At 40.1% G+C, this 533,682-nt stretch overlaps 7 protein-coding genes, 2 non-coding genes and 3 pseudogenes across 17 annotated transcripts; 2 read left to right on the top strand and 10 right to left on the bottom strand.

Annotated features, from left to right (window-relative positions):
- Nucleotides 1–2,239: 2,239 nt before the first annotated feature.
- On the bottom strand, nt 2,240–179,117 carry LOC105870997 (S-adenosyl-L-methionine-dependent tRNA 4-demethylwyosine synthase TYW1). Its single transcript, XM_012764072.3, has 16 exons — nt 178,921–179,117; nt 177,953–178,083; nt 176,781–176,918; nt 168,752–168,853; nt 166,190–166,384; nt 164,004–164,294; nt 153,913–154,035; nt 133,124–133,241; nt 127,605–127,657; nt 106,867–106,985; nt 101,005–101,114; nt 88,355–88,532; nt 75,161–75,296; nt 30,761–30,871; nt 22,200–22,367; nt 2,240–2,583 (listed from the first exon to the last, which is right to left on the bottom strand). Exons 2-16 carry the CDS (start codon nt 178,067–178,069, stop codon nt 2,362–2,364), a joined length of 2,181 nt encoding a protein of 726 aa, XP_012619526.2. The 5' UTR covers nt 178,070–178,083; nt 178,921–179,117; the 3' UTR covers nt 2,240–2,361.
- Nucleotides 179,118–179,867: 750 nt separating this feature from the next.
- Nucleotides 179,868–190,195, top strand: SBDS (SBDS ribosome maturation factor). 2 transcript variants are annotated; one of them, XM_012764074.3, is made up of 6 exons: nt 179,868–179,960; nt 180,128–180,288; nt 180,983–181,112; nt 181,786–181,986; nt 186,367–186,531; nt 187,461–190,195. In XM_012764074.3, the coding sequence occupies exons 2-6, from the start codon at nt 180,161–180,163 to the stop codon at nt 187,587–187,589; spliced, it is 753 nt and encodes a 250-aa protein (XP_012619528.1). In that variant the 5' UTR covers nt 179,868–179,960; nt 180,128–180,160; the 3' UTR covers nt 187,590–190,195. The 2 variants fall into 2 exon arrangements, with proteins under 2 accessions (XP_012619528.1, XP_012619527.1); XM_012764073.3 differs by having other exon boundaries at nt 179,886–180,288.
- Nucleotides 190,196–207,081: 16,886 nt separating this feature from the next.
- Nucleotides 207,082–207,773, bottom strand: LOC105871001 (sterol carrier protein 2 pseudogene; annotated as a pseudogene).
- A 4,586-nt stretch (nt 207,774–212,359) lies between these two features.
- Nucleotides 212,360–226,487, bottom strand: TAF1A (TATA-box binding protein associated factor, RNA polymerase I subunit A). The gene is given in 4 exon segments (XM_075994859.1): nt 212,360–212,621; nt 212,624–213,259; nt 213,262–213,454; nt 226,437–226,487. Coding segments are annotated over 4 exon segments (1,077 nt in total). The 3' UTR covers nt 212,360–212,424.
- TMEM248 (transmembrane protein 248) lies at nt 224,097–258,442 on the bottom strand. 2 transcript variants are annotated; one of them, XM_075995389.1, is made up of 8 exons: nt 258,161–258,442; nt 241,000–241,148; nt 238,570–238,746; nt 233,438–233,723; nt 231,487–231,637; nt 229,881–230,064; nt 228,289–228,432; nt 224,097–226,797 (listed from the first exon to the last, which is right to left on the bottom strand). In XM_075995389.1, the coding sequence occupies exons 2-8, from the start codon at nt 241,009–241,011 to the stop codon at nt 226,777–226,779; spliced, it is 975 nt and encodes a 324-aa protein (XP_075851504.1). In that variant the 5' UTR covers nt 241,012–241,148; nt 258,161–258,442; the 3' UTR covers nt 224,097–226,776. The 2 variants fall into 2 exon arrangements, with proteins under 2 accessions (XP_075851504.1, XP_012619531.1); XM_012764077.2 differs by lacking the exon at nt 241,000–241,148.
- A 26,779-nt stretch (nt 258,443–285,221) lies between these two features.
- On the bottom strand, nt 285,222–353,191 carry RABGEF1 (RAB guanine nucleotide exchange factor 1). 4 transcript variants are annotated; one of them, XM_075995391.1, is made up of 10 exons: nt 353,051–353,191; nt 337,173–337,270; nt 324,640–324,828; nt 322,569–322,735; nt 311,880–312,049; nt 301,002–301,083; nt 299,662–299,794; nt 298,401–298,492; nt 293,359–293,615; nt 285,222–289,150 (listed from the first exon to the last, which is right to left on the bottom strand). In XM_075995391.1, the coding sequence occupies exons 3-10, from the start codon at nt 324,816–324,818 to the stop codon at nt 288,752–288,754; spliced, it is 1,479 nt and encodes a 492-aa protein (XP_075851506.1). In that variant the 5' UTR covers nt 324,819–324,828; nt 337,173–337,270; nt 353,051–353,191; the 3' UTR covers nt 285,222–288,751. The 4 variants fall into 4 exon arrangements, with proteins under 4 accessions (XP_075851506.1, XP_020136934.1, XP_012619536.1 ...); XM_020281345.2 differs by lacking the exon at nt 337,173–337,270 and having other exon boundaries at nt 324,640–324,825; XM_012764082.3 differs by lacking the exon at nt 337,173–337,270.
- Nucleotides 353,192–365,209: 12,018 nt separating this feature from the next.
- On the bottom strand, nt 365,210–366,151 carry LOC105871004 (AP-3 complex subunit sigma-2-like; annotated as a pseudogene).
- A 10,412-nt stretch (nt 366,152–376,563) lies between these two features.
- Nucleotides 376,564–390,529, bottom strand: KCTD7 (potassium channel tetramerization domain containing 7). The gene is made up of 4 exons (XM_012764083.2): nt 390,210–390,529; nt 387,259–387,428; nt 382,316–382,494; nt 376,564–381,890 (listed from the first exon to the last, which is right to left on the bottom strand). Exons 1-4 carry the CDS (start codon nt 390,351–390,353, stop codon nt 381,514–381,516), a joined length of 870 nt encoding a protein of 289 aa, XP_012619537.1. The 5' UTR covers nt 390,354–390,529; the 3' UTR covers nt 376,564–381,513.
- An 11,576-nt stretch (nt 390,530–402,105) lies between these two features.
- Nucleotides 402,106–488,483, bottom strand: TPST1 (tyrosylprotein sulfotransferase 1). Of its 4 annotated transcripts, XM_012764087.3 has the most exons (8): nt 488,249–488,483; nt 472,012–472,094; nt 468,507–468,590; nt 462,383–463,328; nt 431,028–431,226; nt 408,241–408,291; nt 405,062–405,108; nt 402,106–402,629 (listed from the first exon to the last, which is right to left on the bottom strand). In XM_012764087.3, exons 4-7 carry the CDS (start codon nt 463,225–463,227, stop codon nt 405,091–405,093), a joined length of 1,113 nt encoding a protein of 370 aa, XP_012619541.2. In that variant the 5' UTR covers nt 463,228–463,328; nt 468,507–468,590; nt 472,012–472,094; nt 488,249–488,483; the 3' UTR covers nt 402,106–402,629; nt 405,062–405,090. The 4 variants fall into 4 exon arrangements, with proteins under 4 accessions (XP_012619541.2, XP_012619539.2, XP_012619538.2 ...); XM_012764085.3 differs by lacking the exon at nt 472,012–472,094; XM_012764084.2 differs by lacking the exons at nt 468,507–468,590; nt 472,012–472,094.
- Nucleotides 481,093–481,224, bottom strand: LOC142862505 (small nucleolar RNA SNORA51). The gene has a single exon (XR_012913591.1). It is a non-coding gene; the product is annotated as a small nucleolar RNA SNORA51 (small nucleolar RNA).
- A 30,789-nt stretch (nt 488,484–519,272) lies between the features above and the next one.
- Nucleotides 519,273–526,522, bottom strand: LOC142862441 (zinc finger protein 639 pseudogene; annotated as a pseudogene).
- On the top strand, nt 523,618–523,737 carry LOC142862509 (small nucleolar RNA SNORA40). Its single transcript, XR_012913595.1, has one exon. It is a non-coding gene; the product is annotated as a small nucleolar RNA SNORA40 (small nucleolar RNA).
- Nucleotides 526,523–533,682: the final 7,160 nt, after the last annotated feature.

Here is a 533,682-nt window from a genome sequence, read left to right on the forward strand (position 1 = left end):
CTGGCATAGAGCTCCTAAGACCCTTGGAGTAATGTGAGTGACAGGGGTGCTATGTGTATCTTTTATTCTATATTTCGTCTTTGACCTAGTTCTGGACACAGAGCTCCTAAATTTTGGGAATTTCCTGGGTGACAGGAGCATCTTTTTTTTTTTTTCCAAAAGTCAATAGCATTTTTATTCACCAGCCAAAAAATATGTAATTTTAAAAGAAGACAACTTTTATATTGGCATAAAAAACTATATTGTACTGAGAAATAAATCTATAAAAGTTATAAAAGATTTTAAGGAGAACATTATTATTGAATGACATAAAAGAAGAATATCCTCCATAAACAGTATTCAACTAATTGTCATTCTTTAACCCTTTCCACACGCCATTTTTTCTTCTTCATAGTACTTATGAACTCCATAGGAGCATCTTTTGTTCTAACGAGGTGGGCTTGTTCTTGGTGGGCTCCTGGATGGGGGCTGGTCACCAGAAAGACCAAGCCATGAGTGCAAGAGCTTGGAGCTTGCGGTTCCCAACCCCAGCTTCTAGGAAGGGCAGAGACAGGCTGGAGACCTGCTGTGCCTACGTGATGAAGGTTCTGTAAAAAACGCTCAACTATGAGGTCGGAGCACTTCCAGGTTGGTGAATTTATCAGCATGCTGGGAGGATGGCACACCCAACTCTATGGAGACAGAGGCTCCTGTGTTCAGGATCCTTCTAGACCTGGCCCTGTGTATCTCTTCATCTGGGTGCTCAGTTGTATCCTTTAAAATATCCTTTGTAGTGAATCAGCAGCAGTAAGTAAACTGTTTGCCTGGGTTCCATGAGCCACTCTAGCAAATGATCAAACCCAGAACAAGGTCGTGAGAACCCTCGATTTAAAGCCGAGTCAGACAGAGCTGTGGGTGAGCTGGGTACCTGCTACCTGCGGCTGGTGTGTGAAGTGGGAGGCAGTCTTGTGGGACCGAGCTCCTCACCGGTGGAGTGTGCAAGAACTCAAGTCAGTGTGAGAACTGAACTGAGCTGTAGGACACCCAGCCAGTGTTACAGAGCTGGTCTATATAGGGAAAAACCCCACACATCTGGGGTTAGAAGTGACATACTGAGAGTGGTGTGAGTACAGAGAGAATAACAGTTGGTTTTTCCAGTATTCATTTAACAACAGACGTGGTTTGACTCTACCACTTATAAATGTGATGTCTATTTTTCAGCTAAATATGCAGGTAGATTGCAGGTAGATTACATTATCTATGAATTTTACTTCAGCACAGAATTGAGGGTATTACAAAATAGCTGATATGTAAGGAGAAGTGGGTCTGATAGGGCTTAGAACTATCAGACTACAACCGTCTTTAAAATAAGCACTTAGAAGAAAATTTGAGCTCCAAGTCTTACAAAAGACTAATTTATTAATTCAAATTTTTAGACAAAAGAATTTTAAAATAATTTGGACAACTTGAAAAAATTAAGGATTTATAATATTTTCAATTTGAAAAACTTTGAACCTTAAAGAACAGATTGTATAAAGCAGCAAGACCTACAAGAGTGAAAAAAGATGGAGACCTGCTGTATGGGTAGTAATAAGAGGCCCAAACACGACCTTCCAACCAAAAAGCAAACGAGACTCCAAAGTGTGTTTGTGAGACTAACTTACTCACTGCCATCATCCGGCCATTCCTCTTTACAGAAGAGAGCGTTTACTCTGATCCAGCCCATACGTTACCTTCTGGGTTAACTTGTATGGGAATGGGGTGAGATCTAGTACAATTTTATTAAATAGATCCAATGAGATTTCATAAAGGGTTGGGAATAAGCAAAAATCTAAAGTAATCTATGCAGTAGTTAAAAATAATTGAGAATTGTGACAAATTATTTTCAGGAGGTGTTATCTTAATATATAAGAAAGGGATCAAGTTCTTAATCTCCGTGGGCGCAGACACACTGAGCTCAGGGCAGTACAGTTCAATGCTCAGTGGCTACTCCACGGAAAGCCAAGGGGCCTGAAAGGCCACAAGGCCTGGGTGTTCATTCCTTATATAACACTCTCATGAACAGCATTCTAGCAAGCCTTACTAATTGCAATACAAAACTTTGAGTTATATTCTCATAATGATCGTTTTCTTCCCCCATAAAAACAATTCTCCTCTCAGAAGGAAAAGCAGGAGAGGGACTGAGCTCTGTAACGGAGGGTCGGGCTGTGTCCCAAGCATTCTGAGTGTGGATGCCATCTCTGTGTCTCATGTTTTGCCTTCCAGTCTCCTTTATATGAAATATAAGTTGTGTGATTTGTCCTTGGGAAGACTGCAGTAGAGTCCAAGAACCTTCTGAGGCCATCCTGTTTTTGTCCTTTCATATCCTGAAGACAGATAATCTCAACATCCAGAAATATCCTTTGCTCTGTTCTTCCTCTGATATCTTGTGTCCTTGGGATCAAAGCCTCTTTCATTGGCACCAAATAGCGCCCAGTGAGGAGTTTTGGCCATGTAATCTTTTGCGCTAAAAGTTTTTGATCCGCCGCTATCTTCGTACTCCTGGATGAGCTCCTGAAAGCGGTTGTAATCGATCCACGTCCACCATTCTCCATCGATCTTAAACTGCAAAGACAAAAAAAGCTGCCAAATCAGAAGTCAAAACGTCCATAGAAAAAATACAAAATAATTATTTTTTTAAAAAATCACAGATTAGCCTGATCTTTTCTCCCTATCATATTACAGAAACTGTTCCAGATACGGTTTCCTATCAAAGCCATCTGCACCACAGTCAACAGGAGCGCCTTTGTCCTTGGGACTGCCACCCTGCTGAACCTGGGGACAAGTCAAGTCTACTTTGCATGACACCACTGACAGAGGGTCAGATGTTCTGATGTGACCATGTGTTAATGGTCAGGTTAATTCTAATTCCTGCTGCTGCTGCTTTTTAATCTGTTACGAATTTTTATGGTTATGTTAGCAGCACCTGGTGGAGCCCCTTTCCTTACTAAACTGCTTGAGTTATTAGTGAGGATTTAATCAATGACTTCTAATTCCGAACTGGTAACTAAATGACTCAAACTAACCTTTTTAGCCTAACATGGATACAATATCTCATTAGTGGAAAGCCTCATTAAGAATTTCAATTCAATAAAAGAGAATAATCCAATTTGTACTCTGTTAAGAAAATTGCTTCTCAAAAGTCACTGTGGAATAATGACCTGGAATTAAGAAAACAGAAGGGAAGTTGAGGAGGCGCTAAAGAAAATGCTAATTGAACTGTGAAGGCCTTTAGAGCATCTGTTTGGTTGTTTGGCATGCATTTGTGTAAATGTATTAACTAATATGTTGACGCAGTTGACTTATAAACAGACAAGTATTTCTGTCATGCCACTGTGCTTAAAAAAATCCCTGAGTATCTCTATGAACCAAGTTAAGTAACAATTCCCTGTTCTAGCTGAAAAAAAATATTGAAAATGTATAGGCTCCTGGACTTAGAATATTGTAATGTGCTGAATTTAAATGACATCTGATTTTTTTTTTTACCCAACAGCTAAGAGGTCTCTAGAGGGAGGGAAATGCCAAATAAATGGAAAAGTTTAATTAGTCTATCTATGAATTATGAGTTTTCTTCTAATTAGACCGTTCTTTGAAATAGTGCCTCAAGGGCTCTATGAACTCTACAACCCTAGATGTAAAATTTATTTCTTTCTATCTTCCCTGCCAAGATAGACTGTCCCTGAATTGCTCCCTATTACTGTGGAAGAAATCACTGTCATTCCCAGGCACTGAACCTCAAAATTGCAGAGGCAAAGGTGACCTCCTTTGCCCTGGCCTCTTGCATCCAAAAGATGGCCAGACCCCACTGGTGCTTCCTGAGCTGCACTTCTGCCACCAGTGGCCTACGTGGCCCTAACACAGGCCCTCATTCAGGGACTAGGTGACAGTCTTTCAACTGATTAATCTTCTGACTTCTACAGACTGCCTGAGCTTACGCCGGCAGCAGCAGCAGAGGTTCCCATTATCTAGAAGAGAAACTCTAAACATGGAATCTGCGTCGGACCCTTCCTGAGCTGTCCCCCGCTCATGTGACTCCCATGCTGCTCCCTCTGTCTAACGAACCATAGATTATGCCTCGGGCAGGTCTCCCGCGTCCTTTGCTCTGCGAAGTCTTCCCGAATCCCTTTGGGCTGTGACAATTCCCCTCCACAGGACTCGCTGCACCTGAACTTGCCCGACAGCAACACACTGCGGTGGCCTCTGCAGGTACCTCTCGCTCCACCCCACACCTGCACTGCTGGCTCTCTGAACAGATCGCACTTAACAATTTCTGCTGTCTCTTAGGATGTGCAAGGGCCTAGCCCCTTCTTTCCTACCTCTTAACAAAGCTTTAACGAATTAAAATTCCACCTGTTCTGCTGACATCTTGAGACATGAGGAGAATTTGCTGCTACTGGCTCCACAGACTAGAACGGACTGCTTCACAGTGCATTCATCCCAGATGGCACGACACACTCAACAGGATGGGGGTGACTTCCTAACTAGCACAGGGGTAGACCTGGCATTAACATGTATGTCATTAAAATGAGGCCAATACTGATGCCATTTATTCCTTCCTCCGATCAACATTTATGGAGTGCCAACTATGAACTTGGCCTAGTCATAGACATTAAAAAAATAATTATAATACAACATGGTATGTACAGCACGTGAGGTTGTACACCTCAGGGGTATAGAGAAAGATGTGACAAATCACGGCCCAAGCATGGCCCTGTAGGATGGTCTTCTTGGGGCTCCCTGCTTTGCTTGCTGAGAGAAACAGATGACCATATTCTTTTCTTCCCTATTTCCCCCCTTTGGGGTCTAGATCTGAAGTTTGAAACCTCTGGTCCATAATCCTGATCTTCCTTCTCTCTCAGACTCTACCAATAATGATTTACCATGGATATTCTAAGAGGGACTAAAGGATTAGTGTGGACCAGAGTAATAAACTTAAATGTTTTTTTTTTAACCACAACCTACAGTATACATTTTATATCTCAAACTAGTACATGCACAACACAACACAACACGCGCACACACACATACACACACACCCTTACAAACCTGTAGGCAATGCATTTCATTTAAGCACACTGCTGGCTGTAAGCCATTAAATTGATTTCCTAACTCCTAATGCCAATAGAAAACTTCTATACTAGAAGAACTATCTCTTCTGACTCTAAAACTCTACTCTGGTTTAAAACAGAGGAAAGCAGTTGCACAGATATGGCAAGTGTAAGCTAAAGTCTGACAACTGACCACTCTGATTCCTAATGTCTAAGAAAATGAGCTGGAAGACCAAAGATGTAGATGTGCAGAAAGCAGGAGTATTAGCTCAGCTGCCATAACGAAATACCACACACCGAGTGCCTCAGACAACAGAAATTTATTTTCTCACAGTTCTGGAGTCTAGAATTCCAAGATCAAGGTTCTGGCCAATTCAGTTTTTAGTGAGGGCTCTCTTCTTGGCTTGCAGACGGTTGGCATCTTGCTATGCCCCACGTGGCCTTTTGTTGGTGTGCACGTGGGAAGTTAGTAGTGGGTGAGCTCTCTGATGTCTCTGCTTATAAAAACACTAACCCTATCAGATCGGAGCCCCACCCTGATGACCTCATTTAATCTTAAATACTTCCTTAGATACCCCATCTCCAGATATAACCACACTGGGGGCTAGTACCTCAACATAGGAATTGGGGGGGGACACAAACACCCAGTGCAGAACAGTAAGGTACTCGAAAATTAACGTTGAGCCATCAGACCCAAAAGACAAAACTGATATATGCCCCTTCAGTGTCTGAGACTAATCACATTGAATAATAATAGCTCAGAAAAAGTCAAACTGCTTCATGCAAAAGGCAGAAGCTGAAAGAGCAAAATTTGGTATGACTGACAGACAAATAGTGCTAAATGACAGTTGCATCAACAGAGGAATGAAACCCTAAATCATAAAATCTGAGGTTAAGTATTCTGAGACACGAGGTCACCGTGTTTCAAGAATTCTTCAAATCCAATAGTAAGGAAAGAAATAAATCTACTGAGTTACAAATAGACTCAAAGGTCAAAGATGATCTCAAAAACACACCATAAGCCCAATAAGGTACAGCCTTGACCAAATAAAACCAGGCGGCTAAGGCTCTGTGGCCTTGTTGGCCAGATGAGCCAGTATGGGCTCCCGCTACCTGCTGCGCAAAGGGCCTTCTCATTGTGTTCTCTTATTTCACACAAGAAAATTTCACTAAACAGAATAATGACAACATAGGTGCTTATGTAAATGTTTTAAGAGATGCTGGCTGGCCATGGTGGCTCATGTTTATAATCCCAGCATTTTGGAAGGCCAACTTGGGAGGCTTGCTTGAGGCCAGGAGTTCGAGATTAGCCTGCACAATATAGCAAGACCTCATCTCTATGAAAAATAAATCTCAAAAACTAGCCAGGCGTGGTGGCAAATGTCTATAGTCCTAGCTACTTGGGAGGCTGATCCAGGAAGATCGCTTGAGCCTGGGAAATGGAGGCTGCAGTGAGCTATGACTACACCAGCTATGACTACACTGTACTCCAGTCTGGGTGACAGAGTGAGACACCGTATCTTAAAAAAAAAAAAAAGATGGCAGATTAAACACATGGATTTACTTTTACTTCCTCTTGCAAACCCATTAAAATCACAGAGCATTTAAAAAAGATATATATATAATATAAAAATAAAGAGATCAGGAGAGGAGAAAAGAGCATCAAAGTTTTAAAGCTGAAAAGATGACAGATTAGCAAACTGGTTTAGTGGGCCCAAGAGAGCTGAATCCTGAGCTAGCAAACGGAGAAATCCAGGATTCAGCCCGATTTATGCTTCAGAATTCCTCAAAGGCTCAGAAACTGGTTGCTCCGGTCACCCCCAGAAGTGGGGACTGAGGAGGCACCAAACCTACTTCTCCTAAAAAATCCAAAGGCAGGTTCACATTCCGTTAAGAAATGGTTGGAATCTCAAGTTCTTGACCCTGTGCATATACACACAGCTGAGCACCTGCCTGCCTTACACCCAACAGAAGACTGGAGGTTTATTTTCAGAAGACAATATAAGGGAGGATCTATGGTCTATGGCTGCAGTCCCCAAGCCCGCCCACAGACCAGTACAAGTCCGAGGCCTGTTGGGGGTCGGGCCCTGCAGCGGGAGGTGGGCGGCAGCCATCTGTGTTTGCCATGGCCTCCCCATGTTCATATCACTGCCTGAGCTCCGCCTCCTGTCAGACCACCGGCACTAGATTCTCATAGGAGCGAGAACCAACTGTGGTCTGAGCACGGGAGCGTTCTAGGTTGTGTCTCCTTTTCAGAGTCTGGTGCCTGATGATCTGGGGTGGAGCTGGGAAGGCGGGTTGCTGGCGCTGGGGAGTGGCCGCAAATGCAGATTGTCATTGGCAGAGAGGTTTGACTACTGCACATGAATGTGGTGGGCTTGGGTCATCCTGGACCTCCCCCTTACCCCCACCTCGTCTCCTACCCCCATGGAAGGATTGTCTTCCATGAAGCCAGTTCCTGGTACCTTAGAGGTTGGGGACTGCTGGTCTATGGGATAGTGGGTACAACTGAGGCAGGGGCTACCAAACTGAAAATATTCCCCTTCCTGCTTCCAAGCCACCAATGGCTGTACAAGCTATGGAAAATGAAAAGACCCTTCTGATTGGCCCCAGAGGACAGATTGAGAGACACTAAGTTTGGGGTTCCCGAAGGAAATGACCCAGCTAGATCACTCCAAGATAAAGTCAAGCTCACACCCTAAGGACTCCCAGTATGCCTGTAGTCTCCCAAATATGAGCAGATAACCCATGACCATCAGGCATCTGAGGAAAACTTCTAACATGAAAGAGAGATAAAAAATAACAATAAAAAAGAATAACAGAATAAACTAACCCTATGCAGGGAGAAAAATGACAAAAACAAACACATAAAAAAGAATTAAACTAAAACAACTATTACTGATATCCTCAGAGAAATGAGAGAAGATACTATGTTCATTAAAAAAAACATGCTATAAAAAGGAACATTCAAAAAATTTAAAAGTTCAGACATGGCGGCTCATGCCTGTAATCCTAGCACTTGGGAGACTAAGGCAGGAGGATTGCTTGAGGCCAGGAGTTCAAGACCAGCCTGAACAAGAGCAAGAGCAAGATCCCATCTCTACAAAAAATAGAAAATTAGCCAGGTGTGGTGGCATGTACCTGTAGTCCCAGATACTTGGGAGGCTCAGGGAGGAGGATATCTTGAACCCAGGAGTTTGAGGTTGCAGTAAGCTATGATGACACTACTGTACTCTAGCCTGGGCAACAGAGTGAGACCCCTTAGATTTTAAAAATATGGGAGCATAAGTGAAGAATTCATGAAAAAGTTAAGAAAACAAAACTAAGAACCTAGAATGTACAGTAAAAAAGACACAAAGATAGAAAATAGGAAAGAAAATATTTTTTAAAATCACAGGATTAGTATAAGAGACTTACGAGACTCAATTTTAAAAATTTTCTTTTAAGGAGTTCTAGAAAGAAAAAAGAAAAAAATAGAAGGGGGAAAATCTTCAATGAAATAATTTTGGAAAAATTTTAACAAGTGAATGTCATGTTTCCAGAATAAAGGTGTCTATAATGGATTAAAATAGACATGCTGTCTGAGACACAGAACAGTAAAATTTCAAAACAATGGAGACAAAGAGAAAATCTAACAAGAAAAAGGTGGTCACATATTAATACAAAGGATTACGAATCGGAATGCCTTCAGAGTTCTCAACAACTGCACTGAAAGCTGAAAAATAGTGGTTCCAACCTCATAGGGAGAAGATTTTCCAACCTAGAATTCTAAATCCAGTAAAACCATCAACTAAACGTGTAGGGAGAATAAAAACATTTTTAGATATTTAAAGTCTCAATAAACTGTACCTCCCACATAACCTTTTCTAAGAAATCTACTGGAGCATGTGTTTCCTGTGAATGAGGAAACAGATAAGAAAGAAACATGGGATCCCAGACACAAAGTATCTTTCCCAGGAGGGAGCTGGAGAGCCCAGATAACAGCTGTGAACCAGCAGAGAGTGAACTGTCCAAGGGCAATGGGTCAGCAAGTGCCTCTGGACAGACTTTTTTTAAAAAGAATCTGATAGAAAAAAGAATCTGATAGAAAATCCAACACATTTGAAAGTGTGAGAGGCAATATAGACAATGGCAGAGAGTTTGAAAATTGAATTAACCTAAGAACATAAAAAGCTAGATGAAGAAAAACTAAAATATGTATTACCTTCAAGAAACCAAAAGGTTATGACAGAAAAAGACAGCAATCATGGCTCAGGGGCGAACAGTACTCACACGGCCATATCAATGCCAAAAAGAATAGTAAGTAAAATTCTGGCAGGGGTATGTTGGGAGGGCCGGGAATGGGAAAGAGTATTGAGGGAATAGATAGAGCTCGAGGATAGATCTCGATCCTCATATTCCATAGCACGCAATGAAGAGATAATGAGCAAAATATTAATATGGAAAAAAAGAACAGCAGCAATATAAGTATGTTATTCAGCAATGTAGTGATAAATACCAAAAGAATCACCTAGAAAATTTAAAAGTCGTTATCACTTGATGGGGGAAAATGGAGGTACATTTGTGTTTGAGGAGGGTACAAGGAACTGCTGTTTTGTAATAAACTTTGACTCTCTAAACTGTTCATGTGAAGTGTTGACAAAACTAAAAGTAAAGTTTAAAAGAGTAGTGACTGCATCCATCCAAGAAAGTAAAAGGCATCTTATTAAAAATTTAAGTCAAAAAATGTAGGATGCAGGCAAGGAGGTAACTCATGTGCAAATGGTAGTGACAAATACTTGTGAGTGTGCTACTTGAACTAGACACTATGTCTGGTTCTCTATTTTGTGCAATCCACTTAACAAACATGCTGCGGTTAGATTCCCATTTTCAAAACGAATGCAAAAGCCAAAAGAGCTAAGTAACAAATGTGCTGAAGGTCACATCCTCAGTAAGCAGAAAGGCCAAGATTCAACTTTGAGGGGATTACAGAGCCCATGGTCACTACACTACCCTATGGTATCTGTTACCTTTCAACCTGGGAAACGACAGAACTAACAATAACTGTGTCTTTCAAGTACCTCTGGGACAGAGAGCAAAAAGACCTTTTTATTTTAAACCCCTGGACTTATTTTATGTACAATATTTATAAGTGAAGCCCCATTGTTTAACTGATCTAAAAGTTACAGAAAATAATCTGTATATTCCATATTCTTAGGGTACTTTAACTTCTCTCAGGATAAAATCTAAACAACAAGCACACTGAGGGACATGCTGGCTATCAATTATTTCTCTACTTAAGCACAACTCAAGAGAGACCTTAACATTGTCTCAAGGCAAATGCAGGGGAGCCCAAAGCTGCTTATGGAGACCTCTAAAGTCAGTCTGCTCTGCCTCTGAATGGTTAGATTTTATTTACACAGATTCCATCCCTTCTGACAAAATAATTTTAAAAACAGAACTGTAATATTAAAAGACATTCCTTCCATTACCTTAACTGGTTCCTGATAGGTAGGCAAGCAGGTTGCTTCATTTTTTGTAGATTAAGACTGACTTCCCATTAGTTTCAATTGTAACTTCTATGTAGATGCATCTAGATAGGTGATCGACAGCTACCTCAAGCTCAAATGTCACAAACAAAAATTCTTGTCATTGGGTCTGCCCCCATCCCGTCTCAACCATGCTCTGCTGAAGGTTGTTCCAGCTTTTAAATTATAAATATTGTATAGTCACCGAAAAAGTTCTAATCATTCAAAGGCCTCATATTTCTACACATCTAGGAGTTAAAATAAGAAAAAAATCCTATATATGAGCTGAAAAAAGAGCAAATCAAGAGCTATTTATTAATATCAACATTGGAGGTGTTTTGTGTGAATAATTCCTCCATGTGATACTATATTATTCTTTATTTAAAAATCAAATGTTCGGTCCTTAGGAAAAAGCCTTTATTAAGAGCTTGCTATAGGCAACGCATGATTGATTCTAGATGTTTTATATACTTCATTAAGCCAACTCAATCATCTCATAAAACAGAGCTACTCTTTTATTGCAGATAAGGAAAAGGAGAAACAGTAAAACTGGGATTTGAAAACAGATATACTAGTGTAATGCTCCCCCAGACCACCTTTCAGATTTGACAATTCACTAGAAGGACCCATAAAACTCTCTGAAAGCTGTTACAGTACAGTTTATTACAGGATAAGGACACAGACTAAAAGCAGAGAAGGGAAGGGGCACATGGGACGGAGCCTAGGAGAGTTACATGCTTAGAGCTTCCGGTTGTCCTGTCCCAGTGCGGTCGTAATGTGTGACAATATGCATGGAGTGCTGCCAACCTAACATCACCCAAGCCCTGGCTTCTAAAGTTTTTATTGGGGCTTAGTCACCTAAATGTGACTGACTGCTATGTGTCTGACCTTAGTCTCCAGCCCCTCTAGAGGCTGAGCCAATACTGTGGGGCCCAAACTCCCTATACTAAATCATATGGTTGGCACAGACTGGCTGGTGTGGCCCAAGGCTTACAGATAAACAAAGACACTGTTATCAGGCAGGACATTGCAAGAGCTTAGAGATCACCTCCCAGAAGCTGAGAGAAAAGGGCAGCCCTTTCTTTGGGTAACATTAATCCTCTGCTATGTAACCATATTTGAAAGTCCTTGCATAATGGACAAAATGCAATAATAGCAAAATAAAAAAGAGCACTAATAAAAAGAATCATACATATTATTTTCCTTTTTGTACTCTTAAGAGCTTTTACATCATCTTTTGTGTACTCTTTTTTCTAGATGGGTCTTCCAAACATTCAGTCATAATTACAAACCAAACAGCTGGGGAAGTACTGTCTAAAGGAGGAGGGGCTGCCAGACCTTCTCATAATTCAAAAGCATAATCTTAGTAGGGTAGGAGTAGAGGAAGTCCAGGGGTAATTCCAGGGAGAAGTAATTTTAGAATACTGAAAGGTCATTTTTGAAATAAAAAAACAAAAAAGAGTACTACAGTAGTGGCACCTTTGAATGTCCCAGATTTATAAATTTTGTTCTTGCCTGTAGTAGCTATGACTGTGTTGTCTGTTCTCTGGGTAAGAGGAGTCAGAGATCACACAGCCAGACTGCAGAGTGCACCTGGCAGCCTGCAATGGTGGCATGCCAAGCAGTGCTGCTGCCCTCTTCTGGGTTTACTGGTGCTAAGTAGCATGTACCTGGCAACAGCTGCCTGTGGAACCCTTTTTGAGAGAGAAAACTACAATAATAAGATTAAATTCTAGATATATCCAAGTGCAATTAAAAAAAAAATTTTAGCTGGAAACTCATTTTCTGAAGTTTCAATCTTAATCTCCAATTTTGTAGGAGTGGAGCTAAATCCTCTGAGCAGAGTTACCAAAGTGCCAGTTTTCTCTGCTATTTCTCTAAAAGCAAATGCTGCTGGGAACAATCAGGCCTCTGAAAAGGGTGAGTTTCACATGTACCACAAGAGGAAAAACATTCAGTCAGTAGGTTTTGTTAAGAGAACACTGCACAAAACCTAAATGGAGACACAATTTCCCTCTTATTCCAAGATGAGAGGGTGTAGGGAGGTGACAGCTCTTCTTTATCTCCCTTTATGGATTACAAGTTTATATATCAAGGAAGAGAGCCTCTGTGATCAGTGCCTAATCAAATACAAGGTCCTAAATCTGGCAAAACTCTGAGCTGATTACCTTGGAGACCAAGAGATTGCCACTGAGTGAACTGAGACAGGACAATCTACATGCTGTTCCCAAAGGATACTTCTCTTTCCCTACCTCTCTGTGCAATGCAGTTGTTCAAAGTAGGCTTTGCATTTGAAACATCTGGGATTGAATACTAGCTGTGCCTATTTGCCCTCAGATAAGACTTTAAAGCCTCAGTTTCCTCCTTTGGAATATGAGGAAAATAGTATCTACAATTCAAAAGGTTTTATTAAATGAATTAATCCATAGATAGTGCTTCCCACAGTAACCTTAATAAATGTTACTGGTTGCTGAGTTTATCAGCAGACTTCAAAATAAAGAAAAGATATCACACATTTCATCAGTGATGAAAGATGCTAGAAGATAATGAAAAAATTATGCTAGAGGGCAAAAGAGCAATATCTTCAAAGTGCTAAGAGGAAATACCTCAATTTGGAGTCTTCTACCCTGATGATCTATCATTCAAGACTGAGAGAGAAATAAATATGTTTTGGAGAGGAGAAAAAAGACTAAGCTTACCACTCAGTTTATTGAGAAGGAAACTATATCCAGCAAGAACAAGTGGGATGCAACAAACAAAAGTGAACCAAGAAAGTGGTATTTTATGGCTACACCTAAACAAGTATCTGAAAGGATGGCACTGCTAGTGAATCATCTAACATAAAAACATCACTGCACACAATGGTGTGCTGCCCCCATTGCTTGCTTCTTCCTTGACCACCTGTGGCTTAACTTTTTTTTTTTTTTAAGAGCTTGTTCTAGAGAACTGGAAGAGTACTGAACAACCAGAGAAGGACATATAGCCCCTCAGCATCTGCAAGACCACATTCTGAGAAGTCAGATAAAACTAGCCCAACAGAAAACAACTTCTCTGGAGAACAACCATCTTCTGTTATTTCACATCAGCAAATGCTCTGGAAAACCACCACTTGATTATATATGTTGGAAACCCCCCGAAAATCACAACCCCCTGGAACTAAAAAGTGATTATAGCAAGGTTGTAAGATACAGGGTTAATATACAAAAGTCAGTTGCTTTCTTATATACTAGCAATGAATGACTGGAATTTGAAATTAAAAACACAATAGCATTCATATTCTAGCATCAAAACATACTGAAATACTTATGTATAAATCTAACAAAACACGTACAGGATATATAAGTAGAAAACAACAAACTCTGATTAAAAATCAGAGAAAATCTAAAAAAAGAAGGGATATGACATGTTCATGGATTAGAAGACTCAATATCATTATGTTGTCAATTTTACCTAGTAATAACTTGATCTGTAGATTGAACACAATCCCAATCAAAATCCTAGAGAGCAATTTTGTAGATATTGACAAACTGATTCTGAAGTTTATATGGAAAGGCAAAAGACCTAGAACAGCCAACCTAACAGTAAAGAAGAACAAGTTAGAGGACTGATACTCTCAACTTCAAAAATTACTATAAAGGTATAGAAATAAAGACTGCATGGTATTGGTAAAAAAAAACACACATACAGATAAATGGAATAGAATAGAAAGGCCAGAAGTAGACCCATACAAATATGGTCATCTGATCTTTGACAAAGGCACAAAGGCAATTCAATGGAGAAAAGTTAGTTCTTTCAGTAAATGGAACTTGAACAACTAGATGTCCACATGCAAGAACAATTAATCTAGATAACAGATCTTAAACCTTACAAAATAAATCTTAGACTTAAACATAAAACTATAAAACTTCTAGAAGATAACATAGGAGATAATCTAGGTGACTTGAGTTTGGCAATCAGTTTTTAGATACAGCACCAAAGCAGCATCCATGAAAAAAATCAGTAAGTTAGACTTTATTAAAATTAAAAACATTTGCTCTGAGAAAGGCACAATTCACAATTAAGAGAATGAAGAGTCAAGCCACAGACCGGGAGTAAATATATTCAAAACACATATCTGATGAATGAATTGTACCCAAAATAAATGCAGAACTCTTAAAATGCAACAATAAGAAAACAATCAACACAATTTAAAAAATGGGCACAAGATCAGAACAGACTCCTCAATATAGTTGTACATATGGCAAATAAGGATATGAAAAGATGCTCATGATCATTTTTCATCAGGAAATTTCAAATTAAAGCAATAGTGAGATACCATTACATATCCATTAGAATGGCTAAACCTCAAAAAACTGATAATACCAAGTTCTGGCAAGGATGTACTGCAAAAGGAATAGTAATTGCTGGATGGAATGCAAAATGGCACAGCCACTTTGGAAGACAGTTTGGCAGTTTCTTTACAAAGCTTAACAGTATTCTTACACGTGATCCAGCAATTACGTTCCTAGGTATTTACTCAACTGACTTGAAAACTTATATTCCCATAAAAACCTGCACATGAATGTTTATAGCAGCTTTGTTTATAATCACCCAAAAACTGGAAGTAACCAAGATGTTCAATAGATGAACGAATAAACAAACTGTGGTGTATCTATACAAAGCAATAAAAAGAGATGAGCTATCAAGCCAGGAAAAGACACAAGATAATCTTAAATGCATATTGCTAAGTGAAAAAAGCCAATCGGAAAGCTACATACTGTACAATTCCAATTATATGACTTTCTGGAAAAGGAACAACTGCAAACACAGTAAAATGATCAGTGGTTGCCAGGAGTTCCGTGTTTGGAGGAAGGGATGAAAAGGGGAAGCACAGGGGATTTTTAGGGCAGAAAATTATTCTAAGAGATACTGTTATAATGAATTATGCATTTGTTAAAATCGATAGAACTTTATAGCACAAATAACTGAACCCTAATGTATGCAAATTTTAAAAAATTCAAGAAGTCAGGGGATCCCAGGAAGGAATGAAGACTATAGCAAGAGAATGAAACCATATTACCAATGTATGAAATGAACTCACTGAAGGGGGTGGAGAAGTAAGGGAGATGACCCAAATCACTGTGGAAATGAGGGGAATCTGTAAGACTAAAGGCAAAGGGACTGCACATCACACTATATTTCTAGGGTGAGAGATTCCGACCCTGAAATACCTCTACTGGAACTGAACAATTAAGTAAATCGATGACTGACAGTGGGAGCCAAGTTTCTTGCCATTGGAGCAGGAATTACAGATAAACAAGAGGAGGAGGTTAGAATGACCCATGTGGTGGTGAATTAGAGCTTAAGATGTCAGTGTGTATACCTTAACATGGATACAGATAGAAACACACAAATATATATATACACATATACTTCTTTGCTCTGTGAGCTCTTAGTTGGCCTAAAAGACAGCCCAACAAGCATACCTTCACCCAGATCTTGGTTTTTCATACCATTCTCCAACATAAGGAACCAGGGCTCCTGATAGACAGGGCTGGGGTAGGAAATATAGATGCTCCTCAACTTACAATTGGGCTACAACCCAATGAAGCCACTGTAAGTTGAAAATAACATTAAGTTGAAAAAGGTGTGGCTGACTGAGAGCTGTGGGTCCCTGCCACTGCACAATATTGCAAGAGTATAGTTTCTACTGAATGTGTACTGCTTTTGCACCATCGTAAAGTCAAAAAATCATAATTTAGACTATCATACAAGTCAAGACTGCCTGTATATAGGATAACCTGGAGCATCTTGTAGTGCCAGAAAGTAAGGAAGTACTCAAAATAAAGACCTATACTGATGAAAGTATGTTAAAGAAACATAGGAGCCAACTGAAAGAGCTCCTAATGGCCAATGCTGGGACAATTTGGTCAACAAAAGAAGAAAGGCAGTATTGGATGATAACCCAAGGTAAAATCCAGGTTTCCAGTCCAAGGTTTCCAGAGGGGAGCCTGGACTTCTCCCTCTACCTGAATATTAATGAGGTAATGCCCTCCCATCTCATCCCCACTGGTACAGTGTCAAAGGAGGAGGACTGCTAAAACAGAAGATTAAGTAAGATCCAGAGTCTTATATAGAACATAATAATCAAACTGTCCAGGATACAATTGAAAACCACTTGTCATACTAAGAAACAGGAAAATCTCAACCTGAATGAAAACAGACAATCAAAAGATGCCAACATCAAGATGACACATATGTTGGAATTGTCTGATAAAGATTTTAAGACAATCATCATAAATATGCCTCTATGAGCAATTATAAACACAGTTGAAACAATTTAATAAAAGAAAGTTAAAAAGAAAAGAATAATCAAATGAAAATTTTAGAACTGAAAAATACAATAACCAAAATAACAAAATTCAATGAATGAGTTCAATAGCAATATGGAAGAGACACAAGACAGACGAACTTGAAATTAGAACAGAGTCGAGACAAACAAACAAAGCCTCAGGTACCTGTGGGACCATAACAAAAGATCTAACATTTGTGTCATCAGAGTTCCAAAAAGAGAAGAGAAAGAATGTGGGGCTGAAAAAAGTATCTGAAAAGACAATAGCTGAAAATTCCCCTAAATTTATGAAGGACATAAACCTACAGATTAAGGAAGATGAATATACCCCCAAAAGAATAAACTCAAAGAAATCCTAGCCAAACAAATACAGGCCACGACACACTGTAATCAAACTTCTGAAAACTAAGTATCTGGAAAGCAAAAAAATCCTGAAAGTAGTGAGAGAGAAACAACATCTTACCTAAAGGAGAAAAACAATTAAATGACAGACGATTTTTCATCAAATACCAGGGAAGCCACAAGGATGTCTTGAAAGAAAAGAATTGTCAATTCAGCATTCTTTACCTAGCAAAAATATCCTTCAGAAATGGAGAAGAAATCAAGACACTGCCAGATGAAGGAAAACTAAGAGGAGTGGTTGACATCACACTCGATCTAAAAGAATTGCCAAAGGAAGTTCTTCAAATAGATGGGGAATATTCTATTGGAAACTTGGTTTATCAGGAAGAAAGAACAAACAACCAAATGAGTAAAAATATGAGTAAGTACAATAAACTCTTAGTTTTCTAAATTATATTTAATGATTGAAACAAAAATCATAACATTATCCCATGTGGTTTTCAATGCATGTGCAGGAAATATTTAAGATATTATAAATGAGGGAAGGTTAAAGAGACTTAAAAAGAGGTTAAAGTTTCCACACTTCACTGAAACTGGTAAAATGTTAACACCAGTAGACTGTGATATATATGTATAATGTAATACCTCCATCAACCACTAAAAAGGCTACACAAAGAGATACACTCAACAACACTACATGCAAATCAAAATGGAATTCTAAAACAGACTGGCAGAAGAGACTGAGATGGCACAACAACTGTATGTTGCCTATAAGACACTCACTTCAAATATAATGACACAGGTAGGCTGAAAGTAAAAAGATGGAGAAAGATATACCACGTAAACATTAATCGAAAGAAAGCAGAAACTAGCTATCATATTGTCAGAGTCGACTTGTGAAAATTACAGAGATGGAGAACAGATTAGTGGTTGCCAGAGGCTAGGGATAGTTTGGGGTGGAGGGTGGGCTGGACTGCAAAGAAGTAGCATGAGGAAGATCTTTGTGGTGGTAGAATAGTTTTGTATCTTGATCATGGTGGTGGTTATATAAATCTATACATGATAAAATGACATGGAACTACACACACACAAATGAGTGCATTTAAAATTGGTGAAATCTGAATAAGGTCTATGGGCTGTACCAGTGTCTATTTTCTGGTTTTGATAATGTACTATAGTCATGTAAGACATTATCACTGGGGAAAAATAGGTGAAAGGTACACAAGACCTTTCTGTATAATTTTTGCAGTTTCCTATGAATCCATACTTATTTTAAAGTAAAAAGACTTGGTATTCAGTTTTCCTTTGTGGCTGTCTTGGTATAACGACAACACAACAGTCCTTCACTGTGACTGTGCTTACAATTAATAAAAACTTCCATCAAGCAAGAACCACCCACGAATACTAAACTATGGGGAAATTTTGGTGAGAAGCAGGGTGTTTGCATTGCCCTAAGGTGCCTTTTCAAAGATAGCTTATTAGTTGCAACAGAGAAAAAAAAGTAATTATACAAGAGAGGAATTGGGCAACACCGTGACTGAGTGAACAAAACCATCACCATCAATGAGGGAGAGGGGATATCCTGTACCTCCAGGTGTGACACTCTAAAAAGGACACATCACTAATGCAGTATTCTGTCTGCAAATGCATAACCTCAATCTAACCTCAAGGAAAATCAGACAAATATGAAATGAGGAATGTTTTTATTAAAAGAAAGGGAGGGAGTAAACCGTATTCTTTAAAAATATCAATATCACAAAAGACAAAGAAAGGTGGAAGTATTCCAGAGGAAAGGTGACTTAATTGGGAATAACAGTAAACAGAGCTAAAGTGTTAAGGAAAAAAAAAGAAAGGTGACTTAAGAGACATGAGAACAAAATGTACTATCTGACCTAGACTAGGGGTTGGTTAACTGTGGCTGGCCAAATTGAGCCCATAGCTTATAGCTTATTTTAAGAATAATCTTTACCAGAGGTGCGGAACCTGTGGCCTTAAAGCCACATGTGGTCTTTTAGGTCCTTAAAAGTGCAGCCTTTTGATTGAAACCAAATTTTACAGAACAAATCCTTTCATTTTTATTAATACATTTTTGTTTGTCTTTTATATTTTTGTTTTATTTTTTAAATGAACATATTTAAAATACCAAAGAATAAAGTAAGTTTCAATGAAATAATCCTCCCAGATTGACTGGCACAATTACAATTAGTAAACTATAAGGGTTAAATTGACGGTTGCTACACTCATGATCTAGTTCTTTTTTTTTTTTTTTTTTTTGAGGCAGAGTCTCACTTTGTTGCCCAGGTTAGAGTGAGTGCCGTGGCATCAGCCTAGCTCACAGCAACCTCAAACTCCTGGGCTCTCCTTCTGCCTCAGCCTTCTGAGTAGATGGGACTACAGGCACGCGCCACCATGCCCAGCTAATCTTTTCTATTTTTAGTTGGCCAATCAATTTCTTTCTATTTTTAGTAGAGACGGGGTCTCACTCTTGCTCAGGGTGGTCTCGAACTCCTGAGCTCAAACGATCCGCCTGCCTCGGCCTCCCAGAGTGCTAGGATTACAGGCGTGAACCACCGTGCCTGGCCTCATGATCTAGTTCTAACTCTAACCCCCTCCACTACCACCCTTCCCCATCACTGCTCCCTCCCCTCAACTGGCACCACTACCACACCACGGCTGGATGACGAGAATTTATGGGGTCAAGTATACCAGTCTGTTATCAGCTTTGGACAACACTGCACTGAGTTTCCATTTGAAGTGGAATTTGTGAATAGTTACACAGCTTGGTAGTATTTTTAATTCTGTCTGCTTAAGAGCCCATCATGTCAAATAAGACCAAGAGAATGAGGAAGGAGAAAACAGCTTTTTAATGAGCATTGAGAATTGCAATATTATCTTGTTTCTGCTAAAGATAATGTGATTTGCTTGCTTTGTGATACTGCAATATCAACATTAAAGAAACACTATGCTCATCAGCATACACTCATAAGGACCACAAATATTTTAAATTAGAGGGAGAGGCTTGAAAGGTTATACTGCAGAAATTAAAAGGCCAAAAGCAAAAGCAAAGACAATTCTTTCAAACAGCAATAAGACCTGGAAATAATGCCATTGAAACAACTTATAAAGTAGCTTATATACTCGGGGGAGGGGGGTAGTCATTCAGTGATGTAGAGATTGTGAAAGAATGCATTGACGAAGTTGTAGGATGCTTAGACCTGATAACATTTCAAAGTAGAAACAATTTCCTTTTTGAAGGAGAACCATAACTTATCGGCAACATGAATTAACCTTCAGCTTAACAGAACAACTTCAGGTAATACTTCAAAAGGAAACTATATACTATTCAATCACTTTTGATTAATCAACTGATACTATTGACTCGAGGAAGGTTTTATACTTCATTTGGGTCATAACAGAAGATTTTCTTTGCTATGAAGAGTTATTCACTTTGGGCATTCTTGTGAACAGGACATGGGGAATACATATCTTCAACAACTTTCAAGATATATGTAACATTTCCTCAAATGGCTCAGAAAAGAAAATGTGTGTATTTGTTTGGGGGAGGGGAGAGGGAGATAGAGGGGGAGGAGAGGAAGAGACAGTGAGTGCAAGTGAGAGAAAAAAAAGGAGGTAAATTATATAGCAAGTGGGAGAAAATAGTATTAGTAACAGGTGCATTTGTGAATCTATGTTCTTTGCACCATTTTTATTATTGTGCCCTTTGTAAATCTGAAATAATTTCCAAATTCAAAAGAAAAGAAAAGGAAAGAAGGATGCAAGGAAAGGAATGTAGGCTTTGGAGTTAAATGCAGGAGCTTAGATCTCATTTCTACTGCTTACCAGCTGCATCTTCGATAAGTTACTTAATCCCTTGATGTGTCAGTTTTCTCATCCATAAAGTAGAGATCTCAATAGAACCTATGTTTTATGGTTGTTGTGAGGATTAAAAAATACACTTCACATTGTCTATCTCATATTAAGCACTCACCAAATTAGTAGAGAACTGGAAATTATACAAAATGACATAGCATATTTGAAATAAACAAACCAACCAGAAATTATATAAGTGAAGACATAAAATATACAATTAAGAAACTGATGGTTGCATTTAATAGCACACCAGACACAGCTAAAGCAAGAATTAGTGAACTGGAATATAAATCAAAAAAGAAACTGTCCAAAATGAAGTATGTAGAGACAAAAGAATAAAAAATACAAATGAAAAGGCAAGAGACAGAAAGTACAGTGAGGTCTAACATATGTTTAATTGAAGTTCCAAAGGACAAGAGATAATGGGAAGAAGAAATATTTAAAGAAATAACACAGAAAATTTCTAGAACTGAAAATTAATAAACCACTTTAGCAGCCCACCTCTATCAAGAACTGGATTTTTCCTTTGCTAGCCATTATTTACTTAAGAAAGACATAAGAAAAGTACATATTTATGTACTTATCCTGTCTAATAAAAGCTAAGCTTAAGGGGAAAAAATGGAAATATTCTCATAAACTAAAATCCCCAAAAAAATTATCCAGATGCCAAGACTCAAAGTAATCTAAACTTTGATAAATACCTTGATATTTCTTCTGATAGCTAGAAACTCTTTGAGGGTTGTTTACTATTTTAGTTTTTCCTTTTTGTTCCAGGAAAGGACTAGAGGTTATTACAAGGGTGTTTGCTTTTGTTTTTTTAGCACAAACCTTCTAAAAATTACAAACCAGAAAGCACTTCAAGATGTCTAGATGAAAGCTAAAAAAGAAGCAATTTCACACACAAAAAAGAGTTTATGAACACAACAGACAGAATTTAGGGCTTTCTTAATGTGTGTTTTTATAAAGGTAGCAAACAAGCAGGTATTTGACTGTAACAAAGTAAGGGGAAAATAAAGAGAAAAGAGAAGAAAGGAGCAATAAGGATAAGGGGGACAGAAGAATGCAAGTTTGAGGCATTCTTACCTTTTTGTGCGCTATCAGGAGGCAGTTGGAATGTTCATGTTCACATGCGATTTCATAGTCGGGGATCAGCTCCACCAACTCCTGAACAAACCGTACCACTTCCTCATGCCAGGGCACATTGGCCATGGTAAGGCTGCTCGCTGAACTTTCTCCACAGTAGGTGACACCCTGTGGAAACATTGCAACAGTCAGAGATGATTACAGACCTACTTGAAATCACAGAGTGAAACTTCCAGAGCCAGACAAGCTTATTGAGGTCATCTAATCCAGTCCAATCCATATTTTAAAGTGAAGAAAGTGATACAAAGATGATAAAATTTGCTTAGGAGATCATAAAAATAGTGAGTGACAAAGACAGCAGGGGCTTGAGAACCTGTGCTTTGTGCTGTGTCACCATCTATGCCGTCTAGTCACAATAATATATCCAAATCAATAGCATATCTTTCCATTCAGATTATTGTTTACTATGATAGATTAATTCTTGAGGGCTTATAACCTCCTAGTAGAATAATGGGGGCATAGTAGACACCCATAAAAATTCACTAACCATTCCAGTATAGAAATAAGGCCAAAAAAATAAAAAATAAAAAAAAAAATTCACTAACCAATTAACTGATTCACTGGGAAAATAAAGTGAGCTTCCATATTCTAGTATAATTGAGATTGGCAAACTTTTTCTGTAAAGTGCCAGAAAGAGATCCTTTTGAAACTATTCTTTAAGGAGATACTTACTTTATAATGTACTTTGAATATGAATGTATATTCATGCCTAAAGGGAAATATATCTGTGCCTATATATAACATACCTTTACACATACTTACATAGACATACATACAGCTCACCAATATAGAAATTCCTTTTAAGTACAACTATAGTAAGATAAATTGGCTTTTAACTCTTTCGAACTCTGACAGCCCAGGCATTTAAGACTCAAAAGTTTCCTAAATAAGTTCTTTATTTGGTAAATTACACAGTGATAAATGATTAATTTTCTAACAATAAAGAGTATCTTAACGATGTGGGTTCTTTTAATACCCCATAATCCAACTTTCTTGACAACTGGTTTGAATATCCTAGATATGCTTCTACTAAGTGGGGAATAACTAAAATAAAAAGACACATGCACCACTCACACACATTCTTTCACACACACATGCAAACATGAACATGTATACCCAGACACACACCACACACAGATTAGAGGAGGTAGAATGACACTGAATTAAAAAAAGAAAAACAACCACAAATAGGCACTGCAGAGTGACTCTGACCCTGCTGATGACAGAGGTGGGATCAGCCGAGGACTGACATGAGCTCTGCAAAATGCTCTACTCCAGATGGCCCTTCAAAAAGATTAATGGTATACTAAATGAGATGGCCTTTGTGGAATATAAACTGTAGGCTACCCAGCTTAATTATAATAGACAAGAGAATCTTCTCTTCTCTATTTGCTCAGTGATTCAGAGAATTCATTAAACTGAGTGGAAGCTTTAGGTGAATAAAAAAAGCAAATAATAATTTAGTTCAAAAAATCATTAAGATATGGCCGAAAAACTATGCTAAACTTACCCAAATGCTTAAAAAAACATGAAAATGATTTATTCACAGGATGAATTAGTCATAAAAATGTCCTTTACTTCACTTTAAATACTGTTTATGATGTGTGAATTATACAAACAACCATGTATGTAGTAGCTAGTTCAAAGGAATGTCTTTTTAATATTTTGAAAGTTAGTTCACTGGGCCGGGTGTGGTGGCTCACACCTGTAATCCTAGCACTCTGGTAGGCTGAGGCGGGTGGATTGCTCAAGGTCAGGAGTTCGAAATCAGTCTGAGCAAGAGCAAGACCCCGTCTCTACTATAAACAGAAAGAAATTAATTGGCCAACTAATATATATAGAAAAAATTAGCCGGGCATGGTGGCACATGCCTGTAGTCCCAGCTACTCGGGAGGCTGAGGCAGCAGGATTGCTTGAGCCCAGGAGTTTGAGGTTGCTGTGAGCTAGGCTGACGCCATGGCACTCATTCTAGCCTGGGTAACAAAGTGAGACTCTGCCTCAAAAAAAAAAAAAAAGTTAGTTCACTGAAACACAGAGGTTTTAGATAAGATCTTATATTCATGACAATAACTTTTGAAAATATTTTAATATTTTTTATTCAGCCATAATAAATCATGAAACATTAAGGGGAGATTTGGTTTGGGAATAGAATGACAGAATGAATGCCACAGTTCATTATTAGGATTTCACAATTCCTTACAATTATATGATGCTTTGGTTTCCAAGGCACTTTCACATAAAAGTTCTCATTTTAGCAAGATGAAACCATCAGAGGGAAGCAGTACTGGGTAACATCCTGAGGCAACCACAAAGCCTGGGTCTTCACTGTGACAGAAACGCCCTCGGCAGAAGGTGGTCTCAGTGAATGAGACTGCAGGTCGCCTTTGGGAACCCGAGCCCTCACTGCCCAGTGTTCTCTGCTTCGACTACTTCATCCTACACTCCAGTTTTCTGCAGAGTTGCCCTGACTCTACTCCTGAGCATGGCTGATCCTCAGTTTTTCCCTCACATCACAGCTGTCTGCCACCTTCTCATCCTCTTCACCCTCACCCCCTACCCCACTCATCGCCAGCAGCAAGTTCTTTCCCTACCATTCAGGAAAACAGACAGGTATGATGTGGCAATCATAAAGCAAAGTCATTCACTCCAGAATCTGCAGGCTGAGTAGTGACAAGCAGACCCAAAGAAAGTTCCTGAAGGACAGGACTATTTATGCATCTCTGGGTTTGTAGTGAAAAGCATAACTCACGTCATTACAACCTGGTAGCTTCCTGATGCATCACACTCCCTAGGAGATGGGGACAGGGGGCTTTTTCATTGGCTGCTTGGAATATCTGCCTTGGGATTCACAGTCTGTGGGAAGAGCAGTATGTTGGCAGTTTGACTATGTGATATTCCAATTAGACCAATTGGGTTTTTGTTCCCTATAGTTTGATGAGAAAAGAAATGTTGACTTCCTGATTTTTTTTCAGCAACATACCCAAAACATGTCACTTCTTCATTCTAAAAAATGCTTAATAGCTCTCCCACCAAACAGCCAAAGCTTCTCAGCATGGCACATGAGGCCTTCTTCACCTGGCTCTGAAGCCTGTCCTAGCGATGGACCAGTAATGAGCCCTTGTCTTTGCCCAAGCACAGGTGGCTCTAGAGGAGGACCACCCGCTCAGCATCTAGTCCCTACCCAGCTAAAATGCCCCATCATTTCTTTACCCTCCAGTCAGGAACCCCCACCTCGTCAATGTGTCTGAATTCTGAGTCTTAGAGACAGGGGCTGCACCTTGTTCTCTGTATTCCCAACCAGTCTGTGCTGAATGAAGAAAGATCAAGTCTTATTATTCTTTTGTGACATTAAGCTCCAGAACTCTTTTCTGATCTAATACAAAATTTCAGTCATATTATTCAGGATTTTTCTACTCTTTAATAATTATGAAACAATTCATAAACATCAATTAGGTACTTCTATGTACATGAACTACTGGCAATATTCTTACCTTTGTGTGCAGAAAGGGAAGTGAGGCTATGCTAAGACAATCATTTTGCAAGGTGCCTTCTGCAGGGATTGAGCACAGTAGACAGTTTACAGTGCTAACAGTAAGTGGCTTTAAATCATTTGATAATAAATTACTGAGCACTTGCTAGTCTCAAGGTGTAATGCTAAGCAGAGAATACAAAGGCAGTATTTCATTGACAAATGGAATGTGTTATAAAAGTTTTCAATAAGGCAGATGTTTGTAATATGAAATACATTTTCACAAACAAGCAAGCAAATAATGGTAGTTAAGATTCTCAGACTGGCAAATAAAAGCCTATTTAATCCTAATGAAGATAAAATATATGCTAATTTACAGGGACTATAACAGAAAAATACCTTACAAGACTGGCAATGAAAGAAATCAATATAATAAAAAAAAATGGTCTCATTGATTTACTTTAAATGAATGTGCTTAATGGAAAATAATCTAAACATTTACTGAATCCAGGAGTACATTATCCCATTGAATTCTCAAAACAGACATATTAAATAGATATTATTCTAATTTTAATATTCAGGGAGTTTAGGCTCAAGGAGGGTAAGTTACCAGTCCCAGGCAACATGTGCACATTTTAGGTAAGTATCAAAACTGTGCTCTTCCCCCTTCCCCACAAGACTCCAGTGTGTGCAGACTGTGGAGACCCCAGGCCCCATGTACACACACACGCCCAGGACAGGAGATGCTGAGGATACCGACTGGCCACAACACCACTCCCACACTGACAGCCTCCCTTCCAGACCCAAGGGTATTACTGCTACAACTTATATAGTCAAAGTGAGGGTGATTTTTTTTCCTTTGTCTCACAAACATCAAAAGAGAAACTGTGTAGAGAACACATAGAAAAAGGAAGACAGAGTTTCCTAAGTCTGATTAGGTTAGTGCTAGAAAAATAAGTTGAATAGGGAGCATACATTTATGCTCCCTATTTCTAAATTTACTCAAAGTGGATTGAGTAATTTGTAGACAGTTCAGTACAATATTCTAAACACAAAAAAAACATGTGTTTCTATTTTAAAGTCCTAGAAATTAACAATAAAAAGACAAGCAATTCAATTGAAATACAAAGAATATGAATAGAGCACTGTGTTTGCTTCTGCAGGGAGCTCCAGCCACATAACCAACAAGGGCCAATTTGCATTATCAATTTCATATCTTGAGGACATTTATACGACCCTGAGGTACTAATAAATTTGAACTCCAAGCCCCACTGAGAGTTAGGCCATGGGGAGACTTTTCCTTTTTACCAGAAGCATAGGTGAGGAACCAACCTTCCAAGTGTTACTGTGTCAGTGGGTATATTTTTTCCTCATCCATCCTATCATTGAAGGGGAAGGGCCTAGTCTTTTGTCCTTTAAACCCAAGCCCTGTCTACTGTAACCATGAAATATTACTATGATGGTCTCTTTCTTCTACACACTAAAGGTCCATCTTACAGACTTGACAGATTAGCTATGTTGTTAAAAGTATTGTTTTTCATAACATATTTACTTCTAACTACTTATTTTTGGAGGGATTTGAGGTTATCTTAGTCTGCCATATTGCTAGTTCTTATCAAATGTTTTTTGGAAAGAGTTTATTATTATTTTCAAAACTCTTCTGTTTTAGAAAATTTTAACTTTAATTAATAAAACAACAAAAAGATGCCTTTTCAAACATTAAGTGGTTTGATCCTATTGAACAGGAAAGCATGCCTTCTCCATTTATTGATTTCATTTCAGTCTTTTGAATTATAAAAGTAATGCATACTCGTTATAATAATTCACACAATATAGAATTATGAAAAGTAAAATGAATAAGCCTTTTCTTCCCTTTCTCCCAAAGAGAAAATGGTTAACAATTTTATATATATCCTTCTATACCTTTGTGTAAATACATATAAACATATGCAGTTGAAAATGTAATCAAATAATAAATATTATTCTAACATTTGTTTTGCCACTTAGTAGTATACTATATTCTATAAATATCCCTTTTGCTACTTCAACTTAAAAGGAAGACACTTCATTAACCTGCTAAACACATGAGAGGTAAAGTTAATAAAACATGTGATCTAAACCTGCAGTGGATCAGGTACCTGACATTGTAGGCAGGAGATTTCTCCTGCAGGTCTTCTACAACAGACAAGACATGACTATGCTTTCCCCTGATATAATACAAACTATCTATTACATTATATTTCATCATTCAAAAATTATTATAATTGTAATTAGATTATACATTAATCTAAGAATTTTTAATTATACAATTTCTCAAAGTAGCTCATTTTACTTTTATAGATTTTGCCTATTCAACAAAACATTCATTTCCCAAATAGCACATTCATATCAAATTTTTTATCTCCAGTGCTTTAATGAGGACTGGCACATGGAGAGAGCTCAAAAATATTGTGGAATGCAGGGATAAAACAGTAAAGTGGAAACTTTGTTGTTATAACATCTCAGCTATAGACAGAAGGCTTTATTTGTTTCCTAGTGATGTTAATAGTTTGCCAAACTAAAAAAGATCCATCAAGAATTACACTGTTTACCAAGTAGCCATCTTCCTTCAAAAAATAATACTGACTATTTTTTTTTACAGAAAGTACCTTGTTCTTTATAGAAAACATGACTGCAAGAAGAAGGAAGGGAAGAAGGAAGGAAATGAAAAGGTATGATTCAGCCAAGTTGCTTTACAATAATAGAGTTTTTACTGCAACATAATCTGAGGCAGCTTTCTTTAATAGCTAAATCATAAATTAAAATGCCACTAATCTCTGATGTTGGCAAGGTTTTCTTAAGCTGACACATATATTTTTCAGATGTTGTTTGTATCTCTGCATCGTTAGAGTTCTTGCCAAGAGCAGCCTTTTGAAATTAAGAGCAATTTCAAAAGAAAAGAGTATCTTTGACCTGACCAGAGACAGTATTTCTTCTGTTCCCATCTCCCCACCCCTCTGGAGTACAGTAATACAGAAAGCTGAACTCATTATAAGGCAGCTGTGAAACTCTGAAATCTCTGACATGACATAGAGAGCATTCAGTTTCAAAAACATAAATTGAAAAGAGTAGAGTTGACTCTCCAAGCCTGGGTACATTTTCCCGTTACTTTCTCTCATTTTGTGGACTTGTACTTGCCCAAAAAAGTCATTTGCCTCTTAACACTCTATAGCTTTACCTATCTTATGCCAAGACTTCCAAAGCATTATTTCCAGCCCTGTCTTATCCCCAAAACTTCAGGTTCGTATAACCTATGGCCTATTTGAACCCATACTTGGATATTTAAAAGATACCTCAAATTTAATATGGCCAACAGGGAACTCAAAATTTCACTCCAAACTTGCCCTCCACCACCACTTGTTTTCTCAGTAAACTATTTTACCCTCCACACAACTGCTTAAGCCAAAGCCCCCACACATTAATCTAGCAACAGCCTTTATTGGTTCTACTTCCAAAACGTATCCTAAAAGCACTCACCACTCTCCAGCTATGTTACCACTGACCGTCCTGAAACCATCATATCACATGCTTGGATTAAGCAATGACTTTGTAAGTGGTCTACCTATTTCTACTACTGCCCTCTATATCTATACTCAAGTCACAACAGAGCAACAGGGTGATCTTTTAAAATCATAAATCAGATCACTTCCTCCCCAGCTTAAAACTAGGTGCACCTAGTATATAAAAAGCTTACCATTAAACTTAGTTTAAATTCCCTTATCTTTGCTCGAAAGACCTAATAAAACCTGCCCCTAGCCCACCTGTCTGATTCATCTTGTACCACCGCCAACCTCAGCTACTGCCCTACGATCACTTTTGTGATCTTTGTGCACTACCTGTGCCATGCCCAGAATGCTTCTACCTCTGCCTTTGAATGCTGGGTTGCTTCTTATTATTTAGCTATTAATTAAAAAATTAAAATTCATCTGCTCAGAATAGCCTTCCTAAAACAGTCAACCACAATATCTAGCAAAACAATCTATGCATTTACCCTTTGGCCCAGCAATCCGCTTAAAGGAATCCATCCCAAAGCGACACTGGCAGAAATGTGCAAGAGACAAGCAGACGTTACATGCCTCCTGATGGAGGTAAGCGACTCCATCAATGAAACATTCTAGAATACAAATGAACACACCCACGCACACACATAGTCCTGAATCTAATCAATCTTCTTTTGATATAACTACAGGCCTCAATCCCCAAGAAATATAAAGGAAAAGGAACATCAATAAAATACAAATAAATTTTTCTATTTATATAAAATCAGCTAGAATAAATTATTCATCTTCCATGACAAAATAAATTACAAGGGGAAAACATGGAAGAGGACAGATTAAAAGAAATTTAAGAAAGAAATAATTCAATTATAATGTATAGACCTTATGTGGATCCTGATTTTAAAATACTGTTTAAATAAAAATAAATAATCAGTAAAATTTGAAACATCTATGTTCCAATTGAAATTTTTTAGCTAAAATTTTTAGGTGTGAGCTTGGTACTCTGAATAAGTGTTGAAAAAAAGTACTTACCGTTTAGAGATATGCAGAAACAGTTACGGGTAAAAGATATAACTTGGGAACTTGCTTGTAAATAATCTGGGTTAAGAGCTGAGAAAATGAACAGGGTATGGTTGAAACAAGACTGGTCACGAGTCAGACCAGTCTCTCTGCTTTTGTCTATATTTGAAATTTTCCATAATAAAGGTTTATTTAAAAGCCAACCAGTTAATCACTACAACACTATTTCATTTCTCAAAACATTAATGTCACTACATAGTTTTTAATTACTCGTTCTGTATTGATTGTCCACTGCCCACTAAAATATTAGCTCTACAAGATCAAGAGCTTAGTTTTCTTTACTGCTATTACCCTCGTGCCTAGACAGTGTCTTGATGAATGTTGCTAGACGAAAAATTAAATAAAACTCCTGGGACCTCCTTTAGAGTTTAAAAGATTTTGATTCTACCACGGCCAACAAAGCTGGCAGGGCTTACCTTCACCTCAATGAAGTCAGGATTTCCCAGGGACACGAGCTGAGCGTAGGCCTGGAGCTCATCTACATTCCACGCTTTCACGAGCGTCAGTCTGTAGACAGTACGTTGTTGCTAAAACAAACAAAAAGCCAACTTTGTTGTTATCTTGGTGGAAGGCACATTAACCTAGGAGACTGTCAAATTTTTCACCACATGGAGAACCCGGGTCCTGTGACACCCAGCATAAATTTTTGTAAACTGAAGCTGTATTTTGGGGAAAGATGAAAAAAATCTAAACAATGCAATAAGATTCTCATGTGCCTTGTGGAGGGCACCTGAGATAGTTTGACGGATTTCTTTTCTCTCCCTCATAGTATCTAAAGGTTTCTTGACACAGACACATTGAATGAGATTTAGTAAGGAATGGTAAATTGATTGAATAGTTTAAGGCTATGGAAAATTAATTCAAATAATCTTTAGGCTTTCAAGTAATAATCACTCAAATTGTTAATGACAAGAATTGTTAATTACCTTTGTCCTCTTTTCAGCTTTCTCATTACTTAATGATCTCTTGGCATTTCTTGTGGGCAGAAAAGGCACAGGTATGGACTGTCAATGTTGCTAATTGTTTACCATATAACCAGAAAAGCTACTGGCTTTTTGAAAAGCAATTAAGCAGTAAGGCATTAAAGCCTTTAAAAAGCTTATAGGGTTTGACTTTGTAGTTCCATTCTAGGACCAATATAGGTGATTAAAAATTCAAAGACATTATAACATCTCAGAGCAACATTACTAATGATACCTTAAAATCTGAGGTAAGGCCTTCCTGTTGAGTAGGGGCAGGACCTGTGACTTGCCTTTAAGTAACAGAATATGGCAAAGGTGATGGGCTGTATGTGGTTATGTACACATAATCACATGCATCTGTAGCAAGTGCCCAGGTAATAATACGGATACTTCTAAACCTCAAGCCAGATTTTAAGTAGCAAGGAACAAAATACTCAAGAGAAAAACAGTAAAGTGAGAGATGTATAAAATGAAATCCATCTCTTTTTCCTATGTGTGAAAACTTCCATCACTAATAAAAAAGAAGGAACATTTCAGATCTTTAATGAAGAAAACTAAGAGATCTTTAACGAAGAGTGTTAGACCACCATACCAGAAATTGGTATTTTCCAAGCATATTTACTCATATATACTCAAAAGTTCCTTTTAAAAAAGCAGTACATAATGTAATACAGAAATCTTCCAGATTCCCTTGACATAGTTAGAATTCTTCCAGTGCCAAACCCTAACAAAAATAGTAGAAAACTGCAGATCAATCTCACTTGTGTATATATATGCAAAAATCTTAAAGAAATTTTAGCAAATAAAATTCAGCACTAAAATTCAGTAGCTAAAAATTTTAGGAATGCAAAGATGATTCAATTATTACTACATAGTAATAGAATTCACCATACTAATAGTTTAACACAGAAAAATCATGCAATCATATTCATAGATACCCAAAAGCATTTGATATAGTTTAAAACCCATCCTCCATTTTAAAATAAAATAAGCAAATCAAAAACCAAATTCAAAATGACAAATTCAAAAATTAAAAATACATCTTTAATGTAAATGTAAAAAAAAAAAGCACCACTCTCCAATTAAGAGTAAATGTCATTCTTAGTTTTAAAAAAATAGAGGCCTTCCCATTTAGTCACACTAAAAGAACATCCACTCTTTTTAAAGCACCTTCCTGCAAATTACAATCAAAGCAATAAGGCCAGGACAAGAATTAGTGGAGAATATACAAAAAATAATTAATTGTAAAGAACATAACTAGCTTCTTGGAAACCTAAGAGAATCAGCTAAAAAATTAGATCAGGGAAAAGTGGCCAGCTACCGAATAAAAATATACAAATCAACAGTTTTTCTAGCATAGAGTAGTGAGTTAAATGTGGACTCTAGGGCCAGATTGAATCCCACACCATGTAGTAGGAATCTTTACCTCTCTGTTTTCACTTCCTACTTACATAAAATGGGGGTTGTACATAGGATGAAAAGTGTTAATCCATGTAGCACTTAGAACTAAGCCCAGTAGTAGCATGTCATACCCTGTGTCAGCTATTATATGCCAGCAATGACCAATTACAAAATTCAAGGCAAAGAATATTCTACTTACAATGATAAAATATAACTATAAAATATCTAGTATGTAATTCATGAAATAACATGTAGGACAGTTGAATACACTTTTATAAGAGACCTAAATAAAAACTCATCTATATGGATAGCCATAATGGATTTATAAAAACAACATAATTCCAATAGGAGTTTACAATGCCTCTGAACAAGTAAATTGGCAATGATACCAATAATAAAAACAATAGCTGGAGTTAGCAATTAGTCAGCATTTACTATGTGCCAGCTGTTGTTATAAAGTGCTTTGTATCTTGGCAAAGATTCCAATATTACTCTAATCTTCAGACCAAAACTTACAAAATAGATTGGATTATTATCTTCACTTTAGAGATATGAAGTTGAGGCCCATGGCTGTTAAGTAAATTGCCCAAAGTTACACAGCTGGAAAGCAGGAAAGCTGGGATGTGAACCCAAGCAGCAGGAATCCAAAGCAGGTTCTGTCACTTCACTAAGCCTTTTAAAATTGTGAGATAAAAACACACAAAGAGAAATGTACACAAAACTTAAATGCATAGCTCAAGGGATCACCATAAAATGCCCATCGCCCATATGCCCTCCTGTTCCTCTCAATCACTATCTACTCTCTTCACCCTAAGGGTATCTAATGTCCTGACTTTAACATTATAGTTCAGTTTTTGCCTGTGTTTGAAACTTATGTAAGTGGAATCATATATTCTTTTGTCTGGCTTTTATCACTTAACACTGTGTTTATAAAATTCATCCATGTTGCCTGCATGTTGAGGTTTGTTCCTTTTCTTTGTTATCTTTGTTTGTTCTGTTTCTTTGTTGTATTTCATTGCATGGATATATAACAAGTTATTCAGCCATTCCCTGTTGGCAGGCATTTGGATTATTTCCAGATTTTAGCTAGTATAAAACAATGCTGTTATCGCTTATAAAACCAGATTTTAGTTTGTCTATTTAAGGAAATTATATAAAATGCTATTGTGACATATGTTGTTTTTTATCTGGCTTCTTTCAGTGAATTTGATATTTGTGAGATTCATTCATGCCGTTCTATGTAGCTATATGAGTTCCAGTGGTGCAATTGGTTAGCGCATGGTACTTATACGTAGCTACAGATACAGCTTTATGAACATTTTGCATTGTATAAATATACTGTTACTGAGGGATGTTTGGGGTTCTACACACACACACACTTTGGGTCTCTTTAAAAATAACATTGCTGGTTGGGTGCAGTGGCTAACATCTATAATCCAAACACTTCTTGAGGCCAAGGCAGGAGGATCACTTGATGCCAGGAGTTCAAGACCAGGCTGGAAAACATAGTGAGGCCCCCATCTTTACAAAAAATTAAGAAATTAGCTGGGTGTGATGGTAAGTGCCTGTACTCACAGCTACTTAGAAGGCTAAGGTGGGAGGATCACTGGAGCCCAAGAATTCTAGTAACAGGGTTATTTCTCATCTTTAACAACACTTGGTGTTGCTAGTGTTATCTCTGCTGGATAGAAGAGCTCTGTTATAAATGTATTAGAAATATTTTTATCCACTTTATGGCTTTCTTTTTCATAATGTCTTCTGAACAACAAACATTCCTAATTTTAGTACATTCCACTTTATCATTCTTTTGTTTATTAGTGCTTCTGGTGTCTTTTTAAAGAATCTATCCATATATCAAGAGTATGAAGATAACCTCTTATATTCTTTTCCAGAAGCTTTATTGTTTTGTCATTCATCTTTGTGCCTAAAATCTACCAAAGGTGGTTTTGTGTATGGTGTTAAGAGGTTAAATTTATTTTCCATATGGATATTCCATTGCAATAAATAGGATAAAATCAGTGTCTATGCATGTGAGGATCTATTTCTGGTTTTTGTTTTCCCATTCTGTTTCATCGATCAAATTGTTTCTCCTTACCCTAATACCACACAGTTTTAACTACTATTGCTTTATAATAAGAACTGATGTCTAGTAGAGATAGTGGTTCTCAACCTGGTCAATTTTGTACCACAGCAGGGGACATTTGGCAACATCTTGAAAAAATGTTTTGATTTTCACAAATGGGCCAGGTGCTACTGACATCTAGTGGGTACAAGCCAGGGCTGCTGCTGAATATTGTACAATACACAGGACAGTCTCCCTCAACTTTTCCCTACAAAGAATTGTTGTCCAGCCTAAAATGTCAATACTGCTAAAAATCCTATAGTAGAGCAAGCCCTTTTATAATGTCCTTCTGCAAGAGTTTCTTGGCTATTCTTAGTCCTTTGTACATACATATACATTAAAATCGGCTTATGGACTTCAACAAACATACAATCCTTTATGATTTTTATTGATCTGACATTGAATCTATAATAGGGTATTGTCCAATAAAAATATAATGTGAGTCACAAATGAGAGCCACACATGTAATTTAAAATTTTCTAATTGTCACATTGAAAAAGTAAAAAGTTAACAGATGAAATGAATTTTTAAAATATATTTTAATTATACATATATATCCAAACTATTATCACCCAAAGAATTAATCAGTATTTAAAAATTACTGTCGGCTGGGCGCGGTGGCTTACGCCTGTAATCCTAGCACTCTGGGAGGCCGAGGCAGGCGGATTGCTTGAGGTCAGGAGTTTGAAACCAGCCTGAGCAAGAGCAAGACCCCGTTTCTACTATAAAATTAGAAAGAAATTAATTGGCCAACTAATCTATATATAGAGAAAAAATTAGCTGGGCATGGTGGTGCATGCCTGTAGTCCCAGCTACTCGGGAGGCTGAGGCAGTAGGATTGCTTGAGCCCAGGAGTTTGAGGTTGCTATGAGCTAGGCTGATGCCACGGCACTCACTCTAGCCTGGGCAACAAAGCGAGACTCTGTCTCAAAAAAAAAAAAAAAAAAAAAATTACTGGGGCATTCTTTTTCCTGTACTAAATCTTTGAATTCCAGTGTACATTTCATACTTTTAACATGGCTCAATTCAGAGTTGCCACATTTCAAGTACTTAACAGCCACATATAGCTAGTGGCTACCATAACTGAATATAATCAGTTGATGGAGAAATGATATTTTTATAATCCCAAATCTGCCAAAATAATGTCCTTTACGTAAGTCCTTTAAAATTTCCTTCAATAACATTTTACAGTTTTCTGTATAGAGGTCTCAAACTTCTTTTCATAGATTTATTCCTGGATAATATATATTAATGCTTTGTTATGGTTGTATCTTTTATATTTTTCCTCCTTTAATGTTTAACTGATATTTTTATTGCTGGTATATAAAAATATAACTGATTTTTGTAAACCATGTATCCAGTGGTCTTATAAAATTTTCATATTAATTCTAATAATTTAATTACACATTTTGGGGGGGAATTTTCCATGTACATATATACTGATTCAGAATGACATCTTTCTTTCCAGTCATAACCCACCTCCCCCACCCCACCCCCATTTCTTACTTTTAGCACTAGCTAGGACTTCAGACTCCATTTTAAATAGAAGTGGTGATATAGCCAGCAGGTATCCTTGTCTTATTCTGGACACTAAAGTTCTAAACATTTTTTTCAGGAAGTATGACATTTTTGGTAGATATCTTTATCAGATTAGGGAATTTCCTTCTATTCCTAGTTTACAACAAGGTTTTAGCCATATATAGTATTGGATTCTATCAAATTTTTTTGTATATATTCAGTTTATTCTATCATCTTTTTCATTATGTAATAAATTATGTTTGAATATGAAACAAAACTTGCATTCTTAGAATAAAGCCAATTTGTCATGGTTTTATATACTGCTGTATCCAGTTTGCTGATATTTTCTTTGGGATATTTGCTTCTATGGTTATGAATAAAAATCACTTTTTTCTTATTCTTGTTAGAATTTAGTATAAAGATTATCCTGAACTAATAAAATGATTTGGAGAGTGCTATTATGTTGTGTAAGGTTAGTGTTAGTTCTTCCAAGAATAATTGGTATAATTCAACAGTGAAACCATTTGGGCCTGGAATTTTCTTTGGGCAAGTTTTTAAATTACAAAATCAATTTTTTAAATAATTATAAACCCACATAGATAATTGTAGTGTTAACTTTCTTAAGCTTCATTTTCTAAGAATTTGTACATCTCATCTAAATTTCCAAACTATTATAACTGGTATAAAGTCATTCAAAATGCCCTATTTTTTAATGTCTGTAGGATCTATAGTGATGTTCGCTTTTTATTTCTAAAAATTGCTTATTTGTATCTTCTCTCATTTTATTGAATGAATTTGCCAGGGAATTATCAATTTTATAAGACTTTTCAAAGAACCAACATTTGGGTTTTATAATCCTCTCTATTTTATGGATGCTTTATATTTCATTAACTTTTGTTGTTTCCTCCCAAGTATTAACTCTGTGTTAATTGGCTAATCTTTTCTTAACTTCTTAGTATGTGTTTAACTTATTAATTTTTAGCCTATTTTCATTCCTAAAATAAACATTTTGTCTTCTTCAAAGCTTATTTTTTTTTTCTCCTTCACTCTTGAAGAATATTTTCATTGTGAACAGAATTCTAGATTGGCAGCCCATGGCAGATTTCAGTTCTTTGGAGTTCCACGGTTTGTGCCTTCATTTCTTTCATGAAATCAACTACTGGCCTATTGTTGTTCTTTTGAAGGTAATCCTTTATTTCCTCTGCCTGCTCTTATATTTTAAACTAAGTGAAGATGAACTATAACTTACCAAAATTTGTGGGATGCAGTGAAAGCAGCACATACAGGGAAATTTATATAGCATTGAAAACATATATTAGAAAAAAGGAAAGATCTAAAATCAATAATAAAACAAGAAAAGCAAATTAAATACGAAGTAAGAAAAATAAAAACAAATAAAAGAGCAGAAATCAATGATTTTGAAAATAAGAAATCAATAGAGAAAAATCAATAAAACCAAAAGCTGGTTCTTTGAAGAAATCAATAAAATCAATAAGCCTCTAGTTAGGCTTACTAGGAAAAAAAGAGAGAGGATACAAATTACTAATATGATAAATAAAAGAGGGGACATCACTACAGATCCCATAGACTTAAAAGGATAATAAAGGAATATTATGAACAAATCTATACCCAAACTCTGATATCCTAGATGAAATGAACCAATTCCTTATAGATGAAATGGACTGATTCCTTAAGAGATACAATTTACCAAAACTCACACAAGAAACAGACAATGTGAATTGGCCTATATCTATTAAGGAAATTGAATCAGTAATTAATGACCTTCTAAAACAGAAAACACTAAGCCAAGATGGGTTCACTGGTGAATTCTACCAATCATTTAAGGAAGAAATTATACCTATTCTTTACAATGTCTTCCAAAAGACAGAATAAGAGGGAATACCTCTAAGTTCATTCTACTAGGCCAGCATCTCTAATGAACATACATGTAAAAAATCTTCAACAAAATATTAACATCTAACCCAACAATTTATAAAAAGAATTATACACCACAACCAATTGTGATTTGTCCCAGGTATGTAAGACTGACTCAACATTTGAAAATCAATTAATGTAACCTATCACATCAACAAGATAAAGAAGAAAAATCACATGATCATATTGAGAGATGCAGAAAAGGCTTTTAACAACATTCAACAACCATTCATAATAAAAACTCTCAGCAAACTAGGAAGAGAGGAGAACTTTCTCAACTTAATAAGAATATCTACAAAAAAAACCCCCATAGCTAATATCATACTTAATGGTAACAACCTTGAGGCTTTCTTGCAAAGATCAGGAACAAGGCAAAGGATGCCCTCTCTCATCGCTGTTTATCAAAATCATACTGGAAGTCCTACTTAATGCAATAAAACAAGAAAATAAAATAAAAAGAAAATGGATTTGGAAGAAAGAAAACTGTCTTTGCAGATAACATGATCATTACATAAAAAATGAACTAATCAATCTTAACAACCAGATGTTACGTACCACTAGATTAATGCTTTTGGAAATAAACACAGCAAAAACTATTAAACTGAATATAACTTAACCTATATATTTATGGTCAAGTTATTTCGACAAAGGTGTCAACACAATTCAGTGGGGAAAGAACAGTCTCTTCAATACATGGTACTGAGACAACTAGCTATCCAAATGCAAATGAATGAACTGGGACTCCTATCTCACATTGTACAAAAAAATTAATTCCAAATTGAGCACAGATTTGTATGTAAGAGCTAAAAACAACAAAAACTCTTGAAAGAAAGCACAAGGTAAACCTTTGTGACCTTGGATTAGGCACTTAGATATGACATCAACAGCACAAGTAACAGAAGAAAAAAATAGATAAACTGGACTTTATCCAAATTAAAAACTTTTGTGCTTCAGTTTGGCAGTTCCTCAAAAGGTTAAATATAAAATTACTATACGACCCAGCAATTCCACTCCTAGGTATATACCCAAGAGAAGTTAAAACATATTCACAGTAAAACTTGCACATGAATATTCACAGCAGTATTACTAATAATAGCACAAAGTTGTAAACAATACAAACACCCATCAGCTGAAGAAGAGATAAACAAAATGTGGTATATCCAAACAATGGAATGTTATACAGCAAAAATAAAAGATGAAGTTCTCGCTCATGCTATAACACAGATGAACTTTGAAAATAACATGCTAACTGTAAGAAGCTGGACACTACTAAAATATTCTGAAATTAGATAATCTGCATGGTTGTAGTTTTGTAAATAAACTAAAAGTCACTGAATTATATACTTTAAAAGGTAAATTTTATGTTACATAAATTATATCTCAATTTAAAATGTAAATAAAGACTGAACAACTATAATTTAATATGTACCATAAGATGTTAGAAAGTGAACAGTAATACAGGAAAAAAAGAAATAGAAAAGCAGAAATTAATACAAGAAATAACCATAAAATAAAGATGAGCAATAATTCCAGAAGTTATGTGTAGAAAAATTTAATAAAATTGACAAATTACTAGAAAGACTGATAAAAAATAAAAGCATGACTAAAAATATTATTAGGAATGAGAAGGGAAAAACACTACAGATCCTATAGAAAGTACAGAGATGACATAAGAAAATGATGAGCAATTATATACAGCTATTTTGAAAACTGGAATGAAATTAATAAAGTCTTATGAAAATACAACTTAATAAAACTGATAAAAGAACAGAAAATCTAAATGGCCCTATAAACATTAATGGAGTTTAATCTACAATATTAAATTCTTCCAGAGAACAGGAAAAGAGGGACCATCCCCCTACTTATTTTATGAGATCAGCATAATACTAACACCAAAACTTTACAGTCATTAAAAGAAAGAAAATTATAGTTCAGCATTTCTCATAAACAGAAATGGAAACATTTTCAAAATAATAATATACAAAAGAACCTCAATGATATATAAAATAAATAAAATATAATGACCATGTTGGGTTTATTTCAGGAACAGAATGTGGTTTGGTAGTTGAAAATCAATGTAATTCATCATATTAGCAGAATAAAGGAAAAATATCATAATCTCAATAGATGCAGGAAAAACTCAAAAGCCATTCATAATAAAAAGTTACAAAAAGCCAGGAATAAAAGGAGAGGAGGCCTCAGTCTGATGAAGACTATTTATGAAAAATCAACAGCAAAATTCATACTTGTGGTAGAATATTGAAAACTTTCCCCCAATCTTGAGAAAACATGAGAATGTCAGTTCTCACAAGTTTTATTCTACATGGTATTGGAGATCAAAGGCAGTGCTATAACATAAAAAACAAAAGACATAACATGATTCCAAAAAAATTCTATACATAAAATATTACTGTCATTTTTTAAAAGTCTCTAGATACAAGGTGAATACACAAAAATCAATTTTATTTCTATCTGTAGTAAGTACAAAATGAAATTTTAAGGATATCATTTACCAATGCCATCCAGTATTATTACATATCTGGGAATAAATCTAACAAAACATATGCATGACCTCTATAGAGAAAACTATAAATTATCACTTTAAGAAATTAAAGAATAGCTAAGCAAACAGAAGAATATGAAATAGTTATAGATTTTTGTTAGTATTATAATGCAGGGGTCAGTAAATTACGGCCCACAGGCTAAATCCAGCCCTCTGCCTGTTCTTGTATGTCCTTCAGCTAAAAATTGTTTTTAAGAATGAACGATTATAATTGATTTGGTAACATAGAACAGTAATTATAAAGCCCAATTAAGCAAAATATTACAACCCCCCAAGATATTACAATACATTCATCTCTTTAGTAGACCTGTATAATAAAAAATTGTACTCAATCATTTTTATTATATTTTAAATTCTGTAAATGCAAGTTTGTAAAAATGTGTTTTCTCTCGTGATAACGGTATCTATATCATATCCTTCCATTTGCCTCTTAGCATGCAAAGACTAAAATATTTGTCTATTCCTAATATAAAGACGTAATCTCTCCTTATATTGGATACAGAGTCAGTACAATCTCAATCTAAATGTTAGATTTCTTTTTAATTAACAAGATGATGTTAAAATCTATATGGAAATATTAAGGGCTTAACATAGACAAATTACTCTTAAAAAGGAACAAAGCTGAAGGACTTAAGACTATCGAGGTTTCAAGACTTTTTTTAAATTTTTTTTTGTTTTTTGGAGACAAGAGACTTGTTCTGTTGCCTGGGCTAGAGTGCCGTGGTGTCAGCCTAGCTCATAGCAATCTCAAACTCCTGGGCTCAGGCAACCCTCCTGCCTCAGCCTCCCAAGTAGCTTGGACTACAGGCGTGTACCACCATGCTCACCTAATTTTTCTATTTTTTATAGAGATGGGGTCTTGCTCTTACTCATGCTGGTCTTAAAGTCCTGACCTCAAGCAATCCTCCTATCTCAGCCTCCCAAAGTGCTAGGATTACAGGTGAGAACCACTGTGCCCAGCTGGATATCAAGACTTAATAAAGCTACAATAATTAGGTATTGGCTTAAGTACAGCAGTGTAACAAAATAGCCTAAAAACAGAACCAAACATGTATGAGTACTTAATTTATAACAAAATTCGCACTGTAGAACAGGGAGTAGGAGGATTTTTTTTTTTTTTTTTGAAAAATAAACAGTTGTGGATCAAATGAATACCCATACAGGGAAAAAAATCCTCACTTCAATGACTTTTTTTTATTATTAGTGGATTACAGACTTAAAAATGTGAAAGGAAAAATAATAAAACGTCTAGGAAATTACACAATAGAATCTCTTCATGACTTTCTTAAAAAGGATAAAAATGTACTCAACAGAAAAGATAACTGATAAACTGGACTACGTTAAAATTTGCTACTTCTTTTTATCAAAAGACATGCAACAACAGAAAGACAAGGCATAGACTGTAAAGAAACATTTACTCCTATTTAGAACATATAAAGAAATCCTACAAAATCAACAGAAAAAGACAATGCTAAAGAAAAATGGACAAAAGTCTTGAATGTGCTTAGACTGCTTTGAGTAGGAATGGTTTTTACAGATGAACAACTACAATCAATTTGATGATATAGAACCTTAACTTTGAAGCAATTAGCAAAGTATACCTCCCCTCATAAGGGGGTATCCAAATGACCAATCAACAGAAATGCAAATTAAATCCATAAAAAAATATTACTTCCCAACCACCACAAAGACTAACAAAACCAGGTGGCAGCAAGGGTCCAAATTAACTGGAACATACACACATGGCTGTTAGGAGTATAAATTCACATACAACTTTAAAAATTGTGTGGCACTAAGTGAATGCTGCACACCAAATAACCCAGCAATTCCACTCCTAGATAGATAGTGAACATAAATGAGCACATATGTGCACAAAAAAACAGGTACAGGAATATTATTAGAATTATTCATAATAGCCCAAACTGGAAATATTGTGAATATTCTTCAACAGTAGAATGGATAAATTATAGCATATTCATATTTTGACATATAGCAATGAAAATGAATGAATTACAGCTGTATCCAACATCATGGATATATTTCACAAACATACATAAAGGAAAAAATACATTTTTCACAAAAGAATTAAATTATTATTCCATAAAGTTCAGAAACAGGTGCTAATAGTCAAATAGTGATTATTTTTAGAGAAAAGAGGAATGATCAGGAGGAGACTTTGAGGATGTTATTAATAGTCTATTTCTTCAACTGGTTACTGGATGTATTAATTTTGTAACAATTCACCCAGCTGTTAATGTAAAATCTATGCACTTTTCTGCGTGTGTAATATACTCCAATAATAAAGCCTATTATTAATAAAAATAGAAAATATATATATAAAGTGCTGGAAGGAAGCATTCAAATTTTAAAAAGTCTTTCTATGTTATATACAGACGTACTTATGGATAAAATGATATTATATCTGTTATTGGATTTAATACATTCCAATGCCTCTTCTACCCCAAGAGTAGAGAGATACATAAAACAAGAACCAAGGAATGCTCACAGTTGTCAATGCTAAGATGATGGGTACAGGAATTTGTTATATTATTCTCTCTTTTCCTGGGTATTATAAAAATCCATAATAAGAAGTTTAAAATATATAGTTATGAGTGAATTCTGTTGCTTCTAATTAGGCATCTCTCAGTGCTACATACTGTGGATGAGGTTAGTATATTCCAGGACTATAGCTCTTAATTTCAATGATTTATCTTGACAGTTGCGATTCAAGGCAACCTCTAGTTGAGGTTGTGTCAAAACAAGATAAAACGGTCTCCTAAAATATGGTACTGACTTACTAGTAATCAAAGAAATGCAAATTGAAGCAGTAATGAGGTACCATTTTGGCTTATCAAATTGGCAAAGATTTTTTAAAATAGCAATATTCAATGCTGCCTGGAGTTTAGCAAGACAGGCATACTCATTCACTGATGGTGGGAGTATAATTTGGTCCAAACATTTAGCAAAGTAACATGGCAACATGATTAAGGAATCTGAAAAATATTCAAATCTGTTGACCTGGTAATTGCATCTCTAAAAATTTAGGCTATGAAAATGATAAAAATTATGAACGAAGGCATGAATAAGAATTTATTCATAATGATGAGATATTATAAACTCTCAAAATGTTCAATCCCAAGGAATGACTAGATGATTTATGATACAGCCATTTAATTAACACTAAAGGTGACAGTTCAGAACAGTTGTTATGAAACCCAACATATCTGAGGAACATAATAGAAACAACAGAGCTATATGTAGATATGATTCTCTGAAAAGGGAAGGAAAGGGAGAAGGAAACCTGTTTTTTTTTTTTTGTTTTTTTTTTTTTTTGGGCCCCTTGTTCCCATTGAGAATAACTGTTTTAGAAGAAGGTTTAATGATAAAGGGTAATTTTTATGTTATAATGGTGAATTTTTTAAAAGCTAAAAACAAAACTGTGCATGCAGCATGCCATTAATAGCATAAATATATATGCACAGAAAAGAAGGCTTAGAATGAAATATAACAAAAGTTATGGAATCAGAAAACACATCCATGCACTTTAATAATATTAACTCTTGAGATGAGATTGCATCAGTTAGTTTAACAGTCTCTTGCTATGTCTGATCTCAGGTACCCACTGCAGCAGACACCTTAAACAAAATTCTCCTGCTCAAGGACCAGAAATTCTCCTGCTCCTTTGGTAAAAAAAGATTTGCCTTGGGTTCATTTAGGAAGGCCTAAAAATACCAGGCACATCAACTGGAACGTAGGACAGTGTGGCCAGAGTTTGAAGAATCATTTGCCTCTACAAGTTACTTCAAATAGGAAACAGAAAAGGAAAGGCTGACATCCACCTGGCTAGTTGGTTAGTATGCAGGAAGATGTTAGCTGTGTGAAGGAATAAGAGCAGAGTGAAACCACAGAAAGAGATGAGCACAAGAAAGGTGAGAAGTACAAGAGAGGAAGATAAAAGAGCTAAAAGCATGGGCGGCAGGATGTGATAAAGAGGGATTACAAGGAAATCCCATGCAACAGCAGAAGTAAAATTCCCAGCAGAGGCCAAAAAGGGGCTGGGGATGGGGAGTAGTATTTTGACTTCCAAAAATCAAATGAATAATATGGAACAGTATTTCTCCATCTTTTGGAGGTTGGAAGAGATTAGAAGGGGTTGATTTATTGACATTTTGAACAAGACAGTCCATGGGAATTGCAAGGAAAGAGACAAAAAATGAGAATACGCAAAGTAGCATGACTAATAAGGAAAACAAAATGTAAAGAACTAAAGATCAAATCAAAATAACTGAAAGAGAATACGTAAATGATACAGTTTCTAGAGGAAGAATAATCCACCTATAAAATTTTAAGAGCTACTCTATATACCTCCCATTCGGGATTAGATCTATATGAAAAATCTAAGACTATGACCACAAGATAAACAAGAGAGGTGCCCTATCTACAGAATAGTAAATAGAAGTCAAAGGAACAATGTCATAAAAATCAATGAGTAGGAGATTCTGTTACAGCCTAAACCAGGACGCCAGCAGAGACTCCCATCACTTAAAGCAACATATCGACTTGGATGTCTGAGGATATTGACAAAAAGGTAAAATCTCTGGCAATGTTCCTGCAGGCAAAGTTTACTCATCATTCCTGCAGCAGACATAAATGAATAGAAACAATTGGACCCAAAGTGTGTGGAAGACAAGGTGTGAAAAAGATACCTCAAGATAGCCAGGCCGGGCACGGTGGCTCACGCCTGTAATCCTAGCTCTCTGGGAGGCCGAGGCAGGCGGATTGCTCAAGGTCAGGAGTTCAAAACCAGCCTGAGCAAGAGCGAGACCCCGTCTCTACTATAAATAGAAAGAAATTAATTGGCCAACTGATATGTATATAAAAAAAATTAGCCGGGCATGGTGGCGCATGCCTGTAGTCCCAGCTACTTGGGAGGCTGAGGCAGAAGGATCGCTCGAGCCCAGGAGTTTGAGGTTGCTGTGAGCTAGGCTGACGCCACGGCACTCACTCTAGCCTGGACAACAAAGCGAGACTCTGTCTCAAAAAAAAAAAAAAAAAAAAAAAAAAAGATAGCCAAAATATATCTCACAAATACTGAGACAAGATAAATTTGAAAGGAATATGGGGCAGCCAAAAACCAGACATCCCTAAAATCAACAAACACTATAGCAGGTCTATTTCTCCAGAAATATTACTTGTCCCAATCCATGAGTTCAAGTCCCAAATAGTATAGTAAAGACTCCCTTCCTAGGAAATTAATTGTGCAAATGCAAAAACATTATAGTCTAAGAACATTCAGATTGTTTTTAACCTATCAATTAACCTCCCTGTGTCTAAGCATGGCTCCACCAAAAAAAAAAAAAAAGAAAGAAAGAAAGAAAGAAAAAGAAAATCAGACTCATTAGAAGGTGACTCACTTCCTGAAGTAAGTCTATAAAGTTTTCTCCATGGAAAGCTTATTAGTGACAAAATGTGCTTGGTGCCTGCTTCATGACTGATGCATAAGAAAGTGAACCTGGAATGACGGTAAGATATGCCTGCACAGAAGGGAAGATGGTACTTACTATACAAACACTAGAGTGTCAATAATTAAGTCGTTCACCCAAAAGCCTTCTTTTTCTAATTTGTATTATTTATTAAATAATGCATATAATGGACACATGGTAAAAGAGTGCTATAAATTCATCTTTTGAGCCATCCCCACTGCAACCTAGACAAAATGAAAAATGAAAATTAAATAGATAAAACTGACTAAAAATTACAATGAAACAGCCTCATGACCAGGAATAGGACCTGGTTGTCTGTTAGAGTACACAGGTGAGCAAAAATAACACCTACTTTGAGCCTGCAATTCAGAATTCCAAAAGATGTGTGGTAACCTAACATTTCACAAAGACAGCCAACATAATCTATAATTAGAACACCAATTTTACAGAAAGAAAATTAAACCGATAAGACAGGTAACTTTAAAATAAAGAGATAAGTGGAAGACATGACTTCATAAAGATGGCAACTTTCCCAATTAACCTACAAATTCAATGCATTCTAATCAATATCCCAGAATTGCGTGTGTGAAAACAGAAAAGTGAATTTGAAAATAAATATAAAAATGCAGTTAAAGGGCTAAGAATAGGAAAGGCAATTTTGTAGAAAAACAATTTTGAAGAAGATAGCATGTCTTTCATGCTAGACATCAATACATTATAAAGCTGCACTAACTTAGTGTGGTAACGTGACAGGATAGAAAAATTAACCATATAACACAGTAGAAACTCAGAAGCAGATCCACAAATATGTAGAAACATGATTATGACAGGTATCCATTATTACAAATCATTAAGGTCAAGAATGAAACATTCAACAAATCATGGTGGTTCAATTATCTATATTGGGGGAGGGCAGAAAAATTTGTCTCACACTGTACTTAAAATAATTCATATATATATATAAGCACATGTATATATATATATGCATATGTATGTATATATACAGATCTTAAGTCATTAATAAATCAAAAGCATTTGCAAGTCAATAAAAATCAAAAACATCTCAAAAGAAAAATGGTAAAGAACCAAAACAGGCATTTCAAAAAAAAGTAGAAATCATTAACAAAAATATCACAAATTATTTTTGATTTCACAAATACACGCTAAAACAATAATCACTAATAAAAAATATATTCAGAGCTGTAATGCTCACAATACACACAAATTGAAAACAATCTCAATGTTCAACAGCTGAATTAATTTAAACATTTTTGTGACATTTTTACAATGGAATTCTATAGAGCAATGGAAAAAATTACCTATTGCTATATACAACAATTTGATAGACATAATGCTACTAAAGAAAGTAGACAAAATAAGAGAGTACACTGAATAATCAGAAGAGTGGCTACCTTTGGGAGTGGAGGATGACAGGAAAGGGACAAGAAAAATGCTTTTGGGGTGCTAGTTATAGAGGTGAATTGACTATCAAAATTCATCAAGTTATACACTTAAGATTTGTATATTTTAATAATATATGTTATGTATCATAAATTTAAAAATTAACATTAAAAATTAGACTTAGGTATAAGTTATTGTTTATAAAGCTGACAATAATGGCTATTAGTATCTAGACTTGGTAAGAATGTACAGAAATGACAAGACTACATGACACAACTTTTAGTAAGGGCAAATTTAGTAATACCTGTTATAAACCTTTATAACCATAGCCTGATGCCCCAGGCATTTCCTTTCAAGAATTTATTTTAAGTAAATAATCAGAAATATATGCAAAGGTGTATACACATTTTCACAGTGATATTTAATAGTGAATGGGTTAAGAAAATCATGACAAACCCACTTGATGAATGACTATGCAGCAATTAAATTGGGTATAACAGAATACTTCAACAAAGGATCATGATATATTCCTAAGAGAAAAAAAATCTGTAACTGAAGTCTCCACTTTCGGAAAGTAGAAAAGGAAGAGCAATTTAAGCTAAAGTAAGCAGAAGAAGAATGATAAAAGTTAGAACATAAATCAGTGAATCTGATAACAGAAAAGTAATAGAGAAAAACAACAAGACCAAAATCTGCTTCTGGGGGAGTGGGGGGAATCAATAAAATTAACAAACCTCTGGCCAGGCTAATTGTGAAAAATAAAAAAGAGAGAAGACGTAAATTACCAACATGAAAAATGAAAAGAGGGATCATGAATGTTGATCTCATGGATAATAAAAAATAAAGGAATACTACAAACAGTATTCCTACGAATTTGATAATAAACACGAAATGGACAGGTTCCTTGAATACAAACTACCAAAACACACAAGCAGCAGCAAGTAATCTGAATAGGCCCATACAGCTTAAAGAAAATAAATCAAGAATTAATAACCTTCCACAATAGAAATCACCAGGCCCAGATGGGTAGACTGCTGAATTCTATCAAACATTTAAGAATTAATGATATTATCAATCCATGAAAATCTCTTCCAGAAACAAAAGGAAAATTAGAGATTAGTATCTCTCATGAACACAGATACAAAAACCCTCAACCAAATATTAGCAAATTGAATCCAACAATGTATGAAAATAATATTAAATCTGCTGACCAGTTGGGATTTATTCCAGGTATGCAAGGCTGGTTCAACATTCAAAAATCATTCAAGATCACATATTAACAAGCTAGTATGGAAAAATCACATGATCATATCAATTGATGAAGAAAAGCATTTGACAGAAGCCAATATCCATTCATAATAAAATTCTCAGCAAATTAGGAATTAAGAGGACTTTCCTCAACATAATAAGAGTATCTACAGAAAACGTACAGCTAATATCAAACTTAACAGTGAAAAACTGGACACTTTCCCTTTGAGACTAGGAATAAGGCAAGGCTGTTCCCTCTTACCACTCCCATTTAATATCATCCTGGTAGACCTAGCTAATGTAGTAAGACAAGAAAAGGAAAACAAAGTATACTGATTGGAAAAGAAGAAATAAAACTGTCTTTATTTGTGACTGCCTACATAGGAAATCCCATAGAATGAACAAATAAACTCCTAGAATTAATAGTGAAGTATATAGAAAGGTTGCAATATACCAGGTTAATATACAAAAGTCAACTGCCTTCCTATATACCAGGAATGAACAATCAAAATTTCAGAAAAAAAGCATTTATAATAGCACCCAAAAAAATTTTACATATAAATCTAACAAAATTATGTACAGAATCTATACGTGGAAAACTATAAAACTAAAGAAATCAAAGATCAGCTAAATAAATGGAGAAAGATTCCTATGTCCATGGATCCCTTCTTCCCAATGTGATTTATAGATTCAATACAATCTCAATCAAAATCCCATAAAGCTATTTTGTAGATATTTGTAAACTGATTCTAATGCATACATAGGAAGATAAAAGACCTACAATAGCTAATGAAATACTATACAAGAACAACATTGGAGAACTCATACTACTCAATTTCAAGACTTACTATAAAGCTAAAGTAATTAAGACTATATGATATTGATAAAAGACAACACACAGATCAACAGAATAGCCAAAAAATGAACCCACAAAAACTGATCTTTGACAAAAAAAGTAAAGGCAATTCAAAAGAGAAAAGACAGTCCTTTCAACAAACAGTGCTAGAAAATATTGGGAGTCCATTAAAAAAAAAATGAACTGAGAGACCTTACATCACTCACAAAAATTAACTCGAGAGCGATTATAGAACTAAAAAGGTAAAATGTGAAACAATAAAAACTTCCAGCAAAAAACACAAAAGAGAACCCATGTGACCTTGGGTTTGATGAGCTTATAGATAACACTAAAAAAATCACGATCCAACTTCTGTTTTTGTTAACAGATCCAATCAGAGCCAGAAGGGACTCCCAACTGCTGAGGAAAGGTAAGCAAGAGACCCCCAGGGGTCTACGCTCCCACCACAGACGCCTGCACTCCTAGCCACAGAAGAGCAGCACAGGCCCTGAGCCTAGTAGAGGGAGCTGCCTGGGGGCCACGCGGCGGCACTGTTCCAGAGAGGGAATTCACACTGGGTCCCATTCTCGCCCCAAGCCCCAAGCAGCTGCAGCACAGCATCGTGTTGAGAGACCAGTCCCCACCAGTTTACAACCTGCCCTGGCGCCCAACACCCCTGTACCTCCACATCCCTGGAGCCCCCGACTGACATCCTTCCTGTCCTCCCAGAGGGCTGCAGCATGGTGACAAGTGCTGGGCCCAGTGGTGTGGCCAGGTTCCCAGCACTCTAGCCCACACAGTGTTCTACACCCTGGGAAACAGCACACCAGGAAGGCTGCCTATGGAACAAATGGAGCCCGGGAGCCACTTGCCTGGGGTTGTTGATGGTCGCATGGCCACCACACACTGCACCCACCTTCAGGGGACCTAAAAACAGGTCCATTGCATCTGCTCGATGCCACCTGTGCACACCTCCCAGGTACCGAAGGAGAGATTTTCAGGAGTAAACTGGTGATAAGGAAGGTGGAACAGTACTGAGTTCAGGAGGGTAAACTAGGATGCAGGTGCAGATAGGCAATCCATGATCAAAGCCTCAGTAGAGCAGTTTCCAACCATCCTAATAGTGAGTTTAATCCAGAGGCCAGCAAATGTTTTGTAAAGAGCCAGACAGTAAATATTTCAGGCACTGAGGGCCAAATGGTCTCTGTAGCAACTACTCCACTCTGCCAGTGTGGCAGGAAAGCACCATAGACAACATGTAAACTAGAAGCATGGCTATGTTCCAATAAAACTTTATTTACAAAACAGGTCAAGCCAGATTTGGGCCACAGTCTGGTCTGCAGTTTTCTAACCTGCTGGGAAACAATTACTTTCAGATTCTGCCACCAGATATGGTAATGCTTGTTAGATCACCAATTCAACTACTGCATTTAGATGTACTCCTGTATGTATTTTCCTTAACTGTGAAGATTTAAATGAGAATGTGTAGGCATTTTGAATCACTACAAATGGAGACAATAGAAAAAAAAAAAAGACCTAGGTATTAGTAAGAGAAAAACAGACATAAAACAAAAGCTAGAGCCGTGGAAGGTTTTGGATTACAGTCCTGAGTAAGAAATAAAAGGCAAAACAAACCCAGGCCTTAAAATGAAGTTTAGAATCTATTAGGAGGAAAAGAACAAGCTGGATTAGAGTAGCTCTGCTGAATTCTGGTGAGGTCTGGTATAAAGTTTCCATTGGTGGTGCTACAGATATCTAACTCTATATGTTAGGGAGTAAATTTGAAATAGGATGAATTAATTGGATTTAAAAAGTTTATTCACAGGTTTTTAATTCAAGCATCAAATTCTCCAAGTTTCTTAAACCCAGTGGACTCTTCTGAAAGCCAACAATTTAGTCATGGGTCAGACAGGGAAGGGGTGGGAAGAAAAGCAAATACTTTATTTACTATGCACAAACACAGAACAAAACAAATTTACAATTATTATGTGCATACTATAGGGGAATCTGAAAATTAAATGGCAAGGAAGAAAAAAAAAAAGTAGAAATTAATTAAATCATGCCCATTACTAATTAAAGATTTGTAAAACATTACTAGTATTCTCTATTCAATATGATTTCTTTAGTCCTAACAGGACTAATGAACATAATATTTAGAAGGGCTTTCATTGATTCGCTGTAATTCCCAACTTTGATCTAAATTTTTCTTTAAGGTGCTGAATTCTTCAAACTTGATTTGTACTACCACATGGATTTTGTAGGATATAATTCTTACTTTTGATTAAAAAACAAAACAAAACCACTGTGTTCAAATTGCCATTAAATGGAAACTTCTGAAGAGATGGGCAGGTGGTAGTAGTTTTGTGGACTTCTCTACTTCCCTCTTAGAGAGGAGGAAGTTCTAGAAAATTAGGTGGTCTCTCTTTCCTTCAATTCCTAACCTCAATCCTATACCCAACTAAAAGTCCAAATCAATCATCGCCTTTATCCTGGGAAAAATGATGAAATATACTCAAATTGTAATGAGATGTAAATATATAAATATATAGTTATAAATATATGAATACTTTGAAATTCTCCACTATTCTCCAGTGTTCACCAGATATTTTCAAAGTATATAAAGTTAAAAGACAGTAACTTTCTATCATGAGCCAGGAACCGAAAAGAAATGTTCTTTATGGTAAAATAAATCTTTAAATAGTTAGCTTTGAAAATCTATGGAGTCAACAGACAAACGTGAGTAAAAATGAAGTAAAGGCTTCCTTGAGTCCCTGGACCAGGTTGGAGTCTCCTTACATCTTGTGACAAGATGCCTGGCATATCCCCTTCAAGTTTGTAATACAGACAAATACATATAGATATCTCTTCCTTTTAATTATTTTTTACAAGCTCCAGAACTAGAAAAATATCTCTACAGAAATACTTTAAAATTGGCAAAGCTAAAGCTAACAAACTCCAAGAGTTGCTCAAAATTTATTTACATGATTTTTAACATTTCTAACATGTAAGACATTTTCCCCCCCACTCGGTGGTGAAAGAAAGGAAGGGTGCAAATGGCTGAATATAAATGGTATTTATTTCAATCCAATAGCTCAGACCATGAAGGAACTAATAACATAATTTTTTTTATTCCTATAAAGGTAGCAAATGAGTTTTTGTCGCATATACTATCTTCCTATGGGCTGAGGTTGGAGGAGCAAGTTATCTTCACAGTGCCATAAATCAAACAGAGCCCATAAACAGTTTCTACTATCTTCATTTCCCAAATGCACTAATAAAGGTTCTCAAATGTCAATTTGAGAAAGTGCTCCCATCTTTTTAGTTTCAATGAGCCAAAGAAATTAGCTTCTGATCATTTTCTTTAATTTCCCTTTCCTTCAAACTCTTCTTTTCATAAATCAAACACAATGATTCTCATAAAAGGGTTCAATTCTAATCTCCAAAATGGCAATAGCTAAGCTAAAAATTTTAACAGAAGCCATGAGATGAATGGCTTTGAATGATTCCATTTGGAGGAAATCTCCCAGGTGACAGGAAAAAATGGCATTGGTCTCCCTGTGACAGGGAGCTGATGACTTCTTTGTTACCCATTCATGACAACGGGTCTCAATCATTTTAAACCCCAAACATGAAACTTTGATAAACATGAAATGTTTTCTTTTAATGCTATTTGAAATTTCAAAGCAAATACCATTAAAAATAAATTGAGAGCAATGGTTATTTTTGAAAATACTTGTTTAAACCACCTGGGTACCCTTTGAGTGTCCTACCCCAATGATCTGCCAAATGAAAATCCATGATCTATACAAACTAGAACAAATAAAAATAACTTTACCTCTCAAATAAACCTTGTTAGGTAACCTTAGTTCCAAGTTGGAGTCTAGGACCAAGACTAATTTTTTTAAAATCTTACTAGCAACACTCTGCTGAATGAGTATAAAGAATATACACATACATCACAATAACCCAAGAATCCTGAGGCACCAGTAAAACCATTATTCCAGAAATTAAAATATACCTCTGCTACGATAAAAATCAACTCTTACATTTTTATCTCTACCTATACATCCACATTCACATCTTCCCCACTTCAAACCAACTGACAAATAACCCCCTCCCCCAAACAAATCTCAAAGTCTTCTGTCTCCCTCCCAAGATGCCATTTGTTCTCTTTCTTACAAATGTTATTGCAATCTGCCTTCAACCACCACCAAACCATTGAGATTACTTTGGTAACAGTAACCTCCTATATACATCAAATATTTGGGTTTCCTTTTTTTTTTTTTTTTTGTCCAAATTAGTTGATCACTCCTTTTATCTTCATTAGTTCCTTCTTTCTAATTTTTGTAGGCTTACTTTGCTTTCACTTGTTTAACTTTTGCATTTAATGCCTAGTTCACTGAAGGTAGATTGCTAGTCACCTAGCAATCCCTATTGTCCCCTTCTTCCTTATAAGCAAAATGCCTGAGCTGCTTAATGCAATAATATACAGTCATACTTTCTATCTGCAGGGGATTGGTTCCAGGACCCTCAGAGATACCAGACCACAAATGCTCAAATCCCTTAAATTGTGCAGTATTTGCATATAACCTACACACATCCTCCCATATACCTTAAAGCATTGCTACACATGTACATCTATATACAATATAAATCTATGTAGTCTTTATATCGTATTATTTTATTTGTATTATTTTTGTTGTTGTATTGGTATTATATCCCCCCACCCCCATGCCCTGAATATTTTCAATCTGTGGTTGTTTGAATTTGCAGATATGGAACCCGTAGATACAGAGGGCTACTCTGCTAAAAGTACATTTCTCAGCCCCTAACAGGCTGTGGATAAGGAACTAACTTATGGCCAAAAAGAATAAACAGAAGAGTTATGCAAATCATCTTAAAAGAAAGGAGATATGCCTTTCTTGTACCCATCCTTGTACTGCCTACTCAAAATGAAGGCTAGAATGCCAACATGATGGCTGGAACTCTAGCAACCATTATGAACCATTAAGTTAACTTCAGAATGAAAGTCATACATTAAATGTCAAAGCAGAAAGGAATCTGAGACTTTGATGACAATGTGAAGCTACCACATCAGCCCCTGGTTCACTTACATTCAGGTTTCTGTGATATTAGAAGAAAAGACATTTCTAACCTGATAACCCACTCACTATTTGGGGATCTCTATTATTAAGATAGGCAGCTAATCTGAATCCCAAGTGATACAATTCACCTTTGGTTCAATTCTGGATATTGTTATGTAGTATTCTTATTTTCATTATTTTGTAAGTATCTGTAATTATAGTTTTGACTTCCTTTCCTCTAATGAAAATTAAAAGTTACTCTTCTGAATGCTAAGTGGTTAGGCTTTGTTTATACTTTTGTTGGTCTTGCCACATTGTGCTCAGTGGCAGTAGCCTATAAATGTTACAGCTTTGTTTATTTTCTGTCTCACCTACCAGAGAACAGGGGTCTTATCTGCCTTATTCACTGGTACCCAGGGGCTAGAATAATCTTTACCAGATATTAAGTGCTCAATAAATATTTGTTGAGTGAATGAATACAGTTTGCACAGTTTAGATATTTTGAACATTTATTCATGGTCAGTATATTAAATTTTAAGCAAAAATAAGACAGCATCATAAAGTTAAAAGTATAAGGGAAAACTGTTAAGTTTTAGAGAAAGGCAATCCATCATTATAAAGAAATAACAGAGGCCGGGTGTGGTGGCTCACGCCTGTAATCCTAGCACTCTGGGAGGCCAAGGCAGGTGGATTGCTAGAGGTCAGGAGTTTGAAACCAGCCTGAGCAAGAGCGAGACCCCATCTCTACTATAAATAGAAAGAAATTAATTGGCCAACTAATACATATATAAAAAATTAGCCGGGCATGGTAGCGCATGCCTGTAGTCTCAGTTACTTGGGAGGCTAAGGCAGCAGGATTGCTTGAGCCCAGGAGTTTGAGGTTGCTGTGAGCTAGGCTGAAGCCACGGCACTCACTTTAGCCTGAGCAACAAAGGGAGACTCTGTCTCAAAAAAAAAAAAAAAAAAAACAAGAAAAAAAGAAGAAAAAAAAAAAGAAAGAAAGAAACAATATTACAGCCGGGCGCGGTGGCTCACACCTGTAATCCTAGCTCTCTGGGAGGCTGAGGCGGGCGGATTGCTCGAGGTCAGGAGTTCGAAACCAGCGTGAGCAAGAGCGAGACCCCGTCTCTACTATAAATAGAAAGAAATTAATTGGCCAAATAATGTATATAGAAAAAATTAGCCAGGCATGGTGGCACATGCCTGTAGTCCCAGCCACTTGGGAGGCTGAGGCAGAAGGATTGCTTGAGCCCAGGAGTTTGAGGTTGCTGTGAGCTAGGCTGACGCCACGGCACTCATTCTAGCCTGGGCAACAAAGCGAGACTCTGTCTCAAAAAAAAAAAAAAAAAAAAAGAAACAATATTACAGACATCTCCTAGTTAAGAGCAATAATCTGTTCTTGAAATTTGACATCATGCATATAAATGCTAAATGAAGCATATTTGCCATTATTTTAAATGGAAAAAATTAAAATTTGTTATATATAATCTCAAAACCTCCAAAGAATTTCTTAAAATGAAAATAAAACAGGGTAAAATGCTTATGTGTAATAACTATTGTGTTGGTCTCTAACTATGTAAAACTGCATCCTGATCTAACAACTGAACACAAACAAACAAGGTTAACAGCAACTGCTCAATACAGGAAAGTGACCTCTCTCAGTGCTGGCACCACTAAGAAGCAAACACCCCGGTGACATTTAGGCTTTACGAATTGTCCACATCTGACTCTGATGACTATATTTGTAATGGCATTCAAGACTTTTCCCGCATATCATTTTGTTTAAAATGCTGTATTACATTTTTGGAAAATAAATATAAATTTTGCCTTTGTAAATATCAACTGAAAACATTGTATTGAAAGATTTCTATGCTGCATAAAGTTTAGATATTAAAGACAAAATGGTGTTCTACTGGACAACCAACAACTAACAGGGAGATGATCTGTAGAGCATGCCTGTATTTGGAAGAGAAGTCTGTTCCCATACCCTTCAGACAATCTGATTATATATGAATCAAAATCAAAGGGTAGATAAAATTCTATTAACTTGTGGATAGCCAGATCTTTAAAACTGATTCTCTCTCTCTCTCTTTTTTTTTTTTTTTTTTTTTGAGTAGTTGTATGTCACTGCTACTCAAACTACAATCTACTTAGGACTGACCTTAATACACAATTAGCTTCATATAAAAGATACTTTTCTCAAATGAAAACTAGGCTTTTTTCATCTGAGTTGGCTCCTATAAAAAAAAAAAAAAAAAAAGAAAAAGAAAACTAGGCTTTGGTCCTGAAAGTCACCCTCCCAAAACACAATACTACTCTGTGTATTTGTCGTCTAGACCATCAAGTTCTAAAAATTTCTACTGAATAAACTGTCCACTACTACACTAGTGACCTGTATAAAATTTCAGCAAACTTTTAAAGATAAAATACAAATTGTTCTTCTGTAATGCTATCATAGGTTTTGTTTGTTTTTAACGGAAACTGGAAAACATGAGAAATTATTATCCATGACTCAATAGTTATACATTTATTAGAAATGTTTTTGTTCAAGACAGTTTTTAAATTTAAAAACATTATCTAATTAGTATACGCATCCAAAAAATGCTTTTTCAGCTTTTGTCAAATGACTGAATATTTTTAGAATCCCAAAATTATTTTAATGGATTTTTAAAAGCTCTGTTGTTGTGCCAGGCACTATCAACTTGTGAATAGCTAGATCTTTGAAACCCTTTCTCCTTGTGGATTAGTGTAGAATTGTTTTTTACCATGAAAGCCAAGAAACCTCCTTCCCAACACTCTGGCTATATCTGCTGTCATTCCACTCAGTACCCTACCCCTACCCCAGTGTGCTCTTGGATTCCAGCCCAGCTGAACAGCTGAACAAGCCACAAGTGCTCTTCCAAATCTCCAAGCTCTGTTCTTGTTTCCTCAACTGGGAATGTGCCTTAGGAATCAGTGGTGGTTCTCGAGGGCCACTGAGCAGCTAGGGGATCAGCTCCATAGCATTCTGTCACATTTTAAGTTTAAACCAAGTGAATAAATCTTACACCAAATAATAACTGATTTTTAAAGTCTCAGTCCAGCTATCACCTCTTACAGGAAGACTTTCCTGATCCCAGCATGTCTCCTTATGCTCTTTGTAGCCCTTGTGCATACCAGTAACTCAGCACATCCTAGATGTAATTATTAATATATCCCCCTGCCTACCACACGACTTAAAACATAACAAGCCTGACGCAAGAATTGGCTGAAATGATGATTCCAGGCTGGTGCGAAGGTAATGAGTTATCTCACTTGATTGTTCAGTCAGTTACAGACTGAACTCTTTGTTCTACTACTTTATCCACTTCTCGCTACTGCACTTGACTAGTCTTAAAAAGAAGAAGAAGAAAATGATCATTCCAAAGTCTCCAAAATATTGAGAGTCACTTGTAACCAAAAATTATTCTAACAGGACACTATTTAAGTCTGAATTGATTTTACCAATAAGAGCACTAACATTATTGAGTCCATGTGCCAACCATTGTACTAAGAGTCTTACATCTTACACATGTAATCATTTAATTCTAAAACAGAATCCAGCCAGTTAGAAACTACTTTATGGTGGAGGAAACAAAGGCCTTACGGAGACTCACTAGATTGGCCCAGGCTACGTAGCTGGTGTGATGCCATGTGGAGTCCAATACCTCCACTCTGCCCACTTTCTGAGGAGTAGAAAGACTCCCGTGGGGTTACAGTCAAATACTTTGACTAGATAAACACCAACTGTAAAATCAATCTCTGCTTGAAAGCTTCCAGAGGGGAAAACAAAAAACAACTGGAGATGGAATATGAAAGAAAAAAAAATCAATGTTTTTTAGTAACTACTGTGCCAAATAGTGGTCAAACATCACATTCAGGATGAGCAATCACTAGCATAAATCTTGGGAAATCATTTTATGTGTTGGTTAGAATATCTAGAAAAAACAAATGTATGTAATCTTAAATAAGAGCTCAAAATGAAAATTTTTATACATGAGACAATTAACATATCCTACTTATAACCCAACATGATCTGATTTATATCATATTTCTGCTCTCTGGTAGGGGCTTTTTAGCTTCTACAGTACCTTTTGTGCTTTGCTCAAGCTCTAGTAACAATTCTTAATACTAGAAAGATCACTATAAAATTTGTAATTCTTTTCCCTAGAAAAGCAATCTTCTTGAAGAAAGCTTCTGAGAGTTGTCCTTTCTAAAAATAAGCAACACACTGAAAAGGTACCAGGAAGAATACAACCAAAGATCTCCCTCCATCCCAAGGTCAAAAAGAATTCAATCTGTGAGTGTTCTATAATTTATTTAACTGGTTTCCTACTGATGGATATTTTGTTTACTTCCAGTCTTTTGCTATAATAAATAATGCTATAATGGCTGCACACAGTGGTTCACGCCTATAATTCTAGGACTCTGGGAGGCCAAGGTGGGAAGACTGCTTGAGTTCAGGACTTCAAGACCAGCCTAAGCTCTAAGCAAGAGTGAGACCTCATCTCTACGAAAAATAGAAAAAATTAGTCAAGCATCATAGTGTACGCCTGTAGTCCCAGTTACCTGGGAGGCTTAAGCAGGAGGATCACTTAAGCCCAGGAGTGTGAAGCTGCTGTGAGCTAGGCTGATGCCATGGCACTCTAGCCCAGGCAACAGAATGAGAATCTGTCTTAAGAAAAAAAAAGCCATGATGAATCTTGTATATATTTTACTTTATGTAGATATGAGTATGCCTCAGTATAAATTACTAGATAAGAACTGCTCCCTCCTGCCTCAGCCTCCCAAGTAGCTAGGACTATAGGAGTGCACCACCATGAGCTCTTGTTTATTCTATATAGCCCAAGGCGGAGACAATCATTCTGGAAACCAGAATACCAGGAAACATGCATTCTTACATTAATTCCATAAATATTTAATAAACATATGCTGCAGGCAAGCACTATTCTAAGCACAGAGGATATAGCAAAGAATGAAACACTGTCCCTTCTTTCACAAGCTTACATTCTAGTTGAGGGGAAAACAATGAAAACACAAGTCGGATGGTGATGCATGCATGCTATGGAAAAAACAAGCAGGGAAGAGGGATGGGAAATGCTGCTGAGGAGGGGTATTATTTTACATAGGATGTTCAGGGAATAACTCTGATAAGGTGATATTTGAGTGGAGTCCTAAAGGAAATGAGAAAACAACCCATATCAATGCTAGGAAAATACCATTACAGACATCAAGAATGAATCTAAAAATCTAGATAAAGGCAAACAACCAATGGAGAAATGGGCAAGGTATGGAAAGGCTATTTTTAAAATGGCCAAAAAAATGATCACCCACTCATCAGAGGAATGTAAAACAAAACCTCAAATCAGATTGGTAAAATATAAAAAACTGATAATACCAAAGTATTCAAGAGGATAGAAAATAAAAACTCTAATAAAAACTCTCCAAAGTACAATGATGTAGGAAAGTACTTTGTCAAAATCTAGTCAAGCTGAAGATGCATATATTCTGTGATCTAGCAATCTCCAGTCATAAGTATGGACCCTAAAGAAACTACTGTCCATATACACATAGAGACACCCTCAATCATGTTCATTGCAGGAATGAAAACTTAAGAACAACCCAAGGCCCATCTGTAGGAGAATGGATGGGATGCTATTATACATAGCAGTTACAAAGTTGCAAAAGCTAACTGTATCAATATGAATAACTCTCACACACAGAGTTTCAAACAAAAAACAAGTTACAGGGAGGAGGAAATGGAGGGGATATTGTTTAATGGGCACTAAGTTTCAGTTCAGGACGATGAAAAAGCTCCGGAGATGGTGGTGGTGATGGTTGTTGCACAATAATGTGAATGTACGTAATGCCACTGAACTGTACACTTAAAAACAGTTAAAATGTTAATTTTTATTTTCTAAATATAGTCAAATAAATCCAGTTGCAAAAGGATACATATAGGATTATGCCATCATATAAATCATTTGCCATCATATGCCATTCATTTAAAATATGGAAAACAATATGCTCTATTATTTATGGAGTTACACATATGGAGTGAAGTATAAAAACAATATGGAATGATAAACATCAAATATAAGATACTTATTCCCTCTCAAAAGGAAGGAAAGGAAAGATGATAGAAAAGAGGTTCACAGGGACTACAACTGAATTTATAATATTTGATTTTTTAATCTAGATAGCAGTTATCTATATTGGCATTTACCATCTTATTCACTATATCTTTTCATGTGTATAAAATATTTAATCATGTACACAAAAATGGTGATAGAGAGCATCTTTTTATTGAGAGTCAAAGTCACTCTGCCACCCAGGCTGGGGTGCAGCGGTACGATCACAGCTCACTGCAACCTCAGACTCCTGAATTCAAGTGATCCTACCACCTCAGGCTCTGAAGTAGTTGGAATTACAGGTGTGCACCACCATGCTCAGCTAATTTTTAAAAATTTTTTGTAGAGGCTGGGCATGGTGGCTCACGCCTGTAATCTTAGCACTTTGGAAGACTGAGGCAGAAGGATCATTTGAGCTCTGGAGTTCAAGACCAGCCTGAGCAAGAGCGAGACCCCATCTCTACCAAAAATAGAAAAATTAGCCAGGCAGTGTGGCGTACACCTGTAGTCCCAGCTATTCAGGAGGCTGAGGCAAGGGGATCACTTTAGCCCAGGAGCTTGAGGTTGCAGTGAGCTATGATGATGTCACTGCACTCTAGCCTGGGCAACAGAGTAGAGACTCTGTCTCAAAAAAAAAAAAAAAAAAAAAAAAAATGGAGACCAGGTCTCACTATGTTGCCCAGGCTGGTCTCAAACTCCTGGCCTCAAATGATCCTCCCACCTCAGCCTCCCAAAGTGCTGGGATTACAGGCATGAGCCACCATGGCCAGCCTACTTTTAAAAAATCTAAACACAATTACTTCCTATGATGTTTTTTGATGTTTCTGTCTAGACCTATGAGGCAGGCACTGTTATTTACTTCATTTCACAGGTGAGAAAACTGAGGCTCTTGCCCAATGTGACAGAGACAATAAGTGGCAGAGCCAGGATTCACACTTTGGTGGTCTTGTTTCAAAGTCCCAACCTTTCAACTGCTACACAAAGCAGGCTATTGGGGAGACAAGTAAATATACATCAAGAAGGGAGTGGATAAATGTCATTTGCTCACTGACCAAATATTGTCAACATGTGGCAACTGCATGTCAGTCACTGCGATAAGGGTTGTGAATACCACAGTAAACAAAAAACATAGCACACACTGTGCTTCCCTCAGGGACCTTTTGGTTCATAACAAAGACAATGAACTAAGCAATTACAACCAACCCTGCTGCTGTGGGGTGGCAAAAGAAAGCACACGCACCATCATAAGTACCAAATACAGTTTGTGGGGACAGAAAGGGTAGTCAGGGAAGACTGCCAAAAACAACACTTATAAGGCTAATTGTTTTATCCGTATAATTAAATATTATCCAGACAATAAGAACAGTGTTGTAGTGTTAAATTTACTACTGTAGAAAACATGTGATGCACTGTTAATAGAAAAAAAGTTAAAAATCAACAACCATACCATGTTTTCCCGAAAATAAGACCTACCCATAAAATAAGCCCTAGCAGGATTTCTAAGCATTTGTGCAATATAAGCCCTACCCCGAAAATAAGACCTAGTGATGGGTGTGGCTACCCAGTGTATCTGCACAACCCATGCATTTCCTCGTGGAGCAGTAAAGAAGATAAGCAGCCCTTCTCATCTGCCCCATGAGAGCTCTATTGCTGGATGTGAGAGATTGGGGCCAATGGTTCTAAAGGAAATAGAGTTGCAAGAAATTCAGGATGGAATTCAGGGTTTGCAGAGTTATGATGATGTTCCAGAAGAAGACGACTTAACTATATTTGAATAAATGTAGATTGTTGTAGCGTACTTAAAAAAATAACACATTCCCTGATAATAAGCCCTAGGGTGTCTTCTTGAGGAAAAATAAATATAAGACCCTGTCTGATTTTCAGGGAAACATGGTAGCATCTTCTTGGATTGAATCAGCACAGATATCAAGTTTCAATATATAATAATGGTAGCTTATCAAATCAGTACATAAAAGACAGTTCATTAAATAAACAGTACCAGAAAACAAAATAAAGCTGAATACTAAATCCCATCCTGACTAGATTAAAGAACTGAGCATTCGACAATTAGGCCAAAAAAGAACAGGAAAATATACATAAATATTTTTACATCCTAAGGATCTAAGCATGGCACTAAAAGTAGTAACATTCATTGGGTGTCCAGCAGGTGGGAGGGGGAGTAGGAATGGGGGTATTCACACCTAATGGGTGCTGTGTGCACTGTCTGGGGGATGGCCACGCTTGTAGCTCTGACTCAGGCAGGGCAAAGACAATATACATAACCTAAACATTTGTACCCCTGTAATATTCTAAAATAAAAAATTAATTTAAAAAATAAACAATAATACAACAATAAAAATAATACAAATTTAAGAAAGTAGAATTCACAAAGACAAAGATTACTAGAGCTTGAAAAAAAAAAAAGTTGAAAGACTTACACTATTAGAGTTCAAAACTTAAAATTAACCCTGATGATACTTCTTTCTGGTTTCTAGTCCAGCAGGTAGAAGCTTTCAAGTCACCACTCTGTCCTAACAACAAGTAAAAGGCTTAAGAAACTGAAAAATCAACAATTCTTATTGGATCCAGCAGAGAAGTGAGGTCACAGGGCAAGCCTGCAGCCGTCAAAACTGGAGAGAGAGGCAAATACAGAGAATTACAACTTAGAGAAACAGAAACCCAGGAGCAGACACTTCTGCAAGAACCAGTGCCAGGACAGGGAAACCCAAACTCTAATTGGCAATTACTGGAGCCTCAGTGTGGACAAGTCTGAGACATAAAGCTCCAGGTGGACACTCAGTCATAGGGGCCCCAAACATTCGTGAGTTCTACCTCCTGGAGCTCTACAAGATTCTCACAGTGTACACAGGAGAAAAGATTCCTTAAGCTTCCAGCAAGGGGAGGGGAAAAGGAATCATTATGAAATATGTTAGAGCATTCTGTTCTTAACAAGATCTACTCTCAGGAGAAACTATTTAACCAGAACCTAACCTGCTGGTGTTTTATCAGAACCCGGCTGTCCCAGAGAAAAGGGAAACACCTAACTCCAACCAGCAGCAGCCTTCCAGGAAAGAAAAGGGGAATAACCATCTCCAGCCTCCTAGAGCCATCCTGTCTTGCCTAGGGGACAGAAAAAAACTGAGAAATATTTGTGAAGTTCACAGTCCAGAGGTACAGGCTCACTAAAAGACTGAGACCTAATCACACAACTACAGAAGGCTTCCCCTCCCCCAACACCTTACCAACACAATACTAAAGGCCTACTTACAGCAGTTCCTTTTACCCAGTATGTCATGTCCAGCTAACAAGAGAAAGTTACAAGGTATACTAAAAAGCAAAAAACAAGGCTGTGTGTGGTGGCTCATGCCTGTAATCTTAGCACTTTGGGAGGCCGAGGCAGGAGGATCACTTGAGGTCAGGAGTTCAAGACCAGCTGAGCAAGAGTGAGACCCTGTATCTAGTAAAAATAGAAAAATCAGCTGGGTATCATGGCATTTGCCTGTAGTCCCAGCTACTTGGGAGGCTGAGGCAGGAGGATTGCTTAAGCCTGGGAGTTTGAGGTTGCTGTGAGCTATAATGACACCACTGTACTCTAGCTGGGGTGAAAGAGACTCGGTCTCCGGGGGGAAAAAAAAGCAAAAACAAAGTTTAGGAGGACAAAATAAGCATTGAAACCAGACTCAGACATAGCAGGGATATTGGGATTGTCAGACCAAGAATTTAAAACAACTGTGATTAACATGCAAAGGGCTGTAATGGACAGTAGACAGAATGCAAGAACAGATGGGCAATGTAAGCAGAGAGATATCCTAAGAAAGAACCAAACAGAAATGCCAGAGCACTAAAACACTGTACAGAAATGAAGAATGTTTTTGAGAGTAGACATGGCTAAGGAAAGACTCTCTAAGTTTAAGGATATCTCAACAGAAACCTCTAAAACTGAAAAGCAAAGAGAGAAGACTGAAATAAATCAGAATACCCAAGAACTGTGGAACAACTATAAAAGAGGTAATGTATATGTAATTGGAAATATCAGAAGGAAAATCAAGAGAGATAAGAACAAAAGCAATATTTGAAACAAGACACCAAACCACAGTCCCAGAGGCTCAGAAAACATGAAGCAGGATAAATGGCAGAAAAACTACACATAAGCACATCATTTTCAAACAACAGGGATAAAGAAAAAATCTAGAAAGAAGACAGAAGATAGAAGACATAAAAACAAAGATAACAATTGCTTTGACTTCTCCTCAGAAACCATGAAAGTAAAAAGAGAGTAGAAGGAAATATTTAAAGTGTTAAAAGGAAAAAACCACCACCTGGAAAGCTGTACCCTATGAAATTATCCTTTGAAAACAGAAGGAGAAATAAAGGCTTCCTCAGACAAACAGAAATAAAGGGAATTTGTTGCCAGAAGATTTGCCTTGAAAGAAAGATTAAACGAAATTCTTCAGAGAAAAGGAAAATGATATAGGTCAGGAACTCAGATCTACATAAAGAAAGGATTACATCAGAGAAGGAATAAGTGAAGATAAAACAAAAACTTTATTTTTCTTACTCTTAATAAATGTAACAAGTAACGGTTCAAAATAACAATAGTGACAATGTACTCAATTATGTATGCTTATATATAACTGAAATGAATGGCAGCAATGCAAGGGATGGCAGGGAAGTATTGGGATTATTTTGTTATTACAAGGTACTTGCACTACTTATAAGGTAGTGTTATTTGAATATGAACTTGGATTAATTATAAATGTGTATTGCAAACTCCGGGAAGCCACTAAAAAACACAACAAAAGAAGTATGATTGATAAGCTAAGAATGGAGAGAAAAATCAAATCATATAAAATGCTCAATTAAAACCACAAAAGACAGAAAAAGTGTTAAAGACAAAAACAGGGACAAAGAACAAGGGCAACAAATAGAAAACAGTAACAAATATGGTAGATATTAACCCAATTATATCAAGAATCATGGTATAGTTGTGGTACTTAAAGGTTTGTGGTACTATTATAAGAACAGACGAGTAGATCAATGGAAGAGAATAGAGAACCCAGTATAAGACCCACGTAAATATAGTCAACTGATCTTTAACAAATGAGCAAAAACAATACAATAGAGAAAATATCTTTTTTTTTTCAACAAATGGTGCTGGAATAACTGGAAATCCATATGAAGGAAGGGCAGGGCAGGGCAGGGAAGCAAACAAATCTAGACACAGACTTTATACCAAAAATTAACAAAAATTAAGTTCACAAAAATTAACTCTAAATGGATCACAGAAATAAATATAAAAGGCAAAACTATAAGAGTTCTAGAAGATAACATAAAAGAAAGTCCAGATGACCTTGGGATTGGTAGTAACTTTTTAGATAGGACACCCAAGATATGATCCATGAAAGAAAGAATTGGTAAGCTGGACTTCATTAATATTAAAATTTTCTGCTTGGCAAAAGACACTTTCAACAGATGAAAAGATAAGCCACAGACTGGGAGAAAATATTTGCTAAAGACATATCTGATAAAGGACCATTCTCCAAAACATACAGAGAACTCTTAAATCTCAACAATAAGAAAATGAGGCTGGGCGTGGTGGCTCACGCCTGTAATCCTACCACTTTGGGAGGCCGAGGCGGGCGGATTGCTCAAGGTCAGGAGTTTGAAACCAGCCTGAGCGAGACCCTGTCTCTACCAAAAATAGAAATAAATTAATTGACCAACTAAAAAATATATATACAGCCGGGCATGGTGGTGCATGCCTGTAGTCCCAGCTACTTGGGAGGCTGAGGCAGTAGGATCCCTGAGCCCCGGAGATTGAGGTTGCTATGAGCTAGGCTGACGCCACGGCACTCACTCTAGCCTGGGCAACAAAGTGAGACTCTGTCTCAAAAAAAAAAGAAAATGAACAACCCAATTAAAAATGGGTCAAAGACCTTAACAACATCTCATCAAAAAAATGCACAAATGGCAAATAAGCATATGGAAAATGTACCATATCACATGTTCTCAGGAAAAGGCAAAACAAAACAAATGAAAAAATGCCCCATATCACTTTTCGTCAGAGAAATCAAAATAAAACAATAGTGAGGTACCACTACATACCTATTAGATTGGCCAAAAATTCAGAACACTGATAAAATAAAATGCTGGTGAGGCTGTGGAGCAGCAGAAACTCTCATTCATTGCTGGTGGGAATGCAAAATGATACAGCCACTTTGGAAAACAGTTAGATGGTTTCTTACAACACTAAACATATTCTTACTGAATGATACAGCAACTGCATTCCTTAGCATTTGCCCAAAGGAGTTAAAAACTCATGTCCATACAAAAACCTGCACACCAATGTTTATAGCAGCTTTATTCACAATTGACAAAATGTGGAACTAAGATGTCCTTCGGTAGGTGAATGGATAAATAAACTGTGGTATAGGCAGCCGATGGCATATTATTTAGCACTAAAAAGAAATGAGCTATCAGGCCATGAAAAGGCGTGGAGAAAACTTAAATGCATATTGTTAAGTGAAAGAAGTGAATCTGAAAAGGCTACATACTATATGATTCCAACTATATGACATTCTGGAAAACACAAAACTGACATTCAAAAGATCCGTGGTTGCCAGGGCTTACAGAGGAGGGAGGGATAACAGAGCACAGAGGATTCTTAGGGCAGTGAAAATACTCTATGATGCTCTAATTGTGGATACATGTCATTATACATTTGTCCAAACTTACAGAATGTACTACCCCAACAACGAAGGCTAATGTAAAATGCAGACTGTGCATGACAGGCTCATGGATTATTACAAATGTACCACTCTGGGGGGGATGTGGATAATGCATGTGTGGAGTAGGAGGTATATGGGAAATCTCTGTACCTTCTGCTCAATTTTGCTGTGAACCTAAAACTGCTCTAAAAAGAAAAGACCATTAAAAAAAAAATTAACCCTGATTTCCTACCTTATACTATACACAAAAATTAATCTGAGATGGCTCACAGACCCAAATATGAAAGAAAAAATAATAATAATAATAATAATGCTCCTGAAAAAGGAAAGCATGAGAAACTATCTCCATGACCTTGGGGTAGGCAAAGATTTCATGAATCAAACATGAAAAGTACTAAATATACAACTTTTAAAAATTGATAAGCTAAACTTTGTTGAAATGAAGAGCTTCAGTTTAACAAGAAATATTATGAACAGTTTAAACTGGCAAAGACAGACTGGGAGAAGGGATATTCAGTACATATATCTGACAAAAGGACTTGTATCCAGAAACATTACTTGCAACATCATGGGGGACTCTCAAAACACAACATTGACTATTGCTGTAATATTGAAAAATCAGATGCAAAAGCATACATAATATAAATAAATGGTTTCACTTATATAAAGATCAAAATTAGGCAAAACAAGAATAAATTTAAAAGTTTTGTAATAGGCAAAATTAATCTAGGATGTTAAAAGTTAGCATATTTTATTTATTTTTTGGTCTTTTCTTCATGAAAAAATACTGACTGAAAAAGCATATTTTATATAAAAAATGCAGTTGCAAAACTGTACAATATGAGCTCTTTTATAAGTGAAATACATATATATATGAACATGCATAAAAGCTAAGAGATATATATAGCAATACAGTAACTGTTTATTTTTTAATTCCGGTAATGTATGAGTCATCTTATTTTCCTCATTATGATGAGATTTATTTTCTAAGTGGCTTTTAGTAATTTTTTAAGCTGATAAAAGGAAATGCCTTTGACTTCTTCATTAAACAACAACAGTACTCTGGGTTCAAAAGATTAATACTCATTACATTCATATGCATTGGTCACTCTCCCCACTTCCATTCTTCCCATTCATTCCACTACACAACGGCTCCTAAACATGGCACTATACTTATTTTTAACATACTCATTAAAGACCAACTGATAAATCAAGTTTCTTTTTCATGGTACCTTCACCTTTGTACCTCATTATCTTTGTGGAAACTCACTGTTTCCTTGAACTGTATGAAACTGAACTTGCATGGAGTTAAACCATCTTTATCCAATTCTTCCCAGACTCACTCTCCTTATACCCTTCACATTGAAAGTGTCAACATTTTTTTCCCCAAAGGCTCCTTCCTCAGCCCTCTTTAAGTACTTCTTGAGTAATTCCATCCAATTCCTTGCCTTCAACTACAATCTATTGCTAAGGAGATGAATTCCAAATCTACATTCAGTATTCATAACCCAACATTCCTGAGTCTCCTGCTCATATAAACAATTATCTAGTAGACATAACCTGATGCCTAAACATGAACCTACAGTGCAATATATTCATATTTCCCTAAAACAAGATGACACAGAAGTCAGGTCTGGAGGAAACCAACTTACTAGGAAATTTCCTAAGACTAGAGAGAAATAACCACCTTGCAGACACTGGCTTTGGTGACACCCATGGACAGATCAAGCATAGCAGTCTTGGTCTGATTTCAGAGGGGCTAAAACCAGAATATCATTTTAGCAATGCAGAGCAGGATAAAATGGCATTAAGTGTAAGCTGGATGGGATCAGCCTTAAGAGATCTAGGCCTATGGAGAGGGGTCCCATAGGTTGCATGAAAGTAAAGGCCAAGATAACGCCTTTAAAAAGGTGATAAGAAACAGGTATCTAGACCAGCCAGATATCTAAGGCTCAAGAACAGACTTTGGGATCAATGATGGGAGGTGAAAATAAACAAAATAGGTCAAGAAGAAGGGGAACTGTCAGGACCATGGAAGAGAGACTAGTTAATCTTTAAAAAGAGGGAAGGGGCTGGGTGCAGTGGCTCACGCTTGTAATCCTACTACTCTGGGAGGCCGAGGCGGGTGGATTGCTTGAGCTCAGGAGTTGGAGACCAGCTTGAGCAAGAGTGAGACCCTGTCTCTACTAAAAATAGAAAGAAATTAGCTGGACAACTGAAAATACTTGTAGAAAAAATTAGCCAGGCATGGTGGCGCATGCCTACAGTCCCAGCTACTGGGGAGGCTGAGGCAGAAGGATTGCTTGAGCCCAGGAGTTTAAGGTTGCTGTGAGCTAGGCTGATTCCATGGCACTCAAGCCCAGGCAATAGAGTGAGACTCTGTCTCAAAAATAAAAAAAAAAAAAGAGGGAAGGAAGAAGATATAATATTTCATTCACTCTAAGATAGTCTAGATTATGATATACCATGATTTTATGTACCATTAATTTATGTCTCTCCTTTGTGAAAGCAATAATGCTACCAATTAAATAGAACATGCCATCTCTGACCGCATCTGATTTTAGAAATGTCCAAAAGTGACAAAATGTGCACACTGCAACTCAAGAGCAGCAGAGGGGCTGACTCCTTCTCGAGAGTGCTAAGGCTAGGAATCCTATCAGACCCCCAGGATGGGAAGAAATGTGCAGGAACATCATACACTCCTGCTGCTCGCTGCTACTGGTCCACAAGCAGAACACTGAGCAAGATGAAAGACTAAGCTGTCTTTAAAATGACGGTCACAGAGGAATTTAAATGAAATGGAAAAATGATTATGACATAATGTTAACAAGAAAAATAACATACAAAATTGAATCAATATGCAAAAAGTACTTTCTCCATAAAAAGGATTAAATATAAGTACTTTCAATGTTAATAGTTATTGTCTAAAAGTGCTGGAATTATAGGTAATTTTTTTTTTACTTCTTAATATTTCTCTTTACTTTCCCCAAATTTCCATAATCAGCACATAACATTTTTATAATAAGAGATAAAAAGATCCCATATTAAATATTTGTTTTTTAATTTGCCAATTGTGGGCCACATGCATACATGAGTTTATTAAATATTAGACACAGCTATCTCATTAATGTACAAAAAGCCTTTCTTAACAATGGAACAACCATTACTCAAATAATGATGTCAGGTCAGAGCATCCTAACATCTGTAGCAAGAAGGCTAATTTATTTTTGATATGTAAGAATGTGTAATGCAAGAAATTATTTTTGTCTTTTTTCTTTTCAAATATGGGATTTCAAGAATGTCGATGTTACTACTTAAATTTAGAAAAGGATTAAATACTTCAATTTTTTACTAGTGCTTGACCTTCACATAATAATAGGCTGGCAGAAACACATCTGGTCACATTGCTGATAAAAGTCTATTCTAAAGGTAGGTAGTGTTGTCTTATATAAGATGTATTTGTCCTTTTGTATATAAAAAAAGAGCTGTTTGACAAGTAGCTATTGCAGACGGAAATTGAAGCTAACACATTTTTGTTCTGTTATCTTGATGGAATTGTTTTGTAGCCCACATACTCAAGTACCAATATATTTCTCTCCTCATATTGAAGTGGAACATTTTGACAAAGGATAAAGATCTGAGGCCGGGCGCGGTGGCTCATGCCTGTAATCCTAGCACTCTGGGAGGCTGAGGCAGGCGGATTGCTCAAGGTCAGGAGTTCGAAACAAGCCTGAGCAAGAAGCGAGACCCCATCTCTACTATAAATAGAAAGGAATTAATTGGCCAACTAATATATATAGAAAAAATGAGCTGGGCATGGTGGCGCATGTCTGTAGTCCCAGCTACTCGGGAGGCTGAGGCAGGAGGATCGCTTGAGCCCAGGAGATTGAGGTTGCTGTGAGCTGGGCTGACGTCATGGCACTCACTCCAGCCTGGGCAACAAAGTGAGACTCTGTCTCAAAAAAAAAAAAAAAAAAAGATCTGGAAAGGTGAACATTATACTTGCCAAGAGCAAAAACCAAAATATGCTACCTTCTACTTTGGGTAGCACTAGCTCAGAAATAGGCTGAATATCTTGGGACAAATCAAATTTATTTATGAAGTTGAAGAAATTCTCTCTTCAAATGCCTTTCCTTGCTCCAGTACACTATAAGCTTTAACAAATATTAGAAGACAATAGTATGGATGTTGTAATTAAAATACCTGATTATGTACTATTTAAAAATACCTATGTTATAGTAATTTGACATCATTTGAGTTTTTATATGTTTTACCTAAACTAATAAATTATAGTTACAACATACATATATGCTTTATTTTTTTATGCTTTATTTTTTAATGTTAAAGAGAAACAAAACAAACCTTTCTTGATAGCATCTACTATATCTTATATGAATAATATCAAATATTCAGAAGGAAATAATAGCTTGAGTTAAATTAAGGAAAACTTTTTAAAAGCAGCTTCCTGCCACAGCTCTTCTTTCTAATATGGCAACATAAAGAACATAAGAATGAGAAACATAAACTATAATTACTACAAAATGCTTACCAAGCAATTACCCTAAGGTGTGAGCAAATAGTTTCAACTGCCCAAGGAAACTTTTCCAACTAGAATTACAAGGAGATAATAGTGACTTATATTTAAGATGCTGATGGGTAAAAAAATACTACAGAACTTTAAGTTACTGTATTACTATCAATGAGTCAACCCAGAGTAACTGCAATTGAATAGGACATCCAAAGGCAACAAAGTGATTTTTAGAAACCCCAAAAGCACTTAGCTTGCTAGATAGTAACTTCAAAATAAGATTTTAGTTTGTGGAAAATTTTGGCCAAAGGAAAAAGTAAGCTATTATGCTATTCAACTAATGCCTGCTTGTCATCTTGCACACTGACTCAGAACACAGCCTAAGTAACAATCTCAGATGTGTCTGATATTGCCGGCTCCTGCTGTTTACTCCCATTTAAATCTATTCTGATTTTTAGGCTATGTATCTCCTGTCTCAGCAAGAAGTAAAGATAATATGGCTGAAGGTAAAGTCCAAAAACAAAGTGATTTTAGGAACCTGAAAAGCACTTAGCCTGCTAGCTTTATAAATAATCCATGGCAGCTTAGAAACCAAAGTAATGCTTATGTGCATTTCTTAAATAACCTCAGTGTTAATAACCAAAAAAAAGCAATGATTTAACTTCTCAAACATAAAATAGCAAAAATCCCAAAAGATTTAATCAGCTGAACAATCAGGAAAATACTTATAGTGTACACTACAAATCTCTGTTGAGTTTCTACTCATTCATACTTTTAAAAGACATTTATCAATTACCATAAAATGTGCTGTGCTAGACATCATGTGGAATTCAGACATGAGTAAGGAATACAGTTCAGGAGAGAGTAGCTAAGATAAAACAAAAGGAAAAAATTGTTTTTATAGATTAAAAAAACTTAGGAAGGGAGAAAGGGGCAGCTAGTTGCCACTGGGAAAGGCTTCACAGTAGAAGTAATAATGAAGCTGAAACTAGAAGGGTGCATAGAATTTCTATAAGTCAAAGAATGAACTGGAAGGACTGGAGAGAAAGTACCCAAAGATCTGGAGAGAAAGTAACCAAAGACTCAAGAGAGAGAGAGAGAGTGCTGGGCACATGTGCAGAAACGACAATGTAAGCAGAGACATACTGCACTTTAGGGAATGCAGTGAACAATGATTCTCAGAAATGTACACTGCAGCCAGACGATGATGGGTTAGGAATGTCAACATCGTGCTGGGCAAAGGAGAAAGGGAGGTTTTTCTGGGACAGTGACTCCCATATCTAGCTGTATATCAAATGTCACCGGGGATGTTTAACATGCAGATTCTCAGATGCTACCAGGAACAGGAAATTGTAATTTTTTAAGCACCTGTGGTGATTATCATTATCAGTCAGATGTGGGCAGTGGACCAAGAACTACTTAGAAAAGTGACAGAAAGGGTCAGGGGCGGTGGCTCACACCTGTAATCCTAACACTCTGGGAGGCTGAGGCAGGCGGATTGCTGGAGGTCAAGAGTTCGAAACCAGCCTGAGCAAGAAGCGAGACCCCATCTCTACTATAAATAGAAAGAAATTAATTGGCCAACAAATATATATAGAAAAAATTAGCCAGGCATGGTGGCGCATGCCTGTAGTCCCAGCTACTCGGGAGGCTGAGGCAGAAGGATCGCTCGAGCCCAGCAGATTGAGGTTGCTGTGAGCTAGGCTGATGCCATGGCACTCACTCTAGCCTGGGCAACAAGGTGAGACTCTGTCTCAAAAAAAAAAAAAAAGAAAAAGAAAGAAAAGTGACAGAAAGGAAGGAGTTACATTTGGAGGCTACTGCACCAATCTAGGCAAGAAAGGACAGGGTAAACACAGACACACACAAAAAAGAAATGATTACAAGAGAAATATAGAGGCAGAACTAACAGAAAGTACCAACTATTGAGATGTGTGGTTAATGGAAAAGAAGAATCAGAAGATTACTTAAGGTCAAGAAGAACAGGAATGAAAGTATGCCACAGGAAAACACACAAGAAGGCCCAAATGTTTGCAGAAAAAGACATTAAATTTGGACATTCTGAGGTTGAGTTACTTATGACGCAGGAGATTTGATTCTAGAAATTCAGTAAAATTAACTTCATATTTAAACAAATATATCAACCTTCCTTATCCACAGGTTCCACACCCACAGATTCAACTGACTACAGAAGAAAAACATTTGGACAAAAAAATTTATAAAATAATAATACAAAAATAAAAAATATACAAACTGTAAAAATGCAGAACGACTATTTACATGGCACTTACATTGTGTTGGGTAACATAAGTAATCCAGAGATGATTTAAAGTATATGTATTGGGGGGGGGATAGAGCATTTATTGAAACCTTAAAATCTGTACCCCCATAATATGCCGTAATAAAAATAAATAAATAAATAAAGTATATGTATGTATGTATGTAGATTATATGCAAATACTATGTCATTCTATATATGGGACTTGAGCAGCTGTGGATTCTGGTACCTGTGGGGGCGAGGCAAGGAGAACCTGGAACCAGTCCTCCCAGGATACCAAGGGACAACTAACTGTACTGCTATTTAACCATGTTTTATTAATTAACTTCGGGAATATATATATATCCTTAAATACATTAAAGGCAAGTGATATATATTAAGCATAGTGCTGTAAGCTTAAGAGGAACTAAATAAATATTTATTGAATAATAAATGTTCAATGTTCCTGAAAAGAGGAAGTCTTTAAAAAGTTGAAGTGTTTTTTTTTTTATTTTAAAGAGAAAAGAGAAAAAAAATCTCTCTCTCTCTTTTTTTCCTTCTTATTTATTTATTGGTTTGTTTTTAAGATGTCATATTCTTACCTTTGCTGCCAAGGCTTTTAAACTGTCAAGAAATCTTTGCCAGAAATCCTTGAAGAGTGGGCGATCAATTTTCTTCAGGCTATCTTTGGTGCTAGCATCCACGCTGACATATAGCTGAGTAACTGGCTTGAGGTTTCTTGGTAATTTTTTTAAAAGGAAAAAAAAAAAAAGAAAGAAAGAAAAAGAAAATTATGCCTATATCAGGCTTTCTATGATGTAAAATTTATAGTCTGTAATAGATGTGGCAATTAAACATTTCACTGGATCTAGAGGCTTCTGCTTCTCCCAGAAAATTGAACAAATGATTTTTATAATGTAACAAAATGGATGTCCTCTGGTTATTTTTCAAATGACTGCATACCATCCCCAATAAACTGAAAACATTCAATTACTTAAAATTGATCCTTCTTCAAACACTAGGCTTTAATGGAAAATAAACAATATAAGATCAAACTTTAGGCCTGGCTGTATCAGCCTAGCACAATTAGAGTGTTTCTCAGAGCTAACTTTTCCCATAAACTCTGCCACTCAAGACTTACACAAGTGAAACTTCACAATCATGTGGGCCCAGTGCTGATGGGCTACTTCCCATCATCAATTCACTGACAGAACTCTTCTAAGGCACCAGAAAGAACCCCAAAAGCTCAAGCCTTGTTTGAAGGGCACAGAGCCACGTCTATGCTTCTAAAAGTGGGAGTGGGGTAAAAGTCAAGTCAAACAACGTCCTTTTTGGGGAGCTTTAAGCGACAGATAGCCAGAACAACATAACCCACAAGAAAAATAGATATTGCAGATTCTTATATTTCTTTACTTTTTCAATCAGTTTCCATGAATACCACTCATTCTCTACTTCTCCCAAATTCATTGACATTTCATAATTTTCTTCCTACCTACTACATTTCTTGCTTTAAACCTAGACTGTGCCACTTCCAAAGACTCTGCTCTTCTCCCTTCACGCATCTCATAATTCATTCTCTTCAGTGAATTTAGAAATAACTAGAAGAGAAGAAATTCCCCCTTAATAATCCTCTGATCAAATTCTCCCACTATTAATTTTCTATAACTAATTCACAGTTTATTCCTCATTTATCTGTAGAATTTTATGCATTTCTGTTTCAAAGTCGATGCATTTTTAAAAATGAAGTTATAATTCACATGCCATAAAACTCACCATTTTAAAGTGTTTTATGTGTCTTTTATATATATCAGTACCAGCCTTATCTATCTTTGAATGTAAGACTTTAAAGGACAGGAACTGTATTTTTCTTTTTATCCAGACACACACGCAGATATTAATGCTACTGTTTAATAGATATTGTTGTTATCAGGAGACAGAACTTTTAAGGGAATGTAGGCCAAACAAATGCTTGCAACAATATGGCTTAGTGACACACAGAAAAATCAGAAGTGTCTAAACCCAAAGTTATAAAAGCAGAGAGGCTCTGAGCAAAGGTGGGAAAGAGGCAATTAAAATACTGGCAGACTCTCATTACTTTACGCCCTTGGATACTGATATACAAAGGGAATCCTTCAAAGTTCAGCAACGTCTCACTACAGAACAAAGCACAAAAATTACTGAAAATGAAAAACAAAAGCATCAGTAATGGCAACATTCTGTCTGATCACCTCTTTGTTGGAAGCCTCTTTAACACTAATAAACTATGCTTCCTTGCCCGGTCTTAAGACAATCCTAAGATTGTCTTAATGGTTACTGCTGGCTGTCATCACTTGATACTTACTGACTTTGTCAGTAAGCTTCCTGATGCAAAATGGAAACTGGCCTGACCTTTTCACTATACCTCCATAACTACTTAAGATTATGAAATTCCAAAGTAAATTCCAAAGGCCATACTTGTTTTATAAATCTCTAATGTTTATAAAAAAAAAAAGGAAGCCCTGGACACTGATAGTACCAGTAAGGAATTCTAGTCAATACTAAATGTCTGAGAGGCTACAATCAGGAAAGTTTATGGATCTCTTGCCAGGGAGCAAAGGAAGAATGGAAAAGAAAACAGGTCCCTAGGAATCACAGAACCCAATTCTAAGGAGCTCAAAAGCAGCAAAGGAGGCTGGGCGCGGTGGCTCACACCTATAATCCTAGCACTCTGGGAGGCCGAGGCAGGCGGATTGCTCGAGGTCAGGAGTTAAAAACCAGCCTGAGCAAGAGCGAGACCCCCATCTCTACTATAAATAGAAAAAAAATTAATTGGCCAACTAATATATATAGAAAAAATTAGCTGGGCATGGTAGCACATGCCTGTAGTTCCAGCTACTCAGGAGGCTGAGGCAGCAGGATTGCTTGAGCCCAGGAGTTTGAGGTTGCTGTGAGTTAGGCTGACGCCATGGCATTCACTCTAGCCTGGGCAACAAAGCGAGACTCTCAAAAAAAAAAAAAAAAAGGCAGCAAAGGGACCTTGGAGAAATTTTCTGAGCCTCAAGATCTTATTTTTGCCTAGTACTGACCTCTATTCACCCAGAACAGGCAATTAGGCTCCCAGCATGGCCATTTATCTGTCTCCATTCTATATAGAGATAATATCATTTTAGTTCCCCCAAACAAGAGAATGTTATATCTTAAAATCATCCTAATAATTCCTGTGTCTAAGAACCTCCATCACTGCTGAGGACAATTAAAAAGGACAACAGAAAGATTACATTATGCAACCTAAGTCCAATCCCCAGAAAAAATGCCCAATGACTCTTGGTGTCATTATTATGATGACCCTTGATTTTCACTTTAAAATTGAGTTGAAAAGGATCATAGAAATGATGATCATGTCAACTGAACATAAAAATCTCTCTTTTTTCCTTTCTGTAGAGATTATTAGGCCGAATTCTACCTTTCAAAGAACGTAGCTCAGAAGGTATAACGAAGTCTAACAACAGCTACAGAAGGGAAAGAAAAAAAAAAGAGAGATTTGTTTGTAATAAATCCAAATAAATAGTAACTCTGATGCTCCTCTTGGGATAAAAAAAAATAATCAAGAGAGTGGCCCAAACATCCAATATTATTCAACCCGAATCTCTAAGACAATTTGGGGCTGTCAGATTGGGGCAAACAATTCACGAGAAGAGAGGAGGAGGATGAAGAAGAAGGAGAAAATTATTTACCATTCACTAAGTATTCATCATGTCCTGGGGGCACTGTGCCACATGCTTTACCCTTTTCGTTCAGTTCAGTTCACGGAATCCTTACAATAAAACAATGAGACAGTTGCTAATTATGTCCATTTTAGAGATGATAAAGCTGAGGTTCAAGTAGGTTAAGTAACTTGTGCAAGGATCCACAAAGAGTAAGTGTCAACAATGAGATTAAAGCCCCGGAATAACTCCAGGGCCTATTCTCCTAACTCTGCGTCACAATAGCAAAATTCACAGCATGGCTGAGTATCCAAATCACTGCAGTTTAATGTAACAAACAATATACCATAAAATGAAAAATCCAAGAGAATACTGATGATTTAGAAAAGGCATATTATGATTGCAGTCATAAGAGAAGCCAAAACTACAAGTCTTCAGAAACAAACGCTGAACTTAATTCCTTTTCACAGGCTTATGTACTTCATTCAACATTTATTTTGGGCCTACCATGAACCAGACACTGGGCACAAAAGACTCAGCCCTCAATACTTAAGTTCAGTAGGCAGTGAGAGATGGATGAGCATCCTACCAAGTGCTCAGGGCCATGACTAAGGTGGGTAAAGTGCAGTGGAAATAAATGAAGGAGCAAGTTGATTTTGCCTAGCAAAATCATACAAAAGGCGTAACAAATAAGTTCAAAGTCAAAGCTGACCTCTGAAGGACACAGAGTTCATCAGGGAGATAATGAGAAGATCATTTCTGGGGATGACCAAAGGAGAACAGCAAGCAAAGGCTCAGACCCGTGAGATGCATCAGGAGAAAGGAATCACAAATTACCCCCTGTGGCTCTAACCAAGCAAACAGGACTGGAGATCCCCTGTGGCCAAGTCTCATGTATTGCCAAGGTTAGGCTTGGCTCACTGATGATTTAAGTAGCCAAGGATACAATCAGATCAGTGATGAAGAAAGGCAAGCGGATTCAGTGTTAAGGACAAATTAAAATGGTAACACACAGCACTGTTCTGCACCTGGCCTCCTTGCCACCCTTATTACCAACCCACAACCCCTTACCCAACAATTCCAAAATCCAAAACGCTCTATTGTTTTTCTACGTTTTTTTTTTTCTCTACGTTTGGAGCCAAACTCACTTGGAAACAAATTCTGACTCACGAAGCTGCTTATATTCTTAATGTTTCCATTTACAAGAATAAGCATACTTTATTGCAAAACTAATTATACGTGTATGGCTCTAGGGTGCTAGAAGTGTTACATAAAACATGCTGTATGTATAGTACTGCCTTTCTAAAATTTGGAAACAATCTTAGGCACAAGGGATAAGAGACTGAACATTAACTCATGTAAATCATTCCATATCAATACATAGAGAGTTTTTTTACTCTTTCTTCCCCCTTCTCTCTCTGCTCTCTTTCTGGAACTACCAATAAGTACATTGGCATGCCTGAAGTTGCCCCATAGGTCTCTGGGGCTCTTTACTGATAGTCTATTTGATGAGTCATCACTCTCATACTTTTCTTTGGTTCTTTGGAAATATTTTACTTACTATAGTTCTTTTAACATATTTAAAATAGCTAATCTACAGTTTTTGTCTAGTAAATCCAAATCTAGGCTTCCTCAAGGACAGATTCTATTAGTTGTTCCCTTCCCTATGTATTAGCCATATTCTCTTGTTTCTTTGTATATTTTGTGATATTTTTTTTCCTCAATGAAAACTGAACATTTTAATAATATTGTGTGGAAACTCTAGAAATCAGATACCTCTAAACCCAGGTTTTGTTTGTTTGGGTGTTTTGTTTTGTTTTGGTTTTATGCTTTGGGGTTTGTTTTGTTTTGTTTTGTTTTCCTGTTTGTTGCTGTTTTTGTTGTTACTGAACTAATTTTGTAAATTCTGTATTTTTTGTTGTGTTTGGCCACTAAAGTCTCTGTTCCCTTACCTTGGTGGTCAGCTAATGACTGGACAGATATATCCTTAACACATTAGCTGCCATATGAGTTGTATTTAACTCACTCTAGTTTTGACCCCAGGGCCTTGTGAAGCATATATAACTCACAGACCTTGGGAGCCTTGTGGTGTGCAGGAAACTGATGCTGCCATGCTGTAGCATACATGTTACGTGATGGGTGGCCCCCTGGGCAAAACCCTGCAGAAATTTTCCATTAACTTACAAAGGATCGTTTTGTTTTCAAAGTTTTTATACTATTTTTGTAATAAAACATCATAGCCCCAAGGAAAGAGTTTGGGTGCTTTTGATTGGCAGTCAACATGTTAAATGCTTTCAACCAATAAGTCCCCCAGCCTTTGTCTAGGGTCTATGTATGTGTGTTCGGCATGCCTTCTTCATCACCCAGGCTGGCAATCTACAACTCTGCCTTGGTTTTCACTGCCTGCCTTTTCAGGACATGAGAAGAAAGCATAAGGCCTTCTGAAGTCTTCACTGACATGCCCATAACTCTGCTCATGTGTGTAGTATTCTACATTCCCAAGAATATGCTGCAATTTTTCAAAGTCCCCTATGACATCTCATTCCATAGCTTTTCCTTTTAAATTTTTTGGTTAACTTCTTATTTGCCTTATTATTGCTACCTCAGGTAGCTACGAAGTTAAACAGCTGCCTATACCGTTTATGAGAAACACCCCAGAGAAAAGCTTTTAGCATCTGACAAAACTAAGTAACTTCAAATCAAGACAAGCCCTGTGAGTGAAGGTTTCCAAATACACCACACAAGCTATATAATGACAATTTTCTGGGAATGGGATGTTAAAGGAAATCCAACTCTGTTTTGCCCCCTCCCCATAGCTGCCAGGCTGCTGGATTTTCCTGTGGTTGTGGGCTGCTGGTTTTCAAGGTTACTGCGAGAGCTGGGGAAGTTGGAATGGAATAGGACATGTTAATATCACAAAACTCACTGTTCTTACTGAGACTGAGCCACTTTTCTTGATTCTTACATGGTTCTGGTTAATTTCCATAGATAAGAAAAAGTTGATTCTGACAATTTTTGCCAGTGTTCTCATTGTTTTCATAGAGGATTAGGTTATTTAAGGTCTACACTCTGCTATTCCTACTGATATCCAACTCACATGTTTGATTTTTATTTCCATCAGACTCATTACCATTGATCAAAATATTTTCTATGCCCATTATAATTTCTTATTTGACCTATAAGTAAATAAGAAGTGTGTTGCCTAAATTCTAAAATATTGGAATATTTTAGTAATCTTTTTATACTGATTTCTAGTTTAATTCTGTTGTGTTCAGATATCATGTTCTATATGATTTTGATATTTGATTGAAACTTGCTATAATGTTCACCATAGGCTATTTGGTAATGATTCTGTGAGCAAGTTCTATGCTCTTAAAAAGAATTTACATTCCAAAGTTTCTGGTTACAATGCTCTATTTCTGTAACAGAGGTTACATTTGTTAGTTCAGTTGTTCAAATCTTCGACACTGCTATTGATTTTGATTTGCTTGTTTTGTTGGTTTGAGAGAAGTGAGTTAAAAACCTATTTCTCCTTGTAGTCTGTCAATTTTGAAACTATGTCATTGAGTGTTACAAATTTTGAGTTGGTTTTATGTTCTTGGTGGGTTTAAATTTTATTATTAAGAAATGTCCATCTTATCTCAGGTAATGGGTCTTGCCTTAAAGTATATTCTGACCAATATTACTTAGCCTACCTTTGCAAAGGTAAAACTTCTAAGTGTTTTTCAGGTATTCTCTCATATACTCACAATGCCACCATAAGGTGGTCATTATTATTATAATTTTACAGATGAGGAAACTGAAAAGTTATCCTCAAGTGTCAGAAAGACAGCAGATCTAGTCAAGATTCAAACCCAGATCTTTTCTAGCCTAGAGTCCAAGCTCTTCACCACCTTGCTGCACTGCCTCTCTAAAAAGGAGAGTGCCTAGGTGCATCTAGACATGCATGTTTGTGAAAAGAGAGTTCCTAAATGCACCTAGACATGTATGTTTCTGAAAAGTGTTCCATCAATTCATAGACACAAGAGAAGACAATATTTTAAACTACACATTTAGTACAAACAAGATAGGCTTGGGCGGGGGCGGGGGGAACTTCTATTGAAAAGATCAGATGGTATTTATAGTCAATTTTCATTTCATTGTAGCTATTTTCTATAACCACTTTAAGCTAACACATACAAGAAAACTTTGCTTTCATTAAAATTCATCTACTCTTCAAACATTTACTAAGCATCTAATATGTGAAGAGCCATCCAATTTATAGAAGTTCTCTAAAACAGGCTCCCCCAACCTATGGAGAGTTGTATAATTATTTCATTATATATTATAATGCAATAATAATAGAAATAAAGTGCACAATAAATGTAATGTGCTTGAATCATTCCAAAACCACCCCCACCCCACCTCCATCTGTGGAAAAACTGTCTTCCATGAAAACAGTCCCAGGTGCCAAAAAGGTTGGGCACCACTGCAAAAGACGTGGTGAATGTCTTAGCAAAAACTAAAGAAAACAAAACACAAAGCAAACTAACACAAATACCAAAGAAGCAGAAGAAAGAGCTGAAACTCATACAGTTTCAGCGAAGAAGGTACTCAGATGTAAATGTACACAGTGATGAAATCTGGTGGGGGGCAGGTCTGGGAAGTTAAATGTTAATCATAAGTCATAGTTAAATGTCGAACACAGCTCTGCCTTCTTATGATAAACCTGCTAGCAGCTAGAAAGCTACAGATTTACAGTATTTACCAAAAAAAAAAATGACAAGATTTTAAATGAAAATTTAAGAAAAGAAAATTATGATAAAAATAAAGGTGGACTAAAGATGAAGCTAACAGTGAGTCTACAAATGACTATAAATCTGACTCTAAACTGTCCAGCACACTGACAAAGAGGGAGACACTGTTATAAGATTCAAATGTCCACAAGGTAAAAAGAAACCAGGTCTCCAAGGTTCCTCAGAAGGAAGAAACTCTTCAGTGTTTGGAACAATGTCCTCAGCTGTGATACACCTCTCTGATTACAGGGCTGAATGCAACCATAGTCTGTACAGTATCTAGAACAAAGTTCTAAACTCACATGTCTATAGGGGCCAATGACATAATGTAAGTCAACTTATGGGGGGAAAGTTCTTTGTACACCAAAATGCAGATCACACATGAAACACACAAGGATATTCTTTCCTTACTCAAAGTGATATCCATTTTTCTTGGACTATGTGGCATTCTCGGTCTACCTTTCATTATTTCACTTTTGTTAGAAATAGTGACAGAATTTCTCTGCTATGGGAAAATCAGCAGTGCAATTCCTCTGACAAGTGGCAGATGACACTCAGCCTCAGGGCTGAGGAGACAGCAAGATGGGGAGTAGTGTGGCAAACTGAAAAGCACAGGCTTCATGGAAAAGATGACAATTACTTGGCTCTTGACAATTTTTGCCAGATCATTTCTTTTCAAAAGCCAGAAACTCAGTTTCTATGCAAAACCTCTTGATTTTAAATGCTGGCTCAAAAAAAAAAAAAAAAAAGTTCTGAAACATGCTACAGGAAATACAAAACCTACTTCCTATCAATTGCTGATATGAGGCCTCTGGCCTTAAGGATTAGATGGATTACATACCCTTGGGCCATCCACATAATTATAATTTGTTTTCAACTGAGCTCCTGAAAAATACTGAGCCCCAGTAGGTTCAAGGTTACACTTCTTGACAAGTACAGCTTGTAGACTGCCAACACGGCCATAAATTCCTCCTCTCCATGTATCCATGTCCCCTTGCCCTGCAGCCTTGAGTGCCCATGCCTCACTGACACTGAGCTCAGCAATGTGGCTTGCTTTGGCCCATGGGAAGTGAGCAAATGTGATATTATCAGAGGCTTAAAACAGGCTTGTGCATTGGGACTTGCTGGTCCTTGAAACCCTGCCACCATGCGACAAAGTCCAGAGTAGCCTGCTGGAGGATCCAGTGTCCCAGCCAAGGACACCATAAACCAGTCAGCCCCTGTGGATCCACAAACTGAGTAGACACATGAGCAACACTGAGACTAGCAAAGCTGACCAGGACCAAAAGAACTCTCAGCTGATCTGCAGCTGATTATTATGAGCTAAATAAATGATTGTTAGTTTGAGTCACTGCAGTTTGAGGTGGATGGTTACAGCAAAATTTAACTGGTACCTGTTAAAATGTATCAGTACATTCCTATTGAAAAGTGGCTTTTTTCTTGTCCAATCACCAGCAGGCCTATTATTAACATTAAGTGTCTTCCATATTCTTGTCACTTTTATTATTAACCTCTGTTTTGACAAACAAAATCACAAAGCTACTCAAACAGAGAGCAACAGCTTTCTCATTTGCCTAAGGTGCTTGCTTACAAACTGCAATCACCAACCCAAAGCAATCTGCAGAATGCTGGCGACTCCCATAAATCCTGGAGGACCACTCACTATGAATAGGCCCCTAGGTGGGAGAACTGTCAGTTAAAAGCCATGTGTTCTGAAGCTGGAGTGGGGACTGAAACCCTGTTGGGGAAAAGTTAAGTACTCTGAAAAGGCCACTTGCCTGATGGAGTGCTTGCACATGGGCCAAGGGAAGACCCACCAACAAAGCCAAGATTCTCCTCAAAAGATACCAGAATATAGGTAGTATTGTAGTTACTAAGAAAAAAAAATTTTTTTAATTAAAAATAAATAAGAAATAAAAACTTAGTAAGCCATCCAACCACCCAGAGAGCATTATTACTGCCCAGTGTATGCTCAAAGACAAAATGGTTACAGGAGGTTCACCTAATGGCTAAATTGCATGGTATGACTTGTTGTGTAGAATTAGCACTATAATCATTAGGGGAAACTTCCAAAATTCATGACCGCTGCATTATATTAGTCAATCTAGATCCTTGTTTCTCTGAAAGAAACTAAGATACCGGAGACAACTGGTATTTAGATTTCTCCTAATTCACAGAAATAAGCAATATTATCTGCACTTAGAGAACTGGTTTACTTTCCGTTTTCTCTTGGGCCATTGGAGTTGGGGTAGGAGAGCCCTCGGCAAAACTCAGAGAGGTGTCCAGTAATGAAAATTAGTGTAAAAGTAGGGGCAGTCTCAGAACTATCTTGTTTCACTACTCTACGGTCCAGAGTATGTGAAACGTACTGTTTTATGACACATCATAATATCTGGAAGGGCAACTCTCATCACTCTTCTTTTTAAGTTTTGTTGAACAATTCACATATTTTATTGGGAAAATATGGCGGTAGGTGCTTGTCTTATATTTAGGACATTCTAACATTTGGGCACATACATTATTCCCAAGCCAGTAGGAATGCTCTGTTTCAGAGAAAAATACACCTAAAGATTAAGTTTGTTCCTCAATCCACCTCTATCAGACACTCATTATCAGAAATTCTTCCAGATTCTAGCAATAATTTGTAGATCTCAGCTTTGGTTTTGATATTCTCTATATCTAGATAGGTATTTCATGGATAACAAAGACATGCCTACTTTTTGAGATTCAAACCTAGAATGGCTACTTTCTACATATTCTCTTGTGCCCAGGGAAGGATGTAACTTAAAAGGAAATGCAACACAACTTCTATGCCTATTCCCTGAACCATGTCACCCTTAATATTAGGAGCTTCAAGAATGCTTTAAAAATTCAAAAAAGGAACTTCCCTTTCCTAAGAATCCCTACTTTCTCAATTATTCCTCACAGAGTAGGGAATGAACTCTTGTTTTCAAGATCTGAGAGATCTGTTCATCTTCCTATTTCCCTGTTCCTGCCACCTCACTTCTTCCTTTTTGTCTCCATCCCAATTTTCCAGTCAGTACCTACCCTAAAAGACTGGGTTAGTCAATAAAGAAATATTTCTTTGGAATGATATGCCATCATATTTCATTTGTTGGTCAAAGATGGCAATCGAAACTAGTACCAACATCTTGTCATACCATGATCCCCCTGCAGGCACAAGAAAGCTCACCAACAAGAGAGGGGAAGAGAGACTCAGTAACATTTACTAAATGTTTACCATGTGCTGACATTTTGCTGGACACTTTCAAGTAAATATCTTACTTCATACTCATAATTGTACTCAGTCTATGATGTCATTCACAAGGAATTCCATGTATGATCAAACAATGAATTATCCTCTCTGGTTATCATTTTGCAAAGAATTACCTACATCCTACTCCTAGCAAATTCAATTCTTTTTAGACATTTATCCCTTAAATTTGAAATAGACTTCCCCTTTTTATACATATACCTCACCCTCTATCCCAATGTCTTCCCCATGAGCCATGTGAAAATTCAACAATTTTAAATTTAACAAAACTATTTAAAAAGGAATGGTGACCATATGTATAATATACACACTGACTTTTTAAAATCTTTTTCTTTTCAACCTTACCTTTTTATATAACTTCAAAGAGTAATATTATAGCTACCTTTGTGACAACATACCAATTTACATATTATTGTCTAGTAGCTAATAATTTTTTTTTTTTTTTTTTTGAGACAGAGTCTCACTTTGTTGCCCGGGCTAGAGTGAGTGCCGTGGCGTCAGCCTGGCTCACAGCAACCTCAAACTCCTGGGCTCGAGTGATCCTTCTGCCTCAGCCTCCCGGGTAGCTGGGACTACAGGCATGCGCCACCATGCCCGGCTAATTTTTTATATATAAATATCAGTTGGCCAATTAATTTCTTTCTATTTATAGTAGAGACGGGGTCTCGCTCAGGCTGGTTTTGAACTCCTGACCTTGAGCAATCCGCCCGCCTCGGCCTCCCAAGAGCTAGGATTACAGGCGTGAGCCACAGCGCCCGGCCAAGTAGCTAATAATTTTAATTAACTCTTTGATTTTCTAAATTCTAAACTGACTTTCTGTGTGTATGTATGTATGATCATTCTTCCTAGAAATAAAGTGTTTTTGTAATTTTTACAATTATTTTCACCTTTTTTTCATGTCACACCTTACTGGCCTGTATTTGGAATACAAAATTGAATTCATAAAGACCATTGATTTTTATTCCTATTTCCCCAATATTTTACCACCCTTTACTGAGCACCTACAGTATGCCAGGCAACTGTACTAGTGGCACAAAGATAAGTAAGCAGGAGTCCTGACCTCTAGGAACTTAGAGTCTAATGGGAAAAGCACAGATAAATAACAGCTAAGTAAAATTCAACACTTTTGGTGCATAGTCCAAGTACAATGCAAAACAGATCATTTCCAGGCCTCAGGGGATACCTCTGGTCACCCCCATCTGGAGAGTCCTCCCTCTGAGTCATCATCCTACCACCTACGCCTGATCCTTTCCTACATGATCTCTCTACTGTCGGAGCCCCATAATCCTAATGATAAACATGACTGGAACCCCCAGCATAATTATTCAGTTGCCCCCTACGCTGGCCTCTCGGAGCCAGTCAGTTTGCCAATCTTATTTGCTACGCCTCAACAGTATCTTTTTTAACACTCCTCATTCTCTCTGTCTTAATCCCATCCTTATAACTCTGACCTAAACATCATAATCTCATATCCAGGTTCCACTGCTTGTCACTCCCATTTCATACTACACTGGAAGATCACTCTGCAGGAAGCAAGATCTTTCTAAGGAGTAGCATTTGAAGTCCTCTACAATCTATTCCCAACCTTTCCAACTTGATCTCCAACTGCCACCTCTTAGGCACATCTGTGATCTAGATAAACTATATTTACATAACAGTTACCACAAATAGCCCCAACTCCATGTCTTTCTCAAGAAGTTCCTGATAAAAAAAATACAGTTTCCTACCTCCCCCAAGTACCAATCCCAGCCATATTTTAAAATCCAAATTAAATGATAGCTTCCCTGGAAAGTTTTATGCTTCTCCCATCTGGAAAATAATGTATTCTTTTTTTTAATTCCCTTAGCAATTTATCTGTGCCTCTATTCTTTTTACTAATGTGAATACATTTTTACTAACAGAATGGATTTTTGAAGAGCAGGAATATCTTCATCTCCCAAAGCTCAACATTTATATGTAGCAAGTAATCAACAAATCCTCTTTGAATGTATTAGTGCCTATTAGTTTTACTCTGCAGTCAAACATAGATTCCAGCAGCATATCTCCATGGGCTGAATTCCTCACCTAATTTCCATGGGGAATTGTGCATTTGTGACCAGGAAACTGGAGATTTTACAATGGTGGAGTAGCTTCAAAAACCTGTTGATCTCTGGGTACATTATTGGTTCTCCCACAAGGGACAATGCACAATGCTTTACCGTCATTCCTTCTTCGAAGCGCTCTGCTTGGACACCTGGTACTCCTGAAATACAGTGAAAAGGAACAAGCTAAATAAGACACAGATGGAGGATGCCACATTTTTCTTAGTGATTCTTTGATTTTAGAGGGCAAATTCATTCAGTCAAAAAATACAAAACAAGAGCCAGAGGGGAGAAAAAAACTAGAATTATTAAATCAGAAGTCAGCAATCTCATCCTTAGCTTTGGTGCTGTTTAAACAACATCAATACAAGCAGGCAAAACTAACTGTGTTAGCTATAAACAATTATTTGGAATGCAGAATACATCACTTCCATAATTTGCTTAGCCCTGCAAAAGCAAGGCTTTCTTTCATGTTGGTCTAAGAAAATGAACTCAATACATGTACATAAGGAAAAGACTGTTCTAGACCAATCATTTCCCTATGCATTCCTCCAGTACCCTGAATTCAGAAACCAAATGTAGTTGGTCCGGAGGCATAGAGGAGAGAAAAAGAAGAGATCTATAGTTCTCACGTTTGGTTTCACATTGGAATCACTGGGAGATTCAAAAACTACTGTCACCTACGTCTACCTCCAAAGAGTCTGTTCATTAGAACATGTGCAAGCCAGAACAAGAGTTCTTTCTAAACGTTCCCCAAATGATTCTTATGTACAGCCAAGGTTGAAAATCACCACATGAAAGTAGAGGATCCCAAACCTTGTCTATACATTAGAATCGGCTGTGTATCTAAAACTTCAAAAATCCAGGCTGAAGCTCAGATCAAATAAATCACATTCTCTGGGGAATGGCACAGGCATGAGTAGTTTTTGAGGCTCCCCAATGAGTCTAATATGCAGACAAGTTTGGTAACCACTGGCACACACCACTCATTCTCAGCCCGAGCTAGACATTGGCATTACCCAAAGAACTTTCAAAATCCCAATGTCCAGGCGGTATTCCAAACCAATTAAATCACAGTCTCTGGGGACAGGACTCAGGCATCAGGATTTTTAAGTGCTCCTCGTGTGATTAGAGTATAAAGCTCATTTTGACAAGTACTGCTCTTGACTCAAATGTAGAAGGCATTCAGAGACAGCTGTCTTAAAAGTCCCACAATCTAAGAATGTGAAAGACTTGGAAAGAATGTGCATAGGCAAATAAAAATATATCTCCTTTACTGTAGATATTTCTAAATCAATTATCTCTAGGTTCTTTTTGAAGAATATATTCTCTCTGAAGGATACAGATTCTTCTTGGAGATTGGGGGTGGGGAGAAGCATGTCCATATGCTCTTCCAGTCACTTATTAGCCATCTTTTAAACTTAATTTTCTTAGATATGAACTGTACGTATTTCAAAAAATTTTTGTTAGGATTAAATGAGATGATGCATATAAAGGTCTTAGCAGAGCACCTGACACACAAGACACATTCATTAAGAATGTACTGTTATCACTTTTATCCTGGTTTATTAAACTGATAAAATCCCAGTAACTGTCACCTTAACACAATAACAACAAAACTTTATTTTGTGGAAAATAAAGTTAACTTGCACTGCTCAATTGTACCTTAATTTTGAAGAACTAATTTTATCTTACACACAAATAGAATCTACTTGGAAATAAGCAAGTGCAAGTACATAACCAAGAGGTCAAACCAACAGAATAGAGACTAAAATGAGAATACTCTAAAAGTGACAGGTGATAGCTTCTTTTATGACTAACTGCAATCCTAAGAATGTATTTCATGTCAGTATTTTGGGATGGATGAATAATTTTTTAGGTTATTGAAATCTAAGATCTTAACTCAAGTGAATCAAGGTTTTAAATAAAACTTGATCCTTAAACTCATTCTGTGTTGCCAAGACAACTCAGCATCAAGTATAACATTTCCTTTTTGAAAAAAAAGGATCATTAACTTTAATCCCTGCATGAGCAGCTGAGTAGAAGACAGATTTAACCTCAACTCCAGAATTAACCTAAAACTCAAAAAGTACAAGTCTTGGCCACTGGGAATCAGATGTACTGGGTTCAAATCCTGACTCTACCACTAAGCTAGTTTTGTGTCCTTGGTCAGACCTCTCACTCTGTCCAAGTCCATTCCCTTATAATGGGAATTTTACTTACACACACACACACACACACACACACACACACACATTATTAAATGAAATGAGCTACATGAAATACTTAGTGGGGTGCCAGGCCCAGCACCTAAGTGTTCAAAACATGTAAGCTGCAAATATTTTTATTTTGTGTACTGAAACAGAAATCCAATTATTTCAATTACTTAAAATGGTAATTCCTTCCAATTAAATGTGTGTACTGATCACCTACTATGTGCCAGGCACTGTTTTTGAAGATTTTTCTATCAGTAAATAAAACAGAGAAAGGTCTGTGCCTTTGTGGAGTTTACATTCTAGCAAATGAGATAGAGACATAAAACATAATGAATCAGTAAATTCTATAGCAGAACAGAGGGAACTTTCTGTGATGACAGAAATATTCTCTTTTTTGTACTATCTAAACAGTAGACACTAATCACACATGACTATTGAGAACTTGAAATGTGGCTAGTGTGAATAAGGAAGTGAATTTTTAATTTTATTTAATTTTTACTAATTTAAAAGGGCCTTGCGTGTCTAACAGTTATCATATTGGATGTACACTTCTATAATATATTAGAGGGTGATTAGCATAGGGGGAAAAGAGGTAGAGCAGGGTAAAGAAGGTGTGGAGTGCCAAGAGGAAACAAAGGCAGGCCGCCTTGCTATACAGGGTAGGCAGGATGAACCTCATTGAAAAGGCAAGGTCTGACATGGAAATGAGGGAGTGGGCCAACAGAGCAAAGAGGGGAAGACACAGGTGGGAGCTCATCTAATGTGTTCAAGAAATCTGAGGAACATGGGTATTCACTGCAGGGTTTTGAGAAGAAGGATGGCATGAACTAATTTTTATTTTAAATGGATCACATTGGGTTCTATATTGAGAACACAGGGGCAAGGAGAGAAGCTAATCTGTCAAGCGCTAAGCAAGAGCTTGGACCAGGCTGGCACAAAGGGATTATCAGCTGGATTTGTGTTGACAGTTTAGTTGAGAGGATTTTGGAATAGATTGGATGTAAGGTATGAGAAAATGAGAGGTGTCGATGACTTCCAACAAGTGTTTGGCCTGAGCAACTAGTTGCCATCAACTCAGACAAAGAAAACCTTAGAGGTTAATAGGACAGAGAAGAGGACCAGGACTGAGTGCTAGGTCACTCACAGTTCTGGGGAGAGGAGGAGGGATCAACAAATGACACTACCAAGGAGCAGCCAAGGAGGAAGGGGGAAAACCTAAAAGCAGAGAGATCAACTGCCATCTTTTCTGTAGAGCTGTAACTCAAAATTTCATAAACGAACTTGCCCATTTAGACAATCTAAAACACAAACAAATAAAGAACAAGACCAAAAACATACCCCAAGTCCCTATGGGTAAACTTTTTAAAATAATGGATTCTGAGATTTAAAAATCATCCTGATTCTTTCAAAAGTAAGGTACTGAGAAAGATATGCAAAACCTTGGTTCTCTCCTTCATAAAAGCACATTTCTATTGCATGCTCGCTACCAGAGGCTATTATGATGGTACTTCCAAAAACAAGGCCTCAAGGAATCAACTTCATGTCTTCTTTCACTGTCCTCAAAGAAAATAAAAACAGAAAAAACAGCCTCCAAATTTCTAATGCAAAGAACTCCTGGAGAAGAAAGAAACAGTCAGGCAACAGGAAACACTATATTTCAGTAGCAATCTATAGCATTATTCCCCATTGTGTGATATGAACACACACACACACACACACACACACACACACACACTCTGTTCTACTCATGGTTCCCAAACTTTAACCCTTTCATAACTAAACTCTGATGCTTTGTTATTCTATCTTTATGGGTTTTTTGTTGTTATTGATAAGCAAGTTTTCTGATATTTCTCTTATCCTGAACAGCTTCCAAATCTTGGATAATCACAAATACAGTCAGCAGATTAAATAAGAAGCATACTTTATCTCACTGAAAGACGTCAAAGCAAGAATTTAAGATTCCAGAATTTTTATCCTAATGTCATGATGATAAGCCAAATAACACAACACGAAACAGTGATACGTTGCTCAGCGTACAGTATTTTTATGTCTAAGGTTTGGGCCGATCATAAATAAAACACTCTCTTCTTTCTTCCCATAGGAATGCAGTTCCTAGCCAAAGATCTTCCCAACAACCTTTCCTGGCTTAAAGTCAAAAATGATAACTGTTTGATACAGCCATTTCACTGTGAGGTTTTTCATAAATAAGTTTTCAGAAAACAATTAGCAGGTGGTGTTCTCTTCCCCACCTCCACATTTCTTTATGATGTATACTTTAGCATACCTAGTTTGTGAAAACCATCTGCTAGGGAGCTTTTATTTTTTGCACTACTTCATTTCTAGTTTAAAGTATAGATAAAAAAAATACCTAGCAACAAATGATGTCTTTTTCATCTTTGCATCTTTAGCACTGAAGACATTTCTGGCAAAGAATGTTCAATCCCTTGATGTTTGCTAAACTGATGAAAAACTGAGCTAATGAAACCTTAACCCCATTTTCTAGGATCTGTTTCTCCCTGCCATGGTGGTAAGGGGGCAGGCAGCATTTTGAAAAGATGCTGAGTCGCACTGAAATTCTGACCCACTTTTAATCAATATAAAGTTAATTTTGCAAGTACATAAAGAGAAAGCTAATAAAGGTCACAAAAACAAAGATATTTTAATGACTCAGTGAAATAAGTGAAAAGACAATGATTGCCCTCACAATTGAGAGCAGCAGCAAAAAAGAGAAGTACTTAAAAAATCAGAGAATTATCTTCAAAATCTGCTCAGGCTGGCCACTTAGCTAAAGTTGGAAACTCAGAGACAATACGCAACAATAGCCACAACCAGTTCCCATCCTACACAGAAATAAAATCACAGATTGGACCAGACCCAATGGGAGAGAACAGGTGTTCATCACATCACGGGGTGGGAAAGCACACCAGAAAACAAAGGACTCCAGGCCAGAGTGAGGGAAATTATTAATGAGCCAAAAGAGTGGAACTCTAAAAACTGGCTAAAGTGGTGAGATCTAGAATATAATAAACTAAGAAAGAAACGGCTTCAAGGCTTTGAAAATTGCCTATAATTTCCAATTTATAAAGATTCTGTTCCTAAGCATTTCTGTTTAAGCTTGAAATGTGTATTACCATAGATATAATATTATTAAAATGAAAATTAAGTGACCGTGCAAACTCCTAAACACCTAACTAATCTATAATATAACTAAATTATAGTGCTAATAAATCAATTTCAATATCACCTAATCTAATTCAAACATTTTTTCCTGTAGGAAAATGTATTCTAAGTTCCAACTAAGGAAACCAGAAATCATATTTATTTCTGGTTCTTTATTTGTTTGTCTCTGTTTTTAAGCCACAGAAGACACAAGGTAATAGTATGGGGGCTCCAACAGAGAAACTCCAATATGGGTGTCAAAGAAAAGAAAGACGAAGGTGATTCCCACAGGGCATCTGTAGGTAGGTTTATCTCCAAGGATCTCTTGAGATAAGTCACATCTCCAGGCCAATCTCTAGTGAGGAGTTCAGATTTGAGGAAAGTAGACAGTAGATACTCCATTAGGGGCCAAAATAAAATCTGGAGGTACATGTCTGCATCTTTAGAGTAGGATCCATGCCAGGCTTGCACCCAGGAGAGGACACTGGGTTCAGAAGAGGTAGGGTGACTTACCATCCTTATTCTGAGGCTGACCTAGCCAGAAAGCAGAGTGAACTGTTTTATTTGTACCTATCCCCTAAGAATGAATGAAAGAACATAGAGATTCCACTTAGTGCAGGAAGAATTCAGGTTTGTAAAAAAGAAAACTTTAGACTATAACCATTATAAAGCCTAGTATAAGTAATTTAGTGAAGTGATAAAATCTCATTGCCTAGTGAATGTCTACAAAAAAATCAACCACCACCAATTAGTTTAGATTACTTTCTGCCAGGAGCCAAGAAAATGCAACACAACCAATGTTCTGAAATACTAAACTTCTATAATGTTGCCAGAAGAGTATTGTTTTAAGAGAACATATAGAACATTTTTTTCTTTTAAGTCTTACAGACTACTACCAGTTTTCCAGAAGGGCTCTGGATTCTTACAAATTATGTATTTTACCCTTTAGTAATTAGGGTTTTTTTCTTTTCTAATACTATAGTTTCTGAGCAAGATTTACTATGCTTATTATAGCAACAAGACAGATTTTCAAAAAGTAATGGCTTGTTGAAGCTCATATGAAGTAAAAACATTAAATAAATACTCACCACAGCCCAAAAATTGAAAATTAAGTGAGCTCTTACTCATTGTGAAAATATAAAACAAAAAGAACTCCTTTATGCCCACTCCTTTAGGCCCAGGGGTAGGGAACCTTTGGCCTTAAGGCCACATGTGGCCTTCTATAATATAGGTCCTTAAGTGCAACCTTTTGACTCAATCCAAGTTTTACAGAACAAAACCTTTTGTTTTTATTAATACATTTTTGTTTGTCATTTTTACTTTTTAAATGAATGTATTTAAAATACCAAAGAATAAAATAAGTTTCAACTAAATAATCCTCCAAGATTGACCAGCACAATTAGAACCATAAGGCTAAACTGAAAGCCATAAAGGATAAATTGAATTGACGGGTGCTAAGCTCATGATTTAGTTCTAACTTCCCCCGCCTGACTGGCACCATTACCACATAAGGCTGGTTGGCGAGAGTTTATGGGGTTCGAGTATGCCAGTCTGTTATCAGCTTTTGACAACAGTGCACCTGTTTCTGTTTGAAGTGGAATTTGTGAGCAGATGCACAGCTTGACAGCATTTTTTAATGCTGTCTGCTTAACAGCCCATCATGTCAAAGAAGACCAAGAGAACCCTGAAGGAAGATTTTTTAATGAGGATTGGGAATTGCAATATTATCTTGTTTCTGCTAAAGATAAGATGATTTGCCTGCTTTGTAATACTGCAATATCAACATTAAAGAAATTCAATGCTCATCAGCATTATAACACTCATAAGAACCACAAATATTTTTAATTGGGAGAAAGGCATGAAAGGTCATATTGCATAAATTAAAAGATGAAAAGCAAAAGCAAAGACAATTCTTTCGAGCAGCAAGAAGACCTGGCAATAATGCCACTGAAGCAACTTATAAAGTCGCTTAATACTTGGGGAAAAAGGGAAGTCATTCAGTGATGTAGAAATTGTGAAAGAATGCATTGTCAAAGTTGTAGGATGCTTAGACCATGACAACGTTTCAAAGTACAAACAACTGCCTTGTTTCAAGAACTATAACAGGTTGGCAGCATGAATTAGCCTTCAACTTAACAGATAAACTTCATGCAATACTTCAAAAGGAAAATACACATTCTTCAATCGCTTTGGATAAATCAACTGATATTACTGACTTTGCACAGGTTTTATACTTCCTTTGGGTCATAGCAGAAGATTTTCTTGGCTGTGAAGAGTTATTTGCTTTGGGCACCCCTGCGAACAGAACACAGGGAATAGATATATTCAACAACTTTCAAGACAAATGTCTTGAAGTTGGACTGAATTTGGTAAATTTAGTGGGTGTATGCATAGACGGTGTAATTTTCATGGCAGGAAAACATGAAGGGTTTATTGCACAGGTAAAAAAAGTATTAACAGATCCAGATGCTCTCATTTCTTTTCATTCTATCTTACATCAGCAAAATCTCTGTGCTAAAGCTACTATTTTGAGTGATGCTTTGCAACAAGTTATAAGTATTGTCAACTATATTTGTGTAAATACAACATGGCATTGTCAGTTGCATAACATGCTAAAGTTGAATGATGAGGTATTCAGTGTGGATTTGCCTGATCAAGTGCCTTGGCTATCACAGGGACAGGTGTTCACCAAAATTCTATCTCTGTGAGAAGAGATAGTTAAAGTTTATGAAGAACAGAATCAGCAATGTGAATTATTCAGAGAAGATTCCTATAGGAATGTAGTGTTTCTGTGTGATATGTCAAATCAAAACAATTTGAATATTTCTTTGCAAGGTAACTAAGTCTATATATGATATGTGGCAAAAAATCCAAGCATTTCAATAAAGCTATCTTTTTAAAAAATACTTTTTCAAAAGGAAATTTCAGATGAACCTTTTTCCCAGTTAGCAAAGGTCATTGATGAGCAGGATGATACATGTGAATAATCTGAAAATTACACAGCTATCACAGACCTATAAATTGGAGAATACAATGAAAGGTTCACTGACTTTGAGAATCATGACATCACTCTCAAGTTAGCATTTCAGCCACACCTAGTTGATAGCACCAAGGCACCTAAAGAACTACAGATGGAACTGACTGAGCTCTCAGTAGATGACACTTTTTTATTTTTTTTTTTTTATTTTTTTTGAGACAGAGTCTCGCTTTGTTGCCCAGGCTAGAGTGAGTGCCGTGGCGTCAGCCTAGCTCACAGCAACCTCAAACTCCTGGGCTCAAGCAATCCTCCTGCCTCAGCCTCCCGAGTAGCTGGGACTACAAGCATGCGCCACCATGCCCGGCTAATTTTTTTCTATATATATTAGTTGGCCAATTAATTTCTTTCTATATTTATAGTAGAGATGGGGTCTCACTCTTGCTCAGGCTGGCTTCGAACTCCTGACCTCGAGCAATCCGCCTGCCTCGGCCTCCCAGAGTGCTAGGATTACAGGCTTGAGCCACCGCTCCCGGCCTTGTAGATGACATTTTAAAGTCATTGTTTGATGCTAGAAAAGATCCAAGTGAAATATGGAAAAATGCAGTAGAATACCCACGCCTTTGGCAACATGCCCAAAAAGTGCTTTCTTGCTTTTCAACCACTTATTACTGAGAATCTGCATTTTCTTACCTAACCCAAATCCAGATACACTTAATGTCACAAATGACTGATACCCATCTAGAGGATCAACTGAAACTACGGAACTCCATGCTGCAACCAAATATTCAAGTGCTTTCCAACAAAAAGCAGACATAACAAAGTCATTAAAAGATTAGTTAACTTTAAAGTTAACAGTTTTCATTTTTTTAATTAAATACATAGTAGTTAGATTTTTACAATATAATATACATTTTTAAGTATATCTAATTGAAGTTTCTTGAATGAGGCCTTATCTGATTATAGCTAAATTAACACAGCCTTCCAACATGAAAAGGTTCCCCACCCTTGTGCTGGCCTAACTACACCCACCACACCTCCAAACATACACCTGTTTTCTTCTGGTTTAAAGAAAAACTGCTTTGCTAACCTGAAGAGTGTTGGTGTACAAATATCAACCAGTTCCACTCTGAAAATCTTTCCAGCAAATTTACTTCTGATTAAATATTTTGCTGACATGGAACTATTTTGTCAAGTCAACCAAGGTATAAAAAGAGTCCTTTATGGGAATTAGCAGGGTAAAATGGATACCGTATAAATGTCAGTTTTACAAATGAAATTGGTGGCAGTTGTTGAATTTCTGGGGATCATTCCCTCCTTCTTATGCATTCTAACCCCTACTCGGGATTAATTTATCCATAGATATGCTTTCCTCTTTCTCCCTGCCATCCTGTATCCAACCATTCCCCTACAAGACAATATACATTTTAGAACTCTTGTTTCTTACACCATGGGAAGCCAAAGACAAACCATTTGAGATGCCTACTGATTAAAGTAATCCCAAGGTTACCGTCAACGCAACTTTCTGCTCAGGACAAGCCCTCAAACAAGCTTGGCAGACAACAAAGAACACATGCTCACTGAACTCACCCAACACATTTTATTAATGTCAACAAAGTCTACCTCATGACTTATTCATTACTTATTTCCATTTAAAGTACATTTGCCAAAATGCTCCTGTCAGAAAAATTACTATCAAAACTCAGATCGTCATTCTGTATCAAGGACATCTCAAATGGAGAAATGAATGTCTATTCTTCAGGGCTGCTTCCTCCCACGCAGACTGCATTTAGGGAGATTCCAGTATGTCCAGGAAACACACGTCCTCAGCCATCACCCCATTATTTAAAGGTTCAATTGGCTCTTTAAGCACTGACTAAAAATAAATTTATTATTAATGGACTATAAAGATAAAATTACTGACATTTCCTACTTCTAATACTACTCTCTGTGATTCTTACTCTTATGCGTTAATTTGGCCGGACCATGGGCCCAAATATTTCATCAAACATTATTCTGGATATTGCTGTGATAGTATCTTTTGGATGAGATTAACATTTAAATTGGAGGACCATGAGTACAGCAGATTATTCCCCACAATGTGGATGGACCTTATGTAATTGGTCAGATTATCTTACTTATTTTTTTTTATTTCAGCATATTATGGGAGTACAAATGTTAAGGTTATATATATTGCCCCTACTCCCCCCAAGTCAAATTATCTTTTTTTTGTTTTGACAGAGTCTCACTCTGTTGCCTGGGCTAGAGTGCCATGGCATCAGCCTAGCTAACAGCAACCTCAAACTCTTAGACTCAGGCAATCCTCCTGCCTCAGCCTCCCAAGTAACTGGGACTATAGGCATGCATGCCCAGCTAATTTTTTCTATATATTTTTAGTTGGCCAATTAATTTCTTTCTATTTATAGCAGAGACGGGTCTAGCTCTTGCTCAGGCTGGTTTTGAACTCCTGACCTTGAGCGATCCACCCGCCTCAGCCTCCCAGAGTGCTTACAGGCATGAGCCACCACACCCACATTATCTTAATATAACAAAGGCTGACCTCTTCCAAGCAAGAACGAATTCTGCCAGCAGAGTGCCTCTGGACTTTAACCACTACTCTACCCTACAATCCAACCTGTCAGTGAACTCTATCAGATTTTAAACTCCCCAAGCCTCCACAATTATGTGAGCCAATTCCTCAAAATGAATGAATGAATGAATGAATGAATGAATGAATGAATGAATGAAAGAAAGAAAGAAAGAAAGAAATCTCTCTTGCTCTCCAAACACACACACACACACACACACACACACACACACACACACACACACGCAAAATCAGTTGTTTTTCTAGAAAGCCCTGACTAATAACTATCCGGAAAAAAAAAAGAAGACTTTGCCTTGAAATTCATTAAAGGGATATATAACTTCTATGAAGATCAACAATCATTAATATTAACTAAACCAACAGAGAGAGTCTAAGAAAAGCTAGTCGAATTCCAGATGTGGGACTTACTAGTTCTTTACCAATAGTTTCATTTAATTTTCCAAAAGACTACTAAGAGACACTGCTTTATCCAAATAAGAAAAAGCAATTTGTTCCCCCAACCCCCCTAAAAGTGCTTGAAACTAAAAATCAAGGTGAAAAATTATTGACTAATTGTCTTTTGTATACTACTGTTGATTCTGAACCATTATTTGTATTACTTTTCTCCATTTCTCATAAGAAATAAGAACAGTAATAAGAAGTACTATAATCTTAAGAATGAGTGATCTGAACAGACAAATTTCATTGCATAAAAGAATCACCTGACCATCAGAATGCTAATTACTGGAGTTTATATAGATTCCTGTATATGTTGTTAATACCATAGAGTGCCCATATCAAAACAGCCTTGGTTGGAATTTTTTTTATTTTGCATGTAAAAGTAAAGGAGACTACAGGAGAGAAGGAGTCACCAGTGGTATGTGGAGACAGGAGCACACAGGGTTAACAGGGAACCTAACAAATTTAAATTCATTAGCTACAGCTGTTGCTTTACAAAGCCATTGCTTTGTAAGTCCACTATGTCTGTCTATACTAGTAATGGTTCTCAAAGTTCAACACGCAGAACCTGTCGGAAATACACATTCTTAGGCTCCACCTCAGGCTTAATTAATCAATCTCTGGGAAAAGAGACCAACAATCTGTGTTTTACCAAGCACTCCAGATGATTCTGATGTGTGATCTCACTGGTTTGAGAACCAGTGATCTCCAGTAAAAGTCAAGTATTTTTAAGTATGAGACAGAACTGAATCAGGGAATTCTGGAAACTAAGTGGCAGAATTTTTACTACATCACTATAGATCATGATGAAGAAATTTTTATTAATATCATTCCTCCTTTTTTTATAGGGTATTCATTCAAAACTGCTTTCCCAACACTAACTGACATTATTTAAGAATTTTTCAATGACCTAAAATTTCCAATCTATGCATAAGGCTGCTTGAGCTCACCAAGACAAGCAAAGGTTTTTTAAAAGATGATGATATATTCCCAGGCAAAACTTACAGATTGAATGCACCACAGTCTAGGTTGCTACGCTTTGGATTAAATTTTTAAATTTTTCTATCACATGGGATATAAAAGCTAAAAAGGCCAAAATAGATATAATATTTCCACAGAGTTTACACTGGAAAATTTGCCAGTGGGAGAAAAAACTTACAAAAGAAGCAATTCCTCTGCCAATTTGATTCAGGCTATTAGTAGGTAATAACATTCCTTTGTAGAGGGAAGATAAATACCTTTAAACTGCTTAATCATGTTCTGATGGTTTTCCATGGCTTCCTTTAAGATCACTTCAGGTTGGTCCATCTTCCACCGCCATTCAGTGCCCACCGGATTGGTGTGGTGCCTAGGAACAAGATGCAAAGTTCTAAAGCTGTGGTCCTCAGCCCCTGGGCCAAGGACCGGTACCCATCAATGGCCTATTAGGAACTGGGCTGCACAGTAGGAATTGAGCAGCAGGTGAGCAAGCAAAGCTTCATCTATCTGTCTGTATAGCCACTCCCCAATGTCTAAGCTCTGACTCCTGTCAGGTTAGTGGCAGCATTATCTCATAAAAATGTGAACCCTACTGTAAACATGGAGGGATCTGGGTTGCATGCTCCTTATGAGAATCTAATGCCTGATGATCTGAAGTGGAGCTGAGGCGGTGATGCTAGCACTGGGGAGCGGCTGCAAATGTAATAAATGCAATGCACTGAAGCCATTCCCCCATCCCCACCCCCAATCCATGGAAAAATTGTCTTCCATAAAACTGGTCCCTGTTGCCAAAAAGGTTGGGGACTGCTGTTCTGAAGAACTCCTTGTAATGAGATCTTGGCTAATCATCTGCCATAGAATAGTCCATGAAATCACAAAATCAGGATTGGTTTCCTCCTAAGAGCTCAACTGTTTATAGCAGTATTTTCCAACTTATTTTAAGTCATGACACCTAGCAGAGAGGAGTGACTAGAGAAGAGAAGTCACTCAACATCTCTGCCCAGCCCTTGGTCCTAATTGAGTCAACTCTAGTTACAAATTGACAAAACACTCTTTCTTCCTTTTAATCATGTACATGCACAATCATGCACATACATATGCTTTTAACTATGTACATACACAAACAAGGCAACATGTCGCCATCATGTCATTACCAACTATGTCAACATTTCATAAAGTGAGTGAAGAAAGCTGGAACACTTAGGTTTGGAAATGACACTGGGAGGGGCCAGAGAAAGAATGCTTGTTGATACAGGCCTGAGAAAAGGCAAGAAATTCCTCCTGGAATCTTCTCTCCTATATTCCTTATGGAACAAAAGTAGGGAGGCATCAACTTTCAATGAGATCATGAGTATGGACTCTGTTTAGCAGGAGAAAACTGCAGCCATAGTCCCAGCCATATACTTTTTGTAATCAATCACATCCTAAATCAGTATGCTTATACAAATAATGATGATGGCTGTTTCTATAACTCTCCTTTTTTTACATTTTTGTGGTTGGTTGAGTTTCACTCATAATGATGCATCATTCTCTTGTTATTTTATTAATACTATATATCTCATCAGTCAAATCTTGGAGGTTGACCAGTCACTGGATCTCCCTGAGGTGACTCTGTATGTCTTACTTCAATATTTCCCAAGGTTTATTCTAAATGACACTACACAAAACAAAGGGGTGCGAAACTTCTAAGAGCTGCATTCTACATTAGCCATTATCCTGCAGAATCAGAGTCCTCTTAGATTATTTTTGATCTTACATGTTTTTACTTTCTTATTATGAACAAATATGTCTCATTACTCATTTTATCTGGGTATTAGTAGTTAAAGAAACTATATTTCTGTGTCATTACCCTGTGTCCAGTCATTTTCCCAAATTCTCTTATAAACTGTAAGACTCGTCCAGTTATTTTTCTTAGATTTCCTAGATATGTAGTCATATATTAGGATATAGTTCCTCCTTGACAATATTTTATTACATTTTTATTTCATGTCTCCTTACATTGGCCAGGATTATTAAATATTAAAATATTAAATATCATTTTAAAATAAATTATTAAAAATATTAAATTATAGTGATGAAATCTGTCACCCTGGTTAGATTTTAACATTCAATAAAAATGTATCTAGTGTTATATCAAAAAGTACATTAACTTTCTCAAAATTAACAACTTACAAGATAGTAAAATAACATGTTCATTTATGAGACAGGAAAGGATTTAAAAGCTTGACAATATGAATTATTGGTAAAGAGGGCAAAATATTCCCTCTCACACTGGCAAAGCCAGAGAAAGAGGCCTGCCTCCTGGTGCAGGCTGGGGAAAGGGACAAGAATGCCACTTGGAAGCTATTTTCCTATATCATTTATGGAAAAAAGCCTTTCTCTGTGAGGGAATAGGGGAAAAGCCTGTGGCGACCCAGCCCCCACGCTACACGCAGTTACCCCTAAAGAAATTTGAAGCCTGTGGTACACTGAGAGTAAGCACAGAGACAACAAACCTCAACTGGAGCCCAGCTCCTGACTAGATTTACTCAAACTCCAACAAGAAATGCCCAACAGATGGAAAGGGGTGCCCATTTCCACACACACACGAAAATCCACCTCAGTCTCTAATGCCCTAAATTAGATGTCCAAGTTTAAAACAAAAAGAAAAATTATGAGACATGCAAAAAGGAAAAAAAAATAACATACTTCCAATAGACAAAGCAACAAATGGAACCAAACTAATGACACAGGCTAAGGCAGGAGGATTGCTTGAGGCCAAGAGTTGGGAGCAACCTGGGCCACATAGCAAGACCCCATTTCTACAAAAACAAAAATTTAAAAATTAGCCAGGCATGGTGGTGCATGCCTTAGTCTCAGCTGCTCTAGAAGCTGAGGCAGAAGGATCGCTTGAGCCCAGGAATTTGAGGTTGCAGTGAGCTATGATGACACCACTGCACTCTAGCCCAGGCAACAGAGCAAGAAATGGTTTCTTTAAAAAAAAAAAAATTTGCATACAATGATCAAGTATATTTATCTCAGGGATGCAAGGATGGTTCAATACATGCAAACCAATAAATGTGACACATCACATCAATGAAATGATAAGACGAAAACCACATGATAATCTCAATAGACACAGAAGAAGCATTTAGTAAAATTCAACTCCCTTCATGATAAAAACTGTCAAAAATTAGGCATATAAGGAACATATCTCAAGAAATAAAAGCTGGCCGGGCGCAGTGGCTCACGCCTGTAATGCTAGCACTCTGAGAGGCCGAGGCAGGCGGATTGCTCAAGGTCAGGAGTTTGAAACCAGCCTGAGCAAGAGCGAGACCCCGTCTCTACTATAAATAGAAAGAAATTAATTGGCCAACTAATATATATACAAAAAATTAGCCGGGTATGGTGGTGCATGCCTGTAGTCCCAGCTACTCGGGAGGCTGAGGCAGAAGGATTGCTTGAGCCCAGGAGTTTGAGGTTGCTGTGAGCTATGCTGACGCCACGGCACTCACTCTAGCCGGGGCAACAGAGTGAGACTCTGTCTCAAAAAAAAAAAGAAAAGGAAAAAGAAATAAAAGCTACATATGATAAACCTACAGCTAATATCATACTGAACAGTAGAAATTTGGAAGCTTTTGTTCTAAGAACTGGAACAAAACAGGACACCACTTTTATTCAACACAGTACTAGAAGTCCTAACCATAGTAATTAGGCAAGAAAAAAAATAAAAGGCAGCCACATTGGAAAAGAGAAAAGCATACTGTCCCTATTTGCAGATAACATGATTTTCTATACACAAACCTTTATATACATATTTATATATATATATATAGACATATGAGTTTGTTTGCATATATATAAAACATCTCTGAAAACCTGGGTGGGTACAGGACATGAATGGAAGAAAATTTTCACAGTATAACTTTTTGTATACTTTTTATTATATGTACGGTGACCTCTCAAAATACATTTCAAATATATTTTAAAAGCTGGTGGTACTACTCAAGACAAGTATAACTTATTTTAACAACTATATTGAGACATAATTCACATCCCATAAAAGTATATAAATCATTGACTTTTGGTATATTCACAGAGTTGTACAGCCATCACCAAAATCAATTTGAAACACTTCATCATGCCAGAAAGAAACCTCATGCCCCTTAGCTATTGCTCTTCAATCCCCACTCCCCTCTAGCCCTAGACAACTACTAATCTTTCTGTGTCTATAGATCTGTCTATTCTGGGCATTTCACAAAACTGCAATCATACAATATGTGGTCTTTTTTGACTGGCTTCTTTCACTGACTGAGCATAATATTTTCTTTTTAAGTTTTTAATTTTTTTTTTTTTTCAGAGATGTGGTCTTGCTATGTTGTCCAGGCTGGTCTCAAATTTCTGACCTCAGTTAGTCCTCCCGCCTCAGCCTCCCAAGTCACTGGAATTATAGGCATGAGCCACTGAACTTGGCTTAGCATAATATTTTCGACATTCATCCATGCTATAGCATGTAGCAGTACTAAATTTCTTTTTATTGCCAGATAATATTCCTTTGAATCAATATACCGCATTTTGTTTATAATTCATCAGTTAATGGACACTTAGGGTATCTCTACTTTGGGAATATTATGAATACCTTTTCATATGGATGTTGGCCATTTGTGTATCTTCTTCAGATACCTGTCTGTTACGATCCTTTGCTCATTTTTTTCAATAGGGTTATTTGTTCAAGAAAGATATAGCTCTTCAAAATTTCAAAGAATAAAATTTTCAGTTAAAGAAACAGAAATAAGAGATACATAATGGTGAACTTGCGATATCTATATATAAAATACTCAACAAATCCTTCTGAAAATTAGTGATATAATATTTTATCCATCCATAACAGTCTAATTCACATATTATCAAAATAAAAAAGTCATTTTTAAAAACTCACATATGTGTACATATCATATTGTAGTTTTAAAACACTGTCATATACACAGTCTAGCTTAAGCAATTAAACCTTATAGCAACCCTGTAAGGAAGGTACTGCTGTTTTATTTTACAGTTAGGAAACTAAGGCCAAAACATCTGCTAAAAAGAAAGAATAATAAAACATTTATGTAAGCATTTAAATCAATTTTAATGGGTGATTCCTGACATTCTTGCTATATTATTCTTCATTGAAATAGATGGTAAATTCTAATTTTAAAAGTTAGTATATTAGTACTTCTTCACCAGAAGTCATGGTAAATGAAATATCTCCATTTACTTACATCTTTCTAAAATATCATTAGTGAATTTAAGTATATTGTGTGCTTTTTTTAAAATCTGGGTCAATTTATCGCTCAAGAAATTAAAGGACTGCATTATTGGCTATAAACAGGTAACTAAGGTTGAGCGGCATTACCCACTACATCCTGCCATTTCTTTTGAATCTTAACTTGCAAAATAACAATTACTTATGTCTATAATATTAAGAAGAGGCCAGGCGCGGTGGCTCACGCCTGTAATCCCAGCACTCTGGGAGGCTGAGACAGGCAGATTGCTCGAGGTCAGGAGTTCGAAACCAGCCTGAGCAAGAGCGAGACCCTGTCTCTACTCTAAATAGAAAGAAATTAATTGGCCAACTAATATATATAGAAAAAATTAGCCGAGCATGGTGGCACATGCCTGTAGTCCCAGCTACTCAGGAGGTTGAGGTAGGATTGCTTGAGCCCAGGAGTTTGAGGTTGCTGTGAGCTAGGCTGACACCACAGCACTCACCCTAGCCTGGGCAACAAAGCGAGACTCTGTCTCAAAAATAAATAAATAATTTAAAAAAAAAAAAAAGACTTATAGAAGACTGAATATTAATGAGCTAACAGTCCAACTTAAGATAGAAAAAGAATAGAAAAAAGAACAGTAGTAGATTCGTGAACTGCAAAACAAAGACATAATGAAGAGGATCCACAAGCTAAAATCTAGTTCTTCAGAAAGACTAAAAGAACTGACAACCTCCTGACAAAATTGGTCAAGAAAACAACCAAATGCATAAATATATAATGTTAGGAATGAAAGGGTAGAACTTTTAGTTAAGTTTGAGTGTGTGTTGGGCAGAGATTGATTATTCCAAAGCATTACATATTTGGTCACTCTGACCATTCATTTTTACTTACCGCCAACAGAAGACACATTTATTTGCACATGCCAAGCTCGGAGTGGTTTCCATGCAGCGATGGCTTTCAATGCCATAGAATGTATGTTTATAGCAACCTCCTCTCCCTCGAAGCATTGACTATGACAAGTAAACAAATCATAATTTAAATAAAATTGTCAAAGCACAGAAACAAAGCACCAAGCCATCATTTTTAAGAAGAAACCATGTGTTTCATAACCATAAATATCCCTACTGGTATCTGCATGGTGCAGAAAATTAACATTATAGCTTTATAGTGTTTTGACAGTGCTTTGGGTTTTTTCTAAAACCCAATGAAATAAAACTATGATTCATTAACTCTGAAAGCTCTATAGGGAAAATCACTGATGCTTTCATTTCCAAATCCATCCAACTGCCTCACATAATATTAGCACATAACATATAATGCCAGGGGACAGACAAGAGAGGCTCCTAAACAATGCAGGCAGCACTCATATGCAAGAGTATCTCTGCTTTGAATAGGGAGGTAGGTAAGGGAATGCATCCTGGACTATAATCTATGTCAGTGGAATGGGTAGAATTTGAGCATATTTGAGACAGTTGAGGGGACAAGCAGCAGATATATGAGGAATAGATTATTCCCAAAATAACACTATTTATGTGAGAGGTAAAACCATATATCATATGAGTCACATAGATCAGTAAGTATAGAAAAGAAGGTAATTTAAAGAAATAGATCAACTTAGGGTTGGAGTCAAGATAATATCAAGCTTTTCAAGGTATCCTCAGAAAGATTTGTTACAAAGCTCTGTGTAACATGGGCTTGATTTCAGTAAAAGTGGAAGCAGTGAAGCCTATGAGGAGGTTATGCAAGAGAGGCAATGATGACTGGCTCGTAAGATTACTGGAGGAAAGAGGCAGGGTACCAAGAGGCATAATCAGTGTCATTCTCCACTGAAGGGCAAAACAGAGGAAGTTGTCCAAGATAATTTATATTTTGAGGCCAAATGACTGAAATAACATGGAACTAAAAACAGCAACAATGAATAAGGAGAAAAAAAGGGGAGACACAGCTGGGTAGTCTTTACACATAGAAAGATATAGAGATATCAGTATACTAATATTATAATGTAGTCCACAATGAAAGAAAATTACGTAAAATCCTATCAGCTTAATTATTATGTCGTTTGACCATGAAGTCTTTTAACTGTTTGTTCTGATAAAAAGTTTCCCTGCTTACCTGACTTAGTACTTGCATTTGAAAAAACGAGGAGTGAAGTAAAAATACTGTTCAGCATAGCTATGCCTATAAATTCTCTTCCAAAGTCCTAATAAAATATACAAGGCAGCGAACATAACATTCAACTCTTGCAAATAGCACTGAAAACCAAAAAGTCCATCAAATGCCAAAGTCAGAGTAATTTCTAAAAAATACCATGCCAGTGGAGAAACAGAGCTGAAGAACTATATGCTTCATTATTTATTGAGAAGTTAATACTGAATTGTACCACCCCTGATTCATGTTGAAGTCCTAACCCTCACTGCAACTGTATTTGGAGAAAGGGCCTTTAAGGATGTAATTAAGGTGAAATGAGGTCCTGTGTGGGGCCCTAATCTAATAGCACTGCGGTCCTTGTAAGAAGAGGAAGAGAGACCAGAGAGCTCTCTGTGGGTACATGGAGGAAAGGCCACATGAGGACTGGAGCCCACGGGATGAAAGAACTGCAGGCAGCCTCACCGGACCAGTGAGGGCTTCCCAGAGGTGTGATGTCCAAAGTGAATGCTGAAAGGCTAAAAGGATTTTTCAAGGTACAAACATAGAGATGTGTAAGAAGTGGATGGCATGGTTTTTGTTTCAAAAATGTTGTTTTCCAAAAGTTTATTTAAGCGTATGATGTATTTTAAAATTTTTAAGGGGCGAGGTTTAAGACAACTCGGGGGCAGGGGGGATTTTTATTTTTTTGATCTGTGCGTTCTGGGGTGTTTTTGTTATGGCCAATGGACATTAATTGCTCCAGCTTCATTTGTTGAAAAGGTTATCCTTTCACCATGCAATTGCTTTTGCACCTTTGTAAAAAAAAGTTAAGCGTATTTTGTGAGTCTATTTCTGGAATCTCTACTCTTTCCTTTGATGTATGTGTCTGTCTGCCCCTTAGCCAGTACCACACTGTCTTGATTACTGTGGCACTATAGTAAGCCGCATCAGATGAGTGATTCTTCCCATTTCTTTCTTGTTTGTCAACATTATTTAAGCTCGTCTAGAGCCTGTGTCTTTCAAGTTTTAAATTAAGTTTGTCTATTTCTATAAAAGCCTTACTGGTATTATTATAAGAATTGCATTAAACCTATAGATTAATTTGTTGAGAACTGACATTATATTGAGTCTTCTATTCCATGAACATGATTGTGTCTCTCCATTTATTTAGATTTTCATTGATTGTTTTCATCAGCATTATATAATTTTAAACATCCAGTCTTGTATATGTTTCATTAAATGTAAATCTATTATAAGTATATAATTTTTTTGGAGTGACTGTAAATGGAATGTCTTTTTAGTTTTGATTTTCATATGTTTATTGTTAATATACAAAATGTAACTGATTTTTGGGTGCCGATACTGTATCCTATGACTTTGCTGAACTCAATTATTAGTTCTAGGAATTTTTTTTTTCCATTTCCCTGAGATTTTCTATGCAGAAAATCATGTCATCTGCAAAATAAGACAGTTTTATTCATATTTCTGCCTTTCCAATCTGCATGCATTTTCTTTTTCTTACCTTATCAAAGTGGCTAGAACTTTCAGTGCTATGTTGGATAGCAGTAGAGCAGACATACTTGCTTTGTTTCCAGTCTTACAGGAAAAGCATTCAGGCCTTCACATTCGGTATGATGTGAGCTATAGGAACTTTGCAGATATTCTTAATCAAAGTGAGGTAATATTTCTCTATTTCTAACTTGCTGAGAGTTCTTAATAATGAAGTGGTAGACTCTGCCAAATGCTTGTTCAATTGATATGAACTCTGCCAAATGCAGCATCAATTGATATGATTAAATAATTTTTCTTCTTTAATTTGATGATGTGATAAATTACTTTGATTTTTGAATGCTGGACATGCTGTGCATAACTGAAATCAATTCCACCTGGTAACAGTATATGATGGCTTTTATACCTGACTGAATCCTATTGGTTAGTATCTTGCTGAGGGTTTCTACGCCTAAGTTCATGAGAGATATTGGTTCTCTTTTACTGTACTGTCTTTGTCAGGTTTTGTTTTCAGGTTAAAACTGGCCTCATAAAATAAGTTGAGAAGTATTTCCCTCTCTTGTACTTGGGAAGACAGGTAAAACTGGTGTTAATTCTTCATTAAATGTTTGGTAAAATTCTCCAGTAAAATCATCCGAGCCTAGAGATTTCTTTTTGGGGATACTTTTAATTACAAAATCAGTTTCTGAAAGGATTATAGGACTATTTAGATTATCTATTTCATTTTGGGTGAGTTTGGTTCAGTTTTGATAATGTGTGGTTTTCACGGAATGGATCTATTTCATCTAAGTCGCCAAGTTTATCAACATAAAATTGGCTGTAGCATTTCCTTATTATCCCTTAAATGGCTGCAGGACCTGTAATAATATCCTTTTTCATTCCTAATATTGGTGATTTGTGTCTTTTTATTTTGCCAGTCTTACTACAGATTTATTGATTTTATTGATGTTTTCAAAGAACCAGTTTTTTTGTTTCATAGCTTTTTAAAATTTTCTTATTTTCAACTTCATTGATTTATACTCGTACATCATTTCCTTCCTTTAGTTTCCTTTGTGTTTACTTGGCCCTTTTTGTTCTAGTTTCTTGCAGCAGGAACTTTTATTGCTGATTTGAAAACATTCCTCCTTTCTAATGTAAGAAAGTAGTGCTGTAAATTATCCTCTGAGCACTGCTCTTGAGCTAAATCTTATAGATATCTTTTATTTTCATTTTCACTCAGTTCTATGTACTTTTTTTTTTTGAGACAGAGTCTAACTTTGTTACCCAGGCTAGAGCGAGTGCCGTGGCATCAGCCTAGCTCACAGCAACCTCAAACTCCTGGGCTCAACCAATCCTCCTGCCTCAGCCTCCCAAGTAGCTGGGACTACAGGCATGCGCCACCATGCCCAGCTAATTTTTTGTATATATATATATATATATATATATATTAGTTGGCCAATTAATTTCTTTCTATTTATAGTAGAGATGGGGTCTCGCTCTTGCTCAGGCTGGTTTCAAACTCCCGGCCTCGAGCAATCCACCCGCCTCGGCCTCCCAGAGTGCTAGGATTACAGGCATGAGCCACTGCCTCTGGCTAGTTCTACGTACTTTTTAAAATTTCCTCTTTGATCCATGGCTTATTTAGGAACATGTTGCTTAATGTACAGGTTTAGATGTTTCTTTGATATTGATTTCTAGTGTAATTCCATCATGATCAAAGTTTCTTTTAAATTTTTGAGGTGTGTTTGTTCTATGGGCTGGGACACAGTCTTATCTTGGTGAATGTTCCACAGGCACTTGAAACAATCTATTGTTGTTGGGTCATATATTCTATTAATATATAAGTCAATTAGATTCTGTTGATTAAATGTGTTGTTCAGATTTTCTACATCCTTGCTGGTTTTCAGTCTAGTAGTTCTAGCATTTCCTGAAAGGGGGTTTTGAAGTCCCCAACTTTTAAAAATTTTTTAAAAATTCTCTTATTCAACTATATTAGTTTTTGTTTTGAGGCTATGTTTGGTGTATACTCATTTTATAATTATAAAATGTCTCTCTTTGTGTCTAGTAATTATAACTGCTCTGAAGCTACTTAATCTGATATTAATACACATCCTCCTGCTTTTTGGATTACTGTTTCCATGATATATATTTTTCCATCATTTTACTCAACCTACCTATGTCGCTAAATTTGAAGTGAGTGTTCTTGTAAACATCCTATATTTGGGGCATGTTTTTCATGTACTCTGATAATCTCTAACATTTCCTTGGTGAATCTGGAATATTTATATTTGATATAATTAGTGATATATAAGTCCATAAGTCTACTATTATACAGTTTTCTGTTTGTTTCCCCTGTTTCTCATTCCTGTTATCCTTTTCTTAACTTCCTGCAGGTTATTTAAACATTTTAAGAATTCCATTTTAATTGATCTTGTGTTTTTGAGTTTCTCTCTTTGTATAGTTCTTGTCATGGTTGTTCTGGGTATTACAACATACATACGTGGCTTATAATAGTTTTCTGTGATTAACATTTTACCATTTGCAGTGAAGTGGAGAAACATTATTTCCATTTTGATTCCTCAAACTGTCCCCATTTTAAATATAGTGTTGAATATCACATGGTGTTACAATTTTTATTTCAATCAAAAAATATGACAGGGGGATGGTCATGATGGAGACTCAGACTTTTGGGGGGAGGGGGGGAATGGGCATTTATTGAAACCTTAAAATCTGTACCCCCATAATATGCCAAAATTAAAAAAAAAAAATATGACTTATGAAAGAAATGAGAAAAATATCCGTTTATTGCATGCACCCACAGTTCTGGTCTTTCCATTATTCTTTCTTCCTTCCAGATGCTCCAAGAATCTTTTATCATTTAATTTAGTTTGAAGAACTTTCTTTAGCTAATCTTTAAGGGTGGGTCTGCTAGCAACAAATTTTTAGTTTTCCTTCATCTGATAATGTCTTGATTCATCCTTCATTCTTGAAGAATAATTTTGCCAGATATGGAATGCAGGGTGGAAGTTCTTTTAACACTTGAAAAATACTGTGTCACTCCCTTCCTGCCTTTATGGTTTCAGATAAGAAATCTCCTGCCATTCACATTGATATTATCCTATAGGTAATATACTGCTTCTCTGTCCCAGTTTTCCAGATTTTTTCCTTTTTCCATTTTTAGATCATTAATTATATAAGGTATCTTGGTGTGGATTTGTCTTGGTTTTATCCTGTTTGGGTTCAGTCAAATCCTTGAAGCTGTAAGTCGGTATCTTTCATCAAACCTGAGCTATTTTCAGCCATCAGCACCACTCATTTTCACTCCACCTCTGCAACTCTGATGACATAAATGTTGGATCTCTTATACAAGCTGAGCACCCCTTATCCAAAATGCTTGGGATTTCAGATTTTTTTGGATTTTAGAATATTCGCAATATACTTACTAGGTGAGCATCCCTAATACAAAACCTCAAAATCTGAAATACTCCAGTGAACATTTCCTTTTATCTTTATGTCAGTGCTCAAAAAGTTTCAAATTTTGGAGTATTTCAAGATTTCAGAAATAGGGATATTCAACTTGTATGTATTGTCCCACAAATCCCTAAGGCTCTACTTAATGTTCTTTTCCAGTCTATTTTTGTCTCTGTTGTCCAGATTGGGTAAATTCTAGTGCTCTGTCCTGTTCACAGACCAATCCATTGATCTGTTAAGGACACTGATTCTATCCTGTCATCTCCACTGGACTACTGAGCCCATCAATGAGTAATTTCCTTATTTCTGTTACTATACTTCTCAATTTTAGAATTACCTCTTGGTTCTTTTATAAATTCTATTTCTTTGTTGAGATATTTTATTTTTGAATTTGTTTCAAGACAATTTGTAAATAATGGCTGAAACTTTTTTTTTTTTTTGAGACAGAGTCTTGCTTTGTTGCCCAAGCTACATTGAGAGCCGTGGCGTCAGCCTAGCTCACGGCAACCTCAAACTTCTGGGTTCAAGCAATCCTACTGCCTCAGCCTCCCGAATAGCTGAGACTACAGGCATGGGCCACCATGCCCAGCTTATTTTTCCTATATATATTAGTTGGCCAATTAATTTCTTTCTATTTATAGTAGAGATGGGGTCTCACTCTTGCTCAGGCTGGTTTCAAACTCCTGACCTTGAGCAATCCACCCGCCTCAGCCTCCCAGAGTGCTCGTAGTACAGGCGTGAGCCACCGCATCCGGCCTGAAACATTTTTATGACAGCTGTGTTAAGGATTTTAAAATCCTTGCCAGTAGATTCCATCACCTGATTCATCTGGTGTTAGTGTCAGCTGATTATCTTTTCTTATTCAAGCTGTGATTTTCTTGGTTCTTGGTATGACAGATTTTTTGTTGCATCCTAAACATTTTGTCTATTATGTTAGGAGACTCTAGACCCTATTTAATTATTTTATTTTAGTAGATAGTCACTTTGTTTCCATTTAGCATGCAAGTCCTGGACTACTTCTGTGTGCTATGGTTCCAATGGCAGTTTAATTTTCAGAGCCTTTGCAGTGTAATTTTTCTAAGACTCCCATTGGTCCCTGCTGGTGCTGTCTGAGGGGACAGGAGGGGTTCCTGCAGGCTAGTGCAGTGTGCCCTTCTCAGTGGAGAAGGGAAGTATCCCAGCAGACTTCTAAGGCCAGGCTGCTTGTGTGGCAGAGTTTCCCTTGCCTGTGCCCTCTGGCAGCTTCAGTATCTCTGGGTGGAGAGGCCAGTCTCACACCCACACGGACAAAGAGGCTCCCCTGGCTGGGCCACTTGTTATGGTGGGGTCTCCCTCACTAGTGCCACCCACCCACCCACCTTAGAGTCTCTTGCTGGGGAAAGAGTCTGAGCTTAGTAGGGACAGCGTTTCACAGGCCAGGCCACTTGCTGTGGGTAGGATGGAGTCTCTCTAATACAGTCACAGAAAGCAAATCAGTGTTTCCGGGGGACAAAAGTAATGAAAAGAAGGATTCCAAAGAAGCACAAAGAAATTTTTACACTGTTCATTATCTTGATTGTGCAGATGGTTTCACTGGCATATGCATGTGTAAAATTCATCAAATTGTATGGTTTTAAATACATATAATTTCTTATATGTTAATTATACCTCAATAAAAATTGAAAATATTTTTATTTAAAAATAAAATATGAGAATGCAGCTGAAAAGTTCCCACCAGCCAAAGTGTGAAAATTTGATGATAGAAAAGAAAATAACTATAATGAACTGATGAAAATGCATCTTTCTTCACGCTTTTTCTTGAAAAAAAGAAAGAAAATGCATAACATAATGATATGCAAAAACAAGGGGGAAAATGTGTCACCATTTGAGGTGGCTATTAAAACAACTCCTACTTTGAAAATCTGTAGTTAAAAAGAAATCAGTTACTTATACTACCCTGTCAATAGGAGCTGCATTTCAGAGTAACTAAATAGCCTCAGCTGATAAAAACAGCTCTCCTTTACAAAATAATGCTAGTTAACAAATGTAGAAGAAATGACAAATTTAAAAATGATTTTACAAACCAAAATTAATTATTATTTCAGGCAAGTATTATCAATAGGGGTTTAAAAAAAAAAAAGCAAACATTGGCTTAATGGTTGACACCAAACTGAATGTTTTTAAGTAAAATTCTAGCAACAAGGAGAAAAACTGCACAAAGGAGGGAGTAGAGTGTCACCACCCTGTTTCAGTTGTGAATGTTAGCATTACTAATCGTGAGTGCAAGACAACAGGCCTTGCTCTTAAACAAGTCAGTGCTATTTAAAAAAATAAAAAGACTGGTCTTTATTATAAAAGAGACTTAACAGACATAACCAGATGAAATGTGAGGTCCTACACTGGATATTCGTTTGGACAAACCACTTATAGTCATTGGGGGTCAATTCATGAAATTTGAATATGTTCAGAAATAAAAATTGAAACTTAAAATTATTGACTATTTAAAAAACAGGTTATAAAACAGTATAAACATCCTGTATAAACATCCTATATTTATAGGTTGACCTCATTCAGGTTCAAACACACACATACATACAGAATGTATGTGTATTAAGGTGATAAAAGTATTGATTTTGCTATGGTGGAAATATAATGTCTTACTTTTTAATTTTTATTTGTCTAAATTTTCTAACTTTCTACAATGTACAGATATTGTTTCTGCAATAATAAAAGGTTATTTTAAAAAATGAAACAAAACATATATTACATACAATAGGAGCAATGAGGCATACACATAACATTTATGTTATGAAGGAGAAACTGATAACTGCTTTCTGAGAGATGCAGAAAAGAGATTTGGAATCAAAAGTTACTTCCCATTATGGGAAACATGTGTGGCTATGGGTGGCTATTTAAATTTAAATTTAATGACTTAAAATTAAATGAATTTTAAAATTCTGTTCCTTAGTCACACTAGCTACATTTCAAGTGCTCAGTAGCCACACTTGGTTAGGCATTTGATATTAAGTACACAGTTAGGTATTAGACATTCGGCATTAGGTATCTGCGCCATCTTTCCAACACAATGTGCTCACTTCATGCTTCTGTGCCACATTTTGGTAATTCTTGCAGTATTTTAAACTTTTTCATTATTACTATATCTGCTATGGTGATTGTGATCAGCGATCATTGATATGACTATTGTAATTGTTTTAAGGCACCACAAACTATGCCCTATTAGATAGCAAACTTAATCGATAAAAAGCCAGCTATTCCCCCCTCTCTCACCCTCTCCTCAGGTTTCTGTGTTCCCTGAGATTCAACAATATTGAAATTAGGCCAAGTAATAACTCCACCATGGGCCTCTAAGTGTTCAAGTGAAAAGAAGAGTCCCATGTCTCTCATTTTAAATCAAAAGCTAGAAGTGATGAAGCTTAATGAGGAAGGCATGTCGAAAGCTGAGATAGGCCATAAGCTAGGCCTCTTGTGCCAAACAGCAAGCCAAGTACCAAATGCAAAGGAAATATAATACTTTAAAAGAGTGAGTTGTATGGTATGTAAATTGTATCTTGATAAAGCTGTTAAAATATGCATACAGCAGAAATTCACAGGCTGATTCTAATTTATATAAAATTGCAAAGGACTTAGAAAAGTGGAACCACTTTTCTTGGAAATAAAAAAACCAAGATGGAGAGTTTTCTGTCTGAATTTGCAGGGTAAAAATAAAATAAAAAAAAATAAAAAATAAAAGATTGAGAGCTTATACTACATAATTCCAGACTTACTACAAAGCTAAAGTAATCAAGACAATATGGTATTGGCATAAGGATAAACATATCAATGAAACAGAATATGAAGAGTCCAGAAATAGGCCTAACCATATATGATGAATGGATTGTCAACAAAGGTCTAAAAGCAATTCATTGATGAAAGGAAAGCATGAAAGTTATCAGAATCAAAATGGAGTCACTAATGTTAAGAAAACCCTGACAAATGGAGCTGGGGAAAGCCATGAAGAGAGGGTTCTAACACTTGTATGCTTGATAATAAAAAAGACTACAAAAACGACAACCTTGCACACAGGCCATCACAGCCTAACACAAAGATATTTCTGCAGGGACATCTGCCCAATACCTGACTGGTCTCTGGACCCTGCCCAATACCATATTGTCCATCAGTCCAACCTTGGACTGATGTCACCCTCATTGTTGATCTTTGTAGCCAAGGATAATTACTTCAAAACAATTATGTAATCCTCCTCATTTTTTCCTTCAAAGTTGGGTACGGTGGCTTTAAAGGGAAAAATAGCCTGTGTAGTCCCAGCTACTCAGAGGCTGAGGCAGAAGGATCACCTCAGCCCAAGTGTTTGAATCCAGCCTGGGCAACATAGAGAGACTCTGTCTCTTTAAAAAAAAAACAAACCTTTCTCTTCTTTTATCTCCCTGAATACGCATGCAGTTTACTATGGCATATATATTCCCATGGCAATGCTCTCTTCCCAAATGATTATCATTTTATTCTAGAGAAAGGCCTCTGTTAATCAGGTTGACATAGATGGTGTCAGAAACAGGACCCGAAAAACATCACTAATGGAAGGAATCAGCAATTCTTGGAAAGTGTGCGGCACTCACTTGAACCCTTTGAGCTCTCTGCCTCCATGGCTCACCTTTTCTGCCCCAGTGTGACTCTTCTCTCAGGTTGAGCCTCTCTCCTTTTGACAGAGGCTTTTTTACTTTATTTCGGATCTAGTTTGGATAAGGTCACCTTAATAAAGGACCATACATCTCTCCTGGGATGATACATGTTTTGTCTTCCCTGGGAAGTCCTTTCCAGCATAAAGACAAGTTTCTTTCTGGACTGAGTACTCCTGAGTTTCTATAGAATTTACATTCTGTCTGTGAGGCATGTCATCTCTGTTTTGCACACCAAGTTTAATATTTTGCTTGACCTGCACACCCAGGTTAAAATTTTTGTGAACACTCTTATCTTGGTTTCTTTTTGTTTGATTTGACTCTTTTCCCTTGCTTGTTTCTGAAAATCCCCTGAGACCAAAAATAAACTTCTGGGTGGTAATAGCACAGGATGGCTAAGTAAACACCACCAGGACAGTTGCCAATATCTAAAACACCAGTCTAAACTCCTGACATTCCCTGGTAGGATTTATAGCATTTTCTTTGCTTTTGCAACATAATAAGAAACAGAATGGGATTCTCAAATATTAAGGCATGCCAGGTTTTATGAGACTACAGCCAGCTACATACTATGACCCATTCTTCTGGACATTTTTAAACTGATAGGCAAATTACTTCAAGGAAAATTCAGAGCTCCAATGATCATTATTCAAAAAACCTGCAACTATAGAGTTAACAAGTTCTCTCTCTCTCTCTTTTTTTTTTTTTTTTTTTTACTCTGCCTACTTTGAACCTGTTGACTTTTCTACTGGTGTTGAGATGAAACTCACTGCATATGACATTATAGCAAAGATTTTTTTTAAAAGAGAGAGAATGAAGTCTTAAAGGGCTTTCAAATTAATGGCTTTACAAATTACAGCAGCTCCATGGTAACCAACAATCAAGATACCTTTTAGAAATATAAATTTAGGTTTACCCAACTAGCAATTATATGTGGGGATGGGACACTTAATTGAAAAATTAATAATGTAAAAGAAAAAGAACTAGACATATGTTTATAAAAGTTAGGCTCTCAGACCAAACAAGTCAAAACCTTCAGATCAAAGCAATAATATAAGGTATCTCTGTCCAACACAAAAATTTTGCTTCTTCTGCCACACAGAGACCAAAAGGCCAGGAAAAAACAAGAAACTTCTAAAATTCTTCCCTGCCCATATTTGCTAATTAAACAAACCAGACAGGCAAACAAAAGATAGATTTGTTACCAATTCAAGGCTACCTAGAGATTTTGGGTTTTTTACACAATTCAGGTAGTACCACCTTAAGGTAAACCTTGAAAATTCAACCCTAAACTCATTTGAAAGTAAAAAAAAAAAAAAAGGGGGGGGGGTTGGTTTAAAAAGGGTTTTTTTAAAAGAGTTTTTAAAAAATCAAACAGCAATGGAAACTGCTTTACCTAAATTTTTATCCACAGCCCTTCATTACACTGCTAATCAGGACAAAGAAAGTTAGCCATAAGAACAAGTTCAAATGTTATCAAAAATATAGTTTGGATCTAACTTTTTTTAATAAACCAATGAGTTTATATTACTATCTCATGGCTATAATCCAAAAATAACTGGAGAAAACTTTACTTATGTGTATGTATAATGTGTTTATGTATATGTTCATTTATTATATGCTGTGTCAACATGATAAAATCTGGCATAGTCGGGCAGAAAGCCCTTAAAGAATTAAGCGCTCATAAAAAATATATAGTGGTTAACTCAAATGTCTTTTAATTTACATGACTTAGATAAGTCTTTAATAAATTGGCTGGGGCATGGTGGCACATGCCTGTAGTCCCAGCTACTCGGGAGGCTGAGGCAGAAGGATTACTTAAGCCCAGGAGTTTGAGGTTGCTGTGAGCTAGGCTGACGCCACGGCACTCACTATAGCCTGGGCAACAAGCGAGACTCTGTCTCAAAAAAAAAATAAAAATTAAAATTAAATAAATAAATAAATTGGCTGGTTTTAAAATCATTAGTAAAAATAGAAATGTTTTCAAAATTGTCAGTATACATTTTTGCCTAGATTTACTGGTCAGTTTTATATTTGTCTCTGATAGATATTTTAAGGTGTTGGGATTTGGCACTAAGGTCATAAAACTATAAACCCAGTCTAAAACAGAATAATGCTTCTTTGTGTAATTTTATGATAAGTAAGATTAATTTAATATTGTTGGTTCAATGAAAACAGCTGTCTCTTCTGAGTTATCAACAAAAATACCTATATATTTAATTCTGAGGTTCTTACTTAAGTAAACACCAGATATATAGAGGTTATAAATATGTTTGGTAGGAAATTAATTTGAAATGATGACTAGCTTTCTCTAATATCTCAGTTCTCATAAGTAATCTAGGTAAACTTTTAAAAATAAATACATCAGGCCGGGCACGGTGGCTCACGCCTGTAATCCTAGCACTCTAGGAGGCCGAGGAGGGCGGATAGCTCGAGGTCAGGAGTTCGAAACCAGCCTGAGCAAGAGCAAGACCCCGTCTCTACTATAAATAGAAAGAAATTAATTGGCCAACTAATATATATATAGAAAAAATGAGCCGGGCATGGTGGCACATGCCTGTAGTCCCAGCTACTCAGGAGGTTGAGGTAGGATCGCTTGAGCCCAGGAGTTTGAGGTTGCTGTGAGCTAGGCTGACGCCACAGTACTCACTCTAGCCTGGGCAACAAAGCGAGACTCTGTCTCAAAAATAAATACATACATACATACATAAATCAGGTAAATATAACGGCAACAAACACTTTTAAATGAACTTTTGAAGTAATCTGAAATCTTAAGGTTATGTTCAATTAAATAATAGGCAGGAAAAGAGTCATTGCCAACTAAAATAAAAAAACTACAGGAAACATGTTTCTAAACAATATGAAATGGTTCTCATCTATAAAATACTGGTAAGTGACAGACAAATCAAGATTCTTGCTCCCTAAGTTTTCACTAAAATTTAAGGTTACTGAGAGTTTAAAATTCTAATATATATAATTTTGTATGTAAAATGTGCCCAAAAATATTTTCAGTAAGAAAATATTACAAGCATTAAAATATGTTCTTTATTTATTCTAAAGAATAATTTTCTCTAATTCAGAGGTTATTTATAGACTGTTTCAAAATAAAGATTTATGAACGAAATAGAAATAAAGAACTAGTAAGTAGAAAAGGAAGAAGAGAAGAAAGTTATGAATATGACAATATATTTTTATAAGGAAGGTTAAAAAGAGAATAATTTTGTTTGAGAAAGAATATTGTATGGCCGGGCACGGTGGCTCACGCCTGTAATTCTAGCACTCTGGAAGGCCAAGGTGGGCAGATTGTTTGAGCTCAGGAGTTCGAGACTAGTCTGAGCAAGAGCAAGACTACATTCCTACTAAAAAAGATAGAAAGGAATTAGCTGGACAACTAAAAATTATATAGAAAAAATTTAGCCAAGCATGGTGGCGCATGTCTGTAGTTCCAGCTACTAGGGAAGCTGAGGCAGAAGGATTGCTTGAGCCCAGGAGTTTGAGGTTGCTATGAGCTAGGCGGATGCCATGGCACTCTAGCCCGGGCAACAGAGTGATACTCTGTCTAAAAAGAAAAAAGAATATTGTATAACAAATTCTTGTCCTAAAATAAAATGGTTATTTAAGAAAGAGAAAGGGCCAGGCGCTGTGGCTCACGCCTGTAATCCTAGCTCTTGGGAGGCCGAGGCGGGCGGATTGCTCAAGGTCAGGAGTTCAAAACCAGCCTGAGCAAGAGCGAGACCCCGTCTCTACTATAAATAGAAAGAAATCAATTGGCCAACTGATATATATATAAAAAATTAGCCGGGCATGGTGGCGCATGCCTGTAGTCCCAGCTACCCGGGAGGCTGAGGCAAAAGGATCACTCGAGCCCAGGAGTTTGAGGTTGCTGTGAGCTAGGCTGACTCCACGGCACTCACTCTAGCCTAGGCAAGAAAGCGAGACTCTGTCTCAAAAAAAAAAAAAAAAAAAAAAAAGAAAGAGAAAGTATAGAACAAAGCAAAAGTGGAAGCATGGTGTCAATGGTCTAAGTAAAATCGTGATATGGTTCATGAAGAGAGAAATTATGAAAGGAATGTAGAGTATGATTCAATTGGCTATAATTAAAAGGGGATTATTTATAAGATTGAGCTTTGATATTAAAAATACCCTAATACAAAACTAAAAAATTTGGTTGTCTATGTTAGAACAACAAGTTTTTCTGAAAGTCGTAATTTATCCTTAACAAATCAAAAAACTGCAAGAGGTTTTAATTCTTAATTCTAAAATCTGTTTCATTAACAGCCATCTTCTCTTCCTGAGATCTAATTAATTTCTCTAGTTTCAGGTTGGAAATGCTCCCTTTTTCATTCAGAATGGTAATTTCATTTCTTCAGGTAAAACTTGTTCTTTTTGAAACTGCTCAGGCTTATATCTCAGAAGTTAAATTTTGCTGTACCTCACCACATGTGACTTGCAGGTCACATGTACATCACAGGTCTTCTGTTCTTTCTCCCCTTAAAAGTGTATCTTTTTACTTGGCAGAGGTGAAACCCTTCTCCTTCAACCTTTTTGTCAACTCCTGTAACTCTTCTCTTTTTTCCTGTTCTAACTCCGTTGTTATGACCTGAGGCTAAAATGTTTATCTTTAAGGTCTAGAAAAGCAATGTTTTCCTCCAGTACAATTTGATTCTGTACTCTTGGCTTTTCTTAATATGTCTGAATTATTCCACGTAAAAAAGAAAATTTCCTATGCTGTTACTAAGAGCCATATATTCCCTTGCTCAAGATACTAGTTTTCGGGCGACTTCCGGGGCCCCTGCTCTTGGGGCCCCAGAACCTCGTCCAAATAAAAAATAAATAAAAAAAAAAAAAAAAAGATACTAGTTTTCTTGTTTACAATTCCTCTATACTACAGTCCTGACTCTGGACACACTTTTCCTGTGGCTGATTAAACTCAAGTAGCCTTTTCATCAGGTTTCACTTCCAGGTTATAAAAAAAGTGCTTCCCATTAGGAGAAGCAATCAACTACAAAAGGTTTTGTTTTTTGTGGTTTTTTTACGTTTTTGGTAACTGGTCTAAAATTAAAAGCCAAAGTTTTTACATTTTATCAAGATAATTTCCTATGTTGTCTTTATTAAGTTTTTGAGTACTTAGAAAAACTGACCTTTAAAAGGATTGAAGTTTTTATATCCATGTAGCTTTCCATATTGCTTTTAAAGTCTTTTGATTATCACTATGATTAAGTAAATATTATTTAACAGTGACCTGTGATTCTGTTTTGATCAAGTATTTTGAATCTTTTGATATCTTTGGCAGGTTTCCTCAGGATCAAAATCCTAAATTAATTGCTTCTGACCTAAAATTAACTTTAGGATTTTCTAGTTGGGTTGGCCCCTGGAAAGACCCAAAGGAATAAATATACATATTTTGTAAATTATCTGGGAACCACTGTCAAATGATATGTGACACTAGATCTTCTTTTGTTATATATATGTGGATGTTATTGATATAAATATCCTAAAAATTGTATAAATTCATAAAAATCTAATACATTATCAGTCATAATTTTGATTGTTATGTTAAATCTCTCCTAAGGTCATATTTGTATGGATATGTTATTAATGTATTCTGAAGATTATACAAAACTTATAAAAGTCTGATGGTCCTCATGTGATACTGTTGGTCATGATTCCGGTTGTTATCTTAAAATGCTGCATGTAATAAAATTAACTAAATTTCCTTGTATTGAGAATTTTTATCAGATCTTAACCATGGCCATTCTAAGTTTTTGTTATCCATAGTTATTGTTCTGAATTCTTCTCTAAAAATGTTGGCAATTAGCTATAGTCCAAACTACTTTACATGGAAAAGACTCTTGAACATAGATTTCTGATACCTTTAAGATGAACGGACTAAAGATAAAAAATAAATTAAAATTAAATATAAAAATAAAGATTTCCAGAACTGTAATAAAAAAAAAACTGATGGGTTCATAAAACTGCTAATCAAGATCAAGCAAAACAAAAATTTAATTACAAGAAATTAAAGGCCAGGTGCAGTGGCACATGCCTGTAATCCTTTGACTCTTTTGATATGTTTGGCAGGTTTCCTCTCAAGATCAAAGTCCTGAATTAACTGTTTCTGACCTAAAATTAACTTTAGCACTCTGGGAGGCCAAGGCAAAAGGACTATTTGGACTCAGAAGTTAGAGATCAGCCTGAGCAAGAGAAAGACCCCGTCTCTACTAAAAATAGAAAAATTAGCCGGGCGACATGGTACACACCTATAGTCCCAGCTACTCCGGAGGCTAAGACAGGAGGATCTCTTCAGCCCAGGAGTTTAAGTTTGCAGTGAGCTATGATGACGCCACTACACTCTACCCAGGGTGAAACAGTGAGACTCTGTCTCAAAAAAAAAAAAAAAAAAAAAAGAAAAGAAAGAAAAAGAAATTAAGTAACTGATAAAGATAATGCTTTTGACTTTTATTTAAATCATTGTTGGTTTGTTCCTTAAATGTTTTGTTTTCCAGGTTTACGAAATGTTTCTCTCATAAGCTATCTAGAGTTTACACCAATTTGGTAAAGTATACTTTTGTGAAAGAGGTGAAGGCATTTGCTTTTTCTCCCTACTTGACTCCTCTAAAATTCAGAAACTATTTGTGAGTACTCTTATTTTTATCTATATAAATTCAATAAAAATCTGCTCTCTAATTATAAGCAGGATACAATTGGAAACATTGGTTATATTACGGAGGCTTTGACTGAAATGTCTCACGCATGACTTCAAGAGTTGCCAGCCTTACAGTAAGTAAAAACTGTCACTTCCCGGTAGGCCCAAGAACCTTAAGATTATAAGTAAAATCTAAAATCTGCCTTGGTTTGGCTTCCTAGCCTCAAGAGGTTTTTAAATCTGAGATTCCTATGTGATCAACATAGAGAAAAAAAAGTTATTTTTCTAAAAAAAACCCAAAAACCTATAATAAACCTGTTATTAAACTGTAGCCCTGTGCACTGTCAAGTCCTTATCTAAATGTAGACTAGACTAGATCCTGAATTCTCCTAATTTCCTCCAATATTTGGCACTAATTGTAAAACTTTCTCTCCAACTCAAAACCAAAAGCTGCTCTGGTCCTAAAGCCCTATAAGCTGAAATAAGATGAATTTAAAGAAACAAGCCTCATGTGCAACGTTTGGGGGATGGACACGCTTGAAGCTCTTACTCGAGGGAGGAGAGGGGCATGGGCAATATATGTAACCTTAACACTTGTACCCCCATAATACGCTAAAATAAAAAAAATTAAATTAAAAAAAATAAAGAAACAAGCCTCATGCCTGATATATGAACTCCACAAAAAAAGTTCATCAAACTGTCCCAATGTCAGGTATTCTAACTACAAACAAGGAGAAAAAGTTCATGTATTCACACTGTAAACAGCCTTTCCCAAGACAAGGGAACAAGACTTTACATCATAATGAGACTTTACCCCCTTTAATGCTACCTTTTCCACTTGGCAGGATAATGATGTGATTGAAATTTTATAATCAATAGCTTCTGCTGGTATTAATAACTTAACAGACCTTAACTTAAATCCTTTAGTATCCATTGGTTAAATAAGAAAATGTCTGTGCCAATGCTAATACTACATGTTGTACCTGAATAAATTCCTCTGACAAAGTGGAGGCCGATATACACGAAATAACAAAATAGGCCACAGGTTACAACAGGTCTCACCTAATTCCCTATCGTCATTTGATTTATTCAATTGGTTGTCTGTAAGCCTAGGTTCATGGCTCAATGGAACTGTCACATTACTATTAAGTTCACTTTGTATTTTCTCTTTTTAAACTTTGTATTTGTTACCTGTCAAGTTTTAGCAGAACTACAACTCCTAACGAAATAATGCTGGCCCAGCACTTTAAAAACTTTTTTTAAAAACTCCAAGTAGACTTGGCCTGAGAGTCACTCTCTTCCAATCTCTCTTTCTGTTCACATGTGGTTAAAAGAGTTTTGACACTGACTCTTACTCAACAATCACTACTTCCAACACAGGAAAAGACCAGCAACCAGGAAAGGCCCATCCTGGCATCAAGGGACATCAAAACCTCACTTACAGGATGATTGATCAGTGATGCTTTTGGAGAAAGATCTTGATTAAAAGAGAAATATGAAAGCTGTCAGAATCAAAATGAGTCACTAATGTTAAGAAAACCCTGACAAACAGAGCTGGGGAAGCCCATGAAGAGAGGGTTCTCATGCCTGTATGCCTGATAACAAAAACGCTTCTATAAAAACCATAACCTTGCACAAAGGCCATCACAATCTTATACAAAACCTTATATTTTTGCAAGGACATCTGCCTAGCAACTGCCTAATCTCAGATTGGCATCACCCTTGTTATTGACCTTTGTAGCCAAGAATAACTATTTCAAAATAATTATGTAATCCTCATTTTTTCCTTTCAAAACCTTTGTCTTCCTAACTTCCCTGAATACGCACATAATTTACTATAGCATGAATATTCCCACTACAATGCTCTATTCCCAAATAAACATCATTTTCTCTTAGCCTCTCTCTGTTCTGTTATTTAGGCTGACAAAAGTCTTCAACAAATGATGCAAAAACAACTGGATATCCGTATTGGGGGTAGAGGAATGAACCTTGACCCTTACCTCTCACCATTCATAAAAATTAATTCAAGGTGAATCACAGACCTACACATGAATATTAAAACTACATATGAAGCTTCTAAAAGAAAATCTAGAATATCTTTGAGACTTTGAGATTGGCAAAGATTTCTTAAAATACAAAAAGCACTAACTATAAAGAAAAAAAACAATAAACTAGACTGTAACCAAATTAAAATTTTCAAAAGATACCATTAGAGAAATGAAAAGGGACGCCATAAACTAGGAAACAGTCACAATGCATATCTGACAAAAGATTCACATCAACAATATATAAAGAACTTCTTGATATCAATAGAAATAAGTCCAAAAACCCAATTTGGATAAAATATGTGAACACTTTATAAGTATGAAGGGCCAATATGTACATAAAAAGGTGTTCCTCAGTCATTAACAATCACTACCAAAATGTAAATTAAAACCACAATGAGATAGTATTTCATATCCATTAGAATGGCTAAAATTAAAAGACAATACCACATGATGGTGAGAAAGTATAGCAACAGACCTTTCCTAAATTGCTGATACAAGTACAAAACAGGACAACCACATGCAAAACAGTTTGGGAGTTGCCCATAAAGTAAAATATATACCTAGCCTATGACGCAACAATTCCACCTCCAGGGATTTAACCAAGGAAAATTGAAATATACGCTCACAAAAAATTATTGTGAAAGAATATTCATAGCAGTTTTATTCATAATAGCCAAAAACTAAAAACAGACCAAATGTCTATCAAAAGATAAAAAAAACTGTGGTGTATTCATACAATGGAATACTACCAAGCAATAAATGAATGTATTATTGGTACATGATACAACATGAATGCACCTCAGGAATATACTGAATTTAAGAAGCTACTTACAAAAGATTGCACATTGTATGATTCTATTCATATGAAATTCTAGAAAGGCAAAACTAAGTTACAGGGATAGCAATTGAAATAATTGGGTAGGGGGACAGAGTTACTGACTAGAAATGGGAACAAGTAAATTCACTAGGGTGACGAAAACAGCTTATATCTTAATTGGGGTTGGTGGATATGGGTTCTACATCCATCAAAATTTGCTGAACTCATTAAAAAAATTCATTTAAAAATCTGTGCATTTTACTAAATTAGACCTTTAAATGGTAACTTTACTGGCTGCATATAATAGCCATATAAAAGTTGTATGTCATAGAAACAACATTTGAATAAAAACAAATAAATACCTTTGTCCACCTGCAGAGCTTCACCCCAGAGTGGCTCCCAATCAACTGATAACCTGAATGGAAAAGCAGGGAACACAAAATTGAACTGACACAAAGCCTTATATTAAAAGGTAATAATTAAAATTTAGCAAAATAATTTTTCTTTGCTTAAATTATAGCAGTCAACAACCCCATAGGTGAAGACATTAAAAGTTTAATTCCAGAGGCTGAGAAAACAATTTAAAATGTATATGTGTCTAATGACATAGACTCAAAATACATAAAGAAACAGTATGTTAAACCAAAATCATATAAGAAGATTTCAATTTCTCAGTATCTAACAGATTTTATAGGCCAGAAATCAGTAAGCTCTAAAAAGATTTAGTAACACAATAAATAAACATGACCAAGAACATTTACAGAGCCCTGCACTGAACAATTATGGAATACATATTCTTTTCAAGGATCTATGGAACATTTGTAGAATTAAACCATATGCAGGGCTATAAAGCAAAAGTAACAATGTATTTCAAAGGAATGACTAGGGAATTATCATCAGTAATCTTTGTAAAATGATGAAGAATCAGATGGGCACCAGGAGATTAAAATCAACAAATGTTAACCCAAAAAGGGAAAAATCAAATACTAGGAACCTAATGTGAATTTCTCAGTACCACTCCATAACCTATCATTTAAAAGTTTTGAGTCACATAAAACATAAAAAGCATGAAAAAAGCCATGGCAATATAATCTCATTTCCTTTTTAAACAAATCAGTAAAATAAATAAGTAGAACATCCTGATTTCAGGAAACATCCAATAAAGTTTCTATTTCATTTTTTTCCCCTTAAGGATCTGAATTCAAAATTTTTTTCTTCTATTTCATTTTTTTTCAATAAAGTTTCACATGAAGCTTCAAATAATAAGCCACAATTATGAGTCTCTTGCACAAAAAAAGTCTTGCAGGCAAAAGAAGCAAACGGAAAAATACAGTCTAGATGATGGCATAAGTGGATCAGAGGCTGGTTAAACATCTATATTCACAGTGTGATGATTATTGGAACAAAGTCAATTTGGATTACAAGTCTCTAGTGGCAATATTTATAGCATTGTATCTTTTATCCTCTTCCACATTTATGTAAACATCTTGCATATAAATAAAGCACTGCTTATCTACTTGAAGATGGAACTGAATCCAACTGAACTGACTAATCTCTGATACAGAATAAGGATTTAAAAGATTCCCAGAGAAAATTCTAGTTCTTCTATTGGATTCCCATATTATGTTGTTTATACATTACATTCTTTTTTTTTTTTTTGAGACAGAGTCTCACTTTGTTACCCTAGCTAGAGTGCCGTGGCGTCAGTCTAGCTCACAGCAACCTCCAACTCCTGGGCTCAAGCGATCCTCCTGCCTCAGCCTCCCGAGTAGTTGGGACCATAGGCATGTACCACCATGCCCAGCTAATATTTTTTCCTATGTATTTTAGTTGGCCAATTAATTTCTTTCTATTTTTAGTAGAGACAGGGGTCTTGCTCTTGCTCAGGCTGGTTTCAAACTCCTGACCTTGAGCAATCCGCCCGCCTGAGTCTCCCAGAGTGCTAGGATTACAGACATGAGCCACCGCGCCCGGCCATATATTAATTCTTTATATTTTTTCTCCTGAGATATACATGGTCCTATAAAATTTTGCATTTAGGTATGGAAAAAACTGCACATTATAGAACAAAAGAGAACTAAGGTTGACCACAATGCAAAGATCAGCCAACAGTATGCAGTGGCTAAAAATCATAGTGCAGAATTCTGCTTCTAGCCCACATGGAATAACAGAGAGAATTTACTAACCTACCTAAAATACCAAAAATGGACAAAATTTATGAAACAACAGTTTTCAGGATGCAAAACATCATGCAACAACAGACAGTAATTCCAGAGAGATGGGAAACAAACAAGATGAGCCCTACCATTATCCTAGCTTACTGTCTGGAAAGTTTCCAGGCCACAAAGCAAAGAGAGGCAACCCAAGCAAAGTCCAGTGGATTCTCCAAGTTGAGGAAATAAAGCTGAGTCTGAAGAGACCAAGATGGCTAGAGTTTGCAGGACTGAGTACCAGACAGATGAAAGCTATACAGAGAGACTCAAGATTCTGCAGAGGATTCTTATCAAGTATTTGCCTGAGTACTGACCAGTGTACACGTGAGAGAAAAACTACACAAGAATGGGAAAGAACCATTTGAAAGGATTAAGGGAATGCCTGGTGCTCATAGCAGGCTGGGAATTGGACCTATCCTACCAGTCAGACTGGAAACCTCAAGATGTACAAGGCATTGAGTAAAACACACAGAAATGTTTTGCCTCAATAGTAAGGAATAATTAGCCCTTTACCGAGCTGGCTCTGGTCTCACCTAACCTAACCTAAGTCATAAAGGGAGACTCAAAGCTCAAACTATTTCCATGTAATTTACCTCTGTCTCCCAAAAAGCTCAAAAATGCTTATAAAAGTGTTTACACAAAGATATCCAGCACATAATAAGGAAAAATTAGGTCTGGCATCCAATCAAGGATTACCAGATATGCAAACAAGTAGGAAAACATGACCAATGAGGAAAATAATACATCAACCAAAACTGACCCAGAAATGACACAGACATTACCAGCTAAGGACATTAAAACAGTTATAACTGTATTCCACAGGCTCAGAAAGTTAAAAGATGTGGAAGATATAAAAAGATCCAAACTGAACTTGTAGAAATGAAAACTATAATGCCCAAGTTGAAAAATACAGTGAATAGGACTAATGGAAGACTAGACATTAGAGAAGAAAAGACTACCGAACTTAAAAGACATAGTGATAAAAACTCTCCAAAATGAACAGTGGGACAAAAGAAAGAATTTTTAAAAATGAATAATGCAGGCCAGGTGTGGTGGCTCACACCTGTAATCCTACCACTTTTGGGAGGCCAAGGTAGAAGGACTACTTGAGGCTAGGAATTTGGGACCAGCCTAGGCAAGAGACCCTGTCTCTACAAAAAAATAGAAAAATTAGCCAGGTATGGTGGCCCATGCCTGTAGTCCCAGCTACTAGGGAGGCAGAGGCAGGAAGATCATTCAAGCCCAGGAGTTTGAACATGCAGTGAACTATGATGATGCCACTGTACTCTAGCCCCAAAAGACCAAGACCTTGTCTCAAAAAAGAAAAAAAAAAAAAAATGAATAGTGCATCAGTGAGCTGTGGATCAAATTCAAGCAGCCTATTACACAAGCAATTGCATTCCAAAAGGAAGCTGGAGGGTGGCGGTGCGTGCAGTGACAGAAAAACAGTTGAAGAAATAATGGCCAATATTTGTTCAATTTGATGAAAACTGTAAATGCACAGAGCTAAGAAGTTCAACAAAACCCAGGTTAAAAACAAAAAATGAAAACTACAGTGAGGTACATTATAATTAAATTGCTCAAAATGAGTAATAAGGAGAAAATCTTAAAAGTGGTGGTGGGATTATATTTGAAGGAACAAACAAAAGGATGACACTGCTGACCTCTCATCAGAAGCAATGTGAGCAAGAGGACAGTGGAGCATTATCTTTAAAGGGCTGAAAGAAAAAATTAAAGCTTTCAACCCATAATTCTATGTCCAGTAAAATACATCCTTCAAACGTGAAGGCAAAATAAAGCCTTTTCATATATACAAAAGCTTAAAGAACTCATCACCAACAAACCCGTACTACAAGAAACTTAAAAAGTCCATCAGGCAGAAAGAAAAAGGTAACAGATGGAACACAGATTTACACGAGGGACTGAGGAATACGGAACGTGGCAACTAGAGTAAATATGCACAATTCCAATTACGGAAATCTGTAATAGATAACTGACTGTTTAAACCAAAATAGTAATGTAGTGTAGGGTTTATAACATACATAAAAGTAAAATGTATGATACTTCATAAAGATTAAGAAGGGAAAAATGGGAATATACAATTGTAAGGTTCTACTATACATGAAGTGGCATACCATCCAAAGATATACTATGCGATGATGAAAGTATAGCATAAAACCTCAAGCAACTGCTAAATAGCAAAGGCATTATAGCTAATAAGCCAACAAAGATATAAAATAGAAACATAAAAAAATTAAATTAAATCTAAAAGAAACCAGAAAAATAGTAAACAGGAAATCAAAAAATAGATAAGGCTGGGCACGGTGACTCATGCCTGTAATCCTAGCATTCTGGGAGGCCAAGGCAGGCGGATTGCTCGAGGTCAGGAGTTCGAAACCAGCCTGAGCAAGAGCAAAACCCCGTCTCTACTATAAATAGAAAGAAATTAATTAGCCAACTAATACATATAGAAAAAATGAGCCAGGCATGGTGGTATATACCTGTAGTCCCAGCTACTCGGGAGGCTAAGGCAGGATTGCTTGAGCCCAGGAGTTTGAGGTTGCTGTGAGCTAGGCTGACGCCACAGCACTCACTCTAGCCTGGGCAACAAAGCGAGACTCTGTCTCAAAAAAAAAAAAAAACATAAGTAGAAAACAAATAGTTAAGATGATAAATTTAAATCTATACTATTTTTTTTTTACAGATGTCTATTTTATTTAAAAAGTTACAAACAGGTGGACTGCAAGGTCGTCTTACAAAATGACAAGAATGAAATCTATTGGAAAAATTTTACTTTTACAAATCTTTATAGGTAATTGTTAAATGTTTGTACTTGTTATTTGAGATTTTACCTTTCACTGATAAAATTACAGTACATTAGATCCATGATAATAGGTTACATGATTTTATTTGCAGAGCTCTACTGCAGCAATTTGAACAACTCCTAAACAGATGCCATAGTAAAGACAAGACATATATTGCATTTAATATTAATTTATTCTCCTAATAAGCAACATGCAATCTATTGAGGAAGCTAAAATAACTTTTGGTCCCTTTTCTTAAAATGTGCTGGAGAAACCACCTTTTAAATCACTTTCTCCTGATTCCTGTGATCCTAAGTGAATTCAAGATAAATTTGCTGCTGAGGTCAATGACAATGAACATGGTAATTGAGACAGAGAGAGAGAGAAGAGAGAGAGAGAGAAAAAAAAAAAACTATCGAGAGGAAAGAAATACTGTATCAAAAATCAATAATCTGAAGAAAATTTAAATTATCATGAATTATTTGATTCCTTTAGAATTTCACAAAGCTAATAAAGATGAACCACAATCACTTAACCTACTTTGAAATGAGTGTTTGGTATTAAAGTGCAAACTTAAATTAAGTATTCATTTCAAGCAGTTTATAAATAATGAACAATGTAAATCTATACTATTAATAAAATCACTTTAATATAGTCTACTCTAATTAAAACAATGATCACAGAAACAAGAAGGTGAATCTTTAGGCAGTTACATCTGCCACTGTAACACAACTGCTGAGCTAACTAGAGAAGAGACTTCATTATCTTTTTTCTCTTGGCAGTCCCTATTTTATGCTTCATCTCTTAGGAATTAAATTAGAATGCCTAAGAGGACAGTAACATAACAATTTCAAGGATTTTCACCTTGTTTAGTAAGGGCTTCTCGGAGAGCAGGAGTTATCATAGCTCTTCTTTCACCATCTTCATTCTTCCCCGTGCTCCTGAACAAACTAGTTTTTTCTTCCTGCTGCTCCTTTTCTTTCTGCATTAAAAGAATCCAGAATTGGCAATGTGCAATGAAAATAACAACACAGCAATTGTGAACACCAACCATCAATATAAAGGCCCCTTGGGAACCACAAGCCCACAACCCTGTCCTCTCCAAAGTGATCACATTTCCAGTTAGGCAATGAGCTAAACACATGCCAGGATTTATTTTATTGTAACTTTAGCAAATTATTTATTTTCTCTGAATTTCAATTTCTTCACCTGAAAAAGGAGAAAAATAGGAAAAAAAATATATGGAACAAATATGTTAAAGTTTAAATAAAATAAAAATACCTGGATATGTCATGCATAATAGCTATTCAATAAATTATAGATAGTTACTGTTGGCATTACATCTGCAAACCTCTAAAACAAGTGAAAAAAGTGCTCCAAACTACCCTGAGAGCTATCAGCTCAGAGACCAAGTTACTCCAATACCACCGACAGTCACACACATCAATGACCCCTTTTAGAAGATCCTGCAGGGGAAATTTCTCTTCAGTGATATGGAAAGATATAATTAAGAAATCTGGAGGACAATATTAACATAAAACTAACTGTGTTTCCTGTTGACTTTGACCACCAGAAAATCTACCAGCACACCTTTGATCACCATTACAAACACTGTGCTGGTCTTATATTCACTGTGATTGGTTTCATATGACAAGATGATCCTCATTCACTCTTTCCACTGATTTCTTCCTCTCTTTTTAAATTTTACGTACATTTTTTATGTTATCTCCACATCTTTTTGGAAGATGGCAGAGTGCTAAGTAATAATTTCAGAGACAACACACAAAATCTAAGTTACACTTTAGAGGAGACATTCATCAAATCCTACTAAGAGCTGCAGAAATTCAAAATAACTCACCTTGCCAGTGGCCCTCCTACCAAGCCCCAGAGCGCCCTCAAAGCCTGTCCATTTTAAAGGTCCAAGGCCAGGCGCGGTGGCTCACGCCTGTAATCCTAGCACTCTGGGAGGCCAAGGTGGGTGGATTGCTTGAGCTCAGGAGTTCGAAACCAGCCTGAGCAAGAGCAAGACCCCGTCTCTACTATAAAAATAGAAAGAAATTAATTGGCCAACTAATATATATAGAAAAAATTAGCCAGGCATGGTGGTGCATGTCTGTAGTCCCAGCTACTCGGGAGGCCGAGGCAGTAGGATTGCTTGAGCCCAGGATATTGAGGTTGCTGTGAGCCAGGCTGATGCCATGGCACTCACTGTAGCCTGGGCAACAAAGTGAGACTCTGTCTCAAAAAATAAATAAATAAATAAATATTTTTAAAAAATAATAATAAAAATAAAATAAAGGTCCAGCCATCCAGCCCCCAGTCAATCAGCGAGTGGACTCACTATGATACCCTTTCTACCTAAAAATGAAAATACCTCACAGACGGTACACTGTCTGAGACTTGCATCAAAATAACACAGAAGGGACGTATGAAGGGTGGATGAGGACCACGGGTGGCTGGTGTAAAACTGAGCAATAGGGAAGAAGGACTCCCTGTATTACTCTCTAATTTGTAACTATTCAAAGTTCTCCATACATAAAATATAGAACAAGATTAAAAATTTAAACACACACAGAAAGTGAACCAATGAAATCTGGAATTAAATTCTCTACTTTCTTTGTTGCTTCAGGGGCATGCTCTCAAAAAGCACTGTGGAGAGTCAAATGTACCAAATGAGAAAAGTAAACCTAATTAAGTCCTATCTGTCCTAAAAGTCAGCACTCCAAATTACTAAATATAATCAAAAAGCAAAGCTAATGAACAATTTTGTTTCTGTTAATAGAGTTCTTAACTACATTTCTGGATGGAACTAAAAAAATTTATAAACAAACAACAATCATTTGTTCTTTTCTATTATAAAAGTAATCAGTTTAATGCTAGATATTTTATATGAAAAAAAGGGCTCCAGTTATTATTTTGTTACAATATTTTAAAATAAAAAAGTAATCCTGCCGGGCGTGGTGGCTCACGCCTGTAATCCTAGCACTTTGGGAGGCTGAGGTGGGCGGATTGCTCAAGGTCAGGAGTTCGAAACCAGCCTGAGCGAGACCCCGTCTCTACCAAAAATAGAAATAAATTAATTGACCAACTAAAAATATATATAGAAAAAATTAGCCGGGCATGGTGGTGCATGCCTGTAGTCCCAGCTACCCGGGAGGCTGAGGCAGTAGGATCGCTGAGCCCCGGAGATTGAGGTTGCTGTGAGCCAGGCTGACGCCATGGCACTCACTCTAGCCTGGGCAACAAAATGAGACTCTGTCTCAAAAAAAAAAAAAAAAAAGTAATCCTTTGGCTTTTTTTTTTTTAATCTAAAAGCAAAGGTGTGAGCTTGAAAAGGAAGTCTTGTGATGGAGCAAAATGAACTAACCTTGACCTTGGGAGCATTTAAATGTCTCTGAAGTAATTCCACAGCAAGTTACTGTGATTCCACTACTAATCATGTAAAAATTGGCAGGGGGTGGCAGTACTTGTCTTCAAAAGCCTCTGTCACCACAAAACTTCACAAATTTATCTGCTTGCCCCAAAGATCATGTAAATCCATAACTGGACCCAGCCCATGACACTGGCCTCTGACCACTATGCCCAGGGCTCCACAGACACCCTCCCTATTGTGTTTCTTTTGTTGGTTTTTTTTTTTTTTTTTTTTTGAGACAGAGTCTCACTCTGTTGTCCAGGGTAGATTACCATGGTGTCAGCCTAGCTCACAGCAACCTCAAAATCCTGGGCTCAAGCAATCCTTCTACCTCAGCCTCCCGAGTAGCTGGGACTACAGGCATGCACCACCATGCCCGGATAATTTTTTCTATATATATTTTTAGTTGGCCAATCAATTTCTTTCTATTTGTTTAGTAGAGACAGGGTCTCACTCTTGCTCAGGCTGGTTTTGAACTGCTGACCTTGAGCGATCCACCTGCCTCGGTCTCCCAGAGTGCTAGGATTACAGGTGTGAGCCACCACGCCCGGCCTCCTCGTGTGGTTTTAAACAAAAACTTCTGACCCCTATGAAATGAATGTACTCTAAAGTTGAGGTCCCGAACCGCTGGTCCACGACCTATTAGGAACTGAGCACACAGTAGGAGGTGAGCATCCAGCCAGCAAGTGAAACTTCACCTTTATTTACAGCGGCTCCCCATCACTCGCATCACCGCCTGAGCTCTGCCTCCTATCAGATCAGCAGCGGCATTAGACTCTCATAGGAGCATGAACCCCATACCCTAACTGCACATAGAGGGATCTAGGTTGCCTGCTCCTTATGAGAATCTACTGCCTGATGATCGATCTGAGGTGAGCTGAAGCGGTGATGAGAGTGCTGGGGAGCGGCTACAAATGGAACAAATGTAACGTGCTTGAACCATCCTCTACACCCCAGTCCATAGAAAAATTTTCTCCCATGAAACTGGTCCGCTGTGCCAAAAAGGTTGGCGTGCTCTAAACCATAGCCATGGAACACTTTCCACATCCCATCACTTGAGAAATTATCTATTTTAAAATGTGGGTGCTGCTACTCCAGATTCAATCATAGGGTTATGGTTAAAGGTCTTGAGCACTCAGGACAAACATTTATCATTCCCTCTCGCTATGGCAGTTTAGTCCTATCTTCCAGATGCAGTAGTAACTTCCTTTCTCAAAAGAAATGCAGTGGTTCATAACATTCCCCAAGGGAATTTAATGCACCATTCAAATTCTAATTCTAATCTCCTAGGTGCAGACAGTGTTCACTTTCTGCCCAGAATATAACAATTAACAGCCACATAAGACCCCAACTATTTTTATGTATTTATTTACAGTTGTTACATAGCCTACGCAGAAATAAATGTAGAACCCAGAATCAGTCAACCTTGATTCCTCCCTCTCCTGTATATCCCATTGAACAATGAGGGAACAAGTTCTAGGGTTTCAATTCCCAACATAGCAGCTCTCTCTATTCACAAAGCTCCTGCTCTTGTCCACAGTCTTGGCTTCTCCTAAGGGACAACTGCAATAGCCAAACTAAATGGTCTCCCTGTCTCCAATCTCTACTTTCACCCCTTCCCACCTCCCACACCCAACACACTTGCCTGGAAAGAAAACTTGTGTCCTCTCCAAGCTGTTGTTTCCCGACATGCGAAAAGGAAAGCCAATTATGAAACAGTTTCCTAAGCACTTACAAGAATGACAACGAATAAGTGAAATGTTCTTTATAAATTGACAGGACTATATGAATCTTATGTAATAATGAGAATAAAACAGTGGTACTAGTTTTCTTTTTTATTAAAGATATCATATAATACTACCTAATTCATTTTCATACTATCATCTCAAAAATTATAGTACCACCCCAATTTTGCCTAGGATAAAAATAAGGCCCCAAAAAAGCAATCTGCTAAAGATTTTAAGGTAAAAGGCCATCCAGTTGGATAACTGCCATGCAAGTGTTTTGCAAAAATGAGCTTTTCCTTATCAAAGCATACATTTCTTCTGGGAAAGTCTTTCTGATTGTTTTACTGATCCTTGTTAACAATCGGGTGATTCTCTTCCTTATCAATTCATAGAGAAAACTTTGGATATAGAATCTCCACATTCTCTACAGATTTTCTATGCAGTGAACCTGCCTGGGCCTGGAGCCATGCCAGCTCAGGGTGGGTATTCAGTAAATGTTGGCCGAATAAATGAATGAATGCCTTAAACCAGTGGTTCTCAAACTTTTTAAACAAGGGGCCAGTTCATTGTCCCTCAAACCATTGGAGAGTGTGCTCTGTGGACCCGGGACCAGTCAGCTGCTAAGCAGGACAGGCAGTGGAAGCAAAAACACCCGGAGGGCCGGATAAATGTGCTAGGTGGCCCACAGGCCGTTAGTTTGAGGACACCTGCCTTAAACTATCAGACACCTATTTCTAGCCCCAGAAAATTAGACCCTAAACTTCTTTCAGTAACTAATTCTAGACTTGTCACCTTTCAATATTAAAAACTCTCCGTCGTGTATAAAAAAACATGAAGAGGAGGAGTTTTTACTATTAAACTAATAAAAGTGGTTATTAATCTTTAACAGCTCCTTCTGCTACAATTTAAACCCATGTTCAGGTTCCTATTTCTTTACTAAATAAATCCTCTATACATCATTCACTTGTCATAGGTCAGTTTTAAAATGACTACTTTTCCTCATGACTTTCATCAAGCTTTTCATAACACCCATATTTCATATTTTTTTGTTTGTTTGTTTCGGCATCTTATGGGGGATACAAATGTTTAAGTTTGAGCCTGTCCCATTTATTTATTTTTGTTACTGCTGTGATTGCCTTTGGAGTCTTCTTCATAAATTCTTTTTTTTTTTTTTTTTATACTGAATTTTCACAGCAATCTTTTTTTTTTTTTTTGAGACAGAGTCTCACTTTGTTGTCCAGCCTAGAGTGAGTGCCATGGCGTCAGCCTAGCTCACAGCAACCTCAAACTCCTGGGCTCGAGCTATCCTTCTGCCTCAGCCTCCTGAGTAGCTGGGACTACAGGCATGCGCCACCATGCCTGGCTAATTTTTTTTTTTATATATATATCAGTTGGCCAATTAATTTCTTTCTATTTATAGTAAAGACGGGGTCTCACTCTTGCTCAGGCTGGTTTTGAACTCCTGACCTCGAGCAATCCGCCCGCCTCGGCCTCCCAGAGAGCTAGGATTACAGGCGTGAGCCACTGCGCCCAGCCCATAAATTCTTTGCCTAGGCCAATGTCATAAGAGTTTTTCCAAAAGGATTATATCACTTAGAAGTCTGGGAGTAGAACTGGCAGCCGTGAGTAGATTCAGGGCCTCCAGTAAGATCACCCGGGGGTGGGAGGGTTGCCCCCACGTCAGTCTCTCACCTTAGTTTTTATCTCCATTGGCTTTATTCTCTCCTACTGTCATCACATGTCCTCTAGATGGTGACCATGGTGTCCTCTGGCAACTCATGATTTTCATCTTTACAAGTACCCTGGGGAGTCACACTCAAAAGTACTGTTCTTATTGACAGTCTGAGTATCTCAAGCCAAGGCCTTGTCTAGGAAAGTTTCTTCCCTTCTGGATAACTCTCTATCCCCAGATATTGGGGTAGCCTTGGTCTCTTCTGTTTATCTGAAATGTTAATTCCAGCATCACCAAGGCCCAGATAGCAAATCCACTGTCTCCTTCACCATTTCTTTCAGGGAAACTTAGGGGTGCCATCATACACACTAGACTCCTGACAGCCAGTCGTGGTAATCCAGTATTTTCAAGATTGGCCTGTGTATTAGGCCTTTACCATGAACAATAAACACAATACTGGTACTACACCTGCCTAATAACTGAATGCATTTTGAAGAAGGTTCCAAGTGGTGGCACTGGACAGGAAAGAAGTGTAGAGAGATAAGAAAATCACTAGACACTGGGGAATTCTCTGTCAATTCAGATTTTAGTATCAGAAACATCATATCCCATTTCTTTTCTCTTCTTATGTCTAATATCTGCCATTCTGCCTTTTCTATGAGCTCTTTTCCAGTTAAACAGATGAGGAACCTCTGATGAACATATTTTCCTTGCAACAGCCAAGCTCAAGTGAAAAAAAAACACACACACACACACACACAAAACACATAAAAATAAAATAAATAGGCCGGGCGCGGTGGCTCACGCCTGTAATCCTAGCACTCTGGGAGGCCGAGGCGGGCGGATTGCTCAAGGTCAGGAGTTCAAAACCAACCTGAGCGAGACCTCGTCTCTACCATAAAAATAGAAAGAAATTAATTGGCCAACTAATATATATATATATAAAAATCAGCCGGGCATGGTGGCTTGTGCCTGTAGTCCCAGCTACTCGGGAGGCTGAGGCAGGAGGATCACTTGAGCCCAGGAGTTTGAGGTTGCTGTGAGCTAGGCTGACGCCACGGCACTCACTCTAGCCTAGGCAAGAAAGCGAGACTCTGTCTCAAAAAAAAAAATAAAATAAATAAAAATAAAATAAATAAATTTTTAAAAAAAGAGTTTTTCCAACATTTTCTTCTAGAATTCTTATAGTTTCATGCTTTAGGTTTAAGTCTGTTATCCACTATGAGTTGATTTTGTGAGAGCTGAGAGGTGTGGATCCTGTTTCACTCTTCTACATGTGGCTATCCAATTTTCCCAGCACCATTTATTGAATAAGGGTTCTTTCCCCCCGTGTATGTTTTTGTCTGCTTTGTCAAAGATTAGATATGACAAACTCACAGCCAGCATCATACTGAATGGGGGAAAATTGAAAGCATTCCCGCTTAGAACTGGAACCAGACAAAGTTGGCCTCTAAAACCAGTTATATTCAACGTAGTGCTGGAAGTCCTAGCCAGAGCACTTAGACAGGGGAAGGAAATCAAGGGCATCCAAAAGGGGGCAGAAAAGGTCAAACTATTGCTCTTTGCTGACGATATGATCTTACATCTAGAAAACCCCAAAGATTCTGCCATGAGACGACTGGAATTGATAAACAAATTCAGCAAAGTCTCAGGTTACAAAATCAATGTACAGAAATCAGTAGGATTCCTATATGCCAACAACAGTTAAACTGAGAACCAATCAACAATCAAAGACTCAATACCTTTCACAATAGCAACAATAGAAAATAGAAAATAAAATACCTAAGAATATATTTAACTAAGGAGGTGAAAGACCTCTACAGGAAGAACTATGAAACGCTGAGGAAGGAAACAGGCAGAAAACCATACCATGCTCATGGGTCAGCAGAATCAACATTATTAAAATGTCTATACTACCCAAGGTGATCTACAGATTCAATGCAATCCCTATTAAAATACCAACATCATTTTTTGCAGATCTAGAAACATACTAGGTTTTAAGAATGCCTTTTGAACTTGCGGAAAAGCAGTTTGACCAAGTATGTCAATAGCTTTACTCTGACACAATGATTCTATTTTGGATAACCTAAGAAAATACCGTGTTTCCTTGAAAATAAGACAGGGTCTTATATTTATTTTTCCTCAAGAAGACACACTAGGGCTTATTTTCAGGGGATGTGTTACTTTCCCCTCAAAGCCTCAGCTTGCAGCACGCAAAGGATGGCCGGGACCTGACAGGGGGAGCCGACCTTGTTGGTGGGGCTGCCCGCACCTTTCCGGTCACCTCTGGGATAGTAGCTGTCACGATGGGGCAGATGAGAAGGGCTGCTTGTCTTCTTTACCACTCGGCGATGAAATGCATGGGTTGTGCAGATACGCTGCATAGCCACGCCCATCACTAGGTCTTATTTTCTGGGTAGGGCTTATATTGCACAAATGCTTAGAAATCCGGCTAGGGCTTATTTTATGGGTAGATCTTGTTTTCAGGGAAACATGGTAATTTCAGAACTCACTGTTAAGTGCTCCTAGCTACACAGGCCATGGGTGAATCAAGATGGTTTAAAGGCAGCACGTTGGGGTTGAAGGAATGTCACCTCTTGTTTCTAGGTGAATTAAATACTCAAAGCCTTAAAAATAATCATGAAGCCAGCTTCATTTTATTCCACTGCAATACTAAAGTAACTTTATAATTAGAACTGGACATGCTGAGATTCTTCTGTAACTTAAATAGCTGGTAAATTGAAATGTTTGTCTGGTGAGTAATCAACAAGCATTTGCCATTTATTTTCAAAACTAATGATACTGGTGTTAGTGTTTGTCTGCTTAGCCAGAACATGCTGTGGGGAATATTTAGCAAAACTTATTTATTAGAGGGAAAAAAAGTAGCAAATGGCTTTACGTTTACAAATCACAACAAATCTCATAAGAGAAACAGAAAATTAATAATCTAAGAACTGTCAGGCTCTTCCTGACTCCTGGTTCTCTAAACTCTGCAGCTTCCCTTCTGGGAACCACTCCTCTCCTAGGGAAACAGCCAAGGGGCATGACATAAAGAGATAGTACTTCTAGCCATTTGACTATGGAAAAATTGTTTCACCTCTCTAAGGTCCAGCTGCTAAAATGATACAATGGAGATGATAATAGTACAGAGATCTCAGGGTCATTGTGAGAATTGAATGAGATAATCCAAGGTATACTTTGATCTCTCCTGATACTCTAAATCAGGGGTGGGGAACCTGGCCTTGGGGCCACATGTAGCCTTCTGGATCCTTGAGTGTGGCCTTTATTAAAAGGATTTGTTCTGTAAAATTTGGATTCGATCAAGGGGCTGCATTTGGGATCTGTAGGTTTAGAGTCTCAACCTACACTGGGTCTCCCCCCTCTCCCTACACCCTCCAACCCATTCTCCTATTCAGGCAAATCACATTGCTTCCCACTGCCTTTAGGATTAAGCTTGGCCCTCAGCTGCAGGACATCAAAAGGCCTCCAGGCCTCTGCCCCTGTCCCTGCCTTCCTTCTCTAGGTCACTTCTCCAAACATCCCCACCACCACACAACTCCTGTTCTTAGGAATCACTCCCGTACTTCAAATCCTCTTTATTCCTAGAATTACTGTCTTGGGCATTATTATAGAGGAAGGGAGGGAGGATACCACGGTGCTATTCTAGTTGCACCAAATCTATCCCATTGGAAGACATCTTCTTATATTAACATGCAATAATAGTGAATTAGTTATCAAGTACATACTATGTGGATAGATTAATTTTTTAATCTTTATAACAACTTCATAAAGTAGACACTGTTATCTTTACTTTTCTTTTTTTTTTTTTTTGAGACAGAGTCTCGCTTTGTTGCCCAGGCTAGAGTGAGTGCCGTGGCGTCAGCCTAGCTCACAGCAACCTCAAACTCCTGGGCTCAAGCAATCCTCCTGCCTCGACCTCCTGAGTAGCTGGGACTACAGGCATGCGCCACAACGCCCAGCTAATTTTTTCTATATATATTAGTTAGCCAATTAATTTGTTTCTATTTATAGCAGAGACGGGGTCTCACTTTTGCTCGGGCTGGTTTCAAACTCCTGACTTCGAGCAATCCGCCCACCACGGCCTCCCAGAGTGCTAGGATTATAGGCGTGAGCCACCACGCCTGGCCTTTTCATTTTTAAAATGAAAAAACTTACACACAGAGGAATGAGATGACTTGCCCACAGATATATATACTGAGACAGTATGACTCAATGAAAGTTAGTGAATATTATTCAAAAAAATATTATAATGAAAGTGCTTTGGCCCAACTCTAGAGCAGAGACTCTTAAGTACTAGACATACTGCTTCGCTCTACAGTAACAACTAAGGACATTTAATGTGATGTGTGTCATGATGATTATGCAGAAAGTAGCCTGGGAATGTGGGCTAACCAGCCCCAAAGAAGACACACACGGCCGGGCGCGGTGGCTCACGCCTGTAATCCTAGCACTTTGGGAGGCCGAGGCAGGCGGATTGCTCAAGGTCAGGAGTTCGAAACCAGCCTGAGCGAGACCCCGTCTCTACCAAAAATAGAAATAAATTAATTGACCAACTAAAAATATATATACAAAAAATTAGCCGGGCATGGTGGCGCATGCCTGTAGTCCCAGCTACTCGGGAGGCTGAGGCAGTAGGATCGCTGAGCCCCGGAGATTGAGGTTGCTGACGCCACCACGGCACTCACTCTAGCCTGGGCAACAAAGTGAGACTCTGTCTCAAAAAAAAAAAAAAAAGAAGACACACACACACAAATATATATATGAAAAAGAAAAGCCAATCAGTAAAACCCCCTGTCACCAAATTTAGTATACTATATCCATAATAAAATAAGAATAAAAGACATTGGAAAACTCTGCTGGAGCCTAACAACAATGAAAAATAAAAACTGGTGGCTTATTTTGATGTCATACTAAAGTTGAAAAAAATACATATTTTTCCCACAGATCTGATGATTTTATGAGGGATTTTTATGAGCAAGCTGGAATATCATACACCAGCTGTTTAAAGCTCATAAAGTCCAAAATTACAGGCCGGGCGCTGTGGCTCACGCCTGTAATCCTAGCTCTTGGGAGGCCGAGGCGGGCGGATTGCTTGAGGTCAGGAGTTCAAAACCAGCCTGAGCAAGAGCGAGACCCCGTCTCTACTATAAATAGAAAGAAATTAATTGGCCAACTGATATATATATATAAAATTAGCCGGGCATGGTGGCGCATGCCTGTAGTCCCAGCTACTCGGGAGGCTGAGGCAGAAGGATCACTCTAGCCCAGGAGTTTGAGGTTGCTGTGAGCTAGGCTGACGCCACGGCACTCACTCTAGCCTGGACAACAAAGCGAGACTCTGTCTCAAAAAAAAAAAAAAAAAAAAAAAAAAAAAAAAAAAAAAGGCCAAAATTACTTCATTTGAAAAAAATAATTACATGGATGTCCAAAGTTTTCATTAGTGCCTTCTCCAGTGCCCTCTAATGGCCATAAGATGAAAAAGCAAAGAAAAAAATGCATCCGCAAATTATCCCAAACTCTTCAGCCACTAAAAACAAAGCTTTAAATAGGCTTAAGTTGGCAGAAAATCCAGAAACCTATCTAGATCAGCTACCTCATGTACATTAAGACAGTTTCACCAATGAAAATTACTCATATTTTTAATTAAGAGCCATAAAATTATACATTCACTTTGACCCAGTGTATCAATTTGGGGAAATATAACCTAAGCAAATATTCACACATTTTTAATAAACAAAAATGGTCTCAGACCAGTGCTAATTATAACAGCCAAAAACTTGAAAATGGATCAAATGCCTAAGCAAACTTATTTCTGTTCATTTCAATACCTGTTAGGCTTTTAGAGATTATAAAGCATTTTCACACACAACTCTACAAGGAAGGTAGTGGTTGCAATCCGTGTTCCTCAGAAAAGGGGATTAAGACTAGGAAAAATTAAGCTGTACTCTTAGGCAACTAAGTTACAAACTGGCTTGGCCAGGCCTTGAACCAGCAGTCCACATCCTTGTCATTCTTTTTTGTTTTTTTGTTTGTTTGTTTGTTTGTTTTTAAAACAGAGTCTCACTTTGTTGCCCAGGCTAGAGTGCCATGGCATCAGCCTAGTTCACAGCAACCTCAAACTCCTGGGCTCAAGCGATCCTTCTGCCTCAGCCTCCCGAGTAGTTGGGACTACAGTTTGCGCCACCATGCCCGGCTAATTTTTTCGATATATTTTTAGCTAGCCAATTAATTTCTTCCTCTTTTTAGTAGAGACGGGGTCTCGCCTTTGCTTAGGCTGGTTTTGAACTCCTGACCTTCAACGATCCTCCTGCCCCAGCCTCCAAGAGTGCTAGGATTACAGGTGTGAGCCACCAGGGCTGGCCCATGTCACTCTTAATAGCTCCTCTTCCAGGACTTCTAAATGCAAAAGCTACCAAAAAATGACAAAGAGACAACACAGACACATGGAAATACAGACTGAATATAACTCTTATCCAAAATGCTTGGGATCAGAAGTGTTTTAGATAGCAGATTTTTTTCAGATTTTGAAATATTTCCATCATACTTACCAGCTGAGCATCCTTCATCTAAAAATCTAAAATCAAAGGAGGTGCTCCTTTGAATGCCATGTCCACACTCAAAAAGTTTCACATTTTAGAGCGCTTGGAATTTTGGATTAGGGATACTCAACCTGTATTAGGAAGTAAGGAATAAAATGCTACAAGAGAAAGACAGTAATTTTAAATTTAGAAAATAATCTAGTTTAGAGTATTATATTCAGAGTATGTTTTTATTATGAACTTTACAAAAGAAGCCAACAACCCATTTTAAAAATAGATGAAGGACAGTGTATAATAAAGAATAAGATGTGTGGCCTTTGTCCCTAGCTCCTGGAAAGTAACCTCTAAACCCTTGGAAACTCTCAAGGATAGGAGTATCCCTTGTATTCATGGTAGGCCCCTCAGACCACATCTGACAGTTTTCCTGGTAGAGCCCTAGGGCCCTATGGTATCAGCCCAAAATTCAGAAGGAAGAGGGCATGCTTAAGACTGAGCTGAACCACACAGGCTATCAATCAATCATGCCTATGTAATGAAGCCTCAATAGAAACTCTAAACCCCTAAGCGCAAGTGAGCTTCACAGATTGGCAATACTCTGCGCATATTGTCACAAATTAATGTCTGGAGGGGACATGACTGAGGACAATGGGAGCATCACATTTGCAGACAGTGGAACCTTCCCAGACTTTGCCCTAGGCATGTCATCCTTTAGCTGATTTGTTGTATCCTTTCCCTACAATGAACTATAACCTTGAGTACAACAGCTTTCAGTGAGTCTTTCCAGCAAATTATCAAACCTGAGGGTGGTTTAAAGATCCCAAAAAACTTGCAGTTGGTGTCAAAAGTAACAGCACTCTTGGGGACCATGCCCTCAGACAATACAGCTTGTCTAACTCCAGGTAGACAGAAAGAGATGATTCACAGAAAGAGAAGAAAAAGAAAAAGACAAATGGACAAAAAGCATATGAAAACACATTCACTCACGCAAAATTAAAAAATGCAAATTAAAATGAGGTTACTATTTTTCACCTTTCAGATTGGCAAGATTTAAAAGATTGATAGATAACGTGGCATGTACAGAAACAGGCATTCTCATAGAGATATGTGAATACTGTAAGCAGAAGTAAAAATTTTTTCAACTTCTTACAGGGCAATTTGGAAATAACAAAACTATAGAATTGCCTTTGACTCAGGAATTTCAATTTTAAAAATATATATTCTTCAGATAAATTTATACCAGTGACAAAAAATACAAGCAAGAATTGTCATTATATCACTCTAGCCTGGGCAACAAAGCAAGACTCTGTCTCAAAAAAAACAAAGAATTTTCATTATAGAAATGAGAAAACACCCAAATGCTAACCAATAAGAGTCAAATAAATTATGGGACATAATTATAGACAACAATATAAACCTTAGAATCAGTTTATATGACATCTATATGACAGGACTGGAAAGCTGTCATATTAAATGAAAAAAAAAAAAAAAAAGAAATAGTCTATAGACTAGGAGTATAAAATGATCCCATTGTGTAGCCAAAAAACAAAATTATACCAAAATATAAATGTGTTTGTAAAGGCAGTAAAACACCAGGAAGACTACTGTCAACTTTAAACTATGGTTACCAGTGAAAAGTAGCTTCAGAATAGGGACAGAGGATCTGTAATCTTTAAAATTTTTTTAACATGTGTAAACAGGATTTTAAATTAAATGAAACTACAAAGAAATGGTCAGATCAAGTCATATCATTTCACAATTTTAAAAATGCTTCCCTCACATTAAGGTTATAAAAGGGTGGAGAGAATGGAAGTCAAGGAGAGGGGATTTTTAAAGATTTCTCTGGAGAAGGTTGATAAGGTACTTTGAGTTCCTCCACTCCCTCAAATGGAGAGAGGCTTGGGGCAGGGGGATAGGGGTGCCTCTCACCTCAAGCCCCACAAGATAGGCTCTAATTGGGTCCCTCAAAGAAGTTCCTATGTATCCCCTGCACTCAGATAGCATTACAGACTGATATATGACTCGCATGCAGAAAATTCAGAGGTAAAAGGGTCAGCTAATTGGATTAGCAAGTGAGCATTGCTGCTGGGTAGGAATGGCCTGTCCCTTCAGAATAAAGAACTCAGGAGTGGTCCCTTGACAGCGGGGTGGGGGTAAGAGAGATCTTAGATCCTGCCCACTGGGCAAGTAGAGAGGAAAACAGATGACAGACTTCAAAGAGAGGAAACCAGAGGTACAGGGCACAGAAGAGGGAGTAAGTGACCATCAGAAGGGCACTTCTCATAGTACATTTTGCTCAATGAAAGGGACCTGGGGGGAGACAACCATGGCAAATGTCCCCAAAGAAGCCGTGAAAATGCTCCATGGAAACAGACTCAACTTTAAACACTTGACTAGGAGAGAGAGCACAAAGTCATATTATGGCAGTACCAACCAAGAACTTTCCTACTTCACTTAATCTGTCCTTCCCTACCCCTTAATCTGTCTTCTGCCACCTGCTCTGCAAACCCTAAAGAGAGCCAAAACTGCAGGTAACAAATAGGCCAGAAAGTAAAAGTAAATGACAAAGAGGGAGGTATTAATGTTAATTCAAAAGTTAATACTTTTGAATTAAACTGGAATCTTTGGCCATTATATAGAATTTGACATTCTACTATCAAACTGAGACTGTTTTGTGCCTTATGTCCCTATAGAACTGTATTACCTAAGAATGACCAGAAAAGTCTGGCGTCTGCTAGAATTGCCATCCCAAGACAGGGTAAAGGTTATCCCTACTGTGTGAGATTAAAGGAACAGTGAAATTCAAAATAAGCCAGCTTTCATGATATCTTCCCAAAAGTAATCCTTATGTAATATAAAGGTTATACCAGTATTTATTGCTTTTTAAAGAATTTTTTATGATTTATAAATATGGCTGTAAGGACTGTCTGGGAACATAAAACACATTTTTATAATAAAACAAAGATTTAGGACATATGAAACAAAAATGAAAATATTCCAAATACGAGTAGTAATTTTTCCTGGGAAATAGTTATTGGTAGGTTTTTCCCATTTCTCTCTTTTCTAAATTTTCTTTATTACAGGTACGTTAATTGTTAACTAGACAAAATTAAATAAGTTGTTCAACTTATTTCCTTAAATTACCACTTGTTATAGTATGGGGCTATCCAGAGTAAAAAATAGACGGTCCTCATGCTTTATGTAGGAATAAGTTCTTGAAGACTTTATATGATCCAAAACTATTCATTCACAATTAGTCCTATCATAAAATGGGAGATATTCCCATATGGCAAAATCATAAATAGTTTATAATTCAGTTGATGCTAGTTTTGGTTTGTAGTCCTCATACCACCCCTAATACTTTTTATTTCCAACCCTCATAAGAGCTGCAAGGTACAATGAAGAACCAACCATATTCCCTCTGCCTTGATTCCCCACTGTTTGATCATTCTCTATTTATCTACACATGCACATGCATACATATATAAATGTATATGTACATGTATGTGTATATGTAAATAAAATTTTGCTGAAACACCTGAAGGTATGTTGCAGATACCATGAAACTTCCTCTTAAATACTTCAGATTCCATCTCCTTAAAAAAAGCACATGATCCTACAGCACCACAATACCATAATCACAACTAAGAAAGTTAAGACAAATTGAATATTACCTACTAAAAAAGTACAGTTCAAATTTCTCCAAATGTCCAGACAATGGCCTTTTCTCTTTGATCCAAGATCAAACTTTAAACAATATATTTGGCTATATTTTATTGTCTTTTTTAATCCTAGAATGGTTACCCTGCTCTCTGTGTTTTATTGTTGTTATTGTTTATGACACTGACATTTAAAGAGTCTAATAGACTGTTGGCATTCTGGATTTGCCTGATTATTTCCCCATGATTAGATTCAAGCTAAACATTTTTGGACACAAAACTACATAGATGATGTTGTGTGTGTATCACACCAGGAGGTACATCAAGTCAAGTTGTACTAGTAATGATGATGCTAAATGTGATTGTTTGATGTACGTAGTAATCACCTGATCTCTCCATTTGTAAAGGTACATTTCCCCCCCTGTAATTAGTAAATAATCTGGGGGAATTTTTTCCACTCATCCATTTATTAATATTTTTGTGATCTCTAGGTGGTTTAGTTGCTGGAATGATATTTTCAGACATTGTGAATATCTGTTCCCCAAAGATATTTCACTCAATCCTTGCTTAAATCAATTATTATACTAGAAATTGCAACCAGGTTATTTTCTAATTCTATCATGATGCCTTCTATATATTTACTATCTGGAAACTTTCTTCTATACTCCCACTTTGAGTAGCATAATGATTGATTTCTTTTTTAATTTGATATAATACATAATCCATTACATTCATTAATCTTTTTGAATCTTAAATTATCCCAAATTTGGCCTGTGAGAAACCTTTCAAGCTGATTCCTATGTCCTTTTGACATGTCTCCATCTGTCTTGAGAACCTACTTATTCAATAAGATGTTCCAGAGCTCATCTGTTACTCTCACTTCCCCAACTCTGAAATCAGCCATTTCTCCAGGGAGCCCTAGTTCCTTTTAGTAGGGAATAGAATTTAGAAGACAAGATCTAAGTGCTTAGTATGTTCATTATTTCTAGGTCTATGACATAAAAAACAATATATCTGGTCTTTGACCCTGGGTTCTTAGAGATGTTTGCTAGAGACTGACCTGGCCAAGGATTTAATCAACTATGTACAGGCGTACAAGGGGACTCCAGTAAAAACTCTGGATACTGAAAGCCCACTGGAGCTTCGCTGTTGGAGAACACACTGATACGGTGTGCGGACGGGGTATAGGGGCTGATGAGCACAGACTCTGAGAGGGCACAGGAGCTCTGCATATCTTCCTCACACCCACTCCCCAGATTTTGCCATATGTATCTTGTCCATTTGACTTTCTGATTTGTACCTTTTATAATAAAACTACAATCTTTCATATAGCACTCTCAGTGAATTCTGTGAGTCACTCTGGCAAATTAGCATACCGGAACGGGTTGTGGGAACCCTCAAATTTATATCTGGTTGGTCAGAAATGCAAGTGGCTACCCAAGACTTGTAGCTGGTGTCAGAAGTCAGGACAGTCTTGTGTAGCACTTTGCCCTAAACCCGCACAGTCTGACACCAACTCCAGGTAATTCATGTCAGAATTGAACTGAACTGCAGGACACCCAGTGTCAGAGAAATGATGTCAGAACATGCAAAGTCTTTTCAGTGAACATAGCTCGAAAATACTGTTCATTTATATACAGGCATATATGTGCATGCGTATTTAAACTATAAATTTATAAATAAAACAATAAATATACTTCTAAGGCCGGGCGCGGTGGCTAACACCTGTAATCCTAGCACTCTGGGAGGCCGAGGCGGGAGGATTGCTCGAGGTCAGGAGTTCGAAACCAGCTTGAGCAAGAGCAAGACCCCGTCTCTACTAAAAATAGCAAGAAATTAATTGGCCAACTAATATATATAGAAAAAATTAGCCAGGCATGGTGACAAATGCCTGTAGTCCCAGCTACTCGGGAGGCTAAGGCAGCAGGATTGCTTGAGCCCAGGAGTTTGAGGTTGCTGTGAGCTAGGCTGACGCCATGGCACTCACTCTAGCCTGGGCAACAAAGCGAGACTCTGTCTCAAAAAAAAAAATCTTAAGTCCATATCAGCCTCCAAATCAAATCTAACACCAACTGGAAATCACACTAATGCATATGATCAACCATATTATTTTTTACATTGACACAATATTCCATTGTGTGGATATACCATGTTTTTTTCAACCAATATCTAACAGAGATGTTTGCTATGTATACTGCACTGTATAACCTTGTGCAAATGCTGTTTTGCACTAGTAAAGATGTGTCTTCAAGACAAATTCACACAACTGGGCCTGCTAGATCATGGACAAATACATATGTGATTTTAGTAAAAACTATCAAAAGTCCCACCAATGGTATAACATAGGTTGTACCATTCTAGACTCCCACCTGCTAAGTATGAGTAGCTGCTTACCCACAGCCTCACCAACTGAGTACATCATTCAGCTTTTGAACTTTTTACTATTTTGATAGATGAGTAATGTATGTCAATGTAGTTTTTCATTTGCATTTCCCTTAATATGAGTAACACTGAGCATCTTTTCCTATCTTTAAATCTCTTTGTAGAGCTTTTTCTGAAAATTGCCTGTTCATGTGTTTTGGCCATTTGTCCTATCAGGCTTTTTTGTCTTTCCTTACCCACCTACCCCCAATTTTTAAGAGTTCTTTGTATAGTGGAAAAATTAATAATTCATCTCAGACATAAGAGGCAAATATTTTCTCCTGCTTTATCATTTGTCTTTTGATTTTGGTTACGGACATGTAAAACTCTTCAAAATCATTCATAAATTCAACACTCTTTTATTGCTTTTAGGTTTTGAATCATATAGAAAACCTTTCTCCAGGTTATCAAATGCATATAATTCTTCTACTATATATATTTTTCAACATTTAGCTCTCTGATACATTTGGAGATTATTCTGATATATGCACAGGTAATAGATGTTGTCACAACGCCATTTATTTATTTATTTGAGACAGAGTCTCACTCAGTTGCCAGGACTAGAGTGCCATGGCCTCAGCCTAGCTCACAGCAACCTCCAACTCCTGGGCTCAAGCGATCCTACTGCCTCAGCCTCCCGAGAAGCTGGGACTACAAGCATGTGCCACCATGCCCGGCTATTTTTTTATATATATATTTTTTAGTTTTCCAGCTAATTTCTTTCTATTTTTAGTAGACAGGGTCTCACTCTTGCTCAGGCTGATCTCAAGCTCCTGAGCTCAAACAATCTGCCCGTCTCGGTCTCCCAGAGTGCTAGGGTTACAGGCGTGAGCCACCACGCCCGGCCAACACCATTTATTTTTAAAGTCCCTTTTTAACTCTAGTACTTGAGATTCCACCTGTAACATATATGAAATTCCCACATATTCTTGGGTCTAATCTTAGAATTTTAGTCTGTTGCATAGGTCTGTCTCACAATGAGCCAATAATACATTTTAATTATAGACGCCTTATGGTATACTTCAGTATCTGCAAGGGTTAGTCCTTCTCATTACTATTTTGCTAAGGTTTCCTTAACTATTCTTGCATGTTCATTTTTCCACATGAATAGACCAGTCTAGATCCAGGGTGGGAAAAAAACCTCACTGGGATTTTTATTGGGACTGCGTCAAATATTTGTATTAAGTGAACTCATATCTTTACCATACTAAGTCACCCTATCTAAAACAAGGATGTCTTTCCATTCGTTCAAGTCCATTTGCATACCTTTCTGGAATGTTTTAAAGTTTTCCAATATAGGTTTAGGGCACTTAAGTTTATCCAGTATATGTTTAGGGCACTTCTCTTTAACATTTATCCATATGCGATTATTTACCTTTTATGTGACTACTGTAAATGAAGTCTCTTTCATTATACCTTCTAACTGGCTGTTTGGAAACATAAAGGTGATTGACTTACTTCATGACTATAACCTGCTACCTTATTGAATTCTTTAGTTTGAATTCATATAGGTTTTATCATTGATTTTTTTAAGATTTTTCTAATAGTTTTACTTCTTTTTCTTCTAAGGCTTACAGATTTGATATATTTTTAGTTAAGGGAATTCTCATTTTCCAAAACTCATAATTAAATTAACACTTTATTTTTGGGAGGGCAGTATATACAATATTTCAATTTTAGATCACTGGAATCTGCATAAAATTTTACCACTCTGTACATTCTCACATTCATGTAATCACTGAGACAATCACAACCAGACATCACTTCCTGGATTCCTAAGGCCCCCACCCACACTGATCTCAACACCTACAGGATAGGCTGCCATTCCTAAGCCCCAAGACTACTCTGGCTACACAACAGGGAAGCAAATTTGCACCAGAGTTCCACCTGCAACCTCAACAGTAATAAATCCTATCATGCTGTTCATCCTCATACAGCCCTGAATAAAGTCTCTCTAACCATCAACCCACTCCTCAGTCCTTATCCTAAAACTTCCTGCTTATCCTCCTATGAACTCGTTTTCACAAAATGGAAGATCTTCACAAAGCTCATGAAATAAATGGCAAAAAATTACAAACCTGTCAAGAAAGGAACTAGAGAAATGAAACTCTTATTGTGAACTTAGATGAACTACACAGCAACACAGAATACTACACGTTAGCCAACTGCAGGAACCAAGTTCAATATTTCCCAAAATAATGATACCTTTTCTTTCTTCACGCGATCCATAATTTTGCCAAGATCCTCAACATCAACAACAGAATTTAGGCCCTGATGATCCTCAGTACCAAACTCTTCCTCGCTGGTGTTCTCACCAGGCTCTTCCTCCTGGAAAATAAATGTTTCATAAATACATTGTTCAAAGTAGCAAAGTTCTCTTAGACTCTCTCCCACACAGAGACTTCACTGCCTTTAAATTTTTTATTAAAGAGAAAAATCTTAGGTCATTGGCATCAGACTAATCACTGTGAGAGGGCATCACTGAGTGAGAATAACTCACATCTCACCTGCCCCCCCCAACCCACCCCCGTGACAATAACATGAGCACAGCTCAGGAAGAGACACATCCTAGGCAGAAATAGAGGACACATGACATCACTATGAAAAACACTTGTTGAGTATCTATTAGGCGCCCAGTGCAGTGCTCTCCATATATTCACTTGTTTAATCCTTAACTACTTATGATGTAGGTATGTTTAGCATCATAAATAGGTGAGCAAATTAAGTCTAGTGAAGTTAAGAAATCACAGCTAATAAGTGGGAGGTATAGGCACAGCCTTCATCCCTTTCTCCAAGAAGATGCTAAGGCAGAATTAAAGGATAAACAGATTTTAAGAAGTGATATAGTTGCTTATTTTAAACAACAGGTACTTTCTAAGTAACTCCAAGATCACTTTAAAGTTAAAAGAAACAAGATGTCAATAACCTTCACGTGCTAGCCAATATGCCCTGGGGTATAGCACAGAGCCATCATATAGTCAAACGTACTGATCAAGTGTTCAGCACAAAATAAAACAGCCCCTCTTCGAGGTCACTCTTTGTCCTGCTCCAGATGATAAGACCGTCATGGATGTTCTTACCTCTCCTACCTGAAACCACTACCGATACTACAGAAGCAGGGGCTATATAGCTGGCTCACTCGTGTATGTTTTGCTTTGCTGATAAATGAGTAGAGTCTTCTTTGCCTTGCTTCCAGATGACAAAATAAACTGTTTCCAGAAATAGGTGTATGGAGGTGTTCAACTAATCTCAGCCCAGCTTCAACAGAAAAATCTCTGCCAGTTAACTCCACCCTCCCAGCCGCATGCCCAAACTATCAAGAACGGCAATGAGAACACCATCTGAAACATACCTTTTAACAACTAGTCAACTGTTTAAATCTTTCAGTCCAGTGATTCCAACCTAAGTGTCTAAACATGTAAGTATACAGTATTGGCCTCTTTTGATGTACTTATTTTCCTAGAACTGCAACAAAAATCAGTATTGCCTATGTCCCTTGTGCTCCTACCTCCTCATTTCCAATAAATTACAGAATCTTAAACACAGAAGAGACAGCAGGGATCATCTAATCCAATCTCCCTATCTTATGCTACACCAGAGGTCAGTAAACTTTTCATGTAAAAGGTCACATAGTAAATATTTCTGACCTTGCAGGACATAAGTCTCTGTCTCAACTATTCAACTCTGCCACTCTAACACGAAAGCTGCTACAATAGATAAATAAATGGGCATGGCTGTATTCCCAAAACCTTTATTTAAAAACAAAACAGTCAGCAGGCTAGATCTGGCTCGTGAGCCAGTTTGCTGATCCCTGTATTAGACTCTCCTCTACAACTTCTCCTTAGACCTTCATAGATTTTGACAGAAAGTCTCATCTCAAGAATTTACTGCCTCCCAAACACCCCCGTTCCACCTTCACATAAAATCTAACCACAGCTGCTACTAACTTGGCTCTGTGTGACCCTGGGAAACTTCAAAAATTCTTCTCAATAAATAATGGATACACGGTGGCTCACGCCTGTAATCCTAGCACTCTGGGAGGCCGAGGCGGGCGGATTGCTCAAGGTCAGGAGTTCAAAACCAGCCTGAGCGAGACCCTGTCTCTACCATAAAAATAGAAAGAAATTAATTGGCCAACTAATATATATATACAAAAAATCAGCCGGGCATGGTGGCTTGTGCCTGTAGTCCCAGCTACTCGGGAGGCTGAGGCAGGAGGATCGCTTGAGCCCAGGAGTTTGAGGTTGCTGTGAGCTAGGCTGACGCCACGGCACTCACTCTAGCCTAGGCAAGAAAGCGAGACTCTGTCTCAAAAAAAAAAAAAAAAAAAAAAACAAAAACAAAAAAAACAATAATGGATACAATTCATGATAGCCACTAGGTCTAGAAAATTAACTTCACACATTTCCCTAGCCACCAGAGAGATTCCAATCCAGTAAGACAGCAGTCCCCAACCTTTTTGGCACCAAGGACCAGCTTCATGGAAGACAATTTTTCCATTGCCCTGGGGGCGGGGGGATGGCCAGAGCTCAGGCAGTGCCACGAGCCATAGGGAGCAGCTATAAATACAAATGAAGCTTTGCCTGCTCGCCTGCCACTCACCTGCTGCTGTGCAGCCCCCCATTTCCTAAGTTTCATGGAAGATAATTTTTCCATAGCCAGGGGCAGGGGGTGGTGGTGTGTGAAGGCAGAGCTCTGCCACCCAGTCCCTAACAGGCAGTAGACCGGTACCAGTCCACAGCTGAGGGGTCAGGAACCACAGAAGTAAGAGACACATAGATACATGAAGCGGTAATGCTTTAATGAAATGGTTTAGGAATACAAAAAGGAGCCACATAGCCTGGCTGAGAATCCATGGGAGTCTGCCTGAATGAGACAACACCTGAACCAAATGTTGACGCTGGCCAGGCACAGTGGCTCACGCCTGTAATCCTAGCACTCTGGGAGGCCAAGGCAGGTGGATTGCTCAAGGTCAGGAGTTCAAAACCAGCCTTAGCAAGAGCGAGACCCCGTCTCTACTAAACAAATAGAAAGAAATTAATTGGCCAACTAATATATATACAAAAAATTAGCCAGGCATGGTGGTGCATGCCTGTAGTTCCAGCTACTCCTACTCGGGAGGCTGAGGCAAAAGGATCTCTTGAGCCCAGGAGTTTGAGGTTGCTGTGAGCTAGGCTGATGCCACGGCACTCACTCTAGCCTGGGCAACAAAGTGAGACTCTGTCTCAAAAAAAAAAAAAAAAAAAAAAATGTTGAGGCTAAGGCAACTGGCCTGCCCAAAGGAAGACAGGTAGTAAAGCTGTTAAAATTAGAAGGTCAAAGTCACTTGGGCAAGCAGCAGGAGGCATTTGCCAACTATAAGCAACTCAGAAATTCCCAGTAGATAAAGAATAAAGCATAAAACACAGGGAGAAAATGCTACAGAGGAAGATGTGGACCAGACTGCACAGGGTCTTATATGTCTCAGAGGGAGAGCATAGGAAGCTTCTAAAGTGGTCTAAACAGAGAAATAATATAGACCTGTATCATAGCTCACTCTACTGGGAAATTACAAGATAATTTAAGGAAGACAAGACAGTAGACAAGGATAACTGTGAACAACTTACTGCCGTACTCTAGGGAAGAGAAGATACTGGCCTGAATTAAAGAGTAACAGAAGAGCAGAAAATTGGACATTCAAACTCATTTGCCTACTGAAAAATGTTTTCAGTACCAAGGACCCCAGTGTGGCTACAGCTTGGTAATAAGAAAGAGAGAGAATAGTGGGATATGGGTGGAAAAATTCAAGAGTCAGATTAGGTGCTAAGGTCATGCTAAGAAATGTGGCTTTTATTAAAGTAAAATGGAAAATCACTTAAGGCTTTTAAACAGTAGAGTAGCATCAACTGACTTGTACTTTTAAGAATACTCTGAATGTTGGGTGGAAAAGAGATGAAAGGAGAAGAGGGGAGATCAGATAGGAGGTTCCCACAGTAGTCTAGTCAAGAAATATGGCTTGAACTTGTAAGATTGCAATAGAGATGGAGGGAAATTGATGGATTTGAGATATTTTAGGCCAGAGATCAGCAAACTATGGTCCACAGGCCAAATCCAGCCAGCCTCAGGCCAAATCTCAACATGAAAATTCATTACAAAATTGCCTATGGCTATCTTCTTGATACAGTGGCAGAGTTGATAATTGCAGCAGAAACCATATGACCCACAGAGCTGAAAATATTTACTAGCTGGCCCTTTACAGAAAATTTGCTGATCCCTGTTTTAGACAAAGAACCAATCAAACTTACTGAGAAATTCACTACAGGAATGAGGAAAAGGAAGGAATCAAGCAGGGCTCTCATCAAAATATGAGCAAACAGAATCCAATAGTACATCAAATGGATAATTCACCATGATCAAGTGGTTTTCATCCCCAGGATGCAAAAATGGTTCAACATATGCAAGTAAATAAATGTAATTCACCATGTAAACAGAATTAAAAGAAAAATATGATCACCTCAAGAGATGCAAAAAAAGCATTCGATAAAATCCAGCATCCCTTCATGATAAAAACCCTCAACAAATTCATCATAGACGGAACATACCTCAAAATAATTAAAGCCATCTATAACAAATCCACAGCCAACATCACATTGAATGACGAAATGTAGAAAGCATTCCCCATAAGAATTAAAACAAAACAAGGATAACTGCTTTTACCACTTCTATTCAAGACCATACTGAAAGTCCTAGCCAGAGCAATCAAGCAAGAGAAAGAAATAAAAAGCATCCAAATTAGAAAGGAGGAAGTCAAATTATCTCTGCTGATGATAATAATCTTATACCTAGAAAACCCCAAGGACTCTTCCAAAAGACTCTTAGATTTGATAAATGAATTCAGCAAAGTCTCAGATTCTAAAATAAACATACAAAAATCAATAGCATTTCTATACATGAACAATGACCCAGCTGAGAAATCAATCCCATTTACAATAGCTTCAAAAATAAATAAATAAATAAAATACCTAGGAAGAAATTTAACCAAGGAGGTGAAAGATCTCTACAAGGAGAACTACAAATCTACTACTACTAAAGAAGAAATAACAGATTACACAAATGGAAAAATGTTCCATGCTCATGGATTAGAAGAATCAATATCATTAAAACGACCATATTATCCAAAGCAATCTACACATTCAATGCAATTTCTATCAAAATACCAACATCATTTTTTTACAGAAATAGGAAAAGCAATTCTAAAATTCATATGGAGTCCAAGGTGCCGTGGCTCACGCCTGTGATCCTAGCACTCTGGGAGGCCAAGGCAGCCGGATCGCTCAAGGTCAGGAGTTCAAAACCATCCTGAGCAAGAGCAAGACCCCGTCTCTAGTAAAAGTAGAAATAAATTGATTGGCAAACTAAAAATACATAGAAAAAATTAGCCGGGCATGGTGGTGCATGCTTATAGTCCCAGCTACTCACGAGGATGAGGCAGAAAGATCACTTGAGCCCAGGAGTTTGAGGTTGCTGTGAGCTAGGCTGATGCCATGGCACTCTTGCACAGGCAACAGAGTAAGACTCTGTTTCAAAAAAAAATTTTCTTAATAAAAAATAAAATAAAATAAAATTCATGTGGAACAAAAAAAGCCCAAATAGCCAAAGCAATCCCAAGCAAAAAGAACAAATCTGGAGACATCACAATACCTGATTTCAAATTACACTACAAGACTATAGTAACCAAAACTGCATAGTATTGGCATAAAAATAGACACATAGATCAATGGAACAGAATAGAGAACCCAGAAATAAAACCATATACCTACAACCAACTGATCTTTAACAAAGCAGACAAAAGTGTTCACTGGTGAAAGGACACACTACTCAATATGTGGTGCTGGGAAAATTGGATAGTCTATGTAGAAGAATGAAACTAGATCCCTATCTCTAACCATATACAAAAATTAACTCAATATGAATTGAAGACTTAACAGTAAAACTTGAAACCATAAAAATCCTAGAAGAAAACGTAGGAAAAACTCTCTGGACATTGGGCTACACAACGAATTTATGACTAAGACCCCAAAAGCAAATGCAACAAAAACAAAAATAGACAAATGGGATTTAATTAAACTAAAAAGCTTCTGCACAACCAAAGAAATATTCAACAAAGTACATAGACAACATACAGAATGGGAGAAAATATTCGCAAACTATGTATCTGACAAAAGACTAACATCCAGAATCTACAAGGAGCTCAAACAACTCAGCAAGGAAAAAACAAATAATCCCCTTAAAAAGTGGGCAAATGACATCATCAGGCATTTTTCAAAAGAAGATATACAAACAGCCAACAAACACATGAAAAAAATGCTCAACATCACTAATCATCAAAGAAATGCAAATTAAAGCCACAGTGAGATACCATTTACTCCAATTAAAATGGCCATTATTAAAAAGTCAAAAAACAATAGATGTTGGCATGGGTGCAGTGAAAAGGGAATACTTATACACTGTTGGAGGGCATGTAAATTAGTACAACCTCTATGGAGATTAGTATAGAGATTTCTCAATGAACTAGAAGTAGATATACCATTTGATCCTGTAATCTCACTACTAAGTATCTACCTAAACAAAAAGAAATTATTGGCCGGGCGCTGTGGCTCACGCCTGTAATCCTAGCTCTTGGCAGGCCGAGGCGGGCGGATTGCTCAAGGTCAGGAGTTCAAAACCAGCCTGAGCAAGAGCGAGACCCCGTCTCTACTATAAATAGAAAGAAATTAATTGGCCAACTGATATATATATAAAAAATTAGCCGGGCATGGTGGCGCATGCCTGTAGTCCCAGCTACCTGGGAGGCTGAGGCAGAAGGATCACTCGAGCCCAGGAGTTTGAGGTTGCTGTGAGCTAGGCTGACGCCACGGCACTCACTCTAGCCTGGGCAACAAAGTGAGACTCTGTCTCAAAAAAAAAAAAAAAAAAAAGAAATTATTATATCAAAAAGATACCTGTACCCATATGTTTATTACAGCATAATTCACAATTGCAAAGATATGGAATAAACCTAAGTGCCAATAAACCAATGAGTGGATAAAGAAAATGTGTGTGTGTGTGTGTGTGTGTGTGTGTATCACAGAGTACTATTCAGTGATAAGAATGAAATAATGTCTTTTGTAGCAACTTGGGTGGAACTGAAGGCCATTATCCTAAGTGAAATAACTCAGAAACAGAAAAATAAATGCCACTGCCACATGTTCTCACTTATAAGAATACTATGGCTTTCACTATGGGTAAGCAAGGACACACAAAGTGGCATAATAGACACTGGAGACTCAAAATGGGTAGGGTGGGAGTGTTGAATTACCTATGGGGTATAATGTATGCTATTCAGGTGATGGGTACACCAAAAGCCCAGATTTCACCACTATGATATATACACATATAATGGAATTCAACTCATACCCCCTAAATTTATTAAAATTTGTTTTAAAAGGAAAAAATATCAACTTGAAATGGATCAATAACCTAAATACAAGAGCTAAAACTATAAAACTCTTTGAAGAAAAATAGAGGTAAATCTCCCTTACCTTGGATTTGGCAATGGATTCATATATATAACCCCAAAAGCATGAGCAATAAAATAAAAAGATAAACTGGTTTCATAGAAATTAAAAACTTTTGTATTATACATCAAAGGACATAATCAAGAAAGCAAAAAGCAAACCTACAGAATGGGTAAAAATATTTGTAAATGATCTATCTGATAAGGGTTACTACCCAGGGTATAATAAAGAACTCTTACCACTCCACAACAAAAAGACACAACCAGCTTCAGGATGGGGACTGGTCACTGAAAAGACCAAGCATGCTTAGAGTACTGGGACTTTAAGCCCCACCTTCCAGCTTCCAAGGAGGTGAGAAGGGCTGAAGAATGAGTTGATCACCAATGGCTGATAATTAATCAATAATGCTTATTTAATGAAGCTTCCATAAAAACCCTAAAAGACTGGATTCAGGGAACTTCCAGATAACCAAACACATGGAGATTCCTAGAAGGTGATGTGCCTAGAGAGAACACAGAAACTCTACATCCCTTCCCCTATATGTTGCCCTATTCATCTTCTTGTCTGGTGTCCGTTGGTAGCCTTTGTAATATCCTTTATAATAAACTGGTAAACCTAAGTAGTGTTTCCCCAAATTATATGAGCTGCTCTAGCAAATTAATTAAACCTGAAGAAGGGGTTGGGGGAACCCCAAACTATAGCCAGTCAGTCAGAAGCACACGTAACACAACCTGGGGCTTGCAATTGGCATCTGAAGTTGGGGGAAAGGCACAGAATTGAGGACTGAGCCCTCAACCTATAGGATCTGATTCTAGGTAGGGTCACAATTAAACTGAATTAGAAGACACCCAGATGGTGTCTGCTGCAGAACTGACTGCTTGCTCGCTGGTGGGAAGAAATCCCCACACATCTGGTGTTAGAAGTGTGTCGGAGAGTATAGGGCAAGAAACTGAGTTTGTTTTTTCTACAGTAAACAAAAAGAGGTGGGAAAAAAGAACAGAAAAATGGATAAACAGCTGAAAAGATGTGAAATAAAGATAAGATTTATCTGTTTTTATGTTTGTTTATGCACAGGTGATTCCAAAGAATTTATATATTTCTGGGAATAATCGAGCAGAAAGGGAGAGATTAATATGCAGGAGAGAGAGAAGAGAGAAATGAAGGAAGCCAGCCCTTGATTTCACAGCATGGATGGACAGTAGTCTTTGACAGGTACCAGATACTTGGTCTTCTGAACCATCAAAGATGGCAGAAATTTGTAGATGAGCTGGGGAGGCTATGAGTGAGTTTCCCCTCTTATGGCTTCAGATGAGAGCTGAAGGAAGGAATGTAGATAAAGAGGGTAAGAAGCCGTCATCTTGGATAGTGAAAAGGGGAATTGACAAGGGAATGCTGTGAGATTGGTGGGCAGTACTGAGTGCAGTGCACACCTGAGCTTGTGGTCTGCGAGGAGGGCAGATAGTAGGTTTCAAACTGGCTTGGAGTTGGCCAGTCAGGTTGGAAGAGCAAATAAGAGGCAAGGCAATTGAAGTTGTTTATAAAAGAGTGTGTATAAAAATCTAAACTGGGTTTAAGGAGGGAAGTGAAGTTAGCAGTTTCCCCTGTCCAATGAAAAAGGTATAGGATCAAATGGGATCAAAAGAATTTTAAAGGAGGGGCTTCAGAGTCAGATCAGAGTATGGGTCATAGGAATGTGAATTTCAGACGTGAGTGTGCGAGAGAGAGACCAAGGTCAGTGAAGTAAATAGTTGCTGGATGGCCGGGCATGGTGGCTGACACCTGTAATCCTAGCACTCTGGGAGTCTGAGGCCAGATAATTACTCGAGGTCAGGAGTTTGAGAGCAGCTTGAGCAAGACCCCGAGACCCCATCTCTATTAAAAATAGAAAGAAATTAGCTGGACAACTAAAATATATAGAGAAAAAATTAGCCGGGCATGGTGGCACATGCCTGTAGTCCCAGCTACTCGGGAGGCTGAGGCAGGAGGATCACTTGAGCCCAGGAGTTTGAGGTTGCTGTGAGCTAGGCTGACACCATGGCACTCTAGCCCAGGCAACAGAGTGAGACTCTGTCTCAAAAAAAAAAAAAAATAGTTGCTGAAGGTATGAAGGCCAGAAAACTGGCAGGCCAGATTGTTGGATAGATCACCTACATGAATGTCTTAGCCACAAGGAATAATGATAGGAACAAGGGTGAGGAGAAAAACAATAAGTGAGAATTTCAAGTTGTTCCTAAATTACCCAAGTGACCAGGTGACCAAAAGATAACAGCTGTGAAGATGGCAGCAGTGATCTGGCCTGAAGATGTGAGCTTCAAAGAAACCAGGATATTTAAAGGAAGAAAGAGAAATGCTTAGAATGTGAAAAAAGAAAGAATGAATCTGGGATGACTTGCAGCCTTCAGTCTGAGTGACTAATGGAGTCACTTAGGTCAGGAGGAACATGTGTTCTGGGGATAATAAGATGTTATGAGCTCAGTCTGAGACATATTTAACTTCTGTGAGCCTCTGTTTCTTAACCTGAAAATGCAGTAAAAATCTACCTGACTCTAACAAAGTGAAGATTAAAGAAGGGATCTAGGAAAGTGTCTAAGCACAATATGGTTTAACTCCTAAGGCTACATTCTCTGAAACACCACTACATGACTTTCAGATCTTCCTACTAACCAAAGCCAATGAGATGGTTTCTTGGGACAGAGGTAAAGTTCAGTATCTCCAAACAGAGGAGGAAAGCAGTGAGAAATGAACACACAGGCCACATACCTCAGTGTCTCTCGGATGCAAGTCATCCAGAGTGTGGGACCCTGGCTCTGTTTCCTCTGAGCCATGCTGATTAGATTCGCATTTGCCTTTTTTGCAGTTGCCACCACAGGATTTTTTTTTCTCTCCTTTACAGAGGCCCTGCAGCCGGTAGATGAACTTGGTCTTCCATGCTCTGAAATCAGCTTCAATGCTGCCATGTTTGCTCCTGACCACATCACAGTCGCCCTCCCCTCGAGCCATCACACGATGAGCTCCGAGCATCCAGAGCCACTTATCGATATTTTTGCCAACCTGCAAGAAAAAGAGACACATGAGCTAAAAACACAATCCTTTAAATTGGAGGTTTATAGACTGCTCGGCAAAAGCCCAAAGATCTTCTGGGGCCTCTGGTCACAGGCTGCTGTTGAAGAGAGAATTGCTCAGCAAAAAGGACTTCAAAAGCCCTCAAGCTCCAGCTTCAACACAGCAGGGTCACATTTTATATATTCTGATTTTTGACCTAAGTTTTTTTAACAAAGGAACAAAGAAACCCTTTTATTAAGCAAAGACTTAATAACTAAGAAAGAATTTGAAAACTACTACTGTAAATCAGGGTCAGAACAAATATGCATTAACAAAACAAATTAGTTCCAAAAATCTAACAAAGCCTACGGGGCCAAAGCCCACTCAGTAATAAAGCGCAAATGTAATCAATTTGGCAAGACTCATGATTACATAAACTCAAGAATTTATTTCATTCAGCAATTAAGCTGAGGCACAGGGGTTATCAAGAAACACAGTTAAGAGTTTAAAAACTTAACAAGCTTCCTGAGTGTCAAGGCATTAAACAAAATATTTACATATTTCAATTTTCCCATTCTTAGTTGAATTTCTTTGAAAATATGGGGGGAAATTTATATTGTGACATAACAAATGAATAAAAATAAGTTTAAAGAGGCTGGGTATGGTGGCTCATGCCTGTAATCCTAGCACTCTGGGAGGCTGAGGCAAGAGGATCGTTTGAGCACAGGAGTTTGAGACCAGCCTGAGCAAGAGCAAGACCCCGTCTCTACTAAAAATAGAAAAATTATCCAGGTGTGGTGGCACTTGCCTGTAGTCCCAGATACTCGGGAGGCTGAGGCAGGCAGATCACTTTAACCCAGGACCTCAAGGTTGCAGTGAGCTATGATGACACCACTGCACTCTAGCCAGGGGCTAAAGAGCAAAAGACTCTGCCTCAAAAAACAAAACAATAAGTTTAAAGAAAGCTTCTCACATCCATTACTCACCCTCTACCACAGACAGGTGAGCCAGGCGAGGCCTATCTCTAGGGAGAGGTACACATGCAAACCACTGAGAAACTGGGAGCCTCTGTAGTTTTATTTTTTAAAGTTTTGAGAACAGGATGCAAAAGGAAAGGAGCCAAATTAATTTCATTTAAAAGAAAGGAGCCCAGGGAAACAAGTCAAAAAATTTAATGTTTTATTACATAAAAGACTGTGAGTGTTTTTCCTTCTGTTTTCCTTTAAAAATTAATAATTTAAGGCCAGGCGTGGTGATTCACGCCTGTAATCCTAGCACTCTGAAAGGCCAAGGCAGGTGGATTGCTCAAGGTCAGGAGTTCAAAACCAGCCTGAGCAAGAGTGAGACCCTGTCTCTACTATAAAAATAGAAAGAAATCAATTGGCCAACTAAAAATATATATAGAAAAAAAAATTAGCTGGGCATGATGGCACATGTCTATAGTCCCAGCTACTCAGGAGGCTGAGGCAGAAGGATTGCTTGAGCCCAGGAGTTTGAGGTTGCTGTTAGCTAGGTGAAGCCACAGCACTCTAGCCCAGACAACAGACTAAGACTCTGTCTCAAAAAAAAAAAAAAAAAATTAATGATTTAAAGAAAATTAGTTCACCTGTATTAAGAGATCAAGCAATAAACATTCAACAACAGAACAGTTAGGAAAGTCCAAAGACTCAGGGATCTTCTATCTATGAGGTCCTCCTTGGGGACTGTGAGTCCAGGCTGCTAAGACACTACACAGTATGAGGCACATTCATTCATTTTATTCAACAAAAGTTTACTGAGAACCTACTATATGCCAAGTTTGAATGCATATGTGTAGCAATTTCCAGCTATAAAGAATAACACAATTCTTCTTATATGTGTTTAAATAAAGAAGAATGTATCCATATAATTCAACATATACCCACCTTGTTGAAGTAGCTTGCATAGGCAGAGTTGCCCAAGCCAAACACTGCATATCTCATGCCCTTCAGATAAGTTTTGCCAAATCGAAAATCACTGGATGCTTCCTCTAACCATTTGCAGAACCACTCAGCACTCTCAGTTGGCCGGCCATCAGTATATGTAGCAACCAGGAAGACGCAGACATTTTTACTAGTAACCTAACCAAGAAAGTAATGGTTTCAGAAGAATATTTAAAATATAAATGATCTCAATGAAGCAAATTCTTTCTTGAAATGCAGGTATTTATGTCATATTGATCTCTAAGGACAACAGGAGCTTCTGTGAACTATTCTTTTCAAAAGTAAAAGAAAACACAGCAAGGACACCTTGCATAGGGGAGAAAACCCAGTCCCTTGTTCCTGCCAGTATACCTTCTGGCAGCCCTCACCATTTATTCCATTGCAATTTCTGTACTGTAAATTCCTATGATCTCTGATTTGTCATATTGGAAACACAATCCAAATCAGTCAAGAAAAAAATACAGAAAGATCTCTAAAAATGTACCTGAAAAATTAAAGCAATAAAATTTTTAAACATAATCTAACTTTACACTTGGCACCATCATCTACAAAGGGAAACAAAATACAGGCCGAGTATCCCTTACCCAAAATGTTTGGGACATTGCTCCGAACCTCAGACTTTTTCAAATTCTGAAACATTTGCATATATGTAATGAGATATCTTGGGGATGGGACCAAAGTCTAAACACAGAATTCATTCATGTTTCATATATACCTTATACATATAGCCTGAAGACAATTTTATAAATTATAAACAATACTTTTATAATTTTGTGCATGAAACAAAGTTCTGACTGCATTTTGACTGTGACCCATCACATCAGGTGAGGTGTGGAATTTTCCACTTGTAGCATCATGTCTGATGTTTCAGATTTTGCAGCATTTCAGACTTCGAATTTTTGGATTAGGGATTCTCAACCTGAACATCTTCAGTCCTGCTAGCCTAGTACTTCATCTGCTTGAGTATCCTAACAGTTCCAAGTCATGAGTAAGTTACAAGTAATCTCTTACTTGTAATTATCAAAGTTTGCTAATAATTTTTCACAAATAACTTACAGTAGATTCAAGCTCATCTGCACTCCGATATGTTTTTGTAGGGGACCAAGAATTCTACAGTTACAGCTAGAAATTTTTCCACTAAAAAGGAGCTGGAAAACTACAGCCCAAATCTGGCCTGCTGCCTGTTTGTTTTAAATAAAGTTTTACTGGAAAGCAACCACACCTGTTCATTTACATGTTGTTTATGGATGTTTTGTGCCTCATGGTAGAACCAAGTAGCTGCATGGCCCAGAAAGGTGGAGATACTTACAACTTGGCCCCTCAGTAAAAATTTGTCAACTCCTGCCCCTGCTCTAATTGTTTTTCCAATTTTAGCTGCATCAGACTCACCTACAGCAAGGTTAAAACAAAGCCTCATAACTAGAGTTTGATTCAGTGGGGCTAGTCTAAGACCTGAAAACTCTTTATTTTTTTTTAAGAGAAGGGGGTCTCACTGTATTGCCCAGGCTAGAGTATAGTGGCACAATCACGGCTCATTGAAGCTTGAATTTCTGGGTTCAAGCCTCTTCCTGCCTCAGCCTCCCGAGTAGCTGGGACTACAGGCATGCGCCACCACATCCAGCTAATTTTTTTTTTCTTTTTTTAAGAGATAAGGTCTCACTCTGTTGCCCAGCCTGGTCTCCAGCTGCTGGGCCCAAGCAATCTTCTTGCCTTAACCTCTCAAGTTGCTGGGATTACAGCCATGAGCCACTGTACACAGCAGGAATCTTCATTTCTAACAAGTTTGCAGGAGATGCTGATACTGCTGGTTTAGGGACCTGGGCATGACTGGAGGTGGGAAGGGGCATTTGTCAGGTGAAGAAATTAAACCCTCAGACATATTAAGTGATGCATCGAGGCTGAACAGGTAACAAGAGATTTCTACAACTCCAAACCCATATGCTTTCCACTCCCAACCTTTTGGTCAGATTACTCATGATCCACATGCATAGCACTCCGCCATCAATAACAATCCTCCCCTGGTTGTGGGATTCAAAGTAGGGGAAAGGAAGGAACTTCAAACCACACTAGTTTACCCACCCCCACCCGACCCAGGAGAATCTAACATACCAGAAGGACAGCCCATGCCACATCAGAATCAGTGTACTACACTACACACTACACATTCAATACTTCTGACTCACGCTGAAAACTCAACCAACTGAAATCCCTTAGCATGAAAATTAAATTTATTCTGAGGATTCTATGTAGCCCAGAAGACAGGAGGTCAAATAAATATGAGAGTTAAGTGGGGTATGATGGCATGAGCCTGTAGTTCCAGCTACTCGGAAGTCAAGGCAGGAGGATCTGCTTAAGCCCAGGAGTTTGAGGTTGCAATGAGCTACGATGACACGACTAGCCCAGGCAACAGAGTGAGGCCCTGTCTCAGGAAAAAAAAGTTTAAAAAAAGATAAAATAAATAAATATGAGAACTGAGACTGAAGAAAAAATAAGATAATTACCAACCTCTTCTACCAGATGATCATCTGGATCATATTCTTTCAGATCAATAATTGCCACAGGCAGATCTAAGGAGGTAACTGCTTCAGCAAGAATTGTTGCAAATCCCTAATAGTAAAAAAAAAAAAATCAAAGTCTTCAATAAGCCAAATAAGCAAAATACAGACCTCATTTACCCCTGTAGGCAAGAGAATATGGCATGCCTCCTGAAAAATTTTTTCAGTGACTGATATTCATCATCATAAACACAAATACTATTCTCTTGTCTACCATTTTCTCAAGCACCATTGTAGAGATGATTATTCAATTGTGTTGTTCTCATTCTGTAAGAATATAGGACAAAATTGGCTTTTTGACATTCTAGCTGCTTTGCCACACTAGAATAAACATATGCAACTATATAAAAAAATAATGAAAAATGAAGAGAATGGAAAATATAAACAACAACATGTTGACAAATAAGAGAAAGCTTTAGGGAATAGTTCATATGCCTGACAGAACCCCAGAAAGGCTCTGGGCTGAGTCAGCCACTAGAAGGGAGTCCTGCATGGTAGAAAAGAGCCAATTAGCTGAGAATTTGCATATAGGACAAATGCACACAGAAGGTCACAGAGCCTAAGCAACACTTACCTTTTACCCCTAAGCAAAATATCTGCCAGCTCTTCTCCAAACAAATGAACCAAATGTCTGGGGGAAGCTAAAACTTCTAGCCAGATGTTGGTACCTGAGACAACACCCTCCTCTTTTTTGCTTGGTAGTCTTAACACTTGACGCCCTACCTACAAGGGTTATTAGCTGAGGCTAATTCATTTCTAGGGCATCTACCATGCCAGTCTCAGTTTGGGGCAATACTGTAGTCCCTGCTTACTCGAAGTTTTGCTTTCCAAGGTTGCAAATACCCACGAACCCACCATTCAAAATATTAAATGGAAAATTCCAGAAATAAACAATTCAAGAGTTTTAAAATGCACACCATTCTGAGTAGCATGATGAAATCTGTCACTGGCCCACTCTGGTGCCTGCCCAGGATGTGAATCAGCCCTTTGTCCAGCATCTCCATGCAGTAGACACCACCAGCCCATTAGTCTCTTAGAAGCCATCTCAGTTACCAGATCGAAAAACATAGCATGTATAGGTATCAATATTATCCCTGGTTTCAGGCATCCACTGGGGGTCTTAGAACATATCCCCTGCAGATAACGGGAGACTACCAACACCGAACAAGACAGGGCTCCTGTCCTCAAGGAGCTTATGGAAGGAGAAAAAACACAAAAATGGGAAAAAGTATTTCAGATGGTGATTGGTGCTATGGAGAAAAATAAATCTGGATCAAGGGAAAGAGTACAGGATTGGAGGTGGGAAGAGTTGTTAATTTACATAGAAAAAGGTCAGGACACTAAAAAATATTTGTTCGTTGTCCCCAACACAAAGCTCCTCAAACCCTTGAAATTTTCTGTCTTTTGTATGCTAATGAGATGACTCACAGAGAGGGGACTCAGGTAGCCTCAGGACAGGGGCTGGTCATAAGAAAAACCAACCGACCAGAGGTTAAACTCAGCACCTCCCACTCCCTATCCCCAACCACTGTGGAGAGAAGAGGGCAGGAGATTGAGTTCAATCACCAATGACCAGTGATTTAATCAAACGTGCCTGTGTGATGAGACCTCCAAGAAAAATCCCTAAAGGACAGGGGCTTCCAGGTTGGTGAACACCCTGATGTGCGGGTAAGGAAGCAAGCCCAGAGGAAGTACATCCCTACCCCTCCTTACCTTGCTGTATTTTGCTCTTCCACTTGGCTGTTCCTGAGTGTATCGTTTATAATATCTGGTAAGCATAAGTCAAGCTATTTCCTGAGTTCTATGAGTTGTTCTATCAAACCTAAGGAGGCTGTGGGAAACCTCAAATTTACAGCTGGGACTTCCGACTGGTGTCTGAAGTGGGGACAGTCTTGTGGACTAAGCCATTAACCCCATGAAGTTTGATGATAACTCCCAATAGTTAGTGTCAAAAGTGGTGCGCTGGGGCCAGGCGCAGTGGCTCATGCCTGTAATACCAGCTGCTTGGGAGGCCAAGGCAGGAGGATCTCTTCAGGCCAGGAGTTCAAGACCAGCCTGGGTAAAAGGAACCCTATCTCTATAAAAAATAAAGAAATTAATCAGGTATGGTGGTGTTACAACAAAGCTGACCAAGAACAAACAGAATGGCATGAAAAGGGTGGAGAGAACCAGGTTTATTTACACCAGCAGGCTCAGAGAGGGCTTACCACCAAATTTTGAGCCCCAAACAGAGAGAGTAGCAGTCTTTTATATATTTCGTTTTAGGGAAGGTGCAGGGCACAGTTACAATGTGGTTATCTTAAGTGGGGCAGGGTCTCAAATGACCCCATTTCCTGGCATAGAGTTTCTATAGAATTTCTTCCTGTCTTATCTTACCATGGCAGAAGTTGCTGCAAGCAGTCTGCAGAAGTAAGAGCAGCAGCAGTTTAGCAGTTACATAAGGGGTTGTTCATGGGGAGGGGTTTTGCTTAGTGGAATTTTTCTTTTTTCTATCATTGTTGCACACTTGTAATCCTAGCTACTCAGGAGGCTGAGCCAGGAGGCTCGCTTGAGCCCAAGAGTTTGAGGTTGCAGTGAGCTATGAGCACGCCAATGCACACGAGCTGGGGCAACAGAGCAAGACTATGTCTCAAAAAAAAAATTGGTATGGAAAAAGGATGTGTATTTGGGGTCAGAAAAACATTGCAGTGGTGCAGTAGGCCTCCAGGATAAAGTAAGATTTGAGCCAAACCTGAAGGAAGAGAACAAGCCATGAAGTTATCTCAGGTAGAGGGAACATTTAAGTGCAAAGGTCCAAAACAGGCAGCACCCTTGACAAGAAGGTTACCCGGACTAGAGAAGAGAGGACCAAGGAGTTGAGGTAAGAAAGTTAATAACAGAGAGCCACATGTCTTGGACCTCCATGCCACTGTAAAGATTTTGGCATTTGTGAAGTGAATGAGGGAGTCACTATAGGATTTTCTTGGGGGTTTGTTTATTTTGAGACAAGGTCTAGTCCTGTCACCTGGCTAGAGTCCAGTGACACAATGATAGCTCACTGCAGCCTAACATTCCTGGGCTCAAACGATCACCCTCAGCCTCCCAAGTAGCTGGGACTACAGAAGGGGTCCCAGGCTGGTCTCAAACTCCTGGCCTCAAGCCATCCTTTCACCTCAGCCACCAAAAGTGCTGGGATTACAGGCATGAGCCACCACGGCCAGACGGGTAATATGATTCCCCTTAAGTTTTCACAGAGTCACTGAGGTTACTGAGTTGAGTGCATAATGGAGTCAGGGGAGGGCTGAGCAGTACCAACGCAAGGAGACCAGTGGTGAGATGACTACTGTAATCCAGACAAAATATCTTGAAACTGTGAAAGTTGTCAGAATCAAAACAGAATCACTAATTTGAAGAAAAACTTGCCAGAGGCAGGAAAGAACAGGAAGAGAAGGTTCTCACCATCACAACCTTACACAAAGAATAATTCCGCAAGGACATCTGCCCAGCAACTGCCTGTCCAACTTCGGACTGGCATCACCCTTGTTATTGATCTCTGTAGCCAAGGATAATTATTTCAAAACAATTACATAATCCTCCTCATTTTTCTATGAAAAACCTTTGTCTTCCTTTATCTCCCTGAATACATACATAGTTTACTATGGTATGTGTATTCCCATTGCAGTACTCTCTTCCCAAATAAACATTTTTCTTTTAGAGATCCTCTGTTATTTAGGTTGACATTTGCTTGGACCAGGGCAGTAGCAGGGAAGGTGGTGAGACGTGATTGGAATACAGACCGGACATGGGATACATGAAAAAGAGAGAAGTCAAAGGTGTTTTGGACTAAGCAGCTGGAAGGATGAAGTTGTCATTTACTAAAATGGTAAGGATGATAAGTAGAATAGATTTGGGCAGAAAATTGGGAGTTCGGTTTTTAGCACATTGATTTTGAGATGCTTAATAGAAATCCATATGAAAACCTAAGATACAGGCAACTGGATATGAGAGTCTGGAGTTGAAAGTACAGTTCAAATTAGAAACATAAATTTATAATTCATCATCTAATACAGGGGTCAGCAAACTAAGGCCCACAGGCCAAATGCAGCCTCTGTTTTATAAGTAAAGCTTACTGGAACACAGCCATGCCCATTTATTGCTTATTGTTTATGACAGTATCCACACTCTCAGCAGAGTAGCTGCAACAAATATCACATGGCTTGTAAAACCTAAAAAATACACATATAATAAAAAAGCTGGCCCTTTACAGAAGTTTGCTAACCCATGAACTAATAGATAGAATTTAAAGCCGTAGATAATAAGATCCCTTAGGAAGTAAAGTAGCTACAGATAAAGACTAAGTCTCCAGGTCAAGAAGATAAAGAAGAACAAGCAAATGACTGTAAGAAGACTAGGCTCAGTACAGCAGGAAAATAAAACAACAAGAAAACAGTCTACTGAAAGTTCAATGAAGAAAGTATTTCAAGAAGAAAGGAATGGTCATGCAGATAACAGATCAAGTAAGATAAAGACTAAAAATCAATTAGCGGGCGGGTGTGGTGGCTCACGCCTGTAATCCTAGCACTCTGGGAGGCCGAGGCGGGCGGATTGCTTGTGCTCAGGAGTTCAAAACCAGCCTGAGCAAGAGCGAGATCCTGTCTCTACTATAAATAGAAAGAAATTAATTGGCCAACTAATATATATAGAAAAAATTAGCCAGGCATGGTGGCACATGCCTGTAGTCCCAGCCACTTGGGAGGCTGAGGCAGTAGGATTGCTTGAGCCCAGGAGTTTGAGGTTGCCATGAGCTAGGCTGACGCCATGGTACTCACTCTAGCCTGGGCAACAAAGCGAGACCCTGTCTCAAAAAAAAAAAAAAAAAAATTAATTAGCAACATGGAACTCACCGGAGCATATATGGGCATGCAAGCCTAACTAGAGTGGTTCAAGATAAACAGGAGTAGAGAAATTGGAGACAGCAAGCACAGACAATACACTGACGGAGTTTTACCATAAAATAGAGTAGAAAAGTAGGGTGGTAGAGGGGGGTGTAGGGCCAAAAGGTGGCCCAGCATGCCCTGATCTTCCCTGCACAGAGCATTCAGTGAAAGTTTATAATTAGAAAAAACAAGTCTGTTCACCCACTAAGAGAAAAGCCACATCAACTATCCTATCATTCTGTCCTAATGATGAACAGAAAACCACAGATCACCAAGATTATAATGAGAACAAACATCAGGGAAGAGAAATACCAGCAGCAAAAAAACTGAAAAAGAAAATACATCAGAAAGAGTAAAAGAAATTCAAGAAGATATATTCTTAAATTATGAACAAGATACTATAAAAACTGAATTTTAAAAAAGGCATTTTCACAATTGAAAACATAACTGCTGAAATAAAACATTCAAAAAAGGATTTAGGGCCAGGCGCAGTGGCTCACACCTGTAATCCTAGCACTCTGGGAGGCCAAGGCGGGCAGATCGCTCAAGGTCAGGAGTTTGAAACCAGCCTGAGCAAGAACGAGACCCCATCTCTACTAAAAAAATAATAGAAAGAAATTAATTGGCCTACTAAAAATATTTATAGAAAAAATTAGCCGGGGATAGTGACGCATGCCTGTAGTCCCAGCTACTCTGGAGGCTGAGGCAGGAGGATCAGTTGAGCACAGGAGTTTGAGGTTGCTGTGAGCTAGGCTGACACCACAGCACTCTAGCCCGGGCAACAAAGTGAGACTCTGTCTTAAAAAAAAAAAAAAAAAGATTTAGAATGGAAATCTAAGAATCCAGGATAAAAAGAAAAGTTACAGAAAGTATAACAGATGGACAGCTAAAAATATATAGAAAAAATTAGCCAGGCATGGTGGCGCATGCCTGTAGTGCCAGCTACTAGGGAGGCTGAGGCAGGAGGACTGCTTGAGCTCAGGTTGCTGTGAGCTAGGCTGATGCCACAACACTCTAGCTTGGACAACAGAGTGAGACTCTGTCTCAAAAAAAGAGAAGAGAAGAGGAAGAGAAGAGGAAGAGAAGAGGAAGAGAGGAGAGGGGAGGGGAGGGGAGGGGAGGGGAGGGGAGGGGAGGGGAGGGGAGGGGAGGGGAGGGGAGGGGAGGGGAGGGGAGGGGAGGGGGAGGGGAGGGGAGGGGAGGGGAGGGGAGGGGAGGGGAGGGGAGGGGAGGGGAGGGGAGGGGAGGGGAGGGGAGGGGAGGGGAGGGGAGGGGAGGGGAGGGGAGGGGAGGGAGGGGAGGGGAGGGGAGGGGAGGAGAGGAGAGGAGAGGAGAGGAGAGGAGAGGAGAGGAGAGGAGAGGAGAGGAGAGGAGAGGAGAGGAGAGGAGAGGAGAGGAGAGGAGAGGAGAGGAGAGGAGAGGAGAAGGAAAGGAAGGAAAGGAGGGAAAGGAAGGAAAGATAACAGAAAATATTTGAGACATAAAAGATCATCCCAAAGGACCAACATCCAACTAACAGGAGTCCCAGAAAGAAAGACTGAAAAAAAATGAAAGGGAAAAAATACATCTACAAAATATTAGCAGAACTAATGCACACAAATTTTCAAAACAAAAGAGCCCAAGTATCCAGAACTATGGCTGAAAAAAGACGCAACGTAGTCACCTTCACACAAAATTTCTAAACATCAAGGACAAAGAAATTATCCTAAAAATGTCTAGAAACAAAAACAATCAAGTCATCTCCAAAGGAATGAGAAAAGTAGCCTTCTTATCAGCAACACTATCTGCTGGAAAACAGTGGAGAGATGCCTCAAAGTTGTGAGGAAAAAATTATTAATAGTCTTCTATACACACCAAATATGAACCAATCAAATGTGAAAGCAGAATTTAAAAATTCAGACAGCATAAAGATGGAAGACAGCTATCTAACCCAAAATCAAATATGATATGAACAGCACTACTAAGCCATAGAGATTTAAGGACTGTTTGTATCAACTAACTAATATAAGGAGTCAATAACTGTGTAATCTGATAAATCTGGAAACAGCATAAGCAAGTTATACAGTTAAATCATCAGAGGAACTAAAAATAGAAATAGTTAAAAGAGGTGTTCTGGAGAGGATACACTATGAACTTTCTGTATACCTGGACTTGTTACTATCTGCAAGTATTCATTTGATCTTTTAAAAAATTTGAAAACATGCATAAAGAGGCTCTGAATAAAGTTTTTTATGGGTAACATAAAAACGATTTTGCTTAGGCTGCTCAGATGCCTTCCTGCCTTTTTTTCAGGTTTCCTGCCTCCATAGCTTAAGGTTGAACTTAACATGTGACCTTCAACTGTAATATGAAACAAAGTAGCTACACTAGAGTATTAAAAAACCTAAGATGTATTAATATTATTCTGAACATCATCCACAAGAGGGCAGTAGAACCCTCTTTAGTATTAATAGTATACACAAATGTTAATAACAAGCCTTGATATTTTGTATAATTCATTTTCATGTTAGTCTTACTTGGAATTTTTTCCTAGACAGCACTAAATAGCTGAGACCTTTTTAACCCAGAAGCAGGTAGCATCTAGATGCAATTAGAGAATGGGAAGCATCTTTCAGCAAGATATCTGCCATGCAGACCTACTTTAACACTTCTAACACTATTAGAAATCAAAACAAGTTTCATTAAATTAATGTGTGAAGTTGTGAAAATCAGGGCCCATACTGGACACTATTGCTGCTATTCTCTTTTCATTACCCTCTACTACTACACCCACAGGCACCAAGGATGGACCCAGAACTCTCTCCATCCTACTGAGGTAAAAGCAAGCTTCAGAACAGAGACCCCTCTGACAGTGACCACCAGACACGGCCAATCAGCTGCAACTGGGCACAGGAGATGAAACCCACCTATCATCCCAGAAAGGAAAAATGTATGATGGAAAAGGGGAGGGAAAAGATTTAAAGAGATTAGAAGACCAATTCAATTCACTGCTTAAGGATGCTTCTCAAGGATTTTCTTAAATTGTCAGGAAACCAAACAAACAGCATCATATAAAGTTCTTACCTTTGCTGTACCAGTTTGGGAACCATAGAAAATCTTCACTCCAGACACAAAGATTTCCTTCTTTTCAAGGGAGCTATGACCATTTGTCATCAAATCCCGAGTTCTTTTTGAAAGAGATTTCTCCTGTGAATTCCTGTCCTTGAAGACAAAATGACTGCATAAAGTTTTTCCCTGGAGGGAATGGTCTTAAAAAGTAAGAACTTATTTCCTGACCCTTAATTAACAGAAAGTAAAGAGAGGACTAGTACCTCTTAAAAGTGCAAAACAGATTTGTTTTTCATATACAAGATTAATTTTTCCTGGGCATGGTGGCTTACACCTGTAATCCCCGTGCTTTCGGAGGAAAAGGAGAGAGGATCACTTGAAGCCAAGAGTTGGAGACTAGCCTGGGCAACATAGCAAGACCCTATCTCTACAAAAAAATTTTTAAGGCCAGGCACGGTGGCTCACGCCTGTAATCCTAGCACTCTGGAAGGCTGAGACAGGAGGATCGCTTGAGCTCGGGAGTTCGAAACCAACCTGAGCAAGAGCAAGACTCCATCTCTATTAAAAAATAGAAAGAAGTTAATTGGCAAACTTAAAATATATATAGAAAAAATTAGCTGGGCATGGTAGCACATGCCTGTAGTCTCAGCTACTTGGGAGGCTGAGGCAGAAGGATTGCTTGAGCCCAGGAGTTTGAGGTTGCTGTGAGCTAAGCTGACGCCACAACACTTTAGCCCAGGCAACAAAGTGAGACTCTGTCTCAAAAAAAAAAAAATTTTTTTTTAATCAGCTGAGAGTAGTAGTGCACACCTGTAGTCCTAGCTACTCAGAAGGCTTAGGTGGGAAGATCGCTTGAGCCAGGTGTTCTAGGCAACAGAGACCCTGTCTCTAAAAAAAGGTTCATTTTCTGTCACAAATATCTTCCTATATCTTAACAATGAGACATTCATAGCTATCAAAAAAACAAAAGTAATTTACTCCACAATAACTTAGTCTATAAAAACCTAAAGAAGAAATTTATTTTAGACATTTTTTTCAAATGTCTGGAGACCAAACAGAAAAATGACTTAAAGTTCCTTTTAGTTTTTCTATATCTTTCTGAAAGCCTTAGAAAACCTGCATTCTAAATTCTCTATAAAATCTGATGCCTCAGTACTCTCATTAAAAAAAAAAAAACCTCCACTTACCTGCTTCTTGATGACAATCTGGACACAAATCCAAAGGCTGATGCCAAAGGCAAAGCCCATATAAATGTAAAATCTGTTTATCCATAATGATATTAAAGGTGAGGAGAGATCCCACATTTCCAAGGAAGGATCTAAAATGATATATACATTTAATTTTGTCTAAAGCTGCATATACAAAGATGTCCATCCCTGTTTTGAGAACAAAAACCTTAAACCAATCTTACATTCAACAACCCGGGTAAGAAATCTATTAAAAAATCAACTGTAATAAAAATGCACTATATGATAACATGATAAAATTATAAGGATGATGCTAATTAAATATATAACTGTACCTTCATTTGGATATATATATTTGAAAGCAAGTGAGAGACACATAAAATGAAAACACTCCATGTGGAATTATGAGTTCATTTTGCTTTGTTATGCTTGCTACAATGAGAAAACTTAAAATAGTAACAAAAGTACTTCCTTTTTTTCTAACCGTACTTACAAAGACTCACATCTACTCGTAAAGGGCTCTCAAATAACTGACCTCATGCCCCATTTTTTTTTTTGAAGGTTAATATGCATGGACCTGGCGTCAAAAGTTGTACCTCGGAGCAACTTCAAAAGGTGAAGCCTGAAATTTAGGGTTTACACGTGCTGCTCCAGCCTGAAATTTAGGGTTTACACGAAAGCACCAGAAGTCCCAATACACACGTAGGTAAGGTGGGAGAGGCAGTTTTCTCTGCCTTTTATTTGGGATTGGAAACGTAGTTTCCTTCTAAATTCCCTCCCTAGCCTCAAAAGCCAGGTCAACAGCGAGAATCAGTCCTCTCTGCTCCCACCGGCGGTTGTCCCATGCTGACAAGTGCAATAATTTCTGAAGGAACCGACCCGAGGACGTTACACCGCCCAGAGAGGGTCTCATTAAAACGGTTTCCTCCCCTCCCGCCCCACGATACTAGCCTGCCGGGGGTCCTTACCCAGCCTCCTCAGAGCCTGAGGCCTGCGGGCCGACAGGAGACTAGAACGTGGGACCTGGAAATCCTGGTGGCCCTCACGGGTACCCAGAGACTACCCGAGCTAACTCGCAGCATTAGTTGTACGTTCCAAACTCGCGAAGCTGGGGGCAGCCATGCCACTCGCGGGACCGTCTGGATTGGCTCAGACGGCAAAGGGGTGGGTCCAGAGGGATCCACAGAGCTACGCGAGAGGAAGCCAGAGCGTTCCCTGCGCTGCTCGGATTGGCTCAGAAAGGAAGGGGGCGGGCCCAGAGGGAAGCACCGCCCAGAGCTCCAGGGACCAAGCAGAAGCGCTTCCGGCTCCGCTTAGATTTGCTCAAAGTGGGAGAGGGCGGGTCCAGAGAGAAGCGCCATAAAGAAATGAGTGGCTTGAGGGAAAAAAAAGGGGAAAGAAAGGAGGGGTAGCAAAAGAGACTAAGAGCGGCATCAGCCAAGTGCAATCTGGGCCCGTTTGGATCTCAATGGGAACAAACCTACTGTAAAAAGGCACTATTTAGGCGAAATTCGAGTATAGACTAGCTATTAGATGATATTAGGGAACCATGATTAGTCTCGTTGGGTGTAAGTGTTCAAGGTTATGGACTGAAGCATTTAAGGCTGAAACCATATGTTTGGCTTTAAAATACTCAAAAAAAATGAGGAAGGGGAATAAAACAGGAATGGCAAAATGTTGATAATTGTTGAACCTGGGTGATGGTCACATGGGAGTTCATTACACTTTGTTCTTTTTTATGTTAAAAATGTTCCATAATAAAAGGTTTAAGCGGGTCTTGCCCTTTAATTCCGCGGAACTGTGCAGCGTGAGCGCTGTGTTTCAACCCGGTGCCTAAACATCAGCCAGCAGCCTGTGAGAGCTCGTTAGCTCATTGGCTAGAGTAAACCACATCCCAGAAGAGCACCGCCTTTTTCGGGCGTGGAAAGATACCATAAAAAGCCCTAATGCGCAGGCGTCGTTGATAACTTTTCCTCGCCCTGGCGCCGCGCAGTCTGACTACTGCACAGTAAGTGGGCCGGGTGCGTTGTAAGTGGGCCGGGTGCGTTGTAGCCGGCGCGGGGTCGAGTCTGTCGCGGCGCCGCGCGCCCTGCGGCTGTTACTGCGCCGCGCGCCGCTCGGCTGTTACAGCCAGGCGCTCGTGACCCTCAGGCCGGGCGGCGCGGGTCTGCCCAGGTTCTCCAGACGCCAAGTCCGTGAGCAGCCGGGATGTCGATCTTCACCCCCACCAACCAGATCCGCCTAACCAATGTGGCCGTGGTACGGATGAAGCGCGCTGGGAAGCGCTTCGAAATCGCCTGCTACAAAAACAAGGTTGTCGGCTGGCGGAGCGGCGTGTGAGTAACTCTCTCCCGTGGGCCCTGGCCGGAGCCGGTAGCCTCCGAGGCGGCCTACCTCTAGCCAAGTCGAGTGAATAGGCCAAGCCGGGTCTTGTCAGAATAGGAAATGAAAGACGTAACTCCTGCTGGGAGCGTGAGAAGTCGCTACCCTTCCCTAGCTCGGCGCTCAAGGTTACTTTTTTGTTTGGTTGGTTCGGATTCAGTTGTTGGCTTTGGGTCTTGTTTAATAGGTGTCATATGAGCTACAACCAAGAAACCCCGTAGTGGTAGTCGTTTTCCCAGCATAATGATAAAGACTAGGAGCCCAGTCTTCCAGATACTGTCATAGTTATAAGACATCTGATGTCACAGATCGCAATAGTCCTCTAGTCTCACCAAACTGCGTAGTGTCACCAAACTGCGTAGTGTCTTCACTGCTGCCATCTAGGGACCGGTATTCCGTGGCAGCAACCTGCCCTGCCCCACCCCACCCTCGTGTTTCATATGTACTCCTGTGACATTTTTCTCCGATGAGTAAATGGGAATACAAATGCGGTTCTGAGTTTTGAAAATGTTCCCTGGACCCCAAGAGTTATTTATGAGTATTTGTTGTTTCTTGCTATTTATGTTGTTGCCAGCTTGTATTTATATGGCAATAAATGTCCAAGTTTCAAGCGTATTTACATAGGACTTTCTCTCCTGCCCTCACAAGGGAAAAAGACCTTGATGAAGTCCTACAGACCCACTCAGTGTTTGTAAATGTTTCTAAAGGTCAGGTTGCAAAGAAGGAAGATCTCATCAGTGCATTTGGAACAGATGACCAAACTGAAATCTGTAAGCAGGTGGGTTCTATTGGATGTTTTCTACCAAAGCCTCCAGAAATTAAATTTTCTACTAAATTACCTAATTTTGTCGTTATATAACATGGTATACCTGAAAATCTGAATTCAAGTATTTCATTCTTTAGACCCTTTGAAGCCTTTTAAGATTGCCCTTTTTTTTTCCCCTGAGACAGAGTCTTGCTCTGTCACTGGGAGTAGAGTGCCCTGTCAGTCTGCGTAGCTCACAACAACCTCAAACTCCAAGGTTCAAGCAATCTTCCTGCCTCAGCGCCTGGAGTAGCTGGGACTACAGGCCCGCACCACCATACCTAATTTTTTCTATTTTTAGAAGAGATGGGTCTCACTATTGCTCAGGCTGGTCTAGAACTCCTAACCTCAAGTGATCCTCCTGCCTCAGCTTCCCAGAGTGATAAGATTACAGGTGTGAGCCACCATGCTGGGCCTTAAGATTGCCTTTCCTCCTTCCCCCACCCAGTCCTCAATAAGACAGATTTGGGGGCACAACGTAATCCAGTGCATCCTTTAGGCAAAGTTCAAATCATTATCTACATACCAGTAGCCAGAGAGGAGGAAATTCAATTTTATCCCCCATTATTAATTCTTATGGTTAGTTAACAAATAGTGTGTGATAGAGAAAAGTATTGCTTTCTTCAATGTGTTGGGTTTCTTTTAGATTTTGACTAAAGGAGAAGTTCAAGTATCAGATAAAGAAAGGCACACACAACTGGAGCAGATGTTTAGGGACATTGCAACTATTGTAGCAGACAAATGTGTGAACCCTGAAACAAAGAGACCATACACTGTTATCCTTATTGAGAGAGCCATGAAGGATATCCACTATTCTGTAAAACCCAACAAGAGCACAAAACAGCAGGTGAGTGATTTTTAACTAAATGTAAATATACATAGAATTCATCTCATCTTCCTATGCAAATCAAACCTTTAAGGACAAAACTTGGGTTTTGTTTTTTTTTATGGAGACAGAGTCTCACTCTATTGCCTGGGCTAGAGTGCCGTGGCATCAACCTAGCTCACAGCAACCTCAAACTCCTGGGCTTAAGCGATCCTCCTGCCTCAGCCTTGCAAGTAGCTGGGACTATAGGCACGGACCACTGTGACCAGCTAATTTTTCTATTTTTAGTTATTCAGCCAATTTCTTTCTATTTATGGTAGAGATGGGCTCTCGATCTTGCTCAGGCTGGTCTCGAACTCCTGAGCTCAAGCAATCCTCCCGCTTTGGCAAAACTTGGGTTTTTAAAAAGTTATCTTAATATCTCTTTTTGGATCTTTTTGTTTATAACCACTCTCCCCCTCACAAGGCCCTGGTGACCACTAATTGCCTTTCTATCTTTATGGGCTTTTCTATTCTGGACATTTCATGTAAATGGAATCATACAATGTATGCCCTTTTCAGGGCTCATCCTTGTAGCATGGATCAAGTACTACATTTCTTTTTGTGGCTGAATTATATCCCATCATATGGAAATACCACATGTTATTTATTTATTCATCAGTTGATAGACATTGAGTTGTTTTCACTGTTGAGCTATTATGAAAAATGCTGTGAAATTCATTATAAGTTTCCGTGTAGACCAGGGGTGGGGAACCTCTTCACATTGGAAGGCCGTATTAACTTAGCTATAATCAAGTAAGACCACATTCAAGAAACTTCAATTAGATATACTTTAAAATGTACAGTATTTTATAAAAATCTAACTACTACATACTTAATAATTTTAAAAAGTGAAAACTATTTGTTAAAGTTAACCTTTTAATGACTTTGTGTGTCTTTTTGTTGGAAGGCATTTCAATGTTTACTTGTAGCATGGAAGTCTACAGTTTCAGTTGGTCCTCTAGATGGGTATCAGTCATTTGTGACCTTACTGGCATCTCTATTTGGGTCAGGTAGGAGAATATAGATTCATAGCAGTAAGTGCTTAGAAAGCAAGAAAGTCTTTTTCAGGCAGGTTGCTAAAGGTGTTGGTATTCTACTTCATTTTTCCATATTCCATTGGATCTTTCTTAGCATCAAGAAAATCAAGATCACTTTAAATGTCATCTACTAAGAGCTCAATCAGTTCCATCTGTAGTTCTTTAGGTATCTTGGTGATATTAGCTAGGTGAGGATGGAAAGCTAACTTGACTGTGATAACATGATGCTCAAGGTCAGTGAACTTTTCATTGTATTCTGCAATGAATAGGTCTATAACAGCTGGGTATTCTTCATATGATTCACATACATCATCCTGCTCATCAGTGACCTTTGCTAACTGGGAAAAATGTTCATCTGAAATTTCCTTTTGAAGAATTGTTTTGAAAAAAGATCACTTTTTTTGAAATGCTTGGATTTCTCCACATATCCTATATAGACTCAGTTTTACCTTGCAAATAAACATTCAAGTCATTTTGATTTGACATATCACACAGAAACACTGCATTCCTATAGGAATCTTCTCTCAATAATTCACACTGCTGATTCTGTTCTTCATAAAATTTAACTTATCTGTTCTTGCAGAGATAAGATTTTGGCTAAGACCTGTCCTTGCAATTGCCAATGCACTTTAGAATGTTAAGGCAAATCCACTGAATACCTCATCATTCAACTTTAGCATGTTACAAAACTGATGATGCTGTGTTACATTTGCACAAATACAGTTAACAATACTTACAACTTGTTGCAAAGTGTCACTTAAAATAGTAACTTTAGCACAGAGATTTTGCTGGTGCAAGACACAATGAAAAGAAATGAGAGCATCTGGATCTGTTAATACTTTTTTTTTTATCTGTGCAATAAACCCTTCATGTTTTCCTGTTGTGAAAGATGTACTGCCTATACATACACTTGCTCAATTTACCAAATTCAGTCCAAACTTCACATTGATCTTGAAAGTTGAAGATATATCTTCCCTGTGTTCTGCTGGCAAGAATGCCCAAAGTGAGTAACTCTTTGTAGCAAAGGAAATCTTCTTTTATGACCCAAATGAAATATAAAACCTGCATAGAGTCAGTAGTATCAGTTGATTCAGCTAAAGTGATTGAAGAATATATATTTTCCTTTTGAAGTATTACATAAAGTTCTGTTAATTTGAAGGTTAATTCGTACTTCTGGTCAGTTATGGTTCTCCTTGAAAATGGCAGCTGTTTGTACTTTGAAACATTATCAGAGGTCTGAGCATCCTACAACTTTCGCCAATGCATTCTTTCGCAATTTCTACATCACTGAATGACTTCCCTTTTTCCCCAAGTATATAAGCTACTTTATTTATAAGTTGCTTCAGTGGCATTATTTCCAGGTCTTATTGCTGCTTGAAAGAATTGTGTTTGCTTTTGCTTTTCATCGTTTAGTTTCTGCAATACAAACTTTCATGCCTCTCCCTCCAATTTAAAATATTTGTGGTCTTTATGAGTGTTATAATGCTGATGAGCATTGTATTTCTTTAACGTTGATATTACAGTATCACAAAGCAAGCAAATCATCTTATCTTTAGCAGAAAACAGATAATATTGCAATTCCCAATCCTAATTAAAAAATCCGTTTTCTTCCTTCAGCATTCTCTTTATTGTCTTTGATATGATAGGCTGTTAAGCCAACAGAACTAAAAAATACTGTTGAACTGTGCAGTTATTCACAAATTCCACATCAAACAAAAACACAGTGCACCATTGTTAAAAGCTGATAACAGACTAGCATACTCAACCCTATAAACTCTCGACAACCAGAAGCCATTAATTTAGCCCTTGTGTCTTACTAATGTTCTGATTGTGCCAGTCAATCTGGGAGGGTTATGTTATTGAAACTTATTTTATTCTTTGGTATTTTAAATACATTCATTTTAAAAACAATATAAAAATATAAAGGATGAACAAAAGTGTATTAATAAAAATAAAAGGATTTGTTCTGCAAAATTTGAATTCAGTCAAAAGGCCACACATAAGAACCTAGAAGGCTACAGGTTCCCCACCCCTGGTGTAGACATATATTTTCATTTGTCTATACCTGGGAACTGCCAAACAGTTTCCCAGAACAACTGCACCATTTTACATTACCACTATCAGTGTATAAGACTTTCAGTTTCTCCACATCTTTGGCAATACTTGTTATTGTCTGCCTTTTTTTTTTTTTTTTTTTTTTTTTTTTTTGAGACAGAGTCTCGCTTTGTTGTCCAGGCTAGAGTGAGTGCCGTAGCGTCAGCCTAGCTCACAGCAACCTCAAACTCCTGGGCTCGAGCGATCCTTCTGCCTCAGCCTCCCGAGTAGCTGGGACTACAGGCATGCGCCACCATGCCCGGCTAATTTTTTATATATATATCAGTTGGCCAATTAATTTCTTTCTATTTATAGTAGAGACGGGGTCTCGCTCTTGCTCAGGCTGGTTTTGAACTCCTGACCTCAAGCAATCCGCCCACCTCGGCCTCCCAGAGAGCTAGGATTACAGGCGAGAGCCACCGCGCCCGGCCTTGTCTGCCTTTTGATTATAGCTATCCTGGTGGTATTTTGTTGTGGTTTTGATTTGTGTTCCCTTAATAACTAACAATTTGAGCATATTTTCATGTGCTTATTGGTTTTCTTTTTTTTTTTTTTGAGATAGAGTCTCACTTTGTTGCCCAGGCTAGAGTGAGTGCCATGGCATCAGCCTAGCTCACAGCAACCTCAAACTCCTGGGCTCAAGCTATCCTACTGCCTCAGCCTCCCGAGTAGCTGGGACTACAGGCTTGTGCCACCATGCCCGGCTAATTTTTTCTATATATATTAGTTGGCCAATTAATTTCTTTCTATTTATAGTAGAGACGGGGTCTCACTCTTGCTCAGGCTGGTTTCGAACTCCTGACCTCAAGCAATCTGCCTGCCTCGGCCTCCCAGAGTGCTAGGATTATAGGTGTGGGCCACCACCCGGCCTCTATTCAGTTTCTTTACCCATTTTTTAATTGATTTATCTTTTCATTGTTGAGGGTTTTTTTTATGTATTGTAGATACTAGTCTCTTCTCAAATTTATGATTTGCAAATATTGTCTCCCATTCTGTGGGTTGTCTTTTCACTTTCTTGATAGTGTTTTTTGAAGCACAAAAGTTTTTAATCTTGATGAAGTCCAATTTTTCTATTTTTTCTGTGTTTTTTTATATATTCTTCATGTCATATCTAAGAAACCATTACCTAATCCAAGTAGATGGAAGCTGCTTTGTTTTTTAATACCTTATGAAATATGTAGTAGAAGAAGTAAAGAAATTACAAGCATTCTCAATTTTGTCTTGATAGGCTTTGGAAGTGATAAAGCAGTTAAAGGAGAAAATGAAGATAGAACGTGCTCACATGAGGCTTCGGTTCATTCTTCCAGTGAACGAAGGGAAAAAGCTGAAAGAAAAGCTCAAGCCTCTGATCAAGGTTATAGAAAGTGAAGACTACAATCAACAGTTAGAAATTGTAAGAGTGAAATATTCTTATTTCTTTGCTTCATGTTAACAAAGTAGTTTATTCTCTAGTTATAAATGTGTAATAAACATTTAGAACTTGTAAACAGATATTTCCAGAAATATTTTATCTAGAATTAGGTTAACATGTCAAGGTCTAAGTTACAGAACTAAATTATAGTTAAGCACACTTATGATTTTTTTTAGTGAAATTATTCATGATAAAATTAGGTTAGTCATGTTCATTTTAGATGAGAATATATTTTACAGTGAGTTTTCTGTTATGGGGCAAATAGAAATAAGACTAAAAGTTGATCAGCCTTGTTTACCACAGAACATTTTAAAGAAGCAGCGAAAACATTTTGTCTTTGGGTCCTCACCCCACAGCTTCAAACATAGTGTAAATTCAGCTGTATGCAAATTCATGTCTTCAGGGCTTTACAGCTTCTTTAACAAATAAATGAGCTGTAGAGGATTGTTAAATATGGTGAGTATGCACTCTAGATGTGTAACAACACATCTGACAGTGTTTGAAGTTCTACCATCTCTTCAAAACTTTACACATGGTCTCCAAATAGGTCTTTGAGTTGCTTTTTCTCCTTCATATGTGGAGGTGATTTCATTGAACTATAAAATTTAATGCTCAATTTTAGGATGAAAAGGTATAGTTTTCTAGTCTAACCCCTTTACTCTACAGCTGAGGCATCTGGGTAAGTCTTTAAACAGGGAGACTGATGCCTGTCTTAGGGGCCTACATGGATACTTCAGGGCAGAAGTTGGCCGGGAACCCAATCTGCCGCTCTACCCGTCGCCTATCTATTGCATCACAGAGCTGTAGCATTAGAGATACCTGGAAAGCATTTTTTGTCTTAAAGGAAGTTAAAGCTGAGTTTATTCTGTTATTCATCCTCATGTGGTAAACAGCTATGTTAAATGTTTCAGGTATGCCTGATCGACCCAGGCTGCTTCAGAGAAATTGACGAGCTAATAAAAAAGGAAACAAAAGGCAAAGGTTCTTTGGAAGTGCTCAATTTGAAAGATGTGGAAGAAGGAGATGAGAAATTTGAATGATGGCCATCAGTCTCTCCAACTATAAAACACTAAAGTGTTTTTTTTGTTTCCAACAGCACTGTTTTATTTCTGTGATCTGCCAAATACTTGCTCGAACTATTTGACAATTTCTATCTTTGTGTTAACTGTATACACAAAAAGACTTTCCTACATAAGTATAATAATGTGGGATGATTTAGTTTTAATTATAAATTGGAGTCTAAAACTTAAAGCAAAAATGAAAAATCTTAAGATACAAAGTCCAGAGTACTATTTTGCTGCTGTCTCATGCCTTTATAGCTTTTGAAAATGAAAGTTATTTGAGGCAACTCTTGTGGATAAAAAGTTAAATTTTATACAGTATAGTAAGATTATTTGGAAGATATGTCTGTATGACAAAACGGGAGTATTTGCTGAAAAAGGAAACGTCTTATTTCTAATTAATGAAATTTGTGTATAGGGGTAACTGTCATGTCGTAATGTGAAGCTTGGATGATGACTTCCTGATTATCTGAAAGGAAGGTATATAATGAATGTGTAGGAGTTAAATAATTTTCCTTGAACATGCCGCCACAACTTAGATTATTCTTGGTAAAAAAAAAGTCATTTATTTCTAATTCTTAAAGTTTATAATATATATTAATATAGCTAAAATTATATGTAATCAATAAAACCACTCTTATTTTTATTAAACTATGGCTTGTGTTTCTAGCCAACTTCCTAACTCCCTTTGTTTTCTCTGCCTTTCTGGTGTGGTTGGGGAGTTGTTAGGAGGGTTAAGTCAGTCATCTGCAGAGTGCTTAGAACAAGGCCTGTTCTGATAAATACCTGATAAATCTTAATCAACATTTGGGATGTAATTGAATTTAATTATTTTAGTATTTGAACACTTAAATGGACAAGGTTTTTAAAAATCTATCCTTGAGACACATTCTAGAATTTAAATTAGAATATAAACTCAAAATAAACATATAGATGTATTTGTAGACAACAATTTTTCTTTTTTTTTTTTTTTTTTTTTTTTACAGAGCCTGTATTCCAGTAGACAATTTTTATTTTAACTGAAAACAAAGACTTCTTGACTTGAACAGGTCCTGATTGGTTTTATAAGGACACTGAAGTCCCTGCTAATACAAATTCTCAAAAATGTCTCATTTATTTTTAAATAACTTTGAAATGTTTCCTCATACTGTTAGAGGCACTTATTTGGTAACATGGGAATGAACCCTTTTCTGTTAATACTGCTGTTTTTATACAGTCCTTAAGAAGGCCTCTCACTGCTTTACTTTCACTTGTATAGTTTGTTGTTTTATAAAGATGATCTAAACCACAGTACCGGATCTGTGGCCTATTAGGGACGGGGCCACAGAGGTCAGCCCCCACCACCACCCCGCCCCAGCGGTCCAGAAAACTTGTCTTCCATGAAACTGGTCTCTGGTGCCAAAAATGTTGGGGAGCACTGATGTAAACTTGAAGTCCCAGGAAATAATTTTAACCAATGAAGTTTACACTATTTCAGTTTAAAGAGTTTAAGTGATGCTTCAGGTTGAAAGTCATAATTAGCTAAAAATATTCAACAGCTGCATCTTGAGTAGTAAAAGATAAACAGATAAACAACAGTAAAAGATAAACAACATTGCCTTAGGTTTTTCTGACTCTGATTCGTCATCTCTTCTAAAAACTGGAACTTCAAGGAATGTCAAATGTAGACCACATCTGAGTCATGCTTCTGAACCTATAAAAAATGTTTCACCTTATATTAATCTTATTACTCAAAAGTTAAAATTCTTGTTCATGATTATCTTCCCAGTACCACCCTATAATGGATTCTTTTAAGGATTGATTTATTTCGCTTTTTGAACGCAAGCTGGTAGTATGTATATTTGGTAAGAATGATGTTTCAAAGTTAAGCCTTTTCTATCAGTGCAGCTCTTTTCTGTGAAGTTTCGCTTGTACCCCATATACAATCATTTGCTCCAGCCTCTGGAACCCTGTGCCACATTAAAATTCACTTAAAGGCCTTGATTTGTTCCACCTTATATTAGAATTGCTTAAATATCTCTTCCATGATAGATTGTGAGCTCCTTAAGGGCAAGGGACTTAGCCATGTGTATGTCTCCCCCATGCTTTGGACCTAGTAGATGTGGAATAAATGTTGAAGCAATAAGCATGTACTAGCTCAGTGAGGGCCCATGCCATCAAAAAGAAGAGGGGTAATGAAGTATTTGGCTAATGGCTTTTTCAAATCCATCGTTAAGCTGGGATAGTTTTTGTCAGCTAAGCCAGAGCTTCCCACCCTTCTTCGTACTGTAAACAGCCACACCCGTGATTTTAACCCGCACACTACCCTCAAGTCCACAGTACCCTAATGATTATGGTAGTAATGAGGTTCCTTAATTACCTTTATAGTTTTTTTGTGTGCCTGCTCTTATATTATTGAAATGCAAAATATTATTTGAAAATGCTGTCTACTGTTGAACAAGGGAATTGGTTGTGGATACAGAGTTTACCACTAACAGCATTTAATGGCTGAGATGTTAGCAGCCATTGATTTTCATCCTGATTTTTACCCCCCACATGTATTTATCCACAATGGTACCTTCAAAATTAAAGGACTCTAAATGTGATTTTATTGCATCACAGTTCTTCTCAGCTAAACATATTCCGAACTAAATCTTTATCAGCCTGGCTATTCCAACTTCTGCCTAGGAATAATTTCACAATACTCTGTGTACACATAATTGAATTACCCAGGAAGGCCCCTTCCAGATACCCCTGGAAAAGTCATCAGTTTCACTAATTTCCTAATTGAGTCTGCAGGTTTTCAGTTTTCCCCTGGTGGAGAATGGAGGGAAATGGTTGTGAGGTTGAAGAAAGCAAAGTCATTTTTACAGTGGAGAAGAGTGGGTTCTGCCTGGTGAGCCACTTGAAATGCCAGAAGCTTCATGAGTGGCACTCCAGTCCTGTGGCAGAAAAGCATAAGAGAGGCAGCTGAGCTTGACCAAGAGAAAAGGGCCACAGGCTTATTCCTGTCACATGAAGATAGAATAGATCAAAACTAAGAATATCTTAATAGTGTGTGTATTTGAAGTTAAAACTGCAGATTGTGCAAAGACTTTGGACATAAACTGGCATGACAAAGGAGTAATATCAAAGCATTTCTTGAAGAAATGAGTGTATTGAAATAATTGTGTAATGCTTGAGTGATAACTGATTTTCTTAGAGACATAAAGTGATTGCTTGGAACTTCAATAATTTTATTGAACATGTTCCCATAATTAGTTTTCGTAACAGTACAAAATGTTATTTTTAAAAACAATTGTCATCACTGCAGTTGGGATTTTGCTTTGAAGTACAGTTAAAAGGACATTACTGCTGTGTAAATAAAATTCTTATGAAATCAAAAACAGCTAGGTAGACCTCCATTTACGAAGGGTATAACTTGAAAAATTCGTAAAACTCACTTTGGGGGCTCCTCTAAGAGGGCAGACATCCTCCAGATTCTTGGGAAATGGAGTACAAAGGGGCCACCATGACCTCAATGAGGAAAGCTGAGCAAGCCTCTGGTACTAAGGGGCCGGGGCTGGTGAAGGCAGACTGCTTACAAATATGACAAAGAATCCAAAGTCACAAGGGCAGTCAATTACAGGTAGTGATTTACCATAAAGCTGCTTCTCACAGGGGCAACTCTTCCTAGTGTGTTTTGGTGTCAAAAGGGTCAGAGGTTTATTTATAATAGTTCATCATCAACCCTGGAGAAGCCAGCTAGTCCTTAAAAAAATATCCCCAAACTCAAAAATCTGTATTCTCAACAATAGTCCCAAAATTTATGTTTATGTGTGCAGTGGCATAAAAATGTTTTATAAAATGTTTAGAAATATGGTAACAGACCTCTCCCAACTCCCTGATGGGGCAACTTAGCTATCAAAATTATTGTAGTTGACATTAAGAGTCTGGAAGAAAACAGAAAGGATAAGGATTGCCAAACAATTTTGAAAAAGGAGGAAATTATCTTACCGAATAGTAAAACTTTCTATAAAGCTACTACTTTCAAAGAAATATAAAATAGCACAGAAGTTCAATCAATATAACGGAGTCCAGAACCAAAAGCATATGATATTATGTTCTGGTAGGCAGAATAATGCCCTTCCATCCAGTCAAACAAAAAATGCCCATGCCCTAATCTCTGGAATCTGTGAATATGTTTCCTTACATGACAAAAGAATTTTGCAGATGGAGATGGAATTAAGGTTACATTACAATAAGATTATCCTGGATTATCTAGGTGGTACCAATGACCCCTTAAAAATGAAAGAGGAAGGCTAGGTGTGGTGTCTCACACCAGTAATCCTAGCACTCTGGGAGGCTGAGGGGATCCTTTGAACTCAGGAGTTCAAGACCAGCCTGAGCAAGAGCGAGATGCCATCTCTACTAAAAAAATAGAAATTAGCTGGACAACTAAAAAAATATATATATATAAAAATTAGTCGGGCCGGGCGCTGTGGCTCACGCCTGTAATCCTAGCTCTTGGGAGGCCGAGGCGGGCGGATTGCTCAAGATCAGGAGTTCAAAACCAGCCTGAGCAAGAGCGAGACCCCGTCTCTACTATAAATAGAAAGAAATTAATTGGACAACTGATATATATATAAAAAATTAGCCGGGCACGGTGGCGCATGCCTGTAGTCCCAGTTACTTGGGAGGCTGAGGCAGGAGGATTGCTCGAGCCCAGGAGTTTGAGGTTGCTGTGAGCTAGGCTGACGCCACGGCACTCACTCTAGCCTGGGCAACAAAGTGAGACTCTGTCTCAAAAAAAAAAAAAAAAAAAAAAATTAGTCGGGCATGGTGGCACATGTTTATAATCCCAGCTACTTGGGAGGCTGAGACAGTAGGATTGTTTGAGCCCAGGAGTTTGAGGTTGCTGTGAGCTAGGCTGACACTATGGCACTCTAGCCCGGGCAACACAGTGAGATTCTGTCTCAAAAAAAAAAAAAAAAAAATGAAAGAGGAAAGCAGAACTGGTTTAGGGAGACGCAAATGGAAGATGCAGCAAGTGACAGTCCAAGCATGAGGGGTACTTGACCAGCCATTGCCAGCATTGTAAATAAACTGAATAGGACTCCCAATGAGCCTAGGACTGTGGCCAGCCTCTAGAAGCTGGGCAGGGCCCTCAGCTGACAGCCAGCAAGGAAATGGGGGCCTGGAAGGAACTGAATTCTGCCAACAACTAAATGAGTAAGAAAACATTGTCCCCTGGAGCCCCTAGGAGCCTAGCGAGAGCCCCACTGGGCTTCTGACATACAGAACTGAAAGATAGTAAATTTGTGCATTTTAACCTACTAAATGTGGAGTAATTTGTTACAGCAGAAATAAAAACTATAGATGACAGATATTTCAATATGATGAGAAAAGGATGGGTGATTTGCTAAATGACATGTGCATGCTTGGCTATATGTCTAACAAAGTTAGACTCCTACATCATAACAGAGAAGAATTAATTTTACATGAATTATAGAACTAAGTGTAAAAACTGTGAAAGCGTTAGTAGAAAATACCAGGAAATATTTAACCTAAGGGTAAAAGAGACTTTCTTAAGGAAAAGAGAAACCTAGAAACTATAAAGGGAAATGCTAACAGATTTAACTACATAAAAAGGTGAAAATTTTGAATGACAAAAGACCCTTCAAGAAAGTCTAAAGAGGCCGGGCGCGGTGGCTCACGCCTGTAATCCTAGCACTCTGGGAGGCTGAGGCTGGCGGATTGCTTGAGGTCAGGAGTTCAAAACCAGCCTGACAAGAGCGAGACCCTGTCTCTACTATAAATAGAAAGAAATTAATTGGCCAACTAATATATATAGAAAAAATTAGCCCGGCATGGTGGCACATGCCTGTAGTCCCAGCTACTCGGGAGGCTGAAGCAGGAGGATTGCTTGAGGCCAGGAGTTTGAGGTTGCTGTGAGCTAGGCTGACGCCACGGCACTCACTCTAGCCTGGGCAACAAAGCAAGACTCTGTCTCAAAAAAAAAAAGAAAGTCTAAAGAAATTGTGGCTGCGAGAAAATATGTGCAACATGCAAGGGAGGTAGAATCCAACAAGTTAAGAGAAACCAATTAAAAGGTCCAATGATCACCCCTAAGCACTACAAAAATGGATTCATTAATTTTTAAATAGATGAAAAATAGGATATTAAGCTTCTGTCAGAGAAATACAAAATGATGGGAAATCATTTTCTAGCCATCATATTGAAGAAGAGGTAAATGATTAATTCTGATATTGGCAAGGATGTGAAGGAACGTGTATTTTCATGCATTTACTGATGGAAGTACAAATGGCTCCAAATTTTTAGGAAAGTAATTTGGTGGTATCTTTAGATTTTTAAATGTGTACCTTTTGTTGCAGCAATCTTAGGTGTCTATCTGCCAGAAATAAAATTACCTAAATTCTAAGGACATATGTATTAATACAATGATATTTTTCTTCTTGTGTTAGAACTGAAATTACACTGGGCATGGTGGCGCATGCCTATAGTCCCAGCACTTTGGGAGGCTGAGGCAGGAGGATTGCTTGAGCCCAGGAGTTCAAGGTTGCAGTGAGCTATTATTGCACCACTTCACTCCAGCCTAGGTGACAGATGGAGACCCTGTCTCTAAAAAAAAAAAAAGAAAGAAAAAGAATTTAATTTATTTTTTTTTTAAAAGGCAGAACACACAGGGAGTGGGTGGAAAGTTCCCAGGAAATTGAGGATGGGGGGTTGAGCAGAGTAGTTATTTCTTGCTGCAGGTCACCTTCCTCCAGAACAGACAGTATGTGTTGGTCCTGACATTTCTTCATCTATCTCTCCTCCTAGGGGGTCCCTTGGGCCTGGGACTTGGTGCCCAATTTTTTGTACTCAAGTTTCATGGCATGGATCTCAGATTTAAGTTTTCAATCAGTCTTCAAATATTTTGTTTTTCTCCAAATGCTGTAGTAAACCACTAAAAGGCAAATGAGCAGACCATCATACTCAAACATTTTTAAAACAATTCATTTTCCATTTTACATTATGACCCTATATATGTGTATATGACCGTATGTATGTATACAATTGAGATACAAGTTTTTCTGAAATATATATATATATCCTTATCACATGCAATATTTTCTATTTTACTACTTTTCTTTTTTCTCTTTTCTTTTTTTTTTTTCTTTATTGTTTTTGGTGCCGGCCATGACCTGCAGTTTCGAAAACATTGCTTCATTTGACATGTTCCCAAATCACAAACAAAAGCTTTGGAAAGGGTTCTGTTTTTACCATAGTCCTTTTGCTTCCGAAAGGAATACTTTAACAATTTGGACTTAACCTAGTTTCTGTGTAGCTAGAAGCCTTGGTGTAGCAGAATTTAACTTTCTTTCCTTGAGTATCTATTTATTTTTATTTTTAAGGGGAGAAACTGCAATTAAGAAGCTGTCAAACCCTTTCACTTCTAACAGTGGCTCCATCGGGTGAGGGCTCCAGGAGGGACCTCTCTGGGGAATGGTTTTGGGTTTTGGTCTGTGGTTCTCAAAGTGTAATCCCTGGACCAACAGCATCAGCATCCCTTTGGGAGCTTGGTGGAAATGCAGACTCCCAGGCCGCACACAAGACCTGCTGCATGAGAGGAAACTCTATCGGCGCGGCCTGGCACTCTGTGTTTTGTTTTTTTGTGGTTTTTTTTTTGAGACAGAGTCTCACTTTGTTGCCCAGTCTAGAGTGAGTGCCGTGGCGTCAGCCTAGCTCACAGCAACCTCAAACTCCTGGGCTCAAGCAATCCTCCTGCCTCAGCCTCCCGAGTACTGGGACTACAGGCATGCGCCACCATGCCCGGCTAATTTTTTGTATAGATATATTAGTTGGTCAATTAGTTTCTTTCTATTTTTAGTAGAGACGGGGTCTCGCTCAGGCTGGTTTCGAACTCCTGACCGTGAGCAATCCGCCTGCTTCAGCCTCCTGTGTTCTCTTAAAAGTCCTCCAATTGATTTGTTCCTTCTCCACTCCCACTGCTCCACTTGACCAGCCTTAAAAAAAAAAAAAAAAAGTCCTCCAGTTGATGGGGCTGCACACTCACATTTGAGAACCACTGCTTTTGGTGAAGTGAGACATATCAGGGTGGTGTGATCATTACTGGGCCCTGGAGTCAGACTGCTAGGGATCAGATCCAGTACTGTGGGTTTAACCACAGATCAACTCAAACTGAGCAACTATTGCTTAAGCTGTTACAGGAGACACAGAGCCAAAATTGGCTGGGCATGCGCAATAGAAAGGGCTTTAACCTAATTGCTAACCACCCCCAGCCTAGCGGACCAGTTGGGTAGACATCACCTGGGACTAGTTAGAAATGCCTTAAAAGTTTGATCCACCCCCCAGATCAGGGAGACAAATTTGAGCGTTGCCTCCTGTCTCCTTCCCAGTAGACTCAAAAGCCCTTTCTTTTCTCAAAAGCCAGTGCCACAGTATTGGTTGATTATGCATGTCAGGTAGTGAGCCCATGGCTCAGTGACAGGGAAACCTTGCTTCCTCTTCGTGCCTCATTGTTCCTAAGGGAACAATGACAATATCTCCCTGCAGGGAGGTTGGAGAATTAAATGAGCTAATACACGTACAGCACATGGAACCAGTATGTGGCATGCAGTGAGTGCACCAAGGTTAGCAATTAACACTTGTTCTCAGAAAAGGAAATGTTTTGGTTTTAGTTTAGTTTTTCAGGGAAGGGAGCGTTTGGGGTTTTTTTTTGTACAAAGTCATTCTGCCCCATATTTCTTGGAATGTTGCTCAGGAAGACGGGTATGAGGAGGAATCAAATGTGCACATGAGGGAAATAAAAAAATTTTAGGAAAAGAAGTCCATGGATGCACAGCTATGGTGGGTCATCTGAGACCCAGGGAAAGTAGACTGTTTATCACAATATGTTTTTTTATTCTTGTACGTCACTTATTTTGCTTCTATATTTGGTTCCCATGTATTGTGAATCCTCCCCACAAGTATAGCACTCGCCACATCACAGACCCTTAGTAACCACACCTTGAATCTATTAAAAAAAAAAAAAAGGTGCCAAAGCTTCCAAAGGGAATTTACTATGAAATGATAACTTCAGATGTTAGCCCTAAATGGACTTTACCAGGAATGATATTGAAAATGTTTAAATGTTAAGTTTGTCACAACCACCAACCACAAAATAGGTGACAGATGATAAAAGCCATCGTAATTTAAGAGATGAACTGGCCGGGCGCGGTTGCTCACGCCTGTAATCCTAGCACTCTGGGAGGCCGAGGTGGGCGGATAGCTCGAGGTTAGGAGTTCGAAACCAGCCTGAGTAAGAGCGAGACCCCCGTCTCTACTATAAATAGAAAGAAATTAATTGGCCAACTAATATATATAGAAAAAATCAGCCAGGCATGGTGGTGCATGCCTGTAGTCCCAGCTACTCGGGAGGCTGAGGCAGCAGGATTGTTTGAGCCCAGGAGTTTGAGGTTGCTGTGAGCTAGGCTGACGCCACAGCACTCACTCTAACCTGAGCAACAAAGTGAGACTCTGTCTCAAAAAAAAAAAAAAGAGAGAGATGAACAAAGTTAACTCTAATACCTGGACTAGTTCTCATACCCTAGAATGCACACTAGTGTAAGGGTTAAGGCCTTGGGAAAGGTACTTCTAACCTGAGCTCACTCTTTTCTGGGCCTCAATTTGCTCCTCTATAAAACCAGGAAAGGAATAATACTACGGGCTTTTTACTAAGGAGATGATTTAATGTGTGCTAAACATGTGCCCAAATTCCGGCACATGTTAAGAGCCTGCATGGCTGAGCTCGGTGGGTGTTCTGGGGGCAGCGTTTATAGGGGGTGTCCAGTGGAGCCCTAGAGACAGACCTGGATCCCAGACCCAGTTCTAATGCATAACTTGGGACCGGTTAACCTCTCCAAGCCTCAGTTTCCCTAAATGTCAAGAAGAAATAAGTCCCACCTCTCTCATAGAGCTGTTTCTGAACATTAAATGATATCACCTTAATAAAGCCCATCACACAGGCTCTTAGGAAATGAGCCTTACTGCTGATCCCCTTTCTCTCTCCCCTCCCCTCGCCCCCATCATTTGACTTGACACAGAGCGAGACCTGGAATCCTCAGCCTCACACCTGTCCTCAAATCCAGGCATTTTTACCCCAGACCTACTCAAATGGCCAAACCATGACTGGTGTCCACATGAGAAGAGGAAACTGGGACACAGACAGGTACAGCAAGAAAACTAAGTGAAGACACAGGGACACGATGGCCATCTGCAAGCCAAGGACAGAGGTCTCAGAAGGAACCGACACTGCTATGCTGATCTCAGACGTCTAGTCTCCATAACTATGAGAAATCAAATTTCTGCAGGTTAAGCCGCCCAGTCTGGGCTACTTTGTTACAGCAGCCCCAGCAAACTAACACACTGGGCCACGTGATCGTTCTATGTTTATCCTGTCAAAGAACTGCCAGGCTGTCTTCCTCAGTGGCTGCATTTCTTCCATGCTTTTTAACGGGTGGTTCTGAGCTACATGACCCTGAGATACTCTGTATTGCAGAGAAGGTCAGAGAAACGTCCCTGATGAAATTGGGGAATCCTCCTAGGCCATAAGTGGACCCGTAGAGGTCTGTCGGTGGGCACGGGGGTGGGGGTGGGGGAGCAGCCCCGCACCAAAGCCTGGTTGATCTGCTGGGTTTCTGCTGCCGCTCAAAACACATGTCTCTCCAACTGGTCTTGGATTCTCTCTACCTCTTCCCAGAGCTGCTTCTCTTAGGTGAACCTCTGATGCTCCAGCCGTGCCTCTTGTCATGAATTCCCACGATGGCCGAGTCCTGTGCTGTTCTAGAAACAGGGCTGGCAAACAAGGTTTCCTCCCCCATTTAGACAGACGTGGACGGACTGTGGCCAGAGGTGAGCCAGACCCTCAGCCTCCTCGCTGGTAAAATTCCCACCACAGAGGGGTGGAGGTGAGGATCGGATGGGACCAAGGATGTGGGCATGCCCACGTTATGTCACGTGACCAGGCCTGTGTTCTAGTAACTGTCCTGTGCACGTTTGCACATCAGTCTCCTCTGCCAGCCGAGGCTCCCATGAGGACAGGAGCTAAGCATGTGATAATAAATCAACTGAAGAGTCAGTGAATTTCCCCTTGAACCATGCACCCATCTCCTATTTCCTCACGTGTTATGAAAATCTAACTCCCTTTTCTGTTGGGTTTTGAAACTGACAGAAGCCCTTTGATTTCATCTAAGCTTATAAATGTCTGCAAAAGGGAAACTATTAATTATACCAATCACCTTGTACCCAAAACCACTCTGGAGTTTTTATGGGTTTTTGCAGATAGAAAAATCCAGAAAGTCAGGGAAAAAATTTTAAATTCAAAAGGTTCACTTCATATCAGTTAATAAGGAACTGTTATTACTTCCTACCTTAGCCAAGCATCATATCTTTTCACGATTATCAAAAACATTTTTTCTTTCATTTTTAAAAAGTTGAAAATTCTTTCTCTGAGTCTGATTGCTAAGGAAAAAAAGCTCTGTTTACAAACTTTGACATTCACAGGACTTCAGAGGTTTAAAACTTTATAAAGCTCTGCACTAGAACAATTTGGCAGTAAGAGTCTATCTCTTCACATCAGGTGGATGGAAACACATCAGAGGAAATGACAGGACCTATCAAGTTTGATCTCACTTGAGACCTCTTGGGATTGAATCATTTGCTAGCCCAAGCTCTTTGCAGAGTTCAGAAGCTTGCAAATTTCATTTTCTTATCAGCACAAATTAACCTATTTCATCGTACAGCATCTGAATTAAAAACACTTTGGGTTCAGAGTGATTTGATTCATAGTTTCCTTTTAATTTAAAGATGATTACCTTCTTAAAGGGAAACTCTTATTTCTGATCACATATTTTCCTCTTTAAAGCAAAGTGCTTATATTATTCTGTTTCCATGTGGTCATACTCTGTTACTTTTAACCAAAAATGTTTGCCAGGCCAGTGAAGTATATTCAAGGTAAATTGCTACGTTAGATTAGGTTTCTGAACAGGAAAATATTAACATTTCAGAAGACATTTCAGTTTTTAAAGTTGGTACCTCTCCTTTGGGAATAGCAAATGGTATAAAATCAAAAGCTAGTGCAAAACACAGAATGTCTAAAGAGAATTAACTCACCTTTTTCTTTTTTAATAGCACCATTCACCCAGGCGAGATGGCTCACACCTGTAATCCTAGCACTCTGGGAGGCCCAGGCAGGCAGATCGCTCAAGGTCAGGAGTTCAAAACCAGCCTGAGCAAGAGTGAGACCCCATCTCTATTAAAAATATAAATTAATTGGCCAACTAAAATATGTAGAAAAAATTAGCCAGGCATGGTGGTGCATGCCTGTAGTTCTAGCTACTTGGGAGTCTGAGGCAGGAGGATTGTTTGAGCCCAGGAGTTTGAGGTTGCTGTGAGCTAGACTGACGCCACAGCACTCACTCTAGCAGGGGCAACCAAGTGAGACTCTGTCTCAAAAAAAAAAAAAAAAAAAGAAAGAAAAATAGCACCATTAGCTCCCTGTAACCTTCAACTTCTGGGCTCAAGCAATTTTGTTTCAGCCTCCCAAGTAGATGGGACTATAGGTGTGCACCACCACACCTAATTATTCTATTTTTTTTGTAGAAATAGGGATCTCGACATGTTGCCCAGGCAGGCCTCAAACTCCTGGGCTCAAGGGATCCTCCCACCTCCACCTCCTAAAGTGCTGGAATTCCAGGCATGAGCCACCATGCCTGCCTATCTCACACATTTTTCTGAGCCTTCATTTCCTTGGCTTTGCTACATCTCTGTAGAGCCAACTTTCTTCCTCCTCGTGAAGAGATTGTGATTTCCAATGCACAGCTGTAGAATCTGCGATGCAGAGTGTGCAGCTACTCACCTACTGTCCGACTCTCTGCCTCGTGACACTTCGCATCCCATGTGTACTGCACGCGCCCCTCCCTAAAGCCTGGCTGTGACGTGCAGGAGGGGCAGGCAGGACTGACAGGTAATTTGTCATTTCTGTTTACTTCACACCACAATGCTCCCAAAGGGCAAATAGGCATCTTACGTATTTAAAGGGGTTTATAGCAAAATATTTCCCTTTGCAAAGAGCCAAAAAATACCAAATGACAGACTCCTCTCTCTCATATATGTCTTCATTATTTTACAAATTCACTGCAGCAGTTCCATACTCTGATTCCTGCTTTTTACAGTAGGCATGAAGCCCCATTCCAAGGTTTGCAAATAATAGTAAGCACACCCGAAGATCTTCAGGTCAGGAACTATTCTGCACAATTTCTCTACCAAATTGTGCCCAAAGTAATGAATACAGCTGAATATTCCCTGCACATTTTGCTAATTCATTACTTTCTATGAGTGCACAGCACATGGCAATTATGTCTTGAGTGTCTTTCAGACATCATTTCATTTACCCTAATTGTCTGCAAAGTGGACCTGGTATTATGCATCTTTCACAGCTGGAAAATGTGAAATTAAATAAGGGCTCAGAGGCACAGTTCCATTTCAGGGCCCAGAATTTAGGTATACCTGTTTGCCTTAAGATATCAGAACACGAATTCAGCAAGTAAAATGGCAGATATGAGCTTACTGGTTCATTCACCTTCATTTGTGAATACAAAAATTTAGTAACTTCAGCTTTTTTTGTCAAGTGATTTAGTAGTTACCTGAAGGTGAAAAGAAAGGAGAAAAAAATTCAATGAGACTATAAGTGTTACTAAATATAGCCCAAATATTTTGACAAAAGAAGTTTTGAAAGCACGGGAGGGAGAGAAATATTTCATTACTGTTTATTGCAGAGAAGCTCCCCACCAGACCGCCACATACGGTCGTACAGGTTGAGCACTGCACAACTCCTGGATTGGCATCCTACTTTCTATTCCTACAGTGCAGTGGCCCTGGCTACCACAACAGCTCTTCATGGCAGTAACAGGCATTTATTGAAACACTTAAGTTTCTTATTAAGCATTAAAGAACTTTGTATCAGAAGGTAAGAAGAGCTAAAATAAATCCCATTTATACAGGCAAACATAGAGCTTTTTTTTTTTTTTTTTTTTTTTAATATAAATCCAAATGTCTACGGTGAAAACATAGAGCTTTTTATGTTTGGGTTTTTTGCTCTGTTTTTGGTTTTTATAGGTTTTTTTTTCTTTAATTCTAAAACAAGATATTTTAAAGACTCCAATCTAAATAACTAAATAGACATGAAGAAATTTAAAATGTACTCCCTGCTTTAGGAAGTTTATTCAAAAAAATAAGCATTTATTGATCACCTACTGGGTGTGAGGCATTGTGCTAGGGGCTTTATTCGTTCATGACTTCATCTTTTCCTAGTCTGGTTCTCAAAGTGTGGTCTCTGAGATACAGCATTAGAATCTCCCAGGAACTTGTCAAAAATGCAAATTCTTTTTTTTTTCTTTAATACTTTTTTTAGAGATGAGGTCTCACTCTGTTGCCCATCCTGGAGTGCAGTGGCTCAATCATAACTCACTGTACCCTCCAATTCCTGGCTCAAGCGATCCTACCAAATGGCTGGGATTACAGGCCGAGCAACCTCTCCTGGCCTAAAAAATGCAAATTCTTCAACCTCTCAGCGACTGGGGCGGAGCCCAGCAGCCTGTGTTTCAGTAAACTCTCCAAGTGGTTCTGACACACACTAAATTTTGGAACCATAATTCTAGTCTGTAAATCAATATTTTAAGTGAAGAACAGATATTTGGACAGTTCAAAGCTGGAGGGCCGGGGAATTTGGGTGCCAGAAATGCCAAGAGGTTGAATGCACATAAAATAAACACTTCGACCCACCCAGCAAGCTCTTTTCATAACACATTTTCTAGACACCTGATGGCCCTTTGGGGAGGCTAAAAGGCACTTAAAAGAAAGCATTTGTTTTAAAGCATTATGGGAGTGGGAAAAGTTCCGATTCCGTTTGAAACAGATTCAGATAAACAGGAATTTTAATCTTACTAGTGGTGTGAACTTGGTGCGCAGCAGACACATTGGTAAGGTGTCTGTCCAGCCTGTGATCCTTCCACCCTTCCATTCCTTCTCGAGAATCTCAGTCTCCACATGGGGAGAGACACACACACACACTGAGACTCTTGCAATCATACAACACCATGTGTGTGTGCTGCCTCCAGCCACCGCTAAGAAGATACAATTGTCTCTCCAAGGAGTTTAGAATGGGAAGATGAGACAAGTATGGGAGTTTTCAGGTGATGGACTCGTCCTCCGTGACTCCAGGAGCTGTGAGGCAGCTGTTCTTCTCCACAAGGCTACAGATGCGGAGAGAAAGAACCCATTCTGCGGGCGGAGAGAAAGAGGAACGGGAGGGGGTGTGTTTCCTGGGTTCCCAGCTCTCTTCCCACCCAGGTTCAGCACCTTCCTGAATCTCCTGGCAAGTCTGCCTCTGGGTTCACCAAAACATCCCTGGATCTTTACAATAACCTTGACTTCCCGTTAGGGTGGAGTCGTGTCTCGGGATGAGAAAGAATTCTCGACACAAAGATTAGGGTAATTTTAAAGGAAGAAAGTTTATTTACTTCCCAAAGATGGGAAAGGTGCGACATGAGAAAGAAAGGAGACGTGTCAACCGAGGGGGTAAGGTGTTTGGGAGTTTTTATAGGGGGAAAAAGTTCAATTTGCAGACTGATAGTAGGAACAGCTGTGAAGCTGCTGCCGTCATTTCTCCCTTTTTTTTTTTCCTTCTCCTTGAGGCTGGCTTATCAGTTTCTCTGGAATGTGGTTCTGGCAGATGTGGGGTAGGGAGTTTACACCCCTGCTGTCTGTTCAGGGCTCTTCAAGGTTGTTAAACAAACAAATGCTGGCTTGGATGCCGAGAAAGAGGAACACTCCTACACTGCTGGTGGGACTGCAAACTAGTTTCACCTCTATGGAAAGCAATATGGAGATACCTCAAAGCGATACGAGTAGATCTACCATTTGATCCAGCAATTCCACTACTGGGCATCTACCCAAAAGATCAAAAGTCACTTTATGAAAAAGACACCTACACTCGAATGTTTATAGCAGCACAATTCACAATTGCAAAGCTGTGGAAACAAACCAAGTGCCCATCAATTCATGAGTGGATTAATAAAATGTGGTATATGTATACCATGGACTACTACTCAGCTTTAAGAAACAATGGTGATATAGCACCTCTTGTATATTCCTGGATAGAGCTGGAACCCATTCTACTAAGTGAAGTATCTCAAGAATGGAAAAACCAGCACCACATATACTCACCAGCAAATTGGTATTAACGGATCAACTCCTAAGTGGAGTTGAGCAACATTTATCGGGTGTGGGGAGGGTTGAGGAGGGGACGGGTGTATGCAACCACAACGAGTAACATGTGCAACAGTTGGGGGATGGACACACTTGAAGCTCTTACTTGAGGGGGGAGGGGGACATGGGCAATATATGCAACCTTAACACTTGCACCCCCATAATACAATAAAATAAAATAAACAAAAAAACAAACAAAAAGGTTGTTAAACAAAATCTCAACTAAAACAACAGGTGGTTAATCTCACAATTATAGGGCAGTTGTACTGTGATCTTTCCCTGCAATTATGTGCTGTGAGTTTATTCCTCCTTCTTTCTGTTAGATTTTTTTTTCTGTTAGATAATTTATTAACAAGGTCATCCTATCACTGCCCATCTCTATTTTTTTTCTTTGCAAAAAATTGAGCTCAAGTTGGTTTCTCTGACTCATACCAGGAAGTCTTTGCTAAAACATATGAGCAATTTATCTAATCTCACTAAACCTTGGTGTTTGTATTTGTGTAAGGTGGCTGGTAATAGCTACTTCATCCATTGGCAAAGAGCCAAGTGAAATAATGTTCATAAAATACTTGGGACAGGCCGGGCGGTGGTTCACACCTATAATCCCAGCACCGTGGGAGGCTAAAGCCCAGGAGTTGGAGACCAGCCTGGGCAATATAGTGAGACCCCATCTCTACAAAATAAATAAATAATAATAATTTTTAAGAATACCTGGGACAGGCCGGGCACGGTGGCTCACGCCTGTAATCCTAGCTCTCTGGGAGGCCGAGGCGGGCGTATTGCTCGAGGTCAGGAGTTTGAAACCAGCCTGAGCAAGAGTTAGACCCCGTCTCTACTATAAATAGAAAGAAATTAATTGGCCAACTAATATATATATAAAAATAAATTAGCCGGGCATCGTGGTGCATGCCTGTAGTCCCAGCTTCTTGGGAGGCTGAGGCAGCAGGATCACTTGAGCCCAGGAATTTGAGGTTGCTGTGAGCTAGGCTGATGCCACGGCACTCACTCTAGCCTAGGCAACAAAGCGAGACTCTGTCTCAAAAAAAAAAAAAAAGAATACCTGGGACAATGTCTATCACACACAGCAGACTCAATAAATTTACCCTTTCAAGTCATAAGAGTGAGCTTGGTACTGCCCTGGGCTGCTGTAATCAGCTGTCTGTTCTGGGTCGGAAGGCCCAGTGCAGCTGCCTGGACTATTGTCCCGTCTCTACTCCAGTCTACAGACCTGAACCCTGGGCAGCCATAGATCGCTTGCTCTGATTGGAAAGGAAATGATGAAGGTGCCATTCAGTGCTTTCAATATCCAAATATGATGTGTTTTCAAAAAGCTTCTTTTCTTTTAAAGATTGTTCCTTTCACCAGGCAGGATAACTGCTAAAAAATAAATACATAAAAATAAAGATTGTTCTTCCTGGGTTTTCTAAAACAACCCCCCTAGGCCAGGCACAGTGGCTCACACCTGTAATCCTAGCTTTGGGAGGCCAAGGTGAGTGGATTGCTTGAGGCCAGGAGTTCAAGATCAGCCCGAGCAAAAGCAAGACCCCATCTCTAGAAAAAATGGAAAAATTAGCTGGGAGTGGTGGTGCACACTTGTAGTCCCAGCTACTCTGGAAGCTGAGGCAGGAGGATCACTTAAGCCCAGGAGTTTGAGGTTGCTGTGAGCTATGATGATGCCACAGCACTCTAGCCTGGACAACACAGTGAGACTCTGTCTCAATTAATTAATTATTTTTTTTAAACAATCCCCTTACCTTTTTTGTTGGAGACCAGGAAGAACTATTTTAATTTTCTATTAAACATTCTTCCAAAAGCATTATTTTACCTCATAGCTCATTAAATTATAAGAAATAACATTAGAATTAGAAAAAGTAGGAAAAACCATAAATGTGGGTAAAGTTATATGAAAAGGGAAAATTATAACAAAAGACTGAGAGCTTTATAAATTTAGTTAAATTAATGTGAGATTATTATTTGAAAACTGTATCTCCAAGCAGACTTTATTTGTTCAATTATTTTTAACAAAAGTGTTTTATCACTCCAATACATTGATTTTTCAAGAAGGAACCCACCATTTCTTAAATATTGGCCAGGCGCGGTGGCTCACGTCTATAATCCTAGCACTCTGGGAGGCTGAGGTGGGTAGATCATTTGAGCTCAGGAGTTCGAGACCAGCCTGAGCAAGAGCGAGACCCCGTCTCTACTAAAAATAGAAAGAAATTAATTAGCCAACTAAAAATATAGAAAAAATTAGCCAGGCATGGTGGTGCATGTCTGTAGTCCTAGCTACTTGGGAGGCTGAGGCAAAAGGATTGCTGTGAGTTTGAGTTGCCAGGAGTTTGAGTTGCTGTGAGCTAGGCTGACGCCACGGCACTCTGGCCTGGGCAACAGAGTGAGACCCTGTCTCAAAAAAAAAATATATATATATTTCAATATTAAATATTAAAATATTTAAAATATTTTTATTTTAAAAATAAGCCTATGTTCAGCTATAGATTTTTTTGTCCCCAAGCTCTTATCATATTTCTTTTATTTTGATTTGGGAGGAGAATACCATGTCTGATGGCATAAAATGCAAAATTTTAAAGTTTTGTAGTTTTTAAAAATCCCAGTACAGAATTTTAAGATTAAGGTCACTCAGCACCTGCTGGCTACTGGTATTCTGTTTCTTCCCTAGTTGTCCCAAGGAAAAATCCTAAATCGAATCTTAAACAGAATAATCCCTACATACACTTTATAAGCAAAATGAGAGCTTTTGTTTACACAGTCTTTTTGGATTTTACTATTCCTGATTTTACGCTGAATCTCTATTTTACTCCAGACCTTAACCTCCATATTGCCTTTGCAATGTACAGTTGTATGCAATTCGGCAGAGCAGTAGCACACAATCCGGCTCTGTTCACCTGAGTTTAGGAAAAACAGGTCATAGCTCACGCCTATAATCCCAGCACTCTGGGAGGCCGAGGTGGTTGGATTGCTCAAGGACAGGAGTGGTGCATGCCTGTAGTTCCAGCTACTCGGGAGGCTGAGGCAGAAGGATTGCTTGAGCCCAGGAGATTGAGGTTGCTGTGAGCTAGGCTAACGCCACGGCACTCACTCTAGCCTGGGCAACAAAGCAAGACTCTGTCTCAAAACAAAAAAATAATAATAAATAAATAAATAAAAACAATAGGAAAAACAGGCTTGGTCATAGCCATTTAAAAACGAATCTACTTCACACTACTTGCCATGTGTAGTTTCATTCCAAGTTCTGACAATGAAATATATGGACACATATCTCCTCTTGGTTTTCAAAAGTAACCAAAGAGAGTTCTTCACAGCGTAGCTTTGCCCGGCAGAAGCTGAGGACTTTGCAACTTCATAGCCAGATCCGTGTTGCCAGTGATTTTCAGCTTGCCTTGAAAGAAGGCCAACTGAGGATTTATGGTGCCAGTCATTAAATCCAGTAAGCCCCACTCAGCCATGGAGACCGTGCACTCAGCCTTCTTGCCTGCGACCGGAAGCACTGATCCTCTGCTGTTCTTGACATCCACCTCCCAGGTGGCTTCTTTAGCCCCAAGGCCATCCTTCGAGTTGACACTGATTTTCTTCACAACTGTTCCCCTTATTCAAGCTTCTTCTCAACCTCCTTAGAGACAAGAGTTGACTCAAATCCATCAAAGGCAGAAGTGGCTGGAACAGCCTCAATGGGATGAGTTCTAGAAGAGCTGGCGGCTTCGGGAAAACCCATCTTGAAGCTTGTGACAACCACAGCTTCTCTGAGGCCTAAAGTACACTGCAGAGCAGCGTTTCCACCAGGAGCAGGCCTCTTTCCAGCTTTCCCTCTCAGCTGCAAGCACAGTTCAGCACATTGAGTGCACAGACATTTGTTGGTTTATTTTTTTTTTTTTTTTTTTTTTTTTTTTTTCAGCATTTGTTGGTTTATTATACAGCATATGACACAGAGTACAGACAAAGAGGTACGTGGGGTGAGGTCTGGAAGGGTCCTGAATGCTTCTGTCCCCATGGGGCTGGGGAGCTCTGACCTCCTGGCACATGGATGTGTTCACCAACCAGGAAGCTCCAAAACAACCCTTTACAGTGATGAAGAGGCCAGGCACAGTGGCTCACCCTTGTAATGCTGGCACCTTGGGAGGCTGAGGCAGGAGGATCGCTTGAGCCCAGGAGTTCAGGACCAGCCTGGACAACATAGTGAGACCCTGTCTTTACAAGAAAAATTAAAAAAATTTGCCAGGTGTGGTGGTACGCATCTGGAGTCCCGGGTACTAGGGAGGCTGAGGCAGGGGCATCGCTTAAGCCCAGGAGTTTGAGGCTGCAGTGAGTTATGATTACACCACTACATTCAGCCTGGGCGACGGAGTGAGACCCTGTCTCTCAAAAAACGAATGACAAAGAATGAGAGCTTTTTCTTTCCTGACTGAAAACAAATCAATAAACAATGCCAGATGCTGAGTATATAATGATTAGCAAGACATACCCTTTGCCCTCAAGATAATAAGATATAGCTAAAAACAAATCATGACATTACAGTAGGACGGGTGTAGATTTTACTTTAAGATGCTCACGTCGGTTCTACTCACTCTCAGAAAGCACTAAAAAAGTCAGATTGTGCCTACTTCTTTCTCTCTGTAAAAAATATTTCAGATACTGCTCCATTCAAAAGATTTATTTACAGTTATTGATGCTGTATAGTCAAAGGAATTCTCCTTTGGCATCCACACCAAGTAAAAGATCTCTGTGGTTTTTATTTTGCTGTGAAATAATAAATTGTGGCAGATGCTAAAAATACAATTACTACTGAAAAATATAGAGACAAAGAAGAAAAATATTACAGATTTATGTAGTTTTACTTTGAGGGAAATAATAGAGATGGAGTTTCTTTACATTTTGTTTATGTGTTTATTGCCCCAATAAAGTATTGAAATGAGAAAGATAGTTGTGTGTATGGAGCAGATGCTTGGGTTTCTAGAATATTCCATGCCCTATTCCCCCTGGCATCCCTTGGGAGCTGAGTAACCAGAACAGAACAGGGCGTGCAGCCCAGAGCCTGGGTGCTCGCAGCTCTGGCCCAGGCTGCAGCTGAAGAATGAGCTGCCACAGGTACCCACGGGTGCCCTGGCTCATCTTGTAGAGGAAGGGGACAGCTGGGGCCAAGTGCAGGGTGCTCCTAATTCAGTTCAAATCTTCAAAATCTGACAGCTTCAAAGAAAAACACACTCCCCAAAGGGAATTGTTGTAAAATTTCAAGTTGACTAAAATGTGCATATTAGTGACAAAAGCTTTTGAGTTTTCTTTCTTTTTTTTGAGACGAGTCTCACTTTGTTGCCCAGGCTAGAGTGAGTGCTGTGGCATCAGCCTAGCTCACTGCAACCTCAAACTCCTGGGCTCAAGCAATCCTGCTGCCTCAGCCTCCCAAGTAGCTGGGACTACAGGCATGTGCCACCATGCCTGGCTAATTTTTTCTATATATATGTTAGTTGGCCAATTAATTTCTTTCTATTTATAATAGAGATGGGGTCTCCCACTTGCTCAGGCTGGTTTTGAACTCCTGACCTTGAGCAATCCGCCTGCCTGGCCCCAGAGTGCTAGGATTACTGGCATGAGCCACCGAACCTTCACTTTTGGATTTTCTTAAAACCCTGGCTCGGGGCCGGGCGCTGTGGCTCACGCCTGTAATCCTAGCTCTTGGGAGGCCGAGGCGGGCGGATTGCTCAAGGTCAGGAGTTCAAAACCAGCCTGAGCAAGAGCGAGACCCCATCTCTACTATAAATAGAAAGAAATTAATTGGCCAACTGATATATATATGTAAAAAATTAGCCGGGCATGGTGGCGCATGCCTGTAGTCCCAGCTACTCGGGAGGCTGAGGCAGAAGGATCACTCAAGCCCAGGAGTTTGAGGTTGCTGTGAGCTAGGCTGACGCCACGGCACTCACTCTAGCCTGGGCAACAAAGTGAGACTCTGTCTCAAAAAAAAAAAAAAAAAAAAAAAACCCTGGCTCGGATTCTCCCTGGGTCCAGCTGGAGTGGCCGTGAACGCCTGCCAAGAGGGGCCACCTCCGGGACGGGGAAGCAGCAACCTGGGTTGGGGCCCCAGAACATCCGCCTCCTCCTTCCCGCCACTTGCCCAGGAGAGAGGTGGGTGTGTGGGTGGCTGGTCCCAGGGTCAGAGGTCAGCTTCCAGCACTGTCTCTCCCAACCCCAGCCGTGGCATCTCACTTCCCATGGCAGAGTCTCAGTTTCCCCTCTGGTGCATGGAGATTAGCATTGCCCAGACTATCTACAGGGTTGGGACCATCCTGAGAAACAGTGTTCCACGAAAGTCCTTTGAACCTGGTGGTAATTCATGAGAACTGTCACACACCCTGTGGTGCTCATCCCCACACAACACACAGAGAACAGCCACTATGCAGCGCAAAACGTGTGGCAGTAGCTCGGCATTGAGAGGCAGTTCCATTCCCAGTCCCTCAGGGTATCCACTGGGCCAGGAAACACTACGTGTCCCTGGAGAAGCCCCCTTGTGGCCAGACCTGGTCCCCAGGCCACCTACAAAGCCACCTGCAAGGCCTAACACACACTTGCCTCACACGGTCAGTGTTCATTCCCAGCCTTGAGAAGTCCCGTGATGGCCTGCGATGACCAGAGACAGGGAACTGAGTATCATGTGGGGTCACAGACATCGCAGGCTTACGTGAGGGAAAAAACATCAAAAGGGGCCCCTAGGCCAGGCACGGTGGCTCATGCCTGTAATCCTAGCACTCTGGGAGGCCAAGGTGGGAGGATCGTTTGAGCTCAGGAGTTCGAGACCAGCCTGAGCAAGAGCAATACCCCGTCTCTACTATAAATAGAAATTAATTGACCAACTAAAATATATATATACAAAAAATAGCTGGGCATGGTGGCGCATGCCTGTAGTCCCAGCTACTCAGGAGGCTAAGGCAGTAGGATCACTTGAGCCCAGGAGATTGAGGTTGCTGTGAGCTAGGCTGACACCTTGGCACTTTAGCCAGAGTGAGACTCTGTGAGACACTTTAGACAGAGTGAGACTATGTCTCAAAAAAAAAAAAAAAAAAAGGCCCCTAAAGGAGAAAATGTGTCATCCTAGCAGAAAACAGAGCTGTGTGCAGGGACAGAGTGTCTCTCCCAGGGAAGGCACCGGAGAGAGAAAAGGACCTAATTTGATCCTGCAGGAAACTGTCTTCCCTCAACTCTGCTTACCCTAATAGTCTCAGAAAACAAGTTACTCCCAGATCTTGAAACCAGTGCCACCCTTTCCCCATGAAATGACCCACAGATGTCATTTCATAAGCCGTCCCTCAAACCACCCTGGAAAGAGGAACTCTGGAGCCCATGAAAAGTTCCTGGCACCTCAGGTCAGAAATGAGACTGAGTTAAGCAGGAAATGTACTCACGGTGACAGGGAAGTAAATGACAAAAGATATTTCCAAATCTCGTGCACTTTTCAGATAATTCATCTTGGCTTCATCCCTGTAGATTAAGTCAGCGGTAACGCCTGCTGTTCCAAAACGTCTAGGGTCTAATCTCCACAATTTCGTTTTAAAGCTATTATTTTGCCCTCAGTAATATTCCTGAAATCATAAGAGATTGGATGGTGTCTATTTTGGATTCACATAATAGGTACAGTATTTCTACACCTGTGAAGTTGGCGGGAATATTTTTATATCTCATATAAAATGAGTCTTTTCTGGAAAATAAGAGGTAGGGAGTCATACATAATGTCACCACAGTCATGCCCTACAGTTCTGACTTCATCATAGGGCAAAGACACTTCTTTATAGTGTTTCGTGATTATTAAATGCTAAAGATAAGAGAACAATTCCCACCAACAGGTTCACGACTGTTTATGTCTGGGCTGCACGTTAGGTAAGCATAACTTTTTATTTTATTTATTTATTTATTTATTTTTGAGACAGAGTCTTGCTTTGTTGCCCAGGCTAGAGTGCCATGGCGTCAGCCTAGCTCACAGCAACCTCAAACTCCTGGGCTCAAGTAACCAACCCTCCTGCCTCAGCCTCCAAAGTGCTGGGACTACAGGTGTGAGCTACCTCATCCAGCCTAAACTGCCCTCTTAAAACACTGCATCAGGCCAGGCGTGAGCGGTGGCTCAAGCCTGTAATCTTAGCACTCTGGGAGGCCGAAGCAGGTGGATTGCTCAAGGTCAGGAGTTCAAAACCAGCCTGAGCAAGAGCAAGATCCTGTCTCTACTATAAATAGAAAGAAATTAATTGGCCAACTAATATATATATATATATATAAAATTAGCCGGGCATGGTGGCGCGTGCCTGTAGTCCCAGCTACTCGGGAGGCTGAGGCAGAAGGATTGCTTGAGCCCAGGAGTTTGAGGTTGCTGTGAGCTAGGCTGATGCCACGGCACTCTAGCCTGGGCAACAAAGTGAGACTCTGTCTCAAAAAAAAACAAAAACAAAAAAACAACACTGCATAAACACATTCAGTAACTACCCACTGAGCTGCTACTCTGTAGCTACTACTGTAAAATAACCAAAATTCAATAGCAGAGTCCTGGACTTATAATACTGCATTTTTTCACTGATTTCTTCATCTGCTTAATTTTCTTCCTTAAGACTTGATGATCTTGTTTTAAAATATACCAAATATATCTACAACCTTTCCCTAACAGTATTCCATCTCCAAAAGTTCTCTTCCAAGCCAGAGCTGTATCTCCCTTCCAATCACCTTTTGCCCGAAGTAGCTGAATCGAAAGTTTGGCCACTAGTTTTTCCTGGAGTTTCATTCTTCTTGTGTCCATGCCAGGTGGGTCCCCATTAAGCTCTGTATCAGATATTTTGCCCAATGTTTCCAAGCAGTTATATGCTTAGAGCAGCCAACAAAATCCAAGACTCCAAATAATACCTTCAGCCCCCAGTTTGTGGTGTTCTTTTTCTGATTTTCTAATATATGGAATTTACGAGATGGTACAATCTGATATAAAATCTTAAGCACACTTAGCAGTTTTCCTCTTGGTACCTTCTCTGTCTTTAGGAAGGTGTATGAGTAGCTATGAGTATTTGGATTTGATGGAAACTTTTCATCATGTGCATACTCACTGAGTACCTCCTGGGCTTCCTCTTGTTCCCCATAGAATTCCAGCATTGCTACATGACTCTTCACAAAAGAGTCCCAAACTCCATGAATTTGAATCAATGCACAGAGATTTACAGATGTCTTCCAGCTGTGGCTGAGCCCATTTCACATTGCTGTGCCATAAGCGTAATCATCCTTTCCAAGCTTTGACAATTCCATCTTCTTTTTAGACCAAGCATAATACTGCGAAACCCCTTCATCGGCCTGAATAAGGTTGATTAATATTTCCTGGGAAGACAATATCTCTGTGTCTCTGCCTGACTCAGATTTCTGTTCGAATTTCTATGATGCAGAAGGGATAATGCATGTTGTAAAGAGATCTTTAAATAACTAGTAACGCCAATATTTTTCATTTGATCAGCAAAAGTACGAAGAGTCTCCACACTGCTTTGGGAATGACAAAATAGAATTTCACTTCCGACCTTCCAAATAATCTGTCAAAGCAGAAATTACTACAGTTTCTATATGATTTTGAAGGCAAGGAAAATGCATTTTGGTATCAGAGAGCACAGAAAGGATGACCAGGTGGTCATCCTTTGTCATAGGCCTTGTCCACCTGGTCATCCTCTGTCATAGGCCTTGTCAATTCTCATCCCTGCCTGATGCGGAGCTCCTCTGCAAAGCCAAACTCAGCCCCCCTGGTTTGGTGCGGTAATCTCAGTGCTTTGGGAGGGTGAGGCGATAGGATCATTTGAGGCCAGGAGTTTGAAACCAGCCTGCGCAACATAGCAAGAACCTGCATCTACAAAACATTAAAAAAAATTAGCTAGACATGGTGGCACACACATGTAGTCCCAGCTATGCGGGAGGCTGAGGCGAGAAGATCACTACAGCCCAGGAGTTTGGGGTTACAATGAGCTATGATTGGGCCACTACGTTCTAGCCTGGGCGACAGAGTGAGCCCCTGTCTCTTATAAAATAAATAAGCCAGTATGGTGGCCACACCTGTCATCCCAGCACTTTGGGAGGCTGAGGCGCAAGGATTGCTTGAGGCCAGGAGTTCAAGACCAGCCTGGGCAATAGCAAGACCCCATCTCCACAAAAAATTTAAAAAATAACTGGGCATCGTGACGCACACCTGTAGTCCTAGGTACTCATGAGGCAGAAGCAGGAGGATCGCTTGAGCCCAGAAGTTTGAGATTTCAGTGAACCACTGCACTCTAGCCAAGGAAACATCCATCCTGGGGCAAAATTCCCCTCCAGCTGTGAACCCGTGAAACCAGACAATGTCCTGCTTCCAAAATACAGTTGTGGGACAGGCATAGGATAAACATTCCCATTCTAAAAGGAAAAAAATCAGAAGGAAGAAAGAGATTGCAGGTCTTGAGCAACTTCTCATCAGTATCTGTATCAGTGAAAACCTACTTTTCTGAGCCTAGAACTTAATTCTATTTTATATTTTAAATATTAAGGGTTTTGGTGCAGTTTTAACAGATACAGAATTTTCTGGGAATGACACAACTTTTAACATCTAAGAAAGATTATGTGGTTCATTTGTTAAGATTAAAAATATTAAGTGAGTCATCAGAAAGCATAATCAAACAAAAATTTTTCTTTTTTCTGAGACAGAGTCTTGCTTTGTTGCCCAGGCTGGAGTGAGTGCCATGGCGTCAGCCTGGCTCACAGCAACCTCAAACTCCTGGGCTCAAGCAATCCTGCTGCCTCAGCCTCCTGAGTGGCTGGGACTACAGGCATGCGCCACTATGCCCGGCTAACTTTTTCTATATATATATTAGTTGGCCAATTAATTTCTTTCTATTTATAGTAGAGACAGGGTCTCACTCTTGCTCAGGCTGCTTTTGAACTCCTGACCTCGAGCAATTTGCCTGCCTCGGCCTCCCAGAGTGCTAGGATTACAGGTGTGAGCCACCGCGCCCGGCCTAAAAAAAAATTTTTTTTGAGACAGAGTCTCTCTCACTCTGTTGCCTGGGCTAGAGTGCCGTGGCATCAGCCTAGCTCACAGCAACCTCAAACTCCTGGGCTCAAGTGATCCTTCTGCGTCAGCCTCCCAAGTAGCTGGGACTACAGGCATGTGCCTCCATGCCCGGCTAATTTTTTCTATATATTTTTAGTTGTCCAGATAATTTCTATTTTTTAGTAGAGATGGGATCTCACTCTTGCTCAAGCTGGTCTTGAACTCCTGAGCTCAAATGATCCTCCTGCCTCGGCCTCCATAATCAAAATAGTAACAGAATAGTTTAATTTTCCTGTGAATCTATTTCCCAAGAAGGACAAGTTGTACCTGCTGAATGGATTACTCCAGGCTTTGTTAGAAACAAAAGAAAAACCTTTTGCTTGCAAGTGTCTCCACTTGTTCCCCAGCTAAGACTCCAGTGTGAACAGGAACACTTTATCACCAGAGGGCTGGGCAAGTACAAATATGTTTCTCATCTCAATTTTGTGCTTTGAAGTGAGAATTCAACAATTACGTCTCCAAACATGAATGCCAGTTAAAACAAGTTTATAAAGGAAAAGCAACTGTAAAACGAAGGGGATGGTTCCACATCTTTGAAATAAAATTTTTGATCTGCATTTTCTATTCCTGCATATCTTTGGGGGATAAGAATGCTCAAGAGAAAAATGTTAGTGCATCATCTGTCTTTGATTTTTAATTAGTCTTTAATTTATTACTACATGGGTCTTCTATAGAATTTACCATGTGCCAGGCAAGTAAACTGGTTAAAATATGTGCAAATAATTTAGATTAACCACATTTTAGGTCCTTATATATACTATTTCTGACATACTGAAATATTATTATACTAAGTACTATACTGATTTGACTTGTAAAGCCTTGTGATATGTTTTTAAGTGTGACATTTATTAAATAGCTAAATTAATTTATTAGTTTTTTTTTTTTTTTTTTTTTTGAGACAGAGTCTCACTCTGTTGCCCAGGCTAGAGTGAGTGCCGTGGCGTCAGCCTAGCTCACAGCAACCTCAAACTCCCGGGCTCAAGCAATCCTGCTGCCTCAGCCTCCTGAGTGGCTGAGACTACAGGCATGCGCCACCATGCCCAGCTAATTTTTTCTCTATATATTAGTTGGCCAATTAATTTATTTCTATTATAATAGAGACAGGGTCTCACTCAGGCTGGTTTCAAACTCCTGACCTCGAGCAATCCGCCCGCCTTGGCCTCCCAGAGTGCTAGGATTACAGGCGTGAGCCACTACGCCCGGCCTAGTTTTTTTTTTTTTTTTTTTTTTTTTTTTGAGACAGAGTCTCACTTTGTTGCCCAGGCTAGAGTGAGTGCCGTGGCGTCAGCCTAGCTCACAGCAACCTCAAACTCCTGGGCTCGAGTGATCCTTCTGCCTCAGCCTCCCGGGTAGCTGGGACTACAGGCATGCGCCACCATGCCCGGCTAATTTTTTTTTTATATATATATCAGTTGGCCAATTAATTTCTTTCTATTTATAGTAGAGACGGGGTCTCGCTCTTGCTCAGGCTGGTTTTGAACTCCTGACCTTGAGCAATCCGCCCGCCTCGGCCTCCCAAGAGCTAGGATTACAGGCGTGAGCCACAGCGCCCGGCCCCGGCCTAGTTTTATTAGTTTTTACATTGATTCTTTTGGTTTTATAGGGTTGTCTTTAAAATAGTTTTATCTCTTTCAAGTTTTATTGTATTAGCAAAAACATGCAGAATGTTGTCAAATAATATGGTGATAACAGATAACTTAAACTTGTTCCTAACTTTAGTGGGAAGGTATCTGGAGTTTTCAGCATTAAAATATGAGTGATTGGTTTGTTAGAGACATTATTTATCATATTAAGGAGGTGTTTTCTAGTTTGCAGGGAGTTTTCTATCCATATAGACTATGGAATATTGTTATATGCATTTTTGACATCTACCAAGAACAATCACATGGCTTTTGTATTGACTTATAGAAATAGAAAACCTACATTAATAGATATTATAATATTAAACCATTTTTAATCTCTGGAGATAATTTCATTTATTTATTCAGCACCATGTTCCTGAAAAGACTTAAGGATCAATAATACAGCTGATGCAAAATATCGAAATAAATCTCGTATATTATACGATTCAAAAAAAAATTTTTTTTTTTTTGAGACAGAATCTCACTCTAGTACCTGGGCTAGAGTGCTGTGGCATCAGCCTAGCTCACAGCAACCTCAAACTCCTGGGCTCAAGCGATCCTCCTGCCTCAGCCTCCCGAGTAGCTGGGACTAGAGGCATGCACCACCATAGCCGGCTAATTTTTTCTGTGTATTTTTAGTTGTCCAGCTAATTTCTTTCTATTTTTTTAGTAGAGATGGGGTCTCACTCTTGCTCAGGCTGTTCTCAAACTCCTGAGCTCAAGCAATCCTCCTGCGTTGGCCTCCCAGAGTGTTAGGATGAAAGGCGTGAGCCACCACGCCTGGCCCTTTTGTCCAGTTTTATAGCTGGAACACTTTGCCAGAAATACTCAGACGTGACTCCACTCTTCAGGGCTGGACACAGCTTGGGATCCAGCTGGAATCAGGACCTACTTTCACAGCTATGGTCCCAGGGGTGAGTCCTTCTTTAAATGACGCTCTCCCTCTGCTGGTGAGGGAAGGCTCAGAAAGTTAGGTTTGCCTGCTGACATGCCCCAACAGTCTAAGGACACTTAACCCAGCAGCTGGGATGGCACCAGTCAATCAATAAGGGTGCGGAAACTTGTGTACAAAACTCAGACTTCACCCAGATGTAGCATACAAGTTGACATAGTCACCCTCCCTCGGACTCTCAGCGGGATGGTTCTGTGTCACGTGTGGGGTACACACTCCTGCAGGAGTGGACATTCCTCACATGGCTGTCTGGAGGGAAGTGCTGTCCCACTTTCATCCACTTTCAGCGTATCAAGAGGTATCAAGTTTATATGGACTCAAATAAGGGGAGTCACGACTTACATCATCTGGTTTTAAACTAATCCCACAATAAGGACAAATGAGTTTAAAGACTCCTTCAAATAAATCTGATTGACAGTAATACTCAAGTACAGGCAAATGACAAAACAATGGCAGAGCTGACCTCTCCTCCTCCTAAGTCTTCCTTAGTCCTGTTAGGAGGTAAACACAGCAGCGTTTCAATCAGATAAGCCAAGAAGTCATCCACAAAATCATGCCAAATTAACGAGACTACAATTTGAAATACACATTGACAAATTCTCTCGAGTGATAAACCTCACCCTAAACCCTTTATGTGGCTTGAAATATTAGCTGATGATGTCATGATGCCATCACAATTGCCAAGGCATTTTAAGTTCTTGCATTTTATGTTTCTATTTTTATATATATTTTATTAGGCACATTCATTATACAGTGCATGCACATAATACTCTAAGCAAATTTACACCTGCTGTGTGCACTAAGATTCATTACCACTTAAGGAGATAAAAGCCCACTGGTCTCGGGGGTATTCTTGTGTTGGGATCCTATGTTTGTAATCATGGAGCTGGGAAGTCCCAAACACCCTCCGTCCCCAACTCTAGCCAGGTATAATACAGATTTGCGGCTGGCCTCACAGAACTCAATACCTAACTAGTAGGGTGCTCCCTGCACCCTCTGGCAGGGTTGGGCAGCTGTGACCCCACGACCTTGCCGCACCTCCAAACTGCCAGCATTAGCACTGCGGCAGAAGATGCAGATGGGTGACCTGGCCTTCCACATCCCCCGGCAGGGAGGTCATGAGAAGTGGCATCTTTCACAGTGTGTGACCCATACAACGGAGCAGATCACTGATGGAACTGCATCGGTAACCTCTGACTTCTGCGGGGACTGGAGTAGGGAGGGGCTGCATAGCACAGCAGGCAGGGCTTGTGGGCCCAGCTCTGTCCCTGCCTCTGCCAACTGACCTGCAAGAACTATCCCATGTGCCCCCACCCCCACCAGCCCTGCACAGACCAAGTACAAGGTGAGCAGGCCGACTCCAGGCCCCTCCAATTACAGCGAACATTGATCACCTACAGGCTTCACATAGTTTAGTTCATTTAATCTTCACAAGAACCCTAGGAAGTGCTGTGATTATCCCTATTTTTACAGATGAGGAAATAGAGGGGTAGAGAATTCAAATGAAATTTTTCCAACGTTACCCAAAAATGTCAGTGCCAGATTTTGAATCCAGGCAAACCAGCTCCTAATCCTAAACTCAACCTCCTAACCACTATGTTCTCTGCCTCCCCAGAAGCTACCGTCTGTCTGTGACCTGGTCACTAGTAATTACCAGGAATCAGAACTGGCCACTGGGTATGAAAACCATCATTTGCTCTAAATGAGATATGCATGTTGTAGGCTGGCAGAAGTTGGGGCTTAAGACGCACAAATATGTACTCTCGAGTGTCCCCATCTAAAAACCACACACACACACACACACACACACACACACACACACACACACACACGTGCAAGCACACACTCTTGCTTCATCCATTTGTTGCCAACACTTTCAGATTCTGGGCAGACCACCTCGGGGATTTTCTTTGCTTTGCTGGCCTTGACATCTCTCATTTTTCCAGAGTCCAACCCAAGCCAAAATCTCTAATGTCACTGTCATTAAAAGTTAAATATCCCACATTCTCTCGGTATGGCACACTTCTGGCCAACTTCTTGTTTTTCCAGTGTGTACTTTTGGCTTATTCCTACCACTAGTACCCACAAATCATCCAACCCAGGCCACCACCTAGTCCAATCTACGCCATGTTCCTCTGGCACCAGCAACTTTGTAGGCAGATTTTGTTAAGCCTATCATTTTTGTATCTGGGTATGGCAACAATGTACTTGACAATCGATAAAATCAGTTACTCCTCTTCTAGTTCCCATGGCATTCTCTGCATTGCTTGTGTGTTGGTGGGGGGAGGGTGCATGCAGAAAAAGGGATGGGCATAAGAAGTGTACACTTGTCTCCCAGCCTCAGTGCTGGCCTGGGTGGAACCTGGGCTTCCCTGAGTGCCAGGTGGACATCTATGGGGCAGGTCTGTCCTCTGGGGAGGCAGGGCTAGGAGCAGGGCAGGACCTCTGCAGCCCCCAGCATCATCTTGAGGTATGAACCAGTCAGGAAGCCAGGGTGGAAGGGGCATAGACCACAGGCTGGTGGGCCTGGCTTACAGAGGCCAGGAGATGACAGGGGCTCTAAGTGCCCAGGGTCAGTTGAAAGTCAAAAGCTGAGGTGACCAGGAACCTCTCAGTCTTGGGCAGGATGCTGGAGCCCTGGTTTGAAACAGTGTGATGCCACCCCCAGGGGTCACTTTGGAAACCTGAGGGTTTTCTGGTCATCACGATAGCAGCCTGCTCCTGGGACGCAGATATCAACTGTGCAAAGATATATCACATGTTCCATGTGGCTTCTAGCATCTTATCCAACATTCACGTAGAAATGAAAAATGTTTAGCATCTTTGAGCCTGAAACCTAAATCTACTTTGTACAAAGTTATTTTACGCAGTTTAACATGCATTGTATTTTTCACAAATGCAAATTGAGGGAAGAGTGTACTTTTTGTTAGGAAACTTACCAACAAAAATCACATCTCCGGCAGCTGTCACAGGACTTGAGTGGCCCATTCAGCCTCTCACCTGTCACCGTGCATGTACAGCCATCCCATTCACAGTGACCCTCACAGGCACAAGCATCTATTCCCACTGTCATCATGTGGTAGATGGCATCTTTTTTTTTTTAGGATAATAAGTTTTAAAAAGAGGATTCTGGGACTGACAGGGTTGAGCTCAAAGTGCCAGCAAAGGTGAAGCACAGAGTTCCTTGACCATTCAAACTGTGACCCAGCTTGAACCCAAACCAGGGCCTTGAACATTCTCAGGCACTGATGTATCACTGGTGTCTAGGTTGTTGCCCAAACACTGAAAGAAACTGGCTCTGGCTCTGAGCCAAATTCCTTAAACTCCCTGACCCCTGTGTGTGGACACACCTGGGTGGAACAGCCCTCTCCACACCCCCTTTCTTTCTGTCCACTGTGAGGACGGCTGCAGCACTGCATGCTTACATTCCCCTAATTAAGGGTTTGGACTGATCACGCTGGCCTTTAGTGCTTTTTAGGGGGGAATCCCAACCAGCCCCACATTGGGACAGTCCCTTGTGGGAACTCCAGCGTGGGTTTGGTGGGATGAAACAGAAGGCCAAGGCGTCCCTGGTGCCGTAAGTGTGCCCAGGGTGGTCTGCACCCTCTCCAGCACTAGGGGCCCTTAGACAGTGCTGGGGCAGGCCAGCAGCCAGGCAAGAGGCCAGACTGGAGGGGAAGGGAGGTGCCACAGGTAGCAGCCACCGCAATGCCATCACATGCGGGAGCAGGAAATGGCAGAAGCACTGCACAGAGGACCAGCACACTTGGGGCCCAAAAGGTGGACTGTCCCGCTTCTACGGAGACGAGGCCCATGCACCAGTCCCATGGTCATGGACGTGTTTCAACACACACACACCAAGAGCTGGCTGCAGGACAAGGACAGAAGGATAAAGAGCCCAGTGCCTGAGAGAAGGCTTTTCCAGATCCAGGATGTGGTCTGGGAGTAGGCTGGAGACAAAGGAGCGAGGGGTGGACGAGAAAGCATTAAAGGCACGTAGGTTTTCACCAGCGGCACCTTCCCAGCCTCTTCCACATGCCTTTCTTTTTCTTGAGATTAATGGCTTCTTCAGCTTTAAAATGAAGTCTGCTCGACACGATTTTCCAGATATCAGCCTCCAAAGTTCTGAAACCTGGAGAGACTGCACCTTGCTAAAAATGACAAAACCGATTCTTTTTTTTTTTTTAATTCCTAAAAACATGGAACAAAACCGATTCTTGATAGCTAGAATGTTGGAGCTCGGACTCAGAACTCTCCCCGCTGTACGGGAGCTTACCTAGATCAGTGTTTTTGAAACTGCAGACTGCTGCTGTTTCTGGGCCGTGCAATCAATTTTATGGGCATGCCCAGTGATTTAATGATGCAGAAAATCAAAAAACATCAGTGTACGTCCTTATGTAGTGAAGGCGATTATCATTTCATGCAATTTGTTTCCATTACACACATGTGTTTTCAGAGGCTGGTTCTTACTCCCGATGAGCGGTAAGAAGCCATGGCACAGGCAGCATCGCTGAAAACAGAGGAACAAAGCTTAGGGGGAATTGTCTTCACTTTGTTAGTTCTCGCTTCAGTTCTGAGAACTCCCTTCCTGGGCCGTCGGTGCAGGAGCGTCTCCCTCATAGCCTCTTGCGTGCCACCCCCTGGGACCACTCTACATGCAGCCTGGAGGAATCTCGTCTCAGGTGGGGAGACAAGTCGTGAAGGACTCCCAGTCTCCACTGGCAAAGAGCAGGGTCTCTGGGCACAGCCTCTGTCAGAATGCCCCCATTTGTGTGTCCTCATATTGCCCCTCTTCCAAGATACCTTCTGCGACCACCCCGACTGAGGTGTCACATCCACCAGTCTCTGCCCTGGTAATATTTTTTTTTTTTTTTTTTTTTGAGACAGAGTCTTGCTTTGCTGCCCAAGCTACAGTGAGTGCCGTGGTGTCAGCCTCGCTCACAGCAACCTCAAACTCCTGGGCTCAAGCAATCCTGCTGCCTCAGCCTCCCAAGTAGCTGGGACTACAGGGATGCGCCACCATGCCCGGCTAATTTTTTCTATATATATTAGTTGGCCAATTAATTTCTTTCTATTTATAGTAGAGATGGGGTCTCGCTCTTGCTCAGGCTGGTTTTGAACTCCAGACCTCAAGCAATCCGCCCGCCTAGGCCTCCCGAAGTGCTAGGATTATAGGTGTGAGCCACCGCGCCCGGCCTGCCCTGGTAATCTTTATCCCATCACTACCTACCACTAGATGTGTCTGGCAGCCCATTAGATGGGCTGTCTCCCTGACTAGAAGGTACGTGCCAAGAGGGCAACTCCTAGAACAGTGGCTGGCATACAAGAGGAGCCCAGGAAGTATCTGTTATTGAACGAGCTTGTTATTGAGGAGTTTGGAGGAAAGAGGCCAAGTATCAAAAGCAAAACTCAACGCCTGCTTTCCCCTTGGACAAAGCACAATTTACTGCCATCTATTCTTGCAGTTTTCAAAACGCTCTAGCCCATGCATAATCAAAAACCAGCAAAATATAAGGAGTTTAGGATCTTCAGAAGTGAAAGAAGGTGGACTCTCACGAATGGGCAGAGAGGTTTCTTTGAGACAGAACCCCATTCACAAGGAGCTGGGCTGGGCGCCACAGCGCCCCTGTGGCCTGTGCATTCAGGCCACTTTTCCTGTAATCCCTGCACGTCTGGGAGCCCACCAGGAAAATGAAACGGTTCTAAAGCAAATCTCTAACTTGACATGAGAACTCAGTACGTGTCGGATTTTACACAGGCTGTGTAATACAGAAAGGAGACGTGAGCTCATTTTTCCAGGTTTACTGTGCTGTGATGGGGATGAATCACCACGCACAGAAACCTAAATACAAGGAGAGAGCGGCTAACAGCACAGAGTGCTCCACCCGTTACGGGCAAAAGGCAGGAAGAAGTGATGGAGGTAAAAATAAAGAGCCCATTGATGCATTACCTTCCTCAATGCTGTCCTGTCCCACGGAGAGCCTGCAGACTGACCTCCTGACCCCAGCACCTGCTAAGGAGGGGGGAAAGGAACGTGGAGGCCCCTGCCCATTGGAAATGGGAAGGATTCACATTAGAGAACACGATACCCCTTTGCTATAGAAACCACAGAGGATGCACCGTCTGGCAAAAGCGGCCCAGCGTGTAGGAGTGCTGTGACAGCCAACGGCAGAGCAGGCCGAGTGCACACTAGGGGCGTGTGTGACTGAGAAGGGTATCTCTAAACTCCCACGTCTATCTCATGCTCCCTACTGGTCTGCATTTATTACTAACTTCCTCAGGGCAGGGTTAGGGTCAGGCTTTTGAGCACTTGTTGGTCAAGTAAACTGCAAGAGGTTTGGCACTCTCAGGGAGAAGACCCCTGTGCCTGGTGGGGCCACCTTAACAGGAAGCACCGCCTACCCCTCATCCTGGCGACAGGTGATGACACTTTAAAAGAGCAGCTGACAAAAAACCCTTAACTGCTAACTGTGTGTTATTCCCTTAGGAAACACCCATCAGACTGGAGGAAGAAGAGACACAGTAAATAAATTCAGATGTTTTATTCTGTAAAGCACATATGCACATATTTCAAACACAGAAAATTAATCTGGGAGTGAATGCCATAACAGATCAGCTACTGACCATCATGCAGCAAGAGAAGTGAAATGGATCCACTGGCCCTCGTCACCCCACAGTGCCTGCAGGAGGGTTGAAAAACCAGGATACTGAATCCCTATGCACTGCCAAGGAAAATGCAAAAGAAATGGCAGGTTCCTAACGATGAGAAAAACTTACAAATAGAATCAAAACTGATTCAAGTCATACAGTGAAAGGACAAAAAGAAAAAGGAAAGAGATCAATATGATCTGAAACAACCATTTTAATAGTAAGTTGCTGACCTTTTATTGGACCTCCAGTCCAAGATGCCTGAGGACGAGCCAGTGCTCCTGTGCGGGGTCACCCCGAATGGCAAACGGGCCCATCTGGAACACTCTTCTAATCCTGAGGTCCACCAGCAAGCTACAGGTGAGGATCAGGTCCCCTGGACTTCCTGAGACTCAACGGAAGTCTCTCCGGGAACAGGCCTCTTCACCCAGGTCCCGTGGCCACCTCTCTCCCAGCCTTCCTTCATACACCTGATTGACTCTGTGTTTCTAAAAGATCTCTGAGAATTACCTGCTAGGTGAATGCTGGATTTTAAAGTGTGTGTTGTGTGTCCTGGCCTCTGGAAAAGTCATATTGTCCAGGTATTTTTGGCACTTCCTTTCTTCATGCCTAACAGTGTCCCTCTCCCTCTGGCTACAGATTCCAGCCATCCCCTGTAATTAAAACTAGGGTAATTAATATTAGCAACAAGCTGGATTGAACGAACCAGTGAAACTGACTTTTTTCACTTGTCTTTTTTCATTTTATATTACTCTGCCAGTTATAAATCTATCCCTATGACTCCACTTGAGATTTGATTAATTCAGTAGCAGCTTAATCTAAAATCTGATGGTCCTAATGACACTGATGTTTCTAAAGGCCAAGCCAAATGGCTCTTTCTCAACCTTGTCTCATAAGGGTCTCAAAGTCTCTAAAGAGAAAACTAAATTAACAAGATAGCCATGCATCATGTAAGCAACTCGTATCATAAAAAAAAACAAAAAAAAACTGGATAGACAGGTATGATTACTGCACTTGAAATATACTAAAAGGAATACAAACATATCAAGTTACTACAGTGATTACTTCAACATTAGCTTCAGTAAAAGCCCACAATTGTTTTCCATTCAAGAATGCCTGGGATAAAATGTTCTAGGCCAATGTATTTCAGACTACAGGAACTAATTCTAATTTAGAACAGACTAAAAGCCTAGAGTTAAGGAAAAGAAGTGCTCACAGGCATGTCCAAGGTTTTAATTGCCCTTCGGCTATAACACTGCCTGGAAAAAGTCATTAATGACAATAACTTATTAAGGCAAAAAATTATTAAGAAAAACAGTAAGAATACAAGTAACAAGAAAACAATGGGGAAGACAACGCACAATTTCTTTAAATGAAGTATTATAAGGAAAAAGGGACAGAGGAACTGGATGATCAAAATGTTGTAAGAAAAATGCTTTTGGTTTTCCCTAAAAAATGGCCAATCAGAATTGCATTCCTTCAAATTTCACAGGCATCATTTTCATCATGTTATTGATTACTAGTTGCCATCTTCCTTCTGAAGATATGTTAGTTGCATAAAAATAAATCCAAAAAGAAAAAAATACACTCACTCTTTAAAAAAACCAAGAAACCCTTTCATGACTATTAGACCAAATCATCATTCTCTCTTTCCATACTGTCATCTACATTCCCAAAAGTAGAAGAACAGTTCATTGTTACTCTACTCTAGAGCCATTTACTTCATTTTCAAGCCCTGTTGAGTGAGAGAATTGCTTTACTTTTATGAGAGAGGCAAGGGGCAACAAAGGACAAAGACAGTAGAACATTTTGTGCCAACTCAAACAAGACCAGGTTCCTCGCATCCATGTGGAAAATGAAACTTAGATCTTTACCATGTAGGTGACTTTTAAATATTTTACTTTTTACTCAGGATAAAAGCACAAGTCTGTCCTAACTAGAGTAGTATTAAAATGTGACTATTTTATTTTTTCTTCAAAAAGAAAAGAAAAAAAAAAAAAGAAACTTAGGTATGTTTCCTTGCAAGCAAAATGGAGAAAAAGGTATTATTGTTGTTACTATGATTATTAAGCCACAGACACATAAAATCCACAAAATGGATTGGTGGCTTTGGAAATGCAATATCATATCAAAGGTGCAGACTGTTTCAAACATCCTGTACATGTTGGGCTGAAACAAGAACCAATCCAAACCTCAACCCCACCAGCACTGAAACGCACCTGTGACCGTGGTAAAAACATCATGTCCCGCTTTAATGCAGCAAGATCCATGAGTCCTCTCTAGCACTACATGGAAATATCCCACCAGGTCCACAAGTCCACAGGTGAGGTTGAAGGGTTCTGGCTGCACCCAGTGCAAAGCACGTGCATCATTGGACCAATTTCCGAATAGATTTTTATAAATATGTACAAATCAGTTACAGGCACTTGAAATGTCTTTGGCTGGAATAACCCAACATTGCAAGATAATGTATTCACAGAGTGTCCAGGCCCGGGCTGGGTTCAGCAGGCAATGATTATGGTTCTCTTCGTCTCTCTCAGAAAACAAGGAGCTGTGGGATTAGGCTTCAGCCAAAGCCACCTAGAAGAGGGCAAGACAAGTGATCCAGTCAGAGAGGGAAGCACAGGTAACTCAACCCCAATGTCACCCATGAGAGGTTCTGGTCCCCACCCAGAGACCAAGGAGCCATACTGACTATAAGCATCTATTAGGCAAGGGAGTTATTAAATTCCTATGAAAAAAAATCTCACCTAGGAAGAAATGAATAGAGACCTAAAAGTCTTCTGCAAGATGCAGTTGGTCTGTGCAACCACTGTGCTGAGATATGGAATTAACTGTTTTTAAACCCTGATCAAACCAGATGTGGTGACTCATGGCTGTAATTCCAGGACTTTGAGAAGCCAAGGTGGAAGGATTGCTTGAGGTCAGGAGTTTGAGACCAGCCTGGGCAACACAGCGAGACCCTATCTCTACAAAAAAATTTTTTTTAAATTAGCTGGCCATGAGTCCTAGAGTCCAAACTATTCAGGAGGCTAAGGAGTTGAGCCCAGGAGTTTGAGGATGCAGTGAGCTATGATTGCACCACTACACTCTGGCCAGGGTGACAGACCTTGTCTCAAAAAATAAATAAATAAACCCTGATCAACATTCTGCTGGAAGATTTCTCATGTTTACAGGAGTGGAGGGGCAGTGGTACTCCTCCTGTAGGTTCTGAGAACAACTGCTACAGTCAGACTCTTTTAATAGCTAAGAAGGCTTGGGTGTATGACTGAAAATCCAACGCTGAGGGTAAAGACTACTTCTAATGAAAAGACAGAAACTACAGCTGGTCGTCCACATCTGCAGTTTCTGCATCCACGGATTCAATCATGGACTGAAAACACTCAAAAGAAAGAAGCCAATAAAAAAATAAGGCCAGGCACAATGGCTCACGCCTCTGATCCTAGCACTCTGGGAGGCCAAGGCAGGAGGACTGCTTGAGCTCAGGAGTTCGAGACCAGCCTGAGCAAGAGTGAGACCCCGTCTCTACTATAAACAGAAAGAAATTAACCAAACAACTAAAAATAGAAAAAATTAGCCGGGCATGGTGGCACATGCCTGTAGTCCCAGCTACTTGGGAGGCTAAGGCAGGAGGATCACTTGAGCCCAGGAGTCTGAGGTTGCTATGAGCTAGGCTGACGTCACGGCACTCTAGCCCAAGCAAGAGAGTGAGACTCTGTTTCAAAAAAAAAAAAAAAATACAATTTAAAATAATACAAATAGAAGTACAGCATAACAAATATTTACATAGCATTTACACTGTACTAAGTATTGTAAGAAACCTAGAGATGATTTAAAGTATAAGAGGATGTGTGTAAGTTATATGCAAATATTATGCCATTTTATATAAGGGATTTGAGCATTACTGGATTTTAGTATCCAAGGGGGTCCTGAAATCAATCTCCTGTGCCCCTGTAATTTCTCCGGAGGAAAGGTGCCACCCACAATAAATGGAATAAGGACGAACTGTGACTTTCTGTATATATAGGGACCTCTTGCAAAATGCTGGGCCAGACCCTGTCCACTGCTCACCTTCTCAGGACAAAATTCGGGATTGCTCTGACGCAGCTTGCTGGGTCTGCCTTTGATAACAGCATAGCAAAACATTGTTATCACCATCACGAAGAGGAAGTAACTGGTGTGCATGAGATGCAAGTTTATTAATGAACGGTCATCCTAAATAAAGAGGAGAAAAAAACCTGAAACGATACCTGCACTGAGTTGTTGAAAAATTTTAAAGCTTGGTTTTTGGAGACAGGATTCACAACCTCCAGACTTGCTTTAACTTTCAGTCTTAAACTCAAAGAGGAGGTTTCTCTTTTTGTCTCCTAAACTACCAAAGCTGGATCTCATTAAGTGAGGACACGGTGTTCCTGAGCCATCCCTGCGGAGACCACCCACTCCTTCCTAAAGCTGTGCGCCCTCCCACACTGCCCCAACCCTCCACCCCACCCCAGGTGTCTTTAACCCCCACTCTTTTCTGGACTTGTGTCTTCTTCCCCTGTCTGCTCTCCAACTGCCTGCATTCCTAACTCCAGGCTACCTATCCAGCAGGAAGGCCTCGGCACATCCCCCTCCCCAGGGGCAGCTTCTTCCCTTCTGCTTTTTCCTACTTCTCAAGTCCCTGGCTGAAAATGCTGAGGTCATCCTTGATTAGCTCCTCTTTGACTTCCCACATGCAATCAATCTCCAGGCCCTGTCAGTCCTTAGAGAGCCCAGACTCGCTTCCATTCCTGTTCCTTCTTCATCTCCAGTCCTCAAGGCACCAGCCTTGGGCCCCTCCCGTTTACACATCAAGGGGAGCACAGTCTTACTGACACCCTGCTTTACCAACCCTTACAGCCACAACACCAGCAGCGACTACCCTGCCAAGGAGAAAGGCCGAATGCCTCAGCTGGCACGAAGGGCCCCTGGAACCTGGCCTCTGCCTGCCACCCAGCCTGATGTCCACTGCTCACTTCCTCAGGCCTCTAGCCTAACAATTGCTTCCACTGGATAAAAATAAACTATGGAAAAGGGAAAAGGACCAAGCCCAGCGACGAAAAATCCAAACTAACACATCCTGACAGGAACAAACAAAGGGCATTTACAAAATACCACAGCAGTCTGTTAAAAGTGGGCTCAAGTCTAAGCAGGAGGCTAAGCCAACATATCACCTGCTAGACAAGGGTTTTCTCCTTTCCTGTGTTAAGTTAAATACCATTCAAGCCTCAGTATCTAGCCAAAGACTCATCTCCTGCTGCTACTCACTTCTACCTTTCTGAACTCCACACAGCACTGCTTGTTGCTCATGCTGACACTAACCAATTATTCTTCTGTGGTTGGGTATATCAATCTAAGTCTGTACAAGCATCTCTTATAACCCCCATGGGTTAGGCACAAAGCAGTGGCTCAATAAATAACTACTGCTGAACTAAACAGAAAATGAAGAAAAGAACATTTTTCTTAACCAAAAGAGTGGTGCATTTTTCCAAGTTTCTACCACTCCACCCAGTCTCCCAACCCAGCTGGAAATTTAGAGTGGCAGGGTCTGAGCTAACCCAAGGGAATAAACAGGGCCCACGGTAACAGTTTTAACACACACATGCATGCACACACACGTGACACATGATGTTTTTACTTACATCTGGAACAATAACTGTAAGCTTGGGATTTAAAGCATGATAGACTTTTCCAATGGCCCCCTTATAACACCAGAAAGGATTGTAATCTTGAGCATATTTTGTGTTGGCATCTCTGGCAGTTGTGAAGATCTTGTACCAGAGCGTGGCGTTGCTGTATGTGTCAGGAACACAGTGCGGTGGCTGTCTGCAAGGGAAGAGAAGGAAGGATGCGTGCTCAGTGGCCATTTTATTGTGTCACCCTCACAGCACCTGGCAACACTGAACACAGCAACATGTGTGGAAAGGGAAAATAGGACGGGTGCAGTGGCTCATGCCTGTAATCCTAGCACTCTGGGAGGCCAAGGCGGGTGGATCTTTTGAGCTCAGGAGTTCAAAACCAGCCTGAGCAAGAGCGAAACACAGTCTCTACTAAAAATAGAACTAAATTAATTGGCCAACTAAACATATATAGAAAAAATTAGCTGGGCACAGTGGTGCATGCCTGTAGTCCCAGCTACCTGGGAGGCTGAGGCAGGAGGATCACTTGAGCCCAGGAGTTTGAGGTTGCTGTGAGCTAGGCTGATGCCATGGTACTCTAGCCCGAGAAACAGAGTGAGACTCTGTCTCAAAAAAAAAAAGAAAGGAGAAATAACATGAGATGTACATGTCTCTGACAATATGTTTGAGATAAACACCATTATATTTTTAGTTTAAGAATCTTTAAAAAAAAAAAAACACATAACAGAAGAAATAGGCATCTGACATTTAGGAATCTGGGTATTGGATTTTTGCCTTCAGAATTCAACCCACATCCTCTCACATATGATAAGGCCAAAGGGGACCCTGCTCCTTTTAAGCCTTTGTCCTCAAATTACCTAACTTTTTAGTTACAAATGGAACCTTTACATACCAATGTCTGCATCAGGCATTATAACACCAAATGTTTTAACTTATCTGTTCTTGTCCTACAAACCTCCAAATATCTAAAAATAGATGAATCCCAGGATAATTCTTATTAAAATAGGATTCACCACAAAATTCTTTTAAATAGGCTATATCTTATATATTTCACATATTTATGTATAGGTCACTATCCCTTTTACAGAGAAAGGAGAAGGAAAAAAAACCCTAAAGGCAAAGCAGTAACATTGACTGAAAAATTGAAGCAGATGTTTCAGAAACAGTAATTGTCTAATGGAGAAAAAGGTTCGATTTATAGTCCTGATTTTAATGTAAACTCTTTCTGGATAATGGAGATGAACAAAATCTTTAGAGAAGCCTGATTATCAGTCACTCTGGTTGCCAGGTCAGCTCTTATTTACCCTTTCTTCGACCTGCTGCTTCTGTTCTACTCCTGTAAGAAAGGCAGCCCAAGAACACCCAATGGCAAGCAGGTGCTTTTATTGCCTTGTTAAAGTACTAACTTTCTAAGATTTATATGCAAGCAGTTCTAGCTTTAGAATTCCAAACTAAACTTAAATAAACCTTTAGAGAGGTGTGAGCAGTGATAATTCTACAAAGAAATGCCATGCGAGCCATCCTCAGAATCTGCTGCTGAAGCAGCCCAGCCATACTCATGGCAAAAGTAGCTCCTCACGCACATCTCCTGGGTGCCAGAAACACTTACACGGTGACAGGGAACACACCAGGGGTGGCCGTGAGGGTCATACAGGCTGTGAACACCACCTGCTCACAGTGACCATGGAGAGCACAGTCATCCGAGCTCCAAGCTGTAGGCAGGGTAAAGGTAATGTTTATCTCCTCGTGGGCTTCTCGGCCTGCGAAAGAAAAATTGTTTCTTTGGTAAATAAAATAATATTTATTATTCTCTAAGATTTGAATAAATTCTGAAATCAAACCCACCCAGGAATCACCTACCAGCCCAGTCAACTGCCTTGTGGGATTTTAGGAACAAGAACTGCCCTGATCTGGCCTGTGAGGCTTGCTCCACTAGCACAGCCACGAAGTGGCAGAGAGGGGCCACCCTGCAGCCAGGGCCTGGAGACGCCAAGCAAGAGCGCGGCAGTTCCTAAGCTGGACAGTTTGGGCTGGGAGAATTCCCACCACTGTTGCAGCATCTGTACAGCACTCTTGCCATTTTCAAATATCTTTTTTATGTATTCTTCACTTAAAATTTACCACCATGCCATGCATGACCAAAGATGTGTTACTGTTCCCTTTTACATATGAACAAACTGAAGATCAAAGGATCTAACAGACTTAAGATGGCACTGGTAAGTGATGAAGCCTAAATTAAAACCACGGTGTTCTAAAGCCACAATAGAAGAAAAAGATCCACTTGCTACAAAGAAAACCCAAAAGTCACCCATACCTTGATTACCAAGGGAATATTGTCACCTCTAATAGCCAATAGAAGGCTGGCAGGCACTCAAAAATTCCTTTAAGGACTTTATATTGCTCAGGCTGGTCTCAACCAATCCTCCCACCTCAGCCTCCCAGAGTGCTAGGATTACAGGAATGACCACCATGCCCAGCCATCCTTTAAAGACTTTAAAAAACGTTTCTCATAACCAAAGAACCAAAGGTTAATTCTTCCAAGGCCCAGGTCTCCCATATGAAGACATTCCTAATTATTCCAGCTTCCACTGATTTCTCATCCTTCTCCCAAATCACTTACAGTCTGCCACAGGTTTTCTGCATTTGGGATTTTTTAAAAAAATTTTTGAGACAGGGTCTTACCGTGTTGCCCAGGCTAGAGTACAGTGGCATGATTATATTCCACAGCAGCTTCGAACTCCTGGGCTCAAGTGAAGCGATACTCCTGTCTCAGCCTCTCAAGTAGCCAGGGGTATAGGCACATACCCCCATAACCAGCTAATTTATTTTATCTTTTACAGAGACAAGGTTTTGCTATGTTGCCCAGGCTGGTCTCGAACTCCTGGCCTCCAGTGATTTTCCCGCTTCGGCCTCTCAAAGTGCTGGGATTACAAGTGTTAACCACCACGCCCAGCTTGCCACTCATTTAGTACTGGTCTAAGGGTAGCACTTCATGTTTTATAGGTGTTTATTTTTCATATTATTTAATAAGCACTTATATAACATTTTCTTTGTACCAGGAACTATTGTAAGTGCTTAATAAACATTAACTCACTGTCTCTTCCATAATCCCAAAATTCCAAGGGAAGAGACCAAATTTTAGGCTTTTCTAGTTCTTCCCAGTAGCTAGAACAGCGCTGAGCTAATGACAAGCATTCAAAAATTTGTAAAATAGCAATGTAATATTTGTAATAAGTACTGAAAACTCCATTAGGCTAAGCAGGAATAAAAATTATGTGTTTGTAAATATTGAGGCCAGAAATAGGCCTTAGAGGGTTTTTTTGTTTCTTGTACTTAAAAACTTTTATTGAGAGACTACTGCAAGCCAAACACTTTACTAAATGAAGACAGTAGAAATGATTCCTTCTTGACCTTGTGTGGTTCAAACTCAACAAAAGAAGACATACGTGCAAAATAAAATATAGTATGATGAGTAAAATCATATGTGGCTAATCCTCTGACTGCCTTGTAATAGTTGCTGCCTGAGAAATCTGAAAAGAACATGGCTAACGCTCACATACCTGAGAGTCCAATCTGATGCCCTAAAATGGTTGAGTACAGATGAGTGACGTTGCGAGAGTACCCTCCAAAGGGTTTCAGTGGATCCAGAGTTAGGGTGATTGCAACTGAGATGTTAACTGGGCCTGAATCCTCCAGGGCCTGGGGGGACTGTGTGGATGCTCTGGCCTGCCCGCTGGTCATTGTGCTTTCCGGAGTTGTGGTGTCATTCGTGAGATGCTTTAATGTTTCATTCTCTGATACACACAAGTCCAAATCATTAAATCGTAGCAGAAAAGTATTCCAATCCTTCAGTAAAGTGAAATAAAGAGAAACAAGTGTGAGCAGGCCCAGTCTCCCACTGCAGGAGTGTGGGCAGGACCCTTGGTGTGGCATCTCATCACAACAGTAAACTACAATTCAGAGTCGGTCATTTAACATAGTGACAACACAGCCACCATCTCTTGCATTGGCAGAACAGTGTGACTTTCCTAATCATTTTCATATTCATAATCTAAAACACAAACTCTTGGTTGGCATGAGATAACTACATAAACTGTGAGATTAAACCCAGTTATTCAAGAAAATGTTTTTTTCTTTTAAAACCAACAGATTATTATTACAGGAAATGACCTAGCCTCAAAATCAAACTTGGAAAGAAAGCTTAAACAAAAGTAGTAAAACACTGAAAGCATTAATCCAAACTTATTTAGTTGTGACAATTAGTTTTTTTAATGAAGCTACCTTAAAATAATTCCTCAAAAGATCAATTCCATATGCCTTGCTCTTTCCCTCTAGAATGCAAAACAGCAGTAAATACCAATACTCATTTGGTACTTTTTCTCCCTTTCATGGACTTTTGATGCCACCTTAGAGCAGAAATTTCAAAACAAAGGGCAGAGATGTTTTCAGCCTTCTTTTAATATCTACAACCTGTACTGATGATTTAAATCATAAACAAGTTTATTTATTTATTATTTTTCTTGAGACAGAGTCTGGCTCTGTTGCCCCGGCATCAGCCTAGCTCACAGCAACCTCAACTTCTGGACTCAAGCGATCCTCCTGCCTCAGCTTTCCAAGTAGCTGGGACTACAGGCATGTACCACCATGCCCAGCTAACTTTTTCTATATATATTTTTAGTTATTTGGCTAATTTTTTTCAATTAATTAATTATTCATTTTTTTCTTTTAACTTACATCAAGCAGATAAGGCTAATTTCTTTCTTTCCCTTCCTCCCTTCCTTCTTTTTTTTGAGACAGAGTCTCACTTTGTTGCCCAAGCTAGAGTAAGTGCTGTGGCATCAGCCTAGCTCACAGCAACCTCAAATTCCTGGGCTCAAGCAATCCTCCTGCCTCAGTCTCCAAAGTAGCTGGGACTACAGGCATGTGCCACCATGCCCGGCTAATTTTTTCTATATACATTAGTTGGCCAATTAATTTCTTTCTATTTATAGTACAGATGGGGTCTTGCTCTTGCTCAGGCTGGTTTCAAACCCCTGACCTCGAGCAATCTGCCTGCCTCAGCCTCCCAGAGTGTCTTTCTATTTTTTTAATAGAAGTAGGGTCTTGCTCTTGCTCAGCCTGGTCTCGAACTCCTGACCCTGAGCAATCCTCCCACCTCGGCCTCCCAGAGTGCTAGAATTACAGGAATGAGCCACCGTGCCTGGCCCATAAATGAGTTTTAGAAACACATACAGCTAATTACAGATGCCAACATAGTAAAGGACCCACCAAGGTCTATTTTAATTTTAGCAGAAACCCAAAGGTAAATGCTAAAGTACCAACAACAAACCTAACCTAGCCTATACATGTAACTTCTTTTTCCCAAGCAACATTAGTTTAGAAAAAGTTGCCAAATGTGCAGCCAAACCAAGATACACTTCCCATTACTCTAAAATTAATATTCATTAAAAACGCTATTTAAGCAATCCCCGAGCAGCCAAGTGAGTCTACCTTTACAACATTAGTATTAACTGTCTGTGACATTTAATAAGACTGCAACTGGATCTATCAAATTACACTTTCCCTAATACCTGCAAACTTAGCAAACCATTCCAGTACATTAGGACTGAAAATGAACACTCTAGTCTGAGCCCTACGTATTCCAGAAACTGAGGCCAAGAGCAAATTCAGGACCGTCAAATTCTAGGTGAAGGCAGAATCAGCATTAAGTTCTGATTCACAGCCCAAAACTTTTCGCATACACAAGCTGCTTTTCATATAACTCAGGATCCTCATTTGAAAATAAAATTGCTACATTAATCATAACCAAAGTTCTGCAGCCATCTCTGCACTGTATTCCCACAGAGCTGGATTCCATGTTGAACAGCTGGCCAAAGCTGAGACCAGGCCCATTCTGATTATTAAGGGCTAGCTATCCAGGCCACGTCTTTTTTTAATGAAGTTATTTTCTTTAACCATTTTTATGGCCTATGAATATTAGGTATATAACACAGGCCAGGAAACAAAATATAGTTTTCTTTTCTTTTTTTTTTGGGACAGAGTCTCACTCTGTTGCCCAGGCTAGAGTGCTGTGGTGTCAGCCTAGCTCACAACAACCTCAAACTCCTGAGCTCAAGCAATCCTTCTGCCTCAGCCTCCCGTGCAGCTGGGACTACAGGCACCAGCCACCACGCCCAGCTAATTTTTTGTTTCATTTTTAGTTAACTGGCTAATTTTTCTATTTTTAATAGAGATGGGGTCTCGCTCTTGCTCAGGCTGATTTCGAACTCCCGACCTCGAGCAATCCGCCTGCCCGCACCCAGCCCAAAATATAGTTTTAATTACTACTTTTAAACTTAAAAAAACCTACCAAAAAACCAAACATAAATATTTTAGTAAGACTTGCTATACTGAACAATGTAAGATCTTCAAGTTTTATGAATATAGAAGTTTTAGAACACACCTATTTAAATGTTAACTAATTAGATCTTTCCAAAATACCTACATCCCAGAATAAAATTTGACATAGTATCACCTGACTGTAAACTGAATAAACCTTCAACACCAATCCTTAGCACCTCAAACAAGAATACAAAGTTGTAACATTTTTAAAAATTTTACATGAGGATCAAGAAAAAAACAATCTAAGTAGTCTCAAAACATTTTTCAACTTGAGTAAAACCATGTAATACTTTCAAAAAGTAAGACTGTTTTGAGATTCTCTTTGAGTTTTAATAACCATTTTATCTTAAAATAAACTACTATACAAAAATTAACAGTTTAGGGATTTTTCCCCCTAGGCAAAAACTTTGCTATGGCAACATAAGGTACACATAACCAGCCAGCTTGCAAAGAGTAGGACAAACCCAGAGCGTCAGGCTACATCTTAACCATTGGCCTTGGTCAAGTGTTCAACACAGACTTGGGCTATTCAGGAAAGGAATTCCAGGATGCTGCAGAGCTATAGCTGTGATTAGAAAGTTCATTTTCACCCCTAACGTGGATGCAGCCTGTTTGTGCAACTCAAAGACTCACGCAGGGTCAGAAAAGAGAGAGAATTAAGCCGCCCAGTACATCCCTTGGTAAGAAACTCTTTGAAAGGGTTTCATGGTAAAAATAGCTAAAACTCGTTACTTTAACTGTGTTCACGTGTGAAGGCTGTCCCTCCTGCCAAGATCACCTATGATCTAGAATGCCACAGAGCAACAGTCCCCAACCTTTTGGCACCAGGGACCAGTTCCATGGAAGACAATTCTTCCACGGACTGGAGGGTGGCAGGGGATGGTTCCAGGTTGAGTCAAGCACGTTACATTTACTGTGCAAACTCTCTGCTAACGATAGTCCGTATTTGCATCTGCTCCCCAGCACTAGCATCATCACCTCAGTTCCACCTCAGATCATCAGGCATTAGATTCTCATAGGGAGCGTGCAGCCTATGAGATCCCTCGAATGTGCAGTTTACAGTATGGTTTGTGCTCCTGTGGGAATCTAACGCTTCAGCTGATCTGACAAGAGGCGGGGCTTATGCGGTGATGGGAGCGACGGGGAGTGGCTGTAAATACAGACTAAGGGCTTCACCAGCTGGCCCAATACTGGTGGGCAGCCATAGAACACAAGAGAAAGCCAATTACACTGAGTAGAGAACTCTCCTCTCACCACAGCAAGGCACCTACAATGTAGCAACAACATGATCCAACATGATCCAATCCCCACCCCCCACCAACAAACAAACCCAGGAAGAAAAAAGTTCTGAAAGAGAAGGCACTGGAGGAATCTGTTAAGAACTAATCTGTCCTATATGCAAAGTTTGGAGGATGGACACGCTTGAAGCTCTGACTCGAGGGGGCAGGGGAGGCATGGGCAATATACATAACCTTAACACTTGTACCCCATAATACGCTAAAGTAAAAAAAAAATTATAAAAAAAAAGAAAACAACTCTAAAAAAAAAAAACTAATCTGTCCTAAAAGAAACCTTATCAGTAAATTCATCAAATCATTAATTCTATATAATTTCTAATATGTAAAATAAATTTATAAATAGGTATATTATCATTCCCCTCTATTAAGCAAGAATTATTACATGTGTTGTTTTCTAATATGCAAATTATGCATCTTTTAAAATCTACATTATAAGTGTTCAAACTATACCTGATTTAAAGATTAAGGATCAATGCCCCAATAATTTATTTCAATTTCCTAAAATGTAAACTCTAGGAGGCAAGTTTATAGATATCTGACGTTTTCCTTGATTAAAAACAAATATATTTGAAAATAGATCCTGCTTTTGAATTTCTTTAGGATCCCTTCTTATACAATGAAAAAGTCATCAGTACAGCTGATAAAACTCTATGATAAGTGGCTTTAAAATATCAAATGCTCAGTTTTCTAAAACTGCAATGAGCTAATACAAATATCAAAGAAGTCAGTTCTCTAGCTTCTTGACACAAATCATTTTATAAATATACTCTCCAAAATACATCTGTTTCATTGCCAAAATAGTCTAACTGAAACTGATAGCACTATATCTATTACATCTAATTAGGTATTTCGTAATAAAGCAAGTCAAGGGAAGATGGAAAGTTGTGAATAAATTCTGATCTAACTAGGTGAAAAAAATCACAACCCAAGAAAGGTGTAGGGAAAGCTACAAGGTGTTTCCCCACTCTACAAGGTCCAGGCAGCCTGACAGGAGAAGTTAGGATATACCGTACCTCTGCCATTTCTGGTGATTTAATCTCCTTGATTTTGAAGAAATAGCCCAGGGTCAAGAAAGCTATTGCCATGGCACTCACACTGATCATAAAGACCACCAGAGGAGGCCGACTGCTGATGTACACCTTCAGGTTCTCCAGGGGGTTGATGTTGAACATTATTCTGATCAGCTTCACCTAAAAGAAATTAATCAGAAGACTGATTAATCATGGACTGACTTACCAAAAAAAAGCGATGATTCTCACTTCTGTCTCCTTTAGAAGTTTGGTGGGTGACACTCCTTATTCAATTTGAGAAATGTCTGACCACAAATTCATTCAAGACTAGGAAAAAAAAAACACTAAATGTTAACTGTCATTACCTCAAAATGGCAGAATCTAGGAAGATATGTATTCTCTTTCAGTTTGAATCTCCTAAATATTCTATAATGAATATTGCTACTTGCATATTACTTAAGAAAATGTTTAAGCAGGTCAGTAACGTGACACTATAATACATGCCAACATGGACAGAAACAGAGGCTGCTCTCGTTTCATTGAAAAGGTGAGTTCTATTTATTCAACATTCTGTCTTGTTCACTGTCATATCGGTCATGGCCATCCCAGCACCTGGCACAGAGAAGGCTCAATAAATACTGACTGAATGTTATCACTCCTTGGCCTGGAACACTCCTGAGGCTTCCCACCAACCTAGGAATGAGATCGGCAACATCTCCCCATCACAGTCCATGGGGTTTCGTGACCCAGAGCCCTGCCAACCTCTCCAACTGCACTGATGTCAACTCTCCCTCCCCCCTCACTGGGCTTTGGTCACACTGGCCTTGCTAGTGTCTAGGATCAGCCTGTCAATTTCTGCAAGGAAGTCAGCTGGGACTTTGTCAGGGATACACAAAATCTGTGGGTCTGGGGAATACTGCCATCTTAACAATGTTGTCTTCTAGCTGGTGTACCTGGGATGCCCTTCTGTTTATTTAGGTTTTAATTTATTTTAACAGTGTTTTCTGTTGTCAAAGTGGAAGTTTGCACTTCTTTTGCAAAGTTTATTCCCAAGTATTTTATTGTTACAATTTTTGGACATGACCTAACTGCAGGCTTTTACCTCTGCCTGGGATACTTTTCCTAAACCTTTTTGCACACTTGCTTTTCTGAAAACAGCCCCTCAGAGCAGGCCTTCTCGGATCACTCTCAGTTCCCAGTCTCTCAGCATCCCCCTTTATTTCTTTCAGACTCTTCAGCGTCAGTCAAGGATACAATTATTTTTCTACTTGTTTATTATCCGCCATGCCTCATTCGTGAGCTCCATGAGAGCAGAGATTTTGCCTGTCTTATTTATGCGTACAGCTCTACAGCTCTGACCCCTGGCCCCTAGAACAGCAGCTGGCACACAATGAGCACTTATAAATATGAGTAGACTACAACATTAACAAAAAAGTTTTTAAAAAGTCTATACCAGCTTTTAAATTTTAGAGACAAAAAGATGCATCAACAGCCCCTAGGAACAAACAGCAACCACCTGCAATAAGCCAGGTACTTTAAGATGGAAAATAATATCCTTTCTCTTCTCCCCAGAGGCAAACCCAGTCTTTAAATTGGCAAGTACCATTATCCATGCATGTTTTATGAACTTTTACTATACATGTATATATACAAACAGATATATTACTGATACTGTATTTGAAAATCTGGGGAAATTGATATATATTTTTTATATATATATATATCATCTATATATATCTCCTTATGCTATTTTCACTCAACATTCTGTTTCTGAGATTTATCTGTTGCTCTAGGTCGATCTAGTCCACTGAATTTAACTATGTGTACATGTAATTGTTCCATTATCTCAGAGTTGTCCCAGACTGAGAAGCCTAGCTCAGTTCTTCCTACTGTTTCACCCACAAAGGGCACTGCAACAGGTACAAGAGTGGCTTGCAGTACAAGGTCACAGAGTAGGGCCCATCTTCAACTTGACTGAATATTGTCAGACCATTCGCCAAGGAAATCATACCAACTTACACTTCCCCCAGCAATGAAGGGCTTGCTCCATTTCCCAATATTCATGCCACCACTTGATATTCTAAGGCATACTGATTTGAGCCAACAAGATAGATGTGAAATGGTATCTCACTATTATTTTAAAATAAATCTCCCTGAAACGAAGCATCTTTTCATTTTTTATCAGCCATCTAGGTTATTCTTAAGTGAATTATCTGAATCCTTTGGCCATTTCCTAGTAGGATGTTAGTCTATTTCTTATTAATAATATCTAGGAATTCCTTTTACGTTCTGGATACTGACCCTTTAACAATTTTATGTTACATATAACAACTCTAAGTCCGTGGATTTTCTTTAATAGAGTTTATGATATCTTTTGCCATATAAAAGGTTCTTGATATTTTTAACAGCTTTATTGAGATGTAATTCACATACCATACAATCCATCCATTTAAAGTATACAAGCCAGCTGGGTGTGGTGGCTCACGCCTGTAATCCTAGCACTCTGGGAGGCCGAAGCGGGTGGATCGTTTGAGCTCAGGAGTTCGAGACCAGCCTAAGCAAGAGCAAGACCCCCGTCTCTACTAATAAATAGAAAGAAATTAGCTGGACAACTAAAGTATATATAGAAAAAAAAAATTAGCCGGGCATGGTGGCGCATGCCTGTAGTCCCAGCTACTCGGGAGGCTGAGGCAGAAGGATTGCTTAAGCCCAGGAGTTTGAGGTTGCTGTGAGCTAGGTTGATGCCACGGCACTCTAGCCCAGGCAACAGAGTGAGGCTCTGTCTCAAAAAAAAAAAAAAAAAAAAAAAAGTTTTTTTACAAGCCAATGATTTTTAGTATATTCACAAACTTGACCAACAATCACAACAATTAATTTTCAAGCATTTCCATTACTCCATAAAGAAATTCCATACCCTTTAGCAGTCACTCATTTCCCTCAGCCCTAAGGCAACCACTTTCCCTGTACTTTTCCTGTCTGTATAGATTTGCCCATTCTGCACATTTCAAATAAATGGAACCATATATTAAAAATATGTGGTCTTTTGTGACTGACTGAGTTCTTTCATTGAGCATAATGTTTTCAAGGTTCATCCATACTATAGCACACACATCAGTACTTTGCTTTTTAATTTCCAATATATTCCAATGTACAAAATATTTTAGTTATTCATAAACATTTTGTTTAACCATTCATCAGTTGATGGACATTTGGGTTTCCACTTTGTAGCTACTGTGAATAATCCTGCTATGAACATATGTGTAAATTTTTGTGTGGACATGTTTTCATTTCTCTTGGCTATATACCTATGAGTAGCATAGCTGGGTCATATGCTAACTGTATGTTTAACCTTTTGAGGAGCTATTAGACTGTTTTCCAAAGTACCTGAACCATTTTCCATTCCCGCCAGCATTCCATTCCCTCATTAGAATGAGTGTTCTAATTTCTCCACAACCTCACCAACACATTTTCTTTTACAGTCATCCTAGTGGGCATGATGTGGTATCTCATTAAGGTTTTATTTTGCATTTCCTTGACAGCTAGAAGTTCTTGATTTGAATGTATTTACATTTATCAACCTTTTCCTTTTATGACTGTGTATGTGGGAATGATTTAAGAATTTCTTCCCTATCCTTATGTGTCAAAGATTTTTTACATTCTTTTCTTTTACAAGTTTTTTAGCTTTAGTTTTTACCTTTAGTCTCTCATCTCCTTGGAATTGATCTGGGAAGTCTAGAAAAAGTCTAACCTTTTCCTCTATGGGTGGCTAACTGTCCAATATCATTTACTTAATAGCTCATCCTTTTCCCACAGATTTGTAATGCCATCTCTCACACACAGCAAGTTCCCATATACTGGTGGGCTTGTTTCTGGGCTTTTTCTTCTGTTCCATTGCTATATCTGTCTCTCTCTACCTCAATACCAAGCTGTCTTTTTTTTTTTTTTTGAGACACAGTCTCGCTTTGTTGCCCAGGCTAGAGTGCCATGGCATCAGCCTAGCTCACAGCAACCTCAAACTCCTGGGCTCAAGCAATCCTGCTGCCTCAGCCTCCTGAGTAGCTGGGACTACAGGGCATGTGCCACCATGCCCAGCTAATTTTTTCTATATATATTAGTTGGCCAATTAGTTTCTTTCTATTTATAGTAGAGACGGGGTCTCGCTTTTGCCCAGGCTGGTTTCCAACTCCTTACCTCGAGCAATCAGCCGGCCTCAGCCTCCCAAAGTGCTAGGATTACAGGCATGAGCCACCGCGCCCGGCCAATACCAAGCTGTTTTAAACCTTGCTATCTATTACAAGTCATCTACCATTTTATTGTTATTATTCAAAATTGTCTTAGCTATTCTTGGCCCTTTAATCTCCCATATGAATTCTAGGTTGCAATTATTAAGTTTTCAGAAAAATCTTGCTCAGATTTAAACTGGAATAACAGCAAATATATTAATTCGGGGAAGTAATGACATCTTTACAACTTTGTGTTTCCTAATTTATCAATGTGGTATTCTTCTACATTTACTTGGGTCTATGTTTCTTTTTCAATATATTTTTTTTAAATTTCACTACAAAGGTCTTACACATTTTGTTAGATTCAAAGACATACTTGGCCGGGCGCAGTGGCTCACGCCTGTAATCCTAACACTCTGGGAGGCCGAGGCGGGCAGATTGGTCGAGGTCAGGAGTTTGAAACCAAGAGTGAGCCTGACCAAGAGTGAGACCCCGTCTCTACTGTAAATAGAAAGAAATTAATTGGCCAACTAATATATATATATAGAAAAAATTAGCCGGGCATGTGGCGCATGCCTGTAGTCCCAGCTACTTGGGAGGCTGAGGCAGCAGGATTGCTTGAGCCCAGGAGTGTGAGGTTGCTGTGAGCTAGGCTGACGCCACGGCACTCACTCTAGCCTGGGCAACAAAAGCGAGACTGTCTCAAAAAAAAAAAAAAAAACCCAAAGATATACTAATATATGCAGCTATCCTGGATGGTATCCTCTAAAAATATTTTCTATTGTTATTAGTTTATACAGAAGACTTTTGCATACTGTTCTTGATTCCAGATACTTTGCTGAAATATTTTAAATTCTAATTAGCCTGTTTGTAGCTTCTCTTAGATTTTCTGTGTAGACAATCACATTGTTTGCAAACAGTAAGTATATCTTCCTTTCCAATCCTTGTATCATTTTTCTTTACTACTTTGACTAGAACCTTCAATGAAATGGTGATTAGAAGTGGGAACAATAGGAATTCTTGCCCCCTTCCTGACTTTAAAGGAAATGCTTTTAATGCTTCACTATTAAATATGGTATATATCATAGGTTTCTGACAGAAATCCCTCACTAGCTTAAAGAAGTATCCTTCTATTCCAAGTATGCAAAGAGATTTTCATTATAAATGTTACAATTTTTCTCCTTTAATCTGTTAACATAAACTACGTGGACTAATTTTTTCCAAGCTGATTCATACTCATACTCCTTAGGTAAGTTTTATATGATCATGATTTTTAAAAATATGCTGTGTCTGCTATATTTTATCCTGGATTTTCATATCTATTCATACATAAGATAAGAAAATTACAGGCCATTATCACACTCTCCACGAATGTACAGTCAGTTCTCTGTATTGGCATTTGTAGATTCAACCAATGAAAATTTAAAATATTGGAAAAATGACAAAATGCAAATAAAAAATACAGTGTAACAACTATTTACATAGCACCTATATTAGGTATTATAATCTACAGCTGATTTAAAGTATACAGGAAGAGGCACATAGATTACATGCAAATACTATGCCACTTAATTTCAGAGACTTGAGCATGCCCAGATTTTTGTATGGGGACATGTGTCCTGGAACCTGTCCCCCAGATACCAAGGGACAGCTGCATATATTCATTCCTTGATTAACATGACAAGGTCATACTAGTGTTGTAAAAATTAAATGAATTTGTTCATTCTTATCCACTTTCTAGAACAATGTAAATAAAGTGCACTTCTATTTCTTGGAAGTTTGATAGACCCTGGCCAGAAAACCATCTGGGTCTGCCAAGTTTTTCTTTTGGTGGGTTGTCTTCACTACTTACTCATGTTTTTTAATGGCTACAAGTCTATATTTTCTATTTCAATTGAGTCAGTTTTGATAAGATATTATTTTAGGAAATTATCCATTTTACATTGATTTTTGAATTTTCTGACACAGTATTATTTTATGATTTGTTCCATTTTTAATTTAGTTAAAATTATGTTCTTTTCCATTACAAATGTTTTTGTGTGTGTTTCCCTTCTCTTTTTAATCAACCTTGCCGGGAGCTTTATTAATGTTATCAAAGTTTGTAGATTGCATCTAGACTATTTTTTTGTTTTCTAATTTCAGTAATTTCTACACTTAAAAAAAAAAATTTCCTCCATCTAGCCAGGCATGGTGGTGCACACCCATAGTCCCAGCTACTCGGGATGGCTTGAGCCCAGGAGTCTGGGGTTACAGTGAGCTATGATCACTTACTGCCTCATGGCCAGGCAACAAAAGGAAACACTGTTTGAAAAAAAAAATTATTTCCTCTATCTGCTTTGAGTTTATTCAGTTCAGTTTTTCTATGTCAGTTGTAATCTTAGCTCATATTTTTAAATTTCTTTTCTAATGTAAGCATTTCAGAATATAAATTTCCTTCCACACACTCCTCCTTTAGTTGTGTTCCCTTCCCTCTCCACTACCACCAATCTAACCCATCAGCAAATCCTGCTGATTTTCTTTCCAAAACATATCTCAGATCCAACCACTCTGCCCATCTTCTTGCTAAGATGACAGAATCTGATAACTGTATCAGCCCTCTGCAGCCCTGAGACCTCACATCCAAGGCTGCACTGAGTCTCTCTCTGTACCTCTATGTCCCAAAGCACACCCAACACTGTACTCATCTGCTCTCCTGTCCAACCTGGCTCTCCCTCCTGTATTCCCCATCTCAATCCAGAACTTTGGGAAACATCCTAGACTTCTGCCTCACTCACCATATCCAAGCAATTACTAAGTGCTAAGGATTCTACTTCTTTAACATCACTTACTTCTGCCTCTTTCTTTCCATACCCCTCTGCTACTCATCTTCTCTTTGGGGACCACTGCTAAGATTCTCAATTAGAATTTCCTGCTACCAAAGACTCTAGCCTCCACGCTACGATCACAGTTATTTTCCCAAATGTGAATCTAGTCATGTTACTGCTTACATCTCTCACAGCTCCAAACAACCAAAGGATAAAGTCCAGCCTCCTCAGAAGGGCAGCCCATCATGAGCTGGGTCGTGTCTGCTTCTCAATGAGCTTGCCCCAACACTCCCTACTCCATCTGCTTGCAATTCCCACAATGTATTAGACAATGTCATAGCTTTGAGCCTGTGAGTCCACTGGCCCTCCTGACTTTCATGAACCACATCCCACTACTTCACCCACCTCTTCCAAGACTCAGCTCAAGGGTCACCTCTCCTCTATGAAACTTCTCCAGGCCCCTCCCCTAAATCCCTTAGGGAGGTGACGACTTTCACTTTTATGCCCCCATTATACTATGTGCATATTTCTCACACAGCCTGAAAAACCTTAATGCAGCTGCCTGTGTACAGATTTATCTTCCCAACCAAGCTTCCCAAAAGCAGAGATACATCACCTTGTCTCTGTATACCCAATATCTAGACACAAAATAGGTGATCAAAAAATGCAAGTTCACTAAATGAATGAGTCAAATAGTCTAGATTTAAACCATAAACTAAAAAATAATCTAGAAACAATACTAGTTAGCTTAAAATTAATAGGTTCAGAAAAAAAAACCAACAACAGTAAACTAGAGTTTGATTTATTATGCAAGAACAAAACCGTAATCGTTTATAAAAATAAGCAGGATCTAGTCACCATCTGGAACTATTAATAAAATTATGAAACATCAGAAAAAGAACAGAAAAATCTGAATTAAAATTTACTTCAAGGAGAACTAACAGTCATTAAAACTATATTGTACCAGAATTTTTTTTTTTTTTGAGACAGTCTCGCTTTGTTGCCCAGGCTAGAGTGAGTGCCCTGGCGTCAGCCCAGCTCACAACAACCTCAAACTCCTGGGCTCAAGCGATCCTTCTGCCTCAGCCTCCCGAGTAGTTGGGACTACAGGCATGTGCCAGCATGCCCGGCTGATTTTTTCTATATATATTAGATGGCCAATTAATTTGTTTCTATTTATGGTAGAGACGGCGCTCTTGCTCAGGCTGGTTTCAAACTCTTAACCTTGAAGAATCCACCTGCCTCAGCCTCCCAGAGTGCTAAGATTACAGGAGTGAGCCACCGCGCCTGGCCCCATACCAGAATTTAAATACTTAATCATATCAATATAAATACCCTCAAATCAGCAAATATTGCCAACACAAGCCAATTTAATTTAGGGAAACTTTCTGCGTAGGCCAATTATAGTCACTAAAAAAGCAAAAGCATTTCTGAATAAAAATATTAAGAATTCAAATAATTCACAAACTTAAAATTCCTCTCTATCGTTCACAAGTTTCCAAATAAGAAATTAATAAAGGCTAAATAAATTTATTTCCTTTTCAAAAAGTAATAAAGTTTCTATAATCTTCCTAATAGTGTTACTTTTAATTAATGAATAAATTAAGCTCTCTTTAAGGGAAAAGAAAAAGCAAGGGTTGAAAAACTACCTGACCCCTCTCCCCTAAATTCATTCTAAATCCAATTAGAAAGTCCTGGTAAACACCAGAATAAAGAGAGAAATGACCATGGCTGGGAAGCTGCCTCTCTGAAAAGTCCAGGGATTTAAGGTACACAGAATGTGGCCAAAAGGCAATTTTGCAAACACGTGAAAGCATGTGATTAAAGTCCATCAACACAGTACCTAGAGCTCTGAGACTATTTAATGACGGCACTACACATCAGATGGCAATTTAAGCAAGCAAAAGGCAATACGAAGATTACCCTAAAGATATCTCAAGCAACCCACAGGAGAACACACGTTACTTAAAAGGGGGCAGGAGAGGACTGTGTTATAAACCTTCTGGAAACCAGTGTGGCTGCACACATCCACAGTGCTAAAACCTAGCACACTTTACCTCTGCCATTCTACTTCTAAGAACTTAACCTGAGGAAACACAAACTACTGCAAAGATTTTACTACTATGATCCTTTTTAGTAGATAAAACAGTTTAAAATAGGCTGGGCTTACACGGTAATCCTAGTACTTTAGGAGGCCAAGGCAGGAGGATTGCTTGAGACCAGGAGTTTGAGACCAGCCTGGGCAAAATAATGAGACTCCCATCTTTACAAAAAAAAAACCCACAAAACACAAAAATTAGCATCATGTATGGTCAGTAGTCCCAGCTACCAAGAAGGCTCGAGCCTAGAAGTTTGAGGTTGCGGTGAGCTAAGATGATGCCACTACATTTCAGTCTGGGTGACAAAGACTGGGTGACAGAGACTGGAAGACTTTGTTCTCCAAAAAAAAATAAAAGTTTAAAATAATAAAAAATAGAAAACTAAATATCCAACAATAGCAGGGAATCAGTTAAATAAAGTATGATTCCTCCCCAGTAGAACACAACATAGCCATTAAAACACAGGATCTAAAATAACACATAAAGAATGAGACTATTTCAGATTAAGAGAGAATGTGTGTGCCTTCGCAAACACCCACATGGGAAAAAAAGACAACATACCCTCAAATGTAAACAGCTGTGGTTCTCTTTAGCTGGTGAGATTATATATACATTTCTTTTTTATTATTCTGATGAATATGAATTTCCTAATAATTTTTAACAATAAAATTTATAAATATAAATAATCTTCAATTGATCCTGCTGGTCTAGTGGTCAAATTAAAACTTCATCAAATTTTAATTCCATTCATTTTCTTCATTAATAAAGGTGATAAACAGGAAAAAAACCGAACTTAAGAGCTTAAGAGTAATTTCTTAAATTAGTCTAGAAAAAAGAAAACAGAAAACAGGACTGTCCTCTAACCTGTTCTGTTGCTAAGGAAGGTAATCCTCAATCTGCAGTGATCTGTACCGACAGGGCTCTGTGAGAAACCCCAAGCGAAATGAGAAAGCACACTGAGAGGCGGCTTCTGCAGACAACTTGGCACCGCATGCTCCTGGGGCGGCTGGTGCGCCGTGTTCTCCAGACGAGCGGGGGCTCCCACATTAGGGCAGAGGATGAGGCCAGTGGAGGATGTGGGTGGGGGGGGTTAGGGGTGAACCATGAACCAAAAGGGTGCCCAGGATGGGGAGAGGTCTTGCAATTGGCAGGAAAGAAGAGATTCAAGAAGGAAGAAATTATTAGCCAAATTTGCTGAGAGGTGAACGAGTTTTAAAAGCAAGAGAAGGGCCGGGCGCTGTGGCTCACGCCTGTAATCCTAGCTCTTGGGAGGCCGAGGCGGGCGGATTGCTCAAGGTCAGGAGTTCAAAACCAGCCTGAGCAAGAGCGAGACCCCGTCTCTACTATAAATAGAAAGAAATTAATTGGCCAACTGATATATATATTAAAAAAAAATTAGCCGGGCATGGTGGCGCTAGCCTGTAGTCCCAGCTACCCGGGAGGCTGAGGCAGAAGGATCACTCGAGCCCAGGAGTTTGAGGTTGCTGTGAGCTAGGCTGACGCCACGGCACTCACTCTAGCCTGGGCAACAAAGCGAGACTCTGTCTCAAAAAAAAAAAAATAAAAAATAAAAAAATAAAAATAAAAATAAAAGCAAGAGAAGAAACGGTCCTATGCCTCTCTGCTCTTTCAAAAATGCTCAGGGGAAATTAGGTTCTGCATAATCCTCCATCTGGCAAGATCGCAGGTGACCTCTGAAACTGAACTCTGTCAGGGAGGAATCAAAAGGCAAGGAGATAAGAACAGGGATCTGGATACTGAGGCAACAAGTGAACCCTACTGGTTCAGATGAAAGGGATGGAGGGTGAGGACACTGTCTTTTTATTAAGTGAGGAAACAAACACAATTTTAAGAGGAGGAAAGGTGCTAGTAAAAGAAGAAAGCCTACCAAGGAGCCCGTGAAGGCAGAAATATGTGATGTGACAACTTAATTATAACATTTTATTTAGAAGAAAATAGATTGACATTCACGATGCCAGGCACATGCGGCCTTTCACAGCTCTCCCTCTCTCAAAGCCCACACACTTTAAAGTACCTCATGGCTACTTGTTCAAGTTTTGAATTAGTTTTAATCTAGTTTTAAACTAGCTTTATTGCAGTTCAGGTTTTTTTTGTTTTTGTTTTTGTTTTGTTTTTTTGAGATAGGGTCTCGCTTTGTCACCTGGGCTAGAGTGCAGTGGCCTCATCATAGCTCACTGCAACCTCAAACTCGTGGGCCCAAGCAATCCTCCTGCCTCAGCCTCCCGAGTAGCTCACACTATCTGTAGCTGCGCACTACAGGCACGCACCATCACGCCCAGATGATTTTTCTATCTTTTGAAGAGACAGGGTCTAGTTCTTGCTCAGACTGATCGCAAATTCCTGGCCTCAAGTGATTTTCCCATCGTGGCTTCCCAAAGTGCTAGGATTACAGGCTTGAGCCACCGGCCTCAACCGGCTATTGTAGTTTCAAACTGGATTTATTCTAATTTTAAGCTAGAATCTTTGGAAAGGGATTCTATATTCCCAGACAATATTTCCTAAATAGTTTCGCTATTTTACCTAACTTATTTTCACTTAAGGTGTAGTAAACCACTACTTGTGACCCAGACCAAAAAGTTCACTTCATATGAGCAACAAAACCACCATTCATCTTAAACTAGATTTTACTTTAGGCTAAATGGGAAATTCTTGAAAGCTCTCCTATAAAGTCATGCCTAGGAGAGGCCGGGAGTTGGGGGAGGGAAGGGTGGCCGCAGGGGGATGAGAGAGGCCAGCCTGCTCTATGCTCACCTCAGGAAACACACCGGTCTTGTGCTAAGGGAGAACGGCAGAGACTCACCTTGATGTGGGAGAAAGACCCATTTTGACAGAAAAATTCAAGTAACATTTCTCAAATACCCTGTGATGCTGGAGACATTTGAAGGATTTTTTTTTTTTTTTTTTTTTTTTTTTGAGACAGAGTCTCACTTTGTTGCCCAGGCTAGAGTGAGTGCCGTGGCGTCAGCCTAGCTCACAGCAACCTCAAACTCCTGGGTTCAAGCAATCCTCCTGCCTCAGCCTCCCGAGTAGCTGGGACTACAGGCATGCGCCACCATGCCCGGCTCATTTTTTACATATATATTAGTTAGCCAATTAATTTGTTTCTATTTATAGTAGAGATGGGGTCTCTTGCTCAGGCTGGTTTCAAACTCCTGAGCAATCCGCCGCCTCAGCCTCTCAGAGTGCTAGGATTACAGGCGTGAGCCACCGCGCCCAGCCTATTTGAAGGACTTTGAGGCCAGGGTTGCAAGCCCTGAACTTAATAAAGAAAAGTCATCCACAAGATGCTGGATTATCCATGACCCTGCAGAGATGAGGACACTTGCTAGTATCAAAGAAACCCTGATGCAAGCTCGAGCCCCCGGCTACCCTGAGCACTAAGTAAAAACCACCTTCCTAACCCTACCATGAAGCAGCCAATGTAAACAGAATAAACCAGCAGACAGACAACAAAGCAATGAGGGCAAAGGAAGACTTCAAGGTCTCTGGAAATCTCTGGGATGCTAAATTCAAAGTCTGACTTCCAGTCCTTAACTTACCTCACTGCGGCAGTGACAATGAGTGAGAGTCACACCGTCTTCAGGCTTCCACTCTGGGCTTTCCTTACATTCATCTGGCCACTGCTCCCCTTCCTTTGCACTCACCTTCGAAAGTGCTGTTCCCCTGAGTTCTGGCTGAGGCCTCTGTTCAATGGCAACACAGTCATTCCTGGCTTTGTGCCCATTTTATGTGCTCCAGATCCAAATACCCACCTACTAGACTGCTCTACTTAGGGGAACCTCAGGTACCTCCAACCAACAAGGCCACAACTCACTGCAAATCACAGATTGGCTCCTCACAATGAAAGCCATGGCCACTGGCCATCTACCCAGCTAGTGATCCCTACTGGCTGTTCCTTTCTTATTTTCTTTTTCTTTCTTTTTTTTTTTTTTTCTTTTTTTTGAGACAGAGTCTCACTCTGTTGCCCGGGCTAGAGTGCCCTGGTGTCAGCCTAGCTCACAGTAACCTCAAACTCCTGGACTCAAGCGATCCTCCTGCCTCAGCCTCCTGAGTAGCTAGGACTACAGGCATGTACCACCATGCCTGGCTAATTTTTTCTATATATATATTTAGCTGTCCAATTAATTTCTTTCTATTTATAGTAGAGACAGGGTCTCGCTCTTGCTCAGGCTGGTCTTGAACTCCTGAGCTCAAATGATCCACCCGCCTCCCAGAGTGCTAGGATTACAGGCATGAACCACCATGCCCGGCCTGTTCCTTGACTTTCTCACACTCTTGCAACCTGTTCTCCAGTTCTGTCATTTCTACCTTTTCAACAACTCTCAAAAGCAGGTCTTGCTCCCTCCCCACTGACACTACCTTCCTCAGCCAACTTAAACTCCAATGTCTCCTGCTAACGTTCTTGGGCATTTCCACAAGTTGTTTCCTCCTACCTCAGACCTTGTTGACACTTAGGAGGTACTTAACAATATGTAACATTATTGCCTACTTTCTGAGACAGACACTACTCTATGAGTTTTGCACATACTATATATAATCCCTACAACATCTTCATTTTACAGATGGGGAAATTAAGGCTTAAGGAAGTTAGCTAACTTGCCCAAGATAGCATATATTAAATAAACCTGGATTCAAATCCAGTTGGGCTCCAGAACCCACGAACTAGTTCTACTGCTAGTCAATGAATGATACAGGTTTGAATAGTCAACCCCATCAAATGAGATAAAGACTGAAAAGCATCCATACAATTTTGCAATCAAGACATTGATAGTGATGTAAGCAAAACTCCTTTCCCTGGGGTGATCGAAGCAGAAACCAGAGTACAAAGGGCTAAGGAGAGAGAAAACAGCTCTAGTGATCTACTTAAAAAACATCATGTTGGCCGGGCGCGGTGGCTCACGCCTGTAATCCTAGCACTTTGGGAGGCCGAGGCGGGCGGATCGCTCAAGGTCAGGAGTTCAAAACCAGCCTGAGCGAGACCCCGTCTCTACCAAAAATAGAAAGAAACTAATTGACCAACTAAAAATATATATACAAAAAATTAGCCGGGCATGGTGACACATGCCTGTAGTCCCAGCTACTCAGGAGGCTGAGGCAGGAGGATCGCTGAGCCCCGGAGATTGAGGTTGCTGTGAGCCAGGCTGACGCCACGGCACTCACTCTAGCCTGGGCAACAAAGTGAGACTCTGTCTCAAAAAAAAAAAAACATCATGTCTCAGATCACATGCCAAGTGCTTTACATACATCATATTTTTTAATCCTTACATACTGCTAGGTACATATTATATTACTATCCCCATTTTACAGAAGAGGAAACTGAGTCAAAAGAGGTTAAGTCATTTGTAAAAGCTTACACTGCAAATAAACAGCAAAAGTAGATTATGACTTAATTCATCTGACCCTAAGCCATCAATCACATGCCCGGGTTGATAAGAGAGTTTCAAGTCAAATGCCAAATTTAAAAAATATATATCTCACATGCAATGGATACATAAAGTATATTTCAGTCACTGGCTTCAATAAAAGCACAATTAAGAAAACATTTTTATTTTAAATGTTAAACTTATTTCCCATGTCTTTAGTAAGGCAACTCCTCTCAGCAATCTTTCATCAGTTAGAATTTATAGGAATTACAACAGAAAGCATAGTTTTACCTGCTAAATGTGCAGTTTAGGCAACACCAGTACACTCATAAAGACCAATAAAAGGGAAAGGAACAATATAGGCTGATATAATTACGTCTGTAACCAGACTTATTTCCAAAATTCAGGCTTCTGCTGTATTTCTACTCAATTACAATTAATTACACTGTCCCATTTTCAAAATGATATAAAACCATGGTAACTTCCAACATGCCCCTCTCTTTTTTAAAAACTAAATTCACCATAGTCCCAAGACTGAAAACAATTTATCTTTGTTCTTTTTTTTTTTTTTATTTTACTTTCTTCCATAATCACATGAATATCTTTGTTCTTTAGATTTCTTCAATTGCTGACCACCTTAAAAACTAAAATTAAAAGGACTCCCATATTAAAATGTAATAATTTAGGGTTTAACACAAATTTAAGAAAGCAAGTCATGAGAGATGCCATGATCAAATGAAAGCTAACAGTTCAATATGAAATTTTATAACATCCAAACTCAGTGTAAAGACTGGCACATGTTTTGGAAACAGCACTTCTATTAATAATCAAACAGCACAAAAGTCCAAATGGCAAATGACAGCACTTCGCAGACTACGCCCTGTCGTCCGCAGGATTACACTTAGGTATGTAATTATACACAGAAGGAGCACTAAAGACCTTTTGTCAAATTTATTTGATTTGTACTTGGGAAAGATAAACATTTCCTTGTTTATCAAAATAAATCTAAATTCAACTTGCTAAAAATTCTTTCCTCCATATCCACTTTCATCATTTTAAAGAAAGGCTAAGGTCCTCTACCCAATTGTCAATTAGATTTTTTTGTTCCCATGCCATTGAGTTGTTTGAGTTCCTTATATATTCTGAATATTAACCCTTTATTGCATGTATGGCTTGCAAATATTTTCTCCCAATCTGTAGGAATTAAAAAATGGGGAAGGGACCTGGATAGACATTTCTCAAAAGAAGACATATATTTGGCCAACAGATACTTTCAAAAATGCTCAACATCACTAATCATTAGAGAAATGTAAACTAAAATCACAATGAGATACCTGCTTGACATAAGTCAAAAAAGTATTAAAAAGTTTATCAATATAAAAAATTTAAATTAAAAAAATAAAATAAAATCAAAATGAGACATCATCTCACACCTGTGGATGGCTTTTATCAAAAAGATGGAAAATAGGCCAGGTGCAGTGGCTGACACCTGTAATCCTAGCACTCTGGGAGGCTGAGGCAGGAGGATCGCTAGAGTCAGGAGTTCAAGACCAACCTGAGCAAGAGTGAGACTCTGTCTCTACTAAAAACAGAAAATTAGTGGGACAACTAAAAATATATAGAAAAAATTAGCCAGGCATCGTGGCACATGCCTATAGTCCCTGCTACTCAGGAGTTTGAGGTTGCTGTGAGCTAGGCTGACGCCATAGCATGCTAGCCCGGGCAAGAGAATAAGACTGTCTCAAAAAAAAAAAAAAAGAAAGAAAGAGAAAGAACAAATGTTTGCGAAGATGCAGAAAAATGGAACCCTTACACACTGTTTGTTGATGGGAATGTATTAATAAATTAGTACAGCCATGATGGAAAACAGTATGGAGGTTTCTCACAAAACTAAAAGTGGAACTATTAATACTATTTGATCCAGCAATCCCACTTCTGGATATTTACCCACATGATTTGAAATCAGTTTGTCAAAGAGATGTCTGCACCCCCAGGTTCACTGCAACACTATTCACAATAGCCAAGTTACAGAATCAATCTAAGCGTCCATAAACAGATGCAATGAATGACAAAAATGTGATACATACACAATGGAATACTACTCGGCTTTTAAAAAGACAGAAATTCTATCATTTGCAACAACACAGAACTGGTGAACATTATGCTTAGTAAAATAAATCAGGCACACAAAGACCATACATGATTCCACTTATATGTAGAATCTAAATCAAACTCAAGCAGAGGCCGGGCCCGGTGGCTCACACTTATAATCCTAACACTCTGGGAGGCCGAGGTGGGAGGATCACCTGAGGTCAGGAGTTCAAGACCAGCCTCAGCAAGAGCGAGATCTCGTCTCTACTAAATAGAAAAAATTAGCCAAACATGGTGGTGTGCACACCTCTAGTCCCAGCTACTTGGGAGGCTGAGGCAGGAGGATCGCTTGAGCCCACGAGTTTGAGGTTGCTGTGAGCTAGGCTGACACCATGGCACTCTAGCTCAGGCAACAGAGTGAGACTCAGCCTCAAAGCAAAAAAAAAAAAAAAAAAAAAAAAACCAAGAAAAAATAAACCTCAAGCAGAGAGCAGAATGGTGGACAAAGGCTGGAGGTTAGGGGGAATGGGGAGATGATGGTCGAAGAGTACAAAATCTCAGACAAGAGGAACATATCTTTTTGTTTTTTTGCATTCTATTACACAGTGTCATGAATATAGTTAACAATATTGTACATTTCAAAACTACAAATGTTTTCAAAAATTAAAAAATGAAACAAAATAAAGGCTAAGATTGAAGCCAGTGAGGTCCTAAGATTAGTCATAATGTTCTAGAGCAATTACATGGCATCCTGTTTCAATGGCTTCAAAGGTTCTTTAACAATACTGGGTAAGGGAAACAAACACCATCTCTGTGAAGTGGACTAGGTATTATTAAAAACACTCAGGGCCGGGTGCAGTGGCTCACGCATGTAATCCTAGCACTCTGGGAGGCCGAGGGGGGGGGGCGGATTGCTGGAGGTCAGGAGTTCGAAACCAGCCTGAGCAAGAGTGAGACACTGTCTCTACTATAAATAGAAAGAAATTAATTGGCCAACTAATATATATAGAAAAAATTAGCCGGGCATGGTGGCACATGCCTGTAGTCTCAGCAACTTGGGAGGCTGAGGCAGAAGGATTGCTTGAGCCCAGGAGTTTGAGGTTGCTGTGAGCTAGGCTGACGCCATGGCACTCACTCTAGCCTGGGCAACAAAGCGAGACTGTCTCAAAAAAAAAAAAAAACACTCAGGAGATGACTAAAGGGCTTGCCACTTATTATTTGGCTGTAGCGAGAGCTGCAGAAACCACATTAGAACTGTGCTCCTGCAAATTAAACACAGGCATTGAAACAACTTGCAAACATCAAATTTAATTTCCTCATTGTTAATACCAGACAGGAATAACAATCAGCATCATTTTCATTGTCCTTAAAACAAGTTAAGCACAGCTTCATGCCACTGACTGTTAAATAGAACAAGACAAACTCATCAAATGAAAGCAATGCTTCAGAACCCAGAAATCTACCAGAAGCTAGCTAGATAAAATAGCACACACTTCTCCGTCTTAGAATTTAACCCTAACCTAGCCAGCTGCCTCAGCCAATACTTCTAGGGACCTACTGTCCAGCTACCTAGTCTGGGTGCTCTTTCACAAACTGGCCCTAGCTTTTTCACTTCCCACCTAATTCGGAATGGCTCAAACTCTCCTGATCTTTCTAGATCCACTTGGAAAGTCACTTCCATTATGAAGCTTTTCTGAGCCTAACCATAACAAAATCCCTAACAGTTGGTATATTCCTATGGCGATTCGGTCCTGCCACATTTTCTAGCCTATTGCTTTCTCTAAGTTAGCTCCTTGCAGGCAGAAACTACATTTGCACTTAATTCTACCTCTCCTCTCCAACAGCTACAGCCAGAGCCCAAACACAGAAGGTGTGCTCAATCAGCATGTGGTGATCTCAGTATCCACTCCAGTGCTAGCCCTGATTCCAGTCCACCTCAACCGGATCACAGAAATTCTTCCAGCACCTTTGGTACAATGTCACCACAAGGCCTCCTTACTCCCAGAGAGTAAATGCACTTGGAGCCTTAGGTGCACAACAGGTCCGTTTCCTTTCAAATCCTTAGATGAAATAAGGAGTAGGAAGACACTTTTATCTCTTAAGCACTGATGGAGCGCATTCATCTACAAATGGGACACAGATGCTCAGACCCCAAGCACCCAAGCTGATCCAAAAGGGTGCTATAGGGACAATTTATCAAACATTCATCAGCAGCCTTGGAGTTTTTCTTCCCATTACCTCCCATAGTGGCCACAATCTTACCAAAGCAGGCTCCAAAGCAGATTACCATTCATCACTCAGTGAGGGCTGTAATCTTAGTTGAGACTAAACTCAGACATGACATTTTTCAACAAAGGCCCCCTCACCAGCTGTCCAACGGTTACCGCGTTCAGACAATTCAAAACAGCACAACAAGCCTAGTTCTTTTCTTGATAGTGCCCATCAAGGGAACTGGAACTACATGCCTCTAGATTACCTTGCAATCACTCCTTATTTTATTAACACGTGGTAAAGATAAGAATCCACTCCATTCTGAATATTTACCAAGCTTGCCAACAGAATGCCTCTATTTCATTTTAAGTTCCTGCACATACGTCTCTCCCTCCCACCTTCTTTCTGAGATGTATCTCATTTGCAAACGGAGAAGTAACGCAAACACAATCCAAACTCAAAAATGGCAAACGACCAAAATGTGTCCCGTGCCAAATCCAAATTATCCAGGCCTCCGCTCCATATGTGGGAAGTCCCACCGTCTCGAGGGCGGGCAGGGAACCCTTGTTCTGGGGATGGGAGTGGGCAAACCTCAGTGGGGAGGACCAGGCCGAAGCCCGCAAATGCCGGGCAACCCCCACCGGCGGCTGGGGCGGGAGCTGCAGCCCGGAGAGGCGAGGAAGGAAGCCGGCGGAAGGACCGCTCGGACCAGCGCGGCTCCCTCCCGGCCCCGCGGGCAACTCGGACGAGCCGACCCCCTCCCGCCCGCCTGCCCGGCTCACCCCGCCCCGGTGGGCAGCGGCGCACCCCGGGCCCGGTCGGGCCAGCTGCTCGGCGGACGCCCGCGGCCGCGCAGGGCTCACTCTCGGCGGCGCGCGGCGGGCCCGGGGCCGCTCGGCACCATCCTCCCCGCCGCGCCGGGGGCAGCGTCCGGCTCAGCGGGGCCCACGGGAGGACCAAAAGCCAGCCGGACTCCCGCCGCGGCAACACGGGTAGATTTGCGCTCCGGCAGCCGTGGTTTCCGGGTTAAAAAAAAAAAAGAAAAAAAAGAAAAAAAACGCCACGGCCAACGCCGCCGTGACCTCCGACACCTGGCGTCCTACGGCGGCGCGGCTGGGACAAGATTCCTCGGGCGCGGGTGGCGGAGACCACGCCTCCTGGTTGAGTCGTGTGTGTGGATTTGCGTGGAGTACGTGATGTACGTTCGTGGATCTGTGTGAGTCTGGCGTTGCGTGCGTGTATGCGTGGTGCTTATATATGGATCTGTGCGCGTCAGGATGCATCGTGTACAATGGTGTGTGCAGTGCACGTATGTAGTTCTGCGTGACTTTCTGTTCGCGTGTGTGGTGTTGTGATGGGTGTGAGTGTACGGGGTGTGTGCCTGCTAGGTGTGTATCGAGTGCGCACGCATGTGTTAGCGTATGCAGTGTTTACAGGCTCACGTGTGTGCGCATCTGTGCATGTATATTAATCACTGCCGATAAAAGTATAATTATGTGCAATCACTTTGTAAATAATTTGGCTTTATCCAGTACACTTAAAGGTACACATATTTTCTCTTGAGAATGTATTACCCTAGAGAAATGCACATGTGCACAAGTATACAAAATAATGTTTACAGCAATGCTATGTGTAGTCACTAAAAACTGGGGGAGGAAGCAGATATCCAAATAGGCAACTGTAAAATAAAAACAGACTTTGATACATTCATGTATAATCAAATACAAAAGAGCAGTGAAGATTATTGAATATGGTTTGCACAATAATGGGGATCAATCTCAGGATATAATGGGGGGAGCAAATCACAAAATGATACATGGCAGTATAATTCCATTATGTAAAATTCCAATCCCCTAAATCTATCAAAAAACAAAGACAGCATAGATCCCATTTTGAGCTGTTTCAGGGTGCTCAGTGAGCATTTTGATGGTTCCTGATCCAAGAGAGAAATGGGTTTTGTCTTATCTGTTACAGAAAGAGTAATAAGAGCTTGCACCTGGCTTTTTCAGACCTCTTGCTGTGAAGAAGCCTTTGGCTGTGATATATATGTTTAATGTTGCTGCTATATTGTACTTTTTTTCTGTAATAAACTGTGGATTTATTACCGGCATTTGGGGTCCTGTGAGACTTCTTTACCAGCTGAACTCTGTTAAACTCTATTTAATTGCCACCATTAGTGCAGTTGGTGTCATAAGTGGGATTTATTGGGCAACCTCTGATTCATTCATGACTAAAAATATAGCTAAGGCATTATTTAGAGAGAAAAAGGATGATTCTGATAAAAGAGATGAAAATCAACAAGCTATTTTTGTTTGAAGTAGGACAGACTTTGATATCAGATAGTAACAATAAAATTTTCCAGCAAAAATCTGGGAATGAAAGAATCTGAACTTCAGGAGCTAGAAAAATGGATCAGAAGAAAACTACAAACTGAGGTCAGTTCAGCTAAAACTCCAGTTCTGCAGTTGCTGCTTTCGGTGTTAGGAAAATGAAAGTAAGTTCAAAATCTCTTTCGGTTGAGCTATGCCCGCTCTGGTTCTCATTATAATTTTTGATGAATCAGCTAAACCTGTGAGACCCATGACAACAAAGAAGATAATTCAAGTGGGGTAAGATGACAAGGGAGGGCAGGAAATCATGGAAATAAGGGGTTACTCAGTGAAGGAATTGAGCCGTACTGTAGATCATTACAAGCATCACCGTGATAGCTTTTGTTAAAGTGGGTCCTGAGAATTTTAGAATAAGGAGCAGTATCTGGCTTTGAACACTGCTGAGTAGAGAGGGACTATTTGGAGCCATGCCGTGTCCTCTGTTGGCCGCTTCCTTTGTGGGGATGGTTCATGCGGAAGCCCCTTGATCATTAGAGCGGATTAACAGAAGGGTCCATCATACATGTCCAGAAAAGGGTAATTTCACAGCTTCTTCCTTGTCATACAAATGGTCAACACATCTGAAGCTGCAGATACACTTCAGAGGCAGGCAGTATTGAACTGTGTCATGTAATGACAGAACCAAGCTCCCTAATGGGATGTCCCTCACCCAGGCTATGACAGACACTGTAATTAAAGTTGTCCCACCAGCATGGGCACCATATGTGTCCTAGCTATGGAGACCTCAGGAGAATGTCAAAGAGGCAGCCTCAAATCTTTTAACCTTATAGGGGATTTCAAAATTTAAAAAAAATAAATAAAAGTTAGATGATATAGCCACTTTAGAAAACAGTCTGGCAGTTTCTCAAAAAGTTAAGCATAGAGTTACCATTTGACCTCGCAATTCTACTCCTAGAGACCCAAGAAAATCGAAAACATATATCCAAGCAAAAACCGGTACACAAATGTTCATAGCAGCATCATAATAGCCAAAAAGTGGAAACAACTCAAATATTCATCAACTGATGAATGGATAAACAAAATGTGGTAAATCCATACGATGGAACATAATTCAGCAATAAAAGGGTGTGAAGAACTGCCCCGTGCTACAGCATGGATGAACATTGAAAATATTGTGCAAGGCCGGGCACCGTGGCTCATACCTGTAATCCTAGCACTCTGGGAGGCCAAGACCGGTGGATCGCTCAAGGTCAGAAGTTCAAAACCAGCCTGAGCAAGAGCAAGACCCCGCCTCTAATAAAAAAAAAATAGCAATTAATTGGCCAACCAAAAATATATAGAAAAAATTAGCCGGGCATGGTGGTACATGCCTGTAGTCCCAGCTACTCGGGAGGCTGAGGCAGGAGGATCGCTTTAGCCCAGGAATTTGAGGTTGCTGTGAGCTAAGCTGACACCACGGCACTCTAGCCCAGGCAACAGAGTGAGACTCTGTCTCAAAAAAAAAAGAGAAAATACTGTGCAAAGTAAAAGAAGCCAGGCAGAAAAGATCATGTATGATTTCTATTAAATGCCTGGATAGACAGATCCATGGAGACAGAGAGTAGATCAGTGGTTGGGTTGCCCAGGGTTGGGGGAAATCAGTCAGCAGGTGGTGACTAAAGTCAAGCAGGATTTCTTTGGGGAGTAATGAAAATGGTCAGAAATTGATTGTGTTGAGATCTACTCCAAAAACAAACAAAAAAAACTGGAGAGCCACTCTCAAAAAATATTGTGATGATGGTTGCACAACTCTGTGAATATACTAAAAACCATTAAAGTGTATACTTTAATTTGGTAAATTATACGGTATGTGAATTATATCTAAACAAAACTTTTTTAAAAAGGTTAGAGCTTTCCATAAGAAAGAAAATCAAACCAAGACAGGGTAAAATTTCAGGCTCTTATGTGGAAATCTTTAGATAGTTAATTTTTAAATGGCATGAAAAAGGAGGAAATTGACAAAGTGCTACTAAAATTCTGATAGCATTTTATAGGAATCTGGGATTCCCACAACTAAGTCTTCTCAAACTCCCTAGGATGTAAAATTCCAAGGCTTAGAACATTTTAAGAAAGAAAAAGGTTCCAATAAGCCTGCAGCATCAGAAGCCAAAATACCCACTTTTGACATTTAGGCAGGAGTTCTTTGTCTTATACTTGCAAATTTGCCTTAACAGTGAGATTGTTTCAAAATTTAAAAATAAAGCGACATTCCTTATTTTAAAAAAAATCAAAGTTGGTAATGAAGGAAGATTGACTCGAAGGCCAGGCTCTCTTGATCCAGCTCCCAGTGGGGTTCCCAAGGTCTTTCACAAACTTGTGAGTGAAACCATCCAAGCTTGAGAAGGAATTCTTTTAAGTTCACTGGGTACAGGAACACAGTGCACAGTCCCGCCCAGGCCTGCTAATGAGCCCCCTCGGGGCAACAGAATTAATTCGGGGGCCTCTGGGGATGCTACTGCAGAAGGGACCAAAGTTAAAGTCTGGTTAAAAGTTGGAATTTGTGATTTTCTCGAATGTATATTGTGATGGTGTCTCCCTTACCCGAATGTGTAATGAATAAAGTCTGAATGGAAATTCCTCCCCCTGCTGGGTAAAATGAAATAAGGAATAGTATGTGTACTTTTGTCCAATTGAACGTGCAAAATGGGAGCCTTCGAAGTTACCCAAACCGATTCAAACAGTAAATTTTAAACAATATCAGAGATCTGAAGAGCAACAATGAATTGTTGCTCTGATTAAGAAAACATTAGATGCAGGCTTATCAGTACTCACAAATTCACTGTGTGACACCCGGATGTGGCCAGTGGGAAAGGCTGACAGATGACAGACACTCACAGTAGGCTACAGGGGCCTCAATAGAACAGCACCCCCAAACGCCTCAGAAGTGTCCCACATGGTACAGACTATTGTAAGAGAGACTGGTATTCTATAATTGATCTAGCTGATCAATTTTTCTCATTGTCAGTTGTTAGGGGGAGCCAATAATAATCTGCATTTATGTGAAACAGTCTACAATGTACACGTGCTGTATTCTTTGAACGATATTTGAACTCTCCTGAGTAGTGTCACGACCTGGTCAGGTGGGACCAAGAGCTAATAAACTGGACATCGTTCTAAATATGCTATATTGATGATGATATGTTTATCTGTGAGACTGAGGCTGAAGCTACAAACAACCTTATTAAGGTCTAAAATCATATAACTGATTAGGGATGGTTGATTAACTGCAAAAACCCAGGGCCCACCCAGACTAGATTCGAGGTAATTACAAGGATGGCAATGACCTATGACCTATTGCACGCAGACCACTAGGAAGAAGTTATTGTCACTCCTTGCTCCTCACACTAAACAAGAAGCTCAATGCCTAATGGGCCTATTTGGCTTTTGAAGAAATTATATCCCTCACTTAAGAATACTAATAGCCTCTGGCCGGACGTGGTGGCTCACACTTGGAATCCTAGCACTCTGGGAGGCCAAGGCGGGCGGATTGCTCAAGATCAGGAGTTCGAAACCAGCCTGAGCTAGAGCGAGACCTCGTCTCTACTAAAAATAGAAAGAAATTCATTGGCCAACTAATATATACATAGAAAAAATTAGCTGGGCATGGTGGCGCATGCCTGTAGTCCCAGCTACTCAGGAGGCTAAGGTAGGAGGATCGCTTGATCTCAGGAGTTTGAGGTTGCTGTGAGCTAGGCTGACTCCACGGCACTCACTCTAGCCTGGGCAACAAAGTGAGACTCTGTCTCAAAAAGAAACAAAGAATACTAATAGCCTCAATCCATAAAATCATCCAGAAAAGAAACCATCTTGTTTTTATTTATTTTGTTCTTTTATTTTATATATATATGTATATATATATATAATTTTTTTTTTTTTTTTTGAGACAGAGTCTCGCTTTGTTGCCCAGGCTAGAGTGAGTGCCGTGGCGTCAGCCTAGCTCACAGCAACCTCAAACTCCTGGGCTCGAGCGATCCTTCTGCCTCAGCCTCCCTGGTAGCTGGGACTACAGGCATGTGCCACCATGCCTGGCTAATTTTTTATATATATATCAGTTGGCCAATTGATTTCTTTCTATTTATAGTAGAGACGGGGTCTCGCTCTTGCTCAGGCTGGTTTTGAACTCCTGACCTTGAGCAATCCGCCCGCCTCGGCCTCCCAAGAGCTAGGATTACAGGCGTGAGCCACAGCGCCCGGCCTATAATTGTTTTTTTAATGGAGATGTACTCTTGCTCTGTCACCCAGGCTAGAGTGCAGTGGTACAATCACAGCTCACTGTAGCCTCGTATTTCTGGGCTTAAGCAATCCTCCTGTCTTAGCCTCCTGAGTAGCTGGGACTACAGGCATGCACCACCATGCCCGGCTAACAGACCATCTTTCGTCTGAATAGCAACACTTATCTTAGACCTGAAGAAGGCTATAGATCAATTTACTCTATTAGGACCATGTGCTCCCACCACTGAAATAACATTACAAGTGCTGGCCACCCACGCTCATCCTATAGCTGCTGCTCAGTGGCAACCTCTGAGCTTTTGGATGAAATTATTAGATTCTGCTTTCCTTCACTCTCTGTTTGGAAATCAGTTACTGTCTTGTTATTGGGCACATACCTGTCTCAATAACTGAAGGACGCAAAATGCTATTAAGACCTGAAATACCAATCATGTCATGGGTGATGTCAAGAAAAGCCTTCCATGGCCGGGCGCGGTGGCTCACTCCTGTAATCCTAGCACTCTGGGAGGCCGAGGCGGGCGGATTGCTCCAGGTCAGGAGTTCCAAACCAGCCTGAGCAAGAGTGAGACCCCGTCTCTACTATAAATAGAAAGAAATGAATTAGCCAACTAATATATATGTAAAAAATGAGCCGGGCATGGTGGCGCATGCCTGTAGTCCCAGTTACTCGGGAGGCTGAGGCAGCAGGATTGCTTGAGCCCAGGAGTTTGAGGTTGCTGTGAGCTAGGCCGACACCACGGCACTCACTCTAGCCTGGGCAACAAAGTGAGACTCTGTCTCAAAAAAAAAATAAAAAAATAACTTATCCCTGGGGCATCCAAGCCGGGCAGTGAGGATCCAAGCAGCAACATACACTGCTGGCCCCGCTCAAGCTCAGACTGTTACTAAAATTGTCCTGTTTACCAACAGAAAACGCAACGTTTGCTATTAGTTCTGGGAAGTATTTCCTGGGGAGGAGGTCCCGCCCACAGCTGGCAAGTAGATTATATTGGCCGCTTGCCTGTTTCTCCGAGGAAATTCAAAAGGACACCGACAGGGCTTGACTCATGTTCCGGGTTTTGCTTTGACACGTGATGGCTGAAGCCTGTGACCAAAACAGCCACTCATGCTACACAACGGAATACTGGGCCGGGCGCGGTGGCTCATGCCTATAATCCTAGCACTCTGGGAGGCCGAGGCAGGCAGATTGCTCAAGGTCAGGAGTTCAAAACCAGCCTGAGCAAGGGGGAGACCCCGTCTCTACTATAAATAGAAAGAAGTTAATTGGCCAACTAATATATAGAAAAAAGTAGCCGGGCATGGTGGCGCATGCCTGTAGTCCCAGCTACTTGGGAGGCTGAGGCAGGAGGATCGCTTGAGTCCAGGAGTTTGAGGTTGCTGTGAGCTAGGCTGATGCCACGGCACTCACTCTAGCCTGGGCAACAAAGCAAGACTCTGTCTCAAAAAAAAGAACACCAAAAAAACCTGCAAAAGATTGCACCAGCTTGGCCCTCTCGGTCACATTTTTCTCAGATCAAGACACTCCGCAGCCCATGCCGTGCAACAGTGGACAAAGAACCAGCACATTCGATGGACTTGCCACATTCCTGTCACCCTCAAAGTCTTGGGTTAATACAAAATTGGAACGGACAGTTAAAACGCCTCCTTAAAAAGATGGGGTATGTGTGTGACCAAGGATTGGCAGCTGGCTTGCAACCGTCCAGCATCTTGTTTTGCAGCTTAACTTGTTTAAAGACTAAAAGTAGGTCTTTTTGGATAAATTGCTATGCTTTTGTGATGGAATTAGGGAGGGCAGGAGGGGTGACAACAGAGGCACTTCTAAGTGAGTCTACTTTACCACAATTTTCTTTCTTTTTTTTTTTTTTTTTTTGAGACAGAGTCTCACTTTGTTGCCCAGCTACAGTGCCATGGCATCAGCCTAGCTTACCTCAAATTCCTGGGCTCCAGTGATCCTATTGCCTCAGCCTCTCAAGTAGCTGGGACTACAGGCATGCGCCACCATGCCCGGCTAATTTTTTTTATATATTTTTAGTTGGCCAATTAATTTATTTCTGTTTTTGGTAGAGATGGGGTCTCGGTCTTGCTCAGGCTGGTCTTGAACTCCTGAACTCAAACAATCCACCCACCTCAGCCTCCTACAGTGCTAGGATTACAGGCATGAGCCATGGCGCCCGGCCACACAATTTTCTTTTCCAACACTGGGCCTGGTGATCTCTACACTGGAACTCCAATGAAGGGCTCCAGGGCTGGTAATATTCTACGGCAAGGCACCATGTCTATTAATTTGCACCTAACTGCAAGAATTCCAAAGAGATTGATGGAACCAATTATCTTTTTCCCACAGTCCATCACGTTGGAGCTAACTGTTGAAAATGCTTTGCTGCCTAGTGGACAGGATGGTTGTTATTTCTCTGTACTCACCCAGTCAGACCCTCACGATGCACTGGGATATGCCCTTCCAGGTCTCAGGTTGCTAGCAGCAATGGGGACTAGCCCAGTGGCTGAACCAGAGGGACCTACTTTAGAGGGAAACAGTTGGATTAAAATTAAGGATACATGAAAGAAGGTGAGATTGCTGCTAAGGGGAAGGGAGTTAATAAGTCATTGTTAAATGGAACATCTAAGACAATCTTGAGACACTTTGAGGAGCTTAGAGCAAGGGAATAAATATGATCTTTTAGCTTTCACTCGGAAGGCCTTTGGGCAAAAGACTCCATTTGCCAAAACCTCCTTCTCTTGTGAAGAGCCAAGAAGTGAGCTGACCACAGTGGAAAACAGATTGGCAGATCCTCAAAAAGTTAAACCTAGAATCACCATGTGGTTCAGCAACCCCCAAAGAATTAAAAGCAGGGACTAAAACAGATACTTGTGCACCAATGTTGATAGTGGCATTATTCACAGTAGCCAAAAGGTAGAAACCTAAATGGACACGAATAAATGAGAAGAAAACACACAGTATGTATGTACAATGGAATATTACTCAGCTTTAAAAAGGAATAAAATTCTGTGCATGCCACAACATCAATAAACCTTCGAAACATCATGCTAAATAAAATAAGCCAGACACAAAAAGCCAAATGTCATATGGTTCCCATGTATGAGGTACCTAGAATAGGCAAATTCATGAAGACAGTTACCAGGGGTTGGTGGGGAAGGGGGAATGCAGAGTTATTATTTAATGTATTTAATGGTTTAGAGTTTTTATCTTTCTATTTTGTTTTTCTTTTCTTTTTTTTTATTTTTTGAGACAGAGTCTTGTTCTGTCACCCTGAGTAGAGACAATGTAGTGGCGTCAGCTGGTCACACTCAGAGTATACTCATTCATAACGATCTGAATTATGTGGTCACTTCTGTAAGTCTCAAACTGTTCCAAAACTGAAAGTTTATTTTTAGAAATAAACTTGGTCATTAATGGCAATCATGAAGATTTAAGAATGTGTAATAGCCGGGCATGGTGGCTCACACCTGTAATCCTAGCACTCTGGGAGGCCGAGGCGGGCAGATTGCTTGAGGTCAGGAGTTCGAAACCAGCCTGAGAGAGACCCCGTCTCTACCAAAAATAGAAAGAAATTAATTGATCAACTAAAAATATATATACAAAAAATTAGCCGGGCATGGTGGCACATGCCTGTACTCCCAGCTACTTGGGAGGCTGAGGCAGGAGGATCGCTTAAGCCCAGGAGTTTGAGGTTGCTGTGAGCTAGGCTAATGCCATGGCACTCACTCTAGCCTGGACAACAAAGTAAGACTCTGTCTCAAAAAAAAAAAAAGGCCGGGCGCGGTGGCTCACGCCTGTAATCCTAGCTCTCTGGGAGGCTGAGGCGGGCGGATTGCTCAAGGTCAGGAGTTCAAAACCAGCCAGAGCAAGAGCGAGACCCTGTCTCTACTATAAATAGAAATAAATTAATTGGCCAACTGATATGTATATAAAAAAAAATTAGCCGGGCATGGTGGTGCATGCCTGTAGTCCCAGCTACTCGGGAGGCTGAGGCAGAAGGATCGCTTGAGCCCAGGAGTTTGAGGTTGCTGTGAGCTAGGCCGACACCACGGCACTCACTCTAGCCTGGACAACAAAGCGAGACTCTGTCTCAAAAAAAAAAAAAAAAAAAGAACGTATAATAATAGAAGCTTATCCTCTGCAGGTCCCATCTGTTATAATATTATGTGTAAAAATAGTTATTTCCCCTCTTATTGTGGGTGGAAAACCATAGGTCATGGATGCGCAATTGGGACACCTGAGTACCTGACAAAGGGAAAGAATTCAGCACGATTCAGTGTGCTCACGTTTCTAAGAAGGAAAAGCCAGAAGTCCAAAGTGAGTGGTTATGAGAAGTGCGAGGACTTACCCAAAACAAAGTCCATTTAGGAGGGACTGCTACTCAACCTTAGTCTGGGGGACTCAACATTTTTGGGCTTGAAATTTATCCCCTAAAAGTACTCAAGCAGTCAGTACTCAATGGCAACATGTCTGGTGGAACCAACACCATCGGCCCACTTGAAACAAAGGGCGCTTAAGGACAACTGGGAACTGGGCGAGGCATAATTTGCCCTTTCAATGAGGAAAGACATATTGATGAAAAGACCTCCTAGTGCAAACAGAGTTGTCTCAAAAGGCATACTATTCCAGGAGAAAAGACAAGGACATGCAAGTTGCCTGGAATGATAACAGGGCACTGCAGTTAAAGCAGACACTACGACAACACGGCCACACCCAGCCATGGGAACAGCTGGCAGGTCACTACAGCCAGACTGAGTGTCCAGGGAGTGGCCTGGACACTATAGCCAGAAATTCTCACAGCTAAAGCCCAGAGTCTGCTCTTGTGGGAGATATATCCCAGAGTATGAAATTTCTTACTGGAAAATGCAGCCCATCAAAGTGCTTTAGCAGTTTTGGTGCCATAATGGATTTTAAACAGGACCAGAGTACTTCCCCTGGAGGATACAGGGGCCCTCTTGTCTGTCTCACTGGGAACCAAGATCTATCAACACATGTGACCTGAGAAAAGGCGTTTGGCTATGTCCCCAAGAAGTTCCGAATCCTGGAATAACAGAGACAAGTCCAATCTATACTCCCATGAAAAATAATATGTGATATGTAGAAAAAGGTAGATTTTGTTGGGGGGGGGACAAAAATAATCAATGGTAGATTAATTATGGCTTTTAATCAGTCAACAGAAGGATACCATAAAGTGCAGATGATCATCGATCAGGGACACAAAAGAATGGTAAAGTGTTGGAAAGTTAGTGCTGGTGTTATGAGATGGTTCAGCTGTCTGTTTAAATGACTACCAGCCCCGTGCTTGTTGTTTGGAATCTGCAGCACACTTTGATGCACGAACAGGGTCCCTGTTCTAGGGTGTTCTGTGCACATGTTGGTGGTTCCTGATTTAAGAGAGGAGGATGACAGGAGCTTGCACTTGGCCTTTCCAGACCCCTTGCTGTGAGACAGCCCTTGGCTGTGACACCATAGCCTTACATTAGTGCTGTTGCTATCTTGTTCCATTTTCTGAAATAAACTGTAGATGTGTAAGGATTGCCACATTGAGTCCTGTCATTTGAGGTCTTCAGCAATTCACACCTATTTACCCACCACACCAGGCAGTTTGGGGGCACTAGCAAATGATCGGTGAATCTGCTCATGGGCTGAACATAGACAATAATACCCCACCTCTTTGCTATTCCTGCCAAGGACGCTTAAAGCCTGAATCTAATCGTAAGGAAACGGCCAAACAAATACAGGATGAGGGATCTTCTGTGTAAGGTCTAGCCTACACTCTTCAAAAGTATCAATGTCATGAAAAACAAGAACAGGCCGGGCGCGGTGGCTCACGCCTGTAATCCTAGCACTCTGGGAGGCCGAGGCGGGCGGATTGCTCGAGGTCAGGAGTTCGAAACCAGCCTGAGCAAGGGCGAGACCCCGTCTCTACTATAAATAGAAAGAAATTAATTGGCCAACTAATATGTAGGGAAAAAACTAGCCGGGCATGGTGGCGCATGCCTGTAGTCCCAGCTACTTGGGAGGCTGAGGCAGGAAGATCGCTTGAGCCCAGGAGTTTAAGGTTGCTGTGAGCTAGGCTGACGCCACGGCACTCACTCTAGCCTGGGCAACAAAGTGAGACTCTGTCTCAAAAAAAAAAAAAAAAATTGTGATATAGCACATCTTATATTTTCCTGGTTAGAGCTGGAACCCATACTACTAAGTGAAGTATCCCAAGAATGGAAAAACAAGCACCAGATATATTCTCCAGCAAACTGGTATTAACTGAGTAGCACCTAAGTGGACACATAGGTACTACAGTAATAGGGTATTGGGCAGGTGGGAGGGGGGAGGGGGGCGGGTATATACATACATAATGAGTGAGATGTGCACCATCTAGGGGATGGTCATGATGGAGACTCAGACTTTTGGGGGGAAGGGGGGAAATGGGCATTTATTGAAACCTTAAAATCTGTACCCCCATAATATGCCGAAATAAAAAAAAAAAGAAAACAAGAACAAACAAATAAGGCTGGGCAACCATTCCAATTAGAGACTGAAGAGGCATGACTATCAAATGCAATGAGTACCCCTACACGGGACCCTGGACTTGAAAAAATTCTACAGAAAACATTATTGGGAAATTTTGAGACATTATTGAGAAAATTTGGAAAATTCCAGTACGGTCTGCTTATTGCATCAATGTTAATTGTCCTTATGTACAAAAATGTCCTGATGATCAAGAGATTTATACTGATATATTTAGGGATATTGAGTTATATTTATATCTAACTCTCAAATACTGGAGCCAGATGAGTGTGTGTGTGTGTGTGTGTGTGTGTGTGTGTAGAGGAAGAGAGAGGTAGATATGTAAGGGACAGAGAGAAAGCAAATGTGGCAAAATAATTAAGCAATTTTTTCTCCCCTTACCTGGTACATAAAGGCTAAATAAATATAAGATGCTATAATTATTGTACTCAGCAGTTAAATGATGCACTTAGTGCCTGTCACTTTTGTTGCATCTTACAGTTATCTAAGTCTTCAGCTATTCAACTTTTCATATTTCTATACTTTCGCATTGCTACTGGGTTGTAAGAACCCGTGCGTGCGCAGGCTCTCCAGCACTATTCCTTACATATAGCCTGGGCTCCACATGTATTTAGGGAGTAGAATTAATACAGTTTTAAAGAAAGAACCTTCAGCAGACCACCTGGCCCAGCCCCCACCGATGAGTGGTTCTAAACACACAAAAAGATGGGGTTTCAGGATGATTTGCTATTATTTACAAAGTGGGAAGAGAAATTTTCCATTTGAAATAGCGGTCACGTTCGCTCATTCACCCCTCTGATCTCGAATTAAGGGACAGTGACCAGAGTCCCTATCGACCGCCCCCCATAGCAGGTGCCATGAGAATTTCATTCATTCTAACAACCGGCCCCTCGCTCAGTGCTTAGGTGGGTTTCCTCCATATTTAAGAATGCTTACCTGTCTTCTGGGTGCCACCCCAAATCCAAGAAACTAGATTTCTTTCAGCTTGATTGACTTTTCATTAAGGGAGAGAGCAATTTTCCTCTGGCAGTGAAACCAAGCAGCAGGTATGCAGTTCCGTCAAGGAAATTCAAACCAGACACTTACCCCTGCAGACAACTCATTATTCTTTTAAAGAGGAGCAGGTCTCAGAACCTTCCAAGAGGGTGATTCTACCCCTATAGGTAGCATTCTGTATTGGCAACCACAGAGAGGTTGCCTGGGAAACCCTATTCAGGGACAGCTGACTCACTTCTAAAACAAACTTCTCTAAGTGCCAATATGTATTGTTACAATTCTGTGCTGTGCCACGGTTTGGAGAGCTTGCTTTTTATACTCAGAATAATTTTCCCATTTTCTGATTCTGAAGCAACCATGATATTGTATAAAGTTAGGAATATGAAGAAAATATTTAAAAAGGAAAATTAAAACCACCCGTAACCCTCAGATCCAATGGTAACTATTGCTAGAATTCGTTTTTTCTCTCCTTTCTCTCTCTCTCTCTCTCTCTCTCTCTCTTTCTCCCTTTACTTCCTTTTTTTTTTTTTTTTTTGTATACATTGCATGGGATTTTAAAACAAATTTGCAACCATGCTTAACATTATGCTAGGATAGGCTGGGCACGGTGGCTCATGCCTGTAATCCTAGCACTCTCGGAGGCCAAGGCGGGCGGATTGTTCGAGGTCAGGAGTTCGAAACCAGCCTGAGCAAGAGCGAGACCCTGTCTCTGCTATAAATAGAAAGAAATTAATTGGCTAACCAATATATATATACAAAAAATTAGCTGGAAATGGTGGCTCATGCCTGTAATCCCAGCTACTTGGGAGGCTGAGGCAGGAGGATTGCTTGAGCCCAGGAGTTTGAGGTTGCTGTGAGCTAGGCTGACGCCACGGGACTCTCTCTAGCCTGGGCACTCTAGCCTCTGTCTCAAAAAAACAAAACAAAACAAAAAAAAACATTATGCTAGGATAGTTTTCTACATAATGATTCTTTTAAAACTTTAAAAAATGAATAACATTAGCCGGGCGCTGTGGCTCACGCCTGTAATCCTAGCTCTTGGGAGGCCGAGGCGGGCGGATTGCTCAAGGTCAGGAGTTCAAAACCAGCCTGAGCTAAAAACCTGGATCCAGTGGAAAAAAAAAAATAAAAAAAAAAAAAAAAAAAAAGACAAAACCAGCCTGAGCAAGAGCGAGACCCCGTCTCTACTATAAATAGAAAGAAATTAATTGGCCAACTGATATATATATAAAAAAAATTAGCCGGGCATGGTGGCGCATGCCTGTAGTCCCAGCTACTCGGGAGGCTGAGGCAGTAGGATCGCTCGAGCCCAGGAGATTGAGGTTGCTGTGAGCTAGGCTGACGCCATGGCACTCACTCTAGCCTGGGCAACAAAGCGAGACTCTGTCTCAAAAAAAAAAAAAAAAAGAATAACATTAATAAGTGTACCATAATTTAAACATTCCCCTACACAGCAATTTAAACACTGAATTTTTCTTTTTACTTTTGTAGTCAATATTTTGTATATATAATTTTATTATGGTTCTGATTATTTATCTTAGGGTACATTTCTAGAAATGATATTCCTATGCCCAAAAGTAAAAAGATTTTAAGGCTCATGACACACTGTACTGAATTGTTCTCTGGAAATGTTACAATCTATGCTTCTAGCAATGAGGCACATTTTTCTGTACAATCATAGGCATAAAATACTATTGTAAATTTTCATTTTTGCCAATTTGATAAGGGAAAAATATTTTGTTATTGAATTATTTTACATTTCTTTGATAATGAGGTGGAATATTTTTCATCTGTTGTTGGCTCTTCGTATGTCTAAACAGTGAATTGTTTGTGTCCTTTGTGCATTTTTTAATGTTTTAAATGTTTTTATTTACGTATTTGAAGAAGTTCTTTATATGTGTCAGTTATTAACCTTTTATCTGCCACATGCAGTTTGTCATTTGTCTGTTTTTATTTTGTTGTGTTTGTTCTTTATTTTATAAAAACTATTTATTCCTAGATGGCATTACCCCTTATTCAACAACTAATAAAATATGTGAAATACAATCATACATTTAAAACATGGGAAGACAACCAGTGTCTTGATGTACATGAAGACAAACTCCAGGAGGAACCATTAAATGCATTCAACATAACCAAAAGGATCTGGAATTTACTTATAGATTGCTTAGCTAGAAAAGGAATTAGTGTTTAAGAAATGCTCTGGCTGATGGAAAAATAAATCTAACAAAACCAGTATGTAAAAACATGGATTTACAAAGCCAAAATATCTCTTAGTCTCATTTATTATATACCCTAAGTAAAGTTCTCATTAAATGACAATAAAATGCTAAATGCCCATCGGTGTGTGTAAAGGGAATTTAGTTGTTCAAGTACTAGGTACAACTTCATATTCACTTTTTATAATTTATAAGCTACTGTTGTTACTAATAATAACAATAACAATATTATTACTGAACATATTACATCATTTGCATCTGCTACTGCTTTTATCTATAGTACAATATAAAATTTCCAATCCAATATTTTGTGGCCCCGTTTTCAAGCTAACTATTAACAGTACCTTAAAAAAAAATAAAGTTCTAGATACAAAGTTGGTGGTTTAAGGCTCAGTAAACAGTAACCAAGCAAACACCTTATAATAGATGTTTCCGTATTAGAAGAATGTGATGGGCAAAGGTTATTTCTTTCCTTTCTTTTGTGAGCTCACTTCATATGACTCTATTCTGTCCAATCGTTTTCCACTAAGAAATCTGCAGAAAAGTATAATGATGGTGAATGGGCTCCAAGCCATTGTTATGGGTTTGTTTTTGTTTTTTAAGCCCAAAAAAACCTTTGAAAATAGGTCTTTAGTTCTGGCAGCAGTTCAGAACAAAGTCTCAAAAATTTGTTATTTCCTTTGAAAAATTTCAGCTGACAAGCAGTTGTTGTATGGTTTTTACCCACGTGGCGGGTAGAAGTACCTCTCGTTTCAATTCACCCTCCTTTCTCGAGGGATCACACGCCTGCTCTAAAAGCAGTTCTCAATTTTTAGGAGGACCTTTCAGATCTCGGTGGAAGTTGTGTTTTCAGTGTAAACAGGGCTCAGCCACTGACTCTCCGCCCTCTGACTCTACTTCCGCCCCTTGCACTTTTGGAACCGTCGCCTCCTTCGCAGAAGCTGAGGACGGCTTAGAGCAGACTGTCCCCTCCCTCCTGCGGCTCCTGTGACAGTGTCAGTGCTTCCGAGGAGACAAGAGCAGAGCCCCCCACTCAGCAGGAAGAATCCTGGAAGTTCAGTTTTTGATGCCACACTGCCTGCTGTCCCAAGGGTGCCACACAAGCGTCACTTCCGTGGCTGCCCCTGCCAACCACTCACAGGTAGCCGTGGGTGGCCCTGGGCATGGTCCCCACATGGGCCCACAGACTGCAGTGCTGGTGGGCTGCAGGGACGGCTGCTGTCCCCACCTGTTTGCCTTTTACTTCATGCTACTTTTTTTTTTTGTTTTTGAGACACAGTCTCACTCTGTTGCCCGGGCTAAAGTGCTGTGGCGTCAGCCTAGCTCACAGCAACCTCAAACTCCTAGGCTTAAGCAATCCTCCTGCCTCAGCCTCCCAAGTAGCTGGGACTACAGTCATGTGCTACCATGCCCGGCTAATTTTTTCTATATATTTTTGGTTGGCCAATTAATTGCTTTCTATTTTTTTTTTTTTTTTTTTTTGGTAGAGACTGGGTCTCGCTCTTGCTCAGGCTGGTTTCGAACTCCTGGTCTTTTTGTTTTTTTGAGACAGAGTCTCACTTTGTGAGCCCAGGCTAGAGTGAGTGCCGTGGCGTCAGCCTAGCTCACAGCAACCTCAATCTCCTGGGCTCAGGCAATCCTCCTGCCTCAGCCTCCTGAGTAGCTGGGACTACAGACATGTGCCACCATGCCCAGCTAATTTTTTGTATGTATATTTTTAGTTGATAGATTAATTTCTTTCTATTTTTGGTAGAGACAGGGTCTCACTCAGGCTGGTTTTGAACTCCTGACCTTGATCGATCCACCCGCCTCGGCCTCCCAGAGTGCTAGGATTACAGGCGTGCTAAATAATTTTATTTTGATTTAAGCAAAAGAGCAGCAAATGTTTGTAATCCCTTACTGCGCAGTGCCTATTTATTTCCCATTTATATTTGTTTTCTTTGCTATACATATTTCTTTTCTCTCTTTTTTTGCAAATATTTACTGCTGTATACATCTTAGCAAAATTACCAGGGGAACCTAGCTAAAACAAAAAGAAAGCTGTTCAATTATATATGGTACATAGTCTGTAAAGCAAATCAACTTTAAATAATAGTGTCTTAATGAAGACAAACATCTTAAAGCAAATGGCACAATTTCACCTGAAGGATTTGCCTGAAAAATTTAAGAAGCTAAAAATGAGTTTCACTATTGCTGTTCTGATTTTATGAAGCCTGATTGAAATATAACTTACCATAAAATTCATCTTTTTTTAATTTCATCATATTATGAGGGTACAAATGTTACGGTTACATATATTGCCCTTGTTTCCCCTCCCTCCAAAATTCATCATTTTTGAGTGTACAATTATTTTGAATCTATTCACAAAGTTCTGAAACCATCACCACTATCTAATTCCCGAACATTTTCATCAGCACAAAAAGAAAGCCGGTACCCATCTGTAGTCACTCTTCATTTCCCCCTCTCCTCTGCTCCTGGCAACCAGTAATCTGCTTTCTGTCTCAGCCTATTCAGCTTTCCCTATTCTGGAAATTTCGTGGAAATGGAATTGTACAATACACAGCATTTTGCGTCATGTTTACTATGTTTTCATCTAGCGTGATGTTTTTAAGGTTTGTCCACGTCACAGCATACAGGCAGTCCCCAGGCCACGGGTGACCAACCTAGTTCTGTGCTTACACACAGGCTCCCAAGTCTCCTTATGAGGCTCACTTACAATCAAATAATTAAATCCACAGTTTGGAAACCGGCTTCCTGCACACGTGCCAACAGCCCCACATGGCAAAAGCGGCCCGTTGGCGTAGCATCTTTGGAGATGCAGCCGGCAGAGACACCAGGACACGAAGAATCAGAAGCCCCAGAGCCTAGGAAGTTTGTGACGGAAGAATATGCTGGAGCCTTTGGCGTCGTCGAAGCAGGGTCTGCTGAGCTTGAGGAGCAGGATCCTGGCACCGGGCGGTTGACTAAGGTTTACCGGGCAGTGAGTGAGAACGTTTGCTGCGACAAGGCCACGTATGATGAAGAAAAGAGAAAGGCAGTGGCGTCATCATAGCTCACTGGAACCTCAAACTGCTGGGCTCAAGCAATCCTCTTGCCTCAGCCTCCCTAGTAGCTGGGACTACAAGTACCCACCACACCCAGCTAATTTTTCTATCTTTAGTAGAGACGGGGTCTTGCTTTTACTCAGGCTGGTCTCGAACACCTGAGCTCAAGTGATCCTCCCACCTTGGCCTCCCAGAGTATTAGGATTACAGGCGTGAGCTACCACACCCGGCCTAAATCAAATTTTTATTTTGAAATATTTGTAGATTGACCTGCAGGAGTAAGAAATAATACCTAGATGTCTCTTCTACCCTTGACCCACTTTCCTCTAATGGTGACATCTTGCATAACTACGGACCACTGTCACAACTAGGAAATTTACACTGATAAAATACGCTGGGTTTATATATATCTGACCAGTTTTACAAGCAACCATTTCCGTGTGGCTTAGTTTTATCACATGCGTAAACTTGTGTGATCAGCACAACTGTCCAGGTGCAGAACAGGTCCTCACCGCGGCTGGCCATCTAGTGCCTTTTATGACGACACTCAGCCCTCCCAGCCTCTCCTGAACCCTGTAACCACTGCTGTGCTCCATGTCCACACTTTCTGCATTTCAACACTACTATATAGATAGAATCATACTATAGGGAACCTTTCTGGATTAGATTTTTTCACTCAGTTTATATATCCCTTGATATCCATGCAAATTATGTATCAATAGTTCATAACTAGGCGGGCGCGGTGGCTCACGCCCGTAATCCTAGCACTCTGGGAGGCCAAGGTGGGAGGATTGCTTGAGCCCAGCAGTTTGAGGCTGCAGTGAGCTATGATGACGCCACTGCACTCTATCCAGGGAAACAGAGTGAGACTCTGTCTCAAAAAAAAAAAAAAAGGTTCATTAATAGTATCCCATTGGCCGGGTGCGGTGGCTCACGCCTATAATCCTAGCACTCTGGGAGGCCGAGGCGGGCGGATTGCTTGAGGTTAGGAGTTCGAAACCAGCCCGAGTGAGACCCTGTCTCTACTAAAAATAGAAAGAAATTAATTGATCAACTAACATATATATATAAAATTAGCCGGGCATGGTGGTGCATGCCTGTAGTCCCAGCTACTCGGGAGGCTGAGGCAGGAGGATTGCTTGAGCCCAGAAGTTTGAGGTTGCTGTGAGCTAGGCTGACGCCATGGCACTCACTCTAGCCTGGGCAACAAAGTGAGACTCTGTCTCAAAAAAAACCCCAAAAAACAAAAAAATAGTATCCCATTGTATGAATGTACCCCAGTTCATTCGCTGGTTGAGGACATTTGGATTGTTTCCAGTTTGGCTGTTATGAATAAAGGTGTTATGAATATTCATGTACATAAGTTTTCTCATCTCTGGGGTAAATACCCAAGAATGCAATTTCTAGGTTGTGTGGTAATTGCATGTTTATTTTCATAAGAAACTGCTAAATGCTTTTGCAGGGTAGCTGTACTGTCCGGATCCTATCCAGGATCTTATGAATGATCCACGTTCTCCACATCCTTGTCGGCGTTTGTCTGGAGATGTTTTTGACTGTCACGGCCGGGGAAAGGGGGAGTATTATTGCTATTTAGTTGGTAAAGGCGAGGAATGCTGCTTAGTGTCCTGCAATTCATAGGACACCCGCCCCACACACGTAACAAATGATTATCTGGCCAAGTGTCAGTACTGACAAGGTGAGAAACCGTGCTCCGGTTACGTAGATAACCACATCAATCCACATTATAATTCTTGCTGCACCTATCAAACATAATTTAAAAACTGAAGAGAGGCCAGGAGCAGTGGCTCATGCCTGTAATCCTAGCATTCTGGGAGGCTGAGGCGGGAGGATCGCTCAACGTTAGGAGTTCAAAACCAGCCTGAGCAAGAGCAAGACCCCGTCTCTACTAAAAAAAATAGAATGAAATTAATTGGCCAACTAAAAATACATAGAAAAAATTAGCCGGGCATGGTGGCGCACGTCTATAGTTCCAGCTACTTGGGAGGCTGAGGCAGGAGGATCACTTGAGCCCAGGAGTTTGAGGTTGCTGAGAGCTAGGCTGATGCCACGGTACTCACTTTAGCCTGGGCAACAGAGTGAGACTCTGTCTCAAAAATAACTAACTAACTAAATAAATAAAAACTGAAGAGTAGAGGGTAGTTTGTTATATTTACCCAAATTTGTCCCCTTTCCCTTGTTATTTCCTCATTGTGAATGTCCACGTTTCCTTCATTTGTCATTTCCTTTCCGTTGGAAGAACTGCCCTTAGCCATCCTCTCAGGGCAGGTCTCTGGCGACAAATCCTCTTGGCTTTTCCTTCACCTGAGAACGTCTTCATTTCATTTTCGTTCCGAAAGGCTATTTTTGGCGGTAGTTGTTTCGTTGAGCACTTGAGAAAATGTTATTCCACTTTCTTCTTGTCTCCATGGTTTCTGAAGAGAAGTCCACTGTCATTCAGATCATTGTTCCACTACGGGTAATGTGTCCTTTGCCATCAACCTCCCTTTACAACTTTTTGTCTTTAATTTGGAGAGGTTTGTAACATGTCCTGACATGGATTTTATTTTATCTGTTTGTGGTTCACTCAGCTTCTTCAATCTGTAGCTTTTTGTATTTGGACAAATTTGGGAGATTTTTTCTTCTGCAATTTAATATTTTTCTAGCCATGTGCTTTTTCTCCTCTCTTTCTGGTTCTCCAGTGACAAAAATCCTAGAGCTTTTTAAATTGTCCTACAGGTCCCTGAACCTCTATTTAAAATTTTTTAATTTAAATAATATTGCTCTACCTGCCCGTTCACAGATACGTTCCTCATCATCTCCATTCTGATATGGAGAACTTCAGTGAGTTCTTCTTCTTCTTCCTTTTGTTTTTTCAATTCAGTTATTGTAGAGTTTTCAGGTCTTTCCAGCACCATTTTTTTTTTTTTAAGCTGTGTTCTCACTCTGTCACCCAGGCTAGAGTGCAGTGGCATTATCATAGCTCACTGCAATCTGCAAGTCCTGGGCTCAAGTGCTCCTCCCTCCTCAGCCTCCCAAGTACCTGGGACTACAGGCACAAGACACCTGCCCAGTTCAGTTTTCAGTTCTAAAATTTTCCTTTGGTTCTTTTTATCTTTAATGGTTTTTCTAGAACTTTTTCATTTGTTTCAGGTATATTTGTCTTTGCTCATTGGTGTGTTTTTTGTTGTTTTTTTTTTTGAGACAGAGTCTCGCTTTGTTGCCCAGGCTAGAGTGAGTGCCGTGGTGTCAGCCTAGCTCACAGCAACCTCAGACTCCTGGGCTCAAGTGATCCTGCTGCCTCAGCCTCCCGAGTAGCTGGAACTATAGGCATGCGCCACCATGTCCAGATAATGTTTTCTATATATATATTTTTTAGTTGGCCAATTAATTTGTTTCTATTTATAGTAGAGACGGGCTCTCTCTCTTGCTCAGGCTGGTTTTGAACTCCTGACCTTGAGCTATCCAGCTGCCTCGGCCTCCAGAGTGCTAGGATTACAGGCGTGAGCCACTGTGCCCAGCCCATTGGTGCATTTTTTATAATGGCTTCTTTAATATCCTTGTCAGACCCTTAGTACCTGTCTGGATTCCTTTTCAGATAACTCTAACATATGTGTCAGTTTGGTTCAGATATGATGAGTGATTTTTGTATTGTATTGTGAACATTTGGGGTGTTATGAGACTCTCAATCTGATCTAAATATTGTTTTTAGCGGAACTTTGCAGACACACTGGTGGGGAATGAGGAGTGCTACCTCGTTACCACCAGGTAGAGGCAGAAATCTAGGCGCCCCACTCAGCTCCCACCAACACTGTTCCAGAAGGAAGAAGAGGAACACCTCATTCTCCCCAGGCAGGAGTGGCCGTTCAGTCTCTGCTCACCTGCACGGACACCGTGGAGAGAGACGTGGCCCAGGTTCCACTGAGCAGGGCTGGGCACCAGACTCTCCAACCAGCCTTCATTGACACCATGGGGAGGGGAAGGGGCCTCCTGAGCACCAGGTGTGGAAGTTCAGGCTCCTACACTTTCCAGACCTTCTTATTTCTTAAGAAACCCACAACCCAGAAATGCCAACAGGGATAAACGAACAAACCCCCAAAGCAAGCTTGCACTCCAGCCCAAGGGAAAGTAAAAGCATGATCTAGCAAATCAGAAAACATTTGTCAAACCCACACTCCTCCAAGCAACATAGCAAAACAAAACAAAACAATATATGCCATCAATTAGATCATTATACCTAAAAACAGTAAAAATGATGTTCTAATATCATCTAATATACAATTTATATTCAAATGTATGAAACTGTTCCTTAACTGTCTTTTATACCTTTTTTCCCCTCTTTGATTATGTCTCATTAGTCTTATCATTTCTAGATCTTTCCCTTTCTTTCCTCCCATGACATAGAATTTTTTTTTTTTTTTTTTTTTTTGAGACAGAGTCTCACTTGGTTGTCCAGGCTAGAGTGAGTGCCCTGGCGTCAGCCTAGCTCACAGCAACCTCAAACTCCTGGGCTCGAGCGATCCTTCTGCCTCAGCCTCCCGAGTAGCTGGGACTACAGGCATGCACCACCATGCCCGGCTAATTTTTTATATATATATATCAGTTGGCCAATTAATTTCTTTCTATTTATAGTAGAGACGGGGTCTCGCTCTTGCTCAGGCTGGTTTTGAACTCCTGACCTTGAGCAATCTGCCCGCCTCGGTCTCCCAGAGAGCTAGGATTACAGGCGTGAGCCACCGCGCCCGGCCATGACATAGACTTTTTTGAAGAGACCAGGCCAATTATCTCAGGAAATGTTCCATATTTTGGATTTGTGTCCACATTTTCTTCACCCCTGTATTTCCTGTAAACTGGAAGTTAGACTATAAGACTTGCTTAGATCCTAGCTAAAAATCAGTGGCAAGAATATTTCACAGGAGGTGCTATGTACCTCATGTTGCATTACTTCAGGAGATGCGTGTTGCCTGTCTTGCTATTTGTGATACAGGTTGAACATCCGTAATCCAAAAATTCAAAATGCTCCAAATTCTGAAACTTTTTGAGTGCCACAATGCCACAAGTGGAAAATTCCAGACACCTTTGCTTTCTGATGGTTCAATGTACACAGCCTTTGTTTCACGCACAAATTAAAAATTTTTATTTGTAAAAATATTGTATAAAATTACCATCAGGCTGTGAACTAAAAAAAGTCTTAAGTCTCCCCCCAACCAGCTGACTGAATGGACCCCCCCTCCTGGCCAAGGGGATATCCTAAAACCAAATTGCCTTCCATGGGAAGGAAGGTCAGACCTGCCTCATCATGCCCCCTCCATTCTTAGGGACATCCTTTGTAACCCATTAACAGGCCTAAGGCTGTTCAAGACAAACCTGCAGTTGCTCAATTTACACAGCAAATTGATGTCTAGTGTCACAAGACTCCATCAACAGACTTCCTTGTCTTAAAACATTCCAAGCTTTTAGACAAAGCTTCATGTCTTTGACCAATTACAAGTCAAAGAATCTTTAAACCCACCTGTAACCTATAAGCCCCTCCCCCCTCCTGATTCTTTAAAAAATTTTACTTTAGTATAATACACATAACATAAAATGTACCACCCTAACCATTTTTTTTTTTTTGAGACAGAGTCTCGCTTTGTTGCCCAGGCTAGAGTGAGTGCCATGGCGTCAGCCTAGCTCACAGCAACCTCAAACTCCTGGGCTCGAGTGATCCTTCTGCCTCAGCCTACCGGGTAGCTGGGACTACAGGCATGCGCCACCATGCCCGGCTAATTTTTATATATATATCAGTTGGCCAATTAATTTCTTTCTATTTTATAGTAGAGACGGGGTCTCGCTCTTGCTCAGGCTGGTTTCGAACTCCTGACCTTGAGCAATCCGCCCGCCTCGGCCTCCCAAGAGCTAGGATTACAGGCGTGAGCCACAGCGCCCGGCCCACCCTAACCATTTTTAAGAGTACAGTTCAGTGGCACTAAGTACATTAGTATTGTGCAATCATCACCATCTCAGAACTCTTTCTCTCCCCGGTGGAAACTCTATGCCCATTAAACAATAACTCCTTATCTCCCCCTCCCCACAGCCCCTGGCAACCACCATTCTACTTTCTGTCTCTATAAATGTCATTATTCTGGGCACCTCATTCAAGTGCAATCATACAGTATTTGCCTTTTTATGACTAACTTGTTTCACCTAACATAATGTGCTCTTCGAGTTTCACCCATGCTGTAGCATTGTTAATGAACCCACAATGGGGTGCTCTGTTGCTGGCTGCACAGAAAGCCACTTACTGAGACAATGAGGATTGTCAAGGAAGAAAGGAGATTTTTTGCAGAGGACGGAGGACGTCAACTGGGAGGTAGGAGGAACGGACTGCCTCAAATCTGACTCTCTGAGCAATGGGTCGGGGTTTTCTCCGGAGGTGAAATGAATAACGCATGCAGGAGTGAGCTTCATTACGTTTGGGGCGGAGTGCAGGGCACCCAAGCGCAGTGGGAAGTCATGGTGGTATATGCATCATATGAGCAAAAATTGGCAGATAAGTCCCTCCCAGGGTGGGGATTTTATTAATAGTATTATAATGAGCTACGGGTTGAAATGGGTCATTCTTTCAGCCTTGTGGGCAGGTGGGGTGCGGGCAGTAGGTTGCTCACTGGGTCGTTGGGCATCTGTGGTGGGGTGTCACTTGTCTACTCTGGACAAACAGGTGGTGTAAGGCTTTGTGGTTATTTCATGGCTGCAAGGAGTTTTTTTTGCCATTTCTGGGGAGCAAAACTCAAAAGGGAATGCAACAGATAGTTAAAAGTTCAAGCCAAGGCCGGGCGCTGTGGCTCACGCCTGTAATCCTAGCTCTTGGGAGGCCGAGGCGGGCGGATTGCTCAAGGTCAGGAGTTCAAACCAGCCGGAGCAACAGCGAGACCCCGTCTCTACTATAAATAGAAAGAAATCAATTGGCCAACTGATATATATATAAAAAAAAAAAATTAGCCGGGCATGGTGGTGCATGCCTGTAGTCCCAGCTACCAGGGAGGCTGAGGCAGAAGGATCGCTCGAGCCCAGGAGTTTGAGGTTGCTGTGAGCTAGGCTGACGCCATGGCACTCACTCTAGCCTGGGCAACAAAGCGAGACTCTGTCTCAAAAAAAAAAAAAAAAAAAAAAGTTCAAGCCAGCAAATCTTACTGGGAACTTGAAACATGAGAGAACTATAAAAAGGTATTTTTGCCTATGGAGCCCATTACAGCCTGTCATGATTTCCTTCATTTTAAGGCTGAATAATATTCCGTTTTATGCATATACCACATTTTGCTTAAACATTATCCAATATGGACATTTGTGTTGCTTCCACCTCTTGGCTATTGTGGATGGAGCTGTTATGAACATGGGTGTGCAGATGTCTCTTCCAGATCCTGCTTTCAGTTCTTTTTGGTATATATCCAGAAGCGGTATTGCTGAATCATATGGTGGTTCTATTTTTAATTCTTTAAGGAATGGCTACACTGTTTCCCATAGTGGCTGTACCATTTTACCTTCTCACCAACAGTGCACAAGGGTTCCAATCTTTTTAGTGGGTGTGAAGTGGTATCTCATTGTGGTTTCGATTTGTGTTTCTCTAATGGTTAGTGATGTTGAACATCTTTTCATGTGATTATTGGCCTTTTGTATAATTTCTTTGGAGAAATGTCTATTCTATCTGTGATATAATAAATATAGTTGGTCTTAGTCCCCAGTTCCTGATGGAATTCCTAAAACTCTTGGAATTTCCCAAGTGATAGGAGTCTTTTGTTATTCATAACCTCCTCCTCTAAATCACACCTGATTTTATGCTAATGAGGTGACTTAGGGTGGGACCTTAGATAGTTTTAGGATGGGCTGGTCAACAGAAAGACCAAGTGACTGGAGGACTGGAACTTTCAGCCTCACCTCTGACTTCCTATAGTTGACACCCAATTGATGAGCAGCTCACAGCTAGCCTTCCCCCAGATGAGCCATGGTGCCATCTGCCCAGGGCAGGGGTGGCCAACATCACACCTTGCCCCAAGACACCACAGGCACCACAGGCAGGCATGCCCAACCATTCCAGGGTGTCCAGGCTCTGGCTAGAGTGGTCACAGGGTACAAGTGGGAAGACCAAGAACCGGTCCTGGGGAGGTGGCAGAAGGCAGCACTATGCCTGAACCAAGGCTCAAAGTCCCCAGTCGCCCAGTGCATGCCCCATTGTCCCATCTGACGTCACTGACAAAAACACTAACTCAAAGATTATTAAGAATTTCAAGATGGCAACTATAGAGCATTAAAGTCCAAGTACAGGGCCCTGTGCAACCACACTTTTATGTTTCTCATTCAATTTTGTGGTTTTATTCATATAAATGCCCAAAGCTCTTGTTATTTCTGAGTGATTTGTTTCTATTGTAAATAAAAATTTCCACATTAAATTTTGACAACCCAAAAATAAGTGACTGAGGCAAAGATCTCAATCAATGGAGGTTTATTAAGCCAAAGTTTGAGGACACGCCCAGCAAAAACACAAAGCACGGAGACATCTGTGGCAGTTTTTTCCAAAGACGGATTTGGAAACCGGGAGAGGGTGCACAGAAAGAAAAAGGAGGAGGGGGTGGGCAGCCAGACAGATCGTTACATTCTTATGAGGCCCGGGAAATCTACATTTTACATGAGATATGGTGAATGTTTGAAGAGAAAAGGGGGGTTGAAGGAAGAATCAATTACATAGATGTCCCTGGGTAAGTGGAAGCCTGGTGGATCTTGTCTCTGCTCTGCACTTAGGAGGATAAACTTGTAATCCACATTGTTGGTGTGGAATTGAACAGACTTTAGTTTTAGGAGCTGGACTTAGCCTGCTGGCCCAAAGTTTCAATGTGCATGTCCTTGTTTACTCGAGGCCAGCAAGGAATTTCCTTATGAAAGACGTGTGGGGCTAGTCCTTGTAGATACCTAGAGGCCTTCTGCCTTTCCTTGGGGATCTGGCTGATGCATAATGTAAGAGCTATTCATCTGGAAAGTGGTGTTGTGTGACTCAGCTACCAGGCTTGACCCTCCATTTTGTATCTGGAGTTGGGGAGGGTGGTCCTGAGATTTTAATTTTCCATTACAACTTGGTAGCTGGTCAGCAATGGTATATGTGAAAGTCACTTTGTATAGTTACTTTTTATGGCTATCTTAGCATTTCATCTCTCATCATTTTAGTGAGATGAAATGCTAAAATTTAATAGTTTTAGTATCAATTCTCTCAGGTTTTGCACATAATAAAATTATCTACAAATAATAGCTATCACTTGTTCTAAGTCATTTAATCCAGACAACCTCTTGAAGCAAGTAAATATCCCTGTTTCACAGTTGAGGTATCTGAAACACGAGACCTGCCTAAGGCCAAAGAGCTAGTAAGTAAGAGGCGGAATCAAAATTCAAACCAAGTCCAAGCCTTCTAGCTCCAGAGTTCATGTCCTCACCACCAGACTCACTCTATTGATTAGATTAACTCCTTTTTTCTCTGCCTTTATTTCTGTTTGAAGACTCAGTACCTTGGATAGAACTTCTGGAACAATGTTAATTATAGTGATAGCAAATATTCTTGTCTTGTTCTTAATTTTAACTGTCAGTTGTCTCTAATGCTTCATTTTTAAGTATGATGATATCTATACATTAAAAAGGAAAACTTTCGGTGGCTCATGCCTGTAATCCTAGCACTCTGGGAGGCTGAGGTGGGAGGATCATTTGAGCTTCAGTAGTTCGAGACCAGCCTGAGCAAGAGCGAGACCCTGTCTCTACTAAAAAATAAAAGAAAAAGGAAACCTTTATAACCTGAGAATATTGGTAGTAATGTACATTCTTTTAATAAAGAACCAAAAATCAATCTATTTGGAAAAGGGATGGATTGTGAAACTTTATTAATAAGGACTTCTGTTCCAAAGGTTTATTCCAATCACATTTACAGTACATAAAATATCAACACTTTCTTGTTAAGAATACAGAAACTCTAGCCATTGTATTGATGCTGACTTAAATAGAAGCCTCTACACAAGGCAAGAGTCCATATCTGAAGAATTTAACCACTCTAAGACATCTACAAAAAGTCCATTCAACGACCTCCTTTAAAGATATGTTAGAAGCCCAAGGAAGTTAGCTTTTGTGGGAGGTTAATATGCACATTTTATTTAACAAACATAATGTACAACAACTAACAGAACTGTGTTCCCAGGAGAATTAAGACTATGTATACCTGGATTAGCACCTAGAAAGTATGTAGAAAATAAAGAAGAAGAGGAAAGCTTTCTACTGAAATCATTTGGGCCTAGGTTATCCTAAGAAAAGATTCTTAATGGCATCTGATAGTAACTCATTACCTTCCAGTGAGCCTGGTGATCAGCTGACTCGGTTAACTGCTTTGTGTCTTCAGTGCTTTATGATATTAGATGTGTCGAGCTTGATAGATTTTATACGTAAATTTAAATAAAAGATTACTGGAAAAATAAGAGAACCTTTCTCAACTGCTTGTGTGAAGTGACACTGTTCACAAATGGTGCCCTGGGGAATCACTCACAATTTCATGAGTACACTTGCATAATCTGTAGAAGTCACTGATTGGAAGAAGAATCATCAATGGTATATTTAGGTTGTGAGGATCCATTAGGATTAGAAAAGGTTCTACAAGGCAGGTAGCCATAGAGTCTCGCTAAATGAGATATTTTACTCATAAGTTAACATTATACTGTGCACTTAATGCAATGTTCTTTGGTTACATCATATTAACCACTAGAAGGATAGCTCCCTATCTTGCAAAAGACATCAGTGGTTCTTAACTGGGGGTGATTTTGCCCCCAGGAGACATTTGGCAATGTCTGGAGATCATTTTTCACAGCCGTGAGGGGTGCTACTGGCATCTAGTGGGTATAAAGAGCAGGAGCGCTGCTAAACATCCAACAATGCACGGGGCAGTCCCCACAACAAAAATTCTCAGGCCACTAAGGTCAATAGTACCAAGATTGAAAAGCCCTGAAAGAGGTTTGTATAACCTGCGTCTGGGCTGTCCGCACAGTCAAAAGTACACGATGGAGGCTGCATGGCATGTCCTGCAGCCATGTTACAGCTCTAAGGGATTCCCCATCAACTGTCACCATCAGAGTCCCCTTCATTCCCCTGTCTTCCGTCCCAGACCCAGGGCCAGCTTCTTCTCATCAAAGAACTCCACAAAGACTCCCTGAATCAATGCAGGAACGAGATGCTAGAAGCATGGCTTCAAAGTCTTCCATTGACTTTATTGAACAGCGACTTTAAGTGGCCTAAAAATTATTCTGAACCTTAACTGTGTTGCAGTCTCTGACTATATAGGACCTCAAAGTTAGGGCTAATATATTGTTAATAATGGAGTCCACATTTTAAGGGCAGTATGTCTAAACACTTTAGATTCATTTAATGGGGAAAACCAAATGGTGCTAAAGGCAAACATTCAATATACTTCATTTTAAACTAAATAAAATAAAATGCCATGCACAGCAGACACATTCCTTTTTTTTTTTTTTTACATATTTACAATTTTACATATTTACTTATCAATATATCCTCTATCTTTACAATTATAAAATTAATTCAAACTGTGGAACAGTGGTACCATTGAATTCCCTTAAACATACACTTTGTAGCATTCATTCATTTTATCCTTTAAAAAGCAATTATTTATCCAAAACCAAACCATAGTCAATGCCACAGAGGAAGCACATAGGAAAATCATGGAGGAAAAAAAGATTTAAACAAATTTTCACACAAGCCTTAAATGAATGTATTTCAGTAACTCAAATAAATAGTATTTTATTATTAACTAAGCTTCCCCTGCCAGGAATAACAAAACAATCCCCCCAAACTGTACCTTTAAAAATGATCTGACATCTGTAAGCAATTAAGTTATGTTCTAGATCCCAATCAGTGGACTGTAGTAAGGGCTACCTACAATTTAGGCTCAAATAAATACTATCCATGTAAATTTTTATCATCCTGCATAAACCTGAGGTTGCAATGGTGGAGGAAGTTTATCATTTTCAACATTTTCAGAGTCAATAGCTGCTAGTGGTTGATTTGGAGGCTTAATTTCAAGTGGATACTTCTCAACAATGTCTTGAACTTCTTTTGCAATTCCATCTGTCCAATCTATTAGGTCTTTTTCAAGTTTCTTGGCTTCATTCATGATCCTTTCCTGTCGCTCATTCAACTGAGACAGGAGATCCAAGTTCTTGTACATTTGCTTAACACCTAAGCAAGCATCAGGAGACCAACTCTCAGATTCTTGCTTCCTGGGGGAGGTCTGGCCAGACATGTAGCGGTCAAAATCCTCCTGACTTAAATTCAAAGACTGGGCATCTAATTTCTCAATGAAGGCCACAGCGCAGCACTACAAAAAGAAGAGAACATTAATATAGTCGTATTAGGAAAGCTACAAATATTCAAGTAATTTTAAAAAATATTTTTATTATATAGAATTTAAAACAGAAGCAGAAGTAGACAGAACAAGGTAATGAACTTCCATGTACTTCAGCCTCAAAAATCAGCAACTCACTGCCAGTCATGTTTCCTTTACACTCCCAGGAGCCCAGGGCCACTGTGTGGGTGCAGCCTCCCCAGGAGGCCACAAAGACACTCCCTGCACAGGTCTTGCCAGACACGCCATCCCCACTCAGGACACGGCCGACAGTGGTGTGGGCCCTCTAGGTACTGGTGTGGCACACATACCTCTGGTCCTCAAAGAGGTATTTTAACATCAAGTAGTTGAAAGAAAAGCTTTGAAATCAGACAATCTGAGCTATCTATCACCTCTGTCACTTAACGGCAACAGTGTTGAGACCCTGGGAAAATCACTTAAGCTCTCTGAGGTTTCTGCAACTATAAAATGGGGGAAATACCACCCAAATTAACTGTGAGAATTAAGCAACGTAACACATGTAACATGCTTAGCTGATAGGTCTGCAGTGAGCAACGAATAAATGGTAGCAATTATTAGTATAGAAATGCTAGGGCAAATGCCCAATTAAATACACATCTGCTAATTATACTTTCATATATAGACTAAATTTTTCTACAAGGAGCACATATCACTTTCACATTTAAAAAAACCTATTTTCACAAGAAAAACATGCAAGATAAGTGAGAAACAGGTAGCTCTCAGAATTTCTTCAGAGAAACTCATTCACAGTATTCTATCTTATTATTCATTAAAAAAATCATCTCTCTAAGGAATATTTGGGGCTGGGCACGGTGGCTCATGCCTATAATCCTAGCACTCTGGGAGGCCGAGGCAGGTGGATCGCTCAAGGTCAGGAGTTCGAAACCAGCCTGAGCAAGTGCGAGACCTCGTCTCTACTAAAAATAGAAAGAAATTAATTGGCCAACTAAAAATATATACAAAAAATTAGCCAGGGCCGGGCGCGGTGGCTCGCGCCTGTAATCCTAGCACTTTGGGAGGCCGAGGCGGGCGGATCGCTCAAGATCAGGAGTTCGAAACCAGCCTGAGTGAGACCCCGTCTCTACCAAAAATAGAAAGAAATTAATTGACCAACTAAAAATATATATACAAAAAATTAGCCGGGCATGGTGGCGCATGCCTGTAGTCCCAGCTACTCGGGAGGCTGAGGCAGTAGGATCGCTGAGCCCAGGAGATTGAGGTTGCTGTGAGCCAGGCTGACGCCACGGCACTCACTCTAGCCTGGGCAACAAAGTGAGACTCTGTCTCAAAAAAAAAAAAAAAAAAAATTAACCAGGCATGGTGGCGCATGCCTGTAGTCCCAGCTACTCGGGAGGCTGAGGCAGAAGGATTGCTTGAGCCCAGGAGTTTGAGGTTGCTGTGAGCTAGGCTGACACCATGGCACTCACTCTAGCCTGGGCAACAAAGCGAGACTCTGTCTCAAAAAAAAAAAAAAAGGAATATTTGGCAAATGTATTACAATTAATTCATCTGAGGAATAAAGAGCATGCCCATTTGGCTCACATAGTGTGTGTGGAATCACTGTGGCCCCTCTGTTACCTGGAGAGAGGAGACGATTCTAACACTCCTGGCACAGTGAGTGGATATATGGCATTGCCACTGACAGGAATAGGAATATCAGAAAAGAAACAAATGTATGATGGAGAAGCAGTTTCTGTTTTGAATAAATTATATTTGAGATGCAATAAATATGTGTAATAAATGTGCGAGGTCAAGACAGGTGACACAGGTCTGTGGGTGAATACTGTGTAGGTGACTAACAGAGCTCTGTGACCAGAGGAGCCAGTGCAGGGAGAGAGAAACCCAGAGGACAGAACCCCTGGGAATGATACAACTCAAGGGGGAAGTGGAGAGTTTACAAAGGGACAAGGAAGAAGTGGAACAAATGAAGTTCCCAAACAAAGGAATAATCAAAAGTGTTGGCCAGGCGTGGTGTCTCATGTTTATAATCCTAGCACTCTGGGAGGCCAAGGCAGGAGGATTGTTTGAGGTCAGCCTGACCAAGAGTGTGACCGCATCTCTACTAAAAATAAAAAGACATTAGCCGGACAACTAAAAATATATAGAAAAAAAATTAGTCAGGCATGGTGGCGCATGCTTATAGCCCCTGCTACTCGGGAGACTGAGGCAGAAAGATTGTTTAAGCCCAGGAGTTTGAGGTTGCTGTGAGGTAGGCTGACACCAAGGCACTCTAGCCTGGGCAATAAAGTGAGACTCTGTCTCAAAAAAAAAAATAAATAAATAAAAGTGTTAATAGAAGTGAAGTAAGATGAATACTGAGAGTTCCCATAGCATTTGGGAACTGGCAGATTCTTTTTTTACTTTTGCCAGAAAAGTTTGATTGGAGTGATAGAAGCAGAAGCCAGACTCCGAGTCAGGTAAGAAGAGGATGAAGAACGAAGGCACAAATGTAGTTAAGGCTGTAGGTCAAAGGTGCCGGGAGGCTGCGAAGTTTAGGTGAACTAGCTGCCTCTACTGTCAACAACTCTGGCTACCCCCTGACACTTCTTGGTCCTCGTTCATTTTGCCTATTCCCTGCCACGTCTCCATCTCCACACTTCTCAGGGACTTCCAGACTGCCTGACCCTCTCTGATAAAAAACTGAATCCAAAAGGCTCTTCCCTACCAAGTGCATGTTTTCAATATTGTGAAATGTATATTTGGTCTTTGTTCCCCTGTTTCCTGGCAAACAACTCCTAAAATCCATGTCTTTTTGGATGCCAATGGCGACTGAGAGCTTCAGGATGGGGCTGTTCACAAAGGCATGATTAGAAGGTTGGGACTTTCAGCCCCACCTCCCAACCTCTGGGGAGTAGCGAGGGGGGCTGAAGGTCAAGTTCACCACCAACGGCCAATGGCATAATCAATCATGCCTATGCAATAAGGCTTCCATAAAAAACTATGAAGCCACAGTTTAGAAAGCTTCTGGATAGCTGAACACATGGAGGTTCCTGGAGGCGTGCCCAGGGAGGGCATGGAAGCGCCACACTCCTTTCCCATACCTCATCCCATGCATCTCTTCATGTGTATCCTTTGTAATTTGTTTTTTTTTTTTTTTTTTTTTTTTTTTTTGAGACAGAGTCTCACTTTGTTACCCAGGCTAGAGTGAGTGCCGTGGCATCAGCCTAGCTCACAGCAACCTCAAACTCCTGGGCTCAAGCGATTCTGCTGTCTCAGCCTCCCGAGTAGCTGGGACTACAGGCATGCACCACCATGCCCGGCTAATTTTTTCTATATATATTAGTTGGCCAATTAATTTCTTTCTGTTATAGTAGAGACGGGGTCTCGCTCTTGCTCAGGCTGGTTTCGAACTCCTGACCTTGAGCAATCCGCCCGCCTCGGCCTCCCAGAGAGCTGGGATTACAGGCGTGAGCCACCGCGCCCGGCCTGTAATTTGTTTTATGATAAACTGGCAAACGTGTTTCCCTGAGTTCTGTGAGCCACTACAGCAAATTAATCAAACCTAAAGAGGGGGTTGTAGGAACCCCAACTTGAAGCTGGTTGCTCAGAAGTTTGCCTGGACTTGTGACTGGTGTCTGGAGGAGGACAGAAAACCAAGCACATAAGGTGCCCTGGGACTCAAAATTCATTAGCTCCATAGTAAATCTTGTCTACAGCGAACAATCAGAAAAGGAATTATTTGGCCTTTAATTACCACTGCAAAACAATGGTTGAAAATCATCTCACATCCTCCAAACTGGCCCTTTCTTAAAATATCTCACCATTTAGCTCTAAGAGGTAATTTGTAGAAATAAAACAAAAAAACAATCCTCAGTCTTTTAAAAATGAATCAAAAGTCCAAGATTTGACTCATTCATGGTTGAAATGGCCCAGCTAAGTGAATGACTCTTACAGCCAGGATCCTGGGCAGCGCTTCCCAACAGCCACAGAGACATGTCACCTGTTTCCCGTAAGAGTACCGCAATCTTTGGTCAAGTACTGGGAGGTGGAGCGTGTGCATAGCCTGGTCACATGGGCTCTGCGACGCAAAGCAGCACCTTCAGCCATGCTGACTCATCCCCAGGAGCATTAACCTGTCACAGGCCTGAGAGACTCGTCACATCCCTAAAATCAATGCCTTCCTGGTTCTTCTCCACAGCACCAAGAACTCAGATACTCACCAGATTGGTGAAATAGTAGCCATCCTCGCCCGTCATCAGGCGGCTCGGGTTGCAGAAGCGGGTGATGTACTGGATGTTGGACTGAAGGCGTGGCGGGTTGCCCTTCAGAACAATGTAGATGAGGGTGGGCAGGAAGTCATCCGCTGAAGCTGGCTCGTTCTTGGTGATCTTGATGGCATTGAAGATGTGCTTGCTGCACTTGGTGATGCAGGCCAACTTATCTCGAGGCACACGCTTCGAATCCATTTCAATGATATCTACAAAGCAGAAAAGATGACGCTTCCCATGAGAAAATAACCACATAAGAGAAGCACTAGGATAATCATTTTTTATCCATTAGGTTACAGAGGAACTCTCACTAACCACTTTCCCAGTAGTTAACTTAGTGAGAGAAAAAGTGAGACTCCCAAAACAGTAAATGCCAGCTCATCCTCAGACACGTGGCCATGAGCCCAGCACTACCCAGTATGCCTTGTGAGCATATTTCTCTTCACCCTCAGATTATGCAATGGATACTATTATTACCCATCTTATAGATGAAGGAATTGAGGTTCATTAGAAAGTCTTAGTTTGTATACTGCTTTTTAGAAATGTGGCTACCACACAAAGCATCTTTGTATTGGATATCAGAAAATAGCCACTGAATTCCAAAACTTAGGTCTGCAGCGGCCAATCCTCATGGCATGTAAATCTCCACTAGCTACCAACATCTACAGAATGTTTATTACACTTACAACCTGCTGATTAGCAAGGGGATACAGCAAGGTATGAATTTAATCTCAAAATAATATTTTATCTCTCAGATAAAAATTGTTTCATTGCCCTTGACCATCACTTAAGTGCAACTGGAGGGCTCTCATAAATGCACACCCTTTGTCACCAAGACCAGGAGAGAGTGAAGAATGGTTAAGTACAAACTGTCAGCACAGCCAGTATGACACAGAGGAGGGAGTCTGCCTGTGGGTGTATGTATCAGCTTGCAATCAGGAACTCCGTGAAAAAAATAGCTGAGGCAGCTTAATTTGACAGCAAATTCTTGCCACTAGCAGGAATAAATGTTTCAGACTTGGGCCAGATGGTGGTACATGCCTAAAGGTTCTGTCTGCTCTTAGCTCTCCTCCTCAAGGTCAGCTACCTGGAGAACCCTCCCAAGACCACCTGCCATGGCAGACAACTATGTGTGAGACGGGTAGGCTGGACGTGCAGAGGCCTTATGTTAACTCACTAATGCTTTCCCTCCTGGTTATGAGTCTACTGTGCGAATTATATAACTTTTGCTTATTTTATTGCTTTGGTTCCTTTAATCTTTTAATTCTGTGTTATAATTATTGTTTCTCTATTTTTCTTTTTCTACTTTAAATAGAACTTATTACAAAAAAGAATTGGGTAAGATTGTTTTTTAACCATTTTTACTACTTTGATCTATCCTATTTAGCCTTCTACCTTTTATTGTTGATTTTCATTCTCTATTTTAAACTTTTAACCACTTTCCCATTAATCTTCATTCTTCAAGTGAGGTACTTTTTATCTGGATGTGTGTGTGTGGCTGCCACTGCCACAGGCCAAGGCTGGAGGGTAAAAAGGGACAGAAAGGAAGGAAATGTAGAATAAACGAAGTAAAAATTCCAGGATTTCTCTCCTACACTCTTTATCCTGCAGAGGCCCCCTTGCTCATATAGCCCGAAGGAAGTTTTCTGGAACTCTTTCAGACCTCCACTTTGATGTGTGGTCCTGTGACTAGCACTGCCCCAAAGTCTAAACTAGGAGATAGGAGAGGAAAAAAAGCAAAAAACAGGAAACTCACTGCTATATTAGTTCTTCCAGTAATAATTTCCCTCCTTAATCTGCCTGATATTATTTACTTTTCAAAGCCCTAGATAACCGCCTTATGTCTCCTGTCCAAGGCTTTTACTTATAACCAGTAGGAAAGATGGGGTTGAGTCTGTATACTATATCCTAGCTGGATACAGAGGCCTAAGCTTATCTTTAATAGGGTTTTGAAAACACAGCAGGCTTTATCTCTAAGTCATGGTTTCTCAACATTGATGCTATTGATATTTTGGGCTGGATCATTCTTTGGTGCAGGAGACTGTCCTGTGCATTGCAGGATGTTCACCAGCATCCCTGACCTCCCCCCACTAGATGCCAGTAGCACCCCCATAGGTGTGACATTTAAAAATGTCTCCAGGTAGCTCACGCCTGTAATCCTAGCACTCTGGGAGGCTGAGTCAGGCGGATCGCACAAGGTCAGGAGTTCGAAACCAGCCTGAGCAAGAGCGAGACCCCCATCTCTACTAAAAATAGAAAGAAATTAATTGGCCAACTAAAAATATATAGAAAAAATTAGCCAGGCATGGTGGCACATGCCTGTAGTTCCAGCTACTTGGGAGGCTGAGGCAGGAGGATTGCTTGAACCCAGGAGTTTGAGGTTGCTGTGAGGTAGGCTGATGCCACAGCACTCTAGCCAGGGTAACAGAGCGAGACTGTCTGAAAAAAAAAAAAAGAAAAATATAATTTCCTATCTGAAGGGACACCTCAGGATCTTTGTGCTTCAACAGCCCATCAGGGATGAAAATCCTTCAGGGACAGGCACTGACCTTTAAAAAATGTATTTAAAAAAAAAAAAAAAAAAAAAAAAGAAAGAACTGTAATCCTAGCTCTCTAGGAGGCCGAGGCAGGTGGATTCCTTGAGGTCAGGAGTTCAAAACCAGCCTGAGCAAGAGTGAGACCCCGTCTCTATTAAAAATAGAAAGCAATTAATTGCCCAACTAATATATATAGAAAAAATTGGCCGGGCATAGTGGCGCATGCCTGTAGTCCCAGCTACTTGGGAGGCTGAGGCAGGAGGATCGCTTGAGCTCAGGAGTTTGAGGTTGCTGTGAGCTAGGCTGACGCAATGGCACTCACTCTAGCCTGGGCAACAAAGTGAGACTCTGTCTCAAAAAAAAAAAAAAAAAGAAAAAAAAGAAAAAAAAAGAAAAATGTATTTTGTATATTCACAGTTTTAGACTTTCTTTCCTCTGGTATCAGAGAAAAAATACAGGAGTAGATTGGCCCTTTGTCTGTGACTTCAGGGATCCCCTTCCCTCCTCCAGCGGGAATTTGTTTCTTCAGATTTTGACTCCAGCCTGTGTATGCTACTCGCGATCTGCTTTGATCCAGGTGGCCATATCCTCTAGCTTGCTCTGTGTTAGTTTAATTGTCTCCAAATCCTTATTCATTTTATGTCTCATTTATGAAACCCCAAATGCCAAGACTGGGGCCCTTCTTGGAACCAAGAGGAAACAGGATGACTCTTTTCCTATAGGTCTTTCCTCTAGAGACAGATCTGTCAACTGAAAGAGAAATGCATCCTTCAGCAGGTTTATAAACAAAACTGATAGTGCTAATTATAATTAGTAGCACAGTGGATGATGTGGAAATATTTAACCGATAGCTCCACATTTAAGACCACTGCTATAGGCGAGTGTCTTTTCTCATTACTCTTGTACTTAGGCTGATACTTTATTAGGAAGAAAGTGATCACGTAACCAGCACTCCAGACATGTCTAATCTTTGACTGACAATATGGGCTAAGATGGGAGAGAGAAAGAAGGCTTTTGAAATTTTTTCACTGAATTTCTACTATCAAAAGATCTCTTGAAACTTTTCTAAGCTGCCTTCAGAGAAAAGTTTTACCTCTCAAGTTCTATTAATAAACTTCTAATATATTGAAATCTTCTTTTTTACTTCTATTTTTAGATAAACAATGGTCTAGTGCTTGTAATTTCTAGTTTCACAAGGTCTATCCTGTAGTTTTCAGAAAAGGGTCCTCAAAACCCCTGTGGAATACTTTAAACATAAGCCAGTAGATCTTGAACTTTCTAGTAAGAATTTCTGGAGAAAATGCAAGTACAAGGCCCACGTTCAGGCTTTTAGAAGGCCTCCACCTTCAATCTCTTATAAGGTCAGCTGAGCAAAAGGGGTGTGTGTGGGCCTTGCCCCAAAGGAGTCAATTCATGGGGCTTAATGTCATAGCCTGGCAGAAAAGTCTAGAACAACAAACATGACAATATTGGGCTAGGCCACTTAGATTCTAACTACAGAACTTGCACAGGATATTACAGAGAATAATTTACTTAATAACAGGAGTTGAAATGCAAAGATGTACAAAGAGAAGTCGAACCAGAGAAGGCAGAAGAATCACTTGGAGTAAAGCCCTCTTGCTGTAGCAGAGGAGGTAAGATGACCCAGTCCCTAGAGGAGCCTGACGCTAAGTTCCTGTGAGCACCCTGCCTCATTTGCTCTTCAGCAAACCCTCATTTCTTCTTGTAACTTGGGTGCCTCTCTGGTTCTTATAACCAAAGGAACCTACTTAATGGCCTGCCTCCAACACTGCTAACATCCACTGACCCGCTATCAGTCCCAGCAGAATTTCATTAATAATTTCTAAATAAGCAAGTATTTCGAGCTTCTCTCCCTAATGAAGGAGAGGCTGGCCAAAGTTGGACATCCTCTCCATTAGGATTTTTTTTAAAAAAACTTTTGTGTTGTAATTCTGCTAGGTTATTCCTATAAGAACCAGAAACCTTATTAGGAGTCTAGATCTGTCCAGAATGGCACAGCCACATCCATTTGGGGTCATTTACTTCCTGATCAAACCAGAAACATAATCCAAAGCAATCTCTAACCAATCAGAAGTATCATTTTAATATGCTGGTGTAGCCTGTGGATTACCCTGCCTCACCAATTCCCTTCCTCCATCCAACATTATTTGGAATTTATAAATGCAATTGAGTCTTAAGAAATTTACTCTAGCTGTATTTGACCTAAGTCTAGTTCGATGCCCAAGAAATGAGACTGTGATCACTGAAAAGGAGTTAACATGCTATTCTGAACATATCAAATTTCTAAAACTTTTACTACGTTCCAAAATATCTTTGGCAGTCTGCATTTTAGAAATATTTTAATGACGTTTTGCTCATTGAAAAAAGTATGGAGTAATATTATAGCAAAATGTTAACCTCTGGGAAAAATATCCAAAAGCTCTCAGTTTCACTGACCTGTAATTGCTTTCACCACCATATCAGATACTTCTGGAATTTCTTCATTAACAGGGACACAGAGCATCTGAGGTGTAACCCAGTGCAGGGCTCTATAAAGAGAGAGAGAAATAAAGAAGACTTCTAAGAATGGACTGTGGTCCTTCATCTTGCCATTTCCTTTAGTTAGGGGAAAACATGCAGTGCCATTGACTAGCCAGACAATCCTGGGCCGACGCACATCACCCCTGCCCAGGTTAGGAGCTCGACTGGTGTGACAAAGTAACTAGAATCCTAAAATGAGACTTTTCCTCTGCACTTATCACAAGAAGAATAGAAGACAATTTTACTGGTTGCAATGAGATTACATAGCACAACTAAGACTAAAAAACAGGTATTTGAGAGTGATGATTTGAGAAGAAATTTGCTATTTTCTGTACTGTCTATTGCCTTTATTGTCCTTCTGGGATACACTGGACCCCATGTAAGAGGCCACCAAGCTTGTGTCCCCTCAATCGGAATCTCAGTGTGCTTCCTGGTCACACCCTAACTTCACTCCAAAGACTCTGCCTCTTGGTCTAGGGCCCATCTAGTTACTTCTGGCTTTTGACCTCAGGCTCAATCTTCCATCTACCCAGTATCAACCCCTCACTTCTGGTGTGACACCTCCAAGTACTGACCTATTATCTATCAGCCCCTTTCCTGGGAGTCCTCTGGGATTCACAGGCCCGATGCCCCTCCATGCTCAGCCTCGGACCTGGTCCCACACGGGCTGCCTTTTCCTCAGCATCTGACTGCCACTGAAGCTCACGGTGCTGGGCTCACCCCACTAGTCCTGGAAGACTGGGTGCTGTGGGAAGTGCCATCAACGCAGTGCAAGGGACAGCCCCGACTGGAGGAATGGCTGAATAATGCACACCCATGGCAGGGCTGAGGAAAGATGATGCTCACTGCCTTGGCATGGATACTCACAGCTTCCTGCATAACTCCACAGTGCAATGAAAAAAAACTAGTCTTCCTGTTCCTTGGACATTTTGGAGATTTGAAACAATCTCAAACACCAAACACAATTCTTATCTAAAGCTGCCTGGAGTTGGCAGATGGATAAGCAAGATTACCATGTTCCTTTTCTTTCTGACACCACGGAGAAGTTTATATGCCAAGGAAGGCAGGTATGTTAGCTGTTACTTTCTCTTAAGATTTGAAACTCAAGTGCCTTATTTTTCCAAAACGTTTTCCTCTATTTGTAGGTAGTAAACATAAGACAAAGCAAAATAACTACCTGATCCTCTTTTGAATGGCAAGATCTTTCTTCTCATCGTCAGTAGTTTCTGGACAGAACACGTATTTATAGAGACGAGTCATGATGTACTTTTCGATCTGATCCATTATCTTCTCAACTCGTTCTGGAGGCACTGAAATACGCAAATGGATATAAAAGCTCAAGAGAAGGATGGACGTTTTAAATAAAGAGTATGTTTTCATAGTACTTTCTACACAGCAAAAAACCTAAATTTACTAGAAATACATTAAACACACACAAACTACAAAATGTCACATTAAAAAATACCATTTAAAAAATTACCTCAACTTTTGGCCTTTCATAGGACCCCCACTTCTAACTGAAGCTGCTTTGGCAGGACCTCACAGGTGCACACCCTGCCAAGAGGGAAGACCTTAGCATGTCACTTCCTGCTACTCCCTGCTGCTACGTCAGAAAAGCATTTGAAATTCCCAAGACTGACAAATGCGGGCAAGACTTACCCTTTCATTTTTCTGAGGTTTACCATAAAACCCTAGAGATCTCTCTGAGGCGCATACATCTGGGGCAGATATCTAAGACACACACATGTGCTAAGTATATCCTAAAGTCCAACACCAATGGGGGTTGAACTCAAGGCAAATCCCTAAAAACCTAAAGCTCTATGTCAATATTTTTACTGCAATGACTCACCAAAATAGTGATTCCAAGACGTGGAATTCATTTAAAAAAGTCTCCTAGGAGGTTTTTTTTGTTTGTTTGTTTTTGAGACAGAGTCTCGCTTTCTTGCCTAGGCTAGAGTGAGTGCCGTGGCGTCAGCCTAGCTCACAGCAACCTCAAACTCCTGGGCTCAAGTGATCCTCCTGCCTCAGCCTCCCGAGTAGCTGGGACTACAGGCATGCGCCACCATGCCCGGCTGATTTTTATATTATATATATTAGTTGGCCAATTAATTTCTTTCTATTTTTATGGTAGAGACGGGGTCTCGCTCAGGCTGGTTTTGAACTCCTGACCTTGAGCAATCCGCCCACCTCGGCCTCCCAGAGTGCTAGGATTACAGGCGTGAGCCACCGCGCCCGGCCTTCCTAGGAGGTTTTAATCCTCTTGACCCCTACCCCTAATGGAGTTATTAAACATTACTCAATAAATCATCCAATTGCTCTTGGAAAGGTACACATGGTAGTATTCAAAAGCACTGCTGAGTGTGAGACCAGTTACAGGAATGTCAGTGGAGTAGTTTATAGGAGTAGTTTACAAACTGGCGAGGCCATCAGAGAAAAAGAGAAATTGCTAAGAGAATGACCATGCAGTCCCTGTGTAACTACCAGCAATCTTGCAATGGCTGGCTAACAAGGTATTACCTTTTCCACGAGCCTGCATTCTTTCAGCCACATTCTGGTAAAAATCCTGAGTACATTCTGACTGTTCCTCGATGCTTAACTCCTGAAACAGAGAGACAAAGAGGCCGCTTGGTAGCTGAAGAAAGTTCATAAGTAAGTATAGTCTAAATTTTGAGAAGTTTCCAAAATCTACTCTTTGCCTTGGCAGTAAGGCTAAAAGTACTTATAAATTATATTAATCCTGCAGGGGAGAAAAACCTATCCATTAGTGTTATTTACAACATCTCATGACCTTTTAATTCATTCACTATATATACATAGTCTTACAGAGATATAAAGCATGTTGTGATAATTTGTATACATTTCCATTTATCTAATCATCTTAATCATTTCTGGTGGCTTTATAATATTCCATTATATAATACTAACCAATTTACTTAACTAGCCTCTACCACTGTGCATTTGGACTAGTTCCTTATTTTTCACTATTATGTACTGCAGCTCTAACAATTTTGTGAAGACTGTTTTCTTTTGGGTTATTTCTTTTTGTTACATTTCCAAAAGTGTCACTTATAGTTTAATAATTATGAACAACTTTATAGCTCTAAGTATCTATTGCCAGACACAAGCCTCAGAAACTACAATGGACATTGGCATTAGTCATGTGTGTGCTTATTTCTCCATGGCTCTTACAACATTGGGCTTTATAATTTTTATTTGGTTTTACAGATTTTATTAGGTATAATATGCATATTTATTTCCCACTTTCTTCCAAAGAATATTTAAAGTCTCTGTAAAAGATAAATATAGTTCAGCAGAACAGACTAGAAAATAAAAAGAACAAATAAGTAAAAAGAAAACAAAACATGGTAAGAGGGCTGGGGCATGGTGGCTCATGCCTGTAATCCTAGCACTCTGGGTGGTTCAGGTGGGAGGATAGCTTGAGGTCAGGAGTTCGAGACCAGCCTGAGCAAGAACAAGCCCTCATCTCTCCTAAAAATAGAAAAAGTTAGCTAGGCAACTGAAATAGAAACAAAAAATTAGCTGGATGTGGTGGCCGGCACCTGTAGTCTCAGCTACTTGGGAGACTGAGGCAGAAGGATTGCTTGAGCCCAGGAGTTTGAGGTTGCTCTGAGCTAGGTTGATGCCATGGCACTCACTCTAGCTCAGACAACAAAGTGAGACTCTGTCTCCAAAAAACAAATCAAAATAACACATGGTGAGAGACCTAAAGCAAAGCCAGGAATGACAACACAAAAATGTATTCCTTGAAGATGTGTATAAGTTAGTCAAGAGTCAGACCATATATTTGTCTCCAACTAAACTTTCTTTTTTTTTTTTTTTTTTTTTTTTTTTGAGACAGAGTCTCACTTTGTTTTCCAGGCTAGAGTGAGTGCCGTGGCGTCAGACTAGCTCACAGCAACCTCAAACTCCTGGGCTCAAGCGATCCTCCTGCCTCAGCCTCCCGAGTAGCTGGGACTACAGGCATGCGCCACCATGCCCGGCTAATTTTTGATATATATATATCAGTTGGCCAATTAATTTCTTTCTATTTATAGTAGAGACGGGGTCTCGCTCTTGCTCAGGCTGGTTTTGAACTCCTGACCTTGAGCAATCCGCCCGCCTCGGCCTCCCAAGAGCTAGGATTACAGGCGTGAGCCACAGCGCCCGGCCTTCCAACTAAACTTTCTAGCAGTCATCATTAAGCTGAAAATAGCTACATAATTTTGTTATGTAAAAACATTCAAAGATGAAAGCAAACTAATTTTTCAGGAGAAATTATGACACCAAAATCAGAAATTTCTCCCAAGGGTTCCTGTAAAGATGTCATGGCAGAAGGGCATGAATATGGCCCAGGACAGATTCCACAGGACTGTTTCTCACAGACTTCACCTACACAGGCCAAGGACATCCCCTGCCAAGTGTCAAGAAAGCCCTGTCGAAGTGTGCAGCAGTCTGAGCCTCTGGCTTAAATCTGAAAGCGTGGTGGCACACGCAGGACAGGTGCCATCCCCAAGCCACACCTCTCTGCCTCCACAGTGTCCTTCCCACTTACCCTTTCCTGTGTGGGCCCTTTTACCTCTCACCTGGAGTTTGCTACTCACCCAACCTTTGATCTTTCTCCCTTTTTAATCCATTTCAATACCACGGTCAAACTGATCATCTTAGATAATGATCTCTGTCAACTGTCTGCTGACGGTACAGTTGGTGCAAAACAGTTCCCCCTCCTTCCCTCTGACCTGCTGGTTTTCCTAATGTTGTGAGAATCTGCTTTTCATGTTCTGGCCTCTCTAGCACTGTTAAATTATTTTCTCTGTCCAGATTACCTTTATTACTTTCCAATCCTCCAACAGCCTGTGGAGGCGGATACTCAGGCAATTAGTGCAAATGCTGATACTCTGGCTCTTGCTAATGCTTAATAAACTGCCCTTTGGGCGGTGGCTCACGCCTGTAATCCTAGCACTCTGGGAGGCTGAGGCAGGAGGATTGCTTGAGGTCAGGAGTTCGAAACCAGCCTGAGCAAGAGCCAAACCCCGTCTCTACTATAGATAGAAGGAAATTAATTGGCCAACTAATATATATAGAAAAAAATGAGCCAGGCATGGTGATGCATGGCTGTAGTCCTAGCTACTCGGGAGGCTGAGGCAGCAGGACTGCTTGAGCCCAGGAGTTTGAGGTTGCTGTGAGCTAGGCTGATGCCACGGCACTCACTGTAGCCTGGGCAATAAAGCAAGACTCTGTCTCAAAAAATAAATAAATAAAATAAAATAAACTGCCCTTTGTCTCTGACCCAGGAGACTAATGTCTTCTGCCAATATTCATGAAACTTGACAGGTTAACTTGTTAGCTTGCAAGTACGTTAACTCTCAGGTCCTTTCCCAGTTCTTCCCAAAGGAGCTAAGTGATAGCAAGTTTGTGTTGCTAAGTTCTTTTAGGTTCTACAAAATTCCAAAAGGTTTTTCAAAGTTTTCCAAGAAAAAGAACATAGTCCAGCAGTGTAAATAAACCTTTTTCCTCAAGTACTCTTTAACCATTGTCTGGGGTCTTCTTTTCTATAATGTTTGAGTCTAGGTAGGCATTTTGTTTTTCCTAAAAAATTTTTTTTCTTTGTAGTTTAAAACACTGATAAGTGTCTTTCTTTGAATATTAATGCTGAGAGGTACCCTGTACACTTTCTTGACTGTCTGGCTGAATCAGTCTTTTTTCCAGTTCCAGTTTAGAAAACTTTTGAATATTTCTTTATCTATGTTTTCTATGTATTTCACCTGGGCTCTTCTCATTAGAATTTGGATCTTCATGATCTGTTTTCTGGGTTCATTAAGGTTTTTGCTGTTGTTGTTGTTAAGGTGTTAGGGTTGTAAATTTTGTCTGTACTACTCTTTTTTTTGAGACAGAGTCTTGCTTTGTTGCCCAGGCTACAGTGAGTGCCGTGGCATCAGCCTAGCTCACAGCAACCTCAAACTCCTGGGCTCAAGCAATCCTACTGCCTCAGCCTCCCGAGTAGCTGGGACTACAGGCATGCACCACCATGCCCAGCTCATTTTTTCTATATATATTAGTTGGCCAATTAATTTCTTTCTATTTATAGTAGAGACAGGGTCTCCCTCTTGCTTAGGCTGGTTTTGAACTCCTGACCTTGAGCAATCCACCCGCCTTGGCCTCCCAGAGTGTTAGGATTACAGGCGTGAGCCATGGCGCCGGGCCATGTCTATACTATTCTTAACTGTTTAATCTATTTAGGTTTTAGCTTTGATGTCCATTTTTTTGTATTACTAATTTCTGCTACCTTCAATAATTTTTTTAGGAAAGTACATGTATTAGGGCTTTAATCCTCTTAACTAAAATTTAAACATTAACATTTAAGTATACCAAGCATGCAGTCCTCACATTTTGAGAAAGTCCATCTCACCATGGAATATACCTTGAGGTCACTAGCAACTAGTTAAATATAGATTTAAACATTTCTACATTTAGATGAATAAAACAGGGCAAAGATCATTGATTTTTGTTAAATTCAATTACTGGCAAAATAAAGGTGCTGAGAACTGTTAAAGTACATAGGTTCATTTTATATCTCAAAAAAAAGCCAGAAGTCGATCATTTTTAGTGTTTTTGTGACTAATGAACTCCCATGTTCTTCACAAAGGTCATCATAAAAAATTTTTAGCAAGAAAAACGTTTCAGCTCTTGCCTTTCCTTTATTGAATAAAATATGCAGTGGACTAAGTATTCCAATGACTTGCATGCTACAATGAGCGGCACAAGGACACACAGTGCAGGCAGGAGCATCCAGGTAGCCATGCAGCAGAATTTCTGAAGTTGTTTAATTCATTTAAAATATTTTGATGTCACTAGAGTTTGAGCAGACGGAGCATTATTCATGATACTCTAGAGGTCCCGTAATGTCCAGTTGGCTCTCTTCCCTAAGTATGTGGAACTGTTAAACATGTGGTGCCAAAAATCAGGGAACAGACTCCCAAGTTAAGAGTTCATTAATCCAACCATGCAACCGACTTAATTTTCTCTTTAGCCACTGGTTAGTTACTGAAGCTTTCCAACAAGATTTGGGGAAAGGTCTAAAGTATTCATAGATGAGAAAAGATGGGCAAGTGATTTAAGAAAAAAAATTAAAATCTTGTAAGAGGCAGCTAAGCTTCCTTTACCATCCTCACGAGGGTGGGTTTCACAGGGCACCCATGCAGCTTTTACCTCACCTTGTTGGCTGGAACCACTGTGCCCAGCTATTCTCCCTCAACTAGCATGTGCAACAAGATTTTGTGCTCAGAAGGGTCGAACTTGGCTTTGATAGGGTTCAGCTTGGCTGTGCTTTCTGAATATCTTCTGGAGTTCACTCATTATAGGACTCTTACAGAGGTTCTTTGGGTGAGGGTTATTGCCCTTTAATTTCTTCTTTTGGAACACACTGTGCTGCCTTCTTCAAAATGTCTGCACCCTCTAAGAGTCCCTGCAGAATCCCTTAATGCCATATAAATCTTCCTCCTCCATCAACTTTTGGCTGCTCTGCCACAAGCTCTCAGGATCTGCCAAAGTGCACTCATATTCTCCCATTGCCTATGTTGGCTGCTTTTCTAACCTGGCTACTGAGTGTCTTGTCTGTCTTCTGCTTCATTTTGATCCATGTCCTGTTCCAAGTTCTGGCAATTGTTCTTTTGTTGTCAAGCACAAAACAACCAAGGAAGGAGAGGGCCTGAGAAACAACACTGAGCCAGGAGACAGCATTGCACCAGCCTCACGCACTGAGCCATTAGGGCTGCCTCTTAATGTTTTCAGTTTTCTCTCATATTTGTACATTTTTCTGTGACATGTTTTTTATTATTTTTATTCATTCATCACATTCAACATAGCTCTCAAATCAGTCTTTTATCTACTGTTGTTTCCTGCGAGTTATACATTCCACCAGCTCAGATGGTTTCCCATTGTTCTTATCTGACTGCTCATCCTTGCTGCTTCTAATTTTAAAATTGGGTCCTGGGTTACTTTTCACCCTGATTTTCTCACCTTAATTAAAGCCTATTGTGCTGATTACAGTTTCTCTGTTTTGAATACATACTTCTGTTTTTCTAACAGTAATTACATAGCAGGGAAAACTACTCCTCGCATAAACATATAGTTTAGAATAAGGGGGTCACTTTAAAGTAAAGAAGGGCATTTAACTTTCTATTCATTCTGAGGAACAGATGGTGAATGAAGATGGTGCCATATCTTAAACTATGATACTTTGTCTCCTCATCCAGGTATGGAAAAAGTTTTTTCACAAGTGTTAATATCAGAAAAAGTTTTAAGTCTGTATAACACAATACCAGATTTTCAGAGAATGACTGTCCAGGAAAATAACATGAAATAAGCACAAGGTGAAATAACATGAAATTAGCACATTTCTCTTGCAACAACCCCCCTCCATTTTCTCAATAAAATTTAAATTCTTTTAATTTGCATTTCCTTGATAGTTAATAATGTTGAGCATTTTTTCATGATTTTTGGCCATTTGTCTACATTCTTTCAAAAGAACTTCATTTATTTTGTCCACTTTTTGATGGGCTGTTTGGCTTTTTTCTTAATTTGAGTTCTTTGTAGATTCTGGATATTAGTCCTTTGCTGGATGTATAGTTTGCCAACATTTTCTCCCATTCTGTAGGTTGTCTATTGACTTTGTTGATTATTTCCTTTGCTATGCAGAAGCTTTTTAATTTAGTTAAGTCCCATTTATTTATTTTTGTTGTTGCAATATTTGCCTTTGGGGTCTCAGTCATAAATTCTTTGCCTAGGCATTTGATCCAGCAAGCCCACTGCTGAGTATCTACCCAAAGGAAATGAAGTCATTTTATCAAAAAGACACTTGCACTCAAATGTCTATCACAGCACAATTCACAATTACAAAAATGTATAATCAACCAAAGTGCTCTTCAATTCATGAGTACATTAATGCATACATGCATATACACATACATGCATATACACACACACACCATGGAGTACTATTCAGCCATAAAAATGAACGAAATGATGTTATCTTCAGCAACGTGGAGGGAACTGGAGACCATTATCCTAACTCAGAAGTGGAAAACCAAACACCATATGTTCTCACTAATAAGTAGGAGCTAATAGATGGGTACACATGGGCCCAAAACAACATAAAGGACATTAGAAACCAAGAAGGGAGGACTTCGGGAGGGTGTGTGGAGGATAAAAATTTACCTATTGGATACAATGAACACTATTCTAGTGAAGGGCACACCAAAAGCCCTGACTGAAGTATTGTACAAGATATCCTTGTAACAAAAACACTACCCCCTTAATTAATATTTTGAAATAATAAAAATTTAAATTATTGCTATGTTGATTTTTAAGAGAAAAATAGCTGATGACAACTGTATGTTCAACATAAATGGATTTTACATAATGACAAAGCTGCCTGTCTCACTTGCAAGGGAAATATTTCTTGTTTTGAAGAATATAAAAAGAAACCGGGAACAAGGGTTCACACCTGTAATCCTAGCATTCTGGGAGGCTGGGGCTGGAGGATTGCTTGAGCTCAGGAGTTCAAGACCAGCCTAAGCAAGACCCCATTTCTACTAAAAATAGAAAAAATTAGCTGGGTATAGTGGGGCACACCTGTAGTCCCAGCTACTTCGGGAGGCTGAGGCAGGAGGATTGCTTGAGCCCAGGAATTTGAGTTTGCTGTAAGCTAGGCTGATGCCACAGCACTCTAGCCTGGGCAACAGAGCGAGACTCTGTCTCAAAAAAAATAAATAGATAAAAAAAAAAAGAATATGAAGAGGTACTATAAGACTATACCTATTTTAACATTAGCTAATAAGATTAGTTAAAAAGAAAAAAGAGCAAAATAAATAACCTTCAGAAAAGTAATAGCACACAACATTTGCTGAACGGTAAAGCATTATAGTTCGACACTGCAGTCCGTATGCATTATTTAAGTGCTGAGGCCAAAAGAATACTCTTGGGAGATGATGAAACTGAAAAAACAAAAAAGTCTAAGTATAAAGTGTTTCCTGATAAAGATAAAATGGCTAAAAAAACATTTAATGCAGCTCTGAAAACACCTAATCGTCTAGACTTGACCCATGTGCAGAAAAGGCTGCTCACCACTGGCATATACCAGGATTGGAGAAAACAGGAAAGATGTGGGAAAAGATGTGGGCAAGAATGGTTCACTGTCCCGGACCTCAGAAATTTGAGGAAGAGTAATAGTATGGGATGTAGTAGGAAGAATTATCAGTTTATGGCAATGTGAGTGGAGCAGTTTAAAACAGAAAATGAATGAATTTTCATACTGAGTAGGCCCTTAAAATAAGATCTAAAAAGCTTACTTGGTGAGAATAACATTAAGTTAAGGTTTTTGAGCAGCTTTGATAAATTGAGTACAAAGTGCACTTTATACTACTATATACTTCACAACTTCACAGAAACTGCCCCAAATTGTACTTAAATCAATTCTATCAAGAAATTTATGAGATTAGTGAGTTGAAGTTACTTAGGTTTGGTTAGTTCAGGCATAAAAAGTGTTTATTTATTTATTTATTTGAACCCCAAAATGGCTTTCCTAGGGACATTCCCTATGAACACTGAAAAAACACCTGTTCAATATGAGGTATAGGTTGCACAGTGGCTCAAAGAATCTTAGGCCATATCCATGTCTCTGGTATCAACTACTGATATCTTGAAAACAGTTAGGCTTGGTGGTATCTCCACCAGTTAATTATTTCTTTACTTTAGCACTAATTAAAAAGTCAGCTAGGCAGGGTGTGGTGGCTCACCCCTGTAATCCTAGCACTCTGGGAGGCTGAGGCGGGCGGATTGCTTGAGGTCAGGAGTTGGAAACCAGCCTGACCAAGAGCAAGACCCCATCTCTACTATAAATAGAAAGAAAATTAATTGGCCAACTAATATATATAGAAATAATCAGCTGGTCATGGTGGTGCATGCCTGTAGTCCCAGCTACTTGGGAGGCTGAAGCAGTAGGATTGCTTGAGCCTAGGAGTTTGAGGTTGCGGTGAGCTAGGCTGATGCCACGGCACCCACTCTAGCCTGGGCAACAAGGCAAGACTCTGTCTCAAAAAAAAAAAAAGTCAGCTCAATTATTATAGAACAAGAGTACATTATGCTTCTGAGTAAAAGAAAAACAAACAAATCTAAGTTGAGCAGTTTTCTAAAATATAATATTATACAGTATATATGCTATATGTACTATAGTATATATGCTAATTTAGTATAGATATCCTGTGAACATTTCTTATGGGCTCAAGAATAAATAACTACAAAACCTCAGTTTTTACTTCTGATAAAAATGAAAAGTTTCATGTCATATGAACTCTGACATTTTCCTTATTAAGGAAACCTATCATTGTTTCTAACTCAAAAGAAAATGATAGCTGGCTTGCTTTAACTCTGAATGTTACTATTTGCTCACAAATACCTAGAGAAAAAGAGCTGCTTACTTACACAGAGTAATTACATTCATAAAGAGCAAAACAGAAAGGCTTCTTTTCTCCTTTACAAACTGAATTCAATATTTTAAAAATATTATGATTATTATTATTATTTTGAGACAGAGTCTCACTCTGTTAACCGGGCTAGAATGTCGTGGCATCAGCCAAGCTCACGGAAACATCAAACTCTTGGGCTCATGCAATATATATATATATATATATATATATATATATATTTTGGTTGTCCAGCTAATTTCTTTCTATTATTCTATTTTCCTATTCTTTCTATTGTTTTTTTTTTTTTTTTTGAGACAGAGTCTCACTTTGTTGTCCAGGCTAGAGTGAGTGACCTGGCATCAGCCTAGCTCACAGCAACCTCAATCTTCTGGGCTCAAGCGATCCTACTGCCTCAGCCTCCCAAGTAGCTGGGACTACAGGCATGCGCTGCCATGCCCAGCTAATTTTTTCTATATATATTAGTTGGCCAATTAATTTCTTTCTATTTATAGTAGAGACGGGGTCTCGCTCTTGCTCAGCCTGGTTTCGAACTCCTGACCTCGAGCAATCCACCCGTCTCAGCCTCCCAGAGAGCTAGGATTACAGGCGTGAGCCACCGCGCCCAGCCTTCTATTATTTTTTTTAGTAAAGACAGGGTCTCACTCTTGCTCAGGCTGGTCTTGAACTCCTGAGCTCAAACAATCCTCCCACCTCGGCCTCCCAGAATGCTAGGATTATAGGCATGAGCCACCACACTCAACCTTAAAAATAAGACAGTAGTCCACTGCTTATTAGCCCAGTGATGTCTGACCACAGCTAGAATATAGCTAAGCAGTTAAATGCCTTGATATAGTTTCTAATTCTATTTTCTTTTCTAAGGCTTTCTTACATCATAGAAGAGACTTTTAAAGATGATTCTGAATTTAATGCTTATAGAATGTCACAACAGAACTAATCCAGATTGGCCAGGTACAATGGCTCACGCCTATGATCTTAGCACTCTGGAAGGCCAGGGCGGGAGGATCGCTTGAGCTCAGGAGTTCAAGACCAGCCTTAGCAAGAGTGATACCCCATCTTTACTAAGAATAGAAAAATTAGCCAGGCGTTGTGGTGTGCGCCTGTAGTCCCAGCTATTCAGGAGGCTGAGGCAGAATGATTGCTTGAGCTCAGGAGTTTGAGGTTGCGGCGTGCTACGATAAGGCCACGGCACTCTACCTGAAAGTCGAAACTCTGAGACTCTGTCTCTAAATAAATAAATAAATCCTGATTTACAAAATGAATTCCTTTATAGGCAGTCTCGTAAATTATCACCACAGAAATTATGGGTTAAAGACACAGGTGGAAGTCACAATTTCTAGTTCTGAAACTGGCAAAAATCTAGCTGTGTAACACTGGACAAGTCAGTTATCTTCTTTAGTTCTTAACTTCCTCATCTACTTATTTTGAGAGACAAACATGGTGGTTGCTAACTAAGGTCCCTTTCAATGTCTAAATTCTATCTGTCCCTTCTTTGACAGAATAAGAGGAAATTTAAAAATCAAAATACAAAAAATAAGACAAAACAACAACAAAAAAAGAACCTAAAATTATTGCTACTGGTCTAACAATTGTTACACAGAGGTAAAGGTCTACTATGGCAGTTTATACTATTTACAAGGTCACAAATTAGAAAGCCTCATTACTAAAGTACATAATTCAAGTGGCTTCAATGTCAGAATTTCCATGTAAAGATGATCCAAACACCATTGAATTGCAGTGGAAAAGTACTAGCCTGGGAGTCAGGTTTAAACTTGGTTCAGAGGCTTTTCTTAGTTAACTTCACATCTCTTGGTCTCAATTATCTTAGGTGTAAAATGACACAGTTGCACTGTATTACATCTAAAACCTTTCCTAAAACCAAAACTCTGTGTGTAACTGATTATTCTCAACCTACCCTTTTGTAATGCATTGCTTCCAAAAACAGCTTGGTCTGTTTATAGATTTCTTGGCCTGTCTTGTGGAAGGTCTTGAGAAATTCTATGAACTCCTTAGACACTCTATCCGTTTCAATGCTGGTTTGCCGGTTTATGGAAGGACTGGGAGCTTTTGCTTCATGAATTTCTGCTGAGAAAATTAAACATAATAAGTTTCATCATATAAAAGATCCATGCATGGAATTACTTTAAGTATCTATCTTAAGATTATTTACATTATGCTTAATCAAAGTTAAACTAAAATCATTTTATGTTTAAATGTTTGGACAACTTTCCTAAAAGTAACCTAATCTATTTTACAAGTAGACAAAAACTACATGTCCTAAAAGATATTCCTAGTCAAACAGAAGTTGCTCTATTAGTATTTTCTTAGCCAAAATATATCATGCTTTGATCTCTGTATTTAATCATTAGTACTCAAATGGCACAGCTATCTTTAACAACTTTCTCAAAGACTGCCTGAGTTTATAAAAATAGTCAACAAATACAATTACAATCAGTAAAAGCACAAAATTTTAGATGACTTATAAAAAAAACTTTTAGACAACTTTTTCAAATCCCGTTTTACTTGCCAAAAAGACAAAGGCTAATTTGTTTGTGTGAAGACTCACAGTTATTTACCCACCATTCAGTTTAATAGTCACACTAGTAAAAGTAAAAGAATGCATCCAAAGTAGCAAGGAACATGACAGAGTATACATTAGAGAGAAAATGGAAACAAATAATACACCATCTAATCAGTTGGACATACAGCTCTTTCCCCTGCTCAAATAAATACACTGAAAAGAAAATGGGTGTAGTAAGACAGTCAGTACTTTCAGAAAGTATGAACTATCACTGGGTCTCTGATCACATTCTAAGCCTCCTGATTTTGAACTGTGCTCTCTAACCAAATATTTATAAGGAATTAAAGTACCTCATACTCCCATAATGTCCTTTTATATACAAAATAAAGATAATTTTAAAAGTATCTTTTAAAGATATTAAAAGTCAACTTATTCCATGCTTTTTTCAGAGTAATTTCCTATAACCTTATTAATCTTATTTTTTGAACTTGAGGACTTGAACTCGATTTTATTCCAGAGATATAATACATTGTAATAATGAGGTTGTAATAAAGTTCTAAGATAAAAGCAATATTCCTATTAAAGTGACTGGTTTATTCAAGTGAGATAAACACATGTAAATTACCTAAAAGAATATACTATTATATTAACTATGCCAAACTAAAGAGTTCACTTCTCACTTATTATTACATAACTGGTTATTAAACTAATGTGATGTTTATGTTTGACTTACGTTCACATAAAAACAAAAGCACAATTTTTCTCCTAAACTGTACTAAAAATACTAATTAGCAGAACAAAATTACATTTTATAGTTATCTCTCCAAATCAAGCACTTGCCTATCTTTTAAATCATCAGGACTTCCTAAATACGATTCAAAATCTAGAAACCCTAAAAGAATTTAATCACAAAGAAAAAAGAAAAAAGTAGGCTGGGTTTGGTGGCTCAGGCCTGTAATCCTAGCACTTTGGGAGGCCAAGATGAGAAGATCACTTTAGGCCAGGAGTTTGAGACCTGGGCAACATGGCGAGAGGCCGTCTCTACAAAAATTTAAAAAATTAGCCAGGTATGGTGGCACACACCTGTAGTCCCAGCTACTCAAGAGGCTGAGCAAGGAAGATCACTTGAGTTGAGATTGCAGTGAGCAATTACCATGTCACTGAACTCTGGCCCCTGGCGACAAAGTGAGACTCTGTTTCCAAAAAAAAGGAAATAAAAAAAAGAAACAAACAAACAAAAAGAAAAGAGCATACAAAAACCCACTGTACGTAGGGCAAACACTTTAAGTCAAAAGTTGATAATATTTCCCAGTGTATTTGCTTCCTAAAAAAAAAAAAAAAAAAAAGTTGATAATACACTGGAAAAAAATGTTTGCAAGCGAATCACAAAGGGCAACTCTCCCTAAGAGTTCTGACAGAGAAGGGGGAAAAAGTCCAACAGTCTAATGGGAAAATGTATAAAGCACATCAACACTACACAGAAAGGAAACGTAGATGATCTTTACATTAAAAAAATGCTCAATCTCACTCATGATAACAAATACACAAATTAAAACTACTATGAGATGCCATTTTAAAAATTTACACACGGCCGGGCACGGTGGCTCACACCTGTAATCCTAGCACTCTGGGAGGCTGAGGCGGGCGGATTGCTTGAGGTCAGGAGTTCGAAACCTGCCTGAGCAGGAGCGAGACCCCGTCTCTACTATAAATAGAAAGAAAACTAATTGGCCAACTAATATATATAGAAAAAATTAGCCAGGCATGGTGGTGCATGCCTGTAGTCCCAGCTATTTAGGAGGCCAAGGCAGAAGGATTGCTTGAGCCCAGGAGATTGAGGTTGCTGTGAGCTAGGCTGACGCCACGGCACTCACTCTAGCCCAGGCAACAAAGTGAGACTCTGTCTCAAAAAAAAAAAAAAAAAAAATTTACACACAAAAATCTGAAGTTTGATTTTGATATGGATATGGGAAAACAGGCACTCTCACACTACGCAGGTGGAATGTAAAATAATATAACTTTAATGGAGGGCAATTTGGCAATAATCATCAAAATTAAAAACACATTAATTCTATGGCCCAACATTTCTATTTCTCAGAAATTTTCTACTGATATAATTGCATATATACTAAATGACATAAGTATAAGGGTACTCACTTTAGCATTACTTGTAATAGCTGGAAACAACTGGCCGCCACTGAAGGACTAAATTATGGTTTAATCCATAAAATGAAATACTATGTAGTTATAAAATATAAAAGTATGTTTACTGATATGGAAACAGCTCATAAATGTATTGCTAAAAAAAAGTAGGGTGTGTGTATTGTACTATCATTTATGTAAAACGAGGGGATTGAAATACGACTATATGTATTTATAAATGAGAACAAAAAGCACAGAAAGATACAAAAAAAACTAGTAACAAAGCTTGTCTGAATGAGGAGGAAGGATGGTAGTAGTGCTTAGGAACCAGACGGGTGAGAGACAAAGAGGAAAGGAATGTTTTGGCTGTATACTTTTTATTTTCCAGCTATTAATATTTGGAAGTACTACCTATCTTTTTAAGCACATAAATAAATGAATCAGTTACAATCTAATTCAAAACAAAAATGGCAGTATCTTTTCTGAAATATTGTTTATCCAAATGGAAAACCAAAGATTATGTTGCCATCTGTATGACCAGGAAAATATTCTTTAAAATACTTGGAATTTAGTCCTTCACTCAATCTTGTAATTTCACTTCTAGTCATGATGGAATACCAGGGATCAGGTTAACCCCACTACCATAACAACTAGAAGGTCAGACAAATGTATGAAATAATGGTTTTCAGACACTGGACAACAGACAGACAGCAGATTAACCCCTACAAGAAGGGAAACAAACATGGTAAGTCCAAGAGTTTCATAGCTCACTGCTGGGAAAGTTTTTAGGCTGCGACATAGGGAGAGACCACTCAAAAGAGCCCAGCAGACTTGCTGAATTGAGGAAACAGCACTTAAGAGTTCAGGGAGGTTAAGGTGGCTGTAATTTGCATGGTAAAATTCCACGGTAATTTTGGTAAAACACCATGGTAAATTTACCATGCAAATTCTATGGGGAGGAGGAGGCTGCACAGAAAAGTGCCAGGTATCTGCAGAGGGGTTCCCTTGAGTCTTTGACTGAGTATCGCACATACATGTGAGGAAATTACCCCAGATTAGAGAAAGAACTACCCAAGTAAAATGCAGAACAATAACAGCACAAAGGGTAAGAGGAAGAAATTTAAGAATCCTGTTTTAAGATTCTTATATGTAAAGTGGTATATAATGCCATTTGAAGGTTAGGTTAAGCTAAAGATGTATTTTGTAAACCCCAGAACGACCACTAACAAAAACAAAACAAAGAGGTATGGCTAATAAGCCAGCTGTGGAGATAAAGACATAGTCATAAAGAAGCCAAGAAAAGAGAAGAAAAGGAACCAAAACCAGACAGGACAAAAGAAAACAAAGAGCAAGGTGACGGGGTTTAAACCCTGTTTTATAAAAATAAAATAAAAAAATCACATTAAACATAACTGGTCTAAATAGTCCAATTAAAACAGACCATCAGATTTGATTAAAAGAAAGACCCCACTATATACTATCTGTAAGAAATCCACTTTAAATATAAACATATAGATATGTTAAAAACTAATGAAAGGAAAAGGCTATATCATCCAAACAATCAAAACATCAACCTCAAAGTAAATTTCAGAAAATGGACCATATTACCAATGATAAAGAGGGCCATTGCATAAAGAAAAGGGAGTTAATTCTTCAAGAAGATATGGCAATCCTAAATGTGTATGTACCTATTAACATAGCTTCAAAATATGTACAGCAAAATTTGATAGAAGCAAAAGGAGAAACAAATCCACAAGTGGTAGATTCCAATACTCCTCTCTCAGTAGCTGATAGAACAGGTGATAAAAAAAGTCAGTAAAGAAAAGAGTACTTAAACAATACTATCAACCAACTTGACCTATGTGACATTTACAGAACACTCCACCCAATAAAAACAGAATACACATTCCATCTGACAGAATAACAATGCTAATAGCTTACATACAGTGAATGCCTATTATGTGCCAAGCACTTTTACAATGCAATTTTGTATAATCCTCACAAGTCTGTCAAGTAGTACTTTTGTGATTTTTTACACATGAGGAAGCTGAGGTTTGAAGACATTAAGTAACTTGAATAATATCGCAGTCATTTAAGTAGCAAAGCGGGAATCTGAACCCAGGTCTGCATGCATTAACTCGAAAGACTGAGCTCTAAACTATGCTACAACTGCCTCCATACATCAAGGATAGGACTGAAAACTTTTCAAACCAACACTAATCCCTCAGACTTTGGAGGTCTGTAAGCCTGTCAGCACTAGGAAAATCCTAACCATTCACTTTAGTGCTTTGCTTGAGTACACTCCCCTCTCATGAATATTTTTCGAAAGATATATTTGATTTTAAAAAACAAATCTTCTAAAATGTAAATAAAGATCAATTCTATTAGCTAGTCATGAATTACCATAAGTTACTAAGATCAACACTTGGTTGGTTTTCTCTAAACTTCCTAAAAATCAACCCTACTAAGAGAACAGAAGTTCAGCTTAGAGAGTGGAAAGTGAGACACAGTTCAGTTGTTTGGTACTCAGGAAAGGTGAATTAGTTTTGAAACAAGTATTCAGTGTGTGAGATGAAAAAGTAAAGAAGAAAGATGGAAAAGAACAACTTCACCTACATTAGTTATAGTTTTGGCTAGGGCCCAAATGGCAACTGCTTGCTCTTCAATTTAAAATCACTTTGTGTCTACAGAAACAAAGCTTGCATTTCAAGTATAGCCAGTCAACCATGATTATCAAGCTTCCCATTCCTCAATCTAAACACTCAATTTAAAAAGTTGTCTCAGCAGAACAAAATATGCTCTTGAATTATAAACAGGTTAGAGAGGTTAAGTCACTTATATGCCCCAAATCACAAGCTAGTAAGAGGAAGAGCTGGGATTTGAATCTAGATCTGTTTGATTCCCAAGCTAAAAAGTTCTTCACAACCACATCATAATGTCCACTTATTATTGCAGCATCTAATTATTCCTATTGAAATCAACCAATGAGTATCAATTGAGCACCAACTATGTAAGGCTGTCTGAAAGGCCGATCACATATTAAATCAAATTAAATCTTTAATATCCAAATTAAGTCTGTGAAAGCAAAAGCTTCACAAACAAGTTTATTTGAAGAATAGTTTGAGTAAGAGTCAAGATAACCTGAAAGGTCAGTATCAAAAAAGAACAGGATCAAATATCAATATTAAAAAAGAACAGTAAAGATGATTAACACCATTTCTAGTCTAGTAAAAACACTTATCTCAATTTTAAAGTTTACCAAACACTCTACACATTTCTCAGACCATCTACACAAAAAAGGGGGCAGCTCAATGGAATATTATAGTTTTTCCAACTTTCAATTCTTCTATTGTTACAGTATTAGTAGTATAAGAAATACATATTTGGTCTTTGCCCCTAGGTTCCCAGCATAGACCTCCTAAAACCCTTGGAATTTCCTAAGTGACAGGAGTGCCTTGGTTATTCACAATGAGCTCCTTCCATAATGAGGTGGCTCTAGTGGGCCCTAGAGGATGTGGACTGGCTGCCAGAGGAACCAACCATGTTCTTAGAGGGCTGGAACTTTCAGCTATGCCCCATCTACCTCTAAGGAAGGGGATAGGTTGGAGACTGTCAATCACCAATGGCTAATGAACTATCAATCACAACTATACAATGAAACATCCATAAAAACCCACAATGACAAGGCTCAGGGAGCTTCCAGGGTGGTGAACACATTGAGGTGTGAGGATGGCATGCCTGGAGAGGGTATGGAAGCTCCATGGCTCTTCTCCTACTTTGCTTGTCCTATACATCTCTCCATTTGGCTGTTCCTGAGTGTACCCTTTATAATAAACCAGCAATGGTAAGTAAAGTGTTTTCCTGAGTTCTGTAAGTCATTGTAGCAAATTACCAAACGTGAGGAAAAGAGGTGTTGAAATCCCCAGTCTCTAGCTAGTGGGTAAGAAGTACAGGTTGGGGCAGTCTTATGACACTGAGCCCTTGACCTGTAGGGTCTACGCTAACTCCTGATAGTGTCAGAACAAGATTGAATTGGTGGACACCCACCCAACTGGTGTTGGAAAATAAAAGACACCACGTATTTGGTATCAGGGAAAAAGCCTCTCATAGTCCTAGGCAATAAAGGTCAGAAACAGATCTCATTCCAAGTACACTGTATTCGACACATTATAAAAGATGATTTTATGAGATAAGGTTCAGAGTAAAAACAAAAATACAACCAAGCAGAGCTTACTGAAGAAACAATGGCAAAAATAGGAGAATGAAATCAGTTCCAAATTTGGCTTGGGAAATTGTAAATTACCTCAGTTTATGTAAGTGCCAGAGGCCCTAACGATTAAAGTAGTAATTCATTATCAATTTTTCAAAGGACGTAACTAATGCCATGCGTCTATTTAATTAATATCTGAAATTTAGCTCTTGGAGATAGCACTGAATGTTAGAAGATTATAGTTTTGATTTTTTAAATTTTACTTTGAAGTAACTTCAAACTTATAGAAAAGCTACAAGATCACTACAGAGCTCCTTATATCCTTAATCCAGATTCACAAAATTTTAACATTTTGCTACATGTTTGTATTATTTTTTCTAAACCTTTTCAGAGTAGATTGCATATAGCATGCTCTTTATCCCTTAATATCAATATTTCCTAGTAACTAGGATATTCTTTTCTATAACTACTGCATAGTTATCAAATTCAGGAAAATTTACATTGACATAATACTTTTACTTAACATTTTTTAATTCAGGTCAGTTATTTTATTGAATATCCCTCAATCTGGATTTCCCTGCTGTTTCCTCATGACTGGCTTCAGGTAATAAATTTTCAGCTTCAATATTTCATAAGTGATGTGTTCTCAAAGCATCATATCTGGAGTCATGTGATATCTATCTTCCCTCTGCCATTTGATAGTTACCATTTCCCTATTTGTAATTAATAAATCTGTACTGGATTATAAATCTTTTCCATAATATAATCCACATTTTACAGATGCTTTTAGGACATGGCTTTTAAAAACCACTAAAGAGGTCAGGGAATGTACGTGATTATTAAGTACTTAAGTAATAAAAACCTCATTTAATACACATATACTTAATATTTATTGTGTATGTGTATATATACTTATATATAAATAAACTGGGTTTCTGAGGTAGATACATATTTAAGATAAAGGGATATAATGGAAAAAAACTGAACCAGGAGTTAGGAGACCCAAGTCCTAATATATTAACTCATTATATGACCTTGGGTAAATCAGTCAACCTTGACGGACTTTCATATTGTCATCTATAAACTGAGGCAGTTAGAGCAGCTAATTTTACAACCTTTTTATTATTTCATCTGTTGGCATACACATGTAACATTTCATTATACGTCATAAATTTATAAGGTTAATGGTGACTTTCCCAAAGCAGGAAACAGAATTTAAGCTAAATAAGAATGAATGGGCCGGGCGCGGTGGCTCACGCCTGTAATCCTAGCTCTCTGGGAGGCCGAGGCGGGCGGATTGCTCGAGGTGGGGAGTTCAAAACCAGCCTGAGCAAGAGCGAGACCCCGTCTCTACTATAAATAGAAAGAAACTAATTGGCCAACTAATATATATAGAAAAAATTAGCCGGGCATGGTGGCGCATGCCTGTAGTCCCAGCTACTTGGGAGGCTGAGACAGAAGGATCGCTTGAGCCCAGGAGTCTGAGGTTGCTGTGAGCTAGGCTGACGCCACGGCACTCACTCTAGCCTAGGCAACAAAGTGAGACTCTGTCTCAAAAAAAAAAAAAAAAAAAAGAATGAATGGCCTTGCCCAATGCCCTTGAGCTCCTTTGCCAGCAGAGATTATTCTATTGGAAGAATAATCTGCATTTTATTTTAATTTTTTTTTTTTGAGATAGAGTCTCACTCTGTTGCTCTGGATAGAGTGCAGTGGCATCATCATAGCTCACTGCAACCTCAAACTCCTGGGCTCAAGCCATCCTCCTGTCTCACCCAAGTAGCTGGGACTACAGGTGTCTGCTGCAACACCCAGCTAATTTTACTTTCTTTCTTTCTTTTTTTTTTTTTCTGAGACAGAGTCTCACTCTGTTGCCCGGGCTAGAGTGCCATGGTGTCAGCCTAGCTCACAGCAACCTTAAACTCCTGGGCTCAAGCAATCCTCCTGCCTCAGCCTCCCGAGTAGCTGGGACTACAGCATGCACCACCATGCCTGGCTCATTTTTTCTATATATTTTTAGTTGGCCAATTAATTTCTTTCTATTTTTAGGAGAGATGGGGTCTCGCTCTTCCTCAGGCTGATCTCGAACTCCTGAGCTCAAAAGATCCACCCACCTCGGCCTCCCAGAGTGCTAGGATTACAGGTGGGAGCCACCACGCCTGGTCTAATTTTTCTATTTTTAGTAGAGATGGGGTCTCACTCTTGCTCAGGCTGGGTGTTGAACTCGTGTGCTCAAGGGATCCTCCCACCTCAGCCTTCCAGAGTGCTAGGATTACAGGCACAACCCACTGCACCCAGCCATAACCTGCATTTTAAAATAGCTAACACTATGTGTGTCAGGCACTGTGCTGAGCTCTTTACACACATCAACTCATGTGATCCTTATCACATGCCTCTGATAGGTATTACCTGTCCCTCCGTACAGGCAGGGCTCAGAGAATCAGCTTGCCCAAGGTCACACAGCTAGAAATGACAAAGCTGGGACTTAAACCAGTAGTGACTCCAAAGATACTCTACTAAGCACCCTGACACACTGCCTCCTAATAAATAAATAAATCATGGGCCAAATACATTCTTATTTAATCTCTGGCAGGTACTGATTATTCCCCTTCTTATTTAGTAGAGACAAAACTGCTACAACTGGAAGCCAACCAAGAAACAATTTCAAAATAATCATGTGAACAAAAAGATTATTTAAAGTATGCATTTCTTAAAGACAAATACTGTGTTTTTTATTTAAAAGAATGCATTTCTTAAGAGAAGTGTTGTATCTTGGGTAATAAGCAATCTTTCCTTTTAATAAAACAAAAGAAAATAGCAAAAGTCACTAAATCTAGAAAACCAGCAAGGATCTTAAGGGGTAGTACTGTATTATTATTCATTCCCCTCTCTTTAAGCAGACCAAAAACCTCATCACAATTACCCTAGAGTGGGTAAGAGAGGGGGCTCCAAGAGAACAGGACTGAAAGCATCAGTGTTGGTTCCAAGTCTCTCTTGCCATTTCAAATTTGCTACATAAATCTGAGTACCAACAAAGGGTTCCAAGACTGAGGCCTAGCAAAAGAGATTCTTTCTTGCTTCATGCTTGGCCACTTCAGCTAGCTTGTTTGCTCACTGGTAGAACAATTGTGACTTTAGTGACAATCCTCTTGCTGGTTATATGGCATGTTAAGTAGGATGAATAAGATCATCTATGTTTGAATCCATGCACTAGAAAATACTTACTGCTGGTTACTTTGTCTTTCTAAGAGCCCAAAGTGAGCCTTTCCTATATGTTCTTTATATATTTCCTTGAGACACAAGCTGTCTCTCAAATAAGCTCTCAGAGAGAAAAATCGTTCTCAGATGACTTTCAAGTCTAGAAACAGCCATTTTTGATAAGCTGTGGACAGTGAGGGTATTATACAAAGAAGAAACCAGGATTCAAAAATATAAAGGCACAAAAAAGTTCCAAAGAGACGATCATTTGGATGGGAATGAATTTTATAAATAAAACTACATATTTCAACTCTCTTCATTCCTCCTATAAACAAATGTCTCTAAAACACAATGGCCTTCAACCATAGAGATTACTGGTTTCATATATTGTCTGACCCTCAAATCTAATTTTGGTCTCGAATCTGGGTTGGTATTATCTAAAGCTTACAGAAACTAGACAACTGAGCCCACATCCACTAGGATCTATTCCGTATCTCACTAAGATACAGAAGAAAAAAAAGAGTATCAGAAATTACCCTTCTTTGATCCAGCCCTGGAGGAAGCACTGAAGAACTTCTTCACTGTGGTAACCTTGCGGGTCTTCTCATTGGTTTTCTTTTCTTCAAACTTGGAAAATGTGAGGGATTGGGCCCCTTGGTTGCTCTGACTGCTGGCAAAGGCTTCCTCCTCCTCCCGCTGAAGCCTGTAATTTAAGAAAGAATAAGAATGATCAAAGGTTTCATTCTATGTAAATGTTATTAATTAATTGAGGAAGATCTAAAATTTTAGAACTAGAGGCTAAATATGTCAAATAGGATTGAGGTCTCTAATGGATAACTACAGGATAAAACTGCTCTATGTGCTGCTACAGACTCCAAAGAGGACACTCTCCACAGATCATGCTCACTCAGCAATCACAACAGGGCCACATGAAAGAAATAAAGTCTAGCCCTTTTCCCTAATAAGCTCAAGGTTGGAACAGAGGAGATAAATAAATAATTAACACACAATGGGACAGTTCCTATAGTAGGGAGTAAAAATCAAGTGCTATGAGAACACAGGAAAGAACAACTAAATCTGCTGCAGGAGTCTGAGAAGGCTTTACAATGGTGACATTTGGGTCAGGTTTTAGAAGATGAATAGGATTCGACTAAGTGAAAGGACATCCCAGGAAGAGAGAACTACAAATGTGAAAGCATGTGGTTTGTCCTAGAACAAGCTCAGTGTAGCCAGAGCACTGATGGTGTGATGAACTGGACATACAAGGGGAGGCACCAGAAGGACCCTGACCACTAAGCCTGCTATTCTGGATTTCATCATGTGGTGGGGAAACAAGAAAGACTCTGGATACAAGAAGTTACCATTATGGGATCTGTGCTTTGGAAAGATAATGCAGGTAGCTGTGTGAACAACTTGAGGAGTAGAGAGACGAGAGACGTAGACAATAATTAAAAGTATACAAGTGAAAGAAAATAAGTACCTGGAAAATAGGAGTAGAAAGGATGAAACTCAAAAGACATTTCCAAGCTAGACTCAGTAGAACTTGATCAAATAGTTTAGGTGACAAGGGAAGTGAAGGTGAAATTAAGAGTGAGTCCAAGGTTTTTTAGCTAACTCGATAAACAGTGATGTCATTAATTGATATAGTAAGAGGGTTAGGAGGACAATATTGGGAGTGGAAAGGATAAACAGAAGCAATAAATTTGGCTTCAGATCAACTGCATTTGAAGTATCTATAATAAATCTTAAGCACTATCTATAAAACAATGGTTCTCAAAGTGTGATTTCCCAGACAACAGCATCAGCATCACCTGGGAACTTGTTAGAAATGCAAATTCTCTGGTCCCACTCTCATGCTACTAAAATCAGACTCTGAGGATGAGGTCCAGCCATCACTGATTTTATGAGCTTTCCAGGTGGTTCTGATGGCTGTTCAAATGTGAGAAATACTGATGTAGGAAATCTCAAGTGAGGTCACAACTGGAAGCAGTAAGAAATAGAAACAAAAATCACAAGTGGAGGTGTTAGGCTGGTCACAGTGGCATGTACCTACAGTCCCAGCTACTTAACATTCTGGGATAGGAGGATGGCTTGAAGCCAAGAGTTTGAGGCTGCGGTGCACTATAGTTGCACCTGTGAATAGCCATTGCACTGGGCAACAGAGTGAAACCTCATTTAATTAATTAATAATATAGTCTCCAACTATAGTTGTCAAAAATGAAAAAGAATGAGGGAAATAATACTTGATTAGAGGCATATGCAAGGCCTAAACTAGCTATATCATTTATACTACCTCATTTAATCTTCACCATGAAGTATGCCTACCTCCTCCATTCTTCTTCCTCCAAGGAGCTTATTATCTAAATTTAAGAACTAAGACTAACATAACCCAAACATAAAATAACCAGAAGTTAGGATAAACACAAAATGAAGAAATCACTAAAAACTATTCATTAAATGTTGACTGAGAAGAAAAGGGAAAAAAATCCTTAATATTAAATTGACTTGCTGACACTCAAAACAGAAAAGAAAAATGTATTTGGACAATGACAGGACTATTTATTCAATTATGTCACTGTTAAACCACCCCTAGTTAAGTTCTTTTACCGCTCTGCCAGTTCCCAATCCTCTTGAATCTGCTTCTGCCTGGCTTTGTGGTACTCCTCCCTCCAGCACTTGGAGCAGAAACCCTGCCAAGCAGGGTTGCCGTAGTAACCACATCCTTTCTTGCATAGGAGCTCCGATTGATCCACATGAATTCCTCGGCGTTCAGACTTTAGGCTCATCTTCTTCCTGCTAACCAAGAAACAAACAAGAAAGTGTTCTTGAAAATGAATTCACTATCATTCTAACTAAAAGCATAGTAATTATAAACTAAAAAATGAGTGAGTCTACTATCTTCAAGCTATAAGAGAGAGAAGAATGAAGGAGAGGGAAGGAGGAAAAGGAAAGGAGAGAGAGAAGGAAGAAAATATAAATATAGCAAATTTCTGACATAGTCGTATTAAAGAAAAAAACTTATTCTCTGCTTAAAATACAAAAAAAAAAAACAAACTTTTTTAAAGGGCCAATATTGAAGACCTAAATGTAAGACTAGAAACTATAAAAAACTACAAAACCCAAATAATCCAATATAAAAATGGGCAAAGGACTTGAATAGATAATTCTCCAAAGACCTACAAATGACCAACAAACATAAGAAAAGATACTCAATGAGCTGGGCACAATGGTTTGCACCTATAATCTCAGCCACTTGGGAGGCTGAGGAGGAAGGTGGCTTGAGCCCAGAAGTTTGAGGCTGCAGTAAGCTATGATTGAACCACTGCACTCCAGCCTGGGTGACAGAGCAAGACCCTGCCTCTTTAGGAAAAAAAAACCAAAAAACTAGTGAATTAGCATCCCCATTTCAAAGTTGAGGGAAAAAAAAACACAAAGAGGTCAAGTTTGTGTCTAAGATTATACATGTTGGAGCTAAAATTTGAATTCATATCTTAGTAAGTTCTAAAGTCAGTTTTCTTTTCTAATACATCATATTTAAACTTATTTGTTCATAGCATCACAATTGTATGGTAAATTGCTATGCAACAATTTCCATTCAAACTGAAACCACATGATCCTCATTCTTTTCCACATAAACTGCCAAACAAGCACAGAAAAAAGTGGCACTCTACAGTGATCATTCAAAAAACTCAAATGTGCAGACAGAATTAAGCCTTACATCTTGGGGATCCTAACATTAATTCAACTTGAACATTTACTAAGTGCCAACTGTGTGCACAGAACTGAGCTAATGCCACTGGTGATGCAACTAATAGAAAATGTTCTTGCCCTCATGAAGCTCATAACCAAAAATATAGGCAGACTGAAAAATGAAGAAAAAGAGGAAGTGCTTAAGAAGCTGGGGGGTGGAGAGAAGGCATGGCCATGCTGACTTAGGGAGTACAGAGAAACCACCTGGGGGGTGGTAGACATTAAAGAGACTTGAGTTGAACCTAAGTCTCGGAAAGACAACATGAAGAGGGAGGAGATTCTGGACAGGAAGCACATCTTTCACAAAAAACTACGAGACAGGAAAGCAAACGCAAAACATGAATGATGTGGTATAAATAGGAGCTAAACTGAAGAAGTTAGGTGTAAAGTCAAATTATGATGGATTTCTAAAACTCCAGGCTACAGAGTCTGGATTGAAGCCCCCGTGAAAGCTCCTGAAAGGGGGAAAGCATGATAAGATCTCTATTTTAAGCCACAAAACTTGACAGATGGAGTTCTGTCTTCTAGCATGATAACGTGAGGAGGGCAATAAGTTCTCTTCTCCAAAAGCAACTATAATGATGGACAAAACTTCTACTTTATTCTGATGGGTTTATGTTCATGCCAATGAATCCACTCAAACTTCAACATCCCCACCCCCACCCCCATTGTTTGCAGGGGTCTCTTGTGTCTCCTCTGTGTGTAGTACAGGCTCTCCTGGTCAGTGTGGAAGCCTAACTGGCTAGAGGTGTTTGAGGACAATCTCGATCTTTGAATAAACAATAATCTCTGGCTGAACATTAAGGCATGCAGACACAGAGGTGACCCCTAGAAGGAAGTTAGGCATAAAATAATAACAAGGAAGAAAAACTGAGCAGAGACATCAGTGGCTACAGTTGTCAGGGAGAGAAACTTTACAGATTTCATCCAACTATAAAACCTGGGCAGTATGCATTGAGCACCACTTTTTTTTTTTTTTTGAGACAGAGTCTCACTTTGTTGCCCAGGCTAGAGTGAGTGCCATGGCATCAGCCTAGCTCACAGCAACATCAAACTCCTGGACTCAAGCAATCCTTCTGCCTCAGCCTCCCAAGTAGCTGGGACTACAGGCATGCGCCACCATGTCCGGCTAATTTTTTCTATATGCATTAGTTGGCCAATTAATTTCTTTCCATTTATAGTAGAGACGGGGTCTTGCTCTTGCTCAGGCTGGTTTTGAACTCCAGACCTCGAGCAATACTCCCGCCTTGGCCTCCTAGAGTGCCAAGATTACAGGCTTGAGCACCACTTTTAAAGATTCTAAAAAGCAACAAGGAGAACTGGGGAAGACGACCAGAATTCAAAGCATCACTGAATCTTCACTGAGATTATTTTTTCCCCTCCAGTATAACCAGATCAATCCAGAAATGGGCACCAGGGAAAAGAGAGAGTTCCTCCAGAATATATGGATTCTTCCATTTTACTGCCCTTCCCCTTCTCTTGAGATGAAGTGCTCAAGCAATCACGTGGTGTGTCTACACCAAAGGGGCTGAGTAAGAGACCGCAGATGCCAAACTCTGAGCAAGGAGAACTATCGATTTTCCCTACTCTCTATCCTCCCACTGCTTGGCCTCAAATGTACAGTGGTGGAAATATTAATACAGCACAAAGTGAGGTAACTAAACCCACAGTTTTCCGGGCATAGGAAAGAAAAGTTGAGCCTCTAGGGAACGAAAAAAGAGAAGTTGCTGAGAATAAGAACTCAAGAAATTGATTTCTAGGCTCAACCCTAACCTCTGCATGCATGAATCTGATGCTATACAATATCAAAGATTTTTAAATTGAAACTGAGAGACCACTGTGCAGCTCTCAGACCAGTGCATGCATCAGCATGAAACAGGTGGAAACAGCACTGCAAAAGCTTTGAAAAATGAACTGACATTGGAACCACAGAACTTACATCCTAAACTTGACAACAAAACAAAAAATTGTACTGTTGCTGTTCTGACACTATTAAGAAAATGAATGGGATATATATAGAGAAAAAAAATTAGCCGGGCATGGTGGCACATGCCTGTAGTCCCAGCTACTCGGGAGGCTAAGGCAGTAGGATTGCTTGAGCCCAGGAGTTTGAGGTTGCTGTGAGCTAGGCTGATGCCACAGCACTCACTCTAGCCTGGGCAACAGAGTGAGACTCTGTCTCAAAAAACAAAACAAAACAAAACAAAATAAAATAAAAATAAAAAGAAGAAAGAAAATGAATGGACAAGGTACAGACTAGGAGAAAATACTTGCAAATCGCATCTTTGATAAAGAACTTTTACATATCCAGAATATAAAGAACTCTCAAAACTCAATTTTAAGAAAACAAACCACTCAATTATAAAATGGGCAAAAAACTTGAACAGATACTTTACCAAAGAAGATATACACATTGGCAGCCCACATTTCTGTGAGAGAGTCTGTTGCTACAGACTGTCTCCTCAAGGATATTTGTATATTGAACATCCTTACAAGACAGAGATGTTATCTCCTTCCAGAGCAGAAGACAAGTTTGTTTACTGTCTAGTACAATAAATATGTTTCCATCCACATCAAAGGTCTGGCAGGTTCGTTTGCCACCCATTATGATATTTGAGTGCCCTGGACTTGGATTCCTTAGATTGACATTGCCTGCATGGGATTTGTGGGGCAAAGGTACTCCATGTGACTACGAGGCTTGTTCTGCTGATGTCCTGTGAATAATAAAGTCTTTTGTCTCCAATGAGTCTCATGTCTTTGAACAGTATCCATGAAACTATGGTAGACTAATTGCTACTTCTAAGTAGATAAAAATCTCAGGTCCTTCTCAGTTCTTGACAACGTGGTGGCAAATAAGCATATGAAAAATGTTTAACACCATTAGTCATTAGAGAAATTCAAATTAAAACCATCATGAGGTATCACTCACACCTATCAGAATGGCTAAAATAAAAAACACTGATGATACCAAATGATAGCAAGGATGCAGAACAAATACAGTTCTCATACATTCCTAGTAGAAAGCAAAATAGTACAGCCACTGTGGAAACAGTTTGATAGTTTTTTAAAAAGTTAAAGACACAATATCATATGATCCAACAATCCCACTCCTGGGTATTTCCTCTAGAGAAATAAAAACTGATGCTTAATAAAAATAAAAAAGCAAAAAAAAAAAAAAAAAAAAAAAAACTGATGCTTACTCAAAATTCTGTATATAAATGTTTACTCATGATCATCAAAAATGGAAATAACCAAAATATCCTTCAATGGGCAAATAGATAAACTACAGTACATCCATACAATAGAATGCTACTAAAAAAAAAAAAAGGAACAAAGTATTAATACACTGAACAACTTGGATGAATCTCAAAAGCTTTATGCTGAGTGAAAAAACCCAGTATCTTGGTCCCTTCAGGCTGCTGTAACAAAATACCATAAATTGGGTAGGTTATAAACAGAAACTTATTTATCACAGTTCTGGAGGCTGGGAAGTCCAAGATCAAGATGTCAACAGATTTGGTGTGTGGTGAGGACCTGCTTTCTGGTTCACAGAAGGTGCCTTCTTATTGTGTCCTTACATGGTGGAAGAGGGAGACCAATTCTCTGGGGTCTCTTTTGTAAGGGCACTAAACCTAATCGTGAAGGATACACTCTCATGACCTAATCACATCTCAAAGGTGCCACCCTCTAATATCATCACCTTGGGGGCTAGGGGTGATAGAGCCATTCTGTATTCTGATTGTGGACATGTTAACATAAATGTACTAAAATTTCAAAATTCATAGGACTGTATACTCCTTCCAAGTCAATTTCATTCTGATTACTAAAAAAAGAAAACTTGAGAGGTAATTTCTATGTTGGATTGGGAAGAAGTGCAGAACAGAAGACAGGGACACTGACCAAAAAAACAACTACAATAAAAGGTTATTATAATAATGGAAATAATACAGAGGGAATGGAAAGAGGAGGGATGGGAATCCATTTTACAAGTAGAATCTGTAAGAGTTAATTAATGAGACATGGCAGGGAGAATCAAATCTAATTAGAAAAGGCTTTCGAGTTTACAAATACTCTTTACATCCTCTACAAGGTTAAAGCCCTGCAAGGACAGGATTTAGATCTAAGGCACTAGCTGTTTATAAATAGTAGATGAAGTTGAGATAGAAGGGAAGAAAAGAATAATAGGTAGAAAGGAAGAAAAGAGTAATAGAGTCCTAGAATGCTGAGCTGAAGAAAACTTTATTTATTTATTATTATTTTTTGAGACAGAGTCTCACTGTGTCGCCTGGGCTAGAGTGCTGTGGCATCAGCCTAGCTCACAGCAATCTCAAACTCCTGGGGTCAAGCGATCCTTCTGCCTCAGCCTCCCAAGTAGCTGGGACTACAGGCACGCGCCACCATGCCCAGCTAATTTTTTCCATATATATATATATGTGTGTATATATATATATATTTAGTTTGCCAATTAATTTCTTTCTATTTTTAGTAGAGACGGGGTCTCGCTAAGGCTGGTTTTGAACTCCTGACCTTGAGCAATCCTCCTGCTTCAGCCTCCCAGAGTGCTGAAGAAAACTATAAAGACTATCTACTTTATCCTAGAAAGAAAGACACCCACTGAGACTAAGAAGTTATCACTCATTCAATCAAAAAGGTATAAGTGGCAGAGACATCACTAAATCCTACACTTAATATACTAAGTCCTGGGTTCCATCAACATATTTTGAGGCCAGACGTGGTGGCTCACGCCTGTAATCCTAGCACTCTGGGAGGCTGAGGCCGAAGGATAGTATGAGGTCAGGAGTTCAAGACCAGCCTGAGCAAGAGCGAGAACCTGTCTTTACCAAACATAGCAAAAAACTAGCCAGGCAACTAAAAATAGGGAAAAAAAAAATTTAGCCAGGTGTGGTGGCCTGTGCCTTACTTGAAAGCCTGAGGCTAGAGAATCACATGAGCCTAGGAGTCCAAGGTTACAGTGAGCTATGCCTGTGCCACTGCACCCCAGCCTGGGCAAAAGAGCAAAACTCTGTCTCCAAAAAAAAAAAAAAAAAAGCACCAATTTTAAATGCTTGCTCTTCAAAGGATATCATCAAGAAAGTGAAAAAAAGGCCTAGTGCAGTGGCCCAGACCTATAATCCCAGCACTTTGGGAGGCCAAGGCAGGAGGATTACTTGAGGCTAGGTGTTTGAGACCAGCCTGGGCAACACAACTCCCTCTCTACAAAAAATAAAAATTAGCCAGGCACAGTGGTGCACACCTGTAGTCCCACCTACTCTGGAGGCCGAAGCAGGAGGATTACTTGAGCCTGGGAGTTGGATGTTATACAGTGAGCTATGATCACACCACTCTATTCCAGTCTGGGCAAGAAAGCAAGACCCTGTCCCCCCCTCCCCCTCACACTCTCTCTCTCTCTCTCTCTCTCTCACACACACACACACACACACACACAAAATGAAAAGACAACCCACAGAAGAGAGAAAATATTTTCAAGTCATTTATGTAATAAGGAACTTGTAACCAGATTTTAAAGAACTGTTACAACTCAATAATAAAAAGATAGATAATATAATTTTTAAATGGGCAAAAGATCTGAGTAGACATATCTCCAAGAAAGATACAAATAGTCAATAAGTACACAAAAAGATAGTTAAACATCATTAGTCATCAGGGAAATGCAAAACAATCACCCACTAAGATGTTACTTCACATTCACGAGGGTAACTAGGATTAAAAAGTCAGAAAATAGGTTGGGGGAGGGGAAAAAAAAAAAGAAAAAAAAAAAAGTCAGAAAATAGCCAGCTGCAGTGGTTCATCCCTAAAACTCCAGCACTTTAAGAGGCTGAGGTGAGAGGATTGTTTGAGGGAAGGAGTTCAAGATCATCGTTGGCAACACAGTGAAACCCCAACCCCATCTCTACTAATCATTAAAAAAAAAAAAAGAGCCCAGGTGTGGTGGTACACACCTGCAGGACTAGCTACTTGGGAGGCTGAGGCAGGAGCCCAGGAGTTCAAGGTTGCAGTAAGCTATCATGACACCACTGCTGGCAACAGAGTGAGACCCTGGTTCTAAAAAGAAAGACAAAGAAGTCAGAAACTAACAAGTGTTGGCAAGAAGCTGGAGAAACTGGAACCCTCATACACTGTTGACAAGAATGTAGAATGGTACAGCCATTGTGGAAAAGTCTGGCAATTCCTCAAGTGATTAAATAGAATGAGATTTTCACCCAGCAATTCCATTCCCAGATAATATATCCAAGAGAAATAAATGCATATGCCCACAGAGAACCTTCAATGTGGATGTATACAGAACCATTATCCATAAAAGTCAAAGAGTGGAAACAACCCAAATGTCCATCAACTGACAAACAGATAAACAAAATGTGGCAAATCCATAAAATGGACTATTACTTGGTCATATAAAGAAACAAAGTATTTATACATGCTACAACATGATGAACCTTGAAAACATTATGCTAAGTGAAAGAAGCCAGTCATAAAAGACCACATATTATATAAATCCATTCATACAAACACCCACAACAGAGAGATATAAAGGGACAGAAAATACATTAGTGGTTTACTCTGTGCAAAGGGGAGAGAATGAGAAGGAGATAGCAAAGGGTATGGGGTTTCTTTTTGAGATGATGAAAATGTTCTAAAGTTGGCTGTGCCACTGAATTGTACACTTTAAAGGGGTGAATTGTATGGTAGGTGAATTAAACCTCAATCAAGTTATCTTTTTAAAAAGCAGAAGAGGACAGAATGCAAAGTCAGAGAGTCAAAGCACTATTGTTGGCTTTGAAGCTGGAGGTGACTATAAGCCAAGAAATGTGGATGGTTTCTAGAAGCTGAGAGTGGCCCCTAGCAGAGGGCCAGCAAAGAAATGAGGACCTCAGTCCTACACCTCATGGAGTTGAATTCTGCCAACATGAATATGTCTGGAAGCAGATTCTCTCTGTCACCTATTAATACAAATAAGAACCCAGGCTGGCTGACACTTAAATTTTGACCTCGTGGGGTCCTAAATGGATACCCAGATGAGCCTGCCTGGACTTCTAATCCATAGAACTTTGAGATAATAAATAAGTATTGTTTTAAGGTGCTAAATTTGTGGTAATTTGTTATAGCAGCAACAGAAAACGAATATAGGCTTCCTTTCCATTCCTCTTTTATGGGAGGCCTTTGCACGTGCTGTTCCAAAGCATAGAATGCTGTGCCCCTTGCTGTGCATATGGTGGTTTCTTTCTCATCATTTAGGTCTCAGCCTTCATGTCACACTTCCAAAAAGGCCTTCCCTAGACTTGCTATCTGAAGTACTACCTACCCCAACCTCACCTCTGCCCTGGGCCCAGCATTGTTTCTCCACGTCCTATTTCTAATAAATATTTACTTATTTATCTACTGGTCTGTCTCCTTCATTGCTAGAATGCTATCTGCTGAGGACAGAGATCTTGGTTTTTTTCTTCACTGCTATATTGCTAGTGATTCAAATAGCACCTGCATGTCATAGGTGCTCAAATATTCATTGAAAGAACAATGAATAACTGAATAAGGTTGCTGTAAAGATCAAATATTAAAATGACCATGAAACAAAGATGTACATATTAAAGGCTTAATACATACAAAAAATCCCTTCTCTTCCATGATTGATCAACCACTATTTTAAAATTATATATGTGAATAACTTTACAAGGAAGAATAAATGTCTACTGGATGGTTAAATAAATTGTGGTACAACCATACAACAGAATACTTGGCAGTAAAAAAGAACAAGAATTATTAACACATAAACGACTTGGATGATCAAGAGCATTATGCTGAGTAAAAAAAGAACCGATCTCAAAAGGTCACACACTGATTTGATTTATACAACATTCTCAAATGACAAAACTACAAATATGAAGAACCAATTAGTGCTTTTAAGGAGTTAAGAATGGTAGGGGTACAGGAGAAGTAGAAAAAAAGGGGTGCAGGAAAAAAGTTAACCCAGCAGGCCTGAGTTGCTCAAACCATGCATTTCAGAAAGGCCTGCTTGTATGACTGGCCCTTGGCCAGCTCCTAGGAACTAAGGTCTTGGAATATCCCCACATGCTGATATGAGTGTTTGTATGGTTGGAGTATTGAACCACACTGTCCCGGCCTGTTTAGATATTCTGTGCAAACAGGGTGATTTATGGTGTATACCTGCTTTCATTTTGGAGGTCTGAAGTTGTAGTAATGGTGGTTAAGTCATTCATGAAGGCACTATGTGACCATTCTCCAGTAAAAAAAAAAAAAAATCCTAGATTCTTAGGCCTCAGTGAGCTTCCCTAACCAAAAACACATGTCTTGTTGCAGTGTATTGTTGGGGGATTAAGTGCATCCTGTACAACTCCACTGGGAGATGACTCTTCAAATCTCATGCTGGTGTCTTCCAGACTCTGCTCAATGCACAAGTATCCTTTATTGATCCTGCTTTCTATCCTGTCACTGTAATAAACCATAGCCAGGAGTACATAAATCCTGTGAGACCTTCAATATCCAAACCTGGGAGCATCTTGGGGACTACCAACTCAGGTTGTGACCATAAAGGATTGACATGAGGGAGGTCTTTGTGGTAATGGAATAGTTCAGTATCTTGACTATGGTGGTGGTTACGGGAATCTACATATGTGATACAATGTGCATAAAACTACATATATACATTGCACAAATATCAATTTATTGGTTTTGATGTTGTACTGTAGTTACATAAGATGTAACCACTCGGGTAACCTAGGTGAAGAATACACAGGACCTCTCCGTACTATCTTTGCAACTTCCTATGAATCTGTAATTATCCCAAGATTTTTTTTAAAAATCCCACCTAAAATTTTCATAAAAATAAACATTTATAATTGGACTGATATATACCAGACAGTTAAACATACTACTCAGATCATTCTGTTGCTTCTTCTTTTTTTCTAAGAGACATGGTCTCACTGTCACCCAGGCTAGAGCGCAATGCTATGATCACATCACAGCTCACTGTAGCCTTGAACTCCTTGGCTCCAGTGATCCTTCTGCCTCAGCCTCCTGAGTAGCTGGGACTATAGGAGTGCTCTACCACACTTGGCTAATTTTTTTTTTTTTTTAAGAGAGAGGGTCTTACTATGTTGCCCAGGCTGGTCTCAAACTCCTGGCCTCAAGCAATCCTCCTGCCTTGTGGCCTCCCAAAATGCAGGATTACAGGTGTGAGCCACTGCACTCAACCAATGGAACTCTTATGGTAGCCAAACAATAACAACTTAGAAAATCATAAAAAGAGATTGCATTTACAATGGGATCAATATATAAAAACATCTAGGAAATATTTTAATGAGAAAATTATATGATCTACATAAAAATATCGAGAGATAAAGAAAACTTGAAAAAATGGTAGTACATACCATAACACAGTATGAGAAAATAAAATATAAAAATGGCAAATGTTCCAAAATTTATAAGTTTACTAAAAATGACAATAAGAATCCCACAAGATTTTCTGGAACTCAACAAAATGATTCCAAACTGACCTGACATTAAGGTAGTACCTATTTACATGCCCACCTACTGTGCATGAGAGAAGCTACTTTCCCACATCCTCAAAAACACAGATTATAAACTTTTAATTTTTGCCAATCTGATAGGCAAAAAGAAATCATTTTTTGTTTTAATGTGTGTTCTCCTAATAAGGTCAACCATCTTTATAGATATTTATTGGCACTATTATAGTTCCTTTGAAGAAATTAACTGCTCGTGTTATTTCTTCATTTTTCTTCATCATTAACATTTTTCGTTTCATTTATAGATATACTTTTTTTTTTTTGAGATAGAGTCTCACTTTCTTGCCTAGGCTAGAGTGAGTGCTGTGGCGTCAGCCTAGCTCACAGCAACCTCAAACTCCTAAACTCCTGGGCTCAAGCCATCCTACTGCCTCAGCCTCCCAAGTAGCTGGGACTACAGGCATGCGCCACCATGCCCGACTAATATATATATATATATATATATATATATATATATATATTAGTTGGCCAATTAATTTCTTCCTATTTTTATAGTAGAGACGGGGTCTCGCTCAGGCTGGTTTTGAACTCCTGACCTTGAGCAATCCGCCCGCCTCAGCCTCCCAGAGTGCTAGGATTACAAGCGTGAGCCACCGCGCCCGGCCTATAGATATACTTTTTATATTATCTCTTAGTCGTCAACTTTATATGTATGTTATGAAAACAATATAAAGACTTAGCACTTGCAATCTATAATTAAAGTTTCACCAACTTTCATATTATTAAATATACTGTTTCCAAAATGAACACGAATATCATAGAGAGAATCAACGTTAGAGTTTCAATGTTAAATGTAACAAAACAAAGTATCCGAACACTAACCTGCCCAAATAATTCCAAATGACAATCAACCCAGTGGAATACAATGTAGAGTTTCTAGCTGCTGGAATGAGCAGAGCTAGCAGAGCAACATTCTTAAGGAATGAGGTCTAGACAACAATCTTCTACTGTACTAACTCACACCCTCTTCAGTTGAGCAAAATTATGATTCTAATCTTAGCATGCCATTCCCCAGGCCAATAGCTCAAAATTACATGCAAGATAATCTGGCTAGTCTAGTATATTGTGTCCCATTCTCTAATCCTCTTCCAGGGAAGCAGCCAGTTTGCCAAATGGTTAATTTATTTGATAAGTAACTGATCAAAAATCATTAACTCCGTGGAAAGTAACAGTAAATTGCAACACATAAAGTGGTCTCTACCGTTAAGGATTTTTCACCCAAGGTTATATTTTAGTTTTAGCTTTGCTATAGCCATTATACCCTTAATCATTTGCCATGCTATAGCCATTATACCCTTAATCATTTGCCATGCTATAGCCATTATACCCTTAATCATTTGCCATTACATGCACATGCACGCACGCACACACACACACACACACACACACACACTCTCACAAACAGAGAAATACAAAAGGCAATTCCCTGGGTGAAAATGTATTTATTCAGATTTGTTAGAGGAACAATCAAATAAATATTTGTATTATGTTTTAAGCTTTTGAGAAGTGCCTTGTATCTAAAACGTAAGATTAAACAATATTTAGCTGAGCTGGACTGGCAATTATACTGAAAAAAGGCTACCACAAAACTAAAACAAAATTAAAATCCACATCAACCACATCACTTATGAACATCTGACTAATTGCTAGACATAAAAAACTAAGGCGCATATGCTATTTTAAAAACTGGCCAGGTGTGGAGGCTTAGGCCTGTAATCTTAGCAATTTGGGAGGCCAAGGCAGGAGTTTGAGACCAGCCTGGGTAACATATGGAGATCTTGCCTCTACAAAAATTAAGAAAAAAAATTAACTGGATGCGGTGGCATGTACCTGTAGTTCCAGCACTTTGGGAAGCTGAGGCAGGAAGATACCTTGAGCCCAGGAGTTCAAGGTTGCAGTGAACTTTGACTGTACCTCTGCACTCCAGCCTGGGTGACACAGTGAGATGAAAGAAAGAAAGAGAAAGAAATAAAAGAAAAAAAGAACAGAAAAACTGAAACCTGAAAATGCCAAAACAAAATGAAACAGTAAAAATTAAAAAGCCATCTATGTGGCATGCTGAAACTTTAGTTACTGATAGAGAAACAAATCTTTCTGAATATTAAATATATTCATAAGATGAGATAAATCACTCTTAAGAACTCCAGCTTTCAATAAAAATGAACATTCCAGGCCGGGCGCGGTGGCTCACGCCTGTAATCCTAGCACTCTGGGAGGCCGAGGCGGGCGGATTGCTCAAGGTCAGGAGTTCAAAACCAGCCTGAGCAAGACCCCGTCTCTACTAAAAATAGAAAGAAATTAATTGGACAACTAAAAATATATATACAAAAAATTAGCCGGGCATGGTGGCACATGCCTGTAGTCCCAGCTACTTGGGAGGCTGAGACAGGAAGATCGCCTGAGCCCAGGAGTTTGAGGTTGCTGTGAGCTAGGCTGATGCCATGGCATTCACTCTAGCCTGGGCGACAAAGTGAGACTCTGTCTAAAAAAAAAAAAAAAAAAAAAAAAAAAAAAAAGAACATTCCTTAAATGGTATGAAGTAATTTTAATTTAAGCCAATTAAACTCCAGAAACTTTCAATAGCTACTAAAACCGTCCCATCTGTTGTGGTTTGCATTCTGTCACCCCAAGATAGGCTGAAGTGCTAACCCTAATACCTGTGAATGGGATCTTAATAAGCTCTTTGCAGATGAAATTAGTTAAGATGATCTCCAGGTCTGTTATGAGCAAAAAAAAAAAAAAAAAAAAAAAAAAGAAATTAGTTAAGATGAGTTTGTATTGGATTAAGATAGGCCCTAAATCTAATGGCAGGTGTCTTTATCTGAAGGCCATGAGAGGCATCCACATACACTGATACAAAGGGAACAAGACCACGGGGCCAGGGAGACAGAGATTGAAGTGATGCAGCTGCAAGCCAAGAAATGCCAGGGATTGCCAGCAACCATCTTCCCCAGAGGGAACATGGCCCTAAATGATATCTTCATTTTAGACTTCTGGCCTCTACATCTTTGAAAAAATAAATTTCTGTTGTTTTAAGCCATTCAGTTTGTGATACAGGCATACCTCTTCACTGAACTTCACAGATACTGCACTTTTTACAAACCAAAGGTTTGTGGCAACACTGTGTCAGGCAAGTTCTATGAGTGCCATTTTCCAACAGCATGTGCTCACTTCGTGCCTGTGTCACATTTTGGTAATTCTCACAATATTTCAAACTTTTCCATTATTATTATTATTATATCTATTATGATGACCTGTGATCAGTGATCTTTGGTGTTACTATTGTAATTGTTTTGGGGCACCAGAAATAGCACCTGTATAATACGGTGAACTTAATCCATAGATGTGGTGTGTGTTGTGCCTGCTCCACCAAACAGGCTTTCCCTGTCTCACCCCTCTCAGCAGACCTCCCTATCCCTGAGACACAATTAGGCCAAGAATGAACCCTACAATGGCCTCTAAGTGTTCAAGTGAATGGAAGAGTCACCTTTCTCACTTGAAATCAAAAGCTAGAAATGATTTAGTCAAGAAGGTAGGTCGAAAGCCAAGACAGGCTGAAAGGATAGGCCTCTTGTGCCAAATAGTTAGCAAAGTTGTGAATGCATAGGAAAAATGCCTAAAAGAAATTAAAGTGCTGCTCCAGTGAATACCTACGTGAATGTTAAGAAGGCAAAACAGCTGTATTGTTGATATAGAGCAAGTGTGAATGGTTTGGATAGATCAAACAGCCACAGCATTCCCTCATGACAAAGCCTAATCCAGGGCAAGGCCCTAACTCTCTTTAATTCCATGAAGGCTGTGAGAGGTGAGGAAGCTGCAGAAGAAAAGTTTGAAGACAGCAGAGGTTGGTTTATTGAGTTTAGGGAAAAAAGCACCAGCATGAGCAAAAGTGAGGCCACGTCTCTACTAAAAAAATAGAAAAAAAAAATTTGCTGGATACCATAGCACTCTAACCCGGGCAACAGAGTGAGACTCTATCTCAAAAAAAAAAAAAAGAAAGAAAGAAAGAAAGGAAAGAAGCAATCTCTCTAACATAAAAGTGCAAGCTGAAGCAGCAAGTGCTAGAAGCTATAGCAAGTTATCCAGAAGATCTAGCTAAAATTATTGATGAAGATGGCTACACTAAACAACAGATTTTCAGTGTACACAAAACAGCCTTCTATTGGAAGCAGATGCCATATAGGACTTTCATATAGATAAGTTATTGCCTAGTTTCAAAGCTTCAAAGGACAGGCTGACTCTTATTAGGGGCTACAAAAACTGGTGACTTTAAGTTTAAGCCAATGCTCATTTACCATGCTGAAGCCTTGAAGGGCCCTTCAGAATTATGCTAAATTTACTCTCCTTGGAGTCTAGAAATGGAAGAACAAAACCTGGATAACAGCATATCTGCTTACAGCACGGCTGACTGAATATTTTAAGCCCACTGTTGAGAACTACTGCCCAGAAAAAAGATTTCCTTTCAAAATATTACTGCTCATAAACAATGCGCCTAGTCACCCAAGAGCTCTCCGGAAGGTGAATGCTGTTTTCATGCCTGCTAACACAACATCCATTCTGCAGCCCATGGATCAAGAAGTAATTTTAACTTTCAAGTCTTAGTATTTAAGAAATACAGGCCATTTCCACAGACCCATTTAATTTAAAAAAAAAAAAAAAAGAAAGAAATACAGGCCAGGCACGGTGGCTCACATCTATAATCCTAGCACTCTGGGAGGCCAAGGCAGGAGGATTGCTCGAGCTCAGGAGTTCAGGAACAGCCTGAGCAAGAGCAAGACCTCCATCTCCACTAAAAATAGAAAAATTAGCCAGACATCATGGCACGTGCCTATAGTCTCAGCTGGTCAGGAGGCTGAGGCAGGAGGATCTCTTGAGCACAGGAGTTTGAGGTTGCAGTCAGCTATGATGATGCCACTGCACTCTATCTACCCAGGCAACAGAATGTGACTCTGTTACGTATCATAAGGCTATAGCTGCTATAGATAGTGATTCCTCTGACAGATCTGAGCAAAGTGAATTGAAAATTTTCTGGAAAGGATTCACCATTCTAAATGCCATTAAGAACATTCATAATTCACGAGGAAGCCAAAATATAAACATTAATACAAGTTTGGAAGAAGTTGACTCCAAGCCTCATGGATGACTTTGAGAGATTTAAGACTTCAATGGAGGAAGGATCCTCAGATGTGGTGGAAATAGCAAAAACAAAACACACACACACACAAACTAGAAGTGGAGCCTGAAGATGAGACTAAATTGCTGCAATCTCATGACCAAACTTGAACAGATAAGGAATTGCTTCTTATGGATGAGCAAAGAAAGTGGTTTCTTGAGATGAAACCCACTCCTGGTGAATAAGCTGTGAACACTGTTAAAATATAAACTTAATTGATAAAGCAGCAGCAAGGTTTCAGAACTGTTTCCAATCTTGACAGAAGTTCTGCTGTGGGTTAAAATGCTACCAAACAGCATCACGTTTTGAAACCTTCTGTGAAAGGAAGAGTTAACTGATGCAGCAAACTTCATTGTTTATTTTTTTAAGACACTGCCACAGCCACCCCAGCCTTTAGCAATCACCCTCCAGTCAGTAGCCACAACATTGAGGCAAGACGCTCTACCAGCAAAAAGACTATAACTGGCTGAAGGCTCAGATGACTGCTAACATTTTTTTAGCAAAACATATTTTAAAATTAAAGTATGTACATTGTTTTTTAGAAATAATGCTATAACTTTTATATGCACTGGAAAACCAAAAAATTTGGGTGATTTGCTTTATTGAAGTGGTCTGGAACCGAGCCTGCAATATCTTTGAGGTATGCCTATAATTTGTAACAGCAACCCTGGGAAACAAACACACTATCCAGTTAGAATGTTGTAATCTGTACAAATAATTAAAAGAGATGAGTTTTCCACAAATTGACACAGAACTCTGGGCTCAAAGCATCACTTGTTCTTTACAAATAGAGCAAATATATACCCCAGTTAGCAAGTAACAGTCCTGGTGTTACGTCAGTTATCCTGGCATAAAAGTATCCCCCTCTGATTCTTAAAAGTGACCTCCTTTGTATAATGAATTGCATGGTCACTGTATTTATGAACACACCTAGAATACCCTTCTGTTTGTTTACTTTCAAATCCTACCCTGTTCAAATAACATCAATTAATATCTGACTCCATTTTCCCCATTATCAGAATAATTCTCGGTAGCTCCTACAGCATTTTATAAATACAGCTATTATAAATCTCATGTTCTATTACAATTACTTGCTTACATGTCCTTCCATGTTCATAAGCACTAGGCACAGTGCCAGGAAGAATAGGGACTCAATGTCTTCTAAACATATCAAATGATCATTCAGAAGACTGACAAAACACCTGCAGAGACAAAGTTTCTTTCACTTTTGTCCCTTGTACACTTCCCAGGTCCCAGTGAAGGTAAGAGTGAAAAACTAAATAGCAAACAACTAACTGATAAAGCAGTGGTTCTCAAACTTAGCATGTATCAAAAGCACTCGGGGGATTTATTTAAAACACAAGAGCGCAGTGGCTCACGCCTGTAATCCTAGCACTCTGGGAGGCTGAGGTGGGCGGATCATTTGAGCTCAAGAGTTCGAGACCAGGCCGGGCGTGGTGGCTCACGCTTGTAATCCTAGCACTTTGGGAGGCCGAGGCGGGCGGATTGCTCAAGGTCAGGAGTTCGAAACCAGCCTGAGCGAGACCCCATCTCTACCAAAAATAGAAATAAATTAATTGACCAACTAAAAATATATATACAAAAAATTAGCTGGGCATGGTGGCACATGCCACCATGTGCCACCATGCCCATGTGCCACCATGTGCCACCACATGCCACCATGTGCCACTGCCTCAGCCTCCCGAGTAGTCCCAGCTACTCGGGAGGCTGAGGCAGTAGGATCACTGAGCCCCGGAGATTGAGGTTGCTGTGAGCCAGGCTGACGCCACGGCACTCACTCTAGCCTGGGCAACAAAGTGAGACTCTGTCTCAAAAAAAAAAAAAAAAAAAAAAAGAGTTCGAGACCAGCCTGAGCAAGAGCAAGATCCCATCTCTACCAAATAATAGAAAAAATTAGCCAGACATGGTGGCACATGCCTGTAGTCCCAGCTACTCAGGAGGCTGAGGCAGAAGGATTGCTTGAGCCCAGGAGTGTGAGGTTGCCGTGAGCTAGGCTGACACCACGGCACTCTCTAGCCAAAGCAACAAAGTGAGATTCTATCTCGGAAAAAACCATAAGAGTACTAGGTCTCGGCCAGGCACGGTGGCTCACGCCTGTAATCCTAGCGCTCTGAGAGGCCAAGGCGGGCAGATTGCTCGAGGTCAGGAGTTCGAAACCAGCCTGAGCAAGAGTGAGACCCCGTCTCTACTATAAATAGAAAGAAATTAATTGGCCAACTAATATATATATATATATATATATATATATATATATAGGAAAAAAAATTAGCCAGGCATGGTGGCGCATGCCTGTAGTCCTAGCTACTTGGGAGGCTGAGGCAGGAGGATTGCTTGAGCCCAGGAGTTTGAGGTTGCTGTGAGCTAGGCTGACGCCACGGCACTCACTCTAGCCTGGGCAACAAAGTGAGACTATGTCTCAAAAAAAAAAAAAAAAGAAAAAAGAGTACTAGGTCTCTCCCCAGAGTTACTGATTCAGTAGGTCTGAGGAAGGGCCTAAGAATCTGAATTTAACAAGTTCCCAGGTAATACTGCTGGGAACCACCTTTGAGAACCACTGCTATAAAGAAAGCACCACAATTATGAAAAGATTCATTTCTTCTCATGACTTCATTCCTAGTGGGAGATTCCCTTTTCTGAATATGATGGAGTAGCTTGTGGCAGACCAACTCCTGCTGAGAACTAGGAAAACTAAATACATTCTAAAAATCATTGTTTAAAGGTGTTAGACAGCTTCTGAAGCAACCAACACTAGAAGGATCTAGATTCTGGAAAAGAGGAACTGTACAGAAATAAGATGACATTCTGCAGCCACTTGTTCCCCAAGTACATTTGCTGATTCTCAGGTAAAAGGCGAAGAAGCCAGACTTTGCTGAGGCAGAGGAACCATGAGAGCATTTTTGGAAAAGATGAAAATAAAGGCTTTAGGAGTCTAAGATCCCAGTGAAAGAGGAGTTGAAACCTGGGCCTAACCCAAGGCTGGTTTTCCCCTGAAGCCACTTACCAAATTCTACACAGTGAGAGCTTCAGACCAAAATTGAAAGCCTCTGAAAATCAAGAGTGAAATTTTCAGCAATCTCACTGTTCTCAAGAGACAAATATTACAGTATAAAACTGTTGGGGAAGAACCCCTGTGAATTCACAAGACCATCATCAGTTGGAAGCCTTGGACGGGTACTTGCTAGGAATAAGGACAAAGCAGAGGGAAACAAAGTCCCATCCAACCTGCAACATGACCTCGACCCTCAGCTCAGTCCCTGCCAGTATCAGGCGGTCAGCCCCCACTCTACCTACCTAGCAAAAAGAAGGGTGATTTCCTATCTGAAAAAGAACAGCATCATCTAGAGCCTTACTTTATTCATGATGTCCAGCATTCATATAACCAAAAACCAAAAGGAAAAGAAGACAATAGAAACAGATGCTCAGATGATCTATGCATTGATGTTAACAGAAAGATTTATTTGATGATAAGTATGTTTTTACAAATAGAAGAACAAAACAGCAACTCAAAGTACTGTAAAAATAAAAATATTTAAATAGGGGAAAAGAAGGAAAATATATAAAAAGATTACATGTGAGAAATGAAATTTATAAGAATCAAATTGAAATTCTAGATCTTAAAAGTATAATAACTAAAATTAAGAATTTGAAGAGTTGATTTAACAGCAGCAAAACAAACACAGAAGAGAGAACTGGTAGCTGGAAGTTGAGTCAATAAAATGTACCCCGGCCGGGCGCGGTGGCTCACACTTGTAATCCTAGCACTCTGGGAGGCCGAGGCGGGCGGATTGCTCAAGGTCAGAAGTTCAAAACCAGCCTGAGCGAGACCCTGTCTCTACTATAAAAATAGAAAGAAATTAATTGGCCATCTAATATATATATATATATATATATATATAAAAATTAGCCGGGCATGGTGGCTCGTGCCTGTAGTCCCAGCAACTCGGGAGGCTGAGGCAGTAGGATTGCTTAAGCCCAGGAGTTTGAGGTTGCTGTGAGCTAGGCTGACGCCACGGCACTCACTCTAGCCTAGGCAAGAAAGCGAGACTGTGTCTCAAAAAAAATAAAATAAAATAAAATAAAATGTACCCAAACAGAAGCACACAGAGAAAAAGTAATAGAAAATACAGGGGAAAAAGTACAAAGAGAATGTTAAACACTGTGAAAGGGTCTAACAAGTATGCAATTGAGTCTCAAAACTAAAGGACAGAGTGAATGGAGGCAGAAGCAATACTGAAAGGGAAAAATGCATCTTTTAAACTGAGGAAAATACACTAACTCTATGAAAGCTCTATGAACACCAAGCAGAATAAACACAAGAAAGACACACAAAGATATATAATAATTAAATATGGATTATCAAAATCAAAAAGTGAATCTTCCTTCAGAATATCCAGAAACCAGCCGGGCGCGGTGGCTCACGCCTGTAATCCTAGCACTCTGGGAGGCTGAGGCGGGCGGATTGCTCGAGGTCAGGAGTTCGAAACCAGCCTGAGCAAGAGTGAGACCCCGTCTCTACTATAAATAGAAAGAAATTAATTGGCCAACTAATATATATATAAAATTAGCCGGGCATGGTGGCGCATGCCTGTAGTCCCAGCTACTCGGGAGGCTGAGGCAGCAGGATTGCTTGAGCCCAGGAGTTTGAGGTTGCTGTGAGCTAGGCTGACGCCACGGCACTCACTCTAGCCTGGGCAACAAGCGAGACTCTGTCTCAAAAAAAAAAGAATATCCAGAAACCATACCATGATGACTGGGAGAGTAGGCTGTTATGTGATGAAGTGTGCGTTACACTTGGAAAAAAGTATGAATCATTCACTACTGGAACTGCACTAACAAGCCACTAACAAAAATGACTCCCACTTGTGTGACTTCATTGAGATGCATTACCTGAACGAGCAGGTAAAATCCATCAAAGAATTGGGTGACCATGTAACCAACCTGCGAAAGACGAGAGCCCCCAAATCTGGCATGGGGAAGTATCTCTTTGAGCACGGCCTGGGAGACAGTGATAATAAGAGCTAAGCCTTGGCTCACGCCTATAATCCTAGGACTCTGGGAGGCCCAGGCAGGTGGATCCCTCAAGGGCAGGAGTTCGAAACCAGCCTGAGCAAGAGTGAGACCCCATTTCTACTAAAAACAGAAAGAAATTAATTGGCCAACTAAAAATACATAGAAAAAATTAGCCGAGCATGGTGGCACATGCCTGTAGTCCCAGCTACTCAAGAGGCTGAGGCAGGAGGATTGCTTGAGCCCAGGAATTTGAGGTTGCTGTGAGCTAGACCGAAGCCAACGCACTCTAGCCCCTGCAACAGACTGAGACTCTGTCTCAAAGAAAAAAAAAGAGCTTAAGCCTTAGGCTAACTTCCCCGTAGCCACAGGGTGACTTCCATGGTCACCCAGGCGGTGCATACATGTCAGGGTTTCCTTTATCTTTTCTGTAAGTTGTACCAAAACACCCACATAACTTCTTTCTTTTGTACCATTCCTTCAAATAAAGAAATTTGAAAGACTGGGACAACTAATAAACAAGGAGAAACTCTCAAAAGCAACCAGAAGAAAAAAAAGACACCTTACTTCCTAAGGAACAACAAGACTAACAGCTAAATTCTCAATAATAAAGCCAAAAGATAATAGCTTGAAAGTACTGAAAGAAAATAACTGCCCACCTAGAATGCATTGCTCAGTGACTAATTTCCTTTAAAAAAGGAAGGCAAAAATTGGCCAGGCGCGGTGGCTCACACCTGTAATCCTAGCACCCTGGGAGGCCGAGGCGGGAAAATTGCTCGAGCTCAGGAGTTCCAAACCAGCCTGTGCAAGAGCAAGACCCCATCTCTACTATAAATAGAAAGAAATTAATTGGACAACTAATATATATATATATATAAAAAATTAGCCGGGCATGGTGGCGCATGCCTGCAGTCCCAGCTACTCAGGAAGCTGAGGCAGAAGGATTGCTTGAGCCCAGGAGTTTGAGGTGGCTGTGAGCCACGGCACTCACTTCAGCCTGGGCAACGAAGCAAGACTCTTGTCTCAAAAAAAAAAAAAAAAAAAAAATGAAAGCAAAATAAAGGCATTTTCAATGAACAAAAACAACTAAAGAATTCACTATGGGCAGACTTGCACTAGAAGAAATAGCAGAGGGAGCTCTTCAAAATGAGAGGAAAATTATCCTATCCCAGAAACACAGAAATGCAGAAAGGGGAGCCCAAGCACAGTGGTGTGTGCCTGTAGTCCCATCAACATGGGAGGCCGATATGGGAGGATTGCATGAGTTAAAGGCAATAGTGTGCTACTATCTTGCCTGTAAACAGCCACCATACTCTAGCCTGGGCAACATACTGAGACTTCGTCTCTTTTTTGTTGTTGTTGAGACAGAGTCTCACTTTGTTGCCCAGGCTAGAGTGAGTGCTCTGGTGTCAGCCTAGCTCACAACAACCTCAAACTTCTGGGATCAAGTGATCCTTCTGCCTCACCCTCCCAAGTAGCTGGGACTACAGGCATGCGCCACCATGCCCGGCTAATTATTTCTATAAATTTTTAGTTAGCCAAATTAATTTCTTTCTATTTTTAGCAGAGACAGGGTCTTGCACTTGTTCAGGCTGATTTCGAACTACTGACCTTGAGCGATCCACCCGCCTGGGCCTCCCAGAGTGTTAGGATTACAGACGTGAGCCACCACACCAGGCCCTGAGACTTTGTCTCTTAAAAACAAGAAAAGAAATGCAGAAAGGGATGAAGAGCAATGGAAAGAATAAAAATGTAAGTAAATATATATATATATATATATTTTTTTTTTATTTTTTTTTTGAGACAGAGTCTCGCTTAATTGCCCAGGCTAGAGGAAGTGCCGTGGTGTCAGCCTTGCTCACGGCAACCTCAAACTCCTGGGCTCAAGCAATCCTCCTGCCTCAGCCTCCCCAGTAGCTGGGACTACAGGCATGTGCCACCATGCCCGGCTAATTTTTTGTATATATATCAGTTGGCCAATTAATTTCTTTCTATTTATGGTAGAGAAGGGGTCTCGCTCTTGCTCAGGCTGGTTTCGAACTCCTGAGCACTCGGCCTCCCAGAGTGCTAGGATTACAGGCGTGAGCCACCACGCCCAGCCTTCAGCCTCTTTAAAAAGTATTTTCTAGTAATCAGATTCTTCTTCTTCAAATACAGGTAAAGCATTCACTAAAGAATGAAACTAAAATCTTTGCATTCCACTGACCTAAATGGCAGAATCACTATCATAACCATTATTGACTATGTTTGGGACTGGAACTGGTTGGACCTGGAATCCAACAAGCTGATCAGCGTTTCTGTGAGAATCTATGAACCCTAAATTCAAAAGAATCCCAACTTATTTCTCAAGCCATTTTATGTGTATATATACAAATATACCAATATATTTATATACATAATAGTGATTGAAAAACATATGTTTATCTATTTTTTCACTTGTTCAGTTACTAGACTGAAGAACTGAAAAGACAAAAATTCTTATGAAAATAGCCTACACCCTAAAAGTGCTCTTATAGGTGACAAAAAAAGCTGTGTCCCTAATTTCTTCCAAAAATGTCTAAAATAAAAAATAGGCTCTTGGGAGAAAGTGGTTAGAGTCTACTTAATATAGCTGATGTTTAAAGGACTTAAACACTGAATTTCAATATTATCTCTGTCATAAGACATTCTATATCCTGAGGCTGGTAACATCACAATGAAGTTTTGTAAAAACATCAGCAGTTAACAGATGGGTATGAAAGCACTGTGCCAACTGATTATTTCTCATAAATGGAATTAAAATGTGCTCATTCATTACCATACATTTAAAACTCTAGACAATCAAAATCTACATGCTTATCACACAACCCCAACTGCAATGAATAATAAGTTTACCAAAATAAAATATAATCCAATTTGCTAAACAAGAACCAGGCATATTAACTCCTCAGACACCAATTATGATGGATTTTAGACATTTTATTTCATTAGGATACAGTTTTGTATTTCACAAATTTTTTAAAGATGGGGTCCTGCTATGTAGTCCAGGCTGGAATGCAGTGGTGCAATCACAGCTCACTGCAGCCTTGAACTCCTGCTCTCAAGTGATCCTTCCACCTCAGCCTCCAAAGTAGCTGGGACTACAGGCATTCGGCTCTGTTTTGTGTTTTTACACTTCTTATTTGTGTTCTTCTTATAATATCCTATTCAAAACTTTGGTCACTAGCCCAACTCATTTTTCAGGAACACATTTAAAAACAATGTCAAAAGCTTTATGGAAATGCAATTAAGGAACCACAACATTACATAACTATATTTAGGCAAGGACAGTTCCACCCACTGTTTACTGAGTAAGGATGAATAAGGATATTCTCCCTCTAAACACATATGCCTGGCCTGTGCTAGTATTTGATAAATTTGAACTATTATTCTTTGAAAGGACAACTTTAGTTGGAGCAATATACAGATAAAACTTACTGTACATTTCATCTGAGTGGATCTGTTCCCATCTTAAAAATAAGTTATACGGCTAGGTGTGATGGCTCACACCCATAATTTCTGCACTTTGGGAGGCCAAGGTGGAAAGATTGCTTGAGGCCAGGAGTTGGAGATCATCCTCGGCAATACAGAGAGATCTTATCTCTACAAAAACCAAAAAATTAGCCAGGTGTGGTGGCATGTGCCTGTAATCTTAGCCACTCAGGAGGCTGAGGCAGGAGGATGGCTTGAGCCCAGGAGTTTGAGGTTGCAGTGAGCTATGATGATGCCATTGCACTCTAGGCCAGGCAACAGAGCAAGACCCTACCCTGTCTCCCTGCCAAAAAACAAAACAAAGTTATATGTCTGGGCTTTTCAAGCCAATGCTCTCTATGCTGGAGTTCACATCCCAAAACCTACTTCTGGACATGAATCTTAGGTCTGTTGTTTGGTATTCCCTCAGCCCATCTCTATGTGGAGGTAAGGTGGCTTTCATTCAAATATATGCCCTTGTCAGATTCTTCCGTTTTTATGTCTCCCCCCACCATGATAAAACATGCTTGTTAAAATATGGCTTCATGATTAATCAACAACACAAAATAGATGTACTTGAGGAACCTTGTCAAGAAGCACAAATTCAAACCCCACTGCTGATAAATTCATTACAAAAGATCTACTGAGAAAATATTTATGGAAGGTAGCCTGAAGAATGTGCAATCTACCTACTTATCTAGATAATCTAAAACAGATCCTTAAATTAAATCAGTCTAGAGATCTAAGTATTTGGATCACATTATTTTGCAGGCACCAGAACTGCTTTTACTGAATTATGTTTTGACGTTATGTCACCAACCTACATAATGAGGCAACGAGGAGTTTAACTAAAATATAAAGTAAAACTCAACACACAGCCCTCTGAAATGCATGCTGTATTTACCCAAGGAAGTAGCTGAGGAGTTTCTCACTACAAGGAGTCTTTAGGATTCCAAAGAAGAAACTGATATCTTTTATCATATGGTCACTGAACCATGTAACTGATACTATTTCTCTCTGAATTGGCTACTGAAAAACCAAAGCCAAATTTGTGGCTCTCTAGCAAATACTTAAGACTTCAGTCCAAGTACTTTGTGTACAGAGCTCATTCCTGTTTCCATCTTAATTTTTCATCTTCAGTTCTGAATTTGTCACCCACTTATCTCTGTATGTTACCAATAGTATGTTGCATGTATCTGTGTAAGTCATTATGAATCCTTTCTGGTACAAGATGTGGTATAAAAAATGATATATTCCACTTAAAAAATTATAGCATAGTAAGAAGATATTTTTCTTCCATTAATAAACATTTTATGAGCTCAATTTTTAAAGGCATTTTCTTTTATGTGGCCCAAATTGCCTTCTAAAGGAAAACTGAAAGTGCTTTAGCAAATACTATGCCTAAAATTAGAAAATTCTAACAGAGGAACTACAAAAATAAAACACTTTCATTATATATTTTTAACTGTGGAACACAGAAAATTACAAATATATCCCTATGTAAAAATCCCCCGAAAGCCATTTTTAATTTTAAAATACAGACCAAATCACTTTAAATGCAGTTACAGTTGAGTACTTATTTTAAATGGGAACTCAATATACTAGCTTCAAAAGTGGTGCATAAGATTTTTGTACAACTCTTTCTTGAGATGTTCTGTGCCTAGAATAGAGGATGCTGCCAACCATTCCTTAAGGTGAGACAGCATAGAATTTAGGGCCCCCAAAATTCTTGCTAAATTCCTGCTTTGAATTTCAGCAATCTCCTTGCTGTGACTTGGGGAAAATAAAAAGCTTAAAACCCCTTCAAGAAAAAAAAAAAGACTTCAGTGTGTAATATTTTACCCATTCATGAACATATATTTATTCTGTTCATAACTTCTGACTTTTAACATCTAATTAATTGATCATAATCACAGTTCTTGGCCATAAACAAGTGTGAGCCATAAGCATAGTGACCATAAACAAGTGTGAGCTACGTTACCAGAAACAAGTGAAGATGTTCTACTATACAATGAATATTATACCTCCTATCTCACTGACAATAACTTCATCAAAAACAAGAATTTCACAGGGAACTTCAAAACATAAATGTACCATAAAAGTACAACCTGTTCTTTTTAATTAAATCAAAGAGCATGATACAACCTGTTCTTAAAGCACTTTATCTAAACACCAAACATATTAACTTACATAAAATATAAGTTAATATTAAGTGGAATAATGAAGTCAACTGTTGTTTCCCAAGTTTAACAAGAGTCTAGATTATTTAAAGGCATTTCAGTCAGATGAAATAACAATGTTTCTACAGTGATTTATCATAGAAGTGAGCATTTATTAAGACTACCAAAATGTTTGGCCTCTACTGTGAAATTCTTTTTCTAGAGTGATAACTTTATTGATGGGCTAAGAAGCCACTTGGTAGCATTTCTATTCTGAATCACAGGTGTTAGGTTACACAGGTATCTCCTACATTTTAGAGATGGGTCATCTCTGCTAGAGATGTTTGCTTTCCAGCCAATAAAAACATGCACCAGAAATTAAACTCACACAGTCAAGTGCGAAATTCTGTGTCTCTAACCAAAGACTGACACAAGTAAAGGAAAGAGGATACACACCTCCTTGTAGTTGGTCTGCTCTCCAGTTCCTCCCTCTCTCAATGCTACTCATTCTTCAAAACACTTCCAGAAAAGTGTCCTTGACCCCTTCCTCCCCCCTCCACCCTCCCCACCCATCAGGATGGCCTAAATGGCCAGCTCCTCAGTGCTTTATCTTAGCTCACACCACTTACCACACTGTTTTGAAAGTACCTTACTGTCGCCCTCACCTGAATTAGCTAACTTCTAGAGGCCAGGAGAAAAAAAGGCTGCTTCTGAAGGTCAGTAAAAATTCAAATCCTGCACTTTCTTAATCCTCGGCATAAGAACAGTAACTCTTAAAAGTTAGATGTCATTTATCATTAAATGGATTAACAATATACTCAAATCTCCTTGCATCACTGGCAAGCTTTCATGGTATAATTTTAATGAACCGACTTTTTCTTAAGCAGGGTTAGGCTTACATGGGAAAAAAAACAGCACTATATTTTTAACCTCAAAAAAAAAAATCTCTTCCGCCAAAAAGCCTACTTCCCAGGTGTAAACTCGTCCTGGCAAAATTTTACATCTAATCTAAAAAGCAAAACGAGCCCACTGGCGCACACTAACACATTTCCCAACCACAGAGACTGGTCACTGGTCACCAGCGCTGAGACACCACCAGCTGTCTATGACCCAGCCTCCAAAGCGGCTGAGTCCTTTCCTCTCTCTCTCCCAAACTTCCGTGATGGGCATCACCTCGGCTCTCCTCCAAGACGGCTTGGAAGCAGGGACTTCTGCCCCTAATCCCAGCCCACAACTTCGCCCCCAACCACGGGGTACAGGTTAGGACCACAGTCTACTAGTCCCCGCGCCACGAAAGACAGCACCCTCCCAACTCCAGGACGTTTCTGTCCCCCAAGACCGACGAGATCCTGAAGTCCTGGCACCCCTGCCACGGACAGCTGGATTGGGTCGGAGCCTCCAATCCAGACGCGTTTCTGGTGGGGTCCTCGGAGGGGCCCTGGGCACTACCCGACCGGCCGCAACTTCGGGCTCCGTGCACTGGACGGCGAGGTGGGAGCGGGCAGAGGGGAACCATCCCCGGAGGGTGGGCGGGTGACAGGAGGCGGCCAGGAAATGACAAGCGTCAGTCCGTCGGAGTTCGGCCGGGCCGTGGAGAACTTGGCAGCGAGTGTCGAAAACGGGGAGGCTGAGCACTAAGAGGATTAAGGGAGCCGGCGACAGCCTAGGGCCGGCAGGGCCGCGCTGCCGGCGCCCGGGAGCGGGACGGGGGACCGCCGGAGGCACCGACGCGAAACGGTCCCGGCCGGGTGGACGGCACGGACTAGCTACCCCGCAGCCCCCCGCCCAGACGCCGCCGCCGCCCCGCCCTCGGAGTTGAGAACGGCGCCGCCCTCGGCCCCCGTCCGTCTGCTCTGTACCTCGCCTGCGGCTCCACCGGCGTAGGGACCGCCGACCTCCCCGCGTCGCTCGAGTAGGTCTGGGCTTGGCCAGTCCACGCCCGCCTTCACGCCCGCCCTCACGCCCGCCTTCCCTCTCACGCCCCACCCACGGCGCCGCCGGCGCACGTACGTCACGCACGCGCACGACGTCATTTCCGGGGCCTTCGGCCCTTGAGGGAGGGTGCTGGCGGGTCCAAAGAAGCTGAACGGGGTGGGCGCGGTCTTAACGCTGGAGGGCTAAGGAAGTAGGGCGGCCTCCAGGCTGACGCTGGGGCGCGAGGGAGCCGCGGACAAGCTGGCGTTTGTCGGTCTTTTCCTCAATCCTGGCTTCCGGGTTCAGACCTCGGGCTTCAGTGGAACTGGGCGGCAGAGGCCGAAAAGTCTGCCGGAGAGAGGAGTCACTGGGCCGGCGTGGGGAAGGAGGCCCCTGGAGAAACTAGATTTTAGATCTTAGGGTTTTACAAGTGTTCGAGTGAGAGGATCTTAAACAGATTGGTTAATCTAAAAGCAGTTTTCACAACTGCGCATAACTGAGACACAAGTGAAATAAATTAGTGTCCATAGTACTAATGGTCGTGTCACAAATGGAATCCAGTCCTCGTGATTCACAGTTCAGGAATGTTTAAAACAGTAGCTAAGTACTGACTGGTCTGCATCCTGAATGCCATCTATGGCATAAACTGCAATCACAGCAGGTGAAAGAATAATATGTTATGTCTGGGAGGCAGAGCTGGATTAGTTTTTCTAATTGTTACGGAACTAAACTGGGATACACTTGCTCAGAGCGGCTGTAACTGGCCCCATGAACAAATTTCAGTGACTTTTATATGTTTTTTTGTAGTCCTCTCCCTTAACTAACTACTTGATCTTTTGAGTTCTTTTCCAGAAATGGTGGTTTTTCTGCAAGACAAAGGAGCTGAGGTTCTGAAGGCCCCTGGGCAGATTTCCTCAGCCAAGATTCACCATCCCCCACAACTCAAAAAGTCCCATGTTAGTTACACCACTATCTGCCCCAGAGCATGTGCCCCTTCCTTTAAAAGCCCATGATGTCCCTTAGTGGGAGAGATGGATTTGCAGCTTCTCCTGGTCTCCCAAAAAGACATCTGTGGTATTAGAAATTACTTTTCCCTTTCAACATAAGAGTTTTTTGGGGAAAAAAGAAAAGTAAAAATTTCTTTTCTTGACAGTCCTTGTTGTCTCAGTAATTGGGTCTTTGTGCCACAAGCAACTGGACCTAGGCCGAAACTCCCTTCAGCTTTCAACAACATAGCAAAGCTAGACACTGAAGCCCAGAGTTGCAGTGGGAGAAAGAAGCATTTTATTGTATAGTGTACCACCCAAGGAGAACAGGCAGCTGATGTTTAAGACCGGAACTCTGGAGTGGATTACAAGCAAGGGATTTTAAAAGCAGGGGTACACTTCAGGAGAGTTGAAGTTGCAGGTAAAAGTGTAAACCATTACACAAAGGTTATATACTGTCCTGATGCTAAAAGGCAGAATATCCTGTAGCTGGGGCCTATAGGTCATAGGTGCATTCAGGGATTCTAGGATTAGCAGAAAGGAATGCTAAAATGAATCTGACTTTCTTGGCCCCTCGGGAAGAAGTTTAGAACAAAGAATGGTGGTCAGAGTTCAGTTCCTCAGTTCCCCCTCATCTGTGTTTTCCATCCAGTGGGAGTTTCTGAAAAACAACTCAAGAGCACATGTTAAGTTGCAGTCTTTTAGTTTCCATAGGGAACCAGAACACCTCATGATTCTGGCTTGGTTGGAAGCCCATTGTTACCTCTATCTTCCTGCTCATCAGGTTGCCCATTCACTTTTCAAGGCTAGCCTGGAACATCCCTTGAAGGGGTTCAAGATTTTCCTTTATTTCCATGTTTGGGGGGCCTTCCACAGGCCCCAAAGAAGGGTCCCTGCTCCTCTGCTTCCTCTCATTGTTGTGTTTGTGATTGTGGACAAGTTGCCTAATTTCTCAGTCTTTGTTCATGATTTGCAAAGTGGGGATTAATTGATTCTTTTGTCAACAGAATAAGCCAAACTCTGTAAAGTAATTTTAAAGAGATTTATTCTGATCTAAATTTGAGGACCATGACCTGGAGCCACTGCCAAGAAGCCTTGGGCAAGTGGACACTCTGTGGCTGGGTTACAGTTTGGTTTTTATACATTTCGGAGAGACAGGGGTTACAGGTAAAGCCATCAATCAAAACGTGAGAGGCATACATTGGTTTGGCCCAAAAAAGTGGGACATCTCAAAGGGGGGTGTGGGTTGGAGGGGGCTTACAGGATATAGGTGGGTTTAAAAATTCTTTGGCTTATAATTGGCTAAAGACATGAAGCTTTGTCTAAAGGCTTGGAATGTTTTAACATAAGGAGATAAGCCACCAGACATAGATTTGTTGTGTAAATTGAGGACCTGTAGATTTGTCTTGCATATCCTTAGGCCTGTTAATGGGTTACAAAGGAAGTCCCCTAGAAGGGAGGGGGGCATGATGAGGCCTGTCTGACCTCCCTTGCCTGGCAGACAATTTAATTTTAGGATATTCCTTTGGCCTTGAGGCACTCTATTCAGTCAGCTGGTGTGTGTGGGGGAGTGAGCCTTAAGATTTTATTTTAGTTCACACTTTCTTAGCCGGGCATGGTGGCCGGGCATGGTGGCTGTGCCTGTAGTCCCAGCTACTCAGGAGGCTGAGGCAGGAGAATCACTTGAGCCCAGGAGTTTGAGGTTACAGTGAGCTATGATGATGCCACTCACTGCACTTTAGATCCAGCAACAGCGTGAGACCCTGTCTCAAAAAAAAGAAAATTGATTATTTCCTCAAAATCTTCCTAATGTGTGCTAGGCTGAGAATACAACAGAGTATAAAACAGAAGTATCAGTGCTGAGGAGTTTACATGCTAGGAGAGAGGTGGAAGAGCCAATAAACAATAAATTTACAGTAGTACATTAGATGGTGATAAATGCTACTGCCAAAAGACAAAATTACAACAAATTTAGTTTAAAAATCTTAATTGGCTTTTATTTGTGATTCTAGAATCAGGCAATACCTCATTCTATAAAACAGAATGAGTTCCACATGTTCATAATGGTAGAACAAAAAAGTAAAAATTAAAATAAAAAAACCCCAGAATGAGTGTTCCAATGAGCTAAGCAGAGGAGTTTGCTTTACAGAAAGAAAGGGGCTGAGGAAAGCAGAAACAAAACAAAAAGGAGAGCTCATTTCAAAGTTACATTTCTTATAAAGGTTAAAGCAAAGGGGACTTCCCTATCATCCTGGCTAAAACGGGCCTGTTTGGGTGTTTGGCTGTTAACCTTTCTCGCTTTCCTGATTTGTAGTTCTAGCTTGGTGGTATGGAGCTTCAGAGTGACTCTATATTGGTTTGGTGTGTTGGGCCTAGTGTAGGTGCTCAGTCCAAACCAATGAAGGGTCTCTCATAAATTTTATTTAAAACTATGGATTAAAAAATTTGCAGAGAAGGAGGATACAAAGTGTAACCAAGAAATTTTCAGTTTTAGAGTGGAAAGGAAAGGCCTTAATACAATGTGAGGGGGCCAGGTGTGCTGCTATGCAAATATATGGGCAAGACTGTCCTATGCTGGGGAGCAGCAAGTGCAAAGGCCCTCTTGATACTACCAACCTGTATCGGTAGCAGAGTGAATTAGAGGAAAGTAGAAAAGATCAGAAGGCTATAACTAGAATAAAATCTTTTTTTTTTTGAGACAGAGTCTCCCTCTGTTGCCTGGACTAAAGTGCCCTGGTGTCAGTTTAGCTCACAGCAACCTAGAAGTCATAGGCTCAAGCAATCCTGCTGCCTCAGCCTCCCCAGTAGCTGGGACTACAGGCATGCACCACCATGCCCAGCTCATTTTTTCTGTATATTTTTAGTTGGCTAATTAATTTCTTTCTATTTATAGTAGAGATGGGGTCTCGCTCTTGCTCAGGCTGGTTTTGAATTCCTGACCTTGAGCAATTCTCCTGCCTCAGCCTCCCAGAGTGCTAGGATTACAGGCGTGAGCCACCGTGCCCGGCCTAGAATAAAATCCTAAGCACCACCAGCCAACTGAATGGACCCCCTCTTGGCCAAGAGTGTTACCAGAAGTTTGGTACTTGCCTCTGAGGCCATATCAGAAGAACGAGAACAAGTGGTTTGAAGAGAAGGAAAAAGAAGTTTATTAATTTGTGGGCAAATGAGAAGGTTGGCAGACTACTGTCTCAAAGTACCAACGTCCTGCAGAGTTTGGTGTTTTTCTGTTAACAAGGCAAAGCAAGTAAGGTGCCAAGCCCAAAGTCAATATGGGAGGGAACTAGCAAGAGCATGGACGCTGGAAGGTCTAACTCATTGGGGATTCACGGAAGAATCTACCACACGTGGCTTCATTATTCCACTGCTAATTTTGATGCCGATAATTGATTTAGAGGAGAAATTCTTTATCATGCTAAGTATTTTCTTGCTTCACTCAGGAATAGGTACTTGTGCCTAGGTTACCATCTTCACCTGTAATTCAGTAAAAACACTGGCTACCCCAGTGGCAAAATAACTGTTAATCTTGGTGTGTTTATGAATTTATTTTGTCCAGTCTTGTCAGCAGTTATTACAATGTCCAAGTTTCCACATTTTCATGTCTCCTTGTCCTTCTGCCTCCCTGTATCTACTGGATTTCCTGTTCTCTCCTCGCCATGCCTTTTGTTTTGACTTAAAACACCAGTAGGATGGGAGGGGCAGGGGAAAAAGAATTGCCTTAGGGAAAAACATCTCTCAGAAGTAGATGAAGAATCCATGGACCATACCTCTCCCATGGGCTATTAGATATTGAGAGTAAATTTTACAAACTTACTTAGTATCACATGGATTTTCCTTTGTAGATTTCTATCAGTGGAGAAGGACACCATCATGTTGGTGCCGTGTTGAGGTTGTAATCTCAACAGCAGCAACCTCACCCAGCAGCAAGACTGTTGAATCAGAACCCAAGAACAATAACTTTTGGCATTATCTTCTTGTTAGTGATTGCAAGTGATGTCATTTTACCACATATAATTATAAGCAAAATGGATATTTTGGGTCACAATGCAGCAAGAAATACATAGCTACATTTCCTTCAATAAATCTTCCCTCTTCTGCCCCCAACAAAAACATAAAATCTATGGTAATTGATGTTTTCACCACTAAATTATACTGTTTCTAGAAGCAATATCTCTTCTAAAATTGGCTAACCATCAACATAACATAAAATAGCTTGAACACAGTGTCATTTCACAAAGATATTGTTTCATGCAGACTTGCTGAGTTAATAACTGGTTTCCCATAAAAGAAGTAATCACTATGTCTTTTGACAACCCAAAATAAGTGACTAAGGCAAAGATCTCAATCAATGGAGGTTTATTAAGGCAAAGTTTGAGGACGCACCCAGGAAAAGCACTAACCACACAAGAATCTGGGATCTGTGCTCTCCAACAAGGGATTTGGGAACTCTGTATTTAAGGAGAAAGGACATATAAAAAGAAAAAGGAGTAGGGAGTGGTCCCTAGCCAAATGGTTTCATTCTTGTGAGACTTTAGTTAGTGCCCAGGAAATCTACATTTTACATAAGATAAGATGAGTCTTTGAAGAGAAAAAGTGAAGGCAGTGAAGTGAAAGAAGAATCAATTATCCAGATGTCTCTGGGAAGGTAGAAGAATAATTGATGTTGTATTGTCTCTGTTCAGCACCTGGGAAGATAAACTTGTAATCAACATTATCAGTGTAGAATCAGACTTTAGTTTTAGGGGCTGAACTTAGCCTGCAGACCTAAACTTACAATTTGCATGTCCTTGTTTGTGGGAGGCCATAATTTCCTTATGAATAAGGAAAGAATAAGTAAGGAATATATATAGGAATAAATGCAAGGAATTCCCTTATGAATGATCTCTGGGGGCAGTCCTTGTACATACCTGAGACCTTTTACCTTTCCTTGGGGATCTGGCTAATGCATAATGTTAGTAACTGCTATATTCATTTGGGAGGAGTTGCTGCATAACCCAGCCTCTAGGCTTGACCTTCCCTTTTACATAAGGAGTTGGGAGGGGATGGTCCTGAAATTTTATTTTTCCTTTATGCTTTGATAGATACAAAAAATATACATTTTAGAACAATTATGTATAGGTACATCTAAATCTTATTGCCGAGTTCAAATAAAGACAGTTTTCAGAGGCAACACTGCAAATGAAGAGAAAGGTGACATAATACAACTTACAAATAGATCTAGAGGTGATGAAAAGCTGATTTTTAAAAAGGTAACTATTTATTTGCACATTTGATTTTACTCTATTGGATTAAACAAAGCTCTAATTTTTCAGTGCATAAAAGTTTAAGTGATTGAAGCGTTAAAAAAGGGTAATGGGACATCAGATCATGTTGGCTCTTGTTGGTCATTATGTCAGGTTTCAGTCTGAAATGTCAGGTCCTTGTATTATTATTTTTATTTTATTTTATTATTTTTATTTTATTTTATTATTTTATTTTATTTTATTTTATTTTATTTTATTTTATTTTATTTTATTTTGAGACAGAGTCTCACTCTGTTGCCTGGGCTAGAGTACTGTGGCTTCAGACTAGGTCACAGCAACCTCCAATTCCTGGACTCAAGCAATTCTCCTGCCTCAGCCTCCAGAGTAGCTCAGACTACAGACATGCGCCACCATGCCCAGCTAATTTTTTCTGTATATTTTTAGTTGGCCAATTAATTTCTTTCTGTTTTTAGTAGAGATGGGGTCTCACTCTTGCTCAGGCTGGTCTCAAACTCCTGACCTTGAGTGATCCTCCTGCCTCAGCCTCCCAGAGTGCTAGGATTACAGGTGTGAAATATCAGGTCTTTTTAATTTTTCTTTATTTTAGCGTATTATGGGGGTACAAGTGTTAAGGTTACATATATTGCCCATGCCCCCCTCACCCAGAAATGTCAGGTCTTGATGCACTCATGGCCGAAGAATGAGTAGATGTCCCAAAGTAAGGCAAGCATGAAAATGAGGTTTACTGAGGGAGAGAAAGAGGATTATAGAGCAAGAGTAAGACATAGGCTTACAGAGCATGATACATATGCCACAGATGACCACCAGACCCACTGTCACAGCAAAGGGAGAGAAAAGGAAGGGCAAAAAGGCATGGTTTCAGTCTTGTTTTATAGTGCCTGGATTGGGACTTCCCTGTGGAACCACTTTGATTGGACAGTTAGGAGTTGCATGACCTGAGTCTTAACTATGCATGCAGGTTGCTCTAGTTCAATTTCCAGACTCTATGAAACCTATGCTGCTTGCCCCGTGTCCAATGTGGAGTCCTCTGTATTCTTTTGCAGCTAACCCACTGAGTTATGATTGGTAGATTCATAAAGTATTCCCTCCTACCCCAGGTATGGCAGCCGCTTGGGAGAGGATTAGGATGGGATAGGACCAAGATGGGGGCCAGGGGCCCACCCTTGTCCTTCTTCCCAGGTGGGGCAATTGCACCAAGGCAACAGCACCCACTTTCGTCCCTAGGAGACCTGGAATCCCTTGATATCTACCTAACAATTGTAAGGGCTTTGGCTTTTACTCTCAGTTAGTTAAGAAACCATCAGAGAATTTTAAGCAGAGGACATAATCTAACTGCTTGCAATCTTCAGAATAGACTATAAGGGAGTCAGAAAAAAGTCAAGGATGACTCTTGGTTGGGTGGTTGTGACTTTTACTAAGATAGGGATAATGCAAAAAGGAAAGAATTTTAAGAAAAAGGTATGTTTAATTTGTAATATATTGAATGTGAGTGACTGTAGGACATCTAAATGGAACTGGATATAATGGTTTGATTGAAACCACCCTTTATGGCTAGGCACAGTGGTGCATATCTGTAATCCCAGCACTCTGGGAGCCCAAGGCAAGAGGATTTCTTGAGCTCAGGAGTTTGAGACCAGCCTGAACAAGAGTGAGACCGCATCTCTACTAAAAATAGAAAAATTAGAAAACTAGCTGGGTGTCATTGTGTGTGCCTATAGTCCCAGCTACTCAGGAGGCTCAGGCAAGAGGACTGCTTAAGCCCAACAGTTTGAGGTTGCTGTGAGCTATGATTATGCCACTGCACTCTACCCAGGGTGACAGAGCGAGACTCTGTCTCAAAAAAAAAAAAAAAAGGAAACTGCCCTTTATGAAATTAATGAAGAACCACAAGGTAGGAAATGTGGAAATGTGGTAGGGGAAATACACACACACACACACACACACACACACACACATACACACACATAACCAGCAACTGTTCCCTAGCTTGCTTTCCTGTAATTGCTTACTAGTCAGGAATCACAGCTCATGGTCACAAAGATTCTTAGCTTTCTTCATTGTTCTCATAGATAACATCCCCCTTATGAAACCTGAGGCTAGTTTTTGAGATAGTTTCTAGACCCTAGATTCTAGTAGAATGGCTGACCCACCCAGACCAGTGGCCCATACCATAGAACTGACTCAACTGGTATTGCAACCGAACCCCACCCAAGAATCGACTCAGCAAAGAAGACAATTTCTACACTCATATGGTTCCGCCCCAAACCCAGCCAATTAGCAGATGCAACTGCCTAGACTTCTGCCTGCCAAACTGTCTTTAACCCTTTGCACTCAGATATCGAGTGTGGATAATGTCAAGTGGATAATGAGAAAAAAGCAAGCGAGTGCAAAGGGTTAAAAACCCTTTCTCCCAAATTCTCAGGAAGATGGATTTGAGAAATTTCTTCCATCTCCTCAAATGGCACCTGTGATATTAAACTCACTCTGCTGTAGCACCTGCTGACTCAGTGTATTGGCTTCCTCTTGAGCAGCATGCAGTGAACCTGGTAAGGCGGTAATATGATCCCTAGGGAAAGATAGGGATGGATTCAGGGTAATCGATTTGGGAATCATTAGTGTTTATTAGTAGTCAATGAAGTCATGAGAGTGAATGTAATCATCTAAAGGAGTCTATAACATATAAAACATATGTGTGTATTTATATTTATGTGTGAATGATAAACACCAAATCATGATCTGGCTACCTCTGAGTGAAGGGAGATGGATGGAGCCCACTGGAAAAGAGGTACCAAAAGTATATTTAACCGAGGAGGTAATATTTTAGTTCTTGAGTTGGATGATAGGTATATGGATATTCATTCTATTAAACATTATTCTTTAATTCAATTTAGGTGTCATTTTTACATATTAGATTGTAAAAATCAGTCCCACTGGAAAAAGTAAATACAAAAGAGGGCCAAGAGTAGATCCTGGAGTGGGTCAGAAGAAGCCAGCAAAGAGTGGAAAACAACAACAACAACATAGAAGCAAGAGGTAAACTTGAAGAAAGGAGTAATGTGAAAGCCAAGAGTACAGAAAGACAGCTAAGGAATTGATCTGCAGTGTCACAGTCTGCAGAAAAGTTGGATAAAATGAATTTATGCAAGAGAAATGAAAACATATATCCATGCAAAGATGTGTATGTGAATGTTAATAGCAGCGTTATTCATAATAACCAAAAGCCATTAACCCAAATATCTATCAGGCCGGGCGCTGTGGCTCACGCCTGTAATCCTAGCTCTTGGGAGGCCGAGGCGGGCGGATTGCTCAAGGTCAGGAGTTCAAAACCAACCTGAGCAAGAGCGAGACCCCGTCTCTACTATAAATAGAAAGAAATTAATTGGCCAACTAATATATATATAAAAAATTAGCCGGGCATGGTGGCGCATGCCTGTAGTCCCAGCTACCCAGGAGGCTGAGGCAGAAGGATCGCTCGAGCCCAGGAGTTTGAGGTTGCTGTGAGCTAGGCTGACGCCACGGCACTCACTCTAGCCTGGGCAACAAAGCGAGACTCTGTCTCAAAAAAAAAAAAAAAAAAAAAAAAAAAAAAAAAAAAACAAATATCTATCAGCATGGATAAATAAAAATGTGGTATGCCCATACAATGGATAATACGTACAATAAAAAGGAACTAACCACTGACACATGCTATAAGAATGAACCTCAGAAATACTACTCTGTAGTATTTGTAAAAGAAGTCACACACAAAAGACCACACATTATATGATTCTATTTACATAATATGTCCTGAAAGGAGTTAAATCTATAAAGACAGAAAGTCTGGTTGCCTACAATTTGCAGTGGGAACAGAATAACTGCAAATGGGTACATGGAATCTTTTCCTGGGGTGTTGGAAATAGTCTAAAATTGGAATGTGGTGATGGTTGCACAGCTTTGTAAATTTATTAAAAACTATTGAATTGTAAACTTAAAGTGAATGAATTTTTATGGTATGTAAGTAATATACCAATAAAGCTGTTTTTATTATTATTTTTTTTAATTATTGTTTTTTTTTAGACAGAGTCTCACTCTGTTGCCCAGGCTAGAGTGCCGTGGCATCAGCCTCGCTCACAGCAACCTCCAACTCCTGGGCTCAAGCAATCCTCCTGCCTCAGCCTCCCGAGTAGCTGGGACTACAGGCATTCACCACCATGCCCAGCTAATTTTTTCTATATATTTTTAGTTGGCCAATTAATTTCTTTCTATTTTTGGTAGAGACGGGGGTCTCACTCTTGCTCAGGCTGGTTTCAAACTCCTGACCTTGAGCAATCCTCCTCCCTTGGCCTCCCAGAGTGCTAGGATTACAGGCATGAGCCATCGCACCTGACCCAAAGCTGTTTTTAAGAAGACACAAAATGAAAAGGCAAGCCACAGACTGGAAGAAAATATTTGCAAAACGTATATCCAACAAATAACTCATATCTAGAATATATAAAGACCTCTGACAACTCAGTGATAAGACAAACAACCCAAATTTTTTAAATGGGCAAAATATTTGAAGAGACACTTCACCATAAAAGATATATAAGTAGTAAATAAGCACAGGAAAAGATGCACAATATCATTAGTCATAAGGGAAATGTAAGTTAAAATCACAACGACATACACTAAACACCCACTAGAATGGCAAAAATTAAGAATGACCATACTGGCCGGGCGCGGTGGCTCACGCTTGTAATCCTAGCACTTTGGGAGGCCGAGGCGGGCGGATTGCTCAAGGTCAGGAGTTCGAAACCAGCCTGAGCGAGACCCCGTCTCTACCAAAAATAGAAACAAATTAATTGACCAACTAAAAATATATACAGAAAAAATTAGCCGGGCATGGTGGCGCATGCCTGTAGTCCCAGCTACTCGGGAGGCTGAGGCAGGAGGATCGCTGAGCCCTGGAGATTGAGGTTGCTGTGAGCCAGGCTGACGCCACGGCACTCACTCTAGCCTGGGCAACAAAGTGAGACTCTGTCTAAAAAAAAAAAAAAAAAAAAAAAAAAAAAAAAGAATGACCATACTTATTTCCTATGTCAACAGCCTAAAAAAAAAAAAAAAAAAAGAATGACCATACTAAATGTTGGCAAAGATAAGGAACTTTCATAGGCCGAATGTAAAATGGTATACACACTTTGGAAGACAGTTTGACAGTTTCTTAAAATGTTAAAGATATGCCTACAACATGACACAGTCATCCCACTCCTGTGCATATGTCCAAGAGACATGAAAACATATTGAAACTCCTCTTTATAAAATTAGTAAAAGGCCTTAAGTTGGGACCTGTGTTAGCAGGTCCTGTGGCTGAACTCAGCAAAGATATAGGCATAGTTTAAAAAAAAATAAAACGGTCTGAAGGGCCAGCCCTTTTCTACCTAGGGTACCTCACCAGCAAGTAAATGTGATAGGACCTCAGAAACCCATGGTGCTAAGGATGAAGACTTTAGTCAAAGAATGTGCTCAGTCCTCGTGCTGGGGTTCTGGGAAGCAAGTGGGCCTGCTCAATACAGTCCCCAACCCTCGGAGTGGCTGTGTATGAGAGGTAAAGGTGCAGGTGGCTTGGGCACGCTGACTCCCTCTGAGGACAGCAGGCCCCTCACACCTGCAGTGGCCATGTGCGTGGAGGGCAGCACAGCTGCACGTGTGAGAACTGAGCAGCCCTGGGCAGTGTCCACAAGAACCCCTTCCCCATCCCATGCCAAACAGTCTTCCCCAGACAGAAAGGTTCAGGGTCCTGAGTCTTGACTCTTATAAGGCTTACAGTGGGTTCTGTTTCCAGACTTGCCTGGCTTTGCTTGTTTTAAGGACTCTGGTTCAGTCCAATCCTCCACTCTCAGATAAACTGGAACAGGTTGGGGACTTTGATATTGAGATCGCCAATGTTGATGTTCCGAGGAATCTCAGGCAGGCTGGTATTTTTCACAGCAGATACAGCCTGCGCAGGGGCTGCTGAAAGGCCACCCTCGGATTTCTCCAGCCTATTTTGAGCTTCAATCTGAGCCACGATTTCATTCATGTTTATTTCCAACACCATCCCACCCATCACCACCTTCTGGAGGATGTAGTGCACCTTATCCGTATGGAAGATCAACTCCAATTCACACACATTTTCTTTCTTTCTTTTTTTTTTTTTATTTTTGAGACAGAATCTCACTGTGTTGCCCGAGCTAGAGTGCGGTGGCATGGGTCTAGCTCACAGCAACCTCAAACTGCTGGACTCAAGCAATCCTCCTGTCTCAGCCTCCCAAGTAGCTGGGACTACAGGCATGCACCACCATGCCCAGCTAATTTTTTCTATATACTTTTAGTTGGCCAATTAATTGCTTTCTATTTTTTTTTTAGTAGAGACGGGGTCTCGCTCTTGCTCAGGCTGGTTTCAAACTCCTGACCTTGAGTGATCCGCCTGCCTCGGCCTCCCAGAGTGCTAGGATTACAGGCGTGAGCCACCATGCCCAGCCAATTCACACATATTTTCAAAACACTTATCCAGAGTCTCCACAAAAACTTGGATGAGGTCCAAGATCCCAAGTTCACTCTCTGACGAATCCATACAAAATACAAAGTAGAGGGTAGCATAGTGTTGGTAAATCAGTTTATAGTCAGAGCCACCAAACTTCCACCCTCCAAGAAGTTACAAATGTTGTCATCCCACTTGAGGACTAGATGGAAAGTCTCTTGAACAATCTGCTGTTGAATTTTTTTGGGGAAATGCTGGTAGAAAGCGGAGCAACCGCCTCTTGCCATGATTGTTGAAAACCAGAATCACCTGAATCATCTTTGTCGGCCATGCTTCACTCAGCACCGGCTGTTCCCAGAGTCTCATATGTTTTTGTTTCTGTCTTTTTAGATATAGAGTCTCACTTTGTTGCTCAAACTGGATTCGAACTTCTGAGCTCAAGTGATCCTCTTGCCTCAGGTTCCTAAGTAGCTGAGACTACAGGCATGCACCACTGCACCTGGCTTCAGGTCTTTTTATACACATATGTTTCGAGATGGGGGTCTCATTATGATGCCTAGCCTGGAGAGTGCAGTGGCTATTCACAGGCATGATCATAGCACATTGTGGCCTTGAACTTCTGGCCTCAAGTAATACTCCTGTCTTGGCCTCCCAGCTAGGTGGGACTACAGACACACGCCATTGTGCCTGACTTTGCATGTTTTTGTTCCTCAATTCCTTTATTGCTGCATTTTTTGTACTTCTTTTTTCATTTTTTGCTTTTGTTTTTTGTAGCATGTCCTTTTTTTTCTTTTTCTATATACTTTTTTCTTTTTTGAGACAGAGTCTCGCTTTGTTGCCCAGGCTAGAGTGAGTGCCATGGCGTCAGCCTAGCTCACAGCAACCTCAAACTCCTGGGCTCAAGCAATCCTGCTGCCTCAGCCTCCAGAGTAGCTGGGACTACAGGCATGCGCCACCATGCTCAGCTCATTTTTTCTATATATATTAGTTGTCCAATTAATTTCTTTCTATTTATAGTAGAGATGGGGTCTCGCTCTTGCTCAGGCTGGTTTCAAACTCCTGACCTCCAGCAATCCACCCGCCTCGGCCTCCCAGAGTGCTAGGATTACAGACGTGAGCCACCGCGCCTGGTCTTATATACTTTTAAATTATTTTCTTAGTGGTTACTTTTGGGATTACAATGAACATCTTAAACTTATAAAAAACCTAGTTTGAATAATACCAATTTATGTAAAATAGTATACAAACACTCTGTTACTCTACATCTCTGTCCCTCCTATATTGTTACTGTCACAAATGACCTTTTTGTTTTATTTGGGTATTAGGACTCAGCTATGATTACATCTTAGTACACTGTGTGCCCATTAACATAGATTTATAATTGATGTTTGATTCATTTGCCTTTTGAATCATATAGGGAAAAAAAGATGAGATACAAACCAGAAGTATAATATTGGCTTTTATATTTACTTATATATCTACCTTTACCAGTGTCCTTTATTTCTTCACGTAGCTTCACATTACTGTCTAGTGTCCTTCATTTTCAGCCTGAAGAAATCCTTTTAGCATTTCTTATAGGGCAGGTCTACTAGTAACGGACTCCCTTAGCTTTTATTTATCTGGACATGTCTTAACTTCTTCATTCTTGAAGAGTAGTTTTGCTAGATATAGAATTCTTGGTTGACAGCTTTTTTTCCTCCCTCCGCACTTTAAAAATGGCCTCCCACTGCCTTCTGTCTTTCTTGGTTTTTGATGAGAAATCTGCTCACAATCTTATTTTAGAATTCCTTGTATGTAACGAGTTGCTTCTTTTTTGCAGCTCTTACGATTATCTCTTTTTCTTTGGCTTTTGAAAGTTTGATTATAATGTGTCTCTGTGTGAGTCTCTTGGAGTTTGCCCTACTTGGAGTTCACTGAGCTTCTTAGATTTGTAGCTTTGTCCCATTTTCTTTTATCATTTGTTCAACTTCTCTTCTACATACACACACACACACACACACACACACACGCACACACGCACTCCTCCACCTCTCCCTCCCTCTCTCTCTCACCCCGCCTACACACATTTTCCTGAAGAATTTGAGAGTAATTTGCAAGTATCATGCTTCTTGACTACTATATATTCAGTGAGTTTCCTAAGAATAAAGTTATTCTCTTTTAAAAATCACAGCGAAACCATCAAAATCAGAAAAATTGATATAATTCTATTCTTCAATTAACATTCCTTATTAAAATTTCATCAATTGTCTCAGTAATGTCATTTATAGCTATTGTTTTTTCTGGCCCCAAATGTAATCCAGGATCACTTACTTGTCATATCTCTTTAGTTATCTTTAATTTGGAACAGTTCTTTCATATTTCTTTGTCTTTCGTGACATTGACATTTTTGAAAAGTGGATGATTGTCATTCTAAAGAATCCCTTAATTTAGGTTTGTCTCGTGTTTTCTCAAGATTACACTCATGCTATTCATTTTTGACAGAAAAATCACATAAGTAATGTTGGGTCCTCAGAGCACTATGATAGGTTGTATACATGATGTTAGTCTGTTCCAGTTTGGCTAATGTTGACTTTGTTTACATGACTAGGTGGGTCTTCCAGGTGATGCCACTATGAAGTTACTATTTTTATCTTTGTAGTTAATAAGTAATTTGTGGGGAAATACTTTGAGACTATGTAAATACCCTATTTTTCTTCAAATTTTCTTTCATTAGTTTTGGCAGCCATTGATGATTCTTTCTTGTATTGGCTATAATTGTAATGGTTGCCAAATAAAGATTTTTCTACTATAACTCCATCGTTCTTTTTATATTTGTTAGCTGGCATTTTACATTTTACTCCAATTAAGAACTTTCCTTTTAAACTCTTTTATATAATCATTTATTATTTGTGTCAACATGAATTCATGGAATCTTATTTTATTCAGTGGGTTATAACTCATTACCAAAGTTATTTATTTTGATGCTCAAATTATCCCATCATTTCAAATTTTAATAATGTGTGCTAAGACAGGAATTTTAACTATATAATATTGAGCCATTATTTCTAGAAGTAATCATATAAAAGAAATCCTTCTTGAGAAGACTTACCTAGTTTTGTGATAACAAGATCACATCAATGTCACCGAGTGAGGGAATTACTTTTTCTACTTTTATACAATAGGGTATGTTTCAGTTCATTAAAAACTTATATCAAACCTTTAACATAAGCCAGTTGCCATGGCTCAACATATAAGTTAAAGAGAAAAGGAATTAAACTGACTTTCTCCTTTTTTTACTTGATCCATAGAGGAAATTAATTTTTTTCTTTTATTTTTTGAGACAGAGTCTCACTCTGTTGCCCAGGCTAGAGTGCTGTGGTGTCAGCCTAGCTCACATCAACCTCAAACTCCTGGGCTCAAGTAATCCTCCTGCCTCAGCCTCCTGAGTAGCTGGGACTACAGGCATGCACCACCATGCCCGGCTAATTTTTTCTATATATTTTTAGTTGTCCAGCTAATTTCTTTTCTATTTTTAGTAGAGATGAGGTCTCACTCTTGCTCAGGCTGGTTTCGAATTCCTGAGGTCAAACGATCCCCCCACCTTGGCCTCCCAGAGTGCTAGGATTACAGGTGTGAGCCACCACACCTGGCCTCTCTTTTTCTATCTCTCTCTTTCTTTCTTTCCTTAGGTAAGTAAATAAACTTGTTACTTTTACATATCCTAATCTCTGCATGAGAAATCTTCCTCCACCCAGGATGTGAGCACCTATTGAGCTTTTCACCCTTACACAGGGCAGTGGCTTATGCCGGTAATCCTAGCACCCTGAGAGGCTGAGGGTGGAGGATCACTTGAGCTCAGGAATTCCAGATCAGCTTGAGCAAGAGCCAGACCCCATCTCTACCAAAAATAGGAAAAATTAGCTGGGCGTGGTGTCAGGCGCCTGTAGTCCCAGCTACTGAGGAGGCTAAGGCAGGAGGATTGCTTGAGCCCAGGAGTTTGAGGTTGATGATGCCACTGCACTCTATTTGGGGCAACAGAGTGAGACTCTGTCTCAAAAAAAGAAAGTCTGGGGGAAGGGCAGCAGAAGGAATGTCAATCACAAAGGCCTGAGGCAGGAACTGAACAAAGGCCAGGGTGGAGGATGGGAATGGGGAGTGGGGTGGAGGATGGGGCTGGAGAGTTGGACAAGGTAAGTCTTCACTTTCAGCCTAGAAGCAGAGTTTTAAATAGGGATATTGCAGGATCTAATCAACCCTTTAAAAAGACCAGAGGATGTAATAGGTGCCCAATTAAACCAAGAGGCCTTAGTAGTAATGCAGGGTGAGAGATGACAGTGATTCAGACAAGTGAATGTGAATGAATTCAGGATACAACTTGAAGATGGAATCAATAGTGCTTCTGATAAACTGTATGCAGAAGGTGAGGTAGGGAGAAGGGGCAAAGATGACTCTCAGGTGTTTGCTGATTGGGTGAGTGGTGGTGCCATTTCCTGAGATAGGGGAGATGGAATGAGGAGGGTGTTTAGGGCAGAAAGGGGAAATAAAGAATTCCATTTGGCTGTTTGAAGACTGTGATGACTCATACACATTGAAGTAGCAGTATTTAACAGGTGATTGGGTATATAATTTGAGGCCAAGGAAAGAGGCTTGGGCAGGAGTATAAATTTGGGATTAATCAGTTTATAGATGTGACAGTTATCAACTGATTGCCTTTCAGCTCCAAATCCTCCCACCCTTCATTGCCTGCTTCACAAACATTGAGTTGGGACCTATCAATGCTTTTTCCTTAGCCAGTGGACATGATATTGAGCTTTGCCAGTAGAGGGTAGAGGACCCTGGTGAGACACTGATGGAGGGAAGACAGATATCTTCCTTGGTGGTCTCAATGTGCAAGAGCTCTCAGTGCACACAGCTTGTCCAGCACCAGCTCCTGCAGTGCATGGTAGTTGGCAGCACAGAGAGGCCAGCAGACTTCCCCAGTACGCTCAGGTGGGTTTGCAGTGAAGTGTCTCTGGCAAGACACCTCCAAGCAAGCACTCAGCTGAAGTATCTGCCATTCTGTGAGCCATCACCATGCTCTCTCCAACAAGGTCTAAATCTGTACTCTGGAAGGAGAGGGGTGATCTTCCTTGGGCCCTCTATCTGTGGTGGCTGTTCCTTATAGCTGATATTCCTATATTCTTTTTTTTTTTTTCTGAGACAGAGTCTCACTCTGTTGCCCGGGCTAGAATGCCGTGGCATCAGCCTAGTTCACAGCAACCTCAAACTCCTGGGCTCAACTGATCCTCCTGCCTCAGCCTCCTGAGTAGCTGGGACTACAGGCATGCACCACCATGCCCAGCTAAATTTTTTGTATATATTTTTAGTTGGCCAATTAATTTCTTTCTATGTTTCGTAGAGATGGAGTCTCACTCTTGCTCAGGCTGGTTTCGAACTCCTGACCTTGAGCAATATGCCCGCCTCGGCCTCCCAGAGTGCTAAGATTACAGGCGTGAGCCACCACGCCTGGCCCTGATATTCCTATATTCTTTATAGTTATCTTTATTATCTGATCCCTCATTTCTTCAATCCCATTATAATTATTTAAAGAGATAAGTTATTGAAATTACTGTGTAAACCACACAGTAATTCTTTCTCCTAATACAAATGAGCCTAAATGCAATACAAGCAAGATTTCCAAAGAGAGTGTAAATTGATCTCAACATGTCAGAGGTAAGGTCCCAAGAAATCTCTATATGTCTTTTTTTTTTTTTGAGATAGGATCTTGGTCTATCAACCAGGCTGGAATGCAGTGGCATGATCATAGCTCACTGCATCCTTGAACTCCTAGGCTCAAGCAAAGTGATCCTCCTGCCTCAGCCTCCCGAGTAGCTGGGATTACAAGTGCATGCCACCACATCCAGCTATTTAAAAAATTTTTTGTAGAAATAGAGGTCTCGCTGTGTTGCCCAGGCTGGTCTCCATCCAACTCCTGGCCTCAAGTGATCCTCCCAGCTTGGCCTCCCAAAGTGCTGGGATTACAGGTGCGAGCCATGTTGCCTGGCCTGTATGATATCTTTTATTTCGAATAGGTCAGATCTAAAGGCACATGGGATGGCATGTGGGTGAAGCAGGAGTACCTAAGTTCAGCTTCCTCTCTTGGCACACAGTCCCCTCTGATGTCCACTTTGGGAGGCTCTGGGTTCCCGCTGGCCTCCAATGCACATGGGTACCTACCTGCAGCTTGCTATGGCTTCTCTCAGTCAGCCACAACCAGAACTGGAATTTCTGTTGGTCTCTCAGAGTCTTGCATATGTAACAGATGATATTCTAAATCCAAAATGTGGCCGGGCGCTGTGGCTCACGCCTGTAATCCTAGCTCTTGGGAGGCCGAAGTGGGCGGATTGCTCAAGGTCAGGAGTTCAAAACCAGCCTGAGCAAGAGCGAGACCCCGTCTCTACTATAAACAGAAAGAAATTAATTGGCCAACTGATATATATATATAAAAAATTAGCCGGGCCTAGTGGCACATGCCTGTAGTCCCAGCTACTCGGGAGGCTGAGGCAGAAGGATCACTCAAGCCCAGGAGTTTGAGGTTGCTGTGAGCTAGGCTGACGCCACGGCACTCACTCTAGCCTGGACAACAAAGTAAGACTCTGTCTCAAAAAAAAAAAAAAAAAAAAAAAAAATCCAAAATGTTTGAAAATCATGGCCTGTCCCACTGTGTAGGCCAAGCCCCCAGGTTTACCTTGGCTGCTCCAGGCTGCTTGAACAGACATCCCTGAAGAGGTTCTTTCAAATGGCACCTCTAGACCTTGAAGCTATTGATTATATCACAACTGTCACACCTACAAGTGTCACTGGCCTCAGCCAATACAGCATCATGGAGATGTAGAAACAAGGGAGAGGCTGCCCATGTTTGTGCCTCCTTGTGCCCCTACCAAGGTGTTCAAATGTGTCTTGGTGTAAGGCCGGATAGGAGAAAAGATATGCAGGGTTTTTAGACATTGGAATGCTGGGTCCTTCACCAGGGACCAGGCAAATCCATTTCCCAAAAAGACAGAATTACCAAGTAAGGAAAATGGGTCATGAAGAAATTGCCAGTAGTGCTTGTAAACCCCAGAAATCCTGGGGCACAGGTGAGCACCTGGAAAAGCACTCCACTCTAGAAACATCACTTTCTTATCCATTATCATGTGGGTACCTTCGTTGGACTGTCTGGGAATTCCACCTCTGGATCTCAATTCATAAATCCAGGTTGTCCCAGGGGTGCTGTTGCCAGAATGCGGTCAGAAGTGCCATCCCGGTAGAGTTCTCTAGCTGAAGGCGCAGCCCATGGAAGTGGGGGGATATTTGGGCAGGGGACTGTGGAGAGGATTTCTCATTCTTCTGCCTCTCTGGACCAGTGGGAGTTTCTAGACAGCTGCCTTTGAAGAATTTACTTTGGCAATTGGGTGAAATAGCCCCTGAATATGTCTAGAGGCCATTACATTTTGCCTTGACTCATGGGAATGCCAAGTGAATAATGCTACCCTCATTTCAGCTAATAGTGATGTGGTCAGCTCACCAGGGAAGTTCACATTTTTGTCAGGAAGCTCTTGGTGAACTTGGTTTCTAGGCAAAACATTTAGATTCTCCCTGGGTTGAAGGAGGATAAAGCTAGCCTGTTTGCTCAGTTGGGTCCTGCAGACATCCTCTGCTGCTGTGGAGGTAGAGACAGAGCTTATAGGATCTCAGGTAGACACAGATCCTGCTGGATCCTCTGCTACTGCTGCTGTAGAGAGGGCCTGGGAATGTTCTCTAAATCCTGGCAGGCCAGATGTGAAAGCTGACTAGGAAAGCCAGGGACATCAGTGCAAAAGCACCTACCTGCTTGAGAATAAGGCAGCCCTGGGCACTGTGCCACTGCCACAGCTGGCTCCTAGGTGCCAGATAAGGCATGGTCAGGAGTAGCCAACCAGCTTTTAAATGCCAAAGACAGTACAGTGGGAGAGGTGGAGCTGACATAGTGACAGTAGGTACAGTGAACACAATAGGTGTACATGCAGATGGGCCCATGGGGCAGAGGTACAGTTGGTGATCATGGCATTATGGTGACAGATCAATACTGAAGGCATTTACAGAGGTAGGTTGATATAAATTCTAGGGACTTTTAATTTCTAGTCCTGCAGGAAATTAAAAAAGAAAAAAATAATAAAGAATAAATTCTAGGGACTTAAATCTACTCATGATATCATCCTGCCCCTTTTACAAAAATACTAAATAAGATTTCAACTGGACTCTACTTTTAAATTTCTTTTCATAGAGGTCAAGCTCCTGGTTTTGTGGTGCTTTGGGGTTATATATCTTGATTTTAGCAATAGCTGGGAAAAGTACGGATAACCTCACTCCAGAGTTCTACTAGGACTGGGCCATGAGGGTCTGTAACACATTAGGAGACAAATCAGGGTCTGTAATATATTAGGAGAATCCTCTAGAAGTCATGGTTTGTTGAAGGTCAAATTAGGTTAATACCAAAGTCAGAGAAGGCTAGAAAAGGTACATCATAATCTGATTGCCAGCCTCTGTTATGGAGTGCTTCTGGATGGTTCAAAGTCTTTCTCACAGTTGGTTGGATTTTCTCCAGGTGCGCAATAGTCCTGTTTCTACTTGGTGTCAAGTGGCTGGAGAAAGTAGACTCCCAAGATCTCCAGGTCATGTCCCTCCTCAGGAAGAACAAGTGTGCATGGGAAGAAGTCTTTAGCTGGTCCAGGAATTGAGCTGCTCTGTTCCTAAGGCTGCTCTTATCATTATTTTCTGTGTGTGATGCGGAGATGGGGTGCATTTTTGAGAAGTAAAATTTAGCCATTGGATCTGCTAGATAACTCAGATCTATGCATTTTATAGTAATACTGTCAGTCTTCCCTTATATTTAGATTTTACAAATTTTTTTTTTTTTTTTTGAGACAGAGTCTCGCTTTGTTGTCCAGGCTAGAGTGAGTGCCGTGGTGTCAGCCTAGCTCACAGCAACCTCAATCTCCTGGGCTCAAGCGATCCTCCTGCCTCAGCCTCCCGAGTAGCTGGGACTACAGGCATGCACCACCATGCCCGGCTATAGATTTTAGAAGCAGGTCTTCATCTGTGGAAGAAATGAGGTACCTAACTTTACAGCTAATAAGATCATTGTAGAGATGACTCGAGAAGAAAAAAACAGCACATAATTACCCTTGGTCAGAATAAGGATTACCTTCAGTGGTGACCTGTTCATGCTTTATTCAGAAGTTATGTTAGAAATAAAGTTTAAAATCATGTTTAAAAAACAGAGAAATTAAAGTACATGATAGAAAAAACAAAATGGTAAGGAATAAAAGGATAGAAAGTTAAAGGTAAGTAAATAAATGCCAAAGGAACATGTTATAAGTTCAACAAATCAAAACTAAAAGTAAGTAAAGCCAGCTAAGAGGTCAGCTGCAAGCATGCAGAAGGGACACTTGGCAGTGTAGTGATCTGGAGTCCAAGGGCCCTGAGCCTTGAGCCAGGCACATGGGGTCCCCAGAGCTAAACTAAGGAGCCTCCTATCCCATTATTCTTCTAAGACCAGAGGTCCCTGGAGGAGGGCCATGGCCTGGGCATGCCCTGGCTAACATGTCTGTGCAGTTAGACCTTCAGGGCTGTGGGAGTCTGATTAACTTGGGTTGTCCCCGATCAACCTGCCACACCCAGGGTCCAGCCAGGGAGCCATTACTCACCTGCTATCACCACTCATCGCCCCACCAGCAGGGCCCTTCTCCACCTAGTGGACATGTGTCCCTCATTCAAGAGGGCAGTAAACTGGGGACCCCATCTATCTCCTTAATATTCAGGGGCTACTTAAGGCCTACATGTCTAAGGAAGTCTTTCTAATACTCCTTCCTAGAATATCTGCTTTTCAAATCTTCAGAGGAGAGCCAAGTTCAAGATCACATGGTGGGCCGGGCGTGGTGGCTCACGCCTGTAATCCTAGCACTCTGGGAGGCCGAGGCGGGCGGATTGCTCAAGGTCAGGAGTTCAAAACCAGCCTGAGCGAGACCCCGTCTCTACCATAAAAATAGAAAGAAATTAATTGGCCAACTAATATATATAATATAAAAAAAAAATCAGCCGGGCATGGTGGCGCATGCCTGTAGTCCCAGCTACTTGGGAGGCTGAGGCAGGAGGATCGCTTGAGCCCAGGAGTTTGAGGTTGCTGTGAGCTAGGCTGACGCCACGGCACTCACTCTAGCCTAGGCAAGAAAGCGAGACTCTGTCTCAAAAAAAAAAAAAAAAAAAAAAAAAAGATCACATGGTGGCTCACACCTTTAATCCCAGCTACTTGGGAGGCCTAAGAGGGAGGATTGCTAGAGGCCAGGAGTTTGTGAACAGCCTGGGCAACATAGTGTGGTACCCTGCCTTTTTTTTTTTTTTTTTTTTGAGACACAGTCTCGCTTTGTTGCCTAGGCTAGAGTGAGTGCCGTGGCATCAGCCTAGCTCACAGCAACCTCAAACTCCTGGGCTCAAGCAATCCTTCTGCCTCAGCCTCCCAAGTGGCTGGGACTACAGGCATGCGCCACCATGCCCGGCTAATTTTTTCTATATATATTAGTTGGCCAATTAATTTCTTTCTATTTATAGTAGAGACGGGGTCTCGCTCTTGCTCAGGCTGGTTTCGAACTCCTGACCTCGAGCAATCCGCCTGCCTCGGCCTCCCAGAGAGCTAGGATTACAGGTGTGAGCCACCGCACCCGGCCGGGACCCTGCCTTTTAAAAAAAAAATAAATAAAATAAAAAATCTTCACAGGTTAGACAGGGTGAAACCCTGAGCCTCAGAGGTGGGATACTGAGCTGCCAAGAGGAAGGGAGGACTCTGCTGCTGAATGCCCCTGAGGACTTCAGAAAGGGGCTCTGGGCTCGAACTCGGCTCTGCACTTACCAGCTATGTGCTCTTAGGGGAATGACGCCTCTATGAGCTTTAGTTTTCAATTTGTGAGGTATTATTAGTATACTATTACTATGTGTGACTGTGTGCTCAGTTAATTAGGTCAGGGAATACATTTGGCACAGATGGTGCAGTGTTTTTGTTTAAAAGCCAGAATAATCAGAGATCTAAGGAAGCAACTGGAGGGTGTAGTAGCTACCCAACACTTCAGAACTCACCTTTCTGGGTTAATCCATGAAGTGACTCCAAGGGACATCTTGACTGAGTCTGGTCATAAGCCAAGAAGGTACCAAACTCTGCTTTCAGAGGAAGGGCAACTTACGTCCATTTTTCTCAAGGAAGGATCTTAACCGCTGAGGCTCACTAAGCTTAGAGCTACTTATTGCCCCTTCGAAAAGAGCGATATGAAAGGACGAATTTCTTTCACAACTACCTGGTATATTTCTGAGCCACACAAGTGACTGTGCAATTGTGGTCTCTTCTTCCCCCAGAGAACCCTCAACAGAAGAGGACAGAGCTGGTATGTAGGCTGGGGTGGGCACACTCCCACCTGAAACAAAGCCACAGCCAGAGCAACTGCAGAAGGGGCCCACCTCCCTTTAACTTCAAGTCAGGGCAGAAGTTCAGCTGCTCGTCTCAGGGAAGAGTCTGTTTTATTTAGTGTGACATCCACAAACATACCACATTTTAGGCAGAAATCAAGACGTGTTTGGGGGCCAGTGGGGGGGGGGCAGAGAAGGGATGAGAGCAAGTCTCTGAGAAAGAAAGGCACAGCACCCAGGTTCTAGTTCTTGACTTTAATGCCCTCCAAGGGTACTGAGGCTCTACACACCAAAGTACTCACAAACAGATACACGAACCCACACAGTAAGTGTTATACTGTGTGCAGAAACCCAACACTGTACAGAAGGAAGACAATGGACCCACATGACCTCCCACACACCAGAAGTGACTGCCTATTCCTACACCCAATCTTTGTTTCCACCTCCCTCAACTCCTTGCCAACCCACCCTTCCCCATTTAATATATACACATATATGTGCTTTGTCAGGATTCCAAAAAGTGCCTCTTCCACCCCAGCTCCCAACACTCCAGCTTCAGATGAAGAAAGCCTCTCTCTTTTAAGGACCATGAGACAGGCACCTCCTTCATGCAAGAGCCCCAGCAAAACAGTACCAAGAAAGCTTAATAGCTTGTATTAGAATCAAATAAAGACAGAAGGTTTACAGAAGGACAATACTTGAAATTCTTACTGGGATCAAGATGCTCAGTGTGAGTAGTGTTTGTTGTTGCTGTTTGTCTTAACTTCTTCAGGATCCAGCCTAGACCTAGATCACACACAGATGTCCACCCCGCTCCGTGTCTTGCAAATACCTATTTCCTAGTCCTCCAGTGGCCACTCAGGATAGGAAGATTCTATCACTTAATCAGCCTGAGGCACAAGGCTCAGACAGCTCCAAGAATACCCTAAGCCCCAGGAAAACAGAATAGAAACTTCTAGAGTACAGTTGTCTGCTTTCTGCATGGTATGCCTGGTGAATAAGGTAGAGGTAGAATAGGGGTTGGATGACAATTCCTTTCTTCTATTTAGAGCATTAACCAGAAGGATTCCTCCCCCTGGGATGGGATGTGTTTCAGTGTAGTTTTGTTCCAGTCTTGTTTGTTGCTATTAGATTATTTATTTTTATTGAATTTTGTTATGGCTAGCATTGCACCAATATGGTCCTATCTCCTAAAACTTTCACCTTCCCAACCAGTGAGCAGGGTGCCAGGGAAAAAGGTCAAACAAAAGGGAAGCTCCAAAGACAAGCACTTAGGTTTGACTCATCGATAACTACTGGCCTGTCTCAATGCAAAATAAATCTAGTACCTTGTCAACATGAGAGGCATTTATTGACATTATGCACAAGAATTCTATGAAAATATACTTTCTTTTGATCAGGAAAATGCTTTCACCCTTTGGAGTCTTCCTCCATACCCAACCCTTCTTGTGCTCGGGGCCTTAGAGGTAGAAAGGCATCAAACTGGGAGAAGCCACTTCCGCAGGGATGACCCCTTTACTTAGAGGCCATTACCACAAACCACCACATCCAATTACACTTTTTAACCTGGTCTTGGCTTCTCATCAGTGAATGGCCAAATTGGGCCACTGAATGCTTTAACTGCATTCAGAAAGAGCTCTAAGCTGGCTGCCCAGCGTCCTCTGCCTGCTCTTCTGGCCCAGCCTTGTCTCCCACAAACATAGCACTGTGAGGACAACACAGGGGGACAGAGAAACAGGGGTGTCTCCAGCAAGAGGCACAGGGACAGTGTCATTACCCAGCATCCCAGTAACCCTGAGCAAGCCTTCAGGACCTGTTTTTGAGCAGAATCGCATTTGAGCAAACGAGTATCTCCCTGTCTTAATGGTATGGACTCTAAACAACCAAGCACTATGATGTCTGTGGCAGGGGTGGGCAGAAGGGACCAAGGCCAGGTCACTGAAAGCACTGGGCTTAATGATCTGCTCTCTACAGACATGCACTTCCTCCTCAGTAGTTTGCCTCACTAACTGTCGAAAGACAAACAGGTATTAGGCGGTAGGCAACACTGATCACAGCAACCTAAATGACAGGTTTTTCTGTTAGAATAAAGCAAGTGTCAAATTGTTGAGCTAAGCTCCAAGCAGGGTCAACAGCTCCAGAAAAGAGACCACCTATTTGTATACAAGGACAGAGAAAGCACATTATCTTAGAACATGAACAACTGTTCTTTCCTCTTAGACATCAGTCTCTAACTCTGTTCTACCCATAAAAGTGCAACATGAGTGCAAAACCATGTCCTGAAATCTGTTTCCACACAGAGACTAGGGGGTCACTGCCCTCCAGCCCATAGAGGAATTCAGCCAAGGTCCCAGGGCCTGGACTTCTCTTCCTCAGATGGACACAGATGTTTTCATCAACCTCCTTGCCCCTACCTCACCTAGCTGGTCCTGTAGGTCTGAGACCAATGGGGCTATCTTCATATATTCTCTCTCTCTTTTTTTTTAATAGATAGGGTCTCACTATGTGCCTATTCACAGGCACAGTTATTGCACACTACAGCCTCAAACTCCTAGGTTCAAGTGATCCTCTTGTCTCAGCTTCCCAAGTAGGTGGGACTACAGGCAAGTGCCACCACACCCAGCTCTCACCAATTCTTTACATACCAAAAAATCTCCCTTGAAGAATACCCAGGAACAGCCCAACAATAATAATTATAGAGAGATACCCTTAATGCAGCACAGAAATGTTACATTCTGATCAGTGGTATTATATAGCTCTCCTTTAGGAGATGCATGTCCATACCCTGACTATTGGCCCAGGATGCAGACGGGGCAAGAAGGAAATGCAGTGCTAACAAATATTTGTGGATCTTTTTCTGAAATGTGGGGAGTAAAACATAATGGAGGGCTGGGCACGGTGGCTCACGCCTGTAATCCCAGCACTCTGGGAGGCTGAGGCGGGAGGACTGCTCGAGGTCAGGAGTTCAAAACCATCCTGAGCAAGAGCAAGACCCCGTCTCTACTATAAATAGAAAGAAATTAATTGACCAACTAAAAATATATATACAAAAAATTAGCTGGGCATGATGGTGCATGCCTGTAGTCCCAGCTACTCGGGAGGCTGAGGCAGGAGGATCGCTTGAGCCCAGGAGTTTGAGGTTGCTGTGAGCTAGGCTGACACCACGGCACTCACTCTAGCTTGGGCAACAAAGTGAGACTCTGTCTCAAAAAAAAAACAAAAAACAAAAAAAAACATAATGGAGGTTTTCTGTGATCTTACCTCTCACCCAGCCCCTCCTTTACGTTCCCAGGATAGACACTCTCCTAGAAGGAGAATGCTAGCAGGATAAAGCAACAGGGTTTAAAAAGGGGGTCCCCTTCCAAAGAGATTCACCACAAATTGGATTCTAACACATGAAATAGCAGCTAAGGAGGTATTCTGAGCCTCTAAAAAGGATGTTACATTTCAAAGGTAACAGAAGATGGAAGGCATTGCCCACCTGACTTAGGAAATTTTCAAAAGGAGTCTTTGAAATTTGCATTCCAGCCCTGTGAGAAGATACCCTGCAGGCAAGGAAGGTTGGTCGAAGGTAGGAGAAGCTGTGGCCCTAAGGCAGGGCTGTAAACATTGTGGTTTTCTAAGGCCAACCTGGTACGTGGCTTCAACAACTATGGTTAAATCTCTAAAAGGTGGTGAAGAACATGTTCCAGGAGGAAAAGGTGTCTTTCTACATCCTAAGAATATGGGGGACTATCCTTGGAGGAGGAGGGGTGCGTTGGGAGAGAACTCTTCCTTCTTCAGCCAGAGGCTATGGGGTGGCTACCCAGGAGAATCCCCCATCATATTCCGTGTTCATATCAATATGCTGCGCACAAGGTAAGGGTGCTTGAACAGGGCTAAGGGATTACGCCTACATCAGTTTGGTAATGTGGCTCTAGAATGGGCAGAAACTCTCTCGTAAGGTCAAGAAGGCGACAAAACTCTGGACTTCCTGGTCAAGCTCTAGCTAGACCCCATCAGCCTCAAGTAAAGACTGCCATGCCTCAAGGAAAGGCCAAGTGAGCACAGGCCCTGAGCCTGACCCTGAGGTGCAGCTGGGAGACAGGAGCTGCACCTCGGTCCCCTCGGAGCTGTGCCTCAGGACCCCGTCCTCACCTCAGCAGGCTCTGGGGCAGTCAGCAGCCCCTCTAGGGATCTTACTCCCAGAGCCTCACCAAGGGGGCGGGACACCCTCCCTGACAGGCCTCTGTTGCCTACAGGGCTACTCACCACCATGTGATCTTGAACTCATAGATGGGGCGCTTGCAGTAGTAGTGGTTGACGAGGTGCTTGTCACACACCCCGATACACTGGTAGTCCACGGTGAGGCCCTGGGCTGAGAGGTCCGTGTCCAGGCAGTGCAACAGGTCATAAACATCAGCCACAGCCTCCCAGGGCCCGAAAGACACATCCACTTCACAGTGGTGCTCAAAGAGCTGCCCGTCACTCTCGCTCCGCTCGAAGCGCAGGGAGTTGAGGAGCGGACACTCGTAGGGGGTGATGGGCATCTCCTCCTTGAAGACGCAGACCTTGAGCTTGGCAAAGCGGGCCTTCCGCTGTACTGCACGCAGCCGGGCGATCTCCACAATCCGCTCCAAATGGTCTAGGAGGGGTGAACACAGCACCCATCACTGGGGAGGAGGGGCGGCACAGGGCACAGGGAGGGCGCACAGAGAGAGTCCTAGTGACAGCAGGATGCAGAAGGGAAGAGACGAATTTCCTGGGGAAGGACTCAGTGGGCCTATGAAGGGCACAAACTTAAACGGTGGTCATGGTTGTCCAGAGCAAAAAGAAACCAACGGATGAGGACTGTCCCTTTGAAATAAGATTTGCTGACTGTTGTAGGCAAGGTGAGCCCACCTTGACCTGAATCTTCCCAATGTGACTAGGAAGGGAGGACATTTTCTCCCATCTTGAGTACTTGGATTATCCCTAGACCCACTTGTTCTGGTGGAGACCTAGACATGACAGACGCCTTGCAACCCTCTTCCCTCATACCCCGACTGTCCCGGGCAGTTGACACCTCACCTTTGTAATAGGGCATGAGTCCCAGAAACGCCTGGCGCACCTTCTCACCCTTCAGTGGCTGCATGTTCTCCAGCTGCTCCAGGAGGGGCCCGATGGCATAGTACTGGGCCTCTTTGTAAACAGCCCGTACACGCTCCCAGGGAGGCAGGTCCCCTGAGCGTAGGAAATTCAGCACGTCTCTGAGCAGGAAGGAAAGAGGGTAGGTGAGAAGGAGTTAATGGACCTTCGTGGTGCCACACAGTGGTTGGACAGAATCTGGAACCAGACTGCCAGCTGTGTAACCATGGGTAGGTTAACCTATCTTGGTGCCTCAGCTTCCTCATCTGTAAAATGGGAGAAAATAATAAGACTATCTCATAATGTTATGAGGGCATTAAGTGCTTAGGAAATTCCTAGTACAGAATAAGCCCTCGATAAGTGTTGTTAGTTGCTATTATCGGTATGATTATTATTACTACTATAATTATATTATTAGGTATAATATTATTAATAGGTATTACAGATATAATGGAAAGATATAACATCTAGCCCCTTTACATATATATAGTTTTGGGGTTTTTTTGAGACAGAGTCTTGCTTTGTTGCCCAGGCTAGAGTGAGTGGTATGGTGTCAGCCTAGCTCACAGCAACCTCAAACTCCTGGGCTCAAGCGATCCTCCTGCCTCAGCCTCCCGAGTAGCTGGGACTATAGGCATGCGCCACCATGCCCGGCTAATTTTATATATATTAGTTGGCCAATTAATTTCTTTCTATTTATAGTAAAGACAGGGTCTTGCTCTTGCTCAGGCTGGTTTCGAACTCCTGACCTCAAGCAATCCACTCGCCTTGGCCTCCCAGAGTGCTAGGATTTACAGGCGTGAGCCACCACGCCCAGCCACATATATATAGTTTTAAACTGAGGTATAATATAATAATAATATAAATAATAATTCAATAAATATACAAATATTAATTGTATAGTTCAATTATTTTTTAAGTGTGAATATACTCACCCAACCACCCCTAGATCAAGTTATTAAATATTTCCATCTCCTTAAGATTTCCTAGGACCCCATCCCAATCTCTAGAGAAGCACCCATTCTAACTTTTCCTTCTATTAATAAAATTAGTTTTGCCTTTTCTTGAAATTCACATAAATAGAATCATACTATATGTTTGCTTTTGTACCTGGCTTCTTTCTTGCAACATAATGCTTTTGAGATTTATCCACTATGTTATGTGTAACACAGTTTATTTCTTTGTATTATTTGTTTGTTTTTATTATTATTATTATTTTTTATTTTTTTTTTGAGACAGAGTCTCGCTTTGTTGTCCAGGCTAGAGTGAGTGCCGTGGCGTCAGGCTAGCTCACAGCAACCTCAAACTCCTGGGCTCGAGCGATCCTTCTGCCTCAGCCTCCCGAGTAGCTGGGACTACAGGCATGCACCACCATGCCCGGCTAATTTTTTATATACATATCAGTTGGCCAATTAATTTCTTTCTATTTATAGTAGAGACGGGGTCTCGCTCTTGCTCAGGCTGGTTTTGAACTCCTGACCTTGAGCAATCCGCCTGCCTCGGCCTCCCAGAGAGCTAGGATTACAGGCGTGAGCCACCACGTCCGGCCTGTTTTTATTATTGATTATATTAAGTAGTATACCGCTATATGAATATACTATAATTTATTTACCCATTCTCCTATTGAAGGACATTTGGGTTGTTTCCAGTTTTTGGCTATTATGAGTAGCTGCAATGAACATTCCTGTATAAAACATTTTGTGGGCCAGGTACAGTGGCTCATACCTATAATCCTAGCACTCTGGGAGGCCAAGGCAGGAAAATTGCTTGAGGCCAGGAATTTGAGACCAGGCTGGACAACATAGAGAGACCTTGTCTCTACAAAAGAATTAAAAGTTAGTTGGGCATGGTGGTGCACACTTGTAGTCCTAGCCACTTGGGAGGCTGAGGCAGGAGGATCACTTGAGCCCAGGGCCTAGAAGTTCAAGGCTCACTTGATCACTCCAAGGCACTCCAGCCTGGGTGACAGAACAAGACCCTATTTCTAACAAAATACCAAAAAAAACCTTTTGTGGAAACAAGCACCAATTTCACTTGGTAAGCGTTAGGACTAGAATTGCTCAGTCACAGAATGAATGTATGTTTAACAAAGTGGTTGTAGCATTTCTACATTCTCATAGGTAATGTAGAAGAGTTCTAGCTGTTCCTCATCCTCACCACCAGTATTATTCTATAGCTATATGAAAAAGATTAAATGCCTAACCATAATGTCTGAACAAGTTGGTTCCAGGACTGAATAAAATTACATATTGCATTTTCTTAAAATAAAAATTCAGTCTTTCTAATTCACTTTTTTTTTTTTTTTTTTTTGAAACAGAGTCTCACTTTGTTGCCTAGGCCAGAGTGAGTGCCATGGCGTCAGCCTAGCTCACAGCAACCTCAAACTCCTGGGCTCAAGCGATCCTTCTGTCTCAGCCTCCCAAGTAGCTGGGACTACAGGCATGAGCCACCATGCCCGGCTAATTTTTTCTATATATATTAGCTGGCCAATTAGTTTGTATTTATAGTAGAGACGGGGTCTCGCTCTTGCTCAGGCTGGTTTCGAACTCCCGACCTCGAGCAATCCGCCCGCCTCGGCCTCCCAGAGAGCTCTAATTCACTTTTCAGATTCTTTACTGCTAAGAGTAGTCAGACTCATCACTGGTAGCAGTAGAAGGGAGTAAACCCTAAGATCAGGCTGTTACTAAAGTAACCACAGCTTAGCCTGTGACCCTAATACGACACCAGCGAACACTCACTAAGAATTAATATTAATCTGTGTCAGCCACTATTTGTGTGTTATCCCATTTAATCCTTTCAATGACATTATATGGTGTGTGCTATCTTATCTCCATTTTATAAATGGGGCCCAGAGAGGTTAGAAACAGCCTTGCCAGAGGCTCAGATCCAGATGTGGCTGACTCTAAGCCCACACCCACAATGGTCCAGGCTTCTGCAGAAGCGTTCAGACCAAAGTGTGGTACGCTGATCACGACGGGGACTGTCCCAGGTAGAGGCTCAAGCAGCCTCCATGGTGGGTGCTGGGGGTACCTGAGCTGCACTAGCAGACAAATGCATCCCACCAACTGCCCTGAACCTGTTATTTTATGATTCTTTCAACAACTTCAGCTGCTGCCGATGAATCACAGGCCACTGGAATCCAGCAGTCTGAGTATGAATGCCACCATATCCTGCTTTCTGTCATGTCCTTGCCTGCTCTGTCACTCTCCTGCTGTGCCACGTGGGCATAGGCACATCAGCCTTGAGTCAAACCCTGTTTCCCCTCTTTACAGTCTCTCTTAAAATTACTACTCGAGGATCTTCAGCAAACCTTAGTGAGCTCGAAAAATCAAAACCCCGGGGTAAAGCCCAGCTAAGAGAGCTGTGGGAGCTGCCAGCTGGGGCCAGCACTTTCCTCCCCCAAACAGCCTGCAAACAAGAATCTTTTTATAGTTCTGCAGAGCGATGTGACACTTTGTTTTCTCAGCATTGGAGGCAGCTGACAGCCCACTGGGGAAACCCAGATGCTTCACAGCAAATTATTTGACCTGAGGCTCCTTTCTGAGGATAAAAATGACCTTTTCCCACAATGTGGGCAATCCTACTTGGAAGCCAGCACAGAGATGTAGTGGTTTAGAGTTTCTGCCTCCCTGGTCATTTGATTCAAGGTCAAGGACCATGTAAGTTCTCTAGTTATCTCCAAACTTAGACTGAAGGAGCAGAGAGTTCTAGTGACACACATTGAAAAGGACCTGGCCAGGGGTCACACTAAGGCTCTTTATTTAATCCTCATTGACAGGCCTGTGAGGCAGCTATAATTATTTCTCATTTTATAAACAAGGAAACTGAGATATAAAGTCTTTAAATTGTTTATGTGTAAGATTATCAGAAGTACTTTCTTGGGAAAGGTTATTATTAACATTATTTTTAGAGATGCGGTCTCACTATGTTGCCCAGACTGGAGCGTGGTGGCTACTCACAGGTGCCATCATAGCGCACTGCAGCCTTGAAACCTGGGCTCAAGTGATCCTCCTGCCTCAGCCTCCAGAGTAACAGGGATGATGAGCACGGTCCACCACACCCAGCAGGGTTTTTTTTTGTGTGTGTGTGATTGTGTTTTCTCATGTTTTAGTGTTAAAATAACAGGAACAGAAGGATTTTTTTTTAAAAGAGACTTTTCTTGGCAAAATTAAAGGATGGCAACCTGTGTCAGCCCTTCCTCAACCTTTGTTGTTGTTGTTTTATACTACTGAAAGAAGTTTGGGAACCATTGCTACACCACATGCTACCTCCCCATGGCAATGTTGAGCCCCAGAATCTAGATCTGAAGTTATTCTCTGAGAAGTTGTTTTAGACTCCTCCTCCCTCTAGGTGGGATCACACCTATTTCTCTTCACACAGATGACAACTTCCTGATCTCAAATTGCCTAGGATAGCTGGATACAGTGGTATGCATTTAGCCATTTGGGAGGCTAAGGCAGGAGGATCGCTTGAGCCCAGAAGTTTGAGGCTGCAGTGCACTATGATCACATCTGTGAATAGCCACTGGACTCCAGCCTGGGCAACACAGTGATACCTTATCTCTAAAAAATATAAAAATTGAAAAAACCTAAAAATAAATTTAAAAACAAATAAATGAACAATAATAAAAATTTTTAAATTGCCTAGGATAGAAGCAGTTTCCTTATATCCAGCCAGTGTGAGTAATTTGGAATTTCTCTGGCTGTCCTTGTCTCCTTTGGCAAAGAAACTAGGCATTTTGATCCAATTCAACAAGCAAATTTATTAAATTCCATCAATATGTTCTCTCTTCTTCTAGGTACTACAGAAATGCCAAAGCCCCATATCCAAGCCCAGGCTACTCATTTGCTAGGACTACAAAGTTGACTGTAGAGCAAGAGACATACCCAAAGTGTGTACCATCTCGGTCAATGAAGTACCGGCCTTCAGAGTCCGTGGGGATGTAATGGCGCCCGCTGAACATGGCTGCCAGCATGGTATCTTCGTAACGCCGCAAGGTAGACAGGCGTGTAGTGAAGTGAGCCCCTCCAATGTTAAGGGGGACAACCTCAGGAAACTGGAAAGGAATCATGGGGCTCTCAGGCAGGCAGGGGGGAATGAGAGGCAGGGCTGCTCCATCTTCAGTCTTCTCCAGTCTGATTAGTGCCAACCATTCGCTCACTCACCCAAGCCCAGAGGACCCTCTGAACACATTATCTTCTCTCTCCTTCCTCTTCCCATACTCATCAATTGCCAAGTCCTACCGCTTCTACCCCTCATAGCTCTTAAGTCAAGTCTCTCTACCCCAACCCCACTATCTCTGCTCTAGAGCTCAAGCCTTCATTGTCCTCCTTCCACTTCCTGAATTTACCCTTTGTGTCCTTGCTCACGCTGTCTTCTTTGTCCAAAATGCACTTACCACTCTCCCTCTGCCAATAAAGCAAAGCAATTGCCCCATATGGTGGTATAGGTTGTTTACTGTATAAGGGCACCTGGATGAGTGATCTACTAACCCAGCTATGTGGCTGAACACATTATCTTCTCTCTCCTTCCTCTTCCCATACTCATCAATTGCCAAGTCCTACCGCTTCTACCCCTCATAGCTCTTAAGTCAAGTCTCTCTACGCCAACCCCACTATCTCTGCTCTAGAGCTCAAGCCTTCATTGTCCTCCTTCCACTTCCTGAATTTACCCTTTGTGTCCTTGCTCACGCTGTCTTCTTTGTCCAAAATGCACTTACCACTCTCCCTCTGCCAATAAAGCAAAGCAATTGCCCCATATGGTGGTATAGGTTGTTTACTGTATAAGGGCACCTGGATGAGTGATCTACTAACCCAGCTATGTGGCCTTTTTCTAATTTACACCAAGGCACCATATAGGTTAGCAGCATCCACTCATTCTAGAAGTTTCCATTCAAGTTCCCCTTCTCTGTGAGCTCTATTGTCCTTCGCCTGCCCCTAAGATAGAGTTAATGACATACTCCTCCACTGTGCCTTCATGGTGTGCCACGCTTTCCTCTATTGTAGCACCTAGCACAATGCACTGGTAATTACTGGCCTCTGTCAACACACTCCACTAGGCCCCAAGCCTCCCAAGGGCAGGGAAAGCATCTTGTTTGCCAATCGTGGGGCTGCCACAGCAGAGCTCAGTAGATGCGTGTTGAAGGATTCCAGGCAACCAGTCCTCTCTTACTTCATCTGTGGAGTAAGATTAGTCTCCAGTCCAGCTAAGGTTCTGGAGGCAAGGGCTGGTAGAAGAACAAGAAAACGATGGTGTAGATGTGCCCTAAGAAGCTCGGGGTTTCCCCTAAAATGCTCAAGATTTTTTTTAAATGTCTTTCAGTGCTTGTGGTTTCTATCAAACTGTATCTGAAAGAAATGAGGTCGGTTTCAGTTCTCTCTAATTTTCCCACAAACTTCCTCCAGATCAACTAAAATTTTATCCCAGTGCATACTTTTCAATATTACATATCTTTCACTCCAGTGGAAGTCTATGTATATTTATCTAGACAGTCCCTTTTCCTAGCTTTCAAATCCTTTGTGAAATAAAGTAGGATACAAATACATTAGGGGAAACCTACCCAGGGCGTTGCTCATTGTGAGATCACAGTAAAGATCCAAAATGCATTGAATGAATGAATAAATGAATGAAACAGGTGTTTACAGTTCTGTGTATGAGTATGTGTTACTCTTCTGCACCTAGAACATGTGTAAATGCCTTTTGCTTATTCTACAGGTCCTTAGAAAACATTCTGTGTGTATATCAAGGACTCAAATATTGTTTTGGAATAATAATACTTTACATTTCTGGATCTCTTTAAACCTTTTCCAAAGATATTCATACCAATCCAATTGTTTGCTCCATATTAGAGATTAGAAGGTTGAAGTAGAGAGGACAAAAGTCATCAAAAAAACAGATTTAGAGCTCACATGGAGCAATGTAATTGGTGGGGGAGCTGGCCCTGGAGCTCAAGCCTGCAGTCACTCTCTCAAACTACATCATTTCCCCAATGACAGTATACAAAAAATAGCACCACTGGGTCTCTTTTTTTTCAATTGCAGAGAGTACTTCTAGAATTTTGCTCATTTTCACAAGTTTCCCAAGACATTGGGGTATAGGGCTTACAACCCTGACACAACACTATCTGCCCAAGAGCCTCACCCAGCCCAGCTCCCCTGGGCCTCTGCCCACTGTCCTGGGACTCCACACATCACATGCTCCAGGATCCAGCACTACCTTAGCTAGACTCACTCTTCAGTGTCCAGCAAGGCCCCACCTTCCCTCCTCTTTTCCCTTCTCTTGAGGGTAATTTCAGGTATTCAACATGATAGTATCACACACATTAAGTAAGAGCAGTGGAAGCCACGGTGCATCACAACACAGCAGCTAGTGAGCAGAAGCCATGAGGTTGTCAGGTGAGCATGGACACATTTATTACTTGGCCAGCTCCTTATCTGCAGATGGCTCCTGGTCCCATTCCCTGGGCAGCTGGGTGTGAGCAACCACCAAGGCCTCCTCTTGGATTCTCTAGAAGACACCATCATCTCTTGGGGCTCCAGGGTCCCCCTCCCATGGCCTACCCTCCCTCCTCTAGTTGGTAAAGGTGGGACATAGGGAAGGGAGCAAATCAACCTTGCAGGCAGTGTGTGCTGGAAGGAGGGGTTGGAGGGCCAGGTGTCTCCAGGGTCAGGGAAGACACACCTGGTGCATTTTACAGGGATGCGGGTGAGGAAGCACAGCTTCTCGGGCACCGCCCTCTGCCCGACTCCGGACCTCGGCCCTGGCCCCGCGCTGCTCCCCTCCCAAGGTCAGCTCTGCCCCGCACCCTCCCCACGCCCCCCTCCGTCCGTCCAGGTACCTCCTGGGGCAGCAGGGGCAGCGCGTGCCCCGCCTGCGTGGCCGTCGGGGTGGCCGGTTCCAGAAAGTCGTCTTCGGCGTCGGAGCTGGACATGGCACCGTCCGGGCGACGGCTGTCTGGCTCCCGCCCCGTGACTACCACCATCCCTCTGGCTCTGGGCAGTGGGCGCGGCTTCGGGCAGGCGAGCGGCGGCGTCGTCCCCGGGCACTACCGCCGAGCAGCGGCTGGCATGACGCGGCCGGCCGCGCGGGAGGGGCCGAGAGCCGGAGCGCGGGCCGGGAGGGCTGCGGCTTCCTCAGCACCTACCCGCTCGCGGACCACCTAGCCGACCTCCGGGGCGCGGGCCTGACCCGGTCGCCTCTCACTATTGGCTAAGCTCCTGCAGGCTCCGCCCTGATTGGCAGGACATTCTCCCTGTCGCAGAGTAGGCAGCGCGTTGGCCGGCGTCCCAGTGGCCATTGGGAGCCGGGCCTGCTGGCCTGCCCTGCTCTGATTGGCTCTCTGGCCGGCGGGCACGCCCCCTCCAACGCCGATCCCCCGCCTGGGTAGGCAGCGCAGGGGCGCGCCTTCGCCGCCTCCCTGAAGCGGGCCTAGGATGCTGCTGTGAGGACCGCTGCCGCGGCTGCGTGGGCGCCCTGTGACTGAGACGAGCGCTCTCGTCTTGCTCGTTCGTGTCCTCCAGGGAGGGCCCGGGCAGCCTTTCCTGGAGGATGTGACTGGAGGAGGACCGAGGCCGCCGGGAGGGAGGCAGCGCTGCGACCGCGGATGGCCCTTCAGGCCGCCAGGCACCTCGGCTTTGCCGTCCTTCCCCACTGACTCGAGCAGGGATCCGAAAACAAAACTCAGAATAGGAGCAGTTGAATTCAATTACTAATGACAGAGACTCCCCACCGTGACTGTCTGCCACCGGGCGCCAGGACACACAGGCGGGACCGGGCTGGGTGCGGAGCCGGGACTGACCCTTATGTCTGCGTCCTGCGGGCGCTCGGGTCAGCCCTGGGACTCCCAGGATCAAGGCTTTTAACCCTTTGAAACCATTTCAGAGTTCAGAGTGCTAACCATTACACGATGGAACCACGCGACTCTTTGAAACCATTTCCACACCCAGTTCCTCATCAGAGTCTCACATTGTTGTGACAGAAAAGGAAACTGAGGCCTGGAAGGTTGGACAGCTTCAGGGAGGTTAGAGATGAACAGGTGGCACAGCCCTTCCTCTGGGGGACCATGACACCCCCAACCTCAGGAGTCTCCCAGGTCGGTGGTTTCTTCAATTCTAGCTGCATCCAGTCCACTGGAGGGGGCCTTGTTAAAACACAGAGTCCAGCTGCACCCCCAGAGAACCTGATTTGATCAGTCTGGTGCGAAGCCCTTTGCAATTCTCATTCCTGACGAACTCCAGGGCAATTCTGATGCTGCAGGTGCACGAACCACACTCTGAGTAGCACTGCCCCAAAGAAGGCCCCCTGAAGGCCTCTTCTTATCTACCTTTCTCAAAAATACCTGTTACAAAATTGCCTCTTTCCATCCTGATGACAATTAGAATGTTTCAGCTGTGAAAGAAACCAGAACCAAAGTGGTTTACATAATGGAGAGGGATTTTATTATATTACAGAACAAGAAGTCTGAGCAGACCCAGGGTTGGTTCATTTAGTAACTTAACAAAGAGTTCCTTGGACCAGCTGGCCCCTCCACCCCTAGAAAACCACAGGGCTAAGAGACAATTTTTCCAACATCCTACAGCAAGGCTGTGTAAAGAAAATGGGAAGGAAGCCCCAGAGGCTCAGGAAGGGGGAAGGTCTACATGCGATCAGTTTTACATTGTTTAATGTGTTAGAGTTTTCATCTTCCATTTCTGGTGAGAATTTATTTCCTTTAGGAATGTATGTAGTTTCCCATTTGGTTTTGTTTACACACTGTGGGGAGATCCAAGATCAGCAACTTGCTGAGTGAGTAGGAAGGGGTTGGACCTGGCCTTCCATGAAGGCAGGGTTGTTTGCTGGCAGCAACTATCCCCGGCTTTCAGTGGAAGGACTTCCAGGCCAGCTCTCGGGAGGGCTGCAGGGACAGGTCAGGGAACATTTGAGGGCAGGATGGGTGGTATTTGCCCACGCAGAGTGGGGGCTTCTCTGAGAACAGGAAGTATGGCTCTGGGATTTAATGCTCCTCCAAGAGCCACACGAACAAATAGTCCTACAAGCATCAGGCCCTGAGATGAGTAAACTGGGTTTTGTTGTTTTCCGCCACGCCTCCCCAAGCAGAACTTTTGAGTGCTGGCAGATCTTCAAAGTGCTGATTCAGTTTTGGAATTTCCTCTCCTGATTTTAATTTATTGAATACATATTTTATTAATAACAACAATAATGGAAATGAAAATAGGAACAGAAGCATCCACCTTCTTTTAGTTTTAACTTTGATTTAAATATTTTAGACATATTTTAGACATATAAACAATTATAGATCATAACACATGAAAACTCATGTACTGTACTTATCTCCCGGCTCATGAAACACAATATTACAAACACAATTAGTGCATTACTTTCTAATCTCTTTCCCCTACCTTTTAAATGTGATATGTATCATTTCATGAATGGCATGCATGTTTTCTTTTTATTTGGGATTTAAACAAAAAAGTACAAAATCATATAGGTACAGTTGAAGAATAATTATAAAGGAGATACCCACATAACTTCCACCCAATCAAGAAAAACAGAACACAGCCAGCTCAATGAGCTCCTCCCTGATGAAGATGATTCAATTCTCTGAGAGGTCACCACTATCCTTACTTTTGTGACAACCATTTCTTTGTTTTCCAAGTTTAATCACCTGAATATCCCTCTCTAAGCAATGTAGTTTGATGTTTATTTTGGACTTTATTTATTTTTTTGAGATGAGGTCTTGCTTTATTCAGCCAGCCTAGAGTGCAGTGGCATGATCACGGCTCACTGCAGCCTCAAACTCCTGGGCTCAAGTGATCTTCCTGCCTCAGCCTCTGGAGTAGCTAGGACTACAGGTGTGTACCACCATGCCCAGCTAATTTTTTGTAGAGATAGGGCCTTGCTATGTTGCCTAGGGTTGTCTCAAACTCCTGGGCTCAAGAGATCCTCCCGCCTTGGCTTCCCAAAGTGCTGGGATGATAGGTGTGAGCCACTGTGCCCAGCCTTGTTGTTGGACTTTAAATGAATGGAATTCATTCAGTGGTTATTATCCATGCTACTGTTGATAAATATTTAATCCAGTGTTGCACTATGAAAAACTATGCTGTATGAACTTTATATTTATGCCTTATGCTGCCCTGAACATTTTATACCACATTGTGTCACTCTCCCATTTAAAGCTCTTTAAAGAGAGCCTTGTTTCCGGAGAGGGGTAAAGAAATCACTTGATTCTGAGTGAGGTGAGAAGAATCGGCAGCAAGGAAGAGAAAAGTGCAAACATTCTGTCAAGGAGTTTTGGTAGCACCCAGAACTCTCATGCTTCCCAAGTTTTAACTCTAATATATCAACCTTTGATCACTAGATTCTATCCTTCCATCTCTGTCTCAAGGCCTGGTTTACCTGATTAAGGTTGATAGTCTTGAATCCTTTGTTTTTTCTTTTTTTGAGACAGAGTCTTGCTTGTTGCCCTGGCTAGAGTGAGTGCCATGGCGTCAGCCTAGCTCACAGCAACTTCAAACTCCTGGGCTCAAGCAATCCTGCTGCCTCAGCCTCCCAAGTAGCTGGGACTACAGGCATGCGCCACCATGCCCAGCTAATTTTTTCTATATATATTTTTAGTTGGCCAATTAATTTCTTTCTATTTATAGTAGAGACGGGGTCTCGCTCTTGCTCAGGCTGGTTTTGAACTCCTGACCTTGAGCAATCCTCCTGCCTTGGCCTCCCAGAGAGCTAGGATTACAGGCGTGAGCCACCTCGCCCAGCCAGGTAGTCTTAAATCCTTAAGACTGATGATTCCTTGCCCTTTCACGCTTTCCCCCCAGGGATCTAATCATTTGACTTTATTTTCTCCCCTATCTTACCAAGATCCAATTATGTGTCCATTTCAACACCTTTCTTGGGAATGCCCTCTGTATTTGTTCCCTCTGCCTTCTCTAGCACCTGAGAGTTCTGCAAACTCACAACTTTGTATTAACCTATCAATACCCTGTGCTCTGTCCTGGGCAAGAGTCACCACCATGTGAACTGGTAGCTTTACAAACACATGATTGACTCACAGTGCCCTCAGGGCATGCTGCCAGTGTTCTAGGCAGCTCTCGTTTCTACTCCCAACCTTACCATTCTTTTCACGACCCCTTCTCCTTCCAGGAAATCCCCTCTTCCTCCAGCAAATGGCAACTTGGCTTTTATGGTGCAGAGAAATGCAGGCTTTCAGGCATGAAGAACTCCTTCCAACTTCCTATCACCTCACCCTGCAAGTTCACTTTATCTGCAAAATCTCCCCCTGCCCCCCAGCTTTAAGAAGTTTCTCTTCACTGGGTTTGGGGCTAATTCCTCCAACTGTGCTCTTGCTGCCTTTCTTTCCCAGGACTTACTCCATCAGTTAACGCTTCTGTCTCCTGTATTTTCAGTCTCTCCCTCTATATTGTTTTCCTTGCTATAGCATATTCTATGTGTCACTTTCTCCCATTATATACATATTTTTCACTTTTTTGAATATACATATTTTTCACTTTTTTAAGATTATTAAATATAGGGTCTTGCTCTGTCACTCAGGCTGAGTGCAGTGGTGCAATTATAGCTCACTGCAGTCTCAAACTTCTGGGCTCAAGTGATCCTTCCACCTCAGCCTCCCAAGTAGGTAGGACTACAGTCATGTGCCACCACGCTTGGTTAATTTTTAAACATTTTTTGTAGTGATGAGTGTCTCGCTATATTGCCCAGGCTGGTCTTGAATTTCTGGTCTCAAGCGATCCTCCCACCTTGGACTCCCAAAGTGCTGGGATTACAGGTGTGAGCCACTGTGCCTGACCTAACTTTCTCCTATTGTAAATGAAAAAACTCTTCCTCAATCCTGCATCCTTCTCTAGGTAGCACATCTTCTTTCTCTGTTCCTTTCTAGTCAATATTCTCACAGGAATAGTTCACACTGGTTTCCTCTCCTTCCTTACCCCCATTGTAAATTAGACTGCTGACCTACCATTTCACTGAAACTGCTCCCCCCAAGATCACTAAGTGGCCTCCTAATCGCGAAAGCCAACAGTTTGTCCTTCTCGAACTCTCTGAAGCATGCCACTATTGACTAGTGTAGGAGCAAAGGGAAAACTTCCCCTTTGCCCTTGGAAGTTTCACTGAGAAATCAGCACGCAATAGGCAGATTAAGAGAATATGAGAAAAGGCATACAATTTATTAACGTGTACACGGGGAGCATCACAGAGTGATTACCCAACCCCCCAACAGGAGCAGAAGCTTATGTACCATCTTGATGTTACAGAATGATGCTTCAGAGCATGGCCAAAGACAGGTTACTGGTGATAAATCAGGTTGTAGTGGCAAGACAGGTCATGGGAGGGAGAGAAGAGGAGTCTTGGCTAACAAAGTTGGTCTCGTAGTGCAGATGACATCTCACAAGTAGCAGCCCTCAGAGAGAATAGATAGTAAATGTTTCTTTCAGACTTTTAAGGTGTCAGACTCCCAGTTAATGTTTCCTACATCAGGACAAGGGAAGTCCTGGCTGCATGATGCAGATTTTTTACAGACATAGATTTTTCCCATAAAAGACATCTTTGCAGGGCTATTTCTGTTTGCTGGTCCTCTGACAGACATCTCGAAATATGCCAAAGAAATACATTTTGGAGTAAAATATTTTGATTTCCTTCACCCATTTTTCTTTCTGGAACCCCCTTCCTTCTTTGAATTCCTCGACTCTCTTCTCTCCTCTCTATCTCTCTTCCATCCCCTGGCAGTGCCCATTCTCCCCTCATCCATTCGGTGGTGTTGGATCCCAGAATTAGTCACAAGCTTGTGTCACTTCCCCTTCTACGTACGCTCTCAAAGTGCTCTGTCTACTCCCGTGGTTTCAACCACCATCTATACATTAAAGATTCCCAAATTTCAATATCCAACCCAGATTTTTCTCTTGTACCTTATCCTACTAAAACTGACTGCTTGATAGCTCTAACTTATGCCCTCCAAGATACTTCAGACTTACCATGTCCAAAACCTAACTCATATCTTTCCACCAAATATTTTCATCCTCCTTTAGTTCCTTCAATTTTCTCCATCCCTTGTCCCTCATCCACAGGGGACAAAGAGAGGTATCAGTTGAGAGGATGGAGTCAGAGGCTTGGCCTTCCCTTGGTCTTCAGGACTCTGGGTGAGGTTGTTTGCCAGCAGCTTCCCAGGGCACGAAAGCTTGGCCAAAAGCCCAATTGCTCTCAACCTAGCTCAGCTCCCCTCAGCCCCAGATGCACCCCATTCTTTAACCACTGCTGTTCCTTAGCTTGGACTTCTCTTCCCATTGTCTGCTTGGTAAGTGTGCCAATAGTTTCTTTTTTTTTTTTTTTTTTTTTTTTTTTTTTTTTTTTTTTGAGACAGAGTCTCGCTTTGTTGCCCAGGCTAGAGTGAGTGCCATGGCGTCAGCCTAGCTCACAGCAACCTCAAACTCCTGGGCTCGAGCGATCCTTCTGCCTCAGCCTCCCTGGTAGCTGGGACTACAGGCATGTGCCACCATGCCCGGCTAATTTTTTATATATATATCAGTTGGCCAATTGATTTCTTTCTATTTATAGTAGAGACGGGGTCTCGCTCTTGCTCAGGCTGGTTTTGAACTCCTGACCTTGAGCAATCCGCCCGCCTCGGCCTCCCAAGAGCTAGGATTACAGGCGTGAGCCACAGCGCCCGGCCAATAGTTTCTTATCTTTCTGACTTCCCTGAAGTGTGCCTCACTTAATTCTAGAAGCTTGAAATCTAAAAGCTCGGGGGAATCTGCTTTCCCTGGAGTACTTTGTGTCCTGGGTGCCACAGGCCACCTAACCTTCACCAAACAGAGCAATGCACTTGAGATTTGGAGGGCAAATCCTGTGTGAATGAACACTGAATTAGTGACCATGATTTCTGCCCTTTCTGCTGGCAAGCTTGGATATGGAATTGTTAAAACTTTTCTCTTTTTTTGGCTGTAGCAGAGGTCCTGGTGTCAGTCTCTAGCTTCTTGGCTGTCAAAAGGCAGGGTGGAGGCATTCAATCTGCTGTTCCATTCATCTCTGTAGTATTGCCAAGGTCTAGGACAATGCCAGGCCCATAGTAGAACTCAATAAATGAATATGTGAAAGGACTTTGTGCTATGATCAAGTTCAAATAATTACCAGTTTCCACAGATTTTTTTCCTCATCTGTTTTGTTGGTATGATTTGTATATAGAAGCATGAATTGCTGCCATTAATATTGTAGAGGTGGAGAATTCCAGGATGCCATCATGCTGGGTGGTGGGAAGAGGCTTCCCTCAAATTGTGAGAGGTCCAGGGGGTCTTATCCAGAGCAGAGGATATTGGTTTGGGGAGCACACTGGTCACCATGGATATCTTCGCTGTGCAAGATGACATGGGCCCTGACGTGTTTCATCCCAAGCTTTTTATACTGTTGGGGCTCAGAAAACAGTACCCCAGGATAAGGGCCTAAGAAGCAGCCTTAGAAGCAAAAGTTTTTCTCTTACTTTCTCCTGTCCTCCTGCCTCTCAGCCACATTCTTCCCTGGGGCTAGCCACAGAAATTAGAATCCCTCTTCTCCACGGCCAGTCATAGAAACCAGAACTCTTTTTCCTGAATGCCACCCATAAAACCAAAAACGATTCTGCATAAAACCTGGACATCTCTCTAGAGAAAGTTTTCAACACATTCATATTATGTATTTCCTTATTTCTTTCAACTTTAAAGCTTTTTTGTAATTTAGCAGTCATTCCATGTTTGGCCAACAGAGGGCATGTTAAGCCTTAGGCCAAGGCTATGAGGCTGTTTCTACCATTCGTAATAAAAAGTGGTTTCATTGTGAAAACTATTCAATTTTGGATCTTTAGTAATCAACAAACTTCAAAGGGAGCATAAAAGTCATTTATTTTTCTAACACTATTAAACACACACACATACCCCAATACTCAAATAATAAACTGCTTTGTTAGGACTTAAACCCAAAAGGAATAAAAATGACCTCTTTGGTCAACTTAGGATAACTGAAAGGAGCACTCTATGTTATGAAAAGACACAGTCTCTGTAGAGGATTATGGGGATTAAGTGACAAACTAGCAGGAAAGGCAACTCAATCCTGAAAACACTGACTTTGCCAGGGAAAAGCTCAGACAGCCTCAGGATTTGTAGCTTCCTAAAATTAGTTTGGGATAACACTGAATGGAGTCTTGCCTATACCATTTCTTACCAATTACCTACCAGCCAGTTTTTGGTAGGAAATACTGTAAGTTTTGTTAAGATTGAGCTTGAAGAAGGGGTTTTTATGTGTATTTTTCTTGATTTTCACTAAGATCATAATGTCCTAAGAGCAGCAATCTGCCTACACTTTTGGCACATACAATTACACTTACCAAATAACTAAGTACAAGGCAGGTACTTAAAAGTTGTCACTTAACACTAAAGATGAATTTCTATTCTTGTACAGAGATGATTATTGAGAGGTAGAGTAGAGTAGTAGTTAGGGGCACAGTCTGGAGCCAGGCTGTCGGCATTTGTCTCCAGACCCCATCACTGACTCCTGTGCAATCTTGGGCAAAGTACTTTACTTCCCTGAGCCAATGTTTCACCATCTTATAAAATGTCAGTAGTAATAGTACCTACTTCAGGGGTAATTTCTAAAAACATTAGCAGGCCATATGGTCTCTGTCTCAACAAATTAACACTGAAATTGTTGAGGGAAGCAGCCAGGCAGGCCAGGTTCAGCTCACTGGCTGTAGTTTGCCAACCCTTGCACAAGAGAAAGAAATCCTACACATTGTGATTTTTTTCACATGTGCTCCATCTAAACATCCTACAAGAATTATTAATAAATGAGTTTAATGTGCGAAGTGGTTAGCACAGGGCTGAGACAATGAGAAGCTCTTGATAAATGTTACTAGAATGATTACTTGACTGAATGATTCTCCACAACTGATGCTTTCTCCAAGCTTCTCCCATAGCCCCTGAGGATACTAGCCTCTGCCTGGCTTCCCAGCTGATGTGTCCGTGTCCGTGGCTGTGCTGGGTCCAGGAAGCTCTGATGGTCACAGGCCACACCTCTACCCTGGCCCCCTGCCCAGTTACCTCTTCTGGAATTTTACTCCAGCCATCTTTCATTTGTTCAACAGGAGTTCCATTTGATTCCATTAAATCATCACCTCTCATAAATACAGTCATCTTCATAAAAAGCTAATGGTGATCTAATGTGCCATATGGAACAGAAATGCTTTTCTTCACTTTTCTGTGCTCAAGAAAAACGTTCTCAGGACAGAGGGAGACAGGGCTTTGTGAAAGAAGGGATAGCAATAGGGATGGAGGTGCCACAGCACTTGCTTCTGCAGGCCGGCTGTCATCGAATGTTGTCCCGAGTCAGCCCTTCTGGCAGTGGTTTCCTGTTCTAGAACACTCCTGCCCCTAAGAGTGGATTCTCCAGGGATGGGCAAGTATGCGGAACAAAAATCATACATTTCTTTAGAGGCAAGTACTGGGATCTGGGTGGGTTAGGGTTCAAAGATGTTCTTCCCTACTATTCTGATACACTATAGAGGGGTACGAGACCTTTTCCCCACAAAGCTGGTGACATAAGCTAACACAGAAAACAAGCAAAAAAAAAACTATGTTATGATGAAGCTGATTTAATTGCTATTTGGATGTTGTAACAGTTAATTAAGACTTCATGCGGAAATGGGACTTAAGAGAGCTAAACTCTTACTGTGGTTGGGAATTCCCAGGTCCCAGACTGGGTGCCTGGGCTTCTGGGAGAAGCAAAAGTAAAGAGAAGGAACGAATTTTGGCAGCAGAATAGCTTGGATGTTTAGATGTGATTTATTAGGCACTGAAGAATCAAAAAATGTTTTTAGCAAAGAAGTGACTTAAAACATAGTGCTGTACACAGGATTGATCTGGGAGCAGTATTTATTTTAAATGAAGGAGACAGGCCTTGGGGAGTGGAATGGAAAGGACATTAGGGCGAGGCTTCGTTTGGCCTGGATACCAGGTCACCACAGTGGTGCTAGGTGGGGGGTGCAGTGGTGGGGGCCTATGTAAAAGACTTTTTTTTTTAATTTTTAAGATTTTTTAGAGACAGGGTCTCACTCTGTCACCCAGGCTAGAATGCAATGGTGCAATCATAGCTTATTGTGGTCTCAAACTCCTGGGCTCAAGTGATCCTCCTGCCTCAGCCACCCAAGTAGCTGGGACTACAGGTGCACCTGGCTAACTTTTAAATTTTTTGTAGAGGAGGGGTCTTGCTATGTTGCTCAGGCAGGTCTCAAACTCCTGGGCTCAAGTGATCCTCCCACCTCGACCTCCCAAAAGTGTTGAGATTAGAGGCGTGAGCCATTGTGCCAGGTCTTGTGTTAAGAGACTTGACTTGAGATGGCTGAGCCTGTTTTTTCATGCCAAATGGTTTATATGCCAGAAGGTTCCTGGGAAGATTAATAATTCACCGAGTATTTTACTTGGTTCCTAGAAAGTCCCATATACTTTGCTAGGTGCCAAGGATACAAAAATGGAAAAGAAAAAACAGTCTTGGTCCTCCAGGAACTTACTGTCTAGTGTAGGAGACAGACAATGAAAAAGCAACAAACGGATTAAAAACTGCAAAGTGTGATAATTACTTGTGAAGAAGGTAGGCAGGAGTGGGATCCACCTTTCAGTTCAAGAGGCCAGGGAAAATCTCCCTGAGAAGTGGAACTTACTGAGTCCAGAGAATCGAGGAGCCTGTCAAGCAGAGCAGAGGGAGGAACATTCCAGGGAGAGAAATAAGATGTGTAGAGGCAGGAAAATCTTGATGTGTTCCAGAAATAGAGAAGCCTAGAGCACAAGGGGTGGGGTAGGGAAGAAAGGCCTGTGATGGGAGGGAGGGGACAGTGGTGCTGGATCCTGGCAGGAGTGTGGGCCCTCTAAACAAGGTGGTATGCCTTGGAAAAGTTCCAAGTGGGGAGGGTCACGTCCAGATGTGCATTTTAAAACTATAATTCTGCTGTGTGCTGAACAGACTCGAGGGTGCAAGAGTAGGAATGGGATATTGGTTGGGAGGTTATCTCCTGCAATAGCCTAGGTGACAGATGGTGATGTCTTAGATTAGGGTGGGAGCAGTGGAGCTGGAGGGAAGTGGATGGATTCAAGAAATACTTTGAAGGTAGAATTAAAGATCTTGGATGTGGGTGGAAAAAGGGAGGAAAAGGATGAAATTAAGTGTGACTCTTAGGTTTCTGGCTTGAGTGACAGGGTAGAAAACATTGCAATTACGATACACATATGACCCAAATGTATAGGTACAAATTTGGGGGCAGAGATGAAATAACATGTTAACCTCCCTGAATCTCATGAAATAAAGGAAAAAAAAAAAAAAGAGAGAGAAAGAGAAAAAAAGAAATAACATGTTAAATACCTTTTTCAGTGCCCGGAATATAAAATACACTCAAAAAATGGGAATTATTACTATTACCTACCATTCTGTGTTCCGTAACAATGGATTCTAGAAAACTGGAAACAGTAACCTCTTTGTCCTTGAATACAGTATACAAAAGCATGAAACAGAACAGGATTTTGGAAATGGATGGCAACATGTTATCTCTGAAATCAATTACAGAAAAATCACTAAAATATTATGACACTTAGAGGGGAATATCTAAAATACAGCCAACTGAAGAAACTTTGGTTTATCAGAATACCACCTGATAAGGTCTTGTGCTTCTCTGAAATCACATTAATGAAAACATGTAACTACCACAATGCTTCACATTTAAAGCTTTTATTTTGAAAAATAAAATACAAAAGTCATTAAGCTGTAAATGTATAATGGTAATTTCCCAACTTCTCAAACAATACAATGATTTATTTAAATAATGAAGATATTTAATATTATCCACATCAATACATTTAAACAGGCACACGTGTTCTACAAAACATTAGAACATGTACAGATGACCTATTCCAAAATGAAACTGCCCAATTTTGCTTAGAGGATCCCATTTTTAAACTCTCTCATTGAAAACAAAGTTTGTAATCTGGTAAGAAAGGATGAGGACAGGAGCAGTTTTAACAAAAAGCATATGTCCACTCTGGGCTCCTTCTCCTGGGGCTGTGCATGTTATCAGGGTCTTCACTCAGGAAGCAGATCACTCCAGGAGGCCAAATGTGTGCAGCAGGGGAGACTGGCAAATGAAGAGATGTAGCCACAGTGCAGATGCTCCACTGAGCTTAGCAGGGGACAGCCAGTTCTAGAAGCTTCCCTTCTATTGAAAAGGCAGCAATCTTTCCTAGGGCAAACAAACAGAATATGGTTACAGATGTGGAGTCGCAGTGCATTCTCCCTGTGCCATCACCGCAGGAGGACGGCAATTATTGAGAACGGCTGCTGTGGAGGACTGCTCAAGATGGGATGCTTTTAGATGCCTGCAAGTCACTGCTATGTTCAAAACAAGCAGATGGCAGCTAGTGCAAAGGCCACTGCCCACTTCTAAATGACTGCAACTGTCATCTGCAATTGAAGCTACTGTGGGGGCATTGGTAGGGCCATCAAATGTCCAGGGGTCAACATGCTGATTCCTTATTATTTGAAAAAATGGATCCTAAGGTTCCTCAAAGGAAGCTTTGGAGAACACAGTGACTGTCATTCAAATGCCAAAGGGACCCAAAAGATAAGAAGAAAGACTAGTATCTGTCTAAGATGCTTTGCTGTTTTCCCAGCTTGTCCTGAGTCCTCTCACTGGTTATGGGCACCTACAAGCGTCAACAAGCAAACAGGGAAGAAATGCTGCTGAAGGCAACGCAATGGCTACAGTCACCTATAGACGGCTGGTCGGTAAATGAGTCCACGTGTGTGTGTGTGTGTGTGTGTGTGTGTGTGTGTGTGTGTGTTTTGGGGGAAGTAAGATTACCTATAAATTTTGAAAGCATTTTGGATAAACAAAATTTTCCAAGGCCTAATCTGATAATTGCTGTTAAACATGCATAACCACAGAGCACAAGTCTAACATTCCGCATTTGCTCCTTAACAAAAAGGCAACTTTAATCCTGAAACCCATCAATATTATTGGCTCGCTGCCATCCATGATTCTGACATGACACAGCAGTGTTCATGTGCTTCTTATGTCTATAATCCATTGACACACAGCAAGTCATAAAAATCTCTTATTCAAATTATTCAACCTCAGCTTTCTCATGAATATAATAGTAGTTATACCACCTGCTGGCCAGTGGTTTGAGAACTGAATGAAATCATATATATATATAAAATTAATCATGTGTTATATATCCTATTATATACTATGTCATACATATTCATAATATATTATATATAAATATAAAATGCTTGGTATTTTATGTCTGATGTGGAGCATGCACTCAATACATTATTATATAAAGTAAAAATAAAAACAAAAATCAGCAAACAAAAAAAACTATGAGAAAAAAATCGACATCAGATTTTGGGAAAAACTGTTCAAGTTCTAAATGATCAAAGGCATCACTATATCATTCAGAGCAAAACAGAATCTTAAGAAAGCTTTAGAGCGGGATGTAAGTTCTGAGCTGCTATGTCAGGAGATATGGATTTAGAAGCCAGCTTTGCCACTAATGAGCTGCCATCCCTGGACATGTACCTGATGATGTTCCATGTTCACAGATATTACATAAGGGGGCTTAGAAGGCATGGCTGGCCTCGTTCACACTGTAAGCCTTAGCTACAATGAGACAATGTAGGTTACAAATGTAAGACATAATACATTAAAATGAGCAAAGGCAAACTTGAAAACCAACTAACCAACCAACAACAAAAAAAGTGCAAAAACATTTGCAAGTCCAGCACACAGAGAAAGCAGCACGGGGGTGAGGTGGATAGGGTGATGGGGGTGGGGGTGGAAGAAACCCTGGCTGGATGGCAGGAGATGGTGTTTATTAGCTCTGGGTTTTCCCTACCTCTGACTTTGACAAATAACCTGCTCTCCCTAGGATCAGTTTCCTCATTAGCAAACAGGCATCTAGGCTTGATGGTCTCTAGATCCTTTTCAGCTAAAATAGTTTAAAATTTTAAATTCCTCCTCATACTGAAAATAACACTATTTGTGAGCTTCTTTCTTTTTTTTTTTTTTTTTTTTTTTTTGAGACAGAGTCTCGCTTTGTTGTCCAGGCTAGAGTGAGTGCCGTGGCGTCAGCCTAGCTCACAGCAACCTCAAACTCCTGGGCTCGAGTGATCCTTCTGCCTCAGCCTCCCGAGTAGCTGGGACTACAGGCATGCACCACTATGCCCGGCTAATTTTTTATATATATATCAGTTGGCCAATTAATTTCTTTCTATTTATAGTAGAGACGGGGTCTCGCTCTTGCTCAGGCTGGTTTCGAACTCCTGACCTTGAGCAATCCGCCCGCCTCGGCCTCCCAAGAGCTAGGATTACAGGCGTGAGCCACAGCGCCCGGCCGTATTTGTGAGCTTCTTATATGCTAGGCTCTGTGTAGACATTATCATGATTACCATTACTCTCTTATTAATATGATCCTTGTTTTACAGATGAAGAAACCAAGGCACAGAGACATTAAGTAATTTGCTCAATGCCACACAGTAAGTGACAGAGCCAGGATTCCAACCCAGGCAGCCTGACTCCAGACCTCAGTTCTCCACCCCGGCCACACTGCCTCCTGTGAGAGCCCAAGTGGGAAACCTAAAGACCCAGTAATGTCCCCCAGCTCTCACCTCATGTACGAAAGAGGTTCCTTGTTCTGCTACTCCATTTGTGCAGTCTGTTGAAGGAAGTAAAAGATGTTTTAAAGTCCTTGAAGGTGCTCAGCATGAGAAGTGACTGCTCCCAATGAAACATCAAACTTTCGAATGAACTCAGTCTGCTTCTGTTGTATAATGAAGAATTTGGCCTTTCCTCCTGGTTCCTGAGAACAGACTCTAATTCCTTGGAAATTCCCAAGCAACAGGAATGTCTTCATTATTTATGAGTCCCTTGGATCACAGCTGAGTTTACGGTAAGAGATGAGCTGACTTAGGGCAGGGGCTGGTCACCAGCACTAAGACCATCCACGGATTAGAGGGTTGGAGCTTCCAGCCAGCCTGAACTCTGGGGAGGGGAGGTTGGCTGGACGCTGAGTTCAATTACACAACAGATGATGCGTTCAATCATGCCTACATAAATAAACCCCAATAAAAACTCTGGGTGTGGAAGTTCAGTGGAGCTTCCTGGTGGCGAACACACAGGCGTGCCAAGAGGGTGACGTGCCCTGATTCCATGGGGAGAGGGCGCAGAAGTTCTACACTCAGGACCCTCCCAGACCTAGCTCTATGTGTCTCTTCATTTGGCAGGTCCTGATTTGCAGCCTTTATAATACAACTGTGACGGTAAGTGTCGCGCTTTCCTGACTTCTGTGAGCCATCTAGCAAATTACTGAACCTGAGGGTTCTATGGGCTTCAGTTTTCTTATTCACTGGAAGTTATACCAAAGTCCTCTAGAGGCCCTTTTCTAAGTATGTGTGTGGGTGTGTGTGTGGGTGTATGTGTGAGTGAGAGAGACAGAGGTCCATTAAATGACAGTAACCATTATGAAGGGCTCTGAAGTGTCTAAGACTTTTGCCCAATTTTTAAATCTTTTTCTATTGATTTGTAAGAATTCTCTATATTCTATAGATGAGCCCTTTGTTTCAAACATTTTCTCCTACTAACACTTACTTTTTAATCTCTTTATGATGATTTTTAATAAGTAAACAGTCTCAAATTTTTTTTTGAGACAGAGTCTCACTCTGTTGCCTGGACTAGAGTGCCGTGGCGTCAGCCTAGCTCACAGCAACCTCAAACTCCTGGGCTCAAGTGATCCTCCTGCCTCAGCCTCCCAAGTAGCTGGGACTACAAGCATGTGCTACCATGCCTGGCTAATATATGTATATATTTAGTTGTCCAGCTAATTTCTTTCTATTTTTTTAGTAGAGTCAGGGTCTCACTCTTGCTCAGGCTGGTCTTGAACTCCTGAGCTCAAATGATCCACCTGTCTCAACCTCCCAGAGTTCTAGCATTATAGGCGTGAGCTGCCGCGCCCAGCCTCAAATTTTTTTTCTTTTTCTTTTTTTCTGAGACAGGGTCTTGCTTTGTTACGCAGGCTGGAATGCAGTGGCATCATCACAGCTCTCTGCAGCCTCAAACTCCTGGGCTCAAGTGCTCCTCCTGCCTCAGCTTCAAAGTAGCTAGGACTACAAGTGAGGGCCACTGCACTTAGTTAACTCAAAAAAAAATTGTTTTTTTTGTAGAGATGGGGTCTTACTATGTTGCCTGGGCTGATCTCAAACTCCTGGCCTCAGTGATCCTTCTGCCTTGGCCTCCCAAAGTGCTAGAATTACAGGTATGTGCCACCACACCCAGACTACATTCTCAATTTTAATGTAGTCCAAATTACCCATCTTTATTTTATTTTATTTTTTTGAGACAGAGTTTCGCTTTGTTGCCCAGGCTACAGTGAGTGCCATGGCATCAGCCTAGCTCACAGCAACCTCAAACTCCTGGGCTCATACAATCCTCCTGCCTCAGCCTCCCGAGTAGCTGGGACTACAGGCATGTGCCACTATGCCCGGCTAATTTTTTCTATATATATTAGTTGACCAATTAATTTCTTTCCATTTATAATAAAGACGGGTCTCAATCTTGCTCAGGCTGGTTTTTAACTCCTGACCTCGAGCAATCCCGCCCGCCTCGGCCTCCCAGAGAGCTAGGATTACAGGCGTGAGCCACTGCGCCCGGCCCCATCTTTAAATGAATGACTAGTGCTTATGACTTAAGAAATCCTCTCCTCTTAAGGTCATGAAGATATTCTCCATTGTTCATTATTTTGCCTTTCACATTTAGATCTACAATCTACCTGGTAATGATTGTTATGTATGCTGTGAAGCAGGGGTGTCCCTTTAGTTTTCCTCTCAAATTCCTTTTTCTTGACTCCTTCAGACTTATTAGCAAGCCACCCTTTGGATTTGACACTGTCAAAACTGCCTCTCGATTTTTCTCTGGCTCCAATTTCCACAGCCCGTGAACGAGTCTGTTCACGAATCTACCCAGGCTTGTGTGACATTGTACCCAGCCTGGGCCCAGAGCCCTGCGCTCCTGTCTCGAACAGTTGATCAGAGTCTTTTGGATAGACCAGGAATTCCTTGAGAAGACCTTTTATCCCTGCTGTCTCCTGAGGACTTATTCCAATTTCTCACCCATAATAGACACTCAGTGAACATTAGGTATCAGAAGGATGGAGCAGATTCACCAAGGCACACTCCTTCTATGTGGAAGACTGTGTGGCATGTGCATGTCCTCAAACACTTGGATTTTAGTTATCACTAAAGTATTTCCCTAGTTTTGGAAGACACTGAGCTCTCTGAAATTAAATTGTTACTAAAATCAACTAGTACTAGGGGCCAATCTTTCTTCCACCAGCATATATCATCACCTTTTTTCCCCCTCTATTATTCTCTTTTGTTTTCTTATGTCTTTTAAATTCCATTATCTCTTTTAAAAGACTACTTCAATGTAAGAGCTGATCTATTATATATTATACATCAAGAGGAAAAAGCAGGGCCACATGCGGTGGCTCACACCTGTAATCCTAGCACTCTGGGAGGCTGAGGCAGGTGGATCGTTTGAGCTCAGGAGTTTGAGACCAGCCTGAGCAAGAGTGAGACCCCATCTCTACCAAAAATAGAAAAAATTAGCCAGGCACAGTGGCACATGCCTATAGTCCCAGCTACTCAGGAGGCTGAGGCAGGAGGATCGCTTGAGCCCAGGAGTTTGAGGTTGCTGTGAGCTAGGCTGACACCATGGCACTCTAGCCAGAGCAACACTGTCTCAAAAAAAAAAAAAAAAAAAAAAAAAAAAGAGGAGGAACCAGATACAGTACCTGGGAATTTTCTTTAAGAAAGTCAGGTAGTTGAAATTCTCCTTTATAGACCTGGAAAAACAAAGCAGGCATGAGTTTAAAGAAAGAGTTCTGCCATCATCATTTGAGGACATTTGCAATGCCTAATAGAGGATGGGTTTACTGCTCCATTCATGCTGAGTTTAGAATGAGGGTGCGGCCTGTCAGTTGAAGAGCAGCTTGAGGCAGGACTGAGTGAGATCCCCAGTCACAGGGACTCCCTCCTCCGCCACATGCACATTTGCTTGAATGCTCACAAACGTGGGCTGGCTCGGAGAGGGGTCAGGATATCTGAAGAGAGAAAAAAAAATCCTAACATCCCCACTTCCAATTATATTAGCTGAGAGAGAAAATAAGCCCTAGGCAATTCCTCTCAAGCAATGAGCATAGAATTCAGCTTATGAATAAGTTCCTCCTGGTTGCTGTTTGAATTCTCCAAGGTTATAACCCCAGATTTAATCCAACTTTGCTTTTCATAATTTACCTGATGTTCTCATGATTTGAATATTAGATGATCCTTAAAATGATATACATTTTAATCTCACAAAATTTTATAAATAAAACTTACTATTTTTAATTTATAAAAAGCAATGTTTCCAATATTAGCAATAATGGGTAAATAGTTTTTTCAAATACCATTTATTATATCAAAAAACCATACCGGATATCTAAGAATAAATCTAATAAAAGATGTGTAAGACCTTAACATGGAAAACTATAAAACATTATTGAGAGAAATTAAAGATCCAAATAATACATAAGACATACCAGGGATAAGAAGATTCAACATAGTTAAAGATGTGCATTCTCCTCAAAGGATTCTTATTCAAAATTCTAGCAAGCTTTTTTTTTTTTTTTTCCAGAGGGGAGAGGGGTAATTTCAAGTTGATTGTAAAAGTTATATGGGAATGCAGAGGAAAGAATAGTCAAGGTAGTCTTAAAAAGAACAACAAAGTAGGAGAACTTATTCTACTATGTATCAAGATGTTATTATTATACAGCTACAATTAATCTGTATTATATAGCTAGAGATATGAGCTGGACTAACTATATATCTATAATTAAGACAGTAGGGTTCTGGCACAAGGATAGACAAATATTATCAATGAAACTGAAAGAAGAGTCCAGAAATAGACCCTCACATACAGATACCTGGTTTATGACAAAGATGGCATTGTAGAGCAGTGCAATTAGGATGGATAAATAAATAAATGTGGTCTATGCAAATAATAATATACCATACAGCAATACAAAATGAACTGTTGCTGTATTACCAACAACATAGATGAATTTCAACATATAATGATGAAAGGGGTGACAGGCCAGATCCCAAAGAATAATATACTACATGTCTTCATTAAAAAAATTTAAAGCTCGTAAGTAGGTAAAACAAATCTATGATGTTAGAAATCAGGATATTGGTTACTCTGGGGAAGATGGAGATGGTAGTGATTGAGAGAGGGACTGAGAGAGGCTTCCAGGGGGCTGATAATTCTCTGTCTTGATGAGTAGTGATTATGAGGATGTGCTCATTTTGTGATCACTTACTGAGATATGATTGGTGTACTTTCCTATAGTTATACTACAATTACAAAATTCAATAAACAAATTAAATCAGTAGCATAATATTAAAAAGTTTACTGTGAAAACATATACACATTGTTTAATTACAAAGATGTTTGTTTCAATACTGTTTGCAATAGCCAAAAAACCTGGGAACTAATAATGTCAAGCAAGAGTGGGAAAGTTTAATAACCACTGGACTTGAGACTAACTACTACAGCCAGAAACTAAGGATAGTTACTGGAAAAAGCGCCACTGGGTGGCCCCTCAGAGTACAAAGAAATCTAAATGGTGTATCCTCAGTCTACAAACCTAAAGAAGTTTCTCCTTTTACTGGTTCATTTTGTAAATGCAGCTGTATTACTTCGGAGGCTCAGAGAACGAACGTACTTTTTTCCTGTCTATTTTTCTGCAATGTCTAAAACCTGGTTTATTTTTAACCTGCTAAGGTCCACAGCATGTGCCTTGGCTGCTTTACTGACCCAGTTCAAGTTTGGTCTGCCCCAGTTCCTCTTCCATTGTCAGTGGGTTAGGTTCCTAGGCAACTTTTCTTATCTTCCTCACAGACACTGAATCTCCTCTCTTTTAGCTGGCTTCTTTTTTTTAAATTTATTTTTGAGACACAGTCTCATTCTGTCACCCAGGCTAGAGTGCAGTGGCGTCATCATAGCTTACGGCAACCTCAAACTCCTGGGCTCAAGTGATCCTCCTGCCCCAGCCTCCAGAGTAGCTGGGACTACAGGCACCCACCATCACGCCTGGCTAACTTTTCTATTTTTAGTAAAGATGGGGTCTTGCACTTACTCAGACTGGTCTCAAACTCCTGAGCTCAAGTGATCCTCCCACCTCGGGCTTCTGCAGTGCTAGGATCACAGACGTGAGCCACCATGCCCAGCCTTTAGCTGGCTGCTTCTGCTAGCATTTAGGCAGAAGGTTCAACTCAAGCCCAGGCAGTAAGGTAGTCAGTGGCAGTGTGAGGCTCAGAAGGCCCCAGCCCAGCACCCTTCTATCATACCATGCTCTTTGCATCTTACATTCCCGTTAGCAAATCTAATGGTTAAATCTTCCCTTTTCTTTTTGGTTTGTTATAAAAACCAGTAAGGCAGGATGGAAAATTTAAGTGGAAACATTAAATACTATACATGCCTTCTAGGTACTGACAGTTCCAGATAGGTAAGGCTTATATGAAGGAAAAAATATCCTAAGTTTGTGATGTCACAAATGTAATATAAAACCAAAAGGGGCCAGGGTAAATATATCACATAAAGGCTCAATCTAAAAATCAGTGGGAAGGTATCTGCTAGGGAATGAATGCCTCAAAAGTTAGGAAAAACAATACTTATAAAAAGAACACTTTCCACTGACAAAGCAATTCCTATGTGTTGCAGGAAACCATGTACTACATTGCTTATAAAAACAGCAGAGTTAAAAGTAGAATTTCCTTTGGTTAGATAAACAGTGTTTCTAGTAATATTCTCAGGCACTTAGGATCTGTTTGACAGCCATGAGCTGGTACTCAGACTCTAAATATTTCTACAAACTCGTCCTACCTCAAGCACTGAAGAAATAACAAGGAAACAATAGTAGGCTTCTGATTTGAGAGGCAAATAAATAAAAATAAAATAAAATAAAAATTTGAAAATAAAAATATGGACAGCAGCTAAACTTTACTATATTTTCTATATACCAGGTTGGTATCAAGTAAGTGCTTCATATGTATTTATTACATCAAACCCCACAATCTCTTTTTTTTTGAGACAGAGTCTCACTGTGTTGCCCAGGCTAGAGTGCCATGGTGTCAGCCTAGCTTACGGCAACCTCAAACTCCTAGGCTCCAGCAATTCTTCTGCCTCAGTCTCCTGAGTAGCTGGGACTACAGGCATGCATTAATTTTTTTCTATATATTTTTAGTTGTCTGACTAATTTCTTTCTATTTTTTTAGTAGAGACTGGGTCTCAGCTTTTGCTCAGGCTGGTCTCAAACTCCTGACCTCGAGCGATCCTCCTGCCTTGGCCTTCTAGAGTGATAGGATTACAGGTGTGAGCCATCGCACCTGGCCATTTTAAACCATTCTTGATTTAATGTCTGTTTTATGTGATGCAAGTGTAGCTACTCCTGCTCTTTTTGGTTTCCATTTGTACAGAATATCTTTTTCCATCCCTTCACTTTCAGTCTGTATGTGTCTTTATAGGCGAAGTGAATTTCTTATTGACAGCATAAAGTTGGGTCTTTTTATTTTTTAATCCATTTAGCCATATCTATCTCTTTTAATTGGAGAACTTAATCTATTTACATTTAAGGTTATTATTGAGAGGTAAGGGTTTACTACTGCCATTTTGTTACTAGCTTATAGTTATTTTATAGATCCTTTCTTCCTTTATTTTTTTTTTTCCTTTCTGTCTTCCTTTGTGGCTAAGTGATTTTTCTCTAGTAGTATGTTTTCATGTGCTATTAGTTTTTAGTGTATCTACTGTAAGTTTTTGCTTTGTGGTTACTATGAGGCTTACAAAAGACATAACAGGTTCTTTTCAACAGATAATGACTTAATTTTGATTACAAAGGAAAAAAGTAACAAAAACAAACTCTATGCTTTACCATCACCCCCTTATTTGACTCTTTGATGTTTCAAATAATCTTTTTTTATTGCCTATTTCTTAAACAATTGTTGTCATTATTGTTTTTAATAGTTTTGTCTTTTAGTCTTCATATTTGAGATACAAATGGTTTACTTATCCTAATTACAGTATTAGAATATTCAGGATTTTTCTATTGTCTTTCTTTTATCAGTAAATTTAATACCTTCAGGTGTTTTCTTGTTACACATTAGCACCCATTTCTTTCAGACTGAAGAACTCCCTTTAGCTTTCTTTTTGTTTGTTTTTCACTTCTTTTTTTATTTTCAGACTTCCCTAAAAGATTTCTAGCATTTCTTGTTAAGACAAGCCTGGTGTTGATGAATTCCCTCAGCTTTTGTATGTCTAGGAAAGTTTTTATCTTGCCTTTGTGTTTAAAGGATGTATTTGCTGGGTATAGTATTCTTGGTTGACAGTGTTTTGTTTTGTTTTTTCCCCCCTTTAGCACTCTGAATATAGCATCTCACTCTCTCCTGGCCTGTAGGGTTTCTGCTAAGAAATCTGCTGAAAGTTGTAGTGGGAGTCCATTGAATATATGTTTCTTTTCTCTTGTTGCTTTGGGTATTCTTTCTTTGGCTTTGATTTTTGTTAATTAGATTATGATGTGCCTTAGGGATTTCCTCTTTGTGTTGAATCTGATTGGTAACCACTGGGCTTCCTACACCCAGATAGTGTCATCTTTCTCCAGATTTGAAAATTTTTCAGCCATTATTTTCTTAAATATGCTCTCTAGGCCTTTTTTTCTCATCTCCTTTGGGAATTATTATGTGAAGGTTAGTTTGCTTATGGGGACCGATAATTCTTGTAAGCCTTCCTTATTTTTTAATTCTTTTTTCTCTTTGCTTCTCTGATTGGGTAATTTCATTTGTTCTGTCTTTAAGCTCACTGTTTCTTTCTTCTGATAAAGTCTGCTGATGAAACTGTCTAATACGCTTTTGAGTTCAGTTATTGTGTATTTTATATTTAGGATTTACATTTGGTTTTTCTTAATTGTTTCTATTTATTTGTCAAATTTTTTTGTTCCTGGATTGTTTTCCAAATTTCATTTGATTTTCAGTCTGTATTCTCTTGGGATTCCCTAAACTTCTTTAAGAGGATTATTTTGAATTCTCTGACATTTCATAGATCTTCAATTCTTCTGGGTCCATTGCTAAAGCTTTGTGTTGGTTTCTTTTGGTGGTGTCCTATTTCCTCAAGTTTTCATAATCCTTGCTTCTTTACATTGATACTTGTGCATTTGAGGAGGCAGTCACTTCTTCCAATTTTTGCAGGTGCTCTCTGGTGTGTTAGATCTTTACTACTTAGTATTGGAACATAAACACTGTTATTTCTTCCTGTTCTGGTGAGGATTTATAGAGAATACTGGAACTACAACACTGCATTAAAACTAACTTGGTGCCCTGCCTTTGTTTCCCAGTCTGACAAAGCCTTATAGTGAGCACTGGACAGTAAACATTTCTCTGGAACTATATTGCTGCCCTGTTGTTGCGTCCCAGTCTGTGGAAGTCTCAACTGGGCACCAGAACTTAATCCCAACCTTGTACTTGTTTCTGGACCAGGGAAAGACTCCATATAAGCATGTGGGCTTTGTGGAAAATCTGGCTAGTGGTTTGGGCCTTCCTGATGATTGTTCCCCCTGTAGCACTATGGTGCCACGCAGACTCTTCAACATGGCATCCTTATAGACTGGAGCACAGAGTAGCCACTAAGATCCATGAGCCAGTTGCTGCAATCAGTGCCTTGCTCTTTGTCTCCATTTCACCCCAGGTAGTTTGGCCTTTCTGGCACTGCCAGTGCTTCTGATGGGAAGAGACTAAAGTAGGCTTCCCAAAGAATATTCCCAGACCAGTGGGGAGATCAAACATCTACCTCCAATTCCTTCCTCTCACCTTAGAAACTGTAGGAGTAGGGAAATTTTCTGTGAGTGGGGTTATGCTGGCTTGGGGAATGGGTGGCACAATGTAAACTGACCATTTCTCTTACTGGTTGTGGTTTCTCTACATTTTATGGGTGCAGGGTTTTTTTCCCAATTTCTTCCCAAGTTCTGGTGAACTGAGGGTAGTATTATTGTCTTTGAATAGTGTCTAGTTGTATTTTTGTGGAGAGAGTGATGCCAGGAGGTCTTCTATTCCACCATCTTGATAATGTCACATTCTCCCCCTCATATCTTCATTTTCTCTCATTTTTTTCCATCCTAAGAAAATATACTCCTGTGGGGAGGGGAGGGAGAAGGCATGGTGTTGGGTTGGGGATCTAACTGTTCCTACACAGACTTTCAATCTCCCTATTTTTAGTATCAGACTTCATCCCCTTCCCCCAATTTGTAATATCTGACGTTCCAATTCCTGAGCTTTTGTGGGGTTCAGGGTAGAGTGGATTGCTTCTTGTCCCATTGCTTTGCTTGTTTATATCCCCTTTTTTTCCTCAGGCACTTACATTTGGATTCCTTCTACTTGGCTCAGTCATTTATCATTTCTACATCAGCTTTCCATCTTCATATATTATGTTTACGAGTGACAGATAGATAGGTTTAGGGTCACTAGTTTGGGGAGCTCTGCAAAGTTGGAAATGGAGGAGAGATACTAAATTTAAAGCACCCAATAGTACTTAGTTTTAGGAAATATATTGTTAGGGTGCACACATAGTATGTATATTAGCTGAGGTCCAGATAAGTAACTTTTCTTTTTTTTTTGGTCTTTTTTACGCACTAAGTAACTTTTGTGGCAAGGGTTTGCAGAGTCCAGAAACCACCATTTATGAGACTGCTAAATAAACAAACACACTACAATTAGAAAATAAATTTTATGTTGTGCAGGGAAAAGATAAGTAGAAGAGGCATGTAATTTTCAATCTTTTAACTTTACTGTAAATTATTCACAAGAGACTGGAGCTGGAAAAATAAAGGATTACAGATGTTTTAACCTTCCCCCCACCAACTCTAACATTCTATGATTCTGAAGGAAGTTTCTCCAAGCCTGAGTATCACAGAGATTGCTTTCTTGGTTCCACTAGTGTGCCCTTTCTAGCAGGGTCTTTTGCTTAGTAAGTTATAAAGGTTACCGCACTGTTTCAATCCTCTCATAGAACAAAACACCACATAGGGCCTAAAAAAATGCATATAAAAATGTAAGCTCCACATGTAGTATTTAACACTGCTTTATAGCTTTTACTTGTTACAATGATGTATGCTTCCGTATTAGAGGCTTTTGGCTGGCAAGATAACGTTTCAAAAGAAATACATAAAATAGAAAATTAAACCATATTTGATGCTTTGGGTTTATAGACTAAAATCAGGCTTAAGTTTTTGGAGTGAGGAACAATTAACTCCACTATAAAACAGCCTCCAACTGTGGGATTACCTAGAATATAGATAGAAGGGGGAGGAGAGTTTGCCTAAGTTGCCTGTTACATTTCAAAAACCCAAGAAAGGTTCTGAACGTTGTCTAAAGTGAGCAATGTATCATTCTTGTTATTTGTCCTCAGACCACTTTTAGCTTTCTTAAAAGATTAATTAGGAACTGATCTATTAAGCCCAATACCACTTCACCTGTCACCACTGCCTCACCTGTACGGTTGTCCCTCAGTTATCTGGGTGGAGGTGGGGGTAGGGAATTGGTTTCAGGATCCCTTGTGAATACCAAAATTCACAGATGCTCAAATCCCTTATTTAAAATGGTGTGATATATGCAGATAACCCACATACATCCTCTGTATATTTAAATCACCTCTTGATTACTTACTTATAATATCTAATACAATGCAAATACTATATGAATAGTTGTTATACTGTATTGTTTAGGGAATAACAAGAAAAAAGTCTATACACGTTCAGTATAGACACAAGCATACATTTTTTTCTGAATATTTTCAATCCACACAGTTTTAGCCAACTTAAGTTATTTGGGTTCAACTTGTAGCAATTATATAGAGCAAACAGGAAGGCAATGGGACAAATACTGATAATTAAGAGGTGACAAATAAAACAAAGGATGAAACATAAATTATAAAAGGCAGACAGAAGCCTGAAGTTACTTAGTAAAGAGACCAACAATTCTATACCCTATATAAAGAGAAGACAGGCACCTTCTCTTTATAACACACAACTGCTAATTTTCTTTTTCTTTTTGAGCACACTCTTACAGAGCCTAATTCTCTTTTGATGAAATAAAATTTCAAATAATGATCAGTAATTTATTCAAAAAGGCAAGGAAGTATGTGATCAAATGCAGCAGAAAGGATTCTACACTAAATCATTAAGATTTGGTCCTTTCATGGTAAAAATCTATCCAGAAACTTAACTTTCCAGAATGACTCATTCCTCAAGGGTTTCAGATAGCCAAGGTTTTACAATTTATAGGAAAAATTGTCAGAAATATTATTAAGCCAATTCTGTACTTGGCTTGATCTTTTGAAGAACATGACCTTGTGTAACCCCCTTCAAATGTGGGATGGATCTAGTGACTTGCTTTTAACAACTAGAATTTGGCAAGAGTGATGAGCTATTATTTCTGATAATAGGTTACAAAAAGTATGTATCTTCTGTCCTGGGCATTCTCTCTTCCTGACTTGCTCTAAGGGAAGCCAGCTGCATGTTGTCAACTGCCTTACAGAAAGGCCCATGTGGCAAAGAACTGACATCTCCAGCCAACAGCCAGCAAGGACCTGAGGCCTGCCAATAGTCACACAAATGAGCTTGGAAGCAGATCCTCTCCCAGCTGAGCCCTGAGATGACTGCAGCCTGGCTGACAGCTTGACTAAAACTTCATGAAAGACCTTGAACCAGAGGTATCTAGGTAAGCGATGACTAGATTCCTGATCCACAGAATCTGAGATAATATGTTTGTTGCTTTAAGCCACTAGGAAGTTTTAGGGTAATTTGTTATGCCACCTAAATACATCATACAGATTCTTGTCAGGAGTGAAGTTCTATAGTAACACATACCTAAAATGTGGGAGGAGTGTTAGAACTGGGCAATGGATGGTGGCCAGAAGGCCTTTAAGGAGAGCAGTGGGAAAAGCCTAAATTACCATGAATTGATAGTAAACTTTAGACTTTTAGGAGCCCACCTGTAAAAGTTTTTAAGGAACATGAGGAACATCTGATTGGAACTTGGAGGCTGGAGGATCTTTGTTGTGTAACAGCAGAAAGTTTATAACCCAATTTTGTAGTTACGTAGAAAGTAGAAAATGTGCCTAATGAATTAGATGGTCTAGAAGCTAAACAGATTTCCAAGGAATGTTTTGAAGGCACCACCTGGTTTCTTTGGCGAAATACAAGAGGAGAGAAAAACTGAGGCAAGGACTGTTTAAAAAGAAAAAAAAAAAAGAAGGCAGGACATGATAGTTTTGAAACTGGATATGGAAATTCCTAGCCTTGCCATCTTCAATGCTAACAGTGTACAAGGTCACATTTGCTCCACTGATTCTGCTTCCATCATCATAGCACCTTCTCAGCCTTCAACTCCCCTGGACCCCTTTTATAAGCACCCTAGTGATTACCCTGGGTCCACCCAGAAAACTGAATAATCTCATTTTAAATCCTTAATTACGGGCCAACGCGGTGGCTCACACCTGTAATCCTAGCTCTCTGGGAGGCCGAGGCGGGTAGATTGCTTGAGGTCAGGAGTTCAAAGTCAGCCTGAGCAAGAGCGAGACCCCGTCTCTACTATAAATAAAAAGAAATTAATTGCCCAACTGATATATATAGAAAAAGTTAGCTGGGCATAGTGGCGCATGCCTGTAGCCCAGCTACTCGGGAGGCTGAAGCAGGAGGATCGCATGAGCCCAGGAGTTTGGGGTTGCTGTGAGCTAGGCTGATGCCATGGCACTCACTCTAGCCTGGACAACAAAGTGAGACTCTGTCTCAAAACAAAAATCCTTAATTACATCTGCAGAGTCCCTTTTGCCAGGGAAGGTACATATTCACAGATCCCAGGGAATAGGATGTGGACATCTCTACAGGGCCATTATTCAGTCTTCTACTTGAAAGCAATAGATAACTAATGCATTATACTTTGAATTTCCACAGTTTATAAATGGGATCACAGGGATGAACAAAGTATATAGAAATGCCAGTCATATTTCCCTCACAGACAAAAACCTCATACACGTGCCTTTAAATTTTAACCAATGTAGGAAAATGCTCTTATTCTTAGAGATGAGTGTTGAAGGAGCACAATATCTGCAACTTTTAAATAATTAAACAGCAATAAAAAATACATGTGGGTATACATACAGACAGAGAGATGAAACAAATATGGCAAAATTTATTATTATTGTTATTTTTGAGACAGTCTCACTCTGTTGCCCGGGCTAGAATGCCGTGGCATCAGCCTAGCTCACAGCAACCTCAAACTCCTGGGCTCAACTGATTCTCCTGCCTTAGCCTTCCGGGTAGCTGACTACAGGCATGCACCATTGTGCCCAGCTAATTTTTTCTATTTTTAATTGTTTGGCTAATTACTTTCTATTTATAGTACAGATGGGATCTTGCTCTTGTGCAGGCTGGGTTTGAACTCCTGACCTCGAGCAATCCACCCGTCTTGGCCTCCTAGAGTGCTAGGATTACAGGTGTGTGCCACTGTGCCTGGCCTGAATATGACAAAATTTATTATTATTATTATTTATAGAGATAAAATCTAGTTCTGTCACCCACCCAGGCTGAAGTGCAGTGGCGTGATCACAGCTCACTGTAATCTTGAATTCCTGGGCTCGGGTGACCGTCCTGCCTCAGCCTCCTGAGTAGCTGGGACTATAGATACGTGCAATTATGGCAAAATTTTAACAATTAATAATTCTATTTTAAGGGTATAAAGATATTTGTTGTACTATTCTTTCTATTTTTCTGTAAGTATAAAGAGCTGGGGAAAAATCAGGAAGATCAAAATTTTTTAACACAACAAATATATTAACCTTGCAAAACTCATTGGAGTATATTATAAGATATATATCATTTGTGAACAGATAAAAACTGAGAATTAAACTCAGGGGTTGGCAATCTACTCTATAAAAGGCAAGAGAGTAAATACTTTAGGCCTTATGGGCTATACAGTATGTTCCAACTACTTAACTCTACTGTTGTAGGGCAAACGCAGACATAGGTAATACATAAATAAGTGGAGTGTGTCCTAATAAAACTTTATCTACAAAAATAGACAGCTGTGGTTTGCCAACCCCTAATTTAACTAATATCAGTTCTTTCAAAATAAGAGAACTTCAAACAATCTCCAGAAATATATACTGATGACCATACTATGTGCTAACCATATTACACACAGTAGACTTTAAGGTTTTGATTTTGCTCAGAGGTTTCTTCAAAGTACACATATAGGTCAGGTGTGGTGGCTCGTGCCTGTAATCCTAGCATTCTGGAAGGCCGAGGCAGGAGGATTGTTCAAGGTCAGGAGTTCGAAACCAGCCTGAGCAAGAGTGAGACCCTGTCTCTACTAAAAATAGAAAGAAATTAATTGGCCTACTAAAAATATATAGAAAAAATTAGCCAGGTATGGTGGCGCATGCCTGTAGTCCCAGCTACTTGAGAGGCTGAGGCAGGAGGATCACCTGAGCCCAGGAGTTTGAGGCTGCTGTGAGCTAGACTGATGCCACGGCACTCTAGCCTGGGCAACAGAGTGAGACTCTGTCTCAAAAAAAGAAAAAGAAAAAGAAAAAAGCACACATATATTTTTTAACTCCACATGTTAAAAGATAGTCTTACAAACACAGGTTGTGAATTCACATTCATTGTAAACTCAAATTTATTTTATTCCTCCCCTTCCTTTCTGTAAACTCATTATAAACTCTAATCCATCCTTCCTTCCTTCCTTCCTTCCTTCCTTCCTTCCTTCCTTCCTTCCTTCCTTCCTTCCTTCCTTCCTTCCTTCCTTCCTTCCTTCCCTTCCTTCCTTCCTTCCTTCCAATTATACTCAAGAGCAAAGAATTAAATTAATTATAATCCTTAGTTTCTGACAAACTATCATCATTGGTCTGTGCTCAGCCTGCTGTTATTTATTTAGTAACATAATTCATTATTTTTAATACTGTAATAAGCTTCTTCCTTGAAGAATTATGACTTGATAGTTTCACATGTAGAGAAAACACAACTCCAGCCAGATATGATAATACAGAAAGGAATCCAGATTTTAAAATTTACATTTTTAATCCCATTGGACTCTTGTGGTACACTAGAGACTCTTTATCTCTAAAACACAAATAGTATAAAACAGCTGATAACATGTATGTTTACATATTCTCATTTGTTTCAAAATATTTTGGCAGCTTTGCAAATCTCAGATAGGGTTCTTGGAAAGTTCAACAATCTTGCGCTGCCTAGAAACAACTGAATAAATGTTGTTAATACTTCTTATATCAACAAGAAAAAATATTAATTGGTCCAGAAGCATGATACTCTTTCTACTCCAACAATGTTGTTAAGGAAAAGAAATGTTTCAGTGTATTCACTTTTGGATGAAGTTGGACAAGATGGATTGCAATGTGAACTGAATTGGGAATGTGTAGTGACTATGAAATAAGAACCTCTTCTTACAGAAAGCAGTGTAAATATAGGAAATTGAGCATTAAGACATTGATTTCTTAAGGAAAAAGTTCAGTGTGCAGAATGATTAGGACACTTATCAGGCAGGAATGCTAAGTTATTTCCGTTCAAAGGAAATAGTACCAAACCAAGTTTTCAGAGACACTGAAAGGCAGTTAATACATACAAGTACAGTCAACAATAATTTCATAAATTTCCTTTCACTGGAGTGCTCTATTCCCTTTTTCTCAAACTGGAGAACTTTTACTTATCCTTTAAACATGAGAACCCAGTAGTGCAATCTGTTACCACATGGCATCTTGAATGCCCTACTTTTATGGCAGTTATCACATTGAATTACAGTTAATTACAAATCTGTCTTTTTTTTTTTTTTTTTTTTTTAAGAGACAGAGACTTGCTCTGTTGTCAAGGCTGGGAGGGCAGTGGCACAATCATAATCCAGTGATCTTTTCCCGAGTAGCTGGGACTACAGGCATGTACCATTATGCCTGGCTAATTAAAAAACATACAGATATATATACATTTTTTTTTTTTTTGGTGGTGACAGGGTTCCACTGTGTTGCTCAGGCTGGTCTTGAATTCCTGGCCTCAAACAATCCTTCTGCCTCAGCCTCTCAAAGTGCTGGGATTATAGGCATAAGACATCATGCCTGGCTTGTCTATCTTTTTCATTAGACTACTTTTTTTTTTTTCCCTTTAGTCACTGGTGTTCATCATCAGACTTCTTAAGGAAAGAGACAGATTCTTAATCATCTTTACATTCTGGTCGGAGGAACAAGTGGACACTTGGATGAAAGAATAAATAAATGAATGAGATACTTTCATAGTCACCTCCATTTTTACAGTTGATAGACTTAAAAAGATACTAAAACCAGACTCCCTGAACTATTCAAGGGAGGGACAAAATATCACCCACTCACAGGAACCAAGTGGTGGCACTTAACTATTAGAAACAATGGGTACATAGTTACACGTTATAAGCAATGCAGAGGTGGAGGAGGAAAACAGAATGGTGTGATCTGTAGAGATTTTTGGTGGTGGCTAATTGATCATGGCGTCCCTGGGACTAAAATAGATGGGTGGCATACTAAAGCCATACTTCAGGCGTTATACTAGTACTGCCTGTCCCTACCAAAATATTACACCAAAAGCAATACTGCATTCCTAGAGAGATTATAGAGATTAGTACATCCAACAAAAACTTAAGATACAGGGTGATACTTACTGACTCCTATTTTACCTGCTGTTCTAGATGTGTTAACTTTGCTAGAGCAAATCAACATGGCTCCTAGTGTCTAGTATGTAGCTATTGATTCAGCAAACCCTTCTTCGCTATACCTGTTAATAAAGACCATTAGAAGTTATTACTTCACCCAACGGCTGGCTGTATCAAAGTACTCTGTCATAATCTAATCTACAGGGACCCTGATCATCTTACTACTGCATAGGAGAGCATTCTGGTCCACTACACTGATGATATGTTGATTGGACTTAAACAGAAAGTAGCAAATACCCTGTCCACTTTGGGAAGATATGTCAGAGGGTGGAAAATAAACCCTGAAAAAATTCAGTGGCTTGCTACTTCTGTAAAATTTCTAGAGATTCAGCAATCTAGAACATATAGTATTAAGATATTCCCTCCAAGGACAAGTTGCTACATGTAGTGTATCCTTCCAACAAAAAACAGACTCAACACCTAGAGGCCTTCTTTGGATTATGGAAACAACATATACTTCCATATGGGTTTTCTACTCCTACACATTTACCAAGTAAGCCATAAAGGTGATGTTCTAAGTAGGGTCTGGAGCAAGAGAAGAAGCTGAAACAGGACCAGGCTGCCTTACAAGCTGCCTTCCCTCTGGGGCCAAATGATTAAGAGATCCAATGGTGCTTGAAGTGTCTATGGGAGACAGGTGTGCTGTGTGGAGGTATGACAGGCCGCTATGGGTGAATCACATTGTAAATCCCAGGATTTTAGAGCAAAGCTATGCTAACTAAGATCATTATCCTTCTTTACCTCCTGCCTCAGCCTACCAGAGTGCTAGGATTACAGTTATGAGTCAGCATGCCCAGCCAGCAATAAAGTATTTTTATTTAAGGTATGTATATTGTTTTTTAGACATAATGCTACTGCACACTTAACAGACTACAGTACAGTGTCAACATAACTTTTATATGCACTGGGAAAACAAAATACTTCTGTGACTTGCTTTATGGCATTATGCACTTTATTATGGTGGTCTGGAACCAAACCCACAATACCTCCAAGGTATGCCTATATAACCCATAATTAAGAAAATAGGGAGAGACTCATGATGAGGACTTTTAAATAGTTATTATAAATATGTTAAAAAATTTAGAGGAAAAGATGAACAGAATGGTTGAAGAGATGAAGAATTCTAGCAGAGAAAGGTAAATTCTGGAACTGAAAAATAAATTATTTGAAATAAAGATATCACTAGATGGGTTTAACAGCAAATTGGCTACAGAAGACAACAGGATCAATGAATTAAAAAATAAGTTAATTAAGAACTAATCAAAGCTGAGACTGAAACTGGAGATGGCAGTTGAAAGGATCCGTGAATTTGGTACATTATAGTTACACTGCTGAAAACCAAAGATAAAATGAAAATCTTATAGCAGACAAAGAAAAAAGAATAAGTTATTGATTATTATAAGAATGTCAGCTGACTTCCCATTAAACACAATGGTGGCCAATAAAATAATATATATTAATTGCTGAAAGTTAAAAAAAAAACCTGAACAAAACAAAACAAAACAAAACCCTATCAACCTAGAATTCTATGTCCAGCAAAATATTCTAAAATAATGAAGAAGAAATTAATACATTTTCAGGTTAAAAAAAAAAAAGCTAATAAAATTAGTTACCAGTATAGCCTTACTATATATTAATAAAAAATGCTAAAGGAAGTTCATCAGGCTGAAGAGAAATGATTCCAGATGAAAGTCTGGATCTTCAAGAAAAAAAAAAACAAAACCCAAAACCTTTAGTGTCCCAAAAAGCATAAAATATTTGCTATCTGGATTTCTATAAAAAAAATTTTGTAGCCTGTGTCCTAGAGGAACTACTATAACCAAAAACAAAAAACAAAGAGGTATATAGCTAAAAAGAGGAGATAATAGCCAAAAGGAGATAAAATGGAATACTAGAAAAGATTAATTCCAAAGAAGGCAGGAAAAGAGAAACAAAGGAACAAAGATAGATGATCCAAATAAAAAAACAGCAAGATGGTAGATTTAAAAACCAGATGAATAATCACATTAAATGTAAGTGGATTAAATATTCCATTTAAATGGCAGAGAGTATAAATGGATTAACTGAGAAGACCAGCTATGTACAGACACAGATTAAAAGTATTCATAAAAGGATGGGAAAAACATATCATGTATATAATACACATGGAAATACTCTTGTGGTTATATTCATATCAGACAAAGTAGACTTCCAGAGAGTGAAATCAGGGATGAAGAGAGATATTTCATAATTGCAAAAGAGCTAATTCAAGACAATTTAAATGGGTATGTTCCTCATAATATAGATCATAAATACATGAAAGAAAATTGATAAAAATGAAAGGAGAAATAAATAAACTCATACACTTTACTCGAAAATTTATAAAGTTAGACCCCCCAAATCAAATAAGAATTAGAAGACTTGAAAAACACCATGAAATAACTTGAACTCGCTGATATTTACAGACTCTGCAACAAACACAGTGTTCACATTTTTTAAAGTGAACATGAGACTATTTGCTAGTCATAAAGCAATTTTCAATGTATTTCAAAGGACTGAAACCCTAGTGACTGTGTTCTCTGACCATAATGAAATTAAATTAGTAATCGACAATGAAAAGGATAACTAGAAAATCTCCAAATATTTGAAAAGTAAATGCCATTCTAAGAAGTCTGGACTTTATATTGTAGTAACAGTGGAGCTATTCATAAATTTTATGTAAGGTGATGATATATTCATATTTGAGCTGTGGAAAAATAACTTACATAGCATTTGGAAAATGTAGCGTAAGGATGTCTAAATAATAAAAAGAGGGTACTGCCTCACTTTATGTGAGAAATGAGAAGAAACTGCTCCAAGGAAGCTGAAATGAAAAAGGCTGAATCAAGATATTTTCAAATGTAGACTCAAGGGTCTCACTAACCAGTTAATTACATGTTATCTATAAAGCTAGGTAATCCTATTTTGGATAACTGTATAAATATGAATGCTGTGTATATAGAGAAAAGAAATAGGAAGAAGCAGTTTTTGCTGGGTATAGGAACGAGAAAAAAAAAAAGTGTGTTTTCCAGGCTCTACCTTTAATGCAAGAATATCAATTCCAATTACTGTGGCATCTTACTGTTGGTTTAGGGATTTAACCCAACACCCTGTTCCAGCTCACTATATCTTTAAGTTTCTTCTTGTCTGCTTCTGTGGGTTCTGTAACCCTGGTGCCTGCTTTTCCATTTGACCACTTGCTCTATTTAGGTTTTCAATTGGATATTCCATTCACAACTTGGATCTTCCTTTTAGCTTATTCTTTAAGTTTAGCAACTAGGTCTCTGAACTGTTTTGGGGCTTGAGGCATGTGCCCTAAGGACTCTGTTCCTCTTATCTGCTGACTCACAGGCACTGCAAGTACAGATAAGCACAGCCTCATCCCTTACCCTCATACCTCGGATTCCTGCTTAGTTTAGTGAACAATTCCATTTAGCTTCTGCCTGTCAGGGAACAAGCTTGGACAATAAATGCAATTTTGGACACTGAATTTCAGGTCCTTGAGAGCATATAGGTGGAGATATACAGACAGCAGTTGGAAATAATGAACCTGGGGCTTAGGAAAGAGACCCACTGAGAAATACAAATGTATGATCATCAGCAAATAGGTTGTAATAAAAACTATATGAGTGTCTACACTGGTGTTTCTGAGTAAAAAAAAAAAAAAAAAAAAAAACTATATGAGTGGATGAGCTTGATCAAGGAGACTATAAAATAGGAGTCCTTAATCTGATAGATTTTAGGGGAATCTATGAATCCACTGAAATTGTGGATAAAATTCTGTGTATGTTATGTGTCTGTATTTCTGAAGCAGGGATCCACAGGTTGCATCACATTCTCAAATTCCTAAATCTAAAAAGGTTAAGAGCCAGGCGTGCTGGCTCACACACATAATCCTAGCACTCTGGGAGGCTGATGCAGGAGGATGTCTTGAGCTCATGAGTTAGAGTCCAGCCTGAGCAAGAGCAAGAGCCCATCTCTATTTAAAAAAGAATACAAGGTTAAGAACCTTTAAGGAAGGGAGAAGGCTGAGGATGCAACCTAAAGGGCATTATTTATTTAAATGTGCTACAATTTGGGGATTGGAGACTATGGTAGGAAAGGGTATGAAATATGTTAGTGTTTCATTCCTAATGTACCATGTGAGTCATGGCAACCATAAAGCACATGATTTTCTATTCAAAACTGGGCAATTGTCCCTAAAATGTGCTGACTCATCATTACTTCCAGACTACCCAAAATTGTATGAAAAACAGTATTTTTAGGCCTAGAGGTGTAAATTCTATATTTCCAGTGAAAATGTGATTGTTTTCTCCCACTTTCACTCCATAAATAAGGGAACACATTCCTCAGCCACCTTCTCTCTTTGGAGTCCATCTCATGTCACAGCTGATTATCAAAGATCTCTTTGTAAGCATTACTTTATAAAACCTCATGGTCATCAATGCTGGATATATTAGCAACTGAGTTATTACATGCAAAAAAGCTTAGAAGATACATAGGATTTAGATTGCAAGGAGGCCTACGAAACTCAAACTGAAAACATGAATGTCTGCTTCCATGCATTACCACAAAGGGCTCAAATATGCAATTATAATTCACACTTTTATCTTTTCTTCCTCAAAATTATTTGTCACTGGAGAGACAGGCAGACAAAAAAGCAAGGTTTTCCCCCCAGTAAGCACTTTGAAATCCTTTCAACGACCACAAGTGTGTTTGAAATAAATTCTTTAGTCACATGGATTTAAACCACAGAATTCTTCCCAAACTACCACTCAAGAAAGAGGAGGAAAACCTAGCCAAGCCAACTTGCATGTGGGAAAACTACAATGTCTACTGCCTGGGAAATCTCAAAATATCATTTATATATGAATTTTGGTTTATACAAAAACGCTTTCAGTATTGAAAGCAGAAAGCTATAAATGACCAGTTACAAAGAGACTATCAAGGACTATGAAAGTAGGATACTAGGCTGATGTATGCTTCATTTTTAGCAGACTGTAGTTCATAGAACTTTAATACATTTTATAAAAATTGTAAAAACTTAAAAGACAGTTCATAATAGAATATATACATATAGCTAATAACTGGGAAATTTTCAGTTACATCAATCAATGAAATCTATTAAAATTAGCAAAAATCGAAGATGAAATCTCTTCCACTATGCTGGTAGTTCGAAAGTTTTTTTAAAAAAAGTTTTTCTTGCTTTCTTTTTTATTTTTTGAGACAGAGTCTCACTCTGTTGCCTGGGCTAGAGTACCATGGCATTAGCCTAGCTCATAGCAACCTGCAAACTCCTGACCTCAAGTGATCCTCCCGCTTCAGCTTCCCAGGGTGCTAGGATTACAGGCATGAGCCACCATGCCTGGCCTTTTGAAAAAGATTTATCAGCATATATCAAGCACCTTAAAAATTCTCAAATAGGCCGAGCGCGGTGGCTCACGCCTGTAATCCTAGCACTCTGGGAGGCCGAGGCGGGCGGATCGCTTGAGGTCAGGAGTTCAAAACCAGCCTGAGCAAGAGTGAGACCCCATCTCTACTATAAATAGAAAGAAATTAATTGGCCAACTAATATATATAGAAAAAATTAGCCGGGCATAGTGGTGCATGCCTGTAGTCCCAGCTACTCGGGAGGCTGAGGCAGCAGGATTGCTTGAGCCCAGGAGATTGAGGTTGCTGTGAGCTAGGCTGATGCCACGGCACTCACTCTAGCCTGGGCAACAAAGTGAGACTCTGTCCCAAAAAAAAAAAAAAAAAAAAAAAAAAATCTCAGATAATCTGACCTGGTTTAATTCTACTTTTATTAGTCTAACCTTTAAAAAAAAATAACCCTAAAATATAGTATGCACAAAGATATTCACTATAGCACAATTTGTCAAAGATAAAATTGTAAACAACAAAAGAAAATGATAAAATGAATTACAGAACATCTACTAGAGAAATATATTCTGTTTCTTCACTTAGTCCCTCATTTACTATGTTTCAGAAAGGATTTAAGGTGGCTCCTATGATTATATATTATAAATCATGAAAAATTATGCTTAAAAAACAAGTGCATAGTGGGAAAATGCTAATAAATATTAAGAGGAAAGGGTTGGATACAAAATTGTGTGTACAAATGTGAGATTATAAAATAAATACTCTTGGCCAGGCGCAGTGGCTCATGCCTGTAATCCTAGTACTCTGGGAGGCCGAGGCAGTTGGATCGCTCAAGGTCAGGAGCTCAAAATCAGCCTGACCAAGAGCAAGACCTCATCTCTACTAAAAATAGAAAGAAATTAATTGGCCAACTAAAAATATATAGAAAAAATTAGCTGGGCATGGTGGTGCATGCCTGTAGTCCCAGCTACTAGGGAGGCTGAGACAGGAGGATCACTTGAGCCCAGGAGTTTGAGGTTGCTGTGAGCTAGGCTGACGCCACGGCACTCACTCTAGCTTGGGCAACAAAGTGAGACTCTGTCTCAAAAAAACAAAAAAGATAAGTACTCTTACGTTCAACAAAATGCAGAGGCCAGTCATGGTAGCTCATGCCTGTAATCCTAGCACTTTGGGATACCAAGGTGGGAGAATCACTTAAAGGCCAGGAGTTCAAGACCAGCCTAAGCAAGAGTTAGATCCCACTTTTACAAAAAGTAGAAAAATTTGCCAGGTATGGTTGCATGTGCCTGTAGTCCTAGCTACTCGGGAGACTGAGGCAGGAGGATTGCTTCAGCCCAGGAGTCTGAGGTTGCAGTGAGCTGCGATGATGCCACTGCACTCTATCCCAGGGAACAGAGCGAGACCGTGTCTCCAAAAAAAAAAACAAGTAGAGAAGGAAGAATGATTTGTGTCTGGGTGATAACACTGTAAGTGATTTTTACTCTCTTTTTAATTTTATAAGTTTTTTGTAATGAGCTTATATTTTTATAAGAAAAATGTTTATATATATAAAGTATTAAGAGGATGGTGATTATTTAAAAAATAAAATATTTGCCTGCCTTCATATAAGATGGTTTCTTCATATATAGCCACAAATGGTGAAATGAAAAAGGGAAATGAAAGTAATAGCTGAGAAAGGAATTCATGTGGAAATTGACCTTATGAAATAAATTTGTTAGTCATAAATTTGTCAATTAAAGGTATCAAAAGACAGAATAAAGAAATGATATAAAGTTGTGGGGAGGGAAGGACACTGACATCAACAAGGGAATATGAGAGAAGGCCAAGGAATTTTGTTTTTTTTTTTTTTTTTGAGACAGAGTCTCCCTCTGTCGCCTAGGCTAAAGTGAGTGCCGTGGCGTCAGCCTAGCTCACAGCAACCTCAATCTCCTGGGCTCAGCAATCCTCCTGCCTCAGCCTCCCGAGTAGCTGGGACTACAGGCATGCACCACCATGCCCGGCTAATTTTTTGTATATATATTTTTAGTTGGTCGATTAATTTCTTTCTATTTTTTGGTAGAGACGGGGTCTCGCTCAGGCTGGTTTCAAACACCTGACCTCGAGCAATCCGCCCGCCTCGGCCTCCCAAAGTGCTAGGATTACAGGCGTGAGCCACTGCGCCCGGCCAAGGCCAAGGAATTTTAATTTTGAAATCAAATAGCCTAACAGTGAATTTATGCTAACATGGTTGTCTTGTTTGAAGTGTAGTTTCAAATTGAATACATACAGAGACAGAAAGTAGAACTGTGGTTGTCAAGGGCTGGGAGAAGAAGAGAATAGAGAGTTATAGTTTGGGAAGATGAAAAAAGTCTGGAGATGGATGGTGGTGATAGTCACGTAACGTAAACATACTTGGTGCCACTAAATGTACACTTAAAAAAATTAAAATGTTAAACTTCATATGTATCTTACCACAATAAAAAAAAAGAATGTATAGGTGTGATCTGAAAGAGAGTCAACTGGTAATTCAGATTAGCACTTTGAGTTTTCAGGACTTTCTGTTGCGCTGCATGCTGTGGCATCAGCCTAGCTCACAGCAACCTCCAACTCCTGGCTCTAGCGTTCCTTCTGTCTCAGCTTCCTGAGTAGCTGGGACTACAGGCCTGCGCCCCCATGCCGGCTAATTTTTTCTATTTTTGGTAGAGACGGGGTCTTGCCCTTACTCAGACTGGTCTTGAACTCCTGAGCTCAAACGATTGGCCTGCCTTGGCCTCCCAGAGTGCTAGGATTACAGGTGTGAGCCACCCTGCCCGGCTAAGTTTTCAGGATTTTTTGAAACAATATTTTGTAAAGATGAAATAAGTTTTAATTTATTAAGAGAAAGACTGTAATTTCACTTTAATAGCAACTTTCCCTTAATCAGAGGGCTAGTGTATTGTACTTTTTTAATAATTCTTCTAATAAAGCCAATGTTCAGCATTTAAGTATCAAGAAATTATCTTTAAAAAGGTTTAAAAGTAAAATAGCCATTAGATTTAAAGAAAAAAGAAACTATAAGTAAGGTCATTAATAATTCTGGTGTTTATGCAGATTTGTAGTAATCAACTATGAGAATAAATCTCCCCAACAGGTAGTACCATTCCCAGAAAAGTGGGCAAAATATATTAATGAACTGACCCCACAGTTCTTGGTAAGAGCCAGAGTTACCCTTAAAATACAGAGGAAGACTTCTGATAATGCATTCTACAAATAGAATTTTTCTAATTTAAAATACTTTTCTGATCATAAAATAGCAAGAAATAAGAAAAAAACTATTCATGTCCCAAATTCTGAATCTAGTATTCTCAGTTACTTTAAAAATCTCACTCACCCTTCTCGTGTTTTCAAGGATTTTGGGATCAGGTTGTCCATAGTTAGGTGGATTGGCATATGGGTCATATCCAAGTTTGGCAAGCATGGGTGCAATCACTGCCATGTCTTGTAAAACGTCTGGAGGTATCTTCCCAACCCATTTTGATAGAGCTCCCACATTGACTGGCTTGATGACTTGGTCTGTAGATCTCTCCACTCTGAAAACAATATAATATGGACAAATATTTAAAATTTAAAAGATAGTGTTAACCACTCCAAATTGTTTTTGATAGCTTATACATTTTAATTATCTGGATTATAAAGTAATTGAGAAAGAGGGTACTAATCAGGTTTGACACTATTTACTAGACTTTAAAAAATAATTTAAGTTTGATGGGAATTATTGGCAGCCTCAGATTTTTAGAAATAGGAAAAAGGGTCAGCTGAAACATCTGCATAAAACATGTTGATATTTTAATTACAATGTCCAGGAAAGAAAACCAACAAAGATAAGACTGCTTAGCAAAACTGCCAGTCATCTAAGAAACAATGGTGACATAGCACATCTTATATTTTCCTGGTTAGAGCTAGAACCCATACTATTAAGTGAAGTTTCCCAAGAATGGAAAAACAAGCACCACATATACTCACCAGCAAATTGGTATTAACTGAACAGCACCTAAGTGGTCACATAGGTACTACAGTAATAGGGTATTGGGCAGGTGGGAGGGGGCAGGTATATACATATATAATGAGTGAGATGTGCACCATCTGGGGGATGGTCATGCTGGAGACTCAGACTTGTGGGCGGAGGGGGAGGAAATGGGCATTTATTGAAACCTTAAAATCTGTACCCCCATAATATGCCGAAATAAAAAAAAACAAAAATAAAAAAAACCTGCCAGTCAACTTACTTGAAATTCATTAAAAAAAAAAAAAAAGAGATGGATTTATGGATGACTAGAGAGACAACAGATAGATGAACAGATATGTGATAAAGCAAATATAGCAAATGTTAATTGCAGACTCTAGCTGGTGGGTTTATAATTCTTTCAATTCTTCTGTATGTTTGAACTTTTTTATAATAAAATGTGACAGGGAATATAGCCAACCACAAACCACCAAGAATGCAAAATATTCATTTGTTCTACTTCCCTGTTGACTTCCTTAAAAAATTCTATTTTCTACAGAAGAAAAAGAACTCCTGTTTATGATTTTCAATATTACAGTATTCAATATTACAGAACAAATGTGTTCTACCTCTTGCCCTGGAAATTTACTTTAATCCTGTAATGACTATACTTACTGTATTTGAATAAATAACTAGTAACACCTTAGGATAAAATATAACATGAAATGACATTTGGATTTAAATTGGATCTGAATTAGATTTTGGCCAAATGACTATAAAACAGAAATGCTTAAGGAGAGTTTTAAGAAATCACTCAAACACAGTATTCTATTATAATAAAATGAAAGGTAAAAGTCCTTTTCCTTTAAGTATATGACCTCTCACTGCAGATAATCATTATCTGATGAGAAGCCTCTTGAAGGGGCTCTGCTCCTAAAATAACAGACAAGTGAAAATAAGATGACTCTTCCCTGGGATTCTGTGAGGTCATCAGCTCCAGGTTTTCCTCCTGCCTCAATAGCCATATTCTTTTTTTTTGCTCTGTCACCCGGGCTATGGCATCAGCCTAGCTCACAGCAACCTCAAATTTCTGAGTGGCAAATTGGGCTTAAATGTAACACATTAACTGCCATGCGAGTTGTATTTAACTCATGCTAGTTTTGAGCCCCAGGCCTCATGAAGCATATGTAACTCACACTTCCCTTTACCTTGGGACCCATGTGAACTATTTTTCAAGTTGCATATAACTCATGTGCAGAAAACAATAAAAGATAACAAAAATAGAGCCACATAGCCATTTTGCTGACTAGAGGTCACACACAGTACTCTGAGTTCTGGGGGAAAACTACAGTCTGCTTAACTTTGGGATTGCCATAGCTGACTATTCTTATTCATGTCACCTAAGCCAACCAACCAATACGCCATGGCCTGTATCAACAAATCAGAATTCAGCTGCACCAATCAGACCTAAGCAAGTTTGAATCCTTCATCTGCATAAATGAACCTAATGGGGAACTTCATTAGGAACTTTCTCGGTAAAAGCCAAACCCTCCCTTTGTTCTCTGGAATGCACCTTTGGGAATCCTTTTGTGTAGAACTAATTAATGTAAAAAATATAATTAGATTTCATCTCATTTGCTTTATGTGTTGTGTGCACTGTGATGTAATAGTAGTATCAGTGCAGCTTAAGGTAACTAAATTAATAAGTGTATTTGGTAATAAGTATTCTCAATTGAGTATCTTGTAAGTGAAACTATTCAAGTTTAGATTTGGGGAAATGGTAAAAGAATCAACTTTTTCTATTGTTTGTTGGGGGGAAACATAATAATTTAAGATTGATCATTCATGGATCTCACTAGATTTACTTGAGCTAGTGAATCAGATTATAAGCATCTAGCTAAGACATGCAGAGATTGAAAACTAGTTGAACATTTCAAAGTTCAGTATACTAGAAACAGGCACACCAGTAATACGCCAACAACTTGATGCACTGCCAAAAGAAAATGTGAATTTTTCTTAGTAGTTGCAGTTTAATAAATTGTGCAGTGGTGGATGTGGAAAGGGTACTTGGGGTTTACTAGAACGAGGAACAAAATACCCTGATGGCCCTATTTTTTAATGCATGGATAGGTGTCTACTAACAAATGCACCAAAACCATTTTTTATAGAGACAGTATTTAATGGTCACTGAATAGCTTTCAAAATACATTTTTGTATTATAGCATTGCATAAGCTATTCTGACAGTGATCTGGCCTCATCATCCCTGAAAAGCTTGCTTAAGTGGAGAGTTGTATAATGTGAAAGTTTTAAGGACTCATGGAAGAAAGAGCCATGTAAATACATGTAATAAACTTATAGCATATGTGAAGTTTTCTTGGCTTTTATCCTACAAAAATAGAATTATTTTAGTATAAATTTGCTGAATATAAGACCATGGACTGTTTTTTATACTATGGCCTAATTTTAAAGGTCCAAAAATAATTTGTTTTTAAAGTTTGCCCTTGTGCTAAAGTGCCAGTGTGTATAATTGTATTGGTTGTAAATTATATTTCAAAGTAAAGCCTAGTATAAGTTTTATATTACAAGTAAACAGACTTAAGCTGCTAAAACACTTCTTATTTTATTTATTTTTTTTTTTGTTGAGACAGAGTCTCGCTTTGTTGTCCAGGCTAGAGTGAGTGCCGTGGCGTCAGCCTAGCTCACAGCAACCTCAAACTCCTGGGCTGGAGTGATCCTTCTGCCTCAGCCTCCCAAGTAGCTGGGACTACAGGCATGCGCCACCATGCCCGGCTAATTTTTTTTTTATATATATATCAGTTGGCCAATTAATTTCTTTCTATTTATAGTAGAGACGGGGTCTCACTCTTGCTCAGGCTGGTTTTGAACTCCTGACCTTGAGCAATCCGCCCGCCTCGGCCTCCCAAGAGCTAGGATTACAGGCGTGAGCCACAGCGCCCGGCCAACACTTCTTATTTTTAAGAGGTGAAATGCAGTATGGGACTATTTCCCCCGCCTTCTTTTTTTTTTTTTTTTTTTTTTTTTTTTTGAGACAGAGTCTCGCTTTGTTGTCCAGGCTAGAGTGAGTGCCGTGGCGTCAGCCTAGCTCACAGCAACCTCACACTCCTGGGCTCCAGCGATCCTTCTGCCTCAGCCTCCCGAGTAGCTGGGACTACAGGCATGCGCCACCATGCCCGGCTAATTTTTTATATACATATCAGTTGGCCAATTAATTTCTTTCTATTTATAGTAGAGACGGGGTCTCGCTCTTGCTCAGGCTGGTTTTGAACTCCTGACCTTGAGCAATCCGCCCGCCTCGGCCTCCCAAGAGCTAGGATTACAGGCGTGAGCCACAGCGCCCGGCCTGTTTCACAAATTCTTACAACCTATACATCATACAACCTATGATACAAAGACTGTTTAGTGTAAGGTGGTACCATTGGTTTTTTGTCAAGAATAAGTCAACCCTGATAAAAGACTGTATCTTAAGGAAATGTAGGGTTTGTGTCTGTGTGGTCTCAGGTGATGTCTTCCTCACAGACAGACCCCATCAACGTTCATATTCATGGGAGAACCTGATATGTTTAGAGAATGGCAAGTCACAACAGCTACGGAGGTACTGAAGCTGCTGGGGGAAGGGGAGGGTCGAAGGGGGAAAAGAAACTAACAGTAGTGTTTGCTTAGTGTTGCACTTATGTAACTGGCTCCATGAAAGGAAAAAAAAGAGCCTTTTTGTAGTTCTCTTATGTTTCAAGTTCCTAGGCAAGTTAAGACTTGCTGACCAGAATTTTGTAACTTCCTGTTTCACTAATCCATTCCCTTTTGAGTTGTTTTTAAGAAATGGCAGAACCTCCTTACAGCTATGAGATAACTACAAGGCCTACACCACCTGTTCGTTCAGAGACGACAAGCAGCACTATACCACAGATCTTGCCCTAGGACCTACTCCCCACAGCCTGTCTGTGCACAAGACCAAAGGCAGACCAATATTAACCCCTCGTTTGTTGTAATACTAAAATCTTTGCCCTGGGAGGGACTTCTCTGCCATTTTTTTATCATGCAACATATGTGCCAGTAAGATTTCTCATTGGATCTGCATGCCCTGCACTCTGCCTCAAACAGGTAATGATGCTCACTCACTTCATATATTATGCATTTCACCTCTAGAAAAACTTCTGACCTTGTCAGTCAGGAAGGCAGATTTGAGGCAATCCGCCCACCTCCCAGTTGATGTTCTCCGCAATAAATTTCCTTTCTTCATTGACAATCCTTGTGGTCTCAGTAATTGGCTTTCTGTGCAGCCAGCAACTGAGCCTAGGGAAACCCCCTTTGCAGGTTCATTAACACTTTTATCCCATTCAAGAAAGACATCTGTTGTTAACACTCTGGGTTCACTTTTTCTGTCTTCCCATGTTAGTTTACCTTTTTCTAAGAAGTAACAAAGTGTAGTGAGGAGAATGCAGAGTAAAAGGAGAGCACTGCTAGTAAACTATCTAACAGAAGGAAAAAAAATCACTGCACATAACTGTTCCTTTGTTTGCTTAACCACTTGTGGCTTAGTTTTTTCTTTTTTTTTTTTTTGAGACAGAGTCTCACTTTGTTGCCCAGGCTGGAGTGAGTGCCGTGGCATCAGCCTAGCTCACAGCAACCTCAAACTCCTGGGCTCAAGCGATCCTACTGCCTCAGCCTCCCGAGTAGCTGGGACTACAGGCATGTGCCACCATGCCCGGCTAATTTTTTTGTATATATATTAGTTGGCCAATTAGTTTCTTTCTATTTATAGTAGAGACGGGGTCTCGCTCTTGCTCAGGTTGGTTTTGAACTCCTGAACTCAAACGATCCGCCCGCCTCGGCCTCCCAGAAAGCTAGGATTACAGGCGTGAGCCACCGCACCCAGCTAGTTAGTTTTTTTAAGAGGTTGTTTCAGAGAACTTGAAAAGTACTGAGCAGACAGAAAAGAGCATGCAACCCTCTTCCAAATTTGCCAGACCATATTCTGAGAAGTCAGATAAAACCTGTCTACTAGAGAAAAGAAACACACACATACACCTGCCTCCCATTATCATTTCACAGCAACAACAGCTTTGTTCTCTATAACCCCAATAAAAAGCCCAAATCCCTCATCCTCAGGGCCAGCTTCCTTTCCCTTTCCCTTTCCTTTCCTTTCTTGGAAAGTAAAATAAACTTCTTTCTTTAAGCCTATCCTAATCTTTGTGTCAAGAATTCTTTCTCATCCTACATTAGGAGTTCCCACCCTAACACAGACCTGGAAGTTGGGCTGGTATAATATAGCTCTGTAATCTAAGAAAAACTCTGATCCTCAGAGATTGGGGATAATGACCACTAACAGGCAGAAACAGTTTCAAAAACATTTTCAAAACCAAGGGTTGACAAATTATTGCCCAAATCCGGCCTACTGCCTGTTTTGTAAATAAAGTTTTATAAGAACATAGCCATGGCCATTTGTTTCTGCACTGTCTATGGCTGCTTTTGCTGTACAACAGCAGAGTTCAATGCTTGCAAAATTATATGCCCAGCAAAGCTAAATATATCTGGCCTTTTACAGAAAAAGTATGCCAACCTTTGTTTAAAATGGAGAGCTTGTTTTTTTTTTCTTCTAGACAATAAACTTGTAGGCTGGATGGAGCTCATCAGATCTCTCCTACTCATTTAGTCCCTCTAAAAATTAACCAGCAGTTAGGCCTAGAGTATACTAGGGTATGAACTAGTTATCATTCCAGTAACCCTCTAGCCCACTGGACCTCAAAACATAGTACCTGACAAATTGGTATATTTCAACATCCACAGCCCATGCACAGCAAGGCACGATGTCTGACTCAGCAAGTTCTTCCTCAGTCACAAGTATTCAAGATCCTTTTCCTCTCTAGCATTCATAGTGGCAGCTACTTCTCAAGGAATGGGGTGAATGCCAAAGTCCTGAATGACTGAGGTGAATATAATCCTCCAAGCCACTCATTTTAAGCACGGCTCTTCCACGAGTCTCAGTTAAACACTACAGTCAGGCTGACTGCCAAACCACAGGTATGAATTATGATACACAGCAACTACTACAGGAAACCAAATCCTCCTGATTAAGCATCAGGGCTGGACCAGACATGCAAAAGGGAATGAGTGACCTGAGTACATAATCCAAATGGTTAGATTTATTACACTAAAAATATAATGAAATATCATTAAAAGTCATGTTTTTAAAGACATTAGAAAATGTTCAGGTTGTGTCTTCTGAAAGAGGATTTTAAGATGTATACACAACAGAAATTCAATTTTGTAAAACTGTTTTCTATATGCATGATACATACACACACATGCATGCATAGAATCATACTAGAATGTGGTGGGATTAAGCATGATTTTAATTTTCTTACCTAACTTTTCTATATTTTCCTTTTTTTTTTTTTTGAGGCAGGGTCTCACTTTGTCACCTAAGCTGGAGTACAGTGGCACAATCATAGTTCACTGAAGCCCCAAACTTCTGGGCTCAAGTGATCCCTCTGCCTCGACCTCCAAAGTGGCTAGAACTACAGGTGTGCACCATTGCACCCAGCTAATTATTTTTATGTTTTATAGAGACAAGGTCTTGCTATGATTCCCAAGCTTGTCTCAAACTCCTGGGCTCAATGGATTCTCCTACCTTGGCCTCCCAAAGTACTGGGATTATAGGCATGAGCTACCACACCCAGCCTATTTTCTAATTTTCTATGATAAACAAAGTCTTTCTTTTTTAGTACATGCTATAGTAGGACTCATAGGATCACAAAGAAAATCTTCATTCAGAAGTCTAATAACTATCTCAAACTTTACATAGTCCAAACTGAACTCCTGATTTTATCTCCAAAATCTACCTTATGTGCAGCCCTACTAATCTCACTTGAAAGCAACTCAACTTCTGGTTGCTCAGAAGAAAACTGGAATTATCTCAACTACCTTTTCTCATACTTCACATCAAATCCATCAGGAAATCTTATCAACTATACCTCAAAATATATGCAAATCTGACCACTTCTCATTAACTCCACTGCTCCTTCTCTGGTCCAAACTGATATCATCTCTCACATGTATTTCTGATATTCTACTAATAGGTCCCCCAGCTTCTTCCTTACATTCTTAGTAAGTATACCAGCCAGACAGGGCCTTTAAAAACACAAGTCAGATCATGTCACTTCTCTATGCCACATTCTGCAATGACTCCCCAGTCATTCAGAGTTCCAGTACTGAAAATGAGAGGGAATTTGAGTAACCACAAAACAATTTTTTATTTTGCCAAATCTCACCTAAAACCGGACAAAGCAATCAGATAACAAACCCAAAAAAACCATGGACAAGATCTGCAACAAAACTAGATGACAAAGTAGCCCACTAACCCCAAAATACAAGTTTGTGGAGATAACCAACAATAATCACAGTACCTGCATGGAATGAATGTTAATGTGGAGGAAGCAGAAGGAGGCAACAAGGCATCTGAGACTGAGAACTGGAAAACACCAAAGCAGCCAAAACCTATACTCTGAACATGAGAGTACTCACATCAGAATGCCAGCTAAAACTTAGAAGGGTTTCAACCAAACCAAAAAATGACTATAATGGGCCGTTGGTAAATTCTGAAAGGGGCCAATGAAAGCTGGGAAACATGAACTTGAATTCTTAAAACCAACCAGCCAAAGCTCCTATCCAGGACAGGACATCACACTGAGGAGAAAGTTCTGGAAGTAGAATCAGAATTGATCTGTTACAATACTGACAGAGACAAAGGAAAAAGAAGGTCCACATACAATTCAGGGAAGAGTCAGGAAATCTCAGAAAGCAAGCAAACTATTATTTAACACTTTACAAATAAAAACAGAAGAGGGAGATCTATGAAATTAATAAAAATAGGCTGAACCGGCCGGGCGCGGTGGCTCACGCCTGTAATCCTAGCACTCTGGGAGGCCGAGGCGGGCGGATTGCTCAAGGTCAGGAGTTCAAAACCAGCCTGAGCGAGACCCCGTCTCTACCATAAAAATAGAAAGAAATTAATTGGCCAACTAATATATATAATATAAAAATCAGCCGGGCATGGTGGCTCGTGCTTGTAGTCCCAGCTACTCGGGAGGCTGAGGCAGGAGGATCGCTTGAGCCCAGGATTTTGAGGTTGCTGTGAGCTAGGCTGACGCCACGGCACTCACTCTAGCCTAGGCAAGAAAGCGAGACTCTGTCTCAAAAAAAAAAAAAAAAAAAAAAAAGGCTGAACCATTCCTCCTTCTAAAGGTTCAAGGAAACTATTTTCATGAAAAAAATGAGTGGAAAAAAAATGTATCAGGTCAAATCCCATACAGAGTTGTTATAAGAAAAAAATGAAGCCAGGCATGGTGGCATGTTCAAATCAGCCTGGGCAATACAGTGAGACAAGAAAGAAAGAAAAGACAGGAAAGAAGGAGGAAAAAAAAAAAAGAAAGGAAGAGAAGAAAAAAAAGAAAGACAATAGCATCCCTATGGACATACCTAGAAAACATATTAAAATTATAACTTATCATTTTATTTTGAGATGGGGTTTCCCTATATTGCCCAGGCTGGTCTTGAATTCCTGGGCTTAAGCAATCCTGCCAAGTAGCTAGAACTATAGGCTTGTGCCACCATATCAAGCCATAACTTACTATTTTAAAACAAGCTAAAAGACATTAAGAAAATGATATAAAACATGAAAGAACATAAAGCATAATTTAAAAAATTCAGAACTCAGGAAAAAATCAGAAACAAAAGGAAAAACTCATTTAAGAAATGAACTAGACAAGAGTTAATAAATTTAAGAGAGAACCTTAAAAGAAATTAAAAGTGAAACAGAATAATGCCTTCAAAGATTTAAATGCTTCCCAATTTAAAATAATTGAGAATGGAAGAAATGTCTTACAAATTTTTTAAAAAAGATAAAACAATTCAAGAAAAAGTCACAGATATTGATAATAGGCAAAAAAAATCTAACATATGAAAAATAGGAGTCTTTGAAGAAAATTAGACATAGCAAATACTAAAAACCAAAATTCTAGAAAATGTTCTTTAAGAAAATTTTTTACCTATATATATTTTTTTGAGACAGAGTCTTGCTTTGTTGCCCAGGCTAGAGTGAGTGCCGTGGCGTCAGCCTAGCTCACAGCAACCTCAACCTCAATCAAGCAATCCTGCTGCCTCAGCCTCCCGAGTAGCTGGGACTACAGGCATGCGCCACCATGCCTGGCTAATTTTTTCTACATATATTAGTTGGCCAATTAATTTCTTTCTATTTATAGTAGAGACGGGTCTCGCTCTTGCGCAACCTCCCAGAGTGCTAGGATTACAGGCATGAGCCACCACGCCAGGCCTTACCTGTATATTGACAAAGCACATGGTGTATCTAAGAATATCTGCTTCATAATGACCAACATCAAGACATACTCTAGTAAAATTATTGTACTTTAAAGAAAAAAAAAACTTTTGAGTTTTTTGAGTTTGAGGCAAAATGTGCAAGTGACTCATAGGAGAAAGAAAAGCAATCTCAGTCTTTTAATCAATACTATTTTTTTTTTGGAGACAGAGTCTTGCTTTGTCGCCGCCGGCTGGAGTGCAGTGGCGTCATTATAGCTCACTACAACCTTGAACTCCTGGGCTCAAGTGATCCTCCTGCCTCAGCCTCCCAAGTAGCTGGGACTACAGGGGCACGCCACCACACCCGACTAATTCTTTCTATTTGTTGTGCAGATGGGGGTCTCACTCTGGCTCAGGCTAGTCTTGAACTCCTGACCTCAAGCAATCCTCCTGTCTTTGCCTCCCAGAGTGCTAGGATTACAGGTGTAAGCCACTGTGCCTACCCTGAACATCAATACTTTAAAAAAAATTAATGTTTTAAATTGACAAATAAAAATTGAATATATTTATGGTCTTATAATATGTTTTGAAATATGTATATACTCAATCAAGCTAATTAACATATGGATTACCTCATATACTTACCACTTTTTTGTTTTGAGAACACTTAAAATCTATTCTCCAAGCAATTTTCAAGTATACAATACATTGTTATTAACTATAGTCACCACGGTATACAATATTTAATATCTTCCCACAATGTACTGAGTTCCCTTTTCTTCACATCCTCGCCAACATTTATCTTTTTGGTAATAGCCATTCTGACAGGTATGACATGATATCTCATTGTGGTTTTAATTTGCATTTCCCTGATAATTAATGACGCTGGGCATTTTTTCATATACCTATTGGTCATTTGCATGCCTCCTTTTAAGAAATGCCTATTCAGGTTCTTTGCCCATTTTTAAATTGGATTATTTGTTTTCTTTCTATTGAGTTGTTTGAGCTCCTTACATATTCTGGATATTAACCCCTTATCATAAGTATGATTTCCAAATATATTCTCCCATTCCATAGGTTCTCTCCTCACTGTTGTTTTCTTTGTTGTACAAAAGTTTTTTGGTTTGATGTAATCTCATTTGACTAGTTTTGCTTTTGTTGCCTGTGCTTTTGAGCTCATATCCAAAAAAATCATTGCTCAGACCAATGTCATAGAAATTTCCCCCTATGTTTTCTTCTAGTAGTTTTATAGTTTCATATAGTTTTATATGTTTAAGCTTTTAATACATTTTGAGTTGATATTTGTACATGGTGTAAGATGAGTCTAACATCATTCGTCTGCATGTGGATATCCAGTTTTCCCAACAATATATATTTAGGAAACTGTCCTTTGCCCACTGTGTTTTCTGGCACCTTTGTTGAAGACCAACTGACCATAAATGTGTGGCTCTATTTCTGGGCTCTCTATTCTGTTCCACTGATCTAAGTGTCTCACTGATCTAAGTGTCTGTTTTTATGCCAGTACCATGCTCTTTGATTACTATAGCTTTGTAGTACACTTTGAAGTCAAGTAGTATGATGACTCCAGCTTTGTTCTTTTTCAAGATTGCTATTCAGGATGGATCCATACAAATTTTAAGATTGTTTTTTATATTTCTGTGACAATGTCATTGAAATTTTTAGAGGGACTGCATTAGTAGATCTCTTTGGGTAGTATAGGCATTTCAACAATATTGATTCTTCCAATCCATCAATATGGAATAGCTTCCCATTTATTTGTGTCATCCTCAATTTTTTCAACAATGTTTTATAGTTTTTAGTATATAAGTCTTTCCAGGTCTTTTACCACCTCGGTTAAATTTATTCCTTTTTTTTTCTTGTAGCTATCATGAATGGGATTGTTTCCTTGATTTCTTTTTTGGGTAGTTCATTATTAGTGTATATAAATGCTACTGGTTTTTGTATGCTGATTTTATATTCTGAAATTTTACTGAATTCATTTAGTAGTTCTAACAATTTTTGGTGGAGTCTTTAAGGTTTTCTATATATAAGATCATGTCATCAGCAAAGAGAGACAATTTAACTTCTTCCTTTTTGACTTAGATGCCTTTTATTTCTTTCTCTTGCCTAACTGCTTGTGCTAGAATGCCCCGTACTATGAATAGAAGTGGTGAGAGTGGGCATCCTGTCTTGTTCCTGATCTTAGAGGAAAAGCTTTCAATTTTTCACCATTGGGCATGATGTTAGATATGGGCTTGTGATATGCAGCCTTTATTGTATTGAGGTGCCTTCCTTCTACACCTAAATTAGTTGAGAGTTTTTATCATGAAAGGATGTTGAATTTTGTCAGATTTTTTTCTGCATCTAATAAAATGATCACATGGTTTTTTGCCTTTCATTATGTTAATGTGGTGTTTCATGTTTATTGATTTGCATATTCTGAACCATCCTTATATCCTAGAGATAAATTCTATTTGATTATACTGAATGACCTGTTTAAAGGGCTATTAAACTATTTTTACTAATATTTTGTTAAGGATTTTTGCATGTATGTTCACCAGAAATAATGGCCTGTAATTTTTCTTGTAGATCAATACTTTTTCCCAGAAAAAATAGAGCAATCAATTTAACAAAAATATGGAAGAGAAATGGGCCAAGAATTTTATATCCAGCAAAAATGATTTAAGTATAAAGGGCATAGAACAGCTGTTATCAAAATTACAAACTCAGAGAATACTGTTCCCATGAATACTTTCTGAAGAATCTACTAGAGTATACATCAGCAAACCTTTTCTGTAAAAGACTAGATAGCAAATATTTTAGGCAAATATTTGCTAGACTAGATAGAGATAATAGACTAGATAATAAAAGACTAGATAGGAAATATTCTGTAATTTACAGAATGTTGCATATTCTTCTTGAAATTGTTATAAACCTTAAAAAAAGTTCTTAAAATGTAGAGATGAATGGATAAACAGCAGCATATAAATACAATGGAATATCATTCAGCCTTAAAAAAGGAGACACTGCTATTTGCAACAATATGAATAAATCCGAGGCCATTATGCTAACTGAAATAAGCTAGACACAGAAAGAAAAATACTTCATAATTTCATTAATACGTGGAATCTAAACAAGTCAAACTCAGCTGGGTGCAGTGGCTCATGCCTGTAATCCTAACACTCTTCGGGGCTGAGGTGGGAGGATCGCTTGAGCTCAGGAGTTCAAGACCAGCCTCAGCAAGAATGAGACCCCATCTACAAAAAAAAAAAAGAAAATTTAGCTGGGTGTGGTGGCACATGCCTGTAGTCCCAGCAACTCCCAGCTGCTCAAGAGGCTGAGCTAGGAGGCTTACTTGAGCCTAGGAGTTTGAGGATGTAATGAGCTATGATGACACCATTGCACTCTAGCCTGGGAGACAAAGTAAGACCTTGTCTCAAAAATAAAGAAAAAAAAGTCAAACTCATAGAAGCAGAGAGTAGAACAGTGCTTATAGGTGCAGGAACGGCAAGGAACTGGGGAGATGTGGGTCAAAGGGTACAAACTTGCACTTACATAGAATAAATAAGTCTAGAAATATAATGTACAGCGAAGACTATAGTTAATAATATTATATTGTATGCTGAAAATTTGCTAGGGTAGATTTTAAGTGCTCTTACCACAAAAAAGAGGTAACTATGTGAAATGATAGATATGTTCATTTTTTTGACTAGTAGTCATTTCACTATATGTATAGCGACACATCATGTTGTACATCTTAAATGTATACAATAAAACATTTTAAAAATATAAAAATTTGTAAAAACCACTCTTAGCTCACAGGTCATACAAAAATAGGTGGCAGACCATAGTTTGCCAACCCTTGTATTAGAAAATGAGCTTCAGACAAGCAAAATAAACTGGGATGATAGTACATAAAGTTACCCATAGAAATAAAATTAAATGAGTTAAAAGTAACATAGTAGGGGCCGGGCGTGGTGGCTCATGCCTGTAATCCTAGCTCTCTGGGAGGCCGAGGCGGGCGGATTGCTCGAGGTCAGGAGTTCGAAACCAGCCTGAACAAGAGTGAGACCCCGTCTCTACTATAAATAGAAAGAAATTAATTGGCCAACTAATATATATATATATAAAAAATTAGCCGGGCATGGTGGCACATGCCTGTAGTCCCAGCTACTTGGGAGGCTGAGGCAGAAGGATTGCTTGAGCCAGGAGATTGAGGTTGCTGTGAGCTAGGCTGACGCCATGGCACTCACTCTAGCCTAGGCAACAAAGCGAGACTCTGTCTCAAAAAAAAAAAAAAAAAAGTAACATAGTAGGTAAATATACTCTAACAATGTGATACTATTTTAAAACTGTTCTCATTCATCTTAACAGTAGTGACAGTATAATGTGGGATAAAGCAAATGAATAATTATACAATAGGCTAATCCTATCATCCCCTGTGTCCTTCAGAACAATGATTCTCAGTGTGAAGAAAGCTGATATAGACTAAATATAGAACTTTACAGTCCTGCTTTTTGTTGTTGTTTCTGTTTTTTGAGATGGGGTCTTTATTTTTCTTTTTTTTTTCAGACAGACTCTCACTTTGTTGCCAAGGCTAGAGTGAGTGCCGTGGCATCAGCCTAGCTCACAGCAACCTCAAACTCCTGGGCTCAAGCAATCCTACTGCCTCAGCCTCCCGAGTAGCTGGGACTACAGGCATGCGCCACCATGCCTGGCTAATTTTTTTTCTGTATATATTAGTTGGCCAATTAATTTCTTTCTATTTTTAGTAGAGACGGGGTCTCACTCTTGCTCAGGCTGGTTTTGAACTCCTGACCTTGAGCAATCCGCCCGCCTCGGCCTCCCAGAGTGCTAGGATTACAGGCATGAGCCACCGCGCCCGGCTGAGATGGGGTCTTTCTATGTTGCCCAGGCTGGCCTCAAACTCCTGTGCTCAAGGGATCCTCCTGCCTTGGACTCCCAAGTAGCTGGGAGTATAGATGTATGCCCCTGCACCTGGCTAGTCCTGCTTTTGAACTGAAAGCATCAGTACAAACTCATGAAATATTTTATTATATTCATTCTCTTCTCCCACCCCCAGCTATGTCCATTGAAAAAGGCTCATAAATACTGACTACCCCAGTAGCAATAAGCATTCCTTCTGGCCATATAATGGTCTTCAAAAAACATTCCCATTAAAAGAAACCAGAACATCTGAAGAAATGACTGACTCCTGATATGAGCTGAGCCTATAATATCTAGAAAGCTATCAGACACAACTGGGGTCATGGTAAAAGCACTCAGCAGCCAATTTGAAGAAACATTTAGTGACCAGAGAAGGGAAAATTTGAACTCAATAAAAATGTTAATTGCCACAGATAGAAACCTATAAAATTTGTCTCTTAGGAAAATAATAAGGAACCAAACCATTATGTTGGTAAAAAAGAAAAAAACCCGAAAAGAATCAAGTATTTATCATGCTTTTCCTATATGAAAAATTATAACCCTGGGCAACCAAAAATATTAATAGATGCAAGGATATGTCTCTTCGTAAAATTTTTCAACTAAGATATGGAAAAGAAATCAGAATAACAATATCAAAATTTTGTAAGCTCTAACAAATTGATGAGTCTAGGCACTGAGGATCAATGGCTGCTAAAATCACCAAAAGAATGACAACCACACATAATGGATATCCTTGGCAAATCAGACTTTCAGTGTGATTAAGCCCTTGGATTCAGCTGCCAGTTTTTATGAAGTACAGAATTCAGGAGAACATGTTGGACAACCAGCAGTTCCAATGCAAAATTTTGCAATCAGCAAAATTCAGATTTTGAGTAACTTCACAGAATAAATGCCCTAGGTTCTTCAAAAAATAAGGTGTATCATAAAGAAAGGAATGGAGCATTTGGAAAACCGTGAATTAAAAGAAACTTAAAAGACATGTCAAATTATTTTAACGGGTAAAACTAAGCTACAGTGTTCAGGGATGCACATTTGGGTAATAAAACTATAATGAAATGGAAGAAGTGATTTCTAAAGGTGCCAACATAGTGAATAGTTTGGGAGGAAGGGAGTAGATTTAGTTTGGGATGGGGTATATGAAAAAGCTTCTGGACTGATTGACATAGTTCCTTTTCTTGACATGAGTGATAGTTACTAGAATGTTTAGCTTACTAAAACTCATTAAGCTAAAGCTAATTTTTAAATAGACCTTACACAATGGTCTACAAGGCCCTACCTAACATAATCTGACCTCCACATACTCCTTCCTCATTCACTAGGCTCCAGTACCACTGATGTCTTTGCAGTTCCTTTAGCAGGGCCAGGTATGGTACCTTGTTAGCATCTTCACAGATAATTTTCTTTGCCTCGAACTCTCTTTCCCAGACATCTACATGGCTAACTCCCTCACCTCCTTCGAGACTGTGCTCAGATATCCCCTTCTCAATGAGACTACTGATTACTCTATTTAATATTGCAACCTTCAAAATCCTCTGGGGCCTGGTCCCTTTTATTCTCTTCTGCTTTTTGTTTTTTCCATTATAACCATCCAATATACTATATATTTTTCTTTTTTAGTATGTTTTTGTCTCTCCTGCACACGGTTGTAGGCTCCATGAGGGAAGGAATTTTTGTCTGTTTTATTCACTTGCTCTCCTACAGTTCTCTCCTCAAATATTACCTTACCAATGAGTCCTTCCCTGAGAATTCCACACTCCAGCTCTTGGCAACTCTTCTTCCTATTCCCTGCTTTATTTCTTATTTCAAAGCACTTATTATCATCTGACAAACTAGACATTTAACTTGTCTTTTTTCCCCCCCTATGGGATGGCTCCCAATGTTTTGTCTGTTTTCTTTTCTTTTTATTTTTTTGAGACAGAGTCTCACTCTGTTGCCTGGGCTAGAGTGTCAGCCTAGCTCACAGCAACCTCAAACTCCTGGGCTCAAGCAATTCTTCTGCCTCGGCCTCCCAAGTAGCTAGGACTATAGGAGGCATGCGCCACCATGCCCGGCTAATTTTTTCTATATATTTTTAGTTGGCTAATTAATTTTCTTTCTATTTTTTAGTAGAGACAGGGTCTCACTCTTGCTCAGGCTGGTTTCAAACTCCTGACCTTGAGCGATCCACCCACTTCGGCCTCCCAAAGTTGTTTAACTGTTGTAACCCAGTACCTAGAATATTACCTGACACATCAGAGGTGCTCAGTAAAACATGATGAGTCAACAAATAAATAGTATTTATCATATTTAAGTAGTTTTTCCTTAAGAGTTTTTCTTTTGAATGACAAATGAATTTTACCAAGAGACTTTTCAGCACTATTGTAAAGGTTTCTCTAATTTATTGATGTAGAAAATTATGTTGATTGATAGATTTTTCTAATAGTGAACCGTTCTTTCATTGTTGAAACATAAACTATTTGGTCATAATAGCTTATCAGTCTTTGGTACATTGCTGAATTCTATTTACTAGTATTTTATGGTTTGAGCATCTATATGCGTAAGAAAATTTCTACACATGTATGTGTCTCTCTATAAAAATTTTCCAACTATGATATAGAAATCAGAATTACAATATTAAATTTTTGCAAGATCCAACAAATTGATGAATCTAGGCACTGAGGATCAAGGCTGCTAAAATCACCAAAAGAATGACAACCACACATAAGGGAAGTTTTCTTTTATGTAATTTCTATTGGGTTCTGTCATTAAACCATGGTTTCATGAAATGAGTGGGGAATTTTCTTTTACTATGACCTAAAATAGTTTAAGTAGCACTGGACTCATCTGTTCTCTAGTGGCTGGAAATAATTCAGTTGTGAATCATGTATTCCTTTTTTTTTTTTTTTTTTGAGACAGAGTCTGGGCTAGAGTGCTGTGGTGTCAACCTAGCTCACAGCAACCTCAAACTCCTGGGCTCAAGCGATCCTCCTGCCTCAGCCTCCCGAGTAGCTGGGACTACAGGCATGCACCACCATACCCAGCTAATTTTTTCTATTTTTAGTTGCCTAGCTAATTTTTTTTCTATTTTAGGGTCTTGCTCTTGTTCAGGCTGGTCTTGAACTCCTGAGCTCAAATGATCCTCCAGCCTCAGACTTCCAGAGTGCTAGGATTACAAGCATGAGCCACCTCAGCTGGCCTTAAATGGTTATTTCTTACTCACCTTTTAATCTCTTTGATGCTAATCAATCTTCTTAAGTCCTCCATCTATCTTGAAAAATCAGCTATTGTCTCTAGACTTTCAAATTTATTGCAAATGTACTTTCATGTAGTATCCTCATAATTCTTTTAAATTTCTATCTCTGTTGTCATCCATTACAGTGTATATTCCCTCTTTTTTACCTTCATCAATATTGCAAAAGGTTTACCTTTTTACTAATCATCTCAAAGAACCAATTATGGTTTTTATTTATCCTTTCTCTCTTTTTCTATTAATTTCAGCTTTTATCTGCATTGACTTTAGGACCCAATCAATACCCTGACTCCTTTCTCCAAGACATCATTCCACTTTCCTAAAAGCCCTTAAAATTTGGATCTATTTCTTATTCTATTCTTTGCCACTGATAAAGGCAAATCAACCTGGATTCGTAGGTAAGGAGATTTTATTATTATTATTATTATTTTTTTTTTTTGAGACAGAGTCTCACTTTGTTGCCTAGGCTAGAGTGAGTGCCGTGGCGTCAGCCTAGCTCACAGCAACCTCAAACTCCTGGGCTCAAGCAATCCTTCTGCCTCAGCCTCCCGAGTAGCTGGGACTACAGGCATGCGCCACCATGCCCGGCTAATTTTTTCTATATATATTAGTTGGCCAATTAGTTTCTTTCTATTTATAGTAGAGACGGGGTCTCGCTCTTGCTCAGGCTGGTTTCGAACTCCCGACCTCGAGCAATCCACCCGCCTCGGCCTCCCAGAGAGCTAGGATTACAGGCGTGAGCCACCGCGCCCGGCCAGGAGATTTTATTATTAAAATACTGAAGAGGGCTCATTGAAAAATATAAGGCATCAATAGCAGCATTAATCTGGAGGTTCCAGAAACATGTATAATTGAAGGCTAAACTATGGCATAGTTTAAAAAGTAACCATAATATGTATATGTATTTCTGCCACACACCCCCAATAAATCTTTCATAGGGGAAGAAATTTTTGTTTTGTTTGTTGCTGTATCTCAAGTGCCTAGAATGGTTCTAGGCACATAATAGAAGCTCAACAAACATTTATTGAATAAATGAATAAACTGGAGAAGTCTCTTTCTGATTCTTCAGATTAAACCAGCATTTTTAGGTTTAGATTAATAGTGAGCACAAGGTCAAGAAAAAAAATAAAACCTCCCTTGTTTACCCTTTGTCTCCCCTATGTCCTGGAGGTATCTTAGTCCTTATTCTTCACTTTTGTAATGAAAGCAGCTCTGCTGTGGTTTGGTCTCTGGTTGTTTTATTTTCTCTGTGCAACAACATCTTGGTGTTTGGCCAGCCCTGCATTCTTTGCAAGAACAAATCTGATTTCTTTTTTATGGCCTATAAGTGGTTGCAAAAACACTGGCATTTCATTTCTCAGTAGCTCTCTTACTAACTCATCCTGCTTTGGTCCTCCAGCATGAAATTACAGAAAAAAATTGGTTAAATGTTGCTAATAATTATCCTAAGCCCCTTCTGGACTTCAAGAATAACACAAGTGAGCAAATATTTAAATACTGGCTAAAATGCAATAGGGTAATCAACAGACTCATCATTAGACCATAGTTTTATGTTTTCATCTCAAACGGGAATCATTTAACATGCTTATACCTTAATTAAGGCTTTTAGCAGTTACAAATAATGAAACTGTAGTTGAATTTCCTTCCATGATGATTGAATTTTATAGTAGTGTATATTCCTGATTTGAACAATATTGGCAGAGCAATCAAGATTTTTTTAAAAAAACTTAAAAATTATCTTTCATAATATGGAGCACACACTGAACTTAAAGAACAGCAACATTTTCTGAAGTGGATAACTCAAAATGTTATGTATATACCATGTAATCACCACCCAGATGAAGAGAGAGAACATTTTCAGCACCTCAACAGTCTCCTTTGTGTCACCTTCCAGTAAGTACTACTAAGATAACCACTATTCCAACAACCATCCATATAAGATTGGTTTTTATCTATTTTTTGAACTTCAAATAAATAGAAACCTACAATACATACTTGTTTGCATCTGTTTTTTTTTTTCTTTTTTTTGAGACAGAGTCTCATTTTGTTGCCCAGACTAGAGTGAGTGCCATGGTGGCAGCCTAGCTCACAGCAACCTCAAACTCTTGGGCTCAAGCCATCCTCCTGCCTCAGCCTCCCGAGTAGATGGGACTACAGGCATGTGCCACCATGCCCGGCTAATTTTTTCTATGTATATATGTTTTAGTTGGCCAATTAATTTCTTTCTATTTTTAGTAGAGACAGGGTCTCACTCTTGCTCAGGCTGGTTTCAATCTCCTGACCTTGAGTAATCCGCCTGCCTTGGCCTCCCACAGTGCTAGGATTACAGGCATGAGCCACTGCGCCCAGCCTGCATCTGGTTTTTTACACTCAGTATATTTCTAATATTTAACCATGCTGCATGTTATCAGTGGTTTGTTTCTTTTTATTGCTAACATCTCATTGCATGAATATACCATATTCTATTTTATACATTTCCATTGATAGGCACTTGGATCCATTTCCAGCTTTCAGCTATTATTATGAATAATGTCACTATAAATATTCTTGTATAAGTCTTTTGATGTGATTTTTTAAGTATATAACTTCCTAATGTTGGGAAAATACGTGGGAGTGGATTTGCTGGGTTATAAGGTAGGCAATGTTTTGCTAAGTAGCTGTAACGTATAGTTTCTACAAATGATTATACTAGTTTATACTCTCAACAACATTAAGAGTTCCAGCAGCCACAAAAATAAATAAATGGGACCCGATCAAATTAAAAAGCTTCTGCACAGCCAAAGAAACTGTCAAGAGAGCAAACAGACAACCCACAGAATGGGAGAAAATTTTCACAAGCTACACATCCGATAAAGGGCTGATAACTAGAATCTATTTAGAACTCAGAAAAATCAGCAAGAAAAAATCAAACAACCCTATCAAAAAGTGGGCAAAGGACATGAACAGAAATTTTTCAAAAGAAGACAGAATAAAGGCCAACAAAGATATGAAAAAATGCTCAACATCTCTAATCATCAGGGAAATGCAAATCAAAACTGCAATGAGATATCACTTATCTCCAGTAAGAATGGCCTTTATCAAAAAGTCCCCAAACAATAAATGTTGGCATGGATGTGGAGAGACAGGAACACTCCTACACTGCTGGTGGGACTGCAAACTGGTTCAGCCTTTGTGGAAAACAATATGGAGATACCTCAAAACGATACAAGTAGATCTATCTACCATTTGATCCAGCAATTCCACTACTGGGCATCTACCCAAAAGATCAAATGACACTCTACAAATGGGACACCTGCACTCGAATGTTTATAGCAACACAGTTCACAATTGCAAAGGTGTGGAAACAACCCAGGTACCCATCAATACATGAGTGGATTAATAAAATGTGGTATATGTATACCATGGAGTACTACTCAGCTTTAAGAAACACTGGTGATATAGCACCTTTTGTATATTCCTGGTAGAGCTGAAACCCATTCTACTAAGTGAAGTATCTCAAGAATGGAAAAACAAGCACCACATGTACTCACCAGCAAATTGGTATTAACGGATCAACACTTAAGTGGACATATAGGAATAACATTTATCGGGTGTTGGGCGGGTGGAGGGGAGGGGGGGCATGGGCAATATACGTAACCTTAACATTTATACCCCCATAATGTGCTGAAATAAAAAAATATATAGAGAGAAAGTAAAAAAAAAAAAAAGAGTTCCAGTTGCTTAATATCCTTGCCAAAATTTCTACAGAGTCCATTCATTTAATATCAGCCTCTCTGGTGAATATGTAGGGGTATCTCGTTGTGGTTTTAATTTGCAATAATAATATGAAGTCTATTTTTTTTTTAATTAAAATGCTGAAAAGATCTCACCTCACTAATTTACTCCAAAACAATATATTGAATGAGGGAAGAGTACAGGGCTCCTGGAAAGTGGAGAGAAGACAGGTATGGCTTCATTCTTCTGCATTCATGCAGATGATTATCGGATTTCCTTTTTACAGGGGCTAGCCTGGGCCAGTGCTAAGTTAACCTATGTAGTTAACTTTACACATGTTCTTTATGTTTTTCATAAGGATATGAGTTACCATCTAGTGCATCTTCATTTCAGAAAGATTCCCCTTAGCATTTGTTATAGACAGGTCTCCTAGCAACAAATTCTCAGTTTGTTATGGGGAATGTCTTTATTTCTCCTTCATTTTTTTTTTTAAGCATGAAACAAAGTTTATTGAGGAAGGACAAGATAGGATTTAGAGCAAGAGCAAGATATAGGTTTACAGAGTAAGAGCAAGATGTTTGCCTCAGAATGACAAATGGATCCCTCTCCACCGCACCGCATCCTAACAAGAGGGCCTCTCCTTCATTTTTGAAGAAGAGTTTTGCCCGATATGGGAGTTTCGGTTGAATTTTTCCTTTCAGCAATGTGAATTATCATCTCACTGCTTCTCGACTCCATAGTTTCTGGTGAGAAGTCAGCTGTTATCTTACTGAGGATCCCTTGTATGTCATGAGGTGCTATAGTCAGGGCAACAGAGTGAGACTCTGTCTTGGAAAAAAAAAAAGCCTATGATATGCCTGGTATGGTGTTTCACACTAGGGCGACAAGGCATAAGCATTTAATAATAAAAATAATAATATACTACTAATAATACCACCAGTTTTTGAACACTTACTATATGCCAAGTGCTATTCTAAAGGCTTTATAATAATTTAAATTTAATCCTCACAACAATGCTATTAAGTAGATACCACCACCATCATCTCCAATGGGTACTATTATCATCCTAATAGTAAATAAAGATAACAAGTAAAATTTTCCAATATTTACTACATACCAGGTATGTGGCTAGTGGCTTTACAGTCATTCTAACCTCATCCTCACAACCATATGGAGTAGGTACTGTTATCATCCCTAATGGATACTATTACAGTAGCCCCTGATCTGAGGTTTTGCTTTCTGTGGTTTCAGTTCCCTGCAGTCAACCGTGGTCTGAAAATATTAAATGGAAAATTCCAGAAATAAGCAATTTATAAGTTTTAAAATACATGTCATTCTGAGTAGTCTGATGAAATCTCATGCAGTCTCATTCTGATCTCATGAAAGAGTCTCATGCAGATCCAGCCTGGGGCATGAATCATCCCTTTGTTCAGCCTATCCACTCTATGTACACTACCTGCCCATTAGTCACTTACTATCTGCCTCGGTTATCAGATTGTTGTGATATCACAGTGCTTCTGTTCAAATAACCCTTATTTTACTTAATAAAGGCTCTAAAGCTCAAGAGCAGTGATGCTGGCACATTCTGTTGTGCCAGAAGTAGTTCAATAACTACCAGTTATTGCTGTTAATCTCTTACTAGGCCTAATTTATAAATTACACTTCATCATAGGTATGTACATATAGGATAAAACAACAGAGGGATCTTCTAAGTTTTATACCTTGCTACAGACTGAATGTCTGTGTCACCCTACCCCCAATTTCTTATGTTAAAATCTAATCACCAATGTGATGGCATTAAAAGGGGTACCTTTGGGAGGTACCTTTATAAAAGAGGTCTAAGAGAGATCCCTTGCCCTATCACCATGTGAGGATACAAAAAGGCACCATCTATGAACCACAAAGCAGGCCCCCACCAGACACTGAAGCAGCCAGTGCCTGATCTTGAACTTTTCAGCCTCTAGAACTGTGAGAAATCAATTTCTGTGTTTATAAGCTACTAGTTTGTAGTATTTTGTTACAGCAGCCCAAACGGACTGAGACACACTCTAAAAGGTCAACTTATGCCTATTATGCTTTTAGAGACCATTATAATATCAACGTCTTAAAAATTTTTATCATTTTTATAAATTTAACAAGACATTATAATCAATTTTTTAAAAACAAATTCAGAGTTTTGCAATTCTGTAAGTTTCACTTCTTTTTTTTTAAATTTTTATTTTAGCGTATTATGAAGGTACACATGTTAAGGTTGTAAGTTTCACTTCTGTTTTCTTTTTTTTTTTTTTTTTTTTTTGAGACAGAGTCTCACTGTGTTGCCCGGGCTAGAGTGCCGTGGCGTCAGCCTAGCTCACAGCAACCTCAAACCCTTGGGCTCAAGCAATCCTTCTGTCTCAGCCTCCCGAGAAGCTAGGACTACAGGCATACGCCACCATGCCTGGCTAATTTTTTCTATATATATATTTTAGTTGGCCAATTAATTTCTTTCTATTTTTAGTAGAGACAGGGTCTCACTCTTGCTCAGGATGGTTTCAAACTCCTGACCTTGAGTGATCCACCTGCCTTGGCCTCCCAGAGTGCTAGGACTACAGGTGTGAGCCACCGCACCTGGCCTTCACTTCTGTTTTCTTTGTTAAGTTCAACTAAAATTAAATGTTCTCTCAACTAGAGCCACTCCACTTCCAAGTACTTTATATACCAAGTTTCTTTATGAAGTTTCATTTGAAAAAAGAGTGCCTCACTAATAAGAGAAGTTTGAAACCAATTGGTCTATAAGATAAAATTTTAAACGTTTAGCATAAAATATAAGGCCCTCCAAAGCCTGGCCTCACCAACTCTCTCAAGCTTTATTTCCCACTGCTTCCTGCCCGGAAATGAACTCTCTCGCGATACCAAACTGCCTGTGTTTTCTCAAAATACCACACTGTGTCTCATCTTTGTTCGTTTGTTCATATTGTAACTTCCCAATGATTATTCCCTGGTTTGGTTTTACTTATTTTTAAAAAAATTATATTAGTTTGTGAGACAAAAATACCATGCTCTAGGGCCAGGTGAGACTGAGTTAAGGTGATTTTCACTACATAGTGAGGAAGGCAGGGTCCATTAAGTCAGGCATAACAGGGCATAATTGGTTCTTAAGTCCTTCTGAGCCCCTAGGTTGGGCCAGGAGTCAGGCCACAGAAGTTCTCTTATCTTACCTCTTCCCTTTGGACACTGTATATACAGGACAGCCTCCACAACAAAGAATTATCTGGCCCAAAATGTTATACCAAGGTTGAGGGAACCCTGCTCTAGGTCTCAACGTGGTATGACATTGCCCAAGAAGGCCTTCCTGAACACCCCAAACTGGATTAGGTACCTCTCCTTGGTTTTCCATAGTTCTTAACATTGTACTATATATAAATCTATGTCTCCTATTAGATTGTATGTTTCTTTAGGGCAAAGACCTTTTATCTCCAGGGGCACACACATTACCTGGCACACAGTAAGTGCTCAATAATGTAGCAGAGACTGCCATCTGCCTATCCCAATATCTAATCTATTTCTCTTAGTAAAAGAAATCCCTGCTCTCAGTTGGGCACATGGTCACTGGAATAAGGAATATATTTCCCTAGCTGGGCACAATGGTGCATGCATAGACCCTCAGCTACTCAGGAGACTGAGGTGGGAGGATCACTGGAGCCCAAGAGTTTGAGGCTGTAGCATACTATAATTGCACTTGTGAATAGCCACTGCACTCCAGCTTGGGCAACATAGCAACAACACATTTCTAAAAATAAAATTAAAAAAAAAAACCCCAAAACTACAAGCCTTTTTATAGTTATATATGGCCATAAGATGAAGTTATGGCCAAGGGAAAGCAAGATGTGCTACCTGGAAAATTCTAGGAAAAATACTCAAAAAATACTAAATGCCCCTTCTTTTACAAACATGCCCCCGGCCCCACCTTGCTGCTTAGAACGTAGATGAAATGACTAGAACTCCAACTTGGACCACGGGGATGATGAAGCCAAAAGCTGGATTAGCCTAGATGCTGGATGATCACTAACTGACAAACCAGCCCTGCAGCCCAACTCAAGGCAGACCAGGGTCTGCCTTCTTTTACTTAACAGCCGTTATTTTGAAATCTTTGTTATTTTGGATCTCTATTATTTGTAGAGAAACCTAATCCAAATGAATAAATGATCTAATATCCAACTTCTACTTTTTGCTACCTACCTTCCATATTCTCCAAGAAAAGTACAAATGTTGCTTTATTAATTCATCTTCTGCTGCTTCTCAGTCTTCACTGGCATGCTTTGAAATGCAGTGTTTCCTCAGCTCTCCATTTTCCTTTCACAGCCTGTTTTGCTCTGTCAATGGTATCCCTTGTTTATTCAATTCCTCTTCTCCTGCTAAGGGGTCTCAGCCACTTATCTCTTCAATTTGGCTTATAAAATAAACCACAACTCCAAAAGCATTCTTCTTGGGCAATATTTAGCAACTAGATTTATAAAGATTGGTTTAATGCCTTCACAAAGGAGAAGTAATCACAAGTTCCCAGACTTGTTCACTGATGATTTCTTGGAAAAAATATATATGTAATATGAATAAAATTCTTCTAGAATATTTCAGCGTGAGCTAGTAGAGCTCACATAATCCTAATTCACATGCTATTAAATTGCTTATAATTTTTGTGAATAGTCTGTCATTCTCTTAACTTGCTCATAATATTGTTATCCTTAAATTTCAGAAAATTTTTAAGTGGCTATTTAATTGTTTTTCTGTTAATCTTGTAAGATATAAGAATTTTAATTTCCAAACAGACAAAGATTCTTTGCATGGTCACACTTTAGTCAGGCTCCTGAACCTCCTCCAGGGTCATTAGTGTACTCCTTTATAAAATCCCATTTTAGCAAAGAAGCCTGCTAAGTCAGTCAGCAAGAACCCCCTACCCTCAATATCTTATCACCTTTAATATCTGATAAGGATCACCTTCAATATCTGGTAAGATTCCTCATCCTCTACCTTCCCCCAGGTGATGTCTGATCACCCTGGCCTGTCTGCAGCAAGAATCCTATTTGGTCAATTTAGCCAGAATCCCCCTTATCTCTGATGTTTCCTCTTAGGAATTATCCATCCATTCACCCCCATACTTTTCCTTGGTGATAAACCCCACTTGCTCATCCTATATTAAGAGTTAAGCCCAATCTTTCCCCTCAAATGCAAAACTCCAGTGCAATAGCACCATATCTATCATGGTGGTCCTGAATAAAGACTGCCTTATCAAGTATCATTGAATAATTTTTTCTTTAAGAAAACTAAATTCCATTTTGGAAATTAAAAAGAAATTTAATATTCTAAATTTAATAAATTACTAAATATTCTTTCAACTTCCTTAAAACTATCTCCAGTTTAAAACCCTGTTTGCATTATCTTTGCTATTTAATCTTTCTTTGCTCTAGATCTAATGCCTAGTTTTTTCTTTGCTTTACTTATTAGAAGCTATAGCATGTCAGCTTTCATGTTCTTATTTATTCTCTTGTACTTACCACTGATATTATATTTTTCATTCTAACTTATTTGTGCTTAATATTAATAGTTGCTGTGTCCTTTACCTGCTCTAAGTATAGATAACAACTATTCACTGAATTGTACTTGTGATTCCTGACTGTCTTCTGCTTTTCTGGCTTTGCTCTTTTGACCTAGCTAACTTGATTTCTATTTATACCAGGTAATTTTATAGTATTGTAATGAGTTTAATAGTAGAAACAACTCTGTATACTCTAGTAACTTCCCACAAATTCTCTGATGGAGATGACTAAAATTCCACAAAAATTCCACAATCTGTGAGAAGAGGGCAATGTAAATAGCCTCAAACTTTACTTCTATTTCCTGCTCAAAATATTAGAGGGGCAGGAGCCTCCTACTTTTCTATAACTGGAACTGACCAGGGAAACAAGAAGTGCTACCCTGACTGAAAATAGTTGGAAATTTCTAAGCAAAGGAAAGGTTAACTTTCATAGTTAACAAAATAAGGCAAACAAAACCGTGAAGGCCTTCCTGATATCGCTATCTTCAACAACTTCTACGTATGTTCCTAGGCCATCTGGTGATAGCATCAAACCTTCAAGGCTGCCTAAATATTTTAAGTATTGTAATACTAAACAATACTAAAACAAGTATTAAAATATTTATTTTAAACAATTTTCCCAGAATAAAATGTTTAAAGGGAAAAAGCACAGAGAATGATTGACTTTGGGCTATAAATTCCTTATTATAATGAATATGGAATATTTATAACTTGATATTAATGGAATAAGTTTGTATATGTTTCTACCTTATCCCCCAATTGGCAGTTTTTGAAAGTAGAGATTTAGTCTTAAAAATAGGAAATACAGCCTAGTTTAGACCCATTTCAACTAAAGTGACTCTATTCTTATGTTTTATACTGGAATTCTGGGTAAGACTTTCTTTCAGTAAGGGGTTCAAATGTTATTTTGTTTTTAAGTTTTAAAAAACAGTTATACCCTATCAGATAGATTAAAATGATAATACCATGTGTGTTGGCAAAGATGTGAGGCAACTAGAACAAATTCATTTATAGTATAGCCATACATGAATAATATAGAAACTCTGGAAAACTGTAGAAAGTATCTGTTAAAATACACATATATACATACATACACATATATACATATATATGTATGTGTGTATATATCTCTCTCCTATTATCTAGAAATTCTACTCATTGGTATATACCCAAAAGAAATGAGTAAATGCTTATGTCCAGCAAAAGTAATTAATGTACATGAATGTTCTTAGCAATTTTATTCACAATAGTTCCCAAACTGGAAAAAACCCAAATGCAAAAATCCGGGATAGACACTAGTAGGTTCTACCCGTGGTTCTGCTGTATAATTCTTAACAAAGCATAGAACCTTACTGGGCCTCCATTCCATATACTAGAATGCTAAGTAAGGTCTCTCTGCCTCTTAAAAATTCATTAATTAATAATATCCTCAGTCTTGTTTACCTTAAACATAGTAAGTATATATGCAAAATGATCTCTTCCTGATTGGCACCAAAATTCAACTTTTTTTCTTTTTTTTTTTTTTTTTTTATTTTTTTTTTGAGACAGAGTCTCGCTTATTGACCAGGCTAGAGTGAGTGCCGTGGCGTCAGCCTAGCTCACAGCAACCTCAAACTCCTGGGCTCGAGCGATCCTGCTGCCTCAGCCTCCCGAGTAGCTGGGACTACAGGCATGCGCCACCATGCCCGGCTAATTTTATATATATATTAGTTGGCCAATTAATTTCTTTCTATTTATAGTAGAGACGGGGTCTCGCTCTTGCTCAGGCTGGTTTCGAACTCCTGACCTCGAGCAATCCGCCCGCCTCAGCCTCCCAGAGTGCTAGGATTACAGGCGTGAGCCACCGCGCCCGGCTCAAAATTCAACTTTGGCATATCTTTTTAATCCCTACTTGGAGAGACTACAGGTCTTGGGGAAACATATAAGCACAAAGACCAAAATACTTACCTAGGAATACAGGTGATTAAAGATCAGTTATAATCTATTATCTGGAAAAAACAAACTGCGATGAGAGTAGCTACAGCTTTAGTTTCCTTTGAATCAACAAAAATAACCTAGAGTCATTATAGTGATGACACCTAATAACTTATAAGTAATCAATAACTGAAAGCTAGGTATAGGCAGGCAGCTATTCCTCTGAGATTATCTACATGAAGAATTAATATTTACTATTCAAGTTCTATACATTGAAAAAAATCAAGGAGATATTTCTTGGTAGAAAAAGCAGGAAACACAAGGGAAGTATAGTGCTTTTTCATTTTTGTAGGGATTTTTAAAAAATTCTATTGTTTATATATCTTTGATCTTTTTTTTTTTTTTTTTTTAAGATAGAGTCTCGCTCTGTTGCCCAGGCTAGAGTGAGTGCCGTGGTGTCAGCCTAGCTCACAACAACCTCACACTCCTGGGCTCAAGCAATCCTCCTTCCTCAGCCTCCCGAGTAGCTGGGACTATAGGCATGCGCCACCATGCCTGGCTAATTTTTTTGTGTATATATATATATTTTTTAGTTGGTCAATTAATTTCTTTCTATGTTTAGTAGAGACGAGGTCTTGCTCAGGCTGGTTTTGAACTCCAGACCTCGAGCAATCCGCCTGCCTCGGCCTCGCAGAGTGCTAGGATTACAGGCATGAGCTACCACGCCCGGCCTCTTTGATCATTTTTAAAGTTCTTTAAACACGTTAGCAAACTTTATACCTAAATATCTTTTAATTAGATTTTCTTTAAATAACCAAGCATTGAAAACTTTAGAAAAACATTAATTATCCTAAAATGGTTGAGGTTCCTTTTTTCTCTTAAAGAGTTTAACCTGGGGTGGGTTGGGGGTGTCTTTTGTAGACACACATATTTTCCGAGGGACACATGATTGAATCTCCCTCAAATCAACTTTTTCCAAACAGAAATCCCTGTATTAATAAGGCCAATATAATTTAGATAATGTACATGGATTATATATTACTTTGATAAATTGAAAAAGACAAAAAATAAAACTTAATTATAGCCAAATTTGCTTCATGAGAAGACACTACTTGAATTTACCAGTGGTTTCTACTTTTATATCCTCATTACAAGTATATAAGTCATCAAGTCAGGTTATCAGATAGAGTTAGGGCACCCTTGTTGTGAGAAAGGAAGCAAAATTCCAAAATCATTGTTTTAGAAATGTTAGAATCTAAGAAACTTCTCATACAAATGAGGCTTCCAAATTCTGGAGATTCTCTAGCCTTTTGTGAAAAACAATAGAAGATATATCCATCAGATGACAAAAGAAGCACTACATGTAGTAAAATGCCATGGAAAAAAGCACTAGCCCATTTTAGACCAAGGCATGGATTCTAATTCTGGCCTTGCCATCTAAATTTGAGCAAAGCATTTTAAGTTTTCTGTGACTTAGTCTTATCTGTAAAATGAAGGGATTAGGTTAGATAATGCTTTTATTTTTCTATCACGAAAAATTTCAAAATGCTTGTAATTCACTATGTGCTCACCAACACAATGAATGAACTTCCTGATATTAACCTTAATCCATACAAAAGCCAGCTATCCTTATTAACAAAAATACCTAGAAATTATACATCAGAAGCCACTTAAACTAGACGTTAAGGTCTGAGGTCAGTGAAAAAGGCCTTTCATTACCTGTAAATTGGGTTTGCATCCATGAAACAAATAAAGATGACCACAATATATAAATGAACAAATGAACTAAACAAGTGAAAGGATCTATAATGAACTGGTAGAGAATCCACCAATGAAGGTAGCTTCATTTTCTGTTCCAGAAAAGATCTTCAGTTTCTACATAGATATATTCACACACACATACATACACATACATAAACATATTTTATGTGTGTATATATATATATATATATACACACACACATAAAACACACCTATATATATCATTATTAGCTGAACACAGGATCAAAATAAAAAACATAACTTCTACTCACTTTGACAGAGACACTCCCCCAGCTTTCCCAATCATCTCTTCATGGTGCAATACTGAGTGGTTCCATGGAATATGGAGGAACTTCAAGAGTGTTCTCATCCACCGCTCAGGATGTAAAACAAGTTGTTCATAGTGAACCAACATGCATTTTTTATAACCAACCTCCATACATTGGTTATACATAGTCTCTATGGCACGATTCCACTTGATCAAACAGTCCCTATAGCTGTTCAGATCAAATCCAGCTATAGTAACTTTTCGAGAAATCATTGAATGTACTGATGCCCGACCATCTCGGACCATCAGGAGAAATTTGGCATTGGGGAATAACCCAGCAAGGTAAGTTAAGGATTTCAGGGCAAAAGGATCTTTATTACATAAATAAGGGGCTGGCTCCCCATGTTTAGCAATGATTTCTAGTAAGAAGGCTTGCATGGCAGAATCCAGCACTTCATCAGTGACACCAGCCTCATCCAAGCGGATCTTCTCTTTACTTGACCGTGACCAAATCTGCTTCAGGGCCAGGATTCGGGGAATGACCCTAGTTTCCTCTCCACAGCGGATATCAGGATGGGCATCTAACATGGCCCTCATGAGTGTGGTTCCACTCCGAGGTACACCTCCAATAAATATTAAAGGCATATCTTTGTGATAGGCAACGGTTTTGTTGGCTTTGATGTCTAGGCCAGTTTTCACAGTGGTCTTTGTGCTCTCCAATTTGACTGGCCGGCTACGTTCCTCCATCCGGTGATGGCATTCCATGGCATGCTGGCCCAAGTAAAACACAGTCACAGAACTAATCACCAGACATACCAATAGTAAATTCTGCTTCAGTTTTCCAACCATCTTGATGTGGTTATCTCTTTATTAAACAGATATTTTGCTCAAAATGATTTTCAGAAAATGTTCAGGCCATAGAGGTTCTACTTCAGAAAGATGATCAACATCTAGTAGGAAAAGGAAAGTTATTTTATTATCACATTAAGATTGTTTACAAATTATCACTATGCATTTTACCTAGAAAGACATTCAAGTTTTCTTGGATGCTTTAATATTCTTGAAACACAATATACACAAATTTGAACAAAAACAGCTTTCCTTAAATGCAACAATTCTGAAGCTCTGTACCTGGCACAGAATGGAAAAATAATGAAAGTATGTCTATCAGTGAGTTAAGCAAATATTTAATATTCCCAAGCACATTTGAAGTACTACACAAGGCTGATCTGTGGTATTCAGATTTGCTTCATCTCCAAGCAGACACTACCTCCACATCCTAGTATAAAGAGAAATTATAGAAGAAATATAAAATATAACTTCCAAATCTTTAACAGAGATTCAGTTTATTCATCTCACAATTAATCTAGGTGCTGCAGACAAGATACTTAGGTGTGACTGAGGATAAAATTTGAAAAGGACAGCAGTGCAGTGACCTCTGTTCTTGGAAAACAGTCTTTTGGACAGACAGATATGCAAACAATGACGATACAGTATGATCAGTGCCTCAGTAGGAATATGCAAAGGGACAATGGGAACATAATGAAAAGGAGCACACAGTCTACCTGAAAAAGCTGTAAAAGCTTTCTAGAAAATGGGAGAGAGGGATATTCTAAGCCACAGGAACTTGTGCGCAAAAGCACAAAGGCAAGACAGACACATCATAATTACGAGACAGGAAGTAGTTCAGGAGAGCTGGTGTATAGGGTGCAAAGAAAATTGTGCGTATACAGGTCTGTAATCCAGACCTCAGAACGACATATAAGATTTGTACACATGGAGGATTCTAAGCTACAGATACACTATGACCAAAGACAAAGGTGTGCAAAAGTAGGGGCATGTATGTGAAACAGTAGGAACTGCCAGTTTAGCTAGAGTAAAGGTATACACTGGGAAGCAGGCAGCAACCAGAATATACCCAGACCAAAAAAATGTACCTGATCCTCAGGAAGCAAGTAAGATTGTTAATTTTATGTGTCCACTTGGCCATGGTATCCAGTTGTTAGATTAAACACCAGTTTAGAAACTGCAGTGAAAATATTTTTTAGATGTGATAGACATTTAAATCAATAGATATCGAGTACAACATGGTACTCTTGATAATTCAGGAGGACAGGAGAGCCTCATCCAACAGCGAAAGGCCTTAAGAGCAAAGACTAAGGTTTCCTGAGAAAGGAGGAATTCTCCTCAAGACTACAACATAGAAACCCTGCCTGCAGCTCCAGCATCCTACCCTGCAAAATTTGGAGTCCAGACTGCAACATCAACTCATATCTGCACAACTGCCCTATCAATTTCAGACTTGCCAGCCCCACAATCTCATGAGTCAATTCCTTAAAATCAATCTCTTTGCTCTCTCTTGCTTTCTCTCTCTCGCTCTCTCTCTCTCACACACACACACACACACATGGGCACATACACACATACACAATGGGCATGTGTATTATTCACCACACCGATTCAGCAAACTCCCTCTCACCCCAGCAGTAAATCTGCCAGTCTTAATGATTTGCCTTGTCCTGCCAACTGGTTCTGTTTTTCTGGAGAACCCTAACTAATACAGGGTTTTGGTTCTGTTTTTCTGAAGAACTCTGACTAATTCAGCATGTATACCCAGAGAAATGACTGACTACACTAGAAAAAGAACACACTCTGAGAGGCAGGATTTCTGACTATAGCCTAGTAAGAAGGCAGGCAATTCCTCTCCCAAAAACCAATTATAAAGCTAGATGAAATTGACAAAACAACCTTTTCAGTCCTCTGGAAATCTATCAAATGAATACAACAACCTGAGAAGCAATTATCCTTCAAAAACTGCTAAAAGGACTGGCGCAGTGGCTCACGCCTGTAATCCTAGCACTCTGGGAGGCAGAGGCGGGCGGATTGCTTGAGGTCAGGAGTTCGAAAGCAGCCTGAGCAAGAGCGAGACCCTGTTTCTACTATAAATAGAAAGAAATTAATTGACCAACTAATACATATAGAAAAAATTAGCCGGGCATGGTGGCGCATGCTTGTAGTCCCAGCTGTTCGGGAGGCTGAGGCAGAAGGATTGCTTGAGCCCAGGAGATTGAGGTTGCTGTGAGCTAGGCTGATGCCACGGCACTCTCTCTAGCCTAGGCAACAAAGCAAGACTCTGTCTCAAAAAAAAAAAAAAAGAAAAAAGTGCAAAAAATTGGATAAAAACCGGGTGTGGTGGCTCACACCCGTAATCCTAGCACTCTGAGAGGCTGAAGTGGGTGGATTGTTTGAGTCAGGGAGTTCAAGACCAGCCTGAGCAGGAGCAAGGCCCCGTCTCTACTAAAAAAAATAGAAAGAAATTAGCTAGACAACTAAAAAATATATAGAGAAAAAATTAGCCAGGCATGGGGGCGCATGCCTATTAGTCCCAGCTACTCGGGAGGCTGAGGCAGAAGGATCGCCTGAGCCCAGGAGTTTGAGGTTGCTGTGAGCTAGGCTGACGCCATGGCACTCTAGCCCAGGCAACAGAGTGAGACTCTGTCTCAAAAAAAAAAAAAGTCAAACTCATCGACTTTTGGCTTCTTCTCCAAAATCATTCTCATTATTTTTCACTAAGCTTGTGAAGCCTAATTTTTTCCGTTTGGAGGTTTCTTAACTTGGAGAATCACAGAACCACACAGGGTCAGGGTCAGACGATCTAAATGGGGTCTTTAGATCATCTAGGTCCAATGCTCTCATCTTACAGATATACAAACTCAGGCCCAAGTAGCACATCTACTCACTACTTCTCTAAATCATACCTATTCATCAAAGGTTACTTTTCATTTTATCTTATTTACTTACTCCAAAAAATGTTAAGTGCCTGAAGCCCAGACATTTTGTCTATGTTCCCTCCTTTACCACAACATGCTTAGCAGAGCACCAGCTCACAGTGTATACTCAGCCTTCAAAAGCATCAGTTAACTAACCAAACTGGGAAGTGCCTTTCTCTAGATGAAAGATGCTATAGTTTGAGGTCTCTACTCAAGCCTTGATACTGGTTTTTCTCAAATTCTTGAAAAAACGGCCTTTTGATTTAAGAAGTGCAGTAAGCTGATCTGATCATTACCCTTATATATTCAACCACTGTGGGCATGCAAGTGTGTATACACACATAACACACACACACACACCTCCTTCCATTACCTTTAAACTCCACTTCACTGTGTTTTCAGACAAGCAGTATCAATATTTTCTCAACTAGGACCATTTACAGATCTATGGCTCATCTAGAAAGAGGACTAGAATGTTCAGTTTCATTTTTATCTCCACGGGAAAGAAAAGCACTGAAACACACAAGAAACATATCTGAGGAATCACTATTAATAGGACTGCTCTTTCCCAGCAGGCCAAATGAAATAGACTCCCAGAAATAATGCTTTAGAGAAGAGAGTGCTGACATTATATTTCTATACTTAGATCTTTGCAAATTTTATAAAGATTGCTAAACAAAAATGGCATGACTCAACAAAAGTAGGGGCGTGGAGGATGGCAGTCAGCAAGGCCATGCCCAACACTCGGTGCACACACACAGGCCCAGGCACACAGGCACATGCACTTGAGCACATTCACCACACCTTGCTGTTTCATTCAGGAAAGTCTGGACCTTACAATTCTAGGTCCAAAAAGATGCTGGGTAAATGTCCCAGGCAAAAGATAAACTACAGGAAGATAACAATCCCCCTAAAAACTTTCTTTCCTTTGTTAATCATTAGCTCCGTGCTTCCCAAGCCCATTCAGTGGGATGCCAACCAAAGTAGCAAATATCAACAGCCAATGCCACTTTGCCTGCTGTCTAAAGTCCAGTCTACATCTGGTTTCTTCATTTACTTCTAGCTTGTTACCAAAAGGAAAAATAATTCTATCACATGCTTGAACTTGCCAACGAATAAGTATCCAGAGATTAATTTTGAATGACACCTTTGTCATGTAGCAGAAACTTCAAATCTAACCCAAATGAAACCACTGTTGCAAAAGCCATCCTTATGTCACCTCATGGTCAGAGCACAAACATGGGGACACCTTTTTCTAGCTGCACATTAGGTTAGGAGCTGGCACTAGACCCACTGATAAGTAGTAAATGGCAAGAAGAATATAGTCTATATAGCTGGCTATCTTTGAAAGTCAGCTGGGACTCACTTCTTAAAAGCAGTATACTTTAGAAAACCCCTATGGTCAGCAGGGAAAAGAGGTGGTCAAATATTAATATTAAGAAATGGACCTAATGCCTAGGACACAAATGGAGACAAGAGCACAAGTTAAACTCAAGTATAACATTTTTAAAAGTTCAAGTTAAATGTAATGATGTCTAGGATTTGCTTCAAAAATATCTGAGGATAGGTGGGAGGGGGCTTACATATGAAATGAGACTGCTATGAGTTAACTGTTGAAGCTCAATATAATCATTTCTATTTTTGGATTTGTTTCAAATTTTTCATAATAAAGAGTTAAAATGAAATGAAAAGTTTAAGTTACCAAGTTCCAACTTTGTCAGACCTATAAATCAGAAGGTCACTGTTGACTAACCTATTCCTCTTTTAGATTAAGTTCATGTTTATAATCTATTTAAATTACCCATGACAAGGAACACAAAGAAAGTAAAATTTACTCAAATTATACACTCTCATTCAGTAATTCAAGTTTATGCCATTTTTCTATCAACTTCGCAATTCTTTTTTATAGTCTGAATCTTTTTTTAAATATATATATGCCTATTATGCCATGAATTCATAGGGAATAGTTTCCAGCAGTCCAGCTCCTTTCTATTGGTTCTCACAAAGTGTGCTTCTCTAAGTGAAACAGGTACCTTTCTCCTTGGCTTCCTTCTTTTTCTGATCATTTTCCTTCAAGTGTTTCAGGAAGCTGTCTCAGCTCTTAGACTGCTTAATATGCTCAATACGCACATTAATTCTCTTAGCAAGAATCTTGCCCTTGTTTGTTTACAATGGCGACAGCATAATGGGTAATGTTGTAGACTTCTCCAGTTTTGCCACGGTAACATTCCTTTTTGAACAGTACCCATTCCCTTGATGTCCACAATATCACCTTTCTCACAGATTCACATGTATATGGCCAAAGGAACAACTCCATGTTTTCTAAAAGACATGGAGAACATACATTAGGGGCCTCACCTCTTTCCCTTTGTGTTCGTCATTGTGGCAAATTACTGGAAAATGGTGGTTCCACTAACCTTGTAACTTTTAGAATTAAAAGACCTGGAATAGGAAAAGGAAAAGAGAATATGGCATTGAATTAATGTAAAAGAAGCCTAGTATATTAGAATCAGTTTTTTCTTAATCATATGGCACTAGATAAGTCACTGAGCATCGGTTCTCTCATCTATAAAATAGGGATAATGATAATCAAACTCTTCCTCTCAAGTAACTAGAGTAGAAATTATGAAAGGAAGAAGAAAGACTGGGGAAAAAATGCAAAAGAAAAAGAACACCTGCAAGTTCTCTTTCACAGTGCTGCCGTGACAATCAAGAGAATACCATGTGAAAGGACTTTTAAAGAACCGGGACTGTGGCACCCTTGCCGCACAGTCTCCTACTCATCCTCCACCTTCCCCTCTCGGTGCTCTTCCCATGCAGCCCACCCCCTTCAGGACCATCCCCACCCACACCTGGCCACTGCTCCTGCTGCTGCCTCCAGTACCATGTCTGCTCCTACCTTTCATTCACATCTCCTCAGTGAACCCGTCCCACAGCTCTCTTCCCATCCTTCCCCCACAAAAATCAATTGTTCCCTCTTCTGTAACCTCAAAGAGCTTGGTAAAAACACTGTGTTGTGGTTAGTTTACCCTGCTAGGCTATAAATTCCTTTAGAGCACAGATTTGATACCCATTCATCATCTAGTATGTAGTGGATACCCGATGAATACCCGATAAACTATAAAGCAAGGTATTTGCAGATGAATCAGCAATTAGTGAAACCTATCTTAAATCTCCTTAAAATATCTATAAAGTCATATGAAACAAAGCAAATATTCAAGAAATAAACATCAAAAATGAAACAAGGAACTACAAATAAACAGAAACAAAGTAATCTGGAAGGAATGAAAAATTTTGCAATTTCAATCACTACGCCAACAGGATATTTTTTTGAATCTACAAAATGATTACAAAATTCATAGCAGGGCCGGGGGAAATAGTTTTTCCAAGACTTTGGAGAAAGGGTCCTATAGATATTAAAGTATTAAAATATTAAGGTATTGACTGTTACGATACTAAGAGTAATCAATAAAACGAAATAGAAAGCCAGTGTACACAAATTTAATATGCTTCAAAAGCAAACATCAAAAACAGTGACAGATTATTTAATTTATGGGATTGAGTTCCCTCATTCACCCTCCTACACTCACCCTGTTTCATCTACCAGCCCCTACTCATACTGATTGACTCTAAAATCTATTTGCAACCAAGACTTATATCCCAAATCTCAAATCTGACCATTCAAAGGTCAAGGAACAACCCCATCTGGGTGTTCATTGGCATCTCAAATTCAACAAACACCAAATGGAACATATCTTCCCTAGTAAATTTCTCCTACTCTACTATTTCCTCTGCTGGTCAATGAACCACTTTCTCTAGGACTCCCAAGCCAAAAATCTGAGAACTTTTGGTAGTTTCTCCCTGTATCTCTCCACAGGTAACTGATAAAGTCCTGTCAATTCTTCCTCCTTCATCTCCCTTTAATCAATTCCCCTTCGTTTTCTTCCCCCGCTAGCGTGGGTTTAATCCTTACTTTCATTCTTTCTCACAAAAACAACTCCACAGCCTCCTAACTGGTCTCCCTGAGTTCTGATTTCCTTCAATCAATTCTTTCACTGTCTTATTCCAGGAATAATCTTTCTAAAATGCATATATACTTATAACACTTCCCTGCTTAAAACTCTTCAATGATGTTTTACTTAAAAAAAAAAAAAAATCCTCACCATAACATACAAGGAAGGCCCTTCATGACCCAGCCCTTATGTGCCCCGTCTCCTTTGACCACATCCAACTCCCCCGCAACACATGCTCTCACTCAATGCTGCCTTCATTAACCTAAGCATACCTTACTTCAGCCTCCACACGCACTGCACCTTTTACATGTCTCTCTGCCTGATGACTCTCACTCATTTTTCAACATTCAGCTTCAATGCCATCTCTCCTAGAAAGCTTTTCTGACAGCTCTCTGCCACATATGACATAGGTATCTTTCCTAGTGCCCATGTACTTACCCCTATCATATCACTTTTTTTCTTTGAGACTCGGTCTTGCTCTGTTGCCTGGGGTAGAGTGCAGTGGCATCATGATAGCTCACTGCAACCTCCAGCTCCTCAGCTCAAGCAATCCGCCAGCCTCAGCCTCCCAAGTGGCTGGGACTACAAGTGCACATCACCATGCCCGGCTAATTTTTTAAATTTTTTGTAGAGCTGGGGTCACACTATTGCCAGGCTTGTCTCAAACTCCTGGGCTCAAGTGACTCTACCCCCTCAGCCTCCCAAAGTGCTGGGATCACAGGTGTGAGCTACTACGCCTGGCCTTATCATATTAATTCTTACATTATATAGTTCATTTGTTTTTCCAATAGACTGTAAGCTCCATGAAAGTAGAGACTTTGGAATGGATCAATGGATTCTTTATGTCATTAAGTTAATATGGCTGTAACTAGATTCTATGAGTGTAATTAGTTGTGGATTCTTAGAAGGTATTGATTATATCTTATCCTTTTCAGTTTTCCCCACAATATAAAACATAATATACTATATGCATAATGAGTACTCAATAAATATGCATTGAGTGACCCTACTAAAACTTTCTAAAACCCCAAACAGCTAACACTAGGGCTAACATTGTAGGATTAGAATACTGGTCTTTTCTTCTGATTCCAATGTTATAATATGGTTTGACTACATTAGGAAAGACTAGAAATACAAAGTTCACCTCTGTTTTTTCCCTTTTTACCCTTGTTCTTCTAATCCACTCTATTAATCAGTTTATTTCATCTGCCTCTATCAATTCTTACTCTCATTGATAAATGAATCAAAATCTTACTATTTTGCAATCTGTTATACTTGCTGCAACAAATCATAAGGTAAAGAAACACTTTTGTCCCAGAATAATTTTACGTTAAGGAAACCGAGGCTCGGAAAAAATAATTTGTTTAATGTATTGATACTTGGCAAATTGTTGGCCAAGCTAGAACCCAGGTCTGACTCTATATCATGGAGTTTTCCAGACATTCGACCTGACGTGAACAAAAAGCCATGTATGCAACAATTATGGTGCAAATGAAGTGAATTTAAGACCATTATTATTTAAGACTTTCATTTGTATATAGTTTAAAAAATATACCTAGCCTTTGAATTGTATTTTCTCTGTAATTATCCTATTATGAGCACCTCAGATCCAATTAAAGCAATAGTAGAAAACTCTAAATCCATGCATGCATCATGCTTTATTTGCATAAATGAGCATGCATATCTGCACAATCCCTGAAGATCTCATTGGGATGAGATGAAGAATGAAGAGCTAGAATTGGTTTTAAGAGATTACAGATATATACGGAGGCTAGAAATTAGCTTGACAAGTAGCTCTACCTTTCCTATGTACTTTATCAGTTTAGTTTTGCTTTAGCCTAGTCACTCACATGAAAGCAGGTTCCCCACAAGTGCTGTGGAAAATTATGCCTCTGATCCAAAGTTACTCGGAGCTGGAATCCTGTGATTTTCTCTATAAAAAGCGAGGTAACAAATCTTTGATCAGAAATCACTATTGTAACAATTTCTATAGGCAAAATTGAATTTAACCTTTATGATTTCATCTTCTTGCACCTTTCCAAGTATTGTATAATATAGCATATATATAACCATGTATCATTACTTAACTTTTCCAGGGCAGAAAATTTCCTTCAGTTCAATAATGAATAAATAAAATGCAATCCTCAGTAAGAATACCTAAAATATGAAATGTTTTTGGTATGAAATCTTACTCATACACTTTAATTAAACATTTATTGAGCATATAAATGAGAATGATTCATCATCTGCCTTCAAAAAACTACCAATTTAGCAGGAGAGAAGACAAGACACTATCCATTCATGCCAAGGTAAAATAATAAAAAGGTCATACAAAAGATGTGAACAAAGACACAAGAATTTCAAGGGAGGATCACATCCACAAGCTAAGAAAAGGTTTTATGAAGAAAATGACATCAGAATGAATCTGTAATTCAGTCTGTAATGAATTGTAATGGAAAAAAGAGTGTTTTGAGCAAAGAAAACAACAGCCCCAAAGTGGAAGAGGATAGTACAAATTCAGAAAATATTAAATAATAATCATAGCCAGTATAGAGAAATAATAACAAAAAATAGAAAAAGCAGAATTACAGAATCTCAGAGTTGGCAGTGGCCTAAACAAATTTGCTAAAATGTAAAGCATGAACCCCTTGTACTACATAAATATATAAAAAAGGAAGGAGGAAGTACTTCCAGAATGGCAGGGTAAGAACCTCCAAAAGTTTGCTTCTCCTCAAAAGCAACAAGAATATTGGCAAAATGGTCAAAATCAACCTTTTCACAACTCTGAAATTTAACCAAAGGCTTACAAGAATCCAAGGAACATTTACACAAGAAAAATGGCTGACTCTCAGTAAGCATAATGAGCTTTGCGGCACTTTAATTTGCCTCATTCTCCTCTCTCCAGCTCTGAGGAAGGCTTGAAAACCAACAGCCTCAAAAACATGGTACCTGTGAATATCAGCTCCCACTTAAGGGGGAAGAAAACATTAGGAGCCTCCTAAAAAAGTGTCACTATTAAACCTATTTAACTTAACAGCTCACCAGAAAATCTCCATTCTCAGGGCTTATCTTTACCTGACCTCAATTAGAGCTCTCTCAATGTGAATGGTCCTATGTCCAGTGAGTTTGTTAAAACTAATCAGAGACAAATGTTTAATGTCACAGCTGCCTGCAGTGGCAATACCAATTAGGGCAAACAAGACATTGATCAAAAAACTTAAAAGGAAAAACTGGGAAATGAGATGTCCATAGAAGGCTTAGAAAAGTTCCAACATATCCCTGAGAATCTACAAGGCATGCACATGTCCTGCTGGCTGACCATGATGTTCTTTATAAGCAGGAAATGAAGATTAAAGCACAGCTGTAAACTGCTGGGGCACTGATGGGGTGCTACAACACACATACACAAAGCCCCTCAATAAAAGCTGGGAGATTTATTTGTTCAAAAAATTTAAGGAAATCTGTCCAATTATTACTGGACGACTAAGCTAACAAAGCAGACAGACACATCAGTGGTTACACAGAACAAAGAATGCAGACTTTACAGTATTAATCCCAGAAAGTCACAAAATAAACAGCAACAACAAATCTTGGGAGGGAGGGGGATCAGATTTCCAGAGTAGCTATATTATGTTATTTAAAATATCCACTTTTCAACAAAAATTGTAAGACACACAAAGATACAGGAAAGTGTAGCTCATATACGGGGGAAAAGACAATCAACAGAATCCCTGTGGAAGCCCTGTTGGATTATTAGACAAAGCCTTTAAATCAGCTATTTTAAATATGTTCAGAGAACTTAACAAGACTGTACATAAAGAATTAAAGGAAATTATGAGGATGATTTCTCACCAAATAGGAACTAAACCCCTATCAATAAAGACTTTTTTTTTTTTAAATAGAAATTCTGGAGTTGAAAAGTACAGTAACTGAAACGAAACATTCACTACAGGGGCTATATGGCTAACTTAAGCTGGAAGAAGAAAGAATCAACGAACTAAAGACAGATCATTATCCACTGTGAAGAACAGAAAGAAAAAATGAAGAAAAATGAACACACCCTCAGACCTGTGGGACATTATCAAGCAAACCAACATGTGCACAACAGAGGTCCTAAAAGGAAAGGAGAGAAATAATGGCTGAAAACTTTCCAAATCAATACAAAACACTAATCTACACATCTAAGAAATGCAATAAACACCAAGTAGGAAAAACTCAAAAAGAACTGCACCTAGACACATAGTCACACTGTGAAGAGCCAAAGGCAGAGGATCTTGAAAGTAGAAAGAGAAAATCCTCAGTAAGATAAACAGTTGACTGCTCATCAAAAACCATAGAGACCAGAGGCAGTAGTATGACATACTCCCAGCACTAAAAGAAAAATACTATCAAGAACCCTATAACCAACAAAATTATCCTTCAAAAATGAAAAAGAAATTGAGACATTCTCAGTAAATGAAAACTGAGAATTTGTCACTAGAAGAGCTGCTATAGAATAAAGGGAGTACTCAGAGCCAAAATGAAAGAACACTAGACAGTAATTCAAATCCATATTAAGAAATAAATAGAGGCCAGGCATGGTGGCTCACACCTATAATCCTAGCACTCTGGGAGGCTGAGGCAGGAGGATCGCTCAAGGTCAGGAGTTCAAGTCCAGCCTAAGCAAGAGTGAGAGCCCATCTCTACTAAAAACAAAAAGAAATTAGCTGGACAACTAAAAATATATAGAAAAAATTAGCCAGGCATGGTGGTGCATGCCTGTAGTCACAGTTACTTAGGAGGCTGAAGCAGAAGGACTGCTTGAGCCCAGGAGTCTGAGGTTGCTGTGAGCTAGCCTGACACCATGGCACTCTAGTCCAGGCAACAGAGTGGACTCTGTCTCAAAAAAAAAAACAAAACAAAAAACAAAAACTTTTATGCTTCAAAGGGTACCATCAAGAAAATAAAAAGACAACCCATAGAATGGGATATTTATATTTGCAAATCCTATATCTGCTCAGGGTCTAGTATCCAGAATACTTAAAGAAATATTGGGCCGGGCGCTGTGGCTCACGCCTGTAATCCTAGCTCTTGGGAGGCCGAGGCGGGCGGATTGCTCAAGGTCAGGAGTTCAAAACCAGCCTGAGCAAGAGTGAGACCCCGTCTCTACTATAAATAGAAAGAAATTAATTGGCCAACTGATATATATATAAAAAATTAGCCGGGCATGGTGGCGCATGCCTGTAGTCCCAGCTACCCGGGAGGCTGAGGCAGAAGGATCACTCGAGCCCAGGAGTTTGAGGTTGCTGTGAGCTAGGCTGACACCACGGCACTCACTCTAGCCTGGGCAACAAAGCGAGACTCTGTCTCAAAAAAAAAAAAAAAAAAAAAAAAAAAAAAAGAAATATTGGAACTGAACAATAAAAAGCCAACTCAATTAAAAAATGGGCAAAGGAATAGACATTTCTCTAAACATATACAAACAGACCTAAAAAAAAACACATGAAAAGATGCTCAACATTATTTGCCAGCAGAAAAATGAAAATCAAAACCATAATGATATGCCATTTTATACCCAGTAGGATGTCTAGAATCAAAAAGTCAGAAAATAAGAAGTGTTGACAAGGATGTGGAGAAATCAGAATCCTCATACATTGCTGGTGGAAATGTAAAATGGTGCAGCCATTTTACAGTCTGGTAGTTCCTCAAAATGTTAGAGTTCTAGAGTTAAAATATGACTCAGCAATTCCACTGCTAGATATTAATATACACCCAAGAGAAAGGATAACATGTCCACAGAAAAACTTGTACATGAACATTCATGGCAGCATTATTCATAATAATGTGGAAAGAATTCAAATACCTATCGATTAATTAATGGATAAATGAAACATGGCATATCCACACAATGGAATATTATTCTGTGATAAAATGCAATGAAATGATACATAATACATACATGGAAGAATCCTGAAACCATGGAAAAATACAAACTGATATATAATACAACATGGAAGAATCCTAAAACCATTATGCTAAGTGAAGAAGCCAGTAACAAAGGGCAACATTTTGTATGAATCCATTTATATGATGTAATCAGAATGGAAATTACTATTATATAATATAAATCTATAGAGACAGAAAACATAATAGCGGTTGCCTCGGGATTAGGAATGGGAGAGTTGAGGGTGATGGCTAACAGTATGTGGTGTGGTTTCTTCATGGGGTAGTGAAAATGTTCTAAATGCAAATGTGGTAATGGATATACAACTCTGTGAATATACTAAAAGCAAATGAATTTATACTTTATTTATTTATTTATTTTTTTGAGACAGAGTCTCGCTTTGTTGCCCAGGCTAGAGTGAGTGTCGTGGCATCAGCCTAGCTCACAGCAACCTCAATCTCCTGGGCTCAAGCAATCCTGCTGCCTCAGCCTCCCAAGCAGCTGGGACTACAGGCATGTGCCACCATGCCTGGCTAATTTTTTCTATATATATTAGTTGGCCAATTAATTTCTTTCTATGTATAGTAGAGACGGGGTCTTGCTCTTGCTCAGGCTGGTTTCGAACTCCTGACCTCGAACAATCCGCCCGCCTCAGCCTCCCAGAGTGCTAGGATTACAGGCGTGAGCCACCACACCCAGCCTGAATTTATACTTTAAATGGTTGGCTGTGTGGTATACGAACTATATCTCAATAAAGCTGCTCCCTCCACAAAAAAGTAGGCTGGGAGCTATATACTAAACCTTTTAGGGTGATCTATCTACTAAAACAGAAGATTTAATTTAGATCTATAGCTCCTAACATAATATTCAAAATGTCCAAGATACAATAAAAAGTCACACATGCTAAGAACCAGGAAAATCACAATTTGAATAAAAAAGGACAACACATACCAACACCAAGATGAATCAGATGTTGGAATGATCTGACAAGGATTTTAAAGTAGCCATTAAGTTTTTTTTTTTTATTTTTTATTTCGGCATATTATGGGGGTACAAATTTTAAGGTTTCAATAAATGCCCATTTCCCCCTCCCCCACAAGTCTGAGTCTCCAGCATGACCATCTCCCAGATGGTGCACATCTCACTCATTATATATGTATATACCCTCCCCCCTCCCCCCTGCCCAATACCCTATTACTGCAGTACCTATGTGACCACTTAGGTACTGTTCAGTTAATACCAATTTGCTGGTGAGTATATGTGGTGCTTGTTTTTCCATTCTTGGGAAACTTCACTTAATAGTATGGGTTCCAGCTCTAACCAGGAAAATATAAGATGTGCTATATCACCATTGTTTCTTAGAGCTGAATAGTACTCCATGGTATACATATAGCACATTTTATTAATCCATTCTTGGATTGATGGGCACTTGGGCTGTTTCCACAGCCTTGAAATTATGAATTGTGCTGCTATAAACATTCGAGTGCAGGTGTCTTTTTTGTAGAGTGTCATTGGATCGTTTGGATAGATGCCCAGCAATGGGATTGCTGGATCAAATGGTAGATTCACTTGTATCGCTTTAAGGTATCTCCATATTGCTTTCCACAGAGGTTGAACTAATTTGCAGTCCCACCAGCAGTGAAGGAGTATAGAGTTTTTTTATTTCCATCTTGATTTCTTCATTTATGAAGTAATCATTTAGTAGGAGGTTGTTTAATTTCCACGTTTTTGTGTAGAAATGTGAGTTTCTGTTACGGTTGATTTTTACTTTTATTCCACTGTGATCTGAGAAGATACATGGTATGATTTCTATTTTTTTAAATATCTTGAGGTTTACTTTGTGTCCTAGGATATGGTCAACCTTAGAGATGTCCCATGAGCTGATGAGAAGAACGTATAGTCAGTGGATTTTGGGTAGAATGTTCTGTAAATGTCAGTCAGACCCAATTGTTGTAGAGTTTTGTTTAAGTCCATTATTTCTTTATTAATTTTCTGTTTGGAGGATCTGTCTTGTGCCGTCAGTGGGGTGTTGAAATCTCCGGTGATTATGGAGTTGCTATTAATCCATTTACTTAGGTCCAGTAAAGTTTGCTTTATGAATCTGGGTGCACCTAAGTTGGGTGCATATATATTTAAAATTGTAATCTCTTCTTGTTGAAGTGTGCCCTTCACCATTATATAATGACCCTCTTTGTCTTTCACTACTTTTGTTGGTTTAAAAACTAAACCGTCTGAAATTAGAACTGCCACGCCAGCCTTCTTTTGGCTTCCACTTGCTTGGAATACTGATCTCCACCCTTTTACTTTTAGTCTATATGCATCCTTGCAGGTTAGATGTGTTTCCTGAAGACAGCATATACTTGGCCTGTATTTTCTTATCCATTCAGCCAGCCTATATCTCTTGAGTGGAGAGTTTAAGCCATTCACATTTATTGAGAGAACTGATAGGTAAGGTAGATTACTGTTCATTCTGTTGGGTTGGATGTTGTTGCTTTGATTTCTCTCTTGAGCCATTGTACTATCTGGCCTTTAATCTTTGGGTTTTGGTTGTTTTTATATTCCTGAGTTTTTATTATGGTTTTCTGTGCGTAACACTGTTTTGAGTACTTCTTGTAGGGCTGGTCTTGTCTTGGTGAATTCTCTGAGACTTTGCTTGTCTGAGAATGTCTTTATTTCTCCTTCATATATGAAGCTTAGTTTTGCAGGGAAAAAGATTCTAGGGGGGGCATTGTTTTGTTTCAGAAGAGTGAGAATGGGGCCCCAGTCTCTCCTTGCTTGTAAAGTCTCATTAGAGAAATCTGGTGTTATTCGAATTGGCTTTCCCTTGTATGTCACTTGCTTCTTTTGTCTTACAGCTCTTAGAAGGGCCTCTTTAGTTGATATTTTGGTCAGTCTGATGACTGCATGTCGTGACGTCTTCCTGTTTGCATTGAATCTCCCAGGGGTCCTCTGAGCTTCTTGAACTTGTATATGGAGATTTTGAGCAAGGCCTGGGAAATTTTCCTCTATTATATCTTCAAATAGCTTGTCCAACCCTTGGGTGTTGTCCTCTTCCCCTTCTGGTAACCCTATGACCCTCACATTAGGTTTCTTCACATAATCCCACAGCTCTTGTAGGCTTTGCTCTTTTCTCTTGTTTCTCTGCTCTATCTCTGTGATGGTTTTATTTAGTTGGAGGGTGTTATCTTCAAGCTCTGAGATTCTTTCTTCTGTTTGATCTACCCTGTTCTTGAGACTTTCCACTGTACTTTGTAGTTCTCTGAATTGATTCTTCATTTCCAGGAGTTCGGTTAAACTTTTCTTCATTGTGTCCATTTCTTTTTCCAGATCCTGGAGGCTTTTTGTGGTTTCTTTGTGTTGGTTATTGAGTTGTTGTTGCAGCTCGGTGAGTGTTCTTATGATCCACATACGAAATTCCTCTTCTGTCATTTTGGTTGCCTAATTTGGGTTGGTGTCCGTTTCTAGGGGGTTGGTGCTCCTCTTTGGGGGTGTGTTTTCTGTTTGGTTCTTCATATTTCCTGAGTTCTTTTGCTGATTTCTTCCCATGTCGATCAGTTGTTGTTTCTTTCCTTTAGGTTATTGTTTGGGTATTCACACACCTTGTTTAGTTTCTGAGGCATTAGGTGGTGTCTGTGGGTGAGACTGGACCACTCCCTGTATATTGAGTCAGTGGGTGCCGTGGAAAGGCTGTGCAAGATGCCGTCCCTGTCACTAGGTGGCGTTTGCTTGGAGGAACAGGCTATGCTGTTGATTTTGTGTCCTGTTATCAGCTCTTGTTCTGGGCGGAGCTGGGTTGGGTAAGCCTGCCCTCAGGCAGTTAGCAGGGGTCAAAGTTCTGTTCTCTGCTTCCAGCTTCCAGGAAAAGCTGTCAGGGCGGGGCTGGAATGGTCCTGCTCAGCCAGAAAGTCTGCTTGTGGGGGTGGGGCTGTCTGAGACCCGCAGCCTGGAGCAGGCCTCGCTTCTTTCCACCCTCCCCAAGTCCGCAGCTACTCCTGAGCCTCTGCTAGCAGGCCAGACCACACGCCACCAGGCCTCCCCGGATTGTGGTACCGGTGGGGAGGTTCCCTTCGCAGAAATGCTGCCTGGGCTGGGCGCACAGCCTCCCTTTGTTGGGAGGGTTGCCCTCTAGGACGCTGATCTGCCCCTGGAGGCACACACACCTCAGTGGGCTGTTCATAAATATCCCTTCTGTGCCCCGGGGAATGCTAGACCTTGGTGCACGGGATCTGGTCTGCAGGTCCGACCTCTGGGTCCCAGAGTTCAAACTGTATCCCCACCAGGGAGAGGAGTTCCGGTCCCAATTCACCCACAGGGAGCCCAAGCTGTGTCTGTGTCTCTCAGCCTCTGATTCGGCACCGTTCTCCTGGGAACACCATGCCAGCAGCACCTGGGAGGGCTGGCGGGTAGGGCGCTCACAGTCTGAGTTCCCCTTAGTCAGCTGTAGGGTCCCAAAAGGGAAGGTCCTGTTCCCTGGAGGTGCCTCCGGCTGGTGGCTGTATTGTCTCTCTGGGCAGCCACAGGTAGGGTCGGCGGAGGGGAGAAAGAGGCAATATGGCGCCTGCCGCACGGCTCGGGTCTGTGCACACGGAGGTGCCCCAAGGGATTTGGGAGTCTGGTGCCATGTCCATTACAGGCTCACCGCTAGCTGGCGGCGGCCGTCTCTGGGCTGGTGTCCGCAGGTCTCTCCACCCGCTGGGGAGCCCACCAGCAGTCCCAAATGCAGGGGAGGGGAAAGGTGATTTATCCACCTACCCTTCCCGCTGGTCTCCGGGCTGCTCCGGCGGTCTCAGCTTCCAGTTCTCCTCTGCAGCCTCCTCCTGTGGAGTCTCCTGGGGTCTCAGATACCCCTCTTTCCGGCCCTCTTCTGCTGTATGGTCGCCTTCTTGCTTCTTTTTTCTAATTTCTGCTAGAATCTGTCTTTTCTGCAGAGACACTCTTTCTGGCGGTATTTCTCATCCGCCATCTTGATCCTCCTCAAGTTTTTTTTTTTTTTTTTTTTCTCTCAACTCCATGTCCCCCCATTCACAATACAGACCAGGCACAGGGCCTGGGCTGGGGTGTACACGGGGTAGCTTTACTCTGCCTCCTCTTTCTATACAGGCAGCGTAAGAACACAGCCTGTGGTAAGCACTGGGAGGCCCCTCCTCAAGTTTTAACAAGCAATTATATATACTCTTGAAACAAATGACAAAACAGAAAATCTCACCAAAGAAATAGAAGATATAGAAAAGAACCAAATGGAAATTACAGAACTGAAAAATATAATAACCAAAATAAAAACTCACTGTTGGTCTCAATAGCAGAATGAATATAAATAATAGGGTAAAGAATCAGGCAACTTGAAACTGGAAGTAGAATAATAGGAATCATCCAATCTAAACAACAGAGAAAAAATTAGGCTGGGAAAAAAAATGAAAAGAACGATGCCTCATGACCTGTGAGACGATAACAAAAAGATCTCACATTCATATCATCATAGTCACAGAAAATTATAGTCACTGAAAAATTATTCTAAGACATGGCTGAAAACTTTCCAAATTTGGGAAAAGACAAAGCTACAGTCCAAGAAGGTGACAGAATCCAAATAGGATAAACCTAAAGAAATTCTACAATTAGACATATCATAATTAAACTTCTGAAAACTAAAGACAAACAAAATCCTTTAAAGAAGCTGGGGAGAAAGAACACGTTATCTATGAGGAAACATGAATTTCAATGACAGAGGACTTCACATCTGAAATCATGGAGGCCTGAAGAAGGTGGCACAACGTTTTTCAAATGTTGAAAGTAAAGAACTGTCAACCATAAAAGTGATAATGAGCAACAGCTGACAAAATCTTAAGAAAACAAAGAACAAAAGAAGACAAAAGAATGCCATGGTTTATATCTAGACCTGAGAAATTACAAAATATGTTGATATCAATAGGAAACACCTTTATAGGTGTTTCTTATTCTAGAGATGAAATATTTAGGAATTATGGATTTCCCCCTTCCCATGAGATTCATATAGGTACAGGGCTTAATGTGTATTTCCCTATTCCTTAATTTTCTTAGTTAAAAGGAAATCATCATGCCACTGTTCAAGATCTTTTATCAATTTGACAGCTTTTGTTCTAGTTAAAAATTCCAAAGCTTATGAGTCTAAAATCAGAGCTATTTGTTTTAAAAAGACACACGATCTATATGCCTCAATCATCTGAAATAAAGTCTATTTTAAATAGTACTTGCTAAAGTCGAAGCCTGGATGTCTCCATAGTAACTGTCATAGCTTAACCACCTGAAAAGCCAAGTCATTGCAGGGCAAATAATATTCATCTTAATCCACTCTATAAAGATTGTGTGTGTTTTTAAAATAAGAATGACTATGCAAGTTTGACTAGTGACCTGTTAAACAGTTAAGAAAGAAACAGCTGTTCAGCTTGCAAAAATGTGAATTCAAGATGTTTTACATTACTACCAACTGATTCATTCAACCAACTTTGATCAAGTTTCTAAAATCTATCAAGTACTGTGCAACATAGTGCTGAAAAGATAAACTAAAGGCATGGTCCCAGGCCTCAAGGAACTCCTGGTTGTGAGAAAAATGGACTGATAAGATATAATTTAGATAAAATGCGATAAGTACTTCAATAGGTCCATGTACAAAATACCAGGAAAGTAAGAAACTAACCATGTTAACAAAGGTGATATTTATCCTGATTTTTTTTTTCATTTTTTTAAATATTTTTTTCTTATTTAATTTGAGATGATCACAGCAAGGTATATCCTGATTTTTAAAGAATGAATTAAATACTACTTTCCTTAGGGTTCTATCACTCCCTCTTTGCTCTCAGCCCAGTTCTCAGCCCGAGGTGTATATCACTGTCACATGGGAAGCATTTTTAAATAACAAGGTCTGGCCCTGCACCAGACCAAATAAATGAGAATCTCTTTGAATGCCTCCATCTCCCATCTTTACCCTTTAAAAAGCTCCCCAGGTATTTTTAAAGTAGCCTATGTTGGCCGGGTGGTTCACATGTGTAATCCCAGCACTTTGGGAGGGCAAGGTGCAAGGATTACTTGAGGTCAGGAGTTTGAAATCAGCCTGAGCAACATAGCAAGAACCTGTCTTTATAAAAAGATTTTTAAAACTTAGCCAGGTGTGGTGGTGCATCCCTGTAGTCCTAGCTACTCGGGAGGCTAAGGCAGGAGGATTACTTGAGCCCAGGAGTTAGAGGTTGCAGTTAGTCATGATTGTGCCACTATACTCCAGCTGGGCAGCAGAGCAACAATCTGTCTCTTAAAAGAAAAAAAATGTATCCTATGTTGAAAGTCACTAGACCAGGCAATATCACCTACTTCTGATGACTTTAGTTTTTAATCCTGGTGCAGAACCTCCACATACATCTCCATCTTCAGGCCTAACCACTCTCTTGAGTTATTTCCCAGACATCAAGATGGTAGCATTGGATGCCAAGGTTAACAGTAAGGAGGAAAAACAAAAGAGATGGTAGCACTGGATTTCTCCTTACCCTTCCAAAACCTTTTCCTGTTATTTCCTATCTGAATGAACAGAACCCACCACTGATCAGTCACCCAAGCCAGAAATCAAGAAGTCATCTTTGACTCTTCCTTCTTCTTCTTGCCCTCACCTCCACACCTCACCAATTTTCCTTATTCAGCTGATTCACTCTCACATCTATACCCTCATCTCCCTCCCCTCACCCTCATTGGCCTCATCATCTTTCACCTAGACTCCTATAACAACCCCCTTAACTGGTCTTTGTTTATCTAGTCTTGCCCCTTTATAACCTATTCTCCACAATGCTACCAGAGATCAGAGTGATTTTTCTCAAAATACATCCAATCACAACACTCACTCATGTTACCTGCCAGAGTAGGGGATGCAGACATGAATCAAAATCCAGCCTGCTGGGAGGCCAAGGCAGGTGAATTGCTCGAGGTCAGGAGTTCGAAACCAGCCTGAGCAAGAGCGAGACCCCCTCTCTACTATAAATAGAAAGAAATTAATTGGCCAACTAATATATATAGAAAAAATTAGCTGGGCATGTGGTGCATGCTTGTAGTACCAGCTACTCGGGAGGCTGAGGCAGAAGGATTGCTTCAGCCCAGGAGTTTGAGGTTGCTGTGAGCTAGGCTGATGCCATGGCACTCACTCTAGCCTGGGCAACAAACCGAAACTCTGTCTCAAAAAAAAAAAAAAAAAAAAAAATCCAGCCTGATTTCCAAGCCTTACCCTTAGAGCCAAGAAAGAGGAGAAAAACATGTAAACAAGTAAATGCAGTGGTCACATGTATTTTGACAGCAGAAATCAAGAGGAAGATGAACTAGGGGGAGATGTGGGGAGGTTTTACTGCAGAGGTAACCATGAACATGTATAATCTACAGGTGGCTAAGGTGGGAAAGGGCATTCTATGGAGAAAGAGACACAAAGCCATCTAAGCATGGTCCAGTAATGTAGGTGATTTTATATGGCTAAGGCAAGAGGCACAGCATGCAGCAAAGACACAGGCTGAGATGGGAACAAGCCAGACTTCGCAAGATCTTCCCAGGATGAAATCCTTCGAAGGTTCCTCACTACCATCAGGATAAAACTATATAGTAAGACATACAGGTCATTCATGAGCTGCTCCTATATAACTTTTCAGCCTCATCTCTCATCATGCCCTTTCTCCAGCCTTTTCAAACCACCAGTTCTTTCCCAAAAGCATCAGGTTACCACACAGCTTTGTACATTGTTAGAGGCAAGGACCCTCAAAGACCCTCAACTCCCCTATGACTTGTCCTAAGCACGGGCCTCGCCCTAGAAAAATTCCTAGGACAAAAACAACACCCCACCCTCCAGCTATAGCTCCGAAAAGAATGTGTTCCAAAATGCTCCAGGGTGTGCTAACTGCAATTGTTCCCGACCACCTGCCAGGTTGGGGTCGAGTAATCAGTCACAAACCTCCATACCGATAAGATACTGATTGGGGCTGATTAGCCCAAACCCAAGACTCACCGTCACCCCACTGCATTTTTTGTTTCTACTTCCTTGTTTCTGTATGCTTATAAAACCTACTAAGAATCTAAGTAACGTAGACCTTGACAACCCTTTGCTTGGTCTCGTTCCTTTCTCTCACCCATCTCTTTCAGGCAAGGTCCCCCTTGACCCCCGCGAGTAACAGAAGGTCCCGGCCCAGTACATGTTACTCTCTCTTCCAAAATGCCCATTTCCTCTTACCTTTCCTTGTCTAGATTCAGCTCTTCTGAAAACTTTATTAGTTTACTGAGCACCTATTATGTGCCCAGCACTTTGCTATAAACTAAAGACACAATGAGATATGATTGACCTCCATTCCTTAAAGGGTTCACTAACTAGTCAGGGAGAAAAATAAGAAAACTGACCATTAACCATAATAAAAATGGATATGGTAGTGTGTGCAAACACCAAGATCACCTAACCCAAGTTGAGGAGGAGAGGTAGTCAGAAAAAGTACTAGGTGGCTATGGACAGAAACCCTTGCCACATTCTCTCTAGGGTGGTGCTCCCAGAACACTATGTAGTCACCTTTGTCACAGTCTCACTCACACTGTAGCAAATGGTATGTTTTCTTAACTGCTTTCATAAAGGAATGGATCATAAAGGAACCAGGATAAGGATGAGCCCATGCTGCAGAAGGCCTGGGAGGAATGGTTCATAATAGTGTTAGGGAGCTGATGAGAATTTTTAAATAAAACAGTGGCATGATCGGATAGATATTTCAAAAATGAAACTAATTCCAGCAGCAGTGTAGAGGATGAACTATAGAGTATAGGGCCCAGAGATAATGAGGCTCATGGAGGCTGCCGCTGACTGTTCAGGAAAAATATAACCAAGGCTTCAACCAATCTTCTAGCAATGAGGAAAGAAAGAGTTGAGTTAGCAACAATAGGATGTAAGACAGACGATGTGAGAAGAAAGAAGACAATTCTAAGGTTTCCAGGGTAAGGATCTTAAAATAGAAGGAATGTTTGTATGTGTATTGAGGGGGCTATGGATAGAGGGGGTTAGGGAAGGAAAAGATAAACACCAGGTTTGAAGTACCAAGTATCCATGTACAGGTATGCAGCAGACAGATAAAAATTGGTACCTTAAGTTCAAGAGATGTGGGACCACATATACATCTTCAAAAACCATAAATATACAGGTGCTATTTGAAGCCATAAAAGGAAGTATAATCACACAACGAAATTAGAGAATAGAGAAAAGAACAAAAAATGAAACCCTAAGTAATGCCACGTTAATCTGAAAATTAAAAAAGGAAGCAAAATATTAGGGGAACGTTTTTTGTTTTGTTTGTTTTGGATGGTAGAAACCTGACCATATATGCAGGATGAGAGAAAAAAATGATAAAATGGGGAGAAATCAAAGATGTGAGTCTTAAAAAGGAGGATCCCTCTTCCTCTAAGATAAAAAGAAAGGAGATCAGAAATCAGATATATACAGGCACAGATAAAAATGACAGATCCTTAAGCACTCAGGGCTGATGTCCACCAATTTCTTCTGTGGAGTATGAGGCAAAATAAGCAAGGAAGAGAAGGCAAGAGTAGGTCAAAGAGAGAAGAATGGTAAAGATATATAAACTGCCATTTAGATTTTAGTACATAGGAGGAAACTGGGGGGTAAGTCAAAGGATCTCCAGGCAGTGCAAGTGAAGCTGGAATCCAGAAGTTTAGAACAACACAATTCATGATTTTCTCCAGTCTGCCCTAGGGAGCCCAGGAGCAGAAAAAGCTGACTGATTCATCCAGGCTTGGGATCAGCAGAGCAAATGTGGCAAGAATAGCACAGGGCCCATGACAATGCTTTTATAATTTTAAAAAGTCAAATTTATTTTACTCTTTAAAAAAAAATTTACTAGCTATTTCCTCTGAGAGGCAGAAAGAGTGCTGGAGGAGATGAAGGAAGGGTAGATAATTCCTCTTTCACTCCTAGAGAACTTGTCAGAACGTTGGTTCACTCCTAAGCATATTTGATCCCTGCAGCAGCTGATTCCAAGAAATCCAAACCTGATTCCTCCTGGCTCTTAAAGGATGAAAATTCCCTGGACTATTCAGCTAATAGACAAAGACATGCAACACTGCTTATATATTAATACAATGCTATTTCAGCTAGGAGGTAGGGGCTTTCTTTCCTAAACAATGTAAATAGAGGGGGATGGGGATAATTATATCTCAAAGATTGCTGAATAACAGACTAAGAATCCTTTATAGAGGCAATTAACGATACATGACACAAAGATAGCAGAATTGTTTCTTCTAAATAAATAATGGCAGTAAGTAATTGACCACTTAATCGCTTTATTCAGATAGCGGTCAAATCCCTGTGAATACTAAACTTCTGGCTACTACCATTTGGAGAGCACAAAAGGCGGGAAAAGGCTAACATATGTGCGCACCCACCAAGTGCTGGGCCTACTGTGTGCCAGACTCTGGGGAAGGCACTTTCCATGTTATGTGTACAAGTCACTTAAAGACGAATTAAGATGTTATGGATGTGGCATTCAGGACAGTGGGAGAGTGTCTGAAGGTTTAAGTGTCAAGGAAAAGAAGAGTTAGTGACGATGGTTGATCAAAATGAGAGGAGAAAAGGAGAATTGGGAAAAGAAGGCGTCTGGGAGCAAAAGAGCAAGACCCAGGGACACCTGGAGGGGGAGGGCGACGGACACGTAGGGGGAACGCGGTACAAAGAGCAGGGATGGGGGTGCGCTTGCCGAAGCGCAATCCGGGTACAGGTGAGCGCAAAGACGATCCCGGCTGGATGGAGTCTCATCTCGTGAAGAAGCCCCAAAGGACTGCGGAGCTGGGATGTATCGGCGCCGCGAAAAGGGAGGGGAAGGGGCAGAGGTGAGAGGGCGAGGAGGTCGAGCGCGCTCGGGGGAGCGGGCGACAGCGAGAAGCTGCGATGGGGGAAGGGGCGCGGGAGCAGGGGCCGGCGGGCCAGAACCTGGGGCGCCGCGCTTGGGGGTGGGGTTGGACAGCCGCCGGGGCAGACGCGGAGACCCGCGGGCAGGAGGCGACGTGGGGCCGAGGAATGCCAAGACGGAGCCGGCCGGGACTCGGAGCCGGGAGGAGGCGGCAGAAGGCAGGGGAGCCCGGGCGGCGCTCCGAGCGGAGCCGCAATGAGCGCGGCGTCCCCTTACCTGGGATGCGTGAGGAGCCGCCGAGCCGCCGCGCCAGCATCCTGGGCTCAGCTGCTTCTCCTGCCGCCCTAGGTGGGGGCCATCTCGCCCACCTCGCGAGCCAACCCCCACTGCCACGCGCCAGCAGCTGCCAGCCCGGCACGGCCCCGCGGAGCAGAGCCCCCACGACCCGCGCCCGTGGCCGCCTCGGCAGCGACTCCCGCCGTCGCCGCCTCTGCGCCGGCTGCCAGCCTCCCGGGCCGTCGCCAGATCACACGCGTGCTGTGATTGGCTGCCGGGCGCCCGGCGGGTGATGTGTCGGCCTCTCTGATTCGCGGGTTCCGGCCGGCTGCCCACCGAGGGAGGCGGGGCTTGGTGCTGCGCTAGGTCCGGCCAGCGCCGAGGGGCGGGGGTCTGACGTCGCGGCCGGGCCGGCGCCCCCGCGCCCTGCTAGTGCGCGCTTCCGGAGGGGGCTTCCCGGCCGCCACCTGCCTGGCCTGGTTGTTGCCAGAGAAGCGGTGCGCGCGGCCCAGCTGGAGCCGAGCAGCTAGCAGGTGGCAGTCCTCCCCGCCCCAGTCCCCCACGTGGGTGGCCCAGAAGGCCTTCCTCCGTGAAGCCCGGGGGCAGGACAAGAGAATGAACATTTCCAGGAAATCCCCTCCTCTGCCTGTCCACTGCCTCAGCGGCGGCACCTTCATCTCCTGGGAGATAAGTCGCAAAGGCAAATATCAAATTCGCACAATATCGTATTCCACACTGGAGTGTAAATGAGTGATAGATTCTCGCCAGACCTCGGGGGTGGGAAACTGACTCCCTAAAAGAAGGACTTGAAGACTAGGAACGGAGTAAAAGACAAAGCAGGAAGGGAGAGTGGGGAGGGGCTGAGCTTTCACAGCATCAACCATTGACTTTTACAGTTTCTTCCTACAGGCACATCTGCACCAGGTTCTGTCAAAGCAGTTAATTCAACTATCTTAACGTGGATTGGGCTCGGGAATCTAACAGCTGTATTCAAAATTGCTGCCTACCATCTTGGAGCCAGTTTTGTTATCTATAGAATCATATCTAATATGTACCTTAGAGAATTGCTGTAAAGATCAAATGAGATCCACAAAAAACTTCTGCACCAATGTTCATAGCAGCAGCATTCATAATAGCCCAAAAAAAGTAGAAAAAACCCTTGATGTCCATCTACTGATTAATGGATAAACAGAAGGTAATAAATATTTGTACAATGGAATATTATTTGAACATAAAAAGGAATGAAATATGGACACATGCTACGATATGGATGAACCTAGAAAATATTATGTTATGTGAAAGAAGCTAATCACAGAGACCACAAATTATATGATTCCATGTATATGAATGTCCAGAATAGGCAAATCCCTAGAGACAGAAAGTAGATTGGTAGATGCCTTGGGGTGGTGGGGTTTGGGAGGGGGGGAAATAGGAAGTGATTGCTAATGAGTATGGGGATTCTTTTGGGGGTGATCATAAAATTGATTATGATGATAGTTGTACAGTTCTGTGAATATACAAAAGTCATTGAATTGTACACTTTATCTTTTTTTTTGCCTCAGCCTCCTGAGTAGCTGAGACTACAGGCACATGCCACTGTGCCTGGAGATTTGTACACTTTAAATAGATGATGTGTGTGGTATATGAATTATATCTCAATAAGCTGTTGTTTTCTTTTAAAAAAGAGATATCAAATGAGATAACAAACCTAAGAAAGCCCCTGGCTCTAGTGCCTCCATAAGAGAAAAGACTTGGTACATCTAACTTTGTTTTTTTTAATTTATTTCATTGGCAAAATCTTGTGACAAATTTGATCAGAGGAAATTTAAAGAAAGAGCCACCATATTTTTCTTTGGAAAATTTAAATCTAATGAAGAAGATGATTTGATTCCACCCAAACTCATGTGGCAGCAGAAATGGACAGTCAGATTATAAAATTCATCAAAACGGCCAGGCACAGTGGCTCATGCCTGTAATCCTAGCACTCTGGGAGGCCAAGGCAGAAAGATCACTTGAGATCAGGAGTTCGAGACCAGCCTGAGCAAGAGAGACCCCATTTCTTAAAAGAAAAAAAAATGTAGAAACTTATTTGGGCATGGTGATGTGTGCCTATAGTCCCAGCTACCTGGGAGGCTGAGGCAGGAAGGTCAATTGAGCCCAGGAGTTTGAGGTTACAGTGAGCTAGGATGATGCCACTGCACTCTAGCCAGAATGACAGAGTGACACTCTGTCTCAAATAAATTAATTAATTAATTAAATTTATCAAAAGAAAATAAGGTCAGCAGGCAGAGAGTGAGGGGAAAGGGAAAGAAGGCAAGAACATGGCAAGGTGACTATGCCCCTGAGGGCAGCCCCCTAAATCATTCGACAGTAAGCAAGAGGCAAGTCACATTCTATTTCCTACATTTCAGACCCCTTCAGGAAAAGAACTCACCATGACCTGAGTCATGCTGAAGCCACCGCAGGTACACAGCCTCTGCCAGCCTCTCTCCACAAGGCAGAGATGCAGATCTCTGACAGGACCTTCTGCACTAACCAGAAAATCCCTCATCCACCTATAAGACCTGGAAAAAGAATTAAGTAACCAGGTGGGGAGCTGGCGCTTGTCCTTCTGGCACATATTAAACTGTGAGGACAAACTCCAGATGTGAGAATTCAGTAAAAACAAAGGACATGAATCTCTTCAGTGAAATCTGTCACGTGGCTGGATGTCTCACTGAGCAAGACAGCTTCAGGTGGCCCAGAGGCTACGAAGTCTACACCGCCTTTCCGCCAGAGCAAAGAACAGCTTGATCTGAAGCAAAGCTCAGGGTCATTTGGGACAAGCTGAACTTTTCCTGCTTTCTAAATCTGCCCCCATGCATATAGTATATATGCTAATAAGAAAAAAGACTCTAAAACATACTTTTTTTTTTTTTTTTTTTTTGAGACAGGATCTCACTTTGTTCCCCAGGCTACAGTGCAGTGGCATGATCATAGCTCCTGGGCTCAAGCAATCCTCTTGCCTCAGCCTCCTCAGGAGCTAGGACTACAGATACACACCATCATGTCCAGCTAATTTTTTTAAAATTTTTTTTGTAGAGATGGGGTCTCACTATGTTGCCCAGGCTGGTCTCGACCTCCTGACCTCAAGTGATCCTCCCACCTCAGCCTCACAAAGTGCTAGGATTACAGGCATGAGCCAGTGGACCCAGCCCAAAATATGTTTTTAAGTGAAAAGAACAAATTTCAAAACAGTGTATGTAATATACCCATTTGTATTTTTTTTAAGTATACACACACATCTTCAAAGGCAATCTCTAGAAGGATGCACAGGAAACTGGCAACAGTGGTTGTCTCTGGGAGGAAAACTGAAGGACTTGGGCACAGGAGTGGAAAAGAGATTTATTCTTTACTATATACTCTTTGGCACCTTTTGAAATTCTGTGCTATATGTTTGAATTACCCATTAAAAATGAATAAATACATAAATTTTTTTAAAGAAAAGAAATGTTGGCTAGACGCAGTGGCTCACGCCTGTAATCCTAACACTCTGGGAGGCCGAGGCGGGAGGGTCGCTCAAGGTCAGGAGTTCGAAACAAGCCTGAGCAAGAGTGAGAACCTGTCTCTACTAAAAATAGAAAGAAATTAATTGGCCAACTAAAAAATATATAGAAAAAATTAGCCAGGCATGGTGGCACATGCCTATAGTCCCAGCTACTTGGGAGGCTGAGGCAGAAGGATTTCTTGAGCCCAGGAGTTGGAGGTTGCTGTGAGCTAAGCTGATGCCATGGCACTCTAGCCCGGGCAACAGAGTGAGACTCTGTCTCAAAAAAAAAAAAAAAAAAGCTTTCCTACAAAACTCACTGTCCAAGCCTATATATAAAAATCTGGTTCACACGACATTCATATTTCCCCGTGTAATTTAACGAGCCTCATACTGAGTGTGCATATTCTGAACACTTTTGTGTATCTGTCTTCCCTTCCCAGCCTTACCTGTCCAGGTGATCAGTGCAGAATCAGATAACCTCACCTGAGGGCACAGATGACTTTGAACCCTGTTACAAGTAATTCAAAGGGCTTAGACTCTGTTTCCTCCAAACAGCCTGGGCAGCCCCTGCAGGCCCAAGAAAAAGAGGAAATGGACAGGTACTCGCTGGGGAATTCTCTCCTCTCTGGGCCAGCCTTTGCACAACTTCTGCCTCCGGGATTCACCTCCAGGAAAGAAGGCTTAGCCAAGGTAAGTAAGGACTCCTTACTATAGTTATTCGCCTCCTAGAAGGAAAGTCTATGCAGCACATGTAGGAATGAGCAGGGTTGGAGGAGAACTGCAAAGGCAACATCGCCCTCCAGCTTTGGGAGGTTATTGGCATTGCTTCTCTTTGATACAGACAAAAATGCTGCAGACCTCCCTTCCTGGATTCCAGGCTCTGGCATAGAGAGAGGATAGTGACAGTGGTGGGAGATGGCAGTGAGCCGGAGATCCCTTGTACGTGGAAGATTGAGGAAGACAATCATGGCAGGTACTACTTTTTAATTCCCTGTCCCAGCTCACGGGAGCTGGAAGCAAGGGGTTTGGAAACAGAAAATGGAGAGGACAGGCTGCCTCTGCAATGCAAGTAAAGGAGCAGAGATGTTTTGGAGGGAGCAAACATGGCTGGAGATGTAGGGATAGAGGGAGTTCTCAAGGGTAAGGGCAGAAATGGTGACGACAGAAGGTAGTTGTATCTGTCACACCAGCACAGGGCCTGGCTGAATGGATGTATGGGTAGCAAAAGCTGCAGCTGTCGATGAAGGCCACCAGGGCAAAGCAGAAGGGGACACAAGAGAACAGGACAATCAGGTTACTCAGGGTCCTGCCAGGAAAGTCAGGGAGACTCCAGGTGAGGGACCCAGAGCCAAAGATCCTCGATGAAGAGTTGGAGTTAACAGCTTTTGCCCGACTTAAAGTGACCTAAAAGCCCTGGCTAATTTGGGACAAGATGAAACACTTACCTGCAAATAGCATCAAAGAGCCAATGAGCTGCAGGAGACACCTCACAGTTCTCTTGAAGCTTGTGGGCTAGAGAGATTTGAGACAAAAAGAAAGTGGTGATACAATTTACAGAAAAAGAGAAAAAATGAGCAGGGCTCCTCACTTTCCCCACCCCTAGATCCTGGAAAACTGGGCAGGTCAGGTCCCTCAGCCACATCATCATTTTAAAACGAAAATTCAGCCCAGCCTATGAGCAGGCATTTTCCAAATGGCTACAGAATTCCTGCACCTTCCAAAAATACCTCTTCATGCAACTCCTGCCAGGGAGGGAGGGCCACGTGCCCAGGCTGGAACTGACCGATGGGACTTTCAGAGCCCGAGAGCTGCCACGGTGTGCTGTGCAGACCCCAGCTGCAGGAAATGCCCCCTCTCTGTGAGTAACCCCAGCCAGACAGCTGTTGGTGCTGAGCCCCGGACTGGGAGAAAAGCAACCTCTAATTCTGCTTACGACTCAGGAGTTTCTAAGACTTCCAGGAATGGTTTCCAAACCCAGCTATGCTTATAAACTACCTGGGCAGCTTTGTAAAGTGGTCACAAGCCTCTTGTCAGTTTTATGAAGCAGAAGCTCTGGGGTAAGCCCCCGGTCCCAGCGATGGGACAGGGATAGGGATAGTGACTGGGAGGCAGCACAAGGGGGTTTCAGAAAGGCTGGCTGATTGGTAATATGCCATGACTTTACCTGGGTGCAGTTAACCACTTTGTTCACTCTGAAAATTGATCATGCTTTACATACACGTGGACTTTTTCTATATCTTAGTTATAGTTCATCAAAAAAATATACTCCCTGATAAATTCTGCTCCCCTGCTAAGTGTGAGAACCACTGAGTTGGTGATATATAGGATGAGGGGCTTAGATTACACTAAAGGGATGCTGGGTGCCTCTGAGTATAGGCTGGAATAGCTCCCAGGGGTCTGCCTTTCCTTCTTGGGCAAGTCTCTGACCCTCAGTAGGGAAAAGCTCTGGTGGGGGCCAGGGATAGGGTGGGGGCGGAGTGAGTTGGGGGCGCTCCAGGGAGCAGCCAGCCCTTCTCTGCCCACAGATACTGACCAGCGACATCAGTGCAGACTAGGAATCGCTGCCAACCCTCGTGACTTGTCCTGCACACTAACCCTTGGACGGGGCTTGCTCAGGCCTCTGGTGACCTGGTTCAAAAGTGCCATTTTCTCCTGTGGCTTTTCCATTCCTGGTTAAAGAGGTTTCCCTGCCTGGCTAAAGAGGCTGGAGAGGCTACCAGTTCCTTGCCACTCTGCCAGGTTTCCTGCTCAGGGCAAGCAGCTTCTTCAAAGGCTACGCTTCAAAGGCTACGATCCTACGCTTCAGAGGATCCAGGGCACCCCAGCCCATGAGGGCTTCCAAAGTCCTGCACTGGGCACTGTTCTAGGTGCTGAGGACACAGCGGTGAACAAGACAGACCCTGCTGCCATTATTGAGCTTACATTTTAATGGGGAGCCTGGTATTTGGTGACACATGAAGAGGATCAGAAATGCCACCCCAGAATATGCCACTTTGGCATAAGGATTATTTTGAGCTGAAGACAATTAAGAAACAGCAAACACAGCAGCTCTCTGTTCTCCCCCTTTCTCCCTCAAGTCAGGGCATAAATTTCCCTTTTGTAAAGGAAATTTATATTTGTAAAGGTGTTCACCTCTCCTGCACCAGGAAGAGAACCATCCATAGACAACTCTTATCACGAGATTAACAAACCTTACTAGATAACCCTTATCTTCCATTAGTTTCCCCCAATATTTATCTTCACACAATTTAGCATACCACAATTTAGCATACCTAAATGCCCATCACCTCCCTCCTTCCTCTCCCCTACTAAGTTAGCTATATAAACCTTTAACTCTAACCACTTAAAGAGCCAGCTGCTTCCTTTGTTGACTCCCATGTGCATGCGAAATAAACCTTTTCTCCTCTTAATCTGTTTTTTGTCTGTTTAATTTGCAGGCCCCAGCCACTGAACCTAAGAAGGATAAAAGAAAAGCATATTTAACAAAAGGGCTCAAGGCAATGACTTGCTCATCACTCAGTGCACCCAGGTCTCTGCTTCTGTTCCTTTTCTCCTACACCTCCTTCCTCCTGCATTGCCCTCCTCCACCCAACTCTGCCAGTGAAAATTCAGCCAACCTTCGTATTATGTCACAAACATCAAACCCTCTGTGCAGGGTCTCTTGTGACCTGTGTTCTGATTTATACCTTTCTGAAGGCACTTCTCGCATTCTCCTTTGTGTTCTCATTCTTCGTGTACTTGTCTGGTTCGCCACCTTACCCCCAACCCCTATCAGATAGGAAGCTGCTATTCTGGGCCCATAGCAGGCCTGGGAATGTTTGTTGAGATGAATAAATTGAATGAGGGGACAGCATTTCCCTCAAGGATCATCAGTTCACTTTGTTCTACGTCTCAGTGACCTACAGACAAAAAGCCCCATTGCTTTTTAAGAAATTTTGTTTTGAGCTGGGCATGGTGGCACACGCCTGAAATCCTAGCTACCCTGAGGCTGAGGTAGGAAGATCCCTTGAACCCAGGGGTTCAAGACCAGCCTGGGCAATATAGTGAGATCCTATCTTAAAATAAAACAAAAAAATCACTTTGAAAATGTTTGCAAAAATTTTAAACATAGAAAAAGTTGGTGAGAATACAATTAACTCCAATACACATACCCTTCACCAAGTGTCCAGCTGTCAATTCACCAATTAACATTTGCCACCTTTGCTTAAACTCTCTTTCTTATATAGATGTGTCATTATTGTTGAACAACAACAATAATTGAATGTAATAATTGAAATTACAGACACTGTGTCTTGTGTCCCTTTACCCTTAAACACTTTATTGGTATCTCCTAAAGATGAGGACATTCTCTATACAATGATCAAATGAAGGAAATTTAACATCCATATGATCTATTGTCTAATACACAGTCCATACTCAAATTTCCCTGTTTGCCCCAGTTATGTCCTTTATAGCAATCTTTTTCTTCCAGTCTGTGTTTTGTACCTAGTTGTTGTGTTGCTTTAGTGTCTTTCCATCTGGAGTGTTTCCTCATGCTTTCTCTTCCATTTGAGAGGATTGCTAGTTATTCATGTTTGTCCCAGAGGTGCTGTCGTGCCTTTTTCAGTGTATTGATCATATCAGGAGGCACACAGGGTCAGTTTGTCCCATTACTGCGACATGATGATCATTTGGTTAAGGTGAAATCCACTGGTTTTCTCCACTATGAAGTTACCAATTTTTCCTTAGCAGCTAGTAACTGATCTGTTGGGCAGTACTTCCAAGACAGTGGAAATATCCTGTTTCCTGCCTGCTGATGATTCCTGCCTGGCCCTGCTGTGCTTGCCAGTCATTCAAGGAAAGTGGGGCTGGCTGGTGCTCAGGCTGGGAGGGGCTGGGGGTGGCAGAGCCAGGCTGGGCAGGGAAAGAAAAGCAACTGGGGCAGCAATTTTGCAGAGAGCAGGGAAGGTGGTTGGAATGCCATGCAGGGAGCTTTGCAGTGGCTCACCGAGGGGTGGGCGGCTGGCACCCCAATCCCCTTTATCGCCCACCAGGCAACTCTAGGCTTCCCCAGTGGGGCTGACCCCTTTGCCAGGGTCATGACCTGGAGAGGGGCCAGTTTGCAGGAGGCAGGAAGGCCGCCCTCTCCTCCCTCACTCCCTGGTGGCCCCTGGTGATTCCTGGGGGAAATGCCCCAGAGGCAGAGATGTAGTTATTTCCAGAATATTTCCAGGGGCCCAGCAGGATTCCAGACCTCTGGGCTTAGCCTGGCCCTACTAACTCTTCCACCAGCCCGCTGCCTGTTTGCTCTGGGCCCTGCAAATATTTGCTGTGCCCTGGGCTGGCAGTCAAGGTGGAAATGTGGGGGGTGCACAAGGCCCACGGCCCTGGACAAATTGGCCGCAAGTTGCTCTATGCTCGGCAGAAGGAGTGTTAGCTTCCTGGGCTGCCGTAACAAATTACCACAAACTGGATGACTTAACACAACAGGAATTTACTCTCTCACAGTTCTAGAGGTCACAGTCGGAAATCAAGGTGTTGGCAGGGCCAGCTTCTGGTGGCTGCTGGCACTCATTGGCTCCCTTGGCTGCATCCTCCAATTTCTGCCACCCGTGGTCACATTGCCTCATTGTCCTCTTTCTTACAAGGAAACCTGCCACTGGATTTTGGGGAGGATCCTGGGGATCCCCGGGTAATCCAATATCATCTCATCACAAGATCCTGAATTTAATGGCATCTGTACAGACCCTTTTCCCAAATAAGGTCACATTCATAGGTTCTAGGGGTTAGGACCTATCTTGGGGGGGGGCTTCCATTCTGTACAAGTGTTAATTTTTCATGTTTTTCTGAGCATATACTATATTGATAGTTAGAAGTTATTAAAGCAGTCCCTGATGGCTGTTTTGGGTCTACCCAAATATTTTTGTCCCCCCCACACACATGCACAAACACAAAATAACACACTCATGGAGATTTACATATTGTCCACAAGCACTTGTACAGAAATGTGCACTTAGGTTGTATTCATTCATTCATTCATTCATCCAACACATACTTCTTGAGTTGCCCCCTGTGCGCCAGGCCCTGTTGGAGGCACTGGTAACAGCAGTGAACAAGGCAGCAAGCCCCATGCCTTATTTTTATTCTGCTAGAATATTAACATGCAGACAATAAGCATAATACAAATGCAGAGTCTGTGAGGCTTTTACATTCCTGATGCACCCAGAAGGGCTGAATTTAGCAATTTTAGGCCATAGGCAGCAAGGGAATGTTAAGGCCCTTGATGTAAATAAAGTCACCACCAAAGTAGTTCTAAAGAAAAGAAATCATGGATTAGGTGAAACATTTGTGAGCAAGAGTGAATCTCATTTTTGAAAGAGCAAATCTCTCTCTTGTTGTGGAAGGGCTTGGAGTTCTAGGGTATGACGTAGAGGAGTCCGAACAAAGGGGAGGTCTGCTGGGCCTTTAAAAGCCAGAGAGGCCACAGCTGCACACACATGCTGAAGTTGAGTTAGACCCCAAGGACAAGGAGTGCTGGACCAGATAGAGGGAAGGAAGATTGACCATAGGGGACACGCCGAAAGCTTGGGGTCAGAAGTTGGCAATGACGTGCAGGATAAGGTGAGACTAATAACATAATATAATGCCAAGGCATTATCACCCCAAACTGTCACTCACGTCGGTGTGATGTGCCAACTCCGCTCCACTGAATTACAGACCCGAGAATTCCCTTTCTAATACAATCCCGGTTAGATTGGGCTACAAGTGATATCCTTGCAGGAGAGGCAGAGAATGGAAGGCAGGCAGCAGGCACTTCACAGTATAGCACAGCTTCTCCCATTCAATCAAACACTGAAGGGATTTTGCACAGGAAAGTAAAATCTCTAATCAGCTGCCCTTAGTTAGTTAAATGGGAGATCATTAGGGAAGGGGAGGAGACTACACAGATTTGTGTGGTCATGGATTAGTGTCAGAGACATCAGTAAGAAGGCATATTTAGCTCAATATAGACACAGATGGTTACATATAGAAAGATTTATAGGTATGTGAACATTTACAGGTTAGTATACACACATATTTCCTCCCGCTGTCAGTGAGAGCACCTAGAAGCAGTGATAGCCCAGTAGCAACAAGCACGTCTAGCTTTCAGATCTTTGTTTCCAATTTCATTCTCCAATGAAAGGACCAGGGCTCCTTGGAGAAACTGCTGATTCTAGGACCAGGGCAGGACATACACAAGATGAGCCTGGAGCATCTTACAGTACCAGAAAGAAGGGAAGTGGTCGAACACACACACACACACACAAACACACACACACACACGTGTTGCCATGCATGCGCACACACACAAAATGAGGAGGGGATGCCCAAATGACACAAGAGTCAAGTGAAAGAGTTCCCAGTAGCCAAAGCTAGAATAAGGCAAGCAATAAAGCAAGTAAAGTAGTATTGGGTTATAACTCACTGTATAAAATAAATATCCATGAGTCCATTGACAAATAAGTAAATAGAAGAGAACAGACAAATCTGTGCAGAAAAATTCCAAATAATTTATGTAGACACTTCATGCTCAAGGAGGTGGTGTGTAACTCCTCGCTCCTTAACTGAGGGCTGTGCATAGTGACTTCCTTCCAAAGAGCACAGTATGGGAAGGAGGGGAAAAGAGTAACTTTACAGCAGAGAAACCTGAACAACACTACCTCAGCCAGGTGCTCAAGATCAATGGCAACAGTGAGAAGTCATGTTGATGGCATGTGCCCTGGCCATGTGATGAAAATGGCACTTTACCTCTCCAAAATCCATAACCCCATGCTGATCATGAGAAAAGCATCAAATTCCAATGGAGGGACATTCTACAAAAGATCTGACCAACACTCCTCAAAACTATCAAGGTCATCAAAAACACGGGAAGTCTGAGAAACGGTAATAGCCAAAAGGGGCCTCGGGAGATTCGATGACTAAATGTAATGTGCTATCCTGGGTGAGATTCAGGGACAGAAAAAGGACATTAGGTAAAAACTGAGAAATAAGAATCAAGATGGACCTCAGTTGATAACAATGTTTCAATATTGCTTTATTAATTGTAACACATTTACCATACTGATGTAAGATGTTAATAATAGGAGAAGCTAGGTATAAGGGTAAATGGAAACTTTCTATTGTCTTGGCAATTTTTCTGTAAATCTAAAACGGATCTATCCAACCAAGCTTTGAGAATAAAAAAAAAAAATAATAAAAAAAATAAAACGGATCTAAAATTAAAACTTTATTTTTGGCCGGGCGCGGTGGCTCACGCCTGTAATCCTAGCACTTTGGGAGGCCGAGGCGGGTGGATCGCTCAAGGTCAGGAGTTCGAAACCAGCCTGAGCGAGACCCCGTCTCTACCAAAAATAGAAAAATTAATTGACCAACTAAAATATATATATACAAAAAATTAGCCGGGCATGGTGGCACATGCCTGTAGTCCCAGCTACTCCGGAGGCTGAGGCAGTAGGATCGCTGAGCCCAGGAGATTGAGGTTGCTGTGAGCCAGGCTGACGCCACGGCACTCACTCTAGCCTGGGCAACAAAGTGAGACTCTGTCTCAAAAAAAAAAAAAAAAAAAAAAAAAAAAAAAACTTTATTTTTTTAAAAAAGAGAAGGCTTAGGACTTCCCTGAACACAAACTCCAGATAACAGCTGAGTCCACAGTTATTTTCTCTTCCCTCTGGACCTTCCTTCCTGAGTGCTTGTGAAAAATAGGCTTCAGCCTGTGCCCATGCAGAGCCAGCCTCCCTGTCATCGTCCCTTTCTGACAGCCAGCCCTGTGGACTTAGGGGTCACTTAGCCAGCCCCTACAAATGCATAAGCCTATCTCTTATAAATAAATCTATATATAATATATTTATATATAGATAGATATCTCCATATGTTTATCTATATATGTGTGTGTGTGTTTATCTCCTATAGGTTTTGCTTTTCTGGTTCAACCCTAACACAACTAGTACTTTATAAATGAAAGAATTCAAATATTTAAAAAAAATCAAATTGCATATTTGAATACACTCCAAATACAAAATTTTAAAATCATATTGTAAACCATCAAGTAAAATATCAACATTAGTTATATATTATAATTCTACTCTAAGCTAATAGCAAATAAAATGAATAAAATTATTATATAAAAATAATCAACTTGGTACAATAGACAAGTATAGAGGTTTAATCATGAAACTCTGAACATAAAATAACACTATTTGACTTTTGTGTGTTTGTTTTTAAGACAATCTTAAAATATAAAAAATGTCTGGAGTTGTGAGATAATTTTTGTGTAAATATTTCCAGCTGCTGAAAGAAATTTTTTCTGATATTTCACTAGTTTGAGGAAGGTGAGAAAATAACACCATATATTTTTCTTTAAGTCTTTCATCTTTAAATAATCACATTCCTTTCTGATAACGTTAAGATTTTCTTACGCAATTCTGGGGAAAGGCTAGGCATGCAATCTTTTTATTGATGGCAAGCAGTGTGTTTTGCTCCAAAAAAAAAAATCATTCTGCTTTCTTTTGGTCTTGTTCAGTTTCATAATGTTTAGAATTGAATGCTAACCAGTTCCCTGAGTCAGTTTCAATTTTGTCATGCTCATTATCTGCTTCTTCAAAAAGCCTTTGACTGACTAGCCTTAAAAAAAATATATCTTTGAACCAGAGTGAGAATTATTATTGCACCAGAAGCTTTGCTTTGTTGCCTGTTATCTTTTTCTGGCTCTTAAAAAAAAGTCATAGAAAAGTATAGACCTGTGGAAGTACAGAAAAATTATTTTTAAATTAAATAAGTATCTTTGTTCGATGTAAAATTTTAGTGCATCATAAAACTCCATGAGTAGTTTCAATATAAAATAATTCAGATTTCAGATTCTTTCAGACCAAAGCAAGAATATTACACCAACAAAAATACCAGTATTTCCATATTTAAAAATAGCAGAGTATATAGGGATGCTGAAATACCAGGATACTGAAAACTAATGGAGAAGGGGCAAGGTGAACATAATACATTATCAAAAAATGTTTCTTAAATGACTCCATGATGTTTTAGGCAATTACCATTTAGGTCTGCCCTAAAACAGACCTAAAGCTAATGAGTGAGTGTCCTTGCTGTCAGTGAACTAAATAATAATGTTTCTTTTTTGTTTGTTTTTTGCTTTTTCTGAGAGCTGCTGTATGGTAAAATAGGCACAAATGAATGAAGACTGACTATGTGTAGCATTCTGCTAAAACTTTTTCTTTCTTAATTTTTTTTTTCCTAAAGAGATGGGGTCTTACTCTGTTGCCCAGGCTGGAGTATAGTGCTATTCACAGGCATAATCATAGCACACTACCGCCTTGAACTCCTGGGCTCAAGTGATCCTCCTGCCCCAGCCTGCTGAGTAGTGGGGACTCTAGGTGCATGACACTACACCTGGCTCATTTTTGAAAATAATATATTGAAATTAGTAAGAAGTTGATCATCTCATAGACCAGAGCTTCCAGAACAGGCCAGTATCTTGGCTATTCTTGGTCTTTTACATTTTCATATAAATTTAGAATCACCCTTTCAAGATCTATTAAGAAACATGTTGAGATTTTTTTTTTCTTTTCTTTTTTTTTTTTTAAATTTTTTTTTTATTTTGGCATATTATGGGGGTACAGATTTTAAGGTTTCAATAAATGCCCATTTCCCCCCCTCCCACATGTTGAGATTTTGATAAAGATTATCTATAATAGGCAGGGTGCAGTGGCTCACACCTGTAATCCTAGCACTCTGGGAGGCCAAGGCGGGTGGATAGCTTGAGCTCAGGAGTTTGAGACCAGCCTAAGCAAGACTGAGACCCCATCTCTACTAAAAATAGAAAGAAATTGGCTGGACAACTAAAAATATATAGAAAAAATTAGCCAGGCGTGGTGGTGCATGCCTGTAGTCCCAGCTACTCAGGAGACTGAGGAAGGAGGATCGCTTTAGCCCAGGAGTTTGAGGTTGCTGTGAGCTAGGTTGACACCACAGCACTCTAGCCCAGGCAACAGAGTGAGACTCTGTCTCAAAAAAAAAAAAAGATTACATATAATCTACAAATTAATTTGGGGAGAATTGATCTTTACAATATTGAGTGTTCCAATCCATGAACATGGTATATTTCTCCAGACTCATACATATATTAAAAAGTACAGGCCGGGCGCTGTGGCTCACGCCTGTAATCCTAGCTCTTGGGAGGCCGAGGCGGGCGGATTGCTCAAGGTCAGGAGTTCAAAACCAGCCTGAGCAAGAGCGAGACCCCGTCTCTACTATAAATAGAAAAGAAATTAATTGGCCAACTGATATATATATAAAAAAAAAAAATTAGCCGGGCATGGTGGCGCATGCCTGTAGTCCCAGCTACCCGGGAGGCTGAGGCAGAAGGATCACTCAAGCCCAGGAGTTTGAGGTTGCTGTGAGCTAGGCTGACGCCACGGCACTCACTCTAGCCTGGGCAACAAAAGCGAGACTCTGTCTCAAAAAAAAAAAAAAAAAAAAAGTACAAAGAAGACATCAAAATGGTGGGATTGCTGGTTCAGTGGACACTCAGGGGAATGTCTGGCTGGCACTATTCACCTAGGAGCTGCTCCTGCTCTTTGTTTCCTCCTCTCAGACTGCCAAGTTACCATGTGACCTTGCCTCCTGTCCACAGCTGATTGATTCGTGGGAATGCACCTGCCCCAAACTGATGTAATGAGTGTCGCTTCAGATTTTTGGACCAAAGGCTAAAAGAGAATCAGACCAGGCTCTCTTTGGTGTCTGAGATTGTAAAATATAAAATTTAGGAGCTCCCTATAACCGTGTTTCAGATTATGTGGTATAGAGGATTAGAAGCATTGCTGAGAAAAAAAGGATAAAATGCAAAGAGACACAAAGACAATACCAAGAGGCTGGTGGTGTTTGCGTCTCTTACTCCCTGTAGTCCCTAAGGCCCAACTACATTCTTGCTCCTGAGTTCCTAGAGTCAATATATTGCTCGTTGTGATAAATCCATCTTTCTCCCTAAGCTAGTTTGAGTCAGGCTTCTGTCACTTGCAACAAGAGTCCTAACTAATGCAATTGAGTAGACTTAACAGGGGTTTCCTCAAATAGACACTAGGAGCTAGCCTGGGCACCTGGCTTTAGCAGGCTTACAGTTTGGATGGCACTCCACTCCCTCCAGTGTACCTAGACAGAGCCTCCTCCAAACCAGACCAGAAGCTGGCAGATGCTCTTTTTTCATTTTCTTTTCTTTTCTTTACTTTTCTTTTTCTTTTTTTTTTTTTTGAGAAAGAGTCTCGTTTTGTTGCCCAGGCTAGAGTGAGTGCCGTGGCATCAGCCTAGTTCACAGCAACCCCAAACTCCTGGGCTCAAGCAATCCTGCTGCCTCAGCCTCCTGAATAGCTGGGACTACAGGCATGAGCCACCATGCCCGGCTAATTTTTTCTATATATATTAGTTGGCCAATTAATTTCTTTCTATTTATAGTAGAGATGGGGTCTCGCTCTTGCTCAGGCTGGTTTAGAACTCCTGGTCTCAAGCAATCTGCCCGCCTCGGCCTCCCAGAGTGCTAAGATTACAGGCGTGAGCCACCATGCCCGGCCTCTTTTTTTCCTTTTCTCTGCAAGAATTTTACTGCCTCAATTGGGACAGATAATCAGAGGTGGTCTCCTTTACCCTCTTTTTCATGCAGGATTTACCAAATGTAAGCATTTGTTTTAGTTTCATGTTTGGAGGCCACACTTTGGTTAGACTTTAATTATCATACTTGGCATCAAGATTGCCCACATGATCATTCTAGGGCTGGTATAGGTCTGATTGGCAAATGCTGCCTATGTCAAGATATCAAGACGCCCTCCCCCCCACCAAAGAGGATGCAAGCATCAAATGGGATTTCAAGAGAAATGCTAAAAATCTTTACCATTACTGCCTCTCTTGATAATGACCGCACGTATCATGAGGCAGGAAGCATTACAGTGACAGGAGGGTAAGGTTCTGAATTTTGAAAAGATTGGAAGGAAGAATTTTGAAGATTCTGAGGTGCAGAGAAAGGCAGGGCATGTCCTATATATATAGATGGCCTTCGACTTTGCTAAACTCAAGTCTCGAACAGCTACACTTGCATGCATTTCATACAGTGTATACTAACAAACCCAACACACTTTTCAAAGACCACGTTTGAACTTTCATTTCTCAGCTGGTGCAGGATGGTTGCAGACTAATGTCAGCATCATCCAGTTGTCATCGTTGTCAATATAGCCATTGTTGTCATTATTTAGAAATTGAATTGAATAGAAAAATACACAAATGAAAGTGCTGATCAGTGATAAAAAGAAAACAAAGTTCTCATAAACTTAACATAGTTAAGATCAAAACGGGAATGATTAGCTGGGCTAAAATTGGTGAATCTTTCACTTTGGTGAGATGTTCATCACAGTGAAAATAGCCAATTGTGTGCTTATTTGTGAAGGAAAAAAAATCAACTTATGTAGGACAATAGATGACCCTGTAGACTCTGGGAAAGTGCATTCCTTTGAACAGGGTCTGAAATGTCATATGGCCTGCTCCTGTGGCCCAGGGAAGCAAAGCGAAGCCAGTAGAATTTCCTAAGATTTTACAAGGCAGCCTGTTCTTGGCCTTTTCTGGGTTACCCTGATGACTCCAAGAAGGTCCTGGCCACTAACCTTTAACAGGACTGTAAAAGTTTTAATAGGTTCCAAACTTGCTAAATCAAGATTACATTACTTTGTAATACAAATATCTCTACCAATATCTCTCTATAAATGATAATGAGAGATGGACAGGTAGGTAGATATTTTATGGGGCTCGTAGAGCCCTCTAGTACATGGTGTCTGGATCAGATCCTCTGGGAGAAAAAGGATCCACACCTCAAGAACTGAGGGTAAGGACTCTAGAATTTCTGAACTGATGAGTTAAAATAGCTTAGGAATATGCTCTCTGTTGGGAAATAGCCACATAAGGACACATTTTAATCATTAATACTGATTCAGGCCAGATTGCTTTCCAAGAAACCCTGCCCTGTTACTTTTTCCAGCCAGTCTTGTGTGAGCACATAGAGGAATTAAGCGAGCCTGGAAGGAGAGCTGGGCCTGAGTGTGGTGGCCAGGGTTTCAGCAGGGGTGTGTGTAATCCAGGGTGTGATGACAGAAAGAGCAGTTCCCTGGGTGCTCAAAGAGACAACCAGCCTCTTCCAGAGAGACCATGCTCCTCCAGAGGCCAAAGATGATCCATTTTCCCTGTGCTTCTCCAGGCTCCTTCTTATCCAATATTATATCTCAAGAGATTTTGAAATTTAAAAAATTGTCTTCGTATGAGGCAGCTAAGTAAGTACCCAGTACTGTTCAATGAGGGGATCTTGACTGAGAGCACATTACCTAGAGAGGTATTTCAAAATTCATAGATCCTGGACTCCCATTCTGAACCCATTGAATCAGAAGATCTGGGGCCTAGACCCGTGTTGTTTGAGAAAGGTCCATGGAGGACCCAAGCCCCAAATTATGCGTTGGTGCAAAAACGACATGGTGCCAATTAGGCTATGGCCTTGATCTTTTTTCTTTTTATGTTAAAAAAATTTCAGTTTCACCCGAATCACTCAAGTACATTAGGAGCTACATTCTCAAGAGTGTGCTAGACCAGGACTTCTCACCTTAATGAGCAGACACATCTCCTCTCTTCTTCCTTCCCGCCAGATTTTCTTTTCTTTTTTTTTTTTTGAGACAGAGTCTCGCTTTGTTGCCCAGGCTAGAGTGAGTGCTGTGGCATCAGCCTAGCTCACAGCAACCTCAAACTCCTGGGCTCAAGCGATCCTACTGCCTTAGCCTCCCAAGTAGCTGGGACTACAGGCATGCGCCACCATGCCCGGCTAATTTTTTCTATATATATTAGTTGGCCAATTAATTTCTTTCTATTTATAGTAGAGATGGGGTCTCGCTCTTGCTCAGGCTGGTTTTTAACTCCTGACCTCGAGCAATCCTCCCGCTTCGGCCTCCCAGAGTGCTAGGATTACAGGCGTGAGCCACTGCACCTGGCCCCCACCAGATTTTCAATCCTTGTTGAAATCTTTCCCCCTTGACAGGTGATCTCACAAGCTTTCCTTAATAAACCTCTTGCACACTAGTCTCTAACTCAAGATCAGCTTCCCAGGAAACCCAACCCATGGCAAAGTAATTCTTGGTGCTACTTTTGGAGAATGTTCTCTAAGAAAGAAATTAATTGGCCAATTAATATATATAGAAAAAATTAGCTGGGCATGGTGGCGCATGCCTGTAGTCCCAGCTACTTGGGAGGCTGAGGCAGAAGAATTGCTTGAGCCCAGGAGTTTGAGGTTGCTGTGAGCTAGGCTGACACCACAGCACTCACTCTAGCCTGGGCAACAAAGCGAGACTCTGTCTCAAAAAAGAAAAAAAAATATCAAGCGCAAAAAATAGATCACGGGGTTTTATACAAATCAATACAACAGTCAACTTTTGCTGTACAACAAACCACTCCAAATTTTGTGGCTTAAGATGATAAACATTTGTTATTTTCCTTGTTTTGTGGGACTGGGTGGTTTGTGGCTGGGTAGGGATAGTCAGGGATGGCCTCACCCACACATCTGGTGGTTGGTAGCTAATTAGTGTAAGGGTGAGATAGGGAACCGGCAGACTCTGCTCAATAAAGAGTCTTAAGAGCCAAATCAAAGTCTCTGATAAAACAGCAAGTGGTAGAGAAACCAGACAAAGCAGCTAGAACCAAGATGGCCATGAAAACCGACCTCAGGTTGCCCTCGCTGCTCATTACACCCTGCTTATAATTTATCAGCATACTAAAAGAAACTCCCACCAGTGCCATGACAGTTTACAAATGCCATAGCAACTCCCAGAAGTTACCCTATACGGTTTAAAGGGCAGAGGGAACTCGGTTCTGGGAATTCCCTATCCCTGTCCTAGAAATCTTATGAATAATCCTCCTTCTGCTTAACCTAAAATTAAATAGAAGGTATAAAATAAGACCCCGGGAACTCACAAGGTGCTGCTCTCTGTTGCTCTGAGACAGATGCTGCTCTGCCTATGGAGCAAGCCTTCCTTCGATTTCTTTGTTGCTTCAATAAAGTTGTTTTGCCTTCCTCTTTCAGAGGGCTCTTGAATTCTTTCCTGCATGAAGCCAAGAACCCACTCGGCTTTCAGGCCAGGTCTCAGTGTTGGGGTTCACTTCCCTGTATCAAGAGGACTCCATCTGGGACAGTTCAGTTCTGTTCCACATGGTCTCTCATCCTCCAAAAGGGCAGGCCAGGCTTCTTCTCACAGCAGTGTTGCAGTTCCAAAGAGCAGCAAGAGAGCAAGCCCCAAGATAGAAGCACTTTTCAAGCCTCCTTTGCCTCACATTTGCTAGTGAGTGTCCCATTGCCAAGGCAGGGTGAGCAAGCCCAAGCCAGTGAGGGAAGTCATTATACAGCGGCTGGTATATGGGGAGGCCTTTCCTATAATACGAGCATCTACCCCAAGTATGTTGATGGATCTTAAATCAACTTAACTTAGATTCTGAGCACCCAAACTATGTGCTTGTGGGAAACTCAATCCCAATAATTTTTAGAACGTTTTCACCAAACTGGCCCTGACCATGGCCTTGCCATGGAGCTTGTAGTTGTCAGTTGTTTGTCCATGCTGGTCAGAAGCATAGCTTAGGCAGGGGGGCATAAAAAGCTGAGTCATTGTCTCGCTCTTGCTCAGGCTGGTTTCGAACTCCTTACCTAGAGCAATCCGCTCGCCTCGGCCTCCCAGAGTGCTAGGATCACAGGCGTGAGCCACCACGCCCGGCCTGCACTTGATATTTTAACATAAGCACTTTGTCATATGATTATAACTCCTTATGAACATCTTTTTTTTGAGACAGAGTCTCACTTTGTTGCCCAAAGTGCCGTGGCGTCAGCCTAGCTCACAGCAACCTCAAACTCCTGGGCTCAAGCAATCCTCCTGCCTCAGCCTCCCAAGTAGCTGGGACTACAGGCATGTGCCACCATGCCCGGCTAATTTTTTCTATATATGTATTAGTTGGCCAATTAATTTCTTTCTATTTATAGTAGACAGGGTCTACTTATAGTAGAGCGGGGTCTCGCTCTTGCTCAGGCTGGTTTCGAACTCCTGACCTCGAGCAATCTGCCCAGAGTGCTAGGATTACAGGCGTGAGCCACCGCGCCCGGCCTGAACATCTGTCTTTTAATGGCCACATAATAGTTCCTTGAAGGATGTGTATAGTTTACTATTGTGGTCCCCAACCCTCGGGCTGCAGACTGGTACTGGTCTGTGGCCTGTTAGGAACCAGACCGCACAGCAGGAGGTGAGCAGCAGCTGAGCAAGTGAAGCTTCATCTGCATTTACACCTGTTCCCCATCATTTGCATCATTGCCTGAGCTCTGCCTCCCATCAGATCAGGCGGCATCAGATGCTCAACGGAGTGCAGACGCTACTGTAAACTGCGCATGTGAGCAATCTAGGCTGTGTGCTTCTCTTTTTTTTTTGTTTTAACCTGGGTCCTCTAGGGTAAAGGCTGTGTGCTTCTTATGGGCGTCTAATGCCTGATGATCTGTGTGGAGCTGAGGCGGTGGTGCTAGTGCTGGGGAGCGGCTGCAAATACAGACTCCCATTAGCAGAGAGGTTTGCACAATAAATGTCATGTGCTTGAATCGTCCTGTAACCAATCCTTCCCCACCCCACCCTAGTCCATGGAAAAATCGTCTTCCATGAAATTGGTCCCTGGTGCTAAAAAGGTTGGGGACCACTGGTTTACAAAGTTGTCGTCCAGGCCGGGCTTGGTGGCTCAGGCCTGTAATCCTAGCACTCTGGGAGGCCGAGGCGGGCGGATTGCTCGAGGTCAGGAGTTCCAAACCAGCCTGAGCAAGAGCGAGACCCTGTCTCTACTATAAATAGAAAGAAATTAATTGGCCAACTAGTATATATAGAAAAAATTAGCTGGGCATGGTGGCGCATGCCTGTAGTCCCAGCTACTCGGGAGGCTGAGACAGAAGGATTGCTTGAGCCCAGGAGATTGAGGTTGCTGTGAGCTAGGCTGATGCCACAGCACTCACTCTAGCCTGGGCAAAAAAGCGAGACTCTGTCTCAAAAAAAAAAAAAAAAAAGTTGTCGTCCAGTTGTTTGACATTTGGGTTGCTTTTCATTTGGGCACTCATAATATCGGTGGGATTGATATCTTTATGCATAAAGGTTTTTCCTATATTTTAGATTATTTTTCTGAGGCTAAACCCTGTAGAGTCAAAGTGAGAGGTGTTTTATTTTATTTAGCTTCTTACTGTGGAAATTTAAGCAAACAAACAAAAATCAAAGAGAAGAGTATAATGTATGCTATGTTTCATCACCTAGCTTCAACAATCATCAATATTTTTCTGTTCTTGTTTGATGTATCTATTCCCTACCCTCAATTTGCTCCCTGAAGTATTTTAATCTATAATTTAACCTAGAAATTTTTAGTATGTGTTTCTAATTGATAATTTAAAACAAAAACAAAACCATAGCACAATTTCATTATCACACCTAACAGCATTAGCAGTGGTACTTAATATCTTCTAACACTCAGTCCACGTTGATTTTTCTCTGATTCTCTGAAATTATATTGACTTGTTCAAATCAGGATCCAAAGAAGGTCTTGGTTGATGTAGCTCTTCATTTATTGGTCCTACCTGTACATTTTTCCTACAAACTGAATTGGGTTGATTGCATCCTTATGATGTCATTTAATGTGTTTCTTTAGATTCCCTATTTCCTGTTGTTGTAGATAGGGACTCAATCAAATTCATGTTTAATTTTTTGGCAAGAATACACCATTGGGTATAGTATGCTTCCTATTACATTACATCAAAGGACTGAGAATGTCTGGTTGTCTCATTGTGTGATAGTAACCAGCTCTAGCCACTGGCAAGTTTAAGCCTGAATAGTTTTGCTCCCTCAGAGGTGGGCTGTATTCCTGGAATGTTAACCCAGCCTGGGAGGGAAAGCATACTTAGGCAAGACAGAAAGCTCCTGCCAGTTCATCTCGTTTCCTTACAGGTAAGCAATGACAAACTTTACCATCCCAGTACAATGGCTAAGATGATTGTTTGCCTTTGATTTTATTTGTTAAGTACATAAGGTTTCTGTTTTATACAGGTAAAGTTATTTATCTTTTTATTTGTGAGTTGTTCCAATGTTATTAAACTTAGAAAGTTCTTTTCCATCATGAGATTCGATAAAATATTTTCCTCTAGTATTTTGATAATTAAAAAAATCAATTTAACTCTTCAATGCATCTGTTATTAATTTTGATGTAAAGTGTGAGGCTTTACTTAAGTCTATTTTTTTCTAAAACTTATATATACTTATATATGTGTATATATAAATATATCCCAATGTTTTATCTATCTGTTCTTATTCTGGTAACATACATTACAGTTTCACAATGTATTTTTCCATGGAAGAGGAAGAATCTCTATTATTACTCTTATTCTTCACAGATTTCTTGGTGGTTATCATGTTTATTATTTTTTTAATAATTGTGTAATGAACATTTGTCATGTTTGGGAGTTGCCTATTTTGGAGAATTTTCTGCCTTATGAATTCTGCCACTATCCCAACCCTTAAGATAGAATCCAGAAAACATGATTTCCCAGCCTCCCTTGCAGCTGAGGATGGTCACGTGACCTGGTCTCCACCAATCCAACATACCTATGTGAAATTTTAGTTTAGAAATAAACAACATGAGAAAGAAGGCTCTGTGTGGAATCAGGTTGCTGATGAGGGTGACAATAGAGACATCCAGCTTTTGGGGGCTGGCAATAGCTGTGAGGTTGAATTCCAGACACCTTTGTGGCCTTGGTGCTGGTGACAGTAGAGGATGCTGTTGGCCTGTGTCCCTGGCATCGGTGCACATGGGCTCAGCGTCCAGCAGTGTGAAGACTGGTTCCCTCATCAGGTCAGTTCTGCAATGTGGTCTGGGCACTGTTCCCGGGAGCTCAGCTTCCAAGCCGTCCTGAGTGTTACCCAACACCCATTAATAGATGCCTTTCTGTGCAAACGAGCTAGTGTGTTCAGATGTTTGTAACTAAGAATCTTGACTGACACACTAGGCAAAACCAAATCAGGGAAGAAAGGTCTTGTACCTAGAATGAATTGTAGATCATATCTGGAGGCTAGACTGACCCTTGATATTCAGAGTGCAGTCCAGGTAAGTCAACAGCACCAGCAGCACCTGGGAGTTTGTTAGAAATGCGTAATTTCAGCTCCACTCCCAGTCCTGCAGAATCGAAATTTGCATTTCAACTGGGTCTCCAGGGAATCTGTAAGCACAGATTGAGAAGCAATGGCCTAGAGAGCAATGATTCCCAACCCTTGCTGCACTTTAAAACCACATGGGGACCATTTAAAAAAATATTGATGTCCACTTACATCCTCCATGACATCAATTGATTCAGGCAAGCATCATCAATGAAGGCTGAAACCACAGGCAAAAGGCTGTTGGAGAACAGGTTATTCATATAGCTCAAACGATTTCCCTGCAGACCATTATTAATTACAAAGGGGGGGGGGGAGGAATTACCTTCACAGCGGAAAAATCTGGCTGACACCGCATAAATAAGTGACAAACTTAACATCACAAATAATGGGACAAAGTGACATCATGAGCCTCCTGATGTGAAGCCATGAGAAGGACACAGAATCATCCATGTAGAATTTCTGCCTGAAATGATGAATTTGAATTTAATAACGACAGGGAAAAAACAGACAAATCCAAATTGAGAGACAATGTGTAAAACAGATGCCCTGGACTCTTCAAAAATGTTGGTTTCCTGAGAGTCAAAAAAAAGACTGGGCGCACGGGCAGTGGTACACCTTTAGTACCAGCTACATGGGAGGCTGATGCAGGAGGGAGGATCATTTGAGCCTGAGTTCAAGTCCAGCCTGGGTAACACAGAGAGACCTCGTTTCTATTTATTTAAAACAAATACTTAAAATTATCTATTTATTTAAAGTAAATATAATTTTTAAAAAACAACAAATGATAAATAAATAAGTACAAATAATTTTTAAAAATACTGGGCAACTGTCCTAGACTAAAGGTAACAGATGTGACATGACAACTATATGCACTATGTGATCTTTAAGTACATACTGAATTGAGGGGAAAAGGCTATGAAGGACACTTTCAGGACAATTTTGGGGACATTTGAATATTAGTTAATAGAGTTGTATTAATGTTAAATGCCCTGGGTGGTAACTGTAATGCGGTTTACATAGGAGAGTACATGTACTCTTGGCAGTTACATGCTGACGTATTAATGTGTAGGGACAAAGTGTCACATAACTATAGTTTATTTTAAATGGTTTGGAAAAAAGATCCACAAATAAAAGAGACAAAACTGGCCCGGCGCGGTGGCTCACGCCTGTAATCCTAGCACTCTGGGGGGCCGAGGCGGGCGGATTGCTCGAGGTCAGGAGTTCGAGACCAGCCTGAGCAAGAGCAAGACCCCATCTCTACTATAAAAATAGAAAGAAATTAATTGGCCAATTGGCCAACTAATATATATAGAAAAAATTAGCCGGGCATGGTGGCACATGCCTGTAGTCCCAGCTACTTGGGAGGCTGAGGCAGAAGGATTGCTTGAGCCCAGGAGTTTGAGGTTGCTGTGAGCTAGGCTGATGCCACGGCACTCACTCTAGCCTGGGCAACAAAGCGAGACTCTTTCTCAAAAAAAAAAAAGACAAAACAAAGGTGGCAATTTGCCAAATGTTAATTTGGTGACTCTAGATCAGGGATCAGCAAACGTTTTCTGTAAAGAGCCATATAATAAATTATTTAGGCTTGTAGCCCATACACTCTGTGTCATGATGCTCAACTCTGCTGTTTTAGCATGAAAGCAGCCACAAACGATATGTAAACAAATATGCATGGTTGTATTTCAATAAAACTTTATTTGCAGAAAATAATATTTGAATTTCTTATTATTTTCATGTGTCATGAAATATTCCCTCCATTAATTAGTGCTTCTGAAAGGACTACTTTTATCTCATTAAAATTAGAAAACAGCCATTTCAAAAATTTCTTTCTCAGGCCGGGCATGGTGGCTCATGCCTATAATTCCAGCACTTTGAGAGGTGGAGGTGGGAGGATCACTTGAGACCAGGAGTTCGAGACCAGGCTGAGTAACATGGCTCTTCTCCACAAAAAATTAGCTGGGCATGGTGGCATGCACCTGTAGTCCAGGCTACTCAGGAGGCTGAGGAGCGAAGATCACTTGAGCCCAGGAGTTGGAGGCTGCAGTGAGCTGTGATCGGGCCACTGCAGAGTGACAGAGTGGGACTGTCTCAAAAAAAAAAAAAAAAGAAAATTTTATTTCTCTTAGAGGATACACACCAAAATGTTATCAATAATGACTCCTTCAGGAGCAGGAGGGAGGAAGTGAAGGGGAACTTCATGTTTTACTTTATATACTTCAGTATTGTTTAAATGTTGAAAAGAATGCTTTGGTTTGTGGGGGGGGGGTGTTTGTTTTTTCATTAAGCTGCTTCTTGGTCAGCTTTTGCTGCAGCAGCAGACAAACCCAGCATGTCAGTGGCTTACAACAACAAACATTTGTTTCTCAGTAGGCTGCACATCGACTCTACAGATTTTCTCACTCTGGGACCCAGGCAGAAGGAACAAACCTATCTAGAACATACTATTCTCATAGCAGAGGGCAAAATCACTAAGACCAAGTATAACCATGCAATTGCATTTACAACTTCTGCTCATAGTATAAGCCGTGCATTCCAAAGGCCAAAATAAGTCACACGGCTGAGCTTCACAATAGAAGGCACAGTTAGGGTGGCGTGAATAATCAGCATAGAAGGGACGGAATGAGTAATTGTGAAATAATGATATATTTTACTACACTTCTATTGAACTAATTAAGTACATCTACTATGAAGAAGTTTTTTTTGTGTGTGTGTTTTTATAAAATTTTTTTCCTACTGACTCATTTGTCTTTCTTTTCAGTTTTTGATTCCCTACTTAAACGTAGAGACATGAGTCTTGCCCGGCTATATCTTCTTTTGAAAGTGTCTATTCTGTATTAGTATATTTTGCATTACTATAAAAGAATATGTGAGGCTGGGTAATTTAGGAAGAAAAGAGGTTTATTTGACTCACAGCTCTGCAGAATGTATAAGAAGCAAGGCACTAGTATCTGCTTCTGGTGAGGGTTTCAGGGAGCTTCCAATCAAGGTGGAAGGCAAAGGGGAAGGAGGCATGTTACATAGCAAGAGAACAAGAGAGGGAGGAGGTGGTGCCAGGTTTCTTTTAAACCAGCTCTTACGTGAACTAATAAAGTGAGAACTCACTATCACAGAGAGGGCACCACACCATTCCTGAGGAATCTGCCCCCAAGACTTAGACACCTCCCCACAGTCCCCACCTGCAAGATTAGGGATCAAATTTCAAAATGAGATTTGGAGGGGACAAATATCCAGACTATAACAATTAATGATGTTGAGCATTTTTTCACATACCTGTTGGCCATTTTTATGTCTTCTTTTCAAAATGTCTATTCAAATATTTTGCCCATTTTTTAATTGGATTAGTTGGGTTTTTGTTATTGAGTTGTTGGGCCCCCTTACATATTCTGGTTATTAATCCCTTGTCAGATGGACAGTTTGCAAATATTTTTCTCCCGTTCTGTAAATCGTCTCTTTACTTTGTTGATTGTTACCTTTGTTGTATAGAAGCCTTTTAGTTTGTAATCTCATTTGTCTATTTTTGCTTTGGTTGCCTGTGCTTTGAGTCCTATACAAAAAGCCTTTGCCCAGACCAATGTCCTGGAGCATTTCCCCAATGTTTTCTTCTAGTGTCATAGTTTTAGTTCTTACAAACTAAACTCTTTAAGTTTTTAATCCATTTTTATTTGTTTTTTGTTTATGGTGAGAGCCAGGGGTCTAATTTCACTCTTCTGCATGTGGATATCCAGTTTTCCCAGCACCATATATTAAAGATACCATCCTTTCCCCATTGTATGTTCTTGACACCTTTGTTGAAAATGAGTTGCTGTAAATGCATGGACTTATATCTGGGTTCTTTATTGTGTTCCGTTGATCTGTATGTCTGGCATCATGCTGATTTGGTTACTACAGCTTTGCAGTATATTTTAAAGTCAGGTAGTGTGATGCCTCTAGCTTTATTCTTTTTGCTCAGGATTGCTTTGGCTATCCAGGGTCTTTTGTGGTTCCATAAACATTTTAGAATTTTTTTTTCTATTTCTGATAAGAATGTTATTGGTATTTTGATAGGGATTGCATTGGATCTATAAAGTTCTTTGGGTATACTGTCATTTTAACAATATTAATTCTTCCAATCCATGAGCATGGAATATCTTTCCATTTTTTGTGTGTCTTCTTCAATTTCTTTCATCTGTGTTTTAGAGTTTTCCTTGTATAGATCTTTTGCTTCTTTGGTTAAATTGATTCCTAGGTATTTTACATTCTTTGTGGTTATTGTAAATGGGGGATTACTTTCTTGATTTCTTTTTTAGATTGTTTGCTTTTTGTTGTACATAAGAGCTACCCATCTTGTAGGTTGATTTTGTATCCTGAAACTTAACTGAATTCATTTATCAGTTCTAAGAGGTTTTTGGTGGAGTCTGGGTTCTTCTGAGTATAAGATTGTATCATCTGCAAACAAGGCTAATTTGGATGCCCTTTATTCCCTGGCAAAATAGCTATTCATATTTTAAGTGACCATGTTTTGGGGCATTAACAATAGATAAACAGAGGAATGCCTTTTCTTAAGATTTGCATTTATTTGAGTTAAGCAGAGAGACCGAGGCATGAGAGCTCTCCTGGGATAGAAAGCTGCTGCTTATTTGGGTTCCTGGAAGTAGATGTTTGATATGGGGGGTACTTTCTTTTTATGCCACTCCTCTTAGCAGGTGTGAGAGTAGGGCAAACTCCAGGACATGTGGGAATGAGGAGCCATCGTGCTAAGAGAATCAGAGGCCAACATTCAAGGACCCCAAGAAAGCCAAGAAGAACTTGGGGTGCAGAGCCAGAAATAGAGAAAAACAGAGTGCTAAACATAGATAGCAATCCACTGACAGTATTTTATCTGATCCCCCAACTATCCTAGGAGGAAGCTACTATTCTATGACAGTATTATTCACATTTCACAGATGAAGAAATGAAGGCACAAAGAAGTTAAATAAATTCAAGCTCACACAACCAGCAAAGGGCAGAGTCTGGATTCAAACGGGATTCATCTGACTTAGAACTTGTGCTCCCACCGACGGCTCACACTGCCATGGCTTCTGAGAGCAAGCGCCAAGGCCCTGAAGGGAGGTGGACACCACACAGTGCGTTGGAGGGCACGTGAGGTGGACACATGTCCTCGTACAAACGTCCAGACAGGACCCGGCCACACAGAACAGTCCTACTCCAGTCGTCCTCTACTCAAGATAACTCGCAGGGGTGCAACGACCCCGTGTTCTCTAAGACATTGTTTGTGGCCTCCAGGGCTGTGCCCACACTGTGAGTGCCAAGGAAGTTCCTATTGCCATGTCACCTTAAGGCTCTTCCCCATTGCAGGTAACCGGAGGCTGAGTTAGCCCAGGGCCCCAAACAGTTCAGGCCTCTTGTCCTGGTTCGGGTGTGATGCACGCGGGTGCTCGCCAGGGCACTTGCTGCAAGGAGGGCTGGGAATTTTAAGATGGCCCCTGCAGCCTCCCCACCCCGGTGCTACTCTCGTGATTATGTTGTGTTATATGGCAAAAGAGAGATTATCCCATGAGGCTAATCTAATCACACGAGCCCTTAAAAAGCAGGGTTTCTTTGGCTGGTGGCAGAAGAGGAAGTGACAAAGATTTTCTCCTTGACCAAGCTCCAGCCAGGCTCTCTGAACCCTCTTCTCAAGTATACCCCCACCTTGGCCAATAAACACTTCAACAAACACTAACATGATTTCTAACGGCTCAAGGCCTAGGATGACCCCAAACCCCCTTGAAATGCCTGCCTGAGAAAACTCAAGGCTGCCAAAACATTTTTACTGTTTTTTCCAGCCAACAACTGAAGATACAGAGTCTCTGTCTCCCAGTCCGGGGGAGGATAGACGCCTGCTTCATTAATTGCCAGGAGCAGGGGCAGCTGGCCCCGTCTCATCGCACTGACTAGCCCTTTGTGACTTGTCACTTCCCTGACTCTGTGAGGCCTGCTTACCTCGCTGCCTACTCGCTCATCCTTTCTCTAAAACACCCCAGTCACCTCTGCACCTATCTCAGCTGAGTGCTGTTCACCCTGGACTCTCTTCCCTATTGCAATAGTTATTACTGATTAAAATCTGTCCTTACCACTTTAACTAGTGTCTGGCTTTGCTTATCTTTGACAGAAGTCAGAGAGACTCCAAGCCTGAGAACAATTCCACACGCTGCTGCCAGCTTAAGGACACAGGGGCCACGTGGCGAGGGGCACAGGGCTGCTCCAGGATCCGAGGGCTGCTCCAGGATCCGAGGGCAGCCTCCACCTAACAGCCACCCCCCGAGAAACGGGGCCCCAGTCTCGGGAACTGAATTCTGCCACTGAATTTTCTTGGAAGTGGATTCTTTCTAGAGCCTCCAGATAAGAGCCCCGCTTGATTTATGCTCTGTGCTAGTTTGAGCAGAGAAACCCAGCCAAGCCTGTCCAGATTTCTGACCTATAGAAATCGGGTGTTGTTTAAAGCTAAGTTTGTGATGATTTGTTATGCAGCCATCGAAAAGTAACACCCCCTTCGTTTGACCTGGAAATCCCACTTCTGAGAATTTGTCCTGAAGATACACCATCAACAATGCAAAAATACTTATACACAGTTTGTTCACTGCAATATTATTTTTAACTGCAAAATACTAGGAACTACCCAAACGTCCAGCAGAGGAGACTGGTTGACTGAACTATGGAATATACAATAGGGCTGTAGAAAGAATGAGGAATATTTCTGTGGACTGATATGGAATGACTTCCGGATGAAATAAAGTGAAGAAATTAAATTGCAAAAAAAAAAGCATATGTAGTATGTTATCTTTTATATGAAAAAGAAGGGAAAATAAAATATACATATATCTGCTTATCATTACAAAATAAAACACAAGAATAAATCAGAAAACAGTGCAGTTGGTTACCTACAAGGGCTGGAAGGGGGTAGGTGGGAGTGGCATTTTTCTGAGCACACCCCTTTTGGCATAATTTTGACCTTTGAAAGCACAGCAATGTCCCACATATCCAAAAATACAAAACTAAATCAATAAGAATGGAAAGAAGATAAACAAAAACTGAAAGCATTGATGAGTTGACATTATAATGGCTTCCAAAGGTCCACAAGTAACTGAATACAGGAAGAGCTCATTTTCCCAGGACAACTGTTACTTGGAAAAAGGCCTGTTAATGAAGGGAACAAAAGTTCATAAAAATTAATACAGTTTTTTTTTAAAGTTTTAACTGGATTTAATCTTTAAAAAGGCAAACTCAAAGTCATAAAAAATGTTTATTTTATCTTATACTTAACAGAATATAGGTTATAATTGCAACAACAAAAAAAAGAAAGCACACTGAAACAATGAAACTAATTGTATGTCAAATAAGTACCATAACCATGCTGAAAGGGGGAAAAAAAGAACAAATTCAAGTAACTTAATATGGTATTTAACTATACAGATGCTTCTCGATTTATAATGGGGTTGTATCCTGATAATTCCATCATAAATTGAAAATATTGCAAGTCAAATATGCATTTGATACACCTAACCCTCTGAACATCACAACTTAGCCTAGCCTGCCTTCAAGGCGCTCAGAACGCTTACAGTAGCCATAGGTGGATAAAAATCAGCAGGCGACACAGAACACTGCAGAGTGTGGTTGTTCACCCCTGCGCTTACTTGTCTCATCAGAGCTTCAGCTCCCTGCGCTGCCAACATCATGAGAGAGTAATCATTAGCCCAGGAAAATAATAAGATCCAAAATTTGAAGTATGGTTTCTACTGAAATGCTCTCATTTTAGTACCACTGTAAAGTCAAAAATCATAAGTTTAACTGTCCTAAGACTGTTAGAAGGGAAAAAAAGCCACTACATGGAAAATCTCCAGAGTAAAGCTCTTGAAGAAGGCAAAGAGAGGGTTGGAGCCTGACCAAGTAATCACAGAGGATGAGAAGATGGGCCAGGTGACCCCGGCTAGCCAGATGCACCTCCCAGGTAGTCGAGGAGCGCATGGGCCTGCGGGCCGTTGGAAATGCCTGCTCACAGCTGGAGAGGTGAATGTCTACCAGGAAACCTGGTGGTGGTGGGGGAATCTGCAAATAATGCACCTCCTGACCTTGTGCATTCCCAGCCCCGGGCCAATCTAGAAGGCTTGGGCCACTGTCAGCCCTGGAGAACAAGGTTCCAGCACTGCAGATCTCCAAACACATGTTCAGGCTCTTGTATCCCAGTTCCATGCGATCCTGGCTCACTGGGACTTGCTCTTGGCTCCAGTCCTGACTGCGATCCCTGCCCGTGACCTCGCCTGCATCTAGTGGCTTTCCCGCCTCCCAGCATTCGGACCAGGGCTTTCCTCCAGTTTCCCTGGCTGAGCAGCCGTGCCCTGGCCCTGACTTCTTGGTCTCCTTATGACTCATGGCTCTGGCTCCCCGCCCCAGGACCCCACCCTCCTGTTCTGGTCCTCCCAGCTAAGGCCTCACAAGGGCAAAGAACAGGAGTGTTTAACCCAGAACCTGCCAGCTTACCAGGATCCTCCACCCCTGTCCTTTGAAAGCACAGCTTAGGGCTTCTGGTTCTGTGAACCCAGCTGCTGACCCAGCTGTGCCTGTAGGATGCTGCAGACATGCAGTAACCCACGAAGCTTTGAACAGAGGATCAGTCTGAGTAGCTGGCACTCTGTCAGGGAACTGGCTCCTGACTGCGGACCGTACCCAGCATGTGACAGCCCACAGCCCCAAAATCTGCTTACCTCACCCCCTCCCTTGATCAAATCTGCTTACCTCACCCCCTCCCTTGATCAGGGACTGTTTGGGAACCACAGGAAGGAGCGTCAGAAACAGGCTTGCCCAATAGATCTGATGTCATACACGGAAGTCTCAAGTTTCCAGCTAATATTCACTTCCCGAGCTCTGCCGTGTGATCTCCACCTCTACAGCAGGCAGTCTGGGTCTGCCCCATTTCCACTGCCTGCTGGCTACAGTGCCAGGCTGTTGTTTCACTCTTCAGCTTCAGTTCCTCATCTGCGACACTGGGACAATGCACGGGAAGCACCTACAGCAGCGCCTGGAATGTGGTTGGTGCTCAAAAGTCGTAGCCAGTGCTTGAAGGAAGAACCATCACTAAATGCTAAAACTCGTGAGAGAATATTTGATGAGGAAGAGAATATTTACATGATCTTAAGTATCTCCCCATGAATTACTTGTTAATTAAAAAGGGGGAAATGATCAAAGGACACTATCAGGAGAGCAAAAAAACAAACAAAAAAGCCGGGCCTGGTGGCTCACGCCTGTAATCCTAGCACTCTGGGAGGCCGAGGCAGGCGGATTGCTTGAGGTCAGGAGTTTGAAACCAGCCTGAGCAAGAGCAAGACCCTGTCTCTACTATACATAGAAAGAAATTAATTGGCCAACTAATATATATACAAAAAAATTAGCCGGGCATGGTGGCGAATGCCTGTAGTCCCAGCTACTTGGGAGGCTGAGGCAGAAGGATTGCTTGAGCCAGGAGTTTGAGGTTGCTGTGAGCTAGGCTGATGCCACAGCACTCACTCTAGCCTGGGCAACAAAGCGAGACTCTGTCTCAAAAAAAAAAAAAAAAAGGCATGAAATTCTGCTAATGTTACAACACGGATGAACATTGAAAATATTATGCTTAGTGAAATAAGCTAGACACAGATGGACAAATATTTATGATTCCACTTATAGGTATATAAGGTACCTAAAATAAGTACATTCCTGAAGATAGAGATTGAGAATGGAGATTGCCAGGGCTGGGGGGTGAGAGAGGATGGCGACTTATTGCTTTACTGTGTATGGAGTTTCAGTTTGAGATGATGAAAATGTTCTGGGAATATACAGTGGGGACAATGGCACAATGTCGTGAATATACTTCATACCACTGAATTGTAAACCTAAACATAGTTAAAATTACAGGCCACCACATCCAGCTAATTTTTTCTATTTTCTCCCTCCTGCTCAGGCTGGTCTCGAACTCCCAAGCTCAAGCAATCCTCCCATCTCAGTCTCCCAGAGTGCTAGGATTACAGGCGTGAGCCACCTTACCTGGCCCAATAAATAGTGTCTTTAGGGAAATAAGGCAGCACAAATTTTTACATTGTGAAGAAATCAGAAGAGAGCAAAATGATTTGAAGGAAAATGACAAATACAGAAGACAAATAAAGAAGAGGCAAAACAGAATACAGAAGTTTCTGAAGAACTAAGGCGAGTGAACAAAATAAATATAAAAATCAAGAAGACATATTAAAAATCAAGATATATCCTTCGTTCACATTTGGTTTTGCAAAATAAAATCAAGATATATATATATCTTCATATAAAATCGAAAAATGTATAACAAAAAATGAAAAAAAGTTTCTAAATTTAAGAAAAAAAATCTTTGAAACTATATACACACCACGTACCTAAGAACATTTGGCCCAAACAACCAATACAAAGAAGTATTCTAGTAAGTTAATTAGACTTGCAGGAGAAAAAAACATGCTTTGACCATCTATTGCAAATAGCAAGTGGCAGCTGGGTGTGGTGGCTCACTCCTGTAATCCTAGCACTTTGGGAGGCTGAGGCGGGAGTATCCGTTGAGGCTAGGAGTTCAAGACCAGACTGAGCAAGAGCTAGACCCCCGTCTCTACCAAAAAAAAAAAAAAAAAAAAAATTAGCTGGGTGTGGTTGGTGCAAGCCTGTAGTCCCAGCCACTTGAGGGGCTGAGGCAGGAGTATCACCCGAGCCCAGGAGTTTGACGTTGCTGTCAGTGATGATGACATCACTGAACTGTAGCCTGGGTGATCAAGACCGTGTCTCAAAAAAATTATCAAGTGGCTTATAAGAAGAATAAAATGAGGTAATTGCCAGATTTTAACAACAATACCTTGTGCTAGAAGAAATTTGAGTAATATATTTAAGATATTCAAGGGGAAGAAATGTGACCCAAGGATTTTATATCCAGCAAAACTGACTTTCAAATATAAAAAGCAGAGACTATTAGCTTTTTAAAAATGAAATAGTTACATTTTTTATTGTAAACCCTTACTAGTTCATTCCCAACCCCATCTTAAATTATTCAATACATATATAGAGGCTTAGAAAAAAATTTTTTAAAAATACACTGTCAAGAAAACCAAATCTTGGCCAGGTGTGATGGCTCGTGCTTGTAATCCTAGCACTCTGTGAGGCCAAGGCAGGAGGATCACTTGAGGTCAAGAGTTCTAGATCAGCCTCAGCAAGAGTAAGACCCCCATCTGTACTAAAAGTAGAAAAATTAGCCAGGCGTGGTGGTGCACACCTGTAGTTCCAGTTATTTGGGAGGCTGAGGCAGGAGAATTAATCACTTGAGTCTAGGAGTTTGAGGTTGCTGTGAACTAGGCTGACGCCATGGCACTCTAGCCCAGATGACAGAGCAAGACTCTGTCAAGAAGAAAAGAAAGAAAGAAAGGAAGGAAGGAAGAAAGAAAGAAAGAAGGAAAGAAAGAAAGAAAGAAAGAAAGAAAGAAAGAAAGAAAGAAAGAAAGAAAGAAAGAAAGAAAGAAAGAAAGAAAGAAAGAAAACCAAATCTTTTCTTCCTATGATAATACTGGCATCCTAGTGTTATTAAAAGAATCACACACAGCACCTGTGTTTGTTTTTGCTTAACTTATGGACAAAGACAGGTGTAAAAACTAAATCCTCTTTTGCAACCCAGAACTCATTGTTTGGTATGAGTTTTGATACATATAAGAAGGAACATTATGCCAAAAAAAAAAAAAAAAATCACACAAAGTCCACTGATTAACTAGGGGAATGAAAAGCAGTGTCTGGTTCCTTATTAATGAGAGTATCAGTAGACTTTGTTGTATATTGTGTTGCATTTTAGTTTGGGCAGTGCAATAATTTAATGACTTTATGCATGAAAAACTAAGCTTGTCTTGAGTTTAAAAAAGAAAAAGTTAATAGCACCTATAGTTAAGGAAGAAAAACTGTAGCTCCTTTCTTTATTACATTTTTCAATTCATGAAATTGGAGCACATACAAGAAACAGGATGATAGTCACTAAGAGTGGTTAAAACTATGAACTACCATGCAATGGAAAACACCACATTTAAGTTACAAGTGTGTATGCTTAAAAATAGAGCAATGGCAAGAAAATTGGACAATTAAAAAAACTTGTGAAAGGCAAATTTCATGAGTTGTATTAAAATCATCTACTTTAGCATCTCCAAAAAAGTTGAATTATTTTATGTTAACATTCTGTACATTAAAATAAAGAGAATAATCAAGTTGTCTCATAGACTAGAAGGTGACTTATTATTATTCTCTTTCATCTCTAAACCTCATCAAGCTGTCACTACATTTATGAGGTAAGTCAGCCAAATGCTTGAAATTTAGATGACTTTTAAGATCTTCAATTTGTCCTATTGAATATTTGCAAGACTGACACAAATGAATCCCTTCAGATGAATGGGAGTTTAAATTCTTGCAATATTCTTACATACTTGAAAAACCTTTCTCACAGTCATCATAAACATGAGGAAAAATTTTAGTATGTTCAATAGCTCCATGCCTGTCAACCTTTGTATGAATTCTACTCTGAAAACCACATACTTGACATGCAAGGAAGTTTTCACATTTGTCAAAGGTAATTTTGCTTAAGAGGTTGTTCTGTCCATGTCCTCTATTGCCCTACTTATCAGTTAACTCCCTTAATTTACATGCATGCTCACTTACCACATGGCTATGCAAGTCTTCCGGATCATTCGTTTCATGTTCACAGAACTGACACGAGTTCTGCTCATCACAGCTGTGCTCTGGGCAATGTAGGTAGTGTTCACTGCTTGAGAAGAAATGTACCTCACACTGCTCGCACCAGTAGATGTGATCACTAAAATGGGTGACTGCGATATGCAGGCTGAGGGTCTCAAAAATTACTGTCCTAAGACAGTAAATCCCCACAACAGTAAGGACCCCCTTCATGTAGTACAGTTTGGCATGTTCCATCAAAAGCATGTTGGGGCCGGGCACGGTGGCTCACGCCTGTAATCCTAGCACTCTGGGAGGCCGAGGTGGGTGGATTGCTCCAGGTCAGGAGTTCGAAACCAGCCTGAGCAAGAGCAAGACCCCCCGTCTCTACTATAAATAGAAAGAAATTAATTGGTCAACTAAAAATATATATAGAAAAAATTAGCCGGGCATGGTGGGGCATGCCTGTAGTCCCAGCTACTCCGGAGGCTGAGGTGGAAGGATCGCTTGAGCCCAGGAGTTTGAGGTTGATGTGAGCTAGGCTGATGCCACGGCACTCACTCTAGCCTGGGCAACAAAGCAAGACTCTGTCTCAACAACAACAACAACAACAAAAAAGGCATGTTGGTAGAAAAAATTTCCTTGCATACTCGACACACATTTGAATCAGAATGTTTATGCTTCGAGATCAGATACTGCTTTAAATCAGAAAAATACTTGCTGGAGAAATGACAAAGTTTATATTTTTTAGAGGCCACTGCTACTAGCTGTCAGTAAAGACCATTCAAAGCTTGGCTGTTGTCAAGAATTTTATCAAGTGCCCATCAATTCATGAGTGGATTAATAAAATGTGGTATATGTATACCATGGAGTACTACTCAGCCATAAACAGGTGAATTTGCAACCATCTGGATGGAACTGGAGGCGATTCTCCTAAGTGAAGTGTCTCAAGAATGGAAAAACAAACACGACATGTACCCCCTATTAAATTGGAACTAACCGATGAGCACGTGTGCGCATAGAGGGAAATAAAACTCAGTGGAAATCAACCAGAGGGGAGTAGGAAGGAGCAGAGAGGCACACCTTTAGTGGGACCTCAAGTATTACAAAAATGATCCATGTAACCTAAAACATTTGTACCCCCTTAATATTTTGAAATTAAAAAAAGAGAATTTTATGAAGTTTAGCTGGTGGCTCTTCATCACTTTGGTCTTGGAGACTCTCAGAGGAATTGTTTTCTGTTTCTATATCATATTCCTCAGAAATTGCATACACTTCTAGGGCAACTGGAACATCTTCAGCCCTGTGAACTTCTCTATAGGACTCTCCGCTTGAGTTTGTGGGTTGAGTGATTCAGGGGAGTCACATTCTTCATCACAGATGTCGACATCAGCAGAGTTTTCTGTAGAAAGGGCAGTGTGGTCTAGAACGCTGAGTACAGGACTGGGAACCATGTAGTTCTGATTTCTGTTTCTGGCCTTGCTTCCATCTGTACGTTTTGGCAAGCATTTGACGTCTTGGTATCAGACTCTTCATCTTTGTTGTAAAAATATTTTAAGCCTGGCTGTCTCATACAACAGACACTGTAACAATGATCAGAAGAAAAATTCCATTGAATCCATCTGCAATTGTGCTTTTTCTAGAAGAATCTGAACAACGAGAAGGGCATAAAGTCTTCTTTTTTCTTTTTTGAGGATACTCACCCGTATCTTTTCCATGAGCCCCATAGGTTGCCACCAGTGGAGGGGCCACAGGGTCCTGCCCGCACAAGCACAGACTAGTATCAGCATGCAGGGCTCAGGCAGCATTGTTCTCATGAGCTCTTACTGAAGGATCTGCTGAAGAACAAGCCTTAAATAATCAGAATGACTGACAATGCATGAGTGAGCGCTAGGCACGGTGACAAGCATTGTAGATCTACATCGCTGGTTACAGGACTAAGACTCAATAAGAATTAAAAGGAAAGCATAATGGTGATATGTTCTGACAATGCATATGTAAAATGATTATTATACAAAGAAGGGAAAAGGGAGAACATATACAAACAACCTCATTTAAAAGTGGACAAAAGTTTTTCTAAAGTAGATAGGCAAATGGCCAACAAACATGAAGAAATGGTTAACATCACTAATCATCAGGGAAATGAAAATTAAAACCACAATGAGATATCACCTTACTACTGTTCGAATGGATTTTATCAAAAAGTCCAAAAACAACAGATGCTGGCACAGATGGAAAGAGAAAGGAATGCTTGTACACTGTTCGTGGGACTTCAAATTAGTACAACCCCTGTGGAAAACGGTATGGAGATATCTCAAAGAAGTAAAAGTAGACCTACCATTTGATCCAGCAATCCCGCTACTGATTATTAACAGGACATCAGTCTGATCAGCCTGAGGCGAAAGCTAAATGTCTTCATCCATTTCGTGCTGCTGTTAAGGAGTACCACAGACTGGGCAATTGGGCTCCACCGGCCAAAACTATTGAAATGCAGATTAAGTTCTAACAAAAACTTTTGAAGGGGACAAAACATTCAAACCTTGGCATTCTTCCCTGGCTCCCACAAATTCATGTTCTTCTTACATACAAAATACATTCATTCTATCCCAATAACCCCAAGAAGTCTTAACTTGTTCCAGCCTCAACTTTAAAGTCTAAACTCCAAAGTCTTATCTAAATCACATATGGGGCCAGGCGCAGTAGCTCACGCCTGTAATCCTAGCACTCTGGGAGGCAGAGGCGGGCCCTGTTTGAGCTCAGGAGTTGGAGACCAGCCTGAGCAAGAGCAAGACCCCATCTCTACCAAAAATAGAAAAAGTTAGCCGGGTATGGTGGCGCATGCCTGTAGTCCCAGCTACTCGGGAGGCTGAGGCAGGAGGATTGCTTGAGCTCAGGAGTTTGAGGTTGCTGTGAACTAGGCTGATGCCACGGACCTCTAGCCAACAGAGTGAGGCTCTGTCTCAATCAATCAATCAATCAATCAATCAATCAATCAATAAATAAATAACATATGGGTGAGGGTCAAAGCGCAATTCATCCTGAGGCAAATTTTCCTCCAGTTGTGAGTCTGTGAAATCAAACAAGTTATGTACTTCCAAAGTACAATGGTGGGACAGGGATAGGACAGACATTCTCATTCCAAAATGGAGAAATAGGGGAGAGAAAAAAAAAGGGGGTAACAGTTCCCAACAAGGTGCTGGGCATGGTGGATCACGCCTGTAATCCTAGCACTCTGGGAGGCTGTGGTGTGAGGATTGCTTGAGCTCAGGAGTTCAAGACCAGTCTGAGCAAGAGTGAGACAATGTCTTTACTAAAAATAGAAAACTCAGCCAGGCATGGTGGCACATGCCTGTAGTCCCAGCTACTCGGGAGGGTGAGGCAGGAGGATTGCTTGTGCCTAGGAGTTTGAGGTTGCTGTGAGCTACGATGATGCCACTGCACTCTACCCAGGGTGACAGAGTGAGTCTCGGTCTCAAAAACAAACAAACACACGAACAAAAAACCCCAATAAGGCAAACAACATTAAATATTAAGATTTGAGAATACTCTTTGATTCCACGTCCCTGCTTCCAGACACACTGGGGCCAAGGCTGGGCCCCAAGACCTTGAGCAGTCCTGCTTCCATGGCTTTGCTGGGTGCTCTGCAGCACCCTTTGAAATCTAGGTGAAGGCGGTGCCTCCATAGCTCTTGCACTGTGTGAGTCTAGAGAGTTAGCACCACATGAATGCCACCAAAGTTCACGGCCTGCACCCTCAACACACTGCTGGGGTGGCTGAGGAGCACTGCACTGGATGCCAGAGCAGAGACCTGGGGTGGCCCTGTGCAGCCTCGAAGATCTCTGAAATGCCTTTGAGGTCATTCTCCTATTGTATATATTTTTCTTTTTTCTCTCTTCTTTTTTTTTAGACACAGGATCTTGTTCTGTTGCATAGGCTGGAGAGCAGTGGTGCAATTCTAGCTCACTGCAACCTCAAGTTCCAGGGCTCAAGCGGTCCTCCTGCCTCAGCCTCCTGAGTAGCTGGGACTACAGATGCGTGTCACCACACTCGGCTAACTGAAAAAAATTTTTTGTAGAAATGGGTCTCACCATGTTGCTCAGGCTGATCTCAAACTCCTGAACTCCTGAAGTGCTGGGATTACAGACATGAGCCATCAGGCTTTGCCCCGTCCTCCGCTGTCTTGATGAATAACACTTGGCTATCCATATTCATCTCCTTATCAAATGGTCACTTGGCCACACCCTTGGCTTTCCCTTGACAGAAAACCATGCTTTTTATTCTTTACGTGGCCAGGCCAAGAATTTACCAAATGTTTGTGATCTACTTTCCTTTTAGTTATAAATTAAATTCTGTCTTGATATTGTTTCTCTCTTCTCACATTTTCCTATAAGTAGTTAAGAAAAGCCACAGCAGCCTGAACACTTTGCTGCTTAGGGATTCCTTCCCACCAAATACCCTCGTTCACCACTCTTAAATTATGCCTTCTGTAAAGTTCTAGGACATGAACATATATTCAGCCAAGTTCTTTGCTACTTTATAGCATGGACATTCTTTCCTCTACTTTCCAATACCTTGTTCCTTGTTTCTATCTGAGACTTCATCAGAATAATATCCACTGTCAGGACCACTTAAATAATCTCTAAAAAGAACAAGACTTTCCCTGTAGCTCTTCTCATCACCAGAATCGCCCTTAATGCTGCATTCAGGACAATCTAGGTTTTTTCCAGCCTTCCCTTTAAAACTGTTCCAACTATTCTACCCACTACCCAGTTCCAAAGCTGCTTTTGCATTTTTTTTTTTTTTTTTTTTTTTTTGAGACAGAGTCTCGCTTTGTTGCCCAGGCTAGAGTGAGTGCCATGGCATGGCGTCTGCTTTTGCATTTTTAGGTATTTTTTGCAGCAACACTCTACTTCTCTGGTACCAGTTTCTGTCATCATCCATTTTGTGCTGCTATAACAAGGTATCAGACTGGGTAATTTATAAAGAACAGAACTTTATTTCTCACGGTTCTGGAGGCTGGGAAGTCCATGATCAAGGTGCTAGCAGTTGGTGTGGGCGTCTGACTGTGTCCTCACATGGTGGAAGGCAGACGGGGCAAGAGAGAGACGAGCGGTGTCCTCACATGGCAGAAGAGCAGAGAACATTTTTGGGGCTGAGAAACCAATACCCCAAAATGAATAACAGGCCTCTCAAGGTCTCTCTGGCCTTCACCCCATCCCCCTGTCTCTCAATCCTTTCTCCCAAAGCACAGGATGAAGTTATTCTCTGAAGTTCCCTTATCTGCCTAAAGTCTGCACCTGCCAAAGAAGAAAACAATTACCGCTAGTCCCTTCCTTGAGTTTTCATTAACTGAACTCATGTCACAGGAAGAAAGATTGAAGTCTATCAGTACACCTAGACAGACTTTTGTCACAAACCATTGTTTGCTCTGCAGGCCTAACAGACTTCGTCCCAGCCCATTGTAATGTTCGTCAAGCCCACTGACTTCCCCTAAAAATCATTCACTACCTCCCTAAAATCATCAACACTCCCCATCTCCCTTTTCCCTAAGAACGGTATATAACCATCTGGATTTGCATGGTGGGGTGATCACTCTGTGATTTTCTCCATGTGCGTGGTAATAAATTTGTATGCCAGTTTTCCTATTAATCTACCTTTTGTGAGCTTATTTCTTAACAAATCTTCAGAGGGCAAAGGAGAAGTTTTTCCGTGGCCCCTACAATCCACTCCCCAAGCCCTTTTTACAGCAGCATTAATCCCATCATGAGGATGGCGCCCTCATGACCTAAGCACCTATGAGGCCCTACCTCCTAACACTGTTGCACTGGGGATTAGGTTTCCAACACACGGATTTTGGTGGGGATAAAAATATTCAACCATAGTACTAAATCTTGTGTATTTTCTGAGCATGCATCTCACTTGGGTCTAGGTGGCCTTTTTGAGTCCCCCGTATACATGGCTGCTTTCATGTCTTAATTTCTCAGTCTCAGCCCAGCTTCTCCTTGAGGCCTTAGATGGTCTGTTGTGTGTCTCCACCTGCCATGTCTTCCCTCAGGCGTCTGCAGGTCTCGTCTTCCTGTAGCTTTTGTAAGCGGTGCCTACCACTTTCCACTGTGCCCCCATCCCCTGCACCCTTCTGAGCTCCAGTTGGGGGAACTAGAAACTAGCCCGTCAGACAGCCCCCCGACAAGTTAGAGCACTGCAGATAAGGCTCAAGGTTTGCTCTGCTCCCTCCAGTTTGAGGGAGGATTTGGGAACTGCACTGTTACTTCCTCCAGACCAAGAATGTGGCATGCTTGGAGGTGGTAGAGCAAGGTAAGCAAAAATGCCACAAACTTTCCAACTGCTTTGAATATGGCTTTTTCTTGACTGGCGGCTCATTTGGATACTGTCAATATTTCACTGTTTTCCTGAGCTCCCACAACGCTTTAGCCAGAGTTTGGTTGTTTTTGGTATCTCCATGGGGGAAAAAGAGTTGAGTCTCCTGGTGTCCCATTCTGCTTATGTCACTGTATCCAGATTTTTTCTTAATGCCATGGGAAGCCTTTCTGTTTTTGAGTTGAGGATGTGATAGAGAGTATTTCAGGGATATTAAGAATGGGCAGGGTCCATAATGGATTAGAGAAGAAACAGTGGTGGTATCAATTAAACTGTCTTCTCCCGTGGGCTATATGCAATTTGAGGTTTGACTTTGTGGTCCAAGTATACAGCACTGAGCATGGCACATACTGTGTGCTTTGTTGATGAGGACACCCAAAATTGTAGTAGTGACTGAACCGAGAATTCTCAAGGTAGCCCCACACTGCACGGTGGGGCAGGACTAAGTACACGCCATGAGACTTTTGCATCATGCTGGAGGGCTGCACCCCCACCGGGATTTGGTAAGCCAGCTCTTAAAGCATCCATGGAAAGAGCCCAAATCATGTGCAGAAAAGTAGGCCACACTGAGGACCTTGTGAGGAAAGCTCTTCTCCTGACTCTAGAACCTTCTGTAAATGAGGTGTCAACAAATTATAGTTTGCTGCCCAATTTTTGTGAATAAAGTTTTACTGGAACACAAACTCATCTGTTTATGTACTGTATATGGTTGCTTTGTGCTGTAACAGCAATCATATGATCTGCAAAACCTACATTTGCTATCTGGTCCTTTACAGAGAGTTTGCCGACTCCTGATCTAAACTAACTATGAGGAGTTGGGCATGGTGGTGTACACCTGTAATCCCAGCAGCTTGGGAGGCTGAGGCAGGTGGATTGCTTGAGGCCAGGAGTTCAAGACCAACATGGGCAATATAGTGAGACCCTGTCTCTATAAATAACTTTTAAAAATTAGCCAGGCATGGTGGTGTGCACCTGTAGTCCCAGCTACTCAGGGACACTGATCGTCTACTCTTGGTGCTCCTAGTTCTCAGGCCTTCAGACCCAGACTGAAATCCAAGTCATTGGCTCTCCAACTCTTAGGCCTTCAAATTATACCACAGGCTTTCCTGGGTCTCCAGCTTGCAGACTTCCCAGCCTCTATAATCATGTGAGCCGTAACTTATAATAAATCTCTTCCTAGAGATATATGGAAACCCTAATACTCACTTTTCACTACTATAAATTTCACTGCTATAAATTCTTGAGAGCAAGTATGGCTACACAATAGATTAGGGAAATGACACCTATTATTTCATGAATGAGCCCTGAATAAACAGGAAGTCCTCTAAGGTGGCAGTGGGTCATAATGTAACTTTTAAGCAAAAGAGGCAAGGAAAATTTTTCAGTAAACCTCAAATTGGGTGTCTATTTAATTTTTCAAGAGTTTAGTAGTACCTTTCTAAAAAATTTCTCCATGTTAAAAACCAGAGGTTTTCCCACCAAGAAGTCCCCAAACACATGTCTACTCTTTACCCTTAGCTGCTGGTGAACTAAGACTACAAAAGTCAGGAATAATAAAGGAAGGCTATGTTAACAGGAAAAAAACCCAAACTCTTTAAAATAATTTAAAGAGGCTTATTCGGAGCCAAATATGTGTGACCACACCCTGGGAAGCCATGCCCAAGAAGGCTTGAGCAATTGGTCTCAAGGCAGTAGGGCTATGGTTTGGTTCTATACATTTTAGGGAGACAGGAATTGCAGGTAACTACACTGGTTTGGCCTGAAAATGTGGGACATCTAGAAGTGGGGGCTTACAGGTTACAGGTGGGTTCAAAGATTCTTTGATTTGAAATTGGTTAAAGAAATAAAACTTTGTCTAAAAGCCTGGAATATTTTAAGTTAAGATAAGGAAATGTTAATCAGTGACAAGTCACAGTATATTGACTCTGCCTGCAGGTGTGATTTAGCCTTTGCCTTGCATGGCCTTAAGTCCTGTTAATAATTTAGTATCTTATTGTCATAAGGAGTCTGTTTTGTCAGTCTTATGATCTCTGTTTTAAGATTAAAGCTGGTCAATTGTACCTTAAACTCCAAAAAGGAGGAGGTGTAACAAGGCATGTCTGACTTCCCTTCCCTTCATGGCCAGGAACTCAATTTTTTTTGGAGGGGTCCTCTTGGCTAAGAGAGGATCCATTCAGTCAGTGGGGGCTTAGGATTTTATTTTAGTTCACAGCTGGTAGATGTAAAGATACAACACCCAGCTATAATCAATGGGCCAGATGCTGGTGCAAGTTCTCAAAACTGTCTTCTTCACATGCTCCAGAGCCTGCACCAGCCCCTCTCAGGGCTGTCTCTCCTGGAAGGTAAGAGTGACAAGACTGGGCCTCACCTCTGTGTGTGGGACATAATTAAACTGTCGACTCCAAGGACAACATGCAAACAAATACACTTGTTTTCTTTTTAAGGAATAAAACAGTCACATGGTCAAAAATTAAAACCATATAGGATATAAAATGAAAAGCAAAGCTCCCAGACTCCCAGTTCTCACCCCCAGATGTGATCGTGGTTAAGTTTTTTGTGTAAATTATGACTTCTTTTTT

The sequence above is a fragment of the Microcebus murinus genome, chromosome 19 (assembly GCF_040939455.1).
Source record: "Microcebus murinus isolate Inina chromosome 19, M.murinus_Inina_mat1.0, whole genome shotgun sequence".
Classification (NCBI taxonomy): Eukaryota; Metazoa; Chordata; class Mammalia; order Primates; family Cheirogaleidae; genus Microcebus; species Microcebus murinus.

What these genes read in the sequence shown, in the direction of transcription:
- LOC105870997 (XM_012764072.3), bottom strand. Translation starts at nt 178,069, where the DNA reads ATGTGGGATCTCTCCTCACCTTTAATATCATTATGGATAAACAGATTT. An exon ending in CCCAAACTGGTACAGCAAAG is followed by an intron (nt 168,854 to 176,780) that starts GTAAGAACTTTA and finishes TTTTACTATTAG; the next exon opens with GGATTTGCAACAATTCTTGC. An exon ending in TGCATCCGAGAGACACTGAG is followed by an intron (nt 154,036 to 164,003) that starts GTATGTGGCCTG and finishes TTTATTTTCCAG; the next exon opens with GAGGAAGAGCCTGGTGAGAA.
- SBDS (XM_012764074.3), top strand. Translation starts at nt 180,161, where the DNA reads ATGTCGATCTTCACCCCCACCAACCAGATCCGCCTAACCAATGTGGCC. An exon ending in GTCGGCTGGCGGAGCGGCGT is followed by an intron (nt 180,289 to 180,982) that starts GTGAGTAACTCT and finishes TGCCCTCACAAG; the next exon opens with GGAAAAAGACCTTGATGAAG. An exon ending in ACAATCAACAGTTAGAAATT is followed by an intron (nt 186,532 to 187,460) that starts GTAAGAGTGAAA and finishes TAAATGTTTCAG; the next exon opens with GTATGCCTGATCGACCCAGG.
- TMEM248 (XM_075995389.1), bottom strand. An exon ending in GCATCAGATTGGACTCTCAG is followed by an intron (nt 231,638 to 233,437) that starts GTATGTGAGCGT and finishes TTTCTTTCGCAG; the next exon opens with GCCGAGAAGCCCACGAGGAG. An exon ending in TTACAGTTATTGTTCCAGAT is followed by an intron (nt 228,433 to 229,880) that starts GTAAGTAAAAAC and finishes CTCTTTATTTAG; the next exon opens with GATGACCGTTCATTAATAAA.
- RABGEF1 (XM_020281345.2), bottom strand. Translation starts at nt 324,818, where the DNA reads ATGAGCCTAAAGTCTGAACGCCGAGGAATTCATGTGGATCAATCGGAG. An exon ending in GGTGGTGAAAGCAATTACAG is followed by an intron (nt 293,616 to 298,400) that starts GTCAGTGAAACT and finishes TCTGCTTTGTAG; the next exon opens with ATATCATTGAAATGGATTCG. An exon ending in GCTACTATTTCACCAATCTG is followed by an intron (nt 289,151 to 293,358) that starts GTGAGTATCTGA and finishes TTCTTTTTGTAG; the next exon opens with TGCTGCGCTGTGGCCTTCAT.
- KCTD7 (XM_012764083.2), bottom strand. Translation starts at nt 390,353, where the DNA reads ATGGTGGTAGTCACGGGGCGGGAGCCAGACAGCCGTCGCCCGGACGGT. An exon ending in TGCCCCTGCTGCCCCAGGAG is followed by an intron (nt 387,429 to 390,209) that starts GTACCTGGACGG and finishes ATTCCTTTCCAG; the next exon opens with TTTCCTGAGGTTGTCCCCCT. An exon ending in ACTCATGCCCTATTACAAAG is followed by an intron (nt 381,891 to 382,315) that starts GTGAGGTGTCAA and finishes CACCCCTCCTAG; the next exon opens with ACCATTTGGAGCGGATTGTG.
- TPST1 (XM_012764084.2), bottom strand. Translation starts at nt 463,227, where the DNA reads ATGGTTGGAAAACTGAAGCAGAATTTACTATTGGTATGTCTGGTGATT. An exon ending in GGGGGAGTGTCTCTGTCAAA is followed by an intron (nt 431,227 to 462,382) that starts GTGAGTAGAAGT and finishes TATTGTTTTCAG; the next exon opens with AGTGGAGAGATCTACAGACC. An exon ending in TCCTTGAAAACACGAGAAGG is followed by an intron (nt 408,292 to 431,027) that starts GTGAGTGAGATT and finishes TTGTTTTTCCAG; the next exon opens with GTCTATAAAGGAGAATTTCA.